At 36.5% G+C, this 512,252-nt stretch overlaps 7 protein-coding genes, 1 long non-coding RNA gene, 1 other non-coding gene and 2 pseudogenes across 17 annotated transcripts; 6 read left to right on the forward strand and 5 right to left on the reverse strand.

Moving 5' to 3' along the window:
* Positions 1–6,153: 6,153 nt before the first annotated feature.
* Positions 6,154–13,882, forward strand: Dynlt5 (dynein light chain Tctex-type family member 5). The gene is made up of 3 exons (XM_027949468.1): positions 6,154–6,238; positions 12,423–12,547; positions 13,679–13,882. Exons 1-3 carry the CDS (start codon positions 6,169–6,171, stop codon positions 13,880–13,882), a joined length of 399 nt encoding a protein of 132 aa, XP_027805269.1. The 5' UTR covers positions 6,154–6,168.
* A 13,229-nt stretch (positions 13,883–27,111) lies between these two features.
* On the reverse strand, positions 27,112–43,201 carry Insl5 (insulin like 5). 2 transcript variants are annotated; one of them, XM_071618744.1, is made up of 3 exons: positions 42,726–43,201; positions 30,140–30,259; positions 27,112–27,609 (listed from the first exon to the last, which is right to left on the reverse strand). In XM_071618744.1, the coding sequence occupies exons 1-3, from the start codon at positions 42,748–42,750 to the stop codon at positions 27,377–27,379; spliced, it is 378 nt and encodes a 125-aa protein (XP_071474845.1). In that variant the 5' UTR covers positions 42,751–43,201; the 3' UTR covers positions 27,112–27,376. The 2 variants fall into 2 exon arrangements, with proteins under 2 accessions (XP_071474845.1, XP_027805347.1); XM_027949546.3 differs by lacking the exon at positions 42,726–43,201 and having other exon boundaries at positions 30,140–30,314.
* Positions 43,202–43,425: 224 nt separating this feature from the next.
* On the forward strand, positions 43,426–44,954 carry LOC139707457 (uncharacterized). The gene is made up of 3 exons (XR_011709025.1): positions 43,426–43,664; positions 44,158–44,312; positions 44,843–44,954. It is a non-coding gene; the product is annotated as an uncharacterized lncRNA (long non-coding RNA).
* Positions 44,955–54,410: 9,456 nt separating this feature from the next.
* Positions 54,411–171,969, reverse strand: Dnai4 (dynein axonemal intermediate chain 4). 3 transcript variants are annotated; one of them, XM_027949563.3, is made up of 17 exons: positions 171,740–171,969; positions 159,374–159,551; positions 147,344–147,528; positions 145,840–145,952; positions 140,754–140,910; positions 137,596–137,735; positions 127,250–127,405; positions 110,679–110,873; positions 93,713–93,909; positions 82,455–82,541; positions 80,904–81,055; positions 75,517–75,674; positions 75,014–75,135; positions 70,067–70,165; positions 69,224–69,450; positions 67,368–67,524; positions 54,411–54,493 (listed from the first exon to the last, which is right to left on the reverse strand). In XM_027949563.3, the coding sequence occupies exons 1-17, from the start codon at positions 171,784–171,786 to the stop codon at positions 54,452–54,454; spliced, it is 2,412 nt and encodes an 803-aa protein (XP_027805364.3). In that variant the 5' UTR covers positions 171,787–171,969; the 3' UTR covers positions 54,411–54,451. The 3 variants fall into 3 exon arrangements, with proteins under 3 accessions (XP_027805364.3, XP_071474039.1, XP_071474040.1); XM_071617938.1 differs by lacking the exon at positions 110,679–110,873; XM_071617939.1 differs by lacking the exon at positions 159,374–159,551 and having other exon boundaries at positions 171,740–171,808.
* A 69-nt stretch (positions 171,970–172,038) lies between these two features.
* On the forward strand, positions 172,039–236,186 carry Mier1 (MIER1 transcriptional regulator). Of its 6 annotated transcripts, XM_027949498.3 has the most exons (16): positions 172,039–172,171; positions 173,208–173,308; positions 175,802–175,875; positions 186,385–186,409; positions 186,543–186,579; positions 191,205–191,350; positions 201,617–201,778; positions 202,665–202,797; positions 204,671–204,735; positions 209,051–209,123; positions 222,125–222,276; positions 222,908–222,989; positions 224,203–224,297; positions 226,969–227,096; positions 231,225–231,364; positions 233,184–236,186. In XM_027949498.3, exons 1-16 carry the CDS (start codon positions 172,105–172,107, stop codon positions 233,510–233,512), a joined length of 1,809 nt encoding a protein of 602 aa, XP_027805299.3. In that variant the 5' UTR covers positions 172,039–172,104; the 3' UTR covers positions 233,513–236,186. The 6 variants fall into 6 exon arrangements, with proteins under 6 accessions (XP_027805299.3, XP_027805294.3, XP_027805297.3 ...); XM_027949494.3 differs by lacking the exons at positions 172,039–172,171; positions 186,543–186,579 and adding an exon at positions 172,530–172,727 and having other exon boundaries at positions 175,799–175,875; XM_027949493.3 differs by lacking the exons at positions 175,802–175,875; positions 186,543–186,579 and having other exon boundaries at positions 172,041–172,171.
* A 16,519-nt stretch (positions 236,187–252,705) lies between these two features.
* On the reverse strand, positions 252,706–297,705 carry Slc35d1 (solute carrier family 35 member D1). Its single transcript, XM_027949564.3, has 12 exons — positions 297,119–297,705; positions 296,320–296,353; positions 296,135–296,221; positions 295,352–295,419; positions 293,797–293,868; positions 293,163–293,231; positions 290,945–291,047; positions 287,806–287,898; positions 277,295–277,362; positions 276,092–276,170; positions 272,814–272,896; positions 252,706–257,144 (listed from the first exon to the last, which is right to left on the reverse strand). Exons 1-12 carry the CDS (start codon positions 297,319–297,321, stop codon positions 257,036–257,038), a joined length of 1,068 nt encoding a protein of 355 aa, XP_027805365.1. The 5' UTR covers positions 297,322–297,705; the 3' UTR covers positions 252,706–257,035.
* Positions 297,706–326,326: 28,621 nt separating this feature from the next.
* On the reverse strand, positions 326,327–375,932 carry C10H1orf141 (chromosome 10 C1orf141 homolog). The gene is made up of 6 exons (XM_027949526.1): positions 375,858–375,932; positions 372,545–372,702; positions 365,522–365,631; positions 329,637–329,709; positions 328,270–328,456; positions 326,327–326,905 (listed from the first exon to the last, which is right to left on the reverse strand). The coding sequence occupies exons 1-6, from the start codon at positions 375,930–375,932 to the stop codon at positions 326,327–326,329; spliced, it is 1,182 nt and encodes a 393-aa protein (XP_027805327.1).
* On the forward strand, positions 361,228–361,334 carry LOC114103767 (U6 spliceosomal RNA). Its single transcript, XR_003584725.1, has one exon. It is a non-coding gene; the product is annotated as a U6 spliceosomal RNA (small nuclear RNA).
* A 4,902-nt stretch (positions 375,933–380,834) lies between the features above and the next one.
* On the forward strand, positions 380,835–380,947 carry LOC114103766 (U6 spliceosomal RNA; annotated as a pseudogene).
* Positions 380,948–391,266: 10,319 nt separating this feature from the next.
* LOC114103743 (deoxyuridine 5'-triphosphate nucleotidohydrolase pseudogene) lies at positions 391,267–391,971 on the reverse strand (annotated as a pseudogene).
* An 18,058-nt stretch (positions 391,972–410,029) lies between these two features.
* Il23r (interleukin 23 receptor) lies at positions 410,030–468,112 on the forward strand. The gene is made up of 10 exons (XM_027949464.1): positions 410,030–410,129; positions 413,327–413,623; positions 420,899–421,022; positions 437,053–437,213; positions 439,116–439,261; positions 447,551–447,707; positions 459,551–459,640; positions 462,384–462,486; positions 465,156–465,246; positions 467,456–468,112. Exons 1-10 carry the CDS (start codon positions 410,060–410,062, stop codon positions 468,110–468,112), a joined length of 1,896 nt encoding a protein of 631 aa, XP_027805265.1. The 5' UTR covers positions 410,030–410,059.
* Positions 468,113–512,252: the final 44,140 nt, after the last annotated feature.

Raw genomic sequence — 512,252 nt, forward strand, 5'->3', positions numbered from 1 at the left:
TACTGTCTACTCTCTTTCTTTCCTCACTACAATGAGTTCTATGAGGAGAGAGACCTTAGTTAGATTGTTCCAGTACTGTATCCCAAAGATCCAGAATAGTGCTTGGCACATAATGATCCCTCAATAAGTGTTTTTTGATCATCAAGTAAATAATTAATGCATTATGTTAATTCCTGAACAAGCAAATTCTAGTGCTCACAAAAAAGTTAGATTCAAAGGTCCATGTACATATGATGTCCAGGGTGACTGGGGACTTTTACCTTGTAGGCATAAGATGTATTTAGGCAAATAGAAAAGTGCTCATTCAAATGTTTCATACAAGATACATTTTTGGCCTCTTTGCTGAGCATTCTATCATAATCTAGTCAAAAGAAAATGAACCATTTAATCTGTGTTAGAAATCTGCTATGATGGGCCATGCCCCTTCTTGATGATCCCATAGTAACAAAGAGGTAACCTTGGCACCCACAATCCCAGTGTCACCTCTCTGACGATTGCTGGGTACAGTGTGGTTTTGAACTTGTGTGCACATTCGGGAGCTGCAGCAGCAGTTTCCTCAGCTATCCTTTACCATCACCTCACCAATAATGTGAGTAAAACACCCCAAAACTACACCAAAATTCAGCAAACTTACTGAACTCCCAAGAAAAGGATTTTTCTATGCATATTTTATCTTACATTCTACATCACATTTGTTAAAAATGGGTTTAATTTTCTTGTATTACCATTAACTCCAACTTTGCTTAATACATTGTGGTCAAAAAGTACTTCTTGAATGAATTTTTTAAAAAAATCAAAAGAACAAAAATATAAATTAGAACCTGAAGATTTTTTCTCCATGCACTCTGACATTTCTCCACTGGGCGGCAGCACATGACCTTAGCAATAACTTTCCCCATCCACCAGACCCTCCCCTCCAAAAAACATCTCTCTTCTTCTTCTTCTTCTTCTTATTATTATTATTATTATTATTATTATTATTATTATTATTATTTACTAGAGATTGAACCCATGGCCTTGTGCATGGGAGGCAAGCACTCTTATCAACCGAGCTATATCCCCAGCCCAAAAAAGGCCCACTTTAATGATACCACTAAGGAGATGGTGGCTCCAGGCATTTCTTATTTACAAAGACAAGAGATGATAATTCTTTTTTTTTTTTTTATTGGTTGTTCAAAACATTACAAAGCTCTTGACATATCGTATTTCATACATTTGATTCAGGTGGGTTTTGAACTCCCAATTTTACCCCAAATACAGATTGCAGAATCACATGGGTTACACATCTACATTTTTACATAATGCCCTATTAGTAACTGTTGTATTCTGCTACCTTTCCTATCCTCTACTATCTCCCCTCCCCTCCCCTCCCATCTTCTCTCTCTACCCCATCTACTGTAATTCATTTAAGAGATGATACTTCTGACATTTAGTTACCTCTTGTTTCAGCTTCAAAACTTCAAAGTAAACAATAATGTATTGTAGGTTTTTCTTAAAAAGAAATAAAAGCTGGGAGAAAGAATTTTTGATGTTTTCATCCAAAGAAATGATAAATGTTTGAAAAGGTAGATATGATTACCCTGATTTGAACATTACACAATGTGAACATGTATCAAAACATCATGTGATACTCAAATATGTACAATTTTATGTGTCAGCTAAATAACTAAATAAATGGTGAAAAATGTCTGAAAAGGAGCTCTCAATAAGAATAGATGCTATGGTGTCTGCTGATATTTAATTGAAGTTATTGTTACTGTCTCCAGTCATAGCAATAAGACAGGCCTTGTAGTCTATGTAATCCATGGATGGGTCAGTAAGAAAATTTGCAACATGTTTTTGAGAAAATAAATTTCATCAAAGAATAAATAAGTTCCACATTCTTTTTTTTTTTTTTTTTTGCCTCCTTGCTGCAAAAACCACAAAACACAGTAGTTGTGAATGTGTGAGGAGAGAAGAGAGTTAGTGTCTGAAGGGCACTGAGCTAAAGCTCATCCAAGAGGTGAGGTGAGGGTCAAAGATACCTGATGGAACCTCTGTTGTAGCCCTGGATGGATGCACAGGTTCAAAGCCATATTGCTCTCAGCAATAATGAGAGGTTAGTATGAGACATTTCCAAAGTCAGCCAGCTACAATATAAGAGCTAAAGTTTGTTATTTTGTACAATAGCTCTTTCTCCGTGAAAGCTAATTTTTAACTGTTCTCATAGTAGCACATACAATTGCCAGCATTCACTGAATTCTGTATCAAATTTATACATTTTGATATAAATTTTATGGGACAACTGAAATTCATCCACTCAACTTGCAATGTTGTGACAGGTATCCAATACATATATGATGATATACATTTATTATATATATATATATATATATATATATATATATATATATATATATATATATACCATTAATAATTAAAATTATAATTTATTTCTGGAGTACCTCATGTTTTATCTTTAAAGATTTGAAAGGGCTTGAGTGATACTATTTATTGGTACAAAATATATCCACATTTTTCCTAAGTCAGTGTTCTGAACTTAATACTAAATCCCCCAATTTTAAAATATAGGAACTCTTTCATTTCTAAAAATTTGCCACACCCATATTCTAGTTGAATGTTATTTGCCCATATAGCAAGTATTTTTAATATTTTAACTCTTTTCTCAAGGACTAAATACCTTAGTTTTTAAAATTCAGCTCATTCTTCTTTTTTTCTCTTTCTCTAATCCATCTCATTCTGATATCAGAACTATCAGATCTGGGTTTTCAAAAATACCATAAATAGGGTTTAGGGTGGAGCTCAATGGGTGAGCGCTTGCCTAATGTGTAAAGCTCTCATTTTGATCCCCAGTACTTCAAGCAAACACACACACACACACACACACACACACGGTTTTTGAAAAGTAAGATTTTCTTACAATTTTTCATGAAGTTATAGTCTTGATGGGGACATGGGCAGCCTCGAAAGGTATGGAAGACAATTAACTAAACATGATAAAGGTTTCCAGGTTTCCATCAAACTATCTGAAACCTTATCCCTCAAAGCTTCATCTCCTCCACAAAATTAACGTCCAGTTTCATATTCTATTGCTTGAAGCATTGCCCTCAAAAGTGGCAAACTGCATCAATTAGAATTTATGTCAGTTTCACCTAATGTTTCTTATAATTATTTATTTTATTTTATTTTTTTAGTTGTAGATGGGCACAATACCTTTATTTTATTTATTTATTTTTTAATTTATTTTTTTATTGGTTGTTCAAAACATTATAAAGCTCTTGACATATCATATTTCATACATTAGATTCAAGTTGGTTATGAACTTAATTATTTATTTTAAAAACAAGCAGTAGTTTAAATAAAATAGGAATTTATTTTTCTCTTACATAAAAGAAGCCTAGAGGGAGGCAATTCAGGGAACTGGGCTTTGGTCATTCTGATCTATATGATCCACAGGTCATCTCAAGGACCAAGAAGCTGCTGAGCTCCTACCATCATATCCATATTCCACTAACCAAGAAGGGGAAAAACAGGTTTCTGTTGGTTAAATTCAATTTGTTTTGTTTTTGAGGAAGCTTTCTCAAAATCTCTGCAGTTTCATTTGCATCTCATTAGTTCAAGCCATGTAACTACAATAAGAAAAAGAGACTAAGAATTTGCCTTTAATTTAAACAGAAATATTCTCACAAACTTAGGGTTCTGTTACCAAAGAAGGAGAGAACAACATTGGAAAGAAAATGGCTGTCCATGCCACAATGCTTATTACAATTTTATTTATGATAATGGAATATTGGAAACAACTTAAAAGGTTCAGTGAATAAATGGTTAACAAAATGCAGAATATTCATATGGTAAGTGCTGTCTTGATATTTAAAATATTGATACACACTACTCTTTGTTGACATGGAAAGTTATCCATGATACAGTTTCAAATGGAAAGCTAAAATAACACCAGCAGCTATGCTACAATTCCATATGCAAGATGTATCACTGAAAAGAATTTTTAATGTGGATAGTGGTTAGGTAACCACTGAGGTTTGTCATTTTTGTATAATTTTCTTTCTTTGTAATTTTCTATGTGCTTTCAATTTTTTACAAGTATACATTGTTTATGTGACTACTGTGGAAATAAAAAGGTACTGAATGAAATCGTCTTCAAAAATTCATAAAAAGCCAATCTGTAAAACTTTCTATTTGCATGCCAATTTTTTACCATTAGAGTTTTTTAAAGCTGCCCTTATGACACTAATTTCATAGCAATGATACTATGAAGTACATGATTATTAATCTTCAGTAAGTCTGAATAAAGCAATAGTGAGGATTGTTTATAAAAATTCTTAAGAAATTTGTAATGTTTTGAACAACCCACAATAAAAAATTTAAAAAAAAAATTCTTATTTGCCTTAGTTTTAGTCTTAGACTATTCACCCCAGCTAGTTTGAGCGTTGTACCAACTCTACTTCACTGTCTCTGAATTTTTAGTATGGTATTTAGTAGAAAAGAAATAGAGTTTTTATCAAAACCTTCTGAAGTCCGTGCATATAAATTTTAATTACAGTAATTGATTATGTCAAGTAGTTATTTTCATTCCGTCAGATATCATCATATGTGAGACTTTGTCACTGGGAACTCAATAGGGAGCTCAATATTTGAAATCTGTCTTCTTCCCAACATGTACGACATTAAACCCTTTGCTTCATTTCCTTTATCTCTGAAATGGGTAGAATAATGACTCCTTTGCTTATGTTACAGGATATTGTGAAGGTTTTAAAGTGAGATAACTGATGGTAAATGTTTTGCAAAGCTGAAAGCACCTACCATTCTGGGGTGCACTGAGTGATCTCAGAATAGAGGGGCTTATACAACATGGGGTTTTCAAAGCAGAAACGTTCATCTTTGATACTACCCACAACACCTGCGGCCGCTAGAGCCAATTAGGCTGCTTGCTACTTCAAAGGGCAGCAGAAAACTGAGGCACACAGGTGTTATAAAAAAGAAGAGAAAATCACTAATCCAGAAACCCACCACGTGGGGAAAAAGAAGCCAGTATTTCCTGCATCCCTTTCTTGGGCTGGTTGGGTAAACCTTAATTTATTCTGTAAATTGTATTGTATTAAAGGATTTTTCAGGTAAACTATCCATGGTGTCCTTAAAAATATCAATTTGCAAGAAGTTCATTAATTCCACAGAGCTGAGAATTAAGTATTTCAACTCCTTACAGAGGAAACCCCCAAAGGGTTAAGAACAGATATCTCGTTCTCATTTAATTAAAGCAAAAAAAAAAAAAAAAAAAAAAAAGCCTATTTAGAAAAGTGGTCACTCTGTTTACACATGCTATTCCAGCATCTCCTTTGAAATGACATCTGTCTCAACTTCCACGTTCACAGGTGGAGGAAATTGGGGGTAGAGAGTTCGCAGTTGAATTTCATCTGTGCTAAACTGAATTAAGTAGTGCTGGAGGGACAGTGGGGGCTCCCCTTTGCTTGTGTCTCCTATTTAGCACCTGGATAAGCTCAGGTTGCCTTGGTAACCAAGCCCAAACTCTTTCTTAATGTTGAAAAGGGTGATTGATGCTTATTGACTTAGAATAGTTTGGGTGAATTGTGGTTTCTTTCACCACGTAGATAAGTTTCTCATTTTTCTCCTTTATACTAAAGGGATTTGGTAGGAACGTACAATAGTGAGCTTTTTATAATACCCCATGTATACACAGATTTGTTTCCCAACATTTTAAGCTCCCTTATATATCACCAGTCCCTTGTGAGCTTTGTCTACTTTGAGGAATATTTTTGCATCTGTGTTAGAGATGCAATTGGCAGTGGCTTTTGAAGCAGGCACTCTGTCACACTATAGACATACAGCAACCCAAGGGCACTTTCTGGATGGCCAGATGACCTGGGTAACTCCACCAGCCTTCAACCACTCACTGATACTTGCTCCAACTAACTTCTCGTCATCTCAGTTGTTTCCATCTCTAACATATTTTAGACTTTAAATAGGTCACTGGAATATTTATATAAGACTTACTTGAAATTTCCATAGAGAAGATTTTACCTCTGTAAATATATTAGCTTAAAGCAATAGTATGGGTTTTTTAAATTATTATAATAAGAGTGGTTAAAGTGTATTTTCTCCCTTGCTTTTAGCTCTATGAGTACCGTGTCTTATATGGATGAACCAGGCCAACGTGACGAGGTCTCTCGCCTTGCAGTCCAGATGGAGAACACCTATCAGTTGGGTGTGTTACTTAATCACTCATCCCTCTTATAAACTTATGATAACTGATGTTTACTTAAAATGATATCTGATAGCCTGTCATTCCTAGCATAAGAACCTTAGTTGATTAATTTGATGCTGCCTTAGTTTCTTCCTCTGCAAAATGGGAACATCATCTATTGCCTGCTTTTCTTTACCAGTGTTTCCTAAATACAAAGTAATTCACTGGGAGGCATTGATGTGTGTTTTACATAACTGAATTAAGATTTTCTGGATGGAGTTATTATATACATTTTACACACACACAAACACACACACACACACACACACAAGTTAAGTGAAAGATATATGTGTTGATGTTTTTTATCCAACAAAACCAACCAGTACTGTTGATGGGTGGAGGAAAAATCTTCAAGGCAGAAGCAAATAATTTGTGGTCCCCTGTTGACAGAGATGTTTATCTATTACCACAGAGGTTTCAGGTCTTTGAAAACAAAGATCTTTGCACCTGCCCCTATACTCCCAAGTGGAGCCCATAGCAAATATATTTTCCCATTCATGTTTCTCATAGACCTACTTGTTTTCTCTAAATATGTACCTGCCCACGATTATCTGAATTTATGTGTAATTACTGCTCTGTAGAAATTCCACAGAGACTTCCCAAGAGGAAAAAAAAGAAAAGAAAAGAAAGGCCCCATGAGCCAGGGTAATTCCATCTGTGACCAGTTAACCCCAAGAAAATTATAAACTACCAGTGCATCCTACTAGACCCTGTATGCAGTTTTCAACAGTAATCTCTAAAACTGCATGGATTATAAGGCTTCATAATTAGTCAGTTGACTAGGTTTCCACTAGCTAATATTGCTGCCATCAATACACTTTTATACTCTTTCTGTTGACAATACCCAATTTTCCTTGCGGATGTTCCACAACCACCACCATTACCACATTTTGTCCACTCAATTCTGCTGTGACTAACGCTGGCTTCATAGATGGCTCAGTAACTGATTCTGGATGGCATGTAACCCTGGTCAATCCAATAAAAACTTCTGAGATTAAATTCAGGAAATATTGTTTTAACTGTTAGAGAAGCAGATAAAGCCATGGAATCCAAACAAATGTAGGGTCTGTGGCATTTTCTACCCTCTTGCCCTCACATGGAACCCCACATGAAACTGAGAGAGAACAACTGAATCCTGATGCCATATTTGAATCCTAAATCCAGTTGGCTACCTTAGACTTTTCAGTTTGGCGAGAAAAGTTTGGATCAGGATTTTTCCCCTCTTATAACCCAAACTTCTTAAGCACTGGGGGCCTATACCCTTGAGCTACACCCACTGAAAAGCTTTGAATCAGATTTCAAAAAGATAAGGCAGTTGAAATGTGAATTCCTGTGTTTCTTCTTTGTAAGGCTACATTTTCACAACGTATTTCTTTAAATAGACAAACTAAATTATCTTATCAGTTTTAGTACTGGGTGTTGGACCAAGTTAGAAAAGTAATTTCAGGAAAAGCTTAGTACAGATAAAATATTTCCATATTTTCTTATAAAAGTCTGTGTGAATTATTTATTTATGATTAAAGTCTCTTTATATTCCACAATCCACTTTTTTAAAGCATTCAGATAGCCATTTTAATCAAAACTGTATTTCCACTTCTACTTATTTCTGGGCTTATTTTGCATGAGAAAGGTACTCTGTGAGCCTTTAGTAAAATTTTCTCATATCTGCACAATGTAATACTGGCTAGAAGAGTGGGGATGGAAATCAGTCAGCTACCAGCTCTATCATGTTTAAATTTTTATTTTAGCCAATGACGTTAGCATCACCTAAACACATCTTAAGTGTATAGTAGGTTTGTCCTCCCTTTGAACAATTACAGTTACCAAAATTGAGGTGCAACGTGAGTGTAATTCATGAAAGTAGGAGAAGAAATGGAGAAAGTTTTTTTTTAAAGTAAACATAATTTGCATTTTTTCACTAATTACTAAACAAGAGTACAGAAGAACACACAGGCTTGGGATCTGATACATCTAAATTTGAATTCTAGTTTTGATAAATTCTAGGCAAATGATATTTGAGTCAAGTGTTTAACATCCTTGAATCTTAAGTTTCTTCATATGTAAATAAGGATAATAGTCTATGAGAATCAAATGAGTTAATCTATTTGAATTGCTTCTCTATTGGTTTCTATTGCTCCTAAAAGTGTCAGACTCCAGAAACATACCATAATCTCTAAGAATAAAGGCCTCCTGTGATATTCAATGTAGCTTCCTATTGATTATAGATTAAGTGTTCCATGAGACTTTTTCTGGAGTTATGATTAAAGTGGTGCCTGATTCTTTAAAAACGTTGTTTATAAGCATGAGGGCTTTTGTTAGCCATCTTTGCAATCACGCTGAGACAGCCTGCCTGAGAATGAAGCAGCATAATAGAAAGTAGAACCTACGTACTGAGAGGAGAGACAGAGATCACCTGAGCTCAGTTTTGGTGCAGTGCTGTCTCTGGTGTCAGATTTTCTTGGGCAGAACTTGTCAATCTCTCAGCATTGACTCTGTGCCACCCCATGGATCCTTCCCAACCCTGGGGGCCTTACTGTCTTCTTACTTATCTCCTCTCCCATCCTGCTGTCTTCTCAGCAAGATGCATCCTCTCCCACCGCTTATTTCAGACGACCATAACCACAGTAACAGCAAAACACCAATAAAATAAATATCTAATGAGTGTTTCATTATGTGGTACAACTGTTCTAAACATTGTAAATATTTAACTCATTTAATCCTAACAAAAATTAATATGTTGTGATTCTCATTACCCCAGCTTAGAATTGGGCATGGATATATTAAGTGATCTTAACTTTAGCTGTCCTCTTTTAAATCTATTTTTAATTTTATTTGGTCATGATTTCTTCACATCTTTGCCTTTAAATTTCTAAAACAGTTGGGGTAAAAAGCTACCTTAAAAAAAGAAGAAGAAAAGCTAGTCAATTCTGAAAGTGACTTCAGAGCAGCTTAATTTGAAAATCAAACATTGACTCCTTTATCTTTCTTTCTTTCTATCTATCTCTATCTCTATCTCTATCTCTCTATCTCAGCATCCCAATCTAAGCAATGGATGATGCTGGATGTGTAGGGAAAGGCCACAATGAAATGAGAAAAGAAATTTTTATTTCTATATTTCAAAATGTTTTCAAAATAGAAGCTTGTTAATAGGATTGGGGGAAAAAATGAGCAAAGTATGGAAAGAACATTGGTACAGCTGGACAATGGGAACAGGGACTCAAGTGTCACCCAGATTCTCTTTCCAGTGCTAACCTGTGTGCAGGCTTCCTTTCTACCATGAAAAAAAATATGGCCTTTGGCAGTTCCTAAGATTCATAAGTCTTCTGCTAAAGAAAGAGTTTGACTCTTTTTTTTTTTCCTAGTTCCAGTTTAAAATAAGAGTGTCTAATTAGAAAGGACTCTAATTGGCCTGTCTCAGGGCAGTGTCACCTGTGAGTCAATCAACAATGCTCAGAACTTGAGCTTATGGAAGGTGAGAGGTAGATCCTAAAGAGCCACATGAGTGGAGAATGAAGAGATCAGTTCCCAGAAGGGAAGATACTGTTTCCAGAAGGAAGAGAGGAGCACTAGGCAGACAAAATACCTGCACTCAAGGAATTTGCCATTTTCTAAAGGAAATCATGCCTGTAAGTAGATACAATGCCAGGCAGAACTAAGTTCCATGTGAATGACGATGGCCAAGAATATTCAAATGGAAATTTTCTATAAGGTCCACAGGAAAGTAACAGAACTGTATGAATTGGAACTAGTTTACAGGAGCACTTACATGTGTCGCTCTATCTCTGACCCCAAGCAGCAGGAGCAAGCCATTCACAGATTGATAATCTCATGTCTGTTCCATAGAAGAAAGATTTCTGCTGAATAATGGTTAGTTTTAATAGTGGTTAGTTCTCAGAGTCATCGTATCACATGTGTAGACTTACTTCCCACCGTGATTTAAATTGAAGTGAGCAATTTCTATATTATCCAAGTGAAAATACTACTTTTGGATCCTCAGGTGACTAGCCTATGGTCACAAACTACACCCTTCTGTTAAGTTCAGCCTAAGAAACTTCAGCAGGAAGATAGAAGGGAGGACTGTGCAGCCTGGGAATTCACTTTCCTGGATCCTTGCCCATGGGCTCATCTCAGCCAAAGGACGATAGCTGCTCACAAGGGAGCCATCTCCACACAACTGTTCTGGGATTAAGAGTTGCCTTCCCGGATTCCTTGAGCCAAGGGTTGGGTGAGGGTGACATACTCACTTCCACTGGCCATGAGGACTGCACTATTGCCGCAGTCTAGCTGGGCACAGAATCACGAGCCACCACACAGCTTGTAGATTCAAACAGCAACTCTTTATTCCCGAACTCACACCAGCCGTCTACAATCACGTTCTGGGGAAATCCACGTTCTCTGCCCAAATCCACCCCACTGGGCTTCTGTCTCCCAAAAAATACTGTCTGAATCCCGTGAGAACTCAAGGGGAACTCAGGCAGCAGGATACGCCCTATTCCCAGCAGGAATAATCTTAAACCTTAAACCTGGAACCTAAACCCGATTATCCTAAACCGGGAACACCCTAATCCGCCCTGGTCCTTGAGCAAGGTCACCTACATGCAATGTCACTGCAAAATGTCCTATTTCCATGAGTCCTTCCACTAAGCAACATGGGGTACGCTGGCAAGGAAATTGTCATACCTACTTGGCTAATGGCTCCCAGCACACTATCCCTTAGGATTTCCTCTGACCCAGTCAGACCCTTGATTAAATCATTCTGGATTTTCCTAACTTCAGTTTGCCATGTTTACTTAGACCCTGACAGATACAGGCATTAAAACTAAACTTATTAATAGATACTGATGATTTCTAAAAGAGAATTGGATTTCCCAGTCTCATTCCTTCATCTTTATCAATTCAGCAGTGACTCAGAGTGTAGATGTCAAGCCCTGACACAGTTGCCACGTTATATCATGACATGAGCAGATGACCAGAGGGGTCATAAGGCTAATATTCCAGGGATGCAGGATAAAACAAATTCGTGTGAAATTATGACCTGAATGTGAACTAAATGTGGTTGAAAATATAAACTCTAGTATTAGACAAACCTGTCCATCCCAGCTCTGCCACTGTGTGATTCTAGACAGGTTAATGAAATGTACTTAGACCTGTGTATTGGAGATAACAAGGGAGATTCACCTCAGATGTATAAACAATTATATAAACAAAAGTAAAGTGCTTATCATGGTGCTTGATACATAGAAAATGACCAGCAAAAAAAAGTAGCCATTATTTGTGTGATGATTATTATCTATAAAGTGTTTAATTCTATTTAAATTCAGATATCATACATTAAATATTTATGTGCTTAGCACTGACTTAGACTTTAAAAAGGATAAAATCCGATCTTGCTTACCATTTCACTGGAGAGAAACTCGGGTTTGCCTTAGCTATTATCAAGTGGATTATGAGCCAGTATAGCAGCAGGGACCAGTGTGCGGGAATTAGGGAGAGCTGAGGGATGAATTGCACCTGAGGGGAAGTTCAAGTCTATCTGAAGAAGACATCTGAGCTGGACTTGAAATATGAGTGGATATTTCTCAGATGCACAGATGGGGAGTGGTGCTCCACTTGAAAGTAAGTGCAAGAAAAAGACACGTGAGTATCCTTTAAAAGACAGGTGGGCTCCAGGAGCCGAAGCAGCTATGGGAGTATGGGAGCTATGGCAGGGGAAGCAGAGACCGTAGGTTGGTTAGGAGCCAAACCGTAGAACTTGTTGAGGGAAAAGTCACTTCAGGGTCCAGGGTTTCAAGCAATTGTTCTCATTGCAATATGGTAGGTAAATTAGAGGATGTAGGAGCTGGGGAGCCAACTGGAAATATGTTGACACTGAAGTTAAGTCACCAGCATGGGAACTAGGAAGAAAGATCTGCAAAGTCAAACAGTGTTAATCACACTCTGTACATAGTCTGATGTATTGCCTTCTTTTCTTCCCCCAGAAAAACTTAACTGGACACCTCATTAGGACCTCTTTCTTCCTTATTATATAGAGGCCACCAGACTAGTAAAGGCCTCTCCATGTTTCAGTGTTCTCTGATTAACCTACGGGGCTGGAGGATATGATTTTAAATTACTTCTTACAAAGAACTTCCATGTGTATTTTCAGGTCCTACCAAACATTTTCCTGTGGTCACTGTTAATCATATCTTGCAAGATGTGTTGACTGACTATCTGCAAAAAGAAGAGTATGAACCAGAGTTCTGCAGACAGATAACTAAAACAATTTCAGAGGTACATGTGTGATTTGCCCAAGTGGTTAGCTATTTGCTGAAAGCATAACACACCTTCTACTTTTAATGAAGGAAATTCACCATTCAATAGTAGTTAAAAAATTATATTTTATCAAACTATTTATTATGTCATACGCCATATATGTGTTGTATAACAAGCATTTGTCTAAAACAATGTGGTTTTTTATTTCTTCTAATTAGTTATACATGATCGCGGAGTGCATTTTGATTCATTGTATAAAAATGGAGCACAGACTTGCATTTCTCTGGTTGTACTCGATGTAGAGTCACATTCATATAATCGTATATATACTTAGGGTAATGATGTCTGTCTCATTCCACCATCTTTCCCACCACCCCACTACCCCCTCCCCTCTCCTCACTCCCTTTTGCCCAATCCTAAGTTCCCTTTCTCCCCTCATTAAAACAATGTATTTTGTCATGTATGACTAAAAAAAAAAAAGAATAAAATTAAAAGCAATAATAAGGTAAAAAACAATGTATTTTGAACAAAAATATATAAAAACTACTTCACTTTAAAAATTTTTATTGTAAAAGATAGTGTTTTGGTCATCATTTTCTTTTCACCATAGCAGCTTTTTTAAGAGCCATTAAATATAGACAATGGATCCCCAAATCCTTTCTAGTTTTATCAACTAAATTACTATCATTTTAGCATGGTTTCCTCTGCTTTGTGTTTTTAGTGAACTATTTAATAAACCTTTGTGACTGCTCAAGTTACAAGAGATTGCAGAGAATGGCTCCTCGTCAGACCTTCAAGACAGTGTGACTCTAGTTAGACTAGCCTAGTGCTAACACTCTTGAAGGGATGCTGCCTTAATTTAGGTTTTCAAGAACACAGCATTAAATTGCAATGTGCCCTGAATGAGTTTTTCCATGTGCCTTAGAAAATGTAGATTTATTGCTGATGTTATGATTTTTCCCCTGGACATCCCATCACATGAGGACAGTTCTAAAGGAAATCATAGCTTCAGTTCTACAACCACTATGGAAAGCATCTACGATGCATCACACTGTTTTTTTAAATCCACTATGTGTATAACAAAGATTGAGATCTCTGAGTTTCAATATGTGGCTAAATGAGGAACTCCTCCTTTTTTTAAATTTCTAGGTTATTAAAGCCCGGGTCAAGGAATTGATGATTCCACGGTACAAACTAATTGTAATGATTCACATTGGACAACTGAATGGTCAGAGCATACTTATTGGAAGCAGATGCCTCTGGGATCCTAAAAGTGATACAGTTTCATCCTATGTTTTCAGAAATTCTTCTCTCTTTGCTCTTGCAAATGTCTATGCAGTTTACTTTGAGTGATTGAAAATGAGAAATGTTGATTTTTCTTTTCAAATCATGAAATGGGCTGTATCTGTGCACACACAAAGTGTTACTGTCAAAAAATTTTAAGACTAACACTTCAAACAACTGGAAGCTTTTGAACCTTTTCACATTGTAAGGATCAGGGTCAGGGAGGGTGTATGAGAGAGACTTGTTTATCCACAGCAGGAACTAAGTCTTGGTTCTGTTGGATTGTTTTTCATAAACATAGATTCTTATTAAAAAAAAACTTTGGATAGTAACTATTTTAATTATCCTTTAGCTAGAAAGTTAGAATTTCCTGCAATCCTTTTTGATGAAGAGAATTTTTGGCAATATATGACTATATATCCTGGCCAACAGAAGATAGTGGAATAGTCAACATGGTGTACACAAATGAATAAATGTTAATATGCCTCAGTGCTGCATTATAAAGGAATACTGGTTTTCATTTTGCACTTAATAAATTGAGCAGCATTCATTAACTGCAATTATTGTTACATGTACCTGACAGTTGAAACTGCTGAGGTAGAATTAATGACTTCATAACAATTACCATGGTCCCATGGGGCCTCAAGCTAAAACTAGAAGCTCTTGTGGGCTGCATGCACTTTACAAAATTGTGGAAGGACCGTACATTGGCTCTCCGATAATGGAAACTATAACTGAACAAAGGCTTTTTAGGACACTGAAGTAGACATTATATTAAATATACATGATGCTTAATAGTAAATGTATCTGTAACACATAAAATCACATATTAGAAAGAGACACTACTTTTAAATATACACTGCCTGATGTGTCTCTGAATAGGTTCTCCCCCCACTCATGAAATTTTACACAAAATGTATAGCTGGCAGCTTAACAAATAAAACATGTATACTTACCATTTTGTTCCTCTGAATTTAATACTAAAGTGACCCAGTGTGGTTTTGAATGGATGGGCATTAAAATTTACAGGGCTGAAATAGCTTATTATTCTGCTAGTTAATGTATCTTATACCATGGATCATTTATTTTTATGGAGCTTTCAGGCCTTTGTGTGCATGTAAAACGATGCTGTGTTGTTCCTGGATGGTAAGTCGACTGCCTAGAGGATATTTGTTAAAGGTCAAAGACAAATCGTTCACATATGGAGAAAATTAGCAATGTTATAGTCCCAAGGAAAAAATGATGTGTAATTCATATCAAAAAAGAACTTAACAAATGGAAAAACCAGTCATTGCTTTCTACTTTTAAATGTTTGGGTGTCTTACTCTTCCCTAAAATGTAGTAAAAAATGCCTGCCTTTTAAATCCCTTTCCTTCTCCTTTTTCTGGCTTACCAAATGACTTTTCAAAGTGAATTTGTCAATTTTCAGGGTTTTTTCAAAAAAATTTTTTAGCTGTTGATGGACCTTTATTTTATTCATTTATTTATATGCGGTGCTGAGAATTGAACCCAGTGCCTCACACATGCTAGGCAAGCATTTTACCACTGAGCCACAACCCCAGCCCCAATTTTCAGTTTTTTTCTGTTAGTGCTTTCATGGGAATATGTGTGTGTGATAATTTATCACAACCAATATTTGTCCCGTCTCCACAGGTCGATTTTGGATCTGGATTACATTATAAATGTTGTAAGTAGATGAGCTTTGTGTTTTCATTACACATTTGTGAACAACTTCCTTCTTGGACCAATGGCAGGGATAATCTCACAACAATTTTGCATGAATAAAGCAGAATGAAGAAACATTTGTAGTAAATAGAAAGCCAATTGTAAAAATTTTTTTAAAGTATTTTTTTTCAGAGTGCTAAATTCTAATCCATGAAATAATTTATCAGCATTTATCCTAAGTTTTAGCGGCATCAAAGCCTTGAAACATGGTAACAGGTAAAAAAACAAAAGAAGCAGTTCCTCATCACATTGCCATGTACTACTATAATTCAGATGAATTCAGAGATGAATTCTAGCAATTATATAGCAGTAGAAGAATATACAGTAAAAACCAATTTATTGTGACTAATTTAGGAGAGTGCCAGTTACCACACAAAGCCTTGGGGTAAGAAATTTTTGAAGAAATGATACTGTTAATTTGCAGGAGTTATTTTACTCTAAAAAACGCTTAACATCCCTGGCATTTCCCTAGGCTTCCTGTGTGCCATTCTTCTTCCTGGACCAGCTGTGTCCCTCCTCACCTCAGAACATTCACTTATGCTCTTCTCACCTCAGAACACGCCTCCCCACTCCCTGTCAGCACCTTTCTTTACTTTTCTGAGTCAGCCTCAGGTCTCTCCTTCTCTCCAAGTCCTTCTCCCCCCATCGCATCCTCCTGCTCTCTCTTCTCTGATGACTCTCATAGTTGAACTCCTGCTTGTTCCTCAGTTAATTTTTTGAATATTAGTTTTGTTTCCCCATACTAGGTCAAAATAATTGAGTACATGGACCACATATCCTGACAACACCTTACAAATAAAATCTAATTCATCCTTACCCTTAAGTACGTGGCACAGAGTTGCCCAACTCCAAGCTTCACAGAAAACAGCAAAGCACAGTTCAGTCTTTGAGGAACGCGATCGAATCCCATCAGAATAACAGATGGAAGGAGACCCTCATCATTATACAAAATACATATATGATGATGTGAGGGGGAAGAAAAAAAAGAGAGAGAGAAATGTGTCACATTAAATTGGGTAGAGAGAGGTGATGGGAGGGGAGTGGAGGGGAGGGGGGATAGGAAGGGCAGCAGAATAAAATAGACACTAGTATTGCTGTATGTATATTCGTGGCCGTATAACCAATGTGATTCTGCAACCTCTACACTTGGAAAAATGAGAATTCGTACCCCATTTGAATCAAATGTATGATATGTCAAGATCATTGTATTGTCAGGAGCAACTAATTAAAAAAAAAAAAGAATAACAGAAGTACACAGGTGACCACAGTATAGGGCAGAATTTGTTGTCACAGGAAAAGTTCAGGCTGCTTTTGTCTGATTAGAGAATTTATGGACAGCTTCATGAAGGGGAGTAACAACTTCATCTAGACTATGAAGGGGGTAAGTAGAAGTCCAACAGACACAGGAGTACAGCAAGGAGTATAAACTGGATCAAACACAGCATTTGTGAAGGTAAGTTGGTTAGAAGGTGGTAAGACTGGAAGGTGACTGGGTAAGGCAGTGACACTCAGACCAAGGGGATTCATCAAAGGCTTTTCAGTAGAGCAGTTTAGGTGAAGCAACTGTGAGCAGATGGTGGAAAAGATCAGGAAAAAAAGAACATGTAGGAGAGATGAGAGGTGATGAAAATCTGATCGAGGCAATGGCATTGAAAACAGGAGACAACAGTTGTGTGCGACGTTACATGGACAACATCTAAGGCACTCCGGCCTGGAGAGATGGCCTAAGGTTTCAAGCTCTGGGTGTTTTCAGACTTCAGACCAAATCCTGCCATTCCAGGCACTTTTTAAGTAAAATTAAATAAATCACTGATCTCACCAAGCTGCAACTTCCCTGTAGTAAAGTAATAATAATGTTGGTGCCTACCACACAGGATTTTGGTAGATGAAATTCATATTTGCTAAATTCAACAGCATAATCCCTGAGATATAGCCCCTGATGAATAGTAGCTCCTGTGATTGAAAGTTTAAATCTAAGTAATTAGAATTATGATTCTGTTAGCAAAAATAGGGATATCAACAGAAAGGGTTTGAGAAACAAAATACCAAGTTTTATTTGGCACTGGGAGTTTCAGTTAACAGTGGAACATTAGATAGAGACAGCCTCGGGCAACAGAAACAGCAAGACTAGAGCTGAGAAGCCACATCAAGGTAAGAGGTTTAGGACTTGGCAGTCATCCAAATGGAGACTTAGCATCTTCTTCCTGCTTTATAAAATATTCATTAGCCAAATCTTCAGCAAGCATAGTCAGTACTAATAGCAAATTACTGAAAACTCAGTTAGCTCTGGGAATATCAACCAGAAACACTCCCTCAAAAGCAGCAGGGAATTTATTTTTCCCCACAAAACCAAAATTAAGTGATGCCTTCCTTTATTTCTTCATTAAAAAAAGAAAAAAAAATCCTGCATGATCCCTTTGGGTTGTCAGACATCAAAAGAAATGTAGTTTCTTTAAAAAGAAATGTTAGCTTCTCCAATGAAAGTATTGATGCTGTCATCTGCTGTCATTAACAGAATGACTTTAAAGAAAACACATAATGGGAGGCCCTATGACCAAGTCCAACAGATTATGTGCCCAAAAGTCAAGGTTAGTTTAGTTCACTCACTTTCTAAATTCTTGGGAATTATTCTATACAGGGGAATGATTTTTAAAAACAACAGTTGAAAAATTAGAGCTTAGCCCTCTTAGAGAATGAACGTTCCCTTGCTAAGACCATCATGTAGCCTATCCTTCTAGATAATGCCAAAAATGCATTAAGAAAACTTAACTTACATAGTTACTGATAGTTTGCTATGCCTTTTTTTTAATATTTATTTTTGAGTTGTAGTTGGACACAATACCTTTACTTTATTTATTTATTTTTATGTGGTGCTGAAGATCAAACCCAGGGCCTCACACATGCTAGGCGAGTGCTCTACCCCAGCCACAACCCCAGCCCCTGCTATGCCTCTTTCCTTCCAGCATTTTATACAGACGTGGCCTGCGCCCACCATCTCTGGTTTTCTCTGTTGTTCTCCTCTTTTGATACTTTCACTTTCTGCAATCTGGTTCTCATTTCACCAATGCGTTGCTTTCACAAACAGTAAAAGTGTTCCCACAGGCCAAATGTGCAAAACATCCTCCTGCTGCGTTCCACCTCAGCTATCTTCTGAACTCATTTCTTTTGAGTAGCAATGTAATATAGGTGTTTGGGGGATTTTGTTTTTGTTTAAAAGCATAGGTTTGAAAATAAACATCTCCTTTTGCTGCCAATCTTTATTAGCTGTGTGCCTTTGGGAAGCGGCTAGTTCTCTGTGCCTGTTCCCTCAAAGGTAAAAATGAATATAATTGTGGTCACCACTTTGGTTCTTTTCATGAAGACTGAACAGGAAAAGTATACATAAAGTATCTGATGCATACTGGATGCTTACTCTCCACCTCTCATTTCTTTCCATAGAACCTGTTTCCTAAAAAATGGAGCAGATATTTTTGCAATTTCTGTTCATCACCATAATTCTATGCCTTATGTTACTTGGTTGGTTTTTTGTTTTCTTTCTTTTTAAACCTTTAATTGTCTGCTACTACCTTCTTTGAATGGCAAATACTTTCTCTTCAAGTCCACCTTTATTATATCTTATTCAGTCCCAAAGTTAGCCTTTCTTTGTTCATCTCTACTTATTTTTGGGTATCTTCTATTCAGAAGTCTTAGCTCCTACAGCAGTACTTTCTTGGTTTCTTACACTGATTTTGCTTTCTGCTACTTAATTTTTCCTTAGTGCCCATTTGAACTCATTTATTCTTTTCTTCACATGTATGGACAAACTACTAGCAATTTATTGAGACTTAAATATGTTAAGTATCTAATTAAAGTCTCCTGCAATCTCTTTTCAAATACTTCTTTACCAAGTTAACTAGTGCTTTTTAGTGCAAGATATAACTTGAAACTTATATGTCTCCACCCACCCATCAGGCTATTTCCCTACCTAGCAAGGCAAGGAACCAGTACAACCAGTATGGGGAGCACCGGGCTTCACTTACATTGATGATGAAAAAGGGAAAATGATGTTTCCCAGAGACAAAGATGAGGGTGTCATCCAATGTCCAGAAGGATAGATAATCAACCTGACTTGCTTAAGGGGTGCTGGGAAATCATTGTTTAAATTCATATGATATATATTAAGTTTAGATACCCATTTCATTTTAAAACTGAAGAAAAATAAACTATATTTTTGTTTAATTATACAAATGGTCCTTTGTATTTCCCTTTACCATGATAGGATAGCTAAAAATATATTTTTTGAAAAACACAGCTAATGTGCTTGCTTGTGTTCCAGTTTACAAGCACAAGTAAAAGTCACCTAAGGAATCACTTCAAAAACAAATAATACCATTTATTGACTGGGTTATTTGAGTTTTTGGTGTTAAGTTTTTTTGAGTTCTTTATGTATCCTGGGGATCACTGTTCTATCTGACCTGCGTGTGGCAAAAATTTGCTCCCAAAATGTGGGCTCTCTCTTCACATCATTGATTGTTTCTTTTTCTGAGAAGAAGCTTTTTAGTTTGAGTCCATCCCATTTATTAATTCTTGATTTTATTTCTTGCACTTTAGAAGTCTTGTTAAGGAAGTCAGGGCCTAATCCAATATGATGAATATTTTTCCTACTTTTTCCTCTATTAGGCACAGGATCCCTCGTCTAATTCTTAGGTCTTTGATCCACTTTGAGTTGAGTTTTGTGCATGGTGAGAAATAACTTAACACACACAAAAATCAAACAACCCAATCAATAAATGGGCTAGGGAGCTGAACAGACACTTCTCAGAAGAATATATACTTTCGATGAACAAATACATGAAAAAATGCTCAAAATCTCTAGTAATTAGAGAAATGCAAATCAAAATTACTCTTAAGATTTTTATCTCACACCAATCAGAATTGCAGTTATCAAGAATACAAACAACAGTAAATGTTGGTGAGGATATGGGGGAAAAGGCACACTCATACATTGCTGGTGGGATCACAAATTGGTGCAACCAATCAGGAAAGTAGTGTGGAGATTCCTTAGAAAACTTGGATGGAACCACCATCTGACCCAGCTATCTCACTCCTCAGTCTATACCCAAAGGACTTAAAATCAGCATACTATAGTAACACAGCCACATCAATGTTTATAGCAGCTCAACTCACAATAGCTAAACTGGAACCAAACTAGATGCCCTTCAATAGATGAAGGGATAAAGAAACTGTAGTATATATAAACAATGTAATATTACTCAGCACTAAAAGAGAATAAAGTTATGGCATTCGCAGGTAAATGGATAGAATTGGAGAATATAATGCTAAGCAAAGTAAGCCAATCCCCAGAAACCAAAGGCCAAATATTCTCTCTGATAAGTGAATGTTGATCCATAATGGGGGGGCATGGGAAAAATGGAGGAACTTTGATTGGGCAAAGGGAAGGGAAGGTTAGGAAGGGGGGATGGGGGCAGGAAAGATGGTGGAACGAGATGGACATCATTACCCTAGGTACATGTATGACTGCACATGTGGTGCGACTCTGCATCATGTACAATCAAAGAAATGAAAAGTCGTGCTGCAATTTTGTACAATGAATCAAAATGCATTCTGCTGTCATATATACCTAATTAATATAAGTTAATTAATTTTAAAAATAAAATGGGCAAAAAAAAAAAGAAATAGTACCAATCTGGAACATTCAGAGATTAGAGAAAGAGACCACTTCCTATCTTACTTTACAAGGCTAACTTAAGTCTGATATTAATATCTTATAAAAAGATTGCAAAAAAAGAAAATTACAAATAAATGTTTTTTATAAAAATGTTTTTAAAAATTCTAAGCAAAATGTTGCGAATAAAATAGTGATATGTAAAAATGGGACTACATTATTAATAATATATTATTAATAATATATTCTAGCAATTTGTTTGTGTGCAAATAAGTAAAAACTCACTTAAAAAGTTATATAATTGACTGTATGTGTATTGTATTTCAGTGATTTTTTAAAACTTTCACCAGGCTTAAGGTACTATATTACAGCTTTTTCTTCCAAATTTTTAAAGATCAGATAATAGCTTCACTTTATAAAACTAGAATAATTTTTATTGCCAAAATATATTAGAGATCAGTTTTTCTATGGACTTGGATACAAAAGTTCTAAATAAAATACTAACAAAGCCAGTTCTTCTGAATATTTGAAGAATACTACACCATTGTCAAACTTATTCTGAACAGAGTAATTTCAAAATAAGGAAACACCATCAATATAATTCTTCCCATTAGCAAAAGAGAAAAGCATAATATAATAAAATTAAATAAGTATTTGAAATATGTAACAACAAAGTCCATCATTATGTATAATTATAGTGCACCAAAATATGAAAAAAATAAATGTAATAAATTAGAAATTTAGAAGTCATTTCTAACAAAATACGTACTTGATAAATATGTAGTATAATACAGCTATTTAGATAAGCAAAAATAATGAGTATATATAATTTATGCATATATTAAATATTTTGCTTTGTTGTCTATAATTTTATGTATTTACTTTTTTTTGTGTGTGTGGTGTTGGGGGTTGAAACCAAGGCCTTGTGCATGTGAGGCAAGTATTCTACCATCTGAACTATACTCCCAGCCCTTGGTGTATTTACTTTTAATCAGCAAATGTCACTCAGAGTAAGGAACACTGAAGCCATCTCCATGGAGGGATGTCCATCACCATTGTTACAAAAATTCTTTCAGTGGCTGCCTTCCCAGTGAGACCTCTGCCCCCACCCAAGCCTCTCTATTTCCCTTCCATGGCTTATTTTCTTCTCAGAATCAGTCATTATCTGATATTTCTCTTCTTTACAGCTGCCTTCCTTGAAAATATTCACCTTTTTTGTCTATTTTATTCACAAATATATCCTCAGCATCTAAAACAGCATTTGGTACCTTATTCTCTAATTAAATAATTATTGAATAATAAATAATGTAATAAGACAAGAATGTGAACCAATGAATTCAGAAGTACCTTTTTACAAATAAATGATAATATTGTATACCTAGATACATTTACCTGTCATGCTGTTTATCATATTTTTACTCAACATCCCACCAAGTTTCTTTTGGGTAATAGAGTTCAACTTCTGCTTCATCAGTTCCTCCCATAACCTGTCTGCCTGTCTTTTTTAGTACTGCTGGGCCAACAGTGTGTGATCAGATGTCTCTGTATCTAGGAGACATCTGGTTTCTCTTCCCAGGCTTCATCATAGATGTGAAGTGGTTCCTTTCTTCTTCTTTTTCTTTCTTTTTTTTTTCTAATTTTGTTAATTTTATTTTTTTGTTGAGACATGATATTTGTACCTTCTTACAAGGCATTAGGTGCTGAATTAGTTGATATATAAATTGAGTAATGATCAAATCAGTGTAATCAGCTTATCTGTAACTTTAATCTCTCATTTCTATATAGTGAGTACATTCAAAATCCTCTCTCCTAACTATTTGAGGATATTACAATGCCTTATTATCAATCATATTCACTCTACCATGCCATAGAACACTAGAATTGATTCTTCCTAATTGTAACATTATATCCATTGGCCATTCTCTCCCCCCTACACACACACACACACACACACACACACTCACACACACGCACGCACACACTCACGCACACCCCTTTTTCCCCTCTTCTCCCCAGTCTCTAGTAACCACTCTCCTACACTTTATTTCTAATGTTGGAAACATTGTGTTTTCATTTCTGCAAGTCATTATGTATGTAATCATCAAAGTTGTAGAGATGTTCTCCATTTGTACATCCCAACTATTCGTGCAAGCTTGTGATTTTTGTTGACTGTTCAGTCTAAAATGGGATCAATTACAACGAAACAATAAAGGTCATATAGTTTGAGCCAGGAATGGTAGCACACATCAGTAATCCTTCCCAGTGAGACCTTCCCTAATGGTACTAAAACTTGAAAAATAGGCATTACAAAGAAGGTAAAATAAGCTGTTATTTCATCCAGAAAAACTTGTTGTCATTGTATATTTTCACTGGAAATTTAAACATTTACTTATGATTAAGTAAGAATCAAGGTTTTTTTTCAAAAGACCTGAAAATGTAGTCCTTTGACACCTCCTTGAGAAAAGCCAGGGGCGTATATGTATCAACCAAGTCCCATAAACAACAGAAACTCAGAGTGTGTTTGAGCAATAAGCTCCTTCCTGAAGTCTGGGCCACCTTTATTTTGCCTCTCTACTGCAAAGATAAAAGAACATTCTATTCTCATTCTAGAATTGAGAAACCAAGACCCAGATAGCCAAGCCAACTTGGGAGAATGAAGCAGGATGATTCCAAGTTCCTGAGCAACTTCGTGAGACTCTCCTCAAAATAAAAAGGCTTGGGAGTATAATTCAGTAGTAAAGAATCCCTGGTTCAATCCCCAGTAGTTAAAAAAGAAAAAAAGATTATGCAATTTGAGCCCTTGCTTTACTAATTATTCTGTAGCATCAGATAGGTTATTAAATTTCTTTGTACCTCCATATTTTCACATAAAATATGAGGATAAAAGTAATAGGGTGTTTCAATGTGTTTGTGAAATTTACTTAGATAATGTATGTAAAATGCTTAGCACACATTAATGCAATAAAATAGTAGTTTTTTTTCCAATTACTGTGGATAAAATACGTGGACCTTGCTGGTCTTTTCTAGTTTTGTTTTGTTTTAAATAATGTGTTTGGGGCTGGGGGATGTAGGTCAGTGGCAGAGTGCTTGTCTAGCATGCCTGAGGCACTGGGTTCGATCCTCAGCACCACATATAAATAAACAAGTAAAATAAAGGCATTCTGTCCATCTACAACTACAAATTTTTTTTTTAATTTTTAAAAAGAATGTGTCTGAAATTGAGCCAGGTGCAGTGGTGCACACCTATAATACCAGCAGCTTGGAAGGCTGAGACAAGAAGATTGCAAGTTCAAAGCTACCCTCAGCAACTTAGTGAGGCCCTAAGCACCTCAATGAGACCCTGTCTCTAAATAAAATACAAAAAGAAAAAAGAAAAGAAAAGGCTGGGAATGTGTCTCAGTGGTTGAGTCCTCAGTGTTCCATCCTTGGTATGTGTGTGTATGTGTGTGTGTGTATGTATGTGTGTGTGTGTATGTATGTGTGTATATATATATATAAAAGAATGCAACTGAAATTGATTTTCATGTTATTATTAAGTAATGGCAGTTGATTTCTGTAGGCCTGCCATCTCCAAGGAAATAAAGTCATTCTCAATTGTGAAACTTGTCTTAAATACTTACAATCTACAAGTCTTTTTATACTACAAGTTGTAAAAATCCTGTATTTCTTTTGAAGTTGGCAGAGTTAATATTTTACCACTGTTGTGTCTTAAACACTTTGAAACTTGATTCAATATGCTTTGATTTCACTGGTTTTCTTGTTTTCTAACTATTTTACATTATGTGCTTGCTTATAATATTTGTTTTATCTTAAAACATTCTGATTATACTATGGACATTCATTAAATAAACATAACAAATAAAAGAGAGAGACACACCTTTGGGGGAAAGCAAGGAATGAGAATTTGAGGGAGAATGTTAAGGATGCATTGTGGAGTTCCCAGCTCTTCTTCTAAAGGACACTTGGAGAGGGATGAGTATGGGAAGGTATGTAGGAATGGTATCAGTCTGGTGATCTCTTGGTTCTGATGGTCTGGTCAATCTCAGGATCCTTAGGCTGACATGGTCTTCATTATCTGATCAGGAAAAGTCCCCTAAATTAAATCTTTTTCATGATATCAGATCTCTCTTTTTAATTAACAATGTACAGGTAGATTGACAGATTTCCCAGGAACTGGCAGTCTCCTGCAAGAGAGACTGGTGTACCAAGTAACATGCTTGGAAAAGTATGTGGAACTTAAGAATTAAAATCTGGGGCTGGAGTTGTGGCTCAGTGATAGAGTGCTTGCCTGGCATGTGTGAGGCACTGGGTTCTATTCTCAGCACTATATATAAATAAATAAATTAAATAAAGGTTCATCAACAACTAATATATATATTATATATATCTACATATATATATATATATGGTTTAAAAAATTAAAATCTCATTTCCTGTTCTTCCTTCATGCCTTCTTTCTACCTATTTCTTATTTATTCTATCCTATCAGGAGTACCTTGTGGTAAAGAAAACTTTGACTAACAGTCCATTTAGTATGACTGCTTTGATTCATACTGAGCAGCTTAAGTTTGGATCCAGTAAAACACAATCCACTTAGCTGTGTTTAGCTGTGTGACTTAGGACACATTTTCTTTTTCTTTTTTAATTTTCAAAATTTTTTCTTTTTAGATATACATGATAGTAGTGTATTTTGACATATTATACACACACGGAATATAACTTATTCTAATTAGGCTCCCATTATTGTGGTTATGATGTGGAATTTCACTGGTGGTATAAATGAACATGGGAGAGTTATGTCCAATTCATTCTAGTGTCTTTCCTATTCCTGTCCCTTTTCCTTCGTTCATTACCCTTTGTCATAATTCCACTGAGCCTCAATTTCCTTATCTGTGCATTGATGATAAAGTACTGTTTGTAATGTATGAAGGAAGGGTTTAAATGCTATGCACAGCATGTTGACAAGACCACTCGACATGGAGGGGGTAGTGTTCAAAGATTGACTATGGTACTAATAAGAGTGGAACTTCAGTTGAACAGAAATTTTGACTTTTTTTACAACACAACTGAGGGGTTGGCTGTCAGAGTAGAAAAGAAAATGTTGTTTTGTGGTTGTCTTATCTTTTTATCTGTGAAGATATCTAACTGCACAACAATGGCTTGGCTATCTGGGTCTTGGTTTCTCAATTCCAGAATGAGAACTGTTAGAGTCTGTAAACAAGTCAAAATAACACCTGGCATTTTGCCAGGGGAATGTTAGCGTTCGTAAACAAGACTGGATGGTGCCTGGCAAAATGCCAGAGGGAGTGGTTTGAGAAGTAACAAAAGCGAGCCATTAAGTGTGGAGATTCCTTATTGGTTGACTGATGTATCTAGTTTATGCTAACTAGGTAAGCTGTGTGGAATGTATAAATACTGCTCCTGTCCTGCAATAAACGGCTCCTGTATCAATCTACACAAGTCGTTCGTCACCCCCCGGTTATTTTGCTGCAGCCGGACTGCGGCAGAGAACAAAATGTCCTTTTATCTCTGCAGTAGAGAGGCAAAATCAAGGTGGCCCAGACTTCAGGAAGGAGCTCATTGCTCAAACAAACTCTGAGTTTCTGTTGTTTATGGGACTTGATTGACACATATATGCCCCTGGCTTTTCTCAAGGAGGTATCAAAGGACTACATTTTCAGGTCTTTTGAAAAAAAAAAAACAAAAAAAAAACTCCTTGATTCTTATTTAACCATAAGTCAATGTTTAAATTTCCAGTGATACACAATGACCAACAAGTTTTTCTGGATAACAGCTCATTTTACGTCCTTTATAATGCCTATTTTTCAAGTTTTACTACCATCAGCATTTTCTATTTACTGTTGTAAAGGTATTCACAAATTTTAAAAGAAAAAAAATCACTATGAGCTTGGTTTAATGGCATTTTTATTTCAATTTGCACAGTATTTTAAATTTCAAAGCATTATTTAGAATTGGAAAAAAAGTGCATTCACCTTGGCAAAGGGAGAAAATAGGCCTCACTGTGTTTTTAACCACTAGATACAGCTTTTAGAAAAGACCTGCCAACTGAAAGCCATGTTCTATGATGGAATACTAGCATCCTACAAGGCAGTAGAACAAGGAGATTAAATGCATGCTAAAGCTCCGCCACCCATCGAGAATTTGCTTTTGCCTTAACAAAGTGTGCTCAGATCAGTCATGGAACAGCCCTCCGTGCAGCACAAAGTTTCTAAGTCTTGTCTTGACATCACCAAATGTTTCTTTGACTCCCAACGCCTTTCCGTGGGTATCTGTCCATCCCCAACATGTTCCTCGCCTGAGGAATCCACTTTGGGCAGGTCCTGGGCTATGTTTTCCTCAGAAGCCTCATGTCTATTTGGGAGTTGAAAGTAGTTTCTTTTCTCACCTGTAGGAAAGAAAAAAAAAATACTACCTTAAATAGCCCCAACAAAGAAGGCAGCAGCCACATTCTGCTCTTGAAGAAATGAATTAAATTTCTGAAATGAAATTGAATCCCACATGTGATTTTTAAAAATATTGTTCTGGTTTCAGAGAGATTTGGCCTTTGAGGAACAGCTCTGTCATGTCTACTCTTCATTTTGCAGAGTAGGAAACTTCAATTTAAAGAGTTAAGAGTGTCCATTGGCTGGTTAGAGCCAGATCAAGGCTTGACTGCTGCTGGCCACCTCTGCTGCTGGTCACCTCTGCTCCACAACTAGCAGCTTCCCAAGGTTTTAGTTACTTGCTATAAGCAAAGGAAAACCCTGTGTGTTCCGTACAACACTGATGAGAAAGGAAGGGCATGGAGACTTAAACTTCTATATCTGAAAATAAAATGTAGGACTTTGTTCCCAAAGTCCCCACATGGCTTCTCTCACAATTCATTTCAAACTTACTTAGCACACTAGCTATCACCAAGAAAAATTAGATGAATAAATGCTGGTTGGTAAACCAGTAATTAACTATATAAAGAATGTATGGGAAAACCTGTGAAAGTTTTAGTACATAACATTATGATTTTGGTGGTGTCTAAAAGAGATCGACTTATACATTCATTTCACTGCCCCAAATATTTCAGAGATATTTCAAATGTTTTTTTTTCCTAGTACATTTTGGTTTAGTAATCTAGAGAGCAACATAAATCCTAGTAAATATGCATACTCTCTTAAGATTAAAAAACCCTTATTGTTTCTATTGCTACCTAGTAATATAAGCCTCAATATTAAAGCAGTAATGGCAAGATCATGCTATTTCAAGATATTAGACCACCAAAATATGAACACTGTGGGTCATTTTCTAAAATATTTTGTTTACCAAGTTCATTTTAAGCTAAATTAGAATTTTTACAGTCTTATATGCAGTTGCAGCATTTATTACTAATCAGTTCTTATATTTTTTATTGTAAAGCATAACAAATAAAACCCATTGTTAAAATAGAATCTTTTAAAATTTTTTATTTGTTCTTTTTAGATACACATGACAGTAGTATATTTTGACATATATACAAGGAGTATGACCTAATCTAATTAGGATCCCAGTCTTGTGGTTATACATGATGTGGAGTTCACTGGTCATGTATTCATATATAAATATAGGTGAGTTATGTCTGATTCATTCTACTGTCTTTCCTATTCCCATCCCAATTCCCTTTTTAAATCAAGTACAAAAAGATGCATACTGTATGATCTGACTTAAATGTGGAATCTAAAAATAGTGGAAACACAGATGGAGAGAGGAGAATAGAAGTTACCTGGAGCTGGGGCAGGAGGATGGGATTTTGGGGAAATACTGGTCAAAAGGTACAAAATTTCATTTAAATGGAAGGATTAAGTTTGAGAGATCAACTGTACAACCTGGTGACTACAGTTAATAGCAACATATTCTATTGTTGAAAATTGCTAATAGAATAGATTTTTAGTTCTCACCACACATTCATGCACATACACACATACACAAGATAAATATGTGGGTGTTGTATGTGTTAAATAACTTAGCCATTTCACAGTGCATACAATATTAAAACAATATGTTGTATATACACAATTTTATTTGTTAATTTATAAAAAATAAAGTAATAAGTGCTGTAATTCATTGCAATAGTTTACTCCCTTTGATGCAGTGTAGAATAAACAAATATTTTGACTCTTGAAGCCAGATAGAACTGATTCGCTTCCTAGCCACACAGCTGACCCAGAAAACTGGGTGGAGAGTTTTCTCCTTGGTAAAATGGTAAACAGTGATAATATTACCTACTGCTTGCATCCTTATCAGACTGAATGAAATGATACATATAAAACTGCTTGGCACTTAATAAGTGCCCAATAAAAATCAGATTTCTTCCTTTCATCATTATTTGACACCTACCTGAATTCCAATTTATTACATTAAATAGTTATCTTGGTGTGAAAGTCTTGCTATGCCAATAGTCCCTTGAAATTGCTTACTTCTATGTATTGCACATTGATAACACCTGCAGTAGATGCTAAGCTCATGAAAGGAGCCAGGCAATCCTATGATTTCGAGCAAAAGACTAAAGAAAATGAGATCTTATCTTTTTTAAAGGTAACTCACCTGTTTCCCAAGCCAAATTCAGTTTATTTGGATAATCCCCCAGACTGATATAGAAATGGCTTAGCAGTTCTTAGAGAAATAGTTATTAAGATAACTGTTAAGCCAGGCGCAGTGGCACACACCTGTAATCCCAGCAATTTGGGAGGCAGAGGCAGGAGGATTGCAAGATTGAAGCCAACCTCAGCAACTTAGCAAGACCCTTTCTCAAAATATAAAATAAAAAATAAAAGGGTGGAGGATGCAGCTCAATGATAAGGCGCCTCTGAGTACAATCCCTAGTACCAAAAATAAAATAACTGTTAAGAAAATCTAAGGGGAAAAAAAGGCAGGTCTAGAGAGTAAGGGACACAAGTGAGCCAAATTACCTTGCTGAGCTTGAGGGATCCCCTCCAGGTGCCTTCTCCACCTGGAGCTGGCGCAGATGTATATGACTGTTCTTCTGTACTCCAGCCCACAGAGCTTCACAATCTCCTTGCTCCTCGCCTCTGAGATGGCAAATAGGACAGAGAGTAGAAACAGAGTGAAAATGGAGCCCTTCATTTTGCTCAGAACTGAATGAGAGTCAGATAGGGAGTAAATTGCCCGATCAAGTTTTAAAGAAACCCTCACCCTTTTGACCAATTTATACTAATATCCCTGACCCTTTATTGGTCAAAACCTCATTTTAACAATATTTGCTAAGCACATAGGTTACACTGTGAAGTTCTGATAATGTGTTTTTATGATCATTGCTAGCTATTCGGTCACTTCTGGAAACCATTATTTAACTGTTAGTTACGTTTGTGAGACAATAAACAGACACTCTCTTGGGAGACATCACGGAGACTCATGGACTCCAGAAGCAGCCAAGCATGAATCCCAGTCTCTGCTTTGCCACTTACTGACTGATGCAGGGCAAGTTTCAAACACTGAACCTTAATAACCGTATCAAAAGAATGGGAAACCCCACCTGATAAAAGATTTTTTTGAGTATTAAAAGCAACATCTATGTCAAGGTGGTGGAAAGCCACGCTTACCAATGCAGACTGACACGTCCTGGGTTTGATTCCTGGCTTCCCACTTACCAGATCTAGAATCTTGGAGCAAGTTTTTTCAGTATTCTTATTTGTAAAATTTGCTGCTGGTAATAGCTACGTCAGAGAGCTAACGAGATAACATGTCTCCCACTTGATACAATAAAGAGTCAACAATTTGCTGCCCTCTTCCCCAACCATCAGAACTGACTAGGAAAGACAACTTATGTTCAGAATTGAGGAGAACCTTGACTAAAATCTTCATTGCTATTCTTCACCCCTGACTTAAGTTGCCTTTCTAAGTACACCTTTCTATTATAACAGAAAACTGAAACTATAATCCCAAACAGCTAAATAATGAAATTTCTCTTTCCGTAAGCCCTCTGAAAACATATTTCTGCAAAGCTCTTAACCTAAACTGAGAAGGATGGCATTTAAGATCTCAAAGAATTGATGACTTGCTTTTGAGCAAATTGAGAAAATAACTGTTTAGTTGATTCTGTGGGGGGAAAAAGAATTCCCTCAGTCTGTGGCCAAGATCCTATCACCCACACTTCCTGGTCCATCATTTTCTTTTGTAGGAAGCAGGAAAAGACAATAAAACATATACATTCTGAACAAAAAGTATTCTCTCAGAAATCAACATTATTTCAAATAGTCTGACTTTCTCCATCTCTCTGATAGCAGCGTGGAGAACAGATGAAGGGTGGCAAGACTTGAGATAGGAAAAACAAAGAAAGACTATTGTGATCATTTAGATGAGGTGTGATGATGGCCTAAACTAAGGCCAGAGCAGAGTGTCTAGGGCAAAGGGCTATTCAAAAGACTGGAGGCTTGGTATTGATTGGGTATCAGGGTAATAATGTACAGAGAACAATGAAAAGTGGTATCTAAATTTCTGGCTTGCACAATTGAGAGGTATATAGAGTCATTTGCTATGAAGGGACCAAGGAAGGAGGAATAGTTTTGTGGTCAGACAAAGCTATTCCATCTTTTGATGGAGCAAAATTACAGGTGAATCTGTCTTTTGTCCAGGAGATAGCTGCATCACTAAACCTAACACACCTGGAGCACCAACAACTCTTCAGTTGTTTATAACCAAACTTCTTCCATCCTTTCAAGATTTGTATTCCCTGCCTTGATAATGCCAGTTTTCACAAAGCACTACAGTGGAGCTATGATCAGGGGCTATCAACTGGGATTTTTCACAACCCAATGGATGATCCCTTTCCTGAATGTCAGACATTCTGGAAACTGAGAAACTGAATCCTTTTGTCACCCTCACTTAATCCCTCTGTTTTCAAAATTAGTTTCCTTTTCTGCCAGCTTTGACGGTCTCTTCAGGGCTCATCTTGGGATGCTGGTGAAAGCCACTACAATCTGAACTCAGTCAATAGAAAAATGGAGGCAAGCTTACCAACCTGGTCAATTATCCAGATGAAAAAGTTAAAGGCCATAACAAAAGCCCTAGGTGTGCAGCCTCACATCTGGAGACCTCATTTTCCCCATTTTAAGTTCAGAGGGTTAGGCCGGATTGCTCAAGGGCTCTTCTGAACTTGAAATTCCAAGTCTTGCTATAATTACGTGATCATGTTATTCTTACCTCAAAAAGCTTCAGAGGCAAAGTGGACTGAATGATACATATATGATTGTGGGAAAACAAACTCCAATGTCATGTGTAACTATAATGAACTAATAAAAACATTTTTTAAAAGACAGGAAAAAAGGAATGAAAACCTAACAGGTTGTCATATAAGACTGTCCTCTCGGGTCTCCAAATAGCACTCCTTCCACATATTTCAGGGTCCAATTGGAAAACAATGAAAATGAATCTTTCCATTTATGACCAACCACAGTTTACTGTTTGTACACCTAACAGGAACATTTAAACCTTTTTGTTTGTAGGTTGACATAACTATTTGCCCTCATCTAGTCTGTTATTCAGTTTACTCTTTGTGTGGCTTTTAACATTGGGGCTGCTATAACAAAATACCAGTGACTGGGTAGTTTATAAATAACAGCAATTTATTTTTTATAATTCTGGAGGCTGGAAATAGGAAGGTCAATGTGCCAGCATTTTTAGATCCTGGTGAGAGCCCTCCTCTGGTCTGTAGACTGATGCTTTCTCACTATCTCACATGGTGGTAGGGTAAACTAGTTTTCTGGGGTCTCTTTCATAAGAGCATTAATCTTAATTATGAAGACTCTGTCCTCATGATCTAATCACTTTCCTAAGCCCTCAATTTCTAATACCATCATTTGGCAGTTAAAATTTCAATATGACTTTTTGGGGACACATACATTCAGGCCATAATAATATGTAACGGTCCTACATTATAGTTTCCCCATTTGTGAGAAATAACCTATCTTTCATAATGTTATTTTGAAGTTGCAGTGAATTAAAATAAATAAAGCACCTATTATAATATGTGGTGCTTATAGATAATAACTTAGCATCATTTGCAATGGATTAACAGTTTTTATGTTTGGTTGGAACTAGTTAGTATGGGAACTTTACTGTGTAACTCTCAATCCTAAACAATCCATAAATTTGCACTGCTGTAGTCATTTTCTTTTTTGCCTTTTATTCTTCCACAAATAAATTCCAAAAAGGTAGTGTAAAGGTTAAATTTAAGTTTTGCTCTCCTGTTAAGTTTAAGTTCTGTTTTCCTGGAACCCGAAACTTATGTCAAAAACAGTTACTTATGTCAAAATGTACCCTGACCCAACACCCGCTGACAAAACGCATGATTATTCTGTAATGGTTATTTTGTAACAATCCCACCCTCGCACCCTAACTGCCATATGACCTTCCCTGTTTAAACACTGCATAAAACTCTGCTTAAGCTGTGCTCAGAGCTCCAGCTTCTCTCAGGAGAACTCTGAGCCCCAGCATGCTGGTCCAGTAAACCCCTTTGCTTTTGCATGAGACAGTCTCTTGGTGGTCCTTTCCTCCGACGTTTGCCCGACCCTAACATTTGGGGGCTCGTCCGGGATTCGGCAGCGGCGGACGAAAGACCCCAACGGACATTTCTCGGGGGAAGTAAGGCGCCTCCTTTTTGTTTTGATTTTGTTTTCTTCGTTGCGATCGCTCAGGACTTTTAATTTTAGGGCTTGGCAAGGTGGCTGTTGGCGGAAAGTGTAAGTTCTCCCCAACGGTGGTGGACAGACGTGTCCAGAAGCCACAGGTCACATCCCCAGGGGACGCCTTGGTGGACTCGGGAAATCGAGGGACGGAAGTGCCCCAGATGCGAGGGACAGAAGAGCCCTCAGCTCAGGTGTATTTTGCCACTGATTCAGACTCAGTGACTCTGTTGCCAGCCCGTCAGGTTCTGCCGGCTACTCAGTTTTGGTTTCTATTTCAAACTTGTGGTGGACTTCTATTGTTTGTCTTTGTTGTCTGTGTCATTACTTTCACTGTTTGCATATCCCTCATTATGGGACAAGGTACCTCAACTCCCCTGTCTTTGACCCTTGATCATTGGACTAAAGTCCACTCAAGGGCCCAGAATCTCTCTTTTTCAGTGAAACGCCGGACCTGGCAGACTCTCTGTACATCAGAATGGCCCACTCTCGGAGTCGGATGGCCCCCAGAAGGATCCTTCCACCTCCCTCTAATCCGAAAAGTCAGAAATATTGTCTTCCAGCCGGGGCCACATGGTCATCCAGATCAACAGCCATATATTCTCACTTGGCAGAACCTCTGTAAATCTCCCCCTTCATGGGCGAAACCTTTTCTTGTACCTGCCTCCACCTCTACCCCCACCATTCTGTCCCTCAAACCCTCCGCTCCTTCTCCTCTTCCTCCCCCTCTTCCCTCCATCCTCCCTGAATCTCAGGATCTAACCTTACTAGATTCCCCTCCTCCACCCCCATATCCCTTGCCCCTCAGCTCCCAACGTCCTATAGACAATTCCCCTGAAGCAGATCCGATCCCTTTGGTAGAGGAAACTGCTCCAGATGACTCCCTTGCGGTAAGCCCAACTCCTCCTCCATCTGAGGAAATTGGGCCAGCAGGGGGAACCCGCCAATGGCGAATAATTAAGAATCCTGATGCTCCAGTAATGCTCCCCCTCCGCCCCTACGGGCCAATGATTGATGATGGACAAGGGGGAGAAATACAAGTTTACCAATATTGGCCCTTCTCCTCTTCTGATCTATATAACTGGAAAAATAATAAACCCCCTTTTTCTAAAGATCCCACCTGACTCACAGGTTTAATAGAGTCACTGATGTTTTCACACCAGCCTACTTGGGATGATTGCCAACAGCTTCTAGGGACCCTCTTCACAACTGAGGAACGAGAGAGGATCCTCCTGGAATCCAGGAAAAATATTCTTGGACCAGATGGACGACCGACCCAACTTCCCAATCTAATTGAAGCTGCCTTTCCCCTGAACAGACCCAACTGGGATCCCAACACCCTCGAAGGTAGGGAGCATCTGTCCACTTATTGCCGGACTCTAATAGCGGGTCTCCGAGCGGCCGCCAGACGGCCAACTAATCTGGCCAAGGTAAGAGAGATTATCCAGAGGAGCACCGGCCTGCTGAGAGGCAGAGCCGCCACCCACCCCCCGCGCCTGCCAGGTAGGCGGAACTGTGACCACCGACAGAAAAGGCCCAGTGGCCCGCGGCGGGACAGAGCTTCCAATCACTCCTGCAAGGTAGGCGGGCCTGCGACCCACCGGCAGAAGAGGAGCAGCGGCCTGCTGAGAGGCAGAGTCGCCCCCTCCCCCTGCACCAGCAAGGTAGACAGAACTGTGACCACCCACAGAGCAGGCCCAGCGGCCTGCTGAGGGGCAGAGCTGCCCCCCAACCCCCGTGCCTGCCAAGTAGGCGGAACTGTGACCACCGACAGAAAAGGCCCAGTGGCCCGCGGCGGGACAGAGCTTCCAATCACTCCTGCAAGGTAGGCGGGCCTGCGACCCACCGGCAGAAGAGGAGCAGCGGCCTGCTGAGAGGCAGAGCCGCCCCCTCCCCCTGCACCGGCAAGGTAGAGGGAAATGGGACCACCCACAGAGCAGGCCCAGCGGCCTGCTGAGAGGCAGTGTCTCCCCCTCCCCCTGTGCTGCCAAGGTAGACGGAACTGTGACCACCATCAGAACAGGCCAGACCTGCAACTGACAGACAGAACAGGCCCAGTGGCCTGAGGAAGGGTAGAGCCGCCCCGCCCCCCGCGTCTGCAAGGTAGGCGGACCTGCGACCCACTGGCAGAACAGCCCCAGAGGCCTGCAGAGGGGCAGTGCCGCTGCCTGCGCCTGCAAAGTAGGCAGAACTGCGACCACCGACAGAACAAGCCTAGCGGCCCGCAGAAGGACAGAGCCGCCGCCCGCGCCTGCAAGGTAGGCGGACCTGCTACCGACCGGCAGAGCAGGCCCAGTGGCCTGCCGGCATGGTAGGCACATTGCCCCAATTGGAGGAGGGGCAGAGCCGCCACCCACGCCTGCGAGGGAGACTTTGCAACCATACAAGACTAATATAAATATATAGGGGGAAAATTCAATAGCACAACAGTTTCACCAAGTAAAAGGAACGCGAACAGTATGAAGAGACAAGGAAAGAAAGGATCACAAGCAATGCAGGTCAACTCAACGTTAGAAGAGGTAATAGCTGCAGCAGATGGAATGTCAGATAAAGAATTCAGGATATACATGCTTCAGATGATCTGGAGTCTCAAGGAAGACATCAGACAGCAAAATCAGACAATGAAAGATCACTTCAACAATGAATTACATAAACAAATCCAAGAAGCAAAAGATCAACTATACAGGGAGATAGAGGTTATAAAACACAAACAAACAGAAATCCTAGAAATGCAGGAAGCAATAAACCAACTTAAAAACTCAATTGAGAATACTACCAGCAGAGTAGAACACTTAGAAGATAGAACATCAGACAATGAAGATAAAGTATTTCAACTTGAAAAGAACATATACAGCTCAGCAAGACTGTTAAGAAACCATGAGCAGAACATCCAAGAAATATGGGATAACATCAAGAGACCAAATTTAAGAGTCATTGGGATACAGGAAGGGACAGAGTTTCAAACCAAAGGAATGAGCAATCTATTCAATGAAATAATACGAGAAAACTTCCCAGACTTGAAGAATGAGACAGAATCCCAAATCCTAGAAGCCTACAGGATGCCGAATGTGCAAAATCATAAGAGACCCACACCTAGACACATTATAATGAAGATGCCCAACATACAGAATAAGGAGAGAATTTTAAAAGCTACAAGAGAAAGGAAGCAGATCACATTTAGGGGTAAGCCAATCAGGATAACAGCTGACCTTTCAACACAGACTCTGAAAGCTAGAAGATCCTGGAATAACATATTTCAAACACTGAAAGAAAATGGGTTCCAACCAAGAATTGTGTTTCCAGCGAAATTAAGCTTCAGGTTGGAAGATGAAATTAAAACCTTCCACGATAAACAAAAGTTAAAAGAATCTGCAGCTAGAAAACCATCTATTCTAAACATCCTTGGCAAAACATTACAGGAAGAGGAAATGGAAAATAACAATGAAAACCAACAGTGGGAGGTAGGACAGTAAAGGGGGGAAAAATAATCAAAGAGGAAAACAAACCATGTTTAGTAACATAAATAAACAAATATGGCTGGAAGAACAACCCATATCTCAATAATAACCCTAAATGTTAATGGCTTAAACTCACCAATCAAGAGACACAGGCTAGTAGAATGGATCACAAAACAAGACCCAACAATATGCTGCCTACAGGAGACGCATTAGATAGGAAAAGACATACATAGGCTGAAGGTGAAAGGTTGGGAAAAATCATATCACTCATATGGACTTCGGAAACAAGCAGGAGTGTCCATACTCATATCAAATAAAATAGATTTCAAGCCAAAGTTAATCAAAAGGGATAAAGAGGGACACTGCATACTGCTTAAGGGAACCATACACCAACAAGACATAACAATCATAAATATATATGCCCCAAACAATGGTGCAGCTATGTTCATCAAACAAACTCTTCTCAAGCTCAAGAGTCTAATAGACCACCATACAATAATCATGGGAGACTTCAACACACCTCTCTCGCCACTGGACAGATCTTCCAAACAAAAGTTGAATAAGGAAACTATAGAACTCAATAACACAATTAATAACCTAGACTTAATTGACATATATAGAATATACCACCCAACATCAAGCAGTTACACTTTTTTCTCAGCAGCACATGGATCCTTCTCAAAAATAGATCATATATTATGTCACAGGGAAACTCTTAGACAATACAAAGGAGTAGAGATAATACCATGCATCCTATCTGATCATAATGGAATGGAACTGAAAATCAATGATAAAAGAAGGAAGGAAAAAGAATATATCACTTGGAGAATGAAAAATAGGTTACTGAATGATCAATGGGTTATAGAAGACATCAAGGAGGAAATTAAAAAATTCTTAGAGATTAATGAAAACACAGACACAACATATCGGAATCTATGGGACACATTGAAAGCAGTTCTAAGAGGAAAATTCATTGCTTGGAGTTCATTCCTTAAAAAAAGAAAAAACCAACAAATAAATGATCTCATACTTCATCTCAAAATCCTAGAAAAAGAAGAGCAAAACAACAGCAAAAGAAGTAGAAGGCAAGAAATAATTAAAATCAGAGCTGAAATTAATGAAATCGAAACAAAAGAAACAATTGAAAAAATTGACAAAACTAAAAGTTGGTTCTTTGAAAAAATAAACAAAATCGACAGACCCTTAGCCATGCTAGCAAAGAGAAGAAGAGAGAGAACTCAAATTACTAGCATACGGGATGAAAAAGGCAATATCACAACAGACACCTCAGATATACAGAAGATAATCAAAAATTATTTTGAATCCTTATACTCCAATAAATTAGAAGATAGTGAAGGCATCGATAAATTTCTTAAGTCATATGATCTGCCCAGATTGAGTCAGGAGGATATAGACAACCTAAACAGACCAATATCAATTGAGGAAATAGAAGAAACCATCGAAAGACTACCAACTAAGAAAAGCCCAGGACCAGATGGGTATACAGCAGAGTTTTACAAAACCTTTAAAGAGGAACTAATACCAATACTTTTCAAGCTACTTCAGGAAATAGAAATAGAGGGAGAACTTCCAAATTCATTCTACGAGGCCAACATCACCCTGATACCTAAACCAGACAAAGACACTTCAAAGAAAGAAAACTACAGACCAATATCTCTAATGAACCTAGATGCAAAAATCCTCAATAAAATTCTGGCGAATCAGATACAAAAACATATCAAAAAAATTGTGCACCATGATCAAGTAGGATTCATCCCTGGGATGCAAGGCTGGTTCAATATACGGAAATCAATAAATGTTATTCACCACATCAATAGACTTAAAAATAAGAACCATATGATCATCTCGATAGATGCGGAAAAAGCATTCGACAAAGTACAGCATCCCTTTATGTTCAAAACTCTAGAAAAACTAGGGATAACAGGAACATACCTCAATATTGTAAAAGCAATCTATGCTAAGCCTCAGGCTAGCATCATTCTGAATGGAGAAAAATTGAAGGCATTCCCTCTAAAATCTGGAACAAGACAGGGATGCCCTCTCTCTCCACTTCTCTTCAACATAGTTCTCGAAACACTGGCCAGAGCAATTAGACAGACGAAAGAAATTAAAGGCATGAAAATAGGAAAAGAAGAACTTAAATTATCACTATTTGCAGATGACATGATTCTATACCTAGCAGACCCAAAAGGGTCTACAAAGAAACTATTAGAGCTAATAAATGAATTCAGCAAAGTGGCAGGATATAAAATCAACACGCATAAATCAAAGGCATTCCTGTATATTAGCGACAAATCCTCTGAAATGGAAATGAGGACAACCACTCCATTCACAATATCTTCAAAAAAAATTAAATACTTGGGAATCAACCTAACAAAAGAGGTGAAAGACTTATACAATGAAAACTACAGAACCCTAAAGAGAGAAATAGAAGAAGATCTTAGAAGATGGAAAAATATACCCTGTTCATGGATAGGCAGAACTAACATCATCAAAATGGCGATATTACCAAAAGTTCTCTATAGGTTTAATGCAATGCCAATCAAAATCCCAACGGCATTTCTTGTAGAAATAGAGAAAGCAATCATGAAATTCATATGGAAAAATAAAAGACCCAGAATAGCAAAAACAATGCTAAGCAGGAAGTGTGAATCAGGCGGTATAGCGATACCAGACTTCAAACTATACTACAGAGCAATAGTAACAAAAACAGCATAGTACTGGTACCAAAACAGGCGGGTGGACCAATGGTACAGAATAGAAAGGGAAAAATAATACAAGGGGGACAAATGAATGTCAGTAGAGGGGGCAGAGAGAGAAGAGGGGAGGGGAGGGGAGGGGAGGGGGGATAGTAGAGGATAGGAAAGGCAGCAGAACACAACAGACACTAGTATGGCAATATGTAAATCAATGGATGTGTAACTGATGTGATTCTGCAATCTGTATGTGGGGTAAAAATGGGAGCTCATAACCCACTTGAATCAAAATGTGAAATATGATATATCAAGAACTATGTAATATTTTGAACAGCCAACAATAAAAAATTAAAAAAAAAAGAGAGATTATCCAAGGGCCTAATGCGTCACCCTCAATGTTTCTAGAGAAAATTATGGAAGCATATAGGAGATATACTCCTTTTGATCCTCAGGCAGAGGACCAAAAGGCATCTGTTGCAATGGCCTTCATCGGGCAAGCTGCCCTAGATATTAAAAAAAAGCTACAACGTTTAGATGGACTACAAGATATGACTTTAAGAGATTTAGTCAGAGAGGCTGAGAAAGTGTATTATAAAAGGGAGACAGAGGAAGAAGGGAGAAAGAAAGGGAAAAGAAGGAAGATGAAAGGAATAAAAGACAGACTAAGATGTTGGCAAAGGTCCTGGTCACAGCAGCAGACAGACTAGAAGTTAAAAAGCAAGGAGACAGAAAAGGGTACCTGGGCCCACGCTAAAAATCGCCCTTGGCTTCAGACCAATGTGCTAACTTTAAGGAATAGGGACACTAGGCCAGAGAATGCCCTAAAAGGAAACAGTCACGCCAGCCAGCCATCCTAACCCTGGAAGATGATTAGGGGAGTCATGGCTCGGACCCCCTCCCCGAGCTCAGGGTAACTTTTGAAGTGGAGGGGACCCCAGTAAACTTCAAACTGGACACAGGAGCAATATACTCAGCCCTTAAAACTCCATTGGGCCCCTTATCAAACAAGAGGTCACTAGTTCAAGGGGCTAATGGCAGTAAATATTGGGCTTAGACAACTAAGAGAACTATGGACTTGGGGAAGGGTAAAATTCATCACTCTTTCTTGGTAATCCCAGAATGTCCGACCCCATTGATGGGCAGAGATCTGCCAAAATAACCTTTAACCCTGATGGTCCCCAAGTGGAGTTTCTGAACCCTTCAGTAAAGACTCCCATAGTCACAGCTTTAACTATGTCAGTAGATGATGAACATCAACTCTTCATGCCCTCTAAGACTGATCAAATGGGCAAGCTACCCCCAAAATGGATAATAAATTACCCCGATGCCTGGGCAGAAACTGCTGGACTAGGTTTAGCAGTCAAACAGCCTCCGATAGTAGTGAAATTAAAAACCTCTGCCTCCCCAATCAATATTAAACAATATCCTCTAAACAAAAAAGCTAAAAATGGAATAAGGCCTCATATTCAAAAATACTTGGCTCTAGGGGTCCTAAGGCCCTGCCAAATGGCCTGGAACACTCCCCTACTGCCAGTAAAGAAACCTAGAGGAGACTATCATCCTGTGCAGGACTTAAGGGAAGTCAACAACAGAGTACAGGACATTCACCCCACAGTACCTAATCCATATAATCTGCTTAGTACTCTAAATCCTGAACAAAAATGGTATACTGTCCTGGACTTAAAAGATGCCTTCTTTTGTTTGCCTTTACATAAAGATAGCCAGCTACTGTTTGCTTTTGAGTGGGTGGATCCAGAAACAGGAACATCTGGCCAACTAACCTGGACTAGACTCCCACAGGGGTTCAAAAACTCCCCCACTCTCTTTGATGAAGCCCTCCACAGGGACCTCAATAACTTCAGGACTACACACTCAGGAGTCACCCTGCTTCAATATGTGGATGACCTGCTGCTGGCAGCTGACACCAAGGAAAACTGTGAGTCTGAAACACGAGCACTATTATCCGAGCTTGCTCAGCTTGGATACAGAGCTTCTGCCAAAAAGGCTAAAATCTGCCAGCAAGAAGTTATTTTCCTGGGCTATTCCCTTAGAGATGGCAAAAGATGGCTCACAGGGCCCAGAAAACAGACTGTTGTGCAGATACCGCCCCCATCTAATAGGAGGCAACTTAGAGAGTCTCTCGGGACTACTGGCTTTTGTAGATTATGGATTCCTGGGTTTGTATCCCTAGCTGCTCCTTTGTACCCACTGTTGAAGGCAAACACCCAATTCCAATGGACCCCCAAACATCAGCAAGCTTTTAATGATATTTAAAAGGCACTGCTATCTGCTCCAGCTCTAGCACTTCCGGAAGCAGAAAAGCCCTTTACTCTTTACATTGAAAAAAAAAAATAGCCCGAGGAGTGCTCACTCAGACTTTAGGGCCCTGGAAGAGACCTGTAGCCTACCTGTCCAAAAGGCTAGATCCAGTGGCTAGCGGGTGGCCCCATTGCCTAAAAGCTATAGCAGCAGCGGCCCTTCTAATAAAAGATGCTGATAAATTAATGCTGGGACAGAAGCTAACCATTATAGCCCCTCATGCCCTGGAGAACATCATTCGTCAGCCTCCAGACAGATGGCTATCAAACTCTAGAATAACTCACTATCAGAGCCTGTTGCTTGACAAAGACAGAATAACACTGGGACCCCCAGCCCCACTTAACCCAGCCACACTCCTACCTGAAGAATCATCAGAGCCTGTCATCCATGACTGTCAACATATACTGGCAGAAGAGACCAGTATACGACAGGATCTAAAGGATCAGCCACTGCCCCATCCTGAAGTCGTGTGGTTTACGGACGGCAGCAGCTTCCTCCAGGACTGTAAGCGGAGAGCTGGGGCAGCAGTAGTTAGCAGGACAAAAGTCATCTGGTCCTTTAGTCTCCCGGAAGGGACATCTGCACAAAAGGCAGAGCTGATCGCTCTTACGAAGGCATTAGAACTAGCAACAGGCAAAAAGACCACCATATATACTGATAGCCGATATGTGTTTGCTACTGCCCATATACATGGGGCTATTTATCAGCAAAGGGGGCTATTAACCTCGGCTGAAAAAGAAATAAAAAACAAAGATGAGATTCTCCGCCTTCCTCAGCAGTGCAAAACCCCAAATAACTAGCTATAGTGCACTGCCCAGGGCATCAAAAGGGAAATGATCCCGTGGCGGTCTGAAACAGAAGGGCAGATGAGGAAGCTAAGTTGGCAGCTCTGACCGGAGTAACCATGTTAACACTTTCCTCACCGGGGGAACAACAGTCAGGAGATTTAACTGCATCGGAGTACCCAGGCAATTTAACACCTGAGGACACTGAAACTGAACTCCTTGACTCCACCGGGCCTAGCCTGCAATTTCAAAAAGCCCTACACTACGTTAAAGATGTGCATCAACTCACTCACCTTGGTTCAAAAAAACTACAGGCATTCCTGAAGGACCAAGAGCAGAAATTTCCGCTGACCAGCACACAACGAAAAGAAATAGCCAAACGGGTAATAAAAGCCTGCCGGGTCTGTCAATTGGTTAATGCTTACCCTTCCAAGCTTCCTACAGGGAAGCGCCTACGAGGGACCAGACCAGGACAATTCTGGGAAATAGACTTTACTGAAATTAAACCAGCAAGGTATGGACTTAAGTATCTTCTAGTTTTTTGTAGATACTTTTTCAGGGTGGGTTGAAGCCTTCCCCACGAAAAAAGAAACAGCTCAAGTGGTAATCAAAAAGATCCTGGAGGACATCTTCCCGAGATTCGGCCTGCCTAAGGTAATAGGGTCCGATAATGGACCGGCGTTTGTGGCCCAGGTAAGTCAGGGATTGGCCAGGACCCTGGGGATTAATTGGAAGTTACATTGTGCTTATAGACCCCAGAGCTCAGGACAGGTAGAAAGGATGAATAGGACTATTAAAGAGACCTTAACAAAATTGAGCTTAGAGACCGGCATAAAAGATTGGACTATGCTCCTACCTTATACACTGTTTCGTGCAAGAAATACTCCCTCAGTCTCTTTATGTAATCTTACCCCCTATGAAGTTCTCTATGGTACCCCTCCTCCAATAAGAGACCTAACCCCAACTTTGAAACTTAATGATTCCTTCCATACTCCCTTGCTTGACAGACTTAAAGCTCTTGAAAAAACCCAGCAGTACCTGTGGAAACAGCTGGCTGCTTCCTGCCAACCTGGAGACGAAGGGACCCCACACCAATACCAAGTGGGAGACTTCGTCTATATAAGACGACATCAGGTGTCATCCCTGGAGCCTCGCTGGAAAGGTGCCGCAGTCTGGCTGGGCACAAAATCACGAGCCACTCAAGCAGGAACAAAGTTTATTTTTTGAAACTGCCGCCAATGTCCGATACCGCCCGGGAAGAATTTTTTCTTCCACCCACGCGGCCTCCGCTCGGACCCGCAGAGAGAGCTCCTCCCCCAGAACTCCCTCCTACTGTACTTCCCCAACCAATGGGAACTCTCCAGGAGTCCCATAGCCGGCCTAGGTGAACAGCAGGAGTCCAATATCCATATGAATGCAAATCTTAACATAATCATATCATCTCAATGGCTAGCTGGCGTCACCTTTCGACCAAAAATGCCATGCATCATATACTTGGCTCTTAGCATCTCCCCCCTTCTGTTTAAGCAACAAGCAATCTGGCTAGGGACCGTGCCTGTTAGGTTTGTCCAATTCAACATATGGTTCTTACCCGTCATCGGAAAACTGACTTTTAGGTGTCAGCCTCCTGTCTTAGGTTGATACCACTGCAATTGGATCATACCCGTCACTGACTACCGGTCCAGCAGAAAGGAACCTGGTGGGCATGTGACTCAGGGTTAACTCCTTGCATTTCAGCCCAGATATTTAACAACTCTGTAAATTATTGTGTAATGGTACAAATATTTCCCAGAGTGCTCTATCATGACGCAAATCCATTTGAAGATCAAATAAGGGGATATACCACCCGATTCCGCTGGGAACCTGTGTCCCTCACTTTAGCCATATTATTAGAAATAGGAGTTGCTATAGGAGTGGGTACAGGAACCGCTGCCCTGGTCCATGGGTCTCAACAAATGGCCCAATTACAAGCAGCAATAGATCAGGACTTAAAAACATTAGAAACCTCCATCACAGCCTTACAAGAGTCCCTAACCTCTCTCTCTAAAGTTGTTTTACAAAATAGACGAGGGTTAGACCTCCTCTTCATGAGGGAAGGGGGACTCTGTGCTGCCCTAAGGGAGAAATGTTGCTTCTAGGCTGACCATAGTGGGGTAGTCAAAGAATCAATGACTAAATTAAGAAAACACCTTGAGGAGCGACAACGAGAGAGAGAAACTCAAAAAGGATGGTTTGAGTCTTGGTTCACACAATCCCCCTGGCTAACTACACTCTTATCAGCCCTAGCTGGTCCTTTAATAATCCTCATGTTATTGTTAACTGTGGGACCCTGTTTACTCAACCGTGTGGTCTCCTTTCTCCAAGCTCAAATTGGACAAGTTAAACTTATGGTAATAAGACAACAGTATGTCCCTTTAGCAGACACAGAGTGTGATACCCCTCAATAATCTGTCACTTCTAAGATTAGAAGTACTCAGAAAAAGAAGTGGGGAATGTAAAGGTTAAATTTAAGTTTTGCTCTCCTGTTAAGTTTAAGTTCTGTTTTCCTGGAACCCGAAACTTATGTCAAAAACAGTTACTTATGTCAAAATGTACCCTGACCCAACACCCGCTGACAAAACGCATGATTATTCTGTAATGGTTATTTTGTAACAATCCCACCGTCGCACCCTAACTGCCATATGACCTTCCCTGTTTAAACACTGCATAAAAACTCTGCTTAAGTTGTGCTCAGAGCTCCAGCTTCTCTCAGGAGAACTCTGAGCCCCAGCATGCTGGTCCAGTAAACCCCTTTGCTTTTGCATGAGACAGTCTCTTGGTGGTCCTTTCCTCCGACGTTTGCCTGACCCTAACAGTAGAGCTTTAGGGTACTGTATCTTGAAGTGTTTTCTTTAGAACATGAGTCTTTGCAGATATTTTGGGAAAAAATGATTCCATATTAATAGACCCTTTCTTAGAGATTGATAATGTATATTAATATAGTAAGGACTCAGAGAAACCTTATTGTTAGGAAATTTCTTCAACCTTAATTCAACTTTTCTCCCACATATTTAATCCTGGAAACTCTCTAATGATGGAACTAACATCTAGGATAATCATGCATCTCCAAAGTAGACATTTCTAGTCTTTCTCTGTTCAGGAATATGATAGCATTATATTTCTCTGTTCCTTAAAGTTGGACATGTGACATATTTGGGCAAATGTCAGTGGAGGTGACATATATCACTGGAATTTAAGGATGGGCACAGACTGCCTCTCCTTTGCCTTGATAAATAACAATTTAACGCTGGAAACGGGTGGCTGCCTCTGTATATTATGGAGTAGAGAAGTCTATTCACCTATAATGAATGTGCAATATGAATGAGAAAGAAACATTTATCATTTAAACTCGCTGGTATTCAGAGATTGTTGGTTACAACAGCATAACTTGGCTTCTCTTGCTGAGTATAATTATCTTTAAGTAACTGACATCTTGCAGATGTAGAGAATGTTTATAATGATCCAAGATTTTAAAACAGGTAAGATCAGTTGTTTTTTGTTTGTTTGTTTTGGGGGAGTTTTTTTTTTTTTTTTTTTTTTTCTGTACTGAGGATGGAACACAGGGGCACTTAATCACTGAGCCACATCCCTGGCCCTATTTTTTATTTTATTTAGAGACAGGATCTCACTGAGTTGCTTAGCACCTTGCTGTTGCTGAGGCTGGCTTTGAACTCTCCATTCTCCTGTCTCAGACTCCTGAGCCCATTGGGATTACAGGCGTGTGCCACTACGCCAAGCTCAAGATCAGTGATTTGACTTTAATGACTGGAATTAATTTCCACATGCTCAATATGATTATCTGAAGTTCTACTGTTAACATAAACCAAAAATTCAAATTAAGAAGACCATGGATTTAGTAAACACCTTTCACCTGTATACCATTTGTCAAGGAACTATGGCTACAGTGCACCTAGTCATGGTGTCTGAGGCAGGTTGGCACAGTTGGAAGTACTGTCTATGGCATCGGATTTGGGACATTAAATCTCAGTTTTGGCATTTAACATCCATGTGAACTTAGGGCTTATTTAATGTCTCAATCTCTGTTTCTTTACTTCTAAAATTAAGATAAAAGCATGGACTTCATTAGGGTAGTTGTAAGAATTAAATGATGAGTACTGATCAGAGTCTAGCACAAAGGAAACTTTCAATAGTTTGATCATCAATGAAAATTATAATGGTGATGATTTCATCAAACAGTTCCTTGTGTCTTCAGTGTTAGAATGATACAGTATCCATATTGGTACTCTAATTTCTAATAAGAGACCTTGAGAAAGTATTTTACCTGTGATTTGATTTTCTAATTTGTTAGATTGAAAAAAATCACAGGATCAGTTATCATTGCTAAATTATAAAGCATATCACATATAATTATTTTATAATGACTGAGATCTCTATATGTAAATGCATTAGCAAACATTAATTTATTTTTCTTTTTATTAGTTTTTTATTTATATATGACAGCAGAATGCACTACAATTCTTATTACACATACAGAGTACAATTTTTCATATCTCTTGTTGTATACAAAGTGTATTCATACCAATTTGTGTCTTTATACATATATATTATCTTATTGGATAATAATGTCCATCACATTCCATCATCATTTCTAACCCCATATCCCTCTCTTCCCCTCCCACCCCTCTGCTCTATCTAGAATTCATCTCTTCCTCCCATGCTCCCCTTCCCTACACAACTATGAATCATCCTCCTTATATCAGAGAAAACATTCAGCATTTAGTTTTTTGGATTTGGCTAACTTCACTTAGCATTATCTTCTCTAACTACATCCATTTACCTGCAAATGCCATGATTTTATTCCACTTTATTGCTGAGTAGTATTCCATTGTGTATATATGCCACATTTTTTTTTTATCCATTTATTGAAGGGCGTCTAGGTTGGTTCCACAGTTTAACTGTGAATTGTGCTGCTATAAACATTGATGTGGCTGTGTCCATTCATTCTTAATGTGTCTACTCTTCATGGCACAACTATTTACCTAGCTGTTCCTGGGCGTCATTCATGACTCTTCACTCTGTCTCCATTGTATAAAACCTTCTCTATACAAACATCCATTAAATCACCAAATCCCATCAGTTCTACCTTCTGAATTTCTATGTGATCCATAATCACTCTATCCCTTCTTGCATGACCTCAACAGTCATTCTTGATTGGCCTGTCATCAATCAATTTTCCATACTGCTGCCCAGAATGATCTAAAACATAATTATTACCAACCTTTAAACCCTCCTATAGTTTCCCATTTCCCTCAAGAAAAACATCCAAATTTCTTTAATGTGGCCTACAAGATGTTTCATGATGTGGCCTTTCTCTACTTGTTCAGGTTCAATTGTGTTAGATACCTTCAAACTCTAAAAGTTCTAGTGATATTGAACACCTTACAGATACTGAAATTTCTTATCGTTTTTCTTTTTTTTTCTTCACCTTTGAAATCTGGTTAACAACTTCTACTCTATAGATATCTGTGGAATGGATATTGAAATACTATTTGCATAATTTTTATGGATCTTTCTTACCATTCATTTTAGTGATTTAAAAAAATGTCCTATCATAAGAATCAAAATGAGCAAGTAACATACAACACAATAGCAAACCAAACCAGAAAAAAAAAACAATAATAAAATGATCTGATTTTTAAAAAATAGGCAAAGAACGTTTTTTTTTTTTTTTTTCAAAAGACTTACAATAGCCAACAGGCATATGAAGAGGTGATCAACATCACTGATCATAAGGGAAATGCAGGAGGGGGAATAGTAGAGGATAGGAAAGGCAGCAGAATACAACAGACACTGGTATGGCAATATGTAAATCAATGGATGTGTAACTGATGTGATTCTGCAATTTGTATACGGGGCAAAAATGGGAGTTCATAACCCACTTGAATCAAAGTGTGAAATATGATATATCAAGAACTATGTAATGTTTTGAACAACCAACAATAAAAAATTAAAAAAAAAATAAGGGAAATGCAAAGCAAAAGCACAATGAACATCACTTCCCATGTTAGGATAGCAGTTATCAAAAACACACGAGAGAACAATATCGACAAAGATATGGAGAAAAGGAAACCTTTGCACCCTGTTGGTGGGAATATAAATTGGTATAGTCATCACACAAAATGAAATAGATTCCTACAAAACTTAAAAATAGAACTCCCATGTGGTCTTGATGTTCCACTTTTGGCTATGTATCTAAAGGAAATGAAGATATCCTCACTCCCATGTTCCTTCCAGCATTATTCATTATATTCAAGATACAGAATCCACTTCTACGTTTCTTGATGAAAGAATGGATAACAAATGTGTAATGTTAAAATATATCTTGAAAAAAATTGTTACTTAAAGCTTTATTTTGTATGAACAGAGCATCTATTTTCCTTTTATGCTTTTATTGTTGTCATTTTGCACTTCTAGAAATAAAAACTCAAGCCAGATGTGCTAATGCATGCCTGTAATCCCAGTTATTCCGGAGGTTGAGGCAAGAGGGTTGCAAGTTTGAAGTCAGACTCAAACACACACACACACACACACACACACACACACACACACAAAACATGGGGGGCAGATGGAGAATGCCACGGAGTTCAATCCCCAGGATCACACACCTAATAAATAATCAAAATATGTGCAATAATTTGAAAATTTCAAAAAAAATCAGTGAGTTCTGATGTAAGATCCCTCAAATATCCTGTTCTTCCTGGAATAATGATTCCATATCTTTTAATAGGTGACTTATTCAAAGAGAATACATATATGATAAAAGTATATTTTTAATGAGTTATTCTGAATGCTACTTAAATGTCTTGTGAGTTTTTAGAAAAGCAATGCCCATTTTTATAAGATCCATAACAATGTTTTATGTGTTCCACCTTAGTGGACATGTTTCATTTTCTGTTTAATTCAGAAATTAGTGTCATGTAAATTAACAGCCTTTTAGTTTTATCATCAAATAAGTATGCCAACCCAAGGAAATGAAGGCAAATAGCCTAGTAAATGTTCTATGGGTTGGGAGATAGATTTGAGTATTGAACAGAATTCTGAACAAACAAAGACACAAAACCTAAATGTTACATGAAGGAGGAAATGAGCTCATCAGCACAATCTGTACCTCCTGGGGAAGGAGAGGGCAACCGCAGCCAATCATGAAGGGCAAAGAGGTTCTTCAAAGACCAGGACCTGGGGATGTGGATCTGGGTATTATGTACTATGTACAATGCTGGCATTTTGCTGGTGGTTTATCTTGGAGAAACATTGTTCCCAAAATGGATGGCAGGAACACAACCTCACAAGATAATGCTAGTATTTGCAAAAAGACAATGATCACAGATTTGTTTTTAAGCCTTTGTCTTAAAGGAAAATAAATAATTTTACATTGTTATAGATCAAAAAAGCTGACTATATTTATCTACTTTCCAGACTGATTTATATTCTCTATATATTCCACGGTTAAAATGTTTTTTATCTTCTCTGATGTTAAAATATTTTGTTAGTATTTTGAGGAAATTATGTTTAAGATATTAAATGATGTAGTGATATAGAACAAGCATGAAACCATAGTTTTGCCACTAATTTGATAAATCATTCCTTCAACAAATATTTGTTGCATTCCTACTCTGTAGAGATAACTGTTCTAGATGCTAGACACAGTATGGTAAGCAAAACACATAGACCCTAACCCTTCAGGAACTTAAGTCTAGGAGGAAAGTGGATATTAAGCAAACGATTTACAAATAGACATTTAGCATACCAGGTATGAATCTCAGTTTAGCAATTCAGTCATCCAAGAAACATATCTACATTTTCCAGAACTCAATAATTTTCTCATTCCAAATTTCCATTCCACTCCGCTGGCAGAAATAAACCTCATGCAAAGCAAGTTAATGTCAGTCCAACTCAGGCTTGGTTTCCTTCCATCTTACTCTGCGCCAAGGAATTTCTAGTATCAGAGATGCTGCTTCTTCAGTGTTTGGCTTCTTCAGTTCTAGTGGCTCGTGGTTGCTTCTGCACATCACTTGTTGCACAGGGAATAGTTTTCAAAGGTGACTGTGGTCCCTCCTAGGTTGCTACTTTCTGTACAATATTTTTTAGCAACATGTTTTTTAGACATGGGTTTCCTATGTTCTGTGGCTCCCCAGGCTCCCTCTTTTATGTATTCCCCCACCTTTCCCATCCCTGAGGAAACATTGTATTTCTTTTTATGTTTAAGACACTTGGGTCTATGTCCCAAATACCTTCCCTAAGTTCTATGCTTTTATAGAACAAAATGGATGTCTTTGATTTATTGTCATTTTACATGTCTCCTTAAACTCATAAGCACAGAACTGGTCATTTGAGAGGAGAAAGATAATGAGGAAAAAATAAGGATTGAAACATTTCTAGATATTGTCCCTCAACCATAATTTCTGAAATGGTGCTATGTGGGAAATCCATGGAGGCTTGAAAACATTTAATGAAAGGACCAAATATAGTCTGGCTAGTCTTATGGGATGGAGCTCAGAAACAATGTTCCTTACAAGTTGAGATATTAAGAGAGATCTGAGGGTGAGTAAAGAGTTAATATGCTGAAGGAGAGAGATGAGTTGGGAGCTGGCTGTACAACAGAACAATACATATGTGTTGAGGCCGAATGGCAGGTGAATGCTGAGAAATATCAAGTTTACAAGCATTATCCTCTTTGGATAAAACCTTAATTGCAGAAAAATATTCATGCCTAAATTTTTGGGTACATTTCAGCAAATTATATGGACATTAACCATTTACTATACAGTAGTAGAAAGTATGTAAAAATTGTTCAAAGCTTTGTGCTTGTGTTCAAGCTTGATCAATTACCAGTAGAATGGTCTTTGGCATGTTATAGTACCTCTCCAAGCCTTAATTATAAAATTTGGAAAACAGATGCTATGATGATATTATAATTACTTGCCAGTCTTGTCCCATAGAATTATCTGAGGATACATGGGATAATGAATGTGAAAGTGTTCTGCAAACTGTAAAAAATGTGAATATGCATTATTACTACTATATTGATAACTCAATCTAGTCACAGTAAGATTCAACATTTTCTTGTAGAGAGACTCTTGTGACAAAATAATAAATATTAAGCATTCTAATTTATCATTTATAATTGTATATTATTCCATAGAGATGAGCCAAATCAATGCACTAAATATGATACAATTATTTAAGTAATGAGTATAATCTTCCTTTCCTATCTCAGCTGGAAGAGTAGCTAACAATATACTCTCAGAAAACAATAATGTAAGTTGTGTATGAAAGATGCCTGATAGGAAGTGACCAAATGAAGTAATGAACACCTGGCACAGTCACCACTTCTAACCAGCACACTGATGTGGTGTGTGTGTGTGTGTGTGTGTGTGTGTGTGTGTGTGTGTGTTTAAGGATAACATGAGATGGCTAATGGCTAAGCAGAATTTTCATTCAATTCTTAAAAACATATGGTAGGGGCTGGGAGTGTGGACCAGAAGTAGAGCACTCGCCTAGCATGCATGAGGCACCGGGTTCAATCCTCAGCAGCACATAAAAATAAAATAAAGATCTTGTGTCCACCTATAACTAAAAAATAAATATTTAAAAAAATATATATGGTAATTAGTTTACTACAAGGATTCAAAGCTAGCTAAGAAAGCAAGCGAATGACTCCTTCTGAAATTCCCAGGTAAAAGGTAAAATTAAAAAATTGATGCTAATCTACAAGTATGGGTGAATCATTTAAGACTGTCAGTGCAGGGATGGGAAGGGTGGAGTAGAGTAGGTTCAGTGCTTTAAGATCAGTTGTCCAGAATCTGAACAGAACAGCTTTCTCATTTAGGTTTGAGGAACCTAAAATATGTACATTTTTAAAGATAAATAAATATATAATAAAAAGGAGCATATTTTTAAATCAAATTTTTATTTTCTTACACAAATTGTTATAGAAAGTTCAATCTTCTAGAAAGACAAAGATAATCTTATTCACTTATATCAGTAGAAAATTTGTAATCCTTATAACCTGACCTAAACTCTCAAATCTACCTGAAAATTCCCTTGCTTTTGTTTAAAAGATAGCTCCAAAGAAATGGAGACTGTGAAGCAATGGACACTTGAAAAAGGTAGTTCCCATTGTTGCACTAATTTAATTCTGTTTATATATATGTGTGTATATATTTTTCCCTAGAGAGCTTAGTACACATGCTCTCCTGTCCACTTACAAGAACAGGCCACAGGACACAGTTAACAAACCCAGGACTTGTTAAATCACATGGAGCCACCTCTTTGCGATCTATATTTGGAGGAATCATCCCCCTATTTCCACAACCTGTCTCTAGTGTGATCTATACATCAGAGACTTTCTATTTTCTTGCTGAGTCCACTAAAGTCCGAGCTTAAAGTCCAGAGCAGATTCAGAGGAAGATGTCCTAGTTTGTTCCACATTAACTTTTCTCACTGAATTGGGAGAGTGGTGCCTGCTGGCCAAACAATACAATTCTGATATTTGCTGTTATGTTTGTCAGACAGTCTAATAAAGTTCTATAGCTGCATCTCTCAGATCAACGAGGATAAAATTTAAGGTTACAAATTGGATATGAGAATACACTGCTCTCATTATACTAAAAACTATGTAATTATAAATCTTGGAAAACAAAGCTTAAAGAACAGATTAAAAATTGATGGAATTTTGTATTATAAAGATTTGGTTTAAGTAATTCTAATAATTTTGCTCTTATATCCTGTGAACTTGTTAACCTTGCTTATTCTAGTAGGTTTGTCACTGAATTCCTTAAATTTTCTGTGTACAAGATTTGCATCTTCTATGAATAAAGACAGTTTTATTTCCTAAAAAAATAATAATTTCCAAATTTGGCTTCTAAAGAAATAATTTTCTAATGCATTTGGTCATTTTATAAGTGTGGGTGTATATACAGTATATATATGAGTATACAGGATATATGAGTATAGCATATATATATGTAATATAATATGTAATATATATATTCATATGACTAAGTATAAATACCTTAAGATTTCAACAAAATTCTTAGAACTTTTACTTTCATAACAAAGTAATCTTATATTTCTGAAAAGTTCATTACATTTAAATGGAAGTTATATATCAAGTGTTGTTTTCTATAATCAAAATCCTAGCTTACAGCCTACTTATACAAACTATTAAATACTGAACACTGTTCCTTTTTCTTTAAACAACAACAACAACAAAATATTATAAATGATGAATTATCCTGGTTAGTTTGACTTGGGTCCAAGCAAAGCGTTTATTGCATCTCCCTGAAAAGAAAAAAAAAAAAAAAAGTCACACAATTGAAATGCAATAAAATGCAACTTAAAACATAAAGTAATCTTTAAAATACCATTTAAAGTTTATAACTCAGTGATGCACATGTAAAAGGCATCCAATAAGAATGAAAATGGGAACAAATATGGTTAACTTTAAACAGTGACAGGTACTTCCTAGTATAAACTAGTTCTTTCCTATGAAAGATTCTTTTAATGAAATACGACAAATAATTTTATAAGGATTCAATAGAGAAAAATTTTAGTAGCTCTTAGTTAACCTTAATGCTTAAACCTGAGCTTTCTGATTTGTAAAATACCCGTAAAACTTAATGATATCTTCAGTTCTTTCATGATCTGTCAATGCTTCATTTAGTGAGAAGCACCTCTCAATTTCCATGTGGTTCTGTATTTTTATTTAATGATACTTACATCTTTGTACTAAAAAATGACAAAATTATCATATATAAAAGGATGAAAACCAAAGGGTTTTTTTTTTTTTAAAGAAAGACAATAGAATATGTAAGGAAAAGAAGCAGAAGACTAGTTTTCTCTATTGTCTGATAAATGTAATCTTGAGAAAATCAACATCTACTTCTAAAGATTGTTGTGAGAGCTGAATAGCTAATTTATGGGGAAAGGTTTTGTAAACCTTAAAAAGTTGTAAACACTTTAGATAATATTATGTAAGTTTTGATAAACTATATATGCATGGCATACATTATACCATCTTTGTCACTTTCCCATCCTTCAAGCCCTAACGTACCAAATTAGTTGCCCAGTCCTGTTAATTCTAACCTTAATTTGTTTTTCAAACTTTCTACTTCAGTCTCTCACTTAGGAAAATGAAAATAGATCACTTCTCTAATTTGTTCAATGTTTATCCTCAGTGACTAAGGCAGTTTTTATTTGCATTTACCTGATTGCTAGAGAAGTTGAACACTTTTCATATATTTGTTGTCCATTTTTGTTTATTCTTTTGAAAAATATGAAAAAATATGAAAACTAGGCTGATGTTATCCCTAACCATAAACCCGGAGCAGGTAGGACAGGACTCATTCAGGAAGGGCCAGAATGTCAGACATTATGTCACTTAAAATATCCAGAACACAAAAATTCAAGTCCTGCTGTGCAAGGCCACGCTGGATGACCAGCAATCACAGAGGGATAAACATGGTCCAAAACTACTATTGATCTTTATGATTTTTACCCTAATAAACACTTCTACAGCATTCTTGGTGCATGTACTGTCTGGTAGTTTGCCTTTTATAAACACATAGCCACCTAAATCAACGAATGCCATTTTTGCTTTGGATATTTTTAAGTTAAAAAAAAAAAAAAAAGAAACTTTACTGATAGCAATTAAATCTCCCTTTATCCCCTAACCAATCTTGTTTTCCCCTTATCCTGTGGTGAGCCGCTTCTGCCGTTTCTGCAGACTATGGTCGCCATTACGAGATGGCGCTGGCTCCGCTGTGGTATGTGACAAACAACTCCTTATCTGAGAGAGTTGGCACATGATTTTTTACCACCCTGTGAGAAAGCTCCACGCGGCAGCTTTGCATTGGGGCTTGGGATGCTTTATTAAGGCTGGGAGGGCATCCGGGAGGAGAGAAGAAGAAAGAATAAGAAATATCAAGGGACCTGAATAAACTGCTGAGAGAAGATTCCTGAGTTGCGTCTTCCTTGCGGGCAAGGGGTCGTGACATTATCCCTCACTTCCCACAGGCTGCCTACATAAATTGGTTGCATATCTTTCTTATAGATGAAATCATAAGCCCTTTAAACCTTTGAGACACTCTTGGTTGAAATTAATAAAAAATACAATAATGTTACTTGATAAGATATTTTGACAAGAAATGATTTTGACATTACTTACTTTGAGACTTCAAATTACTATTATGGCTAAAGTTATTCTCTAAAAACTAAGGAAGACAAGGTATATCAATCAAGCATGAGTTCAGCTGTGGCATCATACCCTATTAATAGGTTTTTGTTGCTGTTATTTAATATCACATACATATAACTCTGAACCTTTCAAATACAGTGCCCCAAATCATGAAAAAAACATTTGTATCAAGAAACTGTATTCATTTAATAATGTATGGGATACATTTATTAAAAGAAAATTTTGCTCACCAGTCTTTTTTTTTAAGTTGTAGATGGATACAATATCTTTATTTTTATTATTTATTTTTTTATGTGGTGCTGAGAATCAAACCCAGGGCCTCACACGTGCAAGGCAAGCACTCTACCACTGAGCCAAAACCCCAGCTCACTCACCAGTCTTAAATCATTAATTTGTGTGTGTGTGCATGCACACACACAAACACACACACACACACACACAAACACTACTCCTCCAACACTCACACTTTGCTAAAAATGTTCAAACTATGGGAGTTTCAATTTCTGCTTGCAGATCATACTGCTCAAAGAAAAAGATGGTTCTAATCAATTTACATCCAAACATAAAAATGAGGCATTTTTCTCCCATACTCCAGTCTATATTTTAACTTATACTAATTATAAATGCTTTCACTAAGAATATTATTTTTATGTTTGTTTAAATAGTATTAACATAAATTTTGGCAGCTTCCTTAAATTTGCTTTTATCACTCAGCACTGTTCCCTAGATTTATTCCAAGTATGTCACATTGGCACATTAAGATACATATCATTTAAATTTCTGTATTGTAGTAACACATGTGAAGATGCCACCTTTTGCTTATCTAAGTCTTCCACTGATGATCACTTCAATATAGAAATAATAAACATTGTTCATTGTTTTCACATTAGCACGTATTTCACATTATTACTAATTAATTAAACAAAATCCTAGGAGATGCATAGAATATAATCAGATGACATTTAAACATCTCTAAGGGTTATAGTCCTACTAGATAGGAGAACTATAACAATTGAGAATTTAATGACACGGTAAATAAATGAACTGAAGTAAATCAAGTGAAGCAGCAACATGGTCAGGAATACACACCCTGAGGTGAGAAACATAGGTAATATGTAAGGAGAGCTTGGAAGACATACCTATGCGCCCACTACATCTGGAGGGCATTTACAATTTCAGTACAAAGCAGAGTTCAGTCCAGCAACAATGGGAGTTAGAAAAATCCTCTGAAGTATCCACAATTTCAAGTCTCATTTCCTGGATAGCATCTCTATTTTCTTTTACAATATATTTATTTATTTTTTAAAAAACAGCAACTTTATTTTATTTATTTATATGTAGTGCTAAGAATCAAACCCAGTGTCTCACACATGCTAGGCAAGCGCTCTACCACTGAGCCACAACCCCACCCCTAATTTTTAATTTTAAAAAATTTTTTCTTTTTAGATACACATGAGAGTAGAGTGTATTTTGACATATTATAAATACACGGAGTATAATACACTCTAATTAGGATGCCATTCTTGCAGTTGTACATGATGTGGAGTTTCACTGGTTGTGTAATCATATATGAACATAGGAAAGTTAAATCCAATTCATTCTACTGTCTTTCCTAGCCCCATCTCCCATCTTCATTCCCCTTTTTCTAATCCAAAGAACTCCTATTCTTCCCTGCCTTATTGTGTGTTAGCATCCAAATACCAGACAGAACATCCAGCCTTTGGTTCTTTGGGATTGTTTATTTCAATTAGCATGCAGTCTCCAATTTCATCTAGTTGCTGGCAAATGCCATAATTTCTTCTTTATGAATATATTCCATTGTATACGTGTACCACTGTTTCTTACTCCATTTATCTACTGAAAGGCACTTAGCTGGTTCCATAGTTTAGCTATTGTGAATTGAACTGCTATGAATATTGATGAGGGCACATCACTATAGTATACTGATTTAAAGTCCTTTGGGTATATGCCAAGGCATGGTATAATTGGGTCAAATGGTGGTTCCATTCCAAATTTTCTGAGAAATCTCCATACTGCTTTCCAGAATGGTTTCACCAATTTGCAGTCCTACTAGTAACATATGAGTGAACCTTTCCCTCCACATCCTCACCAAAATTTATTGTTACTTTTATTCTTGATAATTGCCATTCTGAAAAAAATATTGCCATACTGATTGGAGTGAGAAGAAATCTCAGAGTAGTTTTAATTTGCATTTCTCTAATTGCTAGAGATATTGAACATGTTTTCATATATTTTTTGACTATTCATATTTCTTCTTTTTTTTTAATTTTTTATTGTTGGCTGTTCAAAACATTACATAGTTATTGATATATCATATTTCACACTTTGATTCAAGTGGGTTATGAGCTCCCATTTTTACCCCATATACAGATTGCAGAATTACATCAGTTACACATCCATTGATTTACATATTGCCATACTAGTGTCTTCATATTTCTTCTTCTGTGAACTTCCTCTTCAGTTTCTTAGCCCACTTATTGATTGGATTATTATTATTTTGTGTGTATGTTAAATTTTTTGAGTTATTTATATATCCTGGAGATTAATGCTCTACCTGAGGTACAGGTGGTAAAATTTCTCCCATTCAGTAGGCTTTCTCTTCATGTTCTTGTTTCCTTTGCTGCAAAGAAGCTTATTAGTTTGACATCATCCCATTTATTGATTCTTGACTTTACTTCTTGTACTTCAGGAGTCTCGTTGAGGAAGTTGGTTCTTAAGCTGACACGGAGAGTTGGGCCTATTTTTTCTTCTAATAGGCACAGGGTCTCTTGTGTAATGTCTAGGTCCTTGATCCACTTTGAGTTTTGTGCAGGGTGAGAGATCTACTTTTATTCTACTACATATGGATTTCCAGTTTTCCCAGCACCATTTGTTGGAGAGGTTATATTTTCTCCAATGTATGTTTTTGGCGCCTTTGTCTGAGATAGCTGTATTAATGGGGGTATGTTTCTGTGTCTATTGTGTTCCATTGGTCTTCATATCTATTTTTGTGTCAATACCATGCCATGTTTGTTACTATAGCTCTGTAGTACTATTTAATGTCTAGTATTGTACGCATCCTGCATCATATTTCTCATTAAATATTATTTTGGCTTCTCTAGGCCTCTTATTTTTTCCAAATGAATTTCATGACTGCTTTTTCTATTTCTATGAAGAATGTCATTGGACTTTTAATAGGAATTGCATTAAATCTGTATACTGTATGGCCATCTTGACAATATTAATTCTGCCTATCCAAGAACATGGGGGATCTTTCCATCTTCTAAAGTCTTCTTTAGTTTCTTTCATTAGTGTTCTCTATTTGTCATTGTAGAGGTCTTTCACCTCTTTTGTTAGACTGATTCCCAAGTCTTTTATTTTATTTTATTTTTGGGGGCTATTGTGAATGTGATAACTTTCCTAATTTCTCTTTCAGCTGATTCGTTATTGGTATACAGAAACTCAATTACTTTATGGGTGTTAATTTTATATCCTGCTACTTTGCTGAATTTGTTTATGATTTCTAGAAGCTTTCTGGTGTTTTTTTTTGGGGGGGGATATTTAAATATAGAATCATGTCATTGGCAAATAGGCATAATTTCAGCTCTTCTTTTCCTATTTGTATTGCTTTAATAACTTTCTTTTGTGTAAATGCACTTCCTAGGGTTTCAAGGACTATATTGAATATAAGTGGTAGAAGAGGACAGTCTGAACTTGTTCCAGTTTTTAGAGGGAATGCTTTCAATTTTTCTCCATTTAGAATGATGTTGGCTTAGGGTTTAACATATACAGATTCAAAGTTGAGGTATGTCTCTACTATCCCTAGATTTTTACTGTTTTGAACAAGAATGCATGCTGTATTTTGTCCAATGCTTTTTCTGCATCTACTGAGATAATCATGTGATTCTTGTCCTTAAGTCTACTGATGTGATGAATCAGGTTTATTGATTTCTGAATGTTGAACCAACTTTGTAACCCCACTTGATCATGATGTACTATCTTTTACATATGTTTTTGTGTAAAATTTGCCAGTATTTTATTAAGAATTTTTGCATCTGCTGGACAGAGTGGTGCACACTTGTAATCCCAGCATCTTGGGAGGCTGAGGCAGAAGGATCTTGAGTTCAAAGCCAGTATCAATAATAGCAAGGTGCTAAGCAACTCAGTGAGATCCTGTCTCTAAATAAAATACAAAATAGGGCTGGGGATGTGGCTCAGTGGTTGAGTGCCCCTGAGTTCAATCCCTGGTACCCCAACAGCCCCCTGCTCAAAAAAAAAAAAAAAAAAAGATTTTTGAATCTATGTTTACTAGGGTTACTGGTCTGAAGTTTTCTTTCCTTGATGTGTCCAAGTCTGACTTTGGCATCAGGGTCATAATAGCTCCATAGAATGAGTTTGGAAGGTTTCCCTCCTTTTCTATTTCATGGAATAATTTGAGGAATATTGATGTAGTTCTTTGAGGGTCTGGTAGAACTCAGCTGAAAATACATGTGGTTCTGGGCCTTTCTTTGTTGATAGATTTTTGAGGGTGTCTTCAATTTCATTGCTTAAAATTACTCTGTTTAATTTTTCTATATCCTCCTGATTCAATTTGGGTAGGTCATATGATCTTCATCATTTTCTAATTTATTGGAGTACAGATTTTCAAAGTTGTTTCTGATTATTGTCTGAATTTTAGTAGTATCTATGGTGATATTTCCTTTTTCATGACCAATTTTAAAAATTTGAGTTTTCCCTCTCTTTTTCTTCTTTAGTATAGCTTAGAGTTTATCAATTTTATTTATTTTTTTCAAAAAAACAACTTTTTGTTTTGCTGAGTTTTTAATTTTTTTCCAATTTCATTAATTTTGGCTCTGATTTTAATTATTTCCTGTCTTTTGCTTTTGGTGTGTATTTGTTCTTATTTTTCTAGGGCTTTGAGATGCATTTGTTGACTTTCTATTCTTTTAATGAATGAAGTCAATGCAATCATTTCTTCTCATAGAACCACCTTCATAGTGTCCCAGAGATTTTGATATGTTGTGTCACTATTCTCATTTACCTCTAAGTATTTTTAAATTTCATCCCTGATTTCTTCATATATCCATTATTCATTCAATAGCATATTATTTAGTCTCCAGGAGTTACAGTAGTTTTATTTCTTATTTTATCATTGATTTCTAATTTCATTCCCTTATGATCTGATAGAATGCAGGGTATCATCTTTATTTTGTTGTATTTGCTAAAAGTTGCTTTGTGACCTAAGGTATTGTCTATTTTAGAGGAGGATCCATGTGCTGCTGAGAAGAAAGTGTATTTGTTTGTTGATGTATTTTTTAGTTCTGTAGTTTCTTTGTTTAGTTTTTGTTTGAAGGATCTGTCCAGTGAGAGGAGTGTTAAAGTCACCCAGTATTATTGTGTTGTGTGCTTAATTCTTAAAATTGTGAAGTCTTTGTTTAATGTATGCAGATGCTCCATTGTTTGAGGCATAAATATTTACAATTGTTATGTCTTGTTGATGTAGAATTCCCTTGAACAGTATGAAATGTCCTTCTTTGTCCCTTTTGATTAACTTGTTGAAGTCTACTTTAACTGATATGAGTACAGAAACCCTTGCTTGTTTACGAGATCCATGTGAATATTTTTTCCCATCCTTTTACCTTAACTCTGTGGATGTCTTTGAATATGAGGTGAATCTTTTGGAGACAGCATATTCTTCGGTCCTGTTTTTATATCCAATCATTGGATTGACATGTTTAGGCCACTCACATTCAATGTTATTATTGAGAAATGATTTTTATTCTTTGTCATTTTGATTTATTTCTGGTTTTTAATTTGAATTAATTTCTCCTTTGACTATTCTTCTAGTGTAATTCCTCCCAATGCTGGTTTTCACTTTATTTTTCATTTCTTCTTCATAAAATATTTTATTGAGTTTGTTTTGTGGTTCAGACTTTCTAGTTGTGGATTCTTTTAATGTTTGTTTTTACTATCAAAGGTTTTTATTTCATCATCAATTCTAAAGCTTAATTTTGTAGGTTATAGTATTCTTGGTCGGCATCCATCTTCTCTCAGACCTCCTAGCTTTAAGGATTTAGGCTAAAAAATCAGCTGAAATCTAGATTGGTTTCCCTCTAAATGTGACCTGTCATTTTTCTATGGTAGCATTTAAAATTCTATCCTTATTCTGTATGTTAGGCATTTTCATAATAATGTGCCTTGGTGTGGGTCTGTTGAAATTTTGTATATTTGGGTCCTATAAGCCTCCTGTATTTGATTTTCCGTTTCATGCTTTAGATTTGGGAAAATTTCAGTTATTATTTCATTAAAAGATTTGGTTTGTATCTCTGAGTCTTTATCTATCTCAATAAATCTTAAATTTGATCTTTTCAGGTTATCCCATATTTCTGAGAAGTTCTGTTCATGTTCATGTTCTCTTAACATCTTTTCTCCATGGTCAATCTTGTTTTCAAGATTATATATTTTGTGTTCATTGCCTGAAATTCTGTCTTCTAAGTGGTCTAGTCTGTTGGTGATGCTTTCAATTGAATTTTTAATTTGATTTATTGATTCTTCCATTTTGAGGATTTCTGTTAGTTTTTTTTCCCCAGAATCTCTATATTTATATTTTTATTGACGTGACCTTTTGCTTCCTGTATTTTCTCCCTTACATTGTCCTTTACCTCACAGATCAATTTAATTATGAGCATTCTAAACTCATTTTCTTAATATTTCTTCCACTGTGGTGTCGATGGATTCTGTATTTTGGTTAGTTTGGGTGATTTGTTCCCTTGCTTTTTCATGTTATTTGTGTGTGTAACCATCTAGCATTGGTTTTGAGGCAGTAGAGTTTCTACCCTGTGGACTTAATAGTGTCCCAATTAATTAATTAATTAATTATGATTCTAGTACCTCACAGCTAAGCAAGAGACAGATACAAACAACAGCCAATGCAAATAACTTACACATCATTAAACCAAACAGTTCTTGTTATATAATCTACACTGTTGATTGTCACAATAATCAGAAATTATATCATCAGTTATTGCCCATGGTATAACAGTAAGTTTTCAAAAAGGTTTACACTTTCATGTAGTGGAAAGGGATAGAACAGAAGTGATGTAGGATGTGATGATTATGAGGGAGGAGGAGAGAAAATAGAAGCAAAACATTAAAGAAAAAGTAAATTAACAGAGATTGACTGTTAGCAGAGGAAAAGAGAGAAGATTCAAGGGAAGCAGGTAAGTGAGAGGAAAAATATGTATAAAATAAAAATTAAATTAAAATAAAGACATAAAAGAATATAAGAACAAAATTGATGTATACTAATCAAACATGTTAGCCCTTCAAAATACTGACTCATGAAAAATAAGTGTAGAAAAAAATAGAAATGAGAAAAAATAAACAGATATGAATATGTGTAAGTAGCCAGTTAAAGATAGAGTGAATTAAGAGTAAAGATGAAGAAGTGGGGCAGGGTAGAATAAGATTTCAATAGGTGAAGAGGGTAAATGAAGAAGCAATGTAGGATGTGTTTATTAGGGAGAAGCGGGGGAGTAAAAGAATTAAAGGAAGAGTGAAAGTGAGAACAACAGAGTTTGGCTGTTAAGAAACAAAGAGAAACAGAGTTGTGAAACAGACAATAAAAAATCAATCCAAAATATAGTAACCTCAAAAAAAACAGAGCATGGAAAAATAACTGCCTTAAAGAAGTGCTAAAAATGAAAAAGCAGAAACAAATATACATGTATATAAATGTATAAATGTTCATCATGTATGAATTAGTACACATTCAAAAACAAAACAAAACAAAATAACAGAATAGTCAAGGAGAGTATATGCACACTATCTATGCCAAACTGTCTTTACATTTCTCAGTTTCCCTTCTCAGCAGGGTGGTGTAAGGAGCTGTGGAAGATACTTTTGGCTTCCCTTCCAGGGTATAGTTGCTGTTGGGTTCTATAAGATAAGTTTCTGCAAGTGAAGCTCTCAGGGGTGGGGCTTAGGTCTCATATTGCTCCAGGTGTTTTATTGCTTGGGGAGTTATCGGGCCTTAATGAATCAATACACACCTAGGCCTGTACCCCACTACTCTCCCCAGGGCACCAGTCATGGGAAGGAGAGTCAGTACTATGCCCATCCTGTTGTTTGGAGATACTGCCTTTTTTGGCTTCCCAAGGATTGTTTAGCACTGAGCTCAGTCACTCAGCCCATTCAGATTCTCCCCGGTTCTGAGCGCTGCCAGGTTCAAGGGAGCGGGGAGGGCAGGCTTTCTCCAGGCGTCTCTGATCTGTATTATCCCTAGACAAAATGGTCTCTATGCCAGAAAATCTTTGACAGAGATTATCCTGATTTACTAGACTCATTTTAGATCTCACGGTTAGTGTCTGCTGGATTCATGTGTCTCAGCCCTGAACTCAAGGATCTAAGTTCCTAGTGTGAGTTGGTGCTGTTGTCGCATGCTTGGAGGTACCAATGTCTTCAGCTTGGGTTCCCTGTGCACAGCAGGCAGAATCATGTGACTTTAGTGCACCAGTTTAATAAGCCAAATATTCTGGGTTCAGGGCAGACTGGCCTTCTGCTCCTGGGACTCCCCACACCAAGACTTTCCTAGCACTTTTTAGTCTTTTCCAACCTTGTGTGTTAATTTTCCCTGTTCCTGCCAGAAGCTCAGCTCCAAATCTATTCCTTATCCTTTTCTGATGTACCTACATTTCCCACTCTTCAAGGCTCTCTGTCCAATACTGAATATAGTGGAGTGCTTTTTTCATTCACCTCACAGAGAAGTAGTTTTCTAGCTACTTGAGTCCCGAGTCATGAAGCTGTGAAAAAAGCCTCTTCCTGTTTATCTGCCAATTTGTCCTAGCATGTCCATCTCATATGTATCTCAGTTAGCTGAGATAATAATTTCCAAAAGTACTTGTAATGTTATTCTTTTTTTATCCATAGGAATAAGCATTTGTATAGAAATCATGTAGCAAATAAAAGAGGCAGTTTTGATAGTTTTAATATTTTGTGTTAAGAAATTTTTATATATTCATATTTTATTTATTATATATAAGAGAAATTTTCATATTCGATATTAACATTAAAATTTGATTTTTACACAAATTTGTAACTGAATAATCTAGACTAGTAAATATAGATTTAAATTTATGTTAATTAACTTATAAAAAGCATTGGAACATTAGGGGCTGGGATTGTGCCTCAGTGGTAGAGTGCTCGTCTGCACGTGTGACAACTTGGGTTCCATGCTCAGCACCACATAAAAATAAATAAGTAAAATAAAGGTATTGTGTTTAACTACAATTAAAAAATAAACATTAAAAAAAATAAAAAAGCATTGGAATATTAAAGAAAATTTAAAATTTGTCATATTTCAATTTTTTAATTTATGAAATTAATAAGACTACTTTAAATAATTGAGATTTGATTGTCTATAAAACAACTGAAGTACTTAAAATCCAATATTTTAAATGTATAAAAATTTTAAAATGTTTATTGGTACATAATTATTTATAACAACATCTTCATACATGCACATAATTTGATCAATTTCATTCTTTGGTACTTCCCCTTTTGCTCCTCCCTCCTCCTTCCACCTGATTTTCTTCCTCTAGTCCATGGGTCTCCTTCTATTTTATAAGATCCCCCCAGCCCACCCCTGCCAGTTTCTACATGCAAGAGAAAAATACAACCCTTTTTATTTGAATCTGGCCTATTTTTCTTAACATGATGCTCTCCAGTTCCATCCATTTTCCTGAAAATGATATTTTTTTAATTCATTTTTATGGCTGAATAAAATTACATTGTTTATATAAACCACATTAACAAAATTTAACTGTTTCAAAATCTCACATAAAATGATTATTAAAATCTACATTACTAACTTGTAGAAAAAGTCAACCAATTTTTTACAATGATAAAATTGTAAAACAGGAATTCACAGAAAAGGAAAATATAATATCAAAAAATTTATGAAGCAACATTCATTCTCACTGATAATGAAGAAATATGCAACTGAAATTACATAAGCTACTAGTTCACATTGATTGAATTTATAAAAATTAAAGTATTAGCCAATATCGAGTACTAGCAAAGCTACAGAGAATTAGAAACTCTGAGACAAGGGTAATGGGAATATATAAATTATAAGAGCCTCTTTGGACAGCATTTCAATAAAACAGAAAATTCAAATACTATGGAAGCCAGTGATGCCAGAGAATCACATCCTGCATGTATAAGATATCAATGTCAGTGATATATAATGACAAGAAATGAATCAACATGCTAATACTCACAGGTATCTCTTCCACCTCTATGCATATCATACATTAATAAACATTTTAAACAGTATAAACACCCTTTTTACCACCCCAAGTTCAGAGTTTGTGGACCAGTTCATAGAGTTCTTGTGAAATAGAACCAAAAGAATCATAGAAATTTAGAGAGAGAGAGAGAGAGAGAGAGAGAGAGAGAGAGAGAGAGAGAGAGAGATTGATTTAAGCCTTGAGCTCCATTTAGGATTTGAGGGATATGAACAGAAAAAGAAAATAATGCTATGTAAACAGAAACAAATGTCTATTTCAGGAACATGTCTATTTCAGAAACAAATGTCTATTTCAGCAATATCTAAAACTATGGTTATATCACATAAAAATCTTTGAACATGTACAATAACCACTTTAGCTATACTTAACAATTACTAAGTCCTGACCGCATACTCAGCACAATTCTAATTTCTTACAGATAATGTTTATAATTTGTATGTTCAGCTATATTATTATTCTTCAAAATCTATCTTTTACAAACCAAAAAAATAAGGCTGACAGAAAATCTAAGCCTACTAGGTAGCAACTCTTGGAATCTATGTCCTTTCCATTATACTACACTAAAGATACTTAAAAATGATATATCCATTGCATGTTACAAAGTTACAACTGAATAGATTAATAAAACACAAATTAAATTGAGTCTTACTCGGCCAGAGTCCAAAGCAGTAGGCATATTTCTCAGTTCATACACAGTGACTTGTCCATCACTGTCTCCCACTAGCAGACAATCTGTTTGTTTGGCAAAGAGAATAGTTGTGAATTTGATTCCAGGGTTAGCCACATTCACAATCAGAGGGTCCAAACTGTAATGAAACATTTTATTTAAAAATTCAGTTGTTATATTAAAATGGTATTTGTTAACATACAAACTAAGAAAAGTTCCAGATTTCTTTTTTTTTTAACTTCATGTAAAAAAAAAAAAACCTTCAAAAGCCTCATCAGTGTTCTTGTGCACACCTATAATCTCAGTGACTAGGGAGGCTGAGGCAGGAGGATCTCAAGTTCAGAGCCACACCTCAGCAACTTAGTAAGGCCCTAAAAATTTTAGCAAGAACCTATTTAAAAATAAAAAGGGCTGGGAATGTGGTTCAGTAGCTAAGCAACCCTGTGTTCAATCCTGGTACTAAAATAAACAAACAATAACAACAAAAAGCCTCTTTTTTTCCAAACTCAAAATAACTATTTCACACTCTTTAATCAGACTGTTCTTTGGATTCAACACTGCAACAGGATTCCTGACAAAAATTCCAGCCTGCCAGACTGTCCAGCAGACTACAAACTTGCTAGAACCCATGAATATTTGAGTCAATTCCTTAAGGTACATCTATCTATCTGAATATAGAGATGGAGATGAAGATAAGTGATTGAGACAAAGGCAATCATTCTGCTGGTTCTGCTTCTCTAGAGTGCCTTGACTAACACAACTTATTAAATAACAGTTATATTTATCAGAGGAATGTATTAATCCAAAGAGGACATTCTGAACAGGACCTTTTTCTTGTGTTGGTCATTAAAAACATGCCCTCAAAAAAAGAACAGAAGTAGCTTCTAAATAAGTGTTGTCCTGGGAACCATAGTTTTACCAGAAAAATTAAAATCTGAGCTTAGAGCATTTAAATTGCTACTTTTTAATGTTAGTTATCTCCTACTCAAAAGTAATTAATTTTGTTATGTAGTCCTTGATTTTTGGTTGATACTGATTTATACAACAAATTATGACAAAAATTTTAAGTTATTGAATTATTAACTTCTAGAAAATTGTTACTATTAAGAATAGACTCACTGAATAAGATTATTTATTTTAAACAAAATATACTTTCCTGTTCCTTCTGCTAATTTCCATAAAAACTTATGATACTTTCTAATGGAAACAGCAACATTAAACTTTTCATTCCAGCATGTAAAAATTTTCATATTAAGAAGAATAGATGGATCTAGATGACCTTCTATTATCCTTGGTGTAACATCTTAAATAAAAAAAAAAAAAATAAGTACATATCCTTTTTGAAGAGTTTTGAAATAAGGTAAGAGAATAAATAAATATTGCAAAAATAATTATTTTGTCTCCTTTCTTTATATTATTGCAGAAAATCCTTAGTTAGAAATGTAAGCATGCTATGTATGATATGGCAAAATAAATCTATTGTCATGTATATCTAAAAAGAACAAATTTTAAAAAATGGGAAAAAAAAATTAAGCATGCTTCCCTGGGTTCTTCTACAAATTAAGCAATGAACAGAATTTAAGGTAGTTATGATAATCTATATCAGCCTGTAAAAGTTTGAGAAAATGAGTAAACTATTTTCATTCAGATGCTTTAAAAATACATGTTATAAGTAATCAATGTTAATATCATATCTTGACACATATCTTTATTCATAAAGGACTCCTGTGAAGTAAATTATTATTATTTGTTTTAAAGTAACTATAATACTCTTTAACTGATGGCAAAACTATCAGGTACCAATTAGTTTAAACAGCTTTAAGAAAACATTAACTTACGTGCTAATGTGAAGGTCCCAAATCTCCACTCTGCTTTCATTAGCAGCTGCAAATATATAGGATGATTTTGGAGACCAGGCAACATCATAAACAACGTGAGTAGTTGGATAAAAACTCAAAAATGGTTTGAGATTCTCCTGATGCCAAATCATAACACCCCAATCTGCAGAACAGCTTAAGAATACATCATGACAAAATGGGTTCCATGTTACTTTATACACTGGGCCCTAGGAACAGAAAATTAAATACATTGGCAAATAATACTTAATATCTTACATTTAAAACTTGACTGGCAAATTAAAAATACTAAGATTTCTAGCATATTCAACATCATCCATTATTGCATGGGTATTATTTAAGCTGAGAAGAATAAGATCATAAATTTAATCCTCCCTTAATTAGTCCATATAGAGATGTAAAAATACAGTGGTATCATTAAATATTAATATATTATACTTTCTTTAAAAAAATAACAAGTAGTATTAAGAAAAATCGAGAAATGAAGGAGAAAAGGAAAGAAATGTGAATTGAAAAATGATAAATATATACAGAGATTAGGTATGGGCAAGAGGCAGTTTTACTTTGGGATCAATATAGTATCATAAGTCTTTTAGAAATGAACAGTGTCACTTCCATAACTTGCAAGAAAAAAAATCAATGATAACAAGAAGTCAAATAAAATATATCACACATTATTGGTGCTTTTTAAGAAAGCACTTAATTCAAGCTACTATTTTTACTACAAATTGTAAATTTATCGCATGTTAAATATACTATATGTAATACTATTTTTGCAGAAATACTATAAAATAAATTTCCCATACCTATTATAATTAAACTAACCTTATGTCCTCTGTAGGTTTCTAGGTATTGTTCATTATATGAACAAGAACACTTGTGAATATGACCTTCTTCAGTGCCAGCCAAATAGATATTTGTGTCCTACAACACAAGAAATCAAAATGTATTGGCCTGTGATATATTAGTGAGTGTGCTACAGATAGAAGGTGGGACAATTCAGGGTCTATTGAAATCAATTAAAAAACCAAAATAATATTGAATATAGTTGTCTATTGCCTTTTTCTTTCTGTTATATATTTATAATAATGAAATTACTGGAAATATTACAGCACAAAAGAAAATATATATGTATCCTGTACTAGAATAGAGGATATTACTTAAAATATCCTGTTTAAAAATTACATGGAGATAGGGAAGAGGGGTGGGAGGGAAAGGGAGGGGGAAGGGGATTAGCAAGGATGGTGGAATGTGATGATCATCATTATACAAAGTACATGTATGAAGACTTGAATTGGGTGTCAACATACCTTATATACAAACAGAGATATGAAAAAATTGTGATATATATATGTACTAAAAATTGTAATGCAAAAAAAGTACATGTATAATGGCATAAAAAATTACATGGAAAAACTTTGACTTAAATAAGGAAAAGACTTTTCAATGTTTAGATTTGCCTAATGATAGAGCTAACAATCTAGAGAAATGATAACTGCTTTTTTCACTGGAGATAGTCAAAAGAAAAGACAGATGACTTAACCATAAATATTTATGTATACAATGTTGAAGAAATTGTAATTACTGGGAATGAGAGGTTGAAGCAGATGGCATCTCAGACTTCTTTAACACTAAACATGTATGCTCAATAGGGATTTAAAACATCTGTGCATAGTGGGTCATGAAATGTCTTTAAAAAGGCTGAAAGTCAATACTCAACGTACTGGCTATACAGAGTTATGGTCATAGACCAACAACATTGGCATCACGTGGGAGCACTTCTGACCTGCAAATTCTCAGGCTCTACGCCAGACCTACTAACCGGAATGTGCATCTTAAAAAGATTCCCAAGTGATTTGTATGTACATTAAAATTTGATACACATGCAGTAGCATATGTAAGTATTTAAAACTGCAAGGTCAGTGTCAAAAGGTCAGTTGCCTAGTACATAAACTCTGAAATCTCATGCAAGAGGTTTATTGAGGAGTGGTCTCAGAAACAACCTCCAAGAGGGAAACAGGACTAGTCAAAGATTTAGGTTGAACTACAACTGAAGCTGAAGTTACAACAGACAGATCAGTATAACCTGTAAGAAGTTCTAGGAAGGCCCTTAAGGGACAAGAGTACTGCCTTTAGCTGGACATGATGATGCACACTTGTCATCCCAGCAATTTGACAGGCTGAGGCAAGAGAATCACAAGTTCACACCAGGCTTAGCAACTCAGCAAGACTTGTCTCAAAAGTAAAATATAAAAAGGGCTGGGATACAGCTCGGTGTTAGAGCACCCCTGGGTTCAATCCCCAATACTTCAACAAACAAACAAAACAAAAAAGCCATAAACTTGGTGGCTTAAGAGTCCTGCCATAAAGCAAGAAGGCCAGATGTTTTATATTCTCCCCCTTCCAAAAACCAATCAAGCAAGATAATATACTCAAACTTAACCATAATAAATAATGAAACTAAATGTAAGTGATTTTAACATAACAATTAAAAGGCAGAGGTTTTAAGATTCTATAAAATAAACAAGATTCAACTATATGCTGTCTACATAAAATATATTTTAAGTACAAAAACACAAATAGTTTTAAAAAAGTGATAAGAAATGAAAATCATGGTAACACATAACACTAGTTAAAAAAAATCTGGAATGGCTACATTACTATCAGACTAAGTGAATCTCATAATAAATAGCATAATAGTTATAAATATAAGTTCATAATTATAAGAGAGTTAGTTAATCAAAAAGGCATACCAATCCTAAACATGTTTGTGCATACCTAATAACAAAGCTTTATGATGCAAAAAACAAAATAGAATTGCAAGGAAAAATAGACAAATTGATGATTATGTTTAGAGAGTTCCTTTCCTCTTTCCCAGTCATTGATTGAAAAGTAGGAACAAAATCAGCAGGGAGATAGTAAATTTGAACAACACCATCAACCAACTTAATTTGATTGACATTTTTAAAACACTTCATCCAACAATAGCAGAACACATATTTTTGTCAAGTGCACAGGAATAATTGCCAATAAAGGCCACAGTCTGAAGTTTATAACATATCTGAGTTCAAAAGGATTCAATTCAGAAAAAGTATATTCTCTGATTATGGTGGGTTGGAATTAGAAAGCAATAACAAAACGACTTTTGGAAAATCATCAGATACTTAGAAACTAACATATCTTTAAAAACATACCCATTAAAGAAGAAATAAAAAGAGAAATTAGAAAGTATTTCACATAGAATGAAAATGAAAATATAAAATGTCAGAATTTGTAGGGTGCTGCTGAAGTGGCACTTAGGGGTAAAGTTATGGTACAAATGCCTATACTAGAAAATAAAGAAAAGTTGCAAATCAATGACCTCAGGTTTAATCTTAAAAAACTAGAAAAACAAGAGTAAATTAAAACTAAATAAAAAGAAGAAAGGAAATTATCAAGATAAGAGTGGAAAACAATATGTTCAGAACAGAAAAACAACAGTGAAACTCAGTTAAATCAAAACTTGGTTCTATAATATCAATAAAATTAGTAAAATTTGAGTTGAATGTGGTGGTATGATTCTATACTTCTATATACACACTATGGGAGGTTGAGGTAGAAGAACTACCAGAGCTGATGGGTTGGAGACCAGCCTGGACAACATAACACAGTGAGATCCCCAGCTTGAAAAAGAAAAGCTGATGAATTTCTAGACAGATTGATCAGGAAAAAGAGAAGGAAGATGAAAATGAAAATATAACATGTTAGAATTTGTAGGGTAATCAGAAAATTACTAATATTAGGAATTAGTTGGCATTACTACATATTCTTCAGTTATTAGAGACCAAGGAAATATTATTATGCCAATAAATAAATAGGCAAATTCCTTAAAACACACACATTCCTAAAAGTCACTCAGGAAGAAACAGATAACCATAACAATTAAAATTTTGAATTTATAATTTAAAATTTCCCTATAAAGAAAATTCCAGGCCCACATGACTGATTAATGCAATAAAATATAATAAAGAAATTATGCTATTTTATGCTAAACCTTTTTTAAAAAAGAATTCTGTGGGGCCAGTATTACCGTGATATCAAAATCAAACACATAAAAAGAAAACTTCATATCCATTTTTTTTTACAAAGATACAAAAACTTCACAACAAATTTTAGCATATTGAATCAAACAGTATATTTAAAGGGTTATAAGTCATGATCAACTGGGTTTTATTCCAGGAATAAACATTGAAAAACAATAATTAATGTAATTCATCATATTAACAAGCTTAAGAAGAAAAAATTTATATATTATTTATATATTAACATCTGAATAGAAACAGAAAAAGCATTTATCAAAATCCAAACTAGTAATTCTTCATAAAAATTCTCCACAAACTAGTAATGTAATGGAAATTCTACAACATGATTAACTGCATCTACAAAAAGCCTTCAGTAAGTTTTATACTTTAACAGTAAAGGACTCAATGCTTTTCCCCTAAGATCAGGAATAAGACAAGATTGTGTCTGTTTTCCTCACCTCTATCCATTATTGTATCGGGAGGTTCTAACCAGTGTAATCACGCAAGAAAACAGAAATAAAAGGCAACAAGATTAGAAAGGAAGAAGAAAGACTGTCTTTATTTTCAGACCACATGATCATCTGGAATCCCTTAGCAAATGGCATTTCTAACACACTAGACTAGGGTCTCTCATCCCAGCACTATTTACATTCTGGGTCAGATAATTTTTTGTTTGGGTAGTTGCTGGTAAACAGGAGGAGGCGGGTTATTGGTACATTGTAGGATATTTAGCAGCATCCCTGTTCTCTGCCCACTAGATGCCAGTAATTCTTCTTTACCTTCACCCCACTCAGCAAGCTTTAACCACTAAAAATTTGTCCCGACAATGACAAAAGTCCCCTGGAGGAAAAATCCCCCTCTCCTTGCTCATGTTGAGAGCTACTGTTCTAGAGTCAAAATGAAGGTGTATTACAGGATTTGTGAATGAAGTCAGTAAGAAGATGGCTACAGTATAAAAGTGAAAAATAAAAAAGGCCTGAACTATATTCACAATAGTAGCCTTGATCTGGAAAAGAAGGGACAGTAAGATTTAAATATTGTTTGAACAATAGGGTAGAATAGAGAAGGAGCTCAATTTTTGTTTGCATAGTGAAGTAGAGGTGTTACTAAAAAGATGATCATATTACATGTAACAGAAAACATGGGATTTGTTTTCTGAGAAATCAAAAGTGTCTGCATTTTCTGATCCCTAAGTACTTACAAATAAGAAGAATTGAAAAAAAAAAAAAAAGAACTTTATTAACTATGCTCTGATTTGTCTCTGGTCTTGACAGACATGAATTCAAGAAATCTTCCTAATTCCCCAGTCCTGAAAGTGGTTACTCCCACTGAAATGCAGAGCACTATATAGATTTGGGTTGCATAAGCATAACAGAGTAGCAGAATGGCCAATAGGGGCAAGATAGGACATTGTTAATCACACACTAGTAAAGAGAATCCTTCCATAGTTTCTCAGAAATGCACACCTTTCCTCTATCTGGAAAAGGAGGTAAGGGGCATAGTATATATAGCCAACTAGACTATATATATATAGCCAACTAGACTATGCCATTCCACCTAGGGTTGACAGCTATATCCATGTTTATTTTTTCATGTACAAAGCACAATATTTATTAGCATGTCAACATTTTGTCTTATTTTATATCTTAATATATTTCAATTTTTGGAAATTGTTATATGCAATAGTCAACAATGGGTTGAAACAATTCACCTTGGGATGAAAAGCAAAACACATTCCAGGAGCCTGTCGAGATATCAAAGCTTCACCTTTCTTCTCTTTTTCCCCTCCTTTCTTGTTGATGCCACCAGTAGTTCGTCTCAATCGCATCAAGTCTTTATTTAAGGAAAAAATATAATTTGTCATTAATCACATGAAAAATAGTTCAAGCATCATGTGTATCTTCTCCACAATATTATTTCTGTCATCTTTTGCATGTGATTAGGGTAAAAATAGCAAAAATTAGAACAATGAGCAAACACAGTTTTATTATTACTAGTTCATTAGGATATTTTCATTCCATACATTTCAAAACAAAGATAATGCAATGTTTATACCTTAATATATTTCAAAATATATTAATATACACATATATTTATATATGAATCACATATATGTATATATTATATATGACACATACTATTTATATACTATATTATGCTAAAAATATATGTGTATTATATATATATATATTATTATATATAAATATATATTACCATGACAGTCCAATCCTTTTCGTATAACCCATTTGGAGATTCTTCCATCTGCTGATATAGAAACTAGGATTTCTCTTTTGTCATCACCTGTTGTTCCTCGATCTTGTTCTATCCACTGTAGTTGCCATACAGGTCCCAAATGTTTTCGAGGTGATTCACTAAAACAGGAAAATGTCAAATATAGACTCATCATCATCATTTTTAAAAAAATTATAACTAATTTATGAATGTAATGCAAAAATAGCATGTAATATCAGCAAATGAGCTATAGACATTCATCAACATCCAATGAGATTTATTTTGAGAGCTTCAAGGTAGGATAAGGTAGTAGGATAAGTTAGTCTTGTAAAGATTTTTTTTTTATCTATGTGTATTAATGGTACAGGATAACAGATTTATTGTAGCCTAATCTTACATGCATATAACACAATTTGGTCAATTTCACTCCCCAAATACTCTCCTGACCCTCTTTTCCTCTTTCCCCTTGGTGTGCATCATCCATCATAAAGGTTGCACTTCTACTATCATAATGTTCTTTCTCTCTTTTTCCTCCTCCTTCCTTCCCATAGGAGAGAAAACATGATACTTTTCTGAGCTTGACTTATTTTGTCAACTTTATGGTCTCAAATTCTGTCCATTTTTCCATAAATGGCATAATTTTGTTCTTTGTGTGAGAAAAATACTTCCTTCTGTATAGATACCACATTGTATCATTCATCCATTGACAGGCACCTTAGCTGATTCCATGGCTTAGCTTTTGTGAATTGTGCTGTGATAAACTCAGGTATGCAGGTGTCTCTATAGTGTGCCAACTTTAATTCCTTCAATTGTATACCCAGGACTGGTACAGCTAGATCTCCTGGTAGTTCTATTTTTCAGTTTCTTGAGGAAACTATTTTCCATAGTAACTGTACTAATTTACATCCCCATGGACAGTGTGTGAGGGATCCTTTTTCCTCACACCCTCACCAGCGTCTAATAATATTTGAATTCTTGATGATTGATTGCCGTTTTCGCTGGGGCCAGATGAAATTGTATTATTTACTTCTATAGTTTCCTTATTTAGTTTTTGTTTGGAAGCTCTATCCAGTAGTGAGAGAAGTGGGTTAAAGTCACCCAGTATTATTATATTGTGGTGTATCTGACTCTTGAAATTGAGAAGAGTCTGTTTGATGTACATAGATGCTCCATTGTTTGGGGCTTAAATATTTATGATTGTTATGTCCTGCTTATATATACTCCTCTTAAGATGTATGAAATGTCCTTATTTGTCTCTTCTGATTAACTTTGGTTTATCTGAGATGAGAATCAAAAACCCTGATTGTTCAGGCAGTCCATATGAGTGATAAGTTTTTTTCCCATCCTTTCACCTCAGCCTGTGCATCCACTCAGCCCATGAGGGGAGTCTCTTGAAGGCAGCATATTTTTTGGTCTTGCTTTTTAATCCAATCTGCCAACCTATGTGTTTTGATGATGAGTTTAGGCTGTTCACATTCAAGATTATTATTGAGATATGATTTGTATTCCCTGTCATTTTGATTTATTTCTGTTTTTTGGATTTATCTTAGTTTCTCATTTGGTTGAATGTCCCTTTAGTGTAGATCCTCCCTTTGCTGGTTTTCACTTTTTTTTTTTTTTCCAATTCATTCTCATGGAATATTTTGTCAATAATACTCTGTAGTGTAGGCTTTCTAGTTGTGAATTCTTTTAATTTTTGTTGATCATGGAAGGTTTTAATTTCATCTTCAAATCTGAAACTTAATTTTGCTGGATATAAAATTCTTGGTTGGTATCCATTTTCTTTCAAAGCTTGAAAAATATTATTCCAGGACCTCCTAGCTTTGAGGGTCTGGGTTGAGAAATCAGATGAGATCCAAATTGGTTTTCCCCATAAGTAATTTGATTTTTTTCTCTCACAGCTTAATATTTTATCTTTATTCTCTGTTAGTCATTCTCATTATAATGTATCTTGGTGTGGATCTGCTGTAATTTTGTACACTTGGGGTCTTGTAAGCCTCTTGTATTTGATTTTCCATTCCATTCTTTGGGAAATTTTCAGCTATTATATCATTGAGAAGAGTGTGCATTGTTTGGTTTGTATCTCTGCTCCTTCATCTACTCCAATGATTCTTAAATTTGGTCTTTTCATTTATCCCATAATTCTTGGATGTTCTGTTCATGGTATCTTACCATCTTCTCTGCATGGTGAACTCTACTTTCAAGATTATATATTTTGTCTTCATCGTCTGAGGTTCTGTCTTCCAAGTAGTCCAGTCTGTTGGTGAGGCTTTCTATTGAATTTATAATTTGGTTTACTGATTCCTTCATTTAGAGGATTTCTGCTTGGTTTTTTTTTTTTTTTTTTTTCACAATCTCTAACCCTTTATTGAGGTGGCCTTTCACTTCCTGTATTTTTTCTTTGATTTCACTCATTATACTATCCTTTACTTCACATATCAGTTTAACTATGTACAATCTGAAATCCTTCTTGGACATTTCTTCTACTATGTTATCAGTGGCTTCTGTTGTTGAAACATCTTGATTTGTTTGGGGCACTTTATTCCCTTGTGTTTTCATGTTGTTAGTGTGTTTTCCCAACTAGAAGTACGGAGGCAGCATAAATTCTACCCTGTAGAACTATAGTGTCCGTAAAGGTTTCTAGCACTTCGCTTTTAGTGGTGAGAACAATATCAACAGAACCCAGTCTACACGATATACAGCCTTAATCTTAATAGCTCCCACTAAGGTGTCTACTGCTTTCTTGTATTAAACCAAAATGATAGAGTTCAGTATCTATCTACAGTACAAACAGAAAATTTGTTAAAATGGTTTACAATTTCAAATGCTGGATGAGAGAACAGAGGTAGTATGCGATATTCGTGAGGGAGGAAGAAAAAATCTAGAAGTAAAAATTCACAGGAAGAGTGCAAGAGGAGCTGACAGAGATTGGAGAAAATTTGGAAAGAAAATCCAAGAAAATAGACAAGAGAGAGGAAGAATATGAACACAGAGAAAAAATTAAAGACATTAGAATACAACAAAAATGCAAAACACCATTCTTATATCATTATCCTCCACACACTGATGCATAAAAAACATCCTGTTCCAAATATGGTAGAGAGATTAGCAAATCAAAAAATAAAATAAAATAAATCTTTCTGGAAAGTCGAACTGTCTCTGTCAGTGTTCAACAGTTTCTCAGCCCTGTCTCTGACATCTTTCAGGATTACCAAACCCAGATCAGCTCTTATAAACCCAGTCTCTATCCCACCCATCTGGGCTTCAGATACCTCAGGCTCAGCCATGCTGCAGTCCCAAGATCTCAATGCTGCTCCTACTGCAGAGAGACCACTAGGGATACACTCATGCAAAGGAGCAACTCCAAGATGGAGCAGCAAGACAAGGGCCACCAGTACTCTCAGCAGGAAGATCCCAGGCTCCTCAAACCCACAGGCATCCCCACTCTAAACCTGCAGTCCTGGTTGGAGTCCCCAGTCAGAGGACCTGTTGGCACCTGGGCCTCAGGCCCTGGCTGGTGTCCCCAAATGGGTGCAGCCACATGCAACCAAACCTGGAGTCTCCTCCAAAGCAGTCCTCTAGGCCATGGTAGCAGTGATAGTGGCAGTGGTTGTTGGAAGCTATCAAGTCAAAAGCAGTGGTGGCTACAGCTGCAACTGCTGCTGTGGGGACAGCATCACCAGGCGATATCTGGGGGTCAGCAGCAGTGTTGGCTTCAGTTGCATCTGGGGCAACGGTGTCTTCTGTGGAAGCAGTATCCAGAAAGAAAACCTCCAGGCAACCTCAGGCTGGCAGTAGCAGAATCAGAGGCAGCAGCAATGTCTGTAGTGGTACAGGTGGAAGTTGATTGACAGAAGATTTCCAGTTCAGCGGCAGAGACCCTGGAGGTAGCGATGGAAGTAGTGTCTGAGGTAACTGAGCCAACCAAGGCTGTGCCCAGAGAAGAGACCTTCTGGAATGGCAGCAGTGTCTGTGGGGCAGCAGCGTCTGCGGCAGTGGCCCATCATCATCATCTTTTAAAGGCCTTCAAGTGTAAGTGATAAGAGCAGCTCCCTAGAGTATTGTGACCTACTTATATAATGATGTTTTTATTGTATTTCGAAAAATAGGAAAGAATCAATTTGCCCTAATATGCACTAATGTTTTTCAGGAAGGAAAATTTTACTGGCCTATAATTATATTAGCTATCCCTTAACAGGAATACAAAAGCAAAGATTGTATTTTATTACTCCATACATTAGCTCCTTCTCAGTTTAGTTGTGTAAATTCTGACTTTTACTTTATTTTAGACACATTGACTATAAGTGTCTTAATTTTTATAAACTATTTTTCATAGCTTAAATCAATTAGTCATTTAAATAATTTTCAAGTAAATAATTCTTGCAATATTTTGCTTTCTTGCTATGTTTCAAGATTGCCCACTGTGGTTCTCTTTATGGTTGATACCTGATTGTTTCTACAAAATTAAAATCACATTTCAGATTACTGACTTCTATCAGAGTAATGGGGTGCTCTATTCCTAGTACTTATTCCCTTGATTTAGTTATATAAACCTCCCAATACAACAGTTTGGAACTTTTTAAAAATCAAAAGTGCCTTTTGAACATTTGTAAAAATTATTGATCCTATTCCCAGACACAAGCATAAAGTTCCATTCTTACAAAATTATAAAAATAATTTCAAAGTTAAGGTTCAAAACCTTTGCTTTAATGACAATTTCCCATTCTAACTAAGTTATTCAAACATTATTACAAGTATACCACTCCATTTTTAGGTTGTACTTGTCTAGTAAAAAAACCTAACCAATTTGATAAATTTTCATCTTTAACTTTCTCATTTTTTCAACATAACTCACTCATTCATCATTCATCATTCATTTACTTTCTGCTGTTACATGCCTGATATTCTGTGACATACTGAGACTACAAAGGTAAGACTCAATCCTTACTATTGAGGAGCTTATACATAATCTTGGGAAGTCTATCTGTCTATCTATCTATCTATCAATCTATTTACAAATAATGTGTATGCAGTGTGACAAGGGCCATAATGAAGATATGTATAGTACACACAGAAGGGAAGAATGAGAAGCCTTCCTGGAGAAGATGGCCTGAAGCAATTGTTTAAGAATAACAATAAATTGTTAGGCTGAAATAAATTTGTTGGTGAGGTGGGAAAGAAAAAGATGAAGGAGATAATTGAATTAGGAAACAGAAATACAGATGGAGAGTATGAAGAAGTATTACATGTTTCAGAAATAACAGTAGAAATTTCAATAACACAAATATTCACTTAAAACTAAATAACATTAGAGTAAGTCTTCCCGAAAAAGTATGTATTGTATATTTACCTAATTCTTATATTCTCACCTACTATCCAGAATTGGAACATCCGTGTTGCTCTGTACATTATAAACTGCAATTGTACCATTGTGATAGCCAACTGCTAGCAGGTTAGGTGTTCCAATTGAAAAATCCACAGCAGTAACTCCATATGGACTCTGATAAATGCGTTCTGGCCACTGAATAAAGAAATAATTATATTTTAAACTTGTTTTCATAGATGATAGATAGTAAGGCAAGATATGAAAGTGGCTGAGACTAATCTGGTGGCAGTAGGGAGGTGAAAAAAAATCAGTTCACATTCAGTTACTCCTGTCTTCCTAACTCTATTATAGATAAAAATAAAATAGTTTTATTTTTATCAAAGTTGAATCAATCGTACTTGATATCTTTAATAAATGTGTCACTGGATTCTATAATACTATAGTATTTTGGTATTCTTTCAGCAGGATTACTATGAGCATCACATATCTACCTTCTTATGGAAACAAATAATGGGTAACAAATCATCTAGCATATATTTCTATATTCCAGTATTTATTTTAGACCTGTGTGACCTATTATATCTAACATAGAAAAATACACCAAAACATTCTAATTTGCTCTGCTGTACAAGTCCATCCAGTGTAATCTAAATTCTTTCCTCTTTCTAACCACACATGTGGAAAAGAAGACAAGTTACTGATAAATTCTCTGTGGATCCTTCCATATGTAGAACAATTTGCTTTTTTCTTTTATGCTATATAAACTTAGTGCCCTGACAGATTGGGGTTATTTAGAAAAAACTAACCACTTTTTATATACTCTTTAAACACTTCTCTACTTTTCCACTCTGCATTTCAGTTGCTTTTTATTTATTTTGTACTGGGGATTGAATACAGGGTACTCTACTACAGAGCTACTGAGATACTCACATTTTCATTTGCTTATTTTGAGACAGAGTATTGCTAAATTGCTAAAACTGGCCTTAAACTTGCAATCTCCTGTCTCATCCTCCTGAATAAATGGGATTACAAATGTGTGCCACCTCTCCCAGTTTAGATTTCAGTTTGGAATTAAAACTAAAGTAACAGACTGACCAGGCCTTTTTAGAAAAACAGATTACCATGATTCTTACTTATTCTTTTTTAAAATTAATGACAATAAGAAAGTCAACTTATTTTATATCTATTGAGGATAGCAGAGGTCATGTGATAAAGACCGATTCATAATGTTAAGAAACAATCAAGTCTAAAAAGAAATGTTTAATTTTTAAAGAATTTTCATTTGTATATTCATTCTTCTTTATAATTAGCTGTGATTATATAATTAATACTGGTTCAATTCTGCATCATCAGATCTAATAGCATATATAAGATGCTCAATAAATACTTATTAAATGAATTCATGAATGAATTCCCTTTACCCTATATAATCAAAAACATATTTTAATTATTATAGAGATAAACCAATGAAAATGAAGAAAAAAAATCCTAACAAAATTTTCTGAAATTTATTTATTATATAAACTATAAACTTTATGAGAATTTTGTCAACATTTAAATAATTAAACATGATTATTATTTCTGTTTGGGTTACCATGGGATTCTTTATTGACCAGCAGCAAGCCAATCCTCTATTTTGCTCTCGAAATCCAAAGTGCCCATAGCCCACAGCCAAAAGGTCCTAAAAAACAAATAAAAAATAGATTTAAAATAAAAGAAGACAGGGTAGGAATGTAGCTTAGTGATAGAGCACTTGCCTAGCATATGTGAGGCTCTGCGCTCAATACCTAGCCCAGCAAAAAATAAAAATTAAAATTAAAAATTACAAAAATATTTGGAAATATATAAAAATATCTATTAATTAACTATCTTAAACAATGCTGGCAAAACTTTTTGATTGCAGAAAAAATACCAGTAGAACATCTGTTTTCACCCTGTCCCTCCATTTTCCTAAGTAAATAAAATCAATCAGTATAATCCTCATTTTTGGGCTAAGGAATAAATATCTACAAAGAACTAATTGGTAAGTTCAGTGGTGCAATCAGTACTTAAAAGAACTCATTGCTAACAAGTTCTCTTACATATTGACATAATCTTCCCAAGACTGTTAAAGACATTTGTGTTAAAGGCAGATGCTATGGAATGAATGTTTCCCCCACAAAATTCATATATTGAAGCCTTAACTTCCAATAAAATTGACTTTGAAGATCGGGCTTTTTTGAAGGCATCAGAGCTCTGTCTTTTCCATGTAAGGATACACTGAGAAGGAGGTTGGAAGAGATTCACTGGGAATAAAATCAGCCAACACTCTGATCTTAGACTTCCAGACTACAGAACTGAGAGAAAATAAATTACTGTTGTTTAAGATGCATAGTTTATGGCATTTTGTTATGGCAGTCCAAGCTGACTAATATGGCAGGTCAGTTCAAAAATGCATATGTAAATAAATATGGACAAAAGTCCAATGACTGACCAAACCCAGATAATCAGAATAACTTGATTTTTAAAATATTATATTTTCTGGTTACCACCCAACTTTAAAAACCAATGTCATCTCTCCACAATTCCCTCTGCTTTAAGACTGTTTTCAGAATTACCCTTTCATCAGACATTAATAAACCCCTGTCATCTCTTTGAGATTCTACATAGGCACTACTCTAAGAAGCATTCTCAGTACCAAAGAGACTCTCTTTCGTACTCCCACAGTATTATTTATTTTTTTTAACCAAAGCATATGGAAAAGTATTCTATGGGGCACACTCTATGTGTAACTCAATTACTGCTGCACCTTAACAGATTGCCAGCAGAGTGACTGTCTAATAAACTTCTGCAGAATAAATTAATAAATATTATATGCCATATAATGTACCATATCTAATATATTTCTTTTTAGTTTCATTCAAAACAATTTAATTTAATCCCAATAGCAATGAATTAATTTTTAAAATGCAAGATTATTCACTTACTGAAAATGTTTCATACATCTTTATTAAAGACTGCTATTATAGTAGTAAATCCCATTTATTTATAAGATGTCCCAAAATGTGGTTTTTTGAAGACAAATCTGTAGCAAGCCTACTTTATTTTATTAAAAATAATAAACATAATAAAATGATGTGTCATTTAGGTTTCAATACAAATAATTATACATAAATGACAACTATTACATTTGCACACATAACCTGATAAAATGTGTTAATGAAGTAATAAGACTAATTCTTCTTTTATTTTCAATTTGTTCATTTCAGTTACACATGAAAGCAGAATGCATTTTCACATATCATACATACATGGAGTATATCTTCCCATTCCTGTGGTTGTACATGATGTGGAGTTACACTGTTCACATATTCATATACAAACACAGGAAAGTTATGTCTGATTCATTCTGTTGTTTTTAATCTGCCCTTCCTTCCCACCATTCACCCCTGTCCAATCCAGTAACCCCCTTTCTTCCTTTCCTCACTGCCTATTATGAGTCAGCATCTGCATATCAGAGAGAACATTTGGCCTTAGCATGATAGTATCCAGTTACATCCATTTATTGGCAAATTCCATAATTTCATTGTTTTTTATGGTTGAGTAATATTTCGTTGTGTATATATACCACATTTTCTTTATCCATTCATCTATTAAAGGGCACCTAGGTTGATTCCATAATTTAGCTATTGTGAATTGAGCTGCAATGAACACTGATGTGGCCACATCGCTACAGTATGCTGATTTTGAATCCTTTGAATATATGTCAAGGAGTGGGATAATTGTGTCAAATAGTGGTTTCATTCCAAGTTTTCTGAGCAATCTCCATACTGCTTTCTAGAGTGGTTTCACCAATTTGCATTCCCACCAGCAATATATGGGTGACCTTTTTTCACCACATCTTCACCAGCATTTATTGTTACTTGTATTCTTGATAATTGCCATTCTGATTGGGATGAAATGAAATCTCAGTGTCGTTTTAATTTGCATTTTTCTAATTGCTGGGGTGTTGAAAATCTTTTTCATATATTTGTGGACTGATTATATTTGTTCTACTGTGAAGTGCCTGTTCAGTTCTTTAGCCCATTTACTGATTGGGTTATTTGCTTTTTTGGTGTTAAGATTTTTGAGTTCTTCATGTATCCTGGAGATTAATACTCTACCTGAGGTGCAGGTGGCAAAGATTTTCTCCCATTGTGTAGGCTCTCTCTTCATGTCCTGATTGTTTCCTTTACTTGAAGAAACTTTTTAGTCTGACACCATCTCATTGATTCTTGATTTTATTTCTTGCACTTCAAGAGTCTTATTGAGGAAGTTGGTTCCTAAGCAGATATGATAGAGTTGGGCCTACTTTTTCTTCTAGAAGGCACAGGGTCTCTTTTCTAATGTGTAGGTCCATGAGGCATGTTGTTTTGTGCAGGGTGAGAAATAGAGGTCTAATTTCATTTTATTACAAATGTATTTCCAGATTTCCCAGCACCATTTGTTGAAGAGGCTATCTATTCTTCAATGCATATTTATGGACCCTTTGTTTAGTATGAGATAACTGTATTTATGTGGATTTCTCTCTGTGTTTTCTGTTCTGTACTATAGTCTTCATGTCTGTTTTAGTGCCAATACCATGCTGTTTTTGTTACTATATGTTTGTAGTATAATTTAAGGTCTGGTATTATAAAGCCTCCTACTTCACTTCTCTTGCAAAGCATAACTTTGGCTATTCTGGGCCTCTTATTTTCTCCAAATGAATTTCATGACTGTTTTTCTATTTCTATGAAAAACATCATCAGTACCTGAATAGGAATTGCTGTGAATTAGTATAGCACTTTTGGTAGTATGGCCATTTTATTTATTTTTTATTGGTTGTTCAAAACATTACAAAGCTCTTGACATATCATATTTCATACATTTGATTCAAGTGGGTTATGAACTCCCATCTTTACCCCGTACACAGATTGCAGAATCACATCGGTTACACATCCACGTTTTTACATATTGCCATACTAGTGACTGTTGTATTCTGCTATCTTTCCTATCCTCTACTATCCCCCCTCCCCTCCCCTCCCATCTTCTCTCTCTACCCCATCTACTGTAATTCATTTCTCTCCCTTGTTTTTTTTTCCCTTTCCCCTCACATCCTCTTATATGTAATTTTGTACAACAATGAGGGTCTCCTTCCATTTCCATGCAATTTCCCTTCTCTCTCCCTTTCCCTCCCACCTCTCATCCCTGTTTAATATTAATCTTTTTCTCATGCTCTTCCTCCCTGCTCTGTTTTTGGTTGCTCTCCTTATATCAAAGATGACATTTGGCATTTGTTTTTTAGGGATTGGCTAGCTTCACTTAGCATAATCTGCTCTAATGAGTATGGCCATTTTAACAATATTAATTCTGCCTAACCAAGAGCATGGGAGATATTTCCATCTTCTTAGGTCTTCTTCAATTTCTTTCTTTAGCATTCTCTAGTTTTCATTGTAGAGGTCTTATACCTCTTTTGTAATTTTGATTCCCAAATATTTTATTTTCTTTCAGGCTATTGTCAATGGACTAGTTTTCCTAATTTCTTTTTCAGTAGATTCATCATTGATGTATAGGAAAGCAATTCATTTATGGGTGTGAATTTTATATCCTGCTACTTTGCTAAATTAATTTATGAGATCTATAAGTTTTCTGGGGCAATTTTTTTTGGGGGGGAGTTGTTCTAAAAATAAGCATGTTGTCACTAAATAGGGATAGTTTAACTCTTCTTTTCCTATTTGTATTCCTTTTATTTCTTCTCTCTAATTGCTCTGGTTAGAGTTTCAAGGAATATATTGAGTAGAAGTTGTGAAAGAGGGCATCCCTGCCTTGTTTCAGTTTTTAGAGGGAACACTTTCAATTTTTCTCCATTTAGAATGACATTTGCTTTGTTTTACCATATATAGCTTTTACAATGTTGAGATATGTTCCTACTATTCCTAATTTTTCTAGTGTTTTGAAAACAAGTGGATGCTGTATATTGTCCAATGCTTTTTTCAGCATCTATTAAGAAAATCATGTGATTCTTGTCTTTTAAGTCTATTGATGTGATGAATTACATTCATTGATTTCTGTATGTTGAACCAACTTTTCATCCCTTGGATGAACCCCACTTGATCATGGTGCACTATCTTTTAAATATGTTTTTGTATAAAATTTATCAGTATTTTATTAAGAATTTTTGCTTCTATGTTCACCATGGATACTGATGTGAAGTTATTTATCCTTGATGTGTCTTTGTCTGGTTTTGGTATTAGGGGGCTTCATAGAATGAGTTGGGAAAGGTTCCCTCCTTTTCTATTTCATAGAATAATTTCAGGAATGTTGGTGTAAATTCTTCTTTGAAGGTCTGGTAGAACTCAGTTGAGAATCCATGTGGTCCTGGGATTTTCATTGTTGGTAGACTTTTGATGATGTCTTCAATTTCATTGCTTGCAATTTATCTGTTTAGATGTTCGATGTTCTCCTGATTCAATTTGGGTAGGTCACATGTCTACAGAAATTTGTCAATGTCTCCAAGTTCTTATATTTTATTAGAATTTAAGTTTTCAAAACAAGTTCTGAATGTAGTCTGTATTTCAGTAGTGTCTGTTGTGTTATTTCCTTTTGTATCACAAATTTTAGTAATCTGAGTTTTCTATTTCTCTTTGTTAGCTTGGCTAAGGGTTTATTAATTTTATTCATTTTTTCAAAGAACAAACTTTTTGTTTTGTCTATTTTTTGGATTTTTTTGTTTTAATTTCATTGATTTCAGGTGTAGTTTTCATTACTTCCTGTCTTCTGCTTCTGGTATTTATTTGTTCTTCTTTTTCTACAGCTTCGAGATGTAATGTTAGGTTATTTATTTGTTGACTTTCTATTCTTTTAATGAATGAGCTCAATGCAATCAATTTTCTTCTTAGTATTGCCTTCATAGTGTTCCAGATTTTTGATATATTATATCACTATTCTCACCTCTAAGTATTTTTTAAATTTCATCCCTGATTTCTTCACATTTCCACTGGTCATTTAATAGTGTATTATTTAGTTTCCAGTTGTTAAGAGTAACTTTTATTTCTTATTTTATCATTCATTTCTAATTTCATTCCCTTATGATCTGACAAAATGCAGGTATTATCTCTATTTTGTTGCATTTGCTAAGAGTTGCTTTGGGACCTAAAGTATGATCTGTTTTAGAGAAGGATCTGTGTACTGCTGAGAAGAAAGCGTATTTGATTGTTGATTTATGAACTATTCTATGTTATGTCTATATAAATTATTGATTGTATTTTTTTGGGGGTACAGGGATAGAACAATTGAGGGACACTTGCCCAGTGAGCCACATTCCCACACCCTATTTTATATTTTATTTAGAGACATAGTCTCACTGAGTTGCTTAGTGTCTTGCTTTTGCTGAGGCTGGCTTTGAACTTGAGATCCTCCTGTCTCAGCCTCCCGGCTGCTGGAATTAAAGGCATGTGCCAACATACCCAGCATTGATTGTATTTTTTAGTTCTATAGTTTCTTTGTTTAGTTCTTGTTTGAAGGATCTATCCAGTGGTGAGCGAGGGGTATTGAAGTCACCCAGTATTTATGTGTTGTGATTTGTTTGATTCTTGAAATAGTGAAGGGTTTCTTTGATGTATATAGATGCTCCATTATTTGGGGCATAAATATTTAATATTGTTATGTCTTGTTGATGTAGAATTCCCTTGAACAGTATGAAATGTTCTTGTCAATATTCAAATGTCCTTCTTCAAGCCAATTAACTTTGGTTTGATATCCACTTTATGAGGACAGAAATCCTTGATGTGAATAAGATCCATATGAATGATAGGATTTTTCCCATCCTTTTACCTTAAGTCTGTGGATGCTTTGAATACAAGTTGAGTCTTTTGTAGACAGCATATTGCTCATTTTTTTTTTAAAATCCAATCTTCACTCCATGTCTTTGATCAGCATTTAGGCCATTTACATTCAATGTTATTATTGAGAAATAATTTTTATTCCCTGTTATTTTGATTTATTTCTGATTTTTAATTTGAATTAGTTTGTCCTTCGACTATTCTTCTAGAATAGTTCCTCCCAATGCTGGTTTCCCCTTTTTTCATTTCTTCTTCATGAAATATCTTATTGAGTATGTTTTGTACTGCAGGCTTTCCAGTTCTGAATTCAATTTTAACTAACTCTTGTTCATTATGGAAGGTTTTATTTCATCATTAATTCCAAAGCTTAGTTTTGCTGAGTATAATATTCTTGGCTGGCTTCCTCGTTCTCCCAGACCTTGATATGTTATTCCAAGACTTCCTATCTTTGAGGGTCTGGGTTTAAAGATCAGTTGAGATCCAGACTGATTTCCCTCTAAATGTGACCTGTCATTTTTCTCTGGCAGCATTTAAAATTCTATCCTTATTCTGTATGTTAGGTATTTTCAAAGTAATGTGCCTTGGTGTGGGTCTGTATATTTGTATATTTGGGGTCATGTAAGCTTTCTGTATTTGATTTTCCATTTCATTCTTTAGATTTGGAAAATTTTTTGGTCTTATTTCAATGAAAAGATTGTACATTCCTTTTTTTTTTTTTTTTTTTTTTTTTATCTCTGAGCTTTCCTCTATCCCAATTAATCTTAAATTTGGTCTTTTCAGTTTATTCCATATTACTTGAAGTTTTAATTTGGTTTATTGATTCCTTCATTTCAAAGATTTCTGTTTTTTTTTCTCCAGAATGTCTCTTTCTTGAAGTGATCTTTCACTTCTAGTATTTTCTCTCTAATTTCACTCCTTATACCATCCTTTCTTTCACGTATCAGTTTAACTATGTAGATTCTAAACTCCCTCTCTGACATTTCTTCCACTGTGGTGCCAATGAATTCTGTTATTGGAGTATATTGGTTTGTTTGGGGCAATTTATTCCCTTGCTTTTTCATCTAACAGTATGAATCTAAGGCAGTAGAGTTTTTAACCCTGTGGATTAGAATGTCACTGAAGGTTTCCAGTACCTCACTGTTTAGGGGGAGTCAAATAACAGCAATAACCAATTCAAACAATATACTGCATTAAATCAAATAGTTCCTACTATGACATCCACAATGTTAATTATAATAATAAACAAATGATATGATCAGTTATTGCCTACAATAAAACAGCAAGTTTGCAAAATGGTTTACAATTTCAAATGTTGGACAGGGAGAGAAGAGAAGTGATATATAGGATGTGATGATTATGAGGGAGGAGAGAAAATAGAAGTAAAAAGATTAAAGAAAGAATGAAAGAGAATAACAGATTGGCTGATAGTGGAAGAAAAGGAGAAAAAGAATCAAGGAAAACACATAAGAGAAAAATATAAAGTGAAGTGTTAAAAATTAAAAATAAATCAAAATAACAGAATGTAAAACAAAACTAAGACATTACTAATCAAATATCCTAGTCCCCCAAAAATTCATTCATGAAAAATAACTGGCTTCAAAAATGCTAGAAATGAGAAAAAAATCAAGTATGAGTATGCATAAATATTCATGAAGCATTAAAGTCACAATTGAAAAGAGAAAAAGAATTTTTAAAAAATTCTTGATTATTAAAAAAGAACAAAATCATGTCATTTGCAGGTAAATGGATGACAATGGAGAAGATAATGCTAAGTGAAGTTAGCCAATCCCCCCAAAACAAATGCCAAATGTTTTCTCTGATATAAGGAGGTTGACTCATAGTGGAGTAGGGAGGGAGAGCATGGGAGGATTAGATTAATTCTAGATAGGGAAGAGGGGTGGAAGGGAAACGGAGGGGGCAGGAAATTAGCAAGGATGGTGCAATGTGATGGACATCATTATACAAAGTACATGTATGAAGACTTGAATTGGATGTCAACATACTTTGTGTTCAAACAGAGATATGAAAAATTGTGGTATATATGTGTATTAAGAATTGTAATGCAAAAAAGTACATGTTCAAAGGCATAAATTGGCGTGAACATACTTTATATATAGAGATATGAAAAACTGTGCTTTATATGTGTAATAAGAATTGTAATACATTCTACTGCTGTCGTGTATTTATATATAAAAAAATAAAATCAATAAAAAAATCTTGATGAAAAGTTAAAGAATTCTCAGCTTCTTTTCTTAGGGGGGTATGGTGGGGTCTTCTGGAGCATGATACTTCACCCTGGGGACTGTTGGAGTGAGAGAGGTAAACCCATAGATGGAATTCCTGGAGGCAGGGTTTAGGCTTAGGTGGGCTCCAGGTTCTTCGCTGAATGCCAATTGGTCTGGATAGTTTAAATCAGTGCACCTCCAGTGCCCAGGACTTGCTGGTCCCTGTCGAAAGACTGGATCCCAGGGATCTCCCTAGGTTTCACTCATGTCATGGAGGAGCTAATTCTTTTTTTTTTTTTTTTTAATTTTTTATTGTGGGTTGTTCAAAACATTACAAATTTCTTGACATATCATATTCCACACTTTGATTCAAGTGGGTTATGAACTCCCACCTTCACCCCATACACAGATTGCAGAATCACATCAGTTACACATCCATTGATTTACAAATTGCCATACTAGTGTCTGTTGTGCTCCGCTGCCTTTCCCATCCTCCACCCTCCGAGCTAATTCTGAATTCCTTATATCACCCGTGGACCCCTTGTTTCCTGGTCTTGGGTTCAGTCTTCAAACTCAATTTATCCTGCCTCCACCCTTCCAATTCCTGGCCAGATATGTCTCTCCAAGAAGGTCCTACAAACCATCAGATTGGAGGGGCAGGGATAGAGCCAGGTGGATTTCCACAACCATTTGTCCTCTATATAAACCTCTCTCCATGTCTGATTTTCTCCTGGTAAGTTAAGTACACTCTTTGTTGTGTAATGTTTGCTTACTGGACCTGTATTTCAGGCGAAACTCAGGTTTGCAAGAAATTGGCTCTTTTAGTTGCCAGTATCCATGCATGTGCTGCAAAATTATTCCTTCCTTTGTCCTCTGCATGCTGTGTGGAGAGATGGTGGTTTCTTTCCCCCACAACGATATTGTGCACTGCGCCTTTCAGTTTAAGACAATTTCCTTGATCTCTAAATGCTCCATACCTAGACATGCCTCAGGTCTCCTAAAAGTGCAGGTTCCTATAATTGCCTTATCCCTCCACTTTGCTCATGGAGGGACCACTGTGGATAATGCTTGCTGCTTGGTCATGGCAGTGGCTGAGCTGCTGGGGATTTCTTCCTTATTTTATTATATCCAACCTCTTGAGTCACCGATCTGCTTTGAATGTCTAGTTTTAAATTCCAGTGAAGTCCACCACCCGGCTTTTTTTGTTCACCCACCTTGATGAGAAGCTGCCTTTCTGCTTTTTTGGTTTCACATCATGGAACACCTAGGAATGCGAACTCCTTTATTCCGCTATCTTGAAAACCACCATAAGGCACAATTCAGGATAGCTAACTGTGGAATCAACCTAGTGCCCTTCAATAGATGAATAGATAAAAAAAATGTGGCATATATAGACAATAGAGTATTAATCAGCAATAAAAGAGAATAAAATCATGGCATTTGCAGGTAAATGGATAGAGTTGGAAGAGATAATGCTAAGTGAAGTTAGCCAAAAAACCAAATGCTAAATGTTTTCTCTGATATAAGGAGAATGATTCATAGTGGGGTAGGGAGAGGAAGCATGGGGAGGAATAGATGAACTCTAGATAGGGCAGAGGGGTGGGAGGGGAAAAGAGGGGGCATGGGGTTAGAAATGATAGTAAAATGTGATGGACATTATTATCCAAAGTACATTGATGAAGACATGAATTAATGTCAATATACTTTGTATACAACCAGAGATATGAAAAATTGTGCTCTATATGTGTAATAAGAATTGTAATGCATTCTACTGTCATATATAAATAAACAAATTAATTAAAAAAAGCAAACCATCATAAGGCTAATTCTTAAATATATGTAATACAATGTAATTCTAAAAAAAATTGTTTTGAGCACTTTAAAAACACACTATTTATCTCAAAGATAGTGTTATTCTCCAAAAGGTTTCTGAAATTGCTAAATTCCAAAATTTAGATTTAGAAATGGGAAATGTCTTCAGAATAAGTTTATAAACTCCAGGAGGAAATTGGCTTTGTTATTCTATAATTATTTCTTCTTTACAAGCAAACATACCATTTCTGAGCTTGATTCAGCTTTTTGTTTGTTTGTATTAAAAGGATTTTTGGCAGTGCAATAGTTAAGGGTGAGAACTTGGTGCCAGGTTATCTGTTTAGATTGACTGTTTCATTTAATAGTTGTGATCATTGGGTAAGTTATTTAAACTTTTTGCATCTCAGTTTCCTCATCAACATAATGAAGAAAACAATAATACCTAAAAGTGTTAACACAGGTATAACACAACACTGTCTGGTTTATACTGTTTAAGTGTTTGCTAATATTAGTAGTAATAGCATTTAAAGGAATCTCAAAATTATTTTGCCTATTTGCAGAGTCATTGGATTGAAGTATATACTTCTAAATATGACTAATTTGAGGAGAATCTGAATTTTGTTACATGAGTTTTGGTATATGTTAAAATTAATCAACCATATGTTACTTTCTAGCATGTGTCTTAGTATCTGAAATGAATTGAGAATACCATGTCCCAAGTACATGTCCTAAAATAAAAATGATAATGTTTTATATATATGTATGTGTACACACACACACACACACACACACACACACACGATCTTGTAACTGTTTTATTTTCCCTTTTCGAAATATGAAGTAGTTTTAGGGACATTCTAAAATTGGGGATTAATTTTAATTAATTGCCTCATAGAGGAAAAAAGTCTTCATTACTAGAATTTGACAGTTGTCCTTAAATCCTAGAGATGGAATTATTAAAATATTTGATAACTTACTGTATTTGTTTTATTCCAGGCAAGGCTGCTTATGTTAAGGCCTTTGGTTAAGTCACAGGAAAAAGACCAAAGTCGTTCCAAATTGGCTGGTTCTCCAACTATTTCTTCTATTTCTTCCTCCTCCTCCTTAACTTCTTCCTCTACTTCTTCAAGTTTTTCTCCTTCTAAAACCTCTTTAGGCTCTTCAGGTTCAAGTTCTAAAATAAAATAGAAACCTCATTGTATTCTATACCTTTAGGGGGCCTTCCAAAGTCTCCAAACAGGATATCTATCTGCCACTTAGAATTTAAGCACCATAGATCTACTAGATCATATGACCAAAGTGATAGGGTACTTTGAATAGTAGCCTGGATCTGTTGCAGTCTCCGGTTGTTCTGGGTCCTACTGAAAACTAGCAGTTTTATTGACCACTCAGTAAATGGGCCAGGCTAGAACATCCAGATTAGGAATACACTGCCTCCATTGTGCCTCCTGCTTTTCTTTTTGGTTGGAAAGGGACCAGGTGCAAAACTTCACCTTAGAAGGTATAGCTCAACTTATCCCACCCCAAGGGATTCCTAGAAATTCCACTGAGATAAAAGTTACCTTTTTCTATCAAATTTATTTCCCGCTCTGTGATGTGCAAATATCTCACCATAGGTTTAATACTTGTTTACTAGGTCCAACTAGTATAATATTATCAATGAAATGGACCAGTCTTGTGAAAGTGAAAGACTGGTTGAAGAACTGAAGAACTGATATATCATGGAGATAAGATAATAAAGGTATATAGCTTCCAACATTTTTTATTTTGTCACAGAAATTGAAAAGAGAAAAAGGAGCATTGCCGTATCAATAGTTATACATGATATATGAAGGAGACATATTAGTTTACTCAGACTATGAAGTTCCATCTGGAGTGCCAGTTGCCCTTGGAGTTACCACCTAGGTTAAGTTGATAATAATTTACTGTGATTCTCCAAGATTCATGTTTTCTACATAAGCCAAATGCGTGAGTCAAATGAGAGATATGGTGGGAACCCACATCCCTGCATATCTCAAGTCTTTTGCAGTAGCTCTAACCTCTACAATCACTCCGGGAACGTTTCATTGCTTTTGGTTTACTATCATTACCATCCAAACTTTGTAGCCTACATTACGGTTCATTCTTGGCGTTATATATTCTATGAATCTTGACAAATGTATAATGACATTTATCCTCCATTATAGTATCATACTGAACAGTTTCACTGCTCTAAAGGTTTTCTATGCTCTACTTTCACCCTTTCCTGCCCCCTTACCCCTGGCAAGCATTAATCTTTTCACTCATTCCATAATTTTGCCTTTTCTCAATGTAATGCAGTTGGAATCATGCAGTTCATGGCCTTTTCAGATTGACTTCATTTGCATTTAAGTTTCCTCCATGTCTTTCATAGCTTGATAATCTATCACTGAATAGTATTCCAATATCTGAATGTACCACAGTATATTTTTCCATTTATTCCTGAAGGACATCCTTGATTGCTTCCAAGTTTTGGCAATTATGAATAAAGCTCCTATAAACATCCAAGTTCAGCTTTTATATGCAAACAAACATTTTAAGTCATTTGCATAAATACCAAGGAGAAATAGTTAGATTGTATGGTAAGAATATTCCACCAGCAATGAATGAGAGTTCTTCCACACCTTCAACATCATTTTGTATTGTCAGTGTTTTGAGTTTGGCCATTCTAATAGGTGTGTAGTGGTTTCTCATTTTTGTTTTAATTTGCAATTCCCTAATGACATATTTTATATGCACAATTGCCATATGTGTATCTTCTTTGGTTAAATGTCTCTTCAAATCTTTTATTTATTTTTAAATCATGTTTTTTATTCCCTGATTGTTGGGCTCTAATAAATTTTCCTATATTTTGCACAATTGTCACTTACCAGCTATGTTTTTTTTTTCCCCACATTTTATTGGTGCTACTATAGTTGTACATAATGGTGGGATCTGTCTACACATTTGTACATGCATTATATAATTTGGCCAATATCTTTCTTCAGCTATACTTCTTCCCCTCAGCTATGTCTTTTGCACATATTTTCCTCGGTGATTTGTTTTCTTATTTTCTTAATGGTATATTTCACAGAATACAGGTTATTAATTTTTACAAGGTCCAGCTTATCAACTATTCCTTTGAGTTGTTTGTTTCTTTGATGTTTTATTTAAAAAAATCATTTCATTTGGGCATGGTGGTACATGCCTGTAATCCCAGTGACTCAAGAGGCTGAAGCAGGAGAAACTGAAGTTCAAGGCCAGCCTCAACAACTTAGCAGAGACCTTGTCTTAAAAAAAAAAAAAAGTGTAGAGATGTAGCTCAGTGGCAAAGTACCTGTGGGTTCAATCTCCAGTTCCAAAAAACAAAACAAAAAATAAATAAATAAAATGTCATTTCAATACCCAAGACCATTAAGGGTTTTCCCTGTTATTTTCCAGTAATTTTACGATTTATGTTTTGAGCCCATGATCCATTTGAGTTAATATTTGTGAAAGTTTGAAGATCTGTGTCTAGATTCACTTTTTTTTTTGCCAAGTCTAGTTGCTCCAACACCACTTGTTAAAGAAACTATCTTTTCTCTGTTATATTGCCTCAGTTTTACAACATTGTTATCCTCCTTTGGTATTGAATATTCTAGGTATTCTAGGTCTTTTAAAAGTCCTCCCCCCCACTTTCTCAGTGACCGTTTCATCTGTTTCCACTGACTTATTTTTCTTGTAGTTATGGGTCACATTTTCCTCCTTCTTCATGTTACTAATAATTTTTATCAATGTTGTTTGTTGTGTTATAAAGCTGATGCATGGATTTTTTTCTTTAAAAAGTGTTTAAGTTAATTTGGACAAGTAGTTAACTTACTTTTAGGTTAGAATTCTATTTTATGCCTTTTTAAAAGATTGTTGGAGAGTTTAGACTAGCCTTCACTCTGGGGCTAGTCAAGCCTTATTGTTAAAGTGTCACCCTCTAGATATCTATTGAATGCCTCAGTTACGCAACAAGGTCTCTCTGTGGCTACTCAAAACTCAATATGTATCTCTCCATCTGGCGTGAACTTTGATACTTGTACCTCATATAGCTCCCTAGTAATTGTTCTTTGCTTGACTTTATAGTGTTTTATTCTAAATATATAGTTTAGGTTGCAGTCAAAGATTCAATGGCAGATTTTCGCAGTATTTTATCTGCTATAGCTCCCTCGTCTCTGATTCTCTATCCACAAATTCCAGTCATCCCAGCTTCCCTGACCTCTAGTCTATGTCTCATCATATAAGCAAAATCACAACACTGTACTATGGTTCCCATTCCTGCATGTGGTCTCATAACTGTCTATATTCTAATTAAAACTAGAAGTACTATTTCACTTTTTAAAAAAGATCAATGATGGGCTTCAAATTACTATGGTAGGCTTTTAATTATTATGTATTAATCATAGTAAACTTGCCCTCCTACCATAAACAAATTAAAAAAAACCCTGGATGTGATATCTGTTGTAAATGTTTCTAGGCACTGAACAATAGATAATGCAGGACTGTGAACTACATGGTAAAGCTCATTTTAGCATAGGAACAATTTCCTGATCACAGAGCTGGGAAGTGCTTTAGGATGGTGGAGAACATAGTAATACCAGGGGATTCTCTGAGTATGAGCCCATTACTGTGCTTCTTTTGTTATGAAGTTAATTCCTTGGTCGGAAACAAAGCTGTGTATCAATAACATGACAGTACAAAAGTTGGTCTGTAAGACCATAGACCATAGTTTTGGTACAAGCATATTGGTAGAAGGGAAATCCATATTTAAAGTAAGCATCTATTCCAGTAAATACAAAACAGCAAGATGGATATGGTTCTATAAAATCAACCTGTCACCAGGTAGAAGACTGTGGAATGGCTCCATATTGAGAACTACATTGGTCTCTGCTGCTGGCAAATCAGTGATTCAGCAGTGATAACAACCAGGTTGACCTTAGTGAGCATAGGCCCATGTTGCTGAGCCCATGCATAGCCCTGCCACTATGGCCACTTTTTTTTCATGAGTCCACTGGGTGAAGAAAGGAGTGGCTGGAGAAAGAGACTTAATAGTATCCACAGTATAGGTCATACTATCCACTTGATATGAAGTCTTCTTCTATTGACATCACCCTTTGATGAACATTAATATATGACATAAATATCTTCACATCCTTTGCCCATTCAGAGTGGTCCATCCACATAACTCTTTGCCAAATTTTTTCATCACTAGTTCCTAATCATGGTCTTTCCAAGTTATTGACTCTAGCAAGTGAATCAGTTTACAATCACACACCTGGATATTTCTCTTTTTAAGCAATGTGTACAATCAGGTATACTGCTTGAAGTTCTGCCCACTGAGAATATTTTCCTTCGCTAGTGTCTTAAGAAATGTACCAGAAAAGGGCTTTAGTACTGCAGCTGTCTACTTTCAAGTGGTGTCTGTAAACTTATTCCTAGTCCTCTTTTTCTCTGTCAACTGATTATAAGATGAAACCATAGATGCAGAATGAAAGAGAGAAGACTCTCTAGCAGAAGTAAGAACTATGGGCATTTGGGCCATTTCTTCAATTAACTTACTTGTACCTTCAGGAACTGCTTGGGCCCTAACACTTCCATTTGATGATGGAGTACTACTGTGCATGCCCAACTTCATGGCTTGGTGGGTAAGATAACACCAGTCTATGATAGTAGCTCAGGTCATATGGTAATTTGATGGCACATGGTCAAGTATTCAGTTTCCGTAAAGGCTTAGTTATAGGTAAATGGCTGCCTCTCAAAATTATAAAGGCCTGTCCTGTGATTAAAGCATTATTATTATTATCTGCCACTGATACCTCAAGTACCACTGGATATGCTTGATCTTATATGATCCAAGTGGCAAAGGAGTTTGTATACAGCATTCTTCTCTTCTGAGTCCCCAAGTTAACAACATGAGGGTCACTCAGTAAATGGGCCAGAGTGAAGCATTCAAATAAGAAATGTGTTCTCTCCAAAATCCTAATAGACCCACTAGTTATTGTATCTAGGCAACTTATCTTTGTTGACTGTAGGAGAAGCCAAATGGAGCAACTTGTCTTTAAACTTAGAAGTGATATCTTTACATGCTCTATACCACCTAAACCACTATAAATTTCAATAAGGTAGAAGACTCCTGAATTTTAGTTGGATTTTCAATCCTCTGAAATGAAAATGTTTACCAAAAAGTCTAGAGTAGTTGCTATTTCTCACTCACTAGGTCAATCGGGATAATATAATAAATTCAATGGAACAGTATAATATCTTTTGAAAGGGAAAGGCAACAAGACACATAACTTACTGTGAAGTAAATTAGGACATATGGTTAGAGAGTATACTCCTGAGGCGGGACAGTGAAGGGATACTGCTGGCCTTGCCATTCAGAGAGGTTTAGCACAAGCATTACCTCTTGCCAGCTGAAAGCAAACAGCTCCTGAGTGGCTTTGTAGATAGATGTGATTTAAAAGGCATTTTTCAGATAAACAGCTGCTTACCAGATACTAGGAAATGTGTCACTTTGTTCAAACAGTGAAACTACATCTGGTACAGCAACTATAATTGGAGTCAACATAGTTAAGCTTATGATAATGCACTATCATTCTCCAAAATTCATCTATCTTCTGCACAGGTTAAACAGAAAAGTTGAATGGAGATGTGATGAAATCATCACCCTCACATCTTTCAAATCCTCGACAGACTAATCTGTGCAATCCCTCCAAGGATGAGTACTGTTTTCATTTATTAAGAGAGAAGCAGTATAATCCTTCCATTTGTTTTTTTCCACAGTAATAGCATTGACTCCATAGGTTAGGGAATCAATGGGGGGGATTCCATCAGCTGCTAAATATGTTGATTCAAATTATGTATTCTCAATCTGGGAAAATAATCACAGGATGAGTTCAGGAACCCACTGCAACCTACAGAGTCAGACTTAAACTAAAACTCCATGGATCACTGAACCTACATAAGCTCCTTTTCTGACTGCAAGGCCTTGATGACATTTTAAGTCTCCTGGAATCAGTTATATCAGATCCAGTGTCCAGTAGTCTGAAAGGTCTGATTATTCTCTTTTCCTCAATACATAGGCATTCCCTTTGAGGCAGGCAGGGAGAAATATTAACAGATTAATATATAGCTAATCCATAAATAAGTTTGTAGATTAAGTATAAATTTATGGTAGTATACCAGGGCCATTCCTTAAGGGTACCTGGTCTCTCTTTCATTCAAAGGGTTCTGGGTGAAAAAATTGGCTCAAATATGGGAATTGATTGAGGGGTGATAAGTCTACTTTTATGATTCAAGTTAGACACATTTTACCTGGAAGTTTTCTGCTTACACAGATCAAGTAAGAATTTAGTAGGCTTTCTATTTATTTCACTTCTAGGAACACCATGATTAACTAGCCAATGCCAAAGATCTACAGAAATCAGACTGCTCTGATTATGGATTTGTCTCTGCTATTCTTTACAGTAACTAAGCCACCTTGCCTTTGATAGTTGAATGCCACCATTTGGCCCTGCCACCTTAGGATTCAATTATTCCCATTGTTAAGTTTTGGCATACAGAAAGAGAAACCACAAATCACTTTAATGATGCTGGGACTCCCCATACAAATCTGTTTCTCAAATTCATGAAAGATATGTGAACCCTCCTAGCATGGATGACTAGATTTTAAGTGAGAAGTTCACTCTAGCATTCCAATCTCTCCTTTTCTACATGACACCAAGGGAGACTGAGCATCTCACTCATGATGGGTCAACTTTTAAACAAACCAAGAGGGTAACCTATCAGAGCTCTAACTCCCTATGTTGCAACTTTAAGTTAAGAATATCTGCTTGGTAGGCCCATATAAAGAAATTTAGCCTGATCCAACTTTATGTTTTTTACACCATTATCATACTTGTAATACCTGTTCTTACATCTATCCCCCAGAATTTTGCTTATATAAATTAGAAAATTCAAGGAGCTCTTGTAGTGCATCACCTCATGAGTCATACTTTTTATCTCATCTTTAGGGACCTGCTGAGACTTGAATGTGATTATAGATCTAGAAGCAAAAAAGGGTGGTGGGTGTATGTCTTAAGGAAAATCAGTATTGTCTTGCTTGGGAACTGGCTAAAGGGAGGCAGACAATGAAGTTTATCTCCTCATACATGTCACTAAGTTCCTTACCACTGTGGTTTGGAATGCCACCCACTGAAGGGTGGAGAGAACATTTTTACTGGCAAAATTCATCAGAATTTAGGAGCTCACTGCCCCAGCTTCATTATATTCCACAAATCCTCATCTCAACTTTCAGGATCCTGTTGGTTCCCAAAGACGCCCTCACATTAACAGGAGATACCCTGTGAGGCTGAGAGCTCAATTTCATTATAATTCAGCCAATCACTTTATGAAAGCTTATGTTTGATTTTCATTAGTTTTAACCCTGTGATTATAGGAGAGAAGATTCTCCTTCGGGGAACATTTAGACCGTCAAAGGTTATTTTTGTGGTGCTTGGTCCAGGAATTAAAATCCTCAAGTTCATCCTTTCTTTCCATTCCTTTGTGTAGGGACATTAGGCACAATCGACCAAAGTTATCATATTCCTTCACTTTCCACAAATGTTATAAAGTATCATATAAAGAGTCACTAAGTTCCTTCCTCTTATAAGTGTTTGATTAGGAGTATCCAATGCAGATATTTTGTGTATCTCTTATAAACAGTTAATACTATGGACTATTAATGCTTTCTATACTCTTTGAGGTAGAATTCTTAGCATTGTAAAATCTTATCAGGTTAGACAACTAATTTTAAATCTGATAAGATTAGAGAACAAATTTCAGAAACTCTAAAGTGAATTAAGGAAATTAATCCTTAAAATTCTGTTCTCTAAAGCTGCTCTTGGTACCAAAATCTGAATTAGACAGCATTCTCCTGAGAGGCATAACCAATAGAACTGATGAATAGATGGATAAAAAACTTATTAGGGGAATTGAGTGCTACAATTACGTAGATTGAGAGGTTCTAAGAGGTTGTTTGTAAGCTGAAGACAAAGGGAAGCCAGTACTGTGGCTCAGTCCTAATCTGAAAAAGCTCAGAACTAGGAAAGTCAGTGGTGTAATTCTCAGTCAGAAGCCAAAGGCCTAATAACCCAGAGACCTGCTAGCATAAATCCTAGAGTCCAAAAGTCATAGAACCTAAAGTTCTAATGTCCAAGGGCAGGAGAAGAAGGGTATACGAGTTCCAGGAGTAAGAGAGGGGATGTAGAGAAAATTTTAATTTTACCCTGCCCTTTTTTTTTTTTTCTTTTGGTACTGGGGGATTGAACTCACTGAGCAATGTCTCCAGCCCTAGTTTGTATTTTATTTAGAGACAGGGTGTCAGTTGCTTAGTGCCTCCCTGTTGCTGAGGCTGGCTTTGAACTTGAGATCCTCCTGCCTCAGCCTCCCAAGCCACTGGGATTATAGGCAAGTGCCACCACGCCTGGCCTTACTCTGCCTTTTTGTTCCATCTGAGCCTTCACGCACTTGGATAGTGCCTACCCTCATTGGGTGATGGCAGATATTCCCTACTTGGTCCACTGTTTCAAATGCCAATCTTTTCTGGAAACACTCTTACAGACATACTCATAATACTTTACCAATTATTTGGGCATCCCTTAATCCAGTCAAGTTGACACCAAAAAGTAATCATCACAGATAGCATTCAGGAGATAAAAGTCTGAATGTACCTAATGTCAAGGCTCCAGGATATATAGAGTAAAACTGATAAATGTAGAGGAAAACACAGATAAACCGTAATCCTAGTTGGGACCCCCCACCCAGGTGCTGGGAAATAACCTAGGCCCTCACACTATGCTATATCCCTATCCCCAAGATTTTAATACTATACTTGCCTTAACTGATAGGTCAACACACATTCAATAAAGATAAAGATTTAAAAAAAACCTATCAACCAATTTGATATAATTAAAGAACAACATGCAAATAACAAAAAAAAAAAAAAAAAAAAAAAAAAAACAGAACATTCATGATATTCTGAGGCATAAAGTCTCTTCTATTTTAAAACACAGAAATCATATAAAATTGCCATTAACAATGTTAAATTAGAAAATAAATAGTTAAAAATTATTTAAAATTTAAAACATACTTCTTGGGCTGGGGCGGTGTAGTTCAGTGGTAGAGCGCTTGTGTAGCATGTGTGAGGCACTGGGTTCAATCCTTAACACCACATAAAAATAAACAAATGAAGTCATTCTGTCCATTTACAACTACAAAAGTAATTTTTAAAAAACCACACATACACTTCTAATCTCTTGGCTCAAAGAAAAATCCACATGTGAAATTAAAAATTATTTTGAATTGGGGGCTGGGGATGTGGCTCAAGCAGTAGCGCGCTCCCCTGGCATGCATGTGGCCTGGGTTCGATCCTCAGCACCACATACAAACAAAGATGTTGTGTCCGCTGAAAACTAGAAAATAAATATTAAAAAATTCTCTCTCTCTCTCTCTCTCTCTTTAACTCTTTCTTTAAAAAAATTATTTTGAATTGAATAATAATAAAAACACAAGATATCAAAATTTGTGGTATGTAATTGGTAGAGTACTTACAGAGAAATTTACAGTATTAAATGTCTATGTTAGACAAGAAGAAAAATGTGAAGTAATGACCTAAACTTCTACCATATTAAACTATAAGAAGAATAGTAAATTGAACACAATGTATATAAAAACATTTTTTAAATGGAAGAAACTTCTTAAAAACATATAATTTAAGAAAATCAAGAAAGCAAACCAATGATCCACAGACGGATTAGTAAATATCCAATTAGATTAATAAAAAAATCACTATTACAAAAATCAAGAAAGAAATAGAAGCTATAATTATATCTTATAGATATTATGAGATATAATTTAAGGAGATAATATTATGAATCTATTTATTAAAATATATTTAGCAAAACAGACAAAATGAACAAATTCCTTACAAGTTACCAAAATGAACACTGATAGAAATAGAAATCTGTTAAAACAAATTAAAAAAAAAGAAAGAAAAACAACAACAAAAAAGAAATAGAAATAGAAATCTGAATAACCCTATATCCAACAAATACACTATATTTGTAATATTAAAACTTCCCACAAAGAAAAATCAGCCCAATGCTTTCACTAGTAATTTTACCCAATGGTCAAAGAATATTATAAAGATTACAGAATTTGAAAAAGTGAATGAAGGAAGATTTTCAAAACTCGTAAGCTCATCATAAAATTCATGATACATTAGTTCTTTAAAAGAAAATTACAGAATATATGTAGGAGCATGTCACAAAAATTCTTAAGAATAAGTATTAAAGAATAACTGAATCCATCAATATGTAAAAAGGATAATACATCATAACCAAGTGAGGATTAAGCACAGGAATTCAGTTTGCTTTAACATTTGTTAAATCACTCAATGTAATTAACCAAATGGACAAACTGAATAATTAAAAGGTCACTTTAATAGAAGTAGAAGAAAAAAATAATAGATGAGAACTTTGGACAACACTCAATAACCATTTATCTTAAAATTGTCTAGCAAACTAGAAATTTCGAGAAATAAACTTACTGAAACTAATAAAAAGCATTTATAAAATTCTATAATTAACAACATATTCAACAATTAAATATTGAATGTTTTCTCCCTAATGTTCTCACCATGAGTATTTGGCATTTTACTGGAAATCCTACTCATTGCAATAAGTTAGCCAATCCCAAAAAGCCAAATGCTAAATGTTTTCTCTGATATAAGGAGACTGATTCATAGTGGGGTAGGGAGGGGTAGCGTGGGAGGAATAGACAAACTCTAGATAGAGCAAAGGGGTGGGAGAGGAAGGGAGGGGGAATAGGGATAAAAAAAGATGGCGGAATGAGATGGATATCATTACCCTTAGTACATGTATGAAGACATTAATGGTGTGATTCTACTTTATATACAACCATAGATATGAAAAATTGTGCTCTATATGTGTAATATGAATTGTAATGCATTCTGCTGTCATACATAACAAATTAGCATAAAAAGAAAGAAAGAAGGCTAAAATATTGAGATAAATAAAATCATATTTGCAAATAATAATAAAATACCTTGATTATCTATTATATATTGCTTATAAATATACATACATATATATTTATAAAATAGAAATCCTAAAGAAGCCACAAAAATAAAATAATAGACCTAATAAGAAAACTCTTTAAGAATGCAAGTGGAAAGCCAATATACAACATCAATGATTTCTATACACTAGCATGAAACAATTATAAAATTAAGTTTTAAAAAACAATAAACATCAAAGGCTAAAATTTAAAAAGATAATGGGAGACACTGAAAATATTTTTAATTGCTGATATTTACAAATTCTTACCTAAATAATATGATCATAGATGAAATGAATGTTGAAAGAATGTTCATAGATTAAAATACTAAATATTATTAAGCTGTCAATTCTTTCCAAGCTGATTCAAGATTTGATGTAACCTAAATCAAAATCTTTGCCAAGTTTCTAGTAGAAATTGTCAAACTGATCCATAAAACATATATGGTATAAAAAGCAACTAGAACAGTCAAGGTCATGTAGTAAAAGTTTTACAGGAGTACTCTAACTGAAACTTACTATAAAGCTACAGCAAACAATATAGTGTATTGCTATAGAATAAAAAGTAGCAAGAAATGGAGTGCAGAAATAAACTTACATGGTAATGTGATTTTGGAACAAGTGTCAAATAAATTAATGAGGGAATACAAATACTGTTTTAAAAATTATGCTAATGGTATTGGCATCAAAACAGACACGAAGACCACTGGAACTAAATGAAAGACACAAAGACAAATTCACATCCTAACCATGTTTGATAAAGGTGACAAAAATGTATCTTGGAGAAAATATGGGTCTTTTTAACAAATGATGCTGTGAAAACTGAATAGCTATATGTAGAAAAATGAAATTAGACCCCACTCTCTCACCCTGCACAAAACTCAAATAAAAGTAGATTGAAGTCTTAGAAATTAAATCAGAAACTTTACAACTGCAAGAATAAAACATAGGGTCAACACTCCATCATATAGGTGCTGGCACTGATTTTCTTAACAAGACACTCAAAGTGTAAGAAATAAAATTGAGAATCAATAAATGGGATGCCATCAAACTAAAAAGCTTCTGCACCAGCAAAGAAAGTGATTAAGAGTGTTTTAGAGAGAGCCTACAGAATGAGACAAAATCTTGGCTAGCTACTACTCCAACAGGAGATTAACATCCAGAATATACAAAAAACTCAATTTAAAAAGATCAATAAATGGGCAAAAGAACTAAACAGAAACTTCTCAAAAGAACACAAATAGCCAACAAATATATGAAGAAATTTTCAGTATCTCTAGCAATCAGGAAAATACAAATCAAAGCTATACTAAGATTTCACCTCATTCCCTCAGAATGGCAATGATCAAGAATATATGCTGGCTAGGTTTTGGGGAAAGTTACATTTGTACATTGTCAGTGGGAAAGGCTTGTACAATCTCTCTAGAAAGCAGCATAAAGATTCCTCAAAGAACTAGAGATGAAATCACCATATGACCTAGCTATCCTACTCTCTGGTATTTTCCTAAAAGATCTAAAACTAGCATACTACAGCAACACAGCCATGTCAATGTTTATAGCAGCATAGTTCACAATAACTAAATTATGAAATCAATCCAGATGCATATCAATAGATGAACCGAATAAAAAACTATGGTCCACATATACAATAGAATACTACTCAGCCACAAAAAAAGAATGAAATTATGGTATTTTCTAGTAAATCGATGAAAATGGAGAATATAATGCTAAGGGAAATAAGCCAAACTCAGAAATGCAAAGGTTAAATGTTTTCTCTTATATGCAGAATCTAATGCTAAAAAAAGTAAAGGGGAAGGGAAAGACAGAATAATATAAAGAACCAACCAAATATAACTTATTAGACAAGTGAAAGTAAGTCAAATAGAACGGAAGAAGAAAAATAAGAGAGGGGAGGGAGGATGGGAGGAAAAAGTGGGGGATAATGGACTGAAATCCATTTCCATGCATTTATGAGTTGGGATAAACCCAACTACTAAGTATCACTATAAAGTTCAAATTAATAAATCTGAAAAAACTGTAAAATTTTGCTGAAAGAACTGCATGCAAGGGGAGAGAGTGAGAGACAGACAGACAGACAGACCGACAGACTTGAAATTTATCTTACTCTACTCACAAAAATTAATCAAAATAGATAATGTGACAGTAATTTATCTTACCATAACTATTTCACTATATATGTATCTCATAGTTTGTTGTATATCTTAAATATATACAATGAAATTTATTAAGAATAAAAACATTAAAAAATCAGAATACATAATAGACATAATCATAAAAGCTAAAACTATACAGCTTTTTAGGAAAAAGCCTAAAAGGAAATCACTGCAACCCTGGGACAAGGAAAGATTTTTTAGAGAGGTCATGGAAAGAATTAACTTAAAAAAAATAATAGATTATATTTTATCAAAATTAAAACTTGCTCATCACGAGATTTTTTTCAGCTACCCCTAGCCTGATCAAGAGATATAAAAAATAATAAATTGATAAGCCAGAGAGTTAGAGAAAATATTTGTAATATATGTACTGGCAAAGAGTTTATATGCAAAATATATAAAAGTAAGCTTCAACAACATGATCTTTAAAGAGACAATTTTACAGTGGGCAAAAGCTTGGATTAAACATTAAACAAAAGATATATAAATGACCAAAATTAACCACATAAACAAATACTCAATATTATTTGTCTTCAGGACAACATTAAAAAAGATTGCCAGTCAAGCCTGGTGTTGTGGCACATGCTGGTGATTCCATGATGCAGAAAGCTGAAGCAGGAGGATCAAGAGTTTGAGGCCAGTCTCAGTAGCCTCTCTCAAAATAAAATGGGTTAGGAATGTTACTTAATGGAAGAGCATCCCTGGATTGTCCCATCTCCAGTGCTGAAATATGGGGGAAAAAAAATCACGAGCATCAGGTGTTATGAAGAATGTGGAGCAACAGGGATTCTTACACACTGCTTGTGAGAATGAAAGATGGTATAATTCTTTGGAAAAGTATTTCATAGTTTATTAAGAATACATCTACCCAATGACCCAATAATTTCTAAGTATTTGTACAAGAGAAATTAAAAGCTGTCTACCAAAAGACTCATACAAAAACACACATAGCAGCTTTGTACATAATAGCCTCAAATTGAAAGCAACGCAGACATCCAGCAAAAGGAGCAACAAGTTGTTATGGTATATTCATACACTGGAACACCACTGAGAAAAGAAACAAATTACTTATACACACATCAACCTAGATAAATCTCAAAAACATTGATGTTAAGTAAAAGAAATCAGATTCAAAAGAATACCTACTATTCAAATCCATCTATTTATATGGTATGCCAGAATAGATAAAGTTAACTTGCAGTGACAGAAATCAGGTCAATTCTTGTCTGAAAGCAGGTAAACCTTATTTAGAAGCACAAGGTAATCTTCAGGATTGGTGAATATGTTGTATGTGTTGATTAGGGTGTTGGTTATTCAAGTTCATAATCTTCAAATGTATAAAAAATACAGTTAAAATATATACATTTCACTGAAAATATTTGTTACTGTATTTTGTTGGGATAAACCTGACTACTAAGTATCACTAAATGTATTTAAAGGAGTGATAAATCAAAATTTTTGCTTTATAAATTCAGTATTTAGATACTCTACATTGCAATCATACAATTTTTAAATACAGGATGAAAATTTACATATATAACGAAAATTTTAAAATATCAACCAAGGTGAGAGAGAAACATAGTTTTTCAATATTTTTTCTACAAGTATCCAGGTAAAATGGTTTACTACCATTTGTTATACATATTATTTTGTAACCCAACCTTTTGATGTAACCATATGTAAGATTAACTTTGCCTTGAAGGATCAAGAAAAATTTCATGAAGGAATTTGTTGTAATCCATATTTGAATACAATAGGCAAAGATGAGGCAGAGTCAAGGGTGGATTGCAAAGCAAATTCCAACTAAATGTCTTAAGGCAGGAAAGCTTAGGTTCTATTTGGGGATTATCCAGTAAGTCTAGTATAGCTAAATTTAGGGTCTCTAAAGTAATACCAAGATATAAAGTAGTCTCTGGCATCATTGAAGGCATCTTTTGAATGGTATACTCTGAGGTTTGTAGTTTATTCTAGGCAATAGGAATGTATTGAAGATTTTTGAGTAATTAATTTCCATATCATGTTCAGGATATATCAGCAAGGCAGGATGCCATAGCAGAAACAGGAACTGAATGCTTAACTTAGTTACTTAAATGTAACCTTAAAAAGTTTCTAAAGGTTTCATTTTCTTCATTCTCATACTGAAAGACTGAATAGGATAAATCTCTAAATTTTTAAAAGATATTCTAGGGGCTGTGGTATAGGTAGCTCAGTAGTAGAGTGTTTGCCTAGCATGCCTTGGTTCAAAGCCCAGCACCACCAAAAATAAAAAATTAAATATTCTGTGAATATATGAGATGGGATTGCAGCAACGAGAATAGGAAGAATGTCCCTGAAATAAAACTAGGAAGTGGTAATAAAAGTCAAAAACTGAAAAGTATCAATGGCAATGGAAAAGGGAGATTGAATATGAGAGATACTGTGAAAGTAAGCAACTAATTGAATGCAGAAATATAAAGAGCCAAAGATGCTTAGAAAGGTTTTTGGCAGTTGTTTTTTTTTTTTTTTTTTTTTTGGAATAGACTCTCCTTAGTTATACTTGACAGTAGAATACATTGTGATAAAATTATACAAACATGGAATATATTTTATTCTGGTTCGGACCCCATTCTTATGGGCAGGCATGATAGTGGGATTTACTTAGGTATTTTCATGTGTACACAGGAAAATCAAGTTAGATTTATTCTATTGCCTTTCCTACTCCTATTTCCTTCCCTTTCTTTTATATCTCTTTGTCTAATATAAAAAAATTCTCTTCTTCCCCTCCCACCCTTTATTGTGGTTTAGCTTCTACATATCAGTGAAAACATTTGACCTTTGGTTATTTGGGACTGGTTTATTTCACTTAGCATGATAGTCTCCATATCCAACCATTTACTGGCAAATGTCATAAAGTCATTCTTATTTATGGCTGGGTAATATTCCATTGTGTGTATGTACCACAATTTCTTTATCCATTCTTCTGTTGATGGGTATCTATGTTGATTACAAAGCTTAACTACTGTGAATTGTACTGCTATAAAGATTGATGTGACTGTAGCAAGATGATTTTAAATCCTTTGGATATATGCCAAGGAGTGGGATAACTGGGTCAAATGGTGGTTCCAGTCCTAGTTTTTTGAGGAATGTTCATACTGCTTTCTAGCATGGTTTGCACCAATCCGCAGTCCCACAAACAATGTATGAGTATTCCCTTTCTGCAGAACCCAACATTTATTGTTACCTGTATTCTTTCTGGGGAATGCCAACAGTTGTTGTTACTTGTATTCTTGATAGTTGTCATTCTGACTGGAGTGAGATCAAAAATCAATGTAGTTTTATTTTGCATTTCTCTAGTTACTAGAGAAGTTGAACATTTTTCATATATTTGTTGACTATTTGTATTTCTCTTTTGAGAAAGGTCTGTTCAGTTCCTTATACATGCTTATGAAGTTTTGAATCTGAGACAACCTTCTGTTGGTTCCCTAACCTGGACTTCACTGCTACTTACATGTATAGTATTGAAAACTGTATAAACATGTCCTCTAATAAGTAACAACCCAGCTTGGAGATTAGATTTAGAAATATGTAAAAATACCTTTTAAATTTCTTAAGTTATTTGAGTTTATTTAAACATAATCATTTTTTTAAAATACCTTTTAAAATAGGAAGTTGACGATAAGCTGCAAGTTTGGGTTGAAATATATTTTCCATTAGAACACGTTCCATGAAAAATAAATCTTGATGAAATTTATCAGATTTTAATATTGCATCTGAGTGGTCCTCTTCATCATCATGGATTTTAGACATAATTACATTTTCTATATCCATAAGAGAACTAGCTTCACTACCTGCAAAATGCAAACATGATACAATAATAAAATATCTAAATAATACTAGATGGTTCACACATTCTAAAAATTCAAAAATGACATGTTGTCATATCAATTTGTTTTCCTCCAGTTTCCAACAACTTTAACAGACATTTATTAAAATGTTTTCTATATAAATAAATGCAATATAAACATATATTGACTTCTTTTGGACTTCTTAACCATAAAAAAAAGCTGTTTTTCAAAAGGGAAGTAATGATAACCTCCTGAAATAATGTGTATCTGCCTTCGTGTGTTTTCTGTTGTTACATCATAATGCCATAAACTGGGAAATTTATAAAGAAAATAAACTTATTTCTTACAATTCTGAAGGCTGTTAAGTTCAAGTTTGAGAAGCTTCACCTATAGAGGGTATTTTTTTACTGTTTCATGACATGACAGAAGGCATCACATGGCCAGAGACAGGAAGCATGCACTCAGGTCTGCCTTCAATCTCCTATACAGCCACTAATCCTACCATTGGGGCCCCACCCTCATGATCTCATCTAACTCAAATTACCTACCAAAGGCCAAACTTCCGAATATCATTAATATGGATTTCAGGATTATGTTTCCAACAACTAAACTTGGGGTGATACATTCAAACTTCTTAACATTGAAGTAAAATTATCAGTCTTTATATAATAAAATTCTGACTTGATGATTGTTTTATGGAAACACTACCCTTCTGTAGTAGTTTTTTTATTACTGCTATAAAAAAAAGTACAGTGACTTAAAACAAGGCAAATTTACTGTCTTCTAGTTCAGTAGGTTAGAGGTCTGAACCAAAACCAAGGAGTTGATATAAACAATGTTCCATTTTGGAAACTCAAGAGAAATATTTGTTTCCTGGACTTTTTCAGCTCCTTAGAGGTTTCCCACAACCTCTCCTCCATGTTCAAACACAGAAACATTGCATATTAGACCTTCTTCTGTCAGTACATCTCTGTCCCAGACCAAGCTAAGAAAGGTCCTCCAGTTTTAAGTACTCACACGTTTAGGTTGGGCCCAATTAGTTTAGATAAGATAATCTCCCCAGCTGAAGATCCTATTGTAATCACCTTTGAAAAAACTTTTTTTATCATGTAAGGTAATCCTCTTACCATGTAAGGTACTCTGAGAGACTCCAGGGATTGGAATGCGTACAAATTTGGGGGACCATAATTCTGCCTACTACTCTGTTTAATAAACTCTTAAACAGAATGAAGGAAGCTGGGTGTGGTGGTGCTCGCCTGTAATCTCAGTGACTCAGGAGGCTAAGGCAGGAGGATTGGAAGTTCAAATCCAGCCTCAGCAACTTATTGAGGCCCTAAGCAACTTAGCAAGGCCCTGTCTCTTAAGAAACAAACAAACAAAAAGAAAAATATAAAAAGGGCTGGCAGGTATTACTACTTCTGTGAAAACGTTACCCTATTCCACCTGCTAAATTCAACTAAAAACACTGGAAATTTTATATGTAATAAAAAATAAGGAGTCCTTGAAGGGAAGAGACAAAAGGGGAAAACAAGTAGGAGGATACTTGAGAAGCAAGGAATGATACAGTGGTGAATTCCTGGGGTATTCTTTTTGTTTCATACATTCCCAAGCCAGCAATTTGGAAACGCCATTGGGCATAGACAAAAATGCCCACAGAAGCCTATTCTCTTTATCCAAAGGACCAGAAAAGGAGCATCCAAGAAAGAGAGATTTTAGATGACAATCATTTTACTCCAGCCAAACACTACAAAAACAAAACAAATAAAACTTTAACCTCTTCCAAGCCACCAATGCAAAGTGGGAGCCTAGACTTTCATACTGACAAAGTTGTAACAAGGTACCTCAATCCTCTGACCTTCTACTATGTGCAGTATCAGAGAAAGCACAATAAAGTCAGGATAATCATCTCCACCAAACATAAAGAAAGTATCAGAAAAGAACAGTTGGGGAGCCTAGAATTCTACACTCATCTGGAAGTAACAAATTTTCCCTTCCCCACCCTGCTGGAGTAATCATTGTTGGACTAATGGATAATCAGAATTTTTATCACTGCCCAGCAGTAATGAACACAACCTCCATTCTGTAGTGTCAATGGAGGCCACATGTGACTCTGTAATAAGACAATCCTATACTTGCTAGTCACAAGGTATCAATGGAACTCAGAGCATCCATTACTACTCAGCAGTGATGAGGATATCACAGGAAACCAAGTGGGAAATCTGGACTTCCATTCCCACTTAGTAGAAATCAGGCAAATGACTCATATTTTCCCCTGCTAGCATAGTGTCTTAAAAAAAAAAAAAGCCTAATAAAATGGAAAGTTTTAAAAAGATCTGAATCCTAACACAATACATGAAATATCCAGGATTCAATTGAAAGACATTCACTATACCAAGAACCAAAAAAAAAATCTCAACTTGAATTAAAAAACAAACAAACAAACAAAAAAGAATAGATACTAACACTGAGAGATGGTAGATTTTATCTGTTAAAAAAATCAAAATGGCATCATAAAAATGCCTCAACAGTATTTATGAACACACTTGAAGCATACAAAAATTAGGAAGTATCATCAAAGGAATAGAGCATCTTAGCAAATAAAGAGAATCAAATGGAAAATTTATAAATGAAAAAATACAATGAACAAATCCACAATCTCAAATCAGGGGCTCAACAAGTCAGGGGTTCAACAACAGAATGGAGAGAAGTAGAGGGACAAAAATCAATAAACTTGAAGAAAGTATAATAGAAACAATCTAATTTTTAAAACAGAGAAAATAGTGTGAGAAAAGTGAACAGAGATTCAGGGATGTGTGGGACTGTAACAAAAGGTATAACATTATCATTGGCATTTTAGAAGAGGAGAAAGAAGGTATGATGGAAAAAGTACCTGAACAAATGATAGCTGAAAACTTTCAAAATTTGGCAAATAACAACAAAAGATTAAAGAAACTAAATGAAGCTGAAGGAGAATAAACCCAAAGAAATATAAACAAGAAACATATTGAAACTATTGAAAATAGAAGAAAAAAATCTAGGGAGCAGTGAAAAAGGAATTATATCTTATCTATAGAGGGAAAATAATTTCAGTAGCAGTAGGGTTTTTATCAGAAACCAAAGATGCTAGAAGCAAGTAGCCCACATTCTTTTAATGTTGAATGAAAAGAGGTGTCAACCCAGAATTCTACACTCAGTGAAAATATCCTATAAAAATAAAGGAAAATTAAGATATTCTTAGACTGCAGAATACTAAGAGAGTGTCTCTCCCCCCCACCAAAGAGAAAAAAAATCCCTAAGAATAGCTAAAGAAATTCCCCTAAATAGGAAGAAAATGTGAAAAGAAGGAATTTTGGAGCATCAGAAAGGAGAAAAGGGACAAGGTGGAGAATTAAATAAAATATAACTTCCTACTTTTGAGATGTTTATGATTGAAGAAAAATTACATTTTCTGATGTAGTTCTACATCTAAATATCTAAATGTTTCAATATCTAAATATTTAGAAATATTTAAGACAAATAGGGAATTATGAAACACTGTAATGGGAGATAAGCTTTCCTGGAACTGTTGAAATGTTGGCATCAGTAGACTATGATAAGTTATTTGTATAGAATGCAATATGTTGAGTAAATCCTCAAAAAGTTACAGAGATAAACTATATATATATATATATATATATATATATATATATATATATATATATACGTCTTTATGTATTAGAGTAGAATCATAAAAAGCATTGAGTAAACAGCAAGAAGTTATTAAAAAGATAAAGAAGAAACAAAGATAAAGAGAGCAAAAAAATAGTAGCCAATTTACTGGGTAATATATAAATAAATGTTAAATACAAATTATATTTACAACTCAAAGGCAGAAATCAGCAAATACAAGATTAAAAACACGACTCAAATATATGATGTCTATAAGAAATTTATTTAAAATATGTAATATAGGTAAATTGAAAGTAAAAGGATGGAAAAAGATAATCTATCAGGCAATCATTATCAAACACAAAGTAGGAGAGGCTATACCATTATTATATGCAACAGACTTCATAGCAAAGAAAATTACCAGAAACACATAACAATATTATATAATGACTGCAACAAAAAGATGTAGTGATCATAAATGTTTATATAGAAAAAAGTAAGACTGCAAAATAGGTAAGGCAAATACCATTAGAACAGAAAGGAGAAACAAATCCAATATTCAATAAACTAAAAAGACAGTGAATTAGCAATAAAATACACAAAACCAACAATATCATTAGCTTTAAAAAAAAAATCTTGGTAGTCACGTCACCCCAATTGGAGTAGGGGCAGAGCAGAGCCGCCACCCGCGTCCGCAAGGTAGGCAGACCTGCGACCGACCAGCGGAACAGGCCCAGCGGCCCGCCGGCGTGGTAGTCACGTCACCCCAATTGGACTAGGGGCAGAGCAGAGCTGCCGCCCACGCCCGGAACAGGCCCAGCGACCTGCAGGCGTGGTAGTCACGTCACCCCAATTGGAGTAGGGGCAGAGCACAGCCTCCGCCCGCACCCGGTACAGGCCCAGCGACCCGCCGGCGTGGTAGTCACGTCACCCTAATTGGAGTAGGGGCAGAGCAGAGACACCGCCAGTGCCCAGAACAGGCCCAGCGACCCGCGGGCGTGGTAGTCACGTCACCCCAATTGGAGTAGGGGCAGAGCAGAGCCGCCGCCCGCGCCCGGAATAGGCCCAGCGACCCTCCGGCGTGGTAGTCACGTCACCCCAATTGGAGTAGGGGCAGAAAAGAGCCGCCGCCCGCACCTGGAACAGGCCCAGCGACCCGCCAGCGTGGTAGTCACGTCACCCCAATTGGAGCAGGGGCAGAGCAGAGCCGCCGCTCGCGCCCGGAACAGGCCCAGTGACCCGCGGGCGTGGTAGTCACGTCACCCATATTGGAGTAGGGGCAGAGCAGAGCCGCCGCCTGTGCCTCCAAGGTAGGCAGATGTGGGACCAACTGGCAGAACAGGCCCAGTGGCCCGTCAGCGTGGTAGACAGATCACCCCAATTGGGGGAGGAGCACAGCCGCCGCCCGCCCCTGCGGTCCGCAGGCGTGGTAGACACGCCGCGGGCGTGGTAGACACGTCACACCAATTGGAGGAGGGGCAGAGCAGACCCGCCGCCCGCACCTGCAAGGTAGGCAGACCTGCGACCAACCGGCAGAACAGGCCCAGCGGCCCGTCAGGGTGGTAGACAGATCACCCCAATTGGAGGAGGAGCACAGCCGTCGCCCGCCCCTGCAAGGGAGACTTTTCAACTATACAAGAGCAATATAAATATATAGGGGGAAAATTTCAATAACACAACAGTTTCACCAAGCAGAAAGAAACGCGAGCAGTATGAAAAGACAAGGAAAGAAAGGACCACAAGCAATGCAGGTCAACTCAACTTTAGAAGAGGTAATAGCTGCAGCAGATGGAATGTCAGATAAAGAATTCAGGATATACATGCTTCAGATGATCTGGAGTCTCAAGGAAGACATTAGACAGCAAAATCAGACAATGAAAGATCACTTCGACAATGAATTACATAAACAAATCCAAGAAGCAAAAGATCAACTATACAGGGAGATAGAGGTTATAAAACACAAAGAAACAGAAATCCTAGAAATGCAGGAAGCAATAAATCAACTTAAAAACTCAATTGAGAATACTACCAGCAGAGTAGAACACTTAGAAGATAGAACATCAGACAATGAAGACAAAGTATTTCAACTTCAAAAGAACATAGACAGCTCAGCAAGACTGTTAAGAAACCATGAACAGAACATCCAAGAAATATGGGATAACATAAAGAGACCAAACTTAAGAGTCATTGGAATACAGGAAGGTATAGAGGTCCAAACCAAAGGAATGAGCAATCTATTCAATGAAATAATACGAGAAAACTTCCCAGACTTGAAGAATGAGACAGAATCCCAAATCCTAGAAGCCTATAGGACGCCGAATGTGCAAAATCATAAGAGATCCACACGTAAACACGTTATAATGAAGATGCCCAACATACAGAATAAGGAGAGAATTTTAAAAGCTACAAGAGAAAGGAAGCAGATTACATTTAGGGGTAAACCAATCAGGATAGCAGCTGATCTTTCAACACAGACTCTGAAAGCTAGAAGATCCTGGAATAACATATTTCAAACACTGAAAGAAAATGGGTTCCAACCAAGAATTATGTATCCAGCGAAATTAAGCTTCAGGATGGAAGATGAAATTAAAACCTTCCACGATAAACAAAAGTTAAAAGAATTTGCAGCTAGAAAACCATCTCTTCAAAACATCCTCGGCAAAACATTACAGGAAGAGGAAATGGAAAATAACAATGAAAACCAACAGTGGGAGGTAGGACAGTAAAGGGGGGAAAAATAATCAAAGAGGAAAACAAACCATGTTTAGTAACATAAATAAACAAATACAGCTGGAAGAACAACCCATATCTCAATAATAACCCTAAATGTTAATGGTTTAAACTCACCAATTAAGAGACACAGGCTGGTAGAATGGATCACAAAACAAGACCCAACAATATGCTGCCTACAGGAGACGCATTTGATAGGAAAAGACATACATAGACTGAAGGTGAAAGGTTGGGAAAAATCATATCACTCATATGGACTTTGGAAACAAGCAGGAGTGTCCATACTCATATCAAATCAAATAGATTTCAAGCCAAAGTTAATCAAAAGGGATAAAGAGGGACACTACATACTGCTCAAGGGAACCATACACCAACAAGACATAACAATCATAAATATTTATGCCCCAAACAATGGTGCAGCTATGTTCGTCAAACAAACTCTTCTCAAGTTCAAGAGTCTAATAGACCACCATACAATAATCATGGGAGACTTCAACACACCTCTCTCGCCACTGGACAGATCTTCCAAACAAAAGTTGAATAAGGAAACTATAGAACTCAATAACACAATTAATAACCTAGACTTAATTGAAATATATAGAATATACCACCCAACATCAAGCAGTTACACTTTTTTCTCAGCAGCACATGGATCCTTCTCAAAAATAGATCATATATTATGTCACAGGGAAACTCTTAGACAATATAAAGGAGTACAGATAATACCATGCATCTTATCTGATCATAATGGAATGAAACTGAAAATCAACGATAAAAGAAGGAAGGAAAAAGCATACATCACTTGGAGAATGAAAAATAGGTTACTGAATGATCAATGGGTTATAGAAGACATCAAGGAGGAAATTAAAAAATTCTTAGAGATAAATGAAAACACAGACACAACATTTCGGAATCTATGGGACACATTGAAAGCAGTTCTAAGAGGAAAATTCATTGCTTGGAGTTCATTCCTAAAAAAAAGAAAAAAACAACAAATAAATGATCTCATACTTCATCTCAAAATCCTTGAAAAAGAAGAGCAAAACAAAAGCAAAAGAAGTAGAAGGCAAGAAATAATTAAAATCAGAGCTGAAATTAAAGAAATCAAAACAAAAGAAACAATTGAAAAAATTGACAAAACTAAAAGTTGGTTCTTTGAAAAAATAAATAAAATCGACAGACCCTTAGCCATGCTAACGAAGAGAAGAAGAGAGAGAGAACTCAAATTACTAACATACGGGATGAAAAAGGCAATATCACAACAGACACTTCAGAAATACAGAAGATAATCAGAAATTATTTTGAATCCTTATACTCCAATATAATAGAAGATAGTGAAGGCATCAATAAATTTCTTAAGAAATATGATCTGCCCAGATTGAGTCAGGAGGATATAAACAACCTAAACAGACCAATATCAATTGAGGAAATAGAAGAAACCATCAAAAGACTACCAACTAAGAAAAGCCCAGGACCTGATGGGTATACAGCACAGTTTTACAAAACCTTTAAAGAGGAACTAATACCAATACTTTTCAAGGTATTTCAGGAAATAGAAAAAGAGGGAGAACTTCCAAATTCATTCTACAAGGCCAACATCACCCTGATTCCTAAACCAGCAAAAGAAACAATAAGAGAGGTAAATAGGGAGCCTACATCCTGGGAACAAATCTTTACTCCTCACACTTCAGATAGAGCCCTAATATCCAGAGTATACAAAGAACTCAAAAAATTAAACAATAAGAAAACAAATAACCCAATCAACAAATGGACCAAGGACCTGAACAGACACTTCTCAGAGGAGGACATACAATCAATCAACAAGTACATGAAAAAATGCTCACCATCTCTAGCAGTCAGAGAAATGCAAATCAAAACCATCCTAAGATACCATCTCACTCCAGTAAGATTGGCAGCCATTATGAAGTCAAACAACAACAAGTGCTGGCGAGGATGTCAGGAAAAGGGTACACTTGTACATTGCTGGTGGGACTGCAAATTGGTGCAGCCAATTTGGAAAGCAGTATAGAGATTTCTTGGAAAGCTGGGAATGGAGCCACCATTTGACCCAGCTATTCCCCTTCTCGGTCTATTCCCTAAAGACCTAAAAAGAGCATGCTACAGGGACACTGCTACATCGACGTTCATAGCAGTACAATTCACAATAGCAAGACTGTGGAACCAACCCAGATGCCCTTCAATAGATGAATGGATAAAAAAAATGTGGCATTTATACACCATGGAGTATTACGCAGCACTAAAAAATGACAAAATCATAGAATTTGCAGGGAAATGGATGGCACTAGAGCAGATTATGCTTAGTGAAGCTAGCCAATCCCTAAAAAACAAATGCCAAATGTCTTCTTTGATATAAGGAGAGTAACTAAGATCAGAGTAGGGACAAAGAGCAGGAGAAGAAGATTAACATTTAACAGGGATGAGAGGTGGCAGGGAAAGGGAGAGAAAAGGGAAATTGCATGGAAATGGAAGGAGACCCTCAGGGTTATACAGTGGAGGGGGTAGAGAGAGAGGAGGGGAGGGGAGGGGAGAGGTGGGGAAGGGGGATGGTGGAGGATGGGAAAGGCAGCGGAGCACAACAGACACTAGTATGGCAATATGTAAATCAATGGTTGTGTAACTGATGTGATTCTGCAATCTGTGTATGGGGTGAAGGTGGGAGTTCATAACCCACTTGAATCAAAGTGAGGAATATGATATGTCAAGGAATTTGTAATGTTTTGAACAACCAACAATGAAAAATTTTAAAAAAAATCTGGAAAAAAAAAAAAGAAAGAGATAGAGATACTTAAAAAAAAAAATCAGAAATCCTTGAAATGAAGGAAACAATAATCAAATAAAAAACTCAATAGAAAGCATCACCAACAGACTAGATCATTTGGAAGAAAGAATGTCAGATAATGAAGACAAAGTATACAATCTGAAAAACAAAGTTGACCACAAAGTGAAGATGGTAAGAAACCATGAGAACATTCAAGAATTATGAGATAGCATCAAAAGACCAAATCTAAGAGTTACTGGGATAGAGGAAGGCACAGAGTTTCAAAACAAAGGAATACACAATCTCTTCAATGAGATAATGCCGCAGTCTGGCTGGGCACAAAATCACGAGCCACTTAAGCAGGAACAAACTTTATTTTTGAAACTGCCACCAATGCCCCGTACGCTCCCGGGAAGATTGCTGACCGACGCACATGGCGTTCTCCTGGCTCCCAAGAGGAAGTTCCTCCTCCGGAATTCCCTCCTACCGCACTTCCCCAACCAATGGGAACTCTCCAGAAGTCCCGTAGCAGGCCAAGGTGAACAGCAGGAGTCCAATATTCATATGAATGCAAATCTTAACATAATTATATCATCTCAATGGCTTGCTGGCATCACCTTTCAACCAAAAATGCCATGCATCATATTACTTGGTTGTGGCTCTTAGCAAGATAATATCAGAAAATTTCTTAAACATGAAGAATGAATGGGAAAATCAAATAGAAGAGGCTTACAGGACACCAAATGAACAAAATTACAACAGATCTACACCAAGGCACATTATAATGAAAATGCCTAGCATATAGAATAAAGATAGAATCTTAAAGGCCGCAAGAGAGAGGAATCAGATCACATATAGGGGAAGACCAATTCGTATCTCAGCAGATTTTTTCAACCCAGACCATCAAAGCCAGTAGATCCTGGAACAGCATACCAAGCTCTGAAAGAAAATAGATGCCAACCAAGAATCTTATATTCAGCAAAATTGTGCCTTAGATTTGATGAAAACCTTCCATGATAAAAGTTAAAAGCATTTACAACTAGAAAGCCTGCACTACAGAATATTCTCAGCAAAATATTCCATGAACAGGAAATGAAAAATAACACTGAAAATCAGCAATGAGAGGCATTACACTAAAGGAAAAACTAATCACAGGAGAAACCAAGTCTAGTTAAATATAAAAAATAAACAAAAAATACAAATCATGTCTCAATAATAACCATGAATGTTAATGGCCTAAACTCAAAAGACATACACTGGCAGATTGGATGAAAGAAAAAGATCCAACAATATGCTGCCTCCAAGAGACTCATCTCATAGGTAAAGACATCCACAGACTGAAGGTGAAAGGTTGGGAAAAATCATACCACTCACACGGACTGCGGCAGCAAGCAGGGGTTACCATCGTTATATCAAATAAAGTAGACTTCAAGCCAAAGTTAATCAAAAGGGATAAAGAAGAATATTTCATACTGCTGAAGGGAACAATTCATCAACAAGACATAACAATAATAAATATATATACCCCAAACAATGGAACATCTACATTCATCAAACAAACTCTTCTCAAGTTCAAGAGTCCAATAGACCACAACTCAATAATTCTGGGTGATATTAACACACCTCTTTCACCACTGGATGATAGATCTTCCAAAAAAAGCTAAAGATAGAAACTACAGAACTCAATAATACAATCAATAACTTAGACTTAACTGACATATATAAAATATTTCAATCTTCAATGCGGAAATACATTTTCTTCTCAATAGCATATGGATTCTTCTCTAAAAAAGACCATATATTATGCGACAAAGCAACTCTTAGCAAATATAAAAAAGTAGAGATACTACCCTGCATTCTATCGGATCATAATGGCATGAAATTAGAAATCAAAAAATAGAAGCTACTTCAACACCTGGAGACTAAATAGTATGCTACTAAATGAACAACAGGTTGCAAAAGACATGAGAAAGGAGATTTTTTAAAAAATTCTTAGAGGTGAAATGAAACACAGATACAATATATCAAAATCTCTGAGACACTATGAAGGCAGTACTAAGAGGAAAGATCATTGCATGGAGTTCATTTCTTAAAAGAAGAAAAAGTCAGGCTGGGGATGTGGCTCAGCTGATAGAGTGCTTGCCTAGCATGCACAAAGCCCTGGGTTCAGTCCCCAGCACCAAACGAAGAAGAAGGGAGAAGGAGAAGAAAAAAGTCAACAATTAAATGACTTAACACTACATTTCAAAGCCCTAGAAAAAGAACAAATCAACACCAGAAGCTATAGAAGACAGGAAAAATTAAAACCAGACAAAAGAAACAATTAAAAAAATTGACAAAACAAAAAGTTGGGTCTTTGATAAAATAAATAAAATTGACAAACCCTTGGCCATGCTAATGAAGAGAAGGAGAGAGAAAACTCAAATTACTAACATGTGATGAAAAAGGAAATATCACAGCAGATACTACAGAAATACAGAAGATAATTAGAAATTACTTTGAAAACTTCTACTCCAATAAAATAGAAAATATCAAAGGCATCGACAAATTTCTAGAGTCATATGATTTGTCCAAATTGAATCAGGATGATATACACAATTTAAAAAGATCAATTTCAAGCGATTAAATAGAAGAAACCATCAGAAGCCTACCAACCAAGACAAAGTCCAGAACCTGAAGGACACACAGCTGAATTCTACAAGACCTTTAAAGAAGAATACAGTTTATCATAGCCATAGGATCATCTCAAGAGATGCAGAAAAAGCATTCAACAAAAGAGAGCACCACTTCATGTTCAAAACACTAGAAAAACTAGGGATAACAGGAACATATCTAAACATTGTAAAGGCTTTCTATGCTAAGCCCCAGGCTAACATCATTGTAAATGGAGAAAAATTGAAAGCATTCCCTCCAAAAACTGTAACAAGACAGGGATGCCCTCTGTTACCATTTCTATTTAACACAGTTCTTGAAACACTGGCCAGAGCACAATCAGAAAGATGCAAGAGATTAAAGGGTTACGGATAGGAAAAAGAACAACTCAAATTGGCACTATATGCCAACGGTATGATTCTATACCTAGAATACCCAAAAAATTCCACCAGAAAACTTCTAGAACTAGTAAATGAATTCAGCAAAGTAGCAGGATATAAACTCAACATCCATAAATCAAAGGCCTTTCTCTATATCATTAATAAATTCTCTGAAAGGGAAATAAGGAAAACTACTCCATTTATAATAGCCTCAAAAAGACATAAAATACTCGGGAATCAACTTAGTGAAAGAGGAGAAAGACCTCTCAACGAAAACTACAGTATGCTAAAGAAAGAAATTAAAGAAGACCTTAGACGATGGAAAGATCTACCTTGTTCTTGGATAGGGAGAATTAATATTGTCAAAATGACCATACAGTATACAGATTTAATACAATTCAATCAAAATCCCAATGACAAGCCTCATAGAAATAGAAAAAATAGTCATAAAATTCATCTGGAAAAATAAGAGACCCAGAATAGCTAAAGCAATCCTTAGCAAGAAAAGGGAAGCAGGTAGTATCAGTATAACAAGCCTTAAACTATACTACAGAGCAACAATAACAAAAACAGCATGGTATTGGCACCAAAATAGACTAGTAGACCAATGGTACAGAATAGAGGACACAGAGACTAACCCACAAAATTAGAATTATATTATATTAGACATAGGTGCCAAAAACATACATTGGGGCAAAATGACCTCTTCAACAAATGGTGCTGGGAAAACTGTAAATCCATATACAACAAAATGAAATTAAACCCATATTTCTTACCATACACAAAACTTAATCAAAATGGATCAAGGACCTAGGAATTAAACCAGAGACTCTGTGTCTAACAGAAAAAAAAAGTAGGCCCTAATCTTCATCATGTGGGATTAGACCCCAACATCTTTAATAAGGCTCCTATAGCGCAAGAATTAAAACCAAGAATCAATAAATGGGATGGAATCAAACTACAAATTTTCTTCTCAGCAAAAGAAACAATCTGTGAGGTGAATAGAGAACCTACATACTGGGAGCAAATTTTTACCCCTCACACATCAGATAGAGCAGTAATCTCTAGGGTATATAAAGAACTCAAAAAGCTAAACAGAAAAAAAAACCAAATAACCCAATCAATAAATGGGCCAAGGACCTAAACAGACACTTCTCAGAAGGAGATATACAATCAACCAACAAACAACCCAATCAACAAATGGGCAAGGACCTGAACAGACACTTCTCACATGCAGATATACAATCAATCAACAAATATATGAAAAAATGCTCATCATCTCTAGCAATCAGAGAAATGCAAATCAAAACTACTCTAAGATATCATCTCACTGCAGTCAGAATGGCAGCTATTATGAAGACAAACAACAATAAGTGTTGGCGAGGATGTGGGAAAAGGTACAATCATACATTGCTGGTGGTACTACAAATTGGTGCAGCCAATATGGAAAGCAGTCTGGAGATTCCTTAGAAATCTGAGAATGGAACCACCATTTGACCCAGTTATCCCTCTCCTCGGACTATACCCAAAGGACTTAAAAACAGCATACTACAGGGACACAGCCACATCAATGTTTATAGCAGCACAATTCACAACAGCTAAACTGTGGAGCCAACCTAAATGCCCACTTCAGTGGATAAATGGATTAAAAAAAAATGTGGCATATATATACACAATGGAATTTTACTCAGCAATAAAAGAGAATAAAATCATGGCATTTGCAGGTAAACGGATGGCTTTCGAGAAGATAATGCTAAGTGAAGTCAGCAAATCCCAAAAAAACAAATGCTGAATGTTTTCTCTGATATAAAGAGGCTGATTCATAGTGGGGTAGGCAGGGCAAGCATAAGAGAAATAAATGAATTATAGATATGGTAGAGGGGTGGGAGGGGAAAGGAGGAGGCAGGAAATTAGCAAGGATGGTGGAATGTAATGGATACCATTATCCAAAGACACGAATTGGGTGTCAATCTACTTTATATACAAACAGACATATGAAAAATTGTGGTATATATGTGTAATGAGAACTGTAATGCAAAAAAAAGTACATGTATAAAGACATGAATTGGCGTGAACACATTTTATGTACAAAGATATGAAAAACTGTGCTCTATATGTGTAATAAGAATTTTAATGCATTCTGCTGTTGTGTATTTTAAAAATAAAATCAATTAAATAAAAAATAAGATGATGACTATTAAAAAAAAATGTTTCTTTTTCTGATATTCTTCCCTTCCTTGTTCTCTGGGAAACCTACAAATAATTCACTATAAATAATTATGATTAAAACATAGTTAAAATCTACATGAATATAAATGTGATTAAAGAAACAAAAGAATATAGGTCATATACTAGAAGTTTAGATTAAAATATAAGATTAAACAAGATAAAAAGACCAAATTTAAAGATCTTAAGGATCTAAAATCTCTTAAGATGAGGTGGGAGGGAAAGGGAGAGAAAAGGGAAATTGCATGGAAATGGAAGGAGACCCTCATTGTTATACAAAATTACATATAAGAGGTTGTGAGGGGAATGGGGAAAAAAACAAGGAGAGAAATGAATTGTAGTAGATGGGGTAGAGAGAGAAGATGGGAGGGGACGGGGGGGGGGGGTGATAATAGAGGTTAGGAAAGGTAGCAGAATACAGCAGTCACCAATATGGCTTCATGTAAAAATGTGGATGTGTAACCGATGTGATTCTGCAATCTGTAATTGGGGTAAAAATGGGAGTTCATAACCCACTTGAATCTAATGTATGAAATATGATATGTCAAGAGCTTTGTAATGTTTTGAACAACCAATAAAAAAAAAAAAAAAAAGAAATTGTGATCCTCCTGCCTCAGCCTCCCAAGTTGCTGGGATTACAGGTGTAAACCACAGTAACCAGCTAGGAACTGCTAGGAAAAAAAAAAAAATTTCCAATTGGGGTATAATTTCTCATTTTTCTGATTGTACAGATTGCAGAATCACATAAATTATACCCCAAATGATTCAAATGTATGAATTGCCAAAATCATTGTAATGTCATGTGTAGCTAATAAAAATGAATAAATAAATAATTTTTCCAAGAAAAAAAAAATCTCTTAAGGTTATATAGTCAATTATAAAGTAGCTGTTTTCTGGAATTTATCAATTTTCTTTAAACTTCATGTTTAAAACTATTTACTAACTTACTGAACTTTCAAATATTACATCTGTCTTTGGATCAAAATCAGTGAAAGTGAAAAAAGTTTAATTATGAAAATTTGTCAGAACTTACAAAAACTTGTGAGGTTATAGTTATTCTGAAATAAAGACTATTCCTTAAATGTAGTAATATAATTTTATAAAGACTCTGCAGGAGAGGTAGATAAAATCAGGTTAATCACAAAATATTTGCAAGTGGATGGCAGGCATAACGGTCTATGTCTGGAATCCCACGTACTCAGGAGGCAAGAGGATTGCCTCCATAATTTAGCAAGAACCTATTTCAAAAATAAAATAAAAAGTGTAGCTCAGTGGTAGAATTCCCCTGGCTTCAATTCCTCATATTGCTAAATAAGTTTAACGAGAAGAACAAAGGAATGTAACAAACTCTTTACAACTGGACATGGTAAAAACTTTTCCATGTTGCAAATACGCTAGGAAAGTTACAATTTTATGTACTTAATCACATTTTATCTTAAAACTTAGAATACTAAAAGCTAAATTGTAATGCAGGGTTTCTTAGCCCTGCATTAGGGACTTCTTTGTTGTAGGGGCTGTCCTGAATACTCAAAAAATTTTAGCAGACCCTTGACATCCACCCACAAGATGCTCTGAAATGTCTCCAGACATTGCCAATGTACCTGTGGAGATAAAATCACCTTCAGTTGAGAGTCACATTAATTTTAAATGGGTTTTGATTAAAACATAGTGTGTGTATATATATATATATATATATATATATATATATATATATATATAAAATATATAAATAAAATAGAACTCATGTGTGTGAAAGAGTATGAGACCAAGTAAAGAGGCCATGAAAAAGAACTTTGAAAATTCTGCAGATATCTAGAATTCAAAGCAGTGTGAAAGAATAACAGCATTATTACTGAGTAAAAGCTTTCTGTTCCATCAAAAAGAAAACTTTGCCATTGTTAAAAAACAATTTAAAATGTCATGTGAAAGCATCATTAAAAAAACTGAAATAAATAAAATCTTACTTTTCCCTATGGTACTTTGTGCCGGCCCTTGATCCCAATCTTTAGGACGTACATTTGCTTTACTATCTGATTTAATTGCAGATTGTTTTGATGATAAAGATGAAAGTTCTAGAGCATTGTATGAATCAAACAAATCCGAGGTAGTGGCCATCATGCCTAAAGAGAAAGGAAGGAAAAATTATTTGAAATCAAAACTATCGTATCAGATTTACACAAAATCAGTCATAGCAAAATCTAAGAATATCTAGTACTTATTTTTTTTTAAATCACTGTATTTATAATAATGGCAGAAAGTAAATAAAAATGACAAAGAAATAATTCATGAGGCCACCTCAAGAGATCCTCTGTCATCACACTATTAGCATATACAAATAACTTAGTGCTTTAGGGATAGCTCCAAATTATCCTTACTGTAATTTCTGATCTCCACACCTCTTTTCCTTCTTTTTCAAGCTTATCTGGTAAAATATCAGCAGCCTGTTATTATGGGTCCACTTAGTGATATGGACCTGGATAATAACATGATAAGGTTTTTATGTTCTTACATATCATGGTCAACACATACATATTATATTCTCCAGATCTGTTTATTTGAAAAGAAATGATTCAATTTTTATCCAGTAAAAATTTCTTATATTCCTATTAATGTGAAAGGTTGTACTTGTTGAGAAAATGATAGATTCTGTTTTCAAGAAATTTGTAGAGGAGTATGGTTATTATCTCTTTTTAAACTTTGTTTAAGTTTGTTAAATTTGTTCATATCATCTAAAAATAACAATGGTCCCAAAACAAAAACTGGGCATATTACTAATCTTCAAATAATAATAATAATAATTTAAAAGTTGCAACCCCTTTCACTGCTGATTTATACCACTTTTTAGCAATTCTTTTATCAGTGATCACAAACAATATATTTCTAAATGTTAAACTTCCATCGCTTCTCAGCCTTTTGGCTAAGATCAAGTGTAAATGTTAAACTTCCTAACTTTCAGTTAAAGCATGGTGTTTTAATAAAATAATTCTTTTCCTTAAAAATTAAAAATAGAATCTAAACTCAATAAATGCAGTTACTTCATTGCTAGAACTATTGTTTTCCTAATATGAAATGAAGGAGCTTTGGTATCTAATGTTTTCAATAAGTAAGAATACTAACTCAAAATTTCATAATTTTCTATCTTAATGAAATTTTTTAATAGCATCTAATGAGTAATACAAAGAATAAATATTAGTATATTTTAATGAATTGGAAAGAGTACAATTTCTATGTTTATAATGAGACCTAAGAAAGAAATTATATCCATGAATATTGAATTACTTTTTTTTTTTTGGTAACCTTTAACTGAAAAGTTTGGTAAGCTCAGTATGTAGGAATATATTGTTACACAATCATTAATAATATAATTACTACACAAATAAATATACATATTACAAATTGGCAATGTTAAGATATTAGGGTGATTTAAAACTTTTTTATTTGAAGACAACAAATTACTGCTGATTTTAGTTTGAACATAATTACATTTCTTAGTTTAAATAAGTTTAACAGAAAACCTCCAAACCTCCAACCCATCAAACTATAAGTTAAATATGTTCATTTTTATATATCAAATAAATATACCCCAATGATAAATAAATTTATATTTCAAAAAATATATTTACATACCTCAATAAAGCTGTTAAAAAATAAAATCTCAAGCTACATGCCCTAATATTATGTTCAAGAAGAGTAATAAATAAAAAATGACTGCATTTTCCAATTTTATAGTTATATATTATTAAGGCTCTTAATTTAACTGGTAACAGAAAAAAAAAGTAGTTTAAATTATACTTTTTTTTTTTTCAGCATTTCTGGGTTGGTCTAAGGTATTTCCAGTGGGAAATGGGTTGTGATAGGAGAGTGTCCAGGAGCTTTAAACAATTAAGGGTGTTTTATTTGTTAGGCTGGCTAGTAAAGCACATGGAATTAATTCTTTCTTTACCCTACACATATGTGTTATACACTTCTATTAGTGGTAGTATTTCATAATAAATGTTTTTTAAGTATTAAATACATTATTTACACTAAGTATTTCAAATATAACCAAGTAAATAGTAAGGTTTAATCATACAATAAAAGCATATCTCTTCTCTGCCTGATTTTGAATGAAACTCCAAGATAGATGCACAAAATAAATGGAGATCAAAATATTACCTTCATTACTGGTAAGGGTGATTGAAAAATGTGGTCTTAAATCTGCAACTAAACAGATTAACTACTTCTTTCCTTCAGAATGTATGGAATAAATACTAACTAGCACAGCTAGATAAGCAACAACCTGTTCAGCAGGGGTGAGATCAGAATGCAAGCCTTCTGCAAGTGAAAAATCATAACTAAAAAATTTGGAAGTGGTCGAGCTTTAATTCATTTTCCTAAATACTTCTTTATCACATTAGTCACTTTTCCTTTCGTAGGAATGAATGAATAAAGTACACAGAGAGGTCAGAAATTATTAATTTAGCTGAATTACTTCTGTAAAGATTCACTTAACGTGAGAATGACCTTTCCCCTGACAATATACATATAGCAAATTCTGGTAAAGGTGGTTGTTCAGATAACTGAATTTCTTCAATTTATCTAAAGACACCTAATGGAAAAGAGATCAGGAACTAAATTAAGAGCAGTAATGGCAAGCTATAAACAGAGAAAAATCCAGGTAGATAACACTGTGTATGGGAGGTGGGGGGGGGGGGGGCGGAGGTGGGGGGGGGGCGGCGGTGGGGGGTGTCTTTCACTCCATTAATATTTTATATTACATAGATTGATTTCCATATGTTGACCCCCTCTTGCATCAGTGGGATAAACACTACCTGAGCATACTGTATAATCCACTTAATATGCTGCTGAACTGAGTTTATTTATACTTTGTTAAGGATATTTACATCCTTAATAATAATGAACATTGGTCTGTAGTTTTCTTTTATTTCAATTTCTTTATCTGACTTTGGCATCAGAATAATGCTGGTCTCATGAGTTTCAAAATGTTCCGTTCTTTTTTTCCCCTTCTCATTTTTGAAAAGATCTGTATTAAATCGTCTATAAATGATTCATAGAATTCACCTGTAAAATCTTTGATAGGAGGTTTTTGGTTACTAATTCAATCTCTTATTGTTTTAGTAAGCTTTAGCATCACTGTGACCAAACTACCTGACAAGAACAACTTAGAGGAGGAAAAATTTATTTTGCCATATGGGTATCAGAGGTCTCAGTCCATAGAGGCTCCATTCCTCTGGGTCCAAGGTTGAGGCCGAGGATGGACTCACTAGGTTCCAGCTCTCACAATCCAACTACTATATATCTGAACACTTCTGCATGAACACAAGGCATGAACACAAGACATTGGGGGATGTCTTATATCCAAACTATTAAATCTGTCATACATCTGTTGCGATTTTCTATTTCTCCTTGAGTCAGTTTTGGCACTGTGTGTGTGTCTAGGAATTTGTCCATTTTATTTAGTTATCTAATTTATTGGCATACAATTGTTCGTAGTATTATATTATAATCCATTTTGTTTTGGGAAGGTCAGGAGTCCCACTTTCACTTCTGATTCTGGTTATCTGAATCATTTCTCCATTTTTGGGTAGTCAATCTTGCAAAAGTTTTGTTAATTTTGTCTATCTTTTCAGACTACCAACTTTATTTATTTACTAGTTCTGAAATCTTCTTATCTCCACTCTAATCTTTATTATTCCCTTCCTTGTGCTAGCTTTTGGATCTTTACATCTTAAGGTATAAAGTTAGGTAACTGGTCTAACCCAGACCTGACACATGCTAGGCAAACATTCTACACTGAGCTATATCAGCTATAAATTTCGCCCTAAGCATTGCTTTCACTGCAGTCCATAAGTTCTAGCATATGGTATTCTCATTTTTATTTGTCTAAAAGTATTTTTCAACTTCTCTCGTATTTTATTCTTTAACTTACCAGTTAAGAATATGATGTTGATTTCTACATATTTGTGAACTTTCCACTTTTCCATCCATTATAGATTTTTAGTTTCATTACACTATGGTCAGAAAAGTTCTCTAGATGATTTCAAAATTTAAAATTTTATCAACTCATGTTTTATGTCCTAATATAATGGTCTATCTTAAAGAATGTTGCATGGAAACTTGAGAAAAATATGTATTTTGCTATTTAGAGGTTGAGTATTCTGTGTACGTTTGTTATTCTAGTTAGTTTATATTGCCATTAAAATCCTATATTTTCCTATTGATCTTGTTCATTGTTCATAATTGGCAGTGGTATATTGAAACTATTATTGTAAAATTGTTGATTTTATCCTCCAACTGTGTCTATTCTTGCTTTGTATCTTTTGGGGTTTTCTTGTTAGGTGTGTGTGTTTATAATTGCAATATCTTCTTTATAGATGTTTTTGTTTCTTATAACAATTTCTCTAAAGACTCTTGCATAATACTAGTATAACCGTCTTAACTTTCTTTTGGTTTCCATTGGCACTCTTTCGCATATACTTGTGTCATTGGATCTAAAAACCCTACTCCTTACACAGCTCCATCCCACCACTTTATGTTGTTTTCAAAATTATGTTTACACATTATATGCCCATTAACATAGTCTTATGTTATGTTAGTCTTATAATTATTGTTTTTCTTTTGGAGAGTGGGTACTGGGGATTGAACTCAGGGGCAGTCAACCACTGAGTCCTTTATGAGTCACTTTTCTATTATTGCTTTCAAGATTTTTCTCTTTGTCTTTTGACAGTTTAATTATCTAGTGTCTCTACCTGGATGTCATTGTTTATCCTTCTTATAGTTTGTTGACCCTCTTGGAAGTGCAGATTTATGTCTTTTATCAAATTTGAAAAGACTCTGGTCATTTCTTCTTCAAACATTCTTTGCATCCTTTATCTCCTTCCTCTCTGAGAGTGACATTATGTATATATAGCCATGCTTATGGTATCTCATGGGTCCCTTAGTGCTGCTCACTTTTATTTTTTTCTTTCTGCTACACAGGTTAGAATTTTTAAATTGATCTATCTTTAAGAATCAATGATTATTTCACCATCTTGCTCAAATCTACTATTGAAAACTCCAGTTTTTCCAGTTCAGTTATTATACTTTCAATCTCCAGAATGATTCTTTTTACAATTTCTTTTTATTGATATTCTTTATTTGTTCATATATCATTCTCTTCATTTACTTTAGATGTTTGTCATAGTTTCATTAAGCTCTATTAACATATCAAATGTAATTGATCTAAATTTTTGTTTAGTAAGTCCCATCTCTGTTTCCTCATGGAGAGTTTGTTAATTTATTCTTTAAATGAGCCACAATTTCTTGTTTCCTTGTATCTTTTATAATTTCTTGTTTAAAACTGAAAATTTAAATTATTATTTTAATTCCAGAAACCAGATCCTTTTGTGGGGGGAGGGTTACCAGGGATTGAACTCAGGGATACTTGACCACTAAGTAACATCCCCAGCCCTATTTTGTATTTTATTTAGAGGCAGTGTCTCACTGAGTTGCGTAGTGCTTTGCCATTGCTGAGGCTGGCTTTAGACTTGTGATCTTCTGCCTCAGCCTCCCAAGCCACGGGAATTACAAGTGTGTTACCACTGCGCCCTGCCAGAAATCAGATTCTTTATGCTCTTTGTTTTTAATAGTTTTCTGAGGATAATAATTGTTTGCTTAGCAAATTTTAAAAACAAAAATTTTGTAAAATTCTGTGTTCTCTGTCTTATGTTATCTCAGAACTCTTTGTTCTTTAGCTTGTGGTAAGCTACTGTCCTATCAAAAATTTCTTTGAATTCCTAGATCTCCCCTCAACCACCTCTCTCAAAAAATGCTTTTTAACTAAAAAAAGAAGAAAAAGAAAATAAATCAATTCCCAATCTTTGCAGATATGCTCTCTGTATTGGGACTTTCCTTCAATGTGTGGCCAAGCTATTTATAACTTTTCCTTAGCCTTCACTTCCTGTGCGTACTGAGCCTAGAAGTCAGTTAAAGGTAAAGACTTTAGGATCTTCTCATATTCTTTTGGAGAATGTATTCTACCCAAAGCATGTACGAAACTTTTCAAATTCCCCTGTATTTCCAGGCCTTGCTCAATACTCTAATTTCCAAAACAAACTCATCCGTACACTTTCCTTCACAGGGTTTGAGATATCCCTTGTTTGGTTAAGTTATATACTCTTGCCACAAGTAGCAGTGAGTTTTTTATGACAACTTCTCCAAATTCTCTTTTGTGAAATGCTAGTATACTCATATAATTTTCTTTTGGTTACTTCTGACATATTTTAATACATATTTGTGTCATTGTATATGTTTATTTTTCTTAGAATGTTTTAGCTGTGAATGGATAATTATGAGTATAATGCATTCTACTATTGTCATGTATGTAAGAAAAAAATAAATAAAAATAAAAAGTAAAAAAAAAAGAATGTTTTTGAAGAATGCCCTATGTACAGCTGCTTTATTGCTTGATAGAGTTTTGAGTTTGGTGAAAAAAAAAAAAACTGCTTTGTCTCAGTCCTTCAGGTAACCCCAAGACAGTTAAAGAAAACAAACTTAATTCTTTGAGATAAGATTCCCTTCGAGAATAAGATAGGCCAAGGTCTCATACTGCAAAGGTGGGTTATTGCCTTTAATACTACCACTATGTGGGGTGTGGTGGCACACATCTTCAATCCCAGCTACACGTGAGGCTGGAGGACGTGGATCATAAGTTTGGGCAACTTAGCAATTCCTTGTCTCAAAAAATAAAAAGAAATTTGGGATGTAGCTCAATGGTAGAGTGCCCCTGAGTTCAATTCTTTGCACAAACACACACAAAAAGACCACCACCTTAGAGGGAGTGAGGAAAAACAAGTGAAGATGCCACAAAAATTTCCTAGCAATGTTAAACAGCTTTTGTCTTTTATTGCTAAGAGTTAATGGGGTGCTTTTAATAAATCTTTTATGTTTCGTACATTTTACTTCTTTAGAACTCACTTTTCCTTCAACATTTTAATGTCACAATTTTCAAAGATCTAGCAAAATTTTGAAAGAATTTAAAGCTAGTACCAATGTATTTCATTACCTAAGTTCTCTGATTACCTTTCTACATACTTCCTTTATTGCCTATTAAGTTGCTTTTTTCTTGATTCAGCTCTTGCTTGGTTGCTATAGACCTTTGACTATTTTCTAGAATTCTGACAACAGTTCTTTTTTTTTGGTGGTGCCAGGGATTGAACCCAGGGCCTTGTGCATGCGAGGCAAGCACTCTGCCAATTGAGCTATATCCCCAACCCCAAGAGTTCATTTTTTCTCATTTTTTTTTTTTTGACATTTCTTTGGAGGAACATATTGCTGGAACCACCTATTCTGCCATCTTTGCTAATGTCATCATAAGACTATTTGTCAGTTAATGCTCTTGAGGTATCTGCTATAGTCTAGAATAGCCTCAAAAGCCTATGTGTTAAAGGCTTGGTAACCAGCATGTGGCACTATTGGGAAGTGGTGCAAACTTTGGGAGGTGGGACCTACTGGAAGGAGTTTAGTCAGTCAGAATGTTCTTGAAGGAGATATTGGGATGCTTGGTCTCTCCTTCGTATTTTGCTTTCTGTCTTCCATGAGGTGAACAGAGTTCTCCTTCCACATGATCCTGACACCATAGGCCCAAAGCACCAGGGCCAGGTGATTTTATATATATATATATGTATGTATCCAAAGTAAATCTTTCTTACTTATAAGTTAATAATCTCAGGCATTTGTCACAACAGCAAAAAACTGATTTTTAATAAAGTCCTAAGTAGATATTAATATTTCATACAAATAATGATCACTTGGTTTTCTCCTTAAAAATATTAATGTTCTACCAGGCACCGTGGCACATTCCTATAATCCCAGTGGCTCGGGAGGCTGAGGCACTAAGCAACTCAGTGGGACCCTATCTCTAAATAAAATACAAAGTAGGGCTGAGATGTTACTCAGTGGTTGAGTACCCCACCCCCACAAAAAAAAGAATATTAATGTTCTATATCTGTTCTTGTCTTACCACCAAAGTTGAAAATGCCAATACAAATGAAAGATTACTATAATAGTGGTATGCTTTTCTGGTTCCTATATTTCCATGGGGATTATCTCAGTTAATATTGAAACAAAATGTTTACTTTTTATTTCAAATATTTTATCAAGAAAGATCCTACCATGTCTTTACAGATAACTATATCAAGACTGAATCTGAATATATTAAATGCTTTTTATCTTTTTGTAAGAGATATTAATCTTCTGCCCTCAGTACTCCTCATTCTAAGGTTTTCAAAGCCAGACTGGCATATACACCATTAGTACTCTGATCTTCAGGCCTTCAAACCATACTATCAGTTTTCCTGGGTTTACAAATGATAATTCATGGTACTTCTCAACCTCCATAACCATATAAGCCAATACCTTATAAAAAAAATCTTTTTATACAGATATATGTTACTTAAAAACAGTTACAAATTAAGAAAGTTATGATATCATTAGGTAATATAATCTAATTCAATTATCATCATATATGTGGTCCATCACTGATTGAAACATGGTTAGCACTGCATGACTATGTGTGTACATGTGTGTGTGCACCTTATTGATTCCATTTCTCTAAAGAATCCTGCCCAATGTACACATATTATAAATTACTCTCATATTTATGGATTAAGCCTCTAAGAAGATCCTTGATGTGGGCTATATTAGGGGGCTTAGGGGTTATTCTTTGGTAAAAACTTTCGCATTACTTCAATTATCAAGTAGAATTCTGTCATTTTTTTTTTTTTTAAAGAAAGAGTGGGAGAGAGAGAGAGAGAGAATTTTTTAATATTTATTTTTTAGTTCTCGGCGGACACAACATCTTTGTTTGTATGTGGTGCTGAGGATCGAACCCAGGCCGCACGCATGCCAGGCGAGCGTGCTACCGCTTGAGCCACATCCCCAGCCCGAATTCTGTCATTTTTTGAGCAGTTTTGATAATTTTGAGTTCTATAAAGAATGATTCTTTCCTTTATTTTTAAATCTATTAGTAAAAGTAGCAACAAAGAACTCCTTAATCATAAATCCTAGAATTAGACTTACCAAATACAGCTTAATAGCTACAGACCTCTCCATGTTGAGTAATCTCTCTTTAAAATTTGTAGCCTGGAGAAGCCAATCTGAATCATATTTTCTGCTGCCTGCAGGGTACCAGGAAAAGGAAAGCAAGGAACCATGCATATCCACATTTCTACTCCCTAACTGATCAATTAGGTAAGTCACACCTTTATTCCTAGGTAGAAATGAGTAAGAGAATAACAGTGGAGATGAACACACTCATTTATACTCTCTCAAATAAAAGAAAATATTAGGAATAGGGAATAAATGCTCCCACCTGTAAGACAGATTAGGCAAGATACACACACACTTTGCCTCATCTATTTCTACAAATGATTTAATAATTTTTGTTTCTCTAGGTGTAAAACTAATCCATTAATAAAAATGTTTTTATTAAAAACTGATTAAATGTTTTTGCTAGAAGTTCATTTTAATCTTTTAAAAAATTTGTTTATAGTTTTGTTGAGTAGTAAAGGCAGTTAAGATCATCTATAACCTTCCTTATAAGTATTCCTTTGGTCATACAGGAATGTTCTATATCTGTTCTTGTCTTACCACCAAAGTTGAAAATGCCAATACAATGATGAAAGATTACTGTAATAGTGGTATGCCTTTCTGGTTCCTATATTTCCATGGGATTATCTCAGTTAATATTGAAATGAAATGTTTACTTTTTATATACAGATTTTTGGCTATAAAATATTCTCAAGGATGTTAATTTGTAAAAATTGAGAGAGTAAGTGCAGTCATTAAGAACATAGGCTCTGGAGTAAGAACAAGTTAGCTAATTTCTTTTTTGCCTATTTCCTCATCTACAAAATGTGCAATAATAATAGTGCCTAACACATAGAGTTGTGAGAATTAAACCAGATAACATACATGAAAGGCCTAAAATAATGTCTAGAACATTTAAAATGTTAATTGTGGTAGATATTCTTTGTGACATACTAAATAATAAATTTATAAATCTTTCATGAACAACTGAAGAGTACAGAATACTATGATAGAGTATACAAAAAATCAAGATTGAGTTATGTTATTCAAATCTATATCTTTATTACTTGTTACCTTATTTTTCAAATTCTGAAAACTATAGATCACAGTACATAATTACTACTGTGAATTGTCCAAATTATTCTATTTTTGCTCTCTATATTTCAACATTTATTTGTTGATTGTCAGACTCAAGGAGCATATACTAAAACAGTAGTTTATCAAGGAGAATAAAACAAATTACCTTTGTCTTCTGTTATGATTTTATCACACTGAACATCTTTATTCTTTGGTGCACCATTAAAAGTCTGCATCATCCTTTCAACATATAAGTCATTGCCTAATCTATTTTTACAAAGGCTTTCATAATTCTTATTTCCTTGGCTGTAAAAATTAAAGTAAAACCAACTCATTAATAAAAATCAATTATAACTGCACATATTCTGTATGTATGTCACCATTCTCCATTTATGTCCTCAGCATCTAGATCTAGGATTTGTTACTTCTGTTTATTCTTATTCATAATGAATTATTTCTTTATTGGTTTGATGCATTTTTTACTTGATATTATTATCATTAATGTGGCTATACCAAAAAGTGAAGTCAGAGTTCAAAAATATTCTTCAGAAAAGATTAACTGACTTCCAAAGGATGCTTTTACACTGTACCTCTCAACATCTGGACTACTTTCAGTATCCACCAGGAATATACTAGCACTATCTCTATAGAGGTTTTAATAAGTTCTCTATAGAACTTTAATGTAAATATATAAAGTTATATACTCCTTCAAAATACTACTTTTGTGACATCCTCAAAGCATATTTACAGAATTGGTCAGTTCTTAGAACTTTTTTTAAAATTTCATTATTTTTTTTTTTTGCTCTGAGGAATTTAGAAATGTGTTTTCTAACTTCCAAATGCGTATGTGAATGTCTTTTAATTGTGGCTTATATTAGTGTTGTTGTTGTTGTTTTTCTTACTGTACTGCATTGTTAGAGAATTTAATCTATTTGATTCTACTTCTTTAAAATTTTTGAGACCTTGCTTCATGGATGTTCCATATTCTCAAAAAGAATGTGTTCTCTAACTGTTAAGGGCAGAGGTATGTTAAGTGCAGAGGTCATTAAGATTTTGTTCAAATTTTCTGCATATAAACTACTTTATTTCCTGGTTGACCTATCAATGATTAAGAGAGATGGTAAAATCTTCTATGTGTAATGATACTTATCAGGTTTCCAATTTTGTTCTCTATATACTGAGATTATTTTATTAGGAGTATTTAAGTTTATGCTTATACCTTTATACTATTGAGTGACCTTTGCCTCTGATAGGTGTTGTCAATTTGTTTCTTTGAAGTGATAAAAGTTTTTTTTTTCCTATATTTTTCTTCTATTTTAAAAATATCCTCTTTGTATTTGGTATTCTGGAGTAGTACAATGCACTGAATGTTTTTTATAGCTTTCTTATTTATTCCTATTTCTGTGAAATGGTGTCTCTCAATAGTTGAGAAAGTCATTATGACTCTGACCAGTACCTCCATTTAATTCTTTGTTTTGCTCTTTCTAACTGTATTAGACATATATCAGACCATTTTATTCTACTATAAACATAAACATATTTTTAACTTTTTTATACTTTGTTATTTTGTATAATTTATCCAGATCTATTTTCTAATTTATTAAATCTCTAATCAATTATGCTTACCATGTTGCTGTTTATTTTTAACAATCATATAAATATACTTTATTATAAAGTTCTTTTTCCAAACATGAGTCATAAATTTGATAGTTTCTTAATGTTAATGATGTTTTAACTCTTGCTTAAATATTTCACACATATATTATATATCTGATAACATCATTATCCACAGCCCTCAGTGTCTAGATCTAGGATTTGTTACTTCTGTTTATTCTTATTCATAATAAATTGTTTCTTTATTGGTTTGATGTATTTTTACCAAATTCAATCTGAGGAAACAGTAAGAGCCTGAATGGGGTATGCTTTCCTCCACAGATTTGTGTTTGCTTCTGAAAACAGCCAGCATTCCTAGTAATTTAGGATCTCTTAAGATAATTTAGGTGCTTTTCTCTCCCCTTTATTTTCAAAGAGATAGAGTCTCACTGTGTTGCTCAAGCAGCCGTGAACTCCTGAGCTAGGTTGTTTTTCTTTTTGTTAATTTTGGGGATTGAACCCAGACCCTCATTATTCTAAGTACACATCTACTATAGAGCTACATCCTCAGGCCCCTTTTTTGGGGGGTCCTAGGTACACTTTCCCTTACTTTGTATAAGCCGGTAAAACTATGTTATTCATGACCTAATTCTATTAAACTTTAGAGTCCAAATAATTTTATAATTTTTTATACTTTGGGGAGGGCAATGTCCTAAAATTATTTTAGCAATAGATTTTATAGCATTATGAATCACATTTAAATGACATTTGGGATGAAATAATCTGAATAATTGTATTAATACTCTATATAGACTATATTAATTTCAGACAGAAAAGACTTCAGAGCAAGAAAAAAAATCAGAGATAAAAAGGGGCATTACAAAATCATAAAAGAGCCAATTCTCCAAGAATATACAATAATCTTTAATATGTTTGCGTCTAACAACACAGCATCAAAATACATGAGGCAAGAATTAATAGTGTACTTATACTCATTAATAAAGAGAAATAAAAAACCTGCTTCAATAGACTAAACTCCTTTACTTCCCCCATAATATTTTCCTTTAAGTCTTAAATATAAAAATGTCAGTTCTTTCTTTTTAATTTATGTGTGCATAAAATATAGTTAAAATCTATATTGAGACTTCTTTATTGCCTTTATTTTTGTCTTAGAAAGTCACATAATTTTTTAAGTTTAGTTAATTGACAAATAATATGCACAAATATATGGGCAAAATGTAGTGCTTTGATGTATATATATATATATATATATATATATATATATATATATATACACTACTTTATCTGACTTTGTTTGATAAAATCAGAGTAAGTAGTATATCTGTCATATCAAACATTTATTATATCTTTGTGGTGAGAACATTCAAAATCTTCTCATCTAGCTATCTGGAAATACACATTGTTAATTATAGTCACCCTACTGTACAACAGAACACCAGGATTTAATCCTACTATCTAACTGTAACTTTGTACCTATTGATTAACATCTCCTCTATCACCTTCAAAAGTTCATCTGATTATTAAATATGGTAAAACCATGGATATTTCCTCTATGAAAATTTACATATAATATAAACATAATTTCACAGGGCACATACAGTTAGTGTATATTCAGAAATCCCCCAAGGACCCTTCATAGAAACAAGGTACAGAACCCCTGCTTTAGCGTCTGACATATAGAAGCAATGTAGACAGTTGAACTATACATACGTTACTTTCTCAGCTTCTTCAGATTCTACAGAGATCGTAACTGTTGGCAAGTCAAAAAATCGTAGCATTTCCGACTCTGTAAGTATTATCTCTATATTCTTCTCAAGGTCTTCTTTTGTTATAGTTGTTTCAGGCACTGCCCTCATAACTCGTAAATCTGAAATACATAATAAAAATCATTAACTAATTCATATTTTTATTTTGCATTTTTTCCTAATTGCCAAAATATATGATGAGTCATATGTTGCAGGTGACCTTATATGATAAAGGAACAGCCCATGTTTTGAAATACAGTATATTCTACTTCTCTGAAACCAAATTGCATCTTACAGCCCATAAAGTGTCTTCTTTGCTGACTGTAGCTATCAAGCCTAGACTAATCTTATATCCAGTCATAACTAACTCCAAGGGAATCCCCATTATAACTGTTCCACAATATTAACAGGGATTCTGGGCTGACTGACTATTGGTACTACTCTTGCAGAATGTGGGCATAAGTTTACTTGGGGGGATATAGCATGTAACCCTTCTGTAAGCCCTGAAGTTAATTTCTAGTCTATATCTACAACAATCTTCTTATTGTCTTTTGATTTAGATTATAGATAACCTCAAATCATCTTCGCTAGGAGCTTCAAACCTTCTTCAACAGAAGTTCTCATTGACTATATCAATAAAAAAAGCTCAAGATTATTTTGAAAATGATTGGCAAAAAACATTTAGGACAGTCAGAAGTCTAAGATTCATGGAAAATTTTACTGAGGATAGAGTTTTGGGGCTGTGTGAATTTGGAATTGGTTATGTGGACAAAATAGAGGCATGACATGGCATTATGTTGGAGTTTAATATATTCATTTAATCAAAGAGTGTGAAGAAGGAATCCTTAGGACTTCAGGATGAGTAAAGCTTGAACAACTTTAGGAAACTAAGAACATACAGTTTCCAGAGAACTTAATCTCTTCTAGAGAAGGCCCATAGACTTAGAAAAACATATTCTTAATAACCCCCAAAATTTTATTTTTTAAAAATGTAAACCAATCACCAAAATTTGGAATGGCTAAACAAATTATACTCTTCTACAAAAACTAAATAGTAGTTGAATGTAATTTTCAAAATCATGAAAATATATTTGTGATAGAACACAGAAAAGTCTGGAGGAGTAATCAGAGAGGGTGCACCCCAAAGCAGATGTCAACAACACACCTGCCTAAACTTCCAGAAGGTCTCCATTCTTACAGACCTATAAAGAAAGTACGTCACTTAGGCACCAGCACAGTAGGCACAGTGTTGAAATCCACTAAATGGCCCAAGTCATAGGGAACTACACTAAGAACTCTATTTGGAATTGAACTCAACACCACACACAAACTGACAGACATGGTCAAAAGAAGGCTGCTTACTTAAAGAGGGCCTTCATCTTAAAGTGAAAGAAAGTTCCATTCCAACAAATGCATTAATCTCAACATAGAAACAGAAGAAATATGAAAAACAAAACAAGGCTTATCTGAAAGTTAAGTACTCCCTAGAAACTGATTCCAAAGAACTGTAGGACAAAGAATTCAAAAGATTGATTTTTAAAATAATCAATGTATTCAAAGAATATATGAATAAATAGCTGAATGAATTAATAAAGACAATGCAGGATATGAAAGAGCAATTCAATAAGAGATATAGATTCTAAAAAAGAACCAAACACAAATCTTGGAAAACACTCAGTTGGAAGCCTCATCAATGGATTAGATTAAAAAAATAAATAAATAAAGAATATCAGGATTTGAAAATAAGCTCATCACATTTAGAGAATAATAGAGAAAATACAAAACAACTATGAACAGAGCATACAAGATCTATGGGACAACATTAAAAAATCAACCATACAACTCATACAATTTGATGAGTAAGTCAAACTACAGGCTAATGAATGATACAGAAAACCTATTCAATGAAATAACATCAGAAAAATTCCAAGTTTGGGAATTACATGGACATCTAGGTGTTGTAGGCATTTAGAACATAAAACTGACAAGACCAGAAAACAATCTGCATGACATATTACAGTTAAACTGCCAAAAGAATAGAACAAAGAAAGAATGTTAAAAGCAATGAGTATGAAGTCAGTTGTAAAGATCAAACCATCAGAATAATAGCAGAATCTCTCAACAGAAACTCAAAAGGGCAAGGCATGGAATGATATGGCTTAATAGCCCTGAAAGAAAATAACTACCAACCTAAATTACTAAATCCAGATTTTTATGGTTTGGATATGAGGTGTCTCCCAAAACCTCCTGTAAATGTAGGCATATTCACAGGTAAAATTATTAGACTATGAGCGCTCTAATCTCATCAGTTCATCCTACTTTGAGTGCTAACTATAGACTAGTATGGCGTGGCTGGAAAAGGCATCTCACAGGAATAGAGGGCATGATCTGGAAGGGTGCATCTTCCATGTGACCCCCCCTCCCCTTTCTTCTCCTGAGCCTGCCATGAGCTAAGGAGCTTTCCTCCACTGGGCTCTTCCCCCATGATATGCTGCCTCAACTTGGGTCCACAGCAATGGAATCAGTCATCTACAGATTGAGACCTATGAAATCATGAGCCCCAAATAAACTTTTCCTCCTTTATTTGTTCTTTTGGTCACAGCAATGGAAAAGATTAATAAAACACAGCTGTTGTCCTTCAGATTCAAAGAAGAAATAAACTCTCCAAGCATAAAATAAAAAGATTCAAGACCACTAAATGGACATTACAGAAGATGCTTAAAGGAATCAGATAAGGAAGCAAGGTAAACATAACCACGACAGCATGGTAAAGAATAAAGCTTACTAGATGAGTAGGTAAACAAATGAGAAACAAGAAAGAATCAAACAAAATTATTTCAATAAACCATTCATTCATTGAGGCCATCTAAAGAAAAACTGCATAAAATGCAGTTTGAGCCCTACCTTACAAATAAAACTAAAAGCATCCCTAATAATAAACTTCCTTCTGGTTATGCAACGAAACAATGGTTCTCAAACTTTAGCATGAATAAGAATCATTGAAGGACTTATTTAAGGTTTTACTAAATTTTTAAAAAAATCAATAAATTTCTTATTTTAGAGTAGTTTCAGATGTATAGAAAAGTTGCAAGAAGGATGTTGGAATGTAATGGACATCATTATACAAAGTACACGTATGAAGACTTGAATTGGATGTCAACATACTTTATATACAAACAGAGATTTGAAAAAACAATTACATTAATTGTAATGCAAAAAAACACAAAGTACATGTATAAAGGCAAAAATTGGGGAGAACATACTTTATATACAGAGATACGAAAAATTGTGCTCTATATGTGTAATAAGAATTGTAATGAATTCCATTGCTGTCATGTATTTAAAAAACAATAAAATCAATAAAAGATAAAAAAAGAAAAGTTGCAAGAATATTAGAGTTCCAGTATACCCTGCATTGAGTTTTCCCTTTTTAATACTATCTATCATATTTAATACAACTAAAGAAACTATATGGATACTTCATTATCATCTAAAGTCCATATTTTATTCCAAGTTTCTTAGTTTTTAACTGTCATTTTTCTCCTTCAGAATCTCCTCCAAGATATCTAACATTATATATAGCTATCATGTCCCCTTAGATTCCTCTAACTGTAACAGTTTCTCAGACTTGTTTTTGATAACTGAGTTTTGAGGAGTACTGGTCATACATGTATTTTGGAAAATGTGCTTCAGTTTCGATTTGCTTGATATTAAACACAGTTATGGGCATCTAGAGGAAGACTACAGAGGTAAACTGTCATTCTAATCAGATATTTAGGGTACATGTTATTAACATGACTTATCACTTATTAACCTTAACAACCAGGCTGAAGTACCATTTGTCAGGTTTTTCTGCTTTAAAGTTATTCTTCTCCTCCCCGCTATATATACTGTACTTTTAGAAATAAGTCAAAATGAAAAGTTCCACTTTCTTGAGGAAGGAATGTCTACATTATTTATCTAGAAATCTTCTGTAAAACTGATAAAATCAGCATACTATAGCAATATAGCCATCTCAATGTTTATAGCAGCACAATTCACAATAGTCAAATTATGAATTCAACAATATGCCCATCAATAGACAAATGGATTTAAAAATTGTGGTACGTAGACAAAATGGAGAATTTTTTTTTTAGTTGTAGATGAACACAATACCTTTATTTTATTTATTTATTTTTATGTGGTGCTGAGGATTGAATCCAATGTGTCACCCATGCTAAGCAAGTGCTCCAGCACTGAGCCACAACCCCAGCCCACGAACATCTTGCTGAGTAAAATAAGCCAGTTTCAGAAAATCAAGGGTTGAATATTTTATCTCATATGTAGAAGCAAAATAAAGGAGAGGAGGAGGGGAGGATTGGTATCATAAAGACATAGGGAAGATCAGAGAGAAGAAGATGGAGGAGAGGAGGGATGAGAAAGGGGGAGGAAATGCAGAATGAATTTTTTAAAATAAAAAATGTGCTATGTGAATATGTAAATATACCATAGGAATTTCACCTTTATGTGTAAGTAGAAAGAAACAATCAAAAATAAATAGATGAGCAAAAAAGAAGATCAGGAGAATGGGAAGAAGAGAGGAAAATTAATTGAAATTGAATTGCATGCATATATGAATTTGTTAAGATAACCCAACCAACTACTATGTTGTTAACTATAATGCTCTAATAAAAAAGAAAGAAAAAAGAATTCTTCCATAAAGATTAGTCTGTTTCTTTTATTCATTCATTTATATCAGTATGGATTCATAGTGTTTATTTTAGTGATGGATCCAATATGTTTATTATTTGTTGGTTATTTGAGATAAAAAGAAATATGGAAATGATTTCTAATAGCTACCAGAGATACCATGGGAGTATCTATCTACCTATTTATAAATATAATTAAGACATGGAAGGATTCTACAATGGTATCAGATTGTGACAAAATAATTTAATAGCTTTAAAAATGTATGAAAACCTCATTGAAGGAGTTTTGGGAAAGGTATGAACAGAAATATCAGTGGAAATGAGTAGACACTGTACAATTAAAGACAGCAGTATTTTCATTACCTGTTAAACTAGATAGTCTTTCTCGTCTAAAGGATGGTTCTTCTATGTCTTCTGCTATTGATTCAGTTGTTGATATACTTGACTTAGAAATGGTACTGCTTCCTATAACTGATCTTTAACAATATTAATAACATTGACATTTAATAACATTACTCAATTATTTAAATGTTCTTATGGACAATATATAAATTAGAATATATTACCAGAAGGGAGAAATCAAATATACTATAATCATATCAACAATATAAGTCAAAATAAGTTGATAAATTAACTTTTAAAACACTAAGTTGATTTTTTATCTTCTTTAGATAAAAAGTAATTCAAAATATATTTTAGAATAACACATGCCAGATGTATGTTTAAACAAATTCAATGTATTCCCAATGTATTTAGGACAAAAATCCAAAATATAGCCTACCATTCTCAACTTCTTCATCTCAATTCTCTCTCTTGCCTTAAGATTATTTTGTTGCTTGTCCATTTCTCAATCTTATAGAGCTCATCAGAGCCTCACCCTGAAGTATTTATCCTTTGATTTTTCACCTCCTTTCTGCTCATTATTCAAATTCCATCATAAAAATGTGATTTGTTCAATTTATAAAGATCCTCCCAAAACTAAATAAAAAACACATCTATGTACTCAGCAGGAGATCAATGGAAGAATCCAGAAATAATTTTCTTAAACATATGAACTTAACACCATTCCATGATATCACACAAATTTTATTTTTTATTTATAGTTTCAACTGCCCACTTAAAGAGTGGGTCAACTTTATTGGAACATTCTTTTGTTTTACCTTGCTTTCCCATGACTTTCATTGGCAAACTTGGGGGCAGTCTCTAGAGCAGTATATAATTGCTCTGTATTCAAAAATAAACTAGAAATCAAACCCTAGCAGAATAAGCAATTTCATGGGAAAGGGAGCAAAATGGAAAGCCACTCCCCTTCCCATAAAATATAGCATAAAAAGAAGCTGAAGAAGATAAGGAAAAGTATCTAATGAGAATTTGCAATCAACCCTGTGTGATGTTAGCCCCTTATTTTGGTTCCCCGGGTATTCTTAAGTAAAATCTACATACTTTTTACAAACCTTTTCTTTTTTGCGGGGTTTACCGGGGATTGAACTCGGGGCACTTGACCCCAGGGCCACATCCCCAGCCCAATTTTGTATTGTACTTAGCGACAGGGTCTTTCAGAGTTGCTTAGCACCTCACTTTTGCTGAGGCTGGCTTTGAACTCAAAATCCTACTGCCTCAGTCTCCCAAGGTGCTGGGATTACAGGTGTGCGCTATAGCACCCGGCTCACAAACATTTTAATGTGAGAGTGCAGGAAATCAAATCATTCAGAGTTCTGCATCTAATTAAAACATAAGCAACATAGAGAAGGCACAATAGGAAAATAGGCTTTAGCTGAGAAACTAGAGGTAACTGCTATCTAAGTTATATATATGCAATTTAAATAAAAAGACAATATATATATAAAGAGGAAGAATAGAACAATACCTTGTAAACTGCCCTAACATACTAGGATTTACTGTATTCTGATACAGGCTATAGGAAGAAATAAATTCTGATCCAAGTGATCCTTCTTGTGATGTCAGTAGTTTACTTGGTTTTGCTGTACCAACATGTGGGTCTGGACAATAAAGAGGTCGGGGAGTAACATCAATTCCATTTGCATCAAACACCTGTAGAAAATGGTATTTTTAAATTAAATAATTAAAAATGATGGGATTTCTAAATAATAGGACTTAGAAAATAGAAACAACTCTACTATAAAAAAAGCTCATAGGATAAGATAAACAATAATAGAAAATTTTATACACAAAATTTCTTAACTAGGCATATATTTTTTTAAATCTTATGTTTTATCTATATATAATAAATAAGCCATGCATTACTTAATAATGAGGATATATTCTGAGAAGTGTTAAGTGGATTTTGTCATTGTTCAAAATACAGTAGTTACATAAACCTAGATAGTATAGTTGAATTACTCAATGTGGCCTCTCAGTGCAATCAAGAAACAGTACAAACACAAAACGTATGAGGCTGTGCTGGCATAATAGCCATGCTGTTTTACAGCAAACTTTGAAAAATAATTATAAAAAGTATTTAGCATAGTAAATACACAAACCAGTAACACGCTTATTATATTTTGTACTATACATAACTGTGGCACAATTGTAGGTTTGTTTACATCAGTATCACCACAAACACCTAAGTAATGCTTTCCACTAAAATGTTACTATGGCTATGATATCAGCAGGTGATAGGAATTTTTCTGTTCCACTATAATCTTACGGACCATTGTCATAAATGCTGTCATTGACTCTTACATTGGTATGCAGCACATGATGGCATTAATTGTGGGAAATAAGAAAGGTAGAAAGATATCCAGTTGTTAATATTTTAGCCTATGTAATTATTGTATGTACAGGCTTTAAAAAATCCATTATTTTAAGTTAATATTTTATTCTCAATTTGTTATATATTTCTGGCTAATTTTTAATTCTTTTAATCATAAAATTTTAAATAGAAATATGTAATTAAAATAGAACTGCACACTTAAATAAAATAAAGCAAATATCTTGTAATCAGAACTAACATAAAATATTAGAACCCTGATAGCAACTCCAGAAACCACTCCCTAGTCTTAAACCCTTCCAGATTATAGCATTCTCTCTCACTGATGATAATCATTAACTTAAAATTCTTTCTTCTTTTTGTTGTTTTATGGTGTGCTTCCTTAAACAATATATTTTTTAAAACCCATGTTGAAGTAAAATATACAGTACACCCATAAATTTACAGCTGACTTTTCAACAGAACACACACATAACCAGCATACAGATTCATAAACACAAAATTGCTTTATCACTGTGCCACATCTCCTGTATTTTCTATTTTGAGAAGGATCTCACCAAGTTACTGAGACTGGCTTTCAACTTATGATCCTTCTGTCTCAGACTAGCAAGTTGCGGGGATTACAACCATGTACCACTACTCCCGGGTGAATCCTTGTTATTTTTAGCCTTTAGTATTTTTGTATAAATTTTAGAATTATCTTGATAAATGTATAAAAAAATACAGATTTTGAGTGAACTGGCAAAAGATCTGTGAATCAAAATTTGCACATAATCTACATACTTAAACATGACCTTTCTATGCATGAAAATAATCTCTCTATTCTTTGGATCCCAATAAAAATTTTTAGTTTAAAAAATATCGGTATGTGCATCTTTTGTTATACTCTTACACAATTACTTGATACATTTTTTGTGCTATTACAAATATTACTCAAAATATCTGATTTTTAACTATTTGTTGCTTGCATGCAAATTCATATAAATATGTATTTGCTTTGTTTTTAAGTCTGATATCCAATAAACATTAATATTCACTAGGTGACTTTAAATTTTATATGTAGATAATTCAGTAATCTACAAATACTCAATATTTTGCTTCTTTCTTTCCAGTTTTTACTTTCATTTCTTTTTGATGCCAAATTGAACTAAGACTTCCAAAAATGTTGGATATAAGTGGCATTTTTCCCCCAGATGTCTCCCCATTTGATACAATCATTTCTGCAGGACTTAACAGATACCCTAAATTCTATTAAGGAAGTTCCTCTTGATACCCAGTTTTTAAAAATTTTTGTGTAAATCATGAATATTCAATATTACCAGATATTCTGTATTGAGATAACCATATGCTTTTCTTTTTTTTCCCTTCCCCCTTTAAGCTATCAATGTGTTGAATTACATTCTGGATTTTGAATGTGAAACCAATCTTGATTTCTTGGTATAAATCCAAGTTCCTTATGGTATATTATGCATTTTTGTTGTTATTAAATAGCATTTGCTATTATTTTATTGGCATATTATTTTCTTCATCTATGTTTGCATAGATGAATTATTATGAGAATATGGTTGTATTCATATTTTAATGTCAAAGTAACACTACACTCATAAAATGAGTTTTGAAGTACATCCACATTTTGTGTTCTGTTTTCATCCATATATGCTTGGCATGTATCATAAGTAAAGCCATCTGGGCCTAGAATTATCTTTGAAAGAAGGTTTTCAAATTACTCATAAAATTTCTCTAATAGCTTCCACTTTTAAAGAATTTTTCCATTTTATCTAATTTTTAAAGTTCAAATTGGAATAATATTACATGTAATATGCACTAATTAATTCTTTAAATAGCTTTTAATATATATGATTGAGTGAGTTTGAGTATTTTCACAGATAAGTGCAACTATCACCACAATTAATTCCAAACATTTTTATCACTTCAAGAAGCCCTGTATCCTTTAATTATGACCCCATAACCCTTGTCTGTCTCCTAGTCCTAGGCCAGCACTAATATACTTCAGGTTTCTACAGATTTCATATTCTGGACTTTGATATGAGTAGATTAATACACCATGGAATATTTTGTCACTGGTTGTCTCAATTATCATGTTTTCAAGATTCATCCATTTTGTGATATACATCAGTGTTTTATTCCTTTTCCTGCCTGAATAATAACCTATCATACAGATATATTACATTTGCTTAGCCCTTTTTTCATTGAAGGACCATTTCCATATTTTGGCTATTATGAATAATGCTGCTACAAACATTTATATACAACTTTGTTTGGGAACACTTTAATTTTTCATGGGGTATATATACCTAAGAGTTGGGCCCTAAGGTAAGTAAGACTGTTTAAACTTTTAAGGAACATTAAAGAAAACACACTTTTCAAAAATAACCAAATCATTTTACATTCCCACCCACAGTGTATGAGGGTTCTGATCTTCAAATCCTTACCAACCAATGTTATCTTACTCTAATTACAGCATCCTGGTGGGTGTGAGTTGGTTATAATTATGATTTGAATTTCTGATGATTAATATTAAGCAACTTTTCACATACTTTGTGACCATTTGTGCTTTCCTTGGAGAAATGAGTAATTAGATTATATACCCAAATTTTAATCAGGTTATTTGTTTATTGATGAGTGGCTAGTGTTCTTACATATTTTAGATAAAAGTCTATGTACCTACCCTGCCTCCATCTGTAGTTCAGCTCCGAGCTACTGTCCCTCTGTAAACATTACAATTCAAGACCAAGATTTTGCTGTCTATCCCTCTGGAGGTGGCTGGCATTCTCCCCTGAATGCATATTACTTGTTTTACCCCAGAGCTTCACTTTCAAGGTGGCTAACATTCTCCTTTACACTCTCAAGATGGCAGCATTCTCCCTTGAATGTGAATCAACTTTCTTAAACAAACCGGTCTCTGACTGGCACATGCTAAATTTTTTTTCTGTCACATATTCCAAGGACCTCTTATCTTGAGTTCAGGTCCTCCTCTCTGAGAACTCCTCTGGTTATAAGGTTATAACCATACCACCTTTACTGTCTTAATCATGGTTTTACTTTTTTTTTTTTTTTTTTTTTTTGGAGCTATAATGTAACTTAGTCATTTTATTTTTTTTTAATTTTTATTGTTGGTTGTTCAAAACATTACATAGTTCTTGACATATCATATTTCACACTTTGATTCAAGTGGGTTATGAACTCATGGTTTTACTTTGGTGAACAAATTTATAATAGCTACTTTGAAATCTTTTTTGTTAAATCTGACCATCTGATCCCTCTCACTGGCAGTTTCTGTTGTATGCTTTTTCTTGTGCATGGTTTGTGCTTTCTGTACTTCTGTGGAAAACTGGAGATTTTAGATGATGTGTTATAGTAACTCTGGGTATTGGTACCACCCTTTTCTTCAGAGCCTGATATTATTATTATCGTATTTGTTTAGTGATTGGTTGAATTATTTTATTGAAGCCTATATTCCTAGTATGGATTAACTATCCATTAAAAGATGATATTGAAGTCCTAGTTCACTGAGATGATAACGTTATTTGGAAACTGAGTCTTTGCAGATTTAACCAAGTCCAAATTATTGGAGTAAGCACTAACCCAATGACTGTTGCCCTTAAAAGGGGACATTTGAACAGACATACACAGAGGGACAAAAAAAAAAAACACATGAGGATAATGTGATATGTGATGATATTGGAGTGATGCCTCTACATGGAAAGGAATACCTGGAGCTACTAGAACCTAGAAGTGAAACATGAAACAAATCGTACCATTCAGACAGCACACCTTGATTTCAAATTTCTGACTCCCAGAACTAAGAGACAGTAAACTTCAATTATTTTTAAAAATTTCTTGTCCTTTGTTAAGGCAGTCCTAGGAAACTAATATCCCCCATCTCATTTCATAGCCCTTTGCTGTTGATTCTCAGTGAGATGGTATAGTTTGGGAATGTTCTGAGAGAATTAAGGTTCTGTTCCACTCTTTCCCTGTCCACACTCAGTTATTAATTGCTCTATTATTTTCAACAATGCCCTAGGGCATAAATGCCCTACAAATTAATCCAATCATGAAGTCCGATTTACCAAATATGTCTTTAAAAGACTGTGATTTTAATGTCCCATCTAAAAAATCATTTTCTGATCCATTCAAAGTTAAATATTATGTACTTTTCTATATATGTTATGTTTTGATTAAATGTTTTAAAGTCTTTTCTTATGAGACAATTCTGATAATTAATTTGATGACATTTTCAAGAGTACATTGCAGGACTCTCCAAGATGGCCGCGAAGAGAGTGCATCACACCCCGTGTACCGCGTCACTGCGCAGGTGAATAACGAGTTAGTACGACAAAAAACTATCTTGCTAGGAATTTACAGCAAAATGGGGGTGCACCGAAACCTAGAGGAAGGATTTCCAGCACCGAGGTCCAGTAATTGAATCTCAAACACGAGCCAACTGTGCGACCGGAGATCCAGGCTGACTGATCCGAGCGGCCCGCCCTGCGGCTACAGAAGGTGGGGCGCCGCCGAGAAGTGACCAGCAAGCAGAGAGAATCGTTGCTACGGATTCTGTGGAATCCTGCCAGCTGTGGCCTCACTGAGCCCCGGGCTGAGTTCGGAAATTCAGCCGGGGAAGGAAACAGTCCAGTTCTATCCCCCACAACGGAAACTCCACCAAGGAAGCCAGCGGCGACCATCTTGGAGAGATGACATAACCACCGCCAGTCTCCGACAGATTGCAACAATAAAACAGGTGTGTGTTACTCAACCCATCTCCCATACAGCAGGGAATTCACATAAAATCTCTCCTAGGCTTTCCGGGGGAGGGATTATCAGAACGAGCCTGCACAAAGACGCGGGGAAAGCTAGAGACACCTGACCTCCAACTCCCCCTCCCATCAGCGGCGAAAACGAAACCTGTCTTGCCAGCGCTGGGGGAAGGGCAAGCGGGAAAAATCAAAACAATAGAGTGCCGGGGTTCCCAATAGCCACCCTCCACACACAGCAAACGGCAGGCCCAGAGTACGGTTTGAACTGCCGAGAGGCATCGCGTAGGGGAAGACTGGGCTAGCAGGAGAAGCCAGGACTAGCAGGAGAAACCAGGGGACTAGAGGCCAGGCCCTCGCGACTGGGCGGCTGGAGACCGCCCGCCCGCTGGCGACCGACCGCGCGACTGGGCGGCAGGAGATCGCCCGCCCGCCGGCGACAGCCCACCCGCTGCCCGCGCGACTGGGCGGCTGGAGACCGCCAGCCCGCCGGCGACCGGGAGCTGAAACCAACCAGAGACAGTCCAGTCCCACCCCCCATTCGGACACCCCAGCAAGGAGCCTGGGGCCCGCCATAGCAGAGAGGTGACGTCACTGGAGCTCGGCCGTCAGAATTCCTTCCCAGCGGAATCCAATTTAGCAGGCATAGTCTACCAACACAAAGGAGAGACAACAGAGATATACAAAACGAAAAAAAATCTATAGGAGAGAGCAGAAATACAGCAATCAAATAGAGCTGGAAAGTAACTTGAACAACATGAAAAAACAAGGGAAAAAAGGAGTACAAACAATGCAGGACAACTTAAATCTACAGGAGGACCTAGAAGCATCAGAAACATGGATAGGGAAAGAACTCAAGGCATACCTAACTCAGATGGAAAGGAATATTAGAGAAGACATGAGACAGCAAGTCCAAGCAATGAAAGTATATTTTGAAAACGAATTAAACAAACAAATTCAAATGGCAAAGAACGAGCTTTACCAGGAGATAGAGATTTAAAAAAAAAACCAAACAGTAATCCTAGAAATGCAGGAAACTATAAACCAAATTAAAAACTCAAATGAGAATATTACAAATAGGCTAGATCAAGTAGAAGTCAGAACATCAGATAATGAAGACAAAGTTTATAAACTTGAAAAGAATATAGTCAACACAGAAAAGATGCTTAAATCTCATGAGCAATCTATTCAAGAGATATGGGATGTCATAAAAAAACCAAATTTGAGAGTCATAGGGATAGAAGAAGGCATAGAGATTCAAACCAAAGGAATGGAAAACCTATTAAATGAAATAATTCTAGAAAATTTCCCAGAGATGAAAGATGGAATGGATTGCCAAATCCTGGAAGCCTACAGGACCCCAAACATTCAAAACCGTAATAGACCAACTCCAAGACATATAATTATGAAGATAGCCAACATACAAAACAAGGAGAGAATATTAAAAGCTACGAGAGAAAGGAGGCAGATTACATTCAGGACTAAACCAATTAGGTTAACAACTGATTTTTCATCACAGACTTTGAAAGCGAGAAGATCCTGGAACAATGTATTTCAAACGCTGAAAAATAATGGATTCCGACCAAGAATACTGTATCCAGCAAAATTAAGCTTCAGATTTGACAATGAAATTAAAATCTTTCACAATAAACAAAAGCTAAAAGAATTCGCAGCCAGAAAACCAGCACTGCAAAGCATTTTGAGCAAAATACTATAAGAAGAGGAATTGAAAAATAGTGCCCAAAACTAACAGCGGGAGGTATCTCAGTAAAGGGGGAGGAAAATAACCAAAAAGTAAAAACTAGCCAAACTAAAATAAATAAATAAACAAACATGACTGGAAGTACAAACCGTATTTCAATTGTAACCTTAAATGTTAATGGCCTAAATTCACCAATCAAGAGACATAGGCTAGTAACCTGGATCAAAAAAACAAATCCAAACAATATGCTGCCTTCAGGAGACTCATATGATAGGAAGAGACATACACAGGCTGAAGGTAAAAGGTTGGGAAAAATCATACCACTCATATGGCCCTCGGAAGCAAGCAGGAGTGGCCATACTCATATCGAATAAAATCAACTTCAAACCAAGTTAATCAAAAGGGATAAAGAAGGACACTATATACTGTTAAAAGGAACCATCCACCAACAAGACATAACAATTATCAATTTGTATGCACCAAACAATGGTGCTGCAACGTTCATAAAACAAACTCTCCTCAAGTTCAAGAGTCAAATAGACTACAACACAATAATTATGGGTGACTTCAACACACCGCTCTCGCCATTAGACAGATCCTCTAGACAAAAGCTGAATAAAGAAACTACAGAACTCAATAGCACAATCAATAACCTAGACTTAACTGACATATATAGAATATATCAGCCTTCAGAAAGTGGATACACGTTCTACTCAGCAGCACATGCATCCTACTCAGAGATAGACCATATATTATGCCATAGGGCAAATCTTAGTAAATATAAAGGTGTGGAGATAATACCATGCACCATATCTGAACATAATGGAATGAAACTGGAAATCAATGATAAAAGAAGGAAGGAAAAATCCTACATCACATGGAAAATGAACAATATGTTACTGAATGATCAATGGGTTACAGAAGACATAAAGGAGGAGATAAAAAAATTCTTAGAGACAAATGACAATACAGACACAACATACCGAAATCTATGGGACACAATGAAAGCAGTTTTAAGAGGGAAATTCATTTCTTGGAGTTCTTTCCTAAAAAAAAGAAAAAACCAACAAATAAATGAACTCACACTACACCTCAAAAACCTAGAAAAGGAAGAGCAAAACAACAGCAAATGTAGTAGAAGACAAGAAATAATTAAAATCAGAGCAGAAATCAACGAAATTGAAACAAAACAAAAAACCATTGAAAAAACTGATAAAACTAAAAGTTGGTTCTTTGAAAAAATAAATAAGATCGACAGGCCCTTAGCCATGCTAACGAAGAGAAGAAGAGAGAGAACTGAAATTACTAACTTACGGGATGAAAAAGGGAATATCACAACAGACACTACAGAAATACAGAAGATAATTAGAAAAGTATTTTGAAACCCTATATTCCAATAAAATAGAAGATAGTGAAGATATCGATAAATTTCTTAAGTCATACGATCTGCCCAGATTGAGTCAGGAAGACATACACAATTTAAACAGACCAATAACAAAGGAAGAAATAGAAGAAGCCATCAAAAGACTACCAACCAAGAAAAGCCCTGGACCGGATGGGTATACAGCGGAGTTTTACAAAACCTTCAAAGAAGAATTAATACCAATACTTTTCAAGCTATTTCAAGAAATAGAAAAAGAAGGAGCTCTTCCAAATTCATTCTATGAGGCCAACATCACCCTGATCCTGAAACCAGACAAAGACACTTCAAAGAAAGAAAACTACAGACCAATATCTCTAATGAACTTGGATGCAAAAATTCTCAATAAAATCCTGGCGAATCGAATACAAAAGCATATCAAAAAAATTGTGCACCATGATCAAGTAGGATTCATCCCTGGGATGCAAGGCTGGTTCAATATACGGAAATCAATAAATGCTATTCACCACATCAATAGACTTAAAGATAAGAACCATATGATCATCTCGATAGATGCAGAAAAAGCATTCGACAAAGTACAGCATCCCTTTATGTTCAAAACACTAGAAAAACTAGGGATAACAGGAACTTACCTCAACATTGTAAAAGCTATATGCTAAACCTCAGGCTAGCATCATTCTGAATGGAGAAAAACTGAAGGCATTCCCTCTAAAATCTGGAACAAGACAGGGATGCCCTCTATCACCACTTCTATTCAATTTAGTTCTTGAAATACTAGCCAGAGCAATTAGACAGACAAAAGAAACTAAAGGCATAAAAATAGATAAAGAAGAACTTAAATTATCGCTATTTGCGGATGACATGATAATATATTTAACAGACCCAAAAGGGTCTACAAAGAAACTGCTAGAGTTAATAAATGAATTCAGCAAAGTGGCAGGATATAAAATCAACACGCATCAATCAAAGGCATTCCTGTATATCAGCAACAAAACTTCTGAAATAGAAATGAGGAAAACCACTCCATTCACCATATCCTCAAAGAAAATAAGATACTTGGGAATCAACCTAACAAAAGAGGTGAAAGATTTATACAATGAAAACTACAGAACCCTAAAGAGAGAGAGAGAAGAAGATCTTAGAAGATGGAAAAATGTACCCTGTTCATGGATAGGCAGAACTAACATCATCAAAATGGTGATATTACCCAAAGTTCTCTACAGGTTTAATGCGATGCCAATCAAAATCCCAACAGCATTTCTTGTAGAAATAGATAAAGCAATCATGAAATTCATATGGAAAAACAAAAGACCCAGAATTGCAAAAGCAATTCTAAGCAGGAAGTGTGAATCTGGAGGTATAGCGATACCAGATCTCAAACCGTACTACAGAGCAATAGTAACAAAAACAGCATGGTACTGGTACCAAAACAGGCAGGTGGACCAATGGTACAGAATAGAAAACACAGAGACCAATCCACAAAATTACAACTTTCTTATATTTGATAAAGGGGCTAAAAGCATGCAATGGAGGAAGGATAGCATCTTCAACAAATGGTGCTGGGAAAATTGGAAATCCATATGCAACAAAATGAAACTGAATCCCTTTCTCTCGCCATGCACAAAAGTTAACTCAAAATGGATCAAGGAGCTAGATATCAAATCAGAGACACTGCGTCTGATAGAAGAAAAAGTTGGCTACGATCTACATACTGTGGGGTCGGGCTCCAAATTCCTTAATAGGACGCCCATAGCCCAAGAGTTAATAACAAGAATAAACAAATGGGACCTACTTAAACTAAAAAGTTTTTTCTCAGCAAGAGAAACAATAAGAGAGGTAAATAGAGAGCCTACATCCTGGGAACAAATTTTTACCCCTCACACGTCAGATAGAGCCCTAATATCCAGAATATGCAAAGAACTCAAAAAATTAAACAATAAGATAACAAATAACCCAATCAACAAATGGGCCAAGGACCTGAACAGACACTTCTCAGAGGAGGACATACAATCAATCAATAAGTACATGAAAAAATGCTCACCATCTCTAGCAGTCAGAGAAATGCAAATCAAAACCACCCTAAGATACCATCTCACTCCAGTAAGATTGGCAGCCATTATGAAGTCAAACAACAATAAGTGTTGGCGAGGATGTGGGGAAAAGGGTACAATTGTACACTGCTGGTGGGACTGCAAATTGGTGAGGCCAATTTGGAAAGCAGTATGGAGATTCCTGGGAAAGCTGGGAATGGATCCACCATTTGACCCAGCTATCGCCCTTCTCGGACTATTCCCTGAGGATCTTAAAAGAGCGTACTATAGGGATACTGCCACATCAATGATCATAGCGGCACAATTCACAATAGCTAGACTGTGGAACCAACCTAGATGCCCTTCAATAGATGAATGGATAAAAAAAAATGTGGCATTTATACACAATGGAGTATTACGCAGCACTAAAAAATGACAAAATCATGGAATTTGCAGGGAAATGGATGGTATTAGAGCAGATTATGCTAAGCGAAGCTAGCCAATCCTTAAAAAACAAATGCCAAATGTCTTCTTTGATATAAAGAGAGCAACTAAGAACAGAACAGAGAGGAAGAGCATGAGGAAAAGATTAACATTAAACAGAGTTGAGTGGGGGGAGAGAAAGGGAGAGAGAAGGGAAATCACATGGAAATGGTAGGAGACCCTCAATGTTACACAAAATTACACATAAGAGGTTGTGAGGGGAAAGGGGGGGGGGGAACCAGGGAGAGAATTGAACAACAGCAGATGAGGTAGAGAGGGAAGACGGGAGGGGAGGGGAGGGGGGATAGTAGGGGATAGGAAAGGTAGCAGAATACAACAGTCACTAATATGCCATTATGTAAAAATGTGAGTGTGTAACCAATGTGATTCTGCAATTTGTATTTGGGGTAAAAATGGGAGTTCATAACCCACTTGAGTCAAATGTATGAAAGATGATATATCATGAGCTTTGTAATGTTTTGAACAACCAATAAAAAAAAAAAAAAGACTACATTGCTGAGGAGAGTAGATGACAGTAGTATATTAGCTATCATTAACAACAGATAATTCTTAATGTCCTAAGTAGACTTTCCTTATTCTACTACAATATTCCTATTATTCATAGTGAGTTACAGGAGCCATTTGCTACTATTATACTGTAAGGAATATTACGGAGTAAAAATTTTAATCAAATCAATATTTCAATATTTGAAGTGATCAGTTGATTATTCTAAAATTCCAATAGTTTTACATGATGTCATTTTAAAATAAACTCAGAATTCTAAAGAATATTACCTGTATTGTCTTAATGTTGGGAATATTCAATTTTTCTATTGATCTCATTTCAGGTGGAATAAGTAAGTTTCTTGATACAGTCAATTTGCTTTGATTTGCACCAATATATCCTTTGTTTGGAGCTTTTCTTGTGGCAATAAAGCTAATAGACTTCCTTGGTAATAGTGAGGCATTATTCCTGTATCAGGAAAAGACAATACAATACAAGGATCCATGATTGAAAAGAAAAATCAATACAAACAAAAAAGGTACACTTTTATTTATAAACATGAATAATCTAACCATATAACATGAAATAAATAACTGCTTGAGAGATTATTTTGCATAAGCATAGTTCTAGAGAGTTGATATACACTATGTGACTTTTATCCTCACAATAACTCTAAAAAGTTGCTATTAACTTTTTTTGGGGGGTGTGTGTGTGCAAGGGTGGAACCCTGGGGGTACTTTATTACTGAGTAGATCCCTAGTCCATTTATTTTAATTTTGAGACAGAGTCTTAGTAAATTCCTGAAGCTGGCCTCCAACTTAACATTCTTATGCCTCAACCTCCCAAATTGCTAGGATTATAGGCATGCAACCAAGTGCTCTATTAACAGTTTATGTAAAATCACAGAGGCTTAAATAGGGAAAAAATTCTTACAAGAGTTGAGATTTGACACAGGATGTAAGATTCAAAGGCTGTACTGACTTTTGTGAGTCTTATATTCTTACTTATAAAACAGGGATTATAATAATATCTAACTCACAGTTTCTTATGAGTAAATGAATTAACTTTGGTATTATGGTTAAGAAGTGTCTGGCACCCAGGAAGCACAAACACTCTGGAGTTACACAGGCAGGTTTAAACAGGAAAGAATATCATGTTCCCATCTGAACAAATAATGATTTTTTGAAAAATTTTTTTAGTTCTAGTTGGACACAATACCTTTATCTATTTTTATGTGATGCTGAGGATCAAACCCAGTGTCTCACATATGCTAGGCAAGTACTCTACCGCTGAGCCCCCAGCCCCAAATAATGTATGATTTTTAATAAGAAAAGTTGTAATCTAAATATTTGTGTCTGAAAGAAAGAATTTTACTTTTGGATTTTGTTGAGAGCCACAGCCGAAGGGGCCCCAGCAAACTTCCAGCTGCCAGCAAACTTCCAGCTGCCAGTTGATGATTGGCTCACAGCGGCCCCAGCAAACTTCTAGCTGCCAACTGATTGGCTCCTCAGCAGTGATGCTCATTGGGCTGTTTCCCCGCCCTTTCAGACCACAGAGCTGCTCATTGGGGGACTTTTTTGGCTCCGCCCACACAACCCAGCCAATCAGCCTCAACAGCAGGAGGAGTGGGGGAGGTTGAGAGGCTTGTGGGAAGCCAGTGGTGGCAGTTGGGCTCTGAAGGTTTTTCCTGAGGAGCTGTTTTGTTTGGTGTGTGTGGTTCTAAAAATAAAGTTCGTTTCTTTTGACAAGTGGCTCCTGAATTGTGCCCAGCCAGACTGCGGCAGGATTTACTCTGTAAATTCCTAAAAACAGAACCTACTTTCTATTCATTCTAGTATTCTGTACTATAGTTTTCTATAAAATGAGGATCATCTTCCCTTAGCTTATAAAAAGGAAATATTCTGCCAAAGAAAACATTTTAATAATACTTTTAATTGTTTAATCATAAAAGATAAAACAAGAATAAAATATCTTTAAATGACAATTATCAATCCAGTTTTCATATTTATTTTCTTCACAGCATTGTTATCACTATTTGACATTTTGTTTCTTGTTTTCCACTCTTCTTAGAATGTAGGCACATTTACGGTAGAAACTGTCATACTCATTGCTATGTTCCTAGCACACAGCCTAGGGCCTCATATATCATAGGCGCTAAATACATACTTTTTAAATTAATGTGAAGATGAATTCCATTTGCACACTATTTCAAACATGTTCAAGTATCCTACCCTATTTCGTTTCTAAAGGACTATACTATCCTGACAATACAAATAAAAGGGTTTCAATTATGTAAAAATTCCTTCATATCTTTTCTCTACCTGCTTAAAATTCTGCTTCCTGCAAACTCATCAATATATTCTTATCTTTTTTCCTCATTCAATAAGAGTTGATATTCTATAAGACTAATATTTCTAATATTTTATCTATGTTTTGAAATGTGTCTCTTCTAAGGAACTCTTCTTCATGAGTAATCCCAAGTCTTTTAATCATATTATTTCCCCAAGAACATGCTTCAATCATCTCATCTTTTCTTTAGCTATGCCTTCCTCTACCTATTAATACATCTCTTCTCCCTTTCACAGTTCAGTTTTCTAAAATATTAGTCAATAATACTGTCTCTTTTTCTTTTTTTTCTGTGATGCTTGCTAAGAGCCAAGAATATGATGCATGGCATTTTTGGTCAAAAGGTGACGCCAGCTAGCCATTGAGATGATATGATTATGTTAAGATTTGCATTCATATGGATATTGGACTCCTGCTGTTCACCTAGGCCGGCTACAGGACTCCTGGAGAGTTCCCATTGGTTGGGGAAGTACAGTAGGAGGGAGTTCCGGGGGAGGAGCTCTCTCGGTGGTCCGAGAGGAGGCGGCGTGTGTGGAAAAAATCTTCCCGGGCGGTACCGGACATTGGCAGCAGTTTCAAAAAATAAACTTCGTTTTGAACAGCCAACAATAAAAAATTAAAAAAATAAAAAATAAAAAAAATAAACTTTGTTCCTGCTTGAGTGGCTCGTGATTTTGTGCCCAGCCAGACTGCGGAAGATGCTGGGGATCAAATCTAGGGCTGCATGCATCCTGGGCAAGTACTTTACCACTTCATGTCCCACCCTGTCTACTTTTTTTGCTTCTCTTATCTAGTTCCAATTTTTCATTAATATCATCCATTCCTTCAAATTGTTGAATTCAAGGCACTCTTCACCTTTGTAGCATCTGACAGTTGACTATTTCCCTTTATGAAAAATTGACTTCTCAAATTGGTTTCTATGACACCAGTTTCTTATTCTTTAACCTCCTTGAGACCTCTGATCTTCCATTTTCTACTAATTAATCTTTTAGATTTCTCTTCATTTATAGCTAATTCAAAAATCCACAATACATCAGTAGAATCATTCCTTTGTTGCTACCGTCAAGTCTCTTATTTTTCTTTCTCCTTAAGTTTTTGCCCTAAGGTCCTTTTTACAAAGTCCAGTCCTCAGGGCTGGAGTCGTAGCTCAGTGGTAGAGCGCTTGCCTGGCACATGTGAGGCACTAGTTTCAATCCCCAACACTACATAAAAACAAAGAAAGAAAATAAAATTATTGTGCCCAACTACCAAAATAAATAGACAAATAGATACATAGATAAATAAATATATAAAAGATGCAAAATCCAGTCCTCATGTTCTATTTTTCCTTTAATAAACTCCTCCTTCATATATTACAACAGGCTTGAACCTCAGCAATCTATTTTCTCATTATATACACCAAACCTGGTTTCAATGGCCATCTATATTCTAATACCATCACTTCTGTCTCTCTTCTTCCATGGGTGCTCTCTCTCCAATATTATCCCTGCCATAATTATTGAGTATTTCAATATCCATAAAGCTAATCCTTCTACTACCGTAGCTTATTAGAAAACTTACATAAATGATGTTATATTGCTACTTCAACCACTTACCCTGATGATCAATATGCTTGACCTTGTCTTTAGAAAGGTCAATGCTTACTTCCTATTTTTTCAGTTTAAACACTCTCTTAAACCACAACATCAACAATCCTTCCACTCTATTATGATCTTTAAGTCCAGATGCTACCATGCTTTTCTCTTATGTACCTCTTCTCTCTTGATCTTAAAAGTTATCATAGTTGATAGTTAATTATTATAATCATTCCTTTCTTACATTCTCATCCCCTTTTCCCTTCTTTTATGTCATAACACTTGCTGGTAAAACCAAAACCATGGTGAATTCCAATCATGCTCTTACTTTAACCTTGCACCTCTGTATTAACCATGTTTATAGCTTCTATAAATCTGATGTTTAAAAATGTGCCCTACATGTCAGACATAGCTTGTTCTGGACAATATGGAAATATGCCTAAGTTACACTGTTCCTTGGTTTCCTGCCTCACTCATATCTCCCAGCCCCAGAAGTCCTCCTCTTAGGAGGGGATTTTTCAAATACATATCGATCAACCGCAAGTCCACACTCCTGACAACCTCTTTTGAAATCCCACATTCTGGACCCCAATACTTGTTCCAATCATTCCACTGTCAAGTGCCAGCCCAATAGATAGCCTCTATGCCTCAAAAACAACTAAAATTATTCAAAATAGCCAATCCTGTTTATACTGTCTTACCTATTCCTTCTGGAAGAAACCAAAAGAAAAGCTCTCATTCACAGTAAACCTCCCCATACCTACCCTCAACGCTAAAGCAAATAATCATTTCAATATTCTTATCTTACTTATTAGCAGCATTTGATCTAGCTGTTCCTTCTTTTTTCTTTTTTTAACTTGGATTGTGGGACACTCCCTTTACCTGGTTTTCCTCTTAGTTTTTCTGTAGCCTTCATCATTAAACTTCTCTTTTCTTTCTATATTCATAGCCTAACGAACTCATTCAATGCTATGACTTAAATGCCATTATGTGAAAATGAATCCATAATACATAACTCTAACCCATATACCTACCTGCCTACTTGACATCTATAAAGGAAATTTAGCAAGTCCAAAACTGAATTCCTGGTGTTAACCACCACTACCATTTCACCCTTTTCAGGAAATTTACTTCTTATAGTCCTTCCCATTTTTTTTTTTTTTAAGGATATTCTGTTCTCCCAGGTGCTTAGGTGAAAAAAAGTAAAAATATATCCAGAATCCACTCAATTGTCATCATCTTTATTGCCATTATCCTGGTCCAAACACAATCTTATCTTTTTTGGATTACTGCAGTGCTCTTTTAACTGTCTTTTTACTTTACCTGGATCCCCTGAAATCTATTCTCCACACAACATATAGTGACCTTTTAAAAGCACAAGCAAGATCAATTCAATTCTTATTAAAACTTGTAACATATAAAATAGTCATATTTCACAAGAAAACTTAAATCCCAAAAGGACAATTGAAATACCCAAATTTAATCAAGAACTCATAGGCCATGTGTTTGAGCAAATTTCTTAGTATGTTTCTTTACTTCTCTGTAAATTAAGGTTAATAACACTACCTAATTCAGAGTTAGGGTGATCATTAGTTTTATTTCTAAAGTACAATGAGGAGATAAAAATTATAAAATAAAAATTTAAAGACTCAAAGAGAAGGTAATAGGGTCAAGGAAAAAAACTGGAGAGAAAAAGAAGAACCAGATAGGAGGCATTCAGGCAGGCAATAAATGAACCAGTAAAGTCCAAGGTTAAGAAATTTAAAAAAATCTTCAGGAGGATAATTATTGTCAAATGCTCAGAGAGATGGAAAGAAAGATTGAATCTGGTGACCTCTGAAATCTTTAGGTTATGATTTAGGTTATAATTCTTTGAGTAGTTTCTAAAAAGCAATAGTGACAACAGATAAGAATTAAGGAGTGAACAGACTTTCTTTTGGCTTCCAGTCCAATATGTAAAGCCCTTGAAAGTAATCTTTTTTATTTTTGATGGTACTGAGGATTGAACCAAGGGGTGCTCTACCACTGAGCTACAGCACAAGATGTTTGTTTTCTACTTTCGTTTAGGTCCACCAGAAAATTGAGATCATAGGGGAAAGAACTACATTGAAAATTAAAGAGGTAGGTGAAAACAGAATAGCAGTGTACAGAAAGCAAAAACTGCCAATGGAATAAGTAGTGGTAGGAAAACTTAAAGAACAATTTACTAATTACTGAAGACTGAGTGCAGACTACCTTGAGAGATAAAAACTGGGGATCCAGCATTATGGAGGGGCCCATACTTTCATTTTCACCTTCATGAGTTCACCAAGTTCTCCCGATGAAAATCAGAGACAAATTCCCTCAGGGTTCCAGCAGATGGATGGGGAGTAACAATTCTGAAATACACACAAAATGTTCTGTTCTCCTAAACAAAGGCCCATCTTCAAGGAAACTATTTTAAGAACTTAACCAACTTGGGTTTTACAACAGCATAATGGATGCAGGAAAAGAAAATACCCAATTCTAGCCTGGCACGGTGGCATATGCCTGCAATCCTAGCAGCTCTGGAGGCTGAGGCAGGAGTATCATGAGTTCAAGGCCAGCCTCAGCAAAAGTGAGGCGCTAAGCAACTCAGTAAGACCCTCTCTCAAAATATACCCAACTCTGATACCTATTAGTTATCTTGTCCCAATTAAAGAGAAGAAAAAAATGCTAAGAAACACTCATAAAGTTTACACCTCAGGGATAAAGGCCCACTAAAAGATTTAGTTGTTGGATTACAGAATACATCCCCTTCTCCCTAAATCTTGCCACCACCACACCTGGGGTCTGTTAATAGGACTAAATTAATTACCACTAAAGAACTACAAGGCTCAAGGCTCAAACTCCACTTAAGAAGGAGGCTCTATCTACTATGGTAATAAAAATGGCATGCTATTGGCACCAAAACAGACCCATGGTACAGAATAGAAGACACAAAGACAAACCCACATAAACACAGTTATCTCTTACTAGACAAAGGAGCCATAAACACACACTGGAGAAAAGATAGACTCTTCAACAAATGATGCTGGCAAAACTGGAAATCCATATGTAACAAAATGAAATCTGCAAAAAACTCAAAGTTGATCAAGGACCTAAGCATCAGACAAGAGATCCTGAGCCTACTAGAAGAAAAAGTAGGTCCAACTCTCCATTATGTCAGCTTAGGAACCAACTTCCTCAACAAGACTCCTAAAGTGCAAGAATAAATAAATGGAATGGTATCAAACTGAAAAGATTTTTCACAGCAAAGGAAACAATCAAGAACGTGAACAGAGAGCCTACAAAACGGGAGAAAAATCTTTGTCACCTGCACCTTAAATAGAGCATTAATCTCCAGGATATACAAAGAACACAAAAACTTAACACAAAAAATCAAATAACCCAATCAATAAATGAGCTAAAGATGGTGAGCATTTTTTCATGTACTTGTTGATTGATTGTATGTCCTCCTCTGAGAAGTGTCTGTTCAGGTCCTTGGCCCATTTGTTGATTGGGTTATTTGTTCTCTTATTGTCTAATTTTTTGAGTTCTTTGTATACTCTGGATATTAGGGCTCTATCTGAAGTGTGAGGAGTAAAGATTTGTTCCCAGGATGTAGGCTCTCTATTTACCTCTCTTATTGTTTCTTTTGCTGAGAAAAAACTTTTTAGCTTGAGTAAGTCCCATTTGTTGATTCTAGTTATTAACTTTTAGATACCATCTCACTCCAGTTAGATTGGCAGCCATTATGAAGTCAAACAACAACAAGTGCTGGCGAGGATGTGGGGAAAAGGGTACACTTGTACATTGCTGGTGGGACTGCAAATTGGTGCAGCCAATTTGGAAAGCAGTATGGAGATTTCTTGGAAAGCTGGGAATGGAGCCACCATTTGACCCAGCTATTCCCCTTCTCGGTCTATTCCCTAAAGACCTAAAAAGAGCATGCTACAGGGACACTGCTACATCGATGTTCATAGCAGCACAATTCACAATAGCAAGACTGTGGAACCAACCTAGATGCCCTTCAATAGACGAATGGATAAAAAATATGTGGCATTTATACACAATGGAGTATTACTCTGCATTAAAAAATGACAAAATCATAGAATTTACAGGGAAATGGATGGCATTAGAGCAGATTATGCTAAGTGAAGCCAGCCAATCCCTAAAAAACAAATGCCAAATGTCTTCTTTGATATAAGGAGAGTAACTAAGAACAGAGTAGGGTCGAAGAGCATGAGAAGAAGATTAACATTAAACAGGGATGAGAGGTGGGAGGGAAAGGGAGAGAGAAGGGAAATTGCATGGAAATGGAAGGAGACCCTCAGAGTTATACAAAAGTACATACAAGAGGAAGTGAGGGGAAAGGGAAAAATAATACAAGGGGGACAAATGAATGTCAGTAGAGGGGGCAGAGAGAGAAGAGGGGAGGGGAGGGGAGGGGAGGGGGGATAGTAGAGGATAGGAAAGGCAGCAGAACACAACAGACACTAGTATGGCAATATGTAAATCAATGGATGTGTAACTGATGTGATTCTGCAATCTGTATATGGGGTAAAAACGGGAGCTCATAACCCACTTGAATCAAAGTGTGAAATACGATATATCAAGAACTATGTAATGTTTTGAACAGCCAACAATAAAAAATAAAAAATAAATGAGCTAAGGAACTGAACAGGCACGTCACAGAAGAAATACAATCGGTCAACAAATACATGAAAAAATGTTCAAAAGCACAAGTATTTAGAGAAATGTAAATTAAAACTACACTGAGATTTCATCTCACTACAGTCAGAATGGCAATTATCAAGAATATAAGTAACAATACTTGTTGTCCAGGATGTGGGGAAAAAGGTATATTCATACATTGCTGGCGGGACTGCAAATTGGTACAACCACTCTGGAAAGCAGTGTGGAGATCACTCAGAAAACTTGGAATGAAACCAACATTTGACTCAACTATCCCACTCCTTGGCATACACCCAAAGGACTTTAAATCAGCATACAACAGTGATGAACCCACATGAATGTTTATAGCAGCATACTTCATAATAGCTAAGTTCTGGAACCAATTGGGTGCCCTTCAACAGATGAATGGATAAAGAAAATGTGGTATACATTCACAATGGAGTATTATTACTCAGACATAAAGAAGAATGAAATTACGGGATTTGCTAATAAATGGATGGAACTAGAGACTGTCACGTTAAGTGAAATAAGCCAATCCCCAAAAACCAAAGGTCAAATGTTCTCTCTGATATGCAGATACTAATACACAACATGGAGGCAAGGGAGAGAAGAACAGAAGTTTACTGGTTCAGATAAAGGTGAATGAGGGAAGGGAGGGAGGGAGGATGGGAATAAAAAAAGACAGTAGAATGAATCAGACATAACTTTTCCACGTTCATATATATACATGAACAGTTTAACTCCACATCGTGTATAATCAAAAGAATGTAAAGCATACTCCATGTATGTATGTCAAAATACACTCGACTGTTATGTATAATCTTAAAAGGAAGGAGGCTCTAAGGAAACTTAAACAAACAGAAGAGATAAAACCAAGAACACTAGAAGAAACTAAAGCTTTCCACAAACAGTAAATATAAAGTCATAGCCACACAAAAATAAAAACTCACACTGAAGGCCTATTTATCTCAGTTCATGTTACACCATACAATATGTTCTATTTTCAACAAAAAATTGTAAGGCATATCAAAAGAAAAAAAAAATGGTGTGAAGAGACAAAATAAGCATTAGAACCAGACTCAGATACAGCAGAAATATTAGAACGGTTCAACCAGATTTAAAATAACTTTCCTGAATATGGTAAGGGATCTAATCTAACAAGTGAATAATATCCAAGACAAATGGGCAATGCAAACAGATGAAAATACTAATAGAGAATTGAAAGGAAATATGAACATATAGGGAATCAGAATAAAGGAACTAGGCAGTGTTAGCACAAAAGGAGCAGGCCAGGTGCAAACTTCACAGATCATCAAAAGCCTTTATTCAGGAACACAGAATGACGCTACTGATGGACCCACTTTCCTGATGGAAAATAAGCCACTGGCCAAAGGAGGAATCTGAGCTCCAGTATATAGGTTATACTGAGAGGTGACTTAATTAATAAACATGTCAGTTTGGGCACTCAGGAATTTGATTTTTTGTTGTTGTTTTTACTGGGCAAAGTAGGGTCTGGGGTAAGCGGTCAGCATCTGGGATTTGTTTTTACTGGGCACGATGGAGGGTTGGAGGGTCAGCGGACAGCATCTAGAAAGGAATTATTTTGGGAGAGATCAATATTTAAGTCTCTTCTCAGGAGCTGTCATTCCAGGTTTGATGGACACCTTCTCCCAGGGCTTGTTTTGTCACTGGGAAAGAATGTATTGTGAAAGGATCAATGCTATCAGTGTATGGCTTTCTTTTTCACTCCTTTTTCCAGGGTCACACTATCTTGGGGTTAGTCACTTCTCATATCTAATAGGCATAGAAATGAAATAAAGGTGTTAAAGAAAGAGCCAGTGGTTATTTTTTCCACAATGAGAGATTTGTCCAATATTATTAAGCCAATGGGAAGGATCTAATTCAGGAGAAACTGAATTGAGAAAGTGGAAAATTGATAAATGCTTTGAGAGATTCTTTACAAGTTCAGGATTAAATCCTAAAAGGAGGAAGAGGAGAAATAATACATCAGGTCAAGCCAACAGGTTTCAAACTTTAGTGTCTTTGAAGCTTTTTTTTTTTTTAATTATACAATATGGCAATACGGCTACCTCAAAAAGATTACACTGCTTCCCATTCCATCCCATCCTTTCTTTAATAATTAATTTATTATTAATTTGTCATTATTTAAGAAATTCCCAAGGGAATTTTCCTAACACTCTCAGCCACTAGAGAGCTGTATGACTTTTAATTCCCCTAAATTCACTTTGAGATTTTCAAACCTAAAGGTGGAAACAAAAACCAGCAAAATGAACAGTAACCAATTACTTAAGTACATCTTTACACATTCCTTTGTTTAATCAATAAATATTTACGAAGCATGTTCTTTAGGCTAAAAGACACACCAGGGAACAAAACAAAAATCTGTCCTCATTGAGTTTCATTACTTGTGAAGGCAAATTAATAAGCAGGTATATAACTACAGGGATAAATTTTATGGAAAAAATAAAGGGTGAGGGATCAAAATGCTGGATGTATTATTTTATGGATGGTGATATCTGGAAAAAAATGAGTTAAAGAGATTATCTTGGAGCACAATATTCCAAAGAATGGTAAATGTAGACAAGCACAAATACGAATAACGTGCCTGATGTGTTGTGTAACAAAGCATGCTGAGAGTAAAATACCCAAGTAACACCCTGTAAGAATGTGAGCATTTACTCTAGTAAAATATGAAAAAACTTGAGGAAGGTTTTTAGCAGACAAATCACAATAAAAACTTTATGGAGGGTGCTGGGAAAAAGATTAGGCACCATAATGTGACAATGAGTTATATGATACTGCTAGTCTCAACGTATTTTGCAGGTAAAAATCATTGATTTATTGGGGTATAAGAGAGAAGTCCAAGGTACTCCAGAGTTTTTCACCTCAGAAACTGCCAAGTGGAATTCACCATTTACTAAAATGGGAAAGACTTGCAAAAGAAGGATTTTGGTTTTGAATATAAATTTTGAGGTGTCTTATAATTTCTAAGTGCAGATGTTTCCTTTTTCTTGGGAGGTCTTGGATAGAGCTAAAACTTGTGAATTACCCTTATCAGTGATTTTAAAAGGCATAAGGCAGTAGTGAAGAGAACAGGTTAAGGAATGACCCAGCAACACTCTTGATGTTCAGTTATGGGACAGGTGAGCAGATCCCAGTTAAGTATTTTACAAGAAGTAGCCATGAACCAGGGGAACATCTAGGGAAGAGCAAAAACAAAATGAAGTATTTCAAAACTCAAGAAGTGATCAATTAGATCAGAGCTGCTAATGGGTCAGTTAAGAACAAAAGTGTAAACTGGCTACTGTGTTTGGCTGGATGGCTATTGTTGACTTTCACAAAAAGGCCTTTTTTGGTGAAGTGGTAGGATGGACAAAAGCCAGAGTACCATATTCAAAGGTGAACAGAAGGTTCTCTTCCAAGAACTTTCAACAAGTTGTGATGACAAAAAGATCAATTGCGCTGAAGAAGATTAGAGAAAGGGATGTTGAAGGTTTGTGAAGAGAGAACAAAAGTGATCTGGAAGTGCCAGAGAGATAAATAAACTGGGGAACTTCAGTGGAATTTAGTGAGCAGCCCAAAGGAACCGTTTCAAGTTACAAGCGAGATAAGTCAGCAGAATTTTAAGGCAGGGTGGTTAAAAAACAAAATCATCTAGTATCAAGCATAACGATGTTTGATCTGGGGTTCCAGAAGCTGATGAACCTGACCATGTGAGCACAGCATAGAAGCATCAAACTAGAATGTAGATGGGGGGGGCGGGGCGCCCCCAAACTCTAAGTACTAGGAGGACAAGTGGTCCTAAACAAAACCAGGTCTTCTCAGAGCAAGCAGAGCACTATTGATTTTTAAAAGGCTGCTCCAAGCGAGAGAAGGAACCACTGCCGCCTGGGAGATTCAGGCTGTTGACCATACCCAGATGCAGTAAAATGACCCCTTTCCAAATCTAGGGAGAGTATCTAGAAGGGCTCCCTCGGCTGCCCACGGGAATTGACTACGGGTTTTCGCGCCGGAACTTACGGCGAGAGGTTTGGCTGCTTGCGGCTGTTTGTCGGAGAAACGGGCATGGTGGCGACGGGCTTGGGAGTTGTCGACCACCCCTTTCCAGGCTGCTTCTGGAGCCCCTGTTCCCCAACCCCGGGCGTTAGCGGGTAGCGCCGAAGCTCAGAAATGTTTGCCGGGCGCCATGGAGACGGTGGAGCCCTGGCTCAACAAGCGGCCGCGCGGTTGGCTGGCGGCTCGAGGCCGAGGAGGAGGGCGGAGGCGGAGGGGAGGGCAGAGGGTTGGTGGAGCAGGAGGAAGCTCCGGACGACGACTGGAAGGAGGAGGCGGGCGGCCCGGGCCCCAGGCCCCTCCCAGGCTCTGAGTCTCCCGGCTGCAGGCGGATGGATGGGGCTTCTTCAGGCGGTGGTGGCAGCAGCGAAGGTGGCGGCGGCGGCAGCGGCAGCGGCTGTAAGTGCAGCCTCTATACACCATCTCTCCCCTCTCACTCCTCTAGGGATGAGGGGCTCCTGAGGTGTCCTCAGTCCCCTTTCTCTCCCTCCCCTCCCCCACTGCAGAGTACCGCCCGGAAGACTCTTAACTTCCGGGGAGGGGCTGCCAGAGAACGCGCCTGGTCGCGGGCCGAGCGGAGCCGCCGGCCACCGGAGGCGCATGCGCAACTCCCTGCCTCCGCCCACCCCCTCCGCGCCCGATCTTTCTGCTTCGCGGTGGCGGCAGCGCGGGTCTCCCTGGCGTCCACGGCGCGCTGGGAATCCGCTGCGGAGTGAGTTCGCCTCGCCCCGGTTGCTCCAGCCCCTTTTACCAGTCGGTCCTCGATCCTGGTCGGGGTGGGGTCAAATGACCACTCCCCTGTGGCTCCACCCCTTTCCCCTGCGTTTCCCCAAATGTGTCCGGCCCTGGGAGGCTCCCTCCGAAACACTGCAGCCCTTGTGGTAGCGGGGTCCTGGGCCAACCTGCCCTTTCTAAGAGAGCAGAGGAGGGAAGAGACTGCAAAGATGGCATTGCCGTAAGGGAGCTAGGCGTGCTTGCCTCCTTTGGTGATGTTTCAGCTTATAACGGAGAGGTCCCTGGCCTGGAGCGCATCTCTGGTCCTTGCATGCTCTGTGACCTTGGGCGAGTCGCTATCCTTCTCTGGGCTTCAATTTTCCCCATTTAGCGTTCCTCCCCACAACGCTAAAACTGTAATTTTGCAGGAAAACTTAACGCAATTTTATGGCCAGTCTAAGGCCGCTTAGCACACACGACCCCGAGTTGACCGAACCTTCTTTCTTAACTCGTGGGTGAAATACGGCGACCTATTTATTGGGTTGCTTTTATTCCTTTACTGTTGGTTACAAATTGCATTATTTTTTTTCCCCAAAATTGTACTGGGATACTTGACCTAGTTCCCAGTAATGTTTTTAAAAATTTGAGACAGAATGGTGATCTTGGGATAAAAATTGTTTTCTGACTCTTTGCTACTGAGGCTCTCTTTCCTTTAATCCAGATGGTGTGGTGGCTCGGTTCTCCCAGTGCCTGGCTGAGTTTCGGACGTGGTTAAGAACCAACTGGTTGAGGTTCAATGCAGACAAGACGGATGTGATGCTGGTAGGCAAGGGCACACTTGGAGATGAAGGGAGGGAAAATCCAAACTCCCTCAAATAATATAAATATTACGTTACTTTTCTGTATGTTCCAGTGTTTGAGAACTACTAACAGGCCAATAATTTCCACAATTTGGATGAGATACTTAACATCAGCGATGTATAAAATCTTAACATATTAGTTTGTAATATACTGATGAAATAGGGCCACTGGATAAAGCCACTAGATAAGAATTATGAAAAGAAAACCAGAACTGTTCTCTGAAGAACCAAAGGCTAAATAAGTGTTTGGGGTGTTAATAATAAAAAAACTAACAAAAGTATGATGTTTTTGTTGCATAGATATGGGCTTCCAAATGTAATACATTACTGCTTTTGCAACCTGCATTATGCCTACTAATGTGAAGGTAAATCTAAAATGTTATTTAAGAAAACGAGTTTTAATAGTTTACAAAACAATCTCAAAAGGACTTGGACCCTGAAAATTATTAGATACAGAATTCGTTTTTAGGATTTTCGATGTGTTGTGTTCACCTATTTCAGTATATCAGCCCCGGAATTAAAATTGTTACTAGTCTTTCCTTGGTGCATTTTGAGAGATTCCTTTTTGACTTGCATGAACATGTTTCCATAGTATAGGTGTATACATTTCTTGTATTTGAATCAGGAGTTGGTCCTGAATAAAAGGTTATATTTCTTAGGCATAAAATTGTCAGATGAGTTTTTTTATGGGTTAGTTTAAGGTTGAGGTAAATTTGTGATCCTAAATGCATCTGTCAGTAGCAACATAATATCTTTAAGGGGTTCATGTGTGTTTGGGCGTATGTATGCATTTTATAGCTTCTGAAATTGTTGAATAACTTTTGAATGGAGGATTCAGTAAGTTGCTCAAAAATATTTCCCAACATAATAATAGTTGTGAGTAGTTTAATGTAGTAGAAAATTAGTATTAGTTTGCTTAAAAACAAGGAGAGAGTAAGAGCAAAAGAGGCATTTATTTAGATTTTCTGTAGGGATTTTTTTGTTTGGGGATATAAAGCATAATACATAAATTTGGAATTAGTCACAATTTTTTGACTTGTACAGTTCTAACAGAGCTGCCATTTTGTCTGGAATTAATAATATACAGTACAATAATTTTGAACAAGTCATAGTTAACAATGATTTTTCTCACGCTTTTAGCTTTATTATGTCCTGTTTGTAGCTCTCTTAATAGCAATAGGATTTAAAGATATAGTTTTGTTAAACTAAGTCAATGACTGTTGGCATTTGAATACAAAAAAGATATCTGTTGAATTAATACAAAGGGTAATAGATGAAAATGACTAAGTCAGATTCTGGCTTAATAAACAGAAGAATGTTTCAAAATTTGAGCTTTTTTTGAAAACAGCAGTCACTTTATGAGATATGATGACTCACAGGAGGTGTTTAAACATAAGCAGAAAAGCCTGGTAGTAGAAGCATTCTGAGGAATTCCTATGCCAAAGTATAGAGAAATTGACTAAAAACCTATAAAGTCCCATCCAACACTAAGATTGAACAGTGAATAGTTAGTTCTTACGTATTTTATACTGAAGAGTTAGCAAGAGTTTTGAGAAAGACTTTTTTTCCTTAAAGAAGCTCTGTAAAGAATAAAATGAGTGAAAGTAACTGAATTCCATAGTGATGTGTTACCTATAACTTAAGAGTACTAGAACTTTTTCTCCTTCCTTTAGATTGACTAAACCCACATTTATAGGAAAAAAAATGTGGAGGGGAATTTTTTTTCCTAAATAACAATGCCATTTAAAGTTAATAGCATTGATAAAGAAATATTAAACTTAAAAGTTGTTTAATAGCAAGATAAATATCCATTTAAAAATGTCTTAGACCCAATTTCCTAACTTCCAATATTCATTTCAGTCCTTAACGGGACCTGATCCCTTGTTCTTTATTCCAATTGGGATTTTTCTATATGGTTGAACTGAAGAATCAAAGAATTAATGGACTAAAGCAAGCAAGTTATTTCTGTGCCTTGTATTTTAACAATGCTTTAGTCTTTCCCTTGATAGCCAGCTCAATTTCATATATTAACTTTCATGTTTTAAAGGAAAGCTTTCCCTAAACTTTCTGGTATATAAAACCTAAGTTTCTTCTACCTCTAGGCCTTATGTTGTTTTTATTTGTACCCACCTCAGGGCCAGGCACATACATTGTTTTATGCCTTTAGCTTTTTTCATCAAGTGTATCAAGAAAACGGTTTATTAACTGACATTTCTAAAAAGTCATTTTACTTTCAGACCAAAATAAAAATATTCAACAGGGTAACTCATAGAAACTATATATCTGTGCTAAAATATTTATTCTCTCAAAAGAATCCTCAAAAAAAACACTTTTATATATTTTCTTAAAGATAAATGGAAATACTGTACAGTACAGTTAATGGTAAAAATTGTTTGTAGACTTGGGAACTTTAAAGTTTTCCTTTCTCTTCTTTCCCTTGCTTTTCTTTCAGTAGAAAATGTGCATCAGATGTTTATGTTTAATTGGTTTACAGACTGTCTGTGGACTCTTTTCCTGTCAAATTACCAGGTAATGTCCTTTCACTTAGCAGCTACTTCATATACCTGTAAATGCAGTTTATTCATGCACAAATTATTGGACATAAGAGTTTCAAGTTAATATTGTCTTTGGAAATATTTAGGAAAATGCTTGATAGAGCCTAGAATTTTAAGGGAATACAAGTAATTTTAAAAGCAGTGTCCCCCATATTGCATTGTAAACGTTTAAAAAAATTGTGTATGTACACATTTATGCAATATATTATAGTCTCACATTATTTAGAAGGAATGAATAATTTTCATTTAATTATTTGATTTTTGGTACCAACTTTTGTTGAAACTGCATTAAGAATCCTTAAAGATGGGGGGGTGGACAAAAAAGTGTCTGTTGAATAAGTCTTTTTAAACTCCTGGTTTAGTAAAGTATTAGTGTCCACTTTAATAGTGCCTTGGTATTGGCTAGTATCTACTTTAGTAATGGAAGTGAAACAAGTTTGTTACTTTGAAATCATTGGCTCTGGCAGTCATCAGTATTGGTATCAAGGCCAACTGGCAGCTCTAGGCCAATACATTAAAACTTTCAAATCGCAGGCATTGCAAACAAGTAGGTTCTTCCATGCAGTCAAGTAGATTATTTATGTCAATCAAAGAACGACTTCTCATTATTTTACATTTAAAATTTTTGTTTAGTTGTGCAAAAATTCAACCATTGCTGTATGTTGCTACTGGCGTCATACAGTGTGTGAGGAAAAACAAATGAAATTTGAGGATGGCAGACTACCTAACAATCCCTTTTCTTAATCTTTGCTCTGCCCCTTCTAAATTGAGTCAGGATCTCAAGTTCAAAGCCGGCCTCAGCAAAAGCGAGGCGCTAAGCAACTCAGTGAGACCCTGTCTCTAAATAAAATACAGAATAGGTCTGGGGATGTGGCTCAGTGGTCCAGTGCCCCTGAATTATTCAATCCCCGGTACCAAAAAAAAAAAAAAAAAAAAAAAAAAAAAAAGATTTTGGATGTGGGATGTTACATTTCCTGTCAGGAATCACCGAGAAATATTTGTAAAGGGATAACCGCTTTACAGTTCGTGCCGCTGTTGCATCCCAGCAACATCCGTTCTCCAGCATTCAAAAATGATCTCGACTTGTAAAATAGAACGTATTTTCCACTGCTATGTAAATGCTGGTCGGGCCTCTGGTACCTTCTCGCGCCCTCTCTGCCCGAGATGCGCGGGCTCCGGTCGCAGGTCCTTTGGGGCGGGCGCCTGGCGCGGAGATGCCCAACTTCCCCACACCCACCTTGGCCCCGCCCCGTCCGCGCTCTACCAGGAGGGCTGGCCTCGGGGCCGCGCGCGCGTTCTCGCGTCCGTGCTCCGCGCGTGCTAGCTGGCCTTTTCCCTCCAGTCCAGCCCAGCCGGGGCGCCGCGAGGGGGCGGAGTGGGGTGTGGTGGGCGCGCTCGGGCGGCTCCTGCGCGTTCCCGCTGAGGCAGCGGCGGCGGGAGCGGCAGAGGCGGCGGCGGCGGCCCGAGTCCCGTTTCCGAGTCTCACATCCGGGTTCTGGCCGTGACCCAGCCGCGGCCGCCGCGGAGATGTGACCCGGCAGTACGGCAAATATGGCGGAGGTAAGGGAGCGAGCTCCCCCTCCCTGTCCCGGAGCCGGGCGCCCCCGGGCCCTGGCCGGGGAGGAGTGGAGTGGGCCTGGCCAGGAGAGGCCCAGCCCTGCTGGCGCCACTGCCCACCTGTTGTCCGGAACAGGCCGCGCTCTGGGCGGGAGCTTTCCCTGGAACTTAGTTGGGATGGGTCCGGGGATAGGAGAAAGCGGAGACGTAGTTGGACTTCGGGGCCAGTTTGAAGGGCTGGATGCTACGCAGTAGTGCAGGGCGAGGGGGAGGGGGCGCTGGTCTGGGAAGGGTTGCCTGTGGCGCAACTTCGCCGGCCGGTGCCAGGGCCAGGAGAGGAGCCGCTGCTTCCTCTTGCGAAGTTTCTTCCCTCCCTAACCGAGATGCTGTTGCGCCCTTCCGCGTCACCCCCACCCGTTTGCTACTGACATCCAGTCGCTGTTGGTGGAGAAAACATAAGGCTGAACGGCCTTTAATTCTCCTAGTAAAGATAAAATGAGCGTGGAGAAAATCACGTTCCCAATTCCGCCTTTCAAACTAGGGGAATCTCCCCATTTCTCCGAAGAGTTAACAACTCCCTCCCCCGCCTTTCAACTTACACACCGCCGCCGCAAGGTAGAACCTCTGGAGTTGCTTTTCTACCCTTCAACTTAACCCCCTTCACCGTTTAGCACCCCCCCCCCCAAATCCAAATCAAAGCTACTTATTTTCCTTCTGATTTTTGTTTTCTTAAGAAATCCACCCCCCCCCCTTACTTGTCTTTGCTCATTTTCTAGTAAACAAGTTTCCAAAGCCCCTTTCTGCTATGTTAGATTGGTTTGCATATTTGGAACACGAAATTGATGACAAACAACCACTTGTTGGTTTATAATTAATTGGAACTTCGTATATGCTATTAAAAATCCAAATTTTGTCTCTCGTTTAAGGTTTTAAACGTAGGAAGTTTTGTGATTTATTTGTTTTGTTTACTTTTTTTTTTCCCACCCATGTGAGAATTTCGTTATTCTTTATCCCTGAGTTTGCAGTCGTGTATTTGGACTTGTGTGTCTCCTTGAAAAGCCACTCAACATTTGGTTAATATGGCATTACTCTTGTTAGAATTACCATATTCATTTTTAGAGACACCTAAAAATAGATTCAGGAAGTAGGTAATTTTATTTGTTCTTTAGCCCCCAATTTTTAACTCCTTTATTTGCTAACTAAAATCAGTCGTATTTTTCTCAATACCATAATACCCTTTTTAGACCTTGGAATACAGAAAAATGGTTAGATTGTGTAGCTTTTTTTAGGTACCTAAAGGTTTGTTTTCTGGAAGCTCTTAGGATGTTATTTCTACTTGTCTTATGGAAACTAGATTTATATCTATGTGCGGGAGTATTTGCTGTTAAAGGAGGAAGAGGTTTTATTGTACCATGACTTTGTGCCGCTAGTAGTCTTTTAAAAAACAATATTTCTGATGTATATCTAAATTTAGATATTATATTTTCATTTCTTTGGCTTTTTATGGTTAAAAAAATTGCGTTTCAGAGCACAAGAGTTGGAAAGCATATTCGTTTCTGTTTCACTTAAATGTGACTGGATTTAATCTAGTAGTCTGATGGTTATTACCTACATTTTAGAAAGCAGTGAGGATCGATGGTATTGTGTATTTTGCTTGATACATAGAGAAGGAGTAGTAATGTAGCAATGGACCTCCTTTCAGTGGGTTTTCATTAGATAAGTAGAATTGTGTTAAGGAGGTAGTGTTTCTTCCCTTGTGGTGCTCAATGGTTTGAGCTTTAAGTTGTGTGATCATAATCCAAGATAGGTTACTAAGGAAGAAAAATAACTTTATATGAAAATACATTGAAATTTGATTTAAAAAAAAAAAGTCATCTAGAAATTTTACTGCCCGGTGTACTAAAAACATGTTTATTAACATCTTGTTTCAGAAATTAAAGATGGTTTCATTAATGTAAGAGGGGAGAAACAGTATTTGGAGTCACCTATCATTTTCTAATATTTTCTAGTATATGCTTTTTATTACAAAGTGTATATTTTTCTTAAATATTTCATTGTTTGGAGAATGGAACTCTCATGTTTTCAGGAACACATGGATGGTTCAATTTCAAGAAGAAAAAAATTGATTTTATTTTCAGTGTATTTATTTAATGACTTGGAATCTTTAAATCATTTTTTATATTCTTCAGTTACTTGTAGATGGTTTTATTTATTGTGACTTTAAAGGAAAAGTAGAAGAACCTTGGTGTGTCCTATTAAACAATCTAAAATAGATGAAGAGGTAAAAAGTAAAAATAATTTAAATTTTTTGGTCTCAATACTTCAGTAATTGAGCTGGGGATGTAGCTCAGTGGTAGAGAGCTAGAATAGCATGGAAGACCATAGGTTCTATCACCAGCACTGCCATAAACAAACAAAAACAAAACCCTCAAACTTCAGTAATTGTGATGATTTTTTTAAAGACTGTTGGTTTCAAAAGATTAAATGAATGAGAAATGCTTTGTTTATAGCATCCTTTTACTTTTTGTGTGAGCTTTCAGATTTATTCTTTATGATACATGTGGTAAAATAATTCATATGCTGAACTGTTGTGCTTTTGATTAAGTAGACCTGAGTATTGATGTTAACTTACGAAATAACAGTGCAGAGCAGCAGTAAGCAGTTAAATCTTTGGGGGGAAAACAGTTATTGAAGAAACATGTCTCCAGAGAAAAATGTAGGTTTTATGCTCTGGGTTTTCTTTTTGTTGTTGTTTCCTACATAAGAGAATGACCCTGACTTTTTAAGAAAATATTTTAATTCTTGAATTCAAATTATTTTAGATGTACTAAATATGCTAATTATTCATAATTTTGATCTAATCATCCTAATTGAATCCATAATAGGAAGTATGTATTTAATGGTTTAAATTGTATTAGTATTAAAAACACTTAATATACTCAGAAAAATGGTAAATGCTCCCTTTCTTAGCACTTTTTGGTAAATTTCACTTTGCTTATTCCTTAAAATTATTTACCATCCTTTTAAAAGGAGGCTCTCCTTGTCACACTTAAAGGAAATTAAAGGGTAGTTACAGTTTTATGAAGGCACTGAGAGAGAGAAAACAAAAAGAGGAAGAAATAGTTGATCCTTAGGGTTTTATAAGGAATGTGTTATAGGGACCTTGGGAATGAACAATTTGTCATTTATTTTTCAAAGTTTATAAACATGTAAGGGACTTTCTTCTCAAGGAAAAAAAAGCTTCAGCACAGTGCAAGACCTGTTCTTTTTAATTTTTTCTTCTTTTATTCTATGTCACATTTCTATAATAAAATGAAAAAATTAATGAATTTAATACTGCTAAGTATTTTAATATTTTTAAAGATGGTACATGAACTATTCACTCACTATTTATTTCTTTTAAAAATACTCCTTAGTACTTTTTTTAAGAGTACTTGGATTTTGTGCTTTAAGGAAATAGGATCATGTCAGTGTGTTAATTTCTACTGTAAGCAAAACTTGTTCCACTGCAATGGATTTAAACCTTAAATAATTCTATATTCTGGTATTTATTTATTTATTTATTTTTAGTTTAGACTTCAAAAAAAATTAAGGTTTTATCCAAAGTAGGCATGAGCACCAATGCATCAGAGTTCTAAAAAGCTTTGTTCAGTGGAAGTATGAGAGTTGAAATACCTGAAAACTTAAAGGTTTGGTGGGACAAATAAAGAGGTGAATCACTGGAACTGGGGTTGTGGCTCAGTGATAGAGTGCTTGCCTCACATGTGTGAGGAGGCACTGGATTCTTAGCACTGCATATAAATAAATGAATGAAATAAAAAGAAGTAGTAGTGAATTATTTTAAGATAATTCTGGAGAGACTAATCAGTTTCTCAAATAATTTAGAAATAAACACTTCTATTGAATCTTAAGGGCACTGAATCCCACCCCCTTACATATAATATGAATAGTAAACAGCTTCATAGAAATTTCTTGATTGATGTTCAGATCAAAAGATTTGCAAATGGTTTCAACGTTTATTAAACCTGTTCACTGCTGGGGGTCTATTCTGTTGAGCTTATTTTGTGGCTTAGAAGTATGACTGTTATATTTTGTAGATAAGCAATTTGTGAAGTAGCACCCTAAAATAACGTTTTGCAAATTGAGGTTGTCTTTTCCTTATATTTCTAGATTCAAAAAAAAATTATTCAGAAGAGAAAATATGTTCATTCATTTAGCTAAATACTCTTTAGTAGTATTACAGATTTCAAACAATTCATAATAAAAGTAAGAAACTTGGGTCTTAAAAATTGAAATGATCTAAATTTTTCATCATAGAGAAAGTGGAACTTGAGCAGAGTTTATGCAGTTTTTCCTAAGTCATACAGTTAGTCTGGCACAGTTAAGAGTAGAACACAGCCTTCTGCATTCCTAATGCTTATTTTCCATAATATCATTCTACCCTCTAAATTATTCTTATTGTTGTAAATTTATTAATTTTAATTCCAAAACATACTTAACTGTTTTATACCCTAGCATTTCTGAAAGTAACAGCAAAGTATGGGACATAATTTTGTATGGCAGGAGAGGGTACTAAGCCCTGGGCATAGTATCCCTGCAACTTTTATCCAAGAATAGGGTCCCAAACTCCTTCCTGACCTCTGTCCTTAGTTGCTTTAAGAATCTGATTTAGCCTCTATAACTTAAGGAGATGTTGGCTACACTTAAAGAAATGGTGATGGAATTGGTTTGAGGGGGGGAAGTTTTGTTCACTTATTTGCATGGAAAATAAGCTTTTGATTGTCTGAAATAAAAGAGCCTAGGAATACTTCCTGACTATACTACCTTAATTTTTTTTTTGTAAAAATGTTAATAGTCTAGCCTTTTTCTAGAATCAATCTTTTATCTCCAGATTACAGTTTTCTGTTGCATGAAACACTTCCCATCATTTTCTACCATGTTCTAGAAAAGTGAAAAGAAATATTTGAATAATTAGGAGGCATTGAGTATTTGTTATAACTGTTAGTAACTTTATCAACTAAATCTTAAATATACTGGCAAGGATAACATGCTATACAAAAGTTAATATAGCACTTTTTTCATTTGAGTTAGCATACTAATTACTTTTAGGTTTGTCTTTCCAGTGTTGTTTCCCATCTCTGATAAAACAAGTATATATGCACCAAAAAATTTTCAAAATTATAACTTTGAAAAAATAGTACCAAGTACTAGGTTTTCGTAAAAATTGAAAAGAGAAGAAAATGAAAATGGTTTATAATTCAACAAAAGAGATTGGAAAATTCCAAGAGAACAGAAAAATGTAAACTGAAAAAAGCCTCTTCTCCCTAATTCATCCCCTAGAAAAAGCTATTATGAACAAATTCTTATGTATCTTTTTGAGGAAAAAAAAATTATGCATATTCTAGTCCAGTTTGTTGCACATTCTACATTTTTTAAATCTTAATTTTCTTAGCATTTTTTTCTCTTTCAACACAAACATATCTGTCTCATCCTTTTTAATGAATTCATGGTGTCCCATTGTTTGAAGGAGCTATATATTATTTTGAACTAGTTAAAAAGTTAAAATGGATTTTGGTTTTCCCCCAACTTTTTGCTTAGAACAACATTGTGGTAATGAATGGTATACATATATCTGAGTGTACTGTTTTAGGTATATCACAAGGGGAAGTTCATGTTGGCAAAATGATGTCAAAAATTGTTGAGCTAACTCCTTTCTACCAGTAAGGTCTAAGTGCATTTTAAATATTCTTAAACCACAATTTAAAAATTTTCCAGCTTACACTCATATTTTGATCTTTTTCTGAAACCAAGTGTTTCTATAAGCACTTGTTTACGTTTAATTTTTTGTTTGTTTTAATTTTCCCCCTCTCTTACCCCTTTCTAATTTGCTGTAGTAATTGTAAATGGTGCAAGTTTTCTTGGAGGGTATTGTTAGATAGAGATATCACTTCCTAAAAAGACATAGGTTACAGTCTGGTAAGACAGATGTCAACTCTGTTCACATTTTAAACGTGCTTTGAACTGATAAAAACCATTTTAGAAGGAAATAGAAAGTAAGGGGAAAGAGAAAAAAGTTAGCAAAAAATTATGGGGTTCTTTCTCTGGAAGGTATAAAAAGAACTCTGAGGTGTCAGAGGTTGTAGGCTTCATGTCTGACTTCATTACCACAGTGGAACCTTTATCTCATTTTATATCCCTGGGTTTACTAATCTATAAAATAAGGTAATGTTAGATTTACGGTTATGATCAAGAAACTATGCCTTTGAAAATATGTAGCATTATGTAAATATAAATTAGTTCTATATTTTTTCATAGCTAAATAAAAATTGCCCTCATTCCACCCTGAAACTTCCCATATTATTATATAAGCTCACATTTTATCTTGAAAGATAATCATTTTGTCAGTTGAACAATGTAATGTTCACAGTATGAACTGTTTTCAGATGCTAGTTTTAGAAGCTCATTTTTTATTTAATTGGATATAGTTAACTTGCAAGAAACTAATCTCATTCCTGTCTCCTAAACTGACACAATAAAATTTTATTTTGAATGTAAAATACTAAAATGTATATGGATACTAAATATGGGCAAACCATTCTGCCTTTTGCTCTTCCGTGCTAATCAATGCTTGACATATTGCAGTACCTCTGACGTAATGTGATCATTGATGTAATCTTTGAACTTTGTGTGCTTTGCTCTATGTGGGCTATACTTATAAATGCTACCAGTTCTCTAAATATTTGGTATCTGAAAAAAATGGAAAATATTTGGAACCTTTTCAGAACTTTAAAGTGGTAACTATTGACCAATAAAATAATGATCGTTTAGGGTTGGTGAGGCCTCTTGTAGATACCATTTGCAATTCAGCGTCCCTAGAATTATTCTAGGTAGTGTCAGTAAAAACATTCCCTTCAATTTTAGTAATTTGTTTTTAATCAGAAAGCCTTTTTTATCATAAGACTGTCAAATGAGATAATTATTGGAGTGTAAATTAAAACTAAATATTTGCCTAAGAACTATTTCTCTTAAGTTTCTAATTCATAAGTAATGCATATTTTTCTTGTTTATGTCATATAAATTTTGTTCTAAAAAGAAAACCAGCATTGCAGGTGTAATGGTACACTCCTTATAATCCCAGTGGCTGGGAGGCTGAAGCATGAGGATCACAAGTTCAAAAGCCAGTCTTAGCAACTTAGCCAGATCTTACACAACTCAGTGAGATCCTGTCTCTAAACAAAATACAAAAAAAATGGTCTGGGATGTGGTTCAGTGGTTAAGTACCCCTGAGTTCAATACCAGTACTAAAAAAGAAAAGAAAACCAACATTGTAAGACTCCCTGTGGTAGTAAACGATCTGATGAAGGTGGTCAATAATGTTGCTGTAGCCTTGTATGGAGATTGGGTTTATACTTGGAAAATAAAATTTAACTGCATGAAACATGAGTGAATTAATATTTTAAAATATTAGTTTGCTGTGTAATAATTGTGATGGTTAAAACCATTTCAAGTCGTAGCTGTGCCCCAAAAGATGTTAAGCAAGCTAGAAACCCTTTTTGTGGTTACATTACTCTCTTCATGTCACCCCCACTCTCAGGAGTAATTAATTGGAGGAAAAAAGCATTATATTGACTGTTCCAGCAGAGTAACTTTTAAATAATTGTAGTGTTGTGGCATTGGAAATAAAATACTAGATATTGTTATTTTTTCTTAGATAATGCTATAAGAAAGAACCATTCCAAGAATTGATAGGGAAAAAAATAGGACCATTGAAAAAGTGTGCCCCAAGAACCCAAGTCACCATGAAATTTAGAATGCCATACTTAAGATAGTACACTGTATACAATTTTCAAAATGGAACTTAAAACATTTTATAGGAATTTGTCTTTGACCCTAGCTTTTGAAAAATTAAGCATCATTTTCCTAATTTCTTTTTCTTCTTGCCTCTCTCTGTCCCATTACTTAGCAGAAGCAAAGAATACTGCAGTATCCCTATCATTCTATTGCTAGTGCTTTTGGCCTTCCTCCATGTCTGTCTTCTAATGGACGTGAAATAGGTACCTCTGAATGAATTGGCAAAGTTTTATTTATAAATTTATGTCATTTAAACATCTTTTACTGAATTTGTCTTGTAGGAATATGTAGATAAAACTTGTTTATAGTTGTAAATTAACAATTGAGGTAAAACACAACCACATACTTACTGACATGTGGTAACATTACTAAAATAAGTTCCTACAAATTTTCATCTTCATGTTTTCCAGTTGCTTGTGGTTAAATTTATGAGAGAATGGTACAGTAGAGGAAACGTTATAATTGGAAATCTTGCAGTCTCCCCTCAGATAACCTACCCTTTCTAGTCTTTAGTTTGAATGGTTACTAATTCTGTGATAACTTTTAAGAAATAATTATTTTTTGTTAAAGTTAGTCTATACTTCATATAACATTTTTAATTCTTTCCTTTTTCTTTCTTACAACATAATTTTTATTTATAATGATGCCTTTAAGTTGTTTCTGCCTCCATTTGCACAGTTCATTTTTTTAAAGCCATAGACCAGTTTGATAGCAAACTTTGTGCATAGTTTTTTCTTTATTGGAAAGACAAAATGTATTTCAGAAAATTCCAAGATCTAAAATCATGCCTCTTAATCCACATGTTATGAGGCCCACTTTTGCTTTTAAAATCTGAATGAATTTCATATTATTATCTTTTTTCTAGATTGAGTAGTATTCTAAATTTTTCTCTATGCTTAAATATAATAGAAAGTAAAGGGTTATGTTGAAGGTTTTAGTTTATTTTAAAACAATTCAGACATTAAAGCTTACCATAGTTTTTGGTGTGATGTTTGTCATCAGATGCTTCCTATATTGTTTGGGAAGATGTGCTATACAAAAATGCTAATTTGTCTTTTTTTCTCCCCCTCTTCAGCCATCTGTTGAGTCTTCAAGTCCAGGTAAGTATTTTCTATATTTTTTATGATCTATAATTGCCTAACATTTGTCCTATTAGTTGCATAAAGGCTAGAGGAGTTAGACTGTCATCTGACTTCCTTTTTTTCTGAATGCTTCTTTTCTCTGGGGAAAAAGAAATGGATGAAATGTTTGACTGCCCGTGAAAGTACAGGTGAGGCTGCCGTGGGTTTGTCCTCATGACTATTTTTGGGTCCTCTTCCTCCCTCCCCCTCCATTCCTCTTTTTCATTGATGAATTGCTGTATGTATTTATTATGATTTCAAATTGTTATTTGAATTGAAGCATATGCAAAGTGTATGCTTTGAAAGGGAATCAGTTAGGTTAGACATTTATTTGTGTAGGACATTCAGAATGTTTCATTTGAGAAAAAAACTTATTAATATATTTATTGGGGCAGGAAAATAAAGTAAAAAAAGATTCAAGAATTGAATAGTATTGTAAGTTAAGGAAGCAATTCTTAAATTTGAGTAGGATCAAGTTTTATTCTCTGACCTTTCATCTAGAATTTTTTATTTTCCCTCAGATACAGTTTTTTTTATTCCTATCTTAAAGGTGTAAACTTGTGATCAATTAGGGTCACAGATTTTTTAGTTTGGTCACTGTAGTGGTGTTTAGAAATTAGACTATTTTATATAAAATCTAAATTTAAGATTTAGGGTTCTTATGATCTCAGGATCTTTGGTACTTCTGGGTACAGCATTCATATTGAAGTTCAGGAGCAGGAAGGAAAGAGTCAGGTACTAGTCTTTTTGCCTTAGTGTCCAGGGACTTTACCAAGTCATGGGTTATTTGGATTAAGGAGCATCCCTATATAGAAGAGTGTGAAAGGGAGCCTTCTGAGGCCTGGTAATGTTTTATTTAAAACACATCTCACATATATTGAATATTTAGATATGAGATACATTCCACATTATTCCATATTATTGTAGCAATCATCTTTCTGTGTCTTTAGTTTTAGGAAGAAAGCTTTTTTTCAGAAATGCTTAAAATAATGGTCCAGGGTCCTTTTCATGAATAAAAATCATTATATACGGTAGGGTTGGACTAGATTACTTCCGGAACCCTTGTAAATAACTAGAGTGCTCAGTTTCCAGTTGATTTTGTCTTTATTTCAACTGAAAGCATTTTACTTTTTCTAACATGCTTTGTGACGTTTCTGAAACTCAGGGATATTTTTAGCTTTCTGGTTTATAGGTATGTTCTGGATGGGTTGAAATTGGAAGTAATCTGACCTCACATAAGTATTATATCATCATATCTTTTTTAGAAAGTAGAATTGTTTCCAGGATTTTTTTTCAAACTGATCATTTTCATTGCAAAAAATAGGTTCTAGTGTTCATTAATATTTAGACTGTTTAGATTTTTTTTATCAGTTTTGAGGCATTAAGTAGCAAGTGCATAAATATATAAAAATAACTTCTCCAAAACTAAACTCAGTTTGCATCAGCCTGGGCAGAACAGAAAGAATAATGGAGATTAAAGAACACAAATATCTTTAATCACCTTTGCTACTTGTTGAATACTTATACATGTAGATTATTTTATTTTTTAGATTGTTTTCAGACTGAGGAAAATATTTAGAGTTAGACAATGTTTTTTAATATCAGGCTTCTGCAAAAAATAATGTTTGTTGTAAGTAATGCTAGTAGAGAATTAACAAAAGTTAATGGAGAAAATCAAGAATTAGAAGCCCCATGTTAAAAAAAAAAAAAAAAAAAAAAATTGGTCCATGGCAAAAGACTGTGCCCTTTATAGCATGTGTACTTTGGAATCAATATTAATAATTACAATCACATGACCATACTAAGTGGTTTGTTCAAGGCGTCAGCCAATGTAACCTGTAAACCAAAGTGGAGGTACAATGAAAAGCTTTACCTATGACACTAGCAGCCATTAGAATCTTTGAAAAGGCATAAACTACCTTTTATGCAGTAAGATGGCATTTTGTGATAAAGCTGTGATATTTACCTTAACACTGAAGCAAATTTTTATGTATACAACGCACTAGACTCCCTACTCCTAAGAATTTATTATGTGGTATCCTCCCCGATCCTCACCCCCGGTCCTGTAAACAGCCTAATGATGGACCTAGCAATTGACAGAAAGGAATAGGATGATTAGTTAGTTAGGATGATTAGTTACCTAAAAAACAAGGTAAAAAGTCAGGTAAAGGGCTGGGGATGTGGCTCAAGTGGTAGCGCGCTCGCCTGGCATGCGGGCGGCCCGGGTTCAATCCTCAGCACCACATACAAACAAAGATGTTGTGTCTGCCGATAACTAAAAAATAAATATTAAAAAAAAAAAAAAGTCAGGTAAAACAAAACAGTCAGATTAAGGCTAGAAAAACAACAGAAATTGAAAGTTTTAATAGAAAAAAGTGCAGTGTGTATGTGGGCGAGAATTTGGAATGAAACGGGAGAAATTCACCTACACTTTTGTTATTTAATGTTGTGAGGCAGTGAAATGTCTTACTTGGCTTTACAGATGATGACAAAAAAATAGGGACTTCTGGTAAGTTAAATAGTACTTGTGATTTGATACTGTGTATTCATGGCTTGAGGTTTGTTAGTTTTTAGTTGGTAAGAGAGTAACGAATAATTAGGAATTAGTGTGATTATTTTTGATAATACCTGCATTTAAGAATTATGTTATGATTAGGATAATGTACAAAGAAATGGTATGAGGTTTGTTTTTTTTTTAAGGGTGTTTCTGCCTACAAAGGAGAAGAAAAGTAGAGCATCATCTGTAGAAAGACTTAATTATTGACTGCTGTGTATCTCGGAAGATTCCTGTGTGAACTGAAAGTTTCCTTTGAAAACTTGGAAAAAAGAGATAACAATTAAGACAAAAGTTTACATCTAAATTAATCATTCTTGTGCTCCTATGGAAACTGTTGTATCTAATCCCTCACTCACTGTTAGGATGCCCTTCTAAATGTATGCCAAGTTTTTCTTAATTCCAGTAGAAATTAAGATAGTATGCTTTTCTAGGTTTTTTGTAATTCTAAAACTGATAATCATTAATAACTCATTTTAATATAATCTTATATATGATTTGGCTAACAGTTATATATTTAGTAATTCATATTTAATACCATTTTTTTAAATGCTCCTCTGAGCACACTGCCTTCAAAGTGTGCTTTGCTGTCTGACCTGGCTTACGATTCACTCATCTTAGTAAACATAGGCTGTTCTTAAGTACTCTTTGAAGCAGGATACTTAAGGACTTACATAAGGCATGGAGTGCAGTAAAAACATAGGAATTGGAATTAGACACAGGATTCAGATTCCATTTTTGCCACCTACAGTCTCTATGAGTTCTGGGGTGCTACTTAAACTCTCTAAACCTAAAGTCTTTTTTTTTTTTTTTTTTTTCCCTCCTTTTAAATGGTGTGACAATACCTACTTGATAAAATTGTTTGAAGATTAGTGAGGTGTACTGTATGTGAAGTGCTTGAGCATACTATCTGGCAATACTAAGCAGAAAAAAATGGTTCTTATTTTTTAAAAATTTGGAAGGTGACTGAAGAGCTCTGAGCTTTTGGTATTTTCTTATCCCTAGTAGTCTGGCTTTCAAAAGTCAACCTGTATGTCTCTTTGTTTTATTTAATAGTTCTCTTATTAGAGTGAAAAAGGATTAGTACATCTGTTAATATAACTTCGAACAGTTTAAATTGATGTTAAGTAATGCTTTTTCAAACTTAAGTCCAGGTTTGGCAATGGTCAAATTTGTCGATTAATTTATAGAAACTATAATCCCCAGCCTTTACAGTCTACCATTACAAAGCTTGACCCTATTGAGTCTAGCAAAATTCCCTAATCACCAATATAAAAATGGACAGGCTTCCATAATAGTTACCCTAGACTATATTTAATGGTTTCAAAGAGAGTTTTTGTATGCAATTTTAATAAATTTTGCTTTTATCTCTGTCTTTGAGGAATTTCAGAACAAAATCAACTTAGTAAAGTTAAAGTCACCTACTCAAATATTAGAATGTGTTCTCAAGGAAGTGCTGATAGAAGAATACTTGAGTTCATCTGTATTTTCACTATACTATATTATCCCAGGTAATTCAATGATAGGGATACATTCCAGGTAAATGTGTCATTGAAGAGTGTGTATACATAAACCTAGGTGGTATAGTCTACTACACACCTAAACTGTATGCTATAGGCACCATTGTATATGCAGCCTGTCATTGACCAAAGGTCTTCATGCAGCAGATAAGTATATTCAAATGACTGTTTATTTCACATTACTATATATTCTTCTCAGGGGCCAGAGGGATCTTTACTCATTGCTCATTGAGTCTATCAAACAGTATTTAAATGGTTAAGATTGTGAGTTTTCCTACACCCAAAGTCATTTTTAATTGATATGATCAATTTATTCTTTACAACTTAAGCTTCACAATCAGAAGATTATAGCACAGTTTTTAAAGCTATAAATATTTACCCTCCCTCAATTTTGCAGTTGTAACTGAAACTATAGGAGTAAAAACAGGTCAAACTCTAAACCCTTAGAAGAGTGTTTTATGTAGGACTGGGGATGTAGCTCAACAGTAAAGCTCTCTCCTAGAAGAGTTTTGGGTGTGTGTGTGTGAGTGTGTGTGTGATAATGAATAAGTTCAGGAATTTTAAAAAGCAGTAATATTTACTGTTATAACTTTCTATGATAATTTTTTTACTTATATGTGGCTTCAATAATGTATGTACACTAAATTAATAAGATATACCTAATTTGGTTTACCATATTTTTAAAAATATTCTTTACCAGGAGGTTCAGCAACATCAGATGACCATGAATTTGATCCATCAGCTGACATGCTGGTTCATGATTTTGATGATGAACGAACATTAGAAGAGGAAGAAATGATGGAAGGAGAAACAAACTTCAGTTCTGAAATAGAGGATCTTGCAAGGGTAAATAATATTAAGAGCTAGAGGATGAAGCAGTTATAACTTTTTTGTGGAGAGAGAAAACATTGAAATTTTGATGCTCTAGTTTCAGGGAATATCATTTGATCATAGGTGGAATATTTAAAGTTTGAAATTAAATAGTGTTTAAAAAATAGTTTTATTATGTGAAATAATAGAATTCAGTAGTGAATTTGGTAAGGGGTCACAGGGCTGGGTCAAAATGGACTATAAAGTAAAACAATTCTAAGTTTCCTCTTACATTCCTACTACTTTTCCCCAGTTACTACACCTTTTATTTACTTCCCTTCAAAGCCAAAATATTTTAAGAATTGTCATCATCTCCCATTTACTGCATAAAGTGTTCTGGATTGTTCTGTCCCTTCCTATCAAGGTGACCCTTGACATTAATTGTTATATTCTTTATTATATTCACTTTCCTCTGTCTACCTCACTTTTTCTCAGTGCTAATAAATGCAGTTTACTGTTCCCTTCTTCTACTTGAATTCTGGAGTACCCCACTTTATTTTTTTCTATCCATTCTCTCCCCCTCGCACTATTCACTGTCTTGCAGACTCTTCTTCCTTTAGCCAAGATTTAAATGTTTGCATTTCTTGATTCTCAGTTGTGTTTTTTCCCTCCTGTTTCTAACTAGATAAATGCACCTCAAAGTGCAGTTATGAGGGTCAACTGCATCATCAGAGTTGTCATAGACTTATATTTTTTTAAATATTATTTAGTTGTAGAAGAACAGCATTTTATCTATCTGTCTATTTATGTATTTATTTATTTGGTGCTGAGGATCTAACCTAGTGCCTCACACATGCCAGGCAAGCGCTTTACCACTGAGCCACAACCCTGGTCCATAGACTTATTTTTAAAACAACAGATTCCTCTGCCTTTCTCCAGGCATACGAAATCAGGATCTCTGGGAATGGGATTCAGATCTTCAATGTCATTAAGCAGGTTTGAATTGTGTGCACAGCAAATTTTGAAAATCTGATCAACCTGTTTTTGTATATGCTCAGTTTTTCTACATTGCTAGTATTAAATTATTCCCTATCTCCAATTTGTTCATCCAACTTGGCATGCATGTCTGCTTGTATATTTCAACAGACATCTCTAAATTTTAAATATCCAAGCAAGAACTGTTGATTGTTCTCTCTGTGACTGTTCCTTCCCTACTTCTCTCTCTCTGAAACATACTATTACTGTTTACCCTTTTGTTTAAGTCAGAAACTAGGGAGTTAGCTTCCTTCTCTCCCAATATCAAATTTCTAAATAAGCGTATCATTTCTACCCACAAAAATATTTCTTGTCTGATTCTTTTGTTCCCTCTCTTCCCAGGTTGCAATCACTTCTATCCTAGATTATTACTGTAGCTTCTTAACTGGTTTCCCATTTCTCTTTTACTGTCTTGCTCCTACTATATTTCCTCCCAGCAGCCATGATGATCTTTTGAAAATGTAATTGAGTTTATTGCAACCTCCTAACTTCCTGTTATTCCTAAAGAAAATTCAACCTTGTGCAAGGCTATCTGAATGATAAGATTTCTCATCCATATACTGCATTGCCCCTGTTATTGCTATTTCATAACCATACTAGCTGCTTTGTTCTTGGATTTTCCAGTTTTTCCCTGCTTTGAAACTTTTTCACAAATAAACACTCTGGTACATATTTTCAAAGGCTAGCTCCTATGAATTTGTTGTTGCTCCTACAGAATGGTCTTTCCTATTCCTCAATTAGTGTTATTTTTTGGTTGATTGGTTTTAACCACTATTGTATCCTATTCAATGCTTTTTTAAAATCCTAACTCAATTTTTAAATTTTTATTTAATTTATTATTTGTAGCCTCCACGAATTTAGTGAGGAGAAGGGACCTGTCAGTTTTATTCACCAGTGTAATTCATGGTACATAGCAGAGTGATCACTCCAAAAAAAAAAAAAAAAAAAAAGAATGAATGACTACATAAATCAATCTGGCATGCTCTATAATATGATCTGCTTATACTCCATGTTAAAAAGAACATTAGATAAATGACAGTGCCAACTTTTAAGGATTTGGAATATATAATATGAAAAATGACTGTTTTTACTTTCATAGTAATAATGACTATGTTTCAGAATTTTAGTTTGAAGCTGGCATGATAGTATGTACCGGTAATTCCAGTGACTCAGGAGGCTGAGGCAAGAGGATTGAAAGTTCAAGGCTAGCCTCAGCAATTTATCAAGGCCCTAAGCAACCTAGCAAGACCCTGGCTCAAAATAAAAAGTGCTGGGAATGTAGCTTAGTGGTAAAGCACCTCTGGGTTCAATCCCTGGTACAAAAAAAAAAAAAATTTAAGAGCTTATAAAGAAGTTCTCTTGCCATTTAGGCAAGTCTTATTAGATGGTACCATTTTGGATCATTTAGTGATTAGAGCTGACTTAATCCATAGTGCCTAAGCAATTTAATAATTTAATTATTTTGAGCCAGAGAAGAATATCGGTCTTGGTGGCAGTGGTGTATATTGGTTATCACAAAACCTTTCAAGAATTGATTAAAAGCACATTAGAAACTTAGAAGTCTTCTTTAGATAGCATTAGACAGAGATAATTTGCTTGGAATCAAAACCTAGGCGAACATCAAGGAAAACAATTGATTTATGAAATGCATGTTGTGGATGGTACTGAGGATTAAACCCTAGGCCTTATGCATGCTAGGCAAGCACTCTACCAAGAGATCCATCTCCAAACAAATTTGTATATTTGGGGGCAGGGGACAATTAATTTATCACTCAGTAGCTTCATATATTTCTGAAATGGAAAGGCAGTTATTTTCAATTATTTGCCTATAGTCACAGAAACTTTAGCTATATTTTCAAATAAACTATCATGGGGTAAAAGGCATAGGCATAGGAGGAACATGTTATATTTTCCATATTATCACATTCTGTGTTAGTACAGTTTGTAATAATTTATGAGGTGGAATGATGGTTTGCTTCTATTTCAGAGAATGGGCTATTAACATTTACTTAGTATAAAATTGTTAATGGGTCCTGCTGATATTATAGGTATATCATTATCTTTCCCTATTTCTCTATTTCACATTTCTATCTCCTCTTAGTCCCCCCAAATTTGCTTTCAAATAATCCCTCTTTAGGAAATAGTAATTAAAATAGAATTATTTATAAAAGTTAGAAAAAGTAACAAAAAAGACAATGGAACCAATCCTTTTATTTCACCCAGTCTTATTCCTTCTCACATTCTTCTTTTAACTTCTCTCAAAAACCATTGAAATCTTAGGTTTAAGAGTATCACCAATGCTTTCGTATGTAATCTGAAGCTAAGGTGTTTGAGGGTTGGTATGTTATATTTCCTATAGTTATAAAGTTGTTAGGTATGAATCAAACCAAATTTGTTTTTATTCTTATTTTTTAAAAATGCACAAGATTTTATGTTGATTACATTTGCTTTTAGAGAAACAAAATATTAATTACATTAGAAAGTGACAGTGTTTTTCACCTGACATATTGGTTGCATGTAATGATTTTATGAAGTAATTGTGAACAAACTCCTAATAATTCGTTCATAAAGTGACTGTAACTGCATAGTATGTGGCTTTAAGTTTGATTTGAATTCTAACTTTTTAGTGGAAACTGTTGATAGAAGCAGCTTTGATTTGTACTATTATAACTGTATGTATGTAGTCAACATTAAAGGTATTTTAATTAAATAAATTTAGTATTTAAATGTTTTAATGGGGGCTAGGATTGTAGCTCAGTGACAGAGCACTTGCGTTGCATGTATGAGGCCCTGAGTTTGATCCTCAGCACCACATTACTATCTATAACTACAAAAAAAATTTTTTTTAATGTTTTAATAGATATTAAATACGTTAGAATTTATTGTAGTGATAGTAGGAAGAATATCAAAATCATTCCCAGAGTAAAGAAACTTCATTTGCCATGAATTTAGCAGTTCTCAAGTTTAACTTTGTTTTCCAAATACTCTTAAAATTCAGAGATTAGTAATTGGGCACAATTATAGCACTACATTTGGGAAAAGAAAGATCAGGATTAGCTGTATCTTTATGCATTTAGATATATTTTTGGAAAAAAAAAATCACACTTTCGCAGTATTAATATTTAATATATATTTTTTACATTTGGCATGTTCCCAATGAATCTCCAGAGCTGGAAAATAAAAATTAAAATGTGAGAGACTGAGATTTTTCTTGAGGTATACATACAACTGAATTATATAAATACAAAAGAAAGCCCAGCATAGGGGTTATAAAGAGTTCATTGCCTTCATCCCTTCATAGTTTATCTTCTAACCAAGCCCCAACCCCAAGAGGTTGATTACCTTAGGAACCATCTCTCTAATCTGAATGTGGTCCCTTAGGTCTTCCTGGCTAGAAATAAGGTTCTTTCCTTCTTTCTCCTCTCTTCATAAGCGTTTATGGTTTTGTCCATTTTGGTACAGTAGATATAAGAGGAGTCTACCCACTTAATGGCCCTAACATCTAGGCTAGCTAGCATCTGTTGCCACATACAATAATTTCTTAATGACTAAACCTTTGGTGCAAGAGAGAAATCACCTCTTTTTCAGCCAGATGATTGACAACACTCCAGCCTTTTTACTGATGTGTTTGATGACTTTACCCTATCATCTTACACGTGGAACAGACTTCATTTTAGATATTTTGTCTTTTTTAAAAGTCTATATTTTTACCTTTATTTGGCTTCCCTTTAGCTTATGCAGATGATTGCCCCCTTTTTGTTTCAGTGCTTAGATAGCTTATTTCTTAAAGCACAATATGTAAGTAAATGCATAGTCTTATATTTTTGTTCACTTGTATTATGCCCATTTTCACTGTTCCTCATAATCTATTAACCCAGTACTTTTTATCTTCATACTACATCAAGGTAATGTGCACTTACCACATTAGGTTTCCAGGAATCCAGGAAGGCAATATATATACATATATAAGTAAGTGAGTTAGCTGCCTGGGTTCATAATTCAGTTGCACTCCTTAATCAGCATGGTGACTTGGGATTAACATTGTTAAGGTTCAGTTGTTATTATAAAGACAATATATCTAAAGCACTTGGCTCAATATCTGGCACATGATGACCTCTAAATAAATCTTAATTTCAAAGCTATCTGTGACCCACAGCTATGATCTACTGTGTTCCCTCTTTGTTCCCCCTTTTCTATTCTGTTAATATTTGTATGAATGGGAATAAAACACTGCTAGGTTATTCTGATGTTCCAATTAAGTTGAAGGCCCCTTAGTCACCTGGTAGAATGCAGACTTGAATAACATGAGAAGTCTTCTAAAACAGGTGACTAACAGCTCCTAATACAGTAACGTACTGTTGTTTGAATTTATTCATCAGTTTTGTTTCTTCCCAAGAGAGAAATAACAATATTTGCTGTATAGGATAGCATTACTGTGCATAGCATCAGAACCTGTGGAGTACAAAGACAGAAAGAAATCCATCTAGAAATAACTGCCAAAATGAAGAATTTGGCATAAGACCCAAGGGATTTCATTAAGGGTAACCAGGCCTTGGGGACTCCAGGGCCACCAAGATATATTTTCTTTGCTTCTACTTTTCTGGTTTTCCTTTTTCATATCAACTTTTGTCACCTGGTGCTGTCAGTTTCTAAGTCTCCCAGATTCACTGCTTGTGACAGTTGTCTTTCTTTAACTGGTGTCATTCCAGAAGCAAACCATGAAGCGCCGGTTATCTGGGTCATACTGTGTCTGCCTACTACCGAGTAAGGGTTACTTCTATTTACAGACCAAGGAAAACTAGAGAAAAAAACAAATCTGTTCACAGTTGAATCATGGAAGACAATCTGAACATTCTCAACTTGGTTATTGAAAAAAAGGACAGAAGGACATGTCTGGACTGATGAATACTGCTGTACATTGTTGCCTGGGGTCTAAAAGAGCTAGGAGAAACCTATGAACTTTTCAGTCTGTCTGAAGATGATGGCCATCATATGTTGTCAGACACTCCGTAAGCAAAGAATGTATGAAATTCAGTACCAAATCATCCAAGAGTTAACATCTTGTTATCTGCACACAAATACTGATGAATTGCTCTAAGTAAACAGTGTGCTAAGAAATGTAAGAAAGAGTATACAGTATATAATAAATGTTCAAGAGAATGAAGGAAGTTAAAGAAAATCAAGAGGAACTGATTGTCAAGAGACGCAGACTGTCCTAAGAGATTCTACTTCTGAGTCCAGTCAAAAATAAGAATTGTATACTATCCCTCTGCAGTTTTTTTTATGTTTTTCTGTTTATCTGATATACACACATACACATATACAGACAGTTTTTTTAATTGAGATGTTTGTACGTATTTATGGGGTACATTATGGTCATTCAGTAGATGTGTACAGTATATCATAATCAAATCACGGCAGTAAGCATTTCCTTCTCTTAAGCCAATTGTCATTTTTGTGTGTTGGGAATTCATACTGTCCTAATCATTTTGAAATATATGTGATTGTTTTAACCAGTAGGTACCCTACTGTGTAAAGGAAGAAACAAAAATAATTTCTATATTTTGATTTGGGGTCCTTATATCCCCTTCTCAGTATCTAGTGACCATTATTTCTTTCTGTCCTTATTAATCTCCACAAATGAAAATTTGCATATTTCTCTTAATTGACTGAATAATGACCTCTAATTCCATACTTGTTGCAGTAAATGAGAAGACCTCATTCTTTTTATGTTCAAATAGTATTCTATAAATATTTCTCATCATCTTTATCCATTCATCCACTGAAGGATATCTGGGCTGATTGTATATTTTGATTATTGTGAATGGTACATGGGGTGGCAATGAACATGAGTGTGCAGATATCTTTTTGATATGATTTCATCTCCTTAGGATATATACCCAGTGGTAGAGCTGCTGAGTTATATGGTGGTTCTTTTTTTAGATTTTTAAGGAACCTGCATACTGATTTCCATAATGGCTATACTAATTTACATTCCCACGAACACTGTATGTGTTCCCTTTTCTTTTTGATGACAGCCCTTCAAACTGGGGTAAGATGATATCTCATTGTGGTTTTTGTTTTGCAGTTCTCTGGTGATCAGTGAAATTGAGTTAAAAACAATATTCCTAATTTAACAGTAACAATAAAACATCATACCTCAAAAAAGTTCTTGAGTATAACACTCCCTTTTAGAATCTAAGTAACCCTAGAGAAACCAGGTTAAAAATAAAAATACCAATCCTAACTTTATCTATAACTGATCTTTCAGTAATGTGTAGCTATTTGAAATTAATTTCTTTTTGCTAGTTTCTGTAAAGTGTATCTGTTGTAATCAAGTTGACCTGATTTTTCATTTTTGTTTCTGTTGCCACTTCCTGTCTTTCTTTCTGTCATAGTTCTATACTGTTTTCTTCTAATTCAAATAGTTCTCCTTCAAATGCACTATACTGAGTCCACTTTTCACCCTTTCTGTTCTTCACTTAGTCAATATTGGAAGGATTGCTAAATTTTTCTTTGAGAAATGAATTTTTACGCAGTGAGTCACACTATCTTTGCATGCAAGAGGGAAAAATTTTGATGAGGTCATGGATGTCAGACATTCTTTGTTCTTCATAGTGGAATATTCAGTGAGTATATAATCTTTTGTAGGGTAACAAAATGGTGATAAGCATTATTAAAGAAAATATTCATGCCTTACTACTTTCACTGGAAAGGCTGATTAGCTGATACCTTATACTAGATCTCTGAGATTAGTGATTCTCAAGGTGGTCCCATACTAGTACCAGCAGTATTACCTGGGACTTTTTAAAAAGAAAGATTCTTAGACACCTCATCTAAGTCCTATTAGGTTAGAGACTTGGGTGAGGCCTAGCATCCTGTTTTAATAAGCCTTCAAGGTGGTTTTACTTCTTGTGAATAAGAACAACAATAGAGAACTGGAGGATATTTATTTGATAATCTATATCTTAGAGTAAATCAAGTGTTTTACTCTAGTCTAGAAGATGAGTTCAAAGTAGAGCACTGCCACTTAAGTAGTTGTGTGGTCTCTCAAAATATAAGTTAATTCAGTTGTAAAAATTTGAAGGTAGTTGGGCACAGTGCTGTGTACACGTGTAATCCCAACTATTTGGGAGGTTGTGATAAGAAATGTGAGTTCAAGATAGTGAGACTTCATCTTGAATTTTAAAACATAAATAAAAATTAGGGGAAATATTAACATACATTTGGATGGTTTTGAGGATAAGCTAAATGTGGAACAAGATCTTCATGAATTCTTAAAGCCTATATAAATATTATTTGCAAACCGCTCTACTAGTGGTTCCTGCTTTGGCTCTTATTCATACTGGTGGCATTAGTGACTCTTGTTCATAGTAGTAACTTAGGTACTGAACCTGCTTCTAATTTGGGGTACAAGGTGAGTTTAATATTATATGAGGTGGGATTAGGAGGTCTGGGTATTACAATAAAGTTTTTATCTCAATGCACGTTGTTTGTCTCTGCTTGTTTTCCTCATTTGCAAATAAAGGTAGCAAACACTCCTAGGTTTTTTTGTTGTTGTTGTTTTTGTTTTTTAAGATTATCTAATGAGATTGTGTAATGTTCTGACTGCTTAAGAGAGAGAAGGTGAAATCAAAGCATGTATCATAGCTTCCTGGAACATAAGAGATACTTGATAACAACTATTATTGTGTATAAAACTTTCCTTTTCTGTATCTTTCTTCTCTTTCTTCCTCTTGATTTTGAAGTTCTGTTTTACTAAGTACTGACTCCTGATATGCCAGTTTCAATGTCCTATACTAGATCCTTGGTACATGGGCCAGATCTGCATAGACCAGATCCTTGAACACCTCAAACACTATATGCTGTACATAACCATAGTGTAAAAGTTGTCAGTTAAGTATGTCAACTGGTCATTTCAGCTGGAGTGGCAATATCTTACATGATATAGTTACCACTTTTTAGGTTATACCATCTGCAAATCCTTGGTTTCTCTTTCAGATACAGGATTACAAATTGGTTTCCATTTACAATGGGAAATAGAAGTATCAATTGGTATTTTTTTCCTGTAACAAATTTTCAAATTATAAGCCAGGTATGGTGCTGTACACCTGAAATCCCAGCATTTTGGGAGGTTGAGACAGGAGGATTGCAAGTTTGAGGTTAGCCTCAGCAAATTAGTGATGTCTTCAACAACTTACCTTCAACAACAGACCCTGTCTCAAAATAAAAAAATAAAAGGATAAAGCACCACTAGGTTCAATCCCTAATACACAACCCCCCCAAAAGAAAGAGTTTCAAATTATAATTGTTAGATTACTTACTGAGTGTGGATTCCTGATGATGGGGGTTAATTTTTGTTATCTGTGTGATAGTATCAGGTTTTATTTTACATTCTGACATACTCATTGTCTCTGGAGCAATGTGTTCAACACATGGGTTGAACTGATTTCTTTCCATAAGTAAGGCACAAAATGCTGGGGAAATATAAAACATGTCTTATTTCACAAGTACCATTTTTCTGAGATTTAAACTGACCAACACTTCTGTTTTTGCTCATTGTGTGTTTATGTGTGTTATTTGTGTGTGTGTGTGTGTGTGTGTGTGTGTGTGTGGTGTTTAAATAATTAGGATTAAACTTTTTATAATCATAATTTTGTTGTGTTATCCTGATACTTATATCACTTCGTTACTGATTAGAGTTGAGCACCTTCTACAGAAAATTGGCATCATTTCACTGAATAAGGATATATCTATTTCATCCACAGAAGGTTTGTTTGTTGGGAGGATTAAAGAAGGTTCCTGGATGAGGCACCATTGTGTACTTTTTTTATGGACTTTTTGAGTTAGCCAATTTAAATCTGGCTCCATGATGTGTAACTTGTGGTTTTGAAGGAAATGTTTACCTGTATTCTTTTATCTATGAAATGGAGATAATGTAAGAGTTCCATAACATAGATGGCAAGGATTGCACAAGTAAATGATTCTGGATTACGATAACCATATATTTGTTATGTAACTAATATATTCAGTATCATTCCTGCATATGTTATCACTACTTTTCAGTGATTTGGTTGGAATTATAATTGATGAGGCTTACAGGAATATTTAAAAGACTAGGATTTTAGGCTTTAGAAATATTTTACCTTTTATTATTTGAAAATTCTTGATAAAAGTTTTAAAGGTAATCTTTTGTATAGTTGTGGTATAGTCTAGAAATACGAAATCACCAATTTCAGAAACTGACTTTTATTTTGGTTTATTTAGGAAGGCGACATGCCAATTCATGAACTTCTCAGTCTTTATGGTTATGATAGTACTGTTCGACTACCTGAAGAAGATGAGGAGGAAGAAGAGGAAGAAGAGGAGGGTGAAGATGATGAAGATGCTGATAATGACGACAACAGTGGCTGCAGTGGGGAAAATAAGGTAAGGTTATACACTGTACAGTATTTTCCTTCTTATTGGTGGAGGATATATGTTCTAAGACCCTTAATAGATGACTGAAACAAAAATACAAAGCTCTTTGAGGTTTGTAAATTAGGTATAATAAGAGATTGAATGTTAAATTTTAAAATATTATGGAAATTTATAATATAATAATAAACAGCAATTTGGTCATTGTCATCTCATATTTCTTTTCAATACCTTTTCTCAATCATATATGAGCTTACATAAATTTTTTTTAAGTTACTGCTTTTAAGTAATAAAGCAAAATTGGCAATGTGCATTCATTTTTCTGTTTTTGTTTTTTAATATAATCTTAGATGCAAGAAGAGGTTCAAAATTGCCATAGGAAGTTTCTTTACCCTTCAGTCAGGTCTGTTGGCACACACTGGTAATCCCAGCAAATTGAGAGGCTGACGCTGGAGGATCACAAATTTGAGGCCAGCCTCAACAATTTAGCAGGATCCTAGCTCAAAAAAATAAAATTAAATTAAAAAATCAAAAATAAATAGAAAGGGCTAGGATTTAGCTCAGTGGTAGAGTAACCCTGAGTTCAATGCCCAGTATTGCCAAAAAAAAAAGTCAGTTTCTGCATTCTTCACCCAATTTCCCTTAATTTATGTTAAATAAAGATTAATTGAAACTGAGAAATCACTGATATAGTACTGTTAACCGTAGACTATTTGAATTTCGCCAGTTTTTCTACTAATTTTCTTTTTCCTATCCCAAGGGCCAAACCACAGCATCATGTTGCTACTAGTTTATTTTAGTCTTCTAGTTATATTTAAAACAAACTTTGAACACCATGGTGTTCCATCTGCAGTGCAACTGTGTTCTTTACATCTTAAATAAATTTATTATTTCATAGGAAGAGAATATAAAGGATTCATCAGGTCAGGAGGATGAAACTCAGTCTTCCAATGATGATCCATCACAATCTGTTGCTTCTCAAGATGCCCAGGAAATAATTCGCCCACGTCGATGTAAATATTTTGATACAAGTATGTGATATTTTTAATATAGTTGAAATATAATTTTTACTATTTTAAACATTACCTGTGATTCTAATGTGTCTTTCACTATTCTGTTTGAATTCATTTATTCTGATATCTATTTCAAAATTAAATGGAGTTTATTGTAGATTCTTTGTTTAGCAATGCTAAGGCCTTTTTGTCAGTAACTATATAGTAATTATTATATCATGTATTACCTCATTGGATGTGTTCCTTTTATTTCTTGTACTCTTTCTCTTAGTTTTCATTTTTTCCTTTTGTCTCAGCCTTTTTTAGGTATACTCATGTATCACTTAACAAATGAGATGCATTCTTTTTTTTCCTGTTTTTTATTGGTGCATTATAATAGTTCATAATGATGGGATCTGTTATTACATATTCATATATGCACACAATGTAACAAGATAATTTTGGCCAGTATCATTTCCCAACAACTAGAATATGTTCTGAGAAATGTATTATTAGGTAATTTCTTGGTTGTGAGAACATAAAGAGTGTACTTAGATGAACTAAGTGGCTACATCACCATATACTCTTATGGGACCACCATAATATATGCAGTCTGTTGTTGACTTAAAGGTCTTTATGCAGAGCATGAGTACATTGCTTTGTCTACCTTTGTGGCTCCCGGGTCTAAAGAAGTGGTTGATCTTGAGGTAGAAACATATTTGTATGTTTCATCTAAGTCCACCATGTTTCATTGTAAGTCCACATTACTCTAGAAGATAGCTTTTTGATAAGTCAGCTGCCAATATTATAAGATTGTTTATGGTCTAAATTTCAGTACTTTAAAAAGGAAGAAAATTGTGTGAAGAAAAATAACCTCATGAAATCTTGTATGGAAATAACTAAATTAAACACGGCTACTACTTTATGTGATTGATTGTTACACATTTAATTTAGAAGTGAACTTAGTACTGCTAATTATAATTTTTGTGAAATAATAATTGTGAGTTTTTAATCAAAGATGGTCCAAGTGAAAGTGTTAGTGCAAGAAGATATTAGTTACTGAAATAATTGTTAATTTTCTTTAAGGAAAATGTTGTTTTTCCCTTAAGGTAAATCAAGATCCACTTGCCAATGTCTGATTAAAAGTAGGATGCTAAGTGGCTACTCTGCCTCTTTGAACAATATTTATTTGAAACTTCTAATCTGGTATTTCAGTTATGATAGATATGTAGAAACTATACATATACCTCCTATCTTAGCTTCTCCATGGCAGGCTTACGTTATTTTTATGTGTAATATCTTTTTGAACATTGTGTGCCATTTTAGATTTGAGAAAATACTGACACTTTAATAATTTTCCTATTTCCTCCCTTTTGTGTAAATGCATTCTTACTCCAGAATGTAAACAAACAACAGCTTGCCGGTTCTGAATAAAATGGAGGTTGGGAGAATTGAGGTCTTTCAGATGTAACCCTTATTGCACATGTTCCACCTTACTGCACTAATTTTGTAGTAAATAAATTAGTTTTCCAAGAGCACTGTTTGGAAACCACTATTTTATCTAGACTCAAAGAAATTGAGATAATGTAATTTATTCCACACAAAGCTGTTGGTAGCAGAGTGAGGATTAGAAGCAGATTATCTTGACTCTAAATCAGTTTTCCAGAAGTCTTTATAGGAAATCATTTCCTGAGACTATATTTGTCCTAAAAAGTTATGGGTTTTTTTTTATTATTTGCTTTTTATTTGTTTATTTTGGTGAGAGAGCAATATTGATTAAAAATATCTTGGCCTAACACAGCATATGCCTTTTAACATATCTAAATTTTTATGTTAAATGTAAAATTATTTTAAAGACACATAGATGTAGACAGAATAACTAACCATTTTATATTATTGTTATTTATTCTAGATAGTGAAATAGAAGAAGAATCTGAAGAAGATGAGGATTATATTCCATCAGAAGACTGGAAAAAAGTAAATAGAACCATATTTTCCCAAAACTTAGATAAATCAATATTTAAAAAGCCAAATGTAATTGTTCTTTTATTATGTATTTTGATAAAATTGATGTGTCAGCCTTTTGTGACAGGTAAGCATTTGGTAAATGTTCAAATTTCCATTTAAAATGGTCAGATAACCTTCTTTTGGTACTAGGAATTTGTATTAGTGAGGGTTCTCTACAGGAACAGAATCAACAGGAGATAAATGGGTGGATGGGGGTGTGTGTGTGTGTGTGTGTGTGTATAATAACCACATATATGTGATTATGAAGAGGAGTAGTAGGGATTTGTATTAGGGTTCTCTAGAGGAACAGAACCAACAGGACGTTTATTTATTTATTTATAATCATATATATGTGAGTATAAAAGGGAGATATATTAGATTGACTTACACAGCCAGAAGCTGGGTAGTCCCTCAGAAGAGTGAGTGAAGAAACTAGAGTCTGATGTCACAGCAGCAATCAAGAAGCTATTCAAGAAGAATCAAGCTTGCGTCTGCTGCTGCTTCCTTGTTATTCCAACCTTTGTTCCCATCCAACCCCTTCAACTTTTAGTTGGTACTACATACTTTGGGTGGGTCACCAGTTCACTGTTCCACATGCTAATCATTTGTAGAAACACTCTTATCAACACCCAGAATCTAATCAAGTTCACAGTTCAGATTAACTCTTACAGAATTGAACCCAGGAATACTCTATCACTGAGCTACTTCCCTATCCCTTTTTATTTTGAGACAGTGTCTCACTAAATTGTCCAGGCTGGCCTCAAACTTGCTATCCTCCTGCCTCAGCCTTTGCTGGGATTACAGGTATGAGTGCATGTGCCACCATTCCTAACATTTAGGTCTTCTTTGTTTTTGTTTTTTGTTGAGTCATACGTGGGATTGAACCCAGGACCTTGCACATGCTCGGCAAGCACTCTACCAGTGAGCTACATCCCCAGCCCTTGTCTTTTATAAAATAAAATGACAATATGGAAAAAAAAAAAAAATTGGACTGTGCTAAGCAAGTCAGTACTAAAAAAAACAATTTTAGAAATCAAAATTTCTGAACTAATCCTGAACTAATGCTTAATTAGGCTCTTATTGCCCTGTAATAAATATCACATATGACTTTTTAAAGGTCTATATATTGGAAAACAACTGTGGGAGCTTTGATATTTGTTAAATAAATGCTGATAGTTAAAATTGCAAAATTTTCATTCTCTATCATTTTATAAAAGGAAAACTCTCAGAATGATTGAATTTAATGTTATTTGTAATTGATAAGGCTATTATGTAAAGAAACATTTGGCTTCTGTATATACACAAATAAGTCAATTTCTAAAAGGAATCTAAAGTAGTTTTTATTTACAGGATATATATTATTATATAATTACCCATAATGTTGAAGAATTAATTTTAAGTTGTTGCAGAGAAGTTGACCTCTTAAGAAAATCTATCAAATGTTACATGGACTTGGTTAAAATCATTTACATAGAAGAAATGACGTAATTCTTGTTGAAATAGAGGACCTTGTTCATAGATTATCTTGTTGAAAGATATTTGCTTGATATATCCTCTTTTATTTAAAAAAAAAAAAAAAATCTAGTTGACTTTTTTGTTTTTCTTCTTCCTGAGTTTGATTATAAATTTAATGCATGAACTCTGAAAAGTCAAGATTCTTAAATCAGTTAATACTTTCAAGCCATTTCCATGTTTTTGGTTAGATTTTTTTTTTCTCTAGAAAAAAATCTTTTTTCAAAAAAAGAGCTGATCCTTTTGATGATTAAAATAGGGAAACATTTTAGAGTTTCTGTTGAAAAGAGGGAAGTAGTCAGATGTGCTTGGATTGTACCACCTAAAAATTCTTGCTTCAGCCAGAATTGATCTAATTATAGGTTTTCAAAGGGACATTTCTCATAGACATAGACACACATTGTATCTGTTAGCAAAGGTATAGAGGCTAGATAACTTTGAGTAATTATTGGTGTCTGAATAGTTGGAAAAGCATAGATTGTGCATTCAGAAAGTGACTGAATACCTGTAATTTGCATAGATATTAAGAACTTTTCTCCAGAAGCTTAGTTTTTTGCTTCAGGAATGGAGGAACATCCCTTGGAACATGTTATATAAGTACATATATTATTAAGTGTTGAATTGAATGAAAGCAACAAAAAAGATGTAAAAGTTAGAAAAGAGGTATCACTGGAGGCTAGAATGCTCAGGGGCAATTATCCTAGCGTGTTTTAATTAACTGGAGTGAGTGATGGAACTGAAGACAAAAAACAAGGATCATAAAAATTACTACCTGTTGGAACTAGTGTAGTTAATGAAGAACAGAAGTTTAGAGAGGGAGAGCTTAGGAGAGGTGAAACCTTTGTTATTGGGGGTTATTTCTTCCTCAGGAAAAATTACATAATAAAGCAGGCTATAGCAAATGTAGATCATTTCTTTCAGTATAATTTTGTTATAGCAAATAATGTTAAGATTGAGAGATTTGTTTTTTAAAGGTTTATAAAATGAAGTTGGATTTTAATAGAACTAGGGTAGTAGAATAGCTTTTAGGTCAAACCTGAGTTAAGTTGTAGCTATAGAACTTACTAATTCTGTGTTCCTGAAGAAATTCCTTTTAGCTTCATCTGTTCATAGATTATTTGAGAATAACAATGACAGCCTTATGGGGCTTGATGGAGAGTAAATGAAAGTTACACATAAGATATCTGGCACATAATGACCTCAAATGCAATTTCCCTTCTTTTCTATATTACTACAGAAAAAGCAGGTGAAAAGAAATATTCTGAACTTAGTAGACAAAAGGAAGTATGGTGTTTTCATACTAGCTCAGCTATTCCCAATCATGGCTTCATGTTAAGAGTCACTTGGAAAACTTTTAAACACCACCAGGGCCTTTATCCATATATTATTTAATTGGTCTAGAACAGATCCAAGCATTGATATTTTTACAAGCACTGCCAGGGTTGATAACTTGACTATTCTTTGGTAGGCATGGGTGACTAAAGTTAAAAATAGGTACAGGGGAATGACAATAAAAAACTCTCTTAATAGCGGGGAAAAAAAGAGAATTCCTATATAATTGCAGAGAAAATTTTGTTCTATACAATATTCTTTTTAGAAAACTAATCATAAGAAAGACTGATTTTCCTCTATAGGTACCATAATAACTATTACATACAGTATGTTTTTGGAGTTAAAATAGGTAAAATGAAGTTCTAACATCAGTGGGATAACAATAACAGGAAAGAACTTTTCAATCCTAAGAGATAAGTAACTTCCTAAACCATGATTTTGTGTCTGTCCTGCCCTAGACTTTATTTTGAAAATGTCAATTAGTTTGTTTTCATCATTTTGCCACTAGTCAGAAGAGGGGTTTTGTAATCTTGATTCTCATGAATTGTTTTTTTGTTTTGTTTTGTTTGGTGGTGCTGAGGATTGAATCCAGGGCCTTGTGCATGCTAGGCAGGCACTCTAAACTGAGCTATATCTTCAACTCTGGTTCCCATGAGTTGTGAAATCTCATTAGTGTTGATTTTCAGTTGCCTTTCTGAATAGCCAGTTTCACCTAATCTGATAGGACTATATAGATTTGATTATCAGATTTCCTGTGATAATTTAATTCTGATTTTATGGAAGTTCTTTTAAGTTTTATATTGATTCAATAAAAGTTAGACACTAACCTGCTTTATCCATTTAGTTTGGAGTTTGATCCATTTGGTCTCAACAGAGCTTTATACAAAACTTTTGTATTACTTCCGTAACCCTAAAGCTCTGCTTCCCAGAATTAAGTTTATCTCCGAATCACCTAGAGAGTGTTAAGATACTGAGTTCTATCATCAGCATTTCTGGTTCAGTAGCTATGACATGGGACGCAAGCATTTGGGTTGCCAACAATTTCCCAGGGAATGTTGATGATGCTCCTGATACAAATACCATATTTTAAGACCACTATCTTAAATATAGATACTCTTGAAGGAAATGCTGTACTTTCAGGTGTTTTGTGATTATCTGATTAATTGAATATAGAATTCACTTTTCATTTTTTATTCATTGTCTACATTGCATTTCACCCCATTGTTATTGCTAATATATTCATCCAGTCATATCCAAGCTCTTATCTATTATTAACTCATTCATCCTCACAATACTGCACTGAGGTAATTAATTGGTTGTATCTGTGTTTTATGACAGAGAAACCAAGGAGAGCTTACTCAAGAAGATGGTTAAGCTAGAAAATGAATATAAAATCTATGTTACTAGCTCTGACTACTGTTTTATGTTATTTTTAAAATAGGAGATTATGGTGGGCTCCATGTTTCAAGCAGAAATTCCAGTTGGCATTTGTAGATACAAAGAAAATGAAAAAGGTGAGTTAGTACTGAACTTACATAGCTGCTTAATCTGTTAAGGTGATGAACTGTTATTTTATATTTAAAAAGAGCTAAGAACTTGACAGCCTACTAAATAACCTCATTGGTTTATGAATGAGAGCCCTGTATTATATTAAGAACTATAATCTACTGTTTTCTAGTTTTGCCCATATAAGTCTAGCAAAACAAAAAGTGAATGCTTTTTTGTTTTTAAGTAACTTAAAGCATCCCAACTTTATTTTTTAAAACAAAAATTTTAGAAAGAAATTTAATATTTTAAATGCTCTAACTTTATCTTTTTTAACCTTATGAAGGAAACACATAAACATTTATTTTAAATTTAGTTTTTTAAAACAGACTACTTTGTATCAAAGGTTTAAAAATAAACTGGAGAGTAAACAACTGTGTTTTTGGTTTTTGTTTTTTTAAAAAAAGCTTATTTGCTTTTGAAACTTATGTTACTGAAAAAGATGACTTTGGTATTTGTGTTTTTAAAATGATTTGCAAATACAATTTATTTTCTTAAATGAGCTCATATACAGTGTAAAGTCTCTCAAAACTTGACATTTTTCTTCATTTGTTTTTAGTCTTTTCCACATTTCACCTTTATGTACAGAACTCTTTAGAGTTAGGAAGTCTTTTGTCAGTTTATTTTCTTTTGCTTATTTTCTTTCCCTCCAAAAACTTATTTTATGTTTTAAAAATGTATATACCCTCAAAGCAGTCAAGGAAACACCAGAGGCCAGTAAATTTTTGTGACATAAATTTTGTTTTGATAGGCCACTTAAATGTTTACCACTTTCATTCACTTTTCAAATTCTGGTAACATATAGGACTTGTTATATGTTGAGATTTTGTGCATATATTCTGAGAACATGTTTTAATTGTGTGCAGAAATGAGTCATCCATTGGATTTTATATTTTACTTTTTTTTAAAATTTTTTTTTAGTTGTAGTTGGACACAATACCTGTATTTATTTATTTTTATGTGGTGCTGAGAATCGAACCCAGGGCCTCACATGTGCTAATCAAGCACTGAGCCACAATCCCAGCCCTATTTACTTTTTTTTTTTTTTTTTTTTTTAATTTAAATATATATGCTTTACTTGTGTAGTGGTTAGTACCATGGATTTCTTTTCTTTTTTTTTTCCCCCCCCCGCAAATAAATGAAGAACTGAAAATTCAACCTTTGTTTCTTTTTAAAATGTGGCTAATTTTGGCTTCGTGTTTTCAATTTTAACACTATTTTCAAAGCAGATATACATGATTCTTTTTCAGGAAAAGATATGGTTTATGAAGCACTCTCATTTTAAGAGTTTGAACATATTGGAATTTGCATGGAAGATTAGACTAGACTTAGAAGAGTGACCTTGTTTTGGAGGGGTCACTGTGGTATAGGGCCTTTCCTCAGATGCCAAGTTCTGAAAATGGAGGCTTTTATCAGGATGCCTAGAATTTGTCTCCATTTATGGTACCTCTGTACACAATCTGAACCCAGGAAATCATTTTGTAAAGTATCCTATACAATTAGAAATAAAACTTGTCAAAAAGGTAGTGTTAACTAGTGCATTCTTATTGAAAAAAAAAAAAATTTGTAGGATATTTTTCATGTTTAATATAAACATAGACTTTAATAAAAGTGTCCCCCAAACCAAGATATCCCCTTATCTTTATTGTAGAGATTATATGACAGATACATCAGCAGTCACTTTTTTTTTTTTTTTTTGCTACTAGAATTGAACACGGGGATGCTTTTAACACTGAGGTAGCCCTAGTTCTTTTAGCATTTTATTTCAAGATAGAGTCTCACTAAGTTGTTGAGGCTGGCTTTGAACTTGCAAGCCTTCTGCATCAGCCTTCCCTGGTCTCTGGAATTACAGGTGTGCACCACCATGCCTGGCAGAATTCTCCTTTTCATCAGTATCAGAAAATCACTCTCCTGATTATCCTGGAGGGTTACTGACACATTTTTTCCTCTCTGCCCTTGGATATTCTTTCTAATAGAAACACTTAAACATTTGTTAGTTACAGTCATATTTCATGCATGCTTCTTTGAACCTGTATCTATTTTGGTTACAAAATCTCCTTAGCTACCATTAAAATTTTCCTAAATTTATGTAAATTATAATTTATACTCAACACAGTATACAGTCATCCCTTGCTATATGTGGGTGTTGGTTTCAGGACACCCCCTCACCCTGACCTTGTGGATACCAAACTCTGCAGATGCTCGAGTACCTTATATAAAATGTCATAGTTTTTGCATTTATCATATGCACATCTTCCTATATGCTTTAAAATTATCTCTGGATTACTTCCAGATACCTAATGTAATGTCATTGCATTTAACCAGATATATCAAGAAGAAAAGGTTTGTACATACTCCACAGTTTTTTTTAATTCCAAATATTTTCAATTCATAGTTGGTCAAATCCACAGGTGCAAAACCTACAAATATGGAGGGCCAACTATATTATAATCATTTGTTTATCCATCTGTGTATCCTTATTGCTAATTAGTTGATTTTTACTACATAGGCACTTAGTAAAACATTTGGTATGTGAATTAATAGTTGGGTACAGAATGGTGTTATCAGAACTGGATATGTAGTTTGTAATTTCGATCAGTACCCAGCTATTTGGCCTTAGGTACATTATTTATTTTTCTCCTTATCTATAAAATTACAACAGTAATATGTATTTATAGAGTTTTGTAATGATTACAGGTGAAATTTTCTGTAGAACAAGCTCGTAAGTGCTTAGTGGCATTATTAGTTAGTCTTATAAATTATGTTTAGTTTTTACCAGCCAGTCTTCAGAAAGCATCAGTTGACATTTGATACCCTTTTGCCTGCCAGTGACAAAAATCCAGTTCAATTATTTTAAGCAAACAGAATTACTGGGTTGCTTTACTGGAAATCTTTGCTGATCTGGCTTCAAACACAACTGGATTTAGGGAGCTCTTATGCTCCCTTTTTGATTTATTGTCAGGCAGTCTAAGATGCCTATTGGGAGCTTTTACTTATAGCATGAGAGCCAGCAAAAATGAGATTACCTCATCCCCTGGAACTCCAACAGAAGTCCTGGAGTGCCGCAGTCTGGCTGGGCACAATCAGAAGCCACTTGTCAAAAGAAACTAACTTTATTTTTAGAACCAAACACGCCAAACAAACAGCCTCTCAGGAAAAACCCCTCAGAGCCCAACTGCCACCATCGGCTTTTCACAAGCCTCTCTCTCCCCCCACAAGCTTCTCTCCACCTCCCACAATCCTCCTGCTCTTGAGGCCGATTGGCTGGGTCACGTGGGCAGAGCCAAAAAGTCCCCCAATGAGCAGCTCCGTGGTCTGAAAGGGCAGGGAAACAGTCCAATGAGCATCACCGCAGAGGAGCCAATCAGCTAGATGTTGCTGGGGCCGAGGAGCCAATCAGCTAGATGTTGCTGGGGCCGCTGTGAGCCAATCATCAGCCGGCAGCTGGATTGCTGGCAGCTGGAAGTTTGCTGGGGCCCCTTCGGCTGTGGCTCTCAACATCTCCCCCTCTCTGTTTAAACAACAAGCATGTGGCTTAGGGACCGTGCCTGTTAGGCAGTCCAATTCAACATATGGTCCTTACCCGTCATCGGATGAACTGACCTCTAGGCGTCAGCCTCCTGTCTTAGGTTGGTACCACTGCAATTGGATCATACCCGTCACTGACTACCGGTCCAGCATACAGCCATACTTGTGGATAGGCCTTTGCACCAGTGGGGGGGTGAGGTTCTTTGCCTCACCTCTGTTGGCCCCCAAATTTTAGACCATCACTAGTAGAGGAGGATGCAAAATGCCATGACATAAAGCCAATTGAGGGCTCCTTTGAAAAATTGTACCACCGGTGACATCATCAGCAAAAATACCCCAACACTACCACAAGTCGCTGCACCAACAGATAGTTCAAAATGCATACAGGTGAGCTCACAATGTGTCCAGGCAAGTTCTGCAAGCAGTTCAGTGATGGCTATTGTAGAAGGTGTAGATTGGTTTTATCTTTGACTTCACCAGCACTGGGATGAAGATAGGAATTCTGGCAATAATGGCTAAAGAAAAAATTATGTAACATTACAGAAGGCACTAAAAGAAAACAATTTTCTTAACAATTTACATTATCTTTAAGAGAATTATTAAATATAATGAAAAGGAAAGGTGAAAGTAAACAAACAGATCTGTTAACCTTCTTTTTTGTTTACATATTAAAACAATCCTCAACAGTTGTTTACCCAATATAAATTAAACCATATAAATCACGTGAAAAAAAAATATTTGGATCCATTTTATCATGAGCGCTCATCATATATGATATATGGACATTCAAACATATAACACAAAACACAAGTGTGCACACATAACATAATACATACAACACATAACATTATAGTAAAGGCCTTATAACTTTTTACAGGTGAAATCTCCATTGCAATGTTTAAAAACTCTATAGTCAAAAAATAGAACTGATCAGCAAAACATTAACCTAGGTCTGTATGAGCTCAAAAAACAAAATAGAACTTCATGATATGGCAAAGGGCAATAATAAAATAGATATTGAAAAAAGCATCCTGGTTCTGTTGCAGATGTAAGAATAGCCAAACTGGAGTTTTGGATATCAGTTGTTATGGATTTGAGCCAAATCATCTTCTTTTTGGTCTGTAGAAATCGCTTTAGTTAATCTTTCTGGAATCCAAATCGGCTGCTGTTCTCCCTGTGGAAACACATAAACAGACCCCCGACTCCAGACAATCACTGGGTCAGGACCTTGGTTAATCTCTCTGGAATCCAAATCGGCTGCTGTTCTCCCTGTGGAAACACACAAACAGACCCCCGACTCCAGACAATTACTGGGTCAGGACCTTTCCATTGTCCTGTTAGAATATCCTTCCAAAGTACCTTGGGCTTATGTACATTTTTTGGACACATATGCCTTTCCGCAGCACTAAGTCCTGATGAATCCAAATTTAAAAAGTTTAGAGTAAAAAGGGTTATTTTAAGTTTATCTTTGGGGAATATATACCCCTTCCCAATTCCTTCTTTTTGCTTTAATAAGTACATTTTAATAGTTTGATGAGCTCTTTCAACTATGCCTTGTCCCTGTGGATTGTATGGGATTCCTGTTATATGAGTAATGCCAAATGTTGAGCAAAATTGTTTAAAAGAGGTAGAAGTATAACCAGGGGCATTATCTGTTTTTAACTGTTTTGGAACACCCACAGTGGCAAAATTTTGTAAGCAGTGAGCTATAACATCTTTTGTTTTTTCTCCGGCATGAAGGGAGCCCATCAAAAATCCAGAAGAAGTATCAACTGTAACATGCAAATATTTTAATTTTCCAAATTCTGGCAAGTGTGTGACGTCCATCTGCCAAATATGGTTAGGTATCAATCCTCTAGGATTGACTCCAAGATTAACTTGTGGTAAAAAGGTCACACAATTTTGACATTGTTTTATTATTTGTCTAGCTTGTTCCTTAGTTATTTTAAAACGCTTTTGTAAAGTATTAGCATTGACATGGAACATTTTATGAAAATTTATAGCTTCTTCTAGTGTAGAGAAAATATGTATGTCATGTGTAGTTTTATCTGCTAAATCATTGCCCAAACTAAGGGCTCCAGGCAATCCTGTATGTGCCCTGATATGTCCTATAAAGAATGGATCTTTTCTGTCCCAGATTAGACTTTGTATAGTGGAAAGCAAAGAGAAAACAGTAGAAGAAGGGGAAATCCTACCAGCATCTTCAAGAGATACTATAGCATTAACTACATACTGACTATCAGAAAATAAATTAAATACAGAATCTTTAAACATCACAAAAGCTTGTAAAACTGCATTAAGCTCTACCTTTTGAGCTGATTGTTTGGGTACTAAAAATGTAAAAGTTTGATCAGGGGTAACTACTGCTGCTGTACCATTATTTGACCCATCAGTGAATATATTTGGAGCATTCATGATAGGTGTTTTTCTTGTCATTTTTGGAAAAATTACAGGATGCAATGCCCAAAAAGACAATAAAGGATTAGATGGTAAGTGGTTATCAAATGAAACATTAGATTTGCACATGATTATTGCCCAAGTATTTAACTCATTAGCTAACTCATCAATTTGATTCATAGTATATGGAGTAATAATTTTATTGGGAGAAATTCCAAACACTCCCTTTGCTGCTTTTATTCCTTTGAGTATTAATTGTCCTACAGCCTCAGGATACCTAGTAAGAATAGTGTTAGGAGAATAAGATAAATGTATCCATAATAATGGACCTTCTTGCCAAAATACTCCTGTAGGAATATTTTTTGTTGGTAGTACAATAAATAATAAAGGCAAACTTATATCAATTCTATCCAAATGCATATTTTCCATATATGTTTCAATGATTTTTAATGCCTTTCTTGCTTCAGGCGTTAACATTCGGGGTGAGTTTGGATCTGATGGACCTTTTAGGATATCAAATAAAGGTCCCAACTCTCCTGTTGGTATACCTAAATAAGGCCTTATCCAATTTATGTCTCCTAATAACTTTTGAAAGTCATTAAGTGATTTGAGTTGATCTACTCGTATTTGAATTTTTGGTGGACGGACCATGGTTGAGGATAATAGAACTCCTAAATAATTAATTGGAAAATTTAATTGTACTTTATCTATTGCTATCTCTAGATTATAATTTTTTAATAAGTTTGTAAGTGTGGCATAACATTCTAGCAATGTGTTTTTATCTTTGTGTGCTAATAATACATCATCCATATAGTGAAATATTTGTAGTTCAGAATTTTGATTTCTAAGTGGCTGGATTGCTTTGTTAACATAAATTTGACACATAGTTGGGCTGTTAGCCATCCCTTGAGGGAGTACTTTCCATTCATATCTCTGATCATGATTCAGTGCAGGGATAGTAAATGCAAAACGTGGACTATCCTCAGGATGAATTGGAATTGAAAAAAAACAATCTTTAATATCTATAACTAAAACATACCAGGTTTTTGGCAAAGCAGACAATTGAGGAATCCCTGATTGAGCAGGTCCCATAATAACCATCTCATTATTAATGGCTCTTAATCTCCATTTACCAGATTTCTTTTTGATGACAAAAATGGGAGTATTATGGGGAGATACAGAAGGTTGTGTCCTTCCGCTAATTGTTGTTTGACCAGGTCATGGGCTGCTTGTATCTTTTCTTTAGTCAGGGGCCACTGAGGAACCCATACTGGTCTTTCTGATTTCCAAGTAATTTTTATTGTCTCAGTGGCCCTTTCTGAAAATCCAACCCATGTCTGTCTGTTCCTTGATCTATTTGTATTGGTGCTGCTATACCTTGTTCTTGTTTTTCTAATCTTTTTCCTTTCCTAAAACCTTGTCTAGTCATAATAGTGGGTGCATTTTGGTTGATGTTATTTGTTAATGTCAAACCTAATTGATCTAGGACATCTCGTCCCCATAAATTTACGGGAAGATGATCCAATACATATGGCTGTATAGTTCCTTCACATCCTTCAGGATCTTTCCAATCTAATACCATTGCACTTCTATGGGGATTAGTCGCCACTCCTAGGCCTCGAAGCGTTTGAGTGGCTTGTTGTAATGGCCAATGTTTTGGCCATTCTTGACGAGAGATGATGCTAAGGTCTGCACCTGTATCCAGTAGCCCATTAAATTCATGTCCTTGAATATTTAGTTTTAGCATGGGGCGAGAATCTAAATTTAAAGAAAGCATAGCCCAATCTACACCTGTGGAACCTAATCCCTTGGAACCTCTTTCTACAGTACGACTGGAAAATTTATCATGTAGGCTGGGTATTATTAGTAACTGTGCTATTCTATCTCCTGGTGAAATTACTGATATACCCTTTGGAGAACTGGCTATAATTTTTATTTCACCTTCATAATCGGGATCAATTACCCCAGGACTTATCATAAGTCCTTTTAGAGTAGAAGAGCTGCGTCCCAATAATAAGCCTACTGTTCCTTTGGGAAGAGGTCCTTTCACCCCTGTGGGAATGATTTGAACTCCCATCTCTGGAGTTAGTACTGCTCTGGCGGAGGCGCAGATGTAACTCATTAGCTAACTCATCAATTTGATTCATAGTATATGGAGATGTTGAGAGCCACAGCCGAAGGGGCCCCAGCAAACTTCCAGCTGCCAGCAATCCAGCTGCCGGCTGATGATTGGCTCACAGCGGCCCCAGCAACATCTAGCTGATTGGCTCCTCGGCCCCAGCAACATCTAGCTGATTGGCTCCTCTGCGGTGATGCTCATTGGACTGTTTCCCTGCCCTTTCAGACCACGGAGCTGCTCATTGGGGGACTTTTTGGCTCTGCCCACGTGACCCAGCCAATCGGCCTCAAGAGCAGGAGGATTGTGGGAGGTGGAGAGAAGCTTGTGGGGGGAGAGAGAGGCTTGTGAAAAGCCGATGGTGGCAGTTGGGCTCTGAGGGGTTTTTCCTGAGAGGCTGTTTGTTTGGCGTGTTTGGTTCTAAAAATAAAGTTAGTTTCTTTTGACAAGTGGCTTCTGATTGTGCCCAGCCAGACTGCGGCATCATTTTTTTTTTTTTTTTTTTTTTTTTTTTTTTTTTTTTTTTTTTTTTTTTTTTTTTTTTTTTCAAAAGAAACTAACTTTATTTTTAGAACCAAACACGCCAAACAAACAGCCTCTCAGGAAAAACCCCTCAGAGCCCAACTGCCACCATCGGCTTTTCACAAGCCTCTCTCTCCCCCCACAAGCTTCTCTCCACCTCCCACAATCCTCCTGCTCTTGAGGCCGATTGGCTGGGTCACGTGGGCAGAGCCAAAAAGTCCCCCAATGAGCAGCTCCGTGGTCTGAAAGGGCAGGGAAACAGTCCAATGAGCATCACCGCAGAGGAGCCAATCAGCTAGATGTTGCTGGGGCCGAGGAGCCAATCAGCTAGATGTTGCTGGGGCCGCTGTGAGCCAATCATCAGCCGGCAGCTGGATTGCTGGCAGCTGGAAGTTTGCTGGGGCCCCTTCGGCTGTGGCTCTCAACACTGGAGAGATCCCCTATTGACTTAGCTTGAGTCGTGTACCTGACCAGAGGAAATCACTATGACCAGAGATGAGTTTATACTCTAGTTTGCCCTTGCCTGTCACTCATTTATCTGTTCCTGGGACTCTTGGGGTATTATAAGCCCTATCCAGACTGTAAGAGAAAAGGTTTAATTCTGAAAGAAATGAAAAAATATCCTACTGTTCATAAGGTATTTTTCAGTTATGCTTTGTGGTTTCTCCCACATGCTAAACTGAATAAACACTGTGGTTTTGTGTTAAGACCAGGTAAAGAATACTGTTAAACAATCTACGTTGTACAGGACAGCCCCTCACTACTACTAAGTACTATTGAACCCAAAAAAAAAAAAAAGTCAGTGCCAAAATTGAAAAACTTGGACTAGATAAATTGAAAATGATGAACTCTTTAGGAAAGTGGAAAAGACAAGGGAAAGGAGCATTCATTATGTTTTCATACTTACATGACAACTTTTAGATGGCCAGGAATTATTAAGTAGTGAGTAAAAAAGGACCATGTAAATTGTATCTAAATAACATTGTGTGAATTATTTTTCTGTGTTGTTTTTGAGATGGGATCTCACTGTTTCATTGTCAGGCTGAATTCATGGGCTAAAGTGATCCTCCTGCCTAAGCCTCTTGAGTAATTGGAACTACATACAGGTTTCTCTGTGCATCTGGCTCTTATTTTTATTTCTTAAGTAACTGAACTAGAAAAGTGAATAAATGCATTACTCTTAATTGATACAAGTTGAATATACCTTTTTCAAAATGCTTGGGACAGAAGTATTTCAGATTTCAGAGCATTTTGGATTTTGGATTTTCCAATTTGGTATGCTCAACCTATACTAGGATTGTTAAAACAGGCAGTTTATTAAACCTGTTGGGAAAAGTTACATAACTTAAAGGCCATGTCAGTTAATCATTACTGTTACATTTTTAAAATGTGATTTCTGCTGTGTACCCCATTATTACACCAAAGTACTGGTTCTAGATCAGCATTTTCATCCTTAGCTATTATATTGGATTAGATAGAATTTTTACTTACGCATTAAAAATGAAATACTTTTAGTGATACTGGCAGTTAATAAGTAGACATTTATTCATTGAAAATTAGTATCCTAGATGGTGAAAGTTTGTTCATAGTTTTGTAGTGGTGGTCTGTCAGTTTCCTATGTCATTTTTTTTTTTCATTCTCAAGTCAGAATGCATAGTAACCCCCTCCAGCTTCTTGCATGCAGTCCCTGCTGTCCCAATCACACATGGTGGATTTTGTGAAATTATTTCAATGATCCATTTTGCTTATTTAACAAGCTTAATTTGATTACCATCAATTTTTCAAATTGTATTTGGGAAAATAAAATAGCTGAAATGAGACATGTCAGTGCCTTGCTGAGTGTGGTCTGTAGACCAGCACCATCAGAATCGTCTGTGAATTCACAAGAAATGCAGAATCTGGGGGTCCTATTTCATACCTACAGAGTCAGAATCTTTAACAGACAGCAGGAGTACTTCCTCAACTTGCCTCAACTTACTAGTGAATTCTTGCCTTCTGAATTCAGTCATTTTATGATCACATGAGATCGTGTTTTCTAGTAATATAGTTGCATATATTTGTGCTTGCCTTTTAAAAGTTCTGTTTAAATGTGGCAATTGATTTAGAATGAAATAGTTTCAGAAGATTGTGTCACATTTCAGTGATTAAGATCTTAAAATCCAGCAGGCTTATGTCATTTAATGTAATTATGATGAAGAGTAATTTTTTTCCATTCTTTTGATGGTTTTTTGTTCCCATCTTATTATACATATAGACATTATTTCTCTTTTGGTCTTTGCTGTGTTTTATCATAAGAGTGGAGTTTTGAATTTTTAGTCATTCCATAACACATTTCATTAAAGGCTCCTATTACCTATGTTTTATTGAATCTGTTGTCAGAGCTTACATATTTTATTTAAGTGTAAATTTAATAGGAAGATCATTTGGTCTGTGTCTGGAATCAGTAAAGGTTTATTCTCTTTGTAAATGCCATTTGGTCTCGCCTTATGGTCATTATTGAGTTCACTGTAATTGTGTAAATGAAGTATATTATTCAAAGGTTTTTGAAATTCATCAGGGCTAGCCTCTTGTGTTTAGCCACAATTCCAAGAGTCTGACTTTTGTGATTTGGTGCCATCTGGTGATGGCAAGTTGTCCACTTGACTAAAGTAAGACTATATTTATATTCCATGACCCCAAAATATTGGTAGTGATAACAGAAACATCTTCCAGGTGGTTTGTGTTTATGTCACAGGCCTAAATGGGATGATCTAGCTGGGAGAGCACTTGAGACTCAGGGACCCAACTTTCTCAAATAGCCTTGTCCACCCCCAGAATAAAAGTAATCTATATTGTGCTGTTTCTGAAGAACAGACTTGAGAAGAGAACAGAAATCAAGAGCAGTACTCCAAATTCACTCTTGTGGGAATTTTTTATATTTACTATTTAGAGTTTAACTAGAATTATAGCGGCCGGTTAGAAAAAGAATGATGTTTTTTAAGGAAAAATTTCTAGATACCATCCTTTGTACTTTAAAGAAGAATATCTATTTTAGGGAACACAAAAAAAGTAGAAAATTTTAAGGAAATATATGTGTTGTTGGAAGACAAGGTAATTTATGTGGAACCACTTAAAATATTGCTTGGTACATAGGGGATAATTAGCTGTTAATTCCTTTTCATAATAAAAAATTATTGATGTTAAATTTTCTCTCTCAAGTGGGCTCCTTAAATAGTCTGGAATTTTAAATGACAAAAACCATTTAAAATCTAATAAAAACTGTCTACAACTCTACTTCCCCTCTAACTGTTGTGCTGTATCTTCACCCTCACAACCAAACTCTTCTGTAAGAATTTTCTGCTTTATTTCTTCACTTTCTATTCACTCTTCAGACTGCTCCATTGTGGCTTCTGTTTTCACCTCAGTACAAAAACAGTTCTTACAATATTTACCTCCTTGATAATAAATCTAGTAACTTTTTCAGTTTTCATCGTGGTTGTTCAGTAAGATTTAATCAGTCTTTGAAACACTCTTCTCTTGGCTCCTAAGATGCCCTACTCTTTATAATCTGTGTTATAACTGTTCCTTCTTAATTTTCTGTTTTCAACTTTTTTTGGTAGATACTTTTTATTATTTTATATGAATGTAAGTTGACATGTAGAATTCATTTTTCTCATTTTGTTCAAAATAAAATTTGAAAATGCTGTCTTCTCATAACTCCAATGTTTTCAACTTCTTGACATTTAAAATTCCAATAGTCTGGTTTAGGTCATCCTTCTTTTATTTTTTGAATTTTGATGAAATTTTGGCTTTAATCTTAACAGTGGAAACAATGATAAAACAGATTTTTTAAAATTATGACTTTTATGGAAGTGATACATATACATTATAATACGTTGTTGATAGTTGTAGAAAAATATGAAAGTGACAGTAAAAAATATTGCTCCAAATCTCACCACCAAAAAATAACCAGTGTTAACATTTGCTGAGCATTTTTCTGACATTGTTTCAAAAATAATCACAGCTAACATCCATTGAGTTCTCATACATTAGAACAGTTTTAAAGTGCTTTAAATTCTTATACCTTCACAAGATAGAGTTATAGTTACCCCACAGATAAGAGGAAGTAACTTGCCTCGGGTCATATAAGTAGTAAGTGGTGGAGGCAGAATTCAAATGAAGAGAGCTTTGGAATTTGGGAAACTTAAGGAAGGTCAGACTATATCTGAAGGGCCCATAGAATGCTTAATTCAATTTGGCTGTAAATATTACCCAAGAAAGAAGTGAAGACAAGTAGTAAGACCACATTTTACTTTTTAGTTTTCAGCATTTTGCTCTTAAGTACAAGCTATTTGTTCAATCATATGTTTCAATACAAACTCATCAATTTTGGGCAGTTTTCATTAACATTTTATTTTATTAATTTAGTATATGAAAATGATGATCAGCTCCTGTGGGACCCTGAGTACCTACCAGAAGATAAAGTGATTGTATTTCTTAAGGATGCATCTAGAAGAACGGGTGATGAGAAAGGTGTAGAAGCAATTCCTGAAGGATCTCACATAAAAGACAATGAACAGGTACATGAATAAGAAACAACTTTAAAATTTTTCTCAAATAAGTTAGCTATACACATTTATAAATGTAAATGTTTTTCATCTCATTTCATTGTTGTTAATTGTGTCCACCAAAACTCCTATATTATTATTAACAGGGAATCTGAGGTTATAATCAGTGTAAGACTTTACCATACTTACTACATTGGAATGATTTCAACTCGAAATTAAAAAAAAAAAAAAAAAATCTTTATGTTTTATTTTGCCTGTACGTACTTTTGATACACTTTTAAAAATACCTTTGCCTATCCCTGAGAATCTGGATATTATCAAGTTGGGTTACTCATTTGAGATATTTATATACGTGGTAAGACCAGCAACTACTATATCTTTTTTATCATTGTTTTTTTTTTCCTTTTTTAATTTCTAAATCCCTAGGGTTCTATGGCTACAAATTAAGAGTACTTATATATTCTACTCTACCCATTTAGAATATCAATACTGACTTCATGTTCATTTTTCTTTGGTGCTATGTTGCATTCACTAAAACTATTCAGAAAAGATACAGATAACTACTGGAAAAGTCTTTAAGAAATTATAGCAGTGAACTGAACTGTTCATAGTCTGGATCATACATCAAGTTTTATTTTTCTAGGCTTTATATGAATTGGTTAAATGTAATTTTGATACAGAAGAAGCATTGAGAAGATTAAGATTTAATGTAAAAGCAGCTAGAGGTAAGCATAAATGTTAAATTTTTATTTGTTTTAAAGATTTGGCAGAAATTTTAAAATTTAGCTCTTCAAGTTTACCTAAATATATCCTAAACTTAATAATACTGACTTTTCTGAATTTAATAAATATTTGCACAACATAAGTGTTAAAGAAGGCCTTATGGGAATGGGATTAAGTCAGTCTTTTCTTTTTTTATAGGGAGGGAGAAAAGTCCATTTAAGTGAAAAATATACAAAATATAATGCCTTATAATTTAAGAATATGTTTGTAAATATTTTATTATTTATTACTTGGTAATATTCATGTGAGCTAAATAATATAACAAATGTTGCCTTCACTTTAAAATTGTGAGACTTAGATCTCTTGGCTAAAATAACTCATAAGTAATGAAGTCATAACTAAAATGCAGATTTTTACTGTAGATCTGGCTTTCACCTTTACTTACCTAATAGTTAAGTAACAAGTGAGAGATACTTATTTATTCAACAAAAATTTGAGGGCCTTCTGCATTCTGAGGGTATAGTTTTGAACCAGTCTCTGCCTTCGTGGTACCTAGCAACCTAGAGAGAGAAATAGTTATGATGAGTTCTTCCAAGAAGAATTAGGGGTGCTATTAAGATCTATTGTAGGTAGCTCCGTGGAAGAATGCTTGCCTAGCATGTATGAGGTGCTAGGTTCAATCCTCAGCACCACATAAAAATAAAATAAACATATTGTATTCATCTACAACTTACAAGAAAAAAATCTGTTGTAGTTGGACTTAACCTAGTTGAGGAGAAAGTAGGATTTTAGAGGAGGCTTCCAGAACAAAATATTTTTTCTGGCATGTAGAAGAATTGTCTAGGTGAAAGAGGGCATAAGTATTAGGTCAATTGCAGGGAGTAATTCTTAGCCAACCCGTTACCATGCACAGAGTCTGAAGTAAGAAATAACTTAGTAAATTTAAGAAATTGAAAGTGGATAATACAGTTGGATCAAGAAGAATTAAGGAGAAAGTTGAGGCTGGAGAGAGAGACCAAATCATTCAAAATTTTATTAAAATCAGGAGTTTTTGTCACTTTATCTTCTCTAATGGTCTCTACTAGAGCTAGGGAATAAAGTGTTTCCCTCATTTTTTACCAGAAAGTTAGATTCATATTTGCAGTTTTGTTTGCTATGTGCAACATTTGAAACAATATTACTTACCAGTTCCCGCCCCCCTTCCCTTTTTGTCAGAGGAATTATCTGTTTGGACAGAGGAAGAATGTAGAAATTTTGAACAAGGGCTGAAGGCCTATGGAAAAGATTTTCATTTGATTCAGGCTAATAAAGTAAGTAATGATGCATGTTCTCATTTTTACAGAAAGAAAGTTAGTTTAACCCAAATAATTATATTATCTTAATTTGCTGTATTTTCTTATGCTAAAGTTTTTATAATGTATATTATAATTTTGTAAACCTCTTGACATAAATTTGCCAAGTGACTGTTTTTAGTGCATATTATTGGAAGTATTTGAGAATTGAACTCAAGTATGTTAACTAATTTCTGGTTGTGGTGTTTGTGTGTAATGCAGTTACTGGCAGCTGTTTTCTGACAAGATGTGTGTGTCTCTCTCTCTCTCTCTCTCTCTCTCTCTCTCTCTCTCTCTCTCTCTCTCACTGGGAATTGAATCCAGGTCCTCACAAAAGTTCTCTGCCACTGAGCTACATCTCCAGCTCTTGTTAAAAGATGTTTTAAGGAGGGTCTTTTAAATAATTTTGAAAACAATTAAAATATTTATTACATTTGCATAATTCCTGAGTGGTTTAAAAAATCACATTATGATTTAATGTTTCAGAGGCATCTATTTATGGTGATGATAATTTATCATCACCATAAATAGTTTTATTTAGCATGATTATTTATCATTCTATATTGATAATATAGTCTATCTCTCCAAAGAATTTCATAATTACTTGCAAATTTGGGGGTTTAATTATTACAACTGAATTCAGGTATGATTTTTAATAATACCTACCCAGTGATAGTATAGGAAAATAAGTTGTTTCTGTGGGAGATTAGGACAGACAAAACTAAAGACTCAGAATTTAAATATAGGAAATTAATCTCTAAGCTTATGAACATCCTATTATTTTTAGCAAATTCAAGAAGCTTAGCTATACATATTTTCTTTTATATGGTAGCTTGTGTAGGACCATGTTGAAAGTGCCTAGGCTTATGGCTGAAGCTCTAAAATAGTCTTTTACTATTGTCCTCTTTTTTTATGCTTCTGTGATCAGATAGTGTTCACTTGATTTGTTTCACAACATATTTAACATTAATTAGTTCATGTTCACTAAAAACGAGTTACTTACAAATTCTATTAGTTTATTTTTCTTAATCTTGATATACATTAATTAGTTCATTCCCAATTACCTTGTGTTTTGGTAATTAGCAGCAGACTATGTAATAAAAGAGAATTTTTGAGTCTTAGCATTTAGGATAACTTAAAGATAGATACAGTTGGTATCAAAAAATGTATGACCCTAATGTGTCCAGATCATCTGATAATCTCAAATATTATCAACACTCGAGGAAAGGACTATATTGTGCTAATGATTGGCTGTTTGTGTGTTTCTGATTTTTTTTTTTAACCCATTACTTCATGGATGAAAGGGACATTTCTGATCAGATTTTTCTACTATTTTTACTTGAATTCAAATACTGTTAATCAAACCATGCTAGATTACCTGTAGAGGGCATCCCTAAAATGGTAACTGATGTAACTAGCAGAAGCACCAACCCCTACCTATACAATATCTTTTTTTTTTTTTTTTTTTTAAGGAGTAAGAACTTCCTAGGTGGCTTGAAACTATGAGCCAAAAAAGTCTTAATATTAAGTCTCATCAAGAATAACATCTTGTTTCTTTATAAAACATTTGATAAGATGATCTTTTAATGTTATAGAAGTCATCTGACATGTACTAGTTACTTCAGTGAACAAAAGGAGGACAGTAATTCCCTGAGGAAGAATAATGTTTCATTAAAAATATCAGGACTTTATTTTTATACTTGGACTCAAACTTCAGATCTTAATCATAATCTATTATGAAGGCTTATTTTGTTGAAGTTTTTTGACTTGGCTTAAATCTGAGAAATAAGATTCTTTTGGAGGCAAAAAAAAACTTAAGAGGTTGATTTTTTTTTTTAAATTTTAATCCTCATATTGCTTTCATTCTCAAGAGAAAAAATGGTTCAAAGTTGTCAAGTGTAAGCAGAGAGGAAGAAAATATATATTGGATAAGGAAAGGTATCAACAGTTGTCTGCTTCAGGATCAGAAATTTTATGGGTTAAAGTACTATTACCATACATTCCAAACACTAATTCATATTCCCCAAGCAAAATAATGATAAAGGAGATTTTGTCAGCATCATTTGTTAATCCCCATAAGTCTTGAACATTATATGAGGGGATCCATTCATTTACACACATAGGTACAGCACAGTAAGGCACAGGAGTGACTTAGTAAACAAACCATAAACATAATTATAATCACTTTTATCACACTGGCATATCCTTAGACTTTTTAGAAGGTAAATTGAATTAGTCTGGATTATTGTTGGGACTAGCAAGAGAATCTTTTGAAAGAGATTAAAGGTAGATTCCCTACGTGCTTTATCAGTAGAAGTATTTTTAAACAGTTCATAATTCATTTTTCACCTAAATGCCATTTCCAGACATTTTCAATAAAAGAGCATTTACTTTGTAGTAAATTATTAGGATGGTGGGGTAGCCTTTAAAAAGTAGAATGTTAAATATCTGAAGATCAGTTGCCCCAATGTATTAATTCTCTTAATAGAAGCTTAGAAAGAAGCTATCAATATAGTTGCTGCAATATTTTATTTCATATGTAATATAATAGATCAGTTAAAGATAAGTTTATTTTCAAACTTCAAATGTTTTTCACGGAATAATTATTAAGAAGTAGATGATTCTTAAAAAACGGGTTTGTTTCTTACAGGTACGAACAAGATCAGTTGGTGAATGTGTAGCATTCTATTACATGTGGAAAAAATCGGAACGTTATGATTTTTTTGCCCAGCAAACGCGATTTGGAAAAAAGAAATATAACCTTCATCCTGGTGTAACGTGAGTTAATTTTTTCCTTTAAGGCAAAAAAAAAAAGAAATTTTTTCTTTTTACTTTTCTAGCACTTTCTTAAAAGTGTAATGGTTTTTAGACTCTTACTTTTGTAATAAAATTACATTAGTTTAAATTTTTACCTTTATAGGGCATTTAGACTTTTCAGTGTCGTATAAAAGATTGTAAGCCACATCTCATATTATTCGAAACAACAAATCTATCATTAAAGCAAAGTTTAGAGTGTATATTTTTGTTATGTACCCCTGAGAAAAATATATCAGAACAACTGTGGAAAAGTGTGTTATTATACAGTTTTAATCCCTAAGAATTCTTTGAGAGCAGTGGAAATAGGAAAATTTTTGTTTTCTAAAACTAGGTGATATGACTAGTAGAGGCCCTTTAAAGAAGAAGGAAAATTAATATTTTTCCTTGTCCAGTCTTTTTTGATCCCAGGAACCAAAATAAGATTTGAATGTGATGTTCTAAAAAGGGAAAAGTAAAGGCATATAATAAATCCGGTCAAATTGCATCCTGTTTTTTGCTACCAACTTTTTATAGAAGAGAGAAAATGCACATAGTGACTTTCTTTTTCCTAGCTGTCCTGAATCTTTAAGAGAAGTAATATTTAATAATCCAGCTCTAGCTTTCTCCCAATGACATAGATGTGGGTTGTTGAATGTACTCTATGCAAAATGTTTTGTTATACCTAATATAGTTCTCGTGCATCAAATTCTTTTAGCCTCATTCAGTCTGGTTTTAGAATGAAACATACATTCTACCACCAAGAAACAAGTAATTGTTAAAAGTATATACTTAAAGTACAAAGAATATTGAACTCTTTTTTTATTTAGTTGTATGTGGACACAGTACTTTTATTTTACTTATTTATTTTTATGTGGTGATGAGGACCAAACCTCACACATGCTAGGCAAGCATTTTACCGCTGAGCCACAACCCCAGCCCAAGTACTGAACTCTTCATCTCACACAAATCATTGTTTTAAAATATCAATGAATTGTTATGGCAGAATTAACTTTATATGATAGATACTGCCCTTGATTATTCCCTAATGTTTGCAGAATATAAAATAATGCAAAGCTAGGGCTTGATTTGATCAATACTCATCAATAAAGATGTTCTTAATTAAGGCTGTCAAAATAATTGATTTTCAAAGATCTGCTTTACATGTATATTTGATTGTGTTTTTTAAACTCCTAGGCTATACTTTCTTGGTTGCATTAAATTATAGGTATGTGTCTCTCTTGGTCACTTCCTTGGAGGATCCAATATTCAAAAGCCCAAAAGCAAAATAGTTTAAAAAGGAATAAATGAGTATAATTGGCTCTTGGAAATCATGAGACCATGGACTGTGTACTTCATCCCTTGTTATTCAAAGCTGGTGATTGGGTGTAATTTTATGTAAGCAGCATTCCAGCGTTTAACTACTTAAGTGTTATTGAAATAAAATTTTTATGGGTTATTCATTGGTAGTATACAAGCATTATGATATAGGACTAAATATATCTCTCCGGTAGGCAGCGTATATCTTAAAATAGTCTCAGTTTTCAACTATTCTGTAGGGAAAAATAATAGTAACATCTTTCATTTTTTTCACCCATTTCAGAAATAATGTTCACACATGAACTACAGTCAATCTGTCATCATCAGCAGTAAGAACATAAGAGTTGTCATTCTGGGTCAGACTCATGGTTCATCCAGTTTTCTCTTTGAGAAAGCATCACCAAGGGAAGTGTTGTGGGCTGGCTTAGTTGGTCCTCTGTGATGTCAAGCTCAACAGGTTAGGTAGGGATGTACCACCAAACATTCTAGTTTCTATAATAATCTCTCCATAGTTTATGAAAACTTTTTGAAGATACTTATATCTAATAAGCTTGAATCCTGCTTAAGTATTCTGGGATGCAATAAGCATAGTAACCCATATCTTATGTTTTCTCAGGCTATAAGAGTTAACAGTGATCCCTTATTGAAATGGTATGATGTGAACAAATGTGTTTTTTTCCCTTAGGCCAGATTACCATGGTTTTGTAGACATCAGTTATAACTCCTCTGGGTCTTTTATAATGCTTTTTAAAACAGAAAGAACCATAATTTATTTTTAAGTAAGATTCATCCTTTTTAGCTGTACAGTCTTCAATAAGAAGCAGTAACCAAACCATACATGATTTTTCAGATAGGAAGAAATTGTGGGGTTTTTTTGTTTGTTTGTAAGTGTAGAGAAATTTTTCTGGTTTGCTTCCATTTTCTATTAAAACTTACATTTTAAATGCTGTATTAAAACATGAAATTACTGCCTATAGGGAAAAATTTGTGTGTGAGTTTTTCTTAACCTTTATAATTTCAAACTCTGTAGTTCAGAACACAGTATCCTGAAAGTTATTTATTTTTCCATTAAATTGTTACTTTTCATTTGTTTACCACAATGAAGCATGTTTGCTACTTTTCTACCTACAAATAGTTTTTGAAAGATCTAGCCACACGCAAATTTGAGATTTCATTCATCTTTAGAAAATGACAATCATTGTTCTTTATATCATTGCCATATTCAGAAATTTAAAATAATTTTGATATCTAATAACTCTAGCTTCCTTTTGGCTTTTAACATCCTTTATTTTTCATTCCCACTAAGCTATATTCATTTTCACCCTTCTTAATCATGTATCTTCTGTTCTCTTAGCCTTAGTTTCTGACATCCATTGGTATTCATCAAACTCATTTCCATTTCTTTGTACTTCAGATTACTTATGTCATTGCTCTGTAATTATAATCTCCATTTATAAATGAGGAAAATAATGCCCTAAAATGATTAGTCATAGTGATATATGTTTCTATGATATGCATTGGCTTTATGCCTCAGACTATTTGAATCATCTTGAGGTTGGATACGACATTCCTCTATTTATGATATCCTCATAACCCGGGTGGCAGTGGTCATAATATAGTTTAAGTTTATAACTACAATTAATAGTATATTGTAGAATATTTCCATGGAATTTCATGAAAGTCCTAAGAGGTTTAACTGTTTCCTTCTTACATTCTTAATTTATTGCAAAGTTCTAAGAGACTCATTTACTTTTAAGGAATTTTAAAATAAGTATTTATTGAATTTATTGATGCAGTGGTAAACAAAATAGACTAAAGCTCCTGCCCTTGGGTAATTATATCTTAGTACAGGAATAAGCAAACATTTTTATGTAAAGAGATAGAAAATAAATATCTTAAACTCTGCAGATCTTAAGGTCTGTGTCACAACTACCCAGCTCTGTTGTCATTGCATGAAAACATTCATAGACACTAATATGTGTGGCTACATGCCAATAAAACTTAACAGATGGCTAGCCCACAGGACATAGTTTGCTGACCTTTATCTTTTACAAAACATTTTCATACATACCTAATAGAACAACCACGTGTGATAGGTAGGACAGGTATAACTTATCTGCATTTTATAGGTAAAGACACTAACCCTCAAAGAGACAAGTATTTAAGCCCAGATCTTCTCACCCTAACCCAGTGTCACTTACCACAACTATGTAGTTACGAATAACACAGGGAAGAATTGCGCTCATCTTAAAAGATACTGACAGTATAAAAATCCACAGATAAGCCTGAGAACTTAGCTTATTATAGCTCAGATCTCACAGAAAGGTAATAACAGAAGGTATTTAGAAAGATTTTTAGAGATGGTCAGTCCTCTTCATTGTGTCCCAGTTTATCTTCCTTCTGCATTTAGGAGCTTTAAAATCCAGCTTTTGCTCAGAACTTATTTTGTGTTCCTGATGACAGCATCCTGATCTCTTCACTTGCAGATGCTTCAGTTTTAGTTGGACCACCCTAAGCACTTGCCTACAAATTTAAGTTTTTAAACTTCCCATGGGTCTTTAAATTTTGCTAGTTTAAAGCCTTTATGCATTTTCCCTATAAACATGTAACCAAAAGAGACTTCATTTAAATGTTTAGATCCTGGTGCAAGATATAAGGCATTAGATTTAATGGAAGTGAAAATTAGGATATTTTTGTTAATGAAAACTTGAAAATTTAACCTCAACTAATTTAAATTTTAAACTTTTTTATTGTAAGAAAATAATTGTATTATTATTTAACTTAATTTTAAAGGGACTACATGGATCGGCTTCTGGATGAAAGTGAAAGTGCTGCATCAAGTCGAGCACCATCCCCTCCCCCAATTGCCTCAAACAGTAGTAACAGCCAGTCTGAGAAAGAAGATGGCACTGTAAGCAATAGTAACCAAAATGGTAAGTAACTGATAAAACATTTCTATTCCTTCATGGTAAGGGACACTTTTCTTTCAGTAGTTCAAGAAACTCAGTTTGTGTTTTTGCCAGACTTCCAAAGCAGAAAGTGAAAATTTTTAAGTAACGTATGAAACATATATAATGTCAGCATACATGTATTTTAAAAGACATAGAATACATAGTAATTGGAAAGAGGTTCTCATTAACATTCCTAAAAAATAAATTTACTAAAGCATACTACCAACAATGTCCATTTCTTTTTAAGAAATTTGTTTTCAGTAGCATCTCTTATCTAGATGAGATGATGCCTGGATATACGTATTGGTGTTAACTTCTAAACCAGAATTACAGGCATTTCACATCAAGATTATAATTATTTATAAAATACCTTGAATGTTTGTATCATTTAAGTGCTGTAAGCCTATAAAGAAAAAAAATAGGTAATAAGGGTACCGCTTTGACTATTTGGATTATCTTTAGTAGCATAATAACCTTGAAGATTTTCTTCAGTATCTCATGATACATTAATCCCTTTGTGCATTCAGGTTGAGTGCATTTTTGAGCTAGGGAAAGTAGAATATTTTCTTTGAACCAGAATGTAATTCTTTATGCTGAATATTTTTCAGGTAATTAAACTTTAATTATCTCTTGTGGTGGGTCCTGTATTTACTTCCTATCACCAAAATTTAAATTCCATTTTGCCATCAATTCTAGTATGATCTTTCTGTCATTCCTTACTTTTATTAGAATAATTATGCTTTAACTTTTCTTAACCGATTGTGGAGGAATTTGTATTTACTTTTAGTACTTTTTTTAAGTGTACGTTTGGACACTGCAACATTAAATTTTTACAAAACGGATTATTTAAATCCCCTTAGATAAATATAGTGTGTGATCTTTTAAAGCACAAAACCGATAGATTTTATTAATAATAAAAAAGTTATGGCATCTTGATTTTATATGGCTGTAGAAAATTTTAAGCTTCTATAATAATAACCATTGATTTTGTTTTTACATAGATTTAGAAAGTCAGCCCTTTTGCTAAGTCTGGATAGTTTATGCGTATCTCTGTGGTTCAGCTTATTTAGGCTATTAGATCCAGTGCCTCTATTTTTTTTTTTTTTTTTTTTTTTTTTGTACCAGGGATTGAACTGCTGAACCATATCCCCAGTCCATTTTTTATGTTTTATTTAGAGACAGGGTTTCACTAAGTTCCTGAGGCTGGCTTTGAACTCCCAGTCCTCCTGCTTCATCCTCCCGAGCCTCCAGTGCCTCTTTGTTGTCACATAATACCTAGTATTCTTTTAATATATGCCAAAATTTGTGAGGTGCAGTGGCACACACACACGTAATCCCAGCAACTTGGGAAGCCAAGGTAGGAAGATCACAAGTTTGAGGCCAACCTCAACAACTGAAGACACTCTCAAAATAAAAAATACGAAGGGCTGGTGATGTAATTCAGTGATAAAGTACCCCTGGGTTCAATCCTTAGCACAAAACGAAGGGAAAAAAAATTAACATGCCAAATTCTGTTCTTTGTTTTTTACATTTATTAACTTACTTGATTTTTACAAGGTATGTTGTAAGGTGAACCGTTCTGATCCTCATTGAGTATATGTGATGAAAATGAGGTACAGAGAGTGTAAGGAGTTGGCCTAACATCACACAGCTAGTAAGTAATGGAGCCAAAATTTAGACCATATCTGCTTTGCTTCTTTGGAAGAAAAAAAAAAAAGGTATTTTGCAGTAGCTGTTTATAATAGTTTACAAATTTAACTTTTTTGTACTAGCAGTTTTATTTATCTTTCTTTCTACTTAGGGGTGTCATCTAATGGACCAGGTGAAATATTAAACAAAGAAGAAATAAAAGTTGAAGGATTACATGTCAATGGACCAACAGGTGGAAATAAGAAACCACTTCATGCAGACATGGATACTAATGGTTATGAAACAGATAACCTAACCACTGATCCAAAACTTGCCCATATGACTGCAAGAAATGAAAATGATTTGGATGAAAAAAGTGAGAGACCTGCCAAAAGGCGAAGGGTAAACAGCAATGGAAAAGAAAGTCCAGGTTCTTCTGAATTTTTCCAAGAAGCAATATCACATGGAAAATTTGAAGAACTTGAAAACACAGATGACTAAATTTTAGGCCTATTTTACTTTATTTGGAAAAATTCTGGTGTGACTAAAATTTTCAGGGTTGATGGGTTACCTTAAAATTTTTTTATTTCCTACAAGCAATTGGTTAAAATTTGAAAATTTGAATTGAATCCTAACTTTTTAGGAAATAAGATTTTATAATTCTACCTTTTTCAAGATCTTTTTCTTCACAACTATCAGACCCTTTCAAGGATATAAAAATAATTTAGCAAATTTGAATGAAGTAAAGATATCAGTACCTTTTCATTTGATGTATTAATCATAAAATCTCACTACAAGGTAATTTTTCTTTAGTTTCATATGGAGGAATACCAGGAAAGAAAGGAAAAAAATAATAAGTTTAGAGTTCTGCTTAACATCAATTTTTCTGAGTTTCTTGAAATATCCTTATAACAGGCATTGTTTCTCCATATAAATTGAGTATCATTATTAAGGGAACCCTTATGAATCCTGAAAGTTATGCTAGCATGATTTTTTTATATATAGAAGTTTAAAATAAACCAAGTCAGGTTTGTATATGTAAAATTGTTGACATCAATGATGTCTTTCCATATTCTTATCTGGGCTTAAGAAATACATTCTGTATTTTTCCAGATTCTTTGTAGCCTTTGAAAGATTTTTACAGTACATATGTCTTGACTGAGCTGTCCTTTCTTAATACAAAAAAGCTTGTATAATTTTCTTAACTTGTACAGTTGGTAAACTTTTATGAGAGGAATTGATATCCTGAGTCTGTCAGCTTTCATTTTATTTTGCTGAGGTTTTTCTAATGAATTTTTAAGTGTTTATGTAGTTAACTAAGTCCTGTTTCTTATCCAGGTGGCAAAAGCCTTCATTAAGAATAGTGAAAATTTGTTTTTTTTTTTTCAAATTTCTTCTATGGACAAATAATTTGAGAATTCTGAAATTAAGCATGATGCTTAGATTGCACAGTTTGTTTTTTATTTGCTATAATTTTCAAAGTTATTTTTTAAGTAAAACAAAGGTTTAATGTCAGCTTAAATGTGTCATGCTGACTAGACTCCTGTTTAGTTATTTTTATATGCATTATAAAGTTTCCCGGTTTTGCATTAAATCAATAGAGGGGAAAAGGTTAAGTGATATTAATATATTGGCACACAAGGAGTAACTGTTGATAGGCAACAGTATTGATTTTATGAGAAAAATGATGGAGTTTGAAGAGTTTTCAGACCTTTGCAATATAAGCCAGTTTCCAGATAATGTTTTTCCAGAATGAAAATAAGATATATAGATAAAACCATTTCTCTGTGTGATGACAAATGGGATTATCCATCTGCATAGTCATGTAAGGGTGCCATTTTATTTTTAGTGCAAAATTCTTGTTAAGAAAATGTAGTTTTATACAGCTAATAGACCAACCTATATCCAGACTTTTATAAAAGATTATTAACTATTCTTTTCTCACACAGACATATCCCCAAATGCTTCTTCCAGTTCATTTTTAGCCATCAGTTCAAGAAGCCAATGCCTTTTAAAAATAAATCTTCAGTAGTCTTCTTTTTAATGACTCAATTGTCTAATGCAACTGAGTAGAGGTTTGCACTGAGAAATTGTCATTTAGGCCTTATCCCCCCCACAAAGTATTAGTAACATTTGTTCATACTGCTTCCTTTCACCAATATGAACAACTTTTTTCCCCAAACAGTGTTTAAAGCCACTTTACAACACTTGATGTCATATAATGTACATTCACTGTTGTTACATAAATATACAAGTAAATCAAGTTTTGGGTAGAAGTGTCAAGAAGCAATGAATTTTTTGTTGTTTTTGTTTGTTTTACCTAAAACATTAATTTATCCAGAATGATGGTAGTTTTAGCAGATGGTCACAATCCATTTTTAAACCAGATTTTATGAAATGAATCCAAAGCCTCCTAGCTCTTCGTCAAAGATGGTCTTTAGAATAGCAATGCTGTGCTTTTTTAAATGGTTGCAATATTAAGATGCCGTTTTCACCTTTTTTAAAAGATACATTTTGTTTGCTGGTTTGTGAAGTTCTTACAAACTTATTATAGGAATGTTTTAAGTAAATTCTCAGGCATGATTACAAATGCGGCACATGTATAAATGTTAGGAAAATTTTACTTTTCTTGTCTTTTTAAAATATGCATAATGAACATTCCACTATTATAATACATAATGTTCAGCTTTTATTAAATATTTAATTGTATTTTGTGTTTATACAGGCATTTCACACTTCTTCATAACACAGCCACTATAATTTGATAAGTCATTGCACTATTTAAAAATTTTTTAGTAATATCATGAATTTAATTTGCTTAAGATTTAGTACATTTCATAACTCTTGAACTCTCTGACAAACTGCATTGGGAAAAGAAGCCTTTGTTAGTAGTTACTTATCTCCCTACCCCACTCCCACCCCAGCAAAGCACTATCATTTTCGTTTGGTATTGTTTTATGATGTTTTCAGATAGAGTTCAGAATCTGCAACTCAGTTCAACACAAATATGTTGAGCTTTAAAATGTATCTGAAGTAATATTTAAATAGGCATTTAAAATTATGAATTAGATGTTTTTAAATTTATGCATAGTAATTTTGCACTGTAAAATATTTACCTTCTCCCATTCCCTTCTGTCATTTCTGAATATGCTTATTAAAATATTTTTTTAACATATTTGTGTACATAATGCTGTGTGAGTGATTTTCATTAGGTTTTAGTTACAGATTTTTAAATCTATATGATGATGCACATTATTTTACAATGCAAATATTTACAATCTCTTTCTTCCACTCCTATGCATATTGCACCGAGTAGTTTTTCAATGATTCTTGTTTTCTTTTACCTGATACCGGGTGATATATTTTTGTCCCCACCCACCCACCCAGAGATCCTTTAGTCCTAGAACCTCCATTCACCCTGTATCTCTTTCTCTGGACTATATAATTAAAAATAATTTATTCCTTTCTTTTGCAGTGGAGTTCACATCATATAATATTTTGCAAAATAAAACTTGTTTCTTCACAATATTTGCTTTGCTATCAGTGGATAATTGAGTGGGAACTTTGAATAAGTGAAGATTGACAAACTTCCATGGCAGTAGTTAGATGTGTGCTGATGTGCCAAGGGATTAAATACCAAATCAGAAATTTCTAAGGTTTTCCTAGCTATTATTCATAACATCAAAAATGCCACTGTAGAAAATCATCAGGAGCAATAGGAATTTTCAGATTTTAATCTTCTATCTCACTGAAAAGGACTTTTTCTAATACATGTTTACTGTAAACTTCTTTATTATGCACTCTTAAGATTGTCTGGATCTGGGGCTGGAGTTGTGGCTGAGCGGTAGAGCACTCGCCTAGCACGTTGAGACCCTGGGTTCTATCCTCAGCACTACATAAAAATAAATAAATAAAATAAATGTATTGTGTCAACTACAACTAAAAAATACTTATAAAAAAAAAAAAAAAAAGATTGGATCTGCTGGCTATGGTGTCTTACACCTGTAATCTCAGCAACTCTGAAGCTTAGCCCTTGGATTATAAATTCGAGGCCAGCATCAGTAATTTAGTGAGGTACTGGACAACTTAGATGCTGTCTCAAAAAGGGGGCGGGGGGACTTGGGACTGTAGCTCAGTAGTACTAAAGTACCCCTGAGTTTAATCCCTAATACTATCCCCTGTTTGCCCCCCAAAAAAATATTTTTTGGTGTGTAAATCGTTGGGCATGGAGTTTTTCCCTTTCTGAATATGATGTTTTCTCATAGCTTGTCTATATACTGGCTCATATGACTTATTTGGGATGTATAAGGTACTTTAAATATTTTTTTTTTTCTGAGTAAGAAGTAGTTTGAATATACTGAAGGAAGGTTCATATTTAAATGCTAGCAGTGACAAGTTTTCTTTGTGTTTACAGACATGTACTTTATTATCCTGCATATATTTGGGCTTGTAAAGAAGAAAAGAGATCTGGGCCCTGAATTGGGAATGGTTTCTTCCAGAAACTGAACATCAAGCAGATTATATCAGAGTGATCTGAACCATTTTAAATTCCTGACCAGGAAATCTAGGGTTAGAGTAAGAATTTATTCAAAATAGAAACTCTTCAGTACCTTAGTCCTGAGCTTGTCACCAGCTGAGCACTATTCTTGTCACTAGTTGGACTTTTGCCAAGTGAACATGAAAAACCAGTTCTGGTATAAGGAGCTAATAGTGATAACAGTCATTCAGAGTATGCGCTTTTGAATTTATTATTTTAAAAATACTCTATCAGGCATGTGTGAGGCCCTGGGTTCTATCCCCAGTTCCACAAAAACAAAAACCTCCATTACGTCCCTCTGAGCACATGTACATACATACATATTTTAGATGATGGAAATTTATTTGGGTGGCTGCTGGTCATGACCTTTCAAACAGCCTAAATTGGGAGCTTCATGAGCTGCTTTGCTGTATGGTGTCTTCTGCTGTGTTATCTGCATTTGCCTCTAGTGTTTAAGTGACAGTTCTTTGCATTTTAAAAAGCATATTAATACCTGCAAAACTCATAGGTGGCCAGTGCAAGTACCAAGCCAAAGAGAATGACACAGCTTACTGTTGTGTCAGATATACCTGTGGCTGAAAAGAGCAGGATGACCCCATTTTTTGTGAAATGGACATATTTTTTCCATTACGTACGCATAGGGAAATAAGTCATATGCCAAAAGCAATAGTTACTTCCAAATTGTGGAATTACTGTGGTCAAACACCCTTAGTCTTCTGTTACAGCATGTGTCACAGATGCCCTTTTGGTTTTACAGGATTCTTTTCCCTATCTGGCAGTATGCCTCTTGAAAACAAAGCATCTGCTCGTCAAACAAGTTAGATTTTTCAATTGACCTGTGAACATTTGTCTCACCTGCTCTAAAAGGCAAGCAAGCCTACCTTTGGCTACTTTCTCCTATTTCCCTGTGCCTTTGGGAATAAATCCTGAGCTGTACTTTGTATTGCCCCCATTTCTTCTCACTTGCACTGAGAATAAAAGGGTATCTTTTTTTATTCTACTTAACTGTACATCGCAATGCATTTTGACAAATCATACATAAATGGAGTATACTTTCCCATTAGTCTGGTTGTACATGATGCAGAGTTCCACAGGCCAAGTAAACATACATGCACATAGGGTGGTAATAGCCAATTCATTCTATTATTATTACCCCCATACCCCCTACCCCCTTTTAACTTCCCTCTAATTCAAAGTATCTATTCTTCCCTACCCACCCTCCTCCCCCCATTGGGAATTAGCATCTGCATGTCAGAGAAAACATTGGCCTTTGGTTTGGGGGGATCGGCTTATTTGACTTAGCATAATATTCTACAGTTCCATCCATTTACTGGCAAGTGCCATGATTTCATTCTTCTACCATTGTGTGTATATACCACAATTTCTTTATCCATTCATCTGTTGAAGGGCACCTAGGTTAGCTCCATAGTTTAGCTATTGTGAATTGAGCTGCTATAAACACTGATGTGGCTGTGTCACTGTAACATGCTGATTTTATTTAATATGCTGATTTTAATATGCTGGGTATAAAATGAGAAGTGGGATAGCTGGGTCAAATAGTGGTTCCATTCCAAGTTTTTCTGAGCAATCTCCATATTGTTTTCCAGAGTGGTTGTTCCAATTTGCAGTCCCGTCAGCAATGTTTGAGTGTGCCTTTAAAAGGTGCATTTTCATCTAGGCACAGTAGTATTAACCCCATTGCTGGTAAAGCAACTTTTTTTGGAAGTTTAGAAAACCTTTCTTTCCTTAGATGGCTCTCAGAGTAACAGCACCTCCCATTGGTTGTGTGCTTCTATACATCACCCCCTAGATTACACACAGGTCCAAGTCCAGTTCTGTGGCTTGAATAATAAGACTAGTATTCAAGTGGGGACAATCTGTTTCTTTTAGAGATTATATTTCTTGTTACAAATTTGAAAAGTGTTTCTGAACCACTGTCATTTTCTGTCCATGTTGATGTTCATGAGGTAGATCCTGTAGCCAGCAATAGAATTAATTTAATGCTTTGAGCCAAGCTAATATCTGTCAGTACTTCTAAATACTCTTCTTTGCAAACTCCTCCAAGCCTGGCCTTGCATCTCCTTATCTCCAACAATACCTCCTACTGTGTTTCAACCAAAGGAGTGCCTAAAATATGTGTTTTGTTCCTCCTGTTCAACCTACAGTCTTCATTCCTTCATTTCTTTCTTCCTCCCTCTCCCTCCCTTTCTTTCTTTGTAAGAAAGAAAGGGAGGGAGAGGGGTTGAATCCAAGGGTATTCTACAACCTACATTCTTGACCCTCGTAATTTTTAGACAGAGTCTTACACTAAGTTGTCCAGGCTGCCCTCAAACATGTATCCTCCTCCCTCTGCCTCCTGAGTCACTGAGGTTACAGGTGTGTGCTGCAATGCCCAGCATTTACAGGCTTTTTATTTTGTCACACCATCCTTTTTTTTTTTTAATCTCCACTCATCCACATTCAGCCATGTTTAAGATATCTTATCTGATAAGATATCTTAATGTGGTAAACAAAACCGCTAAACTTAGTAAAATAAGGATGATACCTGCCAGGCCAGTATCACATAGCTTTTAAGACTATGAGATCACACAGAGGAAATCTCTTGTCCCTGTGAGTGCTGAATAAAGGTAATAGGACAGGTCTACAATCTCTTATCCAAAACTCCTGTGACCAGAATTTTATAGAGAAGAAATTTTTTAAAATAACGACAACAAGATGTCTGAAACAGAACCCTATGGTCAAACACGCTTAGGTCCACACTAAAATATATTTAGACAAATTTCAGATCAGACTTTGATGTCAAACATAGGCAACAACCCAAGAAGGCAACTTGGTTTTCAGAGCCCTGTGTATTTTCATAATTGCAAACTTTTAGTAGCTGTTTTAGTCAGCTTTCTGTTGCTGTGATCAAAATACCTACTAACGATTTACAGGAGGAAAAGCTTGTTTGGGGCTCATGCTTTCAGAGGTGCAATTCATGGTCAGCTGACTCCCTTGTTCTGGGCCAAAGAGAGGCAGAAGAGCAAAAGTTGCTCAGTTCATGGCCATCAGAAGCAGAGACAGAGCAAGGAGCCAGGGACAAAATATATTCCCCAAGAGCAATCCCCCAATGACCTACTTCCTCTAGCCATGCCCCATCTTGTCTACAGCTACCACCCAGTAGTCCATTCGAATTATCAATCCATTTAATTGACTAAATCCACATATTTACAGCTCTCGTAATATCATTTCACCTCTGAACATTTACTTGCATTGTCACATGAGCTGTCGCTCATACCCAAATCATAAAAGTAGCCTCCAGATTTCTGCTAGCATTCAGTTGGCAATTTCTTGGAACTGTCTTTACTTTCTATGTGAGTGACAAAGATGCAAAAAAACTAGCAGGTGTGCTTTGACATGTACAGCAGCTACAACAGAATCTTGCACTCTCTGACCTTTCTGCAGGGCCAACAGGAATACTGTAAACAGCCTGTGAAGTCGAGATGTGGCCCTCTGGAGCCCCATAGCAGTCCTTTCATTTTATAGAAGGGAAAAATCTAAGGCCTAAAATGAAAAAAAAAAAAAAAAAAAAAAAACAGCCTTGTCCAAGGTTCAATAACCTTAGACTCAGCTTCTTAGACACTCAAATCCCCCTATCGTTTTTCCTTCCCAGCACTTAATAGTTTACATGTATTCATGGCTAGGGACATGTGCTCAGCCCTTGCCCAATAAGTACCTATGGCAAGGGAACGGGGTACCATTAGCAGCTCTGTCACTGTGGCTATGCAATTCAGTCTTCATCCTAAAATGGCAGCTCTCTCGAATCATTTGGCTAGATGAGCTGTGGAAGAGTCATTTCCTCAAAAGGAACATGTGCTAGTCAGAGAAGGATAATTACGGATATAAAACATGGCAAAGGTCTACATTATTAAGTGGTCGTTGTTACAAGCACTGCGCTGAACACGTGTTTCTAAACCAATCTTCACAACAGTGTTTCCAAATGAGGAAAACTGAGCTATGAGGAGAAGTTGAAAAATTCTTTCCAGTGATCTGAATTTTGTTCACCTATTTTCCTAAGTCTTTGTGTTCATATAAGTGTATTGTAGGATAGAAAAACCTGCTGCTTGCAATCAAACCACTGTCCTAGCTCTTTCCCCACAAGTCTGAGTCCTAGAGAAAGGAAATTCCCTCAAGATGGATGCAGGGGAAGATGAACATAAATCAGTATGCTCTGAGAATAGCAGGGATGTGAACCTCGCTCTATTGAGACATAAGAGGAATGGGGTGTAAGACAGGCTGGACTCCAGGCACTGAACTTCAGTTATAGAAACTACTACTCAGGCCAAAATTAAGGATCTGCAGTGCTGTATGTCTTTAAAGGACACCTCAGGGTCCATTGCTATGGAGTTCAACAGTGACTATGATGGAATGAAGACAACAAAGTCCCTCTTGTATTTTCCAGGGACCAGACTATTTCCCTGGATCTTGTATAACTTCAGGGAAGGACTGAAATTGAACCCCCTGTTAGGTGGCCCACACTGGGGACTCAGATTTAATTTGATTTATAAAAATAAGTAATATGACATTTTTTTCATAAACATTACATTTCCCTGCTTGTTCTAAGCAGCTTCATCATCACTTAAAAATGACAAAAAAAAAAAAAAAAAAAAACAGACTTCATTGTCACCTGTTAATTCTACCTCAGAAAATAATTTAAATCCTTTTTGTCTTCTGTGCTTTCACGACTACACTTTAGGACCTCTCACTTGGAAAGCAGACTTTTCTATCTGGGACACTTAGTTCCAGTCCTGCCCTTCCATGCTCCCCAGCCCCACCCAGCAGCACACGGCATTCCTGGTGATTCTGTTACAATGCAGATCTGATCTGGAACAGTTCCTCAACTTAGTCACACAGGTAGCCAGAGAGCCAAATCTTCCTGGCAGATTTTGTGTTGTTGTTGTTGTTTTATTTCAATTCCTTTGAACAGGTGTGCAACCATAAATCCTACCACTCACTCACTATTGTATTTATTGACTGCACTCATTTGGATCCACACTCCTGCCTGCACCTGTGAGGCATTTAACCTTGCCAATCTCTGACTTCAGTGTACAACCCAAATACTGTGTTTGGTTTAATCTTTCTAAAATACAAGTGAGGATCTGTTTCTTTCTTGCTGTGCTCTAAAAAATGTAGCTTTTAATCAACTACTGTTTAGAATTTTCATTAAGCAAATATTTATAGTGTATCAGCGTGCAAAGCACTGTTCTAGGTGTTGGGGATAACCCAAAGAACAATCAGACTCAAATCTCTGCCTTCATAAAGCTTAAATTTGGTTAGAGACAAGTGCTATGGAGATAATGCAAGGGAGGAGGGAGGAGAACAGGGATTGTGGCAAAAGCAGGTTGCCATTTCACTTGGTGTGTGTGTGTGTGTGTGTGTGTGTGTGTGTGTGTGTGTGTGATGAAACCCAGACCAAGGGCAATTGTTTTTCTGCCAGTGCTGGGGATGGAACTCGGCCTCATGAATGCTAGGCAAGTGTTCTACACTAAGCTAAACTTACCAGGCTGGTCAGGGAAGACCCGCAGGAAGGAGAGCGTGCACCCTAAAGACACCAAGGGAGGATGCATTCCAGACAGGGAGAAGAAGGTAGTGGAGGCCCCAGAACATTGGGCTGTCTCCTTCAATACCTTCTTAAGTTTTAGTTTTGCTTCAGAATTCACCCCAAATGCCATTTCCATAGGAAAGAATGAAATTCTCCCATATGTTCTTAGATATAGCTCAGATACACGTTCATGATTTTTGCATCATTTGTAAACACCATCCTCAAAAATATTCACTGAAGAAGATGGCGGCGAAGGGAGTGCATCACCCCTGTGTACCGCGTCACTGTGCAGGAGAATGACGAGTTAGAACGGCTAAAAGCTATCTTGTTAGGAATTTCCAGCAAAATTGGGGTGCTCCAAAACCTAGAGGAAGGACTTCCATCACACGAGGATCAGCTACGGGGGCTCAAACGTGAGAGATTTGTCCGCACGGAGGGTCACGCTGCTTATTCAGCAAATTGCCCCGCAGCTAGAGTCTGTGGCGAGCGCTGGGAAACATCGAGATAGCAATGCAAAGATACAGCGCTGCGGATTCTGCGGGCTCCTGCCGGCTGTGCACTCACTGTGCTCAGTGCTGAATTCTGGGTTTGAGACGGGGGAAGGAAGCGGTCCAATTCGGTTCTCCACACCAGTCAGACCACAGAGGGAGCCAGTGGCCACCATCTTGGAGAGCTGACGTCACCATCCCTGTTTTCGACTGATCGCAGCTCATTCAGCTATACAACAGGTAATTTCAGGCTGCCATTCGCCTGCGTCTCGCAGACAAATTACTCAGGCTCAGTGCTAAAGAACCCGCGGAAACTGCTTCTTGGAGCCTTCTCCTAAAAGAATATACACCGAGCCCAGAGCGGCCGAATTCCGGCTCCCGGAATTGCTCTGGCCCAGGGCTAAAGATCCCGCGGAAACTGCTTCTTGGTCCGGGTCCTGCTGAATACTGTGGAGGTAAATACCAACCGAGCCTTCATAGGCAGTGGCAACAGGATTGAGACGGGGCTTGTGAGGGCTGGTCAGGACCCACCCGTTGCTTTGGTCACCCGGCAAAGGGAATGAAATGCTGCCATTCGCATGGGATACCAACATGGCAGAGATCTGATGTCATCAGAAAGTGGCGGAGGAGATAACTTCATCGATACCAGCGGCGACAGAAACAGTTGGTCTCCTGGTAAAGAAAGTGAGTCACAAACACCCGAGTCACTCTCACTTTGTCATCAAGCCAGAGGGGCAGAGCAGAGCCACCGCCCGCACCCAGAACAGGCCCAGCAACCCGCCGGCGTGGTAGTCACGTCACCCCAACTGGAGTAGGGGCAGAGCAGAGCCACCACCCGCACCAACAAGGTAGGCAGACCTGCGACCGACCGGCAGAACAGGCCCAGCAGCCCGTCAGCGTGGTAGACAGATCACCCCAATTGGAGGAGGAGCACAGCCGTAGCCCGCCCCTGCAAGGGAGACTTTTCAACTATACAAGAGCAATATAAATATATAGGGGGAAAATTTCAATAACACAACAGTTTCACCAAGCAGAAAGAAACGCGAGCAGTATGAAAAGACAAGGAAAGAAAGGACCACAAGCAATGCAGGTCAACTCAACTTTAGAAGAGGTAATAGCTGCAGCAGATGGAATGTCAGATAAAGAATTCAGGATATACATGCTTCAGATGATCTGGAGTCTCAAGGAAGACATTAGACAGCAAAATCAGACAATGAAAGATCACTTCGACAATGAATTACATAAACAAATCCAAGAAGCAAAAGATCAACTATACAGGGAGATAGAGGTTATAAAACACAAAGAAACAGAAATCCTAGAAATGCAGGAAGCAATAAATCAACTTAAAAACTCAATTGAGAATACTACCAGCAGAGTAGAACACTTAGAAGATAGAACATCAGACAATGAAGACAAAGTATTTCAACTTCAAAAGAACATAGACAGCTCAGCAAGACTGTTAAGAAACCATGAACAGAACATCCAAGAAATATGGGATAACATAAAGAGACCAAACTTAAGAGTCATTGGAATACAGGAAGGTATAGAGGTCCAAACCAAAGGAATGAGCAATCTATTCAATGAAATAATACGAGAAAACTTCCCAGACTTGAAGAATGAGACAGAATCCCAAATCCTAGAAGCCTACAGGACGCCGAATGTGCAAAATCATAAGAGATCCACACCTAGACACATTATAATGAAGATGCCCAACATACAGAATCAGGAGAGAATTTTAAAAGCTACAAGAGAAAGGAAGCAGATTACATTTAGGGGTAAGCCAATCAGGATAACAGCTGATCTTTCAACACAGACTCTGAAAGCTAGAAGATCCTGGAATAACATATTTCAAACACTGAAAGAAAATGGGTTCCAACCAAGAATTGTGTATCCAGCGAAATTAAGCTTCAGGATGGAAGATGAAATTAAAACCTTCCACGATAAACAAAAGTTAAAAGAATTTGCAGCTAGAAAACCACCTCTTCAAAACATCCTCGGCAAACATTACAGGAAGAGGAAATGGAAAATAACAATGAAAACCAAGAGTGGGAGGTAGGACAGTAAAGGGGGGGAAAATAATAAAAGAGGAAAACAAACCATGTTTAGTAACATAAATAAACAAATATGGCTGGAAGAACAACCCATATCTCAATAACAACCCTAAATGTTAATGGCTTAAACTCACCAATTAAGAGACACAGGCTAGTAGAATGGATCACAAAACAAGACCCAACAATATGCTGCCTACAGGAGACACATTTGATAGGAAAAGACATACATAGACTGAAGGTGAAAGGTTGGGAAAAATCATATCACTCATATGGACTTCGGAAACAAGCAGGAGTGTCCATACTCATATCAAATAAAATAGATTTCAAGCCAAAGTTAATCAAAAGGGATAAAGAGGGACACTACATACTGCTCAAGGGAACCATACACCAACAAGACATAACAATCATAAATATATATGCCCCAAACAATGGTGCAGCTATGTTCATCAAACAAACTCTTCTCAAATTCAAGAGTCTAATAGACCACCATACAATAATCATGGGAGACTTCAACACACCTCTCTCACAACTGGACAGATCTTCCAAACAAAAGTTGAATAAGGAAACTATAGAACTCAATAACACAATTAATAACCTAGACTTAATTGACATATATAGAATATACCACCCAACATCAAGCAGTTACACTTTTTTCTCAGCAGCACATGGATCCTTCTCAAAAATAGATCATATATTATGTCACAGGGCAACTCTTAGACAATATAAAGGAGTAGAGATAATACCATGCATCTTATCTGATCATAATGGAATAAAACTGAAAATCAACGATAAAAGAAGGAAGGAAAAATCATGCATCACTTGGAGAATGAACAATAGGTTACTGAATGATCAATGGGTTATAGAAGACATCAAGGAGGAAATTAAAAAATTCTTAGAGATAAATGAAAACACAGACACAACATATCGGAATCTATGGGACACATTGAAAGCAGTTTTAAGAGGAAAATTCATTGCTTGGGAGTTCATTCCTTAAAAAAAGAAAAAACCAACAAATAAATGATCTCATACTTCATCTCAAAATCCTAGAAAAAGAAGACCAAAACAAAAGCAAAAGAAGTAGAAGGCAAGAAATAATTAAAATCAGAGCTGAAATTAAAGAAATCAAAACAAAAGAAACAATTGAAAAAACTGACAAAACTAAAAGTTGGTTCTTCGAAAAAATAAATAAAATCGACAGACCCTTAGCCATGCTAACAAAGAGGAGAGAGAACTCAAATTACTAGCATACGGGATGAAAAAGGCAATATCACAACAGACACTTCAGAAATACAGAAGATAATCAGAAATTATTTTGAATCCTTATACTCCAATATAATAGAAGATAGTGAAGGCATCGATAAATTTCTTAAGTCATATGATCTGCCCATATTGAGTCAGGAAGATATAGACAACCTAAACAGACCAATATCAATTGAGGAAATAGAAGAAACCATCAAAAGACTACCAACTAAGAAAAGCCCAGGACCTGATGGGTATACAGCACAGTTTTACAAAACCTTTAAAGAGGAACTAATACCAATACTTTTCAAGGTATTTCAGGAAATAGAAAAAGAGGGAGAACTTCCAAATTCATTCTACGAGGCCAACATCACCCTGATTCCTAAACCAGACAAAGACACTTCAAAGAAAGAAAACTACAGACCAATATCTCTAATGAACCTAGATGCAAAAATCCTCAATAAAATTCTGGCGAATCGGATACAAAAACATATCAAAAAAATAGTGCACCATGATCAAGTAGGATTCATCCCTGGGATGCAAGGCTGGTTCAATATACGGAAATCAATAAATGTTATTCATCACATCAATAGACTTAAAAGTAAGAACCATATGATCATCTCGATAGATGCGGAAAAAGCATTCGACAAAGTACAGCATCCCTTTATGTTCAAAACTCTAGAAAAACTAGGGATAACAGGAACATACCTCAATATTGTAAAAGCAATCTATGCTAAGCCTCAGGCTAGCATTATTCTGAATGGAGAAAAATTGAAGGCATTCTCTCTAAAATCTGGAACAAGACAGGGATGCCCTCTCTCACCACTTCTGTTCAACATAGTTCTCGAAACACTGGCCAGAGCAATTAGACAGACGAAAGAAATTAAAGGCATGAAAATAGGAAAAGAAGAACTTAAATTATCACTATTTGCAGGAGACATGATTCTATACCTAGCAGACCCAAAAGAGTCTACAAAGAAACTATTAGAGCTAATAAATGAATTCAGCAAAGTGGCAGGATATAAAATCAACACGCATAAATCAAAGGCATTCCTGTATATCAGCGACAAATTCTCTGAAATGGAAATGAGGACAACCACTCCATTCACAATATCCTCAAAAAAAAAAAATAAAATACTGGGGAATCAACCTAACAAAAGAGGTGAAAGACTTATACAATGAAAACTACAGAACCTTAAAGAGAGAAATAGAAGAAGATCTTAGAAGATGGAAAAATATACCCTGTTCAGGGATACGCAGAACTAACATCATCAAAATGGCAATATTACCAAAAGTTCTCTATAGGTTTAATGCAATGCCAATCAAAATCCCAACGGCATTTCTTGTAGAAATAGAGAAAGCCATCATGAAATTCATAAGGAAAAATAAAAGACCCAGAATAGCAAAAACAATGCTAAGCAGGAAGTGTGAATCAGGCGGTATAGCGATACCAGACTTCAAACTATACTACAGAGCAATAGTAACAAAAACAGCATGGTACTGGTACCAAAACAGGCAGGTGGACCAATGGTACAGAATAGAGGACACAGAAACCAATCCACAAAACTACAACTATCTTATATTTGATAAAGGGGCTAAAAGCATGCAATGGAGGAAGGATAGCATCTTCAACAAATGGTGCTGGGAAAACTGGAAATCCATATGCAACAAAATGAAACTGAATCCCTTTCTCTCGCCATGCCCAAAAGTTAACTCAAAATGGATCAAGGAGCTTGATATCAAATCAGAGACGCGCCGTCTGATAGAAGAAAAAGTTGGCTATGATTTACATACTGTGGGGTCGGGCTCCAAATTCCTCAATAGGACACCCATAGCACAAGAGTTAATAACTAGAATCAACAAATGGGACTTACTCAAACTAAAAAGTTTTTTCTCAGCAAAAGAAACAATAAGAGAGGTAAATAGGGAGCCTACATCCTGGGAACAAATCTTTACTCCTCACACTTCAGATAGAGCCCTAATATCCAGAGTATACAAAGAACTCAAAAAATTAAACAATAAGAAAACAAATAACCCAATCAACAAATGGATCAAGGACCTGAACAGACACTTCTCAGAGGAGGACATACAATCAATCAACAAGTACATGAAAAAATGCTCACCATCTCTAGCTGTCAGAGAAATGCAAATCAAAACCATCCTAAGATACCATCTCACTCCAGTAAGATTGGCAGCCATTATGAAGTCAAACAACAAGTGCTGGCGAGGATGTGGGGAACAGAGTACACTTGTACATTGCTGGTGGGACTGCAAATTGGTGCAGCCAATTTGGAAAGCAGTATGGAGATTTCTTGGAACCACCATTTGACCCAGCTATTCCCCTTCTCGGTCTATTCCCTAAAGACCTAAAAAGAGCATGCTACAGGGATACTGCTACATCGATGTTCATAGCAGCACAATTCACAATAGCAAGACTGCGGAACCAACCTAGATGCCCTTCAATAGACAAATGGATAAAAAAAATGTGGCATTTATACACAATGGAGTATTACTCTGCATTAAAAAATGACAAAATCATAGAATTTGCAGGGAAATGGATGGCATTAGAGCAGATTATGCTAAGTGAAGCTAGCCAATCCCTAAAAAACAAATACCAAATGTCTTCTTTGATATAAGGAGAGTGACTAAGAACAGAGTAGGGACGAAGAGCATGAGAAGAAGATTAACATTAAACAGGGATGAGAGGTGGGAGGGAAAGGGAGAGAGAAGGGAAATTGCATGGAAATGGAAGGAGACCTTCAGGGTTATACAAAATTACATACAAGAGGAAGTGAGGGGAAAGGGAAAAAAATACAAGGGGGAGAAATGAATTACAGTAGAGGGGGTAGAGGGGAGGGGAGGGTAGGGGGGATAGTAGAGGATAGGAAAGGCAGCAGAATACAACAGACACTAGTATGGCAATATGTAAATCAATGGATGTGTAACTGATGTGATTCTGCAATCTGTATACGGGGTAAAAATGGGAGTTCATAACCCACTTGAATCAAAGTGTGAAATATGATATATCAAGAACTATGTAATGTTTTGAACAACCAACAATAAAAATTAAAAAAAAAATATTCATTGAAAAAATAAATAAGGATAAGCTAACATAAGACATTCTTAAATAAATCCTACTATTGAATTTTTTTAACATAGGAATATAACCTGGAATGTACTCTAAGGGTTTTGGAATCAAAGTCCGGATTTAAATTTCTCGGGTGAAGCTGAACAAATCTCTTAGCCTTTTTAATCCCTCTGTATTTCAGTAAACTAGAGTAAGGACCAAATACCACAAAAAGCATGTTTTAGGGCTAACCCAGTGAAAGAACATAGTTGGCCCTCCTTCCCTCTAAGCAAACGATTTATGCCCTAAGGACAACTATTGCCACAAGAGGGCGCCATTAAAACATCTGGAAAGGAATGGCTGCCTTCTCTGATTCAACCAATTGCCAGTTTATGCTTAAGCTTTACATCTATGGGGTATGAACACTAAATGAATGGCATCTGATAAGCATGTACCATTAAGCCTACTAAAGGTGCACTAGAAGAATTAAGAATCTGGCATGATTTGTGAAGAACAAAGATGTATGAAGTCAGTGAAGTCAGACTGATGAGGTTTGAGTTTCACAACCACAAAGACAACTGTACCTCCCTGAACTTTATCTATAAAATGTGGTTATGACTTGATGGTTGGATGGACAAATGGATAAACTTCCCACTCACGCCTTCCCAAACTATGGGTACTTGGCAACTGCCCACCTCTGGTGGGTACATAACATTACCAGCTCTGTTCTGCTCTTCTCAGCAGTGCTTTGTCTAGTGTTCCCCCATAAATTACTTACAAGAAACCAGCAAAGGCTAAATTGAAAAAAAAAAAAAAAGTATCTTTAACAAATTAGAAAAAAAAAAAGCCAAACTAGAGATTTTTAAAAGTTGATTGAAATGCATGCCTTTAGAACAATCTCTTCAACAAAAGTGAGTATATCCACATGCAAAAGCGTAAAGTAGGGCCCCTACTTGACACCACATACAAAACTTAAAATGTGCTGAAAGCTATAGCCAAGTAGGAATGACGCATGGCATTTTGGGTTGAAAGGTGACCCTGCTCAGGGATTAGGGCGGCTCCAGGTTTAGGGTGGATCCTGCTGGGAATAGGGGTATCCTGCTGCCTCAGGCGCCCGCTCCTTTGGAGTTCCCCTTGAGTTCTGAGAGAATTGGTGCGCGAAGCCCGATGTAGGCAGTGTATTCCCAGGTAGTGTGGGTAGAGTGTTGGTGAGAGTTCGGGAATAAAGAGTTGCTGTTTGAATCTACAAGGCTTTGTGGTGGCTCGGTTATTTTGTGCCCAGCCAGACTGCGGCAAAAATGTGTCCAAGACCTAAACATAAGACCTAAAGTTACAAAAATTTTAGAACAAAACATGAAAAGCTTCATGACACAGGGTTTAGCAATGATTTCTTAGTTATGCTACCAAAAGCACAGACAAGTAAAAGTAGATAAAATGGACTACATCAAAATCTGTGCATCAAAGGATATAATCAACAGTGAAAAGGCAACTTATGGAATGGGAGGCGTTTGCAAATAATATATCTGATTAGGGGTTTAAATGTAGAATATTTATAGATCTACTACTCAACAAAGAATCAGTCTGATCAAAAAATAGGAAAAGGCTTTGAATAGACATCTCTTCAAAGAAGATATATAAATATCCAACAAACATATCAAAAGATGATCAACATCACTAATCCTCTGGGAAATACAATCAAAATCATAATGAGATTATCATCTCACACCCATAAGGATCAGTACTGTCTAAAAAGCAGGAAGTAACAAGTGTTAAAATGTGGAGAAGTCAGAACCCTATTCAATTGGTGAGAATGTAAAATAGTTGTTTCTCAAAGAAGTAAAAATAAAATTACTACATGATCCAGCAATTCCAGTTCTAGGAACATATCCAAAAGAACTGAAAGCAGGATCTTGAAAAGATTTTTGAAGACTCATGTTCATAGAAATATTATTCACAATAGCCAAGAGGTAACACAACCCAAGTATCCATCAACAGGTAAACAAAATGTGGAATATACATACAATGGAATATTATTCAGCTTTAAAAGAGAAGGAAAATTTGACGTGTGCTATGTGGATAACTCTTAAGTACACTATACTAAGGGAAACAAACTAGTCACAAAAATACTATTATATGAGTTCACTTACATGTGGTACAGAGTGGTCAAATTCAGAGAAATAGTGTTAGTTATCAAGTCTGGGGGAAGGAGAAAATGGGAAGTTTTTGTTTAATGGATATAGTTTCAGTTTAGCAAGTGAAAAAATTCTGGAGACTAGTTGCACAACAATGTGCATATACTTAACACTGATGAACTACACACTTGAAGTGGTTAAGATAGTTTTTTTTATTGCCTTTATGTGCTCCTCCCTCTGACAGGCCTTAATGTACATCTGCTCTGTTGAGTCCACCTGTGCCAAAATGATTCTCCTTGCAGAGCATATTTTTTTGAGAATTATTAATTAATAAAGCTGCTCAGAGGCTAAGAAACCTGATTATGTAAATGAAATATCCTGAAAGCAGGTTATCATTTCTTCAAATTCACCACAGTTATGTCAAAGACACTGGATATTTAATAATATGTACAATTTTTTAAAGCATTAGTAGGGGGAAAATTATTTTTCCTATTACTAGTCTCAATCAACTAACTGGATGCTATCCTCTTAAATATGAGTAGACTTCTGGCTCTTGATTATCCTCTGTACACATATTAAGAAAGAAATCTTAATACATGTTTTCAGGAAAAAGTATTTATTTGACACCATTACAAAAATATTTAGGTACATAATTTTCACGTTTATGTCACCTGATTTACATAACTCAATCCTCAGTACCTTTTAAAAACACTAAATAAATCGGTCAATAGAATCTATATTGAAAAAATATTATGAAAGGCTAACATTTGTAGACAAAAATCAGTTGATCATCAGCATGAGAAAGAAAATATTTGTGAACAAAATAATTTCTAAAAACAGTTTTCTGAAACAATAAATCTAGCCAGTAGATTTCTTTTTAAAAAGTATTTTTAATTATAAACAAAGCTAAAAAACAAAACACACAAACAATAACATCAAAACAAACACCAAAGCATCCTGACACTAAGAACTGGAAGACGGGTTTAGAAAACAGAGGTAAGAGCGCCAGGGACGCACATACGCCAACAGCTCATGCCTGGGAGCAGAGGCAGCACAAAGTCAAGGGCATTCATTCTGAGAAGGGAAGGAAGACGGTCTGGCCCATAGAGTTAAGTGACAAACTGAGGAAGTTTTAACTGAATTACCATTATGAAATGTAATGATCTTCCTCTGATATAGAAAATAGCTTTCCTTTTTTGAAATTTACCATCATAATATGAAAGTAACTTTTGTTTTTTTAAAAAAACAGAATCACCTGCATCACACAATGGTTACAATTATATCAAGCAGCTATTTAAAAAAGAAAAGACAGTGAACAGAAACAGGTAACTAAACATTCCAAGGTCAGGAAATACATTGTCCAGGCCTCTTTCATTTAAGGAGCACAAATTAAGAACCTTGTTTTGCCTACAATCCCACCATGAAATAGGGACAGTAGCCACATTTTCTTTGTGCCTAATAGGTACTAGACATTGCATTAAGTTATTTCATATTTATTATCTCATTTATTATAAATATTTTTCCTCAGGGAGGGAAAAATCAATTACAGCCTTGTTCGTTAGGAGGAAACAGTACTACATAATTATGGGGAAGCAAGAACATTAGCAGCTGAGGAGGAAGAACCCAGGCTATGCACAGAATTCTCAAAGTTGTGTCTCTTATCTCAAACTTAGAAGACTGATTTGAGTTACAAAAGACCTCTCAGATTAAAAAGCTGCTTTCCTCTATGGGAAGGGCACCATAGTACAGTGAGTGACCTGGTAACTGTGCATGCAGCTCTAGTTTACAAATCATTGACTCCTTTTATCGGTTTCCCTTCTCAATTTGGGTCCAGGCCACCACCTTCAGCTAAAGAATTGTATACTCCTTAACAGCGAGACCCATGTCCTATTCATCCATTCCCCCACGCTTAGCAAAATGCTTGATATACAATAGCTGTTCATCAAATATTCACCCACTGAACAAGCCCATGATAAAAAAAAAAAAAAAGCAAAGGCAGGCCCAAAGCCCTAGGTACTCTTCCAAGCCAATCAAATGTGAAATTCCATTATTTGGGTGAAGAACCTACCTCAGCTTTATTGACTGAAAACTCCCATGGATTTCTGATATGATAGGATTACAGAAAATTTGCCAATGCATTTTTTTTAATCTAAATGCAAATTGGATGTTACAAACAACTAACTCATAGTTGACAGCCACATGCAGCAATTAAAATTAAGTGACATGGTAGCAATGTGCAGTCTAGACAACCAGGATTATTCTAATCTATGGCACATTTACTACAAGCAGACTGGCCAGAGGATTTCACCTTCATTAATTCAAGGAGAGGAGCCATTAGCTCCTTTCAGAATTCTCAAAATAGTTCATCTGTCTTAGTGGGCAAACTAAGGATTTAACTCTATACTGCCTCTTTTCCTTTCAGATGGGAGTTAATAGATCAAAGCATTTTTGCCCATCAACCTTGGAGCAAAATCCAGACATTCTGAGAGACACCAGATTATCGAGCAAATGTCTACACTGTATTATACCAGAAAACCACAAGCTCCAAAAAGTGGCCAGCCACTCTATTCAATCTCAAATTTATCAGGTCACTCTCTCTTTTCTTAAAATGGTGGCAATAGCTGAAGGAGGCCTCTCAGAATCAGAACACAGAGCAGAAGCTGTAAGGTGCTGTACCTGCTCCTGTCAGTCAGAACGTTCAACACAGACAGGGGCTCTGAGGTATAGTGCATTCCGTGAGCTCTACCTATTCATGATTTTCTTAAATTAACCTGGAAGAGAGACAGACTTCTAAGGGAACCTGATCCTCAAGAAGCAGTTCAATCCCTGGAGGAGTTCTAGTCTTGACATATCCAAAGGGCTTTCTAATAGTAAAGTTACCTCCTTCATGTGGCTGACAGAAGGAACAGAATTATTCAAATTATCTCTAGCTAAGCTATTGTATCCAAGCAAAACTAGGCAGTTACAGGCAACATTCATAGCCTAAACTACATATCAACTGAGATCAGCCTGGAGGTTGAATACGTGACAGAGGGTACCCTGTCACTCTCCCTAATTTGCAAAGTCCATTTCTTTCTGACACCAAATTAAGTCAAGCACTTGCCTCTTTGAAAGAATTCAAGCTAACTCAGTTGGCATCCCTGTTTCCTTAGGGAAAGGCAGTTAATCAAATGGAGCATGGTTCAATAGAAAAAATGTGGAGTTTGATTTATAAACAAGTCACCTATTTTCTCTGATTCCTGTTTGTCTAATTAGTAAAATAGAGATAAATAAGACACAATATTCTTGTACTAGAATTTTTTTAGTTCAGATGATCCTGGAAAAAAGTGAGCCTATGGTCTGGGTTCAATGAAATTTTACAAATAGAAAAAAATCAAAATTTTTCTAATTTCCTGTTGAGACACCAAAATACTAATAGTTTTAGGTCAACAGAGCCCAGTAGTTTCCAAATTCAATCGGAAACTAGTGTGTACAGTAGGGCAAAGGTACCAGCTTCTGGTACAGACTGTACAACCAGCCTGACAAACACACTCATCTCCAGTCAATGGATGTCTCTGAGCCAAGCCATGGAACTGTGTTTAACACTTCCCCAAGAGGCAATTCAGGCAATGTCCCTTCACAGGTCCTGCCCCAGGATGCAGCACTGGACTTGAGAGAAGCTGGCAAGCTCATTAAGTGAAGCAGCAGACAGAGCATCTAGGTGGGTATGTCCCAAGGAGAGGTACGTTCATGCCATTTAAAAAGGAAGGAACGCTGACACTGCCAAAGAAAGGTCCAGCCCTGACAATACAAAAATCCCAACCAGCTTTTCCTCTCAAATCAATCATTCACAAATGTGGGACCTCATCATACTGATCTGAGAAGTAAAAAGAGAAACCAAACCCAGAGGCAGCAGGCATAGGGAAAGAGGTGGTGATCACCTTGCCCGTCTGCCATCCTTGTAGACAAGGGGTCAGTCCTGAGCTGAGCTGGTTTACAAAATGCAGCTTTTCACCTCAATGTCACATTGCAGCATTTGGACTCACACTGTGTGGGATAGGTAGGGCAGGTGTTTTAACCCCATTTACACATCTGCAGTTTCTGAGAGCTGAAACAACTTACTCATAGTCCCAAAATCTTCCGAATGATCTAAAAACTAAATTCTCCATCTTACCCTTTAGTCACTATGGCAGGAAGGAGATCTTCCAATTACTTCCCCAAACGGTCTCGAGCACTTAACACAATGCCTGACACATACACTCAGTACATTGTAGTTGGATGAATGAATGAGTCAAACAGATGAGTAAAGAGTACAATGCCTACTTCCTCCATCCCTTCATTATCTCCACTCTACATAACAGAGAGGGAACAATATTTTAAAGGAATCACTCTGCTCATCCCATCAGTTCTCAGGAAAGTGAACATGGAAAGCAATACATTCCAAAACACCATGTATTTTTTTTAGTACCAAAGTTGCTATCTTTGGCAAATGTGATATTTATGAAGACAATGCAATCAATAAGAAAATTCAAAGAAATTTCAGATTGGCTGCATTTCTGGCAAAAGAAAGATCAAACTACTCCAGACACAGCAATGATTTGAATGATAAGGCTCCAGTAGGAGCACATTATATATGCAGCTCTCAGGGACCCCTGGATATCAAACTATGGAATAAAATATTTTCAAAACACTGATGTTTCACTGTCAGAACAGAAGAAAAATAAATTAAAAAGCCCAGTACATTTTCCAGTTTGATATAAATTAATTCAAACAATATATTTAAAATAGAGTCAATTATAAGTTTCTCTCATAAAATTTCAAAAGGCAGCAATCAATCCTTGGATTGTACAAGTGCAAAAGGAATGGCATTTTCTTGTAATCATCTTGGCATCTGCCAGAGTTCTGAGTTGATCAGAAACTTGGGCACATGCAGTTGGAGCAGTCCTCTGGTCACACTGCTCCTTTCCCCTTCATGTCCAGCTTGTTACTGGCCTCTGACTGTTTGCTCAGCTGCTCCTCAGTGAAAGTGATGTACGAGTACACCAGGCTCCCAGCAATACTGCAAAACAGAAAACCACCATGAGGCAAGGAGGAAGGGGAAAAAAGATGAAGGAAAGAATATTTATAACAGCAAAAAAAAAAAAAAAAGATAAAAAAATAAGTGTTCCATAGTGGGAAATTACATAAATTCATATAATCAAACACTATGCCATTAAAATTACCTAAAATAAAAACAGGCAATGACATCTTAAGTGAGAAAGAATTCTATAAAACATTGATCCTATTTTATTTCAATGAGCATGAAAAAATGCACAATCTGCATCAGAGCAGAAAGTCTGGAAGGAACACACCAAGAATAGTGGTTACATCTGGATGGTGAAATTAGAGTGATTTTTCTTTTTTTCCTGCTAAAACAAGTTCACAGTAGCAAACTTCTCACCTTAGCCCTCAGCCTGTGACAGTTCCTGGTACACTGGTCTGTCCATCAGAAGGGTTTACTCTTTGATTTATCTAACCTAGGGCCTTGCATATGCTAGGCAAATGCTCAATCACTGAGCTATACCCCCTGCTCCAGGTTCACTCTTTGAGGACAGTGATTATTTTAAATATTATATATTATAAATATTATTATTATTTATAATTTATTATTATAAATTTTCTGTGAGGACCTCAAATCCACTCAGGATCTATAACCTCCTATACCAATCACTAAGCTAAAAGCAAGCAGAAAGAGCCCAAAGATCAGCATTTCCAGCCTGCCCTGTCCTGCTCTTCAATGAGGGCTGTTACCCAGGGTTTTCTTGGATCTCCAGCCAGCTGGGTGTCTGGGCTGGGATCTGCTTTCAGATTTTTCTGCCATGGGTTTGGCCCTCATCTTCTGCCTGACCACAAGGCTCATAAACATGCTGCTGATTTGAAAATCATTCTCTTTTCCTCTGAGCTTTGACATCCCAGCCCCAGGCCAGCTACTCACAGTGAGAGAGCCTGTCTCCTGCTCCCACAGGAAGGAAATGAGGCACTGGCATTTTACTGCACAAGCTTACATAAAACTATCCATTCTCTGAAAAACGTCAACCAGTCATACACAAAATCTTCTCCAAGCCAACCTTCCCAATCAGTTTCTCACCTGAGCCTAACAGCACACAGTAATAAATCAAATTGTTACTATTAAAGTCTATTATGTGTCACACATTTTACATTCATTCCCTGCTGTTGCAATATTCCTCCAAGGTATAATATCCCTGCAAAGTACCTTTTATATAGACGAGGAAACTGAATCCTAGAGTCATAAGAAGCTTGCTCAGCCTCGCAAACCATCTAATGATGGACCAGAATAAAGCCCAGGTCAATCCTTCTCCACTGCAATCCTGCCTACTTGATGGCTCCTATCCATTGATACTGCACTTACTTGTTCTTAATTGTCCTCATCATCCTGTAAACTTCTCAAGGTCTTATTCCTTAAGCTCTACAGAATTTCTTACACAGGGCCTGGCACTTTGAAGTGACACAGTAAGTAACTGCTGAACTGAATGTCCTTTATCAGTCAAAAACTGGCCTGGTGGGCCCAATCCTGAGAGTGCCAGTGTTCACAGCGCTTCCTCTTTTCCTTCATATGGTAACTTTTTTCTCCATTTTATTGTGTCCAAATTTGATCTAATTCTTCTGGAAACCATTTGTTTTTCTAGTGTATCAAGTTGATGATTTGCCTGGCAGCTGGGCTGGGACTCAAGGAGATGGCTTACTGAAGTTTTTACCACTAAAGGTAAAAATTCTTGGAGGGCCATACTGGTATCCACACGACAGTCAATTCTCCTTTGCCTCCAAACAAAGAAGAAGGGCTGCTCCTTTATTCCTTCATTCCTTCCCACAGTAACCTAAAAATAATACTCTGTTATTTTTTCCTTTCAAGACAATCTTTGATGTTCATATTGAGCCCAATTCACCTGACTAGAAACACTGGGAAATACAGAGCAGAAGAAGACAAAAGAATGTCCTGAAATTTATTCCAGCCCAGTCCTATTCATGCTCCCAGACCCTATTCTAGTAGCACAGTCAGTGTAATGAGAAAAAAAACATGGACTCTAGGATTAGGTCTTAGTTCAAATCCTACTAGCTCTGGGACCCTGGAAAAATTAATCTGAGATTCCATTCCTGTATTAATCTAGTAAGAATGCTATTATCTATCTAGGCTAGTCTGAGGATTAAATAGGATTAAACCCATAAAGAATCTAAACCTACTTCTGACACAGTAAGCAATCAGGAAATAGCATCCTCTTTTTCTCCCACCTTCCCTGCCAGCCCTAACACAGACCAGAGAGGAAATGTATTGTTAACAAAAGATAGTCCATCCCAGCGGCTCCCATCGGCTCGGGAGGCAGAGGCAGGAATATCATGAGTTCCCTAGCCCCAGAAACTTAGCCAGGCACTTAGCAATTCAGTGAGATCCTGTCTTTAAATAAAATTTTAAAAAGTGCTGGGGATGTGGCTCAGAGGTTAAGCTTCCCTGGGTTCAATTCTCACTACCAAAACAAACAACCAAACAAACAAAAAGATAGTCCATTCAAGCTCTTATTAAACAAATAAATGGCCAGGGCATGTGGCTCTGTGGTAGAGTGTGTCTGGTACATGCAATGCCCTGATCTCCAGCACAGCAGGAGGTGTGTGTGTATAGTACAGGAAAGCACAACTATAAACTAAACTAGATGGCTTACAAAGAAATTTGCTTAGCATAATTCTAGAGGCTAGAAAAAACCAACATCAAGGCAAATTCTATATCTGGTGAGGACCATCTTCCTGGGTCAGATGGTGCCTTCTTACCTTGTCCTTGAATACGGGAAGTGGGGTGGGTCTTTAAGGAATCTCATTTAAGAGAGCTCCAACTCCATGACCCAATCACCCCAAGGCCTCACTCCTAATACCATCACCTTGAGATTTACAACTTAAACATGAATTTTGGAGGAACACAAACATTCAGTCCATATCAAGGAGACTTGGCAAGATGCAAAAGGAGAGTCACATTGTGCCATATAGTTATTCAAATAACCAGAGCAAAATCAAAGCACAGAACCTACTGGTCCTAACTCTGAAGATCAAAGAACAAAGAACAGTTGTCTATTCAATTTTCACAAATTCCAACTTGAGGCAACAACAATAGTTTTTTTTGTTTGTTTGTTTTGTTTTTTTTGTTTGTTTGTTTGTTTTAGTACCAGGAATTTAACCAAGGAGTGCTTAACCACTGAGCCACATCCCCAACTCTAATTTTTTTGGGACAGGGTCTCACTTAAGTTGCTGAAGCTGGCTTTGAACTTGCGATCCTACTGTCTCTGCCTCCCAAAAGCACTGGGATTACAGGTGTGTGCCGCTATGCCCGCAACAAAAGATTTCTTATTTCATCTTTATTCCTGACTTGATTATTACCAAATATTTACATTTACAGAAACAGAAATTCATGAATCACTTGAAGAGGACTAAATACTCATCAATAAGTATATTATGTGTCAAGCAGCAATGAATTAATATTTTGCAACGGAATTTTAAATTGCTCTCCAGTAGCATTGGGGAGAAAGAGATGGAAGAAGAGGCAAAAGAAGATAGGGAAAAACCTAGATATTAGGTAGGGTAGGAACCTGTATCTGAATCGCTACCAAAGTCTACATCACAATCTTCTACTATTGCCAATTCATTTTCTATTGGCTCCTTAAATGTTCACTTCAGTGTTGAGAACTACCAGTAGAATTTATATGTTAGACCTTTTTAAATATTCATTAAATTTAAAAAACCTCAGAACTGATCAACAAGATTTAAAAAAAAATGCATGTTAAAAATAAGGTACAATCACTACAAATCTTTTTTGAAATCCAAGCCATTTTCCACCTGCATAATATTCAAACCACAGACCTACCAAGCTGCTGTGGCAGAAACAGCTGGGAGATGCTTGGAAGAAAAAAGACAAAGCTACAATTTCCTATAATCAGGGGTCTAGTCAGAACATTGTGAGTCTGACTGCGTAGTGCCGAGTTGGCTTTATCTGCTCTGAATCTATTAAATATGATGATTCTACATCATTTATTCTAATCTACTTCTGATCTTTCAAAGCAATGCAAATAGCCTACCTCTTCTAGACTGAGTCATGAAAATACTATCTTTCAATAGTTAAGATGTCTGTTATACAAATAATGTATAGTAAAAATGTCTTCAATGGACCGACCCCATAGCCAGATAACAAGACTCCTGAAGTCCAAGCTTGTCTTCATCTCATCTTAACCACTAACATGCTTGTTAATCTGTCAAGGCAGATGGCTCTGCCTCCTAGATTAAGCCTTGCCTTCTGCGTATAAAACATGCCAAGCCACATCAAAACCTAGGGACCAAGAGGTTCGATTCCTGCTATTTCTAAGAAACACAATTTCTGCCATATAAATGAAACTGGGTGTCTAGAAATCACCTTCCTACAGTGACCAGGGATCCCATCTCAATGTCCATACAGCACTGTGAGGAGCCCCTTCCTATCTTCCTTCTCATCAGCTAAACAAAGCAGAGCTGCATTGTTGCACTCTTCTATCACCATTCAGAGCTTTCAAAACTGAACAGAAACAGAAGAGACACAAAAGTTGAGTAAAAAGCATCTAACTATGGACTCTGCTGCTATAAAGCTGTAACATTCTGCAAATTATTTAACTCCTCAGAGCCTTACTTCCTTCATCTGTGAAATGAAGATTATAATAAAACTCTTGTAGGCCGGGTACAGTGAGCATGCCTGTAATCCCAGCAGCTCAGGAGACTGAAGGCAGGAGAATTCAAAGCCAGCCTCAGCAACTTGGCGAGGCCCTAAGCAACTTGGCGAGAACAAAAATAAAAAATAAAAGGGGCTGGAGATGCAAGTCAGTGTTTAAGTGCCTCTGGGGTCAATCCCTAGTACCAAAAAATAAATAAATAAATAAAAATAAAAAACATCCTTGCAGGACTAACATCAAATTGTTAATATAATTATTAATAGAATTAGTATTTTACTTACTATATAATATGCAATTAATCAGCTAATACATAACTAATGCATTAAATTTTACACTTAAATTATATATGGGACAATAAATCATTTCAAAAGGCATCCAGTAGCCATCCAACAGGGGTAAAAGTCAAATGCTAGGCCTGGTGCAGTGGCGCACACCTTTTAATCCCAGCGGCTTGGGAGGCTGAGGCAGGAAGATTGCAAGTTTAAAGACTGCCTCAGCAACAGTGAGGCGCTAAGCAACTCAGTGAGACCCTGTCTCTAAATAAAATACAAAATAGGGGTATGGATGTGGTCAAGTGCCCCTGAGTTCAATACCCGGTTCCCACCCCCCATACAAAAAATGTCAAATGCTAAGATATCAGGGGCCAACACTACCAAAGATCAAAAAGAAGATAGAAGTTCTGATATCCGCTGCTTCTCTGTACAGCTTGGCACTCACCCACTCACAACATCAGGGAGGAGTCCCAAGTATAACAGGGCCTTCCTGTTTTGGGTCATCCTGACAAGGCCTTAACTGTACTACAAACAGCCAAGCCTCAATCAACTATTATCCACAGTTTATTATTAATAACTCTCAGAATGTCTTCCTATTTAGGAGCTCATTCTTCCTCTTAGGAGACATTTGTGGTCTCTCATACTTGGGTGCCAATCTACTTTTACAAAATTACCTTTTGGAAATCAGTCTCAGTCAAGCCACACTGGTATGCCTACTGCCCACCCTACCCCACACCTGCTTTTCCAGCTCCATGCTTTTTTTTTTGTTCAGCCAGTATTTAAGAAATGGAATACCCATCCTTCTCTTTCCATATCTCTTAATCCTGCCTTCTCATCAAATATCCTTTCTTCTATGACATTTTCCAAGCAGCTTCGTATGATTTTATTTTCTGAGACCACACAATCTGTATTACTGATGCCAGCTATTCTGTGACATTTAATGTGATGATAGTTATGAAAGCTCTTTGGAGAGATTGTACAAAAAGTGGTTACTGCTGTCAATGCCACGTAAGTGCTTAATGTTACCATAAATGCAGTATGATCCCTATATAAATGAAAGTTATTGCCAGTTAACATAATTATTCCACATTTCTCCTACTCCTTCAGGGTAATCTCAACATAGTGGCTAAAACTAAGTCAGATCATATCAGTTGTTCAAACTTCTCCAACATCTATCTATCAAAAATCATTTTGTAATGACTAAAAAGGTCCACCCTAACCTACTAGTCTAACTCATGGTTCTCATGGTCCCATCTCCTTTTACTCATTCCACGCCAGCCACATTTGTCTCCTTGTTTCTAGAACATTCCAGGCACATTCCCACTTCAGGGTCTTTTCACTTACTCTTCCATCCAGAATCAGCATGGTTCATTACCTCAATTCCTTTAGGTCTTTACATGAAATCTAGTTTTCTCAGTAGGTGCTCCCCACTCCCAAAAATGTCCTTAACCCACTTCCTCCCTTTATTTTTCTTTATTATTATTTATCTCCAACTAACCAAGCATATATTTCACTCATTTATCTTTATTTTGTCTCCACCTTTAGAAGGAAAACTCTATGAGGGCAAAAATTTTAATTTGTTTTTAGTGTAGCGCTATTCTCATTTCCTAAAAGAATGTCTGGTTGTGTGGGAGGCATCTACCAAGCATGTGCTGATAAACAGTGGGTTCCTTGGAAGATTACAAACTCCCAAAACGAAATTCATCTTTGGTTTTGCCATGCACTAAGCAATCACTTCCTTTAACATATGTACAGAATGGGTTCACAGCTGAATTTTACCCTGCCTGCCAAGGGAGAGAGAAAAGAGCAGTAGTAAGGCAGGAGGTAAGCAAGACTTCAGAAATGTCTGAAATCCAGAGGAGCCGTTATAAACCCTCATCTTGTGTCCCCTCTGCTTCTTACTATAGTAGCTCCATGACCTCAGGGAAGTTATTACACCTCTCTGAGCCCCAGTTTCATTCTGATGTGAAGTAGGGGATAAGATCATGAAATGAAAAGGGGGCTGTCATATATAAGGTGCTCAACAAACAGTAATAACTCCCTGTTGTCTTCCCAGATGCCTAGTAATATCATTTCTATATTAAAATAACTGTTGATCTTTGCACAGACTTTAAAAATAAAAGTGCTTTCATTACAGAAGTCTGGCCAGAATAGGAACCATTCCATCTGCCTAGGAGTTTTTGAAGTTTGCCCAGGAATAAATTTTTTAAAAGCCAAAAAGATTTGCAAACCCTGTTGTGATGTTTCACAGCCCTTGACAAGGATATTATTTTCTTTATTAACTGGTAAGAGTCGGGCAAATGCTCTCTTTCAGATCAGAACTCTATTAAGGTTCCATGTGTATACACAAGTTCGTGGAAGACTGCACTACAGAAAAGTCAAGGAAAAAAATGAGTCTGAATACTTGTTTCCTATCAATTCCTTCTGTTTGGGTGTTTTGGAAGAAGTTTTCTTAGACTTTCAGGAACAGTCCTTTTTTTGCTCTTTCGACATCTTGAGACAAAAGTATTTCCATTATTTTCTTCCTTGCTTCTGTGTTCTTCTTTCTTTACTCTTAAAAACCCATAAATATGGGTGAAAGACCCCCATCAGAACTACAAGAATACATGCTATGTGTTTTCCACATGTAGACAAACTTCCTTCAAATTCTTGAATCTCTTGCAAAAGAACCTCAGACCTCCTGACCACCTAACACACCTCCCTCAGAATATCCTGGGGACTCACTCAAAGAAGCTGAGTGGCAGAACTAAGAAAGACAAGCCTAGCTCAAGCCCCACATTTTAGAGATGGGAAAACTGACATCATGAAAACTGAATCATAGATAGGTAGTGGCAGTATGAGCAACAAAACACAAGATTTTTTTTTTTTTTTTTGCTACATTTCAGTTCAACTCTATTCTGTTATGAACTTTAACATTAACTAAGGAGTTAGCTTTCCTCCCTATCACCTACTCAAAAGTACAAGGTCTTCCAGTGAGAAGACTGGTAAGTGTTACATCAGCAGCAACTAACTGATGACACAAAACAAATCCTTTTCTATTTCCAAATGAGCAAGCCACTGAGGAAAGAAGAACTTATGAAGAAGCTCTTCAGGAGAAGGCTGAAACCAGAACAGACTATAAGGATGGAATTATTCAAGAAGAAAAGTAGCCTAGCACTAAGAAGCCACACAGACTTCTAAAGAAACAGGCAAAAGAGTCCAAAATGAGAACGCTAAACTCAGTAGCTAGACCAAAGTCCTGGGAAGCAACTCTACAGCTGTATTCTGAGCTGCACTAGGTCCCATCCAGAGACTGTGGAGACAGTAAATTGGTTTTTGTTACACAAAAGGTACCTGGTTTAAGAGCACATAACTAATGTGGTTCACATTATGAAGGGATATGAAAATAATATTAATTCATTCATCTATCTACTATTTACTAACAATATTGAGGTTAACAATGAAGACTCAGAAGACTCATGGACAAATCTCTTAACAGCTGGGTAATATAGGGTAAATTTCCTAGTTTCTCTGTGAAACGGAAGTTACAGTACCTATCTCACAAGGCCACTGACAAATTGGGACTTTATCTAAATTCTGTAATTTTGTTTGTCAAAAAAGACTGTTAATGAAAAGCCCCAAACTGGTAAAAAAATCTTTGCAAGTCATATATTTGATAAAGGATTTGTAACTACAATATACATAGAACTCTAAAAACTTAAGAAGAAAAAATATATACCAAATTTTGGAAATGGGGAAAATATCATTTTACCAAAGAATATATACAGACTGCAAATTAGCACATGAAATGATACTCAGCAACATCAGTCATTAGGGAAATAATTAAAATCATAAAGAGATACCCTTACAGGCCTATTATAATTGTTAAAATTAAAAAAAAACTGAACAACAACAACAACAAACCCCTGCGTATAATCTCAAAGGTCAAGAAAGACATGGAGCAGCTGGGACTCTAATACATTGCTGGAGGCTGTGCAAAATGGCCCTGCCACTTGGAAAACAGTTTGGGAATTTCTTATAAAGTTAGACATATTTACCTGAAATACGTTTAAAAATTCAACCCTGAAATTTTGCTCCTAAGCATTTATCCCATTAAAATTAAAACTTATATACACACTTTTCTAAGTAAATGTCTATAGCAACTAACATATAATAGCTAAAAACTGCAAACAGCCCAATGTCTTTCAAATGTTGGAAGGATAAAGTGGAATTTCCATTCAATAGGACAGTACTCAGCAATAAAAATGATACATGCAAAAACATAGATGGAGGGCTGGAGCAGTAGCTCAGTGGTACAGCGCTTGGCTCACACGTTTGAGACCCTGGGTTCTATCCTCAGCACCACATAAAAATAAATAAATAAAAATAAAGTTATTGTGCCCATCTACAACTTAAAAAGAAAAAAAAAAAGGAAACTTGTGTGCAGTACACTAGCTAAAAGAGCAATACATGTGAAAGAGCAGCTCAGGAGTTCAAAAGCCAGCCTCAGCAAAAGCTAGGCTCTAAGCAATTCAGTGTGACCATGTCTCTAAATAAAAACAAAAAACAGGACTGAGGATGTGGCTCAGTAGCCAAACATCCCTGAGTTCAATCTCCGGTATTTAAAATTAAAAAAAAAAAAAAGCTACAAACATATCATTTACATAACATTGTGGAAACCATACAGACAGAAAACACCTTCACTGGGATCTCAGGGGAGTGGGAGGGGCTAAATGAAAAAGGGCAAGAGAGATTTTGGAGGGCAATAGATTGTTTTGTTTCTTGATTGTGGTAGTGGTTATAGGAGTGTATACATTTGTCAAAACCCAGTACAGTACACTTTTGCTATATTTAATCATACATTATAATTTTTTAATGGCAGAAAAAGAATCATAAGAAAAGGTGAGTTCCAGACAATCTAAGAATGCGAAGCTGTGAGGATGATAATGTTCTCTGGAAAGGCAGTATTATTCAAGCCTAAGTCACAGGCAGTGGCCCAGACTTGGATGGAAGTACAGAAACATGTTCCCTCTTCATTCTACTCATTCCCCATCCTCTCTGCATTTTTTTTTTTTTTTTTTTTTGGAGGCTTGGCAGAGCCCTCAGGATTCTGTCACTTGGAAAAAGGACTTTAGGAGAATTGGAAACAGGAATCTCAATATAGCTCAGATCAGGAAAAAAAAAAAAAAAAAACAAAACACCACCACCACTACCCATAACAAAAACCCTCCCTAAATCACAGAATCAACATTGGATTAAGCCTGAAAAGATACTAAGCCTCCTATCTCTAGCACCTGAATCATACCAGAGAGGGCTCTTCAAAAACTTTTCTTAAAACAGCAAAAATACTAGGAAGGGTGCAGGGGAGCAAGATATGTCCAAGTGTAATCATAGGTTATTTTAAGAATACAGTTCTATTAGTGATTTTCTTCAAAGCACAGTCTGTCAATATTAACTGACATCATTTTCAAACAAAGTGAAATCTAATAAATAGCTCCTGTAAATATGGGATTTGTTTGTTTATTTTGGGCACTTTAGATTGAGCCCTGGGGCACTTAACCACTGAACCACATCCACAGCCCCTTTTTTGGGGGGTGAGAGGGACAGGGTCTCACTAAATTACAGAGGCTGGCTTTGAACTTGCAATTCTCCTGTCTCGGCCTCCTGAGTTGTTGAGATTACAAGTGTGCCCCACTATGCATGGCTGTTAAGTTTGGTTTATATATTAAATATGAAAAAAGTACCTACAATCTCTGATTCTGCTTACTGACTAGTGGAAGAAAACTAAAAGAAAGGTAAGCAATGAAGTCATAATTTGCATTTTGAAGAGAAAAAGTGGGGATATATTAGATAATATACTTTCCTTGCCAAAAGCTAATGAACACATTATAATGGAAATATTTAAATAGGAGTCAGGATACCTAAATTAAAATCCCAACTCTGCAAAGAATTTGAGTGCTAATTGGCTGAATAAAGCATATTATATATCTCCCTAGCCTTGTAATAAAATGGGGACTAAAGAGAGATATGGAACTTTAAAATTTATTACAAATGAAATGTGAAAGCAATTAGAAATTACTAAAAATGTCAAGAATACCATTGACATCATTGTCATATAGTCTAATAAAATGGTACCACTTAAAAAACTTGAACCAAGACTATATAATTAACCAGAACTACCTGTTACAATAACTCCACTAGAACAATTTTCAAGATGTTCCTTTTGATACGTATTAGAAGATTCATGTTATAATATTTCAACACATTCAGATACCTAGGAGGTTTTCTTTAAATAACCTGAAATGTGAAAAAAGATAACCTAACTTTTATTTATTTACTTCTTTATTTTATAGCTTTATTGAGATATGATTAATACATTAAAAAACTATATATTATTTATTTATTTAATAGTTTTACTGAGGTGTGAGTGATACGTAAACGCCTACATCTTTCAATTATTTATTTTGTAGCTTTATATATATAAAACCTACATACATTTAATGAATACAAATTTATGATATACATACACCTCTGATACTATCACCAAAATCAAGGTAGTGAACTTCTCCATCAGTTCTAAAAGTGCCCTGTGTGCCTTTGCCTTTTATTTTCTTTTTGTAGTAAGAATACTGAACATGAGATCTTCCCTCTTAATACAATTTTAAGTGTCCAACACTACATTAATATAGGTGCTACAATGTCAATACATATCTATGATTTATATATTGTGATAACTTCATACCCACTGAACATCTCCTCCTCTTTCTCCCTCCTCCCATTTCCTGACAACCATCATCCTATTTTCTGTTTCTGTAAAAACAGTCAAACAAGTGGAGTCATGCATTATTTGTCCTTCCATGACTGACTTATTTCACTGAGCATGATGTCTTTCAGGTCCATCCAGGATAATGGAAATGATAGGATTTTCTTGGTTTAAGGCTGAATACTATTTCATTTCACATTTTTAAAATCTATGTATCAGTGAAAATTTGGGTTGTTTCCATATCTTAGCTACTATGAATAATGCTGGAATGAACACGAGTACAGATTTTTCTATGAGATCCTGATTTCAATTCTTGTGGATGTATGCCCAGGAGTGGAAGTGCTAGGTCATATGGCATTTCTACTTTTAATGTTTTGAGGATCCTCCATACTGTTTTCCATGGCAACTGAACATTTCCACCCATATTCTGTGGATTCCAATTTCTCCACACCACTGCTAACACTAGTCTTTTGTTTTTTGATAGTAGCCATTCTTAAAGGTATGAGATGGTACTACACTGTAGTTTTGATCTGTGTTTCTCTGATATTGGTGATGTTAAGCACTTTTTCCTATACCTGCCAGTCATTTGTATGTCTTCTTTGAAGAATGTCTTTGCCCAATTTTTAATCAGGTTATGTTTTTGCTATTGAGTTATGTGAATTTCTTAAGTATTTTGGAAATTAACCCTTTATCAGCTACATGGTTTGCTAAGTCTTTTGTCCCATTCTGTGGGTAGCTTTATCCCTCTGCTGTCTCCTTTACTGTGCCAAAGCTTTTTCATTTAACGTAGTCCCAATTATCTATTTTTGCCTGTGCTTTTAATGCCAGATCCATGAACTCAAGACCAAGGTCATGAAGTACTGTCCTTATTCTCTTAGGGATTTTACAGTTCCAGGTCTTATGCTTAAGTCTTTAAACCAATTTGAGTTGATTTCTGTATACAGTGTAAGATAAGAGAGTGATTTCATTATTTTGCATGTGGATATCCAATTTTGCCAACACCATTTATTGAAAACATTATCCTCCCCCCACTGTATGCTCTTGGCATCTTTGTCAAAAATCAATTGATCACAAATATGTGGGTTAATTTCTGGGTTCTCTATTTTGTTCGCCCAGAAGGCTTTATGCCAGAACTCTATTTATTAAATTACTTCAGCTTAGTAATAAATTCTGAAATCAGGAAATGTGGTACCTCTATCTTATTCTTTCTCAAGACAGCTTTGGCTGTTCTTGGGTCTTTTGATACTCTGTATGAATTTTAGGACTTTTTTCTATTCTGTAAGAAATGCCATTTGGATTTGATGGGAATAGCACCTAAATCTGTGCACTGCTTTGAGTAGTATGGGCATTTTAACAATATTAAGTCTTGAAGAAAGAATATACAATATCTTTCCAATAGCGCATGGAGGGGTTGGGGGGGGTCTTTGATTTTTTTTATCAATGTACCATAGTTTTCAGTGTGTAATAAATATTTTGCTTTCTTGGTTAAATTTATTTATAAATATTTTATTCTTGATGCTATTTTAAATAAAATTGTTTTCTTAATTTCTTTTTCAGATGGTTTAATATATAGAAATACAATAGTTTTTTGTGTATTGATACCTAACCTTTCTATCTTACAGGAGATTTGAGTGGCAGAGATCTGAAACAGAAGTTCTTACTTCATTTTGGCCATTATATCATTTATTTCAAGGAAGACAAAAAGAAAACCAACTCATCCCTGAGTTGGGTCTATATTTGTGTCACATGATCCTTTAATTCAGATTTTTAAAAATGAAATTCAGGGCACACTCAGAACAGATTCTCCATTTTACCCCATCCTGACCCTTCCTCATATATATTCATGAAATACTAAGACCGATATTAAGGAGTGAATGGGTACTTTACATTTATCATTGTTTCACTCTAAAGAAATAGTTATTTTCATTCCCAACACATAATAAAACAAACTCAGAAGGGATAAACAATTTGCTCAAAGTCACAAAGAAGGTAAGCATCAATGCAACTCCAATCAAGGTCTCAAACTCAACATCTTAAAATATTCATTCTTCAGTTATCTATATACTATACCAATCCTCCTACCAACCCCTGATCCTTCAAATAACAAATGATTTTTCCTCTAAAAGACAGACAACAACAGTGGCAAATACATTTCAGGGAAAGGCTAAAAATGATTTATTAACCTGTTAGTAATATTAGTGTTAATTTTGATTCATCAGGAAGATAGAATAGTTATTATCATTGGTTTACATTTTAAGAACTAAAAGATAAGAGAAGTTAAACAATTTGCTGCATGTTAAAAAGATATTACCCATACTACTAGAGATCCTTACAGTTCCCAAAGTGCTTATTTACCAATCCATACAGAATTCAGAAAGCAATTATTCATTAAGCAACTATCAGGACTCATCCTAGAAGCTTGAAAAACATCAGTGAACAATAAAAGCAGAGATTTCTATCCTCATGGAACTTACATTCTAGCAGGGGAGACAGAAATAGTTAATACAAGTAAGCAAATTATACATGATATTAGATGGTGATGCTCTGGAAAAGATAAGTAGAAGAGGCAGGGTAAAAGGATGTTAAAACAAAGAAAGGAGTGTTAAAAGAAAGAACATTGCGCTTTAAAATAAGGTGGTCAGTGTGGATTTACTTGAGAAGGTAACATTTGGGCAAAAATTTACAGACATAAAGGAATAAGGCATGCAAATGTTCCAGGCAGAAGAAAAATCTAGTCCAGCAGCCATAAAGAGAGAGCATGCTCAACATTCTAGAGAACAACAAGAGGTTTAAGTGGATGAAGTGGAGTAAGAGAGAAGGTAAGAGCTCAAGTTAGAGAGGTAAAGAGGGGATAGATCTTACAGGATCTAGTAAGGACTTAGAAAGCTAAGGTAGTTATTGGGAGAATTGAAAGAATGATCTAATTACCTTTGATAAGCCTACACTGACTATTCTGTTGAGAATTGACTGGGAAGAGGAAGGTTCATGAGTCAAACCAGGCATACAAGTATTTAACACTAGGGTAAAAATCTAGACCAGAGATGCTGAGGTTAAATGATGATGAAAGTAAGGCAGAAGGTGAGAAGTGATCCTTTGCTGGATATTTTCTGAAGATAAAGCCAACAAAATTTGCTAACAGACTGGACATTGGATACAAGATAGGAAAGTCAAGGCTAACTCCAAAGTTTTTGAATTGAGCATCTAGAAGGATAGCATCTCCAACAACCAAGATGATAGAGACAGTGGGTGGAGGAAAAGTGGAGGAAATAAAAGGAGCTCAGTTTTGGACAGGTCAGCTAGATATGTCAAGTAGGCTGTTAAACAAATTTAATTTTAGAACAGGGGTCTGTCCCAAATATAAACGTGATAATTTTTAGGCATATAACTACATTTAAAACTGTGAAATTCAAATTGCCAAAACTAGAAATGATTTTTCATAAATACCTGAACTGATAAAGATTAAGTAAGATCTAAAGAAAGTTACTGATATATACAAATCAATTGTAACAGGGCTGGTATTCTTTTTTTTTTTAGTTACAGATGGACACAATATCTTTATATATTTATATGTGGTGCTGAGGATCGAATCCAGTGCCTCACACGTGCAAGGCAAATCTCTACCACTGATCCACAACCCTAGCCCAAGAGGTGGAATTCTTTAGCTCTTAATTTTTGAGAATGCTTCACTGCCAGCTAGTATAATTAAACAACTGTCCTTTGAAAGCTAAATAAAGGGAGTTTACCTACCAGAAAAGATTTCCTAAATACTGTGCACAGAATATGGAATTATTTTCTCCCTTTTCCTCAAAAAGCATTATGTAGAGACATTAAATATTTAGCACAATGTAAGCATTCCATAAATATTATTTAATAAGTAAATAAATTTGCCATTAAATAACACAAGCTTACTGTGACATTATTTTGAGTATCTAAACCTTATTTGTCAATGAGGTTATATTTAATTAAACATTTTTACTTACCTGATATTTAAGCCAATGAAATTTGTCCATGTGAAAATATAATCTCCACCAAAGACCATTCCAATGTAAGTTATTAATATATTCTAAAAAGAAAAAAAGTGATATATTGTTACATAGGTTTAACCAAGTTTTTTAAATGTACATATAAACTCATCCATGCTGTGACCTTAAATACCCTTAAAATACAAAAACAAACAAACAGTAACAACATAAACCCATTAACCCTAAAGTGAGTGTAGTATGAACAAGGACACCAGTAAGAAGTCAATGACATTAGCCTGTTCCCAAATTATTTCTCCAGAAGTAAATGCTTGTAGATCATTAACAAGATTATCAAACTTTCCCTGCCTTGTGGGATGGCTGACAGATGGCTTTTTACTCTGACTGGCTGACAGATGGCTTTTTACTCTGATTGGGATAACTACTGATTATGAGAGAAAGAATAAAGAATGAAAGAATGCTAACATGCAAACATCTTTCCTCTTCTTTTAAAAAGGAAAAAGGGGATGATGGGAACTTTGCCAACATGAAGACTATTATTAGAGAAATTTTCCTTGCTATCTTCAATAACACATGGGAAGTCATTTTGAAGTATTATATCTAAAATCACTTCTGACACTCCTAGGTATAAACATCCAGCTCTCTTTAATTATCTTCAGATTAAAAAAGCAGAAAACAACTTTCTAAAGTTTAAACTATCATTCAATTCCTTTCAAATATTCCTTCTTTTATATTCATAAGTTACTGCTTCCCTCTCTTTTGAAACTACCATAAATTGTCAATGTAGCAACATTCCTGGATCAGGCAGAAAGGCCAGGACTTGGTTATAGCTTGGTGGTAGACTGCTTGCCTAGCTAAGGCAATTGGTGCAATCTTCAGTAGTGAAAAAAACAAAAACTAAAAACAAAACTTCAAAATAACTTTCATAAGAGTGCTCTTTCAGAGAGCATTCAAAATTACACCAGCTTCTTCTAGGTCTAAGGACAGTGACAGCAAGTTACCTTACAGCAGGGGTTTTTTTCCTTGTATTTGTAGATAGACATCAGGACTTTATTTTATTTGTTTATTTTTATGTGTGCTAAGGATTAAACCCGGTGCATCAGACCAAGCGCTATGCCACTGATCTACAGCCCCAGCCCTAGAGCAGATTTTCTTACTGAAGGATAAAATATATGTATTTTGTAATAGTAAACAAGGCCAATAGGTATGCCGGAAAAGTAAATAACAGGACCTCTTTGAATACAAAGATCCACGGAGAAAGTGAATTAATTTGCATAAACTGTCCAGGAAACTTCAGAAAGGAGGGGGGCCTACCGAGAGCACAACTTGCTGCTCAAAATCAGAAAAGTTGTAGGTATATATTAGGGTATCTTAAGCAACATTTGCTATCAGGAGGACACCAACCTCTCCCAGACAGAATGTTACAGGAAGCACAGAAGAGTATACTGTGAGCTCAAAACTAAGACTGTAATTCTCCAACTTTAGTGTATCTGAGAATTACCTGGAAACCTTGTTAAAAATGAAGATTTCCAGGTTATACTCTACAGATTGTGATTTAGTTTATCTGGAGTAGGCCTGGGGATTCCTTTTTTAACCAGAAATACTAAGTGATTTTCCTATCACACCTCACCAAAGAGAAATGAGGAATCTGACAGAGGGTTTGTGAAGTTGGGATCCTTAAGAACAGAAAGAAGCTTAAAGCCTCCTGAAAGAACAGCTGAGCAGAAAAGCTAGTAAAAGAAAAGCAGAAAAGTTAATGAAAGAAGCACCACTGTAGCTTTGGTAGATTCTAACTCCCATCTATTAGCTCTCCTTCAACAGTGAGACCATGCAGCAGTGAGGAGCAAAAGCAATTAATCCGGCAATACAGTTTTTCCCTCAAAGGTCTGAAATAAATCTGCTCCCTTGGGACTGAGTAAATCCTTGGTTACTTAATTATATCAAAAGAATATATCAAAATTATATCAAAAGTATACCAAAAGAAAAGTATGGACACACATTAGGTATCACTGTGTGTGTATCCCATGTTCACAACAGTAAAGTACACACTAAGAAATTCCAAGCAAAATCATTTAATTATTTAAACCAAACATAGGCTTTCCTACCCCATCCTTCTCCTTAGCTAAAACATGGTACCAAATGCCCTATCTCCTATGTTCTTAACTGCTCTTATTCTAAAGATACAAGCCATCCACTTTGCTCTTGAAGCATCACTATGCAAAACCAAAACACAGCAGAGAGCTATTTTGAGGGGCTAAAACTATCTCAGTCAGCCCAGTCCCTTGTCTTTAGCTTTCTGGGAGAATTCACACAATTGACTTGTTATAGCTTAATTTAGAATTCTATTCATGTCAAACACTCTAATTTCATGATTTGAAGCTACAGACTTTGGAAAATTATAATCCAATCTGATTTCTAACAGGAGATTGGGCAGGCCTCATTCCACTGGGGGTGCAGAACACCAGGGATGGGCCCCACTCCACTGGGGGCATGTTTTACTTAGTAGTCAGTAAAAATGTTACCTCTACTGATGACTATTGAAGCATCAGAAAGGAAGCCACCAAAGTAACCATCCTCTTCTTCCCAAATGATCATGGACTTACCTCCCTGTCTTGTCTTTTTTAGAAAGTAAACCCACTTGGCTAATTCAGATATGCCATGACCTCCTTGATGTTAAAGAGCTAGAATCACAAAGTCAGATGAAAGAGGCCTCAGGCTTCAGTGAACTTTAGCTCAATACTCAACTTGGCTCTCTTGACTGAAGACAAATGAGTCTCCCTCAAATAAAACAGTTCAGGAGGAAGCAACATTACTGAAAATGTCAGACACAATTTTTAAAAGTGGGTCATATAAGGTCTGGCTCAGTCACAGGAAAAGCACCCTTGATTAGCTTTTGGCCAGCACCTCTTCACACAGAACACCAGAACTCAGTGAAACAGAGCAGTTCTTACTTCGGTTAATGGGATGGGCCTATCACTACTAAGCTATTCATCTGCCCTGTCACAAATAGCCTAAATTTTCTTTTTTCCTCTACTCTAAGATAATACATTTTCCTTTTCCCGCACTCCTCAGAGCTAAGTTGCCTGCAAGCAGACCAGGCCCTTCCTGAATTCTTAAAGACTGTTAGAAATGCAACACAACCCATCAAAACTAATAAGATAGAACAGGAAATAAGGATTATGGGACTTAAGAACATAAAAAGATTATTATTTTAGAGGATCAATAATCAAAAAAAAGCACATACCAAAAAGATACCAGTATTTTTTTTTTCAACTTACCTTAATACAGCCAACTATTGTAGTTGTAAGAGCAGAATTATACTGAGTGCAGAGCACTGTGGCGTACATCAAGATGAACCTAGGGTGAAGAAGGAAAAGGTACATCATAATGAAGACCCAGTGCTTACTTTAAAATAATCTCTAGCCAAGAGAAATAGCCAGTATTGGCCATGCTAGCTCATTCTAGTCACCGAGCAACTGTGAGCTTTCTTCACCTCACTGTTGTTACACTGAAGCTTCAGATTTTTTAAGACTTCTAAAGAGAAACACACATCCGTTTCCTGTCCTGGTGTTTTTCGAATCCCCTCAACAAAACCATGAAACTATTACTTATAATGATGAGTATTCTTTAGCAATCATGCTTCCTACTATCTCACCTAAGCTAGACAGAAAGCTCAGATCTCACAACCCTACCTCACTTGTATACCTCTCATGAGGACAATGTGACCTCTGGACAGGATGAAGGCAAGAGGGATTCTTAAGGATGGAAGAAAATCAAACTGGAACTACTTTAAGAGGGGATACAGGCTCCCTCAATAACTAAGTAGCAGCACTTGGAACTCCTAGATTTCCATTGAGGCTTTTGAGCTGACTTAATCCTAGGGAAGCATGTCATTATATTCTGAAGCACCTGCTCACTATGTGCCAGGTCCAGTCACAGATGAGCTGACTGGCTAAGGGAAGGACACATTATAGAAACATGAAAGTGAGGAGAGAAGCATGTTTGCAGATACTCTTTGCCTTTTACATCTTCTCTTCTAGACAGAAGACAACATGGTAGAGAGAAGTCAATTAGCCCCAAAGTCAAATGCAGCCTTGCCATCTACTGCTTGTGCAAACTTTGATAATTAATTTTTGAGCCTGCTTTCTCATAGGTAAGAGAACAACAACATGTGTCAAACTGTCAATGTATAGATAAAATAATGCATACTGAAATATAATGTTGCTTATTATAGACAAGGCCAATGGATAAATATCAGCTCTTTTCTTCCTCTAACATGACTTTGGGATCAATTCAGCAGCCTTAAGAGCACACTCCCAGGTGGTACTATGAAACCACTGAGTCTGGAATTGATTATCCTAAGCTGACACACTTAGGAGCCCAAACAGATACTGGGAAATGAGGCAAATGAACTCCTGAACAAATTTCTCTAATCTATGTCTCTAGGAAAACTATCTGCTAACAAGGTGATAAACACTCACCCCATCACACAGGAGAGGGTGAACTGTAGAAGAAAGAGGGTGTCGGCCCAGCCTTCAAACTCCATTGCCTGTAATATGCAAGGAAGCATTAGATTTTAGAGCAGGCCCTCAGAAGGAGCTCATTCGTTCATTAATGAAAATCCTTTTATGTGTGTACCCCCAACATGCACATGCACGCGCACGTGTGCGTGCACACACACACACACACACACACACACATACACAGGCATGCATTTCCCTGCATCACTCCCAGGATAGAGTGATGTTCAAGTTTCAAATATATCAAACTGAACCAATGAAAAATTTTAAAAGGCATCCTACTTTCTAAAATGTAATGTGGGGAGATTTTATACTTCTCCCTACTGGTGCAAAGAAATAATTATTTCCTTAAGGCACACGTCCACATCTGGCTAAACTCAGCTATTCTCCCAGATGGCTGTTAATGTACTAGCGTTAAAGGTTTTCTCCAACATTAAAACACATTTCTAGCCAGGTGCAGTGGCGCACACCTGTAATCCCAGCAGCTAGGGAGGCAAAGGCAGGAGGATTGTGAGTTCAAAGCCAGCCTCAGCAATTTAGTGAAGCACTAAGCAACTCAGTGAGACCTTGTCTCTAATAAAATACAAAACAGGGTTAGGGATGTGGCTCAGTGGTCAAGTACCCCTGAATTCAATCCCAGGTATAGAAGTAATTATATAAATACACCTAAGGTCTACTCCAGGAGATTTATTGTTCATATATATATATGACATGATATAATATCATATATATATATTATATATATATATATATCACTTATATATATATGTCATCACACACACACCCCCCCCACACACACACATATATGCACACACCACAATTTGTTTAGTCAAGAGTCAATGGACTTTTATTTGGGTTGTTTCTACAATTATGTTATTATAAATAAAGCTGCAATTAACCTTGGAGTAAAAGTCTATTAACACATTATTATTTGCCTTTGGTAAATATCTAGGACATTAGATTGCTAGTTCTTTTGGTAAATTTATCCTTAATTTTATAAGATAAACTTTTTTTTCTTATAAACTGTAAACTTTTTTCCAAAGTAGCTACATAATTATATATTCTCCCCAGCACTGTATGAGAGCTCTCACCGTTGTACATGTTCATCAATATTTAGAATTCCCAGAGGCTATTCTGGTCAGTGGCATGTGGCATTTCAGAATTCTAACTTGTTTCCCTAATGACTAACAAGGGTTGGGTATCTTTTAATGTGCTTATCTGACATCAGTATTTCTTTTTTTATAGTCTACCCAAATCTTTTGCCAAATTTTAATTAAAAGTCTTCTGATGATTGAGTTTTAAGTTTTTTTTATACATTCTTGATGAATATCTTTAATCATGTACATCTGGTACACACACACATGCATGGATGACCTAAGAGTAAAAAATAATCAGAATTATATAGCAAAAACCTTAAATAAATCTGTCTATACTCTATATACAGGAGTTCCTTCCCTCCTTAATCTCCTATGCTAACGGGGCACGATTCTGACATGTATTAAGTCAGGCCTTGGGGCACTATGCTAAAGAGGATTTAATTAGGTCTGCTCATAATGAAATAGAAAACTACAGCAATAAATAATACTGCCTAATATTTGTGGAGTGCTTCTGAATAGATCATGTCATTTGAGTCCTGTGATAACCCTCTAAGATGAAAAAGCCAAGTCATATTATCCCCAGAAGACATCAAATGACTGACTAACTTTAGGTCACATAGCTAATATATTAGACTCAAATCTACACATTCCAAGTCCATGGCTCTTTACAATGAACATTAAATTTTATTCAGGAAAAATGCAAATATATACTGCATAGGCCGCCCCCTTGGGGACATAGTAACTATTCTGTAGAATATTAAAATAAATCTTATGGCCATTATTCTATTTATACAATTCAAAAACAGAGAAATAATTCTCAGAGGATTTATTTTCCCCATTTCCCTAAGTATTTGGCCTATGTCTGAAGAAAGCCGGTCTATGGCACAAGTAGCCTGCTGCATTCCTCTACTTTACCACAAGAATAGATCTTTGACAGCAACAAAATCAGCAGCAGCCATTTGAAAGTACAGCTGAAGGACAAATATGACCCATTCAGTCACCTCAAGAGCCCACCCTCCCTGCCATCTGCCATAAGGACAGCATTAAGAAAGCAATAAAAGCTACCACTTATTACAAGCTTCCTATGTGCCAGACTCAGAAATATTCAGTAACTTTTCCAAAATTATTCAGCTAGTAAGAGCTTGTTCATCTCCACAGCCTACAGTCCTTCTATCTATACTTCTGGGAAACAACACAAGTTTTTCTACTCGATGGCTGCTCTTATCAGATCAGTGAGTCAAAAGCAGGAGTTCTACTTGTAACTCTGCATTAACTTTCTGTGAGGTCATAATAAAGTCATTTAACCTCTATGAGCCCTTGTCTATATTACAAAGGTAGAAAACAATCTGCTCCTTCTGCTATTTGTTAGAAACAACTGGGAGAATAAAATAAGATATATAAATTACATAAATATATACAGAATTTATAAACAGAAGAGATTATTTACTTAAGCTTCCACCACTACCATTATTAACTCATGGTGGTAGATTTGCAGGGAAGAAAAATTTTGTTTTTAAGGTTCTGGGGATTGAACCCAGGGCCATACACATGCTAGGCAAGTGCTCTACTATTAAGCAACACCCACAGCCCCAACAGGCAAACCTTTTTATTCTCCCTATGACAGGAGATACAGAAGGCACAACGATCATGTACTTTTTTTAATCAGGAAAAATAAAATGTTTAAACAAAACAAAACTTCTGCCTCTAGAGAAAACTCTGATAAAGAGTCACTGTGACGAGAATGACCTGACTGGTCATTCTGTGCATAACACAGAACTAAATAGGACTCTGCTACAAGCTCCATGATCTGCAATCTTGGCTAAGTGGTGGCTGTGGTTACAGACTGAACATACAAAGATGCTTTCTTAGGCTTCCTTCTGTTTTGAATGAAGTTTCCACCTCTACAGGTGCTGGTGGTATCATGTAATTCCACGGGTCAAAACCTCCAGGAGTGAAAAGAGTGTCATACAATCAAAGGGCAAAGGTTATATGGACCTACCATGTTCTGTGTAAGATTTTTAGTCAAATAAAAATATTTGAAACAAAAAAGTTTAACTATAAAATTTGTTCTTTACTTGCTTAGATAAAGGAAATTAAAAGATTTAGGGAGTATCTGAGTAAGATTAAGCACTAAAATGACATACAATAATAAAACTAAAATCTAGTCCAGGAATGCAATCAGATTTTGTCTTTTTTTTTTTTTTTGGTACCAGGGATTGATCTGAGGGGCACTCAACCACTGAGCCACATCCCCAACCTTATTTTGTATTTTATTTAGAGACAGGGTCTCACTAAGTTGCTTAGCACCTCGCTTTTGCTGAGGCTAGCTTTGAACTCACCATCCTTCTGTCTCAGCCTCCAGAGACACTGGGATTATAGGCATGAACCACTGTGCCCTCAAGATTTTTTCTTTTGTACCAGCTCTAATTGATTAATTCTGGCTGTCTGAACCACTGTAGTGGGAAACATTCTGAGGCTATGTCCAGGCTCAAAAAGGAAAATACTGTGACTATTTGTCCTTGTCCATAAGAGCACAGGATAATATCTGCACTGATTCACCACTCCTGATCTAAAGAGAAACATGGAATAATTTCATAAGTGCAACCATTCCCACTTCCAGGGAAACTTGCTAAACAAAAAGTCAATAACTTATTTTATATGCAAACTAAAATCTGAAGTATAAATGAGACATTTTCTGTGTTTTGATTTCTCCCTGCTTACCTTGAAAAATCTTAACAAACAATTTAGGCTTTCTATACTCTATATAGAACATCATGGTAAAAAGGTTGTAAATGATGTAAATCTATTTTGAAATTTCTTTCTCTTAAAAAAAAAACTATTGAGAAAAAAATGTGGTCTTTTCTAAAAGTAAACTGCTAGGAAACTTGCTAAGGCAGAACAAAGATAATGTTAGTGGTGCAAATGATCTGCCATAGTTCTCTCCCTGCCTTGGGAAAGTCAGGTGAGTTCCCAGAATCAGTGGTGCTGGGTTACCCACCTTGACACTATTATAACCATTTTCTACCTCTCCTGCTCTGCCCCTTCTCCTAGCTTAAATGAGATTATAAGCCCAGATATTTTCACTGTCTCGCTGCTCACTACGCTTTGCCACCAATATAAAACCTATGTATGATGGCAAAACTACACTTACTAAACTTACTAATCAAGTTTCTTGCTCCTGTTGAAAAGTCACATCCTCAAAAATAAAAATGACTAATAACAAGAGTAGTCACCCTGGACAGGCTACCCCAGTAGCCTAAAACTTTTTCATAATTTAAACAGCAGTGCTTCATGAGAGACACTTCCAGACAGATGATTTGTGTGGCAACTTTTCTTGTCATTCCCCTAAGCCATGGAATATAACCAGTGATATAATGAAGACATTATACAATGTCCCAGTGCCTACAGTACTGGCCTTGTGAGATTCACAGCAAGAGGTCTGTTCTTCCATTCCTACGTGAGAATACCTAGCAGAGTGTGCTGCCAGAAAGCAGAGCTCCAACTCCTGTGACTCTGAATCACCGGCTTTGTGCTGCAAACATTCCCTTTTGGAGGCAGCAACTAATGAATTTAAACACAATCTGTCCTGACAACTTTGGAAAGTCATTAGTGAAGTGATGTCCACTCCACCTCTACCTATATTAATTAGATATCTTTTATTAACAGTAAGCTGGTTTTCATATAATATGTAGGGACTTTTTAAAATATTTTAGAAGATATGTATTTTAAAAACACTAAGTGCTGAAATATAGGTTCTTTGGTTCAAGGTAAATGCAAGACTTACAAACCTTGAATAAACTTTTAAAACACAAACATACACACACACATACACACATACAACCAGACTAGTTTCTGAGAATGCTTTCCCAAGGCTTTCCCTTGTACTATGTGCTCACTGGGATGCATTGTTCAATTGGAACTTGCCTTTAATCTTTAAGGTAATTTAGTTTTTTCATCCTTAACCTCCAATTCTTCCTTAAAGATTGTATCAATCCTGTCAAATACCTCTCTGGACCTTTCAGAGCCTCTTGTTGGATTCTTGCCCTAGCAGAGGACAATTTTTCTTCCTTCTCCTACTTAGGTTAATAGTGAGACTTTGAGAAAAATAATTCAAATCTGATTTTGCTTTAGTTTGCATCCAGGTCAAGAATCTGCAACTCTAAAAATGCAAACAAATAAATTTGTTCTCTCTTTCCCAGTTATTTTTGAAGTTAGGATTCATCACAGAATATTCATCATTTATTCCAAAAAAAATAATATTTTTCTTATTGTTCACTTTATAAAGTACAGTTTTTTAAATACCTTCACATGATTCTACAATAAAAACAATTCAGAAAAATGAAGAGTTTGGAAGTGTCCCTTCATTCTTTTCTATATACCTATTCCCACACACAAACACAAAAATTGATGGTTACTTTATTAGTTTCATATATAATTTTTCCAGTTCCTTTATTGAAATAAGTGAATAAACTATGTGTATCTTATTTTTCATTTCATTTTACTCAAAGAAAGCCTACCCTTTGCACCATGCTTTTACATTTAACCACTCATCATGGAGATCTTTTCATTCAATACAAAGAGAACTTCCATGCAATAAGTGGCCTAAGCTCAGGAGAGCCAGGAGTCCCACGGATGAAAGCAGTTGATCAGCACTGATTATCTGAGAGCACTAGATTCAGGCCAGCTGGGAGGACAGCAGCCTAGTAGTGTTCACACCAATATGACTTTTACTGCTCATGAATTCTGTCTCTTCCCAGAAAAAGACCTACTTTGAGAACATTTTATCCCAACCTCCCCATTTTATACATGACAAAGCAGAGTGGGAGAGCAGAAGGACTTATCCAAAATCAGCTAGTGCATGGGGACAGACCTGGAGGTTGCTGGTTTTCTTCACGTAGGCCCAAATTTCTCTTCATTGTACCACTTATATCACTAGCTTTTAAGGACTTGTTACTACTTGGAGAGTAAATTTCAAATTCCTATGTCTAGCACTGGTTCTAATTTAGAAGGAAACAGGGTGTGGTATAATGAGAAGAGTGACAGCACCAGTCTTACAATCAGGAAATCTGGGAAATCTAGACCTGGGTCCTCTCTGGCCCCTATTTCCTCACTTATGAAATAAAAGGTTTGAACCAGATGCTCTCCAAGGCCTCTCCGAGTCTTACACTTCTATCTTCTAACAACACTTGCATCTATGCCTGTGCTCATGCTTAGTTCTGCCTGGAACACACCTTTCATTTCTCCTCCTCCACCTTTCTCAAGGTCCACCTTGGTTTTCCCTGATATGTACCCATTCAGAAAATGCTAAGAGCTCATTTCTCAGGATCCAGAACATGCTTTTTCCTCAACCTAGATCTAGATGACTTCCTCTCCAAAAAGCCACACAAATTGGTTTCTCAATCCATTCAGTTCATGTCTGCTTAAATGAATCTTGTAAAGACAACTTTCTTAGCTAACTTACTAAAAACAGCACTTCCCTTCATTCTCCTCATGCTCTACTTCTCTTCATTGCTCTTAGTATATAATTTATGTGTAGTCTATCTCACCCCACTGGAATCCAAGCACAATTAAAGCAAAGACCTTGGTCTTTGTTTTTTTTGTTTTTTTACTTTTCAATTCTTATAAGAGCATCTGACACACAATAAGCACTTAATATGGTCTTTGAAAGAACAGTGATTGTTTGTAAATAATTAATGACAAGGACAAGTTGCTGACTACTTCTAATACTACTCTTTTAACCACCACTGAGTTATTTCTCACATTTGAGGGCTTGTCCTACAAGAAGTCCCTGCATGAAGTCCCAAATGGAGAATGTAAGTCAGGGACAGCAGATGGTTTTGGGAGATACACGTACTCAGGCAAAAAGCAAGGGTTCTGGAGTCACACCGGTTCTAGTTCTGAACCTTGCCAACTGGGCTTGAGCATGTTTCTAGCATCTGAAAAACAGATAACAACCTACTACAGAGATATGTAACAAAGATCAGGGGAAATTATTTATGTTGAAGTATCCTGTCAGGTAGAAGGCATCATACCAAATAGGTAAAGTATACTAATGGCCAGAAACAGTCTTAAATTGTTTTTTGGCAACAGCCTCATTTAAAAATGTATGCATAAACACTCATGTTTGTCCAAATATACATATGCACATGTAGGAAGAAAAGCACACTGACAATCTGACAATGAATCAGACTCTTAGAAGAACATCTGACACATAATAAGCCCTTAATATGATCTTTGAAAGAACAGAGAAAACTCTTACCTTACCATATATCCCATTCTTTAATGCAAACCCTTTTAGATAAGGCTTCAGACAAACAAACCACTATCTATTGTGAAAATCAATCCTCCAGTGGAAAAACTAAACCTCAGACCTCTTGTAGAACACTATGAGTCTCCTGGACACCCTGGGTTATGTAGGCTTCCACCTACTACATACAGACTGTTTTAAATAAGAAAATAATCACTCAACCACCTTTGTAAGTCTTGTCTCTAAAACAAGCCCCAAAACAGGCTAACACTGCTTATTGCATTTGGTGGTTAAGAAAACAAGAACTGGGCTGGGATTGTGGCTCAGTGGTAGAGTACCTGCCAGCACTCATACATACATGGCCAGTTCATACATGGCCAGTTACACAGTTCTGGGCCTGAGGTGAGGCAGAACATCATGGCAGAAGAGTGCAGTGGAGGGAAACAGCTCAGGAGTGGTCAAGAGGAAGAGCTCCTACACAAGGACAAAAGAAAAGCCCCCAAGGCAAGGCACACCCCCAGTGACCCACCTCCTCCAGTCAAACCCTACCTGCCTACAGTTACAGAATCACTGCTATTTCAAAGAATATATATTAAGTACTTATTATGCAACAGATGCTCTTCTAAGAATTGAAAAGGAAAAAAAAAAAAAGATCAAACCCAGTGTGAGGCACTGGGTTCGATTCTCAGCACCACATAATAAATAAATAAATAAATAAACAAATAAATAAATAAAGGCATTGTGTCCATCTACAACTAAAAAAAAATTAAAGAAAACAAGAACTACCTCACTAAACAACAATTATTGATACTTAACTCACACCATTTTCTTCCTAACCTGAATACTCATAGTACTTACCAATAGGCATGCACTTTGATATTGTCTCATACCTAGGCTTTTGGGGGATACCTTATATCTAAACCATAAGGAGTATGTTGCTCTTAGAATGGCAAGTCTGCTCCCTAATAAGATGGTATGGTCTTTAAAGACGATACCATTTTATTGCAGCTTCTTTTTTCTTATTTTCTGAGTCTAACATAGTGAGATATACAATAGTCTTTAACTATATGAGAATGTTGAGACAGAGAAGATGTTAAGGAAAAAATGTTTAGAAAAAGAGCAAGGGATTGTAAGAAAGCCAATATCCATTTGTACCGCAATAAATGTTTTATTAGTAATAAGAATGAGAATAAACATTTATACAAAATCCAAAATAATGATGGAGTTTCACTATAAAACAATGAGTTCAATTTCTAAAATTAGTTTATCATTCTAACTGGAAAATATTTAAATGAACTCACATTCTTCAAAATCGTTATTCTTCTAAAATAAACCTTTCTTGACTTTGGCACTTTTATTGGAGAAACAAAAGACTATTATTCAAAATTCTACTCTTCTGCTTAGAAATAGAAGAAAAGAATAAGAGGAAATCTAGATCTAACATAGGTGACAAAGCAAATTTTCACACTATGAATAAACATTCTTAACCACACTAAAGCATTTCAATATGAATGTGAGTTACTGAATTTCAAAATGTGCAAATTATAACTTTTTACATAAATTGTCAGCATTCTGGAATGAAGAAATGTCTCCTTTGGTCAATTTTTTTCAAGTAGCTACACGCTATTGGTCAAAGTTTTAATATAATGAAAATTCTGTCTTTGCTAGGTCCTTAGAATACCTAACCATATTAATTCTTCCAACTTTCTCATATACAAATTGGCCTAGAGAATTGGAACCATCTTGCCATTAGGGGATGGTCATTTTACATCACATTCTTACTCCAAAGAGTAAAGGGTGCTTCAGTCAGGGTCTTGCTTGGAGGAAGCAGACCACTGTGGAAAGACCCTAGTCTTTGCTATAAGGCTTGGGTTTAAATTCTGATCCTACTACCCCCCATCCCCCCACCCTATACCCCCTACCCCTTAGTATGGCTTTGGGCAAGTTATTTACTTTCTCTGAACCTCTACTCTCACATTAGTAAACTAGAGATAATGTAAACTTTCTAAGCTATTATGTTATATATAGAAAGCAACTAGCAGATAATATAGATTCAAAAAATGCTAGTTTTTCCTACCATTTTCTTCACAGTCACAGAAATTTACTCATCACAACTGGTCAGAGTAGTTAGCTCTGTTTCCTACTTCAGGGCCATTTCTAGATCTTCTAGTACCCAGATCACATCATTAGAACTTTACACATCTATTCAAAATGATATGTGCCAATTATTTAAAAGAAAGAGGTCTTATGTAACTATGTTTCATAAATTATCAGTATCCTGTCTTTGTTTCAAGAACAAGTTTTCAATAGTCTAATTGCTCTCAAAACCTTTTTATTTCAGCCTTCACTGATCTGTGGGCATCATCACTGTCTTAAGAATGAATGAGTAATAAGTATTTGATGAAGTACTAGCCAGGGGGATTATCAGAAAGAATCTGGGACAGAAATCCTTGGTAGGATTCTGAATTTCAATTTGATTTGCAAAATGTTATAAATTCTAACAATATGGAATTAACTTTTTCCCTAGGAATACAAGTTTATTTTAGAGAAAAATTCTTCTCTAGATTTACTTTAGTACTCTATTTTGGATTAACTTAACTAAACATTTGCAGAAAATTGGTTACCAACATTAGTTTCTATTTATATGGTCATGGCACCACATAGTAATAAGTATCTCCTAAGGAAAAAAAAACAACTTGGAATTTAAGCCAGGATGACAATTGTCAGAGAAACAAAATTCTAGTGATGCCAGAATCTTGCTTAGGGTTTTGAAGTTTTTACTATTTCAAGATTCTTTTGCTTCTCAAGGATAGTTTGCTAAGATTCCTATTTTATAGTTTAATAAAAATGTAAAAATTCCCTTCCTCTATTCTGGCATATATGAAAAGGATACTAGTTAGCATGTACTATTTTTATGTTGACAAGAGCTATTTTGAGGCACCTTAGTACTCTCCAGCACTTATGCCAAGAAGGAAGTTAGCATGACATTAGTAAAGAGTAAATTCTCAGTGTGTGGTTACTTAATAAGCACATTTCTTTTTAACAACCCCACAGTCTATTTTTTTTGGTCAAAAACAATAAAGTAATTCATCAACATAAGGCATTTAACCATAATTAGAAAGTCCTACCTTTTGTGCATCTCCTGTGAAATATGCAATGGCCAGGGTGGGCAGAATCATGAACAGCGCGTTGTAATAGAGGAGACCATATTTCCCCAGCTCCTAGGATGATAATAATAATAATAATGATGATGATGATGATGATGTATGATTTTGTGTGACTTTCTTAAGTTAAAAAGGCTTTAATTTCAACAGATGCATTCAAGTCTGAAATGCAGCACTAAGCTTTATGCTGTATGATTCACGTTCACAGGACCAGGATTATAAGTAGTCCTGAAATTATAGGTAATAAAATTTATGATTTATTTAAAGTATCTCCGTGTTGGCCATACTACGATAAACCAAATAATTAATTGTTTATGGTCACAAGTATCACTGAAAAGTGTGCCTCATTTTGCATGGCAGCAAGCAAAAAGCCATAGAGAAACAAAGCAATCTTTAAGAATAGGCGCCCAGTCAGCCAGAGACATGTGCTATCCAGGAATGGAGGATGTATATAGAAGCAAACAAATGATCCACATCATTCACATAACTGACAAATAACAAAAATAGAAATGCCGAAACTGTTTTCTTTTCACATTTTAACTGTTTTGAGTACTTTTTAAAATATTTTTAGTTGTAGATGGACACAATGCTTTTATTTATTTATTTATTTTTATGCAGTGCTGAGGATCAAACCCAGTGCCTCACACGTACTAGCCAAGTGCTCTACCACTGAGCCACAACCTCAGCCCTGTTTTGAGTATCTTTCTTCCCGACTCCTGAATTTTTTTTTTTTTAAGTTACTGGGGATTGAATCCAGAGGTGCTTTACCATTGAGCTACACCCTCATAGTTTATTATCTTTTTTATTTTAAGACCAGGTCTCATTAAGTTGCTGAGGCTAGCCTTAAACCTGTGATTCTCCTCCTCAGACTCCTGAGCTGCTGGGATTACAGGCATGTACTACCATACCTAACTCTCCCAAACTTCTTAAACACAGTACACCAACTAAATTTTACTTAGGGCATCATCATAAACACACATTACTATAGCATGTTCTGATACAGTGCTGCCCTTAATGCTGTTTAATAGCCCCTGTACTATTTTTTTCATCAGTATTTGTGTCTGTTTCAGAGTTTTTCTGTTTCTCTTGTTGCAGATTATCTTTTACACTACTGGCAAGCCTTTGCCTCTAAACAGAACACCACTTCTAGTTTGCTGATTGTAATCCATGAAATGAAAAGCAGATCAGTGAGCTTAAAAGTTCTAACGTAAATAAATTCTAAGTCATTTCTAAGTGAGGAACTAAATGTCTCTCCTAGGAGTAAAATACTCTGAACTTTTTTTTTTCCCCTAGGTTCTGGGATGTATTCTAGACTGCACTGTTCAAAAATAGTAGCCACTAGCCACATGTAGCTATTTAAAGTTAATTATAATTACATAAAGCTTCCAATTCAGTTCCTCAATTATATCTGTCACTTTTTAAATGCTCAATATCCACATATGTCTCGTGGCTATTAGTAACAAACAGCAGAGAGAGATAAAGAAGACTTCCAACATCAAAAGAAATTCTACTGGACAGCATTGCTTCAGACAATTGAAGCTGCTGGATAAATGTTTTAATTAGTATTTATTCTCCAAAGCAGTAAATGGATTAAAAGGAAACACACACACACACATCAGAGTAAGACCAAACTTCTATCTGCTCTCTTAAAAAAGGCAAAAATGTTTACTAGCATCTTCCTTTGAAATGCAATCATCATACAGTCATCAGGCAAATAAATGAAGGATGAGACATAAAAGGCATACTTAGAGAAAATGTATAGGAAAAAAATCTATACTGTCCCTAGTTCTTCAAGGATATTTTTTTAAAAAATTCTCTGAGAATAATGAATGGGATAATCACACAATCTGTAATTCTCTGGAGGAGAAGGCAAAGCCCTGGCCAAAAGGATTCCAACTCAATACTATTATAACTATTGAACAGGATATTTATATTTATTTATCATCTAAATTTCAAAAAAAGACCTGAAGTAATTTCAGAAATATTCTAAGTATAATATAGCAGAGTAAGAACTAAGCAGAACGGGGGATTGTGGCTCAGCAGTAGAGCACTCGCCTAGCATGTGCAAGGCCCTGGGTTCAATCCTCAGCACCACATAAAAATAAATAAATAAAATAAAGATATTGTATCCAACTACAACTAAAAAAATAAATATTAAAAAAAAGAACTAAGCAGATAAGGTCATCTGAAGATAAAACACGGGTAGAAAATAAGATAAAACCATCATCAGTTATAAGACTAAATTATGAGATAAAAACATACCAGCTGCTCAGGAAAAACTATGGTGACTTCTAAGATAAATATCTCATATGGGTACTCACCTAGGATACATTATGAAATCAAGAACAACTCCTTCAAAAACAACCCTATGATGCAGCAAGCTGAGTTCTAAATACCTGTTTTTTACTGTAATACAACCTCATAATGTATCAAAAGAATTGTGGGTCAAATACTCAGCTTTCTGATGGTCTGGCTTGATCTGAAAATAAATTTAATGTTTGCATACTCAAAGTATATAGCAAACAAACAAAAAATATTCTGAAATGCCTTCATGTCCACGCCACCAATAGAAGGCAAAGAGCTGGATGTACAAAGGTCACGTATGAGATCCAAGCCAGGAAACTCAGCAGTACCCCTGAGAGAGCGAAACTAATGCTTCCTCAAGATTCCTACCATTTGTCGGGCAAGTACACAAAGGTCATCCTGTTCTGCAAGCGCCCTCCAACACTCACTTCCCTTAAAGATTGCCCAAAGGCTTTAGGATATATTTCTCTTGTTCCAGGTCCCTCACCAAGTATCTTCAGAACAGAGCCATGAGCATTTATTTCATTTTTCTCTATGAACTTTGTAACCTTCCTACCCCACTCTAAGTCAATATTCCCATAATCCCTTCCCAAAAGCCATCAATAAAACCTAATTGCTAATTTAAAAACTTTCTTATGTGAACACCAGAATATAGGAATCTACCCTCAGAGAACCCCCATGTCTCTCCCATCCCTTCTAAGTATTTTTCTTTATTCCATACTTTTTATCCTGATGAATTGCTATTACCATTCCCAACATCAGTAAATATCTAATAAAGAAGTTTTAGATAGCTACCTACTTTTGAATCTAATTTTTGTTTTACGTATGCACCATTTGCTGCTGTCAGTACATCGTTTATCAGAATAAAAACATATCCTTCCAGATCAAATGCCAAGTCAGAGCTGCAAAACATAAGCAAAACTTTAAGAATAAGTTAGATTTAAAGAACATGCATTAAATTTTTAATAGGTCTGAACTACAATATTTGCAAGAACATTTCTTTTCCAGCTAAATGAACATTAGGTTATTTTATCAGCTACTAGTATTTCTTGAGTCCTGGTCACAGTTGGCAATTCCATACTATTTCAATAGGGATTATTTTAGAAACAAAAACACTAATGCTTAAACACATCATAAGGAATAATCAATCATGCCAGTTAATAGTAAACTGTTCTGAATTCAAAGTCAGACCAAATCAGGCAGAAGGCATCAATTTCACAAATAAGGAAATCAAAAGTTCTTAACATATCATTTTTCAAAAAGTTCACGCAAAAGATGGGACTAACTTCCACGGGTAGTTGGGCAGAATTTCTGAAGTATGGATCACAGTAAGTTGTGAGAGGGCACATAGTAGGAACTCAAATACTTACTCAATGAGGTAAAACTAGTGAGACTGGGGAAATTGAAAATCTCTGCTACTTAATAGGGTAGTAAGCACAAGATAAGAAATCAGTAAATTTAATGGAATAAATGAATAATCTGAGCAAAGTATGCCTTCAGCGTACTTTAGCACCCCAGCCAAAATGGTGGCCTCACATTCTATGACTTTGCAGAGACACTACAATGCTTGTAGCTGAACCTCTAAATGGAACCAAAACCTGAGGAGCTGCATACTGCTGCAGTTTCAGACAGGACTAGCCTAATGCACACCCCTAATCCAAGCATCTGACAACACTCTAACTTCAGGTTCTCTTCTTTCCATCTTTTTCACAACCCAAAGGTTCTAATTAAGCAGGGCTAGTTAGAAACCCTCCTCAAAGCTTTCTGCAGGCCAAAGTGAGTCCTGAATAAACCTGTTGTACAATTTTGGATCTCACTGGCTTCAAGGAAATGCTTCAAAATGTTCAGAGGTTAGCAGAACACCTTTAAAAAGAAAGGCAGATACCTGGTGTAGAATTTTTCTCCAAGGAGACAAATACAACATTTGGCTATAAAACCAAATTCTGGTAACAAATTTTACCACCCTCTCTTTTTTAGAATGAAATTTCACTTGGAGATGTAAGATAAAATAGAATTTAAATTATACTTCCCCCCAGTTACACCACAGGGATATGATGAAAGTAAATGAGCCATCCATTGGAATACCCAGATGAAAATGTATGTCAGGTAGAATCTGTGACATCAGTAAATCCATCTATGCATGCCCAGGGCTGAGTAAAATGTATCAGGCTTCTAGTGATCATTTTCATTTTCTGTCTTTGGGTATACATTTTCCCCATGTAATTTTTTTTCTTTATTTATTTTTAAACTGCAGCAAAATAATCATGTATATTTTGGGTGTATAGTGTGATAATTCTATACATACACAATGTGTAATGATCAAATCAGAACAATTAGCATAGTCATCTCCTTAAACATTTATCATTGCTTTGTATTTTCCTCATACACTTTAAAACTAGAACTTTTATAAAAAGGGGGAATGTTCCAGTAATCTAATAAGACTAAGTAATGATATCTGTAATGTATCTTAAGTGAGGCCAAATAAAGCAATGATATTATTCATTATTCCATAAGTCAAGGTATTCATTGTCATTTGCCTCACCTCACAAAATTTTCTTTAAAAATTTGCAAAGTAAAAGAATGCCACATGGTTTATGAAATCGCATAGGCTCTGAATTCAGGCACACATTCAAATTCCAGCATTTATTAGCAGTGCGACCTTGAGCAAGTATAGAACTTTAAGTTTCCTTTAACTATAAAGTAGGAAAATTATACCCATACCATTCAGCACTATGAAGAATACATAAATAATGTGCTCAATGCTGAAAATATTTTGTGGCACACAGTATGTGCTCAGTAAGTACAGGAGAGTAATAAATCCTAACTTACATGAATTTAAGAATCCCAAAAATTTGAATTTTGCCAGCCTTGACCTTAACACAGCCAAAGATTTAACTTCTGAAGAAGACATGACTTTTACTTAGGCTACAAAAAAATTATTCTGATTGGTAACTGATCATTTATTATCAAAATGTATTGACAATTTTTAATGTGCTATCTATAGGCCCTCATCTTACCTGGCAGCTACAAAGGCTCCAATAATCATTGCAAATACGGTCATCTGAATACCCCAAGAAAAAGTCTTCCTACAAAATAAGATAATTAAAAAAAATATATATGTGACTTTATTATTCGTACAGACACATTTCATAACAGGCAAAAAAACATAAACAATAGTATTTTAAATATTTCCAAGGAACTGGATATTTAAAAGAATCTCATTGATGAAGCAAAAACTCAATTTGCTATGTAAATAATTGTAGTCATTTTTCTTATTCTTACCATTTGCTATTGAGTTGGCATTTTTGTAAGTCAGGATTTTTTAAAGTAGGAAACACACATTTTCAGTAAAAGATATAAATGCTATTTAAAACCTAGAACTGTGATTCTGACCCAGCTTCACTCAGTGGCAGCAGTAGACATAGAAACTGTAGAAAATTAAAACTCAAGTTCAGATAGGTTTCCAACTCGTTTAACCTTCCCAACTACTGCTCCCACAAACTATCAATTTGATGGCAAGGAAAGAATTTAAACTTCTCAAAAGCTGAAGTAGAACCAAGACAAATAATTTTAATATCTCACATATGCTGGGCACCTATTCAAGGTGCTTTAAGTTGTTTAAAGAAAAGATGTATTAGAAATTTTGCTCACTTGAGTAAAACTCCTTCAGCAAACATTGTAAACAGGATGGAGAACCTTCTTAAAACTGTAAACATTGGTAAGCTGCAAAAACAAAGATGATTAGGTAAAATAAAGTTCAATTTATTTTTTTAAATCAAGATTTTTCAAATTGGTAATTTAAAATAATGCTAATTATTTCCTTTCCTATGGAAATTCCATGCTGATTAACTTCTGATTAAATTAAATCCTTACTTCTCTCTAGAAATAAATGATTTAAAAAGCTAAAAAAGTTGCTTTTAAAAAACTACTAAAAGTGAGAAACATTAACTATACAATGGTAAAAATCATACATCATAAATAATACATGTATTTTTAAATTTTACTTTGCTAAGTATGCAAACATCCTGATATACCGATGTTAGTCTTTAATGTAAAAGGGCCTATATCACCTTTCTTCACTAAACCACCCCAAAACACCTAGGAAAATCTTACCCCATAAAGCATTCCTTGCTTGTCCTTTTGTGAAAGTCTTCCATTAAATTCCTAGAGCATTTTGCTTGCACTAATAAACATATAGTTATTTCTGAATATGTCTTATCTCACTACAAAGTGCCTTATATTTAGCTGGCAAACAAAGGTAGGGGATGGATGGATGGATGGATGGATGGATGGCAGGCAATGGATGAAAAAAAAGCAAACTATAAGCAGCATTTCACAGCAGACCTTCATTTCTTTCCAAGTGGGTAATGAGATGGAAAAGAATGCCCCACCCATGATAATAAATCTGTCTCACTTGGAACTCTCCCCAGAGATACCCCTGGCCATCCTGTCAGGTTACTTGCTTTAAAAAAAGGAGGAAATGAAAAATTATATGCCACTGATTCTCAAGAGATCTCACTACTCATGATTATCCAAAATGCCAGAACTTCAGCTCATGTGGAAGTAGTGGAGCCATGGGTTTCTGTCAAACTATTTTCCTACGGGTGTCTGTGGAACATCACAAACCACAAAGGGAAGAAGCCAGGAACTGGAAGGTTAGAGGGTAATAGACAATGTAGTCAGAGAGAGCTACTGCTTCTTTCTAAAAGTAAAGACGCTGCCTCTATAATTACATGACAGTGGGTAAGATATTAATCATATTTGTTATCAGGGTTCCATCTCATTTTAACTATTTCATGTGAGAAGAAAAACTGAAAGTTCTCATTTCCATCCTTTTTTGCTGTGTGGAATCTGCCTAAAATATAGTACTAATTAACTATATTAATGAATAGAAATCCCAGAAGCCTTTTATCTCTCACTACTGCAGGTCTGGGAAAATAATGAAAATCCCCTATCATAGCATTTTATAACATTTTATATACCTCTAACATCAAAATGAGACAGGATAAAGCAACTATTCTTTCTCTTCAAAAGAAATGAGCTTACACTAAAGCCTTTAGTGCAACCTTCATTATTTAATGACAAAAACTTTCTAGTCCTTCCGTTTTTTCTAGAAACAGTAACAATGCATTAAATATTTCACATTTACGTACAACTTTAAGAACACATTATATTAACCTCACTAGTAAAATAAAGTTATCCATACTTCAGTTTCTTTGTGCTGAACAGTCCCGTGATTTGGTTCCCAAAATATAGTAGAGGTAGTGGAAACGTCTAGAAAATTTAAAAAGGGATAACAAAACTCAATAATAAAGATAGCTAAAACAAGGTCCTTTCAAACAGAAACAGTTTTGCTTTTATGATCAAATTCTTTCCACATGAAACTTAAGATTACTTCTCATAAACAATTCTGAGCCCCAGGAAACACCCAAACAATATTAACTATTCTCTGAGACACAACACTAAACTGGCAGAAAGAGAGGGAGGAAGACAGGGAAGAAAAGAAATATGAATATGATCGACCAATGTAGGACAGAAACACTATTTGCTTTAAAATATGATAATGTATTAGCACATGGCTCTAATATCAGCAGAAAAAGGCAGGCATTTTATCTTGATGTGGAGTCAAGCAGAGGCAGACAGAAGAACATGAAAATAAACCCAAGAATAATGAATGCAGGATACACTGGCTAGATTAGATGGATATAGAAACTGCAGAACTGTTGCACTCCCAACAAGTGAGCATTAATTAAAACAAAAAAGATTCCTGGGGTTTTTTTCTTCCTTTAATTTTACAGAGACTGTGAACTTCTCTAACACACATTACTGCATTTATTCTTTTTTTTTTTTTTTTTCATAACATGTGCTCTATCTAGATGTGGATTTCGTTAGAGCTACAATTTTTGAATATGCAAGGCTCTGATAAAAAAAATACAGTGACTCCTTCTCATAAAACAAAGTACTACTTTTTTTTTTTTTAATCTTTTACCTTTCGAGGTACATTTCTGTCAAAGTCAGGAAACTTGACTACTCTGAATGCCTTTCCCACCCAGAGAACTGCCACTGTGGCCACCATCTGTAAACAGAGAACACAGATGCACTGTTCTACATATAAAGACACACAGAGAAGTTCTGACAACATAAAACCATGTAATGCTGAAGATTCCAACTAACCTGGCCAAGTCCAACACATAGCGAGGAGGGAAATCTATAAAAAGGGCAAAGAAATAAAGAAAAGAAAAAAGTCAGAAAACCCAAACATAGCTCTGTGAATTCAACTTTTGCACCGACAATCTTAAAATGTCTTTTGATACAAATCCACACCAACGTCTGTCCTTTATTCAAATAAAAATCTTGTGAGAAAAAAAAATCCTGCCGGTTATGAGGCCATACCGCTGATTTTATAGCCTCGGGCGGCCACTTGTCTCATCTTGTCCGATTCTACAATTTCGGTAGGCTGCCTGCAACGGATTTTTCAAGGAAGTTAAGAAACAGATCTTTTCAACGGTTTCACACCTTAAAAAAAAAGCTTCTGCTCCAAGTCCCCGTGACAGCAGCAGAATAATCGTAAATGGGCGTGAAGATGCGCACGTCCCCAGAGGCTGTCAGCGGCGCGGGAACAGACTGCGGAGGAAGGAGCGCATCCCACGCTCGCTTCCCCGCAGGCATGCACAGGGGCCCTAAAGTCACCAAGCAACTTTGCTCCAGGCAACGAAAGGCAGGATGTTCAGGGAGGGCGCTGCACCCAGGGCATGGCAGAACAGCCGAAGGCGGCCCGGAGCGCGCGGCTGTCTGGAGCTCCGCGTGCGGAGCGGGACCCCCAGCCCCGGCCGGAGCGGCCCCGCCGCCACCCTCCCCCGGATCCCGCCCAACTTTACTCCGCTTCAACTTTGGCAACCAAAGTCCAGGGAGCCTGCGCGGCGCCGCCGCCCGCTCCTCCTCGCGGCCTCGGCCGGCGCCGCCGCGGCCCTACCTGTAGTTGGTGAGCACGCTCTTGTTCACCACCACGATCAGGAAGGAGCTCACGCCGTAGAAGCCGGCGGCCAGCAGCTTCAGGAACACGGTCAGCGTTTCGGCCGACGCCATCCCCAGCTCCTCCTCATCTCTGTGTGTGGAGGATTTCGCGGGGGCTTCTCCTTTAACCCGAGCATGCTGACGTCTATGGACTTCCGCCATGGCTGCGGCGGCGGCGCGGGCCTGTGAGGGGAGCGGCGGGCGGGCCTGGCGGCGGAGCCCAGCGGCGCGGGGGCTTGAGGCCGCGGCTTGCGGGGAACTCGCGGGGTCCGGGCCTGCGGATCGCGCCGACAGCACGCTCGCCGGCTCCGCTGCCTGCACAGCCGCCGCGCGTCTCCGCCCAGGGGCAGGGAAACCCGGGTTCACACCCTCGGGGACTTTGCTCCCACATTGTGCAATGCAGGGTTAGAGGGGAGTGGACGCCAGGCTTGGCCAGGGCAGGGGCTACGGAGGACCTGGAGAAGGGGCAGCGACGACCCCGAGCCTGGCGCGCAGAGGCAGAAGCCACTCGGGGGCACTGGAGTACGAAGCGGCCCTGGGTGAACGCTACCCAGTGGGCCTGCGCCTGCGCAGGAGCACGTGCAGGGGTCTCTGCGGGCTGTGTACCTGGAATGTGCGAGGCGGGCCGCGGGGGCTAGCCGCCGTATTCTCTAGATTACTGCCGCAAAGAGAGTGCCGACCCCTCGCTATAACAGGTGGCTGAATAGTGATGGTTTGTTGAGTCTAGACTCAATTTGAATGTGGTTTGGTTTGTGGAGGTGGTTTGGGTGTTTTTGTTTTTATCTCTCTTGCAAGGGGTCCAAGCCATTTTAAAACTATCAGATGTCGGGCTGGGGATGTGGCTCAAGCCGTAGCGCGCTCGCCCGGCATGCGTGCGGCCCGGTTGGATCCTCAGCACCACATACCAACAAAGATGTTGTGTTCGCCGAGAATTGAAAAATAAATATTAAAAAAAAAAAAAAATTCTTTAAAAAAAAAAAAAAACTATCAGATGTCACTAAACAGTAAGCACACAACAAACATTTCATTCTGCAAGGCCTCAGACTTCTCATACTTTCTAAACTCAGAATACACTGAAGCAATTCTTTCTCTGAAGATTTGAGGAGAAATTTTTTTTTTTAAGAAAGATGTTGACATATCCAAAAAAGTAGCAAGATAATCAAGCCCCTTGGGAATTGATAAAAGTGTAAGGTGTTTGCAGTCTAAAAGACTTCAGTTGTAATTCTAGAATTTCTTAAAATGTCCCCTGCCCCAGCTGTGTGTTTTAGGGTCAGTTAGATAACCTCTCTAAACCTGCATCTTCCCTTCTCTATGACATAAAGCTGGCCCAGAGCTTGTTTTCAATACATAGTAACATCATTATGGAACAGTAGCAAAGAAATCACATTTTGTACACATCTAATTTTAATAATAGGAAAGAACTTCAAATTATTTCCCTGAATGCTAGGTCTGTATGTGTTTTGTTTCCTTTTTCACTATTTTCCAAACTGGTAAAATATACTTAACTTAAATATATCAATCACTTTTGGAGTGTACATTTTACTGGCATTAAGTACATTTGCATTGTCGTGTAACCATCACCATAAAATCCATCCGCGCACTTTTTCACCATCTCAGACAGAAATAATCATCCCCATTCTTCACTCCTTCCCTCCCCCTGGTAGCCAGTGTTCTACTTTCAATTGCCGTGAATCGGACTACTCTGTGTACCTCAAATAAGTGGAGTCATGCAGCATTTGTCCCTTTGTCACTAGCTTGTTTGACTTATTGTAATGTGTTCAAGCTTCATCCATGTTGTAGCGTATTCAAAATTATAAGTACAGACACCCAGCATGAACTTCTTAACATGGCCTTCAAAGGCCTAGGTGCTGTGGTTCCTGTCCACATCTCCAGAGGCACTATCCACATTTCCCTCCTAAGCTGCAGCTAAATCAGCAGCGGGGGTTCCTGCTTTGTATCTTTACTGCCATTTTTCTCTTCTTTCCCCCACCCCAGTGAAGAACTGTCTCCTGATAAACTCTTACTTCTCCTTCTGTATTTGGCAAAACATTACCCCTTCTCTGGGTAGCCTTCCTTCATACTTCCCCTCACCTCATCTTTGTTGAGGGCCACAGCTGAGTCGGGATGACGCATGGCATTTTTGCCAGAATGGAGTGGTTGAGAGGTGACCCCAGCAAGCCATTGAGATGATGATGGTTATGTTAAGCTGTGTATTCAATTGTATATCAGACCCCTGCTGTCCGCCTCCACCTGCTACTTTGGAGGGGATTCCTGGGGAGTTCCCCATTGGTTGGGGAAGTGCCGGAGGAGGGATTTCTGGTTGGTGTGTGGTGTGTCCCTGGAGAAGGCTGTGTGTGTGGCATTTGTGGGAGTTCGGAAATAAAGTTTGTTCCTGCTTGAGTGGCTTGTGATTTGTGCCCAGCCAGACTGCAGCACATCTTTATCAGAATTGTTATCTCTCCTTCATGCCCCTCCTGTTCCATCTTTGTATACCCCATTTATATATTGCCTCACTCTGTCCATGCTGCTATAACAAAAGGCCTGCAACAGGGTAATTTATAAAGAACAAAACTGTTTCTCACAATTCTAGAAGCAAGTCCAAGACACTGGCAGGTTGGGTGTGTCTGGTGAGAGCTGACCTCTGCTTCTGAGATGGTGTATCCTCAGCAGCTGAAGAACCCCATGCCCTCAGATGGCAGGGAGATCAAGGTCAAAAAAAGTTAAATGCTGTGTGAAGACTCTTCTAATGCATCATCACATTGAGGGCAAAGCCCTCATGACTCAATCCCCTCCAAAGGCTTCTTAAGACTATCACATTGGCAGTTAAGGCTTGACTATAAATTCTGGAACAGACGTTCAGAATGTAGCATAGAGGCTCTGGATTGCATGTTTATGTGTCATTCTCTTCCACTAGACAGAGAACTGCTTGAGAACAGCAACTGTCCAGGGCACCTACCATGGTTCAGATGTTTTAGTTGGATGAATCAATGAATGGTAGCTTTATAACTAGCAATAAGGAAAAAGACCAAATCTCTTCCTTGAATTCTAGCAGCAGCAGAAAAATGACTAGAATGTTATATTTTGAATGTATATATTTTGTAAAAAGGATAAGTAACTGCTCATAATAAAAGTAAATATGTCTACATATATGTATATATGTTTACACACATATTCTTATACATGTTTTTAACATAGAACTAAGGCAGAACACTGATTCTCAAGCCAGGCTTTGCTTCTGATACTAGTTTTGTGACCTTGGGAAAGTTATTAGACATCACTGTGCTTCAGTTTCCTCCTCCGTAAAGTGATGATAACAATAATATCCACTGTTAGGATTATGGTGAGAATTAAATGAGTTAATAAATGTAAAGTGTCTAAAACACAGTAAAATACTTTACAAGTGTTTATTATAATAACAATGATTACTATTATTATTATTATCATCATTGCTATCATGCATACCTTTCTCTTTTCACTTATGATTCCTTGAGGAACAGGCAGACATGACTCTCTACCTTATTCTCTTCTAAAAACTTCAAAGTATCCCATTACCTAGATGATCATAATTTATATAAACTTTCTTATGGATATTTAAATTATTGCCAATTTCTCAGTTTATAAACCATCCTTGTCCATTCAACTTTGTGCAGTAGAAGTTTCTAGATGTAGAATTGCTTAATCAAAGTCTACCTTTTTAAAAATTAATAAAATCAAGAAATCAATCTCCAAAGAAGTTGTACTAATTTTATAGTACCAGTAACACTACATAAAAATAAAACTTGTTTTTAAAGTCAGATGGCAACAACAGTGGGAAAAAAATATGAAAGAGGCCAGATAATAGTTCTTCAAGTTCTACCCTGTGGAGATAAAAATCACATAACAAATTTGTGCAATAAATCAGTTGTGATTATACAAAATGAAAATAATCTCCTAAGAGCACTGATCCAGGTAACACCTATTGTTTTTCTCATGTGACTACATTATTTATTGACAAATATTTGTTAAGACCTACCACAGGCCAAGAACTACATTTGATTTTCTCAACGCCAATAATGATTGGGTTGCAGTGAGCCCTCTGTAAAATACTGTGTCATCTAATAGAGTCAAACATTCTTGGTAGGTGCTCAGGAAGATAAGGTGGGTTGCCATATTCTAACAGGATTTTGTCCCTTTTGCACATTATAGGTACTTATACTATTGGGTAATTTTTGGTATTTTAAGCACTCAGACCTGTTTACTAACCTGAGTAACTATAAATGGAGATCCACACATTATTTAGAAACTACCTTAAATGTTCTCACTGAGCTAAATCTACTCTATTTGGAAAGGCCAACTTTATGGATTGATCAATTTTAGATCTAGCTAGATAGAATTACTTGCAGAAAATCTTTGTAATTCAATCATGTATTTTTTAAAAAAATAAAAACCCATCATGTTTCTTCATCAGAGAAAATTGGTTCTCTACACTGTTTTTTTAAACATAACTCATATTATTTCTTTTTCTCTTCCCCTCTTCCTTTCAGTTGTAAACATGGAGTTTGAAATGTCCTTGTATTTCGTGCCTATCTTGGTGCCTGGTATGGCATTTGTGATGAGTCATCATTGACTGTGGCTTCAACAGATTAGGCCACTTGCTCTTGTCCTGGCATTCTCATAGGCCATTTAAGGTTCACTTTCATTCACCAGCTTTATGTTTCGCTGCCAGCCTAGATCAATGACCTGTTGTGCTGTACTACTGGTGACTTTATAGTCAGAAAGCAAAGGTCATACAGGTTCTCTATTTAAATTATGCTGTTAAAATTCTGAGACCCAAAGAACGTGGGAAGAGTGTGAAGCTTCTCTGCACTGCCTCATACTTCTCTAGTTGGGCTGGGAGAAATGAACCTGTTGATCACTTATGGTGGGCCTGGCGATGTATTACTCTTATAATTCATTTTCACATCTTGTCCTTACTGTCGCAATGGGCAAAGTTGTGACTTATGCAGTTCTGGGGGAGAAATAAAAAATATCCACATGCTTTCTGCCCTTTTCAATGCTTTATTCACTCAAGTCACTCAATATGATCTCACTCTATAGGTTCTTAATCAAGAAAATGGCAATTCTTAATGCTAGGCACCACAATAGACATAGTCAGTTCACAGCAAACAATTCTAGATTAATTTTAAGCACTGCAAACACTTAGTCATGACAGGCTCATGACAGACATTCCCTCTGCATGCTAAGCTCAAGTGTCAGATCAAAAGTCTCAAACCTTAGGCTCTAAGTCCAGCAGATGCACACTCACTCAGACCATGGTGATCAGATAAGGAATCAAGGCAGGCTTCTCCTGGGGTGAAGCTGACAGCTGGCTGAGGAAGCAGGCATAGGGAGAAGTCCGTTTCTCACCAGAGTGAAGAGGCTGCTGTAGAGTTTGAGAGCAGTGAGAACAATGCAGAAGATCAGGAAGATGAGAAGAGTTGGGATATCAGTCTAGACCCTCATCAGGCTCTCAGCCTTGTGTGCATCAGTGTTAGCTGAATGTCTGTTCATTTGCTCCATCATTTATACTAAATTTGGGGGCTTCTGACCGTCCCTTCAATCCCTATCAGCTGCTACCAGATTTTTCAGTGACATCATTCGTCCTGAGGTTAAAGCATCTGGTCTGGTGGTCCCCACACTGATTTTTCTTGCTTCTCGCTCTTATCAGGGATAGGGCAACAAGCCAGAGACTTCACTCTGAGTTTATTAGGGTGGGAAGAAGTGAATTATTTGTGCCTGAGGGCCATACTGGAGGGCTCCATAGGTGTGTCTGGTGAGACTGCAGGTTTCAAACTGAAGTTTTAAAATGGAGTTGCTTAGGCTCAGGCCTAAGGCCATCCTTATATTTACCCCTCTAGGAAGTAGGCATGGTAAAAAATGTATAAACATGAAAATAAGGGCTGAGAAGCATATACTAGATCTCTCAGCTCTAAGTGACTGGATACAGATTTGGCCTGAGGTCTATTCAGCACTTGATCTGTACTCTTTTCCTAAACAATCCTGCGTCATTTGGGGCAGGTGGACAGAGCTGCTTTTTAAAGAAGTTTTGGCAATGTCGATACTTCCTTTGATTGTGGTTACTGGTTTTCAACACTATGAAGAAGAATAACTAGGATAAAAGAATAGCAATCTATGGAAGACATGGTCTGTAATGACTCATTCACAAATATATCAGATACTAAGTTAGGCACTGGCAATATGAAGATATGTCAACTCAGTATGTTTATATCTGACCTTTAAACAAATCTCTTCCCAGTCAGCTGCTTTTTCTATCTCCAGTCTTGGTAAACTGACCTCACTGTCTACCTATGTGCCAGGGCAAGCTATTAAACATCACTGGGCTTCAGTTTCCTATAACTACTCCCCAATAAGTCTACAATCCCCACCAAACTAGTTTTGCCCATCCCACTGCACTGAAGCTGCTCACCCCTAAGTCACCCAGGACTACTGTGGAGCTAAAAACCCAGTGGACACTCTTGGTCTCTTGCTTGACTCCTCTATGACACTACAAACCCTTCCCTTAACTTCTGGGCCACTCCGCTGCCAGGAAGTCCTCCTGGTTCTTGGGCTGCTCCTTTTCATTCTGCTTTAGTGTCCCCTCCTTTTACCAGATCTTTTAAGTTTCACATTCCTCAATCTCAAGTATTTTCATTCTATTGTATTTCATTCCATGGTTTCAATTATGATTTGTTGTTTTGTCAGTGCTTCCCAGATCCACGTCATTTGTGTTCTTTTGAACTCCAAATTAATAAATCCACCTGTCTCCTGAATTTCTTCAACATGTCTAAAACTAAGCTCATCATTATCCCTTTAAACCCAGCACCCTGCTTCTCCTCTATTGATCTGTATTATGCTCAGATAATATCAGCTGAAATCCTGGCTGGCTTAGCCAACCAAAATACTTCCCTTTTATCAGATCTAAACAAAATTTAATCCAAGTGTTAAATCAGTTGATTCTCATTTATATGGGAATATTAATATGATCAAGATCTCTATGACCTGTATTATGGTAGAGAGAGGAGACTTGGTATAATTTAAATAAGACTATGATAATATCCTGCTAGCCCTCATATATAAGAGGTAAACTGCTTTTAGTTGGTCATACAAATCAATATATAGAGAAAGCATTTTCCATGTTAAAGTGTCTGAGTATTTCTATGGCTAAGTATCAGGAAATGTAATTTTGATTTGCCCCAGTAAAAATACAAGTTGATAATCACTTATCAAAAATGTGTGGGACCAGCAGTGTTTCATACTTCAGATTTTTTTCCAGATTAGGGATGCTCAACCTATAGTACATTTGAAACCTCAACTACAATTGGAGTTACCTTCTGGTTAAGTTTAGAATCGTGCTCAATTATTTGCTCAGGTTTGCCTTCAGCATTGGACAGACAGGTTACTTAAATGGGAATGTGACAGCTGTTACCACTCACTCATCTTTTAATACTTTCATGATGGTATTAATCCACAGTCCTTTATATACATAATAATTCTTTCTGTTTACTCTTCCGGTAAGGAAGACGTTTCAGAGGCTTCCTCTTTCTACGATCATGGTCTTTATTTCATGAGTGAAAGAGTCGATGTCAGGATTTTGTCACTTGTCAAGTGTACCTATTATGTCAAATATATCAATATATCTCTCTTCTAATTATACATTTAAAAATGGGAGCTGGGTGTGGTGACACACACTTGTAATCCTAGCTACTTGGGGGGCTGAGGCAGAAGGATCACAAACTCAAGCCCAGCCTGGGAAATTTAGCCAGATCCTGTCAAAAAAAAAGAAGAAAAAAGTGCAGGAAGGGGGCATGGAGAAATAATCACATGGACCTGCTGAACACATCATTTCAAATTTAGTCTAAGATTCTAATTATCACCTAACCCACCTAACCCATTTCTATAGTCTGAATGTGTATGTCTCCAACCCCAAAATTCCTATGTTGAAATCCAGTCTCCAAAGTGATAATATTAGGAGGTACTTCTAACAGCATCCTTTGCAAGTGATTAGATCATGGGAGCAAGACCCCCGTGAATGCGATTAGTGCCATTATAAAAGATGCCAGAGAGACACCCTCACCCCTCCCATTATCTGATGATTCAGCCAGAAGGCACCAACTATTAACCAGATAGTGGGTCCTCACCAGACACCACATCTGCCTGTGTGTTGATTTTGGACTCATTACTCCAGAGCGGTAAGAAATAAGTTTTTGTTGTTTATAAGCTACCCAGTTAATAGTATTTTGTTATAACGCCCAGAACAGACTAAGATATCCAAGTAGACCTCCAATTAGACCCCAGGACTGTAGGTGTCCAGTAAATAGTATCAGTTAGCCAGTGTTTGAAAGTCCCCAATAGGCCATTTCCTTTTCCTCAGTACTATACACAGTTACCCTGGTAAATGACTACAAATTCCTTTGGGGAGGGCTTGGAGGAAGATAGACAGTATACATTTGTGGCTATTATCCTCACAGAGAGTTGAACTCCCCTTAAATCCATGGGATTCTGTTCTGTAAGTAGGCTGAGTTCTGAAAATTGAGGAAAAGACCATGACTCTCAATTTCAGAGACTCGGGTAAGGTATTTTTGCTATCAGGCCTGTTTTTTCCTATTATGTAGATTAAGCACCATTTTAGTAGGCTGCCTGTCTTTTTCATTCTAAGACAAATTATAATTGATTAACTACTGCCAAGAGTTCTGTGGGCCAAAACACTATGTTACTGTGTTCCTTTTATGGTAAATATGCCCTACAGCACCTTTGATGGTTAAAGTACTGCTACTTGCACCAGGACTTCTTTACTAAATTTGAGAGCCCATCTCAATGGTGAAATTTCCCATCACAATTGACAGCTACAACAGAACTTCTAAATGATTTACATGTTCCATACAGAAACATGCTTCTTGATATGGTAGAAATGGGAGGATCCTCTGGATTCTTTTAAGGATGCGGTTGAAGAATGGGTATGGAGGACTGGGGATGTGGCTCAAGTGGTAGCGCGCTCGCCTGGCATGCGTGCGGCCCGGGTTCGATCCCCAGCACCACATACAAACAAAGATGTTGTGTCCGCCAATAACTAAAAATAAATAAATAAATAAATATTGAAAAAATTCTCTCTGTCTCTCTCTCTCTTTAAAAAAAAAAAGAAGAAGAATGGGTATGGAGATGACTCGTGACAGATATATTCCAACATCCTGTCTCTTTAAATCTTGAGATTTCTTCCTCTACTTTAAAATAGGAAATTCTGGTATCTGAGCCTCATTAAACACAGGCCACTGTTGCCCAAATCTCAGTCAACCAAAAATTAAATTGTTAGAATATTTCCATCTGGAAGAACTAACACATTAAATTCCAAACCTCTGGTAAGTACAGTCTTGTCAATATATTTGACCCAATTCAGTGTCATATTTCATCTTCCTTAAATTCCTATATGCCGCAGTCCGGCTGCAGCAAAATAACCGGGGGGTGACGAACAACTTGCGTAGATTGATACAGCAGGAGTGGGAGCCGTTTATTGTAGGACAACAGAGGTATTTATACATTCCACACAGCTTATCTAATTAACATAAACTTGATACAGCAGTCAACCAATAAGGGATCTCCACACTTAATGGCTCGCTGGCGTTACTTCACAAACCACTCCCTCTGGCAAAATGCCAGACGCCATCCAGACTTGTTTACAGACTCTAACACCTATACATATTCCCCAAGTTTACACTGATGTAAATTAGGAAAATTATATAATTTTTTGGCTCATGAACTACTTTCCCTGGATTAGACTTTGTACTTATTCCCTGGTATATGCTGATATCTGATTCTAGTTATGGGTATAGTGGATACAGTTTTCAAGTAAAAGAAGGTTAATTTCCTCAGACACAGGAAGATAAGTTGCTGCACTGTCAGAAGCTCAAAGTAACTTGAGAATTCAAAATTCTCAACTCTTTCGAAGTCTAAACACATGTGATCCTACTCCAAGTTTTAAGATCCTTTTTCTTCCAATTTTCCTAACTTCTACATGAGAGACCTAGCAAAGTTGTCAATCAGCTGATGTTGTGAATTCTGTAAACTAGACAATTAAAGTATTGTTCATTTCTTTACAATACTAACCCTGTGGCTACAAGAAGAGGGAGATTCTTTAGGGCTACCATAAAGTCTCTCTGGTTCTCTGATGAAATTTTACAGACAGTGTAAGGGCCTGAGCTTGTTACTTTCTTTCTGTAAATATTTTATTGCACTCAAAATTCTATCCCACTCCACAGTCCCATAGTAATTTTAATTGCTAATGGCCAGATGCAGTAGGCACATGTTCCTGAGGCATTTAATTCAGTGGGCACTTCAACACAGTCAATTGCAGGTGATAATTTAATTAATCATGATACTTCTACGTAACATGGATTACCAGCATTCATTTCCCTTTAGCAAGGAGCTCAGCATGACACTCAAGCTCAAGGACAAAAACAAAGTAATTCTAAGTCCCATTTCTAAGGTATGTTTCCTGGGACAAATATGTATATGAATCAGGGTCCAGTTGAGATACAAAATCCACACAGGTTTTTGCATTGCAGAGAATTTAACAGAGAAGTTAACAGGTGTTAACTAGGTAAATGAAAGGTTGAAAAGAAACTCTCCAAAATAGAAAACCCTAACACATCATAGAGGGAGCAACTGCCAGAAAAGAAGAGAGAGCAAAAGGAAGAGGCTGGAATTTTTAAATCTTAGAAACTTAAAGGAGGAAGCCCAATAGCTAAAACTCAGACCACAGAGGAAGTCATGCAATTCAACTGATACTGAAGTCTTTGAGTTAAGGTCTGGGTGACAGACCTTTGAAGAGAGCATCATATGACTGGTCCTGTTGTTCAGGTGGGGGAAGGGTGTGATGAGGCTGTTTGAAAAATTAAAAAAAAAAAAAAAACGGCTGCAAACTGCATTAGGCTACAGCTATAGGAAGGACTTTGCTCAGCTTAAGTGAAGAATCATAGCTGTCAGGAAGCAGACAAGAGCCTTTCCTTCTTTCTCCTCCAGCTTTGCAGCCTCTTTCTACTGTCACCTATGACAGAATGTAACATAGATCCAGCCAGCCAAGCAGGCATATGATTTGCAAAAAGGCAAACAGCAGCTTCACAAAACAGGATACATAAGATTAGGTTTGTAACTGAGAGACAATAACTTAATATCTGTTTTAATAAAAATTACCTCCATCTGTCAATCTGCTTACCTTAGAAACCTAGTAGTCATTTTCAGGGCCTCTCTCTTCTCACCTGCCAATATAAGCTCCTAAATATCTCTCAAGTCTGAATGCAGTGACATCACCATCATCCTTCATCAAGACTACCAAAATGGCATTCCAACTAGCCTCCAGTCTAGGTGACTGTTTCCCCTCCAAATTTTCCTTTATACAGCAGCCACACTGACAGTGAGTGATTCTGCAAAAATGCAGATCTGATTAGGATAAAATCTATCTCCTGATTTATTTCACTACACTCTCATTTTGGCTCCCCCTTCTCTGCTTATCCTTGACATTCTTTAGTTCCTCAAACACATCCTCTCATTTCTGTAGGTTTGCCCCTGCTTAATACTTGACTTATAGATTAATCTCCCATTCCTACAAACTCTATCTCCCACCTCTGGCTAACTACTTCTGGTCCTCAATAAGATAAATAATACTCAGTAAGTATTGTCACTAATCCTAGACACCATTTCTACATGCCCTTACGAGGCATAACAACTTGAGTCACTAACATGTTCTTTTTCTCCCTTTTGCTTTCCCCCCATTCACATTCAGACCACAATGCACAGGTAACTGTTATCCCAGATGGTTGCCATTATAATGTATTTATGCTATTCACAATATTTATGCTGTGAATTTTTATTTATTTATTTATTTTTAAATGTTTATTTTTAGTTTTCGGAGGACACAACATCTTCATTTTATTTGTATGTGGTGCTGAGGATCGAACCCAGCACCCCGCGCATGCCAGGTGAGCGCGCTACCGCTTGAGCCACATCCCCAGCTATGCTGTGAATTTTTAGATTCTACACTTAAAGTCCAATTGTCAACCACCATTCTATTTTATGCTTTTCTGAGTTTGACTACTTTAGATACCTCATGTAAGTAGAATCATACAATATTTGTCCTTCTGTGACTGACTTATTCCATTTACTATAGTGTTCTCAGGATTCATCTACATTGTAGCATAGGACAAGATTTCCTTCTTTTTTAAGGCCAGATAATATTCCATTCCATTGTGGTAAGCACATACTACATTTTTCTGCCATTCACTGGTACATAGACGGTGGCTGATTACTCCTCTTGACTGTTGTAAATAATGTTGCAGGGAACATCAGAGTGCATATATCTCATTAAGAGCCTATGTAAGGGGGAAAAAAAAAGAAATGTGTCACATTAGATTGGGTAGAGAGAAGTGATGGGAGGGGAGGGGAGGGGTAGGGGGGATAGGAAGGGCAGCAGAATAAATAGACACTAGTATTGCTGTATGTATATACATGTCTGTATAACCAATGTGATTCTGCAACCTGTATATTCAGAAAAATGAGAAATTATACCCCATTTGATTCAAATGTATGATATGTCAATATCATTGTATTGTCATGGCAACTAATAAAAAAATCCTTTCTTCTAGCTATTTTGAGATTGTATTGAGATTTCTTTCATTGCTTCTAAAATTAGAAAATTATACTTCCTAATAAATGAAATAAATATTTACTTTTATTTCACTATTAAAAAAAAAGAGCCTATGTTCAATTCTTTTGGATATGTATGTTCAAAAGTGGGATTTCTGGATGATATGGTGATTCTAATTTTAGTTATTTGAGGAAATGTTATACTTTTCTACAGTAGCTGCACCATTTTAATCCTCACCAATGATAGAGCACAACGGTTCCAATTTTCTATATTCTTTTTTTTAAAACGTATATTTTAGTTGTAGATGGACACAATACCTTTATTTTATTTATTTATTTATGTGGTGCTGAGGATCAAAACCAGTGCCTCACATGTGTTAGGCAAGTGTACTACCACTGAGCCACAACCCCAGTCCTCAATTTTTCATATTCTTGTCAACAATTGCTATTGTCTGCTTCATTGATAGTAGTTATTCTAACAAATGTGAAATGACATTTTTTTGAGAGCGAGAGAGAGAGAGAGAGAATTTTTTTTTAATCTTTTTAATATTTATTTTTTAGTTTTTTCAGCGAACACAACATCTTTGTTTGTATGTGGTGCTGAGGATCGAACCTGGGCTGCACGCATGCCAGGCAAGCGTGCTACGGCTTGAACCACATCCCCAGCCCTGATGACATTTTTTATTGTGGTTTCAGCTTACATTTCCCTGATGATTGGTGATGTTGAGTATGTTTGCATATACCTGTGGACCATTTGTATGTATTCTTTGGAGAAATGTCTGTTCAGTCCTTTTGCCCATATTTTAAATCGGGCTGTTGGTGTTATTGTTATTATTTTGCTATTGAATTATGAGAGTTCCAAATACTCTTTGGATATTAACCCCTTATCAAATTTCTATAGCTTGTAAAAATTTTCTCCCTTTCCATAGTTTGCCTTTCACTGAGCTACTTGTCTTCTTTGCTACGTAAAAGCCTTTTTTTGGTATGAGTAGTCCCATTTATCTATTTTTGTTTTTAAACCTCTTTTTGGCATCAGAACCAAGAAATTTTTATCAAGAGCACTCGTGGGAGGGGCTGGGTTGTGGCTCAGGGTAGAGCACTTGCCTCCCATGCATGAGACCTGAGTTCAATCCTCAGTACCACATAAAAATAAATAAATAAAAATGAAGATTTAAAAACAACAACAACAAAAAAGAGCACTCGTGGGGATTTTCCTTTATGTTTTCTTTTAGGATATTTATGGTTTGGGGACTTAACTAATGCATTTGAGTTTGATTTTTGCATATAGTCTAAGATAAGGGTTTAGTTTCATTTTTTTTCACGTGTATATCCAGTTTTCCTAGCATCATTTGTTGAAGAAACTATCCATTATACATTGTGAAGTTTGGGACACGTATCAAAGACCACTTGATCATATACTTGGATTTATTTCTGTAGTCTCTGTTGTGTTTTCTGTTGTGTCTTTATGCCAGTATCACACTGTTTTGATTATCATAGATTTGTAATATGCTTTGAAATCAGGATGCACGGGGCCTCTCCAGCTTTGCTCTTCTCTCTCATGACTCTTTTGGGGTTTTCAGGATCCTTTGTAGCTCCATATGAATTTTATGATTATCCTTTTCATTTCTAAAAAAAAATTAAAATGCCAGTGAGATTTTCATAAGAATGGCATTGAATCTGTGGATTTTTTAGGTAGTATGGACATCGTAACAACATTAAGTCTTCCAATCCATAAATGTTAGATGTCTCTCCATTTATTTATATCTTCTTCCATTTTTCTCAGTGACATTTGTAGTTTTCAGTGCTAAGTCTTTTGCCTTCTTGCCTAAGTTTATTCCTATCTATTTCATTCTTTCTTGGTGGGGAGAGGCATGATGGAAATTGAACTCAGGGCCTCATGCAACCTAAGGATGAATACTACCATAGAGCAGAACACACTAGCCCCCCTTTTTTATTGCTAATATAAATTTCTTTTTTAGGTAGCTTATTGCTAAACTATAGAACTGCAACTGATTTTTATAGATTGATGTTTTTTAATCCTGCAAACTTGTAGAATTTATTAGTTCTCATAGTGTTTAAAGGAATTTTAGTTTGGGTTTTTTTTTAATATACCTTTATTTTATTTATTTTTATATGGTGCTAAGGATCGAACCCAGCGCCTCGCATGTGCTAGGCGAGTGCTCTACCGCTGAGCCACAACCCCATCCCCAGGAATTTTAGTTTTTAATGGGCATTTCAGACTATGTCATTTGCAAACATATAATTTTACTTTGTGGGAAGTTTAATTCACTTGGAAGTACTAGTATTGCCATTTTGTTAGCTGTCTTCTATCTGGCCTGTAACATTTTTGTCCCTCTTTTCCTCTCTTTCTTCTTTTGTGGGTTTTTATTTTTTGTTTTGTTTTGTAGTGCACACTATGATTTCTTTCTATTTCTTTTTGTGTATTTTCTATAAGTACTTTTTTTTTGCAGTTACAATGGGGCTTGTATAAAACATACAACAATCTATTTTAAACTGATAACCACTTAACAACAGTTTTGCATATGAAAATTCCACTCTTTGACTTCTCTTCCCCTTCATACTTTGTGTTATCAATGTCACAAATGACATCTCTTTCTTCCCCTGTGGTGCTAGAGATTGAACCCAGGGCCCCTACACATCCTAGGCAAGTGGTATATCCCCAGCCCCCACAAATTATATCTCTTTATTATATATCTATTAACATTTTATAGTCATAATTTTTAACTTCTATACCAAAGTCAAAAGTGTTTTGTGCACCACAATTCCAATACTACGGTATTATGTATTCAAATATATGTTTACCTTGGCCAGCAAGCTTTATGCTTTCACATTGGCATGTTATTGTTTTGCATCTTCATTTCAACTTTAAAAATTCCCTCTAACATTTCTTATAAAGCAGACCTAATGGTGATTAACTTTTTCAGCTTTTGTTTATCGGGCAGTCTTAATTTTTCCTTGATTTTTGAAGGACAGTTTTGCCAAATATACTATCATTTTTGGCAAAATTTTTCCCCCAATGCTTTAAATATGTTATTCTACTCCCTCTGGTCTGTGAGATTTTCCCCTGAAAAATCCACTAATAGTCTTCTGGCAACTCACTTGTTCTCTTGCCGTATTCAACATTCTCTGTCTTTGCCTTTTGATATTTTATTATAATGTCCTTTCCCAGATTCAGAAAGTTTGAGGCCATTAGTTTTTCAAATAAACTTTGTGCCTGTTTCTCTCTTTACCTTTTGAAAGCTCCATAAGGCATATATTGGTCCACTTGATAATTTTCCACCCCTGCCTTAGGCTTTCTTGACTCATTTTCACTTTTTTCTTTTTTGTTGCTCTGTCTGGATAATTTCAAATGATCTGCCTTTGATTTTGTTGATTTTTTCTGCTACTTGATCAAGTTAGCTATTGAACCTCTCTAGTGAATTTTTCAATTCGGTTGTTGTATTCTTCAGCTCCAAAATTTGTTTGGTTCTTTTAATTATTTTCTATGTTTTTATTGATATTGTCATTTTGATTATAAATTATTTTTATGCGCTCATGAACATCTTTATAATAGTTATTTTAAATTCTTTGTCATAATTTTTTGAGGATTTCCTTAAAGTTAGTTTCTGGAAATTTATTTGCACCTTTGATCAGATCATTGGAAAAAATAGCAACCTCTTCCAGTCTTTCTAAACTGAATTTGTAGAGTGAAAAAACCTTCCCCAATTAGCCCAGCTGGAAATTCTGAGGACCTCTCAAACTTTTTCTGCATATGCTCTTCTTAGATTTATACATGTACATTCCCAAACAGAGAGATCTGCTAGTTTCCTTCCTTCCTTCCTTCCTTCTTTCCTTCCTTCTCTTGATCTCTCTAGTATCTGTCTGTAATACTACTACTAGTTCTCTACAGCTCCTGAAAATCACTCACTTTTGTTCTTAGTGTAGCCCCAAATTTCTAGAACATACTGGATCCCATTGATGACCCAAGTCAGATGAAACATAAACTAGACCCTTGGATGGGCCCCTGAGAGACAGAACATTGGATATACCCTTTACTCTTTCCCCTCTCTCCACAGAAATGTTGCTGAGTATATAGCCTTTATCTGCTATTCTGTGGGTCCTCTAGAATAGCAGCAAAACACCCACCTCTTCTTTGCTTCCAATGCCCCCAGCCATCTATAATATACTGGATTCTGTCCAAGCTCTGACAAGGAGAGGCAGAAAACTAGTACCACAAAAGATGAGAACAGAGCTAGGATTGTGGTAGAGCACTTGCCTAACATATGTAGGATTCGATTCTCAGTACCACATACCAATAAATAAATAAAACTTTTAATAATTAAAAAAAGATGAGAACATTGGATACATGCTAATTCTTTCTCTATTCTGGAAGAATAGATTTTCTTACACTTGTTCTGTACTTGTCCAGGTATTATGAAGGTATTATGTGAGTCAGTAAATGTTGGTCCATCTATTGTCAAATTGATATCTCCTTGAGGGTGGGAGAAAGGTCTGGGACTTCCTATTGCACTATCTTGTTGACATCATCACTTTTTAGTGGTTAGAGTTTAGATATGTCATCAAAATAACATTCCATAAAATAAAAAATCAATGAATTGGATTTTATTCAAATTCAAAATTTTCATTTTGCAATAACATTAAGAAAATTATTAAGCAAACCACATACAAGAGAAATACTTATAAATCACATATGTCAACAGACTTTGCTCCAAATACACAAGGAGTTTTTACAACTCAATAAGAAAAAAAAAATAAGCAATTAAAAATTAGGAAAATATCTGAACAAACACCTCACCAAAGAAAATGTACAGGTGAAAAATGCATACATGAAAAGATGTTCAACGTGTGTCTTCAGGGAAATTATGTGAAAATCACAATGAGATATCACTATACACATTATAGCGTGTATCCATAAATCCTTGATATTTCTTTCTAAAGGGAATAGAGCTTAATTTCTTACCCTTGAGTGCAGGCTTGTCTTAGTTACTTTAATAAATATTCTGACAAAGCATAAAGAAAATAATAACTTTATATTAGAGAACATGGCAGACACTACCTTAACCAAGTGTCACCAGTGAATGAAGTCAAGTGGTTGACCTATTTCTCACCGCTATGATGAGAATGCACACTTCTGTGGTTCCCTTCTCCAAAGCTCACAACCCTCATCTAATAAGAAAGAAAGAAAGAAAGAAAGAGAGAAAGAGAGAAAGAGAGAGAGAGAGAAAGAGAGAAAGAAAGAAAGAAAGAAAAGAAAGGAAGGAAAGAAAAGAAAGGAAGGAAAGAAAAGAAAGAAAGAAAAATATGAAACACACTCAAGGTAATAAAAAATAAGGAATGACAGATCAGAGAACAAGTACGAGACATGCTGACTAAATTCAATGTGCTATGCTGAATCCAGATCAGAAAAAACACATTTTTGAAAAGCTAGTAAAATTCAAATAAAATCTTAGTTTTTTTTTGTTTTTGTTTTTTTTTAAAGTGGTCTTCATTGACCAACCTATTTTAAATGTTGCGGGTTCCTAGGTTCTCTGTCCTCTAATCCTACCTTGTAGTCTTAGGTTTGCCAGTTCTTCTTCTTCTTTTTTAAAATATATTTTTAGCTGTAGATGGACACAATGCCTTTATTATTTATTTATTTTTGTATGGTGCTGAGGATTGAACCCAGTGCCCCATATGTGCGAGGCAAGCACTCTGCTGCTGAGCCATAATCCCAGCCCAGGTTTGCCATTTCTTGACTACGTTATATTTGTTTATTTTATGTGTCCTCCCAATAAAATATTAGCTCCATGAGCAGAAGTCGATGTAAGGTTTATAAGACTTGAAGTTTGGGGGAGCCCTTTTTTTTCTTTTTTAATATTTTTATTAGTGCATTATAGTTATACATAACAGTAGGGTTCACTTTGACAAAGGGGGAGCCCTTTTTAAGAAAAATAAATAAATAAAACTATAAATGAAGAACTGTAGAGAGCAGATGAGCCCCAGGTCATCGCTGATCCTGCGGTGTTGGCAAAAGCCAAACCTGGGAAACATTCCTTGCCAAAAGGCGAGGATTTTAACAGCCTTGACACTGGCTCTGATGCTAACAGTTATCCGATGTTCTAGTACAAAAGGCTTCCTGGATGCAGCAGGGTAATAGCAGGATGTTCTTAGCACTGTAATGGTAGGATAGCTGCAAAAATGTTTCTAGCTTTGTAACTTTTTAATGCACAAAAAAACCTCTTGATAACTCACAAGCCTTGAATAATTTACAATGCTCATATAGTTAAACTTCCTGATTATGAGACCCTATGTAATAAACTTGCAGAGCTAGTTCTGGGTCACTGTTTCTCCATCAGAGTGCAGTGTCCCACCTGGTCCCAGCTTTGCTTAAAAATTTCTCCGTGTTTTCTTTGTCTCTGTGTTTTTCTCCATCTCCTGTTGCCCCTACTTGAGATTCTTTTTTGATGCCACACAGGTCATGGCAAAGTATAAAACTTACTGTCTACTCACAGGGAATCAGAACTAAGACATTTTAAAAATGTGACAAGTAGCAGAAAATTAACAATAGTTTTATTAATTTTCTGTCTTCAGCTATATATATATATATTTACCTCTGTATATGATAGTAATTCTGTACTACAGTTCTCATAAATTAATTGAAAAATAACTCATTTTCTCTTTTAGTGCTTTGCTAGTTTATTTTTATTATCAATACTTGGGATTTATAAAACATGCATCTTCACACTTAACAGACTCACTGAAGTATAGCTACAAATCTGTGTTCTACAAACACAGGAATTCTGATGACTTCTATTTTGCATAGTTCCTATGAAAAAATTAAGAATACAACATATCTTTCACTGTATACACATTTTTAGCATATTTTCAACAAGCAAGAACTTATTCTAAGTATTAATGACACCTCAGTTCTTTGCTAATAGCTGTATTGGTGATGAAAATGTGTTTTACCGCTAGCTTCCAACTTTATGTTTCAAATCTTGTTTCTGCTTCTAGCCACAAACTTCACAGTGGCCACCATAGGACACATTTTGTTTCATGTTATGTTCTCTGAACTTGTACCATTGTGTTCTGCAGTAGATAAGACAGCACAATAGGCAGTAGTAGTATTCTTGGAAGCCATTAATTAAATGCCTCTGTATAGATATGGTTGCATGCCACCTCTATAGATCCAGATTAGATTTATTCCTAATGCAGCTTCTCCTTAGAAGAATTCCTAAAATATCTTTTGCCATTTAAATATCATCTATTAAAAAGGCAAGGGCAGAAATATTGGAGTGGAAAGGGACACTTGCAAATAATTGTATGTTTTTTAAAATTTGTAAAATACATAAGACAGGTAATATTTTGCTAATGCCCCCTATGGGGCCTAAGAAAAAGCTAATGAAAGTGAGGAACCATGAAATTAAGTTCCATTGATATCTTCATCCACGTCCCTAAGAGTGGGGAACTCAGTTTTTGCTCATAGCTCTATTTTCAGTACACAGAACAGAAGATATACACTGTATGTATGTTAAATTAATGAATGAATAACAAAAGGAGGGAAGGAATGAAGGAATGAATGAAGGAAGGAACAAAGGAAGGAAGGAAGGAAAAGGAGGAGGAAAGAAAGGAAGGAGGAAGGGAGAGAGAGATAGATAAGTGGAATAATTCTTCACACATTCTGGATTATAGAAGCATGAAATAGTTTCTCCATACTTAGAGAAAAATAACTACCATTAGAGTTATTTCCAAGGAAGGACATTGCATTGAGCCAAACAAGACAGTGTAGGACTCTAAACCATTACAAGTATTAGAATAACATGTCCATACAAGGAGGTGATGTATAAACCTATTTTTCTTTCTTTCTTTTTTTTCCTCTTTTTTGGAGGATCAAGGATTGAATCCAGGGCTTTGTGCATGCTAGGCAAGTGTTACACCACTGCACCACAGGCTCAGACCCTGGATAAATTTACTTTGAACTCAGAGAAAAGAACTGTGAAATGGCTCAGGAGAAGGAAGTCCTGGGTAGAGTCAAATGAGCAAAATAAAATTAAGATTGAAATTAAAATTAAGATTGTCCAAGTAGACATTGCTAAAAATGTTAGAAGTATTATAGACTTTGGTGATCTTGGAAAGATCAATGCTATTGATAAATAATATAGCTGGGTGTCCACATTAGCTCATCAATTCTACTTAGGGTTTGTATTCAATAATAGCATACCAGTATGGCCACCCTATAACTAGAATATTGAAATATTTCTATAAAAACTGGGGAAAAAAAAGTAACTTCCCCAAGTCCTCCAAGAATTGACCTAATACCATGGTCACTCTGGTCCCTTCTGTGGAATCTGCCAGACCTCATCATACACCAGCAACCAAAGGAATAAGTCTAAGAGTGACAACATATTTTAGTCATAGTTTGTTCTGATTGGCTGATGTCTGTTCTGGGTTCCTTGTAGAAGCATTTACATAGAATCTCCAGTGCTGTTACGCAGTTAATAAAGGTGCATGGAAGAAATCGTGAACTGAGGGGAAGCCTAGTCTCACTTTCGTAGTACCCTGTGGGTTAACCCGGGAATAGAGCAATACAACCTTCTGCTTAGACCACTTGTTCTCTCAAGAGTTGAACATTCCCAAGGTAAAGCATTGGGTAGGTAGCCAGCTTTCCCACAAAGCTACCAGAGGGCAGAAGCCAAGTCTGTTTTGTCACCGTTACATTCCCAGCAGGTAGCTCAGTGATGGCACATAGTAAGCACTCAATAAATATTTTTTTAAATTGAAAATTTAATAGCAAAGAAGAAAAGGGTTTAATCTTAAAAGTCTAGACCTAGAAAGATCATCCAAAATCTTAGGAAAAAAAATCAACATTTTTTCCTGTTATACAGGTGGGGAACCTAAGGTTTGAAGAGGTTGAAGGTCTTTACCAAATGAACATGAGTTAACAGAACTGGTTGTTGAACCCTGGCCTCTTATACTCTTATATCTTCATTCATTGTGTGTGTGTGTGTGTGTGCGCGCGTGCGCGCGTGCTTGCGCTCTTTTGTTTTTGTTTACTTAGCTTCCTCTCTTAGATCTAGGTAGACAGGTAACCCCAGTTTGAATTTCTCACAGAATGAAGAAATTCACTAATATTTATCATCCTCATGAGAATGGGAAATTTTAAGTAAACTCCAGAATTACATGAGGAAGTGATCTCATACAACAGTTGCAATTGGTGCTGTTTTGCTTCTCTTCTGGCAACTGGTGGGCAGGATGAGGTCAAGAGATTGATGAGAGTGGGAGAGTTTGAGATGGCCACAGGGACTGAATATATGAGGGGAAGTCAACAGGAGTTAAATAAGATTGCTGAGGGCTGGGAGAACAGGGCTAAAGTCAAATGGGATGATGGTGTTGGGTCCTACCCAGAAGGACAGATGTGTTTTCTCTGCAATGTCATCAACAACAAATAATTATCCAGCCCCAAGTATTAATAATGCTGAGTTTTAAAAGGACTGCCCTGGAAACATTCTAAGTGTTTCAGAGTTACATGTGGCTGGCAGCTACTCTACTTAGCAGTGATACTGATAGTTCTATCATTGCTGATAGAAACAGCTATTAGACAACTCTAGTCTGGAAGATTTACAAGACCGTTTATTGTCTCTAAGGTCACAAGCAAAACAATGAAAGAAAAGAGGAAAAAAAAGCAAAAAATATAAGGATGCCAGGAGAAAAGGCAAGAGAAAGAAAGAAAACTGCCTCTGAAGACCAATTACTTGGAACCACTAAATAGGTAATTCATATCCGAAACGGAGAGCCCATATTTTGGTTCTAGACATATTGTTCACAGAAAGTGAAGTATTTGGATCAAATAAACTATTGTCTCTCTATAGGCCTGTTGACAAATTAAAGGCCACCTTGGAGTCTACCATTGCACCCTACTTGTCTGACGAGTCCTTTTCTTCTTTCTTGTGGTCTCACTGTTAAAGCTGTACAGGCACAGCCCTATGTCTTTTCTGGGCAGAGAACGTCCACAATAAAGGTGTTCCTTAGAGTAAAATAAGCTGTAAATAGGATTTACAATTAATATTATCTCTTTGGCTTTAATAATGACTGGTTTTAGTTTTCCTTTTGGGTTCCTGAAATAAGACACTCTTTTATTCACACCACACCTGCGTCCAACTCTAGGCACCTGACTCCCAGAGAAAGATGAACTGTTCCTGGTGTCACTGAACATCTGAATGGCTTCCAGGAGAAGAGAAATGTTTAAAAACATTATCCAGCACTTAGAGATAGGAGAGATGATTACTGAATGCATTGCAGTGGAATGCTGGGAATTATCTGATGGATATCTGGTGGATTCATTAAGTCTAGGGCTATTTAGAAGAGGTTAACCCATAGAAAACCAATAATAATGCAAAGATTACCTGCCCTTAGCAATGCAAATGAAATTATCTGTAGAGATAGCATTGATTTCCTTCCAGCAGAAAAGATAGCCCCAAAGTTTTCAATTTATCACCTTTACAGTATTGACCAGCTTCGCATTCATTAGCATATTAACTTTAGCATTTTTTTTTGGCTGCCTTGACTATTTAAATGTCCTCATATTTTCTTTCAAACTAGTTTAGCATCTCTATTAATTAATGGGTTGAATAAAACTTAGAAGTGTTCAGTTTATATTTCTATGAGAGTCAAGCTCAACTTTTGAAAATTATACTTAAAGGAAATCTAACTGGGTCAGGTATTGTTTCTGGATCAAGCACAGTGGATCAAGTGGGGTTAGTGGAAGCCACAGTTTTATAACATATGACAATGAGAACTTCCTGACAGTTTGTGCTCAATATCTTCCGGTTCACCTTCAAATCTATTTGTCATGCTTGGGAGAACAAACAGAATTGATTTATATGAATCACTTCACTGGACTCACTTAACCCAGGGTTGGGACTAAAATGAGGCAGGAGAGGCACCTAGACACAGAAGGGGGCATTTACTTGCAGGCTTGACCTTGCTGTCGCACAGACCTCACACTAAGCACCTTCTTACAATTTGTGCCCTTTCTTGTCTCTCTGTAAATCCTGACTTTTGGTTGCTTTTAGCCAATGAGATACACCACAGGCTTAAGAGGGCAAGAGGAAATTAGGGTTCAGGAATTATTAGCTAAGCTTCCTTCCCAAGGCGTTACCATGGGCTGGCATCACATCCTGCTCTATTTGAATTCTGTGAATTCCCACTTCCTTTCAGCCCATAGGCTACTGGGATGGCTAGTGCTGGGGCACTACATGAACCCTCACAATAGCCTCTTATTAAATTATTCTCAAATTATCCATTTGATTGTATCACCCAATTCCTGCCTGGTGTCTTTTAGTGAGGCCTGAAAGTAGCACAGGCTGCTTTGAGAACAGTGCCTCTCCATTCCAGTGGTATTCTAGCCTAGGCTTCATGGACACTGCTGGGAAGAAGCTCTCTGCTCCAGGAAAAGGCAAAATCATTTCCTAAATACAGAGGCTGCAGAGTTCAATTAAAAGCTATAGTGTGTGTGTGTGTGTGTGAGAGAGAGAGAGAGGGTGGGTGTAGAGACAAGGAAAAGGAAGAGTTAAGTCAAGAGAAATCCATTGCCTTGTTACCATATTCATAGTAAAGCCAGGTGTGCTAATGTTAACTAGGACAGTTACATTAATAAAAGTGCTGGAATTGAGAGATTTTGCTGGATCAAACTTATCAAAAAAAATTTTTTTTGATGTGACTATCTGGCTGTGCACTCCAACTAAAGTTAAATAAATTTTATTATGCTCAGGTATAGATTTGATTTGCTTATGCCAAGGACCAATTACTTAATTCAACTGGAAGAAAAATTTACAGATGTGCTGCATATAATTTGACAAGGATAGTAAAATGTCGTATCAAATTTAACTATGTGATGTTCTCGTAGAAAGCGTTCTTTGTGAGTAGATAACACTTGCTAAATGTCCATTACTCATGCAGGAACAAGTAGGGATTTAGACTGAACCAAGCTGGAGCAGGCATGGAAATGGGTGAAGATGAGCCAGGGCACTAGAATCTGAGTTCCATGAGAGTGTGGCTCAGAAAGCAAGGCAAGATTGATGACTTGCAAACAGTTTGAGTTGCTGTAGCAGTTTTCCCTTGCCACCAGATCCACATTCATTCTGGGCCTGTACCTGTGCCAGGTGCAAAGAATCCAAAGGTTCTAAAATACAAATCTGCCCTATGAGTCTTTCCCAGTCCTGGCAGCATTGATTGATTTTTTTAAATCTTAAATGCTATGTGATAGAATCAGAGAAAGTACATTGAAAGAAATGTGTTGGGATTTGTGATGGCTAATTTTGGTTGTCAGCTTGACTAAATTTGAGGAATACCTAGAAAAGTAGTGAAACATTTGTCAGCGTGTATCTGTGAGGTGTTTCCAGAGAAGACTGGCATGTGGGTCATCAAACTGAGTGGGGAAAACTGGCCCCATATGCAGGTGGCATTGACCAGTAGGTTGGAGGTCCAGACAGAATGAAAATGTGGAAGAAGAAAGATCAATTATGCAACTGAGCTTGAACTTTCTTGAGTGGGTGCATTTTTTTTTTTTCCTGCTGCCATCCTCCATGGACATCAAAGTTAGATTCTTTAGCCTTTGAATACAGATTTTTCTCAGTGGCAGATTTGCTCCAATATCTCTTCAAAGGGCTTTCCAGACCATCATTCTGACTGGGGCTGCCTTATTGGCCCATTTTGTGCTGAGGCTCCCAGCTTCTTGGACTGAGCTGCTAGTGGGTTTCCCTGGCTCTCCAGCCTGCAGAGGGCTATTGGGGGACTACTCAGCCTCTGATCACGTAAGTGAATCCAACAAATCCACTCTTATAACTACATATAGTTTATCAGTTCTGTTCCTCTGAAGAACCCTAACAGAGAGTCTGAGGAGGCTTAAGAAAAGAATGCCTATCTTCCCCGCTCAAATTTGAAGGCAACTGAGAGATAGATGTAGCAGGTAGGTTGATGGCAATCATAACAGAGTTTAAGCTGTTTGACAGCATGGCTTAGGTTTGAGAGAAAAATGGACTCAAGTAGGACTGTTCTGCTTCTCAATCACCAATCGTGAGATGGCTTATCCAACGTACATGCGAGTCTCCAGAATGCACGCGTTTACCAACGATTGCTGTTCCTTTTGAATTAGAGCAAAAAGAGAAAAGAATCAATTCCCTTCTGCTTATAGTCTTTTAATGGATGAGTCTTATCCAATCAAGAAACTTGGGCAGACTGCTACCACCTCTAATCAGGTTTCACACTCCTCAAGGAAGAGAAGTAATGGGTGAGGTAGGAGATCATTGATGCTATTATAAGGAAGACTCTACACAGGAAAACTAGAGAGATAGGGAATAAGTGTTCTTTATTCATTTTTCCTTACTTACTATGCATAATTATTAATTTTATGGTAAATCAGATGAGTTCCTATCATTTCCTTTCATATTAGGAAAGCTATGCTCCCACTTTTATGAGACCGTTGCAGTACCTTAGTGACCATAGACTTGTGCGTGGTAGAAGATAGATGTCTTGCCTACTGTGGGCTGGGGTATAGAAATGTTAAAGGAAAAACTTTAGACAATATAGATTTAGCACGGTTTGAAGAAAGAATGATTGATGAATCAGGCAGCACTTTAGAACCAGATGTTCAGAGAACTCTGCCCAGCAGTGTGAGCAGTAAGCTTTTATAGGCTGAATGTAGAAGCAAAGTAGAGAAATCACATGAGTAGTTACAACTAGCCATCTATTTGGGCTTGGTGTGATGAGGCATTTGCCTTATTGGGTATGGGGTGATGTGTTGGCTGCCTGTGTTGCTGAAACCCTCTTCTTGTGATTGGCTGAAACTCAGCTATTTGTCACATTCCTAAATTGGGTTCCAGTTTATTTATATACTGAGTTAGGCTGCCATTAGTTAGGAACTCAAAGCATGGAAACAACCTCAGGCTAATGGCCTCCTGCTTATTTAACAGAAATAAGCAGACCACAGTCCCCTAGTGAGGCATCTGGGAGAAAACTCATGGATCCCTGACAGCTTTTCATGGGTTTAGTGGTTTCTTTTTGGCCTCCAGAACACTTACACAGAATCCAAGGCAACCTTCCAGTGGGGTGATCCACAGATCCAAACTGGCCAGCTAGGCAATGTACAATACCATCTGCATCACTGCCTGTGACTCAGATTGGCCTTTGAGGACTTGTTCAGATGTCATTGTAGAATAGAATCCAAGTCTGACCTTGACCCCATTGCTTGAAAGCCCCAGCAGCTACGGAAGAGAAGATAGATTTAAGCTGAAGGTAGAAGAGAAAGGTAGAAGAGTTAGGTTGCCACCTTCTCAGAATCCCCTGCTCCCAGTTATGAAGTTGCTTTAATGAAGAATCCTCAGTCAAATGTAATTTTAAGTTACTGCAATACTTTCTTAAAGGATGAAGCTCAGAAGCACCGGCCGAAACTTCCAGAACAGTTTAACTAACACTGTGGGCTAAAGTCTGAATACTATCATTACGTGTAACATTTAGAAAAAAATTGGACACTTCTGAGAATATCTTTTAAGAAGTTATACTTACATTAAGAGCAGCCTAAGGGGAAAAGGAAGGGAATTTTTATTGAATGCTGCAATGCTCAAAATACTATGTATTATTTAATCCTGAAAATACTCAGATTGTAATAAAGTACTGTTGTCCCCATCTTAAGATGGAGATAAAATAAATTGAGACTGATGATCATTTTATTTCGTTTGTCCAAATTCACTCCTGTCTGCCCTATCCCAAGGCTCACTCACACTTCTCTCTGTCGCCTTCTCGGAAAAACTGCCATCATCCCTTGTACCATTAACTATGTGTTCTCCTCACTGTTGTTCTTATGGTTGCTACTTACGAAGAGTTTGTGACCCGGCAGGGGACTTGGGAAACTGTTCTGCTTTGTCCTGACTCGAAAGGAGGTAAGTCAGGAGGAGAATGGATGACAATTAGAACAGAACAGAGGGAAAAAGAAAAGTGACTCATGACTGAGCTGCAGCCGCTCTCCCACCTCCGCAGCCAGTAACAGGAAGAAAGGAGGCTGCGACAGCTCCGCCCCACCTCCTCCTACGCCCGCGACCTCTTCCCCCGGGAAATTCTCAAAGGCTCCCAAAACCTTCCCCTAAGTGCTTCTAACCCAACCAGCTTCTCTCCTCAAGTACTAAAAGTGAAGATTTTTAAAAGTCTTTTCTTACTCAGCTTTCTCTTTTTAATTATTGGAATTATATAATTATTGCTTTTTACCATTTTTACTTAAACTCTCTGGGATAAAATGATAAATTAAAAGTCTTTTGTGGGTTAACCTTGGAATTTATCACTTTTTTTCCCCATGTTTTTGTTTTTTTTTTCCATGTTGGGGGTCGAACCCAAGTGTTTGCACATGCTAGGCAAGTGCTCTACTGCCCTGTCCCCCAAGATTATTTTTATGTAAAATACATTCTGAATTCCAAAGAAATGGATTACAAATGAACTTTTGAAATGCAACTTGTTTCTTTACATATATATATATATTTTAGTTTTAGGTGGACACAATATCTTTATTTTATTTTTATGTGGTGCTGAGAATCGAACCCAGTGCCTCATGCATGCCAGGCCAGCAGGCTATCACTTGAGCCACATCCCCAGCCCGCTACTTGTTTCTAAGATGAATTCTGCCTTTATATTGTTTGATATAATGAGAAGTTAAGGGCTGGGGATGTGGCTCAAGCGGTAGCTCGCTCGCCTGGCATGCTCAGCACCACATACAAGCAAAGATGTTGTGTCTACCGAAAACTGGAAAATAAATATTAAAAAAAATAATAATAATGAGAAGTTAATGAGAAATAAATAAAATGTAATGTCAAAATATATTTTATAGGCTTCGTTATCAAAATTATTTAACTTCAACTAAGAATACGTTGTTCTTTTAAATTATTTACCAATTCATTTTTTAAAAATCAAATTTACACTTGGAAAAAGCACTATATAGTAGTGAAGTTCCAATATCTCTAACAAAAAAAGTTACTCAGAATTTTACAAAAACCCTTTTAATTGTATACATTGTTAATGTGATACTATTTATCCATGGTTCTCTAAAATGCTGATAATGATTAATTCCACAGTGATAAAGTAAAGGTATGTTTGTCTCATTTGATATTCAATTATAGAACAAGCTTATTGGCTTCCAACAGCAAATATCTGGTTAGTGCATGCCATTCTTGGTCTTGAATCAGACTTTACTGTAGGAATGCTAATGACTGATCAATCTAATTGAGATAGTAAAAAGTCATGGACTAGTCCCTCTAATTGATAATTATTTCCCAGTGTCCTATTATTTACTAAAAAAAAATGTTGATTTTTCTCCATTGGACCACTGTCGATTTGTAACTCCAGTTTCTATGCCTTGCTTTCTTGAGCCATTCATTAGAATATTACAATTTGGATTTCTTTTATCATCTTGAAACTTGGTTATTTGCTTCTTGTTACCAAAATACTACTGTACAGATGACATCTTTGGAGGCCTTTAATCATCTTTTGACAACTTTAACAAATCATCCAACGGTGTTACGTCACTTATTTTATGAACTTCCAGTATTTTTTTCGAAGGCTTTGAGTAGTCTTTAATAGGTGAGGCAGTGAATTTGTGTGTGTGCACCAGCTTCACTGTTGAAAGCATTCTTTCAAATTTGTGAGTTTTATCACTCTTTTCTCGAATAACAGGTTTATCAAGATAGCCCACACATTTTTTTGTGAAATGGGAAAAAGTCGGTGAGATAGTATAACTTCTACTCCAAAGTCTGCCTTTTGATGGCTGATCACAAGTATTCTTCACTCTTTTTTGGTCCACTCTCAAAGGTGTGGCTTGTTTATCTTTTTCAAATGTTATATGTGTAGTTCTTTGGGGTTCAGAAAAGGTAATCACTTCATTGCCAATAAAAGATTTGAGCATCGCACAGTTTCTTTCCAAAACAAAATTTGTTCTTTTATGAGGGTAAAGTTTTTCATTTTGCCAAAGATGGGCAGAAAGTCCATTTTTTGTGAAAAGTAACATTTGAATATATTTTTTATCATGGAAAATTATGGGATTTGTGTCCTTTTGTTCCTGAGAATTAAAGGAAAGAATACTTAGTCATAAGTCTATTGAGGTAAAAAGCTACAAATATTTTAAATATGAAAATAAAATTTTCATATAGGATAGAACATTGGGATGGTATTTTTTAAGTTTCTATCTTCTGTAATTTAAAAAGCATACAAAAAAATGATTATGTAAAAAAAAATCATAAGAGACATAACTGATTGTAAACCAAAATTACAAACACCGGGTTATTCTAGTACAAATTCAAAAAATTTAAAATTATCTGATAATGGTTATATCTATTGTAAACCAATACTTAGCATAATACTTAGCATACAAAAAAATATGTAACATATATTTGTGGAATAAAATAGCCAAAATAATAGGTTGACTTAAAGACAGACTTTTTACCACAATAATGGTGAAATCTGTTTGTATGATTTGCAATTTTAAATTTTCCCCTCATTTCCTTTTTTAGCGTTCATATTCTCTGTCTTGTCCTAAGTAAAAAGTTTTAACCCCAAAGAAATTGGTCAAATACATATATTATCAGTATTTATTTGGCAAATGTAAGTCAATGATTGTTACTTTTTCTTTAAGGCTGTAATTAAGTAAAATAAGAAATTAAATTCAAGCCTGTCTCAAGAGACTAAGACAGGAAGATCATGAGTTCAGAGCCAGCCTCAGCAAAAGCAAGGCACTAAGCAACTCAGTGAGACCCTGTCTCTAAATAAGATATAAAAATAGGGCTGGGAATATGGCTCAATAGTTAAGTGTCCCTGAGTTCAATTCCTGGTCTCCCCCACCCAAAAAAAGTGAAATTAAATTCATCTTTTATGAGTGCTTTTAGTATGAAAGATACATTGATGTCTTTGATTACTAGAAAAAATATTTAGTTTTGTGATCACAAGTTTTCCTATTTAGCCACAGTAGTGAAAGTCTCTTATATTTTTGGTCTGCCCAACACCTTAGGGAATTTCCTACCTTACAGGTCTATGTGTCCTTAGGTGAGGCAGAAACTATTTTAGGCAGCCTTTCTGGGGCTTGAGCACAGGCATTTGATATAGGCTCTGCCAATCAGATATACCTAGGAGAGTCTTCAGTTCAGAAAAAGGAGGCAGTGTGAAAAATTGCAGACTGTGGAAACTATTCTAGTGAGGGTGGTAGAGGCCATATCTAGCTTTGAGAGGCATCAAGAGCAAAGGCCTTAGAAAGTGTAATCCCTTCAGCATCAGTTGTGAACTGATCTGTACAATGGCAAGGGCCCCAGTGGAGCAGTCTAGAGCTATACTTGAATGATTCCTGACTAGATAACTTTTATGACAGGTTATCTTTTTAGATTTCTCTGAAGTTCATAGTATTAGTATTTATTAAATAATAGTAGATATTACCACTTGAGAAGTTTCTGTCTTTGCTGGACTAATGTCCATTATTTTGGCATTTGGATTTTTCAGTTCATCCTCAAAACACAAGGGGAGCAAGGTGTTCTTTCTTACTGAACAGTGGTCACTCAATGGATCACTTGTGATTGGCTTCTTTTCTTTTGTACTGAAATCATTCGTTGGTGGAGGATACTTCCTTCTGAAAATGAACACAAGTTCAAGGAATGGTTTATTGGATTGATTTCAGGTTTTCAGTTCTTGTCTGCCTCTGCTTATCCCTATACAAATCACTGACGACATCTCCAATTCCTGTTCCATAGACTTTCAACCAGATAAGATCATCAGTCTGGTTTGTAGGAGAAAACAGCAAAGCAGAGGTGGCAGCAAGACAGTCTTTTGTGGGACTTTGAGGTGGGAACGGAATGTATTATGTAGGTTGAGGAGAGCATACAAGTAGAGAATTCTTAGCCACACCCTTTAGTGAGAGTGTGAGAGAAGCTTTGCAGGGTAGATTCATGTCAACATAAGGTGACTTAAGTTTTGTTAGGAGGATGAAATAAGCATAAAGAGGATTCCAGGTCTTCCTTTGTTCACTCAGGATGTGGATAGTGATTTTAGGCTAGTCACAAGGGCTTATTATTGCAGGATGGAGGTGACCTGCAGCAAAGGTTTGACAAAGGTGAAGTATAGATAGCCTCGTGGAAAGAGAACCAGCCTGGAGGGCATGACAGAGACTCAGAGGGCCTTCCACACCAGTGAGAATCAAGAATGGGCCATAGCCAAGCTTAGAGAGAACACGCCATGGGTTTCATGAATCCTGGGGTTGCCAATTCTGATAGCAGCACAGGTACATTTTCCTCATTCTCAGAATTCATTGAGCCCCTCACCTGTATACTCCTCAGATATTATCTTGGAAAGAAACAGAAGAATGAGTTAAACCTCAAGAGACTCTTCATTATTGCTCTAAACAGAGTTTAAATACATTGGATTAATAGGACTTTTTAAAATTACAGAGGTTTAGAGGCTCCTGAGAAAGATCAGAACTTGATGGAAAAAAATAAAGAAGCTACTTTTTTCACATCCATGTTATAGTGTAATTAAATTCATCTCTCTACTACAAAAACATAACTCTGTTCCTTCTGCTCATTTTTTTTTCAGGGCTTCCTCACCAGCTAACTTTGCTCCAAGTCTGGATGTAATGCCTATGAGCTGAGTAGCCTTGGACCATTCACTGGATGGCACTATATGGAACTAAATGTTGAAAATTAGCTAGAATAAATTCATTGTGATCAATTATAAAATAAAAGGAAAAACTCATATCCTACTAGAAACATCACTAAACTGAATAGAATGTTAAAATTTTTAAAGTGAATTACCTCTTGTTTACATCATCTTCTAAGAAACCAATTGACTCCAGTGATTTTCTAGTATTTTTTTCGATTTGAGCTGAAATTATAAAAGATTTTCATAAAAGACACACATATATTATGGCATTTAGAAAATATTTGTATAAAATATTTTACAACTTAAAATAACCCGAGAGCACCTGATCTGCAGTAGCTACTCGGTAAGTAAGTTCTATCTTGAGTGAACAAGATAGAACTGGAAAAGACAGATGGAGGCTTCAATGTTTAATTAAGGCAGATGGAACACACATGTGATGATGTCCAAAGAGAGATGTCTTGCAGAAGGAAGCTTTCCTAAATTTTCAGGCCTGGCTTGTGTGTCAAGTCATTATTAACCAGTAAGAAGCCTCATATGGTTAAACACTGTTGCTGTGGAGGGAAGTCATTTAGCAGCTATTGAACAGATCTTGCCACCTGGCATGAAGGAAGTGCCCAAATATGCCAGATGATCACCATAGCATTTTTCTGCTTTCCCAAGTGTTATCTGATACACATGTTGTTAGCAACATATTAAGCATTTTCCTGTCCTCTGGTCGTTGATATTCTAGTGCAGTGCTTCCTAAACTTTCCACATCATGGCAAACATTCTGATGACTATTATTTGTATAGTACATTGGGATATACACTTGAGTAGACCTGTGTGGCAGGCTGTCATAGGGCCAACTGAACAGCCTGAGGGCTGAAGAATCAATATTTTAACATATATGTTTTAGAACTCCCCCTACAGGATTACCCCTCCCACTCTAACAATACAGTGGGTTAGAGCATCACAGTCCAGAAGACCTCACCTAAAACTGCTGAGAAGAGAAGCTGAGAATATTTTTAACTCCAACGGAAAGAATTCTATAACTTTTCATCAAAAAAGTTTTTTCCCTAGTTCATTTTTACTGTTTAATTGTGACCTTAATGGCACATGAACATTTATACAGTTTCAATTTTTTTTCTACTTCTCATTTATAGCATTTTTGAGGCCACTTATTTTACATGGATTAGTTTTTGTGAACTAGGATTTTTGACTATAAAAAAAATTTTCTCCTACTGTTTTGCTTGATTCTCTCTTTTCTTCTGCTAACAGCCAATCTCTATTTTTCTCTTTCACTCTTCCTTTAATATTGACTTCTGTCTTCTCTCTTCCTCCTTCATAATCATCACATACTATATCACTTCTGTTTTCTCTTTGTCTATTATTTGAAAATGTAAACCCTTTTGCAAACTTGCTGTTTTATTATGGGCAATAACTGATCATATTATTTCTGTTTATTGTGATAATTAACATTGTAGACATCATAGCAGAAACTGTTTGGTTTAATGCTGTAAATTATTTGCATTGGTTGTTGTTATTACTTATCTCCCCCTAAACAGTGAGATACTGGAAAGCTTCAGGGATACTATAAGTCCACAGGGTAAAAACTCTACTGCCTCAGATCCATACTGTTAGATGGGTAGACATACAAACAACATGAAAAAGCAAGGGAACAAATCATCCCAAGAAAACGAAGAAACTCCAATAACAGAATCCATTGACACCACAGTGGAAGAAATGTCAGAGTAGGAGTTTAGAATGTACATGGTTTCAACTGATCTGCAAAGTAAAGGATGATGTAAGAGAGCAAACACAGAGAGCAAAAGATCAGTTCAATAAAGAGAGAGTGTGAAAAAAAAAAACAAACAGAAATCCTTGAAATGAAGGAAACAAATTAAATATTCAATAGAAATCATCACTTATAGACTAGGCAACTTGGAAGACAGAACCTCAGGCAATGAAGACAAAATATATAATCTTGAACATAGAGTTGACCACAGAGAGAAGATGTTAAGAAACAATGAAAAGAACTTCCAAGAATTATGGGATAACATGAAAGGACCAAATTTAAGATCTATCAGGATAGGTGAAGGCATAGAGATATAAATCAAAGAAATGCACAATCTTTTCAATGAAATAATACCAGAAAATTTCCCAAATCTAAAGAATAAAATATAATATCAAATATAAGAGGCTTACAGGACCCCAAATGTGCAAAATTACAACAGACTCACATCAAGGCACAGTATAATGAGAATGCCTAGCATCCAGAGTAAGTATAGAATTTTAAAGGCTGTAAGGAAAAAAATATATCAGATTACAGATAGGTGGAAACCATTACAGATCTCAGCTGATTTCTCAATCCAGACCCTCAAATCTAGGAGGTCCTGGAATAACATATACCACGCTCTGAAAGAAAATAGATACCAACCAAGAATCCTATATCCAGCAAAATTAAGCTTCAGATTTGAAGATGAAATAAAAACTTTCCATGATAAACAAAAATTAAGAGAATTTTCAACCAGAGAACCTGAAGTTCATAATATTCTCAACAAAACACTCCATGAAGACGAAATGAAAAAAAAAAAAGTGAAAACCAGCAAAGGGAGGAACAATACTAAAGGAATAGTCAATCAAAGAAGAAAGTAAGTCAAATTAAAAACTAGAAGTAATCCAAAATGACTGGGAATACAAATCATATCTCAATAATAACATTGAACATTAATGGCCTAAGCTCATCAATCACAGACTGGCAGATTGGATTAAAAACAAGACACAACAATATGCTGTCTCCAAGAGATTCACCTAATAGGCAAAGACTGAAGGTCACAGGATGGGAAAAAAACATATCACTCACATGGAGTCATTTCTTTCTCTGGATCATATTACTTCAGCTGTATTCAGACTCAGAGACAAAATCCTCCTAACTTAGAGGAGCAAGATGTTGAAAGGAAAATTGATAACAGAAGAGACAGGAGGCTAGTTCCTAGGAACCATAAAAATAATCATAGGGAAATTTATTTCTGTGAACTGTGTGTTTAGTGAAACCTTTCCTGACTCTAAGGTGATGGTGGCAATGGGCTCTCTGTCCATTTGCATGTGAGGTGTCATTTGGATTTCATTTTTTTTTAACCTCTTTTTTTGGATAAGCAATTCAGTTTCAGGAGGAATTTAGTCAAAGAAAGGTCTCGCAGCCCATGGGCCGTTTGATGGAATCATTTCGACATTGCATACATCCAAAAATGATTCCTGGGAAATAGTTTCCTGTCTCTTCTTGTTGTCAACTTTCCTTTCAATACCTTGCTTCTCTATGTTAGGAGGTTTTTGCCTCTGAGTCTAAATACATTTGGAGTAATATTCATGATCCAGAGAAAAAATGACTAGTCATGGCCATCACATTTCTCTGAAAATGCTGCCAACATAGACTTGGAATACTGTTTGACTTGCAATGAGGAAAAGAAATCCCACAGGAAGGGTTTCTGTCCTTCTGCAGCCCGTCGTTGATGGACCCAAGGTGAGTGTGTGCATGTAGTCTTTGTGATGATGTTGGAGGACAATTAATGGGAATGTTTTCTACTGGTTCTTTTAGTGTTGTTCCTTTGTCCCTTGAAAAGGAATTGCTCACTGACATAGGAATATTCTTTTGATTTGCTTTGTATTGTAATATGTGACAGATTTTCTTTGTGTCTAGAATAAACCGCCCTAGAGTACTTTCTTTTTTTTTTTTAATTTTTTATTGTGGGTTGTTCAAAACATTACAAATTTCTTGACATATCATATTCCACACTTTGATTCAAGTGGGTTATGAACTCCCACCTTCACCCCATACACAGATTGCAGAATCACATCAGTTACACATCCATTGATTTACAAATTGCCATACTAGTGTCTGTTGTGCTCCACTGCCTTTCCCATCCTCCCCCCTCCCCCCTCCCCACCTCTCCCCTCCCATCCCCTCCTCTCTCTCTACCTCCTCCACTGTATAACCCTGAGGGTCTCCTTCCATTACCATGCAATTTTCCTTCTCTCTCCCTTTCCCTCCCACCTCTCATCCCTGTTAAATGTTAATCTTCTTCTCCTGTTCTTCGTCCCTACACTGTTCTTAGTTACTCTCCTTATATCAAAGAAGACATTTGGCATTTGTTTTTTAGGGATTGGCTAGCTTCACTTAGTATAATCTGCTCTAATGCCATCCATTTCCCTGTAAATTCTATGATTTTGTCATTTTTTAATGCAGAGTAATACTCCATTGTGTATAAATGCCACATTTTTTTAATCCATTCGTCTATTGAAGGGCATCTAGGTTGGTTCCACAGTCTTGCTATTGTGAACTGTGCTGCTATGAACATCGATGTAGCAGTGTCCCTGTAGCATGCTCTTTTTAGGTCTTTAGGGAATAGACCAAGAAGGGGAATAGCTGGGTCAAATGGTGGCTCCATTCCCAGCTTTCCAAGAAATCTCCATACTGCTTTCCAAATTGGCTGCACCAATCTGCAGTCCCACCAGCAATGTACAAGTGTACCCTTTTCCCCACATCCTCGCCAGCACTTGTTATTGTTTGACTTCCTAATGGCTGCCAATCTTACTGGAGTGAGATGGTATCTTAGGGTGGTTTTGATTCGCATTTCTCTGACAGCTAGAGATGTTGAGCATTTTTTCATGTACTTGTTGATTGACTGTATGTCCTCCTCTGAGAAGTGTCTGTTCAGGTCCTTGGCCCATTTGTTGATTGGGTTGTTTGTTTTCTTATTGTCTAATTTTTTGAGTTCTTTGTATACTCTGGATATTAGGGCTCTATCTGAAGTGTGAGGAGTAAAGATTTGTTCCCAGGGTGTAGGCTCCCTATTTACCTCTCTTATTGTTTCTTTTGCTGAGAAAAAACTTTTTAGTTTGAGTAAGTCCCATTTGTTGATTCTAGTTATTAACTTTTGTGCTATGGGTGTCCTATTGAGGAATTTGGAGCCCGACCCCACCGACTGTAGATCGTAGCCAACTTTTTCTTCTATCAGACGGCGCGTCTCTGATTTGATATCAAGCTCCTTGATCCATTTTGAATTCACTTTTGTGCATGGCGAGAGAAAGGGATTCAGTTTCATTTTGTTGCATATGGATTTCCAGTTTTCCCAGCACCATTTGTTGAAGATGCTATCCTTCCTCCATTGCATGCTTTTAGCCCCTTTATCAAATATAAGATAGTTGTAGTTTTGTGGATTGGTTTCTGTGTCCTCTATTCTGTACCATTGGTCCACCCGCCTGTTTTGGTACCAGTACCATGCTGTTTTTGTTACTATTGCTCTGTAGTATAGTTTGAAGTCTGGTATCGCTATACTGCCTGATTCACACTTCCTGCTTAGCATTGTTTTCGCTATTCTGGGTCTTTTATTTTTCCATATGAATTTCATGATTGCTTTCTCTATTTCTACAAGAAATGCCGTTGGGATTTTGATTGGCATTGCATTAAACCTATAGAGAACTTTTGGTAATATCGCCATTTTGATGATGTTAGTTCTGCCTATCCATGAACAGGGTATATTTTTCCATCTTCTAAGATCTTCTTCTATTTCTCTCTTTAGGGTTCTGTAGTTTTCATTGTATAAGTCTTTCACCTCTTTTGTTAGGTTGATTCCCAAGTATTTTATTTTTTTTGAAGATATTGTGAATGGAGTGGTTGTCCTCATTTCCATTTCAGAGGATTTGTCGCTGATATACAGGAATGCCTTTGATTTATGCGTGTTGATTTTATATCCTGCCACTTTGCTGAATTCATTTATTAGCTCTAATAGTTTCTTTGTAGAGCCTTTTGGGTCTGCTAGGTATAGAATCATATCATCTGCAAATAGTGATAATTTAAGTTCTTCTTTTCCTATTTTTATGCCTTTAATTTCTTTCGTCTGTCTAATTGCTCTGGCCAGTGTTTCGAGAACTATGTTGAACAGAAGTGGAGAGAGAGGGCATCCCTGTCTAGTTCCAGATTTTAGAGGGAATGCCTTCAGTTTTTCTCCATTCAGAATGATGCTAGCCTGAGGCTTAGCATAGATTGCTCTTACAATATTGAGGTATGTTCCTGTTATCCCTAGTTTTTCTAGAGTTTTGAACATAAAGGGATGCTGTACTTTGTCAAATGCTTTTTCCGCATCTATCGAGATGATCATATGGTTCTTATTTTTAAGTCTATTGATGTGGTGAATAACATTTATTGATTTCCGTATATTGAACCAACCTTGCATCCCAGGGATGAATCCTACTTGATCATGGTGTACAATTTTTTTGATATGTTTTTGTATCCGATTCGCCAGAATTTTATTGAGGATTTTTGCATCTAGGTTCATTAGAGATATTGGTCTGTAGTTTTCTTTCTTTGAAGTGTCTTTGTCTGGTTTAGGTATCAGGGTGATGTTGGCCTCATAGAATGAATTTGGAAGTTCTCCCTCCTTTTCTATTTCCTGAAGTAGCTTGAAAAGTATTGGTATTAGTTCTTCTTTAAAGGTTTTGTAAAATTCTGCTGTATACCCATCTGGACCTGGGCTTTTCTTAGTTGGTAGTCTTTTTATGGTTTCTTCTATTTCCTCAATTGATATTGGTCTGTTTAGGTTTTCTATATCCTCCTGACTCAATCTGGGCAGATCATATGACTTAAGAAATTTATCTATGCCGTCACTATCTTCTAATTTGTTGGAGTATAAGGATTCAAAATAGTTTTTGATTATCTTCTGTATTTCTGAAGTGTCTGTTGTGATATTGCCTTTTTCATCCCGTATGCTAGTAATTTGAGTTCTCTCTCTTCTTCTCTTCGCTAGCATGGCTAAGGGTCTGTCGATTTTGTTTATTTTTTCAAAGAACCAACTTTTAGTTTTGTCAATTTTTTCAATTGTTTCTTTTGTTTCGATTTCATTAATTTCAGCTCTGATTTTAATTATTTCTTGCCTTCTACTTCTTTTGCTGTTGTTTTGCTCTTCTTTTTCAAGGATTTTGAGATGAAGTATGAGATCATTTATTTGTTGGTTTTTTCTTTTTTTAAGGAATGAACTCCAAGCAATGAATTTTCCTCTTAGAACTGCTTTCAATGTGTCCCATAGATTCCGATATGTTGTGTCTGTGTTTTCATTTATCTCTAAGAATTTTTTAATTTCCTTCTTGATGTCTTCTATAACCCATTGATCATTCAGTAACCTATTGTTCATTCTCCAAGTGATGTATGCTTTTTCCTTCCTTCTTTTATCGTTGATTTTCAGTTTCATTCCATTATGATCAGATAAGATGCATGGTATTATCTCTACTCCTTTATATTGTCTAAGAGTTGCCCTGTGACATAATATATGATCTATTTTTGAGAAGGAGCCATGTGCTGCTGAGAAAAAAGTGTAACTGCTTGATGTTGGGTGGTATATTCTATATATGTCAATTAGGTCTAGGTTATTAATAGTGTTATTGAGTTCTATAGTTTCCTTATTCAACTTTTGTTTGGAAGATCTGTCCAGTGGCGAGAGAGGAGTGTTGAAGTCTCCCATGATTATGGTATGGTGGTCTATTAGACTCTTGAACTTGAGAAGAGTTTGTTTGACGAACATAGCTGCACCATTGTTTGGGGCATAAATATTTATGATTGTTATGTCTTGTTGGTGTATGGTTCCCTTAAGCAGTATGTAGTGTCCCTCTTTATCTCTTTTGATTAACTTTGGCTTGAAATCTATTTTATTTGATATGAGTATGGACACTCCTGCTTGTTTCCGAAGTCCATATGAGTGATATGATTTTTCCCAACCTTTCACCTTCAGCCTATGTATGTCTTTTCCTATCAAATGCGTCTCCTGTAGGCAGCATATTGTTGGGTCTTGTTTTGTGATCCATTCTACTAGCCTATGTCTCTTAATTGGTGAGTTTAAGCCATTAACATTTAGGGTTATTATTGAGATATGGATTGTTCTTCCAGCCATATTTGTTTATTTCTGTTACTAAACATGGTTTGTTTTCCTCTTTGATTATTCCCCCCCCCCTTTACTGTCCTACCTCCCACTCTTGGTTTTCATTGTTATTTTCCATTTCCTCTTCCTGTAATGCTTTGGCGAGGATGTTTTGAAGAGATGGTTTTCTAGCTGCGAATTCTTTAAACTTTTGTTTATCGTGGAAGGTTTTAATTTCATCCTCCATCCTGAAGCTTAATTTCGCTGGATACACAATTCTTGGTTGGAACCCATTTTCTTTCAGTGTTTGAAATATGTTATTCCAGGATCTTCTAGCTTTCAGAGTCTGTGTTGAAAGATCAGCTGTTATCCTGATTGGCTTACCCCTAAATGTAATCTGCTTCCTTTCTCTTGTAGCTTTTAAAATTCTCTCCTTATTCTGTATGTTGGGCATCTTCATTATAATGTGTCTAGGTGTGGATCTCTTATGATTTTGCACATTCGGCGTCCTGTAGGCTTCTAGGATTTGGGATTCTGTCTCATTCTTCAAGTCTGGGAAGTTTTCTTGTATTATTTCATTGAATAGACTTCTCATTCCTTTGGTTTGGAGCTCTGTACCTTCCTGTATCCCAATGACTCTTAAGATTGGTCTCTTAATGTTATCCCATATTTCTTGGATGTTCTGCTCATGGTTTCTTAACAGTCTTGCTGAGCTGTCTATGTTCTTTTCCAGTTGAAATACTTTGTCTTCATTGTCTGATGTTCTATCTTCTAAGTGTTCTACTCTGCTGGTAGTATTCTCCATTGAGTTTTTAAGTTGGTTTATTGCTTCCTGCATTTCTAGGATTTCTGTTTGTTTGTTTTTTATAACCTCTATCTCCCTGTATAGTTGATCCTTTGCTTCCTGGATTTGTTTGCGTAATTCGTTGTCGAAGTGATCTTTCATTGTCTGATTTTGCTGTTTAATGTCTTCCTTGATACTCCAGATCATCTGAAGCATGTATATCCTGAATTCTTTATCTGACATTCCATCTGCTGCAGCTGTTACCTCTTCTAAAGTTGCGTTGACCTGCATTGCTTGTGGTCCTTTCTTTCCTTGTCTTTTCATACTGCTTGCGTATCTTTCCTGCAGGTGCGGGCGGCGGCTCTGCTCTCTCCTTATTCCAATTGGGCTGTCGTGGCTACCACGCCGACAGGTCACTGGGCCTGTTCTGGGAGCTGGCGGCGGCTCTGTTCTGTCCCTACTCCAATTGGGGTGACGAGTGTACCACGCCGGCAGGCCACCGGGCCTGATCCGCCGGTCGGTTGCAGGTTTGCCTACCCTGCAGGCACGGGCGGTGGCTCTACTCTGCCCCTACTGCAAATGGGGTGACGTGTCTGTCGTACCGGCAGGCCACTGGGCCTGTCCCGCTGGTCGGTTGCAGATCTGCCCACCTTTCGGGCACGGGTGGAGGCTCTGCTCTGCCCCTACTCCAATTGGGGTGTCGTGACTACCCCGCCTGCAGGACGCTGGGCCTGTTCCTGGCACGGGCGGCGACTCTGCTCTGCCACTACTCCAATTAGGGTGGTGTTTGTACCACGCCGGCAGGCTCCTGGGCCTGATCCGCCGGTCTGTTGTAGGTCTGCCTACCTTGGAGGCGCGGGCGGCGGATCTGCCCTGCCCCTCCTACCACGCCTGCGGACCCCTGGGCCTGATCTGCAGGTTGATCACTGGTCTGCTCACCCTGCGGGCACAGGTGGCGGTTCCGCTCCGCCCCCACTCCAATTGGGGTCACGTGGCCACCACACCGGCAGGACCTGATCCGGGCGTGGGAGAAGGATCTGCTCTGCCCCCACTCCAGTTGGGGTGACGTGTGTACCACACTGGCAGGCCACTGGGCCTGACCCGCCAGGCTGTCACAGGTCTGTTTACCTTGCACGCTCATTCATCACAGCGCGAACCGCGGCTCTGCCCTGCCCCTCCTACCACGCCCATGTACCACTGGGTCGCGGGTCTGCCCACCTTGCGGTTGCGGGTGGCGGCTCCGCTCCGCCCCCTCTCCAATTGGGGTCACACGGTCACCACGCTGGCGAGCCGCTGGGCCTGCTCCGGGCGCTGGCGGCGGCCCGGCTCCTTCCCTCTGGCTCAACGACAAATTGAGGAGACTCGGGTGACTGTGCCTCACCCCCCCTACCAGGAGACCAACTGCTTATGTCACCACTGGTATTGATGAAGTTCCCTCCTCCGCCGCTTTCTGCAGACATCAGATCTCTGCCATGTTGGTATCCTATGCGAATGGCAGCATTTCGTTCCCCTTGCCGGGCAACCAAAGCACCGGGTGAGTCCTGACCGGCCCTCAGCAGGACCCGGACCGAGAAGCAGTTTCCCCGGGCTCCTAGCCCCGGGCCAGGGAAGTTCCGGGAGCCGGAACTCGGCCGCTCCGTGCTCGGTGTAAGCTCCTATAAATGTAAGCTCCAAGAAGCAGTCCCCGCGGGCTCAGTTCCGGGAGCCGTAATTCGGCTGCTTAGTGCTTGTTGTATGCTCTGGTAGGAGCAGGGTCCAAGAAGCAGCCTCCGCAGGCTCAGCAGCCCTGGGCCAGGGCGGTTCCGGAAGCCGGAACTCGGCCGCCCCGCGCTCAGTATTCACTCCGATAAGATCAGGTTCTAAGAAGCACCCAGGCGCTGAGCCCTAGCAATCTGTCCGAGTACTTTCAATCTAAAAAACTTTCCTTCTTTTTGTGATTCATTTTGGCCAGGATAAACTTGTATTTATTTTTGTCCCCAGAAGTCTTAATTTGAACTTAGATTTTTAAAAAAGTTTTTAAAAATGCTTTTATACAATGATTCAAGAAATTTTTTAGACATCTGCTTCTTAAAAGAGTAGAACATCCTGCCACTGCTCTTAGAGACAACAATTTTCTTCAGGGGAGAATAGAGTCTTTTCCAGCTTGAAGGAGTAAATCTTGAATGATCTAAGCTTGTGTTTTTCAAAATGTGATGTGAGTCACCCATTTATGTTTTGTGAAGTCAACTTAGTGTTGACTAATTAGCCTTTGAAAAACATGAAATTGAATAAAGTATAATAGAATGTCTCACATAAATCCTTAGCAATAACCGTACAAAACACAGAAATATTGCAATAAAGTTCAACTAACAGAAAAAAAGAGAGATAATTTGGACTCCATAAACCTGAATCTTCTAGCATATAGCAGAATATCTGGATCTATTATTTATATATCTCTCTTTATATGAGTATAATATTAAAAGATATTTTTTGTCAGGCTTACTGGTTACACTCATGTAATCCCAGAGATTCTGGAGGATGAGGAAGGAGGATCATAAGTTAGATGATAGTCTCAGAAATATAGCAAGACCTTGTTTCAAAATAAAAAATAAAAGGGCCGGGGCTATAGCTCAGTGGTAGAGCACTCACTTAGCACATGTGAGGTATTGGGTTCGATCTTAAACACTACATAAAATTAAAATAAAAGTTATTTTTTTTAAAAGATAGGCATTTTTTAAAAAATAAAAATAAATTAAAAATAAAAAGAGCTGGGTATTGCTCAATGGTAGAGTATCCCTGGGGTCAATCTCCATTACTGAAAAAAATAAAAGAATTTCTTATTGTGAGTCATTTTAAAAGCTGGAAAAAATGATTTAAACTAATGATTACTTGTTGGTTTAGATATGGATATATGAGGCTATTGTAGCCAAGGAGACATAATGGAAAGTCTTCTTTGGGGGAACTTTTTTTTGGTTTCATTCTTACAAAGGGATAAAAAAAAAAAACTTTTCTCTTTTTCAATGGATGTTATTATCCACACAGTTATCTAGAATGTCAACTTTATCAACTTTAAGAAGGTCTAGGCAATTTAGTGAAACCCTGTCTCAAAATAAAAAACAAAAAGTGCTGAGCCTGTGGCTCAGTGGTTAATGCCCCTGAGTTCAACCCCAGTACACAAAAACAAAAACAAAACAGAATGGTCCATGAGAAGTGGTTCACACCTGGAGGACAATTAATGAAAATATTTTTTACTGGTTCTTTTAGTGTTGTTCCTTTCTCCTAGGAAAAGAAATTGCTGACATTTGGAATATTCTTTTGAGTTGTTTCGTATTGTAATATGTGGCAGCCTCCCAGTGGCTCAGGAGGCTGAGGCAGGAGGATGGCAAGTTCAAAGCCAGACTTAGCCAAAGTGAGGCATTAAGCAACTCGGTGACTCCCTGTTTCTAAATAAAATATAAAATAGGGCTGGGGATGTGGGTCAGTAGTCAAGTGCCCCTGAGTTCAATCCCTGGTACCCCCATAAAAAGAAACAAACAAAACCCAGTATGAATCAATGAATAATAAATCAAATCACATGGTAGTTAGAAGACTAGAAGGCTAGAAAGATTCTATATGCTATATGTCATACCAAGTAATCTGGACTTTATCATTTTTGTATTAGAAAGTCTTGAAATGTTCCTAAATCATGACATATATGGTAGTATAATCAAAGATTGATATTCTTTAGTAAAGGATTTTCTTAATGCTTGTATTCTAAATTTAGATGCATTTAACTTTCAGTTATTTCAATTGTAGCATGCAATTTGTATACCTTTGAAAGTAGAGTCTCTTCCCTTTGTATAAGCATTAGATTGATTTCTGGATATAGGAGAAAAAATTGAAGAATTCAATGATCTTCTACATCCTTGTCTATTCTGTGAATGTAGAATATGCAAGGGCTCTTCATTTTCTGCCTAAATATTGGGAAAATTAAAAGCTATCTTAGAAATTATTTCTTCCCATGTGTCTATTGATACATAGTTTCATTTGATTATTCATTACCTCATTCACATTCCAAGTCTCTAATTATAACAGCTATCTGGTTCTTTAAATATTTTCAAATATAATATTTTTTTCAGTCTCAAAAACTCCTCTGAGATGGACATTATCACATTATCATTCTTTTTTAGTAACTTTTATTTCCTTTGTCTTAAAACTTAGCCTTCATATTAACACAAATTTATTTCTACAAATGTAAACAAAAATCTAAAGTTCAAATACTAAAGAAAAAAAAATTCTCTGCTTTAATAGAAATGTACTCTCACCACATAGAGTAGGTACATCAGAAGAGATCTGAATAGAGAAAAAACAACTAGAAAAAAATAATCCAGCTTTTCCTAAATTAGTTTCAAAGATTATATATATATATGTATATATATTTTTTCAAAGATATATATATATATATATATATATATATATATATATATATATATATTGAGGCTGAGGCAGGAGGATTGCAAGTTTCAGGTCAGCCTCAGCAACTTAGTGAGACCCTCTCTCAAAATAAAAAATAAAAAAGGGCTAAGGTGTATAGCTGCATGGTAGAGGGACCCTGGGGTTAAATCTGCAGTATCAAAAACAAAAATAAAACAACGGGTACCTAGATATCCAAGTTAGACATATGCATACATAATACAAAGTGCATAATTTGTGATTCTCAATCAATTATTTGGGAACTACATTTTTTTTCATACTAGGCATAGAAAGGGTTTAGTTCTGATTAATATGAAATAAAATAAGGTATACGACAGAAATCGAGGCCATAAAGAGGTCACATTCTTATTGGATAAATATGATTAATATACATAAATTAATAGTAAGTGATGTAATGCAGTAATATCATCAAGAACTAAACCAATGAATAAAACCTGAAGCTGAGGAACAGTTAAAAATAGAGGGATATCAATAAAGGCTGGAACAGACAGAAAAGATTTCATAGAAATGGGAGAATTTAATTGAAAATGATGGCATTTCAGGAGAGGTCAACAACATAAGTCTGGATGGCCCATAAGATGGTTAGGAAAACAGCATATTCCAAGCAGAAGGCATTTATTATTGATTGAGTGTAAAGGTAAGTTTGAGTAGATAAGAAGGAGAATTATGAGATGGATAAAATATATTTTGAAACAAGTGTATTATAAAGAAAAATTACCAAAATTGTCTTTAGAAGTAGAAAATTTGAGCATACCAATAATTCTTAAAAGAAATGCAAAGAAATTTCAAATAATTATCTCTACAAAATAGTTTAAAAGAACAACAAGGCCCTCCAAAAACCAAGGGAATTTCTTTACCATTAGACCCACCTTATAACAAATGCTAAGGGAGTCCTACATCTGAAAGTTCCCAAATGATAAACTACCATCATTAAAAACACACAATAGTATAAAACTCAGAGGTACAGAAAATACACAAAAAATAGAAGTAGTGGGCTGGGCTCATAGCTCAGTGGCAGAGCACTTGTCTAGCATGTGCAAAGCATTGGGTTCTATCCTCAGCACCACTTAAAAATAAATTTAAAAAAAGTTATTGTGTCCATCTACAACTAAAAATAGTTTCTAAAAAATAGAGGTAGTAATACCTTATTACCACAGAAAGCCACCAAACCACAACGATAAGAGAAAGAAAGGAGCAAAGGAGACACAATACAATCCAAAAACAATTAACGAAATGATGGGAGTGAGTTCTTACTTATCAATAACAACCATGAATCAAATGCATTAAATTTCCCATCTAAAAGATATATACTGATTCAACTATATATGCTGTCTATAAGAAATTCACTTCACTGGTAAAGACACACATAGACTGAAATGAATGTATGGACAATGATGTGCTACACAAATGGAAACCCACAGTGATCAGGAGTAGCTATACTTTTATATCAGAAAAAAAAATTTAAGTCAAAAACCATAAAGAGAGACAAAAAGAACATTACATAGTGATAAACAGAGTAATTTATGAAGAGATATAACAATTACATATGCATTCAATACCAGGACATCCAAATACATGAAGCAAAGACTATCAGATCTAAAGGGAAACATGGACTCCAATACTACTAAACACAGTAACAGTTTGCGACTTCAACACTCCACTTTCAAAAACAGACAGATGTAGAAAATCACAAAGAAACATCAGGGATAAAATATACAGTAGAACAAATGACTTGACAGACATCTACAGAATATCCATTCAATAGCTGCAGAATACATTCTTCTCATCACCATATGAAACATTCTCCAGGATGGATCATATGTTAGACCACAAAATAAGTCTCAATAAATTTAGGAAAATCCAAATTATCTCACCTATCTTCTCTGACCACAATGGAATAAAACTAGGAATCAACAGCAAAAGAAACTTTGGAAATTACAAATGTACAGAAATTAAATAACATGCTACTGAATGACCCAATGATCAATGAAGAAATTTAAAATGGAAATTTAAAAAAATTCTTCTTGAAACAAATGAAAATAAAAATACAACGTATTAGAACTAATGGAATATATCAGAGCAGTACTAAGACTTAGGAAGTTTAAAGAAAAAAAAAGGTCTACATCAAAAAAGTAGAGAGTCTGGGTGCTAGCTCAGTTGTAAAAACACATTATACCTCCCAAAAAATTAGTCAAAGGAAAGAATATACTAAAAATCAACAAAATTATAAGTTAATTCTTTTGAAATCAACAAAGCTAAAGCTAGACTAAGGGCAAAATACTCAAATAAATACAACTAGAGTTGAAAAAAGAGACTTTACAATTATATTACTTACAGAAATACAGAGGATCATAAGGATCTACTATGAGCAACTGTACATAAGCACATGGAAAGCCTTAAAGAAGTGGATAAATTCCTGGTCACATATAATGTACCAAGGCAGAGAGAATAAATGGAAAATCTAAGCAGACAAATAATGAGTAATAGGATTGTAGTGGTAATAAAAAGTCTCCGTCCAAAGAAAAGTTCAGTACCTGATGGCTTCATTGCTGAATTCTACCAAACTTTTAAAGAGAACTACTAAATGAATTTGGAGAGGGAACTCCTCCAAATTCATTCTATGAGTGTGGCATTATCTTGACACCAAAACAAGACAAAGACACAACAACAAAAGGAAACTACAGGTCAATATCTCTCATAAACAAGGATGTAAAAGTCCTCAACAAAATACTAGCAAACTGGGTTTTATAGCATTTTTAAAAGACTGTACCCCATGAACAAATGGAATTTATCCCAGGTATGCAAAGACAGTTCAACATAGTCAAATCAATAAACATGATTCATCTCATTGATAGAATGAAGGGTAAAACTCAAATGATCATTTCAGTAGATGAAGAAGAAGCTTTTGGTAAAATGCAACATTTATTTATTTAATATTTATGTTTTAGAAGTAGTTGAACACAATACTTTATTCAATTTATTTTTTTATGTGGTGCTGAGGATCGAACCCAGGGCCTTGAACATGCTAAATGAGCATTTTACCGCTGAGCCACAACCTCAGTTCCACCCCCAACATCTTTTTATGATCAAGTTCAACAGCATGTACAGCCAGAGGAATGAGAAGTTATGGTCCATTTGTGTACAATGTGTGAAAATGCATTTCTACTCTCATGTATAACTAATTAGAACAAATTAAAAATTAAAAAGACTTTCAACAAATTAGATATAGGAAAAATGTACCTCAATGCAATAAAGTCCATATAAATGACAAACCCACAGCTAACATCATACTCAATAGGGAAAACTTGGAAGTTTTTCTCCTGAGATCTGGAGAAAGCAAAAACACAGCAGTCAAACAGAGCTGGAAAGTAACGTGAACAACATGAAAAAACAAGGGACTAAAGGATTACAAACAATGCAGGACAACTTAAATCTACAGGAGGACCTTGAGGCATCAGAAAAATGGACAGAGAAAGAACTCAAGGCATACCTAACTCAGATGGAATGGAATATTAGAGAAGACATGAGACAGCAAGTCCAAGCAATGAAAGTATATTTTGAATACGAATTAAACAAACAAATTCAAATGGCAAAGAACGAGCTCTACCAGGAGATAGAGATTTAAAAAGAAATCAAACAGTAATCCTAGAAATGCAGGAAACCATAAACCAAATTAAAAACTCAAGCGAGAATATTACAAATAGACTAGATCAAGTAGAAGTCAGGACATCAGATAATGAAGACAAAGTTTATCAACTTGAAAAGAATATAGTTAACACAGAAAGGATGCTTAAAACTCACGAGCAATCTATCTAAGAGATATGGGATGTCATAAAAAGACCAAACTTGAGAGTCATTGGGATAGAAGAAGGTATAGAGGTTCAAACCAAAGGAATGGACAACCTATTAAATGAAATAATCCTAGAAAACTTCCCAGATATGAAAGATGGAATGGATTGCCAAATCCTGGAAGCCTACAGGACCCCAAACATTCAAAACCGTAATAGACCAATTCCAAGACACATAATTATGAAGATATCCAACATACAGAACAAGGAGAGAATATTAAAAGCTACGAGAGAAAGGAGGCAGATTACATTCAGGGGTAAACCAATTAGGTTAACGGCTGATTTTTCATCACAGACGTTGAAAGTGAGAAGATCCTGGAACAACATATTTCAGACGCTGAAAAATAATGGATTCCAACCAAGAATACTGTATTCAGCAAAATTAAGCTTCAGATTTGACAATGAAATTAAAATATTTCACGATAAACAAAAGTTAAAAGAATTCGCAGCCAGAAAACCAGCACTGCAAGGCATTTTGAACAAAATACTACAAGAAGAGGAATTGAAAAATAGCACCCAAAACTAACAGTGGGAGGTATCTCAGTAAAGGGGGAGAAAAATAACCAAAGAGGAAAAACTAGCCAAACTAAAATAAATAAATAAATAAATAAACATGACTGGAAGTACAAACCATATTTCAATAGTAACCTTAAATGTTAATGGCTTAAATTCACCAATCAAGAGGCATAGGCTAAAAAAACAGATCCAACAATATGCTGCCTTCAGAAGACTCATATGATAGGAAAAGACATACACAGGCTGAAGGTGAAAGGTTGGGAAAAATCATACCACTCACATGGCCCTCAGAAGCAAGCAGGAGTGGCCATACTCATATCGAATAAAATCAACTTCAAACCTAAGTTAATCAAAAGGGATAAAGAAGGACACTATATACTGTTAAAAGGAACCATCTACTACAAGACATAACAATTATCAATATGTATGCACCAAACAATGGTGCTGCAACGTACATAAAACAAACTCTCCTCAAGTTCAAGAATCAAATAGACCACAACACAATAATTATGGGTGACTTCAACACACCGCTCTCGCCATTAGACAGATCCTCCAGACAAAAGCTGAATAAAGAAACTACAGAACTCAATAACACAATCAATAACCTAGACTTAACTGACATATATAGAATATATCAACCATCATCAAGTGGATACACGTTCTTCTCAGCAGCACATGGATCTTACTCAAAGATAGACCATATATTATGCCATAGGGCAACTCTTAGTAAGTATAAAGGTGTGGAGAAAATACCATGCACCTTATCTAATCATAATGAAATGATACTGGAAATCAATGATAAAAGAAGGAAGGAAAAATCCTGCATCACCTGGAAAATGAACAATATGTTACTGAATGATCAATGGGTTACAGAGGACATAAAGGAGGAAATCAAAAAATTCTTAGAGATAAATGACAATACAGACACAATATACCGGAATCTATGGGACACAATGAAATCAGTTTTAAGAGGGAAATTCATTTCCTGGAGTTCATTCCTCAAAAAAAGAAAAAAATCAACAAATAAATGAACTCACACTTCATCTCAAAACCCTAGAAAAGGAAGAGCAAAACAACAGCAAATGTAGTAGAAGACAAGAAATAATTAAAATCAGAGCGGAAATCAACGAAATTGAAACAAACAAAAAAAAAGCCATGGAAAAAATTGATAAAACTAAAAGTTGGTTCTTCGAAAAAAATAAATAAGATCGACAGCCCCTTAGCCATGCTAATGAAGAGAAGAAGAGAGAGAATTCAAATTACTAACATACGGGATGAAAAAGGCAAAATCACAACGGACACTACAGAAATACAGAAGATAATTAGAAAGTATTTTGAAACCCTATATTCCAATAAAATAGAAGACAGTGAAGATGTCGATAAATTTCTTAAGTCATATGATCTGCCCAGATTGAGTCAGGAAGACACACACAATTTAAACAGACCAATAACAAAGGAAGAAATAGAAGAAGCCATCAAAAGACTACCAACCAAGAAAAGCCCTGGACCAGATGGGTATACAGCAGAGTTTTACAAAACCTTCAAAGAAGAATTAATACCAGTACTTTTCAAGCTATTTCAAGAAATAGAAAAAGAAGGAGCTCTTCCAAATTCATTCTATGAGGCCAAAATCACCCTGATCCCGAAACCAGACAAAGACACTTCAAAGAAAGAAAACTACAGACCAATATCTCTAATGAACTTAGATGCAAAAATTCTCAATAAAATCCTGGAAAATCGAATACAAAAGCATATCAAAAAAATTGTGCACCATGATCAAGTAGGATTCATCCCTGGGATGCAAGGCTGGTTCAATATACGGAAATCAATAAATGTTATTCACCACATCAATAGACTTAAAAATAAGAACCATATGATCATCTCGATAGATGCAGAAAAAGCATTCGACAAAGTACAGCATCCCTTTATGTTCAAAACACTAGAAAAACTAGGGATAACAGGAACTTACCTCAACATTGTAAAAGCTATATATGCTAAGCCTCAGGCTAGCATCATTCTGAATGGAGAAAAACTGAAGGCATTCCCTCTAAAATCTGGAACAAGACAAGGATGCCCTCTCTCACCACTTCTATTCAATTTAGTTCTTGAAATACTAGCCAGAGCAATTAGACAGACAAAAGAAATTAAAGGCATAAAAATAGGAAAAGAAGAACTTAAATTATCACTATTTGCGGACAACATGATTCTATACCTAGAAGATCCAAAAGGGTCTACAAAGAAACTACTAGAACTGTTTTATGAATTCAGCAAAGTGGCAGGATATAAAATCAACACGCATAAATCAAAGGCATTCCTGTATATCAGCAACAAAACTTCTGAAATGGAAATGAGGAAAACCACTCCATTCACAATATCCTCAAAAAAATAAAATAAAATACTTGGGAATCAACCTAACAAAAGAGGTGAAAGATTTATACAATGAAAACTACAGAACCCTAAAGAAAGAAATAGAAGAAGATCTTAGAAGATGGAAAAATATACCCTGTTCATGGATAGGCAGAACTAACATCATCAAAATGGCGATATTACCCAAAGTTCTCTACAGGTTTAATGCAATGCCAATCAAAATCCCAATGGCATTTCTTGTAGAAATAGATAAAGCAATCATGAAATTCATATGGAAAAACAAAAGACCCAGAATAACAAAAGCAATTCTAAGCAGGAAGTGTGAATCTAGAGGTATAGCGATACCAGATTTCAAACTATACTACAGAGCAATAGTAACAAAAACAGCATGGTACTGGTACCAAAGCAGGCAGGTGGACCAATGGTACAGAATAGAGGACACAGAGACCAATCCACAAAATTACAACTTTCTTATATTTGATAAAGGGGCTAAAAGCATGCAATGGAAGAAGGATAGCATCTTCAACAAATGGTGCTGGGAAAACTGGAAATCCATATGCAACAAAATGAAGCTGAACCCCTTTCTCTCGCCATGCACAAAAGTTAACTCAAAATGGATCAAAGAGCTTGATATCAAATCAGAGACTCTGTGCCTGATAGAAGAAAAAGTTGGCTCCTATCTACATATTGTGGGGTCGGGCTCCAAATTCCTTAATAGGATGCCCATAGCCCAAGAGTTAATAACAAGAATAAACAAATGGGACTTACTCGAACTAAAAAGTTTTTTCTCAGCAAGAGAAACAATAAGAGAGGTAAATAGGGAACCTACATCCTGGGAACAAATTTGTACCCCTCACACTTCAGATAGAGCCCTAATATCCAGAATATACAAAGAACTCAAAAAATTAAACAATAAGAAAACAAATAACCCAATCAACAAATGGGCCAAGGACCTGAACAGACACTTCTCAGAGGAGGACATACAATCAATCAAGAAGTACATGAAAAAATGCTCACCATCTCTAGCAGTCAGAGAAATGCAAATCAAAACCACCCTAAGATACCATCTCACTCCAGTAAGATTGGCAGCCATTATGAAGTCAAACAACAATAAGTGCTGGCGAGGATGTGGGGAAAAGGGTACACTTGTACATTGCTGGTGGGACTGCAAATTGGTGAGGCCAATTTGGAAAGCAGTATGGAGATTCCTGGGAAAGCTGGGAATGGAACCACCATTTGACCCAGCTATCGCCCTTCTCGGACTATTCCCTGAGGACCTTAAAAGAGCGTACTATAGGGATACTGCCACATCAATGATCATAGCAGCACAATTCACAATAGCTAGACTGTGGAACCAACCTAGATGCCCTTCAATAGATGAATGGATAAAAAAAATGTGGCATTTATACACAATGGAGTATTACGCAGCACTAAAAAATGACAAATCATGGAATTTGCAGGGAAATGGATGGCATTAGAGCAGATTATGCTAAGTGAAGCTAGCCAATCCTTAAAAAACAAATGCCAAATGTCTTCTTTGATATAAGGAGAGCAACTAAGAATAGAGCAGGGAGGAAGAGCATGAGGAAAAGCTTAATATTAAACGGAGACAAGTGGTGGGAGGGAAAGGGAGAGAGAAGGGAAAATGTATGGAAATGGAAGGAGATCCTCAATGTTACACAAAATTACATATAAGAGGTTGTGAGGGGAAAGGGGGGGGGAAACAAGGGAGAAGAATTGAACAACAGCAGATGAGGTAGAGAGGGAAGATGGGAGGGGAGGGGAGGGGGGATAGTAGGGGATAGGAAAGGTAGCAGAATACAACAGTCACTAATATGGCATTATGTAAAAATGTGAATGTGTAACTGATGTGATTCTGCAATTTGTATTTGGGGTAAAAATGGGAGTTCATAACCCACTTGAATCAAATGTATGAAAGATGATATGTCATGAGCTTTGTAATGTTTTGAACAACCAATAAAAAAATAAATAAATAAAATAAAATAAAGTATGTAAAAAAAAATTAAAGAAGAAACCATTGAGGAACCAAGGTCTTAGGGAATCAGCATGCATGTGGATTAGGGCAACGGGTGAAAGTGTAAACTTTAAAGGGGAGAGTGCTTCTGAGTTAATACTACATTGGACCATGCTGTTTACAGCCACACCCTACTGAGACCTCTTTACAATTATGGCAAAGCAATAAAAAAAATCAGTCTATAATAAAAGGAAAGCAGGGAGGTGTGCATTTTGGAAAGGGAGGGGACAGAGGGACTTGGGGGTGGGTCAGGCAGATATCAGTATATGAGAGAGATTTAAAAAAGATTTCTCACAGACAGATAATTGAAACTTCAAGTAAGCATAGCAGTAGAGTCAATAAAAAAAAGTATGCTGTTTTCCTGATGAGATCTGGAGCAACTCCAGGCTTAGAGGTGGCAGATATTAAGGGCAAGAATGAGAAAAAAGTTATAAAGAGACAAGTTAACTAAAATGCTATCTATAAATTTCTGAGCCATTTGCTCCTTCCACCATTTTTCAGTTGCCCTATCCTACATGCAAAGTTACAGGAAATGGCATTTAATTAATACCAGGCTAAAATAAAGAACACCCTTCTCTAAACTTCCTGCTAGTGTAGATTTTACACCCCAACAGCCAGCCCTTCATGTTGGCTTCTGAAAAAAGAGCCACCAGACAAACCACCTGCTCTCTACCATCTTAGCCTAAAGTAAAGAAAGGCCATAGAGAACTCTCATATACCCAAAAGAGTTAACTTTTCAACCCCGGGGAAAGAATTACATATAAAATTGATGGCAGCTCCTTAGAAAACTTAAACCTATCTGCATCCTTTTATTTTTTTTAGTACCAGGGATTGAACCCAGGAGTGCTTAATCACTGAGTCCCATCTCCAGCCCCCTTTTTATATTTTATTTAGAGACAGGGTCTTGCTGAGTTGCTTAGGGCCTCACTAAGTTTCTGAGGCTGGCTTTGAACTTGAGATCCTCCCGCCTCAGCCTCCTGTGCTGCTGGGATTACAGGCATGCACCACCACGCCCGGCTGCATTCTTAAATATGAACAAATGAACAGTGTCTTAGTCTACCTGAGCTGATATAATAAAATGCCTTAAATGGGGTCATTTCTAAATAATAGAAATTTTGATTCTCAGTATCGGAGGCTGGCAAGTCTAAGATCAGGTTGCTAGGAGATCTGGTGTCTGATACAGACTTGCTTTCTGATCCATCCACAGATTTTTGCTTCCTTGCTATGTCCTCATGGGATAGGAAGAACAAACAGTTCCCTCACACCTCTTTAATTCCCTAATCCCATTTATGATGACGCCTAATAATCCTGTTCTTACTACTATCTCATTGCAAGTTTCAGCATGTGAATTTTGAGAGGATACATTCAGACTATAACAGAGACAAGTGGTGGGAGGGAAAGGGAGAGAGAAGGGAAAATGTATGGAAATGGAAGGAGATCCTCAATGTTACACAAAACAAATCTGATAAAAATCAGCAACTTCAAAGTTACATATGATAAATGAAAAACCCTGAAACAGGAAATAGATAGTTTAGAAAAAAACAAGAATTTAAGAAAATAAACTTCAATATATTTAACATTTTTTGAGAACAAATATGACAAGATTCTATAGGGGAAAACAATCACCAAGAATATGAAAGAAACATTGGAAATTTAAAATATGATTGCTGAAAAAAATAAATAAAATAAAAAATTAAAATATGATTGCTGAACAAAAATTCAGTAAGAAGATTTGAAGAAATAGCTGAGGAAAATTCTCATATTAAAGGAAAAATTTTCAAAGAGACAAAAAAATAGAACTAGGAGTTGTGATGCACACCTGTAATCCCAGTGACCCAGGAGGCTGAGGCAAGAGGATTGCAAGTGAGAGCCAAGCCTCAGGCAATTTTGTGAGATCCTATCTCAAAATAAAAAATAAAAAGGAATGGGGATGTGTCTCAGTGGCAAAGCACCTCTGAAGTTAATTCCCAGTACTTCATGGAAAAAAAGAAAAAAAAACCCAATAAAACAATATAGAGTATCAATGCAAGAAGACTAATATCAGATCTGATGAAATATCAGAGAAAATAGTGGAGAGGAAACTGAAATAATAGAAAGAAATGGCGGGGGCACTAAGTAAGGACATTTGGCTTTAAGGCAGAGTCTACTGAGCATTTAACAGAATAAATTGAAATAAAATTTCCATACCTAGGCACATCCTGAAGACATTTCAGAGCAATGTTATTAACGAAAAGTCATACAGTTTGTTTTTTTAAATTGATACAAAGATTGAGAACTTCCCATAATAACATTAAATTACACAGCACAGTGGAACATTGTCTTTGAAATGTTGCAAAAAAAAAATAGATTTTGAATCTCTAATTCTACTCAGCTATATTATGAATCAAGTATGTGTGAAAAATAGACTCTCAGCTATTCATGTGCCATTTCTAGGAGAGATTTTTGACAAAAATTCTAGAAAAATAAAAACAAAACCCAACATGAAATAAAAAGACATAGGATACTAGAATCTGGGAACTAAACCAGGAGTGGAATGAGCCTGGTGACAGTGACAGAGGAGGCTTAAAAGAAATGGGTCAGGTTTAGAATGAGAAGTCACCAGTCACCAAGAACAGTTCCTCCAAGAAGACTGGAGTGGGTGCCACTCAGTGGAGAGGATGAGTAAGACACTTGATCATATCCACACACCATAAGAAAGTGTCAGGCTTCTTTTCTAAGGCCGAGTGTCTTAGTGGTCAAGAGCAGGAATTGGACTGCTGGGTTCTCCTGATTCTGTTCACTATTTGAGCTCAGGGATGTTGTTTATCTTCTTTGTACCTCTACTCATTTATAAGTAGGGATAATAGTACTTGATTTGGTTGTTGAGGGTGTGAATTTTATTTTAATATAATTGGCACACACCTAAGTACCATTGGTATTTTCCATTGGTATCACCATTCTCCACAAGAAAAAAAGAAGTGAGAAGAAATTTCAGCAGTAGAAAACACAAAGGTGAACAACATAGGCATGGTCTGAATAGGAGGGAAACTAAAACATGGCAACTTTTTGAGTAAAGCAGCGAGACTAAGAGAGCCTCTTGTTTTTGTGTTGAACCCACTGAAAAGAAATGTAATCCAAACATAGTGTTACTTGGTTCTAAGATGAATGATTATTTAAAATGTCATAATAATAGAAATGTTGTTACTGCATTTTAACTTTTAGAATGAACTTACTTATTGAAAAGTGAAATGTAATCATTGACCTAAAAAAAAGCAAAAATATTCCTTAATATACTTGATCTGAGGAAGGAGGTGTGGAGGAGAGTTAGAGGGAAGGATAGGACTGCTACAATCTTCATCTTATATGGGGGGAATCAGGAGCTAGTGATTACAGATGATAAGAAAGAAAAAAGAAGATACATTATTTCAAGTTAGAAAAGTTAACAATAGAACCAGCAAAAAAGTAACTACCAAATATGCAGAAGAGGCATAAGAAGTGAAATAGGAAGTAGTGTAAATAAGTTAATTCATAATCTTTTTATTGAATATTCAGTAGCTATGTTTAAAGGTGATAATTTTTTAAAAAGCAGTAGAAACTTATTCTTTATAAATGTGGCAACTAATCATAAGAACTAAAATCCATAAAGATTAAACATGGCTGCCTCTGACAGAGGAAATGAGAGAGAAGCAAGGATGGAGAGGCTGTGTGGTCTTCTTAGCTTTTCGGTACAATTTAATTTTTAACATTGTGTGGACTTTTTTTGATTTCTTAATGACAATATTACATGCTCTGTATAAGATGCTAGCAAATTTATTACAATGAGCACACTGATTTGTGATGTGATCATATAAATTTTGATCATATAAATTTTAATTAATCATGAACCTAAATAACCTAAGTAGATGAGGATAAAACTGATCATTTGGGTGGTGGACACTGCTAGTGTTTTTTTAAATTATAAAATATAGGAGTATGTGACAAAAATATAATGGTTATTAATTATGGTTACTGGGTATGTCTATCTTCATATTTCTTTCTCCATATCAGCAATCATCAGAGTTAATAATAAATAAATAAATAAACACCTAAAACACTCTTTTAAGTGATTTTTCCCTTATTGATTCTCTGGATTAATTTCTCTCTCTAGTCCCCTAGATACAACCTGGTGAATAATGCCCCAGGGCATCTCAACACCCAAGGCTAGCTAGTTACTTTTCAGTGTGGCCATGAAACCCTCACTCAATGATTATCAAGAATTAATATTCTAGTTACCTAGGAGGCTGAAGCAGCAGTATCACAAGTATGAGGCCAGCCTCAGCAACAAAGAGAGACCATAAGAAACTTAGTGTGTCCCTGTCTCAAAATAAAAAAAACTGAATAAATAAATAGAAAAACTGGGAATGCAGCTGAGTGGTATAGCTGGGTTCAATCCCCAGTGCCAAACACAAACAAACAAAACCTCAAACTAACAAAAAAAGAGTCAATAGTGTTGATTCTAAACTTATTTATGGTAGTGGTTATTATAATTATATAATTTTATTTAAGTTGAGTGTGCTCAAAAACATGATCTTGGCTACACATTAAAAGATTAACAAACAGATATAAAATTTTAATATTACAAATTTAAATAAAATGTCTAAGCTATGCCTGTATATGTTTTAAGAAATTATATATTTTCTTTTCTGTTGTTCTCACACATAAAGTTTTATATAATATCAGAGATAAAAATCACTTTATATCCTTATGCTTTTGAATTCTAAAATTCATTTGATTCCAGAATCTATAGAAGCATTTATATGATAATTAGGGCTAGTTCAAATTTCTATGACGTAGCAGTAAGTATACAAATTATACCTACCTCCGTTGTATTCTTAAGATAATGAAGGAATTTAACAGATCTTGGTTTTAGATTTTCTTGTACTGGTTCTAAAGAAATCCAAACACAAATGACATTTTCATGCTTATCTTCTTGGAAAAAGTGAATTTTTAAATAAAATAGAATTATATGTGCTATTCAAAAGAATCCATTGATTAATTCTTTTGAAAAGAAAAGTATTCCCCCCACACTTTTCTGCTCCCAATTATGAGTTTTATTAATCTAGTTTCTTGTTATTTTTGTCACAGTACTGGGCATTGTACCTAAGACCTCACACATGTTAGGTAAGTATGCCACCACTAAGCTATATCACTGGTCCTGGATTTTCTTAAAGTAAGTATAGTGTAAAAGTGAAGCATACAGAATACAGATTTGAATTTAGCCACACTACATCCAAATCACACCAATTTTGTGAGTTCTATCACCTTAGAAAAGTTACTTAACCTCTCTGAGTGTTACTTTCCTCAGCTGTTCAATGATGGTCCGAGGATTCAATGAGATGATAGATATAAGAAACAATATGGAGTCTGATATCCATTAAATTAAGAGCTATTTATTGATCAGCTGCACTATGCCAGGTGCTAGTGCTGGATCCTGGAATTGTGTTCTTACCCAGTGATGCACACATTTTAGTGGGTAACAGAAAATAAATAAGCAAAAAACCAAAGGATGAAATAATTATAAATTGAAAGACATGCTGTGACAACAATAAACACATTTTGGTGAACAAGAATGATAGAGGGATAGACGAGAGAGTTTCTCCTAGAAGATGCTATCTACTGACGTTAGCAAATGAGGAGTAGCTGTGGAGCTACAGAGCAAGAGTGCGCATGAAAATCAAAGAAAGATCAATAAAGTAAAGGAAAGGGACCAGGGGGAAGGAAGAGGGGAAATACTGGGGAATTATATTAACCAAATTATATTGTTACATTGTGGGCATGTATGAGTATGTAACAAAAAATCCCACCATTACGTACAACTCTAAGGCACCAATTTAAAAAAATTATATATATATAATTTTATATAACATATTATATATATATATATATAATTATATGAAAAAAATATATATGATAAAAAAGAGTGAATGTGTCTGGGCAGAGAGGAGCAGGAAAGTCACTTCTTTGTGACAACCTGGCAGTTATATGGAAAGGAGGCCGGAATGTGTAGTGGGGTAAAAGGCAGGGAGGCATGGGGAGAAGTTGAATGCATAGGTGAAGGTCACAAGACTCAGTAAGGTCACAAGACTCTTTATTTTATAAAGAGTACAGACTCCATCCAAAGGGCAGTGATAAGCCATGGAAAAGGCTTTAACAGGAGATCCTCAACAGACTTTAAAAAGATCACTCTGGTTTTAGAAAAGAAAATATATTAGAAATTTCTACTACCATTACAGAGGGTCAGCCAATTAGTACCAGCCCCCTTGTTGAAGGCAACTGAAAAATTTGGTTGAGATATTTTTAAAAAATCTAAAGAGCATCAAAGAGCTAAAAGATATAAGGGAACTTCTGGTCCTAAATCTAGAAGAAAGTAAGAATTCAGATATGTAAGCGCAGCAGGGAAAGCCCTTTCTGCACTGAACGTATTTGTGATAAGAAGCTCAGGTCTTGAAAGGCACATGAATTGAGATCCAAAGCCGACCAAAGCCCTGAAATGGAATATTTGATTTATTCTTCTGTTTGTCACCTCTCCCCAAAACGTCACATGCATTCATTTTACCTGGGATCCCAGAGGGTTACAACCTCAATTCAGAACAGACAAGCTTGCTGATAGAGTTAAAGCTAGTACTTCTGCCATCTGTGTGTTTCAGGGAAATTAAAGCCTTGCATGTGGATTATGATAAGTATTCATAAGTATTGCCTCTAGATACCTTGCAGAAATAGTAAAAAAAAAAAAAAAAAAAATCTTCTCTGCAATAAGATATCATCATCCTAATTCTTAATTTTTCCTGTATATAATTTTCTAAATAGTGACCAGCACACATTCAAAGATAATAATGCAAACAGGAAAATATAACATTTTAAGAGTGAACCATCAGAAATAATAGGCAATGATGAAACAGACCATTGATGATTGCAGTTTCCAGGCAGACAGCAAGAGATCAGAATGTCTACTATGTTTAACAAAGTAAGAGACAACCCTGAAATAGACATAAAAGTAAATTTAAAAACCATAAAAGCAACATAGCAGACATGAAAAAGATACATTCCTATTTTTTCTTCTAACATATTTTAAAATTTTATATACCTTTTCACCTTAAATAATAGATCTGGTTCAGTAACAGATGAAAATGGAAACATAGAATATAGGTCTGAAGAAAGAATTAGGAACTCATTAAAAAAGATAAAAAAGAGGGAAAATGCAGACAGAAGAGGATAAAAATCTAATATATATCTTATCACTATTCTAGAAGGAGAGGATAAGAATAAAGCATCGAACATGATTTTTGGAGAAATATGGATGAGGATTTTCCAGAACTGGTGAATGAAAACATTACACAGATTTACAAAGTTCAGTGATCCTTAAGCAATATGAATAGAGACAAATCGATCCCTGGACATATCATAGTCAAAACACATAAAAGCAAGAAAAGATAAAATCTTACAAGAAGTCAAAAGAGAAATGGCAAGTAGGCTGACTTACCAATGACAGAAATGGAAGTCAGAAGGTACTAGAAGGAAATTTGCAACATGCGGAAAAGAAAACAACTTTCAACCTAGAAGTCTGCACTCAAGAAAATATTCTTCCAGAATGAAAGTGAGATAAAGACTTGTTGGAAAAACAAAAATTGAGAGTGCTTACCACGAGATGACGGTAAAATTCCAAAGGAGGAATTTAAGACAAAAAAGAATGCCAGATGTAGACAGAGAAGTAAAAATTTAAGTGAACAATGACTTTGTAATAGTAATAATGATAATGTCTTATGTGCTTAAAATATAGAATATTAAAATATACAACAGTAAGAGCAGAAAAGTTAGGAAAGGAGTAAAATAATTTGCATTCAGACAATGGAATACAAAACCAAACCATGAAAACATATAAAGAAAACTTAAATGCATTTTACTGAGGGAAAAAAGTTTATCTTAAAAGGCTGCACACTGTATAATTCCAACCATGTGATATTCTAGAAAAAGGGGAACCTGTCAAGATAAGCGATGAGAGGGGTTTGGGGTGGGGTGGGGTGGGGAGGGATGGATAGGCAGAATGCCGAGGAGTTTAGGGCAGTGAACTTCTCAGCATGATGAATGGTGAATAATGTCATTGTATGTTTGTCCAAACCCATAGAATGTTTATCACCAACAGTAAACCCTAATGTTAAATGAAGATGTGAGGGATAGTGCTGTGCCACACTACACTCAGGTGACAGCAAATTTAATCCTCTAGCGAGCCATATTGTTAATAGGGGAGGGTAAGTTGGGGAGAGGCAGGAAGTATATAGGAACTCTGTGCTTCCCACTCAGTTTCACTGTGAATCCAAACCTGCTCTAAAAAATAAGGTCCATTTAACAAAAATTCAATGGAAACAAAAAAACTACATGAAAATTACCTTCTTATCCTGGTGAAATTATTAATGTTGACAAGGGTTTTTCCAATGTTGCACTTCAAAATACTATTAATACTGTCTGTGTTTTTTAATAAATACAATATTAAAATGCATAATAGTAGTAATAGACAGGAAGCAGTAAAATAATTTAAGGGTTCTTTCCAGAGGAGGTAATATTAGATTCTGAAAAAGTGCATATTTGTAATTTCTAGTGTGATCATTTAAAGAATAGAAACAGAGTACATATTTAACTTTCACACTAATAAAAGGGAAAAGTGAAATTTTAAAAATCAATTATAAAGACAACATAAGAGAATAGAAAAAGAAGTAGAGAATAAACAGGGTGGATAGAAATAAGATGGAAGATTTAAATCTAAAGATATCAGTAATTACAATAAGGGTAATGTTCCATTCCAAAGAAAATAAGATTAGATTTTTTCAATTTAACAACATGATATTTACAAGAGATAAATTTATACCACAATGTTATACAAAGTGGTAATAAGATGATTTTTTTAAAAAAAGGCGTACCATGACAATGCTAGCTAGAAGAAAGGTGAGGTAACTCTGGTAACACTGGCTAACAAGGCAGTCATATAATGAAAAAGGATTCAATTCACTGGAAATATATAATAATTCTAAATTTTGTAAAACAAGGCAAAGTTTGACAGCATTATAGGAAAAACAAGTCTGAAACTTTTCAGTTATTGACAGAACAAGCAAGCAGAAAAATTTACTAACGATGTAGAAAAACGAAAATCAGAGCAAACAAATTTGATCTAAAAGACATAGGTAGAACACGCTACCCAACAATTGCAAAATATACATTATTTCCCAGCATCTACAGTGCATTTACAATGAACTTGGTGGTCATGCTAGTGCTAATTCTGTAGGAATAAAATTACATGGAGTGTAACCTCTAACCACAGTGCAACTGTGTTAGAAAGCAACAATAAAAAGATAAATAGAAAAGTTCATATAATCTGAATTAAAACATATACTTCTAACTACTTAATAGATCAAAGAAGAAATAATAATGGGAATTTTAAAATAGTCATGATACTCTGGGAAACATTGCTCTGCCAGATGGTAAAGCTTATTTTAAGAGACAAACTTTAATATTGTGTGGTACTGATTCAGAAATGGACCGGTAATCTAATGACACAGAGTAACAACCCCAGTACACAATCCACGAGTGTTAGGAAGAGAACAGCCTTCTTAATAACAAGCTGAGATAACTGGCTAGCCAAAGAAAAAAATTAATCAGACCCCTACCTACTCAAAATTTATTTTCAAATCATTTAACTATAAAAATAAGATAATCTCTTTACAATCACAAAGGACAGAAGGACTTCCTAATTATAGTACAAAAAGCATTAGTCACATAGGTAAAGATTTGGTATATTTGAACTTATTAGTGTGAATAAATTTCTGTTCATCAAAAGGACACAATAGGGTGCTTGCTTGGGCAGCACATACACTAAAATTAGAACAATACAGGGAAGATCAGCATGATCCCTGTGAAAGAATAACACACAAATTTGTGAAGCATTCCATATTTTTTAAATCGGTGTGATTATACTTTGTGTACAACCAGAGACATGAAAAATTGTGCTCTATATGTGAAATAAGAATTGTAACGCATTCCGCTGTCATATATAAATATAAAAATGATAATAAAAATAAATAAAATGCCTGTATTTTCTATTTAAAAAAAAAAAAGGGCACTATAGGGGCTGGGGATATAGCACACTGGTAGAGTGCTTGCCTGCCATGTTAGAGGCCCTGGGATCAATCCTAGCACCACACATTCATTCTCTCTCTCTCTCTCTCTCTCCCTCCCTCTCTCTCTCTCTCTCTCTCTCTCACACACACACACACACACACACACACGGAAAAGACACCATATAAAGAGTGAAAGGAAAAACCCACAGAGAAAGAAAAGATATTCATAATACATGAAACCAACAAAAACTAGAAACCAGAAAATACAAAGGAATACATAATAGAAAAAACTGAATTTTTGTAAGTTGGCAACATGTTTTTAATTTTTATCTTTCCCACATCTTTATTGGCACATTATAGTTATACATACTGATGGATTTTTTGTTACATATTCCTGCATGCACACAACACACAATATACCAATATAATTTGACCAATATCATTCCCCAACACTTCCCCTCTTCCTCCCCACCTCCCACCCCTGAGTCCCTTTTCTCTACTGATCTCCCTGTGATTTTCACAAGATCCCCACCACTTTTATTTTCCTTTTTCCTCTCTAGCTTCCACACATGAAGGAAAGCATATATCTCCAAATCTTCCAAAAATTGAATTTTACAGTGAGCTTAAAACCTGGGTGGTTTCTAAAAGTATGAATTTAATTGATCAATAGTCTATGAAAAAGGTGTCTACCTTATTAGTAATCATAAAATGCAAATTAAACCACAATGACATGCTATTATTATACATGACCAGATAGGTAAAATTTGAAAAATCGGCAATTTCAAGTGTCAGTAAATAATCAGAACAACAACAACAAAAAAAAAAATCTCAAAAATCTGGTAGGAGAATGAATTGGTACAAACACTTTGGAAAGTTTGCTCTTATTTTTTATAGTTAAAGTTAAGCATACCCAGTAATACGCTCTTGAGAAACAGTAGAATACATAAATATGAATGTTCATTTTTGCATTGTAATGGCTGAAAATTGAGAACCCCAAATTCAAAAGTGGATAGATAAATTGTGAAATATTCACACAACAGAATATTCTACAGCAATGAAAATAAAAGAACTACACGTCCACGCCTAATCCCAGTCACTCCAGAGGTTGAGGAAAGAGAATCTCAAGTTTGAGGTCAGCCTCCACAATGTAGCATGACCCTACCTCAGGATAAAAAATAAAAAGGCTGAGGATGTAGATCAGTGGTAGAGCACCCGTGGGTTCAATCTCCAGCACCACAAAAAATAACCGAAACCAAAACTACAATAATACACATGACCTTATGAAGACAAGGCTAAGAAAAAGAAAACATAAATAAAAACATAGTGTATGATAACATTATATATAGTTTTTTTTGAAACCAGAAAAATCAGGCACACTATATTCTTCAGACAAACACACAGAGGGTAAGAATATAAAGAAAATGAAGGAAGTGATTTCCTAAGAAGTTAAGGTAATGGTAACCCTTTAGGGAAAAGGGAGGGAGAAATTATCTGGAAAAGGTCAAGATGTTGGCAATATTCTATTTCTTGATCTGTTTTCTTGTTATGTAGGTGTTGGTTTTTTTACAATGGCTGTTATACTTTACATTTTGATGTTATATGCACTTTTTGGTCTGTTATTTTTTAATTTATAATGGTCTAACAAGAAAGAAGGAAACTGATTAGAAAAAGGGAAGAATGAAAGATGTACCAGTTGGCAAACTACTGTGGTTGTATAAATACAAGGCGATGATGGCTTGGATTACGATGGTGGTACAGAAGTAATGGAAAGAGATGAATTCAAGATAAGTCAGAATGGGAAGGACTGGACTTTGGCAGTGACAGAAAGGGGAATCACAGATGGCTTCTGTTCCAGGCTTGAGGATGCTGGAGGAAGGGGTGGGGAGAAAAGGTTAGGAGTAATGATTGGGATATGGAATTGTGTGTCTTGTTCTAGGCATTAAGTTTAAGATGCCCGTGAAAAGTTTATTTATCTAGAGGTATCATTTATGTTGTTCAATATAGGCATGACATAAACGAAGGATTTAATAGCATCTCTATGCTATTTTAAAACGTTAAGACTGGATATGATCACCTGAAGAAAGTGTAGAAACAGGGGCAGGCTCAGGACTAGCTCTGATTAAATGCACCTACATAACATAACAGAGAAAAAAAAAAACGGAGATGTTATGAGATAGCAGGAAAATAGACATGGATCCCAAAAGCTCCAAGATGAAAGTGAAGGAGGAGGGAGCTGTTAGGTCCAGGACAAGCTGAATAAACTGTCTGCAGGGCATGCCAGACAAAGTTAGCTGCAGGATGACCTGGTCACTCAAACCCTCTGTCTGGTTCTTTATCATCTGTTCGCTTCAAGCCCAAACGCCCAAGCCCCCGCTCAAGGCTGAGAGCTTTGCCCCCCTGCTCAAGGCTGAACACTAGCCCGCTCAAGGCCAAGCACTTAACCCCCTTGTGTGCCAACAAGGCAGCTTGCAAACCCAGAGACCCTGTTAGATTTAGGCAGCACAGCAGAAAGGCTATAAAAGCCTTCCCCAGCTGCCCCCTCCCACTTCTTTCCTTCTTTCTTTTCTCTTTGTTGCACTGCTGCAATAAAGATCTCTTGGTTGCTCCGTGTGTGGTGGTCACTTTCCTTTCAGGAGCCATCAACCAACTATATCAGTATGGAGAGGTGGAAGAAAATGGGAACAAAGAGATATCTTTGGGATTTAGCAACATGGAGATCATTGGTTATCTTGAGCAGTGTAGTTTCAGAAGGGTGAAGCAGGAAACTGGATTAAATAGGTTGAAGTTTAACAGGAATTGAGCAAGTAGCCCAGTGTGGTGGCGCAACCTTGTCATCTTAGCTATTCAGAAGGCTGAGGCAGGAGGATGCAAGTTAGAGGCCAGCTTGGGCAATTTAGCGAGACCACTGTCTCAAACATATAAAACAAAAAGGTGCCATGGACGCCATGGTGCATGCCTGTAATCCCAGCGACTTGGGAATCAAAGGCAGGAGGATTGTAAGTTCAGAGTAAGACCCTAAGTGACTTAGTAAGACTCTGTCTCAAAATTTAAAAAGTTTTTAAAAAGGGCTCAGTGATTAAGCACCCTGGATTCAATCTCTGATACCAAAAAACAAAAAGCAAAACAAACAAATCTGGGGATGAAGTCCAGTGGTAGAGCCCCTACCTAGCATGCATGAGGGTTCAGTCCCCAATAGCAAAAGACAAAACAAAACAAACGAACAACGACGACGACGGCAACAAAAAACAGGAAATAAAGGCACTGTGTATAAACAAATCTTTTGCATTTAGATTATAAAATATAATACAGAAATAAGGCAGTGTGGGCAAAGTGGAGACAAGGGGCCTCAGTCAAGGAGATTGAGGACAATGATGTCATTGAATGGCTGTTTGACAATGGCAGAGAAAGTAAACCAAAGGCAACACCACACATTCAAATTCTCTGAGGGTCTGTACTGCTGGTTCGTAGTTCACTGATTCCCCAAATTTCTAATCCTGAAAGTAAGTTTCTATTAAGCAAGTTGTCTCTTATTAAGCAAAACTGATTATGTTAAGTTAAGCAAGTTGATTTTTATTTAACCATAACGAGGAAATTCCGAGGGTTACGCTGAAAGGAAACTCAGGTGTCTGCTATCCTCGTAGAAGAAAGAAATACTAAAGATAGACATAAAAAATATATTCATGAATTATGAATTGCATAAATTGTCCATTGTGATATTTAACATCTCTTTGTTAAATTCTTTATTGCTCATATCCTGCTTTCAACAGAGACATTAAATTATCAAGAACTTTGAAAACATACAATAATATATAGTAAATATTTAAAGCACCCATTAGCAAATCAAAGGAGAAGGAAACATACTATATAAACATTACCTTTGACTTACTTTCTTTTTTTAATATTTATTTTTTAGTTTTAGGTGGACACAATATCTTTATTTTATTTTTATGTGGTGCTGAGGATTGAACCCAGTGCCTCACAAGTGCTAGAAGAGCACTCTACCACTTAAGCCCCAGCCCCAGCCCTTGACTTACTTTCTTGATTTTTTATGTTTGTTGGAACAAATTGTGATCTTAAATTTAACTTTTCAAAATCATTCTTTCTGGGTTCAGGTTCAATTTTGAAATAGACACATCTGGAAGACATAAAAAACAAATCTAAATTAAAAGAATCAGAAAATTTATAAAACAAACCTAAAAAACAAATTTGGAGAAATATGTGAAGTCCCAGTTATATAAATTTAGATATTGCACTAATACTATTATAATAAAAGTACAAAAGATTGAGCAGGAGCTGAAAATACTAGTGTTAATCATTTGAAACAGAGGGGACAAGAACCCCACTGTTGTGATAGGGTTAAGGGCAGTCCAAGGACACTCACTCTCCACAAGCTAACTAACCTTTTCAGAAAACTATGCTGCAAATTAGTCCCATGAGAAATTAGGGGCATTGCAGACCTGAATTAAAGTGGTGGGATACAGAGTAAGGGACAGTCCACATACCAGAATGGTCAACCAGATAGGATCACAGCATTTATGACTGTAGACAGAATATCCCTCCTCTAAATTTAACTGGTCTGTTCCTTTAAAATTTTGTATTTTATTTTAAGTGCTTATTTAATATCACTGGGAAATACTTCTATGATTGTGCAGTACTCTAGTGAGAATGGGCATCATCCTGACTCTAACTGAAATGGGAATGGGTCAAGTGTCCCACCCTGAGAATGATGCTGTCTCTCAATTTACGAGAGGGTTATGTTCTAATAAATCCGTAGTGAAATGAAAATACTGTAAGTAAAAAATGCATTCAAGGCCTTGGTGATGGGTAGAAGCTGGAAGAATTTCAAAATGCATGCTGGAAAACTGCTGATGTTGCCATGAAGGGTCTCACCCTTTTTAACTGAGCTGGTGACAGCACTGTATCCCGCCTGTCCATGCACTCTGGGTCTGTGGTGGGAGTGGCAGACTTGGTGCTTTTCTGAATTGCTTCCGGGCCCTTCTTCTCTTGCTTGAAGAATAGAGTATGTTTTACCCATATTTATAGCAGCAAAATTCACAAGAGCTAAACTATGAAACTAGCCTAGGTGTCCATCAATGAACGGATGGATAAAGAAAATGTGATGTGTACAAACAATAGAGTCATTCAGCCATAAATAAAAATGAAATTATAGCATTTGCAGAAAATGGATGAAAGTTGGGACCATTATGTTAAGGGAAATAATTCACAATACCTAAACTTATGTTTTCTCTCATATGTGGAAACTATAGAGAAAAAAGGAAAATGAGAGTAGGTGTGGATCTCCTAAATATCAAAGGGAAATCAGTAGAGGAAAGAGATCAAGGGGTGGGAGGTGAGGGAAGCGCTGGGGAGTGATACTGACTAAATTATATTGTTATGTTGTATGCATGTATGAATATGCAACAACAAATCCCATCAATATGTACAATTATAATGCACTAATAAAAAATTGGGAAAAAAAAGAATAGTGCATGTTTGCAGCTGAGTATCTATACAGATGTCTCTCAACTTTCAAGAGGGTTATGTCATAGTATTTATGCTGCAAACAGCTCTACAGTCTGGCCCTGGAGGGTCTGGGAATTTTAACAGTCATTAAAAAAAATTTTAAAAATAGTCAAAAATTTTTATTTTTTCCCCATTGCTGGGAGCCATTAGCCAAGTAGGTATGACAATTTCCTTGCCAGCATACCCCATGTTGCTGACATGTTGCAGCGACATTGAATGTAGGTGACCTTGCTCAAGGACCAAGGCAGATTAGGGTGTTCCCAGTTTTAAGATAATCGTGTTTAGGGCGTTCCCAGTTTAGGTTCCAGGTTTAAGGTTTAAGATTATTCCTGCTGGGAATAGGGCGTATCCTGCTGCCTGAGTTCCCCTTGAGTTCTCATGGGATTCAGACAGTATATTTTGGAGATAGAAGCCCAGTGGAGGTGGATTTGGGCAGAGAACTTGGATTTGGGCAGAGAACGTGGATTTCCCCAGAACGTGATTGTAGACGGCTGGTGTGAGTTCGGGAATAAAGAGTTGCTGTTTGAATCTACAAGCTGTGTGGTGGCTCGTGATTGTGTGCCCAGCCAGACTGCGGCATTTGTGCCCAGCCAGACTGTGGCACCCCATTTTCTCTGTTTTCTTTTGTCACAACTGATAGTTTTTTTCTGCTTTATAACTTCATCTTTACTCTTGACTTCTGTTGATATCTAATTAGGTCCATGTTTGTTCATAACCACATTCATCTTATTATCCAATGGTCAGTCTACCACAAACTAAGTGTTCTCTTCTAAATGTGCTTTTTCACATTTGGAACATGGGCAAATTGAAACTTTTCCAAATATTTAAGTTATTATTTCTTTTTGCTTAATAATTCTATCTTCAATTCATTATCTCTTCTTGTGTTTTACTGTATGGGTCAAGAGAACCAACCACACTTAAAAATTTCTCCATCTAAATACACAATTTTATTGTTCACAAGCTCTACATTCCACAAAATACTAGAACACACACAATTCAGCCAAGTTCTCTGCCACTATGCGTAAAAAGCACCACCATATAATTTCAAAAGTTGAAAATAATTTACTGGGTTTTTTTTCTCTTTTCACATTTGGTTTGCTGTTTTCTTGCCTTAAAAATGAAAATGAAATATATAACTAATTTTATTTCCTTTCCTTTGTAATCAAACAGTTTTTTCTGCCCTTAGAATTAAGTGATTTTTATCATAACTTTAGCACCTTGGTGACCCTTTTGATCTGAAAATTCAACTCTGTCTTTAAAAGAAGAGCATTTTTTTCCTAATATTTCTTGGATCATTCCTTAACCATCTATTTTCCTCTCTTCTGATTCATGTATTCAGTATATACACATTTACATATTGAGTACACTGAAACTGTGATACATGTCTCTTTTCAATTGATAAGGTTTTTTTTTTTTTTGCAAGATTCTGCCTTGATTTAATCTTCTAAAGTATCTATCCACTTTTCATCTGTATTTTATTTTCAATTTCCCCATTTAGTTTGTGATAAAGGTTTATTTTTTAATCTCCTTTTTCTCTCTGATTATTTGTCCTTAAGACACATATTTTCTAAAGCTTTCTTCTGTTCTTCCCATTAAATTTGCTTCATGAGGAGTCACCTGTTCTGAATGTTTGGTTCCATCTCCCTCCTTCAAATGAGTCTCCTTAAATGACTTTTGATTTCTCTTTGGCCACTCTTTCCTGTGAGGGTGGATTCCTCTGGCACCTCTGAAGCTCCAGTTATTTGGGACTCTAATTGGGCAGTAAGATATAAGAGCCTCATGTAATGAATCACTGGCCACACAGGTGTCATCTAGGATCTCTTGATGAAGAAAATGAGAAATGAAGAAGTCTACAGCAATGGTTCTCAAACCACTAGCTGTATATTAGAATTACCCAGAGGGCTTTGAAAAACACACAGACTAACAGTTCATGATCTCAAGGGTTGGGAGACTGGGTACATTTTTAAAAAGCTCTCAAGTGATTCTAATGAGCAGCTACTATGAGAAGCCCTGCCCTAGATTCCCCAGTTTCTTCACTGTATGGGCTAATGGGAATCCTCTTCCAGCTCCTCAGAGAAGAGAACACGTTCAATGGGTACTGAAACTCTCTCTAAAGAGAGCTGGAGGAGGTAAAGCCCTTCACTTCCCAGAATCCTCGAGGAGCCTTAAAGGAACCTGTGCCCATGTTACTGAGGAACTGTGTTGGTCATAGCAAATTAGGCATAAATCTCTCACATAAGTGCTGCACTTTTTTTCACACTTCCTGTTCCCACCCTATTCCATTTAACTATTAAATCACATGTTATCAAAGGTATTAAAAATTTTTGCCTTAATTATCAAGAATATAAGCGATAATAAGTATTGGCAAGGATGTGGGGAAAAAGGCACACTCATACATTGTTGGTGGGACTGCAGATTGGTGCAACCACTCTGGAAGGCAGTATGGAGATTCCCCAGAAAACCTGGAATGGAACCACCATTTGACCAACCTATCCTACTCCTGGGTTTATACTCAACGTATTTAAAGTCAGGATACTACGTGACACAGACACATCAATGTTTATAGCAGCTCAATTCACAATACCTAAACTATGGAACCAACCTAGATGCCCTTCAACAGATGAATGGATAAAGAAAATGTGGTACATATACACAATGAATATTATTCAGCCTTAAAGAAAAATGAAATTTACAGGTAAATGGATGGAACTAGAGAATATCATGCTAAGTGAAATAAGCCAATGCCCCCAAACCAAAAGCCGAATGTTTTCTCTGATAAGTGGATGCTGATCCATGGTGGGGATGGGGTAGGGAAGAATGAAGGAACTTTGGATTGTGAAGAGGGGAAAAGGTGGGGCTGTGGGGATTGGAAGGACGGTAGAATGAGACAGACTTTATTATCCTATACACATGTATGATTACACTACTGGTGTGACTCTGCACCATGAACAGCCAGAAGAATGATAAGTTATGCTCTATTTGTGTACAATGTGTCAAAATGCATTTGACTGTCATGTATAACTAATTAGTACAAATTAAAAAACAAAAATATAAAAAATAAATCCTAATCTACTCCCCAATTTTCCCTTCAATAAAGTTAGGACCTAAAAGGAGTTTTATCAAAAAGCAAAAGAAATTTTTATGTTTTTCTTAATTCAAAAATATTAATTTCTTCAGAAATACTCAAATATTATAACAAAAGCATAAAATATTAAAAAAAGAAAAGTTTGCCTCTTGTAAACATAGCTTAAGTGTATTTCTTTACTGTCTTATTTTTAAAGATCAGTATGTATGATTGTATATTGGAAAAACTAAGCTTTAATTTTATTGTTGTTGTGCTATTTTTTTGTGCCTACCATGTGTAGGCAATAAATTTTAAATTTTTCACATACATTAACATATTTAATTCTCATGAAGTCCCTATGGAATATATGTTATTACTATCCCCCCCGTAAAATAGGAAACTGAGGCATAGAGAAGTTATATAACTTGCCCTGTGTCGTAAAGCTAATAGAAAGCAAAGCTAGTATACAAGCTTGATGACTAGACTGTAAACTTCACCATTTTAATCTTTATATCAGGCTAATATCACTCAGATTACATGATGTCTATTGAACTAAGAGAACAATTTGGTTCATTAAATTTCACTAATGGGCTGAGGGTAAAGCACATTAGTAGACTACCTGCCTAGCATGTGTGAGGCCCTTGGTTGGATTCCCAGCAGCACAAGAGGAAAAAAAAAATCTACATAGACTGCAACTGTATCCTCAATTCATGTTTTTTTTAAATTTTTTTTAGTTATCAATGGACCTCCATTTTACTCACTAATTTATATGTGGTGCTGAGAATCAAATCCAGCACCCCACATGTGTGAAGCAAGCACTCTACCACCCTTATATGTTTTTAAAAAATATTTTTTAGATGTTGATGGACCTTATTTTATTCATTTATTTATATAGGGTGCTGAGAATCGAACCTACTACCTCACACATGCTAGACAAGTGCTCTACCACTGAGCCACAACTCCAGCCCCCTTTATTCATATTTAATTATTTTTTCCATACATGAGTTTCTCCTCTTGTTAAAAAAAAATGAATCCACACAACATAACCATATATACTGTGTGTGTATACACACATGATTTTTTTGTCCTTCCCCACGTTCCCTACTTCCATTCTATGAATTTTTTCTATGAATTATTAAAATATCACATATTAATAGGGACAGTTCTATAAATGACTTTGAAGTAAAATTATTGGCTTATCTACCTAAAACAAAGTAGTAATGTAAGAAGTTTGCGATAAAATTAAATTATGTAAACCACTGATATTTACTTGTGCTAGGAACAAACTGCTTTCTTCTAACTTACTGCTTCAATGGGGACATGTTTTGATATTCTGGTAAATCACAAATTTAAAAAATCTGAATGAGCTGTATTTTGTGCTGTTATCAGAATGCTTACAAGTAAAACAGTAAGTAATAGTTATAGTTCTCCACATCATGTTTTATGATAGACTGGGAGTTGTTTGTCCAACTTTCTTCCAGATACCTTCACCTGAATTCCCCACAGGCATCTAAAACTTAACAAATCCAAAATAAATTCCAGCTCTTCTCACCTTAATCCTCCTACTCACCCAAGATAGAGCTGCTTCTATCCACATATTCTCTACAAAGCACTATGATGCATGTATCTGGGCATCAAGCCCAGGCTTGAGGTCATCCTATTGAACCAGATGATGATAAAGAGAATGGGCTCTGAAATCAGACTACTAGGCTTTAAATCCTTCCTCTTGCTAGTTGTGTGACGTTGGAAGTTATTTAACCTAACACATGGATTTTTCATCTGTAAAACTGTAATTCCCACATTGGATTGTGACATAAAATAAATGAGATAAGAACAGTATCAACACTACCACCAATATTCAGTTGACCTGGTTTGATTCTATTTCTTTATACTTCTTTTCAGGCTCTCTACATTTCTGATTTTTGGAAAAATTACAGAGCATTACACATGTACATATGCTAGCGAAAGACCAAGTATGGCATGATTAGGCTATCCATTGTTAAGTACACAAAGAAACTGCCTTATTTAGTTTTCTAGGCAGGCATTTTCTTATAATATATTAATTAAAGTTTAAAATAAATCCTGACATTAATTTGGAGAAATGTCACTAACTAACTTTCTTTAAAAATTCAGAATTGTGTCTGGGGATGTAGTTCAGTGGTAGTGTTTGCCTAGCATGTGAGAAGTACTGGGTTCCATTCTAAGCACTGTGAAAAATAAAAAGTATTTAAAAAAATAAATAAAAACAAAAATTCATAATTGAAATTACTATCTATGCTAGTGAAATATTTTATAAGCTGGGAATCTTCAAATAGTAATCTAGTATATTTTAACTCATAACTGTTATAAAATATACCATATGACAAAATTTTCATGTTATATACATTGCATAGTTTAATACAAATATAAAGCAATGCTTCCAACCTTCAAACTGAAAGTTTGAGGTCGTTATGATAGTTACTTTTTTGATTTTTTAACGTCACGTGACTTATCTTCCATGGTCTTTGATGCTGTCCTCGATGCAGATTGAAGGGTAGAACTACCCTCTTCAAATTCTGAATGATAATCAAATGTCAGGGGTAAAGTATTTTCTGTTCCTACATACTGAAGCTTGTTTTTCTGCAACAAAACCAAAGTGACAACAAATAATTACTTTTCCTAGAGGGACTATCCTGTTTGGATAAGACAAAAATTCATCTCACTTTACACACACACACACACACACACACACAATGCATATGGCAGGCAATAATGAGAGAATATACAGATTGAAAACTGGGGTCTTGTGCCCCAACTTTTATGCCTTTGCTGTGTGACCTGAGCAAGCTCTTCCCAACTATAAAATGAGGGTACTGGACTAGATGACCACTCAGGCTCCCTTCTAACTCTAACATTCAGATTACAAGGAAAGACCTGCCTATGACATTTAGCAAAGACAATGTCTTTAAAGCAACTTGGAGATACCCTGTCTGAAAATGAAAACTAAAAAGAGCTGGGGACATGGCTTGGTGGAAAAGCACCTCTGGGCTCAATCCCCAAGACCAAAAAATAAAAAAAATCATTAAAATATAAAATATTTACACAGATGAACTGAAGAGAAAAGAAAAAAGAATATAACTAAAGAGTGAGTTAAGGAGCTGGAAGTTATCTCTAAAAAATTCTCTCAGGGTACAGCATAGAGAAATAAAGGTAAAACTTTTGAAAGGAAAGTTAAAGAAATGGTGGCAAATGCTGGTGATCCTAGCTACTCTGGAGGCTGAGGCAGGAAGACTGCAAGCTCAAGACCAGCTTGGGCAATTTAGCAAGGCTCCATCTCAAAAGTAAAAACGGCTGTGGATGTAGCTGAGTGGTAGGGCATCCCTGTTTCCATCCCAGTACAGAGGTGCGCCGGAGCGAGGGGGGTGGGAGGGGTGGGGTGGGGGCAATTAGGGAAGGAAGGAACGAAAAAGAAAGTCAAAAGATAGAGGGAGCTTCTGCATCTGCCCATGAAGGATTAAGTGCTATAGTAATTCAACTCCTACTGTAAACAAACAGAAAATCAGGCAGAATATATGAAAACTACCTTCTTCAGCAGGAATGAATCCTGGAAAGATAAAAACAAATGAGGTGAATGCTGCAATAGCCCAAATTACTTCCTAGAGCAATTTCTGGGCTGAGGTTCAGGGAAGGGGAACCCTATGGGTCTGGGGGAATTCAAACCAAACTTTCTGGCCTTGCTCCTGTTCAGATGAAAGACTGCAGTAGTGGTTGTATTTTGGGGCATTAACTCCAGAGAAATGAAAACTTAAATTTACACAAAAACTCGTATAAAACTTGTATAAAAACGTTCATAGCAGCTTTATTTTATTTTTAGCAGTCTTATTATTTTTTTGTAGCCAAATCCTGACAAGAACCCAAATGCCCTTCAATGGATATGTGATTGAAACTGTTCCTCCATATAACGGAATACTACTCAGCAATAAAATTTGCATGTTATTTATAATAACAAAACTATGGATTCATGCAAAACTCTGGGTGAACTTCAAAGTCCATTATGTTTAGTGAAAAAGTCACTCTCAAAACTTTACATATCGGATGATTCTATTTGTATTACATTTTCAAAATTACAAAATTGTGGAGATGGAAAACAAATCAGTGATTACTTTTCACAGATAGAGATGGTGAATGCAGTGGATAAAAGAAGTAGCATGAGAGTGTTGTGTACAGTGACAGAAAAGGGCTGGATTTTGATTGTGGTGGTTACACACATCTGTAAATGGAATAATACTGCATGAAACTACACATACACACTCACAGGTGTACACACACACACACACACAAATTCATGCTGATCAAAAAATGAAAAAACTGAAGGTAAAAACTGAAGAAAATCTGTAGTCCTGTTGACAGACATCAGGTATCAACGTCTTGGTTTTAATATTGTACCACAACTGTATAAGATGTCATCATTGTAGGTAACTTGGGTAAAAGGTACGAGGTTTTTGTAATTGCAAAAACTGGGTCTACAATATTTTTCAGTTTAAAAAAATTAAAAAAAACAAATACCAGAGTGATTTATGTATTAGCTCATTTTCGTTAAAAAATAGATAAAATCTACTTTTATGTATGTAGGTATGTGTCTATGTGTCTGTGTATTCTTATTCTAAATACATATAAATTTATATGCAAAGATAAATGTCTTTATGTATATCTTTATAAGAGTACATAAAAAGATATGAATGAACAAACTCTAACTGTCAAAATGTATTTGCCTGTGATGAGTGGATTATAGGAAAGAAGCCAAAGACTACTAATTAACTTCTCTTTATTTAATTTCTTTATGTCTACTTTTCTTTATACATCTCTATGCATTGTTTAACTTGTTCCCAAAGGTATGTTTTATATTTACAATTTTAAAATAATAAAAGTTTTAAAATATGATCATATAGAGTATGTGTGTGTGTGTGTGTGTGTGTGTGTGTGTGTATATATATATATATATATATATATATATATATATATATATTTTTTTTTTTTTTTAATGGTGCTGGGGATTGAATCCAGGGCCTTGTGCATTCGAGGCAAGCACTCTACCAGCTGAGCTATATCATCAGTCCCAGTATATAATTTTAAAAGAATTTCCAGAAAACCAAATTTTAATTGTTCCTATATGTCCCAAACTGGGTTTTGAGAACCATATTCTCTTTTAATATTTTTCTTGAATTCTATGAGTCTTGCCTATTTATAGTTTACTTCAATTATTTCTGTAAGTTTTAATTATTTCTAATTTGGTAACTATCCCAAATGTTCTCTTTCTTTTAACATGCCCAACCTAAGTAACTCTGCATATGTTTAACACATTGGTAAGAACTATAGCAGTAGTCACATTTAATATTCAGCAGCACAGGATTTCTAAGCAGGTGTGATATATACCATAACCTACTGTAGCAGCTGTCTGGAGGTTTTCTTGTACAGTTAATCAATTCTTTTTATTATCCACTTAGATGATTCTTTCACCTAATGTAATGATTTGCTTTTTATAAATTAGTTTATATTTTCAGATTAATCTATCATTAACTAAAAATCAAAATTATTATTATTTGAAATGTTAATTTTTAATATGTTTTTTTAGTTGTAGATGGTCACATACCTTTATTTATTTTTATGTGGTGCGGAAATTGAACCCCATGCCTCATGCATGCTAGGCAAGCGCTCTACCACTGAGCCACAACCCCAGCCCCTTGAAATATTGATTTTTTAATGATTAAATTGAATGTAACTTTCACTTTACAGACCTTTATTCTTCTGTTCATGAGTATCTTTGCTTGCTTATCCAGGAGTTCTAACTTCTGTAAGACTCTTTCTGCCATTGTCTGTCAGTAAATTCCTACTTAAAAAGGAAGAGAAGAAAAAATCTCCGAATCAATTAGAATTTAAACATGCAACTGATTAGACATAAGAGATGACTCATCTTTACATTACTATTTAGATAAGTGATAGAATTCATGGAATAAATCATAGAATTATACATGTATCCACATTTTTTTCAGAAGGTCACATGATTAGCACTCCCACATATGTGTGGGTCCCAGGAATTTCTATATTTAAGAGGAAGTTGAGTTGGAGAAACTTTAAAATTATCATATGTGAACTAGCATGACTCAGGCTTGAAGTAAGGACATGTGGCTTGATTTATGTCTATTTTATTTTGCCATGATATGATTTTAATAAAACTAAATGCAGAGTTCACATTTACATAATTCATTGCATTTAAATTAAATTGGTCTATGATCCAAGACTGTTAATATAGCATTTAGCAGGCAATTAGTCACACAGAAGGCATAGCAACTAAGCTGGTTAGTCCCACTGTGGCAATAATTCATATTTCTGGTTAATTAATATTGCTGAAAATATCATCCAGGGTCAAGCAGTTTATATTAGGTTTGGTAAGTTATTTAAACATGAATACCTTGTCTCATTTAGTTCTGTTTTCAGATGAGAAAACAGAAGGCCACAAAGTACCTTCTTGGTGCAAGACAAATATCTTGGGGTAGAGTGGAGGCAAGAATCCAGGAAGGGTAGCTTCAAACTCCCTTTATTTATTTTAAAAATTTGAGCAGATGACTATTCATTTCATAAATCTTTTCTCAGTGAGTTCAATAGGCTCCAGTGGCATTTAAGTGTAAACATTATATGGGTCACAAAAATAATTGAACTCATCAATGTTGATTATTAATTATTATTATTGTTATGGGAGAAAATACTTCTTTCTGGTGTTTCCAATGGTCTGCAGACAAAGTTGTCCAAGTCATTGTCAAACATAGTTCACCTGACCTTTGTTTGCTGGTTACTGAGAGAATGACTATTGCCTAAGCTATGGGATCAAACTGCTAGGACTGCTGGACCAAATTATTCATTGATAAGAGATACAGAATTATTCCTAGGAATCATTGTACTAAGAATAACTTACTTAATCCTTGATGAAAGTAAGGACATAACTTAGGTAACTACCATTAATTGAAGCGTATTTTTCTAGACTTTTAAACTAGACATACAATTAGCAATTCTTTCTAATTCTATTGTTAGTTTACATATAAAAAGCTATTTCCCCCTGAACTTATGGCATGAATTTAAACAAAGCCCGCTAAGTTAATATGAATTACAGAATTGAACTCATTAATGTTTTTAGTGTACACACTTAGCTTCTTCCTAGCTCAAAAGAAAAAAACTATTTCTCCCATATTGTATGTGATTCAGTCAATATCACATGGAGACAATTATGCATGGAAAACAAAGATTCAAGCTCACATTATTTTGTACTTGATTTCTTTCAGTTCTTTCAACACTCTTTCCTTTACCACACATTGTACCACATATAAATTCTTAAAGCTTCTGATAGTACCTTTCCCCTTCCTGTCCCAGCATGCTCTCTGCCACTTTGTTATATCCACTTACTTCATCTTCATCTCATGACATAGTTTCATGTGTATTAGGGTTTTTTTTTTTTAATTGCTATAACAAAATATCGGAGGCTGAGTACTTCATAAAGAAAAGAGGTATGTGTAGCTTACAATTTTGGAGACTCAAAGTCCAAGATCAAGCAGCCCCATTTTTTTGGCCTGAAGTGAGGCCTCGTGGCAGATGATATTACAATGGTGGAAGTGTAAAGAGAGTCATCGTAGCATGGCAAGACACAAAGCCAGAAAGCAGGTTGGGCCAGTTTTGCTCTTTTATATCAACCCTCTCATGAGAAATAACCAGAGTCCCTGGAGAACTGTACTAACTCCCTCTGAGGGCAGGACCTCCTGTGATCTAGTTATTTCCCACTAAACTCCATGTCTTAAAGGCTCTATCACCTCACACTTAGCTAGGCTCAGGAACAAACTCCCAACATGTGAGCCTTTGGAGGACATCCTTAAACTATATCCAAACCATAGCACGAATGTGACAAAGAATTTATGCAAAGGAAATTCTATTCCGTGGGTAGATAGCTTGCCTTATTATGACCTACATAACCAGAGATGTATCTGGGCAAGGGGAGATGCAGGATAAAGGTGTTAGGCACATGTGAATTCCTTGGACTCTGAGTCTCCTACAGGAAAGCAGGGGCAGATTTTAGAGGAGAATAATAGATTACTTAAACACTACGTATTTTTTTCTTTTTGAGGCCCAGGAACCAATCCTTTTGTGCCCTAAGGTATTTTAGTTTCTGTGTTTCCCCTGTATGTGAATTCAAGGGGGTAAGACACCTCTATTCCTCAGTACAATTGCTTTCATGGGAATCAAAGATTTCTACCTCTCAGTAAGAGACAGAAAGGTAAATAACCAGAAAGACCAGCATATTTAAGCGAATGGGCTTCCCAGTTTAGGGAAGGTATAAATTATATGAGGGACAACTGTGGCACACTGCTTACTTGTGGTAAGGAACAGAAAGCAGGTCATTTTAGAGTAAGATGTTCTATGCCTCTTACTTTTAGAGTCCTCCCATCTTCAACCTCACATCACACATTTTAAAATGTTCCATGTCATCCAGTTTTATATATATGGGATTCTATGATATGGAACAATGTTTATGGTTTTGTTTAAAAATTATTTTGCTATGAGTGAATTATTTGGCTATTGCTATGAATTCTGGAAAATCACTACACATATCACAAAATTTTTAAATTGAGGAAAACTAACCAATTATTTTTGAGTGTCAATAAAAATTTTATGAATACTAAATTTGTTAGTGAAACTAACAGAATATGATTCACTTTGAAGTCTTATACTTTGGAACCAACACTTTTTCTTCCAGTTTGCACACAGTTTCATGGATCTTTGGCAATGTGCCAATCGTGCCTGATAAATGGCCTGGGAGAAGGTGGAGGTGAGGAAACACCAGGAATTAACTTTCTTGCTTTTCTCATTAAACCAAGGGTACAAAAGGCCTATTATAATTTAATGAATACTTTTTTCAATTTTTAATATTTTTATTGATTTTAAATTTTAAAACAAAATCCAGTTTGAATCACAAAATTCAGTTGCAATCATGATTGGAAATGAAATATTTACAACATATTTCTAACGTTATTATTCTATATAATAATAAGACATTTAACAGCATAGCATGATGTGAAGTTTTCATTCCAATGGTTTATATATTTTCTTAGGATGAATTACATTTTTTAAAAATTTAACATCACTTCATTGAACTGTACAAAACCAAAAACATATTTTTAAAAGACTTGCCAAACATCATTTATGAGTGTGTTTTAAAAAACACCTCTTCAGTTTGCAGGTGAAGCCGAGAGCTGTTTCCACCTTCTGGAAGGTGGAAACCTTCAGGAAGTGATCTGGAAAGGCTTCACCTTCACCATCAAGAAGAACAGATTTGGGGATTCCCCCCTCCCCCAAGAATTGTTTATACTTGATCCTGCTGGAGTACTGGTACACACAGAATCCCCACCTGCCACATTTAATCAGAATCTGATCCACCTGATTTTGTGTAATGGTTAAAGCTACCGGGTAAAGAACTAAGGTGAGAAACAGTACAGAGATTTAGGAATGAACTCTAGAGGGTATGTCTTCTAAAAGGGATCTATTATTTTATATCAGTAAAGAGGTGTTACTGAAACATAATCTCTTCAATATATGAACCTATTTTAAATGATACTTCAAATAGCAATAAGTTCCATTACATACTGTGGCCTAAAATAGTTTTTTAGAAAAAAAAAAGTTACTTTGTTATCCAACTTCTCATAATATCCATGCTGAGTATTTTCATATATCTTCTAAGTACTGAGTTTTTTCATATTTCCAATGAGGTCAATCCTTTTATACTTTTGACTAAAGATTTATTTTCTATGTTGGACACATTTGGTTATTCACCAAAGCCTCTTGATTGGTAATGCAATGGACCCCCAGTCCTTGTAAATGATTATTATAAATATATACAAACTATAAGAGATTGATTTTGCTAGACTTTGAAAAACCTCATTTGCATTCCAAAACCAAACCTTAATAAGAGACCAAAGTCCATGTTAGCAAGTTAATGAATACTTTTCTGCTCTTTCTTTGAATTGGTGTAACTTTGGCTAATATTGGTTTCTCTGACAACAGTCACATCTTCCTGCCTTCTCTGGAGTTTACTTGTGTCTTCAACTTGGTCCTTCTTCCTCAGTTCACCCCCTAAATACTGGTGCTCATAAGGGCTTGACCATCTTTCTCATCTTTCCATATATTCTTGGAAGATAACCTCTCGAGACCCATGGCTTCATCTATTGCCACCTGTATTCAAACAAAATCTCCCTTCTGAATTCCAAACCAATATCCCCAGCTAACTTACATCTCCCATAGGAACTCCAACTGCAGATTTCAGAGTAAACTTCCCCTGTTGTTTTTATCCCCCAACCAAAAATCTCTTCCAATCTTCATTATCACGTTAGCATCTCTTAGGTTTCTAGCTCACACTCTTAGGTATCATAATGATTCTCAACCTTGGTTACACTGCAGAATAAACCAAGAAACCTCCAAGAAATACTGATTCCCAGTTGCCACCCCAGACCTTCTCAGTTAGAATTGATTGAAATGAAGACTGGTGACCTGTTTTTAATGCTATTGTGATGCAGCTCTTCTCAAAAAACAGAATTTGGTCCCCACTTTACTGGAAAACTTTTACTCCCACCCCACCTAAATGTGTATATGCCACATCTTAAATATCTTTTTAGCTCTTCTATTCTTACCCATTTACATTGCTACTGCCTCCATTTAGGATTCGTAACTTCTTTCCTGGATTATTGCACAGCTTAAAAATTTGTATACTAAAATTGGAACAATACAGAGAAGAGTAGCATGGCCCCTGTGCAAGGATGACATGCAAATTCATGAAGCATTCCATATTTTTAATGAATTCTAATGCATTATGTTGTTACATATAACAAATTAAAATAAAAAGATAACATTCATATATTTTAAAAAATTGTCTTTACATTGGATCCATTCTATTCTCCATTCTATTCTTCACATCTGATTACTTTTTCAAAAAAAAAAATATAATCATATGTCTTTCTGTTTAGAGCTCCAATTCCTCCAACTGCTTTCAAAACAAATTTTAGGCCAAGTGCAATGGCACACATCTGTATTCCCAGCTACTTGGGAGGCTGAGACAGGAGGATCATAAATTCAAGGACAGCCTGGGTTGTTTAGGGAGACCCTTTCTCAAAACAAAAAAAATATAAAGGGCTGGGGATATATTTCCATGATAGAGTACTCCTGGGTTCAACTTCCTATATTGCAAAGCAACCCCCCACCCCCCCACCCCGCCAAAAAACAAACAAACAAATGTCAAGGTCCTTAATTTATCATATGAGGTTTATAGTCTGGCCTCTGGCTAAATGTTTAACCTAACTTGCTTGTTGTTGAAATATACTTGATAACTCTATCACAATGAAATGAGCAACCTGTGGTTCCTCAAATGTTATACCTCTATTTATTCCTTTATTTTTTTTATTTTATTTTATTTTTTTGGTACCAGGGATTGACTCAGAGGTACTCCATCACTGAGCCACATCCCCAGCCCAGCCCTCTTTTGTATTTTATTAAGAGACAAGGTCTCACTAGGTTGCTTAGCACCTTGCTTTTGCTGAGCTGGCTTTGAACTCACGATCCTCCTCCCTCAACCTCCCAAGCCACTAGGATTATCAGGCATTCCTTTACTTTTGATATTCTGTCTACAATGCCATTCTTCTGTTCCTTGTCTTCCTAAATTCTCCTCCTCCTTCAAGACCCAACACAAGTGAAACCTCTGCTAGGAAGTGTTCCCCAATCCTATGATTTAGAAGCCAAATGTCTTCGTTTATATGAAATCTTATGTGCACTGCTAGACTAACACTTACCTTCTCTAACTAAATATTTCATACCCTTGTCTCCTCCTCACTATGTATTTTTTGAAGCTAGGAACCTAATTTATCTTCATATTTAAGTGTACCTAACAACTTAAATTCAAAATGCCATTGGAGCTATCTTAAATGAGTTAACTATCAGTCACAGAAGAAATGCAACAAGTATAAATGCTATTGCTGCTTTCAGCCTACATTCAAGCTTTTGCTTTTTGTTTACTTCATAAGTATGTACAAATCTTTGACAGTCCTATCAAGGTTCTTCTGGATAAAGCCATAGCTTAAAGAAGAGACAGGTGGGTAAAGAGGAGGAGGAGGGCGAGGAGGAGGAGGGGGAGGAGAAAATTGGTTGAAGGGAAATAAGAATTAAAGGAATAGCTCTCATATTTAAAAGCAATATAGCAAACATTGACTCTTCCCAACTTTCAAACTTAGAAAGGTAGCCTAGTATCCTGCTTAAGAACATGGTCACTAGATTTAGGCTGCCTGCACTGATTCTTAACTCTACCACATAACAGCTGTGTGAATGTAGTGAGTTGTGTTTAACTTGCTGTGTTGTCCATCTATAAAATAGAAATAATAAAAGTTCTTCACAAGATTGTTATGAGGTTCAATTGTGCAAATATAAATGGCAACATATAAGTGTTTGATAGAATAAATAATCTAAGTGAAGATATACTTACCAGTTAGAGATAAAATGGGATTTCCTTTCTATAAATGCTGCAAAATGCATGTTCTCCAGTTGTAGACCATTTTATGTTTTTCTGCCATGCCCACCACCAAGCAGTCAACAATGGTCTCCATATGTCTGATTGGCTACTTGTTTCCTTCTCAGTATATTTCTTCAGCTATACCTCTACAAAATCACTTTGGAACTTAGGAAACATTAAGAATTTTAAGCACTTTGGTATCTTGTATTGTAATCCAACAATTTAAGATCTTCTGTAATAATGTCATCTAATTAGCTTGTTTCCTTCCCTAACTTCCTCCTGGTTTCATTTTGAATTTTTTGTTAAATTCTTATTTAGAGTTCAGTGAGCCAAAACTAAAACTCATGGTCCTACAACAGACACTAGTATGGCAATATGTAAATCAATGGATGTGTAACTGATGTGATTCTGCAATCTGTGTATGGGGTGAAGGTGGGAGTTCATAACCCACTTGAATCAAAGTGTGGAATATGATATGTCAAGAAATTTGTAATGTTTTGAACAACCAACAATAAAAAATTAAAAAAAAAAACAAACCCAAGGGTAGAATTGAATCAATAGGAACTATTTAGGAAAATTGCCCAATCATTACTATGTCTCCATACCCCAGCCCCCGAAAAAAATTAGTTTTGTATTCAGTAGATCTAATTATTCCCTTTCAACTGATATAGTAACTGAGGTGGGAGAGATGATCTCACTTAAAGAATTCTCACTGAAGCATTCTTATATGTTCTTACAATTAGGGTGCAATGCTTCCATCTAGAATACAAGGTTCTTATGTGGTCATAGAAGCCTACCTCATAGAATCTCAGGGCTAGACACGGGCACAGTCTGTCACATGAAGAGTGAGTCTGCATGGACACAAAGAGGACCAGACCTTTCCGATCCTGGCTTTGATTTCCATTGTCATTGTTCCCTGTCCAATCTTCAGCTTTCTGGTTTTCTTCCCCTGGATTACTGCACCTTCTAATTTGCTTACCCCTAAAGTTCCTCTGCATCCTTCAAATGTTGATCCTTCAAAATGCCATTGGAGCTGTCTTAAATAGGATCGGATCCAGCTCTAGTGTGCAAATCTTGGCTTGCTCCTTATTAGTTGCAGAATGATCCCCCAAATCTTCAGAAGACATACGAGGCCATTCAAGAAAAGACAGCCTAAGATCTGGCTCAATTCCCTTTTCTAATGATCTCCCATCATAGCGTTTTTATCTTCCGCCGTATTCTACCCTCCTTCCCTGGATATTCCCTACCCCTTTTCCCACCATGTGCTGTACTCATGCTTTTTCTTCCACTCAGAATGTTCTCTCTTCCTGAATTCCAGTCGCAAGCCTACTCTATCAAATCCTGGTGTAAAGGTGTCCTCTTAAGAACTCTACTTGGTGTCTACTCATTCCTTGCCTTGTGACAGTCTGTTTCTTATGAGCTCCTGTTGTACTCTGTCCCCCATTGCCACACGCAGCACACACTGTTTCATGTTAAAGAGATTCACTCTTTGACACATCTCTTCTCCACTGTCTTGAGGCTCATTGAAAGCAAAAATTGGGTTACCCACCTCTGAACCTCAGCGCCAGGCAGAGCATTTTAGAACTATCTGAATCTGAAAAATGACATTTTAATTTGGAGATGTCCCTGAATATAACATTTTAGGGATAAACATTCCAATTTATCTGTAATGAACAATGTTCTTTCATGATTTACGGGATAGAGGATGAAACATGAAACAGTGAATTATTACACAATGTGGTTCTTGCCAAATCTAAACTCAGTAAAACTGTTTTGAAAGGAAACTCAGATTTATGTTCTTAATTACTGGATCAGCAATGACCATTTCTTGAGGGAAAAAAATATAGTGAAATAGAGAACTTGTCAATTAGGACCCAATACATTTCCAAAATCACTCTTGTAGTAAATCAAAGGTCTGTCCACATTGGACTTATTTCAGCATCAACATATTAGCACAACAGAAGATGAGTCATTACTAAAATAATACAGCTTTAAAAAACCTACTTTTAGGGACACTATTTTATTTTAACAGTGTGCACCTTGGGGACTGAAAAGAAAAAGAACAAAACCCAGGGTTGTCAATATAATAAGCTCCCTTGAGAAGGCTTCTTCAGCAAGTTCTAAACGTCTCCTCTTAATAATTCAGGGAAACCAAAAAAATCTCTAAACTCACAAACTGAAGAGCAGAAGTGAGCAATTATCTAGAAAATGGAAACATTAAAATTTACTTCCATTTTATGGCTTTATCAGTTTAAACATTTATTCCTTGAGGACAAGGCCCCTGCCTTGTGTTTGTATCTAACATAGACTCTAAACACTATCCTGAGACCACAGTAAGTCCTCATTTTACTTCCTACATGGTTAATTTTTTACTCCATAATGAAAAAAGTGGTGAATTCCTGCACTTCATATTCCAAGTGCAGACACAAAGGAATCTTCTTTTAAATCTAAAATGTTGATAAATGGTCCATGTTATAGACTGAATTATACTCCCATCCATCTCATATGATGAAGCTTTAACCTCCAGTTCCTCAGAATGTGATTGTGTTTGGAAAGTCCACCTTGAAAGAGGTCAAGCTAAAATAACATTGTTATCGTGGGTCCTGGTCCTTATGACTGATGTCAAGTAAGAAGAGATTAGGTCAGAGATAACATACAAAGACCTTGTGAGGACAGAGAGAAGGCAGACACCTGCAAGCCATGGAGAGAGATCTGGGAAGAAGTAGCCCTGCCCACACCTTGATGTCTGGTTTTCAGCCTCCAGTTTTGTGAATATACAAATTTCTGTTGTTTACCTCCCAGCCTTTATGACCTGCAAACTAAGGTAGCCATTGAATAGGGAGAACTAGTTAAAAATTTTGTTATAAAAAGAGGTAACTGTAAACCTGGTCCTATGCTCAGAGACATAACATACATTTTCTCTCTCTTTTTTTTAACATGTATTAAAATTTTATTTGTTTTAAATTTGTTCACATATGATGACTGACAGCTCAAGACATAACATACATTTTCTTGGCCCCTTTTTGTTATAAGAGAAGTTGAGAGAAAGCTTACTCTTCATTTTTAATCTTTACTACAAATTGTCACCAATTTGAGATTAAAAGAGAAGTTTCCAAAGGGGGAAAAAAATAAAAGGATTTTTAAAGGTATGGTATACACGCTTTGGTAATATTGTGAGCAACCAATAAGGATAAGGATTCGATGAATTAATTGGCCAACTCGAAATCACACCATAATTACCAACCACAAGAGTGATGAACTCCAGCCAACCATTCCAAGTATTTTCTGTCTTGGGCAAGTTGGGAATGCATCAATTATGTGCCCTTGAGGGCATCTCCCACGTCTCGCCCCGCCCCCAGTTCCCCTGCCCCTTCCACCCGGTTCAGAAAGTAGGGAGCCCAAGTCGAAACACTTTATGCTGCAATGAGTTAAAGCCAAAATCTGGGACAAAATTGAGGCAGCTCGGTAATGTTAAGAACAGGCAAAGGGGTTTTCTATCTGCCCCGCCTCCCTCAGACCCCACCCAGGTGGACACCGCGCCTCCCCCATCCGCGCTCTCCCCGAGACCCTCCTGCCGGGGAGCGGGTGGAAAGATTCTCTCCTACCTCCCTACAAATGTTAATCTCCAGATTTTCCAAACAAACCGCGCGTCACTTTCTCGGATGGCTCGGAACTCCCCGCCGCGCTGATCCGAAAACAACGCGCGTCCTGTGTCCATAGAAACAGTTTCGAGAGCTCGTCCCCTCTCAAAAGTCTTGAGACGTTTGCCCGCATACTTTTGTCACTAAAGGCCAAAGTGATTCACCAAATACTTATGGGCCTAAAGCCGATTATGCTGAAGGAGTGGAAAGAAGAGAGGTCAGGAAGAAAGAAGAGCAAGGGAAAAGAACTGAGGGACAGTTAACGTTGCTCCTCTCTATTGTCACTTCTTCGTCTTGTATTTTCCTGGAAAGGCAGAATTTCAAAAAGAAGAGTAAATATACAGCTTGCAGGTTCGAATGGAGGTCGATAGCCTATCTTTGAATAGTTGATAGGATATGTTTTTTCATGACTGAGGAAGTGAAAAAAGAATATATCTTATTCACAAGGCCAAGAAAGCACCCATCTAATTAGTATTATATAAATTGTATAGCAGGTGTGGGGACACACACACACACACACACACACCGCAGAATCATAATACCAAACGGATTGACTTGAAAACACCTTCTATTTGATCAACAATAACAGGAAATTTCTGTAAAATATCGGTTACATTTTTACTCAAGAGTTATCTTGGTAAGCATTTTAAGAATATACCTTGTCTGATACATCAAAATAAAAATAAAAAAAGAAAAGTTTTTTAAAATAGTATTAATTACCAAAAAAATAAGTCAGTGCTAGTGGCAATGCAAGAAACTTGGCCAAAAAAAAAAAAAAAGTGTGTTTGTGGATCTGTAGTAATCAAAATTTGACAGGACTGGGAATGTTGAGGCCCTGATTCTGGGAATTCAACAAATGAGATTGGGACTCTTGCCCCAAAAAACAAACAGAAAAAGTAATTGTGAAAAGCATGAAAGAAACTTTAATCAGTGTAGTTATCCTGGGAGACAAGGGAAACTGTGTCCTTATCACTGTTATCCAGGGGCTGACAATGACTTTGAGATCTTGTAGAAAGGAGAATAAGGTCAAGGATTGGGTGTTTGCACAGCTGGAGGCTTTTCTTCACAGCTGCTGATGCAGATGATATTGGTAGATGATCTTGGCCAGTAGTGGTCTCCATCTTTATCTTAGGATTTGGCTATCAGGCTCTTGTCACTATGAGAAAATTGCTGTTGCCTTGTACATAGTTTTGACTCTTGTCACAAGATATTTATCCATCAGACTTGTTATTCTGGAATTTAAAGTGACTCAGACTATAGGAAACAGATATAAAATGGAGGCAGAGATGCCAAGTCTTTAATCCTGCTTTTAATTACCTATCAGACAGTTGTAGGCAAAAGTGAAAAGTTTAAATCTTTGTTTCAGGTTCAATCCCCATCTCTCTCTCTCTCTCTCTCTCTCTCTCTCTCTCTCTCTCTCTCACACACACACACACACACACACACACACACAACTACAAGTTGCTAGTCATAATGCATAAAAAAAACAATGGAATCAGTTTCTTTCACATACTTAATGTATAAAAATACAATAGTAAAAAGTATAAGGTAGTTTGATTCTATAAATTTTTTTAAAAACTATATTCATTTAAGAACAATAATTTGTACAGAATTGGTAACTACAATGTAGTAGTGGTAATTTGCCTAAGATTATTATGCCTTCAGCTCATAAATTGATACAGAGATGAAATTAACCCCTTCCTTCCTTCCTTCCTTCCTTCCTTCCCTCCCTCCCTCCCTCCCTCCCCCAGGGATGCTTAACCACTGAGACATAACCCCAGACCTTTTTTTATTTTTTTAATTTTGAGACAGGATCTCACTAAGTTGCTTAGGGCCTCACTAAGTTGCTGAGGCTGGCTTTGAACTTGTGATCCACCTGCCTCTGCAATGTCTCTCCCTTGTCTCAAATTCCTATCTCAAATGCAAAGAAATTGTGATTTGCCAAACATCATACAATTACTAAGTATTAATATAACATGCTATTTTCTCTTTAATAAAAAAAATTGGTAGAATATACACAAAGATAATTCAAATGAATTCTTTTTTAACTACTTTAAACACCTCAATTAAACTCAATAGGTTATCTACTAAATGATTTCATGAACTCATTTTAGAAAAATACTGGATAAAGGAGCCTAATGGATGTTTCATTTAGAAAGCATACAGAGTCCTTAAAATATAAACTTTTTTTCTGTTAGAAGGCAAAGAAAGTCAAATCCTACTTTGAGGAAAACTACAAAGGCCAACTACAAAGCTGGAGGGCATGCTTCTCTGCTGAGAGCCATAGCCAAGTAGGAATGACGCATGGCATTTTTGGTTGAAAGGTGACCCCAGCAAGCCATTGAGATGATAATGATTATGTTAAGATGCACATTCAATTGGAGATTAGACCCCTGCTGTCTGATTAGGCCTACCTGCTACTTTGGAGCTCTCACGGGACTCCCAGAGAGTTCCCATTGGTTGGGGAAGTTCAGTAGGAGGGAATTCCGGAGGAGGGATTTCCTGTTGGAGTAGTATGTCCCGGGAGGAGCCACGTGGTGTGGTTCGGCATTTTTTCCGGGGAGTGTGTGTGGAGCGTGCTGGTGGAGTTCAGAAATAAAGTTTGTTCCTGCGTCAGTGGCTCGTGATTTGTGCCCAGCCAGACTGCAGCACTTCTCAAGACTGTCATTACTTCTGCCACCAAGTTCAGGGTTCTCAAACCCTGACTAGAGCCCTCAGGTTTGACAATTCACCAGAAAGACTCACAGAAATCACTAAAAGCTGTTATATTTAGGATTATAGTTAATTGCAAAAAAGGACACAAATGAGAATCAGCCAAGGGAGGAGGCTCATAGGGCAAAGATCATTGAGTGTGCTGTAGAAGTACCAAGCACAGAGTTTCCCTCAAGCTCCTTCGGTGGAGTCAGGACAACTGGCTGTCCCAAAATTGTCATGCGACCAGGGAAACTCACCTGAAGGTTACAAAAGTTTTTAGTGGGATTTTATCACAAAGTCCTGATTAGTTGATTCCTCACATGGTTAATGAGTTTCTAGGTTGACTGATATCATGTGACCAAAGCCCTCACCTTAAGTCACACTATTCATCTTTCTGCAGTGGCCAGTCCCCTCCCTAAGATTGTGCAGGTGTGGTTGGCTCCCCACCCTGAATTACACTCCTAGGCTATTGTGTGTGACTCAAGGTGCCCAGCAAACAAAGATCTTCCTATTAGGCTCAACAACCCCAGGGCCCAGTTTATTTCCCAAAAGCCAGGGTAAAGGTCAAACTTTCTCTCTGAGCAAGAGATTATATTCTACAAATTCTTTACTAAACATCTTCTATATATGGTCCACTATTTAGTAGCTCAGAATGGTGAAAACCCCCACTTTCTGCCCTCTCTGAAGAAGGCAGCTTATTTTGCCCTTTCCCCACACAGATTATGAGGTCTGGGAGAAGTGACAATATTTTTCAGCTTTCTGATTGTCCTTTTCACACCTTTATTTGCTTTTTATTTAAAAAAAAGTCACCTCTTGTGAGGTTCAAACCATCTCCTCATACCTACTTTATAACAAATTCCAGTCATTTCCATTTTCACTGGGAACTTCCTCAGTTTGAGTAGAATAAAATGCAGAAAAAATACAATGCACTCTTACTTTTATAGACCCTCCCACCACTTGATGGCAGTATACTAAAGTTTAGATGGTTGAAATTTTAGAAATTTTAAAATAGTAATAACTTGAAATGACACCAAATAGCTCATGATCAAAGCTGCAAAGCAACTCCCCCCAGATGTGCCCTTTTCCAGTCAGAGGGTAAGCTACTATCACTATGTTGTAGGTTTTCAGAAATACCCTTTATTGAGCTGGGCTGGAGTCATGTGTCGTAGACAGCAAGTGTGAGGCCCACCGTCAACAGTACAAGTACTTTGCTTCTCCACAATCTATAATGAACCTATTATAGATTCATGCAATTGCTACTATGGAGCAGGAAACCACTGGATTAATACTTAACACTTTACTTTGTATGTGTCTTTATTTTTTGAACCACTTTTACTTTGTATGTGTCTTTATTTTTTGCTTCTCCTGAGGCCTGATTTGTATCTTTCTCATTAGCATTCCTTATAGAAACAAGAAGATCTTTCTTTGGTAAGAGAAGAGTTGCTTTCCTAACTCAATGCTGACCAAAAAAAAAAAAATTGATTCTAAATACTGATAATTATAAACTGATTTTTTTTCCCACTTCAGTTACGCTTGTATTTCTTCTTTTTTTTTTCAATTTTTTTTTTTTGTAGTTGTGGATGGACCAACCGCCTTTATTTTATTCATTTATTTTTTCATATGATGCTGAGGATTGAACCCAGTGCCTCACACATGCTAGGCAAGAGCTCTACCACTGAACCACAACTCTATCTTGTATTTCTTCTTTATTTGTACTGGGGATTGAACCCAGGGACACTTTACCACTGAGCCACATCCCCAGACCTTTTTTTATTTTATTTTATTTTATTTTGAGGCAGCGTCTTGCTAAGTTGCTTAAGGCCTCAATAAGTTGCTGAGGCTGGCCTTGAACTTGTGAAACTTCTGCCTCAGTCTCCCAAGCTGCTGGGAATTACAGGTGTGCCACTGTGCCTTGCTTAATAATGATTTATTTTAAAACTATAAACTAAATTTATTTTAAAACTATAAACTAAATTCAATTAGCTTATATCAAAAAAGTTAATATCAAATAGTATTATTATCGTGAACTAAAGGAAAAATTAAATATTGGTAAGTTGTTACTAATTATTAAATGATTAATGCTCTCTCAAACTCCCCTTCTATTTCCTTTTGGTTTCCTCCTACTAATTTGGTTATTTTTTTTTTTTTTTGAAAGGAATCATTTATTGAACATTTTTTAAAATTTGAAATTAATGTACATTTGATTTTAAAAATTTTGCATTAGATTACCACAGATTTACATACAACCATAAACTGAAAAAATACAAGAAAGTTTCCATGTGATACTAACAAAGAAACTCTTTCCTTTATTGTAAGAAAATAAACTTTCAGAAGCTAAAGCTAGCTTTTCAGTCGTGCAAAATACTAACACTTTAAGCAGAAAGTCTTTATTTTTAAGAGAAAGTAACATTTTTCTATACTTGACCTATATTTTAATTCTTTCCAGTAGAACCAAAACCTCCTGAACCCCTTTCAGTGTCATTCAACACTTGAACTTCTTCTATATCTGGATAAAAAATCCGTTCACAAATGAGCTGTGCTATTCGATCACCTTTTTTTACTTCAAACTTCTCTTTGCCAAAATCAAATAACACAACACCAATATTTCCTCTATAATCTTCATCTATGACACCAGCTCCTACATCTATGAAGTATTTTGCAGCCAGGCCAGAACGTGGAGCTATTCTTCCATAGCACCCAGAAGGAAGAGCTATCTGAATGTCTGTTTTCACAAGGGCTTTCTCCATAGGTGGTACTATATAATCATAGGCACTGTACAGGTCATAGCCTGCGGCCCCGCGCGGACCCCTGGGTCGGGGCCGGGGCCGTGGCGTGCTCCGATAGTCGAACAAAGCGGAGCCGCAAGCAGCCATCCTCCGCAGGCCGGCCCGCTTGCTGGGGGAAATGGCGGTTACTTCTTCAGAAGAGGGCATGGCAGCACCGGAGGGCAAGAGAAGACGAAGAGACCAGAAAAGAGAGCAGGGGATGAACCCTAATTTGGTTATGATAGGAACAGAGAGATGCAAATGTTGGGAACATGAGGTTAAAGGAATAATTCTAAAAAATGGGCCCACTGTACTGACCCCACATTCTTTTTTTTCAAGAAGCAAGTTACCTGCAGCCTGCCTGGCTTAAGTGGACAGATTATGTCACATTCCTCAGCAAACTACCTGTGATCTATAGGAGAAATGAAGGTCCAAAATAATGTCGATAAAAGGAACCCAAGGTACTGAAGTGGGAGACTTTTGTGACCCTTTCACAGACCAGATCTTAAAACACAGGGAGATGAGGATAATTTCTGCTAGTATAAAATATGTAAGGATTTATGGCAAAGAATCCAACTAAAATCAGTCAACACAGGCCAAAGTGACCTAGAATTGTCTTGGCAGTGGGGATTTTAAAGGCTGATGTCATTCTGCTGTCAGTCAAAAGTCAAGAGGTGGATATGGGTGGAACTCTCTGGAAACTTCTCTGGGATCCCCAATAAAACTGGAGTGCAGGGGCTGGGGTTGTGGCTCAGTGGTAAAGCGCCTTCCTGGCATGTGTGAGGCCCTGGGTTCAATCCTCAGCACCACAAAAAAACAAATAAATAAATAAAGCTATTGTGTCCATCTACAAAATACAAATAAAACAACAACAACAACAACAAAACAAAAAAACTGGAGTGCAGGAAAGGCACACTGTCCCCCTCCTCTCTAAGAGAATCTACTCTTTCCCTTGACAATGTCCCCTTTCCTTTTTTCCTATCTCTTCAATAAACTCATGCCTGTTACTTTGATTGACATGTCTGAAATCTTTCTGACTTACTCACAAGAAAAAGGGTTTCAAGGCTGGAGGTGTCTTCGTGCTGCCTCAGTTTCCTGGAAGGCCCCAGCCCTGTAATAAGTATATCTATGTGGACTCTTTTTCCCCCCTCTCACTTCTTAAATGTTGATATTCTCTAGGGTTCCATCCTCAAAATTCTTTTTCCTTGAACTTATTTACCTACCCAAGGTGACCTTGCCCATGGCCAAGTTTCAAAGCATCACCTATTTGTTGATGATTCCTGGGTTTAAGCTCTTGGCCCCCACCAGTCTCCCAAACTCCATTTTTATCTTGTGACTGCCTAGGAAGGATCTTCTTTGGAGGTCCCACAGATGTTGCAAACTCAACATGGCTACACATTCACTTCTCCTCCCTAAGCTTGCTCCATTCTCCTCCTTTTTCCCTTTTCATGTCGCATTCAGACTGAAATATTGGAATCATCTTAAGATGGCTAATAATAACATAAAATATTAAGTGCCTACCATCCTATGTTCTCTGTATTTTATGGACATTTAATTTTATTTAATTTTCAAAAGAATTCTATTAAGTGAAGATTGCCCATAGCTACAGAGGTAATAAGAATAGGAACTGAGATTTAAACCCAGACAGCATGTTTCAGAGTCTTTACTGTTAATCTACACTATTAATGAGAACAACATCAAATATTTGTGTGTTTCTAAACATTTTCTCACCTCTCTTGCAATCACACTGGGATTGTCCTTCTAGATATGGACAGGAAAATGGGAATGGAAGTGATAGTGTCTCTTCCACATGGTAGTTAAGAAACGCTACTCCTCTCACACTCCCCACTCACCTTAGTTAGGGTGTCAGAGAGGAAACAATTTCCTCTTAACCCTCATAAGTTCATAGTCAAGACAGAGCCCTGTAATAAGAGGAGAGATTAACAAGAGAAGGACAAACCACTTTATTGTAAGTGCGCAGTGCACCTCACACAGGAGCAACCTCAACGAAAGGCAACTCAGAACAGTGGCTCAGAACTCTGCCTTACACAGTATCTTCCACAAAGAACAATGAAGAGAAGTGACAAACAAGGGAAAACAGGTTTAGGTCTCCAGAGGTGGACACCGTGGGCAGGTAGACGTATGAAGATAAACCATTTCTGAGCTAGTGAGAGTTGTCCCATATGATAACTTCTACCCTTCCTGGTAGAGACGGGAGGAGGGGACTCCTTGCAAGTTTACGTTCTGCTTTTAGGGAAATTGAGGGAGGGCAGAGGGCTTTTCTGCTCAAAAATCTTCATGTCAGTTGGGATTGACATATTCTGGCTTCCTATAGTGGCATCCTTAGAGGGCAAGAATTCCAAGCAGATAGCTTCAAATGAAAAAAAAAAAAAAAAAGCCTTGAGGTTAAACCTGAGAGAGTTCAGGGTTTGTTGTGACCACAGAGTAGCTTCACCTATCCTAACCGAGCACTATGCCAAAAAAAATCTCTTCTCCTCTGTCCACATCCAACTAATCACCAAATCTTCTCATTCTTCCTTTACTCTTTTTCCCTTCTGTCATTGTGCATTTCCTTAGTCTAAACCCTCACAGAGTCTCAGTTGGGACCCCTACCTACATCATCTAAGTAACTGAACTCCCTCCATTCTCAGCTAACTCCAATCCATAACCCAAAGTATAGCTAGAGTGAGCTTTCTAAAATAATTTTCTATTACTATCCTGTCCTTAAGAGTTCTAAAAGGCTTTCCATTCCTCATCATAATACCAACTGTCCAAGTGAGCTACAAAATCCTTGACAAGTTTGGTATAGTGAAGTATTTCATTGGCCACTCTCCCCAACCCAAAATTCATCCCATTCGGGTCCCTAAATGCACTGTATTATGCTTTCTACTATGCTGCTTCTTTTGAGAATGCCTCTTCTTACCTAATGTGCTGGGTGAATATTCATATGCATCTTTTGAAACTCAAGTTAGTTATTGCCCTTTAGGAAAAAAAATCTTCTTTCACACCCTGTTCCCTCTCTTCTGTGCTCTCACACCCCACCCACTTCTTTTCTAGCTCTGACACTACTGCATTGTGGTTGTGTGTTCCTATGTCTGTGCTCATTTCAATGACTCTGTCATGTTCCTTTTAATATCTTCTCTACTATGCACAGTGTCTGCTACACATTGCATAAACATCTGTTCAATGAATTAATGAATACATGAATAAGTGAATAATATTTTTAGCTTTAATGTGTTTTCCAGATTGCCTGTTGGGAAAACAGAATCAATATAGCTACAAAGCTGCATTCTCTGACCATGGTAGCTGGTTTATAAAGGGGGCTCCCAGTGAGCCACACCTCCAGGTAGTCACACCTTTGTATAACACATTCCCACTGCTGACCCTCACCTCAGGTCACTATAGAAGCTATTGTCATGAATTGTGTTGACCTCTTTCATTTCAGAGTCCCACAGAGATCATAGTGAAATAATCTTTCATATTTACTCACATTTTTATTGTACCCCTTTCTAGGACTTAGGTATGACTCCACAGGGGCTGGGCCAGAGTGGTAAACAGATTGTAATAGTTCCATATCCATAGCCATTACTTATCCTTTATCCTAGCTCATTATCCTTAAAGCATACTTCTGTGCCATGACAATCCCTTGCCCTGGATTGAGGTTTTTTCAAGGAAGCTCCAAGGTCTTTCATATAAACAAATCCTAGGATATGAACCACCAACAGACTTTCAGATGTATCCAGAGAAGCCGGTAACCTAAGTGTTCAACCTGCCCACACTCTAGCTAGAGGTATTTACTATCTTTGTTTTCGTTGTTCTAATCAGTTATACATGACAGTAGAAAGCTCTTTGATTCATTGTACACAAATAAAGCAGAATTTTTCACTTCTCTGGTTGTACATGAAGTAGGATATCTACTATCTTCATCAGTGCAGAATACTTCTCCCCTTCCCACTTTCATCTGCTAACAGCTACTCCTGGGGAGTACCTTGGGGAAATTGTTCTTCCCACTTTCCAATTAGTTGCGATGGGAATGCTGATTATGTGTATCACCTTACTCTTGTCCATAGGGATAGGAACAGGATCTTGTTCTGGTCAATCATAGCACCTCATCTTTAGAGAAAGGGATTGTTCTAAAGGGTGATTAAGTCTCCAAGATAGATCATTCTGATCCTTCTCTAAGATATTTTCAAGGGACTCTTTCTTTCCTGAGGCATAGAATGAGAAAGTTGTAATCCTGGGCTTTCATGGACAAAACACTTGGAGGAGACAAGAAGTTTAGCGGATGAGGTACAAATGGTGCCAAGTCTTGGTCACGTGAGACCTGAAGTTCCTCTCCCTGAGGCAACTGAAGTTATCTGCTCCCCTCAGAAATTCTACCAATTCCATAACAGACCCCATTCTTCTTCCATTCATTCCCACTTTTTACTTGGTTTGAGTTGGATTTTTGTCAGTTATAATGAAAAAAAATCTGACTATTGTAAACACAAGCACATTAAAATAGTGAAATCTTTTTTCTTATTTTTTTACTCATAAGACTCTAATATTCAAAATGGGAGAATGACAAAATATCGAAAGCTGCAGTTGCAGCATATTTAAGGAGTTATCTAGTAAGAAATCACCGTGCTATACATAGCTTGCATTACTGTGATCTAATGAGGTTAAGAAACTCTTTAAGAAAAGGAAATTAGAGTTTTAGAGTTTTTAAATAATGGGATAAATTTATAAAAAACATGGGCTTTATTGAGGTTAAATGACAATTTTAGAAATCTCAGCTTTGCCAGTTGCAATGGTACATGCCTGGGAGGTTGAAGCTAGTGGATGACAAGTTCAGTGTCAGCCTCAGCCACTTAGCAAAACAGTGTCTCAAAATAAAAAAAATTAAAAGGGCTGGGATGGTGGCTCAATGGTAAAAGCAACCCTGGGTTCAATCCTTGGTATGGGGGAAAAAGTTTCAGGTTTGCTGTTTTCTCTTGCAACTTTAATTTGAAATTTGGGAATTTGAAAAAGAGAACATATCTAAATTTTTTTCATCCACAAAAGAGTGATACATGATAAAAAATGAAGTAGTGACATTCTTTGAAAAAAAATATATATATACTGAATAATAATATAATTCTCTTGTGCTCTGGATTTAATGATCCTTTCTATTGTTTTTTAGAGTGAAACATGAATAAACATTTAACTTTAATATATTGAAATATTCTTTAACAGCAAATATTATTTAACAACTAGTCAATATTAATAAGAAAATCTGAGCAAAATATAAAGGTTCTTATATATGAGGCTGTAGTAAGGACCATGCAGGAAATATGTCAGATAAGTCTGAAGAAGACAAATTAAATTCATCATTCAAGATTTACTCGATGAAATGAGAAAGTAGCAATTTGACAACCTAATTTGTACTATAAATTGCCTTTACACATGTTTACAAATGTGACCATTTTGGCTCCAATTATGTGAGGAAAAATAAAGCACATGGGAGAAATATTCTGAAAAAGATAGTCAGCTACTGACTGTTAATAACTCTTCCTCATTATAATCATGGAGTCATACCTGAAAATTGTGAATGATGAAAATTACATTCAAGTTTTTGGTGCTTAAACTGTACTCTAATAGAATTTAACAATGATCTACATGGATACCACTACTGCCTGAAATATTAAATGGAAATGCTCACATTAATTACTAGAAGATTCTCCCGAGAGAAATAGTTGACAAAACAAACAACTGCTTTCCCCCCCCCCCCAACAGAATTTTGGTCTGGTCTCAAGTATAGTGCTGAAGACTATGTTATACTTTTTTTTTTCTTATGTAAACTTCTGCTCCATTTAACTTGAGCTTTTTTCCATTTCATAATGGCATTCAATTTTTAGTGTGGAAAGGAGAAAAGCATTGAACTCAAGGTAGAAATTTTGCCATATTTCACATTATCCCCATAACCAAAAAACTAACATTGAACACTTCTGTGCCAGACTCTTCAATGTACATTTTATAAATGTAATCATGTTTAATTTATACACCTATATGGTTTATATTATTATCCACATTTGACAGAAGAAAACTGATAGCGAAAAAGATTGGTGACTTGTCTAAAGGCATTCAACCTGTAAATGGCCAAGCTGAATTTAACCTCAGATAGAGCTGGCTCTGGAATGTTTCTCTCAACCATGGGCTGTTTCACAGATTAAAAAAAAAAAAAAAAAAGTTTAAAAGTTTAAGTAATGGCCTACTTTTATTATTAGCAATTAGAAAAAGAGATGTTAACTTGGAGTGTTTAAGGACACTCTTTGAAGAGAGTATATGGGCAAAAGTATATGGGTATTGTTTCAGTGAAACTCGTCAAGTTGTACAATTAATATGCATTAACAATTATAATTTAAAAATTAAAAAGAAAAGGACAGTGTTTACTCATATGTGCATTTCCTAAAGTATCCTATCACATGTTGTATACATAATAAATATTCAGCAAATTTGTGGGCAATTGAAGTAGTCCCACACCCCATTCTGTAATTCCAGCAGCTAGAGAGATTGAGGCAGGAGGATTCCAAGTTCAAAGCCAGTTTTAGCAATTTAGTGAGGCCCTAAGCAACTCAGCAAGACTCTGTCTCTAAATAACAAATAAAAAAGAGTTGGGATTGTGGCTCAGTGGTTAAATGTCCCTGTGTTTACTCCCTGGGTATCAAAAAAACAAAAACAAAAAAAAAGAAACAGTTATGGTCCATCATGCTGAGTTCTATTTTTTTTTTTAATCTGTGAAAATATTTTGAACATTAAGAAAGAGTTCAAAGTATTTTCCCCTATGGATTGGTGAGAAGTGAGTGGAAGAAATTTTTATTTCTTCTATTATTTCTATCATTTATAGCAATTGTTACAAATTTTTCATTAAAGCCAATAATGATGATGATAATAATAAAAATAAATGATACTAAGTTTCATTATTAATAATAATTGTTATTTGTGCATTTCAGGTATGGTCTTTTCTTTGAATCACTTAAAGTTGAATGTCTATTTTGAAAAAGATGGAAGAAGAGAGAAGGGGAGGTCAATGGGATAAAAACTTTCTTCTCCACTTAGAATGAGTTTGCATTGGTGAAGTGAGTACATCACTAGACCTGTCAATAATTATCTTCAGCTGCATCATAGTCTACAATTGTCTAGGAAGGAGCCTCCTAGGCATGTTCCTTCCCTTAAATTTTTCCTAATCTTTTAATGAGTTCAGTGTTTTAAAATATTTTAAGATTATCAACATGTAATGTAATAATCCTTAAAAAGAGATGTTATAAAAAAGTAAAAATAATCATACTTCCATAATCCAAAGAAAACAACTATTAATATTTTAGAATGTTTTTTCTACATACAGTTTTTGTTTGACTTTCATAGTTGAACTCTAGTCCTGAAGTCTTACAAATGTTTTCCTTGAGTATTTTTTTAAAAAGCTTTTAAAACTAAATATTCCCTTGCATATTTAAATATTCATTACTAGCTAGGCAAAGTGATTATAGGAATAATCCCAGTGGCTTGGGAAGCAGAGGAAGGATGAGTTCAAAGCCAGCTTTAGTAACAGTGAGGTGCTAAGCAGCTCAGTGAGAGACCCTGTCTCTAAATAAAATACAAAATAGGGCTGGGGATGTGGCTCAGTTGTTGAGTGCCTCTGAGTTCAATCTCTGGTACCAAATAAATAAATAAATAAATAAATATTCATATCTAAAATATTAAATGATTCTAAATAAATTTTCTTCTTTTTAAATGCCACTGAAATTACTGAACATTTTATCAGATGAAATAAATAAAAATCATGCCATTATATGAACACTCCATAATATGAATTGATACAATAGTCTCTAATTACATTGTTGAATAAAGTATACTAAATCTGAAATAAATTAGTAAAATTTTACAACGAATTCTGCACAACACATCTAGAAAGAATGTGATAGTCCATCAAAAATCCAACTTACTTTTAAAATGGTAAATATAAGTCACCCATGCTCTTCTGATGCCCTAGATTCAAACCATGCAAAAATAGGCCCAAATATCCTCTGAATTTTCTAAAATCCAGACTACTTAATCATGGGCAGAAACAGAAGTCTTTCAGTGAACTTCAACTTTCTAAAGCATACATACGTAAGGTGGGGAAAGTCTAGAGGCCTGGTAAGTTTAAAGCGTCCTGATTAACTACCCAAGGAGGCCTTGTTAGAACTAATGTTAATCTAATGTTAACTAATGTTAATGTTTATCCAATTTTGGTAGCCTGGAGCCATTATACACAGGGCGTGGCACAGTGCGGAGAGCTGAGCCTGAATGATACTCCTCCTCATGATTGAAAGAATGACTCCTGTGAATGCAGGTTCATTCTCTGAGAAATCAAATGTAAGAAAGGGCATGTGTGAAAGTTGAAAATCAGGAAATGGACCCCTTTTTAATTTGAGCAGTCTCCAAGATCTGGAGTTGTCCATGGATGATTTTGAATTCACATCCACTTCTTGGACTTCTTGTCTGGAGTTCTTGTCTTAGGAAACACGGCAAAGTCAGTCTTTCCTGTACACCTTACAGTAAGCGTGTGTGGGAGTGACTCAGTCTTCATGGTGCCCTTCCCTTCCACAGAGCTGAAGGGGCTAGAAGGCACTTGCAGCTAAGAATTGAGCAGCTGCATGTGGGCAGTACTACCCTTTGGATGAGCCAAAAGATTGACAGTATTTTATACTCTTTAAAGAATCTACATAACTTTTTATGAGTAATAGGGTTATCAGTTCAGTGGTTGAGAAAATTAATAAGATAAAGTCACACCTCATTTATCAGGCATATTTAAAAAATGAAGGAAAAAATCCTCAAGATAATTAATGCTTAACAACTTCAGGTTCATTTAACAGTGGGAAATACTAGTTATAATTTTCCTAATATATGCTAAAATAAGCACATAGCTGTTAAATGAATCTAGCACAATAATTTCAATATTTTTGATTAAAAATTTTTTGGAATGTACAATATTTTCCACATAGCTGTTAAATTAATTTAGGACAATAATTTCAATATTTTTGATAAAAATTTTTGAAATGTACAATATTTTCTGTAACCTTCCTAATTAAAACAATGCAACTCAAATTGCACTTTTCTTTCTTACTCAGAGTTGACTACTGAACAGTATAGGGCAGGCCCAGACAGTGAGCAGGGCACCCTTGGCAAAGCAAAGTGGGTGTGGCAGGGGTGTACACGCCCAGTGAAGGATGAGAGGGTAGCAGGAAAGGTGGGTGAAAGAGGGATGCTGGTATCATTGAAATCTAGTTCACAGTCGTGTCAATTCAGATCGGAGGAACAGGAAAGGAAAAGCCTGTATCACTGACCCAGATTAGAGGAGCTCTGCCCTACAGGCATCACCATTCAGAGATGAAGCTTGCAAAAGTGTGGACCTGCGGCTGCCATCTATTCTTCTTTTCTTTCTTAAGTTATTTTTTTCATCTTTCCATGAGTATTTTGTTGTTTTGAATTGTAATTTTCAGATAGACTCTTTTTTTTTCCAGTTGAACAATTGTTTTTTGTTTGTTCCATTCCAGTTAAATATCATAAACACTGGCTGGCACCCTTGTGGCTCAGTGGAGCTGGTATTGGTGCAGGGGAAGGTTGGATATGCTTGGATTTGAATTGTCACTTCACAGATTTTTTTCTGGGTCTCAAGTCAGGTTATTTAACCTCTGTCAATATCAATTCTCCATCAGTTAGACAAGGGTTAACTCAGATAGACTCTTCTTAGCCACTTCAGGGTCCTTAGTAGCTGTTAACATTACCCTCTAAGTCACAGTCCTGGGAACAGGGTATATGGTTATGGTGTGAATGTGAAGTGTCTTCCAAAAGCTCACAGTCTTGAGAGAGTGCAGAAGGTTCAGAGAAGTGATTGGGTTACAAGCGCCTTAACCCAGTGAATTAATCACCTTATGGGGCTAACTGTGTGATAACTGAAGGCAGGTATGGTGTGGCTGGAGGAGATGGGCATTGAGGGTATAGCTATGAAGTATATATTTGTATCTGGCAAGTGACGTCTCTCTCTCTGCTTTTTGATCATCATGTGAGTTGCTTCCCTCTGCCACATTCTCCCGCCATGATGTTTAGCCTCAACTCAAGCCCTGAGGAATGGAGCAGGCCTTCTATGGACTAAGACCTCTGAAACCATGAATCTCTAAATAAACCTTTCCTTCTTTACAGTTGTTCTGGTTGGGTCCTTTAGTCACAGCAGAGAAAAAAAGTTGACTAAAACAATGTGTCCACATGTAGAAGAGCCTCAATGAGTGTATAAGCCCTTTGCCCTTTGATAACAGAAGGGCAGGGTGGCCACTCGGTTATCTAAGCAAGTCTTCACTTCTCTTGCACAAGCAATCTACAGTATATTAGAGAGAGAAAAAGAGTTCTCCACTTCAGGATTGAGCCCTGAGAGCCATACGTAGGAATTTCCTTAAGTAGGTCATGAGGAGTGGCTCATTGTATGTTTCTATTCATAATCACAGGAGGCTTTTCATCTCACCCTCAATTCATAGGGACCCATCCATGCTGTTGCCTCTCCCTGGATTGGAAATTAGGAGGAAGAAGCCACTTTCCTACCCAGACATTTATGAAATAGATTTTCATTCTGCTAAGAATCGGGGAATTGTTTGAAAACATAGCTCCTGTTATTTAATGTAGGAAAAACAAATGCCCTTCTGTCTTCTCTTGCAACTGCCTTGGCAATGACAATTCTGACCTCTTGGTTTGATTTATGACTATCCAAGAATGAGGACAGATGTGTGTCTTTTTTTGAGGCAGAGTGAGAAGTTTGTTCCAGCCACACTTTGCCTGTTGTGGCATAGTAGGTCCATTTAAATGGGGACACCTGTTTGGTATCCAAGTGTAAAGAGAGACTAGGCTGCTCCACAACATTCAACCTACCAGGAATGGTGCACAGATGTGGAAGGTGTCTTCCCTGAGCATACCTATGCATTAGGGATTTCCCTGTGGCCACTGCAGGTAACTGTTGACATTTTCTCTGCTTCAAAACCAATTCATCCAACGCCAGCCAGATCTGCAATGTTTACTATTGATTTCCCTATTCCATACAGAAATTCTTGATCCCTAAAGTACAACATTTTAAGTCTCCCAAATCACGTCTTTGTAATGGGATTTGCATATTTGGTGGTGCCTCCCAAGGGATGCCTTGAGAGCTTTATACACTGTAATATTCAAGTTCTGGGTGTTGGGAGGCTATAGCTCAGTTGATAGAGTGCTTGCCTTGCATGCACAAAGCACTGGGTTCAATCCCCAGCACCACCAAAGGAAAAAAAAATACCACAGATTCTGTCCCTTAATAAAATCAATTCAAAGAAACAGTGATTTTTTTTCAATATTGAGGAGAGAACCCAGGGGCACCCTACCACTGAATTATATCCACAGCCCCCTTTTTTATTTAATTTTAAAATCTGAGACAGGGTCTTATTAGGTTGCCAAGGCTGGCCTCAAACTTGAGATCCTTCTGCCTTTGTGCAAGTAGCTGGGATTACAGGTTGTGGTACCATGCCAGGCTAAAGAAACAATAATTTAAATAAGATTATTGTGCCTACTATATAAGCACAAATTCAGGATGAGTTTCCTAGACCTCTTCTCTAGCCAGATTATGAGCCCTAAAACCAGGGTCATTTAAAAAAAGGGTAGAGTGGTCATGTCACTTCCCAAACATAAATATGGTAGGTTTCCCACCTCTATTTAGAGTTAGGGATATAATTCAGGGATTCAATAGGCCATTCCTTGTTTGTCTTATTATCCACATGGCTTCTAGGTCCTGAGGCAAGGTAGATTCCTCCAGAACTGCTCCCCCAGGGGTAGACCACTATTTCTAGGCAACAGCCTAATGTTCCAGATCTTGGTGTCCAGGTTTTCTTAAACTGGGAGAGCCTAGTCGACCCACTTCAAGGAGCCTTGCTATGGTATAAATGTTTGTGTAAGCTTCTCAAGACCATCATGTCTGAAACCAAATGCATTCTCTTCCTCAATTAATGTCACTATCTGGTGACTAAAAGTAGCCACCAGTGTGCTCCTGCATCCCTGGTTCTTGGGCTCATTGTTCCCATATTGAGCACCACTAGCCCATGCCATCTGTTTCCATGTGGCACTGCCTTTGCTTCAAGCCCCAACCAGCTCTTAAATTTCAACAGACTCCTGATGGGTCTGTTCACTGTTTTTTTTTTTTTTTTTTTTTTTGGTGGTGCTGGGGATTGAACTCAAGATCTTGTGCATGCAAGGCCAGCACTCTATCAACTGAGCTCTATCCCCAGACCCTGCTTTTGTTTCTTTTTATCAGTGCTAGGGATTAAACTCAGGGCTAGCATACCCTACTACTGAGCTATATCCAAGCCCTTTTTAAATGTTATTTTGAAACAGGGTCTTGCTAAGTTGCTGAGTCTGGCCTCTAACCTGAGATCTTCCTGTATCAGTCTCCTGAGTAGCTGGGATTACAGCCCTGTGCCACCTGCAAGGGACTGTTCATCTTTAATCAATTCTCCACACAGTAATTAGAAATATCTTTCTAAAGCCCCATCTGACCATGTTATTTCTCTGGGTAACAAGCTTTGCTACTTCTTCTCAACCTTCAGAATAAATTTTAAACTATTTAATAGAAACACAAAACTATTTCATGCTGCCATTGAATTGATTTTCTAGTTTAAATCCTGTTCTCCTAAACCTGAAGAAACAACTTGCCCATCCTCAAACATCTTCATCATTTGTAATCTCTGTTTCCCTATATCTCCTTGGGAAAAATAATAATTAATCATGAAATCCCAATTGGCGCTCATTTCTACTGTGTGGTCTTCAAAGACACCTTTTTCCATTTGTTTTAGTGGTTCTCAACCTGACCACTTATTGTAATCTTCTGGGGGGCTTTGAAGAAATACCCATGCTTAGCCTTTACCCGCAGAAATTCAGATTTCATTGTCCAGAATGAGTCCAAACATAGGAACATTTAAAATGTTCCCCTAAAGTGATCTAATGTGCAGGGTTCTAAAGACATAAAAATTGAAAAGATAGCATTGAATTTCCCACTTCAAGAGAGTTATTATAGAGAAAACACATAAATGAACATAAATGAATTGTCACTTACAATAGAATGGGGTATATAGAGTAAAAAAAAATGCTTGCAAAACATATTGAGGAATTGGAAAGAAAGAAAGGTCTGACAAGAAAGGATCCTGGTGATGCCTCCTAAAAATCAACCAAATATTTGGTAAATATTTATTTGCTATGGAATCCTGTCAAATTATGAACAATGATTCAAAGGTACTGATCTGTATGTTAATCACCAGAAACAATAGAGCAAAGGAGCTTCTGTGTAGTTAGTGGCCACTGAAGGTATTTTGTATAAGATACCCAAAGCACAAACAACAAAAGCAAAAATAAATAAGTGTAACTAAATCAAATTGAAAAACTGCTGCTCAGCAAAGGAAACACTTAGCAAAATAAAAAAAAAAATGTGTGAAATTGGAGAAAATAGTTATAAACTATTTATCTGGTAAGGGGTTGATATCCAAAATATCCAAAGAACTCAAATAAATCAATAGCAAACAAAACAAATCAATAGCAAACAAAACAAAACAAATAGTCCACTTTTAAAAATGGGCAAATGGTAACAAAAACAGCATGGTATTGGCACCAAAATAGACATGTAGACCAATGGTATAGAATAGAAGACACAGAGATAAAAACCACATAAATATAGTTACATTAAAGGTGCCAAAAACATTCACTGGAGAAAAGGTAGCCTATTCACAAATGGTGCTGGAAAAATTGGAAATCCATATGTAACAAAATTAAATTAAAATTATATTTCTCATTCTGTACAAAACTAAATTCAAAGTGGATCAAAGACTTAAGCACTAAGCCAGGTGCAGTGCACATGGCTGTAATCCCATCAACTTGGGAGGCTGAGGAAGGAGGATCATGAATTCAAAACTAGCCTCAGCAATTTAGTGAGGCCCTAAGCAACTCAGTGAGACCCTGTCTCTAAATAAAAAATATATATATATAATAGTACTGGGAATGTTGTTCAGTGGTTAAGTACCTCTGGTTCAATTCCCAGTATCAAAAAAAAAAAAAAAAAAAAAAGACTTTAGCACTAAAACAAAGACCTTGTGACTAATAGAAGAAAACGTAGGCCTACATCTTCACCATGTCAGCTTAGGATCTGACTTCCTTAACAAGACCCCTAAAGCACAAGAAGTAAAATCTAGAATCAATAAATGGGATTTATTCAAACTAAAAAGCTTCTCTTCTCAGCAAAGGAAATAATAAAAAAATATTAAGAGAGCCTACAGAATGGGAAAAAATCTTTACTACATGCACCCCAGATACAGCATTAATTTCCAGGATATATAAAAAACTTAACATCAAAAAAACGAATAACCCAACCAATAAATGGGCTAAGGAACTGAGCAGACATTTCACAGAAGAAATACAATCAATTAGCAAATATATGAAAAATGTTTAACATCTCTAGTTATTAGAGAAATGCAAATCAAAACTACTTTAAGATTTCTTTTTTTTTAATTTTTATTATTGGTTGTTCAAAACATTACATAGTTCTTGACATATCATATTTCATACATTTGATTCAAGTGGGTTCTGGGGCTGGGGATATAGCTCAGTTGGTAGAGTGCTTGTTTCACAGGCATAAGGCCCTGGGTTCAATCCCCAGCACCAGAAAAAAAAAAAAAAAAAAAGATTTCATCTCACTTCATACAGAATGGCAAATATCAAGAATCCAAGCAACAATATATGTTGGGGAGGATGTGGGGAAAAGGGCACATTCAAACATTACTGGTGGGACTGAAAACTGATGCAACCATTATGGGAAGCGGTGTGGAGATTCCTCAGAAAACTTGGAATGGAACTACCATTTGACCCAGCTATTCCATGCCTTGGTTTATACCCAAAGGACTTAAAATCAGCATATTACAGTGATGCAGCCATGTCAATGTTTATAGCAGCTCAATTCACAATAGCTAAACTATGGAACAAACCTAGGTGCTCTTCAACAGATGAATGGATAAATAAACTGGAGTATATATACACAGTGGAATAGTAATCAGCCTTAAAGAAGAGTGAAATTATGGCATTTGCCAGTAAATTGATGGAGTTGGAGAATATCATGCTAAATTAAATAGGCCAATCCCAAAAAAACCAAAGACTGAATGTTTTCTCTGAGATGCTGATATTAATTCACAATAAGTGATGGGATTAGTGAAGAATAGAGTTTAGATTAGGTAGAGGGGAGTAAAGGGAGAGAGAGGATATAGGGGTAGGAAGGATAGTAGAATGAAACAGACATTATTACCCTGTGTGCATATATAACGACATGACCAGTGTGATTCTACATCTTATACAACCAGAAGAATGAGAAGTTATATTCCATTTATGTATGATGTGTCAAAATGAATTCTACTATCATGCATGACTAATTAGGACAAATTTAAAAAAATAAAGAAACAACAACAACAACAACAAAACCTCAACAAATACCCACCCCCATGGGCAAATTGGACTGCTGGACTGCATAGACATTTTCTGAAGAAGACATGGCCTATACATTGGCAATGGAGATGTAGCTCAGTGATAGATAGTTAGCATGCTCAAGGCTCTGAGTTTAATTCCCAGCCACACACACACAGAAACACACAGATACACACACACACAGATAGTGAAGAACAAAGGGCAAACAGGTACATGAGAGGGTACTCATGTCACTAATCAGCAGACAATATCAACCAGGATCACAGTGAGATATTATCTCATACCATTAGAATGAGTATTATCAAAATGATAAGAATGTTACTTAGGGGTGCAGAGAAAAGGAAATCCTTACACACTGTTGATGGGAATGTGAAGTAGTCCCATCATAACGAAGAACAGTATGGAAGAACATTAAAAATAGAACATTAAAAATAGAACTAACATATGTCCCAGTAACCCCTCCTCTGGGCATGTACCCAAAAAGAAATGAAATCAGCACTACAGAGATATCCACCGCACACCCGTGATTATTGCAGCGGTATTCGTAACAGCCAAGGTGTGGTCCAGTGATGGATAAATGGATAAATAAATTATGTTTTATTTGTGTGTGTATGTGTATACACACACACATATTATTCAGCCTTTTAAAAAGGAGCTTCTTGCTGGGAGCAGTGGCACATGCCAGCCTCAGCAGCTTAGTGAGGCCCTCAGGAACCTGTCTCAAAGTAAAAATGTGAGAAGGGCTGGAGATATGTGGCTCAGTGGTTAAGCTCCTCTACGTTCACTCTCCAGTTCCAAAACAAAAAAAGGAAACTTCTCCATTTGTTTCAACATGGATGAACTCCTAGGACATGCTAAACGAAAAAAGTCAAATCAAGAAATCAAGACAGATAAATAGTGCATGATCTCACTTATAAGTGGAATCTAAAATGGTGAATTCATAAAAATAGAGAGTAGAAAGGTGGTTACTAGAGGCAGAGGGGGTGGGCAGACACCTGTTAGAGGGAAAAAAAACTTTCAGTTTTAAGATGAGTAACCCAAGGGGATCTAATACATAGCATGGTGACTCTAGTTAACAATTCTGAAATGTATACTTAAGGTTTGTGTATGTATCAAAAGCTAACTAAATAAGGTGATATATGTGTTAATTAACTTAGTTGTGGCAATTCTTTCCCTGAATGTATGTATATTGAATCATTTTGTACACTATAAAATATAGAATCTTATTTGTCAATTTTACCTCCAAGCTAGAAAAATTTTATAAAGAAAATTTTATAATTAATATCAATGCTCATTACAAATTAAAACCAACTATCATAATGACAATGTCAATAATTTTGACAAATTAAGCATGTATATTTGTTCTACTTCTTAGATGAGACAATTTTAAATCAAGTTGAGAAAAAAAGTACTGACAAAGCAGTTCATTTTCAGTAATCTGGGTTTTCCCAAATAGTGACATGCGAGCCAGTCATTTCAAAATGGACAGCTTGAGTTCCTCTTCAAGAATCAGAAATGTAGGTCAGGGCTCTGCTGACTTTTCCATTTGCCTCATAGCTGAACGTTTGAAGTGATCATTGACAGGCAGGCGCTGGGGCAAGAAGACTCGCACAGCCAAGGAGAGCAGCAGGCCAGCTCTGAAGTGGAAGTATGTGCTTCATGCAGGTTGAGAGGTGAAGACACACGAATCCTCCAAATGCTTAAAGGTAGTTCTATTTCCTTCTGGAAACACACAGAAGATACTTTCTTTTATAAATTCCCATGTTAAGCTGATTCTGTAATGTTTTTTAATATCACATCACTTTTTAATTATTAATATTCAAATAATCTATTAGGTGAGTAGTTAACTTCTAACCAGAAATCTTTAGGTCTTCTGTTGCCTATTATTTATCAAGAAAAGCTCTATTGCTAACATATTATGAAAGAGATATCTATATTCCTAAGCAGTAAGAATGCTTGTTCTTAAATATGTTATCAGATATTTTACGTTTTTTCATGAGCCATGAATTGTGCTTTGAAGTTACTATTTCACGTGTTAAGACTCAAGTTTCTCAAAACAGATAAAAACATAATCACTGAATAATGTTGCATTTTAAGTAACTAAATTATCCACTTATTTCAACTGGATAATATAACTCGGGCTGTGAACTAATGGCAGTCTGGTTTTTCCATAACTTGTTTCTTTTGAGTTCCGCAGATGGAAAGCTCTGTTAGTTTAACTGGTGGCAGGCATGTCTGCCTTTGGCTCATTTCATTTTTCTTTATTTTGTATCCTTTTTCTTTGGGAGTTCTGAGATTTTTTAAAATTTTTCCCAACTTGTGCTCATCAAAGACTGACATTTCTAGAGCATGGTAGATGCCTAACTCCAGTCAGGAGAAGAATTCATCATCAGAAATTAGAGCAGAAAGAACTGTCTGATGAGTGACTAGATTAGGAGGAACTGTCTTTTAATAAGAGTCAAAGGTCCTTCTAAGATAATTCATAGTGATTTTCGAAGGGCATCAAATTCCACCCTTTGGCTTTACTCCTCTACCTATTACAGTGCTCCTCACATACCGTATATAACATGTATTTGCCCTGTTTCTTCCTTCCCTTCCTCCCACTCTTCCCTACCTCCCTCCATTCCTCCTTTTCTTTCCTATCAAAGATTCCTATGAAGGACAATAGTTGTTAGGAAAATGTAAAGCTTTCTTATTTCATTTAAATATTACAACTTAAACATTTTTCATGTCTATATTTTTTTTTCCAGAGAGAGGAAAACGGCTTTTTCCTGCTTTCGGGCATGAATCAGGTCACAATTCAATTGGACATAGTAATAGCTCTCCACCTGCTCTTCAGCTGGTGCCATGGAGGTACAGTATTTGGCACATCTTTTGTTCAACAAATAAGTTATCGAGTGATTGTTATTTTCAGTCATTCTGCCAGACACTTTGAAGAATATGAAAATTATCAAATTAGGAAAATTATATATACATAAAATGAATATGGAACAAAATAAAAGTGGTCTAACCTTCCTCCAAGTGCAGGATTTCGTTCCTAAATGTCCCTAATGAACAGCCTGTGATGTTAAATAGGAGGTTATTATGTGAGTGGGCATATTCTATTTTTCAATTCTAATATATTATTTTATTATAACTGTTATATGACCAATCAGGTGTTCGAATTTAATTCAACTTTATGAACCATTTATTGATGGTCACTTTGTGTCCGGCTCTTGTGGTAGTCTTTCATTCCTCACAAAACCCATGCAGTCCCTCTATGTGCTATTATTATTCCTGTCTCCTAATCCACACAAACTTCTGGTCTTCTTCAGGAGACCATAGTCCTATGAGACAGGCATGGGTGATCTTGAGGAATCCAAGAAGGGGATCTTCAGAAGTTCAGCAGGGCAACAGTTGGCACTTGGAAGTTTCTCTTAGGAATAATAGTGTCTTGGGCAAGTGGCAAGGATTTAGTTACTGGGTGACAACACCAAGGCAGAGTTCTTGGCCTTGAATGAAGTTTTGCTGACCCGATTATTCAAAGTATGACCTCAACTATAGGTTAGGACACAATTATGTTGGAGCTATAGATGTAACCCCATCAACAGAACTAGATCCCCCACTCACCCAGCAGGATGACATTAGACACTTCCAGAGTCAGATGGACAGCTATCTTAGAAGATTTGGAGAAGATACAACACCTGCTCTTTCTCAGCTTCTTGAAATAGGCAAACAAGAAGTAGGACTTCTTTTTATACATTCAAGTGATAAGTAAAGAACATAGAGAACAATTTTCTGATTTCCACTTAAATGTTATTAATTTCTCTAATAACCTTATTTAAAAGAAAAATTGACATTTTTGTATAACTTATCCAATCAATGTTGACTTCTGTGGATCACTGGATTCTTTTTTTTTCCTTCCATATTCTGTCCTTTTTTGGGGAGAGGGGTACTGGGGATTGAATTCAGGGGTACCTGACCACTGAGCCACATCCCCAGCCCTATTTTGTATTTTATTTAGAGACAGAGTTTCACTGAATGGCTTATCTCCTCGCTTTTGCTGAGGCTGGCTTTGAACTTGTGATCCTCCTGCCTCAGCCTCCCGAGCCGCTGGGATTACAGGTGTGTGTGCACGCCACTGAGCCTAGCAACCATTGGTCATTTTAAAATATGGAACTTGTGCGCCACTATGCCTGGCTTTTTTCCCCATATTCTGAAAAACCATTGATTTACTAATTCACTCCTGAATGTTGTGAAACCCAATGGTCCTGTGTTTCTGGGGTTTTTCTTTCTTCCATTTTATGAAAATGAGGGCATCTGGCTAAATCTGAAGTTTTTAAGAGTTCTGACATTTTTAATGTATTCTCAACATGGTTTCATGGTACTATGAACACATTTCTTTAAGGTGCTGTTGTCTAAACTTGAATTTTTAAATTTACTTAAGGTAGTCAGATATTTCCTTAAAACTTCTTCTGCATGTCTTTGGTTTCAATTCCCTATTGATGAAAGAATTTTTTTTGGTGGGGGTGGGATACCGGGGATTGAACTCAGGGGCACTCGACCAGTGAGCCATATCCCCAGCCCTATTTTATATTGTATTAGAGACAGGGTCTCACTGAGTTGCTTAGCACCTCACTAAATTGCTGAGGCTGGCTTTGAACTAGTTATCCTCCTGCCTCTGCCTCCTGAGCCAATGGGATTACAGGAGTGCGCCACTGTCTGGCCCTGATGACAGAATTATTTTTTCTCACTACTTCAACATTTAAATATTTATAATGTGTATGTAAATATTTATTACATAAATGGAAATAGTCAACTACATTTATATTATATAACAAGTTCATTCTTTAAGCTTTGTGTTCTAAGGATAAAGGTCTTTTAAAATCAAACACTGACCTTTAATTATGACTCTTTTGATGATTTAAAGAGATTTTAATGCAGTATTTCAGGAAAAGCCGATAATAAATTTCACAGAATCTCTGCTATGTTTTTCTTGATATGAATTTCATTTCAGTAATATTGCATTTCATTGTCATTTGACTCTATAAAAACTACCTTACTCTTTGTGTGTGTGTGTGTGTGTATGTGTGTGTGTGTGTGTGTGTGTGTGTGTGTGTGAGTGGTGCTGGGGATCTGTCCAGGCCTTGAGCATGCTAGGCAAGTGTTCCACCACTGAGTTACACCCCAAACCAATGACTTTACTTAGTTTTGGTTACAAAAGTCATATGTTTATTATGTAATTTTTAAGATGCAGATATATATAATTTTAAGATGAAAAAAATCAGAGGTTATTGTTGTTAATATATTAGTGCGTTTCTCTTTAATTCACACATTTATTTACTTATTTTTAACATTGAGTCTATATTAAATATGTTGTTTTGCAACCTTCTTTTTAATTTAACAATATATTGTGAACATTTTCCATATTATTAAATTAAAAATAAATGTTATGTGGTTATCAAGCACTGAATTTTTATCATTTGCAAGAATATGGTTTTAATCATCATATTCATAATTTGCTGATAAAAAATAGCTTTTATCTATAAAAAGAACAAGAGATTGGTTGAGTAGCTTTAGAATGGGGTTCAGATTCTGTAGTGCCCAGTGTTTATTTTAATCTTACTTTTAAAAAGTGATACAACTTTGGGGCCGGGGTTGTGACTCTGTGGTAGAGCACTCGCCTAGCATGCGTGAGGCACTGGGTTTGCTCCCAGCACCACATAAAAATAAAAAACAAAATAAAATAAAGGTATTTTTGTCCATCTACAACTAAAATATATTTTTAAAATGTGATATAGCTTCAAAATGCCTCAGTTCTCCATGATAAAACAGGGGAGCTCATTTGATTTGCTCTTTATAGAGAAGCCAAAGGACTAGCTGTAGTCTTATGTCATGCTGCTGAGCACCAACAGGAGCACAGGTAATAAACTAACTGACAAAAGTATTTTCCAATAGAAATCACTTAACTAGGGAAAAATAAATTTAAAATGCGATAGCATATTCTTCTGGGTCTCTTGTTGTAATATTTCTTGTGCAGCTAATTTATTATTTTATCTGTTTGTTTTCAGGAATTACAAATATACGCTGCTCTGGCAACCTCTGGGTAGAGCCAGCCACGGTTGTTAAGATGGGTGTAAATATCTCTATATATTGCCAAGCAGCCATTAAGAACTGCCAACCAAGGAGACTTAATTTTTATAAAAATGGCATAAAAGAAAGATCTCAAATCACAAGGATTAATAACACAAGAGCTCGGCTTTGGTACAAAAACTTTCTGGACCCACATGCATCTATGTACTGCACTGCTGAATGTCCTGGACGTGTTCAAGAGACACTGATATGTGGAGAAGATGTTTTTTCTGGGTGTAAGTTTTGGGGCACATTCACAAAACAAACCCAAATTAGTCTAATAATGCACTGGTAATTGCTAGGCTTATCTGAAAGCAGGCAAATTGACATAGTTCATCTCTTAGTTGGGCTTAATACAGGAACTTCTAATGCAAACATCTCCAGGGTCAGGTTAGTGAACTGTAAGTTAAGGATGCTGGTGGGATCTGTGCGGAGAAGACGGCCTGTGGACTGGGTACAACCCTTGCTCAGATCCAGCCTTCATAGGGGTCCAGTATGCCCAGATCTTTTGACTCTCCAAAGGAAGGCAAAAATATGAATGTTTAATACAAACTCTCCAAATTTTAAAATATTGAGAAAGCATTCAAAACACAATGATTTTCACCTCCAGCCTGGCCAGACAGGGCATATGTGAAAGTTAGTGCCTCAGATTTAAAATGTTGCCCGTTTCTTTTTCTCACTTATGCTTTTCATTCATTTCCAAACTAACATCATTACCCTTGAAGAAGATATCATTCAGATATTTTAAGAAGATATCATTCAGATATTCTGAGACCAAGATTCACAAACTAGTTTTGTGTTATCATCATATTCCTTACTATCTGTGTAACGTTGGGCAATTTGCTTAACCATATGAACTTAAGTTGCTTGTCTGTAAAATGAAGCTAATTTTACTAGCTGGGTTAATTACTAAATTTCAATAATTTACTTAAATGCATATTATAAAATTTACAGTAAACACCAGTGCCTAAATCCTTAAAAATGTGTCTTGGGGTGGGGATACCAGAAATTGAACTCAGGGGCACTCACCCACTGAGCCACATCCCCAGCCCTATTTTGTATTTTTTTTTAATATTTATTTTTTACTTGTAGTTGGACACAATACCTTTATTTATCTATTTATTTTATGTGGTGCTGAGGATCGAACCTAGGGCCTTGCATGTGCTAGGTGAACGCTCTACCACTGAGCCCACAATCCCAGCCCCCTATTTTGTATTTTATTTAGAGACAGGGTCTCAGTAAGTCGGTTAGTGCCTTTCAGTTGCTGAGGCTGGCTTTGAACTCGAGATACTTCTGCCTCTGCCTCCTGAGCAGCTGGGATTATACTACCATGCCCAGCAAAAATATGTCTTTTTTGACAAAATGTAGGTAGAAGCTCATACAACCCCCTGCTTCTAATCCCATTACCCCTATCATGAATCACTGTTTGTTGCTGTAATTACTAAGAAAAAATTTAGTCAAGTTAATCTGAAAAATATATGCCAATTTAAGTTGTGTTCATAGTATTCTAAAAGTTTTGAAGTTACTGCAGTAAGATGAGCTGACTTATATAATTATATAATACTTTGTTCTTGGTTCTACTATTATGAAGGATACATCAGATCAGCAGTGTTTTAATCCAGACGTTCTCTATAGAGAATGTTGCCCATTGTCAGTGAAAGATAAGGGCTTTGGGGGTTTTACCATGTTCCTATCCTCCATGCTTTTGAGAATCAGATCTGAGTTCTTGCTTCCTCCTACCCTCTGCTCGCTCCTCAGCTAACAAGAGCCAGACCAGTGGCCTCCACGTGAGGTCATTGCAGAGTACCAATATGGCCTCCACTGCAGCTGCCCGAAAAGCAGGAGGTTTCTTCATTCTGTAATGAGGCCATTGAGCTGCTTAACTCTGGGCAGCGATCTTGCCTGCTTCTCAAATGAGAACTATGGGAAAACATGCAGAAGAATTGAGGAAGGGAAGTTTTGGAATCAAATAATTAAGATGGTAAATATATGCCTTAAACTAACGCCTCGCACATGTGAAGTTTGCCCTAAATTGTGGAAATTAAACCACAAGCAGATACTTTATCTGAGGTATGAAATCTCTTTAGCTTGTCCACATCCTCAGGAAACATAATCAACCCTCAATGCTTCAATACTTCACTATCTATCCTTTGCGGGGCAGGTGTACGAGGTGTACAATTTCTTCAGAGGACAAGAAAGCAACTTCCACAGTTATGGGAAAGAGTTGGTTGTTAATTCAGGCTAGAGGGGGAAAAAAGGATGTAAACAAGTGTCACCTCTGTTAAAAGACAAAATTTCAACAAATACAGTTTTTTTAGATCTAATTGGCTTTTGTGATTCATGAAACGGAGCAGGAGCTCATTCTATAAAATAGAAAGGTGCTCCACTGGGTGTGACAAAACAATTGATTTTTTATAAAGTGGGAACAAGAAAGCAGAACAAAAAAAGCACGGGGTTGGTTACTATCATATTACTTCAGATTACTTTCCTCATAAAGGTTAAAGTGCAGGGAACTTCCTGTCCTGCTTGATCAGGTTGACTGGGCCTTTTCAGATTGGTTACTGTGAGTCTTCTGTTTTCAGGAAAAAAACTGATCGCTAGGGGGTTGGCCTGATGCCTTAAAGTTTCAGTTGGATTGTGTGGCACTTAGCACAAGGTCACTCCATTTTGGTTTGGTTTGCTGGGGCTTTGTGTGGGAGCTTAATCCAAAACAAGGGCCTCTTACAAATTTTATTTAGCACCCCCATTCCTGTGTGGGCAGTTTGTGTGACACATTCTCTTAATTGCCCCACGAGTCTTGGCTAAGGGGCCTCTGCCCCAAACCCTGGGCACTGTTTCAGGTCAGAGAAGGCCTCCCTTCCCGATGACCTGTTTCTACACTTTCATTCTCTGCTGATGGCTCTTTAGAGAGAGGACATCACTCTTTCCATTCATTTCACTGGGGGGTTATAGCTCCTTACATAGATCTCTGGTTATGAGCACGAAAGCACAACTACCAGGTAAGAATTTACAAAAGGCCCTGGATTTAAGCTGAATGTGCTCTTAGGCTCTGCATTCTTAGCAAACAAAACTTCCTATTTAAGTAGGTCAGAATAAGGCTTTTGAGGGTTTTGTGGCATTCTAGAAATCACGTTGCTTTCACTAAACTATTTGAACACAGGATATTCGTCCTGGGAGCTTTACTATGTCAATTTATCATTACTGTTTTGAACAAAATGATATAATGCACCTTTTTTGAATGAAGACAAACCATAAAAGATAGAAGACAAGTGAGTCATTGCTTTCCTTGAAAGGACATCCACATATATTTAAAAGTTTCTCTAGTGTATAATTTGTGAAATACAAACTATCACAATTTCCATCATAAGCCATGATCTTAAACACTTAGATTCTTATCTGTGATGAAATGCACACATATTATGGAAACTTTGTTCTAACAGAGCCATACTATTCATAGGATTAAAAAGTTAATGAGATGTCTTTTCATTTAAAAATACCAAACCATATACAGTCATCTCCACTTAATCATTTATTTAAAATTTTAGGCATCTTTGACTGAGATTGTCACTTTTACTTCTTGTTATGGACAAAGAAAGCTCATTTTTACCCAATAAAAACCCTGGAATATTCATGTTTAACATTACTATTAGGTATGAATCATTACTGCACATCAGGCCTGGCCTGTGCCCTCCTTGAATAAGGAATTGCAGGGTACTTTTCTTTTTCTTTTTCTTTTTTTAGCTGTGCTGGGGATGGAACCCAGGAACCTCTGCATGTTAGGCAAGTGCTCTATCACCCCCAGACCTCTTCATTTTAATGGCTTTCATTGACATTTTATTAATCAAGTCATACACTTCATAGAATAAACTTCACTGAGTGCTTTCTATGCTTTAAAATGTGCTCAATGCTAGAAATGCAAAGAGGGAAATCAGAGACCCTGCTTTCAAAAAGAAAGGATCTTTGGCTAGGCTCTGAATGAATAAGAATTCTGGTTGGTGATCAGTGACTGTCCAGATAATAGAGAACAGGTGGGATTAATTGGAAAGAGCATTTAGGCCATCTCCTTGTATATTTCAGGATATTCTCTAGAATCTGGTTGAACAGCAGATCTGTATTCTTGGTTATTGAATAACCTGGCAATAAGATTTAGCAATCAGCAGATGTGACTCTCATAACCATACTCACAAGCTGTCTGTATGTCGTTTCATATTATCAAAAGCTGTGCTTATTTTTATATGTGTAGAGTTGTCTTTTGCCAAGTTAATTAACCTTTTATAATCCTGAGCATTCGCTTCATATAGAATGCTGGGGAGACACATAGTCCACAAAATTGACATTTGTCTTTTGTGATTGCCCAATCAATGACATTCTGTATCTGAAAGCAGAGGAAATTATTGTAATCAACAAGGAATCACACTGCAAGCAATGTTAAGAATAAGTTATGTTTCCATACCTACTTCCTTTAAAGCTCAAAAAGAATGGAAAGATTTAGTTACCCTACTTGGAACCCAATTTCTCCTCACTGTAATTCAATGTTACAACTCACCTGAATGTTTTGAAGTACTTTGGTATGCTCCTAACAGTTTTTTAAAACTGTAACATCAATTGCATTCATATAAAAAGTTAAAAAAATTTAGACTAGCAAAAACAGAAATACTGATCATCTCCATAATCCCATAATTTTACCAATAACATAGTCTCTCTTTAATGATTTGGAACATGTTTTTTGAGTTTCAGTCTTTTTCTCTTTCAAATGAAATCACTATACTGAACTATTTTGCAACATGCTTTCTTACTTTATCATATGGTGTGTAACACAGAAGTTGAATTTCAGGTGGGTTCTTTGTCTTGTGAATTTGAAGAATGAAATCCACGGACACAAGGGTGAGAGCAAAGTACAGGATGTATTAGAGTAAGAGAAAGCAGAGCTCCTGAAGAGGGAGGGGTGCCCATGGGTGTCTGTTATCTAGGGATTTTTGTGGGCTTGATCTGTCCCTGTAGGTGATTGGTGGGACATAGGATTTTGGACAGAGGGGCCAATCAACTCTTTTTCTATTTTGTCTTCTTCAGCAAATTTGGAGAAAAGTGATTTCTAAGCCTTAATCAGCACAAGTGTGGGGGTGGGGGTCTGTTGGAGCAAGAGGAAGTACTTTTGGAGGTAGGTAATGTCTAGAGCTGTTAAGAAACTGTCCTCGTGGCTAGGAATAACTGGGGTAAGAAGCTTAATTTCTCAGTTCTCTCTTCCTCCTTTTCTTCTCTTAGACCCTTTTTCTGACTGATTATGGGTTGCCTATCTTTCTGTTTCAATCACTTAATCAATATATTTCTAATGTCTCCCAAAGGTTCAATCCTTAAATTGTCATTTACATCATTATTTTTGGATGTATTTTTAGGAGTATACTATAGCTTATTTAACCCTGTGTTGGAGTATTAAGGTAGTTTCCAATACTTTAGGGGCATTTTTTTTAACCAAATGTTTTTATATATCGGTAAATAATTCATTAAAAGTGCATTCCCTAGATATTATTTCCACTTTTAAAGATTGTGATATGTGAAGTGCCCTTCATAAAGATTGTACTAATTTGTACTCTCACTAGAAGAGCATTAGAAGATTTCCCTGAGTCCATCTCAACACTGTGTATTTACATATTTCAAAATCCTTGCCAGTTGGATAGATCTAAAAGATATCTATCAGTGTTTTGATTTGCAATGAGGATAGAATTTATATATTTTTATTACCTTATAAGTAACATTCTTGGTAGATGGCTTGCAGGTAAAATGAAAGAGTACATTTGTATTTAAATCTTTGGATATAACTTCAAGTGTATATGTCTCTATCTTTATTTTTTATGATTCCCTCAATCTTCCATTTGTCTTGTGCTCTCTGGGTAATCGTGTACCCCCAGGCGGTATTTCCCATGTAGCCACAAACTGAAAGCCATACTTGAAAAGTGGGTATATGATTAGCACTCAATATTTCCATACTTTTTTTTAAAAACTTGATCTTGGTTATGTATTATTGGATGATATAACTGAAAATTCCAAATGCCATTCTGTAGTTGTTGGAAATTTATAGGCTTCAGTGGGCTGAAGGGCTGAAAAGGTGTCATCAGAACTGGCATTTTTTCCCACCCCTTGGGTTTAGTTTTTCCCTTGTTGCTTCATTCTTAAGCAGACTTAAGGCAGCTAAAGGACTGTCCACTAAGACAAGATGGCCACCAGCAACTCAGCTCACCTGCTACTCACACAGCAATTTTAAGGCCACTGGGAGGAAAGCTGGATAGAGGTGAATGTAAGGGGAATGGAGAGTGTGAGGGAGAGAGAGGTGGGAGGGGGTGAGATCTGTGAATACTGAACTATTTAAAAACTCTTTTTGATGTGGTCTTGGTGGCAAAATTCACATAGCATAAATGTAAATTTTTAGCATGTTTAAGCACCTCTTTTATAATGGCTTAAAAAAAAAAAAAAAAGACCCTTGGAGAATTCTGATTGATCCCTAGAGTCATGTGCTCATTTCTAAGGGCATTCTCATATTAGCCAGCCTAGGTCAAGGTTTTGAGACATGAAATACATTCACATTGTTTTGCAACCATTACCCCACTCTCTTCAGAACCCTCTTCTTGCAAACTGAAACTCTTCCTCCATTATACAGTAGCTCCCCGTTCTCCCTACCCCAGCCCCTGGACACCTCCATTCTGCTCTTGTTTCTAATAGTTTGCTCTTCTAGATCTCTCATGTAAGTGGAATCATAAGGCAGTTCTTCATTTCTTTTTATTTTATTAGTGTTATGTCTTCAAGTTTCATCCATGTTGTATCATGTGTTGAAATTTTCTTCCTCTTATAGCTCAGTAGTATGCCATGATATGAACACTGAACTTTTAAAGCAAGTGGGGGAATATGTCCCAGAGGAGGAGATAATCTGCTTAAGTAGCAGAAAAAAAAAATTGCAAAGAACCCTTCCACAAGAGCCTAAGAACAGAGGTTTCAAGGAGGGAATGACCACAATGTCAAGGGCTGCAGAGGTCAAGTTCAATAACAACTGACAAGAGAGAATGGGATTTGGGGAATAGAGTCATTATTGACCTTGGCAACAGCGATTTTAATAGAATTGTGTGAGCTGAGTCCTGATTATTTGGGGCTCAAGAGTAAATGGGAGATGAAGAATAATGGGCTGTTTTCAGATGTTTTGCTGTGAAGAGGAGGAGACAGATATAGTGGTAACTGAAGGAATATAGAATTTGGGAGAAGACTTTTTTTAGTGGACAAGGATTGGGGTGAACTTGACCTTGTTGGTATTGCCAAAGGAGCAGGGAACATAGTACAGGAAGAAGAGAAGCAATGTTTGATGGCGGAGTGGATTGCAAGGTGAGGTGGATGAAATGAGGAGCAGAGAGGAGCTCAGTGCTGGCTGGCCCAGTTTCCAAAATAAAACAGACAGTTCATCAGCTAACTACTTTGCAAAGAACTTTATGTTTCTTGTGGGTGCTTCTAAGTGATACATTTTGTTGCAGATCCACCAGATGCTCCCAAGGAGGTCACCTGTGTCATTTATGAATATTCAGGCAACATGACTTGTACATGGAATACTGGGAAGCTCACCTACATAGACACCAAATATGTGGTGTACTTGAAGAGGTAGGTTCCTTCTGAGGGGGTTCACATGTGCAGTTCCACTCCATTCAACCTGCGTTCTGCCTGCAGCAGAGATTCAAGAAATCAACTTCAAACATTAAACATATGCTCTGATTATCCCCATCTTCCTAATTATGATCAAAGAAACTAACAACACCTGTCCTGAGCCATTCATATTTTAATATTTCTGTGGGGCAGTGTGTTCTATGACTTTTCTATCCTTTTTATTCATTGGTAGATAACTGGTAGATAGCACCTAATGGTATAGCTCAGTACAGCTTTAAATTGGCTTCAATCCTAGCCCCATTCTCCTTTTAGGATTAGGACAATTTACTCAGTTCTCAAATTTGCTGATTTTTTTTTTTTTTTTTTTGGTACTGGGACTTAAACCCCGGGACACTCAACCACTGACTTCAGCCCTATTTTGTATTTTATTTAGAGACAGGTCTCACTGAGTTGCTTAGGGCCTCACTAAGTTGCTAAGGCTGGCTTTGAACTCGTAATCCTCCTGCCTCAGCCTCTGAGCTGCTGGAATTACAGGTATGCATCCCTGCACCCAGTACTGATTCTTCAACATGGGATTCAAGTAGAACCTAATGCGTGAGTTTGTTCTAATTATATAAATGGCATTTGGCTTTTAAAGTATGTACACGAGGCCATGTTCATAGTTGGCACTAGATTCACAGATGTTTTTGTCCCCACGACAAAAACTGGGCCAACTAGTACTGAGACGCTACCCAGGGGAATTCCAAAGAGTTCCCCCCCAAAGAAAGGGAATGTCAACTCAGCCCCTGCAGGTTCTTGATACACATTGCAGAAGGAAATTTCAGGACATAGAGGCACAAATTTTCAGGAAAAGAGGCACAAGCAGAGATTTGTTCAGGGAAACAAGCAACAGAGCAGGATGCGTGCTCAAGGGGAGAGGGACTACAGGCACTTGGGGTTCAGACGTGCTTTTGTGGTCTCAGGCTTCCTTTTTTAGAGGAAACTTTGTAAATGGTAAGCATGCGTAGTACTGGGGTGGAGTCAGCTTAATGGGCTTGACTCTCTAGATCATGGAGCACAGAGCTGGGTATGGTGGTCTGTTTCTTCTCAGAATCTTTAGGTTGACATGATTTAGTTAAGAGCGCTTGGACGTACCCTTATCATGGGTTTTTAACAGCATCTTTCTCTAGGCTTCTTTTAGTCTAAAAATATATCTTGCAAGCTAACAAGACACATTAGCACTAATTAACTGGACTTAGAATACTCTAAGATTTATTGGACTTTTTAAGTATTCTGGCCTGGAGGAAAAACAGGCCTGGGAGTGAAGGTGAGGACCTTTGTAGAGTTTTTAGATTTAAACGACAGTCTCTCGTTCCTTCTCTGTTTGTCTCTGTTCTACCTATCCTTATATCTTCTATCCTACCTCAGTAGTAACCCCCAAATATGAATTTAGTGTCAGTGTAGGCCAATCAGTTTTTCTTAGGGGTGTCCAGAGCATAGGACTTTCAGTTTTAAAACTTGGAAAGTTGTGGGCAAACTGGGGAGAAGTTGGTAACCTTAACCATGTTTCTTGTTTTATTTATTTATTTTTAAAGAAGCAATGCCTTCTGTAGTGAATTCAAAGTATTAGTAATCCTCAACTTTTCATGAGCTACTTATTTTTTAAAGGACTTACTGGACCCTTACTGTGTGCCAAGCACTGGGGCCAGGAGCTTTATATCCATGACCTCATTTAATCCCCTATACAACTTTGTGAGGTACGTACAATTATTTTTCCCACTTTTATAGACAAGGTACTGAGACTTAGAGAAGTTAGGTGATATGTCCAGACCCAGGCAGCCACAGAGAGGGGCAAATGGGAATTGAAACTGGGCCACCTGATGGCCTCCTTCCTGTCTTAGCGTGTTTCTGCTCAAAGGATGTGGGAGACCATATCAAGGACATATTTTAGAGATGCTACCAGGTCTCACCATTAGAGAAGAGAATAACCTTGTAATCTTATTCTCTCTCTGTGTGTCTGTCTCTCTCCTGTTAGGTACTCAGAATAATTTTAACTAAATGAAAAATAAAAAGGAACACCTCTTCAAGAAATTCTGGGTAAAACCTGGATAGATTGTATAAATACATTACTAAGCCTGGGATTACCAACTGTTTGCCATGGGCAGGAAGCTCCTGCTTTTTATTCTGAGCGGGGGCCTAAACAGGATGGTCAGATGTCAAAGAAACCATGAAACCCTGAGATCAGAAGTAGACAGAGTGATGGATAACATACAGTGTGCTAAGTACTATACTCCATGTTTGTGTCTTCAATTCTCAGCTCTGCCTTGTGCGGAAACTCTTGTTCTCATTTTTTAAGTAGTTTGGAGAGTAGACATTGCCCCTCCAAAGTCATTTGGCTAAGAAGTAGGGGAGCTGGAATTCTAACAGGTGTCTTTCTGGCTCTACAGTCTGATACTTAACCTGTATCTTGCTTTAATGCAAAGCAATCGCTCTGAGATGCAAAGAGGTCAGGAGGATAAGAAAACTAGAGTCTCATTACTAAGTTAATTTTAGAAATGTGAAAATGAGAGGTGTCTGAGGGCAAACCCCATACTTTAAGCTCACAGAAAAGCTAGGTAATAGCAGATTAACAGAGAAAGCTTGGTAACTTGAGGACTTTTACTGTTTTCTGGAAACTGGATGTATCTCACTTGTCTCAGTCTGGCCCTCAACACTCACGGACTTCCTGATCTTCTTGTTCTTCCTTCCTTCCATTTTGCTCTCTTTCTCTATCTTCTATCTTATATAAGATATAATATAAGATATAATAATAAGATATAATATATTAAGTATAATTCACCTACCACACAATCCACCTTATTTTAAGTATACTATTTAATGATTTTTGTTATATCACAATGCAAAGAAAAGACCATGGACTCCAATTTTAAATCAAATTAAAGCAAGCTTGTAATTCTGGCCGGGACTCTCTCCCGAAATCCTTGGGTTAGAGAACAGTACCCCAGTTCTCTAGGAGCATGGTTTTATAGCACAAAAAGTTACAAAAGGGGGGTGCCTTGAGAACTTACAGATAACAGGATTTTGACAAGTATAATACAAAGGCAGATAGTAGGTTAATGATCTAAATGGTTCAGCATTTCAAGGTAGAGAGTAAATTTAGATCCCCAAACCGGAATTTCTGAGGTGCTTCTAAGGTTTCAGAGAGGGTTGTTATCTGGTCAGGGAAAGCCAGGCATGGGTGAGTTCAAGGCATGGGCAGGTATTCCAAGCGAGTTTAGAAATTGCAGTAATTTATAGTAAAATAGTAACTTTTCATGACTTTGTGACAAGATGGCTCCCAAATCTTAAGATGGAATTAGGCTGGGTTCATCAACTTTAGCAAATTCCTAGAGTTGTGCAACTATCACCACAATTGATTTTAGAACATTTTCATCATGCCAAAAAGAAACCCCATGCCCATTAGCAGTCACTTCTTATTTCTCCACAACCCTCCCAGCACCTGGCAACTACTATTTTGTTTTGTTTTGTTTGTTTCTGTGGATTTGTCTACTCTGGATACTTCATGTGAAAGGAATCCTACAGTAGATGGTCTTTAGTGACTGGCTTCTTCACTTATCACAGTGTTTTCAAGGTTCATCCATGAGCAGCACGTGTCAGTACTTCAATCCTTTTACAGCTGAATAATGTTCCATTCTAGAGTTTTATCACATTATGTTTATCCATTCATTAGTTGATGAGCATTGGATTATTTCCACATTCTGGCTACGTGAATAACATTCTATTAACATTTATACAAACGTATGTTTTCATTTCTCTTGGGCATATACTGAGGCATAGAATTTCTGTGCGTATATATTAACTGTTAGGGGAACTTCCAGAATGTTTTCTAAAGGAGCTGCAATATTTTACCTTCCCACTAACAATGTATGGGGGGGATTGTGTTCCAAAATCTCCATGCCTTTGCCAATGCTTGTTATTCTCTTATTGGTTATTGTCATCCTATTAGGTACAGGTTATGGGTTAGTCAACTTTTTGTCACCGTGACCAAAATACCTGTCAAGAACAGCTTAGGGGGCTGGGGCTGTAGCTCAGTGGCAGAGCACTTGCCTCTCATGGGTGAGGCACTGAGTTCGATCCTCAGCACCACATAAAAATAAACAAAATAAAAGCATGCTGTCTTATCTACAACTACAAAAAAAAAAAAAAAAAGCTTAGAGGATGAAAGGTTTATTTTAGGCTCATCCTCTCAAAGGTTTCAGTCGAAGGTAGGCCAACTCTGGACCCCATGGCAGAAGGACCTGGCTGGGAATAGCTTTTCAGCTCATGGAGGCCGGGAAGCAGAGAGAAAGGAGGAGCCAGAGGAACAAGATATAATCCCCAAGGGCACAGTCCCAGAAATCTACTTCCTTTTGCCACACCCCACCTGCTTACAGTTACCACCCAGTATTGTAGTCCTTTCAAATTATTAATTTATCAAATGGATAAATCACTGATTAGATCAGAGCTCCTATAATTTAATCATTTCACCTCTGAACATTATTAACAAAGGAGATTTTTGGGGAGACACCTCATATCCAAACCATAACAGGCTAATATTTTGGCAAACCCCACTCACCTGCCTTCTCCAGTTCCTGACAGTAGAATTGCATTGTAAATTTGTGAGAGACATATCACAACTTGAGAAAATATATTCATTAGACAAAATTTCAGACTCGTTAATCACCACCTAATTTATTGAAATAGTCTCTGAGTGTTTTATGACTATTAATTATGTATTTCTTTGAGATCCTTTAATGCTTCAAAATTATATGTGTTTAAATTATTTGCCCATGGCTTTTGAAGGACACATCTATTTTATAAAGAATACCTGTAGTAGTTATGAGTACTGAGGCTGTTTCAGACTCAAAAAGTCACTCAAAAAGTGTATGAAGTATAGATTTATAAAAGAGAATGTGTTAAAAAATAACCATGGGAAAGAGCACCAGTTAGAGTTTTATATTTTATTTCTAGTTTAGGTATCTTTTATGATGCAAATATCATAAAACCCCAGTGCAGTGCATTAGTTAGCTTTCAATTTCTGCAACAAATCTTGATATAATCAACTTGTAAGGAGAAAAGTTTATTTGGGCTCACAGTTTCAGAGGTTTCTGACCATGACCAATTAACCCTGTGGCTCTAGGCCTGTCCTGAGGCAGCAGCATATCATAGTGGAAGCATATGACAGAGTAAAACTGCTTACCTTGTTACCAGAAGGAGAAAGAGATAGGATGAGAAAGGTGACTAGAGCCCCACTATCCCCTTTAAGTCCATTCCCTCTGAGATCTGAAGACCTTTAAGGCCATGCCCTAAGAGATCTGAAGACCCCCCACTGGGTTGCTTTTCTTAAAGCTTCCACCACCTCCTAGTAGCACCACTAGCTGAGATATTCCAGATCCAAAATATAGTGTGCAGTCACTTAAATACACAGGACCTTATCACAGGGCCTTATTTATATCAGGTCACAGTGGTATATAGTACAGAGTTAGCATGGCAATTCAGTTACACTCCAAGGCCCCAAACTCTTTCCATCTTTCTACTCTATAATCTTTAGTGTGTCAGCTTTAATCTTTAGATGCTGCATCTCTAGTTTTCTCATTCAAGTTCCAAGCAGGAAAAGTAGCAAAGGGAAAAGGACATCCTCTCACGAACTTTCACCTACATGGTGTTGGCCAGTAAGATGCCATATGTCTGTCTACTCTATTTGGATGGAAACTGGTTAAAGGGCATTACAAATGGAGTTCAGTTCTGCTATCCAACAGTATCGCCATGCTCTCTAGCTGTGGGATCTTGGATAAGTTATTTAGCCTTGCTGAGTCTCAGCATCCTATAAAATAAGGATAATTAATAATATAAATCTCACAAAAAAGCAAATTATAAGAGATGGTTTGTATATTAAAAATGCTTAGAAACAACAAAAGGGGTATCCTACTCCATTTATGTTTCTATCACAAAATATCTTAGATTTTATAATTTATATTTAAAAAACACAAAAATTTATTGCTTATAGTTCTAGAGGCCACTAAGTCCAAGATCGAGGCACCAGTAGAGTTGGTATTTGGCAAGGGCTCATTCCTTATAGACAGTGTCTTCTATATATCCTCACATGGCAGAAGGGGTAAGGAAACTCTGTTCAAACTCCTTCTGTAAGGACACTAAAATCATTCATGAGTATGGAGCCCTCATGACTTAATCATCTTCTAAAGATCCAACCTCTTAATAGTATTTCATTGGAAAATTTCAGCATATGAATTTGGTGAGGGGTGTCACCAATATCAGACCACAGCAATATCATGGTGACAGGCAAGGCTAATTCCCTAAGCTAGTATGATTTGTTCTCATATCAAACACAACTAATATGGGAGAGAGAAAGATTACTGTAAAGCCATAAAATAATTATTCATAGGATATTATAAACAACAGTCTTATTTACACTATTTTCAAGGAATATTACTTTTGGAAAATCTAGAAATATGTTGAATGTGCTCTAATAAGAAAGACTAATTTCTAGTTATTGTATATATGTCAATAGTTAATATACTCATTCATCCAAACTAGAATATAAGCCCAGTGAGGACGAGAATTATTACCGTATCAACTAAGTTAGAACAGAGACTGATACCTAGTAAGTGCTATATATATATAATTTTTTTAAAGAGAGAGAGAGAGAATTTTTTAATATTTATTTTTTAGTTTTCGGCAGACACAACATCTTTATTTGTATGTGGTGCTGAGGATCAAACCCAGCGCCGCACACATGCCAGGCGAGCGTGCTACCGCTTGAGCCACATCCCCAGCTCTCAATATATATTTGTAGAGTAATTTCATCTACCTGATAAGTAGAAATAAACATTTCTTACATTTCCCCTTCACTGTCTAGTTAAATAAGAATAAGAAAAAGTCATATGTATTTTTAAAATTATCTATTCCACTGTCTTTCTATAAATTCAATAATACAGGTTGAACATTTCTAATTTGAAAATCAAAAGTCTGAAATGCTCCAAAATCTGAAACTTTCAACTTTCCAACATAATATCTCATGTGGGAAATTCCACATCATGAAAATTTGAAAATTTGTTTCATGTACAAAATCATTTTTTTAAATTGTATAAAATTATCTTTAGCTGTATACATAAAAGTTTTATGAAATATAAATGAATTTCATGTTTAGACTTGGGTCCCTTAGCCAAGATATCATATATATATATATACATACACAAATATTCTAAAATATGAAAAAATCACAAATTCAATACTTCCAGTTCTAAGCATTTTGGGTAAGGCATGTGCAACCTGTAAACTGTAACTGAACTCTGACAAACCTAACCAAATTTTGAATTGATGGAGTCCAGATTAATGAGATTTTATCATATTTTAAAGAATGGGAAAAATTATCATAAGAATGAATATTTTCCTCCAGCATATTCAAAGCACGAGTTCCTGTAAGCACAGACAAATCAGAAAAGGAAACACATATCTATTCATCTTCCAATTAATGAAAAACAAACTCATGAGTTGAAAGCAACTAGAGAAAGAAAAAGTCAATTTCACTAGCAAACTACCAAGAAGATCTTTTCTCTCAAGGAAAAAATTGACTTAGAATGAATGTTGTGGTTAAGGTAGTTGGTACAGTATCAGGTCAAAGGCCCTCCCAGATCCTGGGGTGCTGGGGTATTTTCCACTTGGGCAAGTAGGGAGAGATCAGTATTGGCAAGGTTTCACTTCCAACTCGTGTGGTTCTGTGTTCCAGTAAGGTCACATAGAGAAACCTGTCACCTCAGCCCACACACTGGTTTCACCAGTGGCATACAGGTGGGGATCCCTCTTTGGCAGCACAGGGGCCATCGGGGCCTCCTGGTGTTGGGTTGAAGTGTTAAGTAGAAGAATTATATCTATGTGGCTTCAATAGCTTTCTCCCCACCATCCAGCTTTTTTGTGGTGTCTTCACTAGTCACAGCCACATGGCTATTCACATACCTTCCTCTTCCTCTTGTAGTTTGCTGAGTAGTCATGGGTGGTGATAGAAAAAAATTAAACTTGCTTATTGGTGTCTACCTCCTGCTCTCCCACTGTCCTCAGCAGCTTCATGTACATGTGCTCTTTCTTTATCTTAGGAATTCATGCAGTGTCTCCTGCAGTGTCTTCTACTTGATAAATATTTTTTGCACAGAAATGAATGGATAACACTCCATTCTGTTCCATGCAAGTCAGTTTAGCAAATATTCATTTAATATTTCATGTCTTCCTGGCACCATGTTAAACTCTAGAGACAAAAACAAAAGACAAAGCAAAACAAACAAACAAAAAAAGATACATACCATCTCTGTGCTTGACAAGCTTATACATTTTCCAAGGCCACCAATGGGGGAATTTCAGGTACCATGGAAGACCAATAGGGCAAATATTTTTAGATTAGATGCCATTTTATTTACTTTCTAATTTTTAACTTTTTCTTTCTTTCTTTTTTTTTTTTTTTTTGTATCAGGAATTGGGGCTTAACTACTAAACTACATTCCCAACCTTTTTTATTTTTATTTTGAGACAGGGTTTTGCCAAGTTGCTGAGGCTGGCCTGGAACTTGTGATCCTCCTTCCTCAGCCTCCAAGTCATTGGAACTACAAGCATGTGTCACCATGCCTGGCTTAGATTGGATATCATTTTAGACCCTTAAATTCAGTTGCCTACTCTACCAGTTCATAAGGGCTGCTTATAGTTGCCACATCTTCTTCTCCGCGTATTTATTTCTAACAAGCAGAATTCTTAGATATGATCCCAAACATTTATAAGACTGTGGTGTTAGGTTTCAGTAATTCTTTCAGGATTCAATAAGCAGTTCATATTTTAAAATCCATTTCCTCACCAATTATGAGCCCAGAGAGCTAACTGAGACTGTAGACAAATACAACTTTGTTCCTTTTTATAACCAATAATCTCAACTGGGTCCAGAGAGCAGCACACTAGTCTTCTACATTTCACTGGCCAAGTCAAGCCCCAGCTAAGCCAGAGAATCTTCCCTTCTTTAACCTCTATTGATGATTTGCTTCCTATTTTACTGAGAAAATGAGACCAATGAGAAATACCACAACTTCCCTCATCTATGTACACACTGACATCTGTACCCACAGACTTAATCTTTTGTTCTGTTACTCTGGATAAACCACCCTTGTGGTTCCTCCCCACTTGTGTACTGGATCTGCCTACTGGAGGACATTGCTCCAACCATTTTCCTCTTTTGTCTGCATCATTACCTTCTCTGTCTTTACTGGGTCATTCCCATCAGCTTTTGAGCATCTGCAACATCTACTCTTTGGAAAAATGCAATATTCTAGATGCCTCCCCAACACCACACTATTTCTCTGCTTCCTTTTATGACAGCAATCCTCCAAAGAGCTGTCTCTACTGTCTCCATTTTGTCCTCTCTCATTCTTTCTTTGGTCCTTTCTCACCTTCATTCACCACTCCACTGAAATAGCTCTTATCAAAGTTGCTAAGGTCGGGGCTGGAGTCGTGGCTTAGTGGTAGAGCACTTGCTTAGCACACATGAGACTCTGGGTTTGATCCTCAGCACCACATAAATAAATACTGTGTCAATCTACAACTAAAAAAAAAAAAAAACTTTTTTAAGTCACTAAGGGTTTCTGCATTGCCAAATCCGATGGTATATTCACACCCTTATCTCATCTATCAGGAGCACTTACCTTGGCTCTTCACCTTCTTTTGGCTTTCATAGCACCTGCTCCCTTTTGCTTCTTCTTGCTGGGTGCTTTTTCTCATTCTCTTTTTTTCTGATTTCTCTTCATTTCCAGTAAAGTAATAAAAGACCCAGAGCTCTGCCCTAGGACCTCCTATTATCTTTACCTACATCCATTACTTTAAATATCTCATCCAAATTTATGACATAAAACTCCCCAATTTATATGTCCAGTCCAAATATCTCTCCTGGGCTACAGCTGCTATATATCTTAACATCTCTTTTAGCATTTCCTCTTAGGCATCCAAAAGGTATTATTACAAAGTTACCATTTTCTAAACCAGATGCCAGTTTCCTCTCCCCAGATTTGCTGATTCCATCTTAGTAAACCACATGTCTATCCTTAGCATTATTCATATAAAAATGATTGGAGTCCTCCTGGATTTCTATCTTGCCTTTCATCCAATTGAGCACCGTAATCTTGTGGATCTACCTTGTAGATATCTGACATCTTCTCACCACTGTACTGCCGTCCTAGGCCAAGCCATGTCACCTGTCACCCAGTCAATCCAGGAGCTTCCTAACTGGTTCCTTATTCTCTGCCTTGTCCCATGTAGTTCCTTTGTTATTGATTTTTGAGCCCAAAGACTGCATTCTTTTTCTTTCCAGGAAAAGTGGAGTCAATGAGAAGACTGAGAACCACTGAGCAGTGAAAGAGACTTTTATTCTTGGTCAAGAATGGAGAAGTGGAATTTAAACTTGAAAATCAACTTCTCCCTGCTCATGGCCAGGGGGTTATATCAATAGGGTAAAATAAATGAAGAACAGAGACAGGTTAATAGGGTGGAGGACTATTCATGTATTTTATTATAATAAAGTTAGAGATTGTCAAGGGGTCACTTTGGCAGCCATCTTAGATCCAACCAGTTTTGGCCAGACCACCAGAAGCGGAACTGGCCTTCAGGCATGCTGTCCTCAAAGAGGGCAGAGTTAGGGTGGGATAGAAATTCAGTTAGGTCATCCAGGCAGTAGAAGACAAAGGCTGGTAACACCTTATTCACAAGTAGATAATCTTTTTTATAGGCATCTAAGATCTTATCACCCTTCTGCTTGGAACATCTCATTTCAGAAATCAAAGCCAGAATACTTCCTTGTCTCTACATGCCTTTTAAATACCTCCTTCCTGGAGAACTCTTTGTTCTCATGTCTAATCCCTTTCCGGCTCCCTCCATCTGAAACCTCATTGACCTCTTTGGTATTCCTTGAGCAGGCCAAGCAAAGGTCCTGCCTCACGGTGGGGACAAGCTCTGTCCTTGTCCCCAGTGCCAATCCAATAATGAAGATATAGTTTTGAGAAAAAAGGAAAAAGAAAGTTTATTGCTTTGCTAGCAAAGGAGAAACAGGGGACTCCTGTCCCAAAGACGGTGATTCTGCCCATTAGCAGAAATTAGAGGCTTTTAAACAGGTGACTTAAAGGCTACATTCCCTGTGTTCTCTGTTGGAGTTGTGATTCACTTGTTAATTTGGGAGATATTCATTTCTGAGATCTTCTGGTGCTATCCCCAAAGTCTGGATAATTTCATTCCTAAAGTGAGTGTGTACTCAGGGACAGATAACTCTGTCTATGATGGGGAAGAAAGGTAATAATCCTGTTTCCCCTGAGATTGGGTGAGGCAGAGATTAGGGAGGAGCAGGAAGAGAGGAAGAGAAAGAAACATGTCCATTTTAATAATAAATTGCAGTGGTAGAGCAGCAAGGGCTATGTTCAAGGCATAAGGTGGGACACTGTAAAGAGGGCCTTTGCCTATTACCTAAAATGCCCTTCCTCCCAAGAGCCACAGTGTTTGTTCCTTTACTGATCTAATATCACTTTCTCAAAGGGGCCTTACCTCTTCTCCCTAAATATAGAAATCCACACCCTTACCCCCAGAACTTTCTAGCACCTTTATTTGGCCTTATTTTTCTTCAGAACATTTACCATCTCAGAGTATCTTATACATATTTGTTTCACCAGAATGTGTACTTCATGAGAATTGCAACTTCATCTGTATTTTTTTTTGTAGCCCCAGTGTATAAAGATGTACTTGGAATATAGTTGGTGTTAGATAAATGTGTGTTGAATGAGTGATTAACTATAAACAGATGATGTTATTCATCACTATTGCCATAATTTGACAGTGTTTATTGAAAATTATTAATTAGGATTAGGGCTAGGCGCATGGGGAATATCTGAAAACCAAATCAATTCCCTTCAAAGAGTAATCTGCTATGCATTAGCACACATACACACAGAGAAAGAAATAGAGAAATTTAGAAACTTTTCTGTGAGTCATTTTTTTTGTTACCATGACAAAATACCTGAGAAAAACAGCTTAGAGAAGGAAAGAGTTATTTTGGCTCTTGGGTCAGAGGTTTCCGATCCATGGCCAACTGGATCCATTGCTATAGGCCATATAGCAGAGCTGCTTACCTCATGGCATGGGTAGGAGTGGGGGTGGGATGCAAGCACCAGGAACAAGACAGAACCTTCCAGGGCATGTCCCCACTGAGCTACTTCCTCCAACTAGGCCCACCTTCTATAGTTTCCATCATCTCTTAATAATGTCAGCAAATTAATCCATCAGTAGATTAATCCACTGATGAGGTTAGAGTTCCCCTGTGATCCACTCACTTCCCTGAAGTTTCACCTCTGAACATTGCTGCATGGAGAACCAAGCCTTCAACACATAAGCTATTGGGAAATATTCCAGATCCAAACCACAACAACTGTGTGGTGTACAGTTCTATGAGCAATCAAGGACAATCCAGAGTGTTCTTTCCTACTTTCTCAGCACAATGCTTTTGACACCACATCCATAGGGGAGGAGGCTTCTTTACATACACCAACTATCTCCCCAGCAGAGCCAGGTGGGTGTTCCCCAATTCCATTTTGACACCACCTATGTTGGAGATAACACCAGATCATTCCCAGAAGGCTGATGCCCCTACTTCAGATGCCCCGAGTCCTGACCTGTGCTTTTTTTTTTTTTTTTTTTTGGTACCAGGGATTAAACTCAGGGGCACTTAACCACTGAGTCACATCCCCAGCCCTATAGGCCATATAGCAGAGCTGCTCACCTCATGGCATCACCCCACTCCTCCCCATGCCATGAGGTGAGCAGCTCTGCTATATGGCCTATAGCAATGTTCTCACTGAGTTGCTTAGGACCTCTCTCTTGCTGAGGCTGGCTTTGAACTCGTGATCCTCTTGCCTCCCAAGTCACTGGGATTACAGGTGTGCACCACTGCACCTGGCTTTGACCTATGCTTTTGACTGGCTAAAAATCAGGGTTTCCAAGACACCCTTCTCAGCTTTAATTTATTATTGTGACTTACAGAACTCAGGGTCATGCTTTACTTAATATCCTTTACTATTATAAAGGATATTACAAAGGATATGGATGAATAGCCACATGGAAAAGATGCAATAAAGACATCTGAGAAGGTATATGGAAGCTCCACCGTTGGCCATTGATTATCTACTTGGCCATTAGTTATCTATGGAGCCTTCAGCCCTGCTCCTTCCCCAGTGGTGGGAGGTATGGAGGGGTTGCTGAAAGCTCCAGCCTCTCATCTTTGATGTCCCTTGGTGGGTCCCCTATCCCTGCCCCCATAACCAGCCTCCCTCCCGAGGCTGCCCAGGAGCACCCTCTTCAGTCATCTCATTAGCATACAGGAAGACACTTATTACTTTAGAAATCTCAAGGGTTTCAGGAGCTATGTTCCAGAAACCAAGCAGAGATCAAATATGCACAGTATTTATCATATCACAATATCATGATAGTCCTAAGGTATAATCCGTCATTATTAGTGGAGTCTTCAACTAAAACAGTGCTTTGTGGTCTAGGTGCTAACATGGAGAAGAATTTAAAAGCAGAATTAAATCACCTAGTAACCGAAGTTAATGTCAATTTGAGAATACATTTCCATTTTGACTTGAAGTCTTAATATGTGTGATAAAAGAATTAGCCACAAACCAATTAAGAACATGGATGTGGTTTTCTCTAACTGGAAAATATTCAAAGGTGCCCCACTTACCTATAACCCGTAGTTGTCATTTCCTTATTTTCACATTTGAATTCTTATTTAATATAAGGTTAGCATATCTTCTAGTAAGTTCTCTGTTAGTGGGGCCTAGCAGGCATTTGAACCTAAGTCTGTCTTTAAAACCGAAGCTCTGTTAATGTATTTACGCTCCCTTTTATTTCATAAAGAATACAAGTCAGTTACATAAACAAGGCATAATTTAATTTTATTTTGTGGTATGGGTACTGAGCTCAGGGTTCTCTATCACTGAGCTATATCCCTTCCTTTTTATGTTTTTATTTTGAGATAGGGGTTCACTAAGGCTGGTCTTCAACTTGTGACCCTCCTGCCTCAGCCTCCTGGCTGGGTTTACAGGTGTGCACCATTATACCCAGCCATAGTTTAACTTTAGATACAAGCAATAGCCTTCTGCTCCTTGCTTTTTTTTCTCATTTACTCATTTATTTAGGATAACAACAATGCTGCTCTATCATCCTTATTTTACAGATGATTAAACTGAAGTATATAGTGGTTAAGTAACTTGCCCCAAGTCCTACACCTTATCAAAGGGCCTAGCAGGCATTCGAAATTAGGGCTATCTGTAAAACCCAAGCCCTGTGTTTTAAATTACCATGATATGTCTTTCTTATTACACCATGGTATTGGTAGTCACCTCACTGCTGGTGAAAGGAAAGAGGCAGTACTGGAAAATGCACTTTAACTTGACCTAAGGGCACAAGAATAGTTGTTGTCCTACAAGTATGTAGCCCCTTCCCACACCCCAAGGACTATCAACCTGAGAGGTTGTCTTGCTCCTCTATAGATAAAGATTGATTTAATTTCTGAAGCATTTTAATTCATAGATGACTTTGTTGGTGGTAGCCTAAGGCAAGCATGTCATTTGAATTCTGAAAGATGTAAGTGGCTGGGAGACTGTGGGGCTGAAGAAATTTAGGATTACTGAAAAGAATACAGTAGTAACAGGACCCAGAGAGGAAGGAACCCTAGGGATGAGATGATAGTGATTTTCAAGTTTATCTTCCCCACAGATCTTATCAAGCCAGTCTCCTGGGACAGAGAACAATTGACAGTGTTAGGTAAAGAAATAGGGTTGGAGCTGCTTCAGTAGCATAAACACCATAATTAGAATAATACAAAGACCATGCACAGGACCTGTGATCAAAGATGATATGCAAATTTGTGAAGTATTTCCACTCATTAAAAGTAAGAATTTAGAATACTCAGTTTTCATTGTTTTTCAAATTCCAAGGCCATTTTCCTTCTAAATTAGTATATATGTATTATTAGATTTCACAGTATAATACAATTAGAAGTCTATAAATAAGGTGTCAAATGGATAATATAAAGCCTAAACTATCACCATAGTCTCAAAACAGGGAGGAAAGATAAAAAAGAATATTTTAAAGCATGCTTACCCTTCTTGGTAACTGGTTGGCTCTTACGAGTGACAGAAAGTTATTAAGAATGGTGAAGTTTAACTTCCTATCCTTGTGGTTCCCATTCCCATTCTTCCAATTATGTAGAGTTACACCATATATGAACATAGGAATGTCATCCTCACCCTTCACCCTACTCCTGGCAGAAATGTCTGACTTCAGAATCCCTGCACTGAACCCGTGCAACCCTTGCTCCAAGAGGCAGCTCTTTTATTCCAAGCCATGTCAGGACTGACTTGATCAATGGGCACAGTAAGCACACTGCCTATGCCTCACATGCTTTTGGGGAGTCCATGAAAATATTTAATTTCCTTTAAAATCAGAAGAGAAAAATGAACTGTTAGGATAAATAAAATGGTTTAATATATAATAATAATATATTTGTCTTTATATCAACACGGTTTTAAAACAATAGTCTGTGATTATAAGCATGTGTATGTATGTATGTATACATGTACATATGTGTGTTTATACATATTTTATATATTTCTATTTACACACACTTTTTTTAATGGAGAAAAAAAGGTCTTATGAAGGCCAAAGTGTTTAGATCCAAATGAAGTCATAACGTGGCCCTTGTCAGATTTGAATTTGTTTTTAAAAATTCAGAAAATGAAATCAAATTCGCTTAATTTCAGTAAAAGATTATATATCTGAAAGCAGATTTTAAATGGTGGCATCAAAAACTTTGGGATGTGGGATGGAGCCCCAGGACTACCAAAAAAAAAAAAAAAATCTGAAAAAAATGAGTTCAAACTGAATAGAAGTTGGTGATTTTTTTTTTCCTTCTTTTTTCAAGTTTAGAGACAGAAGAAGAGCAACAGTATCTTGCCACAAACTGTATTAACATCTCCATGGACTCACTGCAAGCAGGCAGGCAGTATTTGGTTTGGGTTCAAGCTGCAAATGCATTAGGCGTGGAGGAGTCAGAACCACTCCAGATCCATCTGGATGATATAGGTAAAGAACAAGCAACTCCATAGTGTCTTTAATAATAGACAACTACTTGTGCTAACCTAGTCAATGAAGTCTAGATCTGAAAGAAGATTCTGCATATCATGATGGATAAAATAGATATCATCCGTAATTCCTCCTGCCCAAAGCAACTTGGAGATGAAAGTTGCCAACAGCAAGCCAACCATGCTATTGTATACCCTTCCTGTCTGATTTCTACTTAGGCGTATGTGCTTATAGTTCACATACATGTATGTGAATTGTGCTTACAGTTCTGTTGGGAACTTCCTGTTTCCAAGTGTTCTTCTAAGGGCCAGGGACAGTAAGATAGACAAGGAAAGTGCTCTATAATAATTTGCAATCTACCAAGGAGGAGAAACAAGGATTAAAATAAATTATGATGTGTCTTATATTGTGAGAAGTACAGCATACTAGGAAATTACTCTCTATACACTATCTGGGGCTTACAAGGGGGATTTTGTCTTCATCTTTACATATTATAAAATACAATGAAAATTACAGCAAATTTTATAGACATCCATAAGTTGACAGTCAGATATAACAAATGTTAGGATGTTTTGCTTCAGATATTTTTAGATCTTACTTCTTTTACATAAAATATATAATAAACATTTCTATCAACTTAATCTACAATATTATTTTTAGTGTTGTCTGAGTATAGAATAGTTTAATCCCTTCTTATGGAGGTTTATGGTGTTTTTAATTTTTCATCATTATAAACTATATTACCATGAACACCTTATTGCTAAATTTTATTATTATAAAATAATAATATCTTTATTATTTTCTAAAGATAAATTCCAAAAAGTGGGGCTGGGGTTGTGCCTCAGTGATAGAGTGCTTGCCTAGCACATGTGAGGCACTGGGTTCAATCCTCAGCACCACATAAAAATAAGTAAATAAATAAATAAAAGTATGGAAAAGCATACAGTGCTTATACATTAAAAAAAATTCAAAAAGTAATTATCCTTAAGCTTCTTACAATTACACCCAAGCCCTAAAATCAGAACTCAGAGCATCAAGTAGGAATTGCTCTGCCTTTAAAGGTCCTAGCACCAATGATTCCTCATGTGCTAATTGCTTTTACATCCTATTTTGTAGAAGATATTATAATTTACATAAGGAAAGCAAGGTTTGGTGGCATTAAAAATGTTTAGATTACAGAGCTAGGGAATGCTTAATTCCAATCTTCTTGAATCTTGTCCTTAGACTTTATGAGAATTTTTTTTTTAAATCATAATGTGTCTGAAAACTTTCCTGCTGAATGGCCTATGGGAAGTGAAGCCTTCTCTTGGGGTACCACACAGGTAGGTACTCTTTGGGCATCACTGCAGTCTTCTATAGCAAGTAATATCTCAACTTCTCAACTAACCACAACTAGCTCAGATAACTAGATTGTCTAAGAATCTGTCCCATGCTCTGAATACTGGATTTGGCTATGGTGATGAACACCAGAGCCATTTCTTTGTATATTCTTGGAGTTGTAGTTCTCTTCATCACGATCTACACATTTTTGCAAGTTTGTATTTTGAGGTAGAATGCAATAATATATCCTTTTTTCGAAAGCAGATTCCTCTTGATGGATTAATGAAGTAGAAAGGCTGTTAGGACTGGTGCCCTTTTTAGGAATAATTATAACCAGTAAATGATAATTCTAAATTAAGACCAGGAGTAGTATTACTGTTGTTGTTATCATTTTGATCTTAATATCATCTCACCTGTTTATTGAACACCTATTGTGTTTCGCACACTTAACATACATATCACATTTAATTTTGGAAACAAGCATATATGGTAGTACTGTCCCATTTTATCGATGAGGAAAAGTGATAAAAATTTCTCCCTAGGCCAGTTTCTAAATTCCTAAGAATTTCTTTCTTTTTCTAGTGATTCCTTCTGCATCCATCATCGCAAGAGCTGAAACTATAAATGCTACAGTAGCCAAGACCATAATTCACTGGAATAGTGAAACAACAATTGAAAAGGTTTCCTGTGAAATGAGACATAAGGCTACAATAAACCAAACTTGGAATGTAAGCTAAATTTTCATTATTCTTTAGCATGTGAGTGAATGGTTTAAAAGAAAAGCCTACTCCCAGTGTTCACAGTGGACTCATTAATGATTTATTTTACATGTTTCTGATTATTTGTGTGATTTTCAAACTACTCTAGTTTTTTTTTTTTTTTTTTTTGATGTGGTTTGGTTTGGGTTTCTTGGTACCAGGGATTGAACCCAGAGGTGCTTTCCTACTGAGCTACATCCCCAGCCCTTTTAAATTTTATTTTGAGAAAGATTCTAGCTAAGTTGCTGAGGCTGACCTCAAAATTGTCATCCTCCTGCCTCAGCCACTGGAGTCACTGGGATTACAGGCATGTGCTGTCTCACTGGGCTCAAGCCACTCTTGCTTTAATAATGATTGCCATATGCTTCCAGAGAGCTATTTCCTGAAAAAGATCCTCATCCCTTTTGTAAATTGTTAAACAAACCAAATATACAACTAAAGAGGAATCTAATATTAGTTCCTTGTAATTAATTCACTGTCTCTTAGGGGAAATTTACATCTATGATCCTGGATATAAAATTTAAATATTCTATGCTAAAATCTGACAGGCATCCAGGGAAATTAAAAATTGTTCAGAATGGAGAACTTAGACTTAAGGATCTCTCTCTCTCTCTCTCTCTCTCTCTCTCTCTCTCTCTCTCAATATTTTTTAGTTGTAAATGGATCTTTTAATTAATTATTAATTAATATGCAGTGCTGAGTATCGAACCCAGGACCTCACACATGCCAAGCAAGTGCTTTACCACTGAGCCACAACTCCAGCCCCAAGAATGTCTCTTTTTAAATAAAAAATGTACAATTCATAGTGGAAAACTCATTACTAATACAGGCCTCAGCCTTGGATTAACTTAAAACAAAAACTGAATATCTAGAAAACAAACTATTCTTAAGTACCAAGTGCAAATTTATCAAGTGGGGAGAAGCACAGATATAAGCTTCCTTAATAAATTTATGTGACAGCACCAATATAATTAAAACTCACTAATTTGAACTTGTATGACTTAGAGGAAAGTTCCAATTTTGGTGTATTCAAAAAGACATGACATTTCATTATTTTCAAATATAATAAATTGCCATTCAGTCCAAAAATAAATAAATAAATAAATAAATAAGGGATGGAGTTTATGGCTTTGAAAGAGTTCTGTATCAGCTTTGGGTAACCAGTTTTCAGGAAGTGAAATAAAATGATGTGTAGTTAACACCAAAACATTCATTAAACACAATTCAGTTTTAATTTGGTCATTAGCATGACCTCAAGCCTTCTATCATCTTTAGCTTCATCATTTTGAACATTATTTTTGCTGTAGCATGATATATTTTTTAAGTGTCAAGAAGATAAGGGTAAAACTATATAATTTCATGACATATCCCAAAGATACCTATTTAGAAATAAACTCCTGATGTCCATGCTTGCTTAAATCCTCCAAATGAACTTTTTAGTTGTTGGCATTATGACTGCTGAGTTTATGTTCTGTATTGTTTGATCAATGAAGAAGTGAAGATCCTACTGGATTCCTATTACATCTGTGGAATTTAGGTAAATCTCAAACTACCCGCACCAAATTCTTGAGTCTTAGATTTTGAGTTAATAAGATGTTACTCATTTAGGACTTTAGAAATCATGGTCAGAAGATGCTTCTGAGTATCTTAATCTCATTTTTTTTCCATAAATAAGAGGAGGTAAAAGAGTATCAGGCTGTTCAAAGTCAAGCTAGGTTTTTCCAAACTGACAGAGTCAGTAGCTAAGTGTTTCCCACAGACCCTTCATCCCTTTAGGCACCAAAGGAATATTTGGAAAATGAAAGGACGGGTTTCAATCCATATTTCATCCTTCCTACCATGCTTTTTCTAAATACAACTACCACAGAAAAAAAAGGATTTACCATTTCTTAGTAGATTCCCCAAGTCATTTCAGCAATAGGGAGGAGGAAGCTTTACTCTGCACTTGATAGCATTAATACTTCTGGGTTTTGCATAAAGTGTTGTCTTTGACTCCATGATGGGGGGATAGAAAAGCCAGAGCCAAAAGGAGTGGGAGGACTCAAAGGACTGCAGGTCCCTCTTCTACCTCAGCTCTGCGGTGAAATTGCTTCCTGTCAGATATTGCTGGAGGGCTGTTCTTTACCTTACAGTGACAGGCGGCCGTCTCTGGAAAGCCTTGTGGCTGAGATCACAAGCTCTGCAGTTCAAAGCCTGGCTCTGCTGCTTTGTAGTTGTGCAACCTTGAGAAGCTCCTTATCCTCCCTGTGCCTCATTATTCCCATGTGTGAAATGGGGATAAGAAAAGCCCCTACCTGGTTTGGATGTGTGTGGTGTGGTGAGGTGGGGTGGGGGTGGGGGATCAAATGGTGTAGGGAACTAGTTCAGAATGGAATAGGGTCAATATTCAGTGCCTGCTAGTTGTTATTTTTACTCTTTATCTTAACCTGCAGAGGTTAGCCTTGCTACAGAGGTGCTAGTGCCAAGCAATCTGTCTGAAAAAGCAGGGTACTGAAGGTGTTTTCTGCCTCTTTAAAGTTAAGCTACTTACCGTGAGGTCTCAAAAGGAACCTGTCAGTCCTTCCTATAATCCTGCAAGGCTCAGGCTGCCAGGCAGAAGTTTGATCTACTGGTTTGATGACTTGGTTCCAATCCAAGTCAACGCCTCAGATTTCATCCTTGCAGATTGAACTGCATTTGAGGGAAACATTTACAAACATCTTGCCCCACCTTATTAGTCTTGGCCCTTTCTTTCTTTCTTTTAATATTTTATATTTACATGGTGCTGAGGATCTAACCCAGTGCCTCACACATGCTAGGTGAGTGCTCTACCTCTTGAGCCACAACCCCAGCCCAGAGTCTTGGCCCTTTCTTGACTTCTTAAGTAGTATAGCTGAGACTAAGCTGGAGTATGTAATGAAGATTCAAGTAAAGTTTCAGAAATAGCAAAAGGAAAATAAGCGTCTCTGAGAAAAACTAGCTACTGTGCAATCTAGATTACAAAATAAGACCCACTCCTAAAATTAGTAGGCTCTATTCAGTCTAACTCAAGCTTTTTTTGTGTGCAGTAGACCTCACCTTGGCAATCACAGCAAGGAGCTCCCTCCTACATATCGACCCTCCCAGTCTATAGGATAGGGAGAGCAGTTTCTGTAAATAGAGGCTTCTGTTTTATTTAAATCCTGTCTTCTGGGATCTGATTATGTTTAAGAACAATTGTCCTACATAGGTGTTTTATACCAGGACTGATTATCCTCTTCAAAAGGAAGTTATACATGTGTATGTGATCCTTACCTTTGGGTCTTGAAGAAAACAACACAGTCAGCCTCTCCTAAAAGAAATGCATGCACAGTAGCAGTGAAGTCATCTTGCGTCACCTAAAGGTATCCTATAAATTGCACAGCTAAACAAAGCCATCTCCACATTTGTTAATCAGCTGACAATCAATACTGGACCCCAGTACAAGCTACAAAATTTTAGGAGATCTGCTTTCCACCAATTAAATACCTAAGTTTTAGTACTTGAAATTTTCTCCCGGGTTTTCATTATTTCTTAAATTGCATATCAGTCATCTACTGCTACAATAATGGATAGCAAACTGCCACAAAAACTGAAGAGACACACAACAGTAAGCATTTGTTCCTCTCTGTCATGGGGTCCAGCCCGGCAGGGTTGAGCTTCACTGGTATGGGACATGTGTTTGCAGGTCCACTGGCTTGCTCACATGTCTCAACATGGGTTCTCTCCAAGTCCTCCTCCCAGGACCAGTGGGCTAGCCTGGGCATGCTCTTCTCATGGTGATGGCAGAGGACAAGAGTACCTGAGCCCAATCACTGCCTTGCCTTTCAGTCCTATATTTAAGCCCGGGTTCAGTGTAAGAGCACACTCAAAGCCATAAGGCCATGTGACAAAGACAGAGGTAACCAGCAGGGAAAAGGCCTGGGCCATCACAGAAATCTCCCTCTGGAGAATGTCATCCGCATTCTCTCTACCCTGCTGGAAATAGCTGCTATGAGGACACCACTATCTTTAAACGACAAAGGCTGAGAACCTTGCAGTGCTCACCCTGCGCTAACTCTTGACTCTGTTGACTACCTGCTCCTTGAGCATGTCATGCCACTTGGTTTTCAGGAAGGTCTTTGTTCCCTAACCATATCTCTAGCTGCCATTTCCTTTGCAAACCCTCTTCTCTGCCAACTCCCTAAGCATGAACACTCCCTTTGAGATAGGAACTTGGGGATACAGAAAAAGAAAGGTATGCTGAATCCCCAAAGAGAAGCACCTATGAACTTTTGGAATGCAGGAAATGCCCGTGAACCTTTGAAACTCAAAGGAGGCAACTCATGAGAAACCTAGCTCACATCCTTGGCTTATGTCCTTGGACCTCATCTGGAGGGCAATATTCAGGGAAGTATAGGGAAGGCTGGTGAAATTGTGTGACTACCCTGATTCTACCTCTAGTTCAATCCCTAGCTATGTTTCTTTATAAATAGTAACACCCCAGACCAGGGCATTGCTACCTGGCTCCTTGGAGCTGGCTTGCATTTTCCCTTGAATGTGTATTACTTGCTTTGTCCCAAAAGATGTCACACTTCAGATAGTCCGAATTCTCCCTTGAATGTGTATCTGCTTTCCTAAATAGATTTGTCTGCTTCTGACTGGCATTCGCTGAAATTCTCTTCCACCATGTACACCAAGGATGCCACTTATCCTAAGTTGAGTCCTGCTCTCCAAGAACTCTTCCATGACATTTCTATGCCTACAGTCTCTCTCTCTCTCCTCTCTTTGTAGCTCTTTTCACCCCATCCCCGGGCCTCTGCCACACCTATAGGCTGGAACTTGGAGCCCAACCAGCTCCCAGAACATCAAACCTACGCTTGTAACCTGTCGGTTATTTTCATGGTCTGTCTCACTGCACCTAAGCTCCTGTCAAGATGAGCTCATAAGCAATAATCCATGCTCACTTCCCTGTCCCTATTTCAGGAGCATTTGCCACATGGTATATACTTTTATATACTGTTTATATATTTATGTCCTTGTGCTTAATCTATGAGCTCCTATGGGGGTGGCTTTATCCTAACCATTTTTGTATTGCTGTTTATTTTTATAATGTTAAGTCCATATGGATAGTATTCTACATATTAGCTATTACTGTTATTTGCCTTTAATGTGCCTAACCTCGGTAATAGTAAGGCAGGGGGCCTAGATTATAAATTTAAGTAAATGGATTAGTGATGACTGGATTCTCTAATTAAGATAGACCAGGCTATTGATAAACTTTTTATTCAAGGGCCAAACAGTAAAATTTTAGTTTTCACAGGACATAAGGTTTCTGTCCTAACTCGTCATCTCTGTTTGTATAGCCTGAAAGCACTCACAGACAATATATAAATGATTGAACATAACTGTGTTCCAATATGATTTTATTTTTGGAAACTGTGATCTGAATTTTATATAATTTCTATGCATCATGAAATAGTCTTCTTTTCATTTTTTTTCAACCACTTAAAAATGTAAAAACTATTCTTAGCATAGGCTGCACAAAATCAAGTATTGATTCTTTTCCTGGAAGGGTTGATAGAACTGTACACAGATTGCAAAGGATCAAACCTTTGACTTTTTTTTTTCAAAATGTTTTTGCTATAGTACTCAGCCTTAAAAAAGAATGAAATTATGGCATTTGCTGGCAAATGAATAGAACTGGAGAATATCATGCTAAGTGAAATAAGCCAAAACCAAAAAACCAAAGGCCAGATGTTTTCTCTGGTATATGGATGCTATTTCACAATAAGGGGGAAGGGTCAAGGGAAGAATAAAGGTACTTTAGATTACATAGAAGAGAGTGAAGGTAGGGGAGGGGTATGTGGGCAGGAGGGATAGTAGAATGAATCAGACATTATTGCCCTGCATACACATATGACTACATGACGTTATGCTGCATTTATTCTACTGTCATGTATAACTAATCAAAACATATTTTTAAAAAGACATGGGGAAAAAAGTTTTTGCTAGTATAAACAGAAGATTTGGAAGAACATGTGATTAGTCACAGCTAAATTTCCCAGTCACCACCCTGCTTCTCTCTTCACCAAACCCTGGATTCAAATAATTTGTCAATGAGATGGGAAGATTAGAGATGAGGGGAACAGGAAAGAAACCAAGAACCAGACACTGGTGGGCTACGGAGGAGGACCCTGTACCTTGAGCCATGTCCCAAGTCTGTATCATGGGAGGTAGGGATTATAGAACTTTCTGGGTAGGTTGGAGATGCTTCTCACCCTACCAAGAATGTTCTCAGGAACTTAGATGCAACCCTAAGAAAGAATGTGCTTCAAACTGATGGAAGCAAAGTTTCAATACTCTCCAACCTTCAGATGAGGCTGTAAATAGACATGAACTATTGTTAAAAAATGAAGTTACATTTCCTACGCTCTTGAGGTAAACCCTCTACACAGTCACTGATGAGGTCTAGTTCTCTCGATAATCATTTTGGCCTCTTGAGGCATCATCTCTCCTTTGCAAGAAGGCCCTAAGCAGTTACCTGATTTGCCTCATTATAGAAACAGCTGGTAACAGGTGTATAAAATTCTTTCTCATTTATATTGAAATATATAAAAACAAATTCAAATATATAAAGGTAGAGACAAAAACAGCTGTTCCCAGGGCAGGAATGGAGGGATGGGAGGATTAGAGTTCAGAGGATACTAAGTAGCAGAGATGAAGGATGAAGAAGTCTAGAGACTTACTACAGAACATGAGGACTGTGGGTAATAAAATTGTATTTGTACATAAGATGTGTGCCAACTGAGTCAGTTTTGGCTGTTCGTGCCACAAAAACAAGAAAAATGGATAACAATGTGAGATGATGAATATGTTAATTTGTTTTACTATAGGCTTTTTATTATGTGAAACATCCCATCACATCATGTATACTTTACATATACACAGTAATATTTATTTTTAAAGAATTCTTTCTATTTGGAATTCTTACTGTACTTAAGGGCATTTCTTTTCTTCAGGAAGACTTACCTAAAAACAAAATAGTAAGTGACATATTGGAGAATCACAACTCCTTCACAAGAGTAGCTGGTCCCAAGCAGAGCGCATTTGAAAGTCAAATCTTCAGCACAATTCAAATCTCTCTTGGATCCCAGGAGACCCCAGGTTCCAGGCATATTTGTACAACAGACAATTCTGAGGGCCAGGAGTTATGGAAACTTGAATGATCTCTTTCAGGGAACCCAGCATCCTCAAAACATATTTTCATGAATTTTACATTTTCAATGCATTACAAGTTTTAAAGATTGATGTTAAGATTGGGTTTTGAAAGAAGAATCCCTGGTTGAGGTTGATAACCATGCTTTCATCTTTTCTTCCTTTTTCAATTGTGTATTTATTTTTTATCCTGATGGTTTTAACTTTCTCTTTCATGAGGCTCTGGCAACTGTTTCCTCTTGTGCTTGCATAAATGCATTTCTAGACATATTTTATGTCTGCCTTTCAATCATGCCTCACTTTTTTCAGTAAACCACTTACTATAGCACTCTGAAAATTCTCTGCAAATGCCTTGGCTTCTCTCTCCCAGCAGAAACAACTGGTTGGGGGGTCATTTTTTTCATTATGTTCTATTGTTGGTTGTAATGCCCCAGGAAAAAAAACAATTGTAAATCTATTACTCAGGTATTTCGTTTCTTATTTCCATTGGATTTTTCTAATTCAGCATTCTCAAATGTTTCTCTCTCTTTTCTCATTTACACATATACACATGCACATACACTAGGTCTTCCAGAATTTGCATAAATCTGCAATAAGGGCCAATTTAATAGCTTAGCTTATCAGTAACTTTTTTTTCTAAAAGTAATCATGAGCAAGTGAAATTATCTCATCATTTAAAAAATTACTGATCTAAATAATTAAATTAGGGCAGTTTCAAAAGCTATCAGGTCCTTCATCCCCCTCTCCTCATTAAAATCACGTATTCCAATATTTAAAATGTATTACATTTTGGACTTTCTTGAAATTTAGGAGGAGCCTTTATAGAAAGAGAGTTGTTGAACACATGCAATGTTAATTTCACTCTTAATGTTTAAAATACATATTTGATTTTATATATATTTTATACAAAATGCTTCATCCTTTGTTTTCCCAGGGTCTAGAAGAGTCCTGGAATACAGTAGGGGCTGTCCTGGAATACAGCTCCATACATTGCTGCTAAGTGGAATAACTGTTTTAAAAGCACATGATATATATCATCTGGTTATTATTGCATATCTATTTCAGATTAAAGAATTTGATACCAACTTTACATATGAACAAAAATCAGAATTCTACTTGGAGCCAAACATTAAGTATGTATTTCAAGTGAGATGTCAAGCAACAGGTAAAAAGCACTGGCAACCCTGGAGCTCACCCTTTTTTTATAAGACACCTGAAACAGGTGAGTGTACTTACATATTTAATTCTTCAAGTCTCTTCTTCTGTCCTTTGATTCTTTTCTTAGTGCATACACTTTTTCTGCTTAACTTCTACCAAAATTGACAAACTATTCCAGGTAAGTGGTAAATTATCCTTTTGCCTTGACACCAAATTACAAATTGGTTCTTGAATATTCCTGGGCATAAGAACTAACTGGGGGCACTTGTTTAAGAAGGTGCTCATAATCCCTGCACCCCAAAGAGTTTGATCCACAAGTAGTGGGTGGGAGGTTCTCACAGGTCAGAATTTCTTACAAACACTGGGTGATTGCAAAGCATGTAATTATCTAAGATCTTATTTTGAAAAACATTAAGAATTAAAAATATATATTCTTTTAAAAGAGACACAAATCAAATAATATCAATGTAAGTATTGATAAATACTACTATATGCAAAGCAATTGGGAGATAAAGCACTTAAACATGGGATTAATTAGTTCTCAATAAGGTCTAGATGATCCTTAGAAATTTTCCTATTCCAAAGATTATTAGTTTAATTTCATATACATTTATTCATGTCACTCAATAACAATTTGTAATTAAATGGAGTTTAATGGTAGCAAATAATAAAATAAATCTATTATAGTTGTTGTAATAGTCCATAATGGCCCCATAAACTGAAGCTGTCTCCCTACTGTAGGTAGTTTATATGTTAGGTTTCAATATTTCTTTTCAGAAATGAAGGTCTGGCTAGGCTTGGTCACGCACCTGTAATCCTAGCAGCTCAGGAAGCTGAGTCCGGAAAATCACTGACTCAGTGGTTTAATTTAATAAGACAGCCTCAGCACTTAGTGAGGCCCTAAGCAATTTATCAAGACTCTGTCTCAAAAAATAAAAATAAATAAATAAATAGGGCTGGGGATTGTGGCTCAGTGATTAAGCCCCTCTGGGTTCAACCCCTGGTACCAAAAAAAAAAAAAAAAAAAAAAAGGCTTTAATTATAATCACAGTACTGTTAACATCATCTTTATTGTAACGTCTTGTAATTGTGTTTTATATTTTCAAAGCACTTTGACATACATTATAAATATTCATGGCTGCCAAATAAGTAGAGGGAGCCAAGAGCCAGAGTAGCCAAACAGTTCTTTTGGCGCCCCCTAATGCCCAGATGATGGAAATACAGAAATACATTATCAATGGAATTATTTTCAATAATGAATTATCGGTTCTCTCTTTTGAAAGTTAATTTATAACTTCAAGTATCCTGTTTTGAGTTGATATTTCTAAGAATTCTTACAACTTTAGATACCAACTTATATAATTTAGTTGGTAATTTAATATTTTTAAATGAAATCAAGAATTATTTAGCAAGATTATTCAAATTGATAACTAACATTTACTTACCACTTACAAAGTACTACTGTATATAAGCTTGTTTGATTTTTACATCAGCCATGTAATTCGCACCATTTTACAAATGCAAAAACTGAGGCATGGCTTGCTAAATAGCATGATAGCACCTAATTACTCAAACACTGTGTGTTCTCCCCACCACCCCTCAGCAGCCTCATTAGATTTTTCAGCACATACATCAAGGTGAAGGGGAAAACAATATGAATACTCTACAAGTTCAGTAAAAGGCTGCAAATGTCTTTCTTTAAGGGTAAAATTTTCAATTGGAGATACAAGAGACTAAGAATACCAAAGCTACCCTACAACAATCTAAACTTAAAATCCTTTGTTTCCTAAGAAGAAAAATCACTCAAGGGGTAAAATTAAATATCCCTGAAAACTTGCATTTATCCAAGTTCTGCGTGTTGGCTGAGGGGAACCATAGGTTATTCTCTTGACACAAATCTCTTTCTAAGACATATTAAATTAGAAACAATGAAAGTGTGTCAGGGAAAGTATAAATATTAAATCTTTTTGAAAACATTTCTTTTCTGTTTGTAAAAGCAATTCAAATCTATCATAATATATAGCTTAGAAGTACCTGCTATTTACATTTTAATGAATTTAATACTAACTTTTTTCTATGCACCTATTTTTTAATGGTTGGTGCTATGGTGTACATACTGTTTTGTTTACTGATTTGCTCACTTAATTCACCTTGTAGAGTTTTTAAAACCCTACTTAATGGCTGCACAGCATTCTAGTTTTTGAATGTATTATAATTCATTTAATCATTTCCTTATTTAAACAACATCTAGGTTCTTTTTTATTTTCAATAAACTTCTTTGAATAGATTTACATATAAACTCCCATTTCTCCTGATCTAAAGAAATTTTCGAATTAAGAGTTAAGCACATTTTGAGATGTTGATGCATGCTACCAATGGCTTTTTAGCACATCTTTAGTAGTGATTGGTTTTTACAAAAAGTATCCGTGGAAAGGCAATTATTCACTTATTCATGAAGGACTCATTTAGCCTCTACTACATGCCAGGCACTTCCTAGGTGCTTGGGAACCTCAGCAAACAAAGGAGACAAAGATCTCTGCCTTGAAGAAGTCTCATTCTAAAGAAGACAGAAAATGAAAATCAAGCATAATAATTGCATAAGTCACATAGCATTATAAATAAAAATATAAATTGAAGCAGTAAGAACCAAACTTCACATCTGACGTGTAAATTGCCTTATGATTGAAAAACACTAAAAAGATATAGTTCCTGTATTACTTTAGTTGACCAATTTCTTTGAGAATGAGGCTTTTTTACCAACCAAATCTTCCCAGTAATAAAGTTTATTTGTGAAGAAATGCAATCCAGACAGTAGTGTTTCCTCCATGCAGGAATTTCCTGTTTTATTCTCTAAGATTCTTATTTACATATCACTGATTTGATTCATCTCAGTACAGCATGTTTTCAAAATTATATCCAACTAGGACCGCAGGACAAATTCTGGAGGAGGAATGACTTATTCTGCAGCCCCTGCATTCTTCTGTATTGCTTTCCTTCTGGAAAAAGCTTTATTTTATTTTTATTTATTTATTTATTTTTTTACTTTTGGTCTTTAAAACCTGGTCTCAAGCTGGGGATGTAACTCAGTGGTAAAGCATTTGCCTATCATGGCAAAAGCTTTAGGTTTGATACACAGTAATACTAAAAAAAGAAAAAGAGACCAAAAAATACCTGTAATTGTGATGACTTGGGAGTCTGAGGTAGAATTGCAAATTCGAAGGCAGCCTGGGCAGTTTTTGAAGATCTTGTCTCAAAAGAAAAAAGAAAAAGGGTTGGGAATGCAGCTTAGTGGCAGAGGTCCCTCAGTTCAATCCTCAGGGAGGGGGACAGGGAGTAAATTTAAAAGCATATATAAAGCTATAATGCACCAATAACAAATGTAGGGGGAAAAAAAGCAAAATTTTGGTTTCAGAAAGAAACCAAATGGGGCTGGGGTTGTAGCTCAGGGTAGAGTGCTTCCCTAGCACATATGGTGCACTGGGTTCCATCCTCAGCACCACATAAGAAAAAAAAAAGTATTGTGTCTATCCACAACTACAAAATAAAATAAAAATAAAGAAACCAAACCAGTCATTTATAGTAAGAGTAAAGTAACTTACAAGACTTAATGTCTTTTCCTTCCTCAAAGTATTTGGTCTTTAATGGAAAGCAAAATCTTATAACTAAACAAGAAAAAGAGAATCAATCCCTTAGGACATCAGGATTTAGCAAACACACAGAACAGGTTTCTCTGGGTTAGACATCCATTTTACTCTATCTTGGTTTAACAATTTAAGGCCAATTTAAGTGATGGGCTGGATTCCAGGTATCTCCAAGACAATAAATTATAATAGCAAACATTTATTGGATGCTAACTATGTACTGGGTATCATGATAAGTATTTTATGTGTGGATTGCTGTTTACCACTGCAATCCTATAAAAGGATTGTAATTATTATTCCATAGTATGGAGGAAGGTAGTTGAGACCTGAGAAGTCTTACCAAACCTGTAAACCTGGTAGACAGTGAAGCCAAGGTATAACTCAGTCTGTGGGACTCCAGCACCCACATCATTTATAGCCCTGCTGGTCACCTTCCTAAGAGATCTAGGAAGGTTCTATGTCAACCCCACCCAAACCACCTAATTACCTAATAATTAAACTATGCCAACAGAACTTCATTTCTAATGTAGGATTTGTTATGAAAAATGCAGAAACATGAGAAAAGAACCTCAAGATGTTATCAGGTATTTCTACTTTGTTGTGAATACATGTGGAAGCAGCTCTGGGTTGAGGCATTGAGAATGAGGCACAGGACTCCAGGAACCTTGAATCAGGCACGGGAAAGAAAATTAGATGAGGATGTAGTAGAGGTGAAGGAGAAGGTGACCTTGACCATGACAAGATTGCCACAGGCAATTCACCATGTGGTTTTCTATCTGGTCCTGGTCCAGTAAAATATCTTGAACATAGTGTTTCTGAGGATGGGAGCCATGGGCCCTCATTATAATACCTGTAAGCTTGCTTAAAATGCAGATTCCCGGGCCTCTTACCAAGTGACACTTCTTCAGGAAAGTATAACAACCACTGTTCTTATACCATGTAAGAGGGAAGAGAGTATCTTACAGATAACGCAGGGTACAGGCAGGAAAGGTGGGTCCAAATGGGGAGGTCTGGTTGCCCATCTCATCCCCTTGGAAATAATGGACTTGGGAAGCAGAAAAATTTGGTCATGTGAGAATCTAAGGTAATTATCTCTGCTGCCAACTGGCCACTTCTCTCTTTCCTGTTTCTCCTGAGTTTCTATCACGGTTGCTCACCTCAACAGAGCAGGATCTTCAGAGGCACAGAATTGTGGGTCGGCTGCTCCAGTTAACCAGTGGTAAAATGACCTCTTCTGCTTACACCCTGCCCTGCCTCTTCAGGTGAGGCTGCAGCTGATCCTGAGGACCATGAAGAGCTGCTGCAGGTGGAGCTTTGAACCCACCAACCGGTCAGCCACTGGGGTCTTGAAGTAGTGCAGAAGGTGCCCCAAAGGGGAAAAGATTCTTTTGTCAGTGCATAGAAAACCAACACTGAGAATGTGAAAGTCAACTCCCTAAACTCACCATAACCAAAGACAAAAAGGTGAAACAACCACTTCTAGGTAGGAGTGGTTTTCAATTCTGCACTGTAACACAGAACCCTTTGTAATGGGGGAAAAAAAGGGTACTGGCCTTTGATCCCTTTAATAAGTCTTAGGCCTGAGGGAAGGGCATTCACATTTCATAATGACTAATTAACTTGCTCGAATTGCAAGTTGCAGAAGTTTCCCAGAGAAATCATATTATGCTTTTTTTTTTTTTTTTTTTTTGTCAATTTTCCAGAGGAGGGCAAGTAGGAGCAGAGCTATATGCCACATTGTACTTTGTTCTCATCAAAGTACTGGTTGCTGCTTAGCAGTGACTCTTGAAAGCTCTCATTAATACTTCAGGAGTGTTTGTGGCTAGAAGAGAAAAACCAAATATTATGTCAGTGGAACAAAATAGCGGTGATATTAAATACAATACGAATTTGATGGTGGCACATGAAGTGTTTTTCAAAAGTGCTTTTATTTGTAAAGAGAGGTTTGGTGATTCATTCATATGGAGATGAACAATAAATTTATAGATTCTTTCTTTACATATTTAGTTTTTGCAGAACTGGGGGTTGAACCCAGGGACTCTCTACCACTGAGCTACATCCACAGCTTTTTTTATGTTTTGCTTTTGAGACCTTTTGGCCAAGGTTGGCATAAATATGTAGTTTTTGGTTGCTAAACGTGTTAAATAGACACACATTGTTTCCTGAAATACTAATACATTGAGACTTTCCATTTGGGTTTTATTTAAATTTCTTTGGATCCTGAATCTAATAAATCACCAGGCTTCTGAGACTAAAAAACAACTCAGAAGAGTTCCACAATCTCTCTGAGGTTTGCCATCTGTTCATAGAGCATAAAGATTAAGCTTTTCCATGATGAAGTAGTAACCTCCTGTTTTAGGTTCCTATTGTTGTGGTACCAAATTATCACAAACTGAATAGTTTAAAACAGCAAAATTTTATTATCCTATAGTTCAGAGAAATCCAAAATCAGTATCACAGGACTAAAATTGAGGTGTGAACAGGGCTGTGTTTCTTCTGGAAGTTCTAGACAGGATCATTTTCATTACCTCTTCCAGATTCCTAAGGCTGCTTGCATTTGTTGGCTTGTGGCCCCATCCTCCACCTTCAATGTGACAGGTGCAGCATCTTTCAGTCTCTTTCTCTGACTCTCATCCTTCTGCCTCCTTCTTACAAGGATACTTGTTATTTCATTCAATCCACCCACATAGCCTAGGATAGTGACCCCATTCTAAGTCCTTCATGCCAGATAAGGTAGCCAGTTCATAGGTTCCAGGGTTTAGGATATGGACATCTTTAGGAGGCCATGATTTGTTCTACCACATCTCACCAATCCATCCACCACTGACAATTGTACTTTTGACTAGCCAGGGGTGATTTGGTGCAAGCAAAATAAATCAATTCTGCTTATCTTAAGCAGAAAGGGAATCATTGGAAAGACAGCTGAATATCAGTAGAAAGGCTGGTGAAAAGGGCATGAGGAGATGCATGTGTGAGCAGGAGCCAGAATCAGTCTAGGAAGAACCTGGTGAGAACCCTACAGCTGGCATGTGTGCCTGCCCTGTGTTGTGAAGCCCACTGCTGCTGCTGTCACCAGCCCCTGGATATAGCTATAGCTACTGCATACATATTGGGTACTATGTGGTTTCCTGAAGCTGCATGTTACCTATTTACATTCAAAGTCTGGGAGTTGAGGGAGCTGGCTTCTGACTAGCTATCCTTAGGTCATCCGCTTAAGCTATTTGCCAGCTGAGCAGAGAGGGAGTATCTGTTTCCCCAAGACTTTTGAAGAGGGAAGCCCTACTTGCCTCTGACCTATGTTAGAATGCCCACAAGGAAGTAAGTCCTAGTGTTGGGCAAAAAAAAAAAAAAAAGGCATATGTTTACCAGACTCTTTGGACTCAGGAATTAGGACAAGCAATGCTGGAGAGCAGGGCTGTACTTTTGAAAGATCTTTGACTACTGATAGGTGTGGAAGGCTCCCCATTCTCACACATTGAGTTTTGCTACACTTCAACATCAGGACCTCATCTATATATGGTCCATACCACTGAGGGAAATTTTCTAGATGATTGCTGCTTTTTACCTTTTCCTCCTTTTATTCTTTGCCTTAATAATACAACTGCCATCTGTACATTTTGTACCCCCTTCTCTCTGAAGATAAAAAATGCTCACAGCCTAGGATTATATGAATGAAGATAGTCCCTTGGATATGTCTCTGCACACCTTGTCATCCTTAATATATATAGTTGACATAATCCATTCATCTACTACATGATTCATTGTTTGACTTGTTTTTCAAGGTGTGGTAATGAGTGTGTTGCTGACATTTCATTTTCTCTGCCCTGAGCTTCTGGTGCCTACTTGATAAGTGTGACCACTGTCTGCACAATAATGGTGAATTCCAACCACAGGGCTAAACTGGTCTGGCCTGGAGAAATTGCTATTTTCTTAAATACTGTGGTACAGTAGAGCACCCAAAGAAAGAGATTAGAGAGAAGCCAAAAAGAGATGTTTGTATTTAACAAAAGTAGGATGGGAGCAAAAAACTCCAAAGATTTAGAAAACACACCCTTTGCTCTTTAATTATTATTTTATTTTTACTATGATTCCTCTTCTTGAACATCTAGAATCTTCTGAAAGAAAGTCCTAAAAAGATCCATGTCTTATCTCTAATCAAAGCCTTTATGAGGCAGACCTTGATTACCATGGCTTTGACACAAGGTTGGCAAAGACATAGGTAAATAAAGAAACCTCTTAGGTGTTAAGACTCTTTGGCCCAGTAATTTTACTTGCAAAAGTCTGCCCTAAGGAAATAATCCAAGATATGGAAATCAAGAGATATGGAAAGGAAGTTTATGTACAATGATATTTATCCTAAAGCTAATCATAATAGTAAGAATTTGAAAACAATCTGTAAGTCTCACAATAGCAATAACTAATGCTTATTAGGGTTTTAATTGATATAAAACATGGTACTGAGTTGCGAGATATGAACTATCTAATTAAGCCTCAAATGTGAAGCACTGCTATTAACCAATTTTACAAATGAGGAAACTGAGTCATAGAAGGGTTAAACAATTTGCCAGAACCATACTCCTCCAACTAGTGGATGCAGGACTTTGACCGAGTTTCATTTGAGTTCACAGTTGGTGTTTGAAACTACCATGGTGTACAGTTTCTCAGTATGACTATAACTGAAAAAATTCAGTATAAACGTGATAAAATCTCAAATATCCCTAATAATACTAATAATAATGATAATGATAATGTCTTAATTTAAAAATTTTTTCTTAGTTGTAGATGGACCTTTTATTTATTTATTTTTATGTGTTGCTGAGGATCAAACCCAGTGCTTCACACATGCTAGGCAAGAGTTCTATCACTGAGCTACAGCCCCAGCGCTCAAACAATTTTTAATAAAATAAGGAAATGTTGAATGAAAAAGGCAGAGCACAACATTTATTAACGAGTATGATCTCCACCAGGGTACAGATACACAAAAAAAAATTCTGTTAACAAATATTAAAAATGATTACTTCTAGTTGGAGAGTAAAAATAAAGTTTTTTAATGCATCTCCATACTTTTCTATATTTTTGAACATCCTATAATTAGCACATATTGCTTGTACAATCAAACAGTTGATTTAATCCTGGGCTGAAGATTCAAAGAATCAGTGCTAATTGGGTTAGTCCAATTGTAGCCCATAGTGGTGGGGTCTGGAGCCCCAGAGGCCAGCAGCTCTACCCGCCATGAGTGGCCCCAGAAGAGCAATGCTAAGCTCCAGTCTGGGAAGGCTGCTTGGAGGGCTGACTGTGCACCACACCCTGAACTGTCCTGCTGCAGAACTGAGGTTATTAATTAAAGGAACTAGCGACCAGAAAAAATTACATGTCAGAACTAGATGGGAATTTCCATTCTTCACCCTCTACCTCAGTGACATCAGGCAAGTTACTTACCTTGAGTTTTTGTTTTCTCATCCATAAAATGAGACAATAGCATTATCTACATGATTGAGTTGGTATGAAGATTAAATGAGAGACAGCATGTAAAGAATAATATGTTGCCTGGAACATAATTAATACTCATTAAATGATTGCTTCAAAAGGATAACAAATCACACTTTGCCCCTCACTAGACAGAGAGAAAAGTCATGGAGATGATTTGGCATTGCCTCTAAGAAATAAATGTAATACATTATTACTAAAACCAGGTCCTTTTGAATGGATTTGATTAATTTAGCCTGGTATCTGTTGGGCTAAAGAATATAGTTATGATATGCTTTTAGTTTTGTCCGTGAATAAGAAACTACATGTCGTTTGAAACCACTCTAAATTCCCTTCCAACACATTGTCTTCTATAAGGCTAACTTTAAAGTTCAATAGCAGTGCATATAAACCATATAAAAAATTTCCCCAGATTCCCCAAATTAGAGACGAGTTAGGTTTTCTGAGTACACTCCTGTGAAGGTAATGGGCATATTTAACTTCCTGTGGCATGAATAGAACTGTCCCAATTGTGACCTTAACACTGCACATACTATACAAATAATGAAAATATCTCGGGGTTTTTCTAGCACTTTAGAAAATATCCTGACCATTACAGCTGATATGTTTTTCAGTTGTAAAGGAATCTTTTTGTGTATGTGTGTACGTGCATGTGGGCACATCATTTTGGGAATGCTTTCATTATATGTTAAAATGTTTCAAAATACTAGAAAATAATTAATAACTGGCAAACTGAGGATATGAAATTATTTTATTTTTCTCTCCTTTTTTCTTGTTAAAAATATTTCTCTCTATTATAAATTTTGCTTTTTAATGAAAAATGTTAAGTATAATTTAAAAAGAAATGACCTAGCCACTTGGTGGCAGTATGCCATGAAGAATACGGTCTCTGGCTTTGTTTCAGTCCCATGATTAAAAATTTTGTCATTGACTTGATTTTGTCTCTGATAATCTTGTTTACAAGTTATGTTACTTCATATATCTGATTCTTTGTAAAATTACCCTCTGATAATTAAGCACCTCTTTTAAGTAACTTTAATTTAATCTAATTTAAATGACTGCATCTGGTTGATTTGAAAGTCTGATAGCAAATAGACCCTAAAGGAAGATTGCATTTATTCTTTATTAGGGCTAATAAAGCCCTAGTCAGATGTGAAAATTATTTTTATATGATGCCAAATAATAACTAAATGAAGTTTCAATGCCAAATAATCACCTGTAATTTATAAAACAGAATTATATTCGACTGAATTGAAAACCAACAACACTATTTATCACTTTTAAATAAAAATACAAATTTTAAAATAACAAAAGTTAAAATAAAAATAATTCTGCAACCTATGTTTATAAACCTATGATTCTGCCAACTTGAAAATCTTGTTGCATTTTAAGGTATTATTTCTACTGTTAAAATTTCAAATTAAGGCAAATACAGACTCCAGCTTGTGCTCTCCGAGAATAAACATTGGCTTGTTAAACAGAGATTTAGATGATGCGTGAACCTGGCTGCCCACGGTTAGGGTACAACCTTAACCCTTCAGAGTTTGATGGAGCCCTACACCAGGGAGAAAAAGAAATTTAGTAAAGTATTGAGAAGCCATATTCACAGGAAACACTTTCCTTTTGCTGTAGAGAAGCCAGAATAAAAACACAGGAAAGAATTTTTGGCTTTTACAATGTTTTCATCTTCTAAAATTCCCTGCCCTATTGTTCTTAGAGAACAGCCCTTCAATAGAGCTTGTTCCTGCACCCAAATTAGCCTTTCTCAAAAATTTCCAAAAACCCATAGGAATTTTTTCACTAAAAATGTATGCTCTATTTCTCAAAGAAAAATCTTGTGGGCCACATAGCTTATTATATAATCCTGTGATATCTCAGTGACAGTTAAGGATGCCTTAAGTTGTGATTCCTGCCTGGACCAAGAAGAATATTTTGAAAAGAAAAATGTGAATACTGACTGAGTAAATAAGGGCTTGAGGGGCTCCTGGAGATGCAGAACTTAAAACCATCTTCAGAAATGTCTTCTGATAACTGATAGAATTGTGTCCTTGAAGTCACCTCTGGCAGCTTCTAAGTATCAGAAAGGGGCGGACTGGCAAGGTCTCTCTGGAACTTTTGCGTTCTGACTTAAAGTGAGTTAGCTGCCAAGACTACTCACCCATCCCTGGTTGGAGGCCTTCATTAACAAGCCTCAGACAGCCCTCATGACTAGGCAGGGCCGGCCAGGATCCTTGCCATTGGGAAAGGAGCAGAGAGGAGTCATTAATGACATTCCACACCTGTGTTACAACCCCAAAGTGTCTGCTAATCAAAATTGAGCTTCTTGTGGGAAGCCAAGAGGGGGCGAACAGCTTCCCAAAGATTGCACAAAGGCCCAAAGTGACACATCTCCAAGGCCCTTAAGGAAACTTAAACCTTATTGCATCATCTATTGGAAGGAATCAAGTAGAAACCAATTATTGTGCATTTTTCTGGCTCAGTGAAATAAAGCTCCTTGGTATTTGTTGCCTAGAAGCCTCATGAAATTAGTGGACACACCCTGAAATTTTACAAACCCTCAGCGGTTTCTAATTGTCCTTGCAATATTTCCTCCTTGGAGATTTACCAAATTAAATTTAAAAAAGAGAAAAGACACACTTGCAGGCCATTGCTTTTATCCCACCCTTCAAGCCTATGAAAGTTACTGGTTGACTTTAATCATCTCTGAGCAAGGGAAGAAAGTCTCTGAAGAAATGGAGCCACCTGAGTGCTCTTTTCTTGATGTTCTTTTCTTTTTAAGTCCCCCAGGTCACACCAAAATCTTTCCAACATGATACTCGGAATTCTGACCTTCTCATTTCTTCCACCTTAAAAGGACACCTTACTTCTGGTAAGAAAATAACACCGAGGCTTTTTCAGAGTCTTCAATAACCACCCATTTTAACCCCCACACTGAAAATTCACATGGCAGGCACGAATTTCTGGGCAATAAGATATGCCATATGCTTTCTATAGAAAAATACTCGGCAAAGTACGAAAATATGTTTAAAATTAAAGTAAAGGAGAGGTTTAGGTGGATTTTGCCAACTTTTACAGTGAGTTGAACAGATTTTCATCTCAGTAGGTAGGTGCTGGGTCTCAAGTCCCAAAAACTTCTAAAAATATACCACTCTCTGTCTACCATGTGCTAGGAGTTTTATATACATCATCTTTTTTAATCTTCAAAACAATCTGGTGAGATAAGTGTTATGCATCTATTTTGTAAATGAGAAAAACCAAAGCTCTGAGGGATGGAGGAATGAGTCCAAGGTCACACAGCTGCTAAGGGACAGATAAAAATTCAAATACTGTTCTTTTAAACCCTGAAATCTGTGTTCTTTCTCTTACACAAGTAGCTCCCATTTAATTTGTTGATATGACTGGGTATGATTCTGCTGATGAGCATAATTAAATGTTTTCGGCGTGAAAAAAGATTAGGTTGTGTAATGGGTGCTTTAAAATATCAGATTAAATAAAATATTTAAAAATATTAGATTAGGTTGTGTAATGGGTGCTTTAAGTAGCTTTTGCATTGCTATAACCAAAATGCCCAACAAGAATGACTTAGAGGAGGAAAATATATTTGGGGTTCACAGTTTCGAAGTTCTCGGTCCATAGATGGCCTACTCCATTGCTCTGAGCCTAAGATAAGGCTTGGGGAAGGGCCTAGGAGAGGTAAGTTGCTCCCTCCCAAGGCACGCCCCCAGTGACACACTTCCCCTAGCCATGTCCTGCCTGCCTATAGTTTACACCCAGTCTGTTCATTCAAACTAGTATGGAGTGATTAGGTTACAGCTCTCACAATCCAATCATCTGAACATTTCTGCAGTAACACAGGCGCTAATGGAGGACACCTCACATCCAGACTGTAACCATGAGCAAGTAAAACTCTAAGTTTCAGACTGAAAAACTTTGGCATGATCATTTCAACATGGTAGACCATTTATCTCTTTGCATAGAGATCTGACTGGACCAGTATAAGAACTTCTACAGCTTGTGTTGATATTCCTTGCACCTTCATTGATTCATTCAACAAATATTCAGTAAACAACTCTTAAGTGCCAGGTATTAGTTTGAGTGATGGGAAATTAGTAGTGAAAAAGAAGAAGAAGAAGAATATCAAAGCCCCCAATCTTCGTGGAGCTTCCATTCTAGATAGAGGAGAAAAATAACCAACAAAAACAACGAGAAAACCAGGTGGTGGCTAAGTGTTACAAAGAAACACCAGACAGGGTGATGGCATCCTGAATTTGTAGATGCAAATCAGTCATGAGCCAAGTGCTCAAGTTCAGGGCAGATTCCTAATTATGGATGTCTATATAGACATGCAACTTGATAGTTCTGTTGGAATTGTGGAGGCCAAGAACTCAAGGCAGTTCTACTAGATAAGTATTAAAATCCCTATTTTATGGAAGAGGGAACCTGAGCCTCAACATGTTACAATTATGCCCCACAGTCACAGAACTCGTAAGTGGCAGAGTTCAGCTCAGCTCTTGGTTGCTTCTCCCTACTTCTTAGACCTCTTCTTCCAGCATCATGATAATTGGGGAGCCCTCAATCCAAGGAATGTGGCAGTCCATAATCCCTTTAGTGGCTTGAAATATTCATCCATGGATCTTTAGCTCTGGGAAAACACCAGTGTCCTATTCCTTTGGGATTTGAAGATAAAGCTACACAAGTGTCTTCTTGCCAATTGGGTTTAAGAGAGAAGCTGGTCAGTCTGGAGATCCCAAAGGGCATAGCAGGCACAGACGGGCAATAACTAGGGTGGGGGCAATATAGTATGTATTTCCTGGTTTGTATTCGAAAAGAGGTAGCGAGGGAGGCCAAAACCCAGCATGGCTCTAGAGAAAAGTCCAATCTAAGTCATGTCTTAGCTATCTTCTTTATTTGAATATCAGGTTTTCTCATGTACTAGGGAGAAAATGTGATAAGTGTGGTGGGTAACACATGCTGAATAAGTTATTTTAATTATTTAAAGGAAATTAACTCAATGCCAAAATGCAAGAACAGCATTGTTTCTAAAATAAGTATAAGACTATAGCAACGTTGATTTCTTTCTTATGCCATCTATTGATCTAGGTAGAGTGAATGTCCTTTCTCAGCAGGAAAAATTTCATGAAGAATGACGAGAGGTTGCACACAGATTTTTGTCTCACATAAACGGTTAAAAACAAAACAAAACACAACAATCCCGGTTGTGATGGTGGCCAGCATTAGACCTTGTCACAGGCAATTGGGAATTCTCACCTGTGTCAAACAAACCAAATGAGGTTCATAACTAAATGTTTTTAAATGAAATATGCATTCACAAGCTGACCACATCTGCTGGAGATGTACTTCTAGAAACCTGCTGACACCAGATACATCAGTCCAATTTTCTCAAACCAATAAGGCTGTTTCCTGGGGGTCTAGTCATGCATTTTGAAAGAGCAGTCGCTTCATAGCCCAAGGCATAGGTGGTCTTTGCCTCCGGTTTTCCTCTTCCTTTGAGATCAGTGACCTTCACTTTGAACAGAGTAGAGAGAACAATACTGCTGGCATCAGATGAACGCTAATGCTTAGTTAAAATTATTTTTCTTTCCTCTCATTAGACAACAGGCAAGACATTGGACTTTTATCGGGCATGGTCTTCTTTGCTGTTATGTTGTCAATTCTCTCTTTGATTGGGATATTTAACAGATCGCTCCGAACTGGGTAGGTTTTTGTAGTTTCTGTGTTCTAATTTAGGCCATATATATGTGCTATCAAAATGTTGTCAATTGAGTTATTTACTAGAAAAGCCCATTAACCTTTTTACTCAGCAAAAGGAAAATTAAAGGTCCAATGCTTAGTGCCAAGCTCTTTACAAATACCGTTCATTTAATCCTCACAGTGACCTACCAAAAAGTGCCATGGCCTGTTTTTCAGAAGACCTGAACAAGGCTGAGAGGTTGTCCTCTGCCTGGGATCATAGAGCACTAGGCCAGGAGTCCAGCTAGACAGCGTTGACATCCACACCCGTGCTCCCCACCCCCCACAGCCTTTCCATGGCACCCCAAGCTATCCACAGCACCTGGATTCCTCTAAGTAACCATGATAGCAAACCTTGAATTCTACCCAAAGAAATCAGCTGAATCAGTGTGGAAAGAAGTATGGATGTTTGCATTTGTCACTTTGTTACCAGTAGTGTTGGTGGTGAGGGATCCAGCCCCTTCTTCTTGATTCTTTCAATCTGTCTCCCTACTATATGGTGTTAGTGGAGATCTGTGCCTAGTTATTGAAATTTTGAGATTATTATGAGATTTTGAGAAAAGCAATGTCTTTGGTCCTCTCAGTTTTACTGGATGCCTTGAGTATCTCCAATGTGTCCATAGACAGGTCGTTTCATGTGGCAGTTTCCCAGTAAATCCAATTACGCACAGATGTTGACACATAGGAACATTCTTTGCCAAATTGGCACTGAGTTTCTCTTTCTTGTCATCACTTGCTTCGTGAGATAATCGTTCTTTAAAACTTGTTATCAAAATGCAGTAGAAAGATTTAAAGTGAGTTATTTGAAATAAAGTATTTTAATGACTTCTTAGATTTTCCCTTAGAATTTAAGTAATATTTCAAAATTTAAATTACACATTAATGAGCATATCCCTAATACCTTGACAAGGTAGCAACTAGAACTTCATTTTAGGTAGTTTTAAAATATGCTTGATCATAAAGCCCCTTGAAATCTAATCCTAATTTCAAGGTAATGCTACATAAAGATTCTAAATTTTGTGTTCTTATCCAAAGATGTCCTATTTAGTTTGAAATTTTAAATAACTTTAGGTTTATTATTAAAAATAACCTAAAAACTGGAGCGGGGATTGTAGGTCAGTGGTAGAGTATTGCCTAGCATGTGTGAGGCACTGGGTTCAATTCTCAGAACTGCATAATCAACAAGTTAAAAAAAAAAAAAAAACAACTAAAAACTAACTTTGGGTTGGTAATGACAAATAAGGAAGTAAGATAATTCTTGATTAACTTAATTAAGTTGAATAAATACACTTTTTTAAAAGATAAAAGAAACAAAGATAATTCTAATATAGCTATTTTACATACAAGCAGTTATTGTTAATTTATATAGTAACCCATTATTTATGGGCTGGGGTTGTGGCTCAGTGGTAGAGTACTTGCCTAGCATGTGTGAGGCATTGGGTTCGATCCCCGGCACAAAATAAAAAATAAACAAATAAAACAAAGATTTTTTTTAAAAAATACATTATTTATAAAATCCCTACATCAGAAACAGAACTGGACAACAGAAGACAAAACATTTTAAACATAATGAAACCAAAACTAAGTAAATATATATAAATACATTCTCACTGTATCAATGTGCTATATAAAAACTTTACCACAATAGCAAGAATTTACTAGTTTGATCAAATTTTAAATATAGGTGTAAAAAAAACTGAATCATAAAACATTGTATAAATACATGTAAAGCAATCATTTTTACCCCAAAGTCCAAGGTCAAACAGGGCTTGTGGCATTCATCCAGCCATTTTGGTTGTTACTTAATAAAAAGTTTTAGAGAATCTGTTTAAAACAGATTCCCAAGTCCTATCTGTTGTTCGCAGGTCCTTGTTAACATGTAAAACTAAGCCTGAGATGAGTTTAGTCTCTTCCATGTTTCTGGTGAAACCTTTCCACCCTATGGATTTGAATTTTCAATATGTGAAGTATTTTAAACTTAGTGGCATCACCAAGAATAAGTTGGAGGGGCAGGAAGCTCTCTCTTCTTTCCATCAACTCATCCCTAGGATACTTAATAAGCACACAGTTTAGGTGAAAACCAGTGCTCACCACACCACATAGTTGTTCCCTTACCTCCTATTCCAACCAAGTAAAGAAAATTTTATAATTGTGTCAACAGTATTTGGAATAATTACAAAATTTAGAATTAGGGGAGGTTGAATTATAGGTTTTTATTATATAATAGTCTCTTCTTTTGTATTTAATAGTTATGGTTGCCTTAGAAAGTTCTGCAAAACATCCCTCACTTTTTCAAACTTTCCCACCCTGGCATGATCTGCTTAGAGTGGTTTGCTGTATTTAACAAGTGTGTGGTTTCTCCCAATTCTCTTGAACCTAATGTGTTTTGAAATGTTCCTGCTCATTAGAAAGAAGCAGAACAATAGAGACCAGAGGAATACCTGAAAAGATACTGAGTCAGCTTTCCCTTAACTTTAAGAGATGAAAACCTTTGTCCCTGTATCAGGAAGTCTGATTTTTATTTTGCATTCCATTCTACTTGTTCCCTTCTCTACCTCTTCATCTCCTATGATTGTCTGCACCAATCATAAAGTAAAATGCTCCTTCTAATATGTCATGTTTGATTTTTTTAGAATTAAAAGGAAAATCTTATTGCTGATACCAAAGTGGCTTTATGAAGATATACCGAACGTGGAAAACAGTAATATTGTGAAAATGCTTCAGGTAACCAAACACCATCAAATAAAAACAGAGTGGCAATTGGGACCAAGAGTGGGGTCTAATGATTAAAGTAGAATTTCCATTCAAATATGTGGCTCCACATATTAACATAATTACACATGTCTAAAGAAACAAAACTGTACATCTTTCAAATCCTACTTAAAAGAGATGAAGGAATAGGGTTAGGAGAGGAAAACAGAGAGGGAAGAAAGAAACCATACTATTCAAGAGAGAAATGTGAAGTGGAAGACTGTGGGTCAGGTACTGAGGTCATTAGACCAAGAAACTGGCAGATGTCTTTGGGCGCAAAGGATGGAGGGAAGAAAACTCAATGGAATGAGCTTCAAAGACTCAAAGAGGCTTCTGTTTCACACGAGGTAGAGAAGTGGTGGAGCTTATGGAGGACACCACTTTCTATTTTAAACCCAGGGGAATATGAGCAATTAACATGAGGGGACTGGAGGATGGTGTCCCCAGTGGGTAGGCAGGTTTCCATTTCAGCAAAGAGAAGGGTGTGAACCACAGGAAGACTGAGGATAGGGCTTTGCTGGCCGTGGAAGAGGGAGAGGGTCTCTGTGTGTTTCTAGCCATCTATCTGCTCAGCTATCCAGGGCCTCGAAGCCCTGTCAGTGGGACAGACATGTCATCCAAGCATTGCAGTGCAGGGATGTACATGCAGTGACACATGAGCCCACATGTTTGACAGGAAACACACAGAGACGAGAAGGAGATACTGAGGAGAAAGCGAGAGCATTCTAAGCAGAGGTGACAATGTGAGCAAAAGTACAGAGGTAAGACCAGCACGTCAGGTAGGAGAAGGCCATATTTGTCAAGCAAATAAGTGTGGCTCTGTTTGCAGCTCTGGTGAGCCCCTTCACCGACTCCTTCCCCCGCCTCATATCATTTGAACAAGAGGTTCCTAGCCTAAACCTAAAAAAAGTTTTTAAAGTTTTAAAACCACCTGCCACAGAATGAAGTTCAACTGCCGTAACACAAAACCTGTGAGGTGACCCCAGTCCCCATCCCAGCCATAATCCAGTCACTCCTCACATCAAGCTTTTCCATTAAGCAATACCCAACTGCTACTTTTGCCCAAACCTGGCAAGTTCTCTGAAGAGGCAAGACATGAAGAAAACCTGAATAACACTTCACATAGCTTTATTTGAGATCCTCCCCTTTGCCAAACTCCTGGAATTGGAGGGGAAACTTGGTTTCCTTCAGATGAGTTCTGGGTTGCTGCTCAAGACATTAAGGAGTGGTCTGCTCAGAGCTGTCGTGACAGAATGCATAGACGGATGGGTTTAAACACCAAGCATTTGTTCTCACAGTTCCATAGACTGGCAAGTCCACGGTGAAGGTGCCAGGCAACTGAGTTTCTATTGAGGGTTTCCTTGTCCTCCTCAGCTGGCAGAGAGATCATCTTTCTCATGTCTCTTGTTCATGAATCCCATTCATGAGGTCTCCACCCCCATGACCCGCTTACTTCCACTTCAAATAACATCACTTTGGCTTCAGCATATGAACGGGGTGGTGGGGTTGGCACAAATGCTCAGTCTGTGATAGATGGCACTAATTTTATAATTGTGTTGGCTAGAGTTATTTGCCCTGGGAGGCTGGCACTCAACTGGAAGGTTTCAAGTCCTTCCCTCAAAAGTCAGCAGGCTGAAACCTTCACCCACCTTCCTGATGGTCCCACATACCTGAATTGTGAGTGGCTGTGCACCCGGAGAGCCTCAGCACAGGCACACACCACAGCCTCACTCTCAATACGTAAACAAAATAGGAGTCTCTCCCCTTTCTTTTATTTAAACAACAAAGTGGCTTTTTCCCCCCCTTGTAGTAAGACTCCATAATATTAAGAACTATTCCTATATATTCCAAAGCCCTACATTAATATGCAAGTTAATCAGCAAGTCCCTTCTTCCTCTTTAAAACTTTTAAACTGAGAAATATGCTTAAGAGGCACGGATTATTTTTATTGTTCCTCTTTCAGTCACCTCTTGGGGAGGATTTCATAAGGATTTGGAAGCAAGTAAGAGAACAAAAGACAAAAGGAGGAAATCATACAGGAAGATAAACAATATGAGAAAAGAGAGGGAGAGAGGAAGGTTGAGGGAAAGTACATTCCAGAGCTTATTCAATTATCCAGCTGGCTCCTTTAAAAAAAATTTTTTTGTAAAACAAAACCATGTCCTTTTTTTCCCCCTCTTAGGAAAAAAGTGAACGTGTGACTAGCAATTTCAGTGAACAAGTCCTTTATGTGGATCCCATGATTACAGAAATAAGGGAACTCCTTTTCCTGGGAGAGCACAAGCGCAGGGATTGCGAGAAGGAAAATATAGAGTCCCTGGAGACAAGAGACGGCCTGCCAAAGTCACTGTTCACCAGCAATCCCATTGTGTACCTTCCTGACCTCCACACCGGATATAAACCCCAGATTTCAAATTTTCTCCCTGGGGAACAACATCTTAGCAATAGCGATGAACAGGACTCCTCAACCCCTACACAAGTCGATTCCTTGGACCTGGAAAGGAATATGAGGTTAAAAAAATATCCTAACTTTGGTTTTTCTGTGTCAAGTATGAATTCACTGAGCAACACGCTGGTTCTGGAAGAATTAAGCCTCATTTTAAATCAGGGAGAATGCAGCAGTCCTCCTGACCTACAAAACTCAGCTGAGGGGGAAACCAGCATGTTTTTGGAAAACAAGTCACCCAGTGATCCCGTTCTGGAACAGACCCTGCTGCCTGATGAATTCGTTTCCTGTTTGGGGATCATGGATGAGGAGGAGTTGCCATCTATCAACTCTTATTTTCCGCAAAATATTTTGGAAAATCACATCAATAGGATTTCATTCTTGGAAAAGTAAGTGGGGTGGTCAGAATCCATGTGGGAAACCTGTCCTGCAGTGGAAATTTGGAGTCTTCCCTCGGCTGAAATTTAATTCTTCCTCAAAGGCACAAAGGTAGTAAGTACCTGCCTAATGGCCACAAAAAAAGCAGCATTATTAGGAATATCACTGTGGGTTATTTTTTTTTAAATATCAACTATTTCCTCTTTATATTTTCCTTCAGTGAAAGGTGTAGAACAGCTCTTTTGTAAGAAGAAAAGATAAATAATACAAATGATGTGGTAGTGAAATAAATCCGGGAAAACAGTTCTCTAAAATTAAAACATTATTCACTTGCAAGGGGAAAAGCAAGTTTAGTTTTCAATTGATCACTTAAAATTCTCTTGAGTATATATAGATATAGCTCCACACAACAAAATTAATAAAACAAAAGAAACAGAGGAACAGTGTGTTAGCATATTTGTTATATGGTTTTCCCCACTACTTTGAATTCAGGTATTAGAGATCTGATCTTCACATAGTGTGTTTTGGACTAAAAGAATTGTATAGGAATGATGATGGAAACCATGAAGGTATATTTTTCATTCAAGTTGAGTGGTGGCATTGTTTTTCTGTGGCATAGTTGATGTATTATTTACACTATTGCAAAATCCTTGAGGTGTATCAGATGCAGAATCACCAGGATACATTTTTTAATCAAATATATATATTACACATGCCAGAAAATGATTGTTAAACCAGATATGTTTCCAAATCTGCAATGGCAAACACTGGCCATACTTGCTATTGCCCCATATTCCATATCTCCTTCAGACATCACGAGCTGATCACTACATACCTACTTTACTTCCTCCAAAATAAAACATTACTACTCACAGTGTAAAAAAGCTTATCCCATGCTGTGAAGTTCTGTTGTTTATCCTAAAACATATAGGCACAAATATGTTACCCTTTACATGTTCTAAAAGGAATATATTTTATATCATATAATATACATATATATGTGATATCACTAATAAAATGCTATTGTTTAATATCTTAACTTGTAAGTTATCATATGCCTTTGCTTTGCTCTTCTCCAAAGGGAGAATCATAATGAAGCAAGTTGGGGTACTATTTTTTTGAACTGGGAATTGAACCCAGGGGTGCTTTACCACTGAGCTACATTCCCAGTCCTTTCTATTTTTTATTTTGAGACAGGATCTTGCTAAGTTGTCAAGGCTGGCCTCAAATTGATGATCCTCCTGTCACAGCCTCCCAAATCTCTAGGATTACAAGCATGTACTCCTTCTTCTGGCTAATATTCGTCTTTGATGTTTATCAGTCCTGATGAAAATATCGGATAACATGTGAAAAATATTTTCATTGTGTTTCACCCTAATTGTTATCCAATGCATATCAAAGCAGCTTTTGTGATGCTTAAAGGATGACAGCATTATTTGATCTTCAGCACATGCTTCCACCACATGCAGCAAGCATCTCCTTGAGTTCTTCTTGGTGCCCCAGGAGTGGGAAGGGAGCTGCTTTCCTTTCTATGGTGTCCCTCACAAGCACGTTGTCATTCAAATGGAGGAAGCACTTCTGATTCCATCTTTGCTTTAGACCCTTTTGTTCCAGATGGACTGGAAATTGAGGTTACTACTCCAATTCACAGGGAAATTTTCAGTTGCTTTATCACAATGCAATCTTAGTGTAGTCACCTTTTCCATCGATGTGACCAAAAGACCTGACAAGAACAATTTCAGAGAAGGAAAAGTTTTTTGGGGGGCTCATGGTTTCAGAGGTCTCAGTCCATAAACAGCTGGCTTCATTTCCTGGGGATTGAGTGAAGGCTGAACATCATGGCCCAGGAGTGTGGTGGAGAAAGCAGATCAAGACATCACACCAGGAAGCAGAGAGAGACTGAGCTCAGCTCACCAAATATAGACCCCAAAGGCACACACACCCCCAGTCACCCACCTCCCCCAGCCATACCCCACTTGCTTTCAGTCACCACATAGTTAATTCCTGTCAGGGGATTATTTCACTGATTGGGTTGAAACTCTCACAACCCAATCATTTCTCCTCTAAACCTTCTTGCATTGTCTCACACATGAGCTTTTGGGGGACACCTAATATCTAACCATGATACTTGGCAAAGAATCAAGGGGTTTCTTTCTATAATTCTTTTATTTAACAAGGATTCATTGAACTATTGAATGCCCAACTATGTGGAATTCACCTTGGGGACATGGAGGTTATCAAAACCAGCCAAGTCCCTAGAGCCTTGGGGCTTATATCCTAGGGACCAGACCAAGTGAGGACAAGTCCTTGCTCTCAGGAGCTTGTGTGGAGGTAGGGAATGGAAAGAGGCCAGAAAACACAAGAAGGCGAACGCCAGAAAATAAGTGTGGTGTAGAGAGGTAAGATGGGGTAATGTGATGGAGGGTGACCAGGTGGCCGCTTTATAGCGGTTGGACAGGAAAGAGCTGTCTCTGGAATTGACGTTGACCTTGCAGTCTGAACCTCAGGAGCCAGTATGTGAAAATCAGCTTGCTACTAATAAGTCCCCGTGGAAGAATTGAGTGGCTAATGCTTTTCCTTGTTTCCCTCCTGGACTTTCACCTCCAAGAAAGTTTGCCTTCCTTAGCCAGAATTTTCTGTAGATGCTGGGGACAGGTGTGAGTCTCTTCCTCTTCCCATTTTGCTCTTGGGCCTGTTATTAACTTTCTTTATGTAAGTATCACAACATTGGGAGGTTGCTGAATTCTAAAGGCGCATGTCCTGTCTACTGGTGTGTGTTAAGGAGAAAGAGGAAGAGAAAAACCCTCTCGTGGTACCATTCAGCAAGAGGAAAGGGAGAGGAATACAAAGAGAGACAGATTAATACTTAGGCAAGTTGGAACAAAATGGAGAGCCCCTGTCTGGATGAAGATCATTGAGAAATATCCAATGATATCTTCTGCCAGCTTCTTGTCCAAACCGTATGCAGTAGTGATCTTGCTTCTCCCCGGTTACTTTATCATAGATATCTGGGCTTTGTTCAAGTTTATGTTCTTTTTGAGATCAGTAGGAATGAAATATTGTGTTGAGACCATAATTAGGTTTTATAAACCTAGAAATTGTCGATTCCTGCTGCTGTTTATCTCCTTAGGAAGTAATTATACCCATTATAGGAGTTTATGTTTTAATGGGAAATGTTACCCACTTGGCAGACACTATTGATTTAAAAATAAAAGAAGTGATTAAAAACAATTTATGATTCTCTCTTGGGTAAAAAAGCATGAAACCAATATAAAATAATTGGATTCTGATTCATAGAATGGATTGTGCACAACTGTCGCGGATGCCATAGTTAAAGCAAAATTATAAGGAACTCTAACAAAGACTCGATAGAATGTCATTATGTCTCTTTCCCACGGCTAAGATTACACTATTAAATCCCAATTAATGTTTCATGTTAGGGCTCTATTAGCCATTTTTCTAATTCAGTTTTCAACTTCATCTAGGATAACCACTGAAAATCTTTTATATGCAGAAGCTCCATCAATGTTCTGAAGATGCATTCTCTTTTTGCTTATGGTTGGGAATACAAATTATTATCTAAATTATCATACTTAGCCTTTAGCAACAATTTAAGAACTTAGTCTCAAATAACCCATTTTTATTTGGGTCAGGAAGAGTATTCTGACCTAGTTTCATGAGAGGAGAAACAAAACCAAAACCAAAAATGCCCCACAGAGCTAAGCAGCAGCGCAGGTGAAGCGCAGTTCTTTCCCAAGACCATTGTTTTAAAAATTCAAGCAAAACAAAGTGCTGTCTCTAACCATAAAGGCATACCTAAAATTAGTGACTCTGTCTGAGAACAGGAAGGAAATCATAAATAGTCAAACACTGGAACCAAAGTGTGAGATAGGAAGTCAATAAACCTTACTGTTTTCTTTCTGTTCACATCCTGCCTGAGAATTTTATTAGAAGAGCATAAGAAAGAAATAATCTAATAGTGAATTAAAGAGAAAGTGCTTTTATTTTTAAGCTACATAGTAATTCATGCAAATAGATTTTTCAGTGATCAAAGTAATACCCATGTGAATGGAGTGAAAAGTGACAATTTCGTTTGTATCCCTACTTTCCAATCTCTGTCTTCAAAAATTAGTGATGCTCAACAAGCTGATGTTTTTTCTTTCTGTTTTTTTTTTTAATTTAAATGATGAAAATATAGTACTGTTCTGTGACTTGCTATTTTTATCCTAAGAGTGTATCTTGGAAATCCATGTGAAGATTTATTTTGTGTCGATTTACTTTGTTCTTTTAAACAGTTGCATAGTATTCCATACAGCATGTATGTGTTTACCTATTCTATGAATGGACGTTTAGGTTGTTACTAACTTTTCACACCCATTCCTGTAATAAATCCTCTTCTATATATCATTAGACATATATGTAGATTTTATAAGGTGTGAGAGTGTGGGAAGACAGTTGCCTACATGTAGACTTGCTGAGTCAAGAAATAATAACTTACATTTTGGTAAATATCATTTTTTTTCTCCAAAAAGACTTTGCCTATATTATCTGTATTTAAAATGTTTGTCAGTGTGGTGGGTACTTGTTTGCATTTTGCGGGGAACACAAAGTGGAACATTTTCTTATATGTTTATTACTCTTTTGTATTCCTTGTTTTTCATTCACCTTTGGCCATTTTTCTGTTGTGAGCTGTTTTCTTAGTTGTTTGCAGGAGAGCTTTATATATAATCTTTTCAGTTATGTAAGCTCCAAATAATTTTTCCCAGCCTGTTTTTTTTCTTTATTTTCTTTTGCTATATAAAAAAAAGCTTCATTTGCTTCATAGAAAATCTGTTTATATTTTTCTTTTATGATTTCTGGGCTACATATCATATTTGGTTATCTCTCTATCTATTTATTTACTTCCTCACTTTTTTATTTTGAGATGGGATCTTGCTATGTTGCTCAGTCTGATCTCAGGCCATTCTCCTGCCTCAGCCTCCCAACAAACTAATAGGCATGTACCACCACATCCACCAAAAGTATATTTTTAAGCTAAAATATTTAGTGGTGATATCAAGCAATGGGACTTGTGGGCATTACACACCAACAGATTAGAATCCCACTTCTCAGAATCTGGCTGTAAACCCTGAATCTGTTCAAGTTTCAAGTTCTGCCTTAAAAAGGGTCATTAGTTGAGAGGATTAAATAATATCACATATGAAAGAAAGCATATGCAGAGTACTTGACTCATAGCAGGCAGGGAAGGGTTCCAATGCAGGAAAGGAAGGAACAGGAAGACTGAGAGCCGAGGCTGAGAATGTCAGCTGATGGATGAGTGGCTGAGCTGAGAAGATGCACTGAGAAAACAGGGCTGCAAAACTCTGGAGACCCGCACTGTAAGGCAGCTCAGGACCGCTCCTGTCCACCTATCAAACAGCGCCAACCTGAAGTTTTCCTTGCACCTGTGATCCTTGGTTTTGGAGTGTTCCTTGGGATTTCATAGTAAATATGCAAAATTTGCTATTCATATGATAATGGTAAATGACACTTATTTCAAACCACTTTTTATCTAGATTTAAGCAAAGTTCAGCACTCATTTTACTTTGGTATTTAATGTAGATTTATTTTATCTTAATTGCTGAAATTGGAAATCACTTGTATTTCATCAAATGAAGAGATTAGGATTTTTAAGAAACTGCCAGCTGCCGAGCGTTTGCAGGTTCATTTTCTTTCTTTAATATTCATTGCACGTTCTATTCGATTTGTTACTTTGGAGATTACATTTGATTGCACAGAGGCAACATATGCAACCTTGTGAGGGATGGGAAGGCGCGTGCTGATGCCCAGAGCACTGCAGAAAAGCAATTTTAATGCAAACAACAAAACCCAGAAACGTTCTGCAAGCACAATAGACGACAGATTCAACCCATCCTCCATGCGGTAACAGTGATTTCCAGAAGCGCTCTATAAACCTTTATGCTGTCTTTCCCATTTTTGTTTCTTTTGTTTTACTCAGAAGTAGAAATTCCTATCTGGCAAAATAAGTTCCAGAAAATAACACAGTATTACAAATATAATCAACATTGCCAATACATGGACTAAGTAGCTTTTTCCCCTTAGGAGCTTGGATTAAGGTCAAACAGGGTTTTGAATTTCAAATTGACCGCAGGCCCAGTGTGTGGTGCTGGGCAGTGTCACTGGGGTCCCCCAAGCTCTCCTCATCCTACTTTTGGGGTCAGGGGAGCCCTGCTGCAGAGGATTTCACCAAGCTGATGACTCTTTTATTTTTTTAATCTTCTTTAAATTTTTTTAACTTTTTAATTCTAATCTGTTATATATGATAGCAGCAGAATGCATTACAATTCATATTACACAGGCAGAGCACAATTTTTCATATCTCTGGTTGTATACAAAATATATTCACACCAATTCGTGTCTTCATACATATACTTTGAATAATGATGTCCATCTCATTCCACCATCATTTCTAAACCCATGCCCCTCCCTTCCACTCCCACCCCTCTTCCTTATCTAGAGTTCTTCTAATCCTCCCATGCTCCCGCTCTCTACCCCACTATGAATCAGCCTCCTTATATCAGACAAAATATTTGGCATTTGGTTTTTTAGGATTGGCTAACTTCACTTAACATTATCTTCTCTAATTCCACCCATTAACCTGCTAATGCCATGATTTTATTCTCTTTTATTGCTGAGTAATATTCCATTGTGTATATATGCTACATTTTTTTAATATATATATTCATCTACTGAAGGGCATCTAGGTTGGTTCCACAGTTTAGCTATCGTGAATTGTGCTTCTATTGATGTGGCTGTGTCCCTCTAGTATGCTGTTTTTAAGTCCTTTGGGTATTGACCGAGGAGAGGGATAGCTGGGTCAAATGGTGGTTTCATTCCCAGTTTTCCAAGGAATCTCTATACTGCTTTCCATATTGGTTGCACCAATTTGCAGTCCCACCAGCAGTGTATGAGTGTGCCTTTTTCCCCACATCCTCACCAACACTTATTGTTGTTTGTATTCCCATAATAGCTGCCATTCTGACTGCAGGGAGATGAAATCTTAGAGTAGTTTTGATTTTCATTTCTCTAATTGATAAAGATGATGATCATTTTTTCATATATTTGTTGACTGTTTGTATTTCACCTTCTGACAAATGTCTGTTTAGGTCTTTGGCCCTTTTATTGATTGGGTTATTTTTTTTTCTTGGTGTTTAGCTTTTTGAGTTCTTTATATTTGTTTTCTTGGTGTTTAGCTTTTTGAGCACTAGATTAGTGCTCTATCTGATGTGTAAGGGGTAAAAATTTGCTCCCAAGATGTAGGCTCTCTATTCACCTCACAGATTGTTTCTTTTGCTGAGAAGAAACTTTTTAGTTTGACTCCATCCCACTTATTGATTCTTGGTTTTAATTCTTGCACTACAGGAGTTGTATTAAGGAAGTTGAGGCCTAATCCTACATGATGGAAATTAGGGTCAAATTTCTTTCTATTAGAAGCAGAGTCTTTGGTTTAATTCCTAGGTCCTTGATTCACTTTTAGTTGAGTTTTGTGCATGGTGAGAGTTAGGGGTTTAATTTCATTTTGTTGCATATGGATTTACAGTTTCCCGAGCACCATTTGTTGAAAAGGCTATCTTTTCTCAAATGTGTGTTTTTGGTGCCTTTGTCTAATATAAAATAATTGTAATTTTGTGGATTAGTTTCTGTGTCCTCTATTCTGCACCATTGGTCCACATGTCTGTTTTGGTGCCAACATAGTGCTATTTTTGTTACTATTGCTCTGTAGTATAGTTTAAGGTCTGGTATAGTGATGCCACCTGCTTCACTCTTCCTGCTAAGGTTTGCTTTAGCTATTCTGGGTCTCTTATTTTTCCAGATGAATTTTATGACTGCTTTTTCTATTTCTATGAGGAATACCATTGGAATTTTGATTGGAATTGCATTAAATCTGTATAGTGCTTTTGGTAGTATGGTCATTTTGATAATATTAATTCTGCCTATTCTAAAGAGCAAGGTAGATCTTTCCATCTTTTAAGGTCTTTGATTTCTTTCTTTAGGGTTCTGTAGTTTTCATTGTAGAGGTCTTTCACCTCTTTTGTTAATTCCCAAGTATTTTATTTCTTTTTTGAGGCTATTGTAAATGGGGTAGTTTTCCTCGTTTCCCTTTCAGAGGATTTGTCACTGGTATTCAGAAATGCCTTTGATTTATAGGTGTTGATTTTATATCCTGCTACTTTGCTGAATTCACTTACTAATTCTAGAAGTTTTCTGATGAAACTTTTTGGGTCTTCTAGGTATAGAATCATATCATCTATAAATACTGCTAATTTGAGTTCTTCTTTTCCTATCTGTATCCCTTTAATTTATTTTGTCTAATTGCTCTGGCCAGTGTTTTAAGAACTATGTTAAGTAGAAGTGTCTTATTCCAGTTTTTAGAGGGGATGCCTTCAATTTTTCTCTATTTAGAATGATGTTGGCCTGGGGTTTAGTGTAGATAGCCTTTACGATGTTGAGATATGTTCCTGTTATCCCTAATTTTTCTATAGTGTTTTGAACATGAAGGAGTGCTGTATTTTGTTCGGATGCTTTTTCTGCATCTATTGAGATGATCATATGATTCTTATCTTTAAGTGTACTGATGTGATGAATTACATTTATTGATTTCCATATGTTGAACCAACCTACCATCCCTGGGATGAACTCCACTTGATCATTGTGCACAATCTTTTTGAAATGTTTTTGTATTTGATTTGCCAGAATTTTATTGAGAATTTTAGCATCTATGTTCATTAGAGATATTGGTCTGAAGTTTTCTTTCTTTGAGATGTCTTTATCTGGTTTGGGAATCAGGGTGATATTGTTCTCATAGAAAGAGTTTGGAAATGCTCCCTCTTTTTCTATTTCCTGAAATAAATCAAAGAGTATTGGTATTAGTTCTTCTTTAAAGGTCTTGTAGAATTCGGCTGTGTATCCATCTGGTCCTGGGCTTTTCTTGGTGGTAGGCTTATGATGGCATCTTCTATTTATCGTTTGATATCGGTCTGTTTAAATTGTGTGTATCATCCTGATTCAATTTGGGCAAATCATATGGCTTAAGAATTAAATATCGACGCCTTTGACATTTTCTATTTTATTGGAGTACAAGTTTTCAAAATAATTTCTAATTATCTAAGGTAATGACTCTTTCCTCCTTGAAATACTTTCTTCCCTCCAGGGACCTCACAGGCCAGGACCCCTTTCTCTGCCAATCATTCTCAATCTCCTTTTATGGCTTCTCCATAGCTCCTACTCACTGAAACGATGAAGGCCCCACAGCACTGACTTCAGTTCTCCCTTGGTGATCTTGCCCATTCTCCTGGCTTTAAATGCAATCCACACATTATGAAAACAGGTTAACCCAGCCTCTATGTCAAACTCCAGACTCATCCATTCAACAGTCTCCTTGACATCTTCATTCGTACATCATCAAGCGTGTAAGATTTAAACCTCACACATGTCCCTGTAGTGGAGCAAAAAAAAATGGCTTTCCACCACCCTTTCAGTTTCCTCGTCTGGGCTGTGAATTAGATTGACACAAGACAGATTAAGAGGGGAAAGATATTCTATTACAGATGTACATATGGAAGTCCCTCAAATTTGGAGACTGGAGGAAGGATTCAGTGCGTGAAACTTCCCTAGCACCCTGAAAGGAAGAGGGGCTTGGGATTTCTGGGGGATGATGGCAATTCAAGCCATGGGAGGGGAGCAGGAATTAATGATAAATAAAAGTTGTCATGAAGATAAAAAGCCTCTTAGGTGATAAAAAATTGTTTGGGTACAGCCTTGACAAGAATAATTGGCAGCCTGTGAGGAATCTAGTCTGGGTGCTAAACTAACCTCTAGCCTCTTCTGTCCTCAGGCAGACAAGAGGAGCTCTGAGAACACCTCTGGCTGCATCTGCTGTCCCCCAAGAGTCCCCAGTTCAAAGCCCTCAGTACGCCACAGCATCATATTTTGAGCATCATATTTCCTAAACTCCTTCATCCTCATCTCAGAAAATAATATTTCCACTTTTCCAGTTGCTCAAAAATCTTGGATTCTTCCTTGACTTTTTCTCTCACTTCTCACATCTTCTCTGTCAGGAAAACCTCCCCATCATACCTTCAAAATATACTCAGAAATTGGATTACGTCTTACCACCTCAACGCAACCACCCTCATTCAAACACATCAGCTCCTGCCTGAGGGACTATAAAAGCCTCCAGAGGTCAATCTTCAACAGAGTCACCGAATGATCCCATTGAAAACCTGCCGGTGATGTCCATCTCACACACAATAGGAGTTCCATCACTACAGCAACCTATGAGACCTCCCGGCTTTATCTCTTTCCATCCCCGTTTCCTCCCATCAGCTCCAACTACATTGGCCACAGGGGACGTGCCATTTCCCTCCTGAAATGTACTTCTCCAGGGATTTGCATAGCTCACCAGAATGCAGCCTTCAGTAACTGCTGCTGCCCCCCTGCCCATCCAGGCCTCTCTAAAATAGCAAGCCTCCTCCACTCTCATTATTCCAGTTCCCCTCAGCTTCTCCTTTCTTTGCAGCAACACCACCTTCTCAAACACAATATGCTGCATACCCACTAACATTGTTCATTGTCACCCCCTACAATATAAGATCCAGGAGGCAGGAGTTTTGTCTGCTTTGTTCTGTAAAAAAAAAAAAAAAAAAAAAAAAATCACCAAGTTTAACTATAGATCTAATTGGATTTTGAATTATTATTCATGAATAGGGACTGCCTCCGTTCTGTGAAATGGAATGAGAGTTCCACCAGGTGGGTAAAACAGTGGGTTCAATGGGTTTCGTAAGGCAGGAACAAGGAAACAGAATGGGGGGTGGGGAAACTGATTGGTTAACACTAGGTTATTTTAGATCATTTTTTGTAAGGGCTAAAGCACACTCAGATATCATATTTTAAGTCTTCCTTAAAATTTGGGTTTCATGATGTGGCATTTAACCTGAGTGACTCCACCTTGGTTTGGTCTGATCTGCTGGGGCCAGTGTAGGAGCTCAGTCCAAAACAAAGTCCTCCCATAATTTATGTTTAACAGTTCCCTGAAAATCTTTAATGCCTTTCATATAAGTAAGTTATTGACAAATGTTGAAAGAATGAATGAATGATAAACAATGGCCCCAACTGTTAATTCTATCTGCTACCTATGAGAAGGAAACAATATTACATGAAGGCATCAAAGAGCTTTCAGACCTCAGTGTGTGTTAAGGTTTGCAGGTGAGGGTGTGCTCCCAAAGGTCCCATGTAAGACAATGCAAGAAGATTTGAAGGAGAGATGATTGGGCTATAGCCTTAACCTAATCAGTGAATTGATCCCTGATGGGATTAACTGAGTGGTAACTGCAGGTGGGCTGTGGCTGGAGAAAGTGGTTCCTTGGGGGTGTGGCATGGGGTATATACTTGAATCTAGTAAGTAGAGTCTTTCTGTCTGCTTCCTGGTCATCATGTGAGCTGCTTCCTTCTGCCACACTCTTCCTCCTTGATATTCTGCCTCACCTCAAGCCCTGAGGAATGGAGTCTGCTGTCTATGGATTGAGACCTCTGAAACCATGAGCCCCCAAATAAACTTTTCCTTCTCTACAATTGCCCTGGTCACGTCCTTTAGTCACAGAAGCAAAAAAAGCTGATGGAAACAGTGTGTTTTCTGAAGCTCATTCATAACACTGCATTATTTTATCATCACTGTTGCTTTTCCCTAAACTGCCACTGTATAATTGATGAGAAAGCAATGACCTAATGTATATAATTTTCTTCTCAGCAATGCAGTCTTCTTTTATCTCCTTAGATCATTTCAACATGACACTCATTTTCAACTACTTTTTTTTTTTTTTTGCTTTTAGCTGAAACCCTTCTTCAAATGGCTTCATATGGAACAGTTAATAATACCTCTGTGAGCAACAATATTCCTCATTTTGGGGGGAGCAAATCTATCTGCCACACTAATTAGATAGTTCTCTGGCTGATAATCAGGGACAGACAGTGTAATAGAGCAGCTTGTTAAAGAAAATGGCCAAACAGGTGTAATCACCTTCCAGAACATTAATTAAAGAACTTACTTTAAAAAAAAAAACAAAACAACTGCTGAATTCTAAAAGGACATTCTTGTACCTGATAGGAAACTTGGCATAACGAAATGTATTGCTTACAGATAATTCTTTTTGTTTGTTTGTTTTTGGTGCTGGTGATCGAATCTGTGTCTTCCCATGTGCTAGGTCCCCAAATTATAGATGATTTTATTGGTAACAGTCAAGAGGAGATAATCCACAAGGATTCATTTTATTACATATTACTGTTTTAAATGCCTTCTAATTTTATTTTGATCCAGCCTGTTCATTTTCTGAATGAAGCTGAGGTTGGCTTGGTGATGTGTGCAGGGCATTCTGGGGACAAAACATCTCTCTGACTCCCAGACCAGGCTCTGTTACAACCCACACTCAATTAACGACTTAGAAACCCATCAGCGGTTCTCATCCTACTTGAATGTTCAAATTACTCAGATACTTTTTAAAGAACAACTTAAAAACACCAAACTATGATAACCAAAGTACGAAAGCCTGAGCCCCACTGTCAGGCCCGAAGGTACTTTTTAAAAGCTCATCAGGTTTTTTTTTTTTTTTTTTTTAATGCACTGCCAAGGTGGGCAACCACCAACTTGCTTGCTCCTCCTTGTTTAAAAAAAGTAAAATTAAATTTAAAAATGGAGCTTTCACTCTAATCCATTATGATTTTTCACCCCCAGTGCTTTCATCACCTCTTTTCCTCGGGGATAATAGATGCCAATCAGTAGGAGCTCCCCCTTTTTGGTACGGGGATTGAACGCAGGAACACTTTTACCATTGAGCTACACCCCCAGCCCTTTTTATCTTTTTTTTTTTTAGGCAGGGTCTTGCTACATTGCTTAGGGTCTCTAAGTTGCTGAGGCTGGCCTTGAAGTTGGGGTCCTCCTGCCTCCTCCTCCCAACCCACTGGGGTTACAGGTATGAGCCACCACACCTGGTGAGGAGGAGCACTCTTACCCCACCACAAGGCAATCTACAAGCTTATCTTCACCTTTCTTCTTTCTTTATTTCCATAACACAAAAGAGGAATGCCTCTCCTCTGCCAGGCTAATCTCTCCACCTGGCCCTGGACCCTCTCCTGCTCTGGTGTCTCTTCAGAGACTGGCTATGGTTATGTGTATGCCATACTTGTTTCCAGCATTTTCCATTGACTGGCTCAAAACAACCATGGCAGTGACAAATTGTCCATTCCCACTTTCTTTCTAACAGAACTACTATGTTACTGATGGCAGCCATGTGCCCAAAAGGCATATGGCCCAGCCTCCCTTGCAGCAAAGGTGGTCAAGTGACTAAGTTCTGTTCAAGGAGATGTGCATAGAAACGGTTAGAGGGTTTCCAAGGAACCCTTCCAAGAGGAGTATGGACAATGAAATAAATATCATCTCCTCTCCCTTCCTCTTTCCTGCTGACTAGAAAAAGGACCTGACAGCTGGAGCTTCAGCAGCTGTCTGAGCCCACAAGGCAATCTGGAGGTAGAAGTCATGCAGTGAGGAGGGTGGAACAGAAAGACAGACGGAGCCCATGTCCCTGATGATTTGAGGAGCTGCCCCAGATGACTTATCTCAACTTCTTTTAACTGAAACCAGCATTTTGGGGTAGTTAGTTTTCTGGAACAGAGTCTATTTTGCCTAGGTGGCCTCAAACTCCTGGGCTTAAGCGATCCCCCTGCCTCAGCCTCCAGAGTAGCTGGATGACAGGCATGCACCATAATGCCCAGAGGACACTGATGCTTATAAATCAGTTATTGGAAGTCTTGCTATTTGGATTTGATTTAATCCTAGTGGTAATAGGTAAACAAGTACATTTTACAGAGAAGGGAAGGAGTATGCCTCTCCAGTGCTACGGAAGTCTGCTTAGCATTTCATCACAAAATGTCATAGGTTGGGTGGCTTAGACAACAATTTTCCAGAAGCTGGAAGTCCAACATGAAGGTGGCACAAGTATTGGTGTCTGAGGCCTCTCCTGGCTAGTAGATGACCATCTCCTTGCTGTGTCCTCACATGGCCTTCCTCTGTGCTCATGAGGAGAGAGGGAATGAGAGAGGGAGAAGGACAACTCTAATGTCTCCTTCATAGAAGGTCACCAGTCTTTTTAGATTAGGACCTCACCCTTATATTTTCACTTAAAGTTTATTCTCTCCCTGAGGCCCCTCTCCAAATATCTTATATTGGAGGTTAGGGCTTCCACATATGGATTTGGAGACACATTCCGTCCATAATATTGTTCATCTATTCTCTCCCTTGTTCCCCTTCTCTCTCTCTCCTACACTCTCTCCCTCTTCTGTACTGAGGATTGAACCCAGGGGTGCTCGACCACTGACTACATCCCTAAACCTATTTTTTAATTTTTATTTTGAGACTGGGTCTCACTAAGTTGCCCAAGTTGGCCTTAAACTTGTGATCCTTCTGCCTTAGCCTCCCAGGAAGTGGCTGGCATCACAGGTGTGTGTTACTACACCCTGCCCTAGTTCCTCTTTTCTAAGGACTGCTCCTTACTTCCTGTCTACATGATCTTCAGTGTCACCCCAATCAGCCAGCTGCAGTCAATTGGTACACACAGGTGACATATATACCTGCTCCCTGCTAGGCCAATCAAAGGCCTTTCCAGGACCTGCTTCTGAAAACCCCAATAGAGTTGAGCATATACACTTGACACATGCTGGACCAAGCAAAGCCTTTATTATGGTTTGGATGTGAGGTATCCCTCAAAAGCTCATGTGTGAGACAATTTGCAAGAAGGTTCAGAGGAGAAATGATTGGGTTGCGAGAGCCTTAACCCAATCCATAAATTAATCCAGATAGAGATTAACTGAGTGGTAACTGAAGTGGTAGGGTGTGGCTGGAGGAGGTGGGATTGGGGCGTGGCTATGGGGTATATATTTCTTTCTAGAAAGTAGAGACACCTCTCTGCTCTCTTATCATGTGAGCTGTTTCCCTCTGCCACATTCTTCCTCCATGATGCTCAGCCTCACCTTGAGGAATGGAGCCCGCCTTCTATGGACTAAGACCTCTGAAACCATGAGCCAAATAAACTTTTCCTCCCCTAAAATTTTTCTGATCAGATCTTTTAGTCACAGCAGCAAAAAAGCTGACTGAAACAGCCTTTTTCTAAGAATTTGGGAATTAGATCTGAGAAAGAGAGAGAGGGGCTAACTCTCTCCAGTGACAGAATATTCAATACCTGGTTTAGAATCTGTTGTCAGTCTTGCTTTTCTCCATGTGGCCAGAATAAAAGGATGGGTCTGCAGTCAGAGCAAGAAGAATAAACAGTAAACAGAAAGGGGCAAAGAGGAGAGATGGAATGAGAGTCTTAAATGCACTGAGTCCCTGGCTTTGTTAATAAGATTCAATCACATTCTTGATGGATGGTTCGTGAAAAAATTTTATCATTCAGTCTTTATTCTTAAGCTACTTATACTTGGGCTTCTCCTATTTATAATTGTGAATCTTAACTAATACCACTCCCTAGAATAAAAATGCAAAGGTTTTTATCTTTTTAAGTGTCCCAGAATCCACGTGATTTTAATGATTAGCAATGACTTACAGTGTTTGTTTTATCTTATACATTCATTTATCTGAAATTGAACAGGGACAGCTTCACAAAGAGATATTTGATGCTGTTTTTAGCAAATTGTTGCTGAGGTTAAACCTCAAGTCATCCTGATGACTCTTTCTTTCACCAAACCTCTTTGCAGTAGTAGATGGAAGAATTGACAATAAATACAATTCAACTTGAAGAAAACACCAGAATTTTACAAGATCACATTATCCACTCATGCACTCTACCTGGAAACCTAAAATAGAACTAAAGGTTTAGTGTTTTTACTTTTATAAATGATTGTATTTGCCATATTTTAATCTCAACAATTTCCCTGGATAAAGGCATTTGATATCATTTAAGAGGAACAACTCTCTAAACTACACGTCTGAATTTCAGAGTGTGAGTAAATTATGGCTAACCAAAATGTACAAGCAAATCGATTCAAACTTCCTTCCTATTGCTGTAAACAAAACTCTTCTGCATGGTACCAAGTTTGAGGAGATGGATCATAGAAAGAGAAAGCACCTTCATGAGGGTCGGCACAGAAACTAGATAACTCTGTTATAAAATAAGGAAGAAATGACCCAAGTGTCAGCTCCCACATCTGTGAATAGGCTTCAGGGATACTGGGTGTCATAGCTGTTAACCCACAAACCCCACAAACTAAATATCAGTGCACAGATGGAAGAAAATGCATCTGCCATAAATGGGCTGCACGAATTGTTACTGAGTTCTTCTCATTCATTATTTAATCTTCCTCACAATCTGCGAGGTGGGAGTTATCAGCACCATTTTGCAGCTCAGGAAACTGAGTCAGAGATATGATGCCCCTTGCCTAGCATCATCAGTCAGTGGTGGAGCTGGCTCTTGAGCATAGGTCTCCTCCCTTCCACTGAACATGACCAGCTCGGCACCCGGCACCCATCAGTGCCAGGAATCCCTCAAGCCAGGGGAGTCGCTGCTTCAACTATTGGTTTGAATCACCCTGCAAGCCTGGAAACTAATAGCAGTTACACCAAGAGGGTATGAAAGTTAGCAGGTGTGTGTGATAGGGCATTGGGAAAGGCACCCCTGCTACACACATTTGGATTCAGCCATCTACACAGTAGACCATCTGAAAACAAGGCTTCACCACTGAATGAGACATGTGATACTGGACCGAGTCCTGTGCCTGGGTGAGTGTGACAGATTTTCTCCCAAGAATACTATTGGGACACTCAACAAAATTTTAATATTTTAGATCATAAAAGGAAATGTGCTATCAATGTCAAATTTCCTACATTTGAGATCTTTACTCTGAATTTTTAAAGGCACATCTTTTTTTAATGCTTTTATGAATCCATTATAGTTATCCATTATAGTTGAGCTCATTTTGACATAATCATACATGAACAGAATTTAATTTGTTCCATTTCAGTCCCCAGGTCTCCTCTTTCCCTTCTATCCTCCCTTACCCAGTACCCTTCCCTAACCTACTGATTTTTCTTCTATTTATTAATGTTTTTAATTGATGCCTTATAGATATATATAAAAGTGGAATTCACTGTGGTACATTTAGACATGTATATAGCAAAATTTTGTCAAGGTCATTCCTCATTTCTTCCTCCCATTCTTCCTCCCTCTCCCTCAAACTCCTCCTACTCCACAGATCTTCCCTCTCTCCTTATATTAGATGCCCCCAACACTGTTTTTCCCCCTTACTTTACTCTAGTTACTGCATATGACAGAAAACATTCAACCCTTGACTTTATGATCTGGTTTATTTCACTTAGCATGATGTTCTCCAGTTTTATCCACTTACCAGCAAATGCCATAATTTCATTCTTCTTTATGGCTGAATAAAACTCCATTGTGCATATAGACCACATTTTCTTAAACCATTCATCTGTTGAAGGGCATCTGACCTGGTTCTATAACTTGGCTGTAGAGAATTTTGCTGCTATAAACACTGATGTATCTTTATCACTATAGTATGCTAATTTTAGTTCTTTTGAAAAAATTCCAAGGAGTGGGACAGCTGGGTCATACAGTGGTTCTGTTAGCAGCCTTTTGAGAAATCTCTATACTGCCTTCCAGAGTGGTTGTACTGATTTTCAGCCCCACCAACAATGTACAAGGATACCCTTTTCCCTCCCAGCATTTATTTATAGGCTTGATGATTATAAAGGTATATCTTTTTTATGTCTTTCTTAACATGAAAACACTCTGAAATATTATAGCTAAAGTGCCATAATACAAACAAGCAACCTGTCTCAGAGTTTAGCAGAAAAATTATATGGAGTGGGGAAAGAGAATGAGAATAAAACAATTGGACAAAATGTTAAAAGTAGATAATCTGGTAAAATATATTTGGAAATTCTTTGTATGATTTTCACATTTGTTCTGGAAATCTGAACTGCTTCTAAATATGACATTAATAGAAAAAGAGCTCTAGGCTTAGACCCAGGAGTCCTGGTTTCAGGTTCAAATTTCCCATTATCCATCTAAGTGGTGTTTGTTCTTTCATATAACCTCTCTATGCCACATCTCTCTTTCATCAAAAAATAAGAGTTATTTGTTTTAAATGTGGATTGGCATTCCATTATACACACAAGCCTCAAATATCCCAGTCCTTTTCACTGGGTGGTTCCGTTGTAGGGAACAGACAAGGCAAGACACTGGAGACAGTAGGAAACAGATTTATTTGACTGCAGCAGGGTTCAGAGGGCAAAGCTTTCGCTGTAATCAATCAATTCCCCTGAACTCTGAGTTCAGACAGTTTCAGAACTTTATACCCAGTGTGTAAGGGGAGGGGCTCAGAAGTTCACAATCTGCAGAAGTTCACACAAAAGCAGCTTTTTCTTTTACTGTTCTGGGCAAGTTAACCCTTCAAGGACAACACCTGAGAAGGAGAGAGCTTCTTCTCCCCTTTCTTCCTCCCCCTGCCAGCTGTTACCATGGAGCCCAATTGGTAACATCTTATCTTTGAAATGTAAACATCTCTGTGAAGCTCAGGCCCAAGGCCAGAGGCCTCAAAGGATCTGGTTTCTTATCACAAGTTGCATTTGCAAACACATTTCTACAAACTACTATATATATATATATATATTGTTGTTATACTGGATAGTCCACAAATGTATGTGAAAAACTAGTTAAGAAGTGTTCAGCTGATCTCTTTCAAGCCCCTGGCCAAGTAAGCTAGAGTCACAGGAAATAGGAAGCTTAACTACATTGAACTCTTCTGTAGAGATTCTTTTGCTGATAGTCCTAAGATCAATTATGGTAAAGATTTCTGGAGAAGCTTAATTAAGATTTTCTGTGGAGAAGGGGGTTCCTCTACAGTTTCGGCTTCTTTCCTGTTAAAAACAGTGCTACAGTGAACAGCTGTTTCCATGTTCTCTTATGCTCATGTGGAAATATATCACAGGCATCAATGTGGGTAAGCTCAAAAATAGAACATTGGGCTGGGGCTGTAGCTCAGTGGTAGAGCACTTGCCTCGCTCGTGTGAGGCCCTGGGTTTGATCCTCAGCACCACATAAAAATAAATAGATATTGTGTCCGTCTATAACTAAAAAATATTTTTAAAAAAATAAACATTGAGTGGAAGAGCACACCACAAAATAAAATATTTAATGTAATTTTATTTGTGTAATATTTTCAGATACTTAAAAAAAGTTCATAAATTTACAGTGGAGTTGTTGGGTGTGTGGGAGACCTTGCCTTTTGGTTATCTAAGGGATAATTGGGCCAATCCTGAGTAGAGAATTTTATCAATTTTTGGGGTTTGATCTCCAGAGTTAGACTGAGGGTGTCCAAATTGTTGAGAAGGCATTTGAGAGAGGAGTCGGTGCCCCCCATGGACTATGAGGAAGGGTATGCTATGTTGACTGGAGAGGCATCCCAGTCGAGCCAAATATCAGAACAAGACCTCAGAGGGAGGATTCGGTCGTCACCAACATCCGCCAGTGAGGGAACTCGGAGGGCCGTGGCAGCTATGGGTCACCAAGTTTTTCAGAACGAGAAGGGGGAGCAGGAGACCCAAGCTCAAGGGAGAGGGGGTTGCCAGTTCTCAAGCCAGCCAAGACCCATAAGGAAGGGGAAAGGCTCCAAGAGGACCACTGTGACCGTGAAGGTCTGGGTGGGGTGTATTCCTCCCCTTGAGACACCACAGGGGCTGCTGAATGACAGATGGCCAGTTCCCTGTTACCATGCCTCAGTGGGTTTAGGAGTCCAGAGAGGGAGATTCACCAATTTGTAGGCACATGGTGGATGCAAAGAAGGCGATAGAGAAGATGGGTGCAGGTTGGTCTCCACTCAGGTAGTGATTTTATTGGGGGGCTGCTGGAAGGGGAAGACAAGGAGAGAAAGAAGAGCAGCTTCAGCTTAAGAAGGGTTGCTTTGGGGATGTGGCAGGTGCTGATTGGCAGGGTGGGGATTGGTCAAGAAAACTTTTGACTTTGGCGCCCTTCGGAGAGGAGGGGAAGGGGAAGGGATTACGTGATGCTCTTCTCAAGAGATGGAAACTTAACTTCAGCACGGAGAAACCCAGTGGGGAAAATAAAACCAAAAGGTAAGGTCTCCCACACACCCAACAGGAGTAATATTTACCAACTTTATCGTACAGCTAACTTCTGGGCAGGGAAGGAACAGAAGGGCTGGGGTGGGCATTAGTTGTACCTGTAATATTTATGTCTTAGAGGGGGCATAAAGAGAGAAATCCACAGTAAAAAGGGGTTCAGTAAAGAATCTTGCAAGTTCCTTCCAGCTCTAATGGTCTACCTTCTAGTTAGATTTGTTAGCCTGTTTATGAGTGTGTGGACACTTGAACAGAAGTCAACAAGCACATACAAAATTCTTTATGCAGCGTGTTGGAGCTGCCTCAGGGTGGTCAGAGATGAATGAAACACCAATTGGACTGCTTTGAAGAAAAAGTACTTGGAGTTGTGTTAAAGAAAAAGACTTGGTTAATCATTTCCTTGAGATAATGGTATTTAAGTTACAATTAAAGGAGATGATGAACACAGGTGAGAAAGGCTGGCTTTGGTTGGAGATGTGCTTTTAGCCATGTATTCCTGATAAAAACAGGAGCTTTCCATTCTTAGCTCATTGGCTCAGAGAATGGCCTGAAGGAAGTGACATCCCAGAAGGAAACATATTATTGCACATTGGAATCGACTGGTTCTCCATAAGTAGCTAGGATTGAATTGCATATGCTGCCATAGCAGAAAATCATATAGAAATAGAAAATATATTTTTAAAAATCAAGAACTGGTATCATTTAAATTTAAAAAATTAGAAATTTGGTAGTATCTGCAACTTGATATCCAAACTGGATAATTAAAGCAAAAGTTCATCTAGTGATACATATACTCTTGTGACAAAACATCTACCTCTGAGAGTCACCTTCTGTAAATATAATTGGAAGAGGGGTTTATCCATCAGGGCTCTTTTGGTACCAAAGAACAGAAATTCTGATTCAAATGAACTCAAATGAAACAAGCAAATCCAAAGATAGACTTAACCTCAAGCTATGCTTTGAGCAAGAACTCGGACAATGGCACCAAGACTGTCTCTCTCTATCTCTTGTGCTTTCTTCTGCAATATAAACATCATTTCCAGGCTTCACATGATGGCCACAAATCTAGTCTCAGGCTTCCTTTGCTGTTCCAGTTCCATGGAAAAAGAGATGGTCTCAGCTAAGTAGTTCCTACACAAACTCTAATATTTAGGTTGTTTGGCACAATCTGAGTCTCATGCTTGTTCCTGAACTAATTAATCACTGTTTCCAGGGAATGCATGGCTCTCATTGGCCAAGTCAAGTCACATACCTCTTAGGAGTCAGCATTGGAGTTATCACCACTCAGCATAAACTTCTCAAACTTTGATATGCATCCAGATTGTCCAGGGGAACTTTGAAAATGCAGATTCTGACTCAGTAGGTCTAGACTAGGCCCAAAGAGGCTGCGTTTACAACAATCCTTTCAGCACATGTTGTGAAAATTCTTTATACAGGGTCTTGAGCTACCTACAGTATAGCCACCTGAGACTCCCAGGGAGTCTGCTGAAGTGCTAAGGATTGCAAATGTTCTCAGATGCAGGCTGAACCTGTTACCTAGTATGAGGGCCTAGTGCCAAGTGAGCCCCTTGTGCAAAAATTAAGAATTTCAAGAAAAAGCATCAAATTAATGCTCAGCATTTCATAGCAGAGCATTAAACCAAGCACAGGGGTCTTCTCAGCCTATGGCCAGTTCAACTTCACAGCTCACATGGCCATGAGGCCTTATGCTTTGCTGTATCTGAGTTGGGTCAAAGCAGGATTACTCTGCACAGTTTGGGAAAATCAAACCCTCTGGGTCCTTCTCCCAGACAGATCCAGCAGTAGCACCAGTGATTGGCCTATTGCAGAGCCCATGTATCTCTGTTCAGTCTTATCAGGAGAGGCCTGAAATGCTTCCTCCTCTTCCCTCAATTGCCGCTGATTCTGCCCCCATATTAGGTGAGATATTCTTGGGTGTCCCCAAAGCCACATTTACAATCACATCATTTAGCACATGGCATTTCTGTTAACTAGTCTCTTTGTCCTCCTTCCTGGCTTATAAGTTAGGGGAGGATGGGGCAGTCTGTCTTGCTTACCTTCGTGACCCTGTTCACAGTGCCTGGGATAAGGTTTCACATGTATCTATTAGCCAAGTAGACAATTATGGTAATAGTGAGCATTTTAGGCATTCTGGTGGGTAAGGAGTGGTATCTTACTATGGTTTCAATTTGCATTTCTTTCATGACTAATGAAGTATAGCACCTTTTCCTGTATTTTTGGCCTCCTGAATACCCCCTATACTCGTGTGCTGGGGTTGCCATAACAAAGCTCTACCACAAACTGGGTGGTTTCAACAGCAGAACTTTATTTTCTCACAGTTCTGGAAGCTGAAAGTCTGAGACCAAGGTGTGGGAGGTTTGGTTCTTCTGAGGTCTCTCTGTTTGACAGGCAGATGGGTGGCCGTGTTCTCCCTGTGTCCTCATGTGGGCTTCTAGGCACTTCTGTGTCCTGGTATGCTCTTATAAAGACATTGGTCATACTGAATCAGGGTCTATCCTAATGTTCACATTTTAACTTAATTACTTCTTTAAAGACTTTATCTCCAAACAGGGCCACATTCTGAGGTATGGGGATTGGAACTTTAACATGTGAATATTAGGGGGTCATGATTCAGCCCATAATACAGTCTTTCTGCAGAAATATCTGTTCAGGTCTCTTGCTTGTTTTTCTTTTGAGTTATCTGCTAATAGGAACTCTTTATATATCTTGGATTCAAGCTCTTGGTTGTTGGTTAAATATGTTACAAATACCTTTCCACTCTCCTAATGGTATCTGCTAATGTATTGGAGTCCCTGATTTTAATGTGGTTCAATTTTCTTTTATAGTAACCATAAATGCATTTATGCATTTATTTACTGTTTGGAAAATCCTTGCCTCCTCCAAGGTCATGAGACATTCTCTTATGTTATCTTTGAAAAGCATTATTTGTTATACAGTGCATATTTAGACATACAGCTCACTTGAAATTTCTTTGTATGTATGGTGTAAGGAAGAGATCAATGTGTATTTTTCCATACATATATTTAATTGACCTAATACCAATCATTGGGAAAAAAATATTTTCCTGTTTGCTCTTGTATTTGATGTCTAAACTTTCTGGATGAAATTTTCATAATATTGAGCCTTTAAATATATAATCTTCTTTGTATTTATCTTTCTTCAGTCTGTGGCTTGATATCTCTTATTATTTTGGAAAACTATCAGAAATAATCTCTCCAAATGTTGTTTCTGTCCTCTTCTCCCTCTGTGGACTCTAGTTTCATGTTAGAACTTTTTATTGTGACACACATATCCCTTAATTCTTTCATCATTTATCCATCTGGATATTTTCCTCTAACCTATATTCCAGTTTACTTATTTTACCTTAGGTCCCATCTAATCCCCTGTTAAAGCAATCCTTTATGTTCTGGCTTTGTAATTGTATTTCGTAGAACTTCCATTTGATTTGTTTTTATAGATTTCAGTTCTCTGCCCACATTTTTTTATCTTGTATTTGAATTCTTAAAAACGAATTTCTTCGGTTCTAAAAGAACTAAAAATCTCATAGTTACTTTTAAATCCATATCTAAACACTCCAGTAATTATATCTTCTCGACTTCTGCTTTCATTTTCTTTTAAGTTTGGGGTCGATTCTTATTTTTACAGGTCCCAATAAGTTTTACTGAGCTTTCACCCTTGTATATGAAAAATTACAAAGGCAATTTCAGGCTCTGTCTACTATTTTCTTTCTCCAAACAGGACTGAATTTCGTTTCTGGCAGGAAGTTGAACTAGAGGTGGACGGACTGTTAATGCCATCTGGGTCTGAACAACCCAGCCCTAGGCCCATTTCTTGTGAAGTCTAGTCTCATTCACACTTACCCCCAGGATGAAGCCCTGTGGCCCAGCTGACAGCCTCTAGTATTTAGCTTCATTACTCTGCCCCTCCATTTCTTTGTGCCCACCGCTCAGGGGACTCTCAGCTCCTCAGCCCCACATTTACGAGATATCTGAGGGGAAAGAGAATCCAAAAGCCAGGCTCATATCTAAGATTTCTTTTCTTTCCAAGTCTTGGTCCTGCAGGTTCTCACTGTCTTCCCCACTCATCTGCCAGTTAAGTTTGGATGTAAAAATATGAAATCAGAATCAGCTTCTCAGATACCGACTTTCTCAGGACACACAGACTGGTCCGCTTGTCTTTTGTTTTTGGTTTGTTTTTAATTTTTTTATTTGTTCTTTTTAGATATTATGGTAGAGTGTATTTTGACATATTATACATCTATGGAGTAGAATGAATCGGACATAACTTTCCTAGGTTCATATGTGAATACACCACCAGCAAAACTCCACTCTAAGAACGGAATCCTAATTAGAGTAAATTATACTCAGGTGTCTTTTGAATGCCTCTTACTACTCCCTCTTGAACACAGAGCCCTGTCACCAGTCTTGGTTTTCTCTAACAGGCAGGAGTCTACCTAGGGACAAGCATGCCTTTCTATAGTTTAGATTTTTTTTTTTTTTTTTTTGGCACAGGGCTTGAACTCAGGGGCACTTGACCACTGAGCCACATCCCCAGCCCTATTTTATTTATTTATTTTTAATTTAGAGACAGGGCCTCACTGAGTTGTTTAGCACCTTGCTAAAAGACTTTTGTTGAGGCTGGCTTTGAACTTAGATCCTCCTGCCTCAGCCTCCCAAGCCACTGGGATTACAGGTGTGCACCATCATGCCCGGCCATAATTTAGATCTTAAATGTCCCCCCAAAGGCTCAGGTATGAGAGGCTTGGTTCCAAAGTAGTACCATAGGGAGGTAGTAGGACTTTTAAGAGGTGGGACTTACAGAAGGTCTTTAGGTCATTGGGGGCATGATTTTTAAGGGAACTGTGGGAACCTGGTCTCTTCCTTCCTCTCTTGTTTGTATTCCTTGACATGTGATACAAGCAGTTTTACTTTGTCACACACTACCCCCATGATTTCTTGCCTCACCACAGGCCTAAAAGCAATGGGTCTGCCGAATCATGGACTGGAACCTATGAAACCATGAGCCAAAACAAACCTTTTCTCTTCATAAGTTAATTATCTCAGGTATTTTTGTTATCACGACAGAAAGCTGACTCTCACATATTTAAAAATATGTCCTCTGAAGAGTTATTGCTTTGAAGACATTTTCCCCATGACCTCTTTGCCAAATCTGTATGTTTTAAGTTAGACCAAGAGCTCTGTCTTAAAGCTGGGTTGTTGGACAGAGCTCAGCTAACAGCATGAATACATCTGTGAGCAGCCTGGTGTGAGAATTCTGCACAACAGCAGCTTGGAGAGTGACTTCATTGGGGGAAGTCACCCCTAAACTTGGGTCCACCTGAATCTCAGAATGTAGCCTTATTGGGGAAGAGGGTCCTTCAGATATAATTATTAAGATGAGGCCATACTATAGTGGGACCTCAATCTAATGACAGGTGTCCTTATAGGAAAGCCACATAGGGACACAGGCATAGATCAGATGGAGCCATAAGCCAATGAGAACCAAGGGCTGGTAACTGAGAGCCAACAGAAACTGGGAAGAGAAAAACGATTTTCCCCTGAAGTCTTCAGAGGGAGCACGACTGGCTTTGAATTCAGACTTCTGGCCTCTGGAACCATGAGAGAATAGTTTCTATCGTTTGAAGCCACACAATTTGTGGCAATTTGTTATGGCAGCTGTAGGAATGAATACAAACTTAATCATAACTTCTGTCCTTTATAGTATTAAAGCTGAGACACTGTCTGGATTTAATCAGGGGTTTAATTTATAGAGGTGACCGAGTGACCACATGGAGAGGTCAGTGCCATTGAATGCTTTACTCCTCACATTTCCCAAGAGATGGGGTACAGTACCACACAGAGCCTCATGGAGGGGTACCAGGGTTGGTTAGGAGTCCGAAAAGGAGCAAGGGAAGAGCATAACCCAGAACCTTTGTGTGGCTCCATGAGAATCAATGGGTGAAGCATGATAGATAAGGCAGAACGGGCTTAGGATGGGACAGTCTGAATAATTTTATTGGGTTTGGGTTACTGAGATGGTTTCTAGTTGATCAGTGCCTCTCCCTGGGATGGTTTAAGGCAGGGGAAATCCTGGCTTGGTGTAATTATTAAGATGAGGTCATATTATAGTGGGACCTCAATCTAATGACAGGTGTCCACACCATGGAGTCACCACGCCATGCAGATGACTTGGTGGGTGAGGGTTGGATACAGAGGTTCACTGGGGATGTGGACTTTGGTCTGTGTGTGAAAGACATGTTCAGAGGCATGTCCTTTACCATTTCTAGGATTAGCTAGCCTTGGAGGAACAGTCTCTCCCTCAGCCCCAGGATGTCAACCATAAAGATACAGAAAATAACACAGTCAATACGGACATACAGGGAGAAGCAGAAGTAGTGGAAAGGAAAGAATCTTCTTTTCAGAGCCACATTTCTTGAAAGAATAACTCACATTTCATGTTCTCCTCTCATCATTTCTCACGTACTGCTTGGCTTTCTCCCTCTCCTCCTGAAGCCAGATCCAGCCTGCACTTGCATTTCTGTCACCTTCCCCAGGAGTCCTTTCCTTTCCACCTGCTCTACATGGTAGAATTGGTCTCGTGTGCATCGATGCTCTTTTTGTACCTGATAGAAACTTGGATCCAACACCTTAAAAATTTCATTGCAAACATTTGCCTAAGTGTGTACTCCCTCTACTAGAATGCACACTGCCAGACCATGAATTTTGTCATTAATGTTTAAATTGTTTCTATCCTTGATGTTTAGAATGGAACAGGGAGTGAGTTCCCAGTAAATCTCGTTTAAATGATGTAGGTGGATGAAGGTTCTCCTCTGAAGCAGAACTGTCTTCTGCTCCTTGGCTGCCAAGGACACCTCCTCCTTCATCCTCACTGATCTTTCTCTTCTTATTTGCCCCCTTCCTCTTACAGTTTCTTGTCAATCTCACTTTTTTTTTTTTAGGTCCATTAAAGGCTATTGTTTCTAAGGGTTCCAAGAAGCCTATAAAATGTCCCTGAGTGTGATTTCATCCATTTTCATATTTTCAGTCACCACGCCATGCAGATGACTTCCACGTCTGTGTGTCTAGGCCAGAGTTTCAGGCTATGTAGTCATCCACCTAGGAGACATCCCTACCTCACAGCCCCACACTGCTGCACACTCCACACATACAAAGCTGAACTCATTATGTTCCTCATGGGACATGATTCTCCTTCAAGTTTCTTAATATTCTTCCTTGAGGCATTCTGCTTTTTAGTTCCAGAGTGACTTACTTTAAAAAGAGGATTATGTCAATTTTTTTCAGTCCCTCAGTCGTTCTCTATACCAAACTCTCAAAGCTAATTGCATGCTTACATGGACAAGAAACTGCCGGACTAATTAGGTGAGAGCATGTGTTAGTTTTCTGCTAATATAACAAATGCCTGCGTTATCAATTTATAAAGAGAAAAGGTTTCTTCTATTTTGACAAAGTTTCTTGTTCTCAACCTCCCTTCCTTGATGATGAGGATACTACTTTCCTTCTGGCATAGACAGGACATCTTCCATGTGGGGTTTTGTCTCCTGCTTTCAGGAAGAAAAATGGAGAGTCAGAATATGCTTCTTATTCCTGGTGTTTTTTTTTTTTTTTTTTAATGCGTATAACTAAATATATATGAATCCTTATTTCACAGAAATTACTCAAAACTCCCCTAAGCTCAACTGCACATCGACTCCCTCTTGCTTCTTTCTATACAATCCCTGTCTCCATGCATCAACTTTCTCTATACCTTTTTGGGTATGCAAAGTTCCTGTCCATCCTCACAGACTGAGCTAAAGTGTAGCTATCTGTGTCATGCTGATTTTGATTTTGTGAGAATGATTCCCTGATCTCAAGAAATCACATCTCTTTGGATTAATTCTGCAGCAGTGCATAATTTATTTGTTTATTTTGTTTGTTTGTTTGTTTTGGTACTTGGGCTTGAGCCCAGGGCCTCACACATGCTAGGCAAACACTGTACCACCGAGCCACATCCCCAGGCCAGTACTTACATTTTATAACTGTTAGAGATACTTAGGTACCACAGGAAATCAAACTTGTGCTTGAGAGTGGGTAGACAAGGCAAAGAAGGACCTTTTATTTCTGCCAGAAGGGTGTGCTTCAGAACCTGCCTAGCAAGCTTACTGTGGGTGGGCAGTGCGCAGTTCTGCCCTTCACCTTGATTGGAGGACTCTGGGTACAATCTAGGCGATTGGCTAATTTTAAAATTAGGGCGGGCATAGGGAAGGGCTATAATTAAAATGACTACAAACGGCTCCAATTAAGGCTGAATACTATAATCTGAAAATGGACCACCAGACTTTCTATTTCTCACATAACTTACTCTTGCATATGTCATGCTGGTTTTAGACATGAAATATCCACACATATTGACATTCTATGCCATTGGCACTGTTAGCTGAATGAATGGTTGAACAGCTAAACAAATGTCACAGATGGGCTTTAGGAAGATTAAATTGGCTAGAGAGTGATCAGGAGTATAGTACAAAGGCAATGAATTCTAAACTGGGATACTAGTAGTGACAATAGAAATACTAAGCATACCAAGATGAAAAGGTTAAAAGGATTTGGTGACCAAGTAGAAGTTTAGAAGAAAGAAAAACCAATTCTAAATCGATTTTGTTCAATTATACACCCCGTTAAAATCCAAAAATGAGAACATTTACTGTGGGGAAAAAATGTACACATACTCATTCACAAAACCTTTTTTTCATATTAAATTGGGAGATTCCTTTCTTAAACATCCTCCATTCAAATTTACAGATCTGTACTTTACAGTTAAGAGATTGGATGGCTTGAAGAAGGGTGGTTCCATGTCCCAACCCATGAACATCTTGAAAACCAGCTGGGTTAGTGAAATAGAGGATGGTGGAAGTTTTCAGAATACCAAGGAGTTATCCCAGCCACATGTCTAGCAAGTGAATCTCGACTTCTTTACACACAGGCCCTACCAAAATGAAACTGATCAGCACATGAAATGGGTATATGCGAAGGAAATCTGTAACTCTAAAAGGCTATTTTTTTTTTTTTTTTGTGGTGGTGCTGGGGATTGAGCCCAGAGCCTTACACATGCTAGGCAAGTGTTGTACTCTGAGTTACATCCCCAACCCATCTAAAAGGCCAATTCAGATTATAAGCCTGAACATGCTTTGTCCCATGTGAAACTGTATCCTTATGTAAATATAGTCATTCTACTTTCCAATCCCCGGAAACTATGACTGTGTTAAATGACATGAAAAAATAGAATTAAGGGGCTGGGGCTGGGGCTCAGCAGTAGCGCACTTGCCTGGCATATGTGAGGCACTGGGTTCAATTCTCAGCACCACATATAAATAGATAAATAAAATAAAGATCTATCAACAATTAAAAAAAATAGAATTAAGGATGCAGGTGGAATTAAGGTTGCTAATCAGTTGACTTTGAGATAGATTATCCAGGGAAGCTGCAAGGAGCTGAAGACAACCCAGAAACCCATCAATACCAGTTATTTAAAAACTTAAAGCTCAGTGGTTAAGCAATTCTGGGTTAAATCCTGATAACAACAACAACAAAAATACATACACACACTCACACGCACAAACACATAAATGGCTAACTAAAAGTAGCAATAATGTTTTATAAAACTTACAACATATGAAAGTAAATATATAAAAATAGCACAAAACTATATGAATAAATGTGTATTCTTGCAAAATTATTTGATTATATATGAATTGGTACAAAACTATTTGAAGATAGACTAATGTATAATAACACATATTTGCAAACTATCAGACACAAGAAAAGATGTTGCAAGATATACAGTTTAAAACAACAAAATGAATGCCATATGTCATCTGTTTGGTAAAAATAACAGAAGAAGTAGTGTTTACTATCAGTGATTATGTGGCATGCTGGTGGGAGTGTGGGTTACAACCTGGCATAATCAATTTTAGTGAAGAGATTCCTACCCTTGATCCAACAAGGCACTGGTGAGATCCTGCTACACACAGGTAAGAGCACCATATATTTATGCATATGTATATGCAAGAATATTTTGATTTTGGTGAGTATTTGCATTGTTTGGAACTGGAAAAAACCTGAAAACCTATATGTAAGAGAGTGGTTGACTAAATCCTAGTACATACATCATATAGAATACTTATTGCTATTGCACTCTATGTAGCTATGGAATACATTGTGTAGAATACTTGTAGAGTTACAGCTATTGTCCATGTTAAGACAACGAAATTTATTATGTGGTAAAGGAAAAGACATATGTATAGATAGACACAGAGATACAATAGCTCCATCTGTTTACATACATATAGAATATTTATATATTCTATATTACTTAAATATGGAAAACCTATATGCTTTCATGTATCTGGAAAGTCATAAAGAGAGATAGAAGGGGCTGGGGATGTGGCTCAAGCGGTAGCGCGCTCGCCTGGCATGCATGCGGCCCGGGTTCGATCCTCAGCACTACATACAAACAAAGATGTTGTGTCTGTCGGAAACTATAAAAATATAAATATTCTCTCTCTCTCTCTCTCTCTCTCTCTCTCACACACACACACACACACACACACACACACTCTTTCTAAAAAAAAAAGAGAGAGAGAGAGAGAGATAGAAGGAAAATTGTTGAAATTTGGTGCTACTTATAGTGTTTGGTAGAAAGGGATGCTTAAATGAGTTTCTTCCTGTATTCAATTTAGCTGAGGTCCTACAGGCCCAAATCAAAACACTTTAGCATGTGTCTCACACAGATAGTAGTGCTTTGTAAGAGTGACATCTGGTGCCTCACGTTGTCCTCCTGTTTTAAGCAGAACATTCATTATCCTTGTTCCACCATTTCACATGCTGGGTGGAGGATGAGGTGCAGGTAACAAGTGTGTTTTAATTTTGGGTCATGGACCCAGGAGAGCCCTGTCTGACTAGGAAGTTACCACAGCTCATTGTTCATAAAGCCTGGCTCTGAGCTGGAGTCAGTGACTGAACCGGACTCTGGATTGTCTCACGTGGGAAATCAGAGAGAATTTACTATGGTTAAGAAACGTGGAGCAAAGGAATAGTTGGGGTCTAGGAGAGTGGAATGCAGAAAAGGATGTTAATGCTGACCAAAAACCCACATCCCACAGTACTCTTCACACTTGCACTGAGATGTGAGATGGGGGAGGGAGAGAGAAAATGGGAGATATAGCCCACGGGTAGGGTGCTTGTATTTCCTAGAACTAGTATTTCCTAGAAAAGGCCTAGCATGTGTGAGGCCCTGGGTTTGATTCCAGCACCACAAAAGCAAAAAAAAAAAAGAATACATGTACGATTTTACTATTTTTGAGAAATTTTACTATTTGTGAGAAATTTGCTTGTATGTGAATTGCTCTCCTCTTTGTTAACCTACCAAGTTTTGTATCACCAACAGTTCTACCTTAATGGCCAGATGATTGTCATTGGGTCACAAGATCCCTGAATCTCATAACACCTGTGTTTACACTGAGCTGCTGAGAGGAGCAGAACCAGTTTGTGAACCAAGTTCTTATGGTGCAGGAACCTGTGTCCTTCGGTGTTTAAAATGTGTCTCAATCTCTCAGTTTACTCTTTACCCTTTATTTTTATTTAGCAGGGCCTGTGGCAATCTAAAGACCTTTTGCAAATGCACTGTTCCTCTCTAAGACATGACATTTTCCATGTGGCTTGTCCATCTATAAGAGGTGTCTATGCCTGCTCAATGTCCATTGAGAAGTTAGATTCTGTTTTGAGAATATTAAGGGTTCACCAGAATCTAAGAATCTAACATGGTATGTATAATAAACCTTTTCAATGCACAATAAGTATATTTAAGGATTATACTGATATCCTTTAACACTTTGGAATGATGAATCAAATTAATAAGTCAGTGAAAACTGTTGAAAATTAAACTTGCAGAAAATGAGGCAGGAGGGATGAACAATTACTCTTGGATGCAGTCCCTTCATTGTAAGTAAAAGGTTAAAATCATGTTAACTTCTTGCCAAGTTTCATGGGTAGCAGCACTCACCTAATGCTGAAATCTCTCTGTTGGCCACCACCTCTTACTATTTATCCTAAGTGACATTTAGGCAGGATACATCTCAGTTACTCAGAAAACAGTGTGAGTAAGTATTTTCAAGGTGGTTAGTATCAACAATGAGCCAAAGTAGACCTTTAAAGGGGTGGAAATGGAAACCAAACTAGTATTTCCTAGAAAAGGCTCTGTCACTGTCACTGTGGTTATTCGCGTCACTGAATTTTTGATTTGCAAAGGCCTTCATCTGTGCAGAAGCCTGTATCCACCCATAGACTTAAAAATCATCACCCCCAACAAACACAGTTGACATCTTGGTTTATGGGATCTGGCTCTCTTGTTTCGCTAGGACTTCTTTGCTGCCTTTGTTCTTCAGAAAGCACAGAACCAAGAGCTGCTTTTTGTTTTATTTTTTGTTTTCTTGGATTTTGGGGGTTTTTTTTTGGGGGGGAGAGTGGCTGTTGCTTGTTCTTCCTCACTAGTCAGGTAACCACAGGCCACTTCCATGTCTCTATTACTCAAAGTCCTGAGGAAGAAAAGGAATAGAATGGAAAGAGGAAAGTAAAGAGGTCTTTACAGATGGAAGGGTCACTGACTTACAACAACTATATATAATTTTCCAATTGTTTTTTAAGTTGTAGATGGACACAACACCTTCATTTTATTTATTCATTTTTATGTGGTGCTAAGGATCGATCCCAGTCCCTCACACATGCTAAGCAAGTGCTCTGCCTCTGGGCCACAATGCCAGCCCTCCAATTACCTTTTAACTGTTCAAAGTTTTGAAGATTCAACAATACCAAACTTTGATCAAAGAGAACAAGGTATCTCCACAAAATGTCAATTCAGTTTAATAAATGTTTATTGAGCTACCTGTCCCGTACCACTCATGCACCAGGTGATGGAGATAAGGGAGTAAGCAAAACACATGGGATCCTTGTGCTCATGGAGCTTATAATCCAGGCAGCATTCAGTATAAGAGAACTACTATTAACAGTAACACAAATGTTCCCTCAACATGAACCCTGCGTGGAATGGTCTGAAGGCATGACAGTTCTTCTAATAATATTTACATAAGATTAGTTATCTTCTGACTTCTTGAAAAAAAGAGAACCAAAGAAGGCTATCATTGTTATCTGAATCTTATTGTATTCTCACAATTATTTACTGTGCTTGCTTAAAAACCAGAGTCCAGTCCTGCTCCAGTATCTCTCATCTGACCCCCACAGAGAAAATGCCTCAGAGGTATTTGGAACACCATCTAGTGTCTGACTGAGCAATTTTGTAAGATGCTGTAGATAAAACTTAGTAGAGCAGGGATCTTTCATCATTTTAGATTATGTACTCCTCCAATTAAAAAAAAAAGGTTTTTAAGAATATATCCTACATATGCATGAATATACATACACATCTGAATATGGTCATACATAAAAATATAAATTGAAACTAAAAATAACATGGAATAAAATATATGTTTGAATAATTACTTTATGAACAAAATAAAAGGCTTTCTTCTCCCTTAAAATTATTGAAAAAGAACCTGATCCATAAATTATGCAAACTCATTATTAACCTTTGGCTCCCATAATCTTATTCTGATTTCAATCAGTTGTTCTTTCTAAATAATCAGAAGCCATGCCTAATGGCGTTTTTGTTTGTTTGTATGTTTGTTTAACAAGGGTTCAAAATCCACTGAACTGCTCAATTAAAAGACTAGATTTCGAGAGGTATGTGAGATTGGACTCACTACTATAAAAGTTATTAAAAACAAATCAAAGTAGGTTAATAATGTTAGCCTCTAGGAATAACATTGCCGTTAATCCTGTGTAGACTCAGTGAATCAATGAGCAAGCTCATTTTTTCACATTAAAAATTGAGTCCTTTGCACACAAGTAAATAACATATTATGATAAATATTTATTACAATAAATTGTACTTCATTTAACTCTAGATAACACAACTGTCATACCATTGTAATCAAGTAATTGTGTTAGATATGTATATATTCTTTCAGTGAATGTTGTGCAAGTTTTTGTATTTTTCTTTGTTTCAATTGTTTACTAAAATGTAGTCTTATTTCTATTAAACAAAATTTGGCCAAAACAAGAAAAAAATATATGGAAACAAGAGAGTAAATTGTTTCCAAGGTTTTTTTTTTTTTTTTTTTCCTTTTTTCTCCCTCCCCACTTTTCTTGTTCTTTCTTTTTCTTTTTTTTTTTTTTTTTGTACTGGGGATTGAACCCAGGAGCATTTTTACCACTGAGCTACAACCCCAGTCCTTTTTACTTATTCAATTTTTTTTTAATTTTAAGAGGGTCTCCCTAAATTACTTAGGGCCTCCCTAAATCGCTGAGGATGACCTGGAACCGCTATCCTCCTGCCTTAGCCTCTAGGATTACAGGGATTATAGGTGGGCACCACTGTACCCAGTGTTCCAAGATTTTTTAAGCTTTCTTTTTTGTAAGTGGCAAGCTGAGATAATTATCAGCAAGAAAAACACAATGGCAAGGTTTTGAAATACTTGGACTTTTTTTCCCCCTTTTATTGGTTCTTTTTAGTTATGTATAACATTAGGATTCATTTTGACCTAAGTATAAAATCATGGAATATAATTATTCTAACTCAGTTCCCAGGACTTCCCCTTTCCCTTCCCTCTAGTCTACTGATCTTTTGCATATTTACCTATAGTTTTTTTTTTAATTAGTATCTTGTGGACGTACATGATGGTGAGATTTACTGTGGTATATTCACATGTGGTACATAGGAAAGTTAGATCAGATTCATTCCACTGTCTTTCCCAATCCCATCCTTCCTTCCTTCCGCCTCATTCCTCTTCTTCTACTCCACTGATCTTTCTTCTATTTTTATCCCCCCCCACCCTTATTTTGGAGTAGCTTTCACATGTTAGAGAACATTCAATCTTTGACTTTTGGGGACTGCCTTATAAACTACTTCTTTTAAAATGTTCTATTTAGAACCTACAAAATGAGAGAAAATCTTTGACATCTGCACCTCAGCTAGAGTATTAATCTCTCTCTCTCTCTCTCTCTCTCTCTCTCTCTCTCTCTCTCTATATATATATATATATATATATATATATATATATATATATAAACTCAAAAAACTTAGTACCAAAAAAAAAAAAAAGACACAATAACCCAGTCAATAAATGGGCAAAGTAACTGAACAGACACTTCACAGAAGAAGAAATATGATTGGTTAACAAATATATGAAAAAAAGTTCAACATCTCTAGTAATTAGAGAAATGCAAATTAAAACTACACTGAGATTTCATCTCACTCCATTCAGAATAGCAATTACCAAGAACACAAGTAATTAATAAATGGTAGGTACACTCATACATTGCTGGTGGGACTGCAGAGTGGGGTGCAACCACTCTGGAAGGCAGTATGGAGATTCCTCAGAAAACTTGGAATGGACCATCATATGACCCAGTTATCCCACTCCTCGGTATAGGACTTAAAATCAACATACTACAGTGCTGCAACCGCATCAATGTTTATAGCAGCTCAATTCACAATAGCTAAGCTTTGAACCAACTTTCAACAGATGAATGGATAAAGAAAATGTGATATATATACACAATGGAATATTCCTCAACCATAAAGAAGAATAAAATTATGGTCTTTGTTGGAACTGGAGACTCATGCTAAGTGAAATCAGCCAACCCCAAAAAACCAAGAGCTGAATATTCTCCCTGATAGAGAATGCTAACACACAATGAGGGGTAGGGGAGGGGAATAAAAATACTTTGACTTAGACAAAGGGGAATGAAGGGAAGGGAGGGGGGGGGTATGGGAATAGGAAAGACAGAATGAATTGGTCTTTCCTATGTTCGTATATGAAAACACAACCAGTGTAACTCCACATCATGTGCAACCACAAGAATGGGAAGTTATACTCCATGTGTGTATAATAGATTTTACTGTCATGTATATCTAAAAAGAACAAATAAAATTTAAAAAATAAAAATAATAAAGGTGCTGAAGTTGTGACTCAGTGGCAGAGCGCTTGCCTAGCACATATGAGGCCCTGGGTTCGATCCTCAGCACCACATACAAATGAATAAATAAAATAAATGTATTGTGTCCAATTACAAAACAAATATTTTAAAAAATTTTAACAACAACAAAAAATATTCTCTTTAGCTGAGTGCAGTGGCACACACCTTTAATCTTAGCTACTCAGGAGGCTGAGATAGGAGGATCATAAGTTCAAAGCTAACCTCAGCAACTTAGTGAAATCCTAAGTAACTTAGCAAGACTCTGTCGCAAAATCAAAAAAGGGGAGGGTGCTGGGGATGTGGCTCGGTGGTTAAGCACGCCTGGATTTAACACCAAATAAAAAATATTCTATTTATAACTTCTTCTCACTTGGTGTTAATATAATCTGAAAGGGCAAAAAAAGAACTAGTGAGTTTGGGGGGTTTTCAAAACTATTTTTATAAAAAATTTCTTAGATACATTACAGAGGTAAATAATGTATTATTGAGAATTATATATCATCACAGAAAAACTTAGCAAGTTTAGAATATTTTTTTTCTTGAAAAATACTTTACACATTTTTTTTAGTTGTAGATGGACCTAATAACTTGATTTTATTCATGTGGTGCTAAAGATGGAATCCAGTACCTCACACATGTTAGGCAAGTGCTCTACCACTGAGCTACAACCCTATCCCCAATAACTCACTTTTAACCAACTCTTTTAATTTTGTTACAAATGATTTTCACAATAATGTACCATCTTGTTACAAAGTAGTATTGATTCTATAATTTGAAAGTTACTTGTTTCAAATTATTTACATAGACAAATTACTGAAGAATGTAAACTACAGTATGTCAAAATCTCAGAATTTGTACACTGTCAATCATAAGACATACATGTTCATATTTAAGGTCTCCTAAATTACAGGAGGTCTTAAGTTACTTCCTGAGCAGTACGGTGAGGCCATTGTCCTTAGGTTAGGCAGGGCAAGTTCAGCAAACCCGGACTGGACTCAGTGGTTTGGAAGAATACTACAGAGACAATGGGGTGGGGTGTGGGGAACTACTGTTTTAAGAAATGCTGCCTAGTAGTAACACTAGTAGTAGTCACTGGGGATGGCACTGAGTGAAACAAGCGGTCAGGAGTGATGGGCTCTAAAAGTGAATATATATCAAGAAAATTTTTACAAATTTATTTGACTTAGCTATGCCTTTCTTTCGAATGTACATGAACAATGGATAATAAACAGGAGTCTAAATAAACCTAAAAAGAATATTTCAATAAATATAACAATTTTAAAAGGTTCTTAGTGATGAGAAAATGTTGTGCCATAATTTATGAGACAGTTCTTCTAATTTCTTACCTGTACATGATGGTATGTTTTATGACCAATCAATTCCCAGATTCAATGAAATAATGTTGCAAGGGCACCGCTGCCACTCCCCGCATTGTGTCCCTCTTCAGAACCGCACTACTATTTATGGCTGGTGTCAAGTTAACTCTTAAAGGTTAATTTCTTTCTTGTTCTTTTTTGGATTTTTAAAATTTTTTTAAATTTTTATTTTTTATTTGTTTTAATTAGTTACACATGACAGTACAATGATCTTGACATATCATACATTTGAATCAAATGGGGTATAATTTCTCATTTTTCTGAGTGTATAGGTTGCAGAATCACATTGGTTATACAGACACGAATATACATACAGCAATACTAGTGTCTATTTATTCTGCTGCCCTTGCTATCCCCCTTTCCCCTCCCTTCCCCTCCCATCACTTCTCTCTACCCAATCTAATGTGACACACTTCTTTTTTTCCCCTCACATCTTCCTACATGTAATCTGTATAACGATGAGGGTCTCCTTCCATCTTCCATGCAATTCCCCTTCTCCCTCCCACCTCTCTTCCCTATTTAGTGGTAATCTTCTTTTCATGTTCTTCCTCCCTATCTCATTTTGAGTTACTCCCCTTATATCATAGAAGACATTTGGCCTTTGTTTTTTAGGGATTGGCTAACTTCACTTAGCATAATCTGCTCTTATGCCATCCATTTCCCTGCAAATGCCATGATCTTGTTATTTTTTAGTGCTGAGCAATATTCCATTGTGTATAAACGCCACTTTTTTTAATCCATTCATCCATTGAAGGGCATCTAGGTTGGTTCCACAGTCTAGCTATTGTGAATTGTGCTGCTATAAACTTTGATGTGGCTGTGTCCCTGGAGTATGCTGTTTTTAGGTCTTTTTGGTATAGTCTGAGAAGGAGAATAGCTGGGTCAAATGGTGGTTCCATTCCCAGCTTTCCAATGAATCATGCATTTTATCCGATCATAATGGAATGAAATGGGAAATCAACGATAAAATAAGGAAGAAAAATTCCTACATCACTTGGAGAATAAACAATATGCTACTGAATGAACAATGGGTTACAGAAGACATCAAGGAGGAAAGTAAAAAATTCTTAGAGATAAATGAAAACACAGACACAACATATTGAAATCTATGGGACACTATGAAAGCAGTACTAAGAGGAAAATTCATTGCATGAAGTTCATTCCTCAAAAAAAGAAAGCCAACAAATAAATGATCTCACACTACATATCAAAGCCCTAGAAAAAGAAGAGCAAATCCACAACCAACGCAGTAGAAGGCAAAAAATAATTAAAATCAGAGCTGAAATCAATGAAATCGAAATAAAAGAAACAATTGAAAAAATTGACAAAACTAATTTCTTTCTTAATTGTTTGAAAGCAAATACAGATGAAAGTTCTTCCCTCATCCCAGTGGGTGGTCTTGCACTCTGCTGGCTCTAGACCAGGGCGCTAGGGGGAGGTAAGAGCTGGGCGGTCCTGAGAGCTTAGAGGAAGAACACCTCGGGGAAACTTCTCTGGAGGAGTGCCGCCAAGAGTGCCACTGCTCCCAGGCGGTGGGAGCCCAAAGCAAGAGTGTCTCCATTATCCTATCTTGCTGTGGGCTGACTCGATGAGTCAATCTGCGCTGTCTCATGACACAGGCTGGATTACCCACATTTTTAATGCAGTGTGCAGAGAGAATTACCTTGCTCAAGGCGACACAAGCACAGCCCACAAGTGGCGGAATCCCCCGCCTCCTCTCGGACAGCTAGCGGGGACCACAGGTCCGGGCTGCACGCCCCGCAGCTGGACTATTCAGCAAGTTTCCTTCTGATAGGTGGCCGCGGCCATCGCTGCCACCCAGTGCCCCCACCGGGAGGCTTGGTGGCCAGCACAGCCTGAGAGCGGGAGCTGGCAGTAGGGGCGCACCAAAGGCCACTGCGGGAGACACGTGAGACCAATAGCACCCGGACCGCCGGGTCTGCGCCGGCGCTGGCCACTGTTAGAGCGCAGAGGGAGCGCGGTGAGTACCCAGGGAATGGCTTGGGGGTGGAGAAGGCACTGGGGATCCCAGGTCCAGTCCAAGCCGGGTATCTAAATACCCTGGCTTCTGGGCTTGCCTCTCCCCGGGGGATTTGGGTGGCATTCTCGCTTATGGCCCTAATCCTTTGAGCACTGATGTTCTCTCATGGGGGCTGGTTTAAAGTTTGGCTACATGGAGAAGGGGCTCTCAGACTGAGCCTCTGAGGCATTTGCTGGGACAGAGCACAGAGTAGTAGTGCACTCCAAAGCATGAAGCAGAGGACTCCCCTCAGGGGCCAGCCTTACTCCATCCCCACAGGCGTGACTCCTTGCATTGTAAGGAATTTCATGTCTGTACAATTAGATCTAGGTTTTACAATTACTAACCCAAATACAAGATTTTCCCAAGTATGTCTGAAGAACAAGGAATAGTCAGTCTTTTTTTTTTTTTTTTTTAAACTCTGGTTAATTGTTATAATCTGCTAAGTATGTGCCCTATGTGGAAGAGCTTCTACTGTGTCCCTGACCCTTGGGTATACATTGCTATCCTATATAATAATTCTTTAAAAACCCAGTGAAGGGGCTACTGGTATTCCCATTTTGCAGATGTGGAAACTTGAGCACACAGATAGTGAATTCCAAATTTTATGTTCCTTTGACTTGTAACTCTGGTTCATAACATTATATCTACACCCGCATGAGCACACAAATACTATATTCACTTTCTCCATTTACAAAGAATGTACACTACTACCCTATTTCTCTGTGCAATTCAGAACTGAGAGAATTATAGTATCTAAAAGCCATTTATATTATAGTATTATAGTATATAAAATTATATTATCTAAAATCAATTATAGTATCTAAAAGCTACTAAAAGTATAGTATCTAAAAGCTACTATCAATTATAGTATCTAAAATCCATCTCTTCTCCCATTCCAATGCAAAATTCTCTGTTCATTACTATCATTCATTAGGCACAGCAAGCCCTGGGAGAGTTTGCAAAGTGCTGTTATTGTGTGTCACAGTTGTTGAATATCACCATGGTTAGATAGGACAGTAAATTTCCAAATGCTTCAGATTCTGATCTTAGTATTCATTCTTAGAATGAATTTTAGTATGAAAAAAAAATTTCTAAAGCACAGGTGTGGGTTTTAAAGGAGAAGAATCCTCATGCAGTAAATGTTGCATATCATTTATCAATGTGACTTTATTTTTTAATTACTGCACATGCTTTGTTTTCTAGCACATCATTTCTCACCCTTATAATTGCACTCACAGCACTGCTGTCAACACTTACCTATAAATTTGTGCAAACTAACCTGGAAAGAAAGTCAAATCCGGGGCTGGGATTGTGGCCCAGCGGTAGAGCGCTCGCCTAGCACGGGCAGGACCCGGGGTTCAATCCTCAGCACCACATAAAAATAAAGACATTGTGTTGTGTCCATCTACACCTAAAAAATAAATATTAAAAAAAAAAAAGAAAGTCAAATCCCCCAAGAAGTCTTGGATAGTTTAGTCTTGGAAGTTTCTAGCACTCTCTACTAGAACTTGCTGGTAACAATGTTTGTCCTTGTTGTTTTCAAATACAAATATGTATTGAATGTCTATCATATTCAATTCATTTGCTGGACACTAGTAAAAGTAAAGAAATATAAGACCCAGTTTCTGTCCTTGAGGAGTTAGAATAGGCATTTGGCATGAAGTCAGAGAATTGGAATCTCTTCATAGTGAAACAGATGAATGGGTCAAGAGCAGGGCTGTTTAAGTTAATTCTAACAATGTGCTTGAAAATTAAGTGATATTGTCCTTTTCATTATCATCATCAAAATAGCAATGATAATGATTGAGCTCTCACTATGTACCAGGCACTATGCTGAGAGCTTCCCAAGTAATCCTTGAAATAATCCTGTGAAGCAGATGCTAATTTTATTCCCTTTTTACGATGAGGAAACTTAGGCTGAGTGATTACATGACTGTCACAAGCCACGCAGCTAGAATTATTGAGAGCTGAGACTTGAATGTCCTGGCCAGGTCCTCTGCTCATCTCATTACTGCTCCAGTTGCTCAGCAGGCTCTTGTGGAAGTTGGGACTGGGATGATGGGAGTACAGATGGTTCAATTCATCTTCATGTGGGTCACTTTGTGGCATCAGCATGGAGCATTGTGGGTTGCTGAGAATAAATGAGGAGTGCCAGCCAATTCCCACAGAATTTAGAGGGACAGAAAGGGAAAGCTGGTGAGATCAGCAAACATCAAGAGTGAATTTTCAACCCAGGCATGGTAGTACATGCCTATAATCCCAGCAGTTCAGGAGGCTGAGGCAGGAGGTTTGCAATTTCAAAGCCAGCCTCAGTAACTTCGCGAGACTCTGTGTCAAAATAAAAAATAGAAAAGGGCTGGGGATGTCAATGGTAAAGCCCCTCTGGGTTCGATCCCTAGTAAACACTTCCCCTCCCCTCAAAAAAAAAAGTGAATTTTCAAAGGGAATTGAGAGGAAGGGAGGAAGAAAGGTCATGGGAAGTATTGGGGAATAAAATCTACCAAATTATGCTATGTCCATATAAAAATACACCACAGTGAATCCCACTTTTTTAAAAAAAAAAAAGTTTTAATTTCTCAGGTGATCACGGAGTAAAAAGAGAAGCATGGCATATTGTTCTAATCTAACTCTGAATTTATTCCTGGTTTTCTATGTTATCTTGGTCACCTTGCAGATTTTTCCCCCTATAGTATAGTGAACCAAATGTTAATAACTGAGTTATAGACTCTATATTGTGATAAATTGATAATAAAGATCAGAAAAGAGATTAAGATTAGAAATATTGGGCTGAAGATTTAGCTACAAAGTAGAGCACTTGCTTAGCATATGCAAAACTCTGGGTTCTATCCTTCAGCACTGCAAAAAAAAAAAAAGAATATTAATTAACATTCATTTTGCAATGATATGCAGGAAAAGAAACACATTAACATCAAGCAGAGATATTGAGATGTGCAGAAACTTCAGCTGAATTCCTAATTTACATGAGAAACCTTGTGGGGTGGTCATTAATCTTAGCTTTTTTGCTTGATTTTTTTACCCCCTTCCCAAGTGTGCTTCCAGTTATCTTATGATAATTATGCAACTCCTGCAAAACTCTCAAAACAATGCAACTATAATATGCTTCAATATTTTTAAATGTTTTTTTAGTACATTATAGTTAGACATAATATTGGAATTTATTTTGACATAATTATGCATGCATGAAATATAATTTGGTCAACTGGTATGATGGCACATTCCTGTAATCCCAGCAACTTGGGAGGCTGATGCAGGAGAATTGCAAGTTCAAAGCCAGCCTGAACAATTTAGTGAAACGCTAAGAAACTTAACAAGACCCTGTCTCAAAATAAAAAAGGGCTACGAATGTGGCTCAGTGGTTAAGTGCCCCTGGGTTCAATACCTCGTACCAAAAATAATAATAATAATAATAAAAAGAAAGAAAAGAAGTATAATTTGTCTCATTTCAGTCCCCAGCACTTTTCCCTCTTTCTCCTCCCCCTGTTCTCCTTTCTCTATTCTACTGGTCTTTCTTCTACTTATTATTTTTTAAATTGGTGCTTCATAGATATACATAAAGGTGGCATTCACTGTGGCATATTCATATGTGTGCATAGCATAATTTATCCAATTTCATTCCATGGTGCTTAAATATTTTTAATGCTGCATAGTGCTTTATGAAAAGACAGAGATTGATGTTACAAAGTTGATGTTACTATTCTCCATTAGGCACAACAAGCCCTGGGAGAGTTTGCAAAGTGCTGTTATTGTGTGTCACGGTTGTTGAATATCATCATGGTTAGATAGGACAGTAAATTTCCAAATGCTGCAGACTCTGATCTTAGCATTCATTCTTAGAATGAATTTTAGTATGAAAAAAAAATTTCTAAAGCACAGGTGTGAGTTTTAAAGGAGACAAAACTTTCCCGGATTTCACAATACCAGAGATCCAAAGGTCAATTTCTTAGCAAGACCGTACAACGCCATAATCTACAAATAAAGACGTGTAAACTGAGGATGTCAAAAGAGAGAACTTTCCAATAAAGAAGGAAAGTAATGGAAGAGATTTAATTTTCTCAATAAGTATTGATTGCTTTGTGTTATTTGTTTGTTTTGTTTTGAGATGAGGGGTCTCGACATGTTGCCAAGCTAGCCTTGAACTCCTGGGCTTAAGAAATTCTCCTGCCTCAGGGTCCCTGGGCACACACCATTTTTAAAGCAAGAAAAGGTAGCTCTGAAATGTAAGGTTACTTTCCTGACACAGGTAGAAGTGGAGGAACCAGGGATGGCATCAGGTCTTACATCCCAAAACGCCATGCTCTTCCCAGTACATCATCCTTCCTGGTAGGAGATGGCTTATGTTATCTATAGTTCTATTAAAATGCAGAGAGAGAAAATTGAGGAGGCTGGATTTTGAAAATTTGTTTGAACAAGTGCTGTGAAAGCT

Source organism: Marmota flaviventris, chromosome 10 (assembly GCF_047511675.1).
Source record: "Marmota flaviventris isolate mMarFla1 chromosome 10, mMarFla1.hap1, whole genome shotgun sequence".
In the NCBI taxonomy this organism is placed as follows: Eukaryota; Metazoa; Chordata; class Mammalia; order Rodentia; family Sciuridae; genus Marmota; species Marmota flaviventris.

Coding starts and splice junctions, on each gene's coding strand:
- Slc35d1 (XM_027949564.3), bottom strand. CDS start 297,321: ATGGCGGAAGTCCATAGACGTCAGCATGCTCGGGTTAAAGGAGAAGCC. Junction 293,232..293,796: donor GCTGAAGGAGTTTTACTCAA/GTGAGCAAAATT, acceptor CTTATTTTGTAG/GAAGACTTTTTCTTGGGGTA. Junction 257,145..272,813: donor TTCATTGGCTTAAATATCAG/GTAAGTAAAAAT, acceptor TCTGTTTTGCAG/TATTGCTGGGAGCCTGGTGT.
- Dynlt5 (XM_027949468.1), top strand. CDS start 6,169: ATGGATGAACCAGGCCAACGTGACGAGGTCTCTCGCCTTGCAGTCCAG. Junction 6,239..12,422: donor GGAGAACACCTATCAGTTGG/GTGTGTTACTTA, acceptor GTGTATTTTCAG/GTCCTACCAAACATTTTCCT. Junction 12,548..13,678: donor TAACTAAAACAATTTCAGAG/GTACATGTGTGA, acceptor TTAAATTTCTAG/GTTATTAAAGCCCGGGTCAA.
- C10H1orf141 (XM_027949526.1), bottom strand. CDS start 375,932: ATGGCAGAAAGAGTCTTACAGAAGTTAGAACTCCTGGATAAGCAAGCA. Junction 372,703..375,857: donor TCATGAACAGAAGAATAAAG/GTCTGTAAAGTG, acceptor GTTTTGTTGCAG/AAAAACAAGCTTCAGTATGT. Junction 365,632..372,544: donor GACGTTAAAAAATCAAAAAA/GTAACTATCATA, acceptor TATGTCTTCCAG/ATGTGTCTATTTCAAAATTG.
- Dnai4 (XM_027949563.3), bottom strand. CDS start 171,786: ATGCCCGTTTCTCCGACAAACAGCCGCAAGCAGCCAAACCTCTCGCC. Junction 159,552..171,739: donor AAGCAGCCAAACCTCTCGCC/GTAAGTTCCGGC, acceptor TTCCTGATACAG/GAATAATGCCTCACTATTAC. Junction 75,136..75,516: donor AAAAGGATTGGACTGTCATG/GTAATATATATT, acceptor CCTTAAATAAAG/ACTTGATGCGATTGAGACGA.
- Il23r (XM_027949464.1), top strand. CDS start 410,060: ATGAATCAGGTCACAATTCAATTGGACATAGTAATAGCTCTCCACCTG. Junction 413,624..420,898: donor AGAAGATGTTTTTTCTGGGT/GTAAGTTTTGGG, acceptor ATTTTGTTGCAG/ATCCACCAGATGCTCCCAAG. Junction 465,247..467,455: donor ATATTGTGAAAATGCTTCAG/GTAACCAAACAC, acceptor TCCCCCTCTTAG/GAAAAAAGTGAACGTGTGAC.
- Mier1 (XM_027949498.3), top strand. CDS start 172,105: ATGGATGGGGCTTCTTCAGGCGGTGGTGGCAGCAGCGAAGGTGGCGGC. Junction 224,298..226,968: donor ATTTGATTCAGGCTAATAAA/GTAAGTAATGAT, acceptor TGTTTCTTACAG/GTACGAACAAGATCAGTTGG. Junction 227,097..231,224: donor AACCTTCATCCTGGTGTAAC/GTGAGTTAATTT, acceptor TTAATTTTAAAG/GGACTACATGGATCGGCTTC.
- Insl5 (XM_027949546.3), bottom strand. CDS start 30,314: ATGAAGGGCTCCATTTTCACTCTGTTTCTACTCTCTGTCCTATTTGCC. Junction 27,610..30,139: donor GATCCCTCAAGCTCAGCAAG/GTAATTTGGCTC, acceptor TCTTTCCTACAG/GTGAGAAAAGAAACTACTTT.